Here is a 487587-nt window from a genome sequence, read left to right as displayed (position 1 = left end):
CATTGTCCCCTAGAAGTGAGATTTTTATGGAGGTAAAGTATAAGGCTTATTCACCTTTGAGGAAGGTCTACTATGTCTCCGTACAAGCAGACATTTAGTGAATATTACATTAAACAGAACAAATAAAAAAACAGCACTCATTTCTATTTTTAATAGTATATATTTTTATTGATTATATGTAAATCATATTTATGCATATAAGACATGTTTTTTAATATATGGCAAAATATAACACTACATTCTCTAATTTCACTATTACATATTATACAATGTCATAAAATTAGTGATGGCCTTTGTTGAATAAATATATTAGCGCAATTATTCATTAAAATATTAAGAGTTTGGTACTGTTAAAATGGCAACATAATAAGGAATTACAACAGGTAAGAAATGAGCATGCTACAGAGACACAACCAGTAGAATATTGGTTTGGTAGAACTGCTGGTCTGAGTTGTTACTGGGGTCTGAGTTGTTAGTGCCACGTTCACTTTTACGTTTGATTTACACTGACTGCAGTTGGGTCCACAGAAGTCACAAAATGATGTATTTTTCAATGTTGGAGAATTATACATCCGTGTTGCTGAGTTGCCTGTTTGTGAGAGAAAACAAAGAATAACACATTAATTCAAATAAAATTAAAGGTATTTATCAACATGACTCAAAATCCTGTCAATATTGTGGGAGTCACTGTGACAAGTTAAATAAGGAAGTCCCCCGCAGAGCCCTTCAGTTATGTTTTCTGCTGAAGGTAATGTTTACTAAGTGCAGCCCCATATGCTAAATAGTAATTGAAGAAGTATCTGGGATTATGATATCGATGATCTATTCTTAGGGCTCGTGCACATGACTGTACAAATCGGACGAGTGCTATGCAGCATTTTGGCAGATATCACTCATACCCAAGTTATTTGGACCACACTCAGATCACTCTCTGATCAAAAACAGATCTGATCCGAGTGTGACTAGCATAATTGGATCAATATTATCAGAAGAAAGAAAAATATTGATGTGACCCTAGTCTTGGAGCAAGTCATCAATATCAGATCAGTGTGGTCTGATAATCGGCACCCCCATCAAGAACTGCAACTCCTATTCAATTCAATAGAAGCTAGTGTGCACTTCTCGGTAACAGCCATTAGCTGTTCCAGCTCCTTAAACTGTTTAGATCCTGCCAGTGCTGGAGCCAGTGTCCGTTATCAAACCCCCAGCAATCAGATATTGATGGCAAAATAGTTCAAAGATGTTATATAACACTGCAACAATACACAGTAAAAAAAATATGCAGCTTTAACAAGCAGTAATTGGCTGCCCATTGACAGGCCACATGGCACATGAGAATGCACCTTTAAAACAAATTAGCTTACAATATCAATTCACACAGAATAGCAGATAAAATATTCGAAAATGATTTTACTTACCTGGTTCATAATATTCAGAAATTTTAACTACAGCATCTTGAGAACTTACAACACTTGCAAAACGGACTAATGGCACAGAAATACAGATCTGCTTAGTGGAAACCTAACAGAATAGGGGTGTAATAAAAAAATAGTTTGTGAGAGTTCATAGTCTTCATTTTATAAAAAAAAGCAAAATCGCAAAGGGAGAATATTGTATATGGAGTTAAACGCCTAAGGTGTCAAAATTTCTGCATCCTACCAATGTTGTAGTTAGAATATACGCATGTATATGTTCTGATATGGTCTTAAATGTATTAGAATCTTAAAGATGACCAATCACCAAAAATTACCCCTGCCTTTGAATTTTAATTTATTACTAGAAAAAAATTAAACTAAATTCTAAATATAAATAATTAAAAAATCTGTGAGGAAAGGGCTTTTATTAATGTGGAGAAAATATGTAAATTATATGCTAATCTGACTATCAGTAAAAACTTCCTGCCATTTCCCAACATACCCTTCGGCGCTATGTCACTCCAAAGCATGGAAGTGATGTATCTGTTCTGAGCAGCGTGGTCTCACTGCTCAGAGCAGATACCATCCTCAGTGTTTTGGAGTGAGTGTGCGCTGCTCCTGGGAACACAGTGCTGCCTTATTAAAAGGGTGCTTTCACACTGCATTTAGGCACCCGTTCGTTGGTCCCATCAGGGCTTAAGTCCGAACCCTCTGAAAACGGGAGGGGCGTCTGAGTGTCCCCCTCCAGTAGGCGTACAAGCCCAAAAATAATGCATGACAGAGCACACATTCATTCTGTCAGCACCATTATAGTCTATTGCCCTGTTGGCGGGGGGTTCAGAAATAAGTTCCGACGGGATTAACAAAAAGGTGCCAAAACGCAGTGTGAAAGCACCCGAAGACTTTTCCCTGTATGTCTGCAGCTTCAATATCTACTATTGTCACGTTGGTCTGTGCTCTGATTGGAGTGATAACTTGAGAGATTTCCCTGCTTAGTAAGGAGGGAGGCCAGAAAGTGCTCCCATACGCGTGGCTTCCGGGGAGACCTCTGCACTTGCTTACAAGACTGATCCTTGCAGCTCCACCAGTATATTACAGTTGTCCCTGCCTGTCAGCAGCTTCATTATTTATCACTATCACACTGGTCTTTGCTTTGATCGGATCATTTTCACTCCAATCAGATCATAAACCAGTGTGACAATAGCAGACAGTAAGGGAAAACTCTTCTAACAATGCAGCTGTGTGTCCCTGGGAGTGCTTCCGGTCTGTCTGCCTGCATATGTGCATTAGAAGCATGTGTGGTGAGAAGCCGTGTCATCCACAAGATGACAGCGCACTTCCGTTGAAAAATAGGTACAAAAAAACAGGTTTTTAGGTAGATACTGATTTTCAAAGGAGTCAGAATCTAAAATAAGTAAAAACAAGATTGTTGTGAAGCAATTGCTCCCAGGTATGCTCATTGAGGATAATCTTGCAAATGGACCTTTACGAAGCCCATGCTGTAGTTTTCATAAAATCACTGTTTTATCTGCTAGTCATCATAATGATGAGCTCTGTATAAGCCCCCCACACACACACACACCACTTACTGACATCTTTCTGTGTACATTCTGCATAGGCAGAAAGCAGCCAATCAATGGTGTAGGTGGGGATAAACAGAGTTTATGAATATGGAGGACTACATAACTCCAGGTTTGCTAGTCCTCTCAGTGATAATCTCCTGCTGGCAAAACACTGTTTTATCAAAACTATAGCAAGCAGCCTGGAAAGCTACACATATCTACAATCTGGGTCTCTGACCCTACATTATGCTGCTGTCAGATCAGGTAGCAAAAATCTGGTGGCAGAATCTCTTTAAATATAAAATTTATGCAGTGAATAATCTAGCAGTGTTGCAATTGAGCTCTTAACCTTTTCTTTTAAAGATAATTATTCACAATTTCACATGCAAATAAACCTGAATTACAAAATAATTAATTCTACAGTCCCATACTCATATTTTCAGAATGTAGCAGAATGTAGGCACCCCACAGATTGTGAAAATGCCACCTAGCACTTTATATGCAATGCAATATTGTTATTACATGGCACATATCTCCACATCTACATGCACATATCGTCACATAGACTATTTAGTAAAACTAAATAGACCAAAACATTTTATGATCCCAACCACAGTAAACATTTGTGTCATCATGTCATGGATTCAACTTGACAAGTGTCCCAATTAGAACAACACACTTATTATAGCAGTAACCGCGCCTCTCTTGGTTTTTAATACTATATCAGGCTGTTTTGTCTTTTTTTTTTGTTAACAATCATTTACTTTTCATAACTTACCGAATCCAAGTACAACAAAACGTTATCATCTTTCAACTCCACCAATTTGATAATGTCAGGTGTGGGTATACCCAAAGGGCTCAATGTGAAACCACTGAGGAGCCCCACGTCCAGAAGTACCATACCACTTACATTGTTACTCCCAAGGTACCTGAAATCAGAAAAGCGGAATTGTTTTAGAAACCTTTTCTGTGACGCTTAAAATTAAGAACACACTGTAGGATATAATAAGGTCCCAGTCATCTGAACATACAGTAGCTGGCAATGTAAAGTCAAAAATTGATGGTTGTACTACGTTGAAATGCAGTATATAAGCCAATGAATCAATGGTAGAAAAAAGCGAAAAAAAAAGTTCCTACAAAAATCTGTGACACACCATCTTGCCAGAAGATAAATATTGAAGCCTCTTTACATTACAAGATTAGTGATGAGCGAACGCGCTCGGTACTCGCCCGAGCATCATGGTGCTCGACAAGCTCGGCGAGTATTTCCGGGTTGCTCGGGCGGGAACTCGGGTCCTCTCCCTGCATGTTTGGCGCTTTTTAGAGAGCCAATGAACATGCAGGGATTGCCTGCCAAGCACTGTAATGCCGTAGCCATGTTGGTTGTGGGCATTACAGTGATTGGCTGAACGCACAGCGTCATCAGGTCTATATAAGACCTGGCGCCGCCATGCTCGTCAGTAACTCCGGATCAGACAGTGTAGGGAGAGATGCTGCTGCGTCAGGGAGAGATTTAATCGTGTATTAGGTAGTGTAGGGAGAAAAACAGTACATTACACATATCCATCTTAACAAACAGTCCTTTTGAGGACTAACTAATCCATCTGCAGAGATAACAGGCAGGCAGGGTATATAACAGACTGCAGTGCACATAGGACAAGAGGCTCCATTCCAGTTCTGCCTTCTGCTGCTGTTATATTTCTAGAAATAGGCCCAGGTCTCAGGGGCCAGGAATACATTTTTTTTGGATCTTAATCATAATTTGCTTAAAAAGCAATCCAGAGAACACCATTTTTCTGCGCCATTTGCTTGTTGGCACTGCAGAATACAGCCAGGTCCTTTCCATATTACAGCGCTAAAAATCCAGCTATTTAAAACTGTTTCCTCCGTCACACGGATCACATATACGTTTTCAGAAAATACTGCCATTTCTGGCATGCATTAAAAATTTCTTTCAGTGTGTCAGCAAAGTTTTTGACACTGGTTTGCTGTTCAAAACAGTTACCTACAGGCCAGGTATTTAAAGCTGTGTTTTCTCCGTCGCACGGATTACATATACATTTTCAGAAAATACTGCCATTTCTGGCCTCCATTAAAAAAAAAATTCAGTGTGTCAGTGAAGCAATTCACAGCAGTTTGCTGTTCAAACTACTTACCTACAGGCCAGTATTTAAAATTGTGTTTTCTCCGTTAAACGGCTCACATATAAGTTCACTCCAAACTCAGTCATTTGTGGGGAGCGTGGAAGATACTGTCCTCCATTTAAAATGGGCAAGGTACGTGGCAAGGGACGGGGAACTGGACGTGATGGTAATGGTGCATGCAGAGGCCGAGGACAAGGCCGTGGTCAAGCCGAAATTGTGCCACAACAAACAACAAACAATTTCTAGGGGACCGCAGCACACCACTTTTGAACCCAGAGCAGTGTCAAAAGGTTGCTGGTTGGATAGCGGATAATGCTTCCAGTCACTTAGCCACCACCACCACCACCCTGTCTTCCACACGGTCAAGTCTCAGTAGCCATGAGTCTGGACCGCATATTCCTCACCCTGATCCTCCTTCCTCTCACCATGGCGAATACCCAGAGACAACTGATCCCACACTTGGACACTCTGAAGAGCTGTTCACTTTTTCATTTATAGATTCGTACCTCTCGCCCAGTCCACTTGAAGCGGGGCAAGAGGAGATCGCGTATAGCGATGCCCAAATATTTGAGCAGCCACGGTCACACGAAGGCGACGGTGGGAAAGTGTCACAAGAGGTGGACGATGATGAGACACAATTGCCAGAAAGTCAGGTGGAGGACCAGGGTGCGGAAGTGGAAGACGAGGTGGTGGACGATACAGTAACTGACCCAACCTGGCAGGAGGACATGCAGAGCGAGGACAGCAGCACACAGGGGGAGGGAGGCAGAGCACCCCAACAGGCAGGAACAAGCAGTGTGATGGCCGCAGACAGAAGGCAGGCAACCGTTCCCCGTAACACCAACACGAAGGAAGTTGCCAGTACAACTGTTAGGTCTTCCTGAGTCTGGTTGTTTTTTAAAGACTCTGCCGATAACCCCAAAAAGGACATTTGCACCACCTGCCAGGCCATCATCAGCAGGGGTGGCAAAACGACCAGCCTGACCACCACCAGCATGATCAGGCACATGGCAGCAAAGCACCCAACTTTGTGGGCCGAACCCCAGGGTCCAGGAACAGTGTCTGCGGGTGGCACCATTGCTTCTTCTGCTGTTGTGGATGCAAGCCAATCCCCTGTCCATGGTGCATGCGAAGATGCCTTCTGCCCTGCACCTGTCGTTGCACACTCTCAAGTAGCAGCATCAGGAAGCACGTCCACGTCCTTGTCCCAGCGCAGCGTTCAGTTGTCCATACCCCAGTCCTTGGAATGCAAGCGCAAATATGCAGCCAACGCCCCACAGGCCACACTACTAAATTCTCACATTTCACGACTGCTTGCTCTCGAAATGTTGCCTTTTAGGCTCATGGAGACGGAAGCATTCCGCAACCTGATGGTGGCAGCCGTCCCTCGGTACTCTGTCCCCAGCCGCCACTATTTCTCCCGATGTGCCGTCCCCGCATTACACAAGCATGTGTCCCAAAACATTAGCCGTGCTCTCAACAACGCAGTTACCGGTAAAGTCCACCTAACCACGGACACGTGGACAAGTGCTTGTGGGCAGGGATGGTACATCTCACTGACGGCACACTGGGTTAACATAGTGGAAGCCGGGACCCAGTCGGACCTTGGGACGGAACACGTCCTCCCGACGCCAAGGATTGCGGGCCCTAGGTCAATCAGGGTTGCTCCCATGGTCTACAGCTCCTGCACCTCATCCTCCTCAACCTCCCCCTCCGCTTCAGCCTCCATCTGTGAAATGACCATATCAGTCACAAGCTGGAAGCACTGCAGCACTGCCTCGGCCAAGCGGCAACAGGCTGTGCTGAAGCTAATATGCTTAGGTGAAAAACCGCACAATGCTGAAGAGTTGTGGACAGCTCTGAAAGAGCAGGCAGATCTGTGGCTCACACCGCTGAACCTACAGCCAGACCTGGTCGTGTGTGACAATGGACAGAACCTGGTGGCAGCTCTGAGGCAAGGGGAGCTCACACACGTACCATGCCTGGCCCATGTGCTTAACCTCGTGGTTCAGCGGTTTCTCAAATCCTACCCGGAGCTGCCGGATCTGCTTGTTAAAGTATGCCGCCTGTGTGCCCATTTTAGAAAGTCAGCTACAGCTTCCGCCGCCCTTGCAGTGTTTCAGCAGCGTTTGCAGCTTCCAGCTCACAGACTGGTGTGTGATATCCCCACGCGTTGTAACTCTACACTGCAGATGTTGGGAAGGATTTGTGAGCAGAAGAGGGCAGTTCTTGAGTACCAGCATCAACAAGGCCGTCGGTATTCAGTTCAGACTCCCCACATAAGACCTCGGGAGTGGACATGGATGTCAGACATATGTACCATCCTCCAAAACTTTGAGGACTCCACCAAGATGGGGAGCGGCGATGACGCCATAATTAGCGTCACCATCCCGCTTCCCTGTCTTCTGAAACGCTCTCTGCTCACAATCAAAGAGGATGCATTGCAGGCGGAGCACAATGAGATGGAGCAAGGAACCATACAGGGTGATTACACACAGCCAAGCCTCATCTCATCCCAACGTGGATTGGGTGACAATGAGGAAGAGGAGGAGGAGGAGGAGGAAGTACAGGAGCTAGTTTCATGCACTTTAGATGGTACTACCTGCACAGCTGTCATACTGTCTGTTCAGCGTGGATGGCCTGAGGACAGAGAGGAGGAGGAGGAGGAGAGCATGGTCAGTCATCCTCTTGGTGAGGACACAGAAGTCTTGCCTCTTTGCAGTCTGGCACGCATGGCTGAGTTTATGTTACGCTGCCTTTCCCATGACCCTCGCGTTCTCAAAATTCAGCCATTACCAGTTGGAGACACTTCTAGACTCACGCTACAAGAAGAACTTTATATCTCTTATTCCAGAGGCGGACAGGTCCACAAAAATGGGGCTGTACCAGAAGGCCCTTGTTGCAGAACTATTAAAAAATTTCCCATCTGAAAACGCTGGCGGCAGAGGGCACACTTCATTGGACAACCAAGGAGTACAGGCGAGAGAGACACAACTTCAATCCAGCAGAGGCAGGGGAACACTGTCAAAGTTCTGGGAGAGTTTTCTCAGACCCTCCCATCGCACAGGCCCTGAGGCGCGGGGTACTCTCACAAGGAGTGCAAAGTTTGGGAAGATGCTGAGGGAGTACCTTGCCGACTGTACCAACGTCCTCCGTGATTCCTCTGTGCCTTATAATTATTGGGTATCCAAGCTGGATACGTGGAATGAACTGGCTCTCTATGCCTTGGAGGTCCTGGCCTGCCCTGCCGCCAGCGTTTTATCAGAGCGGGTTTTTAGTGCCGCTGGTGGAATTATAACTGATAAGCGCATCCGCCTGTCAACTGAAAATGCTGACCGGCTGACTCTTTTAAAAATGAACAAGGGCTGGATTGGGCAAGACTTCTCAACACCAACGAATGATAGCAGCGTAACATAAACTCCAATCCAGTGTCTTTTCTTGAGAGGTGTATTCCCATGCACTTTTTCACATCCACACATGGGTATACGCTTCCTGATTTTGGCTATTTGCTCTTGTCCTCCTCCTTCTCCTAATCCTCCACCACCATATCACCAGGGTGACCGTGGTCCATGATGCAACACCCACATAATTTTTTTGAAGGGTGTTTATGATGCACGTAAAAACATTTTTTGATACAGTATGTTCATGTATACCCCCCAGGGGTAAATGTTTGTCAGCCCATACACTTAGTGCATGTGCATTACAAGTATAGGAGGCCTGCTCCTTTCTAATGGGAACATTTTTTTATGAGGCCCTTCTCCAAGTCTCTTCCAAGGGGCATTGAAGTGCCTCCAAATTTTCGGCAGCCCTTGCATTCACTGCATATGCCAACACTATGGGAGACTCTCTCCTTTCAAATGGGAATTTGTCGTTACTGTGGCCCTGCTCTACGTGTCTTTAAATTCTTAGTGGGGTTTTTCCTAAAATTGTCAGCCGTTGGACTCACTGCATACCCTATAACTGTATAGCAGACTCTCTCCATTCTAATGGGAACATGTCGTACTTGTTACTGTGGCCCTGCTCCGTGTGTCTTTAAATTCTTAGTGGGATTTTTCCTAAAATTGTCAGCCTTTGGACTCACTGCATACCCTATAACTGTATAGCAGACCCTCTCCTTTCTAATGGGAACATGTCGTACCTTGTTACTGTGGCCCTGCTCTATGTGTCTTTAAATTCTTAGTGGGGTTTTTCCCTAATTTTGCAGCCCTTGTAGTCACAGCATGGGCATTACCACTTATAGGAGACCCGCTCCTTTATAATGGGAACATTTTTTTTACTGAGACCCTCCTCTATGTCTCTTCAAAGGGGTATTGGGTTGCATCCAAATTTTTGGGAGCCCTTCCAGTCACTGGTTACGCAATAACAGTATAGGAGACCCACTTGTTAATAATGGGAACAACAAAGCATAGCCGGCTGATGGCTCTCTAATAATAGCTAGGGCCGACTGCTGGCCTTTTAAGAATAGTAATGGCCGTCTGATGTCCCTATAAAAATAGGCTTTATGACTTTGAGTCCCTCCATCATTAATAGAACAGGATGTGTCTGATGATGTGTCACACACCACATTGCCAGCTAAGGTTGTAAAATTTTAAAATGACATTTCCCGGTGAATGCATTTGTCTTAAAAAAAACTTAAAAAACCCCAAAACAATAGGATCTTTCTTTAGTATAAAAAAGAGCATCATCAATTTAACAACAATGTAATCACATTGTTCAGCTCATGCACCTCATCCTCCATCTCCGAAATGACCACATCAGTCACAAGCTGACAGCACTGCAGCACAGCCTTGGCCAAGCAGCAACAGGCTGTGAAGAAGATAACATGCTTAATGCTTAATTAACAAACCGCCCAGCGCTGCAGAGTTGTTGAAAGCTGTAACACAGCAGGCTGATCTGTGGCTCTCACCGCTGAACATACAGCCAGGCATGGTCGTGTGTGACAATGGGCAGAACCTGGTGACGGAGAAATGACAGCCGGGGTAGATATGGTTTCCCTCTATGCCAGTCCTTTCACCGAGCTAAAAAATATGGCTGTGGTGAAATACAACTCCCACTGAGAAGCTGTTTCAGATTGAAAACGTTGTGCCCACTAGAGGATTTGATTCTGAGGGCTAACCTTTCTTCCCCGCTCAAGAGCCCCATAGCAGCTGCAAAGTTAGCGCTATCATGAACTTTCCTGAGGTAGAAGCCAAGGCACACCAGAGGATTCTCTGGTGGGACCGTCCAACCCTGCCGAGAAGCAGTCCTGGCTAAGAAAAGTGTGTGGAAAGGTTCCCGGACACTCTATGGCTGCTTTTTTAATGTGGATCGGCCATGCTTATGCGTTACAGATCAGGCCATTGTCCAACTCTGTATTCAAGAAATTAAATGCGCAAAGAAAGATGTGTGTGTGTGTCAAAGCACCACAGACAAGGGTGAGTTGATGTTGGACGGGCTGCCATTGCTTCTGCAACAAGCAGCATTACAGGACTTCCTATGAGAAATGACATGCAGGGTAGATAGAGGGAAACCCTATGCCAGTCTTTTCACCGAGCTAAATACAACTGTTAGCAAAAAAAAGTTGTGGACTGGCTCCGTACCGTACCTGGCCATATTCACCTGTCCACGTGTTTTGTGGTTAGGCGGTCCTTCCCAGTAAGTGCACTGGGGAGGGCATGGGTAATGTTGTGGGACCCGTGCTTGTGGAAGGGGAGGCGATACCGGGAAATATAGTGGCGGCTGGGGACCGAGTATGGACACCCGGCCGCCGCCAGCATGAGGTTGTGGAAAGCTTCCGCCTCCACGAGCTTAATAGGCCACATTTCAAGTGCAAGCAGCTGTCAAAAATTTGGCAGTATAGTATTGCAGCCTGTGGGTGGGTGGGTGGCTGGCTGCCTGCATACTTGCGCTTGCATTTGAAGGAATGGGGTAGGGACAACTGAACGCTGCACTGGGACAAAGACGTGGACGGTGATTGTTGCAAGTCTGCAACGACAGGTGCATGGCGGGAGGCATCTTCGCATGCGCCAAGGATCACTTATGATGGGCACACTTTTAGGCAGTGACCTGGGAGTCAGAAATGCTTCCAGAGGTCTTCCCCATGCTGTTCCCATGTCTTTTCAGCACTGTATGCATGTGTCTGATGATGTGTCACACACCACATGGCCAGATAAGGTTGTAAAATGTTAAAATTACATTACCTGGTGAATGCATTTGTCTTGGTTGAAATCTATGCAAAAGTGCAAAAACATCTGAACATAGCCCAAGGTGTGGAGGAGTATTTTTGGTTTTGGTTATTTATTTTGCCTTCTATACAAGTCATTACCCTGGAAAGGATGTTCCTTAACAAATTTCCCAGGAAAATCCATTCTGGTTTCGTTTTTTGTATGTTTTATTGTGAGTCCGTAAAAGTGGCGTAATACTCTGACAACGTTGTTAACAGCAGTGACCTGAGAGTCATAAATGCTTCCAGGGGTCTTCCCCATGCTGTTCCCATCGATTTGGGCAATTTTTAGGCCCTCTGCAGACCGCCGGGGGGAGCCGCCAGAAAAATGCTTGAGTTTCCCATAGACTTACATTGGGCTGGTTGCTCGGGTCGAGCACCCGAGTATTCCAATTTGCTCAACCCGAGCAACGAGTACCCGAGCATTTTAGTGCTCGCTCATCACTATACAAGATACATAAGCCAGCAATTTTGTGGTCATTGTAACATCTATTAATATCTCTTCTTTAATGGTGCCTCTTTCAATGAAAGGCATATTTACTAAACTTACGAAAGAGAATCTGTGATGCAGGTTTTTGCTATGTATTCATGCTGACAGAAGCATGATGTAGGGATAGAGACCCTGATTCCAGTGATGCATCACTTAGTTTACTGGATGCAGCAGTTGCGATAAAATCACAGTTTTTATCTGCTGCAGATCTGGCAGTGCTTGGAACGCTGAGACCTTTATAACCTTACCCCCTTTGCTGATTGGCAAATTTCTGTGTACATTGTATATTGACAGAAAGCTCCTAATCAGTAGTGGGGGCGTGGTTGGTCCAGGAGGACTAGGAAACAGGCTACCCCTAGTCGTGTAGCGATAATCTTCTGCTGATAAAGCATTGATTTTATTTACAATACACAGAAAGTGATAAATCATTGGTATCAGGCTCTCTGTCCCCACATCATGCTGCTCTCATAATACATAGCAAAAACTTTCAGACATATTGCCTTTAATAAGTTTAGTAAGTATGCATTTCAATTAAAGAAACATCATTAAAGGTGAAATGTTAATGGATGTCACAATGTCTTCTAATATAAAGTTTTATATTACAGCGAGGCTTTACTAATGATATATCACAAATTTTTGCAGGAATCTTTTTTCCTGTTTCAACCACTGGTTGATCGGTATGTAGAGCCTCATATTTTGCAAAGAAGAGGCTAAGTATTGTGATTCAGATATGGCAGAACTAATGAACACAGCTGCTGCACACCTCCTTTATTAAAAGGATGAGGATGTTTGGCAGGATGTTCCCTTTTCCTATTTAGAAAGAGGTTCTGCAGCAGCTGACGTGTGTATTATAAGAAGCAAAATACCCCTGAACTATACAATGGCTATTCTGATAGTAGGGGAGATTCAGTGGTTCATAAAATGTAGGCAGGACAGGTTGTGGTAACTCTGGGCAGCCAGGTCTTACCTTGTACATACGACCACAGACAGTTTATAAATATTACTGGTGTCTTCTTGCACTGTCACATCTAATGCAAAGGCCTCTGGTACAGGAGTGTCTCTCTTGGCTCTGGAAGATGGCTTACGATTATATACTAAATTAAGCTGCAAATAAAGTAGAAAGTTACCCTTCATGATTTAAAAGGGGTATAGGGATGAAGTGGAGGTAACTATATATTGGACTTTTTAATACTAAAACATTAAAACAAAAATTCTCACAAAAAATATTTAAAAAGAAACATAAATGTAAAAATAGCAGGAAAGTAGATATGTGTTAGCCATGTTGATGCTTGAGAAATTAGATATGTGTGTTATGGCAGGTTCAAGTGAGTGTTTGAAAATAGTCTGTTTTGCATCTGAATGTCCATTTTTTTACATCCATATGACATCTGTTTTTCACATCAACAATTTAATAAATATAAAAGCCAAAATACAGTTTCTTATGCTAATTTAGTCAGCCATCATGTGCCTTTAACAGCCACAGGTGGAGTGGAGCTCTGCCCACGGCTGTTGACCTGTTAAATGCCACTGTCAATCTTTGACAGCGGCATTTAACATGCGCTAGCAGAGGAACGTGTTATTCCATTCATCCACCGTCATGCCCTTGGTGACTATTGGTTGCCGTAATAGTCCAGGATCTGCTGAAGACCCCCATGCTTGTCATGGTGATCCTCCTGTGAAAGCTAGTTTTCAGCTGGCGTATATAGGAGATCATGATTTTAGTTATACATAGCAGTCTGATGCACTACTATTTATAGCACAAGCGATCAGATGATCACAGCTTCAAGTCCCCTAAAAGGACTATTAAATACAGTAAAAAGTAAAAAAAAATGTTTTGAAAGATATGAAAATAAATAAAAAAAACACAAGTTCACATCACCCCTCTTCCGCCCATTAAAAATGAAAATAAAATAAAAAATACACATATTTGGTATCGCTGCATTCATAAAAGTATGATGTATCAAAGTATAAAATAAATGAATCCGATCAGTAAACAGCGTTATGAGAAAAAAAATTAAAAGCCAGAATTCCATTTTTTTTGGCAGTCACAACTTTGCAAAAAAATGCAATAAGAGGTCAAGAGATCAAAACATCATATCTTTCCCAAAAATGGTATCAGTAAAAATGTTGGCTCAGGGTGCAAACAATAAAGCCTCACACAGACCCATATCCCGAAAATTAAAAGCGTTACGGGTCTCGGAAAATGGCGACACAAGCAACTTTTTTTTTTACAAATTTCTGATTTTTTTTTTCCACCATTTAAATAAACAAAATACTATATGTTTGGTATTTGCATAATCGTACTGATCTGGAGAATCATATTGCCGAGTCAGTTTTACCATATTGTCAACATGGTAAACAAATAAAACAAAAATAATTGTGAAATTGTACTTTTTTTGCAATTTCAACACACTTGTAATTTGCTACCTTCTTTATCGTGCATCACATGATAAAATGAATGGTGTTATTCAAAGGTACAAGTCATCCCGCAAAAAACAAGCCCTCACACGTCTATGTGGACAGAAAAATAAAAGTTATGGAAAATCGGCTAGTTGTCAAGGGGTTAAAGGTTCCCATACACCTTAGTATGCTGTCGGATGAAAAATATTGCTCCTGACTCCGTATACAGTATACATGCATACTTGGCTCTGAAGAAAGCTGCCATCTATACAGGGGGAAGTTGGGGCACTATTTAACTGCTTTTAAAGGAAATGTACTAGATAAGAGATTCATTTTTGTGTCCTTCTAGAAACAGTGCCGCAAGCACCTGTTAATGGGACAGTTGTTGTGCTTTATTTGATAGAAGGCTGCCATGTTTTCTAACTTTGTGCAAATCCTTTAATTCTATTCCTAACTTATTTATCAGTAAATGTGCTGTGCAAACCAATAAATCTATACATTCTCTAACAAGTAGAATATTAGAAGGTGTTTTTGAAATTCGTTGCCTCTGAGAACAGAAGTAGCTTCACAATTTACTTGAGTTTTACTAGATATCAATAAACTGTCAAGAAAAAAATGGAATTTAAAAAACAAACAAAAAAAACATGAAAAAACTGGAGCAAGTTCAGAGAAGAGTGACCAGAATAGTGACCGATCTGCAAACAATGTCCTATGAGAAACGGTTAGAGGATCTGGGAATGTTTAGCTTGCAAAAGAGAAGACTAAGAGGAGACTTAATAGCTGTCTGTGGAGGGATCAGCTTTATTCTCATTTGCACAATGAAAGACTAGAAGCAATGGGATGAAACTGAATGGGAGACGATACAGATTAGATATTTTTTTTGACAGTGAGGGTGATCAATGAATGGAACAGGCTGCTACGAGAGGTGGTGAGTTCTGCTTCAATGGAAGTCTTCAAACAGAGACTGGACAGACATCTGTCTGAGATGGTTTAGCGAATCCTGCATTGAGCAGGGGGTTGGACACCATGATCCTGGAGCTCCCTTCCAACTCGACTTTTCTATGTTTCTATGTCTTATTATACACTAAGAAATAAGGACGCTTTTTTTTCGAATCTGTGAATAAAATCTCCAAAATTCCAGCTGTAATGAAACGCTTAACATGTGGCTGTTAACGCATGCTAGGAATTGTAGTATCAGGACAGGTGAAATGCTGCAGGTTGACCCCTGTTGTATACAATACAAACATCAAAAATGCTCTCAATTCAATAATTTTAGAATACAAAGTACAAAAAGGTCCATAAACATCTTAATGCAATTTCGTACCTGAAAAATGGCTAATCCACTTCCAACAGCAGTGGCGTTAATAAAAAGTGGCTGCGGGACAACAATCTGTTTTAACAAAACACAAAGTTATTATTGACACAAGTCCTTTCACTTTCAACATCATATTATTGAAGACTCAACTTTTTGAAAGGTTTTCTCACACTAGTGTTAAGGGTGTACATTGAGCTTTCTGTGATCTTTGACAACAAAAACTTTAGCCATAAAAAGTTAGGTCAATTGGGTCCTTCAGAATTTGCCTTGATATGGCACCATCATTTTCTTCTGAAGCAATGCATTTAATAGAGTATGAAAAGATTTGTTTCTACTGAATTTTATTAGATCACGACTGAAAGGTTGACTATTAGTCTGGGATCACATAGCTGTCGATTCTCTCGTGCGAGAGATTCGGAAATTCGGGCCGATTATGCTAATGACACTAGGCTCAAACTCTGATCAGAGTTTGATCCCAGTGTCACCCATATGTGAACTAATTCACTCGCATGAGAGAATCGCAGCAATTTCTCCATGTTTTCTATTGTTTGAGTCCGCAGATGTCAGACTACACTAAGATGGCATGCGATAATACCTGGGATAGCACTCGGCCGTGTTATACGCTCGAGTGAGCGAGCCCTTAAGTCGAGACACATGGTATCTCACAAACTCCAGTGGTGACATATCGTATGATAGCTTGTACTACAATTTAGGTTTCATTCATGTTTGTGTCGGTGGTTACCTTGCATGTTACACCATTTTAACCAGAAGAAAAGGTGTAGCATGCTGCATTACTTTTTTGTGGAGAATGCCAGATTCCTAATGGAAATCTAATGAACCCCAATGAAGTCAATAGGGTCTATTGGCTGAATTTTTTCATGTCACAAATCTATTTATTGAATAAATTCCATTTCTATGTTCCTATAATTGAAGAGAAGAACGCTAGGAATGCTAGTGTGAACCTAGCCTTAGCTTATATTAAGTCTTAAATCCTAGGGAGTAAGACTAGGTTAGAAAGAAAGATACATAACGAATGTGTAGATATTGCACTTATATATTTTATACATGTATATATTTTTTCTCCCACCTGCTGTCGTTGTAGCTCTAAATAATTGTTGCTGTTCAACTGAAATGTTTTTGTCACAAATGAACCTGATCCAGTCACTGTTAATGTAATTGATGTTGTCCCCTCAGCACCGCTTTTATACTGGGAAAGAGCCTGCAGAGCCATTACTGTGTCCTTTGTAAGACAAATAAAACATCGTCAGAGAACATGAAGATACCGTACAATACAAAATTCATAATTCATACATAATATCAACACGCACATTTTATACCATGCCGACAGGAGCAACCTTCTTAGTGTAGCATACATCTCCTTTAGCAAAGTGCCATGGGGGCCATATAAGACTTGACCTGGCCTCCTGTTTATAGCACAGCGCTGTGGAATATGCTCATACAATAAAGATTATTATGATAGGAGAGATCTCGAAGGGTTGTGCATGGCAGCAGAATGGTTATTCTGGGTAGCGACACTTAGGAGACAGCACTCTGTTGACCAACATGGTCCTTTGGCTCTCCTCTATAGGGCAGTCACAAGTGGACAGGTGAAAACCCCACTAATTAGGAGGAAGTCAAAGAACCCATACTAGTTAGGGATGGAGACGGAAAATAAGCATTTTCCAATAAAAACAGTGAAATGGTTTCAAATTTGTATGATATGTCAATTCTCAGAAAATAAAAAGCCTTCATGAAACAAGCCATTTAATGCTTCTTATAGATATTCACAACATAGAAAAAAAAATTAAACATTATTAAAACTTTTTTTAATTACCTGGGTAGATCCATATCCTCCAAGATGATTTCTTTGTTCACTCAGCCATTTCATTACAAAATGGCCATCACTGATTCTATCCTGCTTATAGAAGGAAAGCAGGGCATAGGCTGCTGTCTCAACATCAGTTGTTCTTGGCTGCCAGTAACTGTATGTTTGTTCATTTTGTGAAGACCAGTGCTTCATATTTCCTAGACACACAACGATTAGTATAAAATACCATTGAGGTTTGTGCAATGGATCAGTACTTGCGTCCTAATTATTTACTAACATACATAGAACATAAAAAACTTATTTTCGTGGAATATAATACTTCACTAAATATACATAATAGGAAATTATAATGTAGATTTATTTTTTGACTGTAAGCAAAATAACATTGACCCAAATGTCTTACGGCCAGTGCACACCCTTTGCCAAGTGCCTGAAAACCATTCACTAATCATTTGCCCTCTCTCTCTAGTATACACAATGATGCACTCAGAGGATATGTGTGTTCATGGCCAATACAGCAAGTAATCCCAACAAAGAGACTGCCGCGGCATCTGTGGTGCCGTGCTGCACACTAGTGCCACAGATCCTAGAGGAGTGCATGGACGGATTCCTCCACAAGAGGCCCTCATAGCATTCACACACCTCCACCTTCCACCTCAGACCAGCAGAGGGAGCCCGGATAGGGATATAAATAGGGAAGGTGGAGCTAGGCAGTTCAGTCTGGTCTGAAGTCTGAAGTCTGTAAGGAGTCCAGTTTCAGTCTAGTCTGGAGAACAGTTCCCTCAGGAGACAGAGCTAGTTCCAGTCTGAGAGAATCCAGTCTGTGGAAGGAAGCCTGTTGAGAGGAGCTCCTGCAGAAGCCATCCTGCAGTGGAGCACAGTCCAGACTCAGAGAGCTCAGGTTAGTGAGCCCAAGGCGTGCCGACGCCATAAGAGTGGTGAAGAGTAGCGAGGCCTACTGCCAGTGTGAAGCCTAGTGAGGGCCCCGAGCGCGGCCGAAGGCAAGTGAAGTAAGCGAGCTACATAGGGGGCAGAGGAGCTTAGCCAGCTCACCCCAAGACCACATACTGGACACCGGGTCCGCGTCTGCAGGGATCTCTAGGACCAGCAGAAACAAACGGAACCCTTGGCGAACTACATGTCCCAGGAATACCAAAAGCTGACTGTAATACCAGGGTCAGGAATCACAGAGGCCCAAGAGACCAGGGAGTGTGATCTCCAACAGAAGTCCCTAACACCAGGTCAGCAGGTGCAAGACAGAGACCAAGTTAGGCCTAGCTCCAGGCAGGTCATAAACTTAACAGGAAAAGGCAAGAAACAGGAGGCCCCACACCCGCTCACTGGGGAGAGTCCTGAAATGCACCCTTCACTAGTGTTGAGCCACCCCCGTAGTGTTCGAGTTCGGTTCGGTTCGTCGAACACCCGTGTGTTCGCCGAACTGTTCGTCGAACTGTTCGTCGAACACCTTCGAACACCATTAAAACCAATGGCAGGCAAACAAAAACACATAGAAACACATAGAAAACACCTTCAAAGGTGTCCAAAAGCTGACAAACTGCTCAGAAGACACAACTAACACATGGAAAAGTGACAAGTACATATAGTCATGCGAAAAGAAAAGAGGTGGAGGAGTAAAAGGAGGGGGAGACACAGATATAGGCATGTCATGCCCTTCTAAAATCCAAAAAGTGAGAAGCCGACACGGCCAGTCCGCTCCTGCCCGTGCCACCTCCGTGTCGCCGGGTTTGTGCCAGAGCCGCGGTGAACCCTGATGGCCAGCCCCCCTCTCCCAATACTGGTGCCTGTCCGCTGGTGGGTCGAGCGAGCCCCCCTGTGGTGGAGGCAGCTCTAAGCTTTTTAATTTAAATTGTCTCTCTAATTTGAATGAATACACTTTAAATCCATTTACAAGGATCTATTGGAGGGCAAGTCTCATGCCAGCAGCCGCGTAATTCCAGCTCCAGTAGCGTCCACTAAAGCTGCTGCAGTTAAAAAGCTTTTATAAGGATCGAGCTCGGCTGTCCACCGCAAGGCATCCTACTGCCAGTCCCAGCCCCTATGCCTTGGGGTGCCTCCTGATGCTCTTCACTGAGTATCCCATGGTCCCGAAGCATTTCCTTTGAAAAAATTAAGTGTCTAAACTACAGGTGGTGTAGCTTGCTTAACAGCCGGGATAATCCGCTGACTAGCAGACACTGCTACTAGGCACAAAGTATTTCCTGGGCTAGATGCAGTTAAAAATTTGTAATTAGATACTCTCGTTGGATGCTGAGAAAGCATTCCATAGAGTCTCCTGGCACGCCATATATGATTCTCTTAAAAAGCTTGGGGTAGGGGTGTAGGGGACCCTTTTATAGCCCAAATCATGGCCCTGTATCGCAATACGTCACCTAGGCTGAAGATAAATGGAACTGTAGCACCCTGAGGGCTCGGTTGCTACAGACGTATTGCACCTCACCCAGAGGTGTGATATCTCACTCTCAGGTAAGGATGGAGTGTGGATCAGGACCTGACACCTGCATGCATTACACCACATTGCCGTGGGGCAGGGCGACCAATATGCCCCTGAGATGGGCACGACAGTCCCTGTCCCTGGCTGGAGTGGGGGGAGGGAACACTGAGGAAGGGGAACCCTGTAGTGCAGGAGCAGGGAGGAAGCAGTTCCTGGGTGCATTGAGAAGGGAGTATAAAAGGTGGGCACCATCTTAGTTCAGTGCAGAGAAGTCTGAGCAGAAGTGGCAGGGAGCAGGGGCTCTGCATGAGCTCTGCTCCGGAGGCGGGCCTAGTAACAGAGGCCCAGGCCTGGAAGAGGGAGAAGGAAGGAAGAGGAGCGGAGAAGGCTCCAGGAACGAGGAATGAAGGGATCCCAGGGGTGCGGACGGGCGAGTCGCCACCGCACGCCCGAATCCACCTGCGTGGAGGGGTCAGGCCAAAGGGGGAGACCGGTCCCCGAACTAGTGGAGGCAGGAAACGACCCTCAGCTAGAAACCGGAGGCTCTGACATTTTATGTGGCGCAGCCCCTCGCTACACCCGCTAGGAAGGCACCACATAGGGTCAGGGAAACTGGCGCCAAGTTTACCAAGAGGAGGCCCGAGGCAGCCGGACAGAAGTGTTGGTAAGAAAGGCCAGACAAAGGACACACAAAGGGGGTCCTGTGAAGTGCTCCAAAGTTATCTGGGAGTTGTCTGAGCCCCTCACCTGGTGAGCACAGTACGACGTGGGCAGCCGTTACCTGCAGACGTGGTCTGGATAATAAGAACTGTGAGTAAAGGCCCTGGACTGCATCACTGACTCCGTGTCGTTACTGCTGCTGCCCTGCACCATCACCCCCATCCTCCGCATACACTGCCCTGAGGCTATACTCCTCCCGTGGGGAGTTATGCTACGCTCTGCTGCACCCACAACACCAGCCTCAGCGGTCTGCCCTGTAGCGGCGGTTCACTCTGACCGCAATCCACGGGTGGCGTAGTCGGACATTTAAACATCAAAACCACATAAATAGTTCCGCCACTGGTTTGACCGCCCTGAGCCACGGAACCGGGTCGCCGCCACGAAGACTACAACCACCAGCATCCACCAAAAAGGGTCCGGCTCCGGGTGTCCCAAGGCCCAGGGGGTGCGTCAGAACATTTTCATCACCTTTCACAATCACCAATGGGACAAGGCAGGGATGTCCTCTGTCCCCTCTCTTATACATCCTAGTGACGCAGCACCTGCTCTCATCAATTCGCCATAACCCCAATATTAGGTGGATTGAGGTGGGAGGCACCGAGTACAAGTGCTCTCTATTTGCTGATGATGTCCTAGTATATATCACTCAATCACATATATCCATCCATGCTGTTATGGCTGAAATAGATCACTTTGTTACATGGTAAAATTTTAAAATCAATGCAGCGAAGTCTGAGGCCCTCGATGTCTCCCTCCCCAAATCCATATAGGATTCCATCCAGTCCAACTTTCCCTTTGCCTGGCCCTCACAGGGTATCAAATACTTAGGAATTCCTATTCATAGAGACCTCTCCCATCTATGTTATCTTAATTTTGGGCCCTTTATTGAACAATTCCATACAGACCACGGTTGGCAAGTTAGAACTGTAAGATTCACTACGTGAACCGCTGGTGTTTTGTGGAAAAGCACATGTACACCGCGTTCCAAATTATTATGCAAAAAGTGTTTAGGAGTGATAAGGGAAGAATTTGTTTGTTTGTCAGTTAAACTCATTGATGGTGATGTGTGTCAGGGCTCTTTATATCACTGTAAGCAATTGCAGACACCTGTGCTAATTAGTTTGGCAGGTGTGTCCAATGAAAGGCAAGACTACTTAAGAAGGCTCTCTCACATTATTAAGCAGCCTACATTTTCTGCCAAAATGGCAAAGAAAAAGGATGTGTCGGCTGCTGAGAAGCAACAAATTGTGGAGTGTTTAGGTCAAGGCATGACTACAATCAACATTGTGTGATGATCAGGATGAAGTGTCTTGGCAATCAAGAAGTATGTAGCTGATTCACAGTACACACGTGTGCGTGCTGATAAGGGCAAATTGAGGACTCTTTCCTACAGGCAATTACGTCAGGTTGAAAGAGCAGCGGCAAAAAAGCCTTGTCATAGCAGCAGACAAGTTTTTGAAGCTGCTTGTGCCTCCAACGTCCCCCGAACAACAAGATGCAGGGTCCTTCAGAGGTTTGCAGCTGTGCATACGCCATCCTGTCGACCTCCTCTATCCACTTCACACAAGCAGAAACGGCTCCAGTGGTCCAAACATTACATGAAGACTGATTTCAAAACTGTTTTGTTCACGGATGAGTGCCGTGCAGCGCTCGATGGTCCAGATGGATGGAGTGGAGGATGGCTGGTTGATGGACACCCCACGCAAACACGGCTACAGCGCCAACAAGGAGGAGGTGGAGTAATGTTTTGGGCTGGAATCATGGGGAGAGAGATTGTCGGCCCCTTTAGGATCCCTGAAGGCGCTAAAGATGAACTCCATAATGTATGTGGATTTTCTCAAACAACACTTCCTGCCATGGTTCAAGAAGAAGAACCGTGTATTTCACAGCAAGATCATTTTTCTGCATGATAATGCACCATCTCATGCTGCACATAAAACATCTGCATCTCTGGCTGATATGGGCATAAAAGGGGACAAACTTATGGTGTGACCCCCATGCTCCCCTGACCTCTACCCCATTCAGAACCTTTGGAGCATCATTAAAAGGAGTGTCTATGATGGCGGGAGGCAGTTCACATCTAAGCAACAGCTCTGGGAGGGTATTCTGTCCTCATGCAAAACAATTGAAGCAGAAACCATCCAAAACCTGACAAATTCAATGGACGAGAGAATTCAGAAGCTCCTTTCGAACAAGGGGTCCTATGTGAAAATGTAACATCACCTAGAATAAAGTTTTGAGTTGAAAACTGTTTGATTTCAGTTTCTAACAACCTGCTAATGCTTATAATTTCAAAAATGACCATTTTTTTGGTCTTTATTAAAATGAAAAGGTTGATCGAAAAGTTTGGGGGATCTAAGAGTGTGGCAACCCACTAGTCATGATTACTTCGAATTCTGACAATATGAGGGTCATGCTGCAGGTAGTGCAGCAAGAAGGCACTTATGTGTCTTGCGCATCTCGGAGCCCCAAAATTATTTTCCGGGCTAGATGCAGCTAAAAATTATTTTTAATTTTAAATCTGGTGGAGCTTATTATAGATGGCCTAATAGGATCAGTGCTGCACACTGCTACAAAGCCCAAATTATTTTCCAGTCAAGATACAGATAAACATGATTAGTAATTTGAAAGCTTAAAACGTTTGGTAGGGTGATTTTAACCAATCATCAAGCTTTTACTCTCCCCAGGATGACACAGGGGTAGAAAAGTCGTTTCGGATCCATGATTTGTTCATCTTTATGAACGTGAGTCTGTCTACATTATCAGTGGAGAGCCGCGTGCGCTTATCTGTCAGCACACCACCAGCAGCGCTGAACACACGTTCAGACAGAACGCTGGCTGCGGGGCATGACAAGATCTCCAAGGCGTAAGTGGCTAGCTCCGGCCATTTATCCAGATTGGAAGCCCAAAAAGAGCAAGGGTCCAGTGACACAGTCGTGGCTTCAATGTTTACTTGGAGATACTCCTGTACCATCGTCTCTAGGCGTTGACTATGTGTCAGACTTCTTGTCTCCTGTGGCCTTGCAAAGGATGGGCTAAAAAAGTGGTGAAATGATTCCGCAAAATTGATGTTACCAGCAGATACTGTGGTTCTGTTACGGTTTGAGTGCTGAAAACTTGACGGTCCCAAGGTTGGCAAGTTGGAACTGTGAGATTCACTACGTGCACCACTGGTATTTTGTGGAAAAGCACATGTAAGATTCTGCAACAGTCTCTGCTGATACTCCTGCATGCGTGCATCCCTTTCTATGGCAGGAATAATTTCTGCAAATTTACTTTTGTACCGGGGATCTAACAGTGTGGCAACCCAGTAGTCAGGATTATTTCTAATTCTCACAATTCGAGGGTCATGTTGCAGGTAGTGCAGCAAGAAGGCACTCATGTGTGTTGCGCATCCAGGAGCACCAAGTCCCTGTTGTGTTGGTGGCGAGGTAATGTAGCACCCTGAGGACTCGGTTGCTACAGGGGTATTACACCTCAAGCCAGAGGTGTGGTATTCCACTCCCGGGTAAGGATGGAGTGTGGAACTGAGCTCAGATAGCTGCATACACTACATACATCCCATTTCCGGGGGACAGACCGACGGTACTCCCACCAGTATATGTGCAGGTACGACAGTGTCTGTCCCTGGCTGGAGTGGGAGGGGGGTGGAACATCCCAGTAGTGTAGGGGCAGATAGGGGGAGCAGTCTGGGTAAGGCTAGGAGCTCATTGGGTGCTGGTCACCTGAGCTCACACATAGAGGGAGTATATAAGGTGGGCACCATCTTAGATCAGGGTCAGTCTTCTGTAGAGGGTCAGTCAGTCCTGAGAGAGGTCCAGGAGTGCCTGCAGAGAGAAGAGAGAGAGGAGAAGAGAAGGACCCAGAGGGGAAGAAGAAGGAACCCCAAGAACCCAGTATACAACCAGAAGGGTGAAGGGTTGGCACGCAAGGGAACCGGATCCCAAATTAGTGGAGGAGAGAAACTACCCTCAACTAAGAACCGGAGGCTGCGACATTACATGTGGAGCAGCCCCTCACCAAGTCCACTAAGAAGGCACACCGAGCATAGGGTCAGGGAAGCCAAAGAAGGTTCACCCAACAGGAGACCCGAGGGAGCCGGACATAAGTGGACCCCTGGTGGGAACGGCCAGTAGAGAGGACAGTCAGAAAGGGAGCTCAGGACCACGCTCCAGAATTGCTTGGGGGTTGGCCGAGTCCAGGACCTGGTGGACGCAGCACGGCTCGGGCGGTCACTCAAGGCCAGAGTGACCAACAGAACAGCAGTAAGTAAAAACCCTGAACTGCACAGCCCGACTCTGAGTCTTCTTACCATCCACACTGCACCACCACTACCACCATCCTCTACACCTGACCCCCTGAGGCTATACCCCTCCCGTTGGGGGTTATACTACCACAGCTGCACATATACCACCAGCCTCAGCGGACCCTGCTGCAGCGGCGGCCTTTTGACCGCAATTCAACGGGTGGCGTAGTCGACACTAAGAACATCTAATAACATCTGCAAAGACTGCCACACACTGAGTTTGACACCCTGGGCACGGACCGGGTCGCCGCCACTCGGAGACTACAACCCCCATCTGATCCGGCTCCGGGTAATCCCCAAACAGCACTGGCCCAGGGGGCGCGTCAATTTTGGCGTAGTCGGCAGGATTTCGTGCCCGCAACCACCGGGTACTGCGTGCCTGAAGAAAAGTTCAAATTTACCTTAAGAAGAAGTCTCCCGCCGGTTCCAGAGGGTCCCCGCCATGGGACGCCATCACGGATCATTTCCCGCCGGTTGCCCGCCATCTGCAGCTTTTTCCCGCCATCCACGGAGTTTCCCGCCACTGGGAGGCGATTCCCGCCATTTCCAGAAGATTTCCCGCCTTGGAAGAGCAGACGCCATTATGGGCGTGCCAGAGGGTGGCAAGAGGTCACCTCCCATCGTGGGCCAGGTCAAGGAATGGCGCCAAAAGCGGAAACCGCCCCCACCAACAGAGACTGTGATGCTAGAGATGTCCATCAGCGTGAGAGAACTGCCCCTGGAACTGACAATCACAAAGTTGCCCTGGGACCACCTTCAATGTGGGCGGAGACAGAACAAAAGAGCGAAGATGGGTGCAGCCTGGAGGAGTCTGGAGAGAGCGCACCCGGAGACAAGAAGTCTGGAGAGGACTCCGGAGAAGTCGTACCCGGAGATGGAAGGAGAGTCAGGCAGCACCGACCCTGTGGTCAGGAGCCTGCTGCAAGCAACAACCCCACTAGGCTTAGTGGAGATCCTGGCACAGCTCCCCCGAGACCGGGAGTGTGCGCAGACCGCGCTGGAGCGCCTCGCATGGAGGATGGCCCAGGTGCAGCGAGAGATGCTGACGGAGTGGAGCCGAGAGATGGCCCTGCAGGCAAGAACCCGCCAGCGAAGCACGCCACCCGAGACGAGGAGACAGACCGCCTCTGAGGATGGTGCAGGAGGAGTGAAGGCCGGAGACGGCGCCGAGAAGGGAGCTGGACAGATGGAGGCAGGTAAAGGGGATGTCACTACCCCGAGCCGAGAAACCGCGTGCCTGCCCCAGCTCCCCGTCGCAGAGCCCGAAATTCCCCCTGCCGTGCCCGTCGCTGCATTGTCACCGCTCCAGACAAGGCCTCAAGCAGAAGCCGCGGCCGCGACCCCTGTGACGTCACGCGCCTCAACCCTGAGCGCGGCAAAGCAGGAAACACCACCGGCCTGGTCGCAAGGTCTAGTACCCCCGGGCGCCGCAGTTCCAACAGCGCCCTCTACCTCCACTGAGCCACCGGCCTGGTCGCTGGGCCAAGTAACCCCGGGCGCCGCCGTCTTCACGGTGCCCTTTACCTTCAGGGTGCCCCAAGCCTGGTCGCAAGGCCTAGCGAACCCGGGCGCCGCTACCACCACCGCGCCCTCAACGTCCACAGCGCCACACCTGGGTGAAGACCTATTTGCCCAGCATACGTGCCCGGATGGGCAGCCCCTTAGATGGCCACCGGAGTACTACCAACTGGAACTCCAAAAAGCAAGGTCCCTGTGCGAGCCCCTGATTCCGGCTCCGAAGCCCATTAAGAGGACCCCGCTCCCGCTGGAAGAAGCGCAGTTCGAGTGGGACCCCACCGGAGGAGACCTCATGGGGTTCACTCAGGAAACTCGGGCAGCCGCAGCGGAGCGTGTGGAGTGCTGCCGCCAGCAGTTGGCAGTCTTCGAGCAAGAACGGAGAGAGAGGCGGGTCCGTGAGCAGCGGCTGCAGGAACAGAGCGCAGGGCAGAAGAGCAGGACCAGGAGAGACCCCCGTGCAGCTCATGGTCCCCGTACCACCGGGACGGTGATTAAGTTTCAATTGCAGCACGGGTGGGGCTTCATCAGGGATCACCACACCCCCGGCGACGTCTTTGTGACCAGAAGAGACGTGGAGTCCCATCTGCCGGAGGGACACAGAGGTCGTGACCTATATGTAGGGGACGAGGTCACGTTCACCCGGCACAAGTGTGCCAAAGGACCCTACGCCCTCCATGTACACCGGCTGACAGAGGAGGAGCTACGGGTCTGAAGGAGGAGCAGGAGTACGCCGTCATTAAAGTACGGTAAAGAGACTGTACATAGTTACCCGTCAGGGTATAAGAACTGTTACTGCTGCTAGTTAAAATATAGTCCCCGTTGGGACCAGCAAATTGAACTGAAACCCGTGTGTCCCTATTCCCACTGACCGAGGACTGAGAGCGGTCATTCCTTTCCTAATACCTGGCCGAGGACTGAGAGCGGCCATATTTCCCCTTGTATATAGTTGCGCTTTTTAAGGCGCCCCCTACTGGTTTTATAGGAAAGCTGTGTTATTCTACAAGAGACTGTCGCACTTTACCCGGTCACAAGTTGCACCGTGGCCGGAGGAACAAGAAAGTTTACAAGAATGTTTATTATGAAAAAGTTTTATGCTGCAGATATATATATATATAATGTTTTATATGTTTATGTTGTTATAAAAAAAATTGTATGTTTATGGATGTTTTATTCTCTTACAGCCCGAGGACGTGCTGTGATTTACCAGGGGGGAATGTAGCACCCTGAGGACTCGGTTGCTACAGGGGTATTACACCTCAAGCCAGAGGTGTGGTATTCCACTCCCGGGTAAGGATGAAGTGTGGAACTGAGCTCAGATAGCTGCATACACTACATACATCCCATTTCCGGGGGACAGACCGACGGTACTCCCACCAGTATATGTGCAGGTACGACAGTGTCTGTCCCTGGCTGGAGTGGGAGGGGGGTGGAACATCCCAGTAGTGTAGGGGCAGATAGGGGGAGCAGTCTGGGTAAGGCTAGGAGCTCATTGGGTGCTGGTCACCTGAGCTCACACATAGAGGGAGTATATAAGGTGGGCACCATCTTAGATCAGGGTCAGTCTTCTGTAGAGGGTCAGTCAGTCCTGAGAGAGGTCCAGGAGCGCCTGCAGAGAGAAGAGAGAGAGGAGAAGAGAAGGACCCAGAGGGGAAGAAGAAGGAACCCCAAGAACCCAGTATACAACCAGAAGGGTGAAGGGTTGGCATGCAAGGGAACCGGATCCCAAATTAGTGGAGGAGAGAAACTACCCTCAACTAAGAACCGGAGGCTGCGACATTACATGTGGAGCAGCCCCTCACCAAGTCCACTAAGAAGGCACACCGAGCATAGGGTCAGGGAAGCCAAAGAAGGTTCACCCAACAGGAGACCCGAGGGAGCCGGACATAAGTGGACCCCTGGTGGGAACGGCCAGTAGAGAGGACAGTCAGAAAGGGAGCTCAGGACCATGCTCCAGAATTGCTTGGGGGTTGGCCGAGTCCAGGACCTGGTGGACGCAGCACGGCTCGGGCGGTCACTCAAGGCCAGAGTGACCAACAGAACAGCAGTAAGTAAAAACCCTGAACTGCACAGCCCGACTCTGAGTCTTCTTACCATCCACACTGCACCACCACTACCACCATCCTCTACACCTGACCCCCTGAGGCTATACCCCTCCCGTTGGGGGTTATACTACCACAGCTGCACATATACCACCAGCCTCAGCGGACCCTGCTGCAGCGGCGGCCTTTTGACCGCAAATCAACGGGTGGCGTAGTCGACACTAAGAACAACTAATAACATCTGCAAAGACTGCCACACACTGAGTTTGACACCCTGGGCACGGACCGGGTCGCCGCCACTCGGAGACTACAACCCCCATCTGATCCGGCTCCGGGTAATCCCCAAACAGCACTGGCCCAGGGGGCGCGTCAGTAACCATCATGCTTCCTTCCTCTGTCCTCTCCCCCCAACCTCGCACAACAGAAATGTGATCAAGGTCTCCCTCATCTGATGAGTCTTCCATCAGTTCGTCCTTCACTTCTTCCTGGGCTCCTGCACCTTCCTCACTAGTTTGGCTGCTACCATGCGCCCTGGTAAAACCATCTCCCCCACCCTCACATGCCTGCCGCCTTGGTGCTGCCGACCTTCTGGACCTTGCAGATGTTAGCCCTTCCGCATACAACTCCTCCTCCTCTACTTCCTCCACCTCCTCTTGTGCCACCACCTGACTCCGAATTCTGTTTAACATGTGCTCCAGCATGTAAATCACCGGAATAGTCATGCTGATAATGGCATCGTCAGCACTAAACATCTTCGTCGCCATTTCAAAACTGTGCAGAAGGGTGCATAGGTCCCTGATCTGAGACCACTCCTCCAGCGTGATTTGCCCCACCTCTGAATCTCGTTGGCCCAGGCTATACGTCAGAACGTATTGCACCAGGGCTTGTCGGTGCTGCCACAGTCGCTGCAACATGTGCAGAGTTGAATTCCACCGGGTAGGCACATCGCATTTTAGCCGGTGAAGTGGCAGGCCCAACGACTTCTGTAGAGATGTAAGTCGCTGAGCTGCGGGATGCGAACGGCGGAAGTGAGCACACAGCGACCGTGCCCTCTGCAGAAGGCCATCTAGTCTGGGATAGTGGGCTAAAAATTGCTGGACAACCAGGTTCAACACGTGAGCCATACAAGGCACGTGTGTGACATTGCCCCGGCGAAGGGCCACACCCAGGTTTGCAGCATTGTCGCACACGGCCTTCCCTGGTTTCAGGTCCAGTGGAGACAACCATTCATGAAATTGGTTCTCCAGAGCTGACCACAACTCCTCAGCTGTGTGACTCACATTTCCCAGACATTTCAATGTAAAAACCGCCTGATGACGTTGAGCCCTACTGCCAGCATAGTAAGGAGGTGTGCAGGGTCCCTTCTGCGCAGTTAGAAAGCTTGTGGCATGACCAGACAGGCTTTGGGTGCAGGTGGAAGACCGAGAGGAGGTTGAGGAGGCAGAAGCAGTGGAGGAACTTTGACATAAAGAGGATTGACGCACAACTCGTGGGGACGGCAAGACTTGGACAGCAGCCCCTTGTCCTGCTGTCACCATAGTTACCCAGTGCCCAGTCAGCGACATGTAACGCCCCCGTCCATGCCTACTCGTCCAAGTGTCTGTGGTGAAATGCACCCTGTCACACACAGAGTTTCTCAAAGAAGCGGTGATGTTGTGTGCGACATGCTGGTGGAGCGCAGGCACACCTTTCTTTGAGAAGTAGTGCCGACTGGGCATCTGGTACTGGGGCACTGCGACGGACATAAGGTCTCGAAAATCCTCTGTGTCCACCAGGCGGAAAGGCAGCATTTCTGTAGCCAAGAGCTTGCAGATGGTGAAATTCAACCTCTTAGCTTTCTCATGGCTAGGAGAAAATGGTCTTTTACTTGTCCACATCTGAGGGACCGAGGGCTGGCTATTGTGCTTAGACGGGGTTGATAAGGGTGTCCCCGGCAAACTGCCGGTCTGTGAGGAAGATGCAGGCGGACATGATAGGTTGCCTTCATCCAAAGGTGGTGCTATCGATGTCGGACAGCGCTCAACACCAGCTGGTGTTACCACCTACAAAGAAAATGATGACCTGCCAATCACGCTGGCTGTTGCGGGTAAAGAGGTGGCAGGTCTGCGCCCCAAAACAGGTGTGTCTGCTGTCCCCCCAGTCACAGAGGATGAAGAGGCCGCGGATGCACAAGATATGGCAGACGGTGGTTGGCCCGGCCGGCTAGGCCGCATTGTAGCACACTGAGCTTCCCACTGCAACTTATGCTTCATGTCCATGTGCCGGTTCATGCATGAAGTACTCAAACTATGTATTTTTTGGCCTCTACTTAGCTTTTGCTGACAAATGTTACAGATAACACGAGTTGGGTCATCTTTATCGATCTGAAAAAATGCCCAGGCTATGCAAGGCTTAGCACCCATGCGACCTGAAGAGCCACCACGACTTGTGGTGAGAGGCAGAGTTGTGTTTGAGGATGCAGTTGTTGACGTGCTTCCAGTGCTACGTCTCTGTCCAGGAAGGCGCAACCTGACCTCGTCGTCACTAGCATCTTCCTCCACCTCCTCTGCTGACCTCATCTCTTGGCTGACTGTGGGTTGACAGTAAGTGGGATCTCCGACCTCATCATCATCACCCTGTGCGTTATCACACCCGTCGTCCTCAGAGCCAACCTGTTCCTGCCCTGACAAAAAACTAAAGTTGTCGCTCCAATCAGGTATCATCGTCTTCCTCATTGTCTCCACCAACAGGAGTTACAGTTTGGGAATGAGGGTCTACATTATGGTCAGAACCTTCTGCGTCTGGTCCTGGATCCGACTCATAAAGATTCTGGGCATCAGTGCAGATCATTTCCTCGTCTGGATTCACAGAAGCGCTGGAGTCGACCTCTGATTCCCAGGCTATAGTATGAGTAAACAGCTCTGCAGACTCAACCATCTGTTCTACCTCATACTCAGACGGGCAGCTGGAGATTTGGGAGCTGTGAGGAAGCAAGTGCGATTTGGGTGACACCTTTGAGGACTGGAGTATTTGTGATGTTGAAGTTGATGTGGAGGAGAGCCCACTTAAAGGAGCACTTGATATCCGTTGAAGCACCTGCTGTTTTTGTGCCTCATCTGGAATTTGTAGCGATTGGCGTGGCCGTAAGAAAGGGATCTTATCACATTGTCCGCTAAAAGAAGTAGACATTTTAGTTTGGCTGGAAGATGGTCTTTCTTCTGCAGATGTTACTGTTGCTTTAACACCTACCCCACGGACACAACCTTTTTTCCCCTTCCCAACACGCCTATTCCCCTTTCCACCAGCAGCAGGCCTTTTTCCACTCATTTTGGTGGTTAACTAATTCACAACTCTGGATTTGTTTGCACAAAAAAACAATGGATGGTAACCGAGCAGAGCTGAGTGGCCAAACTGTGGTATTAGGCCAAAACTATTGGCTGGGTTAGATGCAGAAAAAAATTATTTTGAATTTGCAACCTGATGGAGGTCAGTATAGATGGACTAATAGAGAAAGTCCGACACACTACTAGAAGGCCAAATATTTTTTCAGAGGTAGAGGCAGAAAAAAATATATTCAGTTTGCAACCTGATGGAGGTCAGTATAGATGGACTAATACAACAAGTCCCGCACACAGCTAGAAGCCCAAATATTTTTTCAGAGGTACTGTAGATGCAGATAAAAATTATTTTTAATTTGCAACCTGATGGAGGTCAGTATAGATGGACTAATAGAGAAAGTCCGACACACTACTAGAAGGCCAAATATTTTTTCAGAGGTAGATGCAGAAAAAAATATATTCAGTTTGCAACCTGATGGAGGTCAGTATAGATGGACTAATACAACAAGTCCCACACACAGCTAGAAGCCCAAATATTTTTTCAGAGGTACTGTAGATGCAGATAAAAATTAGTTTTAATTTGCAACCTGATGGAGGTCAGTATAGATGGACTAATAGAGAAAGTCCGACACACTACTAGAAGGCCAAATATTTTTTCAGAGCTAGATGCAGAAAAAAATTATATTCAGTTTGCAACCTGATGGAGGTCAGTATAGATGGATTAATAGAACAAGACCCACACACAGCTAGAAGCCCAATATTTTTTCAGAGGTAGATGCAGAAAAAACTATATTCAGTTTGCAACCTGATGGAGGTCAGTATAGATGGACTAATAGAACAAGTCCCACACACTGCTAGAAGCCCAAATATTTTTTCAGAGGTACTGTAGATGCAGATAAAAATTAGTTTTAATTTGCAACCTGATGGAGGTCAGTATAGATGGACTAATAGAGAAAGTCCGACACACTACTAGAAGCCCAATATTTTTTCAGAGGTAGATGCAGAAAAAAATATATTCAGTTTGCAACCTGATGGAGGTCAGTATAGATGGACTAATACAACAAGTCCCACACACTGCTAGAAGCCCAAATATTTTTTCAGAGGTACTGTAGATGCAGATAAAAATTAGTTTTAATTTGCAACCTGATGGAGGTCAGTATAGATGGACTAATAGAATGATGCTATGCCCAAAAGATTTTACTTCACTAGGTGCAGTAAAAAAATTGGTATTCTATACACAGGTGGTATATCTTGCAACACAGATAGGCTACTCCACTGACTAACACACTCTGCAATAGGCCAAAAAGGATTAGCTTTGCTAGATTCAGCCAAATGCTGTGAAAAAAACTTGCACAGCACTGGCACAGACCTGCCTGGCAAAAACTGATAGGAACTCATGTAACCTAGTCCTGAAAAGGACTGCAATTACAATTAGTCTTTACTCCCACAACCGATCTATTTAAGAGCACAGACCTCCCTGATAAAAGTCGTAGGAAATGCTGTAACCTAGTCCTTAAAAGGACTGCAATCACAACTATTCCCTACTCCCAAGCTATCTGTATATTTGTGCGAAAATTGGCTTGAAATTAACAAGGTATAGCGCACACAGCAACAGCGGTGCCGTCTAACACGCAGCTGCAGCAGTGAGAAAATGGTGGCGACGGGGAAAATGGCTTGGTTTTATAGGGCAAGGACATGTGACATACACTGCCAATGACACATGCCCTTGCTTGTGTGAAAAAAAGCACTTCGCTCCGTGTGTGCGCTGCTGATAGGCTGACAGATTGCACCTCCCCACTGTAAATGCGGGAAAGAGAAAAAAAAATGGAGATCTTCATTGTTCCTGCAGAGATCCATCCCCTGCCCCTCCCCCCACCCCGCTGTACACTCAAACTGCGTATTAACATTAATTTTCATCATTACTGAGAAAAAATCCAGTTATGATTTTGGTGCACGAACAGTTATCGAACATAACCTCGAACAGCCGAATTTTTCTCAAATTGTTCGTGTTCGCCGAACGGCTCGAACACCGCCCAAAACAGCTCGAATTTGAGATTGGCGAACAGTTCGAGTAGAACAACGCTCATCTCTACCCTTCACCCTACAATGCCCTGGATCATGCCGGAAACACCACCAGTAAAGGTACTGAAGTGAACTGTTGTGAGTGTGCCTATTCTTCTTCTTCTGACCCGGCTGGGTCCCCTCTGGCCTGGATCCCTTCTCTAAGGGACTAAGCTGCCTGACCACTGGCCTCAGAGGACTGTAGCAGCGCTGGTGATCCTCACCAGACACCACGAGTGGTGTCACGAACTTTCCCTTTCCCATACACCTTTTCCCCCAATTCCTTGCTTTTTAAGAGTGACCCCAGGGTACGGGCCCGGGAACCGACCACCGCGACATCCCCATAAACCAAAACAGCAAGGCCTGGGCGCCGAGTCCCCATCTCTTGGGCGCGTCACATCCCCGTCCTCTCATCCTCTCTCTCTTCAATTACTGTATTAATGAACACAATCTTTTTAGCAATTAACGGGTTTTGAGAACATTAAAGAGTCTAAGAAATACAGGCAATGAGAAAGTAAGGATTGGAAGATGGAACTTTCTTTAACAAAATATATTTGCACATGTTCTACTTTAATGCAAAAATAATGACATGTACTGTACTGTGAATATACATATACTGTACTGTAGATTTTTAAAGCACCACTTCAGTGTTTTTTTATTATTATTTAACTATCCATTATCAATCAGTAATGTACTGTGCGCATTATAATACTTAACAGTCATTGTCTTCTGCCGTTCACAGCGCTGCTCTGGTCAACTTCTCCATCATGTCACCACAGTTTTGACTAGCCAAATCACTACAACATAATCTGTATAACCCGAAGCCACTTTCTCCATGTAAGAATATGAGACTTAGGCCACGTGCACAAGTTGACTATTTGGTCTGTATATTACATCAGTATTTGTAAGTAGTGTTGAGCATTCCGATACTGAAATATCGGGTATCGGCCGATTTTCACTGTATCGGAATTCCGATACTTAATTCCGATACTTTTATAATATCGAATACCGGAATCGGAAGTTCCCATAATGCCTGCGCTCTGCAGTGTCTGTGAAGGATGACAAGCTGGGTGGCAGCGCTCAGCTGAGATCCAGCCTGTCATCAGAATGCCATCCCAGCGTGGGAGAATTCTCCTGATTGTTTAAAAGCCGGCGGGCGGTAAAAAGCCGCCGGCTTTTAAACAATCACACAGCCCCATACTGCTTCCCCGCAGCCTCCCACCCCGATCCTCCGCTCCCCTCACCACCTCCAATCCCAATCGTAAATTAGGACCGGGCGGGGAGCGCAGCACCAAGGAGTGAAGGACCCAGGCGGGGAAGCCGGCAGTGAAAAGACTTCACCGCCGGCTTTCCCGTTCTGTGCTGCGCTTTCCCGCCGGTTATTTCAAATGAACAGCTGAGGTATCAGGTGATGCCGATCAGCTGTTCATTTGAAGTCTCCGCGGTGCCCTCAGAGGGTTCATGTGAGTTCATGCTTGACTGCATTGCATGAACTCACATGAACTTTCCCACGGCCGCACAGGTCAGCCTCACCTCCCGGACCCGTCATGATTAGTGTGTGTGTGCGCGGGGTGTGTGTGCGCGGGGTGTGTGTGTGCGGGGTGTGTGTGTGCGGGGTGTGTGTGTGCGGGGTGTGTGTGCGGGGTGTCTGTGCGATGTGTCTGTGCGTGCAGGCAGACATAGGCCGATGTGACACTACTACTCCCATCGGCCTATGTCTGTCCCCCGTCCACTCGTGCCAGCAGGATCAGCTTGATGGGAGCAGTAGTTCCCATCAGCCTGATCCTGCTATTTAAATTGCCCTACTGTGTCCCCAATAAATGTTAGATACATGTCATTGGTGGCCAGTGGTTACCTAAAAGAAATTAGTTCATACATTACCTGTCCCCGCCGATCGCCACCTAAAATAAAGTAAAAAATAAAAAACTACACCTATACTCACCTAGACACCTAATTCCCCGAAGCCATCGATCTCCTGTAATAAAATATAAAATAATAAACCACAACCTTATCCTTACCCCTCCGTAGTAGTCCACGAGTGTCCCACGAAGATCTCCAGTTTAGAGCAGCCACATAGAATGTGACCGCTCTGAACCGCTGCCGCCGCTAGAATGACGGGGCCGTAAGGGTTCACCGGAGTTCAGGCAGCGCTGCTCCGGTTAGCTCCTTTACGGCACTGCTGTATCGTGAGAAATTCCCACGGTACAGCAGTGCCGTAAAGGAGGTCTCCGGAGCTGCGCTGCCTGAATGCACTCCGGTGACCTCAGTCAGTGGCTCCTGCTGCCGGGAGCGGACGTGTTCCCGGCAGCGTGAGCTTACAGCAGCCATGCACAGCTGTCACCATCTCCAGATGTGACAGCTGTGCATGGGAGATCAGCGCAGGAACGTGGACAGGTAACTATTTTTTTTTAGTAAACTAAGAATTAAATAAAATGGTGTGTTTTATTTCAAATAAATTATTTTTTTCTGGGTGTAGTGTGTTTTTTCTTTTTAACACTTTGTAGGTTAGTAATGGGGGTGTCATATAGACGGCCATCATTACTAACCTGGGCTTCATGGCAGCTGGCGCTGACATGAACCCCACCACTATTACCCCCTGCCACCGCACCAGGGCAGCGTGGAAGAGCGAGGCTAAGTGCCAGAATTGGCGCATCCTATGGATGCGCCATTTCTGGGGCGGCTGACGGCTGGTGTTTCTAGCCTGGGAGGGGGCCAATATTCATGGCACCCTTCCTGAGCTATTAATATCAGCCCCCAGCTGTCTGCCTAGCCTTTGCTAGCTATTAAAATAGGGGGGACCCCACGTCATTTTTTTTGGGGGGGTCCCCCATTTTAATAGCTAGTAAAGGCTAGGTATTCAGCTGGGGGCTGATATTAGTAGCCTGGGAAGCTCCGTGGGTTTTACCCCCTTCCCAGGCTTCAAACATCTGCCCCAGCCGTCTGCTTAACCTCCGCTAGAGACTAAAATTATGGGGGATCCCACGCCATTTTTTTTTAAAATAAATCCTTTATTTTAACAGTAAATGACATTTGAGGAGTTAATAAAGATGCAGTCCCTAAATTATTATTTATTTTTTAATTAATTTTTCCCAAAACTTTTGACGTGGGCTTCGCCATATTTTTGTATGCCAGCCAGGTACAGCATCCAGCTTCTATGAACGCGCCATTTTCCGGGGCGGCCGCGGACTGCAATTTTCAGCGGGGGGGGGGGGGGGCAGAAAGCTTGGGCCTCCCTGCGCTGCAGATTCCAGCCCCCAGCTGCCTAGTTGTACCTGGCTGGACACAAAAATAGGGAGAAGCTCCACGTTTTTTTTTTTTAATTATTTCATGAAATTCATGGAATAATTAAGAAAAAAAGGGCTTCCCTATATTGTTGTGTCTGGCCAGGTACAAATAGGCAGCTGGTGGTTGGGGGCAGCCCGTTCCTGCCTGCTGTACCTGGCTGGACACAAATATAGTGTGAAGCCCCACGTCAATTTTTTTTTAATTATTTCAGGAAATTCATGAAATAATTAAAAAAAAATTATGTGGGGCTTCGCCCTATATTTGTGTCCCAGTCAGGTACAGCAGGCAGGAACGGGCTGCCCCCAACCACCAGCTGCCTATTTGTACCTGGCCGGTCACAACAATATAGGGAAGCCCTTTTTTTCTTAATTATTCCATGAATTTCATGAAATAATTAAAAAAAAAAATGTGTGGCGCTTCGCCCTATTTTTGTGTCCAGCCAGGTACAACTAGGCAGCTGGGGGCTGGAATCTGCAGCGCAGGGAGGCCCAAGCTTTCTGGGCCCCAACCGCTGCAAATTGCAGTCCGCAGCCGCCCCAGAAAATGGCGCGTTCATAGAAGCGCCATCTTCTGGCGCTGTACCCAACTCATCCAGGGCCCTGGTGCGGTGGCTCACTGGGTAATAAAGGGGTTAAGGCCAGCTTGGCATTATCAGCTGGCCCTAAGCCCGAAATTCATGGGGTCACGCCAATATTAGACATGGCCGCCATGAATTTCTATTAAAGTATTTAAAAAAACACAAACACCCAGAAAAAAGTCCTTTAATTGAAATAAACACACAATTCTTTATTGTTCTAAATTAAACCATACTTACCATCACGCCCATTCCAGCTGAAGCCAACGATCTCCTGCAATAAAAGTAAAATAATAAAGCAACCTCATCCTTACCTTTCCATGGTTCCCACGACAGCTTCAGCTCTGCTACATCGAGATGACAGGCTGGACCGCAGGAGAACGCTGCCATCCAGCCTGTCATCCCGCAGACACTGAGAAGCGCAGGCATGCTTGTGCTCCTCAGTGTCTCGCTGTGACGGCATCCAGATGAGCCGAGGTCATGTCCAATGAACTCAGCTCACCTCATGCACGTCACTGACAGCGTGGGAAAATTCTCCTGCACTCAGCACTTCAGCGTGAGAATTTTCCCACGCTGTCAGTGACGTGCATGAGGTGAGCTGAGTTCATTGGACATGAACTCGGCTCATCTGGATGACGTCACAGAGAGACACTGAGGAGCGCAAGCATGCCTGCGCTTCTCAGTGTCTGCGGGATGACAGGCTGGATGGCAGCATTCTGCTGCGGTCCAGCCTGTCATCTCGATGTAGCAGAGCTGAAGCTGTCGTGGGAACCATGGAAAGGTAAGGATGAGGTTGCTTTATTATTTTTCTTTTATTGCAGGAGATCGTTGGCTTCAGCTGGAATGGGCGTGATGGTAAGTATGGTTTAATTTAGAACAATAAAGAATTGTGTCTTTATTTCAATTAAAGGACTTTATTCTGGGTGTTTGTGTTTTTTTTTTTAACTTTGACTATGGGGTTAGTAATGGGGGTGTCTTATAGACGCCTCTCCATTACTAACCTGGGCTTGATGTCAGCTGGCATTATAAGCTGACATCAACCCCAACCCTATTACCCCACTGCCACCGCTACAGGGCAGTGGGAAGAGCGAGGCTAAGTGCCAGAATTGGCGCATCCTATGGATGCGCCATTTCTGGGGCGGCTGACGGCTGGTGTTTCTAGCCTGGGAGGGGGCCAATATTCATGGCACCCTTCCTGGGCTATTAAAATCAGCCCCCAGCTGTCTGCCTAGCCTTTGCTAGCTATTAAATTAGGGGCGACCCCACGTTATTTTTTGGGGGGGGTTCCCCCATTTTAATAGCTAGTAAAGGCTAGGTATTCAGCTGGGGGCTGATATTAGTAGCCTGGGAAGCTCTGTGGGTATTACCCCCTTCCCAGGCTTCAAACATTTGCCCCAGCTGTCTGCTTAACCTCCGCTAGAGCCTAAAATTAAGGGGAACCCCACGCCAATTTTTTTTTAAATAAATCCTTTATTTTAACACTAAATGACAAGTACAGTAATCAACACTGTCACTGTACTTCATATATATGTGACTGACATGTTTCTATCTATCTAATCTATGTATGATTCTCTATTCTTTCTATTCTAAATTGTCGGGTACAGATGCTGAATTGCCGGCCGGCTTTTTTAAAGAGACGGTGCACGAAAACACTAATATTTTTTTAAATAAATCCTTTACACTAAATGACAAGTACAGTAAGCAACACTGTCACTGTACTTCATATATATGTGACTGACATGTTTCTATCTATCTAATCTATGTATGATTCTCTATTCTTTCTATTCTAAATTGTCGGGTACAGATGCTGAATTGCCGGCCGGCTTTTTTAAAGAGACGGTGCACGAAAACACTAATATTTTTTTAAATAAATCCTTTACACTAAATGACAAGTACAGTAAGCAACACTGTCACTGTACTTCATATATATGTGACTGACATGTTTCTATCTATCTAATCTATGTGTGAAGCTCTATTCTTTCTGTTGTAAATTGTCGGGTACCGGTGTATGCGCTGATGAATTGCCGGCTTTTCATGTCATTCTACATTATTCTTAGTTGTTTTACTTCATGTAGAATTAACCTACAAGGAAAGAAAGGGTTTATTTTCATTCCGATATTTGTGTCCCATTGACTTGCATTGGTTTCCGGTATCGGAATCGGCGATATCCGATACTTTTTGGGTATCGGCCCGATCCAATCCGATACGATATTTCCTGATATCGGAAGGTATCGCTCAACACTATTTGTAAGTCAAAACCTGAAGTGGGTGAAAATACAGAAGTTGTGACATGTTTTTATTATGCTTTTCCTTTTCCACTCCTGATTTTGGTTTACAAATACTGATGTCAACGTGGTCTTAGAACAAAGCTCTCAGACTTATATTAAGAAAGGAAGTAACAATTCAAGGTGAGATCCCGCAAGAGAGAGCTAAGGTCGCATGATGCAGGAGGTGGATCAGAACAGTGCTGGAAACAGCAGATGACTACAACCAGTAAGTATTTTAATGTCTGCACTACTGATAGTTAACAAATGCTGAAATTAAAAAAAAAAAACACCTAATTGGGACATTAAACAAAATATTATTGGAGGTGGTCATCATCACAAGTAAATTGGCCTCAGATCAGCAACCCCACAATTTGCCGATTTTGACACTAAAGTTAAGACAATAATTGCATTATCAGTTTGCATTTAATTATCTATACCTGTAGTACTTGCTCTTGAATTTAGCTCATTCAGAGCAGCTTCTGCTTTGTTGCTCTTGGCGAGTGTTAGAGCATAGACCACAACGGACAGTGTGTAATTATTAGTTATGCCGTCATCAAATGTGCGTTCAAGGTACAGAATAGATCTGTCAATGATGGTCTTATAGCGATTCTGAAAATCAAACATACTTTCATCAGAATTTCTATTAGTCATAAAGCTACTTTTACCTTACCTAACAGAGCAAGAGTTTGACAATATAATTCCCCTATTCGCTCTGTTATTGTCAATTGTGATTTGTCAAAAGAGAAGAGAGGCTGATGTGAAACATTTATTTATTCATTTATTTTTCTCACTTATTTATTTTTATCACTACATTATCAGCACTGTCCCCATTGGGGCTCACAATCTAAATTCCCTGTCAGTATGTCTTTGGCGTGTGGGAGGAAACCCACGCAAACACGGGGAGAACGTACAAACTACTTGCAGATGTTGTCCTGGGTGGGATTTAAACCCACTGAGCCACCGTGCTGCCCACTAAGTTGATGGTGTTAGGTAGAGCAGCTACCCATTTCTCCACTTATGTAAAAACAGCCATTTGCTTGGTCAGAATTTATCTGGTAGCTGCTGTAAAAGCAATTTTCTAATACATAGCAAAAGGCTCACCAAAGCATAGTTTTTCACTTTACTATGTGTGTGCACTTTAGTTGCCTTTTGACATGTCACTGAGACATGTTGGGAGAAAGCAGGAACCCATTCGGCTTTATTTTAAACATCAACATAATCTAGTTTCATATACCAAGGCAAAAATACATTTTGGCCCCGATTCACACTGGTCTCGATAAGGAGGCATGCTGGAGTCAGACACTACTGATTCATTAAGAGGCATACACATCTTAATGATTCAGGGGCATCGGACAAGTGGCGCATCACCACAAATCCTACTCAAGTTTCTGCTGGAGTAAGACTTGTGGAGTAGCAAATGCCATCTCTCATCATGAATCACTACAACCCTGTCCCATCCAAGCTCAGCCCACTCTGCCAGAGCTGGGTGAAAATGGCATGAGAACACCAAAAGTAATCAAATTGTGCCAAAATTTTGCGACTTTTCAAATCTTTTTATATAAAAGCATTGATAAATTGGGCACCAAATTTCTGTTTATGGTTGTTTAGCATAAAGTGTTCAACATTTTCCTTCTATGAAACGTTTTCTTTTCTACTTTTTTGTAGTCTTTCAAGTGATAATTATCCCTTCGATGCATTTTTATATTTCTACTCTTTCACAAGTTAGGCTGCTACACGCACGCCGCTAGGTTCAGATAGGGCGTGACGGGTTTCATGAATTCTATGGAATCCTGGGGGAACCATTACTCAGGGCAACCATAGGCTGCAGCTTCTCTCAGGCACACAAGAGTCTTTTTCAACAGTTTAACAGTGAAATTTAATCTGAAGCACGGCCAGTGCAATTCAGGGATATAACAGCAACAATCTTTATTACAGTACAGTCTGAGCTTCTTAAGTAACTGGCTCCAGTAACAATACAGTAGTTTCTTCACAAGGCACAGTATTACAGTCACTTCAGTAGCATAATTCAGCATAGATTAGATCTCTTAGCAGCACACTTCTATGCGTACACAACCACAGGCTTTTCCTTGACAAGGACACAATAGTACACATCATTCTTTATCCTGCATGGAGATGGAGGGGGGGGGGGTTTGATGAGGGAGATGATCCCTGTGACACAATTCCTCTCAGTCCTTATCTTCCTGCCCGATAATACTCTGCACTGTTAGTTAAGGGAGTTTATCTGACCTGTGTTTAGTTTCTCTGCTGATCTGAATCCTGTTCAGTTGCCTTCTGTCAGATACAGATAACACACTACCTTTCTCTTCGGCTTCAGCCAGACTACAATAACAAGTTCCCCACAATCCCCCTGGGGCTCTGCTAAAACACTCCCTGTGACTTTGTTAACCCCTCTAGCTTCTGGATGCTTCTGAAGCACAACACTTCCTGTCTCTGGTCTTTTAAGGAAAATCAAAGCATGAAGAAAAGTCTTTCCACAAGGCAAATTCTTCCATACTACCTCTCGGTGGTGAATACCACTCCAGTGGGCTTACCTGGTCCATAGGCAGAGATACCTGTTTCCAGTCGACAGTCCTTGGCACTTGACTCGGTTCACCAAGTGTCTTATACGTCAGCATCACGGGCCTCCTCACTTCTCGAGTCGACATCCCCCTGGTGGATTGTTCCTCAGATACCACGGGTTCTTCGGTCACAGGAGTTTATTCCGCCGCACTCATTCCCATGCTTCCTCAGATGCTCCTGGAACTGCCTCTGTAAGTTCCTGTACTTCTCCGGAATCTCCTGGATCCACACGGTCTGGTAATTCCACTTCTCCTGAGTGTCGATCAGTCTCTCTAGTGACTGGTGTTCGATCATCATATCTGAATTGGACTTCATCTGTCCAATGTAAAATGGTTCATCAATACCAATATGTATTCGTAACCACTAGTGATGAGCGAGTATGTTCAGTTAACCCTTTCGGCAAGTATGCTCGGGCCGAGCACCGAGTAGTTACAGCTGCTCGGTGTTATGTTTGAATCACTCCCGTGTGCATGATTTGCGACTGTTTGACAACTTTAATACATGTGAGAAATGTGTAAGAAATAGACATTCCTTACATGTACTAAAGCTGTCAAACAGTCGCAAATCATGCCCACGGGAGTGATTCAAACATAACACCGAGCAGCTGTAACTACTCGGTGCTCGGCCCGAGCATACTTGCGAAAGGGTTAACAGAAAATACTCGCTCATCACTACTAACCACTCTTGCACGTCTCGAGATTTAGAAAGTCTATTGGGACCATCTCAAATGGATACGTAGTTTGGATGTTGCCCATAGGTGTCTGGGCTGATGCATTTATCTTTCAGACACCCACACTCCCTGGTCACGTACCTCTCAATATCTCTTTGCATGTACGGCCAGAAGACACGTTCACGGATCAAGTTGGTTGTCCTTTCCTCTCCCAGGTGTCCCATGTTTTCATGGAGTTCTTTGAAGACCAACCTACGGAATACTCTGGGTAGTACCAACTGCTGGTTTTGTCCTTCTTTATGATACAGGATACCGTCTTCACTGAAGTAGAGCTTCATCCATTCTTTAACCAAAACAGATACTGCTGATGACTCATTTTCTCTCTCCCGTTTACTTGGAAACCGATTTTGGTCCACATAAAGTAGTATTCTACCAATTATCTGATCTTCCTGTTGTGCTCTACGGATTTTTCCTTTTGGTAGTTTTTGAATGGACAGGGGTGATCTTTCTCTCGCTTTTATGGTGGTTTCCACAGTCAACAGACACCACAATGGTGTGTCTTCCTCTTGATAAGCTTGCACTGCTTGGGTAGTGCTCTCAATTGCTTCCAGACTGACTTCCTCCAAGCATTCTTGCATGAACTCCTCAGGCTCTAGTGGCATTCTCGACAATCTGTCAGCATCCGCATTGCATTTTCCCTGCCTGTACTTGATGCTTAAATTGAAGTCAGCTAGTTCAGCGACCTATCTCTGACCCATTGTATTCAGTTTGGCTGTAGTGAGGACATAGGTCAAAGGATTGGTGTTAGTGTATACCTCAAACTTTTTGCTGTAGTAGAGATAATCTCTAAATCGTTCACAGATAGCCCATTTCTGTGGCAGGAACTTCAATTTTCCCGAATGTAGATGGTTATTCTTCTCGGCGTCTGTCAACGTTCTAGAACCGTAACGGATGACTCTCAATTTTCCATCTTGATGCTGATACAGGGCAGCTCCCAGTCCAACTTGAGAAGCATCACAATGAAGAACAAATGGTAAATTTAAATCAGTATATCCCAAGATGGGTGGTTTTACCTGGTAGTCTACTAGTTCTTCCAATACCTCCTGGTCATCTGCTGTCCAGAGAATGGGCTGTTGGGACGAAACAGTATTGTTTCTTTTAAGCCCGGTCCTACCCGCGTTCTTCTTTTTCTCCTTGGGTGTTGTTGACTCTGTTGTCCCCCCCCAAGAGGAGGTATAGCGGCAATCCTGGAGAAGTTCCGAACGTAAGTACGATAGTAGGAGAGGAATCCTAAGATCTGCCTCAACTCCCTGACAGTAGAGGGCCGCTTGTCTTTTAAGGCCAGTACTGGAGCGATTTCTGCTGGGTCCATGGTATATCCTTCTCCGGACACAATTTTACCTAGAAATCGGACTTGCCTTTTGAACAGTTCACACTTCTTTGGGGTCAACTTAACTCTGTGTTGTTGATACCGCTGTAATACGGTCCTCACATGTTCAACATGCTCCTGGAAGGTTTTGCTGTGTACCACATTGTCATCCAAGTACGGCTGGCAGATATTGTCCCTTAATCCTTCTAAACAGGTCTCCATGCTCCTCTGAAATTCTGCTGGAGCTGAACGGAGCCCAAACGGTATGCGGATCCTCTCATATAACCCCCACGGTGTGATGAATGCTGGACTCTTCAACAAATACTTGATGGTATGCTTTACCCTGATCAAGGACAGAGAACCAGGTACTTCCTGATAGGCTATCCAGCATATCTTGAATCTTTGGTATCGGGAGCCGATCAGGTACTGACTTTAGGTTTAGTTCCCGGTAATCACAGCAGAGTCTCAATGTACCGTACTTTTTTCTAACACAAATAATAAGAGAGGAAAAAGACAACTTCGACTTTTGGACCCAACCTCTGTTGATTAGATCTTGTAAATACTCTTTCACTTCAGGGTGTAATGGTTTCGGCACAGACACACTGGCTGGATATACCGTTTTAACTATTTCAGTGTGACCTAACACAGTCTTTGGATCACATCTAATTTTGTGTTTTGTAGTATTCATCACCGGAACTGTCACTCGAGAAAACCCACCAGTAGGAATCGTAAGTACAGTCTCACCTTGAACTAAGTCTTCCGAAAGTTCTGAGGAGTCTTTTGGCACGAACAGTCTTTTCTGGACTTTTCTTCCCGGTTCTACCCGGACTCCACACCTCATCCCCATCATTTGGTTTGCAGGGATGATGGTTGGGCGCCAGCCTACCTTGACTTCTTTTAGGACCATTGTATTCTGGCTTTCTTTACTCTATAAATCCCATTTTCTGCCACGGCATTTGATATGGCAAGTGATGTGGCAATTACATCCACCACCAGCATCCCTGACTTGTGTTTTGTGATGACCTCACTGATTACATTATAACCCAGGAAAGGATCCTCTGCCACGTTCTGATCACTGGTCACGAGAAAAGGTGCCAAAAGCTCAATGGTGTTGCTGTTCTACGTGGCCCTCAGTTGGAAAGTCACTTCCACCCAGCCTATGAAAGGGATTTTTGTCTAGTTGACAGCTTTGTCGTGGAGTTCCCGTGGTTCTAACAGTTCTTTTAGCGACCGAAGGCAGGTATGTGGCAGGTAGCTCCTTCTCCATTCTTCATTTAAAAGGCTTGCTTGGGCTTCTTTGTCCCACAGTGCTTTTACCAGGAGTCCATCTAGCTGGCACTGTAAAAAGCAACTTTCACCGATTAGGCTGATGAGGCTATCTTTACTGACCGAGGAATCCTCCTCCCAGGAGTACGTAGTTTGACCTCTGCACTGGGCATTAAGTAACTGATGCCCCTATCTCTCTAGCAGCTGTTGTAGATGGGAACACACTTGGGGATAGTACTGATGCAGCCATTCTACCTTATGCGCCGTTCTGGGGTTTGGTGAGATTTGGAATTGCTTCTGGGGCCTCCTCTGTGTCATGGTTACCAGTCGCCCCGCACTGGCAACCTCCTGTATTTTAATCCAAACGACCATGACCATTGGCATTCCTTGGCATAATGTCCTTCCTCACCACATCTTAGACAGTGGACACACATCGTACACTGATGTGATGAACGGCATGCTTCACAAGCCGGGTATCTTCTGTTTTGGAACCCACTCCTGGGTCTGGGGGATATGGGTGCTGGCCTAGAACGAATCAACTTTTTCACCTCAATCAACCCGGCTCGCAGTTCTCCTATTACTTCTTCCCAGTCAGGTGATCCTCTCTTTTGTTGGTGATTTAAGGTTCCCTCTCAGAGGTGGCACTGGAGAGTCTCCATGATGATCTTCGGACTGGCCATCAGGGGTCTCCCAACTTCAGCTGACTCATTTTGGTGATTTTAGGAGCAGAGCCTTTCTTTAACTTATTGTTCGCTCTCTGACTCCAAACTAGCTGCCTCGTTAATTTTAAAAATTAAGACTTCGTCCAGAATGCCAGGATCTTCTAGGTACTCTTTCAGCTGCAACTTGATGTCTTTGCTGATTAACCCCGTTCCCAATGATCTCAAGAACTTCTTCTGGACTAGTCCAGCATCAACCTTCTCCTCTGCTTCTACATCTCTAGATGCAAATAACAGTCTATCCTTCAGTTCAATTGCTCTGAACAAGAAACGTTGGGGTGATTCATTACTTTTCTGTGAGAGGTTAATTAGTCGGTGGAACAATTCTGAAGTACTCTTCTTTATAGTGCCCTTTTAAAATCATCTTCAGCTGTTGCAAGGTCAACTGACTCTTCATTTCCAGCATACTATGGAGGTTCAGTCCTGGGCTGATCACTTTCACCACCCCCTCAACGATCTCATCTGGCTGGTAGCCTTTCTGTAAGCCTGCATCGATCTGGTGCAACAAATTCATATAAGACAGTTTCTCTCTCTGTTCACACTCTCCCTTATGTTGATTTGTGGTGTGAGAGAGGATTGTCTTCCAGATTTATCTAACCCGAGCAGGTTAAAGGTTTTGTCTGAGTCTGTCACCAGTTCAGAGGTTTTGGTCGATTCCTGCACGGCTGTTGTTAGGGCTTTGAATTGTTCTTTCAATTCCTGTAGTTCTGTCTGCAGACGGAGATTCTCGCTTTTGGTAATTGGTGCCGCCCCTCCATCCTCCATCTTCATCCTGGTTAGAAATTGTGTTAGCTCCTGAAGGAACGTCCCCATGACGTCTTCAGCTTCTTTCTCCTCCAGCTCATCCATTTTTACATTAATGGCAACTAACAGTTGCCTGCGGTTATGTGCTTTAGAAATCTGTTCTTCTGACATCTTTATATGTTCTGCTACTGTACTCAATTCTTCACAGGTTAACTGAAGAAGCAGCTCACTAATTCTGTCCATTTGTATTTCCACATCCATTGCTGCTAGTGAGTTTTCTTTAGGGCTGGTCCCCTTTAACTGATGTAGAAGAGTTGAATTGAAGTGTTTTTCCAGACACTTTTCCACTTCTCCCTCTATATGCTAATTCCCACTCAGGATTCCCTGTACGGGCCACCAATGTTACACGCATGCCGCTAGGTTCAGATAGGGCGAGACGGGTTTCATGAATTCTTTGGAATCCTGGGGGAACCATTACTCAGGGCAACCATAAGCTTCAGCTTCTCTCAGGCACAAGATAGATTCAATTGCTGACCAGACACATCTGAAAAGAGTCTTTTTCAACAGTTTAACAGTGAAATTTAATCTGAAGCACAGCCAGTGCAATTCAGGGATATTACAGCAACAATCTTCATTACAGTACAGTCTGAGCAACTGGCTCCAGAAACAATACAGTTGATTCTTCACAAGGCGCAGTATTACAGTCTCTTCAGTAGCATAATTCAGCACAGATTAGATCTCTTAGCAGCACACTTCTATGCATACACAACCACAGACTTTTCCTTCACAAGGACACAATAGTACACATCATTCTTTATCCTGCATGGAGATGGAGGGGGGGGGGGTTGATGAGGGAGATGATCTCTGTGACACAATTCCTTCCAGTCCTTATCTTCCTGCCTGATAATACTCTGCACTGTTAGTTCAGGGAGTTTATCTGACCTGTGTTTAGTTTCTCTCCTGATCTCACTCCTGTTCAGTTGCCTTCTGTCAGATATAGATAACACACTACCTTTCTCTTCGGCTTCAGCCAGACTACAATAACAAGTTCCCCACAACCCCCCTGGGGCTCTGCTAAAACACTCAGTCTCCTGTGACTGTGTTAACCTCTCTTGTTGCTGGATGCTTCTGAAGCACAACACTACTTCTGCATGTTACACTGTTGATTGCTTTCCAAGTTAGTAGCCATCACTGGTTTGCCAGTCACTTTAGTGTAAAATTGCTGTTGAGGGTTTGGACTAATTTGGAGTTGGGATGTAATTGGTCTGATTCCTGTGGCATGAAAGTAAATGATCTAATTAACCTCTTAGTGACCAAGACAATTTTGACGTTAATGACTAGGTCAAATTTTTTAAATCTAACTACAGTATAGACCAAAGGTTTGGACACATTTAAAGATTTTTCTGTATTTTCATGACTTTGAAAATTGTACATTCACACTGAAAGCATCAAAACTATGAATTAACACATGTGGAACTATATACTTAACAAAAAAATGTGAAACAACTGAAAATATGTCTTATATTCTAGGTTCTTCAAAGTAGCCACCTTTTGCTTTGATGACTGCTTTGCATTCTCTTGATGAGCTTCAAGAGGTAGTTACCGGAAATGGTTTTCACTTCACAGGTGTGCCCTGTCAGGTTTAATAAGTGGGATTTCTTGCCTTATGAATGGGGTTGGGACCATCAGTTGTGTTGTGCAGAAGTCTGGTGGATACACAGCTAATAGTCTTACTGAATAGACTGTTAGAATTTGTATTATGGCAAGAAAAAAGCAGCTAAGTAAAGAAAAACGAGTGGCCATCATTACTTTAAGAGATGAAGGTCAGTCAGTCCGAAAAATTGGGCAAACTTTGAATGTGTCCCCAAGTGCAAAAACCATCAAGCGCTACAAAGAAACTGGCTCACATGAGGACTGCCCCAGGAAAGGAAGACCAAGAGTCACCTCTGCTTCTGAGGATAAGTTTATCCGAGTCACCAGCCTCAGAAATCGCAGGTTAACAGCAGCTCAGATTAGAGACCAGGTCAGTGCCACACAGAGTTCTAGCAGCAGACACATCTCTACAACAACTGTTAAGAGGAGACTTTGTGCAGCAGGCCTTCATGGTAAAATAGTTGCAAGGAAACCACTGCTAAGGACAGGCAACAAGCAGAAGAGACTTGTTTGGGCGAAAGAACACAAGGAATGGACATTAGACCAGTGGAAATCTGTGCTTTGGTCTGATGAGTCCAAATTTGAGATCTTTTTTTCCAATCACCGTGTATTTGTGCGACGCAGAAAAAGTGAACGGATGGACTCTACATGTCTGGTTCCCACCGTGAAGCATGGAGGAGGAGGTGTGATGGTGTGGGGGTGCTTTGCTGGTGACACTGTTGGGGATTTATTCAAAATTGAAGGCATACTGAACCAGCATGGCTACCACATCATCTTGCAGCGGCATGCTCTTCCATCCGGTTTGCGTTTAGTTGGACCATCATTTATTTTTCAACAGGACAATGACCCCAAACACACCTCCAGGCTGTGTAAGGGCGATTTGTCCAAGTAGGAGAGTGATGGGGTGCTACGCCAGATGACCTGGCCTCCACAGTCACCAGACCTGAACCCAATCGAGATGGTATGGGGTGAGCTGGACCGCAGAGTGAAGGCAAAAGGGCCAACAAGTGCTAAGCATCTCTGGGAACTCCTTCAAGATTGTTGGAAGACCATTTCCGGTGACTACCTCTTCAAGCTCATCAAGAGAATGCCAAGAGTGTGCAAAGCAGTCATCAAAGCAAAAGGTGGCTACTTTGAAGAACCTAGAATATAAGATATATTTTCAGTTGTTTCACACTTTTTTGTTAAGTATATAATTCCACATGTGTTAATTCATAGTTTTGATGCCTTCAGTGTGAATGTACAATTTTCAAAGTCATGAAAATACAGAAAAATCTTTAAATGAGAAGGTGTGTCCAAACTTTTGGTCTGTACTGTATGTCAACTTATGTGGTAATAACTTTGGAACACTTCAATGGATCACAGTGATTCTGAGACTGTTCTTTGTGACATGATGGTGGTAAAATTTGTTCGATATGATTTGCTTTTATTTGTGAAATATCGGAAATTTGGAGAAAATTTTCAACATTTCGCAATTTTATAACTTTTAATTCTTATGCTCTTAAACCAGAGAGTTATGTTACACAAAATAGTTAATAAATATATTTTCCCACATGTCTACTTTACATCAGCATAATTATTGTAATATAATTGTTTGGGGGTTAGAAAAGTTAAAAGTTGATCAGCAATTTCTCATTTTTAAACAAAATTTGCAAAACCATTTTTTTAGGGACCACATCACATTTGAAGTGACTTTGAGGGGCCTATATGACAGAAAATACCCAAAAGTGACACCATTCTAAAAACTGCACCCCTGAAGGTGCTCAAAACCACATTCAAGAAATGTATTAATCCTTCAGGTGCTTTACAGGAAATAAAGCAATCTGGAAGAAAATTTTACTTTAGCTCCATTTTTTTTTCACAGGGGTAACAGGAGAGAATAGACCACAAAATTTGTTTTGCAATTTGTGCTGAGTATGCCGATATCCCATATCCCAAAGCAACTGTTTGGGCGCATGGCAAGGTTTGAAGGAGAAGAAGCACCATTTGACTTTTTGAATGCAAAAATGTCTGGAATCAAGAGCGGACGCCATGTCACATTTAGAGAACTCCTGATGTGCCAAAACAGTGGACCCCCCCCCACTAGTGACTCCATTTTGGAAACTCTACCCCTCTGGGAATTTAGCTAGATGAGTGGTGAGCACCTTGAACTCCCAGGTGCTTCACAAAAGTTTATAATGTAGAGCCGTGAAAATAAAAAAAATAAAAAAACATTTTCTCCACAAAAATGTTCTTTTAGCCCAAAATATTTTTTATTTTCACAAGAGGAACAGGAGAAAATTGACCACACAATTTGTTGTGCAATTTCTCCTGAGTACGTAGATACCCCATATGTGAGGGAAAACTACTGTTTGGGAGCATGGCATGGCTCGGAAGGGAAGGAAACACGGTTTGACTTTTTGAACGCAAAAATGGCTGGAATCAAGAGTGGACGACATGTCGCTGTCACGCACCGCCTCAGCCTCCCTCCCCCGACAGAGGCACCAACTCTTACCGCCACAGCCCCTGGACGGAGTGTCCTGCTCCTCCTTCCTTCCCTTTCTCTGCCAGTGCCTGGGGTACACGCACGGCGCACAGATCCCCAAGCACTGTGCTTAGGGTGCATGCACCCAGCCTCTTAAAGGGGCCGCACGCCATTCTAAAGTGTCCCCGGCCAATGGCCGGAGGACACTGACTATTTAAGACACCTCCTCCAACATGGAGGTGCCTGTGCAACATTGTAAGTTTGTTTCCTAACTCTCTTGTTAGTTTTCAGATCCCAGTGCTTGTATTTCCATATGCATGCCTGTCTATCAACAGTGCCAGCCTTCCTGTCTATCAACCGTGCCAGTCTGCCTGTTCATAAGCGGTGCTAGCCTGCTTGTCTATCAGCCATGCCAGCCTGCCTGCCAATAGGTTGCTTTTGTCGCCATATTCTGAGAGCTGTAACATTTTTATTTCTCAGCAAACAGAGCTGTGTGAAGGCTTATTTTTTCCAGGACGAGTTGCAAATTTTTTAGGCACCATTTTGGGATGCATAATATTTTTTGATCGCTTTTTATTCAGATTTTTCAGACATAGAATGAACAAAAAATAGTAATTCAATTATTGTTTTTATTCTATTTTTTTGCATCATTCACCATGCGGTAAAAGCGATGAGACTGATTTGGTCGCTGTCAGTACGATTACAGGGATACAAGATTTATATAATTTTTTTATGGTTTGCTATTTTTACACAGTAAAAACAATATTTTACAAAAATGAATTTGTTTTTGCATCGCCATGTTCCGAGAGCTGTAACTTTATTTTCTTGCTGAATGTACCATATTAGGACATATTTTTTTGCGGGAAGGTTTGGCGTTTTCATTTATACCAGATTTTTACATATGTCTTTTGATCACTTTTTATTCACTTTTTTGTGAATCAGTATGATGAAAAAGCGTCATTTTTGGCATGGTTTTTTTTATGGCGTTCTCCATACTGAATGAATAACGTGCCAATTTTATACAGCAGGACGTTCCAGATGAAGTGTTATCAATTATGTGCACTTTTTTTGTTTATTTTTGCTTTATCAAACTGAGTTTTAATGGCGAAACGGCTTTTCAGGATTTTTGTGCCTTTTTTTTCATTTATTTTTTTTACTTTTTTATATATCTTATTGAACTTTTTTTTTTATTTTTTACTTAGTCCCACTGTGAGATATGTATAATTTTTATTTTGATCTCTGGCCTCATACACTGCAGTACTCATGTACAGCAGTGCATGAGACCTGTCAGTGTTTCACTCACTGTAACTGTGAGACCCATCTTATAGCTGGATCTCACAGGCCACCGTACCCTGGGGTCATCACATGACCTCAGGGTACCATGGTAACCATCAGCACCCGCGACTCTCATTGCGGGGGTTCGATAGTTACAAAGGGGCATCTTTTAGGGTAACTGTGGGGCCACCATACTGTATATATGGTAGCTGTGGGGATATCACACTGTGTGGAGGACATCGTACTCTACTGTGTCTAGGGAGTTGTAAAGGCCTTTATACTGCATTTAAGGGTTATGGAGGCCATCTGTTACATCACCTGGTAGCGCAAGTGGATTAGTGGACCCACTGTGTCACATGGCTGGGTCTGCCTAGGTATGGTCATAGCTAAGCGGCTACCTGGTGTTCACTGCAGCTCCAGATGGTGGAGACATGCTGGGCTCCAGGTAGCTGCCAGGTACCATTCTTAGGCAGGTGCCGGTACTGCAGCAGCTGACCCCCGGAGTCAGGTTTGCTGACACAGGCTAGGGCTCCATTCAGCCTAGTAGGTTCAGGTTTATTGCAGAACGATTACTGACATGGAGACTCAGGCGGATACTTCTGGGATAGGTTGTGACAGTCCGGATACTCAGATAGGGAAATGTTCAGACACTGCCCACACAGGGACCAGGGGACAATGTTCTGGAATTGGCCACACTGAGACCTGGGTACTTCGGGAACAGGACTGGCCGCACCAGGACCAGGGGACAATTTTTGGGACACTGGCCACACCGGGACCAGGGGACTTCGGGAACAGGACTGGCCACACCAGGACCAGGGGACAATTTTCAGGCACTGGTCCCATATGGACCAGGGATTCGGGTTCAGGACTTGGCCACGCTGGAACCAGGAATTCGGTTACAGGACACTGGCCACACCAGGACCAGAGGACCTAACAACTCACTGGTAGGTGAGACTACATACTAAAGAAAGATGTTGCTTCAGCGACTCCTTAAGGGAGAAGGAGTCTTTTATACAGGATGATGTAGGTTCATATGATACCAATGTACATATTGGGGGCTCACTTGACAATTGCAATTGATCGCTATACTAAGCTTGGTGCTGTATTCATGTACTGATGTCGGTCTGGTGCTGTATTCATTTACTGTTGGTGGTTTTGGTGCTGTATTCATGGAAGAAACTGCAACACAAGGTAATTACAAAAACTCTTAGGGGCCCCGGGGGAATACATTGGGGGGATAATAAAAAGAAGTGAACAACTTCTTTAATAAATGCTTAGCTTGGACAATATACTTTAAATCATAAATAAGTTTAAAAATCAGCAGTGTCAGCAGAAAACTTTATATTCCAAGTTGTGCTTACCTTATACAGTTCATCTTCCAGCAGTGAGGTCACTATGTAAGCCGTGAGGGTTGTGGGACCGCTCTGGCCACCTTGCAATTCATAATGAATGACTCTTCCAGGTTCAGAAAATATGCCAGTGTCTGCATCTTGATATGTTACCAACCATTCTACTGCTTGATTTAAAATATCAGAATCTATATATATGAAGGGCCGAGCTTGTAGAAAGCATCTAAATACAAATGCTGTAAGCCTGCAAAATATGCATAGATGTTATTGTCACCATAAAAACAAGGGCCGAAAAACATACAATATATAAATATTTCTTTAAACACCTCACTTATGTATTAGGATGTTATGAATTTAGAAGCCAATTTCATACACAGTGTGTGTGTGTGTATATATATATATATTGTAATGCAGCGGCTTGCTGCATTGCTAAAATGTCCAGGGGGTGCGTTCTGGCTGACCATTTACCTCCCCCTCAGGTGACTGATCACATGACTGTGACATCATCACAGGTCCTGTGTGCACAGAAGGATATATAAATCCTGGTGGTTTTGAAACAGGGAGAGAGAGAGGCCTGGTGAAGCCTGGAAGGCAGAGGCTGGATCCCTGTGTTTGAGATGCCAGTAGCCTTGGAAGGCAAGAGGCCTGGTCCCTGTGTGGGACTGCACTAGCCGGGAAGGCAGAGGCTGGATCCCTGTGTTTGAGATACCAGTAGCCTTGGTAGGCACATGGCTTGGAGACTACATCTGGGAAGCCTTAAAGCCACAGCTGCGGCAGAACCGAGCTGACAGAAGCAGCTGAGACCCGGCAAAGGAAAATCGGCACTATAAGTGAATATTGTTGCTGTACCTTGCAGAAGTCTGTATTTGAAGCCAAGCGGGCATAGTTGCCACTGAAAAGGCTCTAGGATACATGTGTAACATTCCTGAGAGCCACTGAGATGGACTATGTTATATGCGGTTTATGATGTGTAATAAACTGCTGGACTACATATTACCGGAAAACGTTGCATGTGTGCTTTAATTGACCCGATGAAGCGAGTACCCCAGTGTCATGAATAGCGCTACCTTACATGTGGTGGAGAATGCGGGCAACTGCAGCCTGGTTGCTAGGGGTAACAGCACAGGACGACGATTGTGGATGCAAGCATCTGGCTGTAACTCGGCGGGGTTACGAAAATTGTCGTCGCACTCAAACCTGGTTTGCTGTGGCTCGGCGGGGGTCACAAAGATTAAAGCATCTTGCTGTAACTCAGCGGGGTTACGAAAATTTTCGTCGCACTAAAACCTGGTTTGCTGTGGCTTGGTGGGGCCACGAAAATTTTCCGAGGAGAGTGGTGTGAAGTGTCTAGTGTGAACAGTGTACCGCGATGGCTATGAATGGAGCAGTATCCCCAGACGGAATGGAGAAGTGGTTAGATGACCGGCTGCAAACACTCTTCAGAAAAATGGAGTTTTCTGAAGAAATGTAAGAGCAGATAAAGATGGCTGTGAAGGGAGCAGCAGATGAGACTGAATCTGCTGAGCGGTTAAGGTACCTGTTAAGATTACAGCAACAGGACATGGTGCAGGAATGGCAGGAGCTGTTGGCATCGTATAGAATGGCGGCAACAGCCAGAAATGTTGTGAACTGTGTCCTAAGAATATCGCCTGGGTTTTTAAAAAAAATCCCCCTACAGGTGTGGGTGTCCAAAAGGGGGCGGAGTCTCAAAAGGGGGCGGCGTTTCAAAAAAGCGTGGAGTATAGAAAACCCAAATTGGTCACTGGTTGTGGGTTGGTACCGCCTAAAAATGACAACTGGACCGTTGATAACGGGGTAGATCCAGTAGAAGGCGTTGACGTCAAAGTGGGAGGTGACTTGTTGGTCCACAACACCATGGGGAGTGACACAGACCCCATAGCTGACGGTGACAATACAACAGTAGAAAGAGAGTTCAGTCAGGAGGAGTTAGACGAGGTGAGAAAGTCCCCCTCTCGTCGTCGACGGCGCAAGGGCCACAAAAAAAGTTGCTCCTGTAGCCTCTGCTGAAAGGGCAAATAAAGAAAATGCAATGTTGTGTTCCTTTATTCCAAGTGTGGATCCTCCTTTAGAAGATCAGAAGGAAGAGTTGGATGCAGTTCTGCAGATTGGTTACAAGCAGGACGATCTACTGAGACAGAAGGATCAGGAACCGGCAGCCCTGAAAGAGGAGGTGGCCAATCCTGACCAAGAGCTGGAGCCTGTCAGGCAGCAGTATCAGAGTGACGTGCAGCAACTAAGGAAAAACCTGGAGAACGTGTCCTCAGACCAGCTGAGCCTGGAGTCTGAACGGCACAAAATAAACCATGTTGTGAGGAACTTACAGCGAGAACTGGAGGAAAGCAGCAAGGAAGTCAATAATTGTAAGGAAAAGTTCCAGAAAAATAAAGAGGAGGTTTTTCAGTTGGAGCTTGACAAAGCGGAGTTTGAAGATGAGCTGTGCGAGATGAAAGATCGTTTCTCCCTGGTACAGTTAGCGCTGATGCAGGTGAAGCAAAAGCTGGATGAGGGTCTACACCAGAGGGATAGGGAGCTGTCTGCCTTAAAAGAGGCGCTGCAGGATGAAGTTTTTGGACGTGACCAAAACCTAGAACTGCGCGAACAGTTCAACTGGGAGCTGTGTGACTCCAAGAAGGAGTATGGTGAACTCATGAGGGAGCTGCAGCAATTCCAGGACCAAGTAAAGCCTCTAATGCAGGAGAAGGAGCGGCTGGTGGACTCTCTGTACCAGCGAGACAGGGAGCTATCCGCCCTGAAAGAGGCAATAAAATATGAAGTGTCTGGTCACGACCATGATTCAGAAAAGAGGCATGAAAAGTTCAATAGGGAACTGCAACAAATCAAGAGAGACTGAGGATCTCCTCAAGGTTAAGGAAAAACTAGAGGATGATAAAACTGATGCAGAGCACATGCGCCAAGTGATTGAGACTGCTCTACAGGACACCCGTGATAAGAATGATGATCTCCGCAGAAAGATCCCAGGTTTGGAAGCTCAGGTGAAGGAGCTGCAGACGTTCTGTGGTGATCTCCAGAGGGCAGAGACCTGCCTTAAGGATAGAATCTGCAGGATGGAGGAGTCTATCGGAGAAGGGGAGGTATGAAGCAAATGCCTCTTCGAATAATGCGAGCTTGGATGATTCGGTGGATGTAAGAACCGAGATCAAGGAGCTCAAGGAGACGTTACAAGCCCATTTGAAGCAAGAGAAGCTTGAGAGACTGGCTGTCAAGAGCCGAGTGGGCGCATTGGAGACAGAGGTCTGAGAAGATTCTGCTGATAAAGGAGCTGTTGAAGCCGGAAGAGCTTCAGAGAGGGGTTGCAGAGAGGCGAGTAGCTGAGCTAGAGGAAAAAGTTTCTGAGCTCAAAGGTCGCCTGGAAAAGTACCAATCAGTGAACGAGGCCTCCTTGGAGAAGGAAAAGGGCAAACAAGTTGCGCTTAATCCTTTATACCATGAGAAGGTGGACCTGAGGAGAGCTGTGTTAAAAGAAGATAAGTATGAAATGGAAGTGGTCAAGATGAGAATTCTTGAGTTCATAGCTGTGAGTCAACTCAGGGGAAGCATACAGGGTGAAGAAGCTGAAAGTCAGTTGTCCCTGAAACCTGAGCCAGATGATCATTTGGAGACCACAGGTGAGACAGAAATGTCTCGGTACAAGTGCCTCATAGATATACCCGAAGATTTGAGAGAAGAATGCACCAGAGAGTCAGTGCATGAAGAATTCAAGAAGGCCGTGGGAGCCTGTAAGGTGTACTCGACCTCAGAAGCTAAACAGCTGGTGGTCCTGTCCACAACCGAAATCACAGTGAAGAGGGTGGCTATCCTAAGTGACATGCACTGGCGATGTAGTCGCACGAAACGGTTTGTCCGGTTGAAGACTGAACAAGCCATTAGACAACTGGAGCTTGTGAGAAAAGCTCAGTCTGCGGCAAGAAGTCATCCGGGTGCCTCATGCTTTGGTAAGAAAACTCATTGGAAGAAATGGCCGAACCATGCAAATGATGGTAAAGAATAGTGTTGAGCAAGCACTAAAATGCTCGGGTGCTCGAAGCTCGGGCCAAGCTCGGCGTGATACTCGGGTGCTCGACCAGAGCAACGAGCCCAATGTTAGTCTATGGGAGACCCGAGCATTTTTGCGGCGGCACCCCCGGCAGTCTGTAGAAAGCCTAAAAAGTGCCCAAAACGATAGTGACAGTGCTCAAAAGACATGGGGACAGCATGGGCATTGCCCCAGGAAGCATTTCTGACCCCCAGGTCACTGCTGTCAACAATGTGGTCAGAGGTATTAAGCCACTTTTACGGGGTCACAAGAAAACGTTCAAAAACTAAACTGAAAGTGCTTTCCTGTGAAATATGTTAAGGAACTTCCTTTCCAGGGTAAAGACTTGTGTATAAGGTAAAATCAATAACTAAAAACAAAAATACTCTTCCACACCTTGGAGGTACACACAAGTAGCATTTTTTATGCGTTTTTGCACTTCTGTATTGCTTTCAACCGTGACAAATGCATTCACCAGGAAATGTCATTTTAACATTTTACAACCTTATCTGGCCATGTGTTGTGTGACACATGCATACAGTGCTGAAAAGACATGGGAACAGCATGGGGAAGAAGCCTGGAAGCATCTCTGACACCCAGGTCACTGCCTAAAAGTGTGCCCATCAGAAGTGATCCTTGCCGCATCAGAAGATGCAGACTTGCAACTATCCCCGTGCAAGTCCTTCTCCCAGAGCAGTGTTCAATTGTACCTCCCCCATTCTTTGCAATGCAAGCGCAAATATGTAGCCTGCCACCCACCCACCCCCAGGCTGCAATACCATACTGCTAGCTTGCTTAGGCATGTGGAGGCAGACGCCGGCCACCATGTCATGGCTGCGTCGGCGGCCTGGTATCCATACTCAGTCCCCAGCCGCCCGGCGGCCAGGTGTCCACACTCGTTCCCCAGCCGCCAGGGGACGGCCGGGTGTCCATACTCGGTCCCCAGCCGCCTCGCGGCCGGGTGTCCACACACGGTCCCCAGCCGCCTGGGGGCAGCTGGGTGTCCATAAACGGTCTCCAGCCGCCCCTATTTCTCCTGTCAACTCCCCCCCACACTTTTCTTAGCCCGGCCTGCTTTAGGGCAGCATTGGACAAGCCCACCAGAGGACCAGACTCCTCCGGTGGGCCCTGGCTTCTCCATCAGGGGAGTTGAGAGTGCCAAGGTGAGGAGCATGATGATGATAGAAGTTAGCATCAGCTTTGTTTTCTTGGAATGCAAGCGTAAGTGTGCAGCCTGCCATCCACCCACCCCCAGGCTGCAATACCATACTGCTAGCTTGCTTGCACTTGAAATTGGGCCTCTTAGACATGTGGAGGCGGAATCTGGCCACCACGTCATGGCTGCGTTGGCGGCCTGGTATCCATACTCAGTCCGCAGCCGCCCGGCGACCGGGTGTCCACACACGGTCCCCAGCCACCTGGGGGCAGCCAGGTGTCCATAAACGGTCCCCAGCCGCCCCTATTTGAAGGACAGCCTAACCACAAACACGTGGACAAGTGAACGTGGCCAGGGATGCCTTCACACTGGGTTAATATTGTGGAAGCCGGGACACAGTTGGACACTGGGATGCAACACGTCCTCCAGACAGAGGATTGCGGGTCCTGGGTCAATCAGGCTTCAACACAAAGTTCAGAAGGTAGGCAGCAGCAGTGGTCGGCCTCCTACACAATGAGTAAATTATTCATGATCATGAGGCCATCCATCTCCTTAGCTTTCTGTTCCTTGGAATGCAAGCGCATGTATGTAGTAGCGGCTAGGCCTGAGGTGGTCAGCGTTTTGGCGCATATCCTACCTCCTCAGAGGATTGCTGGATGTTTTCCTTCTACTATCCCAATTCTATGACTCCCGTTAAAACAAAGCTTCAGGTGATGAATGATGGATGAGGTAGTGGCAAAGGAGAAAGAGCAGGAGGAACAGGGACCATTCACATCAATATCAGGCCAGTCAACCACACATATGTTTCTGTACCAAAAGGAGCGGTTCGGCTAAACAGTTATAGGGCATGCAGTGAGTGCAATGCCTACCAAAAATTTCGAGGCACTCCAATGCCCCTTAGAAGTGACATGGAGGTCAGAGGGCCTTAACTAACCCATTTTTTCCATTTATAGCAATTGGGTCTCCTGTGCACTGTCGGCCTAAGCAGTGAATGGAAGGCTTTCCAAAAATTATGAGGAACTGCAATGGCCCTTGAAACAGACGTGGATTACAGCATACTAAAAACCTTCTACCCATTATTGGGGAGTGTGTCTCCCTTAATGTTCGAACATGCATTGAAAAGCAAAAGCTAACTAAAATAAGGAGGAAATGCAATGCCCGTTGGAAGAGTCATGGAGGTTAGAGCTCCATGACTCCGGAAGAGCTGTGGAGTTCAGAATGGTTTAATAAGACGGTTTTAATGCCCCTTGGAAGAGACGAGGAGGTCACAGTAGCTTAACAAGACTGTTTTAATGCCCCTTGGAAAAGTGGTGGAGGTCACAGTAGCTTAACAAGATGGTTTTAATGCCCCTTGGAAAATTGATGGAGGTCACAGTAGCTTAACAAGACAGTTTTAATGCCCCTTGGAAAAGTGGTGGAGGTCACAGTAGCTTAAAAAGACGGTTTTAATGCCCCTTGGAAAAGTGGTGGAGGTCACAGTAGCTTAACAAGACGGTTTTAATGCGCCTCGGAAGAGACGTGGAGGTCCAGTAGCTTAACAAGACGGTTTTAATGCCCCTTGGAAAAGTGGTGGAGGTCACAGTAGCTTAACAAGACGGTTCTAATGCCCCTGGAAAGAGACGTGGAGGTCACAGTAGCTTAACAAGACGATTTTAATGTCCCTTGGAAAAGTGGTGGAGATCACAGAAGCTTAACAAGACGGTTTTCATGCCCCTCGGAAGAGACGTGGAGGTCCCAGTAGCTTAACAAGACAGTTTTAATGCCCCTCGGAAGAGATGTGGAGGTCACAGTAGCTTAACAAGATGATTTTAATGCCCCTTGGAAAAGTGGTGGAGGTCACAGTAGCTTAACAAGACGGTTTTAATGCCCCTTACAAGAGCCATGCAGTACAGCATATTACAAACATTATTCCCATTATTGGGGAGTGGGTTTGACTTTGTTACTCTGCTGTCATTTGGTGGTGATGAGAAGTCTGGCCCAATCCAGCCCTTGTTCATTTTGATAAAGGTCAGCTTGTCAGCATTGTCAGTTGACAGGCGATTGCGCTTATCAGTTATAATTCCCCCAGCGGCACTAAAAACACGCTCCGATAACACGCTAGCGGCAGGGCAGGCCAGGACCTCCAAGGCGTAGAGAGCGAGTTCATTTCAAGTGTCCAGCTTGGATACCCAATAATTAAAAGGCACAGAGGAATCACGGAGGACGCTGGTATGGTCGGCAAGGTACTCCCTCACCATCTTTTGAAACTTTCCACTCCTTGTGAGAGTATCCCGCGCCTCACGGTCTGTGTAAAGGGAGGGTCTGAGAAAACTGTCCCAGAACGTTGACAGTGTTCCCCTGCCTCTGCTGGATTGGAGTTTCGTCTTTCTCGCATGTACGCCTTGGTTGGGCAACGAACTGTGTCCTCTGCCGCTAGCTTGTTCAGATGGGAATTTTTTTAGCAGTTCTGCAGCAAGCGCCTTCTGGTACTGCCCCATTTTTGTAGACCTCTCCACCTCAGGAATAAGAGAGTGAAAGTTCTCCTTGTAGCGGGGGTCTAAAAGTGTCACCAACCAGTAATGACTGTCACCCAACATTTTGACAACGCGAGGGTCACGGTTAAGGCAGGGTAACATAAAGTCAGCCATGCGTGCCAGACTGGTAACGGGCAAGACTTCCGTGTCCTCACCAAGATGACGACTGACCATGCTCTCCTCCTCCTCCTCCTCCCCCCTGTCCTCAGGCTACCCACGCTGAACCGACAGTATGACCGTTGTACAAGTAGTACCGTCTACAGCGCATGATACAAGCTCCTGTTCTTCCTCCTCCTCCTCCTCCTCTCCCTCATTGTCCCCCAATGCACGTTGGGATGAGATGAGGATAGGCCGTGTGTAATCGACCGCTACGGCTTCTTGATCCATCTCATCAAACTCTGGCTGCAATGCCTCCTCTTTAATTCTCTGCAGAGAGCATTGTAGAAGACAGACAAGTGGAATGCTGACACTAATGATGGCGTCATCGCCACTCACCATCTTGGTGGACTCCTCAAAGTTTGTCAAGATGGTACATATGTCAGACATCCAGGTCCACTCCTGACGTCTTATGTGTGGAGTCTGACCTGAATATCGATGGCCTTGTTGCAGCTGGTACTCCACAACTGCTTTCTTCTGCTCACAAATCCTTTGCAACATGTGGAGGGTAGAGTTCCAAAGTGTGGGGACATCACACACCAGTCGGTGTGACGGATGCTGCAAACGCTGCTGCAACACAGCAAGGGCGGTGGAAGCTGTAGCTGACTTGCGAAAATGAGCTGACAGGCGGCGTACTTTGACGAGCAGATCTGGCAACTCGGGGTACGATTTAAGAAACCGCTGAACCATGAGGTTAAGCACATGAGCCAGGCATGGTACGTGTGTGATCTCGCCTCGCCTCGGCTCAGAGCCGCCACCAGTTTACGGCCATTGTCACACACGACCATGCCTGGATGTAGGTTCAGCGGTCTCGGCCACAGAGCTGCCTGCTCTTTCACAGCTGTCCACAACTCACAAGCAGTGTGAGGTTTCTCACCTAAGCTTATGAGTTTCAGCACAGCCTGTTGCCGCTTGGCGGAGGCAGTACTGCAGTGCTTCCAGCTGGTAACTGATGTGGTGATATCTGAGATGGAGGCTGAACATGAGGAGGAGGATGAGGATGAGGATGATGCGCAGGAGCTGTACACTGTGGGGGCAACTCTGACTGACATAGGGCCCGCAATCCTCGGTGTGGGGAGGATGTGTTCCGTCCCAAGGTCCGACTGGGTACCGGCTTCCACTATGTTTACCCAGTGTGCCGTCAGGGAGATGTACCGTCCCTGGCCACAAGCACTTGTCCACGTGTCGGTTGTCAGGTGGACTCTCCCAGTAACTGCGTTGTAGAGGGCACGGCAGATGTTTTGGGACACGTGCTTGTGTAGTGCAGGGATGGCACACCAGGCAAAATAGTGTCGGCTGGGGACCGAGTACCGAGGGACGGCCACCGCCATAAGGTTGCGGAAGGATTCCGTCTCCTCCAGCCTAAAAGGCAGCATTTCCAACGCAAGCAGTCGTGAAAAGTGCGAATTTAAGACTGTGGCCTGTGTGGCGTTGGCTGCGAATATGCACTTTCGTTCAAAGGTCTGGGATATGGACAATTGAACGCAGCGGTGGGACGTGGACGTTGATGCTGTTTCTTGAGAAACTGCAATAACAAGTGAAGACTGAGAGGAGGGGGCATCTTTGCATGCAGTATGGACAGGGGACTGCCTTGCACACACAACCGGGGGTTCTATTGCACGCACAACAGCGGAAGATGCAGTGGTGACACCCAATGACACTGGTCGTGGACCCTGGGGTTCGCCCCACAAAGTCGGGTGCTTTGCTGCCATGTGCCTGATCATGCTGGTGGTGGTCAGACTGGTAATCTTGTCACCCCTGCTGATGCTGGCATGGCAGGTGGTACAAATGGCCTTTTTGGGGTTATCAGCAGAGTCTTTAAAAAAATTACAGACTCTGGAAGACCTACAGGTTGTACTGGCAACGTCCCTCGTGTTGGTGTTACGGGGAACTGTTGCCTGCCTTCTGTGTGCGGCCATTACACTGCTTCTTCCTGCCTGTTGGGGTACTCTGCCTCCCTCACCCTGTGTGCTGCTGGCCTCGCTCTGCATGTCCTCCTGCCACGTTGAGTCAGTTACTAGATCATCCACCACCTCCTCCTCTTCCACTGGCGCACCACGATCCTCCTCCTCACTTCCTGGCAATTGTGTCTCGTCATCGTCCACCTCTTGTGACAAATTGCCAGCGTCGCCTTCCTGTGGCCGTGGCTGTTCAAATATTTGGGCATCGCTACATGGGATCTCCTCTTCCACCACTTCAAGCAGAGCAGGCGAGGGGCACAAATATGGAATTGGCAAGTGAACAGCTCTTCAGAGTGTTCAAGTGTGGGATCAGTTGCTGTCTGACGTCACTCGGCATGGTGGGAGGAAGGAGCATCAGGGTGAGGAGGAGTATGCGGTCGAGACTCACGGCTACTAAGATTTGACCGTGTGGAAGACAGACCGGAGGTGATGGTGCCCTGGTAACTGGAAGTATTATCTGCTATCCAATTAATAACCTGTTCATACTGATCAGTTCGCAATACTGGTGGTGTTCTGTGCTTCCCTAGTAATTCGGTCAAGAAGTGGGAGCGAGAAGATGTGGCTGTTGATTGCGGCACATTTTCACCTTGGCCATGGTCCCGTCCTCTGCACGCACCATCACCAGAACGTCCAGTTCCACGTCCCTTGCCACGCGCCTTGCCCATTGTAAAGGAAGTAAAATAGCTTACACTCGCACTTTCAATGGAAAAAGGTTAAAAAAAAGGAGATTAGAACCGTGGAAGATGAAAACCACAGTTCTATTTCTCTGGCCTACATCCGACTCTTTTAAACAATCTGAACAATCAGGGAGAAACTATTACTGTTTTTCTTTACGGAAAAAGTAACAAAAGCTGGATAATAGAGATTTTTTTACCGTTGAACAGCAAAACCACAGTTATAATTTACTGGTGTATACCAGACTTTTTTAAATATATATATTTGCGGCTGAACAGTGAGCAACACACTCAAACTGTTTTTTTTTAGATACAAATGGCCCAAAAGTGGATAATACAGAGGTTTGAACCGTGGAACTGCAAAACCACACTTCTGTTTCTCTAGCCTACACCAGACTATTTTCAACAGATATATTTGTGTCTGAAAAATCAGGGAGACGCTATTTTTTTGGGGGGGGACACCAAAAGGTTAATAAGACGAGTATTTGTACAGTGTGAAGGAGGTAAAAAAAGAGGATTTAGATGAAAAAAAAAGGATTTTTCCTGGCCCCCGAGACCTGAAGCTAAGTCCAGCAATTTCAGCAACAGGAGCACACAGGACTGTAATGCAGCGTTTGCTGGTATAAACACTGCGTCTCATATACAGCCTGCCTGCCTGATATCTGGGATGGATATTAGTCCTGAGAAGGACTGTTTGTTTGATCTGGCAGCCTTTACAGACCCTACACTAACTATTTTGCAGTATATATCTCTCCCTAAATCAGAAGCGCTGTCCCTACACTGTCTGATCCCAGCCGTCTGTGTCCAAGATGGCGGCGCCCGGTTTTAAATACTCGAGGTGACGCTGTGCGGCCAGCCAATCAATGTAATGTCCACAACCAACATGGCTGCGGCATTACAGTGACTGGCTGGCAATCCCTGCATGTTCATTGGCTATGTAAAGAGCGCCAAACATGCAGGGCGGAGACCCAAGATCCCGCCCGAGTAACCCGGAAATGCTTGGTGCTCGCCGAACATCCCGAGTAGCGTGAGCATGTTCACTCAACACTAGTAAAGAAGTCTGGTGTGATGAAAGTAAGCAATCCACGTGATCGTCAGGACTGGATACCAGATGAAGACAGCATGGTGTCATTCTCTGCTGTCGGAACGGAAGAAAATCTTGCAAATATACGCATGCTGATGGAGTACCGAGTGATCTACCTGCGAGAGGTAGATTAGTTGAATCTCGCCAGACTGCGAATGGAAAGACAGCATCGTCTGAGCAGCAGAAGATGGCAGCCGTCTATAAATTGTGAGACCAGACAGAGAAAGGGCCCTTCAGATTATAGGATGGCTACAGTAGAAGTTAGAGACCTTTCAAGATGTTCTGAGGATAGTGGGCGTGGGTTTAGAGGTAGTGAGACCTCCAGTAACTCGGGTCTGAGAGGCCCATGCAAATGACCGAATAGAGTACGGGACAGCACGAAGTCAGACCTGACCTTAGATACAAGGGCAAGTTCGTCACACTGCTGTATTGACCGCTGGGAACGTGGGAGGTCTGACAAGGTTACACCTGACCGCTGGAAGCGGGGGAGGTCTGACAAGGTTGCGACTCGGAAATGTGACTTGACGAAGTTAGTGACAACGACAGATGGTAGGTCCCTAAGGAATGGAATAATGTTGATGACTAATGTTCCAGGGGCTGAGCAGCGGTATTGTCAAGTACATGATCTCTGTGTGAACCGTGGGTTATAATGTGTTTGTGTATACCATGTGTTCAACCCCACAAGTTTGAACAGAGGAGGGGATATGTAATGCAGGGGCTTGCTGCATTGCTAACATGTCCAGGGGGTGTGTTCTGGCTGACCATTTACCTCCCCCTCAGGTGACTGATCACATGACTGTGTCATCATCACAGGTCCGGTGTGCACAGAAGGATATATAAATCCTGATGGTTTTGAAACAGGGAGCGAGAGAGAGAGGCCTGGTGAAGCCTGGAAGGCAGAGGCTGGATCCCTGTGTTTGAGATGCCAGTAGCCTTGGAAGGCAAGAGGCCTGGTCCCTGTGTGGGACTCCACTAGCCGGGAAGGCAGAGGCTGGATCCCTGTGTTTGAGATAGCAGCAGCCTTGGTAGGCACGTGGCTTGGAGACTACGTCTGGGAAGCCTTAAAGCCACAGCTGTGGCAGAACCGAGCTGACAGAAGCAGCTGAGACCCGGGAAAGGAAAATCGGCACTATAAGTGAATATTGTTGCTGTACCTTGCAGAAGTCTGTATTTGAAGCCAAGCGGGCATAGCTGCTACTGAAAAGGCTCTAGGATACATGTGTAACATTCCTGCGAGCCACTGAGATGGACTATTTTATGTGTGGTTTATGATGTGGAATAAACTGCTGGACTACATATTACCGGAAAATGTTGCATGTGTGCTTTAATTGACCCGGTGAAGCGAGTACCCCAGCGTGATGAATAATGCTACCTTACAATATATATATATATATATATATATATATATATATATATATAGTACAGACCAAAAGTTTGGACACACCTTCTCATTTAAAGATTTTTCTGTATTTTCATGGTTATGAAAATTGTACATTCACACTGAAATCATAAAAACTATGAATTAACACCTGTGGAATTATATACTTAACAAAAAAGTGTGAAACAACTGAAAATATGTCTTATATTCTAAGTTCTTCAAAGTAGCCACCTTTTGCTTTGATGACTGCTTTGCACACTCTTGGCATTCTCTTGATGAGCTTCAAGAGGTAGTCACCAGAAATGATTTTCACTTCACAGGTGTGCCCTTTCAGGTTTAATAAGTGGGATTTCTTGCCTTATAAATGGGGTTGGGACCATCAGTTGTGTTGTGCAGAAGTCAGGTGGATACACAGCTGATGGTCCTACTAGACTGTTAGAATTTGTAGTATGGCAAGAAAAAAGCAGCTAAGTAAATAAAAACGAGTGGCCATCATTAATTTAAGAAATGAAGGTCAGTCAGTCCGAAAAATTGGGCAAACTTTGAAAGTGTCCCCAAGTGCAGTTGCAAAAACCATCAAGCGCTACAAAGAAACTGGCTCACATGAGGACCGCCCCAGGAAAGGAAGACCAAGAGTCACCTCTGCTTCTGAGGATAAGTTTATCCGAGTCACCAGCCTCAGAAATCACAGGTTAACAGCAGCTCAGATTAGAGACCAGGTCAATGCCACACAGAGTTCAAGCAGCAGACACATCTCTACAACAACTGTTAAGAGGAGACTTTGTGCAGCAGGCCTTCATGGTAAAATAGCTGATAGGAAACCACTGCTAAGGACAGGCAACAGGAAGAAGAGACTTGTTTGGGCTAAAGAACACAAGGAATGGACATTAGACCAGTGGAAATCTGTGCTTTGGTCTGATGAGTCCAAATTTGAGATCTTTGGTTCCAACCACCATGTCTTTGTGCGACGCAGAAAAGGTGAACGGATGGACTCTACATGTCTGGTTCCCACTGTGAAGCATGGAGGAGGAGGTGTGATGGTTTGGGGGTGCTTTGCTGGTGACACTGTTGGGGATTTATTCAAAATTGAAGGCATACTGAACCAGCATGGCTACCACAGCATCTTGCAGCGGCATGCTATTCCATCCGGTTTGCGTTTAGTTGGACCATCATTTATTTTTCAACAGGACAATGACCACAAACACACCTCCAGGCTGTGTAAGGGCTATTTGACCAAGAAGGAGAGTGATGGGGTGCTAAGTCAGATAACCTGGCCTCCACCGTCACCAGGCCTGAACCCAATCGAGATGGTTTGGGGTAAGCTGGACTGCAGAGTGAAGGCAAAAGGGCCAACAAGTGCTAAGCATCTCTGGGAACTCCTTCAAGATTGTTGGAAGACCATTTCCGGTGACTACCTCTTGAAGCTCATCAAGAGAATGCCAAGTGTGTGCAAAGCAGTCATCAAAGCAAAAGGTGGCTACTTTGAAGAACCTAGAATATAAAACATATTTTCAGTTGTTTCACACTTTTTTGTTAAGTATATAATTCCACATGTGTTAATGCATAGTTTTGATGCCTTCAGTGTGAATGTATAATTTTCATAGTCATGAAAATACAGAAAAATCTTTAAATGAGGTGTGTCCAAACTTTTGGTCTGTACTGTATATATGTGTGTGTGTGTGTGTATGTATGTATGTATGTATGTATATATATATATATATATATATATATATATATATATATATATATATATATATATTATAATCAAGGGTGGGGAATAGTGATGGGCGAGCGTGCTCGCAACTGCTTGGTACTCGCCCGAGAATCTCACTGTTCGAGATGTTCGGTGCTCGGCGAGTACTTCCTGGATGCTCGAGCAGGGGCTCGAGTCCCCGCCCCACATGTTTGATGCTGTTTAGACAGTGAATAAACATGCGGTTATTGCCTGCCAGTCACTGAAATGCCGCAGTCATGCTTGTCACAGTCTACCCTTCAGACAGACAGAGTAATTAGAGGTGCTGCTGAGCTAGGGAGGGAATTGGTGGTTTATTTAGTTAGGTGTTCAAGAGCAATATACATCTGAACTAACAGTCCTTCGAAGGACTAATCCAGATGCATATTAATCCTGGTGATAGCAGGAGTTAGGCAGGCATAGTTTGTGGAGAGTGTATAGAGCAGAATAGAGTCCATGGCACATTCTGTCTGCTGCTGTTCCTGATATCCATAGCCCTAGATATCAGGCTAATATTCTTTTTGCTCTTAATCCTGCTCCATTTGTTCGTTATCAGAATACAGACAGATTTATTTAATTTTAATAGCGTTGCTGTATTGTGGAAGCATAGAAACTTGTCCATCATCTCAGGTGATCCGATATTACTGCGGTAATAATCCTGACATTTTTGGGAGCGTGACAAATATTATACTCCATTTCAAGTCTGCCAGTTGTGTGTTGTTCAAACCTATTCACACTTGGTCGCTGTCCAATGCCATACTATAAGGCCACTGCCCAAAACCGTAGTCATCAGAAGTGATCCGATATTACTGCAGTAAAAATCCTGACATTTTTGGGAGCATGCCAAATATTATACTCTATTTAAAATGGGAAAGGCGCATGGCAAGGGACTGGGAAATGGACATGATGGTGATGGTGCACGCAGAGACCGAGGCCATGGGCAAGCTGAAATTGTGCCTGCTGAGGGAGCACAAGAAGCACCCACATCAAGTCGCCCTACCTTCCTGTTCCACTTTGTAGGAGGTCACAGAACACCACTATTGAAGCCAGAGCAGTCTGAAAAGGTTGTTGGTTGGATAGCAGATAATGCTTCCATTCAGTTTACCACCAGCACCACCCTGTCTTACACACGGTCAAGTTTCAGTAGCCTTGAGTCTGGACCACATATTCCTCACCCTGATCCTCCTTCCTCCCACCATGCCAAGTGCCCGGAGACAACTGATTCCACACTTGGACACTCCGAAGAGCTGTTCACCTTTCCATTTATTGATTCTGGCCACTCGCCCAGCCCGCTTCAAACAGGACAAGAGGAGATTGCATTTAGCGATGCCCAAATATTTGAGCATCCACGATCACACAAAGGCGATGGTGGGAAAGTGCAATTAACATCGCAAGAGGTGGATGATGATGATGAGACACAATTGCCAGCAAGTCAGAAGGAGGCCCAAGGTGCGTACCTGGAAGACATGGTGGTGGATAACGAAGTCACTGACGGAACCTGGCAAGGTGAAGTGCATAGCGAGGACAGCAGCACACAGAGGGAGGGAGGCGTAGCACCTAGTGATGGGCGAGTACTAAAATGCTTGGGTGCTCGATGCTCTGGTCGAACAAATTGGAATGCTCGGGTGCTCGACCCGAGCAACGAGCCCTATGTAAGTGTATGGGAAACGCGAGCATTTTTCAGGTGACTTTCCCCAGCGGTCTGCAGAGGGCCTAAAAATTGCCCAAATCGATGTGAACAGTGCTCAAATGACATGCGAACAGCATGGGGAAGACCCCTGGAAGCATTTCTGACTCCCAGGTCACTGCTGTCCACAATGTTATCAGAGGTATTACGCCACTTTTACGGACTCACAAAAAGACATAAAAAAACGAAACCAAAATGGATTTTCCTGGGAAATATGTTAAGGAACATCCTTTCCAGGGTAATGACTTGTATATAAGGCAAAATAAATAACCAAAACCAAAAATACTTCTCCACACCTTGGGCTATGTTCATACGTAGCACTTTTGATGTGTTTTTGCACTTTTGCATTGCTTTCAACCAAGACAAATTATTCACTGGGAAATGCAATTTTAACATTTTACAACCTTATCTGGCCATGTGGTGTGTGACACATCGTCAGACACATGCATACAGTGCTGAAAAGACATGGGAACAGCATGGGGAAGACCTCTGAAAGAATCCCTGACTCCCAGGTCATTGCCTAAAAGTGTGCCCATCATAAGTGATCCTTGGCGCATGCGAAGATGCCTCCCGCCATGCACCTGTCATTGCAGACTTGCAACAATCACCGTCCATGTCCTTGTCCCAGTGCAGCGTTCAGTTGTCCCTAACCCATTCCTTGGAATGCAAGCGTAAGTATGCAGCCAGCCACCCACCCACCCACCCAAAGGCTGCAATACTATACAGCCAAATTTTTGACAGCTGCTTGCACTTGAAATGTGGCCTTTCAGGCTCGTGGAGACAGGAGCTTTTCACAACCTCATGCCGGCGGCAGCCGGGTGTCCATACACGGTCCCCAGCCGCCACTATTTGTCCCGGTGTTGTCTCTGCCTTCCACAAGCACAGGTCCCACAACATTACCCGTGCCCTCCCCAGTGCACTTACTGGGAAGGACCACCTAACCACAAACACGTGGTCAAGTGAATGCGGCCAGGGATGATACGGAGCCAGTCCACAGCTTTTTTTGCTGAGAGTTGTATTTCACCACAGCCATATTCTTTAGCTTGGTGAAAGGACTTGGGAAACCATATCTACTCCAGCTGTCATTTCTCCCAGGAAGTCCTCTAAAGCTGCTTACACTTGAAATGTGGCCTATTAGGCTCGTGGAGGTGGAAGCGCTTCACAACCTCATGCCGGCGGTTGCCGGGTCTCCATACTCGGTCCCCAGCTGCCACTATTTCTCCTGGTATCGTCTCCGCCTTCCACAAGCACGGGTCCAACAACATTACCCGTGCCCTCCTCCAGTGCACTTACTGGGAAGGACCGCCTAACCACAAACACATGGACAGATAAATGTGGCCAGGGATGGTTCGGAGCCCATCCACATTAAAAATGCAGCCATAGAGTGTCCGGGAACCTTCCCACATGCTTTTCTTAGCCAGGGCTGCTTCTCAGCAGGGTTGGATGGGCGCACCAGAGAACCGGAGACTCTTCCGGTGGGCCGTAGCTTCTCCTTCAGGAGAGTTCATAGTGCCGAGGTGAGTCCTTGATGATGATAGAGGCCACCATCTGCTTAGTTTTCTGTTACTTGGAATGCAAGGCCGCAATACTAAACTGCCAGATTTCTGGGCAGCTGCTTGCACTTGAAATGTGGCCTTTCAGGCTCATGGAGGTGGAAGCTGTCCACAACCTCATGGAAGAGGCGGCCGGGTGTCCATACTCGGTCCCCATTTGCCACTATTTCTCCCGGTATTATCTCCGCCTTCTACAAGCGCAGGTCCCAGAACATTACTGCTGGTAGTTTTCTGTGGGAATCTGCTTGCCTTCTACCAGCCTGGAATATTTCCAGTAAACTATGGTACGACGCCATGGTATTAGCACTGCCCCCAAGTACCAGTAGCGAAGCCATCCCCAATTTCCTTCTCAGGAATTTTATTTGGCAGACTGAGTGGCTGCCCAAATACATTAGTTTCTCACAAAGGAGCTGAAGATACTGAGTGGCAGTAGGTGCAAGTTTCTCCAGCCTGTTAGATATCAAAGGATGAATGGCAGCACATTGGATCAGTGGTAAGCACTGAAGCCTTGCAGCGCTGGAATCCTGGGTTCAAATCCAAGCAAGGACAACATCTGCAACGATTTTGTATGTTCTCCCCGTGTTTGTGTCGGTTTCCACCTCAGTAAAAGAGCAGCCATAGAGTGTTCGGGAACCTTTCCACACACTTTTCTTAGCCAGGACTGCTTCTCGGCAGGGTTGGACGGTCCCACCAGAGAATCCTCCGGTGTGCCTTGGCTTCTACCTTAGGAAAGTTCATGATAGCGCTAACTTTGCAGCTGCTATGGGGCACTTGAGCGGGGAAGAAAGGTGAGCCCTCAGAATCAAATCCTCTGGTGGACCCAATGTTTTTCAATCTGAAACAGCTTCTCAGTGGGAGTTGTATTTCACCACAGCCATATTCTTTAGCTTGGTGAAAGGACTGGCATAGAGGGAAACCGCATCTACTCCGGCTGTCATTTCTTCACCACCAGGTTTCGCCCATTGTCCCACACGACCATGCCTGGCTGTATGTTCAGCGGTGAGAGCCACAGATCAGGCTGCTTTCAACAACTCTGCAGCACTGGGCGGTTTGTCACCTAAGCATTAAGCATGTTATCTTCTTCACAGCCTGTTGCCGCTTGGCCAAGTCAGTGCTGCAGTGCCTTCAACTTGTGACTGATGTGGTAATTTCGGAGATGGATGAGGAGGTGCAGGCACTGAACAATGTGATTACATTGAGGTTACATTGACGACTCTGTTTTTTATACTAAAGAAAGATCCTACTGTTTTTTGTTTGTTTTTTACGTTATTTTTTAAGACAAATGCATTCACAAGGAAATGTCATTTTAACATTTTACCACCTTATGTGATATGTGACACATCATCAGAGACATCCTGTTTCATTTATTATAGAGGGACTCTGAAAGTCACAAAGCCTATTTTTATGGGGCCATCAGGCAGCCCTTACTATTCTTAAAGGGCCAGCAGTCGGCCCACGCTATTGTTAGAGAGCCATCAGACAGCTATGCTTTTTGTTCCCATTATTAACGAGTGGGTCTCCTATACTGTTATTTGAAGAGACATAGAGGAGGGTCTCAGTAAAAAAAATGTTCCCATTATAGCGGGTCTCCTATAGTGGTAATGCCCATGCTGTGACTGCAAGGGCTTCCAAAATTTGGGAAAAACCCCACTAACAATTTAAAGACACACAGAGCAGGGCCACAGTAATGACTTGTTTCCATTACAAAGGAGCGGGTGTGCTATACAGTTATAGGGTATGCAGTGAGTCCAACGGCTGACAAAATTTAGGAAAAACCCCACTAACAATTTAAAGACACATAGAGCAGGGCCACAGTAATGACAAATTCCCATTAGAAAAGACAGGGTCTCCCATAGTGTTTGCCTATGCAGTGAATGCAAAAGCTGCCAAAAATTGGGAGGCACTCCAATGTCCCTAGGAAGAGACTTGGAAGAGACGTGGAGGAGGGCCCATTTTTTCCCATTAGAAAGGAGCGGGTCTCCTATACTTGTAATGCCCATGCACTAAGTATATGGGCTAATAAACATTTACCCCTGGGGGGTATACATGAACATACTGCTCATAAACACCCTTTAAAAAAATGATGTGGGTGTTGCATCATGGACCACGGTCACCCTGGTGATATGGTGGTGGAGGATGAGGAGAAGGAGGAGGACAAGAGCAAATAGCCAAAATCAGGAAGCATATACCCATGTGTGGGTGTGAAAAGGTGCATGGGAATACACCTCCCAAAAAAAGACACAGGATTTGAGTTTGTTACACTGCTATCATTCGGTGGTGTTGAGAAGTCTGGCCCAATCCAGCCCTTGTTCATTTTTATAAGAGTCAGCCTGGTAACTGAAAATGCTATCAGTTATGATTCCACCAGCGGCACTAAAAACCTGCTGATAAAACGCTGGCGGCAGGGCAGGCCAGGACCCCCCAAGGTGTAGAGAGCCAGTTCATTCCACGTATCCACCTTGGATACCCAATAATTATAAGGCACAGAGGAATCACGGAGGATGTTGGTACAGTCGGCAAAGTACTCCTTCAGCATCTTCCCAAACTTTGCGCTCCTTGTGAGAGTACTCCACGCCTCAGGGCTTGTGCGACGGGAGGAGCTGAGAAAATTCTCCCAGAACTTTGACAGTGTTCCCCTGCGTCTGCTGGATTGGAGTTGTGTCCCTCTCACCTGTACTCCTTGGTTGTCCAATGAACTATGACCTCTGCCGTTAGCGTTTTCAGAAGAGAATTTTTTTAACAGCTCCGCAACCAGGGCCTTCTGGTACAGCCCCATTTTTGTAAACCTGTCCACCTCAGGAATAAGAGATATATAAAGTTCTCCTTTTAGCATGGGTCTAGAAGTGTCTCCAACCAGTAATGATTGTCACCCAAAATTTTGAGAACACGAGGGTCATGGGAAAGGCAGCGTAACATAAACTCAGCCATGCGAGCCAGACTGCTAACAGGCAAGACTTCCGTGTCCTCACCAAGAGGAAGAGTGACCATGCTCTCGTCCTCCTCCTCTCTGTCCTCCAGGCCATCCACGCTGCACAGACTGTATAACAGTTGTGCAGGTAGTAACGTCTATAGTGCATGAAACTAGCTCCTGTCCTTCCTCCTCCTCCTCCTCTTCCTCATTGTCATCCAATCCACATTGGGAAGAGATGAGGCTTGGCTGTGTGTAAACACCCTGTATGGTTCCTTGCTCCATCTCATCGTGCTCCGCCTGCAATGCATCCTCTTTGATTGTGAACAGACAGCGTTTCAGAAGACAGAGAAGCGGGATGGTGATGCTAAGTTTGGCGTCATTGCCGCTCACCATCTTGTTGGAGTCCTGAAAGTTTTGGAGGATGGTACACATGTCTGACATCCCTGTCCACTCCAGAGGTCTTATGTGAGGAGTCTAAACTGAATATCGACGGCCTTGTTGATGCAGGTACTCAACAACTGCCCTCTTCTGCTCACAAATCCTTCCCAACATCTGCAGTATAGAGTTCCCTCGCGTGGAGTCATCCCACACCAGTCTGTGAGCCGGAAGCTGCAAACACTGCCGAAACACGGCAAGGGCGGTGAAAGCTGTAGGTGACTTTCTAAAATGGGCACACAAGCGGCGTACTTTGACAAGCAGATCCGGCAGCTCCGGGTAGGATTTGAGAAACCGCTGAACCACGAGGTTAAGCACATGGGCCAGGCATGGTATGTGTGTGAGCTCGCCTCAGAGCCGCTAACAGGTTCCAATCATTGTCACACACGACCATGCCTGGCTCTAGGTTCAGCGGTGTGAGCCACATATCTGCCTGCTCGTTCAGAGCTGTCCACAACTCTTCAGCATTGTGCGGTTTGTCACCTAAGCTTATTAGCTTCAACACAGTCTGTTGCCGCTTGGCTGAGGCAGTGCTGCAGTGCTTCCAGCTTGTGACTGAAGTGGTCGTTTCGGAGATGGAGGCTGAAGAGGAGGAGGAGGCTTAGGAGGATGAGGTGCAGGAGCTGTAGACTGTGGGGGCAACCCTGATAGACCTAGGGCCTGCAATTCTTGGCATCGGGATGACTTGTTCTGTCCCAAGATCCGACTGGGTCTCGACTTCCACTATGTTAACCCAGTGTGCCGTCAGTGAGATGTACCGTCCCTGCCCACAAGCACTTGTCCACGTGTCTGTGGTTAGGTGGACTTTCCCGGTAACTGCGTTGTTGAGGGCACGGCTAATGTTTTGGGACATAAGCTTGCGGGGACGGCACACCGGGAGAAATAGTGGCGGCTGGGGACCAAGTACCAAGGAACGGCTGCCGCCATCAGGTTGCGGAATGCTTCCGTCTCCATGAGCCTAAAAGGCAACATTTCGAGCGCAAGCAGTTGTGAAATGTGGAAATTTAGTAGTATGGCCTGTGGGGCGTTGGTTGAGTATTTGCGCTTGCGTTCCAAGGACTAGGGTATGGACAACTGAACGCTGCGCTGGGACAAGGACGTGGACGAGCTTCCTGATGCTGCTACTTGAGAGTGTGCAATGACAGGTGCAGGGTAGGAGGCATCTTCGCATGCACCATGGACAGGGGATTGGCTTGCTTGCACAACAGCGAAAGAAGCAGTGGTGCCACCCATAGAGACTGTTCCTGGATCCTGGGGTTCGGCCCACAAAGTCGGGTGATTTGCTGCCATGTGCCTGATCATGCTGGTGGTGGTCAGGCTGGTCGTTTTGCCACCCCTGCTGATTCTGGCCTGGCAGGTGGTGCAAATGTCCTTTTTGGGGTTATTGGCAGAGTCATTAAAAAAAAAAAAAAACATACTCAGGAAGACCTAACAGTTGTACTGGCAACTTCCTTCGTGTTGGTGTAACGGGGAACGATTGCCTTACTTCTGTCTGCAGCCACCACACTGCTTCTTCATGCCTGTTGGGTTGCTCTGCCTCCCTCCCCCTGTGTGCTGCTCTCCTCACTATGCATGTCCTCCTGCCAGGTTGGGTCACTTACTATATCATCCACCTCCTCGTCTTCCACTTCCGCTCCCTCGTCCTCCTCCTGACTTTCTGGCAATTGTGTCTCATCATCGTCCACCTCTTCTGACACTTTCCCACCATCATCTTCGTGTGACCATGGCTGCTCAAATATTTGGGCATCGGTACATGAGATCTCCTCTTGCCCCGCTTCAAGTGGACTGGGCGAGAGGCCCGAAAATCTATAAATGGAAAAGTGAACAGCTCTTCAGAGTGTCCAAGTATGGGATAAGTTGTCTCTGGGCACTCGGCATGGTGGGAAGGAGGTTCAGGGTGAGGAATATGCGGTCCAGACTCACAGCTACCGAGACTTGACCGTGTGGAAGATGGTGGTGGCTAAATGACTGGAAGCATTATCTGCTATCCAACCAATAACCTTTTCACACTGCTCTGTGTTCAATAGTGGTGCTCTGCGGTCCCCTATTAATTGGGACAGGAAGGTCGAGCGAGAAGATGTGGCCTCTGCATGCACCATCACCATCACGTCCTTTTCCCCGTCCCTTGTCACGTGCCTTGCCCATTTTAAATGGAGGACAATATCTTCCATGCTCACTACAAATGGCTGAATTTGGAGTGAACTTATATGTAATCCGTGTGACGGACAAAGCACAGTTTTAAATAGCTGACCTGTAGGTAACTATTTTGAACAGTAAACTGGTGTCAATAGCTTCACGGATACACTGAAACAAATGTTTAATTGAGGCCAGAAATGGCAGTATTTTCTGAAAACGTATATGTGATCCATGTGATGGAGAAAACACAGTATTAAATACCTGGCATGTAGGTAACTATTTTGAACAACAACAATCTGGTGTCAATAGCTTCACTGACACACTGAAACAAATTTTTAATGGAGGCCAGAAATGGCAGTATTTTCAGTGCAATTATATGTGATCCGTGTGACAGACAAACCACAGTTTTAAATAGCTGGATTTTTATCGCTGTTATTTGGAAAGGACCTAGCTGTATTCTGCAGTTCCAACAAGCGAATGGCGCAGAACAATGGTGTTCTCTGAATTGCTTTTTAAGCAAATAATGAGGATCAAGATCCAAAAAAAAATTATTTCTGAGACCTGGGCCTATTTCTAGAAATTTATAACAGCAGCAGCAGACAAAACTGGAATGGAGCCTCTTGTGCTATATGCACTGCAGTCTGCTATATACCCTGCCTGCCTATATACACTGCCTGCCTGATATCTCTGCAGATGGATTAGTCCTCCTCAGAAAGACTGTTTGTTGAGATGTATTTGTATCTCTAATATAGTTTGGTACACCTACACTAACTAGAAACAAGCAAATCTCTCCCTAGCTCAGCAGCACCTCTCCCTACATTGTCTGATTCCAGAGTGACTGTGACGAGCATGGCAGCGCCAGGTCTGATATAGACCTGATGATGCTGTGCGGCCAGCCAATCACTGTAATGCCACAGCCAACATGGCTGCGGCATTACAGTGAGTGGCAGACAATCCCTGCGTGTTTATTAGCTCTGTAAAGAGCACCAAACATGCAGGGAGGGGACCGGAGCTCCCGCTGAGCAACCCTGGAAATACTCGGCGAGCATCTCGAGCAGTAGTGAGCATGCTCGCTCATCACTAGTAGCACCACAACAGGCAGTAACAAGCAGTGGGGTGGCCACAGACACAAGGCGGGCAACTTTTCCCCAGAACACCAACCCCAGGGAAGTTGCCAGTCCAACTGTTAGGTCTTCCCGAGTCTGGCTCTTTTTTAAAGACTGTCAAGTTAACCCCAAAAAGGCCATTTGCAACATCTGCCATGCCAGCATCAGCAGGGGCAGCAAAACTACCAGCCTGACCACCACCAGCATGCTCAGGCACTTGACAGCAAAGCACCCGACTAGTTGGGCCAAACACCAAAGTCCAGAAACGGTGTCTGCGGGTGACACCACTGCCTGTTCCGCTGTTGTGCGTGCACGCCAATCCTCTGTCCACGGTGCAGGCAAAGATGCCTCCCGCCCTGCACCTGTCATTGCACACTTGCAACCACCAACATCAGCAACCACTTCCTGGTCCCAGCGCAGCGTTCTGTTGTCCCTACCCCAATCCTTTGAACACAAGTGCAAATACACAGCCAACGCCCCACAGGCCTAATACTAAACTGCCACATTTCTCGAAAGTTTGCACTTGAAATTTTGCCTTTTAGGCTCCTGGAGACTAAATCTTTACCCAACCTAATGCGGCGGCCATCCCTTGGTACTCAGTCCCCAGCTGCCACTATTTCTCCCGGTATGCCATCCCCGCATTATTAAAACATGTGTCCCACAACAATAGCCGTGCCCTCAACAACGCAGCTACTGGGAAGGTCCACCTAACCACGGACACGTGGACAAGTGCTTGTGGCCAGGGATGGTACATCTCACTGATGGCACACTGGGTTAACATAGTGGAAGCCAGGACCCAGTCCGACCCTGGGACAGAACACGTCCTCCCGACGCCGAGGATTGCGGGCCCTGGGTCTATCAGGGTTGCCCCCACATTCTATAGCTCCTGCATCTCCTCCTCCTCTTCAGCCTCCATCTCCGAAATGACCGCATCAGTCGGAAGCACTACAGCACTGCCGCAGCCAAGCGGCAACAGGCTGTGCTGAAGCTAATGTACTTAGATGACAAACCGCACACCGTTGCATAGTTGTTGACAGCTATAACAGAGCAGGCAAATCTGTGACTGTCACTGCTGAACCTACAGCCAGGCATGGTTGTGTGTGACAATGGCCGGAACCTGGTGGTGGCTCTGAGGCTTGGCAACCTTGCACACGTACCATGCCTTGCTCATGTGCTCAACCTATTGGTTCAGCGGTTTCTCAAAACCTACCTGGATCTGCCTGAGCTGCGTCTCAAAGTACTGCCCATTTCAGAAAGTCACCTACAGTTTCCGCCGCCCTCGCTGTCATTCAGCAGCATTTGCAGCTTCCAGCTTACCGACTGGTGTGTGATGTCACCACACATTGGAACTCAACCTTGCAGGTGTTGAGAAGGATTTGTGAACAGCAGAAGGCAGCTGTTGAGTACCAACTTCAACACGCCCATCGGTATTCAGTTCAGACTCCACACATAAGAGCTGATGAGTGGGCATGGATTTCTGACATCTGTGTCGTCCTCCAAAACTTTGAGAACTCCACCAAGATAGTGAGTGGCGATGAGGCCATAATTAGCTTCACCATCCCACTTTTCTGTCTACTGAAATGCTCGCTGCTCACAATTAAAGAGGGGGCATTGCAGGCGGAACACGATGAGATGGAGCAAGGAACTATACAGGGTAATGCCACACAGCCCAGCCAGCCTCACGGAGGAGGAGGAACAGGAGCTGTTTTCATGCACTACAGACAGTACTACCCACACAACAGTCATACCATCTGTTCAGTGTGGATGCCCTGAGGAGAGGGAGAACATAGACAGGTCAGGACAGGGAAGTCTTGACTGTTGGCAGTCTGGCACACATGGCTGACTTTATGTTCTGCTGCTCTTCCCGTGACTCTCGCGATGTACGCATTTTGGGCAACACTAATTACTGGTTGGTCACACTTCTAGACCCACACTACAAGGAGAACTTTCTATCTCTCCTTCCCATGGCAGAGAGGTCTAATAAAATGTTGAAGTACCAGAAGGCCCTTGTTGTAGAATTATTCAAAAAATTCCCATCTGAAAACACTGGTGGCAGAGGTCACAGTTTGATGGACAACCAAGGAATACAGGCGAGGGAGACACAAATACGATGCAGCAGAGGCAGGTGAACACTGTCAAAGGTCTGGGACACTTTTCTCAGACTCTCCCAGTGCCCAGGCCATGATGCGCGGGGTACTCTGACAAGGAGGGAAAAGTTTTGGAAGGTACTGAAGGAGTACCTTGCCAACTGTACCAATGTCATCTGTGATTCCTCTGTGCCTTATATTTATTGGGTATCCAAGCTGGACATGTGGCATGAACTGGATCTCTATGTCTTTGAAGTCCTGGCCTGCCCTGCCACTAGCGTTTTGTCAGAGCGGGTTTTTAGTGCCTCCGAGGTCATTATAACTGATAGGCGCATCCGCCTGTCAACTGAAAATGCTGACAGGCTGATTCTTATCAAAATGAACAAGGGCTGGATTGGGCCAGACTTCTCAACACCACCGGATGATGGCAGCAGAACAAAAAGTCAAATCAAGTGGGTTTTTTGGGGAGGTCTATTCCCATGCACCTCTTCACACCCAGAAATGAATATATGCTTTAGGATTTCATCTATTTTATTTTGTCCTCCTCCTTCTCCTTCTCCTCATTCTCCACCACCATATCACTAGGGTGACCGTGATGCAACATACACATAATTATATTTAAGGGTGTTTATCATGCCCGTAAGAAATATTTTTAGAGGCCTACCTCTAGCATTCTGTATGTTATACAGTATGCTTGTGTATACCCCCCAGGGGTTAATGTGTTTCAGCCCATGCACTTAGTGCATGGGCATTACCACTATAGGAGACCCAATCCTTAATAATTGGAACAATTTTTTTAATGTGGCCCTCCTCTACATCTCTTCAGAAGGGTATTGGAGTGCGTCCAAATTTTTGGCAGCCCTTGCAGTCACTGCATACGTAATAACAGTATAGGAGACCCACTCCTTTATAATGGGAACATTTTTTTATAATGAGGCCCTCCTCTACGTCTCTTCAAAGGGATATTGGTGTGCATCCTAATTTTTGGCAGTCCTTGCAGTCACTGCATATGCAATAACAGTATAGGAGACCCACTCCTTAATACTGAGAACAACAAAGCATAGCCGGCTGATGGCCCTCTAACAATAGTGAGGGACAACTGCTGGACCTCTAACAATAGTAAGGGCCGCCTGATGGCCTTGTAAAAATAGGCTTTGTGACTTTCACAGTCCCTTCTTCATAAATGAAACAGAATGTGTCTGATCATGTCTCACACACCACATGGCCAGATAAGGTAGTAAAATGTTAAAATTACATTTACTGGTGAATGTATTTTTCACTGTTGAAAGCAATGCAAAAGTGAAAAAACGCATCAAAAACGCTATGTGTAAACATAGCCCAAGATATGGAGGAGAATTTTTTTTTCGGGGGGGGGTATTTATTTTGCCTTATGTGCAAGTCATTACCCTGGAAAGAATGTTCCCTAACATTTTTTCCATGAAAATCCATTTTGGCTTTGTTTTTGTATGTTTTATTGTGAGTCCGTAAAAGTGGCATAATACTCTGACAACATTGTTCACAGCAGTGACCTGGGAGTCAGAGATTCTTCCAGGGTCATCTCCATGCTGTTTCCATGTCATTTTAGCACTGCTCCCATCGATTTGGTCAATTTTTAGGTCCCCTCCAGACCTCCGGGGGGGGCAACAGGAAAAATACTCGAGTTTCCCATTGACTTGCATTGGCCTTGTTGCTCGGTTCGAGCACCTGAGCATTCCGATTTACTCGACCCAAGCAACGAGCACCAGAGCATTTTAGTGCTTGCTCATCGCTAGCTGAGAACATTCGACTCACAGACTGTTTGCAGCCCCAGTATCTCCTATGAAATGTACATGCTGCAGTCCAGAGTCGCTTATGTGATGTATTTGCTCCGGCCCCAGTGTCTCCTATGCGACGTATACAGTGGGGGAAATAAGTATTTGATCTCTTGCTGTTTTTGTAAGTTTGCCCACTGACAAAGACATGAATAGTCTATAATTTTAAGGGTAGGTTAATTTTAACATTGAGAGATAGAATATCCAAAAAAAATCAAGAAAATCACATTGTATAAGTTAGATACATTTATTTGCATTTTCAAGTGAGAAATAAGTATTTGATCCCTCTGGCAAACAACACTTAACACTTGGTGGCAAAACCCTTGTTTGCAAGCACAGCAGTCAGACATTGTCTCTAGTTGATGATGAGGGTTGTGCACATGTCAGGAGGAATTTTGGTCCACTCCTCTTTGCAGATTATCTCTAAATCATTCAGATTTTGAGGCTGTCGCTTGGCAACTTGGAGCTTCAACTCCCTCCAAAAGTTTTAAATGGAATTAAGGTCTGGAGACTGGCTAGGCCACTCCATTACCTTATTGTGCTTCTTTTTGAGCCACTCCTTTGTTGCCTTGGCTGTATGTTTTGGGTCATTGTCTTGCTGGAAGACCCAGCCACGACCCATCTTCAATGCTCTTACTGAGGGATGAAGGTTGTTGGCCAAAATCTCACGATACATGACCCCACCCATCTTCCCTTCAGTACGGTGCTGTCATTGTGTCCCCTTTGCAGAAAAGCACCCCCAAAGTATAATGTTTCCCCCACCATGCTTCACGGGTGGGATGATGTTCTAAGGGTTGTACTAATCCTTCTTCTTCCTCCAAACACGGCGAGTTGAGTTAATGCCAAAGAGCTCAATTTTTGTCTCATCTAATCACAGCACCTTCTGTCAATAACTCACAGAATCATCCATGTGTTCATTGGCAAACTTCAGACGGGGTCTGCACATGTGCCTTCTTGAGCAGGGGGACCTTGTGTGCACTGCAGGATTTTAAACCTTTAAGACGTAATGTGTTACCAATGGTTTTCTTGGTGACTGTGGTCCCAGCTGCCTTGAGATCATTAACAAGTTCCCCCCGTGTAGTTTTAGGCTGACCTCTCACCTTCCTCATGATCAAGGATACCCCACAAGGTGAGATTTTGCATGGTGCCCCAGATCGTTGTCGATTGACAGTCATTTTGTATTTCTTCCATTTTCTTACTATTGCACCAAGAGTTGTCTCCTTCTCACCCAGAGGCTTACTCATGATTTTGTAGCCCATTCCAGCTTTGTGCAGGTCTATGATCTTGTCCCTGACATCCTTAGAAAGCTCTTTGGTCTTGCCCATGTTGCAGAGGTTAGAGTCAGACTGATTAATTGAGTCTGTGGACAGGAGTCTTTTATACAGGTGACTATGTAAGACAGCTGTCTTTAATGCAGGTAACGAGTTGATTAGAAGCGTCTAACTGGTCTGTAGGAGCCAAAACTCAAATAAATTTATTTAATTTATACAATGTGATTTTCTTGATTTTTTGGGGGGGATATTCTATCTCTTAATGTTAAAATTAACCTACCCTTAAAATTATAGACTGTTCGTGTCTTTGTCAGTAGGCAAACATACAAAAACAGCAAGGGATCAAATAATTTCCCCCACTGTATACACTGACAAGCAAAAGGGTAACAATGTTTTGAACTTTTGATTTTCACGCTCCATGTTTCACCATTCACTACTGCTTCAAACCAAACATCAGACTAGCATAATTTTATAGATAATCCTCTTGGGTATCTCATACATAAATTTGACCTGCAACTATTTAGCATATGATTAGTTATGCAGATTCTTGTCATGTCGCTACATTATTACAGTTTTAATCCTGGTGGTGGAAAAATCTTTTTCTTCCTGTATACTACAAAATATAACCTGTTCTCACATTACCTAATAGTTATTTCCAAGCGAACGGTTCAAATTGAGGAACAGTCATGAAGAAGATTTTTCAAACAGCATTATCCAGCTCATCGATAACAGTCTCTCAGCCAAGAAAATTGCCAAACTGCATTATGTGAGTGCCATAATAAGAATAAGATGGAAGAATAGAAAATGAAGTCCTTACAAACATTCAAAAGCCAAGAAGTGGACGTTCAGGCAAAATATCAGAGTCAACAAGTCGGCTCATCACAAGGTCTATCAGTTCTGGCACGACAAGTACGGCAGTGGAGGTGGCTCGTATGCTTTGTAATAGTGAGATCACAGACGTCCACGCAAGCACTGTGCAACACACGTTACACAAGTTGGGATGGTGGCTCGAAAAAAGGTGAAGAAGCATCGACTTCAATATCGTCATAAGAAGCGTCAGCTCCAGTTTGCAAAGAAGTACAAAAAGTGGATAGTAGAAGTTTGGAAACAGATGATTTGGAGCGATGAGACAAACTAAGCTCTGATGGGTTCAAATAAGTCTGGAAGAAACAAGGGAAAAAGGGGCTAACAGATCGAGAAATTGAAGGAACTGTCAAGTTCGGTGGAGGAATCCTGATGATATGGGTTTATTCACAGCCAAAGGCATTGGATACTTGACCTTGATTGATGGTGGTCTCAATGCTGAGCTATATGTGAGTATCCTACAAGACGAGTTACTTTGTACACTCGAGTACTATGGGTATGAAAAGGACGACAGTGTTCCAGCATGACAAAGACCAGAAACATACATCAAGATTGGCAAAGAAATTGCTTAATGAAAATGAAGTAGAGGTGTTGGATTGGCCCTTCCAGTCCCCAGACCTCAACCCAATTGAACACTTATGGGTAGAGATGAAGGAAAAACTGTATACGTACTCAAGTGAGTCGACCAGTATGCACCAATTTTGGGAACGTGTAGATGAGACCTGGAGTAAGATTTCAGTTGAGTCATGTTTGAATCTGATCTTAAGCATGCCTAGAAAGTTTTAGGCAGGATTGAAAGCCAAAGGTGGATTTACAAAATACTGACGAAATAATATAAAATTAAAATTTAGATTTTTAGGAGCAAAACAGTAACAATGCAGTGATATGACACGAATCTGCATATTTAATCATAAGTTAAATAATTGCAAGTCAAATTTATGTATTAGATAGCCAAGATGATTGTCTATAAAATGATGGTAGTCTTATGTTCGATGCAGTAGTGAATGGTGAGATATGGAGCCTGAAAGTCAAAAGTCCAAAACATTGTTAGTAGTGATGGGCGAGCACTAAAAGGCTCAGATGCTCGTTACTTGTAACGAGCAGGTCGTACTGCTTGGGTGCTCGACTCGAGTAACGAGCATAATGGAAGTCAATGGGAAACTAGAGCATTTTTCAGCGGACCCTCCTAGGATGACTGGGGGGGGGCAGGAAAATCGCTGAAATGGAATGAATGGGAACATCATGGGGAAGATGCCTGGATGCATCTCTGACTCCCAGGTCGCTGCTGGGAACAATGTTGTCAGAGTATTACATCACTTTTATGGACTGACAATAAAACATACAAAACTGAAGATAAAATGGATTTCACACAAAAAAAAAGTTCCCTGCATAATAATAAAATATAATAATAAACATTGTTTCCTGTACTATGACTTGTATATAAGGCAAATTAAAAAATAATAAAAAAAAGTGCCTCCTCCACCCCTTAGGCTATGTTCAGAAGTAGCATTTTTGCACTTTCTCATTGCTTTCAATGGTGAAAAAACACTGAAAGAATTGACATGCTGCTTCTTTAAGAAAAATGCAGAAGTTTTCCATTTCAATCACGAACAAAAAAGACTAGTGTGCATGAGATTTCTTAACAAAAAATTCCCATTTATATGGAGTGGGACTACTAGACTGGTGAAGCCTATGTACTAAGTGCAAGGCCTATATAAGGCAAATTAAGAAATAAAAAATAAATAAATATTTTTTAAAAAACACCACCTCCTCCCCCCATAGGCTATGTTCACACGTATTAAAACCAATAAATTCTCAAATTCTCAACAACTCAATATAACATTACCACAAAGTCCACAGGCATATGAAGAGCCAGAATACTACAAGTATATTAAACCACAGATAAATCTTTATTAATTCAATTTAAAAACAGTAAAAGTCATCTTACCAGCTGTACTATATGTAAGTGCCTATCATGATTAATAGTGATTTGGTAGAAATTTCCTGCATAGGCACCATCTTGCCTTAGTGAGGATAATGTCATATCGTCACAGCACAATGTTCTGAAAGTAGGTATTGATAAGTTAACTGTATAGAAGAGATTTGCTTTCCATAGCTGTTCTCATTCGACAGTGTTAGTATCACTATAATTAATGTACCGTACTGGTATTGGCATACTGTAGATCCCCACACTTTAACAGCAGCACTCCGTTTTTTTTACTGTTTTTAAATTTAATTATCAATGACGATTTATCTGTGGTTTAATATACTCATAGTATTCTAGTTCTTCATATGCCTGTGGTCTTTGTTGTTATAATCACATGTAGTGTTTTGCTGCGTTTTTGTACTTTCTTATTGCTATCAATGGTGAAAAAAGACATTCACCTGTAAATGTAATTTTAACATTTTACTATCTTATCTGGATATGTTTGATAGGGACTCTGAAACTCACAAAGCCTATGCGGACAATGCAAGAACTGCCAAAAATTAGAAGGAAGCAAGACTCCGATACACCCTGTATTAGACATAAAGGAGGGTCTCATACACATTCTGTTAAAATTGTTGCGTAGTGGGACTCGTAGACTCATAAAGCCAATGCACTAAGTGCAATGGCTTCCAAAAATTAGAGGGAGGCATTCCAAAACACCCTAGAAGACATTCAGAGGAGGGCCTCAGAAAACATTTTGTTCCCATTATTAAAGGAGTGGGACTCCTAGACTCATAAAGCCTATGCACTATGTGCTAGGACAGCCAAAAATTAGAAGTAGGCACTCCAATACACCCTGGAAGACATGCAGAGGAGGGCCTTAGAAAACTTTTTTTTACCATTTGGAAGGAGTGGGACTCCTAGACTAGTAAAGCCAATGCACTAAGTGCAAGGGCTTAAAATGCATACTCCTGGGTATGTATATACATATGTATATGAAACAGAATTTTAGAGGTAGGCCTCTAAAAAATTATATAGTAGGGCATCATACACACCCTTGAAAAATTAGGAGCGAGGGTCAGATCATGACCATGTAGATATAGTGGAGAAGAAGGAGGACACTATAAAAATTAAAAACAAGAACTGTATACCCTTGTTTGAGTGAGAAGGGGTGCATGGGAATACACCAGGAAAAAAGTAACATTTTAATTGACTTTATGTTCCGCTGCTGCCATCTGGTGCGGTTGAGAAGTCTGGGCCAATACAGACCTTGTTCATTTTGATAAGAGTCAGCCTGTCAACAGTTTTAGTTGACTTGAGGATGCGCTTATCAGTTATTATGTCTTTGGCAGCACTAAAAACCCACTCTGACAAAACGCAAGGGACAGTTTATGCCATGTGTCCAGCTTGGACACCCAATAGTTGTACGGCACGGCCGAAAATCGGGACCTGGGCGCTGGGAGGGTCTAATTAAACTGTCATAGACCTTTGATAATGTTCCCTTGCCTCTGTTGGAGCTGGTGTGTGTTTCCCTCCTCTATTCCTTGGTTGTCCAAAGAACTCTGACCTCTGCTGCCAGCGTTGTCAGATGGGAATTTTTTGACTAATGGCCTTCTGGTATTGCACCATTTTAGTAGCACTCTCTGCCACAGGAAGGAGAGATGAAAAGTTGTCCTTGTAGTGTTGGTCAAAAAGGGTGAACAACCAGTAATCAGTGTTCGCCAAAATGCATATAACGTGAGGGTCACGGGAAAGGCAGTGGGACATAAATTCAGCCATGTGTGCCAGATTCCCAACAGGCAAGATTTCCCTGTCCCCACCAGGAGGTTGACTCTCCATCTCCTCCTCCTCCCTCTCTTCCTGCGTACTTTCACAATTAGCTCAGGCAAATTTGGGTAGGTTTTATGAAAATGCTGAACTACTCAGTTGAGCAAGGGGTCAGGCATGGCACGTGTGCCAGCTTGCCAAGCTTTAGAGCCGCCACCAGGTTACGGCCATCATCACACACGGGCATGCCTGGTTGTAGGTTCAGCGGCAAGAGCCACAGATCTGTCTGGTCTGTTATACCTTTCAACAACTCTGCGATGGTGTGCTGTTTATCACCTAAAGATATGCATTTAAGCAGAGACTGATTCCACTTCACTGAGGCGGTGCTGCAGTGCTTCCAGCTTGCAACTGATATGGATGATAATTCTGAGATGGAGGAGGAGGCGGGAAGGGCAGGAACTGGCATAGGAGGATGGGTAAACCCTGATGGAACTTGATCCCGCAATTCTAGGCATCGGTAGCATGTGTGCCGTCTCAGGGTCTGACTCGGTCCCAGTCTCCACCAGTTTAACCCAGTGTGCCGAAAGGGAAATGTAGCATCCCTGGCCAAAAGCACTTGTTCACGAGTCAGTGGTTAAGTGGATCTTCCTAGTAACTGCATTAATCAGGGCACGGGTGATATTATAGGACACATACTGGTGTAAGCGACTTTACGATAAAAATAGTGGTGACTGGGGAGTGAATATCTTGGCAAGGCGGCCACCATGAGGTTGCAGAAAGCCTCGGTGTCCACTAACCTAAACGGCAACATTTCCAGGGCAAGCAGTCTGGGAATGTGGCCATTTAATGTTTGGGCCTGTGGGTGGGTGGCTATGTATTTCCTCTTGCATTCCAAGGCCTGAGGCAGAAACAGTTGAACGCTTTGTTGGGACACGGAAGTGGACATGGTTGCTGTTAGTGCTTGTGAATGTCCAACTACAGATGCAAGGCAGATGGCATGTACGCCTGCGTACTGGACAGGGAATTGGCAAGCATGCAGCACAGAGGAAGAGGCAGTGGTGTCACCCGCAGACACCGATTGTGGACCCAAGGTGTTTGACCCACCTAGTCGGGTGCTTGAATGACATGTGCCTGAGCATGTTGGTGGTGGTCAGACTGGGAGTGGTCTGGCCTTTGTCGAGTTTGGTACTACACAAGTTGCAAATGACAGTTTTCTTGTCTTCTGCATTCCCCGTAAAAAAGAGCCAGACTGGAGAACATTTAACCCTCAGCCTGGGATCTGGCCGCGTATGAGTGCTCTGGGGAATGGTTGACCGCATTCTCCCTATGGCCACACCACTGCCTCTTCCTGCCTGTTGCGGTGCTGTCGATCCCTCACTCTCTGCGCTGCTGTGCTCCCTCTGCGTGTCACCTTGTCAGGTTGGGTCAGTGACTTCATCATCCACCACCTCATCTTTCACTTCCTCACTCTTGTCCTCCTTCTGACTTGTTGACTTAACATGACTTGTTAGTAACTGTGTCTCATCATCATCATTTTGAGACAGTAATTGTAGTTCACCATCGCCGGCTTCTTCTGACCGTGGCTGCTAAAATATTTTGGCATCACCGCACACGATCTCCTCATGTCCCCCTTGAAACGTGCACAGTGAGAGGCCAGAATCAATTAATGGAAAGGTAAAGAGCTCCTCAGAGTGTCCAAGTTTTGGGTCACCTTTCCCCTGGGACTCATCATGATGGGAGGAAAGAGGATCAGGGTGAGGATTATGTGGTCCAGACTCGTTGCTAGTGAGACTGGAACATATAGAAGACAAGGGGGTGCTGCGAAACAGACTGGAAGTATTATCTGCAATCCAACTGACCACCTGTTCGCACTGTTCTGGCTTCAAGAGTGGCGTCCTGCCCCACCCCCCCCCCCCCCCCCGCAAAGTGGAACAGGAAGCTAGGTCTCATGGATGAGCATGTTTGTTGTGTTTCCACAGCAGGCACAGTTTCACCAGTCCCACGGCCTCTGTGTCAAGGGTCAGCTCATACCAGGAACTGAGTAAACAATGTTGTGGTACCAGTGATCCGTTAATCTGAAGGAAGAGCTAAACACAACCAACTTGGCTCCACTAAATCGGGACCAAGCAGAAGCTAGCAGACTTTCTCCTAAGCGCTACAGCACTGTGAGTGTGACATCGGTGTTCAACTGTGTTAGGGAATAGAGCAGGTTTCTGTAGCTAGGGCACTGTAGCAGTGCGGCCCAATAATCAGAAGCCAGGTAGGAATTTAGAAAAGAGTAGCTTGTAGAAATCATTTATACTGTTTCTATTGGACTTTGCATCGCCATAGCTGGAGTGCAGCATGTATGACACACTCCAGCTATCTATTCTTGTATCTATTATTGTTAATATCAATACAAGAACTGCCAGTCTTATTTTCCGGCATATAATCCCTGTCTTTCAATAAAGCTTGTGTTTTGTTTCTGCCTCCTTGTCTACTGTACCGTATTTGAGTCCTGCTCGGCTGTGTCGTTCAGGCTCCGCTACAACTGCATGCACCATCAGCAGCACGTACACTTTCCGGTCCCTTACCACACCCCTTGCACATTTTAAATTATGTAAGGAGTTAAGAGCAGTATTATTAGAAAACAGAATCTATTTAAATTGGTCCTGAAAGGACATTTGGTTCTATTAATTGTAAAGTGCTGCGAGATATGTTGGTGCTATATAAATAAAAATTATTATTATCATTGTTATTATTACGTGGCAGCACAAAGGAATGTAATGCAATGAACACTATCTAAATACCTTGAATACACTATCCCTGCTCTGCCAGATAACCAAACACAATTTGCAGTTAAGAGCAGTATTATTAGAGAACATAATCTATTTCAATTAGCCCTTAAAGGAATTTTGGGTGTACGTGGCAGCACCATGGAATGTAACGTGATGAGCACTGTCTAAATGCCTAGAATACACTATTCCTACTTCGCCAGATAACCAAACATGATTTGCAGCTAAGAGCGGTATTTCAGAGAATAGATATTTCAATTGGCCCTTAAAGGCATTTTGGGTGTACGTGGCAGCACCAAGGACTGTAACACAATGAACGATGCCTAAATGCCTCTAATACACTATTTCTACTCCATCAGCTAATCCTACAGTCATAGTAGCTAAGAGCAGTATTATAGAATAGAAATGTAATATATTTGAATTAGCCCTGAAATGGACTGTTTGTTATAACTTCTTCTCCAATGCCTATAATGTTCCCTTTCCCTTTTGCAGCTCCTCTCCCTACTCTGTTTCCAGCTACAGTGTGGTGAGCATCGTGTTGCTGGGTCTTATATAGACCCTATAACAAGATGACATGGCTACGGCATTACCGTGATTGGCAGGCGATCCCCGCATGTTTACTGGCTGAAAAACAGCCACAAAACATGCAGGGTGGGGATCATGGTGACTGAGTACCCGGATAGTTGATAGAGTATCGAGCTTCTCGAGCACCATGATGCTTGATTGAGTAACTAGCAGTTCCAAGCACGTTCGGCCATCACTAATTGTTACCCTTTTGCTCGTCAGTGTATGCTGCAACCCAGTGTTTCCTATGTGATGTATATACACTAGTGTTGAGCATTCCGATACTGTAATATCGGGTATCGGCCGATATTCGCGGTATCGGAATTCCGATACTTAATTCCGATACTTTTACAATATCGGATACCGGAATCGGAAGTTCCCATAATGCCTGCGCTCTGCAGTGTCTGTGAAGGATGACAAGTTGGATGGCAGTGCGATCCAGCCTGTCATCAGAATGCCATCCCAGCGGGGGAGAATTCTCCTGATTGTTTAAAAGCCGGCGGGCGGTATAAAGCCGCCGGCTTTTAAACAATCACACAGCCCCATACTGCTTCCCCGCAGCCTCCCACCCCGATCCTCCGCTCCCCTCGCCACCTCCCATCCCGATCGTAAGTTAAGACCGGGCGGGGAGCGCAGCACCAAGGAGCGAAGGACCTGGGCGGGGAAGCCGGCAGTGAAAAGACTTCACCGCCGGCTTTCCCGTTCTGTGCTGCGCTTTCCCGCCGGTTATTTCAAATGAACAGCTGAGGTATCAGCTGATGCCGATCAGCTGTTCATTTGAATTAGCCGCGGTGCCCTCAGAGGGTTCATGTGAGTTCATGCTTGACTGCATGAACTCACATGAACTTTCCCACGGCCGCACAGGTCAGCCTCACCTCCCAGACGATCAGACCGTCATGATTAGTGTGTGTGCGGGGTGTGTGCGCGATGTTTGTGCGGGTGTGCGCGGTGTCTGTGCGATGTCTGCGAGTGTGTGCGGTGTCTGTGCGGGTGTGTGTGCGCGGTGTCTGTGCGATGTCTACGAGTGTGTGCGTGCAGGCAGACATAGGCCGATGTGACACTACTACTCCCATCGGCCTATGTCTGTCCCCCGTCCACTCCTGCCAGCAGGATCAGCTCGATGGGAGCAGTAGTTCCCATCAGACTGATCCTGCTATTTAAATTGCCCTACTGTGTCCCCAATAAATGTTAAATACATGTCATTGGTGGCTAGTGGTTACCTAAAAGAAATTAGTTCATACATTACCTGTCCCCGCCGATCGCCACCTAAAATAAAGTAAAAAATAAAAAACTACACCTATACTCACCAAGACACCTAATTCCCCGAAGCCATCGATCTCCTGTAATAAAATATAAAATAATAAACCACAACCTTATCCTTACCCCTCCGTAGCAGTCCACGAGTGTCCCACGAAGATCTCCAGTTCAGAGCAGCCACATAGAATGTGACCGCTCTGAACTGCTGCCGCCGCTAGAATGACGGGGCCGTAAGGGTTCACCGGAGTTCAGGCAGCGCTGCTCCGGTTAGCTCCTTTACGGCCCTGCTGTATCGTGAGAAATTCCCACGGTACAGCAGTGCCGTAAAGGAGGTCTCCGGAGCTGCGCTGCCTGAATGCACTCCGGTGACCTCAGTCAGTGGCTCCCGCTGCCGGGAGCGGACGTGTTCCCGGCAGCGTGAGCTTACAGCAGCCATGCACAGCTGTCACCATCTCCAGATGTGACAGCTGTGCATGGGAGATCAGCGCAGGAACGTGGACAGGTAACTATTATTTTTAGTAAACTAAGAATTAAATAAAATTGTGTGTTTTATTTCAAATAAATTATTTTTTTCTGGGTGTAGTGTGTTTTTTCTTTTTAACACTTTGTAGGTTAGTAATGGGGGTGTCTTATAGACGCCCATCATTACTAACCTGGGCTTCATGGCAGCTGGCGCTGACATGAACCCCACCACTATTACCCCCTGCCACCGCACCAGGGCAGCGTGGAAGAGCGAGGCTAAGTGCCAAAGTTGGCGCATCCTATGGATGCGCCATTTCTGGGGCGGCTGACGACTGGTGTTTCTAGCCTGGGAGGGGGCCAATATTCATGGCACCCTTCCTGGGCTATTAATATCAGCCCCCAGCTGTCTGCCTAGCCTTTGCTAGCTATTAAAATAGGGGGGACCCCACGTCATTTTTTTGGGGGGGGTCCCCCATTTTAATAGCTAGTAAAGGCTAGGTATTCAGCTGGGGGCTGATATTAGTAGCCTGGGAAGCTCCGTGGGTTTTACCCCCTTCCCAGGCTTCAAACATCTGCCCCAGCCGTCTGCTTAACCTCCGCTAGAGACTAAAATTATGGGGGATCCCACGCCATTTTTTTTTTAAATAAATCCATTATTTTAACACTAAATGACATTTGAGGAGTTAATAAAGATGCAGTCCCTAAATTATTATTTATTTTTTAATTAATTTTTCCCAAAACTTTTGACGTGGGCTTCGCCATATTTTTGTATGCCAGCCAGGTACAGCATCCAGCTTCTATGAACGCGCCATTTTCCGGGGCGGCTGCGGACTGCAATTTGCAGCGGGGGGCAGAAAGCTTGGGCCTCCCTGCGCTGCAGATTCCATCCCCCAGCTGCCTAGTTGTACCTGGCTGGACACAAAAATAGGGAGAAGCTCCACGTTTTTTTTTTTTAATTATTTCATGAAATTCATGGAATAATTAAGAAAAAAAGGGCTTCCCTATATTGTTGTGTCCAACCAGGTACAAATAGGCAGCTGGTGGTTGGGGGCAGCCCGTTCCTGCCTGCTGTACCTGGCTGGACCCAAATATAGTGCAAAGCCCCACGTCAATTTTTTTTAAATTATTTCAGGAAATTCATGAAATAATTAAAAAAAAATTATGTGGGGCTTCGCCCTATATTTGTGTCCAGTCAGGTACAGCAGGCAGGAACGGGCTGCCCCCAACCACCAGCTGCCTATTTGTACCTAGCCGGACACAACAATATAGGGAAGCCCTTTTTTTCTTAATTATTCCATGAATTTCATGAAATAATTAAAAAAAAAAATACGTGGGGCTTCGCCCTATTTTTGTGTCCAGCCAGGTACAACAAGGCAGCTGGGGGCTGGAATCTGCAGCGCAGGGAGGCCCAAGCTTTCTGGGCCCCACCCGCTGCAAATTGCAGTCCGCAGCCGCCCCGGAAAATGGCGCGTTCATAGAAGCGCCATCTTCTGGCGCTGTACCCAACTCATCCAGGGCCCTGGTGCGGTGGCTCACTGGGTAATAAAGGGGTTAAGGCCAGCTTGGCATTATCAGCTGGCCCTAAGCCCGAAATTCATGGGGTCACGCCAATATTAGACATGACCACCATGAATTTCTAGTAAAGTATTTAAAAAAAACACAAACACCCAGAAAAAAGTCCTTTAATTGAAATAAAGACACAATTCTTTATTGTTCTAAATTAAACCATACTTACAGTCACGCCCATTCCAGCTGAAGCCAACGATCTCCTGCAATAAAAGTAAAATAATAAAGCAACCTCATCCTTACCTTTCCATGGTTCCCAGGACAGCTTCAGCTCTGCTACATCGAGATGACAGGCTGGACCGCAGCAGAACGCTGCCATCCAGCCTGTCATCCCGCAGACACTGAGAAGCGCAGGCATGCTTGCGCTCCTCAGTGTCTCTCTGTGACGGCATCCAGATGAGCCGAGGTCATGTCCAATGAACTCAACTCACCTCATGCACGTCACTGACAGCGTGGGAAAATTCTCCTGCACTCAGCGCTTCAGCGTGAGAATTTTCCCACGCTGTCAGTGACGTGCATGAGGTGCGCCGAGTTCATTGGACATGACCTCACCTCATGCACGTCACTGACAGCGTGGGAAAATTCTCACGCTGAAGCGCTGAGTGCAGGAGAATTCTCCCACGCTGTCAGTGACGTACATGAGGTGAGCCGAGTTCATTGTCGGCTCATCTGGATGCCGTCACAGCCAGACACTGAGTAGTGGAAGTATGCCTGCGCTTCTCACTGTCTGCGGGATGACAGGCTGGATGGCAGCGTTCTGCTGCGGTCCAGCCTGTCATCTCGATGTAGCAGAGCTGGAGCCGTCGTGGGAGCCATGGAAAGGTAAGGATGAGGTTGCTTTATTATTTTTCTTTTATTGCAGGAGATCGTTGGCTTCAGCTGGAATGGGCGTGATGGTAAGTATGGTTTAATTTAGAACAATAAAGAATTGTGTGTTTATTTCAATTAAAGGACTTTTTCTGGGTGTTTGTGTTTTTTTTAAATACTTTACTAGAAATTCATGGTGGTCATGTCTAATATTGGCGTGACCCCATGAATTTCGGGCTTAGGGCCAGCTGATAATGCCAAGCTGGCCTTAACCCCTTTATTACCCAGTGAGCCACCGCACCAGGGCCCTGGATGAGTTGGGTACAGCGCCAGAAGATGGCGCTTCTATGAACGCGCCATTTTCCGGGGCGGCTGCGGACTGCAATTTCCAGCGGGTGGGGCCCAGAAAGCTTGGGCCTCCCTGCGCTGCAGATTCCAGCCCCCAGCTGCCTAGTTGTACCTGGCTGGACACAAAAATAGGGCGAAGCTCCACGTTTTTTTTTTTTTAATTCATGAAATTCATGGAATAATTAAGAAAAAAAGGGCTTCCCTATATTGTTGTGTCCGGCTAGGTACAAATAGGCAGCTGGTGGTTGGGGGCAGCCCGTTCCTGCCTGCTGTACCTGACTGGACACAAATATAGGGCGAAGCCCCACATCAATTTTTTTTAATTATTTCATGAATTTCATGAAATAATTTAAAAAAAAAATGCGTGGGGCTTCGCCCTATTTTTGTGCCCAGCCAGATACAACTAGGCAGCTGGGGGCTGGAATCCGCAGCGCAGGGAGACCCAAGATTTCTGGGCCACCCCCGCTGCAAATTGCAGTCCGCAGCCGCCCCAGAAAATGGCGCGTTCATAGAAGCGCCATCTTCTGGCGCTGTACCCAACTCATCCAGGGCCCTGGTGCGGTGGCTCACTGGGTAATAAAGGGGTTAAGGCCAGCTTGGCATTATCAGCTGGCCCTAAGCCCGAAATTCATGGGGTCACGCCAATATTAGACATGACCACCATGAATTTCTAGTAAAGTATTTCAAAAAAACACAACACCCAGAAAAAAGTCCTTTAATTGAAATAAACACACAATTCTTTATTGTTCTAAATTAAACCATACTTACCATCACGCCCATTCCAGCTGAAGCCAACGATCTCCTGCAATAAAAGTAAAATAATAAAGCAACATCATCCTTACCTTTCCATGGCTCCCACGACAGCTTCAGCTCTGCTACATCGAGATGACAGGCTGGACCGCAGCAGAACGCTGCCATCCATCCTGTCATCCCGCAGACACTGAGAAGCGCAGGCATACTTCCACTCCTCAGTGTCTGGCTGTGACGGCATCCAGATGAGCCGAGGTCATGTCCAATGAACTCAGCTCACCTCATGTACGTCACTGACAGCGTGGGAAAATTCTCCTGCACTCAGCACTTCAGCGTGAGAATTTTCCCACGCTGTCAGTGACGTGCATGAGGTGAGCTGAGTTCATTGGACATGACCTCACCTCATGTATGTCACTGACAGCGTGGGAGAATTCTCACGCTGAAGCGCTGAGTGCAGGAGAATTTTCCCACGCTGTCAGTGACGTGCATGAGGTGAGCTGAGTTCATTGGACATGAACTCGGCTCATCTGGATGACGTCACAGAGAGACACTGAGGAGCGCAAGCATGCCTGCGCTTCTCAGTGTCTGCGGGATGACAGGCTGGATGGCAGCGTTCTGCTGCGGTCCAGCCTGTCATCTCGATGTAGCAGAGCTGAAGCTGTCGTGGGAACCATGGAAAGGTAAGGATGAGGTTGCTTTATTATTTTACTTTTATTGCAGGAGATCGTTGGCTTCAGCTGGAATGGGCGTGATGGTAAGTATGGTTTAATTTAGAACAATAAAGAATTGTGTCTTTATTTCAATTAAAGGACTTTATTCTGGGTGTTTGTGTTTTCTTTTAACTTTGACTATGGGGTTAGTAATGGGGGTGTCTTATAGACGCCTCTCCATTACTAACCTGGGCTTGATGTCAGCTGGCATTATAAGCTGACATCAACCCCAACCCTATTACCCCCTGCCACCGCACCAGGGCAGCGTGGAAGAGCGAGGCTAAGTGCCAGAATTGGCGCATCCTATGGATGCGCCATTTCTGGGGCGGCTGACGGCTGGTGTTTCTAGCCTGGGAGGGGGCCAATATTCATGGCACCCTTCCTGGGCTATTAATATCAGCCCCCAGCTGTCTGCCTAGCCTGTGCTAGCTATTAAATTAGGGGGGACCCCACGTTATTTTTTTGGGGGGGGTTCCCCCATTTTAATAGCTAGTAAAGGCTAGGTATTCAGCTGGGGGCTGATATTAGTAGCCTGGGAAGCTCCGTGGGTATTACCCCCTTCCCAGGCTTCAAACATTTGCCCCAGCTGTCTGCTTAACCTCCGCTAGAGCCTAAAATTAAGGGGAACCCCACGCCAATTTTTTTTTAAATAAATCCTTTATTTTAACACTAAATGACAAGTACAGTAATCAACACTGTCACTGTACTTCATATATATGTGACTGACATGTTTCTATCTATCTAATCTATGTGTGATTCTCTATTCTTTCTATTCTAAATTGTCGGGTACAGATGCTGAATTGCCGGCCGGCTTTCTTAAAGAGACGGTGCATGAAAACACTATTATTTTTTTAAATAAATCCTTTACACTAAATGACAAGTACAGTAAGCAACACTGTCACTGTACTTCATATATATGTGACTGACATGTTTCTATCTATCTAATCTATGTGTGAAGCTCTATTCTGTCTGTTATAAATTGTCGGGTACCGCTGCTGAATTGCCGGCCGGCTTTTTTAAAGAGACGGTGCACGAAAACACTAATATTTTTTTTAATAAATCCTTTACACTAAATGACAAGTACAGTAAGCAACACTGTCACTGTACTTCATATATATGTGACTGACATGTTTCTATCTATCTAATCTATGTGTGATTCTCTATTCTTTCTATTCTAAATTGTCGGGTACAGATGCTGAATTGCCGGCCGGCTTTCTTAAAGAGACGGTGCATGAAAACACTATTATTTTTTTAAATAAATCCTTTACACTAAATGACAAGTACAGTAAGCAACACTGTCACTGTACTTCTTATATATGTGGCTGACATGTTTCTATCTATCTAATCTATGTGTGAAGCTCTATTCTGTCTGTTATAAATTGTCGGGTACCGCTGCTGAATTGCCGGCCGGCTTTTTTAAAGAGACGGTGCACGAAAACACTAATATTTTTTTTAATAAATCCTTTACACTAAATGACAAGTACAGTAAGCAACACTGTCACTGTACTTCATATATATGTGACTGACATGTTTCTATCTATCTAATCTATGTGTGAAGCTCTATTCTTTCTGTTGTAAATTGTCGGGTACCGGTGTATGCCGCTGATGAATTGCCGGCTTTTCATGTCATTCTACATTATTCTTAGTTGTTTTCCTTCATGTAGAATTAACCTACAAGGAAAGAAAGGGTTTATTTTCATTCCGATATTTGTGTCCCATTGACTTGCATTGGTTTCCGGTATCGGAATCGGCGATATCCGATACTTTTTGGGTATCGGCCCGATCCAATCCGATACGATATTTCCTGATATCGGAAGGTATCGCTCAACACTAATATACACCAATTCAAGTGTATCCTATGTGATGTATACAGCAGTCTCGGTGTCTCCTATGTGATGCATATACAGCAATCTCGTCTCAGTGTCTCCTATGCAATGATTAAGGACCTTTCTGTCTGAAACGCGTGTGCCATAGTATATCCCCCAATGGGGTTGTGACATTTGTATACCTTTTTCTAATACTTATCTAATAAAGATGATGATATTATGAAGACCCTTGATGCTGGAATATTTTTGGTTGATCCACTTTCCCTGCGGCACTGCCTCGGACTTCAAAGTGGGTGAGCTGACTCTTAATTTTTCTTTTGAATGTACAAAATTTTTCAGACTAAGACGCACTTTTTTTCCACCAAAATTTTGGAGGAAAGTGGTGAATGCGTCTTATAGTCCGGCTGTGGATGGTGGGGGGGAGGCAGCAGGTCACAGGAGACAGGAACTGCCTGCTGTAGCTAACTCTGTGCCCACTGTTAAAGAAAATGAATATTCACTGCTCCCCATGCCCATAGTCCCTCCCACCTCTACGCACTGAAGCCTGCAATTTGAGGTATTATAGGTGTGGGGAGCAGTGAATGTTCATTTTCCTTAATAGCGGACACACTGTTAGCCGCAGCTGCGGCTCCTGCAGCTGCTCGGAAATCATGTGTGCCCGACATTAAAGAGAATGAATATTCACTGCTCCCCACACCCATGGGAGTTTAGAGCAGTAGATATTCATTACCTTTAATAATGGGCACACGTGATTGCCTAGCCGCTGCAGGAGCTATTAAGGAAAATTAATATTCACTGCTCCCCATGCCCATAGTCCCGGGCTTGGAGAGAAGTGAATATTCTGGCAGATGACCTCAGCATGTGAGGGAGCATGTCAGTGATGTCATGCACTGCTTACATGCTGATGTCAGCTGCCGGCATCAGAACAGGACGCAACTGGAGCAGAGGGAAGGTGAGTACAATCCTTTATTTTTTATGTGTGTGGTGTGAGGGGGCCATATATACCAGGATGGGGCATCATGTATACCAGGATGAGGGGCCATACGTAACAGGATGGAGGCCCATGTATACCATGATGAGGATGGGAGGCCATGTATGCCAGGGTGGGTATAGGTGCCATGTATACCAGGATGGGGATGGGGGCCATGTATATAAGGATGGGGGGCCATATATACAGGATGGGGGGCCATGTATACCAGGGTGCAGATAGGTGCCATGTATACCAGGATGGGGATGGAGGGCCATGTATTCCAGAATGGTGATGGGGGGGGCTATGTATACAGGAAGTAGGGCCATGTATACCAGGATAAGGGAGCTATGTATACCAGGTTGGGGGGCCATGTGTACCAGGATGGAGGGCCATGTATGTTAGGATGTGGGGGCCATGTATACCAGGATGGGGATGAAGGACCATAATTACCAGTATGGGGAGGGGGCCATGTATACCAGGATGGGGATGGGGGCCACGTATATATGGAATGGCGGGACCACGTATATCAGGATGTGGGATATTAATACAGAATTGGGGGACATTACCCCTATAACAGTATCAGCAGACTCCCCATTACAGTGCATCATGATCACATTTTTACTTTTACTTTTTTTTCTATTTTCCTCCTCTAAAACCTAGGTGCGTCTTATGGTCCGGTGCATCTTATAGTCCGAAAAATATTGTATATATAGTGGTTTCGATGTCTCCTACGTGATGTTTATACAGCAGTCTCAGAGTCTCCTATGTCACGTATAAACAGCAGTCTCAGTGTATAGTATGTGATGTATACAGTAGTCTTGGTGTCTCCGATGTGATATATACAGCTGACCTCCCACTGCTTGAGTTCAATAACTGTAACATGAGTAGTGATGAATTTCCCACAGTGAGGAGACATAGTGTATCCAAGAAAAAAAAGTTGATCGGCAAATCCCAAAAAATAGCTAATATCTTCAAATTTGTTTCCATATATGTCAAACAATTAAATTTGAATAAGTTTGAAGATTTTTTCAAGTTTTTTGGATGTGTTGATCAATTTTATTTTTCTTGGACATATTTTGAGGCAGTCAGCAGTATTTGAAATGGCACCCATCGCACATAAAGGACGGATTTCATCATTCATTGCACGGTGAGCGATTTAGTCAATATTTTTTCTCAGACAAGCAGTGTAATATACAGTACAGACCAAAAGTTTGGACACACCTTCTCATTTAAAGATTTTTCAGTATTTTCATGACTATGAAAATTGTACATTCACACTGAAGGCATCAAAACTATGAATTAACACATGTGGAATTATATACTTAACAAAAAGTGTGAAACTACTGAAAATGTTGGCCTCCACAGTCACCAGACCTGAACCCAATCGAGATGGTTTGGGGTGAGCTGGACCGCAGAGTGAAGGCAAAAGGGCCAACAAGTGCTAAGCATCTCTGGGAACTCCTTCAAGATTGTTGGAAGACCATTTCCGGTGACTACCTCTTGAAGCTCATCAAGAGAATATCAAGAGTGTGCAAAGCAGTCATCAAAGCTGTAGCATACCTGGCGGCGTTCTTGCATGGTGTTCCATCTCTCATCATGCAAGATCGCAAACTTCATCTCCCGCCCAGCTTCCTGGTCTGGCTTCTTTCCTTGTGCTCTGCTCTGCTCCACTTTGGCTGCATAGGGCGACGCCCGCTGAACTTCCTGTTTCTTGTACCTGCTGCGGACACGCCCCTGTTGCACCTTCAGCCTATTGCTGTCCATCTTTGGGTATTTATACCACCTTCTTCCTCAAGATGGCGCCTGAGCATTGTTTCTTGTCAGTTGGCTTTTTGTCTCTGACATGCCAGGTCCTATCCTGTTTTCCTGCCTGTTTTCCAGTTCTGTGTCTGAACTGTGGTCTGTTCTTGTGAACACGCTTCTTGCCTGTTCTTTCGCCTTCTAGGGGCTGTATTCCTAGATCTGCCTGTCTGTGCCTTGCGGTATCTGTTCCCGTCTGAACAGAGTCCTGTTTGTGTCTCTGCCTTGCGGTATTTGTTTCCGTCTGAACAGAGTCCTGTTTGTGTTCCTGCCTTGCGGTATCTGTTCCCGTCTGAACAGAGTCCTGTTTGTGTTCCTGCCTTGCGGTATCTGTTCCCGTCTGAACAGAGTCCTGTTTGTGTTCCTGCCTTGCTGTCTCTGTTCCCGTTCCTCTGTTCCCTGTTGTCTGTGCCTCGTTTCTACTTTAACCTTGTCTCCCTTTTCCCTCTATGTCTGTTTTCTGCGTCTTTCTGCAGAGTCTGAACCCGCTCCTAAATTCCTTCTCGTCGTCTCTGTACCTCTGTTGTGAATTTAGTGTACGCTCGCTACTTCTATGTAAGTACTGTGCGTGCTTCTGGTTCTGCCTTTCCTTCTCCGTCTGTTCTTTGTGAACAGAGTCCTATCCCCTTGCCTTGTTTACCGCTCTGAGGTGTCCGCTCTGCTCCTGCTTAGCTTGCCGCTCTTGCGGTTTCTGCTCTGCTTCTGCCTTGTTTACCGCTCTGCGGTGTCCGCTCTGCTCCTGCTTAGCTTGCCGCTCTTGCGGTTTCTGCTCTGCTCCTGCCTTGTTTACCGCTCTGCGGTGTCCGCTCTGCTCCTGCTTAGCTTGCCGCTCTTGCGGTTTCTGCTCTGCTCCTGCCTTGTTTACCGCTCTGCGGTGTCCGCTCTGCTCCTGCTTAGCTTGCCGCTCTTGCGGTTTCTGCTCTGCTCCTGCCTTGTTTACCGCTCTGCGGTGTCCGCTCTGCTCCTGCTTAGCTTGCCGCTCTTGCGGTTTCTGCTCTGCTCCTGCCTTGTTTACCGCTCTGCGGTGTCCGCTCTGCTCCTGCTTAGCTTGCCGCTCTTGCGGTTTCTACTCTGCTCCTGCCTTGTTTACCGCTCTGCGGTGTCCGCTCTGCTCCTGCTTAGCTTGCCGCTCTTGCGGTTTCTGCTCTGCTCCTGCCTTGTTTACCGCTCTGCGGTGTCCGCTCTGCTCCTGCTTAGCTTGCCGCTCTTGCGGTTTTCACTCTGCTCTTGCCTTGCTTGCCGCTCCTGCGGTTTCTGCTCTGCTCTTATCCTGCTTACTGCTTCTGCGGTTTCCGTCCTGCCCTGCTTCTGCCCGCTGCTCCGGCAGTCCTGTCCTGCCCTGCTTGTGCTCGCTGCTCCTGCAGCCCCGTCCTGCTCTGTTCTTGCCCACCGCTTCGGGCGTTCCCTCTCTGCTGTGGTTGTCTACCGCATCTGCGGTTCTGTGACCCAGTCTGTACTGGGCCTTAACCTCTCTGTGCTCCAGCCCGTCCTTTCGGCCAGTTCCTCCCTGCCTGCATGCTCGCCTGTATCCACCCATCTGCATACCTGCCGTGTTTGCTTACATCCACCAGTCTGTGCCAGCCTAACCTGCCTGTTCCAGTAATCCCAATGTGGGTCAACCCCCGTGTCCGGAGTTTGACCTGGAGTAGCACCTGGTCCCTCTGCCCGGTTTCTCCCTGGTGCACTGGCGTCGTATGCCGTCGTGCCACCTTGGTCGGATCGGCCAGATACTTAGTCACGCCCCTCCAGGCACTCTCCGGTCCATGGTCCAGTGGAACCACAACACCCGCACACGCCAGTCAGTCCGGGCGTGTGCATAACAGCATGCTCAGGCCATGGTTCCCGTTGAGCCCCACGGCCTTCGCTCCCTGAGACGTTTTCCAGCTAATACGTGCATTAAAAATAAATAAATAAATTTTTTTTTTTTTTCTTTAGCTGAGTTCTAGGCTAATTTCGCACCCGTCCAGATGGAGCTTTCTGCACCCGTTCCTGCGGATCCGCCCCAGTACTATGAGGATCCAAAACAAAGTCGTGCATTTGTGGAGCAATGCATTCTGCACTTCAAGTTCTACCCTCTTTCTTTTCCTTCTGATTGGTCTAAAGTGGCATTTATAATTGACTACCTAGCGGGGGATGCCTTGAAGTGGGTCACCCCCCTATGGGAAGCTTGGGATCCTATCGTCCTTGACCTGCAGGCCTTCCTGGTGGCCTTCCTAATGGTCTTCGATGACCCCAACCCTGGAGTCCCTGCTGAAGCTGCACCTGCTCCCGCCGATCCACCACGGTACTACGGGGATCCAAAACAATGCCGTGTGTTTGTGTGGCAATGCTTGCTGCAGTTCCGGTTCTATGCTAATGCTTATTCTTCTGATCAGGTTAAGGTGGGATTTATAATGTCCAACCTAGCGGGTGATGCCTTGGAATGGATCAACCCCCTATGGGAAGCACAGGATCCTATCATTCTTGACCTACAGGCCTTCCTGGTGGCCTTCCTTTTGGCTTTCGATGATCCTAACCCTGAAGCCCCTGCTGAAGCTTCACTTCCCTGTATCCCGGAGCAGCCCCGACGGGTAATGTGCATAGGTAGCGCACAAGTTCTCCTGCCCGAAAAGACTGTTGCTTGCCCTGAATCCACTCAGGATGACTACACTCTCCGGAATACTGCTCCCAACCTCAAGAGGCAGTCCAGACATGCTAGACGCAGAGGCAAGCCGTCACGCCAGGGTCTGTCCTCCCTGAGACCTCCTGACCCCAACCTTGAAGTCCCTACTGAAGCTTCATCTTCCTGTATCCCGGAGAAGCCCCAGTGGGTGACCCCTTGTTGCCTCCTGAATCCTCCGGGATACCACTCGATGACAATTGGAGAGAGACTTCACTACACCCGGTACCCGATACTTCGTCCGCTCAGTCCTGTGGGCCTGACAATGGGTGCCTCAAAGTGGTGGTTACTCCCGAGTCTCTACATCCCTCTGACCAGGCGGAGGACCTCCAGATGTCTCCAGAACCCTTCGGGGTGCTACCTGGTAGCGAAAGGACAGAGACTCTCCTATTCTCTGTACCTGATACCTCGCCCGCTTCTTCCAGTGAGTCCGACCTAGTGTACTCCGAAGCAGAGGTTACCCCCGAGTCTCTACACCCCTCCGACCAGGCGGAGGACCTCCAGTCGTCTCCTGAACCCTTCGGGGTGCTACCTGATAGCGAATGGACTGAGACTCTCCTTTACTCGGTACCTGATACCTCGCCCGCTTCTTCCAGTGAGTCCGACCTAGTGTACTCCGAAGCAGAGGTTACCCCCGAGTTTCTACACCCCTCCAACCAGGCGGAGGACCTCCAGTCGTCTCCTGAACCCTCCGGGGTGCTACCTGATAGCGAATGGACAGAGACTCTCCTTTACTCGGTACCTGATACCTCGCCCGCTTCTTCCAGTGAGTCTGACCTTGTGTACTCCGAAGCAGAGGTTACCTTCGAGTCTCGGTATCCCTCCAACCTGGCGGAGGACCCCCAGTTGTTTCCTGAATCCTCCGGGGTACCACCACATAACAAAGATGCAGTGTCTTCTCTACACCTTGTACCTGATACTTTGCCCATTTCATCCTGTGAGCTTGACAAGATGTACCCCGAAGCAGAGGCTACCCCCGAGTCTCTGCACCCCTCCAACCCGGCAGAGGACCTCCAGTTGTCTCCTGAACTTTTTGGGGTGCTGCCTAAAAATAAATGTAGAGAGAATTTTTTGTGTGCTGTTTCTGGTACTTCACCCGTTTCATCTGTTGCTGAAGATGGCTGGATGGGAAGTCGCATCCTAGCCATCCAGATTATGAGACCAGTTTTGTCTCCTCCTGTGGACAATAGAAGTAATCTCCTTGAAGAGAGGGATTGGCCCCCAAATTCCCTGAGGAAGGTCCTTGCAGGCCTGAAGAAGAGGGGGCGTAAGGGGGGGGGTACTGTAGCATACCTGGCGGCGTTCTTGCATGGTGTTCCATCTCTCATCATGCAAGATCGCAAACTTCATCTCCCGCCCAGCTTCCTGGTCTGGCTTCTTTCCTTGTGCTCTGCTCTGCTCCACTTTGGCTGCATAGGGCGACGCCCGCTGAACTTCCTGTTTCTTGTACCTGCTGCGGACACGCCCCTGTTGCACCTTCAGCCTATTGCTGTCCATCTTTGGGTATTTATACCACCTTCTTCCTCAAGATGGCGCCTGAGCATTGTTTCTTGTCAGTTGGCTTTTTGTCTCTGACATGCCAGGTCCTATCCTGTTTTCCTGCCTGTTTTCCAGTTCTGTGTCTGAACTGTGGTCTGTTCTTGTGAACACGCTTCTTGCCTGTTCTTTCGCCTTCTAGGGGCTGTATTCCTAGATCTGCCTGTCTGTGCCTTGCGGTATCTGTTCCCGTCTGAACAGAGTCCTGTTTGTGTCTCTGCCTTGCGATATTTGTTCCCGTCTGAACAGAGTCCTGTTTGTGTCCCTGCCTTGCGGTATCTGTTCCCGTCTGAACAGAGTCCTGTTTGTGTTCCTGCCTTGCGGTATCTGTTCCCGTCTGAACAGAGTCCTGTTTGTGTTCCTGCCTTGCTGTCTCTGTTCCCGTTCCTCTGTTCCCTGTTGTCTGTGCCTCGTTTCTACTTTAACCTTGTCTCCCTTTTCCCTCTATGTCTGTTTTCTGCGTCTTTCTGCAGAGTCTGAACCCGCTCCTAAATTCCTTCTCGTCGTCTCTGTACCTCTGTTGTGAATTTAGTGTACGCTCGCTACTTCTATGTAAGTACTGTGCGTGCTTCTGGTTCTGCCTTTCCTTCTCCGTCTGTTCTTTGTGAACAGAGTCCTATCCCCTTGCCTTGTTTACCGCTCTGCTCCTGCTTAGCTTGCCGCTCTTGCGGTTTCTGCTCTGCTCCTGCCTTGTTTACCGCTCTGCGGTGTCCGCTCTGCTCCTGCTTAGCTTGCTGCTCTTGCTGTTTCTGCTCTGCTCCTGCCTTGTTTACCGCTCTGCGGTGTCCGCTCTGCTCCTGCTTAGCTTGCCGCTCTTGCGGTTTCTGCTCTGCTCCTGCCTTGTTTACCGCTCTGCGGTGTCCGCTCTGCTCCTGCTTAGCTTGCCGCTCTTGCGGTTTCTGCTCTGCTCCTGCCTTGTTTACCGCTCTGCGGTGTCCGCTCTGCTCCTGCTTAGCTTGCCGCTCTTGCGGTTTCTACTCTGCTCCTGCCTTGTTTACCGCTCTGCGGTGTCCGCTCTGCTCCTGCTTAGCTTGCCGCTCTTGCGGTTTCTGCTCTGCTCCTGCCTTGTTTACCACTCTGCGGTGTCCGCTCTGCTCCTGCTTAGCTTGCCGCTCTTGCGGTTTCTGCTCTGCTCCTGCCTTGTTTACCGCTCTGCGGTGTTCGCTCTGCTCCTGCTTAGCTTGCCGCTCTTGCGGTTTCTACTCTGCTCCTGCCTTGTTTACCGCTCTGCGGTGTCCGCTCTGCTCCTGCTTAGCTTGCCGCTCTTGCGGTTTCTGCTCTGCTCCTGCCTTGTTTACCGCTCTGCGGTGTCCGCTCTGCTCCTGCTTAGCTTGCCGCTCTTGCGGTTTTCACTCTGCTCTTGCCTTGCTTGCCGCTCCTGCGGTTTCTGCTCTGCTCTTATTCTGCTTACTGCTTCTGCGGTTTCCGTCCTGCCCTACTTCTGCCCGCTGCTCCGGCAGTCCTGTCCTGCCCTGCTTGTGCTCGCTGCTCCTGCAGCCCCGTCCTGCTCTGTTCTTGCCCACCGCTTCGGGCGTTCCCTCTCTGCTGTGGTTGTCTACCGCATCTGCGGTTCTGTGACCCAGTCTGTACTGGGCCTTAACCTCTCTGTGCTCCAGCCCGTCCTTTCGGCCAGTACCTCCCTGCCTGCATACTCGCCTGTATCCACCCATCTGCATACCTGCCGTGTTTGCTTACATCCACCAGTCTGTGCCAGCCTAACCTTCCTGTTCCAGTAATCCCAGTGTGGGTCAACCCCCGTGTCCGGAGTTTGACCTGGAGTAGCACCTGGTCCCTCTGCCCGCTTTCTCCCTGGTGCACTGGCGTCGTATGCCGTCGTGCCACCTTGGTCGGATCGGCCAGATACTTAGTCACGCCCCTCCAGGCACTCTCCGGTCCATGGTCCAGTGGAACCACAACACCCGCACACGCCAGTCAGTCCGGGCGTGTGCATAACAAAAGCAAAAGGTGGCTACTTTGAAGAACCTAGAATATAAGACATATTTTCAGTTGTTTCCCACTTTTTTGTTAAGCATATAATTCCACATGTGTTAATTCATAGTTTTGATGCCTTCAGTGTGAATGTACAATTTTCAAAGTCATGAAAATACAGAAAAATCTTTAAATCAGAAGGTGTGTCCAAACTTTTGGTCTGTACTGTATGAGCCTTGATCATGACAAGTTCAAACACTGGATAAGACTGAATAGAAACATAATAAATCGATAACATTTATAAAGAAATCAGAAATCAGTCTGTTATAAAATGAAGTAGAAGAATGACATTTCCTTATCATGCCTTTATCAATGGCGAAATAAAACTATATGGATCAATCAATTAAAAACACATAGGTCCTAATTTATCATTAACTTTGCGCCTGTTTTTTTGTCTAGTTTTGTTTGTTTTTTTGTTTTTGCGCCCAATTTAATATTTTTATGCACCTTTTTACATGTGCTCACCTGTTTTATTTTGTTTTACGCTTTGTGGGTGGAGTGTAGCACTACCAAAGTGTTTGAAAATTTGGAGCAACTTCACTCCAGTCTCCACCTAGTGCACTTCTGAGAGTGCCAAAGCTGTTAAACAATTTTTGGGACTTTTGGCACCAGCATGCGAATTTTGGCACCGTAAGTCACAAAAACACGAGACTTGAAAAAATCCTATTTTTTTTCCTTTGTGCCAAAATTGATGAATTATGTGTGCCATGTTTATGAATTTGCAACTAATACCACAAGACAAAAAGGAAAGTGACTAAAATAAGAACTCTCATCCAAGTTTTTATACTCTTCATACATTGCAATCATCATATTATTACAATAGTACAATTATTACATTAGTACTGTGTACTTACAATTACTCATTTTGTCTTTCTACCCAGTTAAGTCTTCTTTTCTCTGCTCTATGTAGAAATAGAAAGTCTCTTCCTTGCATGAGTCGTGCCCCTCTTTAATTCCTGACCCAGCTATTCAATTCCTCCCCCCTCCCAGGGACTTCTGCAGTGATGATTCATGGAGGGAAAGATACTTCCTATTTCTACATACAACTTAGAAAAATTCAATTAGTCTGTTTTTAATTATGTGATGTTATAGACCTCATGGAAAAGAGAAGAATTATCTGGTTGGAGGGCAAAATTAGCAATTGTAAGTACACAGTGCTATATAATATGATGACAGCAATATATTAAGAGGATAACAATTTTGATGGTAGTGCTTCTTTAAAAAAAACTTAAATGATGAATCGGGACCATAATTTTTATGAGCATCTAGAGTAAAATGTTCATTACCTGAAATTTTTTTCTATAAAATTCTGTCTTGTTCTTGGATATGGATGGTTTAAAATCCATTTAAAAATGTAATTCATTGTAACATTTAAAGTAGATAATGCTCACCAGCTACTTCCAGAAGGATCGTTAATTCCAAATGCACTAAAAGAACCATCACCTCTCTTGTAAGTCAGCTCGTTTTGATAGCCTGTGGGTATAAAAAAATATACAGAGGTGTTTAGTAGTATGTAACTTACAGCATAGCGAAAAATATTGATGATAAGATGAACAATACGTGACCAGAAAGAGTGGTAGGGAAAATAGTAGTATAATATGCATCAAAACAATCCGTTTTTAACGTGTGCGAATACCACAGACAATATCAAACAAGAGTTTTTACAAGCCAGAGGAAAAAATCTAATCAGTATATAACATAGCTATATATGTGCCATGAAAGAGAGAAACAATAATTTTATTATAAATAGTCTATCATACAACAGACATATATGCATTCAATCAATATAGTGCAAGTGCAGTATATAGTGTTATCTCTCTAATGTGCAGTCTACACAGTATTCACATTAATCCACAAGTTTAATATAAAGCCATCAATTTATATATATCATCATGGTTGTGGTACACAACATGCTCGCCTGCCGCCATTGCATAATGGCCCGCATACAGTGTAATAGACCCCACTAGCCCTCCAAACAGTCTAATGGCCCACACAAGCCTCCCAAACAGTATATTGGCACCCACATACTCCTCTAAATAGCATAATGACCCCCACATAGCCCTCCAAATAGTATAATGGCCCTTCATATAGCCCTCCAAATAGTATAATGGCCCCCACATAGCCCTCCAAATAGTATAATGGCCCCCACGTAGTCCTACAAACTGCATAATGACTCCCACCTAGCGCTGCAAGTAGCATAATGGCCCACACACAGCCCTGCAAACTGTATAATGGCCTTTACATAGCCCTGTAAACTGTATAATGGCCCCCACATAGCCCTGCAAACTGTTTTTGGACCCTCACATAGCCCTGCAAATTGTATAATGGCCCCACATAGCCCTGCAAACTGTATAATGTTCGCCATATAGCCCTGTAAATTGTGTTATAAACCCATAAAGCCCTGCAAACTGTATAATGACTCCATGTAGCCCTGGATGCCTTTACAGTTGAACATGCCTTGACAGGCAGGGGGACCCCAATGCCGGCACTGGCACCGGACCTCTCCGACTCACAGGCCCCTTAACGGTGGCGTGGTCTGACGCTATTAATGGTACGCCACTGGGAGTGATACTATTCTTATCAGTATATGTGTCACCCCAGGCCTGGATGCCACAAATATTAAAGGCTGTGTCTGAGAGCAGGAGGGAGGTTCCCTGGTCAGGGACCATTAGCATGCAGCGCCTCCTGTCCCAGGCCAGAAGGGGGAGCAGTCTGCCCCTATAAAAGCTGGAACTGGGACAGGGTTAGAGAGACCAGAACCCACTTCTGAAGTGTCCAGAAGGGTTCTCAGAGAAGAGGGACAGGTCAGCAGCAGCTGAGGAGTCCGTGAGGCAGAGGAGGAACTGCAAGCCAGGGACAGAGGCGACGAGAGCCGGTCCTGGCTGAGAAAAGCACACAACCGGACATTGGGGTCCGAGGCTGTCAGGGTTGCAAGCCCAGCAGCAGAGAATCAACCCGCGAGAGATTTCAGGTCCCTTGGCCTAAGAAGCCTGGAGGCTCCGCCACACAGAGGGACCAGTACAGCGAGGAGAAAGCAAACGGTACCCAAGGCCCGAGTCGCAAGCCATACGGGTGAGAAGTACACGGCCAGTTCAGAGACGTGGGCTATTACACCACGAAAAGGGGGATAGTCAGCAAGAGCATAGAGAGAACGGTAGGCCTACACACTCACCCTGACCAGTGGGGCTCGCCCGAATGCTCTCAGATACCCAGGCCCACTCCTACTCGGTACTCCAGTTGGGTCAGTAATAATGCCTACAATAAAGACCCTGGACTGTTTGAAGAGGACTCTGCACTCTTACTATTGCGGCCTGCACTATCACCCCTAGCACTCCCATACGCTGCCCTGAGGCTACACTCTTCCCGTGGGGAGTTATCCTATCCCTGTGCTGCACACCAACACCAGCCTCAGCGGTCTGCCTTGCTGTGGCGGTCATCCCTGACCGCAATCCACGGGTGGTGCAGTCGGACATTCATAACTCTATAAATAGACTGCCACAGCATTTGGTCTGACCACCCTGAGCCACGGGATCGGGTTGCCACTACTACCCCCAGCATGGCACAGAAGCCCGGTTCCGGGTACCCCACGGCCCAGGGGGCGAGTCAGCTTTGGTGTAGTCGGCAGGATTGTGACCAACCCGCCATAAACGGGTATTGCATGCCTGAAAAAGACCCTATACGTACCTTAAAAGGAAGGTTCCCGCCATTCGGAGCCGTTTCCCGCCATCTTCGGGATGCCGCGCGGGAAGAAGAGGGGCATGGACGTCAAAAATGCACAAGACTTGAAGCTCCGCCCTACGCTGAGACGCTGCGCAAGATCCTGGAAGGAGAGAGAGCGACACTGATGTCACCAGGACGCGACGCAAGGTCCTCGCCCAGAGCAGCGCAAGCGGAGCCGCGGCCTACAGAACAGGATCGCCGGAAGGTAGGCCACGGTTAACTAGGGGGGGGGCAAGATGTCGGACGCGGAGGGACCCTCTACCACCAGCGTGGCCGCTGCAGCTGTGATGCCGTTCTCCATGCCCTATATCCCCGGAGCGGCCTGGCTGCCACAGTATGCCGGCGAGTCGCATACCTTGGGCGACTTCAAAGAAAGGCTGTATAGCCTGTTCAAAGTTTATCCCCTGACAGAAGAACAGAAAGTAAGCATACTAATAGGGCAGTTAACTGGTGCGGCCCAGCGGGAGGTAAAGTCTTGGACAGCTGAGGAGAAAAGGACTGTAAAGGGGGTTCTGACCCGTCTGCGGGACACCTTTGACACCCGTACCTCAGCAGAAATCAAAATGCAGTTCTATGGCTGTAAGCAGCGAGCCCAAGATAGTATCAGAGACTATGCCTTAAACCTGCAAGAAGCCCTGGGAGCAATCAAACAAGCTGACCCTGGCAGCGTGCAGGACACCGATAAACTGTTGACTGACCAGTTCATAGAAGGTCTGCTGTCCAGCGCCCACAGAACCCAGCTGCGCCTGATGGCCCTACAGAACCCCGATTTGACTTTTGCACAGTTCAAAGATAGGGCCATCCGGGTGCTCCGAGAACCCGCACCAGGTGGCGGTGTAGCTTCCCGGCGCCCTGCCGTCACTTACCACCAGGGGGCGTCGCCCTACCCCGCAGACCTTGTGGGGGCTGATGCGCAGGCCCTAAATCCATCCCAGCCTGCAAACCTGCACAATCAGGTCCAAGAACTAACAAAGAGTGTGGCTGCATTGACCAGGACCGTACAGTCGTTGCAGATGGACCCGTCAGGACCAATCAAGCTGGCTTCCAGCCCAGAGGATGTCCCGTGGCATCGACAGAGGAGGATCCCGTCGTTCAGAGGGAGGCCCGCCGACCGTTACACTGAGGATGGACAGCCGATTTGCCGCCGTTGCAGCCAGCCAAGACACATAGCCAGGTACTGTACTTTAAATGGGTCCGACCTGGGGCAGAGGGCCAACCCCCAGGCATAAGGTCACTAGGGCCATCTAATTTGTGCGATAAGTACGTGGGGGGATGCCCGGTTTTACCAGTGGTACTGGACGGTATCCCCATGAGTGCACTGCTGGACACCGGGTCCCAAGTGACTACCATCCCTTACGTACTTTTCAAGCGGTACTGGAGTAACGCTGATATAACCCGTTATCCAGACGATGACTTAAGCATCATCGCCAGCAATGGCCAACCCGTGCCGCAGGTGGGGTTCAGAGAGATGACCATCAAGATTGGTAAGGTTGAACTGCCGACACAGGGAGTGATCATTGTAGACATTGACCGTCGAGAAAGTCACCCTAAAATAACCTTGGGTACTAATGTGATTGAAAACTGTCTTTCAGAAGTAATTGTAATTTTGCAGCAGGTGGCGATGAATGCGAGCTCCAGCCAACAGAGGGTCCTCCAGAAAGAGATAAGAGCCCTGATGAGACGGCAACAGGTAGAACTGTCTGGTGGTGAGATCGGTAGCGTGAGGATGAGCGACCCGTTCCCCATTGCCATGCCTCCCAAAAGAGAAATGATGATCTGGTGTCGGACTGCAATTGGGTTAAGAGGCAGAGACTACCAAGCCATGGTAGAACCCGTGTACTCAGACAGCAGGCCCACCATTTTGACAGCCCGGGGGGTGGTTGATGTCCACCATGGGAGGGTGCCCGTCCGCATTCTAAACATTGGGGAAAGGGAAGTACACTTGCCCCGATACGCTACATTAGCCAAATTGTTTGCTGTTGAACACAATGCAATCAGGGTCATGGAACCCTTGCCTCCATCTCCATCGGTGGAGGATAATGGCTCCCAGAAACACAAGGAGGACTGGTGCCAGAAACTCCATGTGGGGGCTGACTCCACTCCCCTGCACCAAAAACAAGGAGTCTACCGGGTGGTTCAGGAGTACGAGAGAATTTTTAGTAAGCACCCGCTAGACTTCGGCCGAGTAAAGGCAGTGGAACACCACATCCCCACGGGGAGCCACCCACCAATAAAAGAGAGACACAGACCTGTACCTCCTGCACATTATCAGAATGCAAAGGGCATGCTGAGAGAAATGAAAGAAGCTGGGGTCATTAGAGATAGCTGTAGCCCCTGGGCAGCTCCCTTAGTTTTGGTAAAAAAGAAAGACAGCACCATGAGAATGTGCGTGGACTATAGAGAGGTCAATCGTATCACCCATAAAGACGCGTACCCGTTACCTAGGATAGAGGAGTCTTTAGCCGCACTAAAATCAGCTAACTTCTTTTCTACTTTGGATCTTACTAGCGGGTACTGGCAGGTTCCTGTGGCAGAGGCTGACAAGGAGAAGACCGCCTTCACCACCTCGATGGGATTAAGCGAGTTCAACTGTATGCCCTTCGGGCTCTGCAACGCACCCGGGACCTTCCAGAGACTGATGGAATGCTGTCTAGGGCACCGAAACTTTGAGACGGTCCTACTCTACCTGGACGATGTTATTGTCTATTCGAAGACCTACGAGGACCATCTAAAGCACCTGGCCGAGGTGTTCGAAGCCCTGGCAGGCTATGGCCTGAAAGTGAAACCCTCAAAGTGTCACCTGTTGAAACCGAAGGTACAGTACCTAGGACACGTGGTGAGTGCAGAGGGAGTAGCCCCCGACCCCGACAAGGTTACAGTAATCGAGAGCTGGCCAAGTCCCTCTAACATCAAAGAAGTGAGGCAATTCCTCGGGTTGGTAGGCTACTACCGAAGGTTCATCCCCGGGTTCACTAAGATGGCAGCCCCTATGCAGGACCTCCTGATAGGGCAATCTAAGACCAGAAGCCAAATGCCACCCTTCCAGTGGGACAAGCCGGAAGAGGAGCCCTTCCGACAGTTGAAGATGGCCCTCATGGGGGATGAGATCCTGGCCTACCCTGATTATGGCCAGCCTTTTATCCTCCACACAGACGCCAGTAATGTGGGGCTGGGAGCCGTACTGTCGCAGAACCAACAGGGCAGAGAAAAGGTGATTGCGTACACAAGCCGGAAGCTGAGGCACACTGAAAGAAACCCGGAGAATTACAGCTCCTTCAAGCTAGAATTCTTGGCAGTGGTTTGGGCCGTCACAGAACGGTTTACGCATTACCTGGCCTAGGCAAAGTTCACTGTATACACGGACAACAACCAGCTGACACACCTGGACAATGCAAGACTAGGAGGTGCCCTAGAACAGCGGTGGATGGCCCGGCTATCCAATTATGACTTCACCATCAAATACCAGGCAGGCAGAACCAACGCCAACGCAGACGCTCTATCAAAAATGCCCCACCTACCTGAAGGAGAAGAAGACTCGGAAGAGCTGGAGGAAGTAGAGCTCCCTGCGTTCCACGGGTATGGGGCCACTCAGTATTCTCACCAGGTAAGAGACAAAGACCTAACCACCGTCATGTTCAATCCCTTACCCCACTACGGCTGGGCTGAAAAGCAAGATAGTGACCCTGCAATTCGCCTGGTGAAGGACCTGTTAACCCAGGCAGACGCTAGCCCTGGCCCGGATGCTCCAGAGGAAGCCAAGCAATTATGGAAGGAGAAAAGCAGGCTATTCCTCTACGAGGGTAAGCTGTGCAGAAGGCTTGTCAACCACCAGACGCACGAGCTGACCTGGCAGGTAGTGGTCCCAAGGCGAGATGCAGCAATGGTCCTGGAGGCCTACCATGACAGAGCGGGACACTTCGGGTGGAAGAAACTGGAGTTCCTACTGAGAGAGCGGTTCTACTGAGTCAGTATGAGAGGGGCCATAGAGAAATGGAGCAGGGACTGCGGCCCATGCCACCTCAGAAGGAAGGACCGTACCAGCCAGAAGACACCCTTGAGGCCCATCGTCACCAGGCAGCCTCTTGAGCTGGTAGCTCTGGACCATGTGAAATTGGCTCCAAGCTGGTCGGGCTATGTCTATGCCCTGACGATTGTGGACCATTATTCCCGGTTCCTGGTGGTGGTTCCTGTTAAAGACCTGACAGCCCAAACAGCGGCCAGAGCCTTCCAGCAACACTTCTGCCATCCACACGGGTATCCGGAACAGGTCTTGACAGATCAAGGTCAAGCGTTTGAGGCTGAAGTATTCCGGGAGTTCTGCAACCTCTACGGCTGTAAGAAGATTCGGACAACACCTTACCACCCGCAAACCAACGGGCTGTGTGAGAAAATGAATAATATCATCATTGATCTCCTCAAGACGTTGCCCCTGGAAGAGCGCAGCCTGTGGCCGGAGAAGCTGCCAGACCTGATAGACTTATGCAACCTTATCCCGGTGAATGCTACAAATTGCACTCCGGCTTACCTGATGCGAGCAAGACCAGGTAAGCTGCCTATGGACCTGGAGATGGGAGTCCTGACACCCGAGGACACCTCCCCAGACGTGGACTGGGATACGGAACGGCGGCTAAAGTACAAAAAGGTACAGGAGAGTGTGGAGAGGAGTCTGGCTCAAGCGAGAGAAAAGCAAGAGAGGCTCTTCAACCAACACGCCCCTGCTGGTCCCCTGGAACCTGGAGAGCAGGTCCTGAAGCGGAAGAGAAGGCTTCACAAGCTAGATGACCAGTGGGAGAGCGACCCGTATACAGTACTGCAGTCCGACCACAACAACCCGAAGGTATGTGTAATTACCAAGGATGGAGGAGAAACCACTAGCACCGTCTCCAGAGACCACCTAAAACGGTGCCCCGAGCAACTACAGAGTGCAAGAAAAGATCAAGATGACCTTGAACCCGCAGAGGACAAGGAAGAAATGATCAGCACAGTTCTTGGAGAGTTTCCCCGGTCCTGGACTCGGATAAATGACGCAATAGTGGTACCCGTCCTACATTTCCTTCAACCAACCCAGCAGGAGCCTACAGGAGAGCAGGAAGAATCAGAGGGACAAGCAGCCCCGGAGGCAGAAGAACCCATGCCAGCAGCCCAGGAGAGTCAACCCTCTGCTGACAGTGAGCCTGCCATGCCTGCGGTAAACCAAAGGACCCGCAGACAGCTGCCTGCATTGCCTGTGAACCCAGCTAGTAGCTGTACCCTAAATGATAGTGGGGAAAGCCAGGGTAGACCACCACCAGACAGTGGGTTACGGAGGTCAACCCGGAGCACTAGGGGTCAAGTACCAGCTCGCTGGAAGATCTAAATGCACAGTGTATATATTTAATGTTTTATGTTTGTACCCTGGTTATTAATAATGTTTTTCCAGTTTTCCTAGATACAATGGACTGACAGGTTATGGACGGTGAATAACCGGAACTACCATGTAGATAGTTGCACCTGGTGCCATCTTTCGAAGATGACCACGGAAGAAAAACCTGTCCGGCGTGGCTCCCTTGTGGTCCAAAGTAGTTAGCTTTTACCTTGCCGCCACGCCCAAGGCCAGGAACTTGGGGTTTATAGGGACTGGTCCCCACACTGTGGAAAACTTCACCTTGTTGGGTGATATGGACACCCGGTCACGGAAGCGCCGTGACCTTAAGGACAAAATGCACTTGTAAATATGTTATTGTTTCTACCTTGTATTTGTGTTTCCTGTTTAGTCCCGGAGTACTAAATTTTAATAGGGGGGAATGGGTCACCCCAGGCCTGGATGCCACAAATATTAAAGGCTGTGTCTGAGAGCAGGAGGGAGGGACAGGTCAGCAGCAGCTGAGGAGTCCGTGAGGCAGAGGAGGAACTGCGAGCTAGGGACAGAGGCAACGAGAGCCGGTCCTGGCTGAGAAAAGCACACAACCGGACATTGGGGTCCGAGACTGTCAGGGTTGCAAGCCCAGCAGCAGAGAACCAACCCGCGAGGGATTTCAGGTCCCTTGGCCTAAGAAGCCTGGAGGCTCCGCCACACAGAGGGACCAGTACAGCGAGGAGAAAGCAAAAGGTACCCAAGGCCCGAGTCGCAAGCCATACAGGCGAGAAGTACACGGCCAGCTCAGGGACGTGGGCTATTACACCACGAAAAGGCGGATAGTCAGCAAGAGCATAGAGAGAACAGTAGGCCTACACACTCACCCTGACCAGTGGGGCTCACCCGAATGCTCTCAGATACCCAGGCCCACTCCTACTCGGTACTCCTGTTGGGTCAGTAATAATACCTACAATAAAGACCCTGGACTGTTTGAAGAGGACTCTGCACTCTTACTATTGCGGCCTGCACTATCACCCCTAGCACTCCCATACGCTGCCCTGAGGCTACACTCTTCCCATGGGGAGTTATCCTATCCCTGTGCTGCATACCAACACCAGCCTCAGCGGTCCGCCTTGCAGTGGTGGTCATCCCTGACCGCAATCCACGGGTGGCGTAGTCGGACATTCATAACTCTATAAATAGACTGCCACAGCATTTGGTCTGACCACCCTGAGCCACGGGATCGGGTTGCCACTACTACCCCCAGCATGGCACAGAAGCCCGGTTCCGGGTACCCCATGGCCCAGGGGGCGAGTCATATATATGCAATCTGTTGGTTAAGAAACATTATTATCTGCAAGCATCTCTAAAGTGTACCACTTAAATTCCTTGATTGGTTCCAAATCTACTTTATTTTCTGACACTGTTACTGACGTGTTTAATTATTCAATAAATTGCTTCTTTTAAAAATGTTTGAGAAAGAATAGATCGTTCTAAAGAGTTTGCTGAATTTGAGTGTGGTCTTGTAATGGGAAGCTACCTTTATAACAAGTCTGGTCATTACATTTTTTTCCCTCCAAAATATTCCTCGATTAACTATGAGTGGTATTATTGAAAAGTGAAACGTTTAAAAACCACAGCAACTCAGCCATGAAGTGAAAATTACGCAAAGGTTTCATAGTTGTGGGCGGTAGTGGAGGGCTAAACCTATAGGCTTAAATTAATTTTGATCAATATTAATATAAACAATTTAATTACAATAATTATCATTTTACATTAATATTGATTGTATCCCTTAATATTGAGCAGAATTAAGTTTGTTGACTAGCTGTTACTGCTAAAACATGATACAGCTGATGTTATTGTAACGTGTCACGTTACCACTAGCCGCTAACCAACACCAAATAATTGACTGCTTTTTATTAACTTTATAAATCATATTCTCCTGTTATTCAACCCTTGTACCTCAACAGCCCCCCCCACACAAAATTATATCCACACAGCCCCCCAAACAAAAGAATGTCCCCACAGGCTCCCACACACACCGTATGATCCCCTCACTGCCCTCCAACATAGTATGAATATCCCCACAGCTCCACAGCACTGTATGATGGACCCCCATATAGTATGATGGTCCTACAGCTCCCTACATAGTATAATCACCCTCCCATAGACAGCATGATGGACCACATAGCCGCCACACACAGTATGATGTTCCTCACAGCCCTGCACATGTTTTATGATGTTCGTAACAGCCACCAACACAGTCTTCCACACACAGCCTGCAACACAGAATGATGCCCCCTCAGTAACCCACACAGTACGATGGACCCCATAACTCTCAGACAGTATGATAACTCTACAGCTCGCCAAATTGTATAATTCTTACACATATTCACCCCACATCCGACTGACTTACTTAAGAGGATGCAAATACCAGTGAAATCGGGTCACTGGTTATCCCGTATGTTGGCTGGACAGAAACAGTAAAGAGCTAGATGTAGGTTGTGCACTTTGCCCAGGTCTGGTATAGTAGCATGCCACTGGCTTAGGCAAGTACATTAAACTGACAGACTCCTTTTAAAATTTGTCAACTGATTCATGCTACCCCAAACGACAGGCAGCATGAATCATGACCTGGCTGGATGAATGCAGCCATGTATGTTTTAGTCTAAAACACTCTGTCATTTCAGCAAATATACAGTACAGTTAGATGACCTGGCGCCAGATCAAATATAGCTTAAAGTCAAAGTCTAGTGCTACCCCCAGTTGACTATTTCTATCATCAATACAGGTGATTCACAGGTCTCTCCCTATGCACACACATTGGAAAAACCTTTCAATCAACTACGGCGGTATGGGGAGAGCTAGTCTCGTCTCCCGCTATGTTCCCCATCTGGAACTTTGAACTACCGTATTTTTCGGACTATAAGATGCACTTTTTTCCTCCAAAATTTTGGAGTAATGGGGGTGGGTGCGTCTTATAGTCTGCACCTATGTTTGGCTGTGGGTGGTGGAGGGTCTAGGGGGAGTGTCAGCGGGGGAGGAACGGAGAACAGGAGGCAGCAGCCACCTGCTGCAGCCTACCCTGTGCCCGCTGCTAAAGAAAATGAATATTCCCTGCTCCCCACTCCCATGGGCGTGGAGATAAAGGAATATTAATTTTCCTTAATAGCCGGCACACTGTAACCGCAGCACGGCTCCTTCTGCCGCTCTGCATCTGTGTGCCCGCTATTAAAGTCCATGACTATTTGCTACAACCCACTCCCATGGGTTATAGTGAATATTCATGGTCTTTAATAGAGGGCACACTGACCGCAGAGCGGAAGCAGGAGCCGCGCTGCGGCTACAGTGTGACAACTATTGAAGAGAGTGAATGGTCACTGCTCCCCACGCACACAGTCCCGGTGCGGGGAGCAGTGACTATTCAGACACAGCACTTCACTGTGTGAGGGCGCTTTGCAGGGACGCCATGCGCGCCCTGCCATGCACCGCTCACACAGTGAGAGTGTCAGCAGCAGAGCGGGATGCAGCGCTGGAGGAGAGAGGAGGTGAGTATGATTGTTTATTTTTTTTTGTTGGCAGCGTGATGGGGCTCAGTGGGTGCCATGCATACCAGGATGGAGGGGTGCCAAGCATACCAGGATCAAGGGGTGCCATGCACACCAGGATGGGGGAATCAAGGGGTGCCATGCATACCAGGATGGGGAAATCAAGGGGTGCCATGTATACCAGGATCAAGGGGTGTCATGCATACCAGGATGGGGGATTGAGGTGCCATGCATACCAGGATGAGGGAATCAAGGGGTGCCATGTATACCAGGATCAAGGGGTGTCATGCTTACCAGGATGGGGGATTGAGGTGCCATGCATACCAGGATGAGAGAATCAAGGGGTGCCATGCATACCAGGATGAGGAAATCAAGGGGTGCCATGCATACCAGGATGGGGGATTGAGGTGCCATGCATACCAGGATGAGGAAATCAAGGGGTGCCATGTATACCAGGATCAAGGGGTGTCATGCATACCAGGATGGGGGATTGAGGTGCCATGCATACCAGGATGAGGGAATCAAGGGGTGCCATGCATACCAGGATGAGGAAATCAAGGGGTGCCATGTATACCAGGATCAAGGGGTGCCATGCATACCAGGATGGGGGATTGAGGTGCCATGCATACCAGGATGGGGGAATCAAGGGGTGCCATGCATACCAGGATAGGGGAATCGAGGGGTGCCATGCATACCAGAATGGGAGAATCAAGAGGTGCCATGCATACCAGGATGGGGGATCAAGGGGTGCCAAACATACCAGGATCAAGGGGTGCCATGCATACCAGGATGGGGGATCTAGGGGTGCCAAGCATACCAGGATCTAAAAGTGCCAAGCATACCAGGATCTAGGGGTGCCAAGCATACCAGGATCAAGGGGTGCCATGCATACCAGGATGGGGGATCAAGGAGTGTCATGCGTGCCAGGATGGGGGGGATCAATGGGTGCCATGCATGCCAGGATGGGGGATAAAGTGGTGCCATGCATAACAGGATGGGGGATTGGGGTGTCATGCATACCAGGATGGGAATGAGGGTCATGTATACTAGGATGGGGGTGAGAGCCATGTATACCAGGAAGGAGGGGCCATATGGTCAGAAGCTGCGGTTACAAGATGGCAGTCAAGTACTGAAGCAGCGCCGAGAAGAGCGACAGGTGAGTATAGTACTTGGATCAGAGAACTTAGATTAGTTGCACCACTCTAGCCGTGAAATAAAAAAAAAAAAGCGCTGGAGTGGTGCTTTAAACAAAATGATTTTCCCAATGTAAGCATTATTCTTCTGCAGAAAAATTACCTCGCTCCATATATTCTATGGCTCTGTTCCTGGTATCCTGCTTAAGCTGGTTAGTTGTTGTTAAATATAATAGTATAAAGATGTTCGGTGCAAAATTGATCATGTTTTGCTCTCCACATCCATATGGCATCATAATAAGTGATTCAAGTCCATTTATTGAAGGTCCAAGGACATCGCCTGTTAAAAAAAAAAAAAAAAAATAGCATATATTGGATTTAGCCATAGCCATGTAAATGACATTATTCTCATTAAGTGCACTTTCCTTTACGGACAATACAATCTCACACAATCTCTTTCGTGTTATCTTGTACAATCCTTTTAAAAGAGTTTTCAAACTAATAGAGATGTCCTTATATTAGTAAATCAGAAGACCAAATGTCAAACCTTGTTTACTTGCTATCTGCATTTTAGCAAAATAGAGAAAATGAAAAATGTAGTCATATTGGCTGACACTTTTGAGTTAGATTCTCAGGAGCTGTGAGCAAAGCATCATTTAGTCAGAATGTCCTATTAATAAAGTATTGTTTTTACCATCACTTAGTTGAGAAGTAGAGTGATGATCAATTTGGCTGCACTTGCTATTACTACTGCAAAAAAAAATTTGCACATAAAACATACAGGGTGGTCCAAAAGTAGGTGGCCAGAAAATAATAACATTTATTTTGATTTATATATAAAATTATATATACTAACACAAGCATAACATTGACAATTACATTTTATTCTGAACAATAATACAAAAGCCCTTCAATTTTATCAATGCAGGTGCTCAAACTGTTTTCCATTACAATTTGCACAGCTTTGAAGTCGCCTCTTACGCTTCGACAAACTTTTTTGCACAAGTCTCTTTGGGTATTAATTTCTTGAAATGCATCTCTTATGTAATTTTTCAAATCACTGACACTTTTTGGTTTTTGACTATAAACTTTGTCATTGAGTACTCCCCAAAAGAAAAAATCCATTGGGGTCAAGTCTGGTGAACATGCCGGCCAATCAAGTGGGCCTCTTCGGCCAATCCATTTATTAGGAAATGTTTCATCAAGATACTCGCGGACTACTCTTGAATAATGTGGAGGGGCCCCATCTTGGAAATAAAGGTAATTTGAATTAGGCTGTTGTTGTAACTGGGGAACAACTTGATTCATTAGCATTTTGAGATACTTATCTGCTGTGATTGTTCCATCAAAAAATATTGGTCCTAAAACACCAAAACTTGAAAAACCACCCCAAACATTGACACCAGGCTCATTTAGTTGTTGCTCTAATGTTAAATGCATGTTCTCATTATACCAGTAAATACAATGTCTGTTAATATGGCCGGATAATTTGAAAGAAGCTTCATCACTCCACATAATGTTATCTAAAATTACTGGATTTTCTTCAATTTCATTAAGCATAATCTCACTAAATTGCAGCCGCCTGTCTGGATCATCCTCCAATAAACCATGAATTAGAAGTGGACGATAAGCTTTCCACCCAATAGATTTCAGGATTCGCATGATAGAAGCTCGTGAAATTCCCAAAGAGGCTCTCCTGGTGGACTTTTTTGGACTCTGAACAAATGTTTCAGCAACAAGTTGTTTATTATCTTCTGTACAGACTGTTTTGGGTCGACCAGTTTTTGGAGCATTAAGGATTGAGCCAGTGGCATTGAATTTGTCACGAATGCGGTAAATGGTTTGTCTCTTTGGGGCTTGAGTACCAAATGTTTCAACCCATTTGCTCTAATGGTTTCAGCATTTTGAGATTTCCAATACCCTGTTAAAATCCATGTTCTTTGTTCTGTATTTAAATTATTTGCCATTATGTGTTATCTGAATTATCTGAAAAGAAAACAGATTTGGGGGAGATCTATCTGTGAAAACTAGATCTGTGAAACTGGCTCAGTTGCCCTTAGCAACCAATCAGATTCCACCTTTCATTTTCCAGAGTCTGTGAGGAATGAAAAGTGGAATCTGATTGGTTGCTTAGGGCAACTGAGCCAGTTTCACTTTACACCATGTTTGATAAATCTCCCCCTTCATAACCTTGTTACACTTTCTGTCCACCTACTTTTGGACCACCCTGTATAAATACTGAAATTTTGCTTCTGCTCTCCCAGTTTACTAATATATAGCCATTTTTTAGATTACAGTGGAAACCCTCTGTAACCCCTTTACGATCAGGCAATTTTTCATTTTTTCATGTAATTTTTTAACTACCTCTCTTCCAAGAGCCATAAGTATTTTATTTTTTCATAGACATAGCTGTATGGAGGTTAGTTTTTTGTATTGTTTTGTAGTTTTGAATGTTGGCACTATTCATTCTACCATACAAATTGACTGGAAAATAGAAGTTCCAAATGCGGTGAGATGGTTAAAAAACACAATAATGCCATTGTTTTAGAGTTACGTTTTAATGGAATTAATTTTGCAATAAATGTGACTTGGAAATATGATTCTCAAGCTCAGTAGTACAATTAGGGCGATATCGAACTTGTACAGTTTTCTTTATTTAATTAGGTTGTCAAGCCGAAAAGAAAAGTTTTTCAGTGGCTGTAAAAAATAAAGTGATCCTCACCAACGGATTTGAGCAGCATGCTGATGTATTTCTGATGATGCGCTGCTCAAGTCACCTGATCTTTGCAGCCAATCAGAGACCAATAAAATGATCACTTTTCAGTTTATAGAGCTGTATGAGGGCTTGTTTTTTTGTGTGGTAAGCTGATATCTTTGCTGGTACAAAATAGGGTAGGCAAAGTGACTAAAAAATGGCAATTATGCCATAAAATATTGCTTTAGAGTATTTAACTTAGGAGGAGTTAAATAATTTTATACTTTTACAGATGCAGCTATACCAAATATGTTTATTTTTTTATTTTTAATGGTGAAAAGGGGGATTATACTTTTTATGCTTTTATTATTTATACTTTGAAAGGGGAAAAGGTAGATGATTGAAATTTGTATGTTTTTTTTATGCATTTAAACCTTAAAAATACTTAAGGGACTTGAGCCTGCAATCATTTGTTCTATAAACTGTAATAGTACAGTATTGCAGCACTGTATATAAGAAAACAGACTACTATGAAGCCTAGTCTGTGGCTGAGCTTCACAGGGGTACTAATTCAACAGGCGCCCAGCTGCCATTGTATGAGGACGCCTCTCAGACAAGGGCTGCTGGGTGCCTGTTGAAGTAGTACTCCAGGCCACATCCACTGTACATAGACCTTGTTCAGCTCCTGAGTCCGCTCCATAGATCGGTACATAATATAGGACGTACCAGTATGTAATATTTTCAGAGGTGCATCAGTGCAGAAAGGAAGACATTATTAAAAGGGCTTTGAAAACTATAAAAGTAAAAGTACCAATAGTAACAAGATTCAATTCGTATTAAAGAAATCTCTTGAGGTGTTTTCAGTTAAGCTCCCATGATGAGTTTTTGGTGCTGTATATTTCCACTGCACAAAAAAAAACACAGGTCCTTAGCGTTTCAGAAAAATGGAAGAGATTTATAGAAATCTAATGCCCATTTTGCTTGTGGTGCATGGTTGAAATCCGCAACATGTCAGTTTCTCTTGCGGGTACGCTGAGTTTTATGTTTGGATTTTCCCCATAGACTTGCATTAGATGCAGAAAATCCACAGGTAAAAAACCCACACTTGCCTTTTTTTGTGCGTTTCCGCTGTGGAAAACCACAAAAACCGCATGTGATCCACACATGATTGTATCAATAATGTTTTGTTACAACTAAATACCAGGAAGTAACAAAAACAAAGTAGTTTTACTTAATTTGTGACATTACAAAAAAGAGACAAAAAAATACAATGTCAAAAATGTGGTAAAAACGCTCTAAAATGCAATGAAAAATAAAATGCAAGTAACCAAACTTAGCGAATAGGGGCAAAAATGCTGCGGAAAATATGCAACATCAAAAACTCACCAAATACTCATCATGGGTACGTAGCCTAAGGCTATGTTACTACAATGAGCTTGAAACCAAAGAAATCCACTTTATTTCAGTGCACAGGGCCTTTGCCTCCTCCAGTCTTTGAATGACAAGTCACTGTTTTTTCCGTGACCTGCCTCTTCTGTTTAAATTCTCCTCTGCAAACAGAGGAGGCAGGCGGAGGGGCCGGGAATCACAGACAGGGAGGAGAAGACCCAGAACACAGTCCGGCCCCTGTGCACCAAAATCTAATTAGCAGAAAACTTGATATGGTGATTAAATAAGAACCACAAAGCAGATTTCTTCACCAAAGGTATCAATTTAATTAATTACTGTTACAACGCCCTTATAGCAATGTCTATACTTTACATTACAAAATCATGCTGACAGGTTCCCTTTAATGTTAAAAACTTCTTACCAACAACTGTGACAAACCCTTCTATGGTGTCTGCTATAACATCACTAGGGAATGCAAATGAGAAGTTCTTTGATGCAGTCTTCACTGTAGTATTAAGCTCCAAGAGAGCCGATTGTGAGTAGAAGTATTTCACTCCTTCAGCCTGTAGAACAAGTACACAAGAAGTTGGTATATATTTTTTATTAAGCATTATAAAATCCTTACAGAACTCGCCACCAGGATGTGGATAAAGTATATATTTTACCTTCACTAGAATAGTTTTGGTTAAAACTTCTGAAGATGCTTTTGATGTCACTGTCACTTTGAATGTAACGTTACCCAGTTTTTTGGGGTTTATTGGAAACAGAACAGAAGTTCCAGCTTCACTTTGAACAGTCACATTATATTGGCCTGGTACAGTTCCTGCACTGTTATTAGGTATAAGTATGTCAAATGAATTGTTGGATTCCAAAGTGACCACAACCTGTAAACATATAAGGGAAAATAATTATAATTAATAATGATAGCTAAGGGCAAATAACACTCTAGACCTCTCCTAGACTTTGGTCTTCATAAGACAAGTTTGAAAGCATTAACGGGTTTGCCCAGTACTTTTATATTGGTGGCCTATCCTTAGGATAGGTCATCAATATCAGATCTGTGAGGTGCAATACTCAGCACCCCCTGTGGCCATTATATAGCTGACAGAACTGGGTAGTTCCGCTAGGTAACTGAGCACATTCAACTGCCAGCACTGAGAACAGTTAATCAACGGGGGTGCCGGGTTGTCACAGCCCCACCAATCTGATATTGATGATCTATTCTAAGGTCATCACAGTGGCACTTTTTCTTGAATGAAGCTGACCATGTTTTTAACCTACAATTTTGCTTGTGGGTGTTGAAGTGAAATGAACAGACATGGCAAAAACTATTAGTAAATAAAAGTGTTAAAAAAGGAAAAACATACCTGTAAGTTTTCTTTCAAGGAGTTAAATAAACCGACTTCTATAATACATTGTTCACCTCTTGTTAGTGAAAATGGTGTGTTGAGTACAGCTGTCAGTGGCTTGAAAACAGAAATCTACAAAACAGCAATTACAAAACAGTATTTTAACTTCAGTATACATTGGTGCATTATATTGGTTGAATTGAAATGCCTAAATTTCAATGGTCCTGAAAATGTTTCTCACACAGAATTGCAAAATAATCTGAACTTTAGCAAAACTAGAAGAAGACTGAGCAGAGATAACAAATTATGAACCTCATCTGATTCAATTCCAAGTGGTAGCAGCAGATATTATGCCAGCTCCTTATTTGTCTTCTCTACTCCTACACCAAAAATGTATATGTTTTTCCAGAACTGCCCAATAATCGCCAACATTTCATTAGATCTCACTGATCCTGTTGTATAATGCAACATGGTTCATATCAGTATTTGCAAGCCAAAACCAGGGTCAAAAATTCAAAATTGGTGATGTGTTTCTATTATACTTTCTCTCTGATAGTTCCTTACCTGGTTTTGGCTTACAAATACTGAGGTCAAATACTGACCGAATACTTGATGGTGTGACCATAGCCTAAATGACATACTCACAGGAGCAGAAAATTAAACAAGAGCAAAAACTGGACATTTTAGACCTGCTAACAGGTCCTCCTTAACCCCTTCACAACATCTGCTGTACATGCACGGCGCCACAGGAGGTGGGTTCCCAGATACTGCAGAGTGACGATCCCGCTGGGAGCTCCCTCCCAGGGTTGGCGTGATCTTCGGGGGGGGGGGGGACACTATATGATATCTATCTATCTACAGTATATCTATACATATATATATATATATATATATATATATATATATATATATATAGATAGGTATATATGACTGATCGCAGGTGTTTAACCCCTGTAATGCCACTGTCAATAGTGACACCAACATCGATCGGCTTGCAGAGGGAAGGGGCTCCCTCTCTGTTAAGGTTGGCTAAACGCAGTTGCACTCGCATTATGTCAGTGATCTCTATGGCCTCTATGGTGACCCTGGGCCGAACGCTGGCAGCGGGGTCACCCAGGTAAGGTGGCCTGTAAGTTCTTGCTGAGAGCAGGAGCTCACATACCTCCTCCCTGTGCTCAATTCTGCTCTTATGGCACTTAGGAGCTCTGTATATGGAGTTCACAAACTATTCTATGAAAATTTGTTCTCCAAAAGTCAAATAGCGCTCCTTCCCTTCCGAGTTTTGCCATGTGTCTAAGCAGTACTGTACAGCCACATATGGTATATTGCTACGTTCAGCAGAAATTGTGTGACAAATTTTGGTGCCATTTTTACCCTTTTCCCAGAGCGAGGCCAGCAGCACACAGGGGGAGGGAGGCAGAGTACCCCAACAGACAGGAAGAAGCAGTGTGGTGGCTGCAGACAGAAGGTGGGCAACCATTCCCCGTAACACCAGCACGAGGGACGTTGCCAGTACAACCGGTAGGTCTTCCAGAGTCTGGAATTTTTTTAAAGACTCTGCTGATAATCCCAAAAAGGCCATTTGTACCACCTGCCAGGCCAGCATCAGCAGGGTTGACAAAACTACCAGCCTGACCACCACCAGCATGATCAGGCACATGTCATCAAAGCACCCGACTTTGTGGGGCGAACCCCAGGGTCCACGACCAGTGTCAGCGGGTGTCACCACTGCTTCTTCCACTGTTGTGCGTGTAAGAGAACCCCCTGTTGTGTGTGCAAGGCAATCCCCTGTCCATACTGCATGCAAAGATGCCTCCTCCTCTCAGTCTTCACTTGTTATGGCAGTTCTCAAGAAACAGCATCAACGTCCACGTCCCACCGCAGCGTTCAATTGTCCATATCCCAGACCATTGAACGAAAGAGCAAATTCGCAGCCAATGCCCCACAGGCCACAGTCCTAAATTCGCACATTTCACGACTGCTTGCATTGGAAATGCTGCCTTTTAGGCTGGTGGAGATGGAATCCTTCCGCAACCTTATGGCGGTGGCCGTCCCTCGGTACTCTGTCCCCAGCCAACACTATTTTGCCCGGTGTGCCATCCCCGCACTACACAAGCACGTGTTCCAAAACATCTGCCGTGCCCTCAACAACGCAGTTACTGGGAGAGTCCACCTGACAACCGACACGTGGACAAGTGCTTGTGGCCAGGGACGGTACATCTCCCTGACGGCACACTGGGTAAATATAGTGGAAGCCGGGACCCAGTCGGACCTTGGGACGGAACACATCCTCCCCACACCGAGGATTGCAGGACCTATGTAAGTCAGAGTTGCCCCCACAGTGTACAGCTCCTGCGCATCATCCTCCTCCTCCTCTTCCTCCTCATGTTCAGCCTCCATCTCAGATATCACCACATCAGTTACAAGCTGGAAGCACTGCAGTACTGCCTCAGCCAAGTGGCAACAGGCTGTGCTGAAACTCATAAGCTTAGGTGATAAACCTCACACTGCTTGTGAGTTGTGGACAGCTGTGAAAGAGCAGGCAGATCTGTGGCTGAGACCGCTGAACCTACATCCAGGCATGGTTGTGTGTGACAATGGCCGTAACCTGGTGGCGGCTCTGAGGCGAGGCGAGATCACACACGTACCATGCCTGGCTCATGTGCTTAACTTCGTGGTTCAGCGGTTTCTTAAATCGCACCCCGAGTTGCCAGATCTGCTCGTCAAAGTACGCCGCCTGTCACCTCATTTTCGGAAGTCGGCTACAGCTTCCGCCGCCCTTGCTGTGTTGCCGCAACGTTTGCAGCTTCTGGCACACCGACTGGTGTGTGATGTCCCCACACGTTGGAACTCTACCCTCCACATGTTGCAAAGGATTTGTGAGCATAAGAGAGCAGTTGTGGAGTACCAGCTGCAACAAGGCCATCGATATTCAGGTCAGACTCCACACATAAGACCTCAGGAGTGGACCTGGATGTCTGACATATGTACCATCCTGACAAACTTTGAGGAGTCCACCAAGATAGTGAGTGGCGATGATGCCATCATTAGCGAAAGAATCCCACTTGTCTGTCTTTTGCAACGCTTTCTGCAGAGAATTAAAGAGGAGGCATTGCAGCCAGAGTATGATGAGATGGATCAAGAAGCCGTAGCGGGCGATTACACACAGCCCAGCCTCATCTCATCCCAACGTGCATTGGGGGACAATGAGGGAGAGGAGGAGGAGCGAGGGGAGGAAGAACAGGAGCTGGTATCATGCGCTGTAGACGGTAGTACCTGTACAACTGTCATACCATCGGTTCAGCATGGGTGGCCTGAGGACACGGGGGAGGAGGAGGAGGAGGAGGAGAGCATGGTCAGTCGTAATCTTGGTGAGGACACGGAAGTCTTGCCCGTTACCAGTCTGGCACGCATGGCTGACTTTGTTACGCTGCCTTAGCCGTGACCCTCGCGTTGTCAAAATGTTGGGTGACAGTCATTACTGGTTGCTGACACTTTTAGACCCCCCGCTACAAGGAGAACTTTCACTCTCATATTCCTGAGGTGGAGAGGTTTACAAAAATGGGGCAGTACCAGAAGGCCCTTGCTGCAGAACTGTTAAAAAAAAATTCCCATCTGAACACGCTAGTGGCAGAGATCACAGTTATTTGCCCAACCAAGGTGTACAGGCGAGAGAGACACAACTCCAATCCAGCAGAGGCAGGGGAACACTGTCAACGTTCTGGGACAGTTTTCTGAGACCCGCCCAGCTTACAGGCCCTGAGGCGCGGGGTACTCTCACAAGGAGTGGAAAGTTTCAAAAGATAGTGAGGGAGTACCTTGCCGACGGTACCAGCATCCTCCGTGATTCCTCTGCGCCTTTTAATTATTGGGTATCCAAGCTGGACACTTGGAATGACCTCGCTCTGTACGCCTTGGAGGTCCTGGCCTGCCCTGCCGCTAGCGTGTTATCAGAGTGTGTTTTTAGTGCCGCTGGGGGAATTATAACTGATAAGTGCACTCACCTGTCAACTGACTATGCTGACAAGCTGACCCTTATCAAAATGAACAAGGGCTGGATTTGGCCAGACTTCTCATCACCACCAAATGACAGCAGGGTAACATAAAGTCAAATCCACTGTGTTATTTCGGGAGGTGTATTCCCATGCACCGCTTCACACCCACACATGGGTATACGCTTCCTCATTTCGGCTGTTTTTGCACTTCTCCTTATCCTCAGCCTTCACCACCACTATACCACCAGGGTGACTGTGGTCCGTGTAGCCAGCATTGCAAGTTCCTCCATCCTAATTTTTGGCAGCTTTTGCTTGGAAGGCATAGGCAAAGACTATGCGAGACCCACTCCCCAATAATGGAAATAATGTTTTTAATATGCTCTACTGCATGGCTCTTGTAAGGGGCATTGCAAGTTCCTCCATCCTAATTTTTGGCAGCTTTTGCTTGGAAGGCATAGGCAAAGAATATGGGAGACCCACTCCCCAATAATGGGAATAATGTTTTTAATATGCTGCACTGCATGGCTCTTGTAAGGGGCATTGCAAGTTCCTCCGTCCTAATTTTTGGCAGCTTTTGCTTGGAAGGCATAGGCAAAGACTATGGGAAATCCACTCCACAATAATGGGAATAATGTTTTTAATATGCTGTACTGCATGGCTCTTGTAAGGGGCATTAAAATCATCTTGTTAAGCTACTGTGACCTCCATGTCTCTTCCAAGGGTCGTTGATATTGTCTTTTTATTCTACTGGGACCTCCACGTCTCTTCCATGGGGCATTAAAGCTATCTTGTTAAGCTACTGTGACCTCCACGTCTCTTCCAAGGGTCATTGATATTGTCTTTTTATTCCACTGGGACCTCCACCACTCTACCAAGGGGCATTGATATTGTCTTTTTATTCCACTGCGACCTCCACCACTCTTCCAAGGGGCATTGGTATTGTATTTTTATTCCACTGTGACCTCCACCAGTCTTCCAAGGGGCATTAATATTGTCTTTTTATTCCACTGCGACCTCCACGTCTCTTCCAAGGGGCATTAAAACCGTCTTGTGAAACGACACTGAACTCCACGTCTCTTCCAAGGGGCATTAAAATCATCTTGTTAAGCTACTGTGACCTCCACGTCTCTTCCAAGGGGCATTGATATTGTCTTTTTATTCCACTGGGACCTCCACGTCTCTTCCAAGGGGCATTAAAGCCGTCTTGTTAAACCACTCTGAACTCCACGTCTCTTCAAAGGGGCATTAAAATCATCTTGTTAAGCTACTGTGACCTCCACGTCTCTTCCAAGGGTCATTGATATTGTCTTTTTATTCCACTGCGACCTCCACCACTCTTCCAAGGGGCATTAATATTGTCTTTTTATTCCACTGCGACCTCCACGTCTCTTCCAAGGGGCATTAAAACCGTCTTGTGAAACCACACTGAACTCCACGTCTCTTCCAAGGGGCATTAAAATCATCTTGTTAAGCTACTGTGACCTCCACGTCTCTTCCAAGGGGCATTGATATTGTCTTTTTATTCCACTGGGACCTCCACATCTCTTCCAAGGGGCATTAAAGCCGTCTTGTTAAACCACTCTGAACTCCACGTCTCTTCAAAGGGGCATTAAAATCATCTTGTTAAGCTACTGTGACCTCCACGTCTCTTCCAAGGGTCATTGATATTGTCTTTTTATTCCACTGCGACCTCCACCACTCTTCCAAGGGGCATTGATATTGTCTTTTTATTCCACTGGGACCTCCACGTCTCTTCCAAGGGGCATTAAAACCGTCTTGTTAATCCACTCTGAACTCCACGTCTCTTCAAAGGGGCTTTAAAATCATCTTGTTAAGCTACTGTGACCTCCACGTCTCTTCCAAGGGGCATTGATATTGTCTTTTTATTCCACTGCGACCTCCACCACTCTTCCAAGGGGCATTGATATTATCTTTTTATTCCACTGGGACCACCATCACTCTTCCAAGGGGCATTGATATTGTCTTTTCATTCCACTGCGACCTCCACCACTCTTCCAAGGGGCATTGATATTGTCTTTTTATTCCACTGCGACCTCCACCACTCTTCCAAGGGGCATTGATATTGTATTTTTATTCCACTGCAACCTCCACCACTCTTCCAAGGGGCATTGATATTGTCTTTTTATTCCACTGGGACGTCCACATCTCTTCCAAGGGGCATTAAAACCGTCTTGTTAAGCTACTGTGACTTCCACGTCTCCTCCAAGGGGCATTAAAACCGTCTTGTTAAACCACTCTGAACTCCACAGCTCTTCCAAGGGGCATTGAAATGTTGTTTTTAATTACCTCTAACCTCCACGACTCTTCCAACTGGCATTGCATTTCCTCCTAATTTTAGTCTGCTTTTGCTTTTCAATGCATAGGCTAACACTAAGGGAGACCCACTCCCCAATAATGGGTAGAAGGTTTTTAGTACGCTGTAATCCACGTCTGTTTCAAGGGTCATTGCAGTTCCTCATAATTTTTGGAAAGCCTTCCATTCACTGCTTAGGCCAACAGTGTACAAGAGACCCAGTTGCTATAAATGGAAAAAATGGTTTAGTTAAGGCCCTCTGACCTCCATGTCACTTCCAAGGGGCATTGGAGTGCCTTGAAATTTTTGGTAGGCATTGCACTCACTGTATGCCCTACAACTGTGTAGCTGAACCGCTCCTATTAGTACAGAAACATATCCTACAAGACATGTGTGGTTGACTGGCCTGATATTGATGTGAATGGTCCCTGTTCCTCCTGCTCTTTCTCCTTTGCCACCACCTTATCCATCATTCATCACCTGAAGCTTTGTTTTAACGGGAGTCATAGAACTAGGATCGTAGCAGGAAAACATCCAGCAATCCTCGGAGGAGGTAGGATATGCGCAAAAGCGCTGACCACCTCAGGCCTAGCCGCGACTACATACATGCACTTGCATTCCAAGGAACAGAAAGCTAAGGAGATGGATGGCCTCATGATCATGAATAATTTACTTGTTGTGTAGGAGGCCGACCACTGCTGCTGTCTACCTTTTGAACTTTGTGTTGAAGCCTGATTGACCCAGGACCCGCAATCCTCTATGTCTGGAGGATGTGTTGCATCCCAGTGTCCAACTGTGTCCCGGCTTCCACAATATTAACCCAGTGTGAAGGCATCAGTGAGATGGACCATCCCTGGCCACATTCACTTGTCCACATGTTTGTGGTTAGGCTGTCCTTCCCATTAAATGCACTGGGGAGGTCACAGGTAATGTTTTGGTATGCGCGCTTGTGTATAAGGCGCACCGGGACAAATAGGGGCGGCTGGGGACCATTTATGGACACCCGGCCACCCCCAGGCGGCTGGGGACCGTGTGTGGGCACCCGGCCGCAGGGCGGCTGGGGACCAAGCGTGAACACCCGGCCGCCGGGCGGCTGGGGACTGAGTATGAATACCAGGCCGCCGACACAGCCATGACGTGGTGGCCAGATTCCGCCTCCACATGCCTAAAAGGCCCAATTTCAAGTGCAGGCAAGCAGTATGGTATTGCATGCTGGGGGTGGGTGGGTGGCAGGTTGCATACTTGCGCTTGCATTGCAAGGAAAGGGGGAGGTACAATTGAACACTGCCCTGGGACAAGGACTTGCACGGGGATAGTTGCAAGTCTGCATCTTCTGATGCGGCAAGGATCACTTCTGATGGGCACACTTTTAGGCAGTGACCTGGGTGTCAGGGATGCTTCAGAGAGGGTTTTCAGGCTGGTCCCTCATGTTACCCTTGTTACACCTTCATCAGCGAAATGGACACCTCGTCACGGGACTTATTGTAACATTGTTGATGTAGTTATTATTGTTATTACTATTGTTATTGTTGTTACCTGTTTTAAAAATGCTTCAGTCCAGGAGTACTGAATTGTACTAGGGGGGAATGTGGCACCCTGCTACTACAGATACCACAGGACCCAAAAGGGTGCATGGACGGACTACTCCACAAGAGGCCCTCACTACATTACAAACACCTCCACCCTTCCACCTCATACCACCAGAGGGAGCCCTGTTAGGGATATATATATATATGGAGGGTGGAGTTAGTCAGAAAGTGGGACAGTGTGCTGACACTTAGACCAGTGAAGAAGCAAAACGTGAGCTGCTGTGTGTGTACTGAGGGCCCTAAGTGTGGCCGGAGGCAAAGAGGAGAAAGGAGTTAAGGGGGCAGAGGAGCATCACAGGCTCACCCCAGAATACAAACCGGACACCGGGTCAATGCCTACAGGGTCCTCTACACCCAGTAGGGATTACTGGCACACCAGGAGGATTACAGATCCCTGGTCGACCTGAAGCTAAACCCTTTACAGGACTAGGAACCATGAAGGCCCCAGCGTCCAGGGATAGTGGTTGCCAGAGAAAGGTCCTACTACCAAGAGACAGGTGAGAGAACAACACAACACAGAAGCTAGGCCCAGTTGCAGGCTGGCCAGGAGCTTAGAGAGAGGGAGAAACGGACCAGGAGGCCTTATACCCACTCACTGGGGAGAGTCCAAAAGTGAACTCTTCCTACCGAGTACCCTGGACCGTACCTGACATCTGCACCAGTAAAGGTACTGAAGTGAATCTCCTGTCTGTCAGTAACTCCTGCTGCGCCATCTCGTCTGTACTACAACGCCCAGCATCACCATCGGCACCTACACTGCCCTGGGGCTGTGCTCTGCCTGTGGAGAGCCGCACCAACCCAGCTGCCCTAACACCTGCCCCGGAGGTCTGCAGCAGCGCTAGTATCCGTTACCAGAAGCCACAGGTGGCGTGACAAGACAAAAACTGTTACCGACCAAAAACCCCTTTTTCAAGAGAGACCCCAGAGTACGGGCCCGGGAGCCGACTGTCGTGACATCCTAAACAAGGTAAAAGGCCCGGGTACCGAGTCCCCTATATCCCCCTGGCGAGACACTTCCAGGGGTCTTCCCCATGCTGTTCCCATGCCTTTTCAGCACTGTATGCATGTGTCACACAGCACATGGCCAGATATGGTTGTAAAATGTTAAAATTACATTTCCCGGTGAATACATTTTGCAAAAACACATTAAAAATGCTACTTGTGAAAATAGCCCAAGGTGTGGAGGAGTATTTTTTGTTTTGGTTATTTATTTTACCTTATACACAAGTCTTTACCCTGGATAGGATGTTCCTTAACATATTTCACAGGAAAACAGTTTCAGTTTCGTTTTTGAACTTTTTATTGTGAGCCTGTAAAAGTGGCTTTATACCTCTGACCACGTTGTTGACAGCAGTGACCTGGGGGTCAGAGATGCTTCCTGGGGCGATCCCCATGCTGTCCCCATGTCATTTGAGCACTGTCACTATCGTTTTGGGCACTGTTTAGGCTTTCTACAGACTGCTGGAGGTGCCGCCGCAAAAATGCTTTGGTCTCCCATAGACTAACATTGGGCTCATTGCACAGGTCGAGCACCCGAGTATCACGGTGCGCTCGGCCCAAGCTTCGAGCACTCGAGCATTTTAGTGTTCGATCAACACTAATTTTTACGTCTCAACGTTATAAAATTCTGTAAAGCATCTGTGGGTTTAAGGTACTCCCCACACATCTAAATAAATTCCTCGAGAGGTGTAGTTTCCAAAATGGGGTCACTTGTGGGTGGTTTTTACTGTTTAGGCACATCAGGGGCTCGGCAAATGCAACATGATTTCCACTATCTATTCCAAACAATTTTGCACTCCAAAAGTCAAATAGTGCCCATTTCCTTCTGAGTCTTGCCGTGCATCCAAACAGTAGTTTCCCACTAAATATAAGGTATCAGCGTAAGCAGGAGAAATTGCAAAACAAATGGTATGGTCCATTTTCTCCTGTTACCCTTGTGGAAAGGAAAAATTTGTGGCTTAAGCAACATTTTTGCTGGAAAAGTGTATCTTTTCATTTTGACAACTTAACATTATAAAATTTTGTGAAGCATCCCTGGGTTCAGTTTGATCACCATACCCATAGAGAAGTTCCTTGAGGGGTGTTACTTCCAAAATGGGTTCAGTTGTGGTGGATTTCCACTGTTTAGGCACATCAGGGGCTCTGCAAACAAGACATGGTGTCCGCTATCTATTCCAGCCAATTTTGCGCTTCAAAAGTCCAATGGTGCTCCTTCTCTTCTGAGACCTGCCGTGCACCCAAACACTAGTTTTCCACAAAATATTGGGTATCAGCGTACTTATTAGAAATTGCACAACAAATTTAATATTCCATTTTCTCTTGTTATCCTGGTGAAAATTAAAAATTTGGGGCTGAAGTAAAATTTTTGTGGGAAAAAATAAAATGTTCATTTTTCCCTTCCACATTGCATTAATTCCTGTGATGCACCTAAAGGGTTAATAAACTTCTTGAATGTTGTTTTTAGCACTGTGAGGGGTGCAGTTTTTAAAATGGTATCAATTTGGGTATTTTCTGTCACTTAGGCCCCTCAAAGTCGCTTCAAACATGATCTAGCTTGAGAAATTGCTGATAAACTTTTAATCCTTCAAACTTTGTAATAAAAACAAAATTATGTTTCAAAAATGATGCTGATGTAAATTAGCCATGTGGTAAATGGTATTTATTCACTATTTTGTGTGATATAAATATTTGATTTAAGGGAATAAAAATTCAAAGTTTGAAAATTGCTAAATTTTCTAAACTTTCGTCAAAATACTTACATTTTCATAAATAAACGCAAAAAATATCGGCCTAAATTTACCACTAACACAAAGTACAACATGTCATGAAGAAACAATCTGAGTATTTTCAGCGTCCTTGGATAATATGTTTGCCTCCCTGCAGCTGCACTTTTTCCAGAGGAAGACAGACACAACACATGCGGGTAGTGACTGTTTGTTGTCCAATCTGCACGTGTTAGATCTGTCTACTGCTGGAAAACATGCAGCCGCAGGGAGGCAAGCATATTATCCAAGCACACTGAAAATACTCATATAAGACTGAGCATGCTCAGATAACACGCTATCTGAGCACATTTGATCAACACTAATGCTAAGCCTTTTCTTGACCATGGCACATAGTTGCAGTCATGGTGATGATGGATGTAGTTATGTGGTGGTTGAATAAGTAATCATCTCCTTTAGCGATAACCTGTAGAGATAACATTTATGATGGCATCATCACATAATTGAGTCGTTAAACCAATCCAATACGTGATTATATACATACAGGGTACATGACCAGTAAAAGCACAATGCCATATTGTTATACAGTAACTTAAAGAAGAAACTCACCTCGACAGGTATATCTGTTACTCCGAGTCCAAATCCCTCAGAAACAACAAATGCATAAGCCGCCCAAGTAGTGTTTTTGTTAGGGACAGTTAGCTGTAGTTGGGTTGTTAACGATGAACTGTGAAAAATGGGTACTTAATTTACAATCCTATGAAACTGACATAAATAAGTCACCAATCATTAATAGTTAGCCAGTGATTAATGTGCTCCAGGAATAATCTTTATTTAGCATTGGCAGTAAGTCGTTTACCACTAATTAAATGGCTAAGATCATTACAATATGTTGTTCAGAAATCACATCTGTACCACATTTCATATGCATTATCCATAGGAAGCAAGTAATGCGTATTTAACATACCTGATATTGGTGTCTAGCCAAATCCACGTTTCTTGTAAAACAGGTTTGTTGTTTGGTGGGGGAACAATTTCTTCAATTTTTCTCTCATCGTATCCTAAAGAAATTATAAATGTAATTTCCATTGGCTGGCTAAAAGTAAAAAGTGAAATGCAGGACATTGTGACAACCTCCCTGCCACATATGGAGGAGTATATGGAGACCCATGTTTCATGGTCCTTAAGGGAGAAAGTACACACATGCGCATTTAGTGCTGCTTACAGGACCTCGTTGTCAATGGCCCCTCCATATATGTTCCTGGCTCTTTGTGACAAAATAACATATGAGATATCACAGACTGCAAATTCGAGTTTGAATAAACTCTATGACTGTGTGTTGTGACCTCAATAGTGAGCAAGTAAAACCAGATACAATTCACAGTGTCCCCATAACAGTGACATCTATAAATGTTAGTCATAGTGCAAGAAGGGAGAAGGTTGCGCCCTTGCTCCATTTGGACAGTCCTGGCTTCGGGCTATTTAATACACGGTTCAAGTTATGAATGCCATTAAAAGGAAACGACCCCACCACACCCTCTCTCAAATCATTTACATTACTGTGTAGCCCTTTAAAACCTAAGCCAGGTGATCCCTTTATGATGACAAAGTCCTGCACCATCAGTGGGAAATCGTGTTTTGAAGTTGTGTCTGGAAGTGCGTTGGGGGGTGATAATGCACTTACAATTTCTGACCCTCAGCAGTATTCCTCAAATAGCAACACCCTCGACTGGCTGACTGACAGTTCAGTGGTCGTGTACCAGAGCAAACAACCTGTCAATCAGCCAGGGAAGGGTGCTGCTAGGTAGGAAATACAGTGTGAGGCTGAGAAACTAAAAGCTCATCATCACACCCCAATACACTTCCAGACACAATTTCAAAATGTAATTTCTCGCTACTGGAACAATGCTTTGGGGTCATAAAGGGATCAACAGGCTTATCTTTTAAAGGGCTGACCATGCATATTTAATGGTTTAAGGTGGTAAAAGTGTATGATAGCGTCCTTTTAAAATAGATGTGTCTCCACATACTATGTATTCTTGATTTGGTTAAAATCTTCTATAAAATCCAAAAGATAATCGACATTGTAAGAAAAAAGGCATTGCAGACTCTGGTGATGTGGCATTGGTGTTCGGATGTAAATCTATAAAGGCATTGCCAAGGCCAGGAAGGCCAAGCCATAATCCTCACCTTAGCTAAAAAAAATTCAAATTAGGATACAACTCCCACTTTGTTCTATCCAAATTAATTGTGCAAAAATGAATAAAATAACATATATAGTAAGTTACTATATTACTATTAGTAACTAGCTATCCAAAACTAAATATAATAGTCTGAGCCTCTACCTTTCTCTTCATTTTGTCAGCTTGTATTACTAATTCTACAGGTCTCCTTAATTAATAATTTTAACAGGAAACTTTTTTTTTACCAAGGTTTATCTTGATATTAAATTGTACTAAGGGCAGGTGGTTTGAGAATAATTGATCAAATTTTGGATGGTGTAATAGTTCACACACATTTAATTACTCATCTATTGGATCAAAATCATCTGAATCATCACATTATTGGTATCTAACCATTGGCTCAAAATTTAAGGAATTTGTCAGGGAAACATCTGGAGACATAAGCAAAAACAACCACATAATTCTCCACTAGAACCCTGTGAGTAGCAATCAGAAGCTTGAGGGGAGACTTCCAATATAGCGGTATAAATTTACATGTACAGAATATGAATATTTAGGCTAGTGAAGCTTGTTCCAGTTAATATAATTATTACATTATGGTGCGTGTTACAGGTAAATGATATTAAAGGAGTATTCTCAAGTTATTAAATGGCTTTAATTAATTATTTAGACAGGGTAAAAATAAACAAGTTTACAATTAGTTTGCTTTTCCTATTTGCTTCTATTGACCTGCTGTAAAAGTTTTTAGCTGACAAAAGATTACCGCTGGTTTCCAAGAAGATCCTCCCCCAACCATTGCCAAGTGTGCACAATAGCTACATTCCAGGAGAGGAGTTAACTCCTAAAATCCCCTCCACCTCTCTCCAGCCCATTGACTTCTATTCAGCAATTAACTCCTCTCCTTCCTCTCAGCTCCTGATGAGTTGCAGTTATCAGTCCTGTGTAAACATCACCATTTTTGCTTTCCTGAGCTGTGTGCTTGTTCAAATGCCCTATTATCTCTATATGCCAATATGGTGATAACAGTGTAAACTTCAGAACAAAACACTGATAGCTGAATGTATAACAGCAGAACTTGTGCTGAGCTTCATAGTTCAGCTAATAGTTCAGCTATACTACTCACCAAAACTGTCACACAAGTAGGAACACCAGACCAACCAGAATCCAGGAAGTAAGGAGACTATGTAGTCATGAGCTGCTGAAGAAACAACTCGAGAATATCCTTTAATGCAATTGTTTATTGCTATAGGCCCTTTTACATACAACAATTCTTGTTAACCACCTTATTGAAGACCTGATGGACACTTCAATCAGGGACGGACTGGCACACCGGAGGATCGGGAAAACGCCCGGTGGGCCCCGGGTCCCGATGGCCACACCCCCAAGCCCCACCCCCCTACCCCACCTGGGCCCTGTACAGAGAACAGAGGGCCCCCCCAGTTTGCTAATCATATCGGCAGCACTGCCAATATGATTAGTGATGGGCCCTCTGCAGCGGCAAAGCAGGGAGAGTGATCTCCATGCTCTGCCTGCTGCCGCAGTGCCCCTCTGCCTCCTCTGCACAGCGCGACACTGCCGGCGCGTGCGCAGGAGGTCAGTCTCAGGGTGATGACGTCATCGCCCTGGGACTGCTTCCTGTGTGCACTGTGGAGGACGAACCCGGAATCGCCCCAGGCAGCGGCTGCAGCTCATCTCGACGCATGAGTATGAAAAGCAGGGGGGGAGAATCCCTGGCCGAGGCTGGCAGTAAATACTACTGGGCAAAGGGCATGATTATCATCATGCCCATTGCCCAGCATGTCCTGCTGCCAGCCTCTGGTTACTGGTACTATGCCCAGCAGCATGTACTACCACCAGTGGCTGGCAGGACATGCTGGTCATGATAGTACCACGGAGGCTGGCAGGACATACTAGGCATGAATCATGCCTAGTATGTCCTGTCAGCCTCTGTGGTACTATCATGCCCAGCATGTCCTGCCAGCCACTGGTGGTACCATCATGCATTCCCATTGCCCATTTTGTTTTCTATTAAAGATGGAGTCCCTACATGTGTTTTGTGTTTTAGTTTTATTAAAAAAAAAATTTCTCTGTGTTGTGTTTTTTTTTTTTTTTCTGTTTACTAGAAATTCATGGTGGCCATGTCTAATTTGGCGTGACGCCATGAATTTCAGGCTTAGTACCAGCTGATAATACAAAGCTGGTACTAACCCCATTATTACCCAGCGTGCCACCCCCCACCAGGGCCGTTGGAAGAGCCGGATGAAGCACCTGGAAATGGTGCTACGATGAATGCGCCAATTCCATGGGTGGCTGCGGGCTGCTGTTTTCAGCATGGGGGGCCCAGAACGCTTGGGCCTTACCATGCTGAGAATCCCAGCCCCCAGATGCCTGCTTTTGCTTGGCTGGCGATCAAAATATGGCGGGAGCCAACGCATTTTTTTTTTAAATTATTTTTTTAAATAATTTAAAAAAACATTGGGCTTTCCTGACTTTTGATCAGCAGCCACGGTAAAGCCAGGCAGCTAGAGGTGGCAGCCCGTAGCTGTCTGCTTTATCTGCGCTGAGAATCAAAAATTCTGCGGAGTGCTATGTCATTTTTGTTTTATTATTTATTTATTTTCACACTTCTATATGTGTGACAGGCCCAACAGCTAATCACAGACGCTGACACAGAGAATGGGCGTCTGTGATTGGCTGCTTGAGTAACCTGAAAGCTGCCCATACATAGTACCATACTAGAATATATGGGCTAATTGTACATTACTCGAACAGTCAATCACAGACGCCCATCCTCTTTGACAGCATCTGCGATTGGCTGTTGAGTCTGTCACATATAGAAGTGTGAAAATAAATTTTTAAAAACTATGTAGCGCTCCGCAGAATTTTTGATTCTCACCACAGATAAAGCAGACCGCTATGGCCTGCCACCCCCAGGTGCCTGGCTTTACCTTGGCTGGCGATCAAAAGACAGAGAAGCCGAATATTTGTTTTAAACTTATTTAACTTTTTTTTTTTTTTAAATGCGTGGACTCCCGCCATATTTTGATCGCCAGCCAGATAAAACAAGGCAGCTGGGGGCTGGGATTCGCAGCATGGTAAGGCCCAAGCGTTCTTGGCCCCCCACGCTGAAAATCGCAGCCCGCAGCCACCCCTGAAAATGGCGCATTCATCCTAGCACCATTTCCAGGTGCTTTACCTGGCTATTCCAGCGGCCCTGGTGGTGAGTGGCACCCTGGGTAATAATAGGGTTAGTACCAGGCCAGCTTTGTATTATCAGCTGGTATTAAGCCCTAAATTCATGGTGTCACGCCAAATTAGACATAGCCACCATGAATTTCTAGTAAACAGAAAAAAAGACAGATTTTTTTTTTTTATTAAAAATAAAGCACATTTAGGGACTCCATCTTTAATAAAGAAAAATCCTCACTCCAACGTAATCCATAGGTCTTCTGTCTTCAGCTCTGCTACATCTTTGCCATCAGACGAATATGTCTGCTGACAGAGATGAGCAGGCACAGAATGACGCTGGAGCACTGTTACTGTGTAGTGCCGCACTGTGTTGCTTTTTTGTCATTTCATGTAGTGTAGAAGTCTTGGGAAAAGTGTGGATTGTGCTCTGGAAGTGATCAGTTATAGCTAACTATGTTATTTTCTGCAGAGATAAGTCCTGCATAGAAGATGTGATATCGGTCTGCGACAGATAATGAACTTGTGAGTATGTGTATTACCTATACACGCACACTGACACTATATACAGAGCTCCTGTGTATAATATCAATGGTGATCATTGCATTGCCTGTACACCGACACTATATACAGAGCTTCTGTGTATAATGTCACTGGTGATGACTGTATAACCTGTACACTATATACAGAGCTCCTGTGTATAATGTCACTGGTGATCACTGTATAACCTGTACACTGACCCAATATACAGAGCTTTTTTACATTTTAATTATTTTAGTATTATTTGTCACTATGTGGTGGCATTATGTGCTTTGGTTATGACATGACGATATTTGTCCCTTGTATGTGGTATTATTCGGTCACTATGTGGTGGTAATATGTCTCATGGTGTGTCAGTATTTATACCTTGTATATTGTAGCATTTGATCACTATGTGGTGGTATTATGTGCTTTGGTCATGGTGTGGCGGTATTTGTGCCTTGTATGTGGCATTATTTGGGCACTATGTGGTGGTAATATGTGATCTGGTCACGGTGTGGTAGTATTTCTGCCTTCTATCTTGTAATATTGGTCTTGGTAGAGTGAATTGTGGTTGGTCATTTGTTTTATCTGATATCAATAAAGGGAAACCTCTTTATTTCCAATAGATATTAAATACTTGGAAGTTTAACCCCTCCCTGTCCTGTAACTATTACACAGCAGCAGAGATGCAGTTACAGAGGTTCACCAGAGAAAGAAAGTTGGCATTTGGTGAGATTTTCACCTCTGTATTTATAAGACAAAACCAGGAGTGGGTGAGAAATGCATAAAACATTACCTCTGATTGCTCCACTCCTGGTTTTGTCTTATAAATACTGAGGTAAAAATCTCACCAAATACTCAAAGTGCCACAATCTTCTGACAGTGTGGATTCCACCAATAAATAAGTGATCACCTTCCCAACCTGTGCATCGCTAATAACTTGTTTTCACCAATAAAAACCCTTTAATGCAAACTACAGTAATTGTACATCGCATTTCTGGTGAGCGCACAGTGATGGGCAGGAGCCGCCAATATAATGGGTATAATGGCTAACAGGTATTTGTAAATAGCTGAAGGGTGGGTTGGCCTGGGTGGGTTGGCCCCTGGAGTCAATTTCCCTGGTGGGCCCCAGACACCCCAGTCCGGCGCTGACTTCAATGATTATATTTCTTTTTGCCATTGGGGTGAAGTTTCTTAAAAGATCAACATTAAAACTATTCTTCACCTTTCTAAACCTTTACCCATTTTCTAGCAGCAAATTACTTATTTTTCGAAGCATTTACAATTTTAAATAGAAATCGCTCAGAAATAAGTGAAAAATATTTAATAAAGCTTAGTCATCATATTTGGTCCTTAAAGAGGATCGCAGTGGGGGGCGCATGCAAGTGTCCTCTTCAGCAAAGTGTCCTATTCGACAAGTGTCTGACAGTCATTTCAATGGCAGTCATTCAGGGCAGGAGTCAGGTAACCCACACTTTGTACTCTTTTAACTATGTACTTTATTCCTCCATCCACAGTCCTGTGTGTTTTTTTCATCCACATTCACCGCCCCATCCCCCCCTCCATCACCACTCATCCACATCTGCCCCTCTCTCCTGCCCTCTCACATGTACAGCTCCCATGCTCTTCTGAACTTCCTGAAAAATCTCACTCTATCTTATCCAAAGGTATTGCACAAGAAACCACGTCACAAATCCAAAAACTATCTGCTCTTTCTCTTTTTACTCCTACTACTCATTTCAGGGGATATCTCTCCTAACCCTGGTCCACCCTCCACCAACCTCAACCCCTCCCCCACCTCACATCGAAACCCTGCTAACCTTATTAACATCAGTTGTACTCCTTCATCTCCCTCCTTCAACTGTGCACTGTGGAATCCACAGTCTCTATGCAACAAGCTTCCTTTCCTGCACTACTACTTTCTGACCAACTCTCTCAATCTGCTGACCCTCATTGAATACTGGATCCAGGATTCTGACAGTCTCCCCTACTGCCATTTGTCATGGCGGCTTGCATTTTTCCCATTCCCCGAGACCTGCGAACAGACTTGGTGGTGGAGTCGGCATACTCCTGTCCCCACAATGCACCTTCCAGGTCACGCCCCCCAGTTCCATCACTCTCATTCTCTTCTTTTGAGGTCCACACCATCAGGCTCTTCCATCCCCTCTCCCTCAAAGTAGCGGTCGTATACCGTCCCCAAGGCTCACCAACCCAGTTCCTTGACCATTTTTCTGCCTGGCTGACGCACTTGATGTCCTCAGTAAAGATGAGCGGTGTTCGACTCGAACTGTTCGCCAATCTCAAATTCGAGCTGTTTTGGGCAGTGTTCGAGTCGTTCGACAAACTCGAACGATTTGCAAAAAATTTGGCTGTTCGAGGTTATGTTCGATAACTGTTCGTGCACCAAAAGCGTAGCTGGATTTTTTCACAGTAATACTGTTAATCAATGTTAATAGACAGTTTCAGTGTAGAGTGGGCGGGGGGAGGGGCAGGGGATGGACCTCTGCAGAAATAATGCCGATCTCCATTTTTTTTTCTTTCCCGCATTTACAGTGCAGTCTGTCAGCCTATCAGCAACGCACACATGCAGCGAAGTGCTTTTTTTTCACACAAGCAAGGGCATGTGTCATTGGCTGTGTATGTCACATGTCCTTGCCCTATAAGACCCAGCCATTTTCCCCGTCGCCACCATTTTCTCACTGCTGCAGCTGAGTGTTAGACGGCACCGCTGCTGCTGTGGGCGCTATACAGTATAACTGTGTGAATTGCGAGCGAATTTCCAGTTACATAGAGAGATAGGTTTAGGGAGTAGGGACTAGTTCTAATTGCAGCCCTTTTGAGGGCTAGGTTACAGCAGTTCATAGCACTTTTTGCCAGGCAGGTCTGTGCCAGTGCTGTGCAAGTGTTTTTCACAGCATTTGGCGAAATGTAGCTCAGCCAATCCTTTTAGGTCTGTAGTAGTGTCTGTTAGTCATTGGAGTAGCCTATCTGTGTTGCAAGCTACACCAACTGTGTATCTAATACCAATTTTTTTACTGCATCTAAGCCAGCCAATCCTTTTGGGCCTGTAGCAGTGTCTGGTAGTCAGTGGAGTAGCCCATCTGAAGCAAGCTACACCATCTGTGTATCTAATACCAATTTTTTACTGCATCTAACCCAGGAAATCCTTTTGGACATAGTAGCAGTGCCTGGTAGTCAGTGGAGTAGCCCATCTGAAGCAAGCTACACCACCTGTGTATCTAATCACAATTTTTTACTGCATCTAACCCAGGAAATCCTTTTGGGCCTAGTAGCAGTGTCTCGTAGTCAGCGGAGTAGCCCACCTGTGAAGGAAGCTATACTGCCTGTGTATCTAATTCTAATTTTTTACTGCATCTAACCCAGGAAATCTTTTTGGGCCTAGTAGCAGTGTCTGGTAGTCAGCGGAGTAGCCCACCTGTGAAGGAAGCTACACCGCCTGTGTATCTAATTCTAATTTTTTACTGCATCTAACCCAGGAAATCCTTTTGGGCCTAGTAGCAGTGTCTGGTAGTCAGTGGAGTAGCCCATCTGAAGCAAGCTACACCATCTGTGTATCTAATAACAATTTTTTACTGCATCTAACCCAGGAAATCCTTTTGGGCATAGTAGCAGTGTCTCGTAGTCAGCGGAGTAGCCCACCTGTGAAGGAAGCTAAACCGCCTGTGTTTCTAATTCTAATTTTTTAAAGCATCTAACCCAGGAAATCCTTTTGGGCCTAGTAGCAGTGTCTCATAGTCATTGGAGTAGCCCAGCTGTGAAGCAAGCTACACCGCCTGTGTATCTAATAAAATTGTTTTACTGCATCTAACCCAGCCAATCCTTTTGGGCTAGTACCACAGTTTGGCCACTCAGCTCTGCTCGGTTTCCATCCATCGTTTTTTGTGCAAACAACTACAGAGTTGCAAATTAGTTAACCACCAAAATGAGTGGCAAAACGCCTGCTGCTGGTGGAAAGGGGAATAGGCGTGTTGGAAAGGGAAAAAAAGGTTGTGTCCGTGGGGTAGGTGGTAAAGCAACAGTAACATCTGCAGAAGAAAGACCATCTTCCAGCCAAACTAAGATGTCTACTTCTTTTCATGGACAATGTGATATGATCCCTTTCTTACGGACACGCCCATTGCTACAAATTCCAGATGAGGCACAAAAACAGCAGGTGCTTCAATGGATATCAAGTGCTCCTTCAAGTGGGCTCTCCTCCACCTCAACTTTAACATCACAAATACTCCAGTCCTCAGAGGTGTCACCCCAATCGCACTTGCTTCCTCACAGCTCCCAAGTCTCCAGCTGCCCATCTGAGTATGGGGTAACACAGATGGTTGAGTCTGTAGAGCTTTTTACTCATACTATAGCCTGGGAAACGGAGGTCTGCTAGTCAGCATAGTAGCCCAGCTGTGAAGCAAGCTACACCCCCTGTGTATCTAATAACAATTTTTTACTGCATAAAACCGAGCCAATCATTTTGGGCTAGTAGCAGTGTCTCGTAGTCAGCGGGGTAGCCCATCTGAAGCAAGCTACACCGCCTTTGTATCTAATAACAATTTTTAACTGCATCTAGCCCAGGCAATACTTTGTGCCTAGTAGCAGTGTCTGCAAGTCAGCGGAGTAGCCCAGCTGTTAAGCAAGCTACACCGCTTGTAGATCTAATTACAAATTTTTAACTGCATCTAACCCAGGCAATACTTTGGGCCTAGTAGCAGTGTCTGCTAGTCAGCGGAGTAGCCTAGCTGTTAAGCAAGCTACACCACCTGTGCTTTGGACACTTAATTTTTTCAAAGGAAACGCTTCGGGCCCCCAGGACACTCAGTCAAGAGCATCAAGGAGGCGCCCCAAGGCAAAGGGGCTGGGACTGGCAGTAGCACGCCATGCGGAAAACCGCCAAGCTCGGTCCTTATAAAAGCTTTTTAACTGCAGCAGCTTTAGTGGACGCTACTGGAGCTGGAATTACCGCGGCTGCTGGCACCAGACTTGCCCTCCAATAGATCCTTGTAAAAGGATTTAAAGTGTACTCATTCAAATTAAAGAGCCAATTTAAATTACAGAGCTTAGACCTGCCTCCACCGTGGGGGGTCTCGACCCACCAGCGGACAGGCACCAGTATTAGGAGAGGGGGGCTGGCCATCAGGGTCCACCGCGGCTCTGGCACAAACCCGGCAACACGGAGGGCGCACGGGCAGGAACGGCCTGGCCGTGTGGGCTTTGCACTCCAGCGTAGTCCCCCTGCCCGCTCGCGCCCGTAACCTCAAAGGGATGCGCAAGCGGCTTTTCTTCCCAGGGCTGTTCCCCGCCAAGCCGGAACATGGGGGAGCTCAGGTCGGCCTTCCACCGTACTCCCTTACCTCCCTCGCCCTCTTTCCTTCTTCCATTCTCCATCTAACCCCTCGGCTCTATGGTGTCCGCTCTCCCTCCAGATCTCTCCTTCTCACAGGTGGACTACCGCGTGTATTCACACTGTGGCGAATCTTTTGGGCCCAGGCATAAGAAGTCATCGAGGTAATGGATAATAAGTGCCCCCTTAGAAACGTCCATGACGACCCATTCGAGGAAGCAACTAAACGCCTCCAATAGTGAGCTGGATATGGAGCACCCCATGGGCAAACAGCGATCTATATAGTATGCTCCTTCCCAGAAGCCAGCCCAATAGGCGGACACTATTCGGAGGCACAGGTAGTAAGTAACCGGAACGCCCCCTCAATGTCTGTTTTGGCCATTAGGGTGCCCCTTCCCAACTTCTTGACCCGCCTGATTGCCTTGTCAAAGGAGATACAGTATATACTACTGTATTTGGTTCCGCGTCGATGTTGTCGTTTACTGACCTGCCCCTTGGATATGACAAATGGTGGATTAGTCCGAATGTATTGGGTTCCGCTTTTGGCACTACTCTCAACGGGGATGCCACTACATCTTGTAAGGAAAGTGTTCTGAATGGAACCACCATTCTACCTAAAGATATTTCTTTTTTTAATTTTCTTGTGACGAAGTCTGGGTGTTGGTAGGCTGATTTTAGATTTTTACTCCAGCCTTTCTTGATTTTAGAAGGGCATGACATGCCTATATCTGTGTCTCCTCCTCCTTTTACTCCTCCAACTCTTTTCTTTTCGCATGACTATATGTACTTGTCACTTTTCCATGTGTTAGTTGTGTCTTCTGAGCAGTTTGTCAGCTTTTGGACACCTTTGAAGGTGTTTTCTATGTGTTTTCTATGTGTTTTTGTTTGCGTGCCATTGGTTTTAACGGTGTTCGACGAACCGTTCGGCAAACATGCCGGTGTTCGACAAACCGAACCCAAACACTATGGGGGTAGCTCAACACTAGTCCTCAGACTTACCAACCCTTGTCCTGGGAGACTTCAACATCCCCATAAACAGCACCACCTCCTCATCCGCATCTCAGCTTCTATCTTTAACCATTTCTCTTGGCCTCTCACAGCTTTCAACCTCTGAGACACACAAAGATGGAAACACCCTTGATCTGGTCTTTGTCCGGCTTTGCTCAATCCCTCACCTAGATAACTCCCCTCTTCCCCTCTCTGATCATAACATTCTCTCCTTCACGCTCACAAATCCTCGCCCGCCCCAGCACACTCCTACATATCACACATTCAGAAATCTACAAGCCATTAACCCTCATACACTTTCAGACTCCCTTCACTCATCACTGTCTCCAATCACCTCTCTGTCCTGTCCTGATCTGGCTGTAAATCACTACAATGACACTCTCAGAAGCACACTGGACCAAGTAGCACCCCTCACCCTCAGAACCTCTAAACACAGAGTAAAAGAGCCCTGGCTCACACCGCAAACCCGATTCTCCAGCGATGCTCTAGAAAAGCCGAACGCCTATGGAGGAAAACTCGCACACTAGAAAACTTTATCCACTATAAATTTATATTAAAAACATATAACTCTGCCCTTCACCTCGCCAAAGAGACCTACTTCACCATCCTGATCTCCTCACTATCCAACAATCCCAAAAAACTCTTCGACACCTTTCACTCCCTCCTCAGTCCTAAAGCCCAGGCCTCCATCACGGACATTTGTGCTGAGGACTTGGCCTTCTACTTCACAGAGAAAATAGACACCATCCGTCAGGAAATCAGCTCCCAGCCTCCAAGTGCCGTGACTCCCATCCCTCCCCACATCCCCTCTGGATCACTCTCCACATTTAACCCAGTCACAGAAGAAGAAGTCTCCAGGCTCATATCTTCTTCTCATCCCACTACCTCACATCTACTCCAGTCTCTTTCTTGAGTCGTCACTACTCACTTAACTAAAATCTTCAACCTCTCCCTCTCTTCTGACATCTTCCCTTCCTCCTTCAAACACTCCATCATTACTCCATTATTAAAAACACCCTTCCTTGACCCTTCCTGCGCAAACAACTACAGACCAGTCTCCAATCTTCCCTTCATCTCTAAACTCTTGGACCGCCTGGTCTACTCCCGCCTCACCAGTTACTTCTCCACTCACTCTCTTCTAGACCCATCACAGCCTGGCTTCCACCCCCTAGATTCTGCAGAAACTGCACTCATCAAAGTAACCAATGACCTTCTGACAGCAAAACGTAATGGTGACTACTCTCTGCTCATTCTTCTTGACCTCTCTGCAGCTTTTGACACCATTGACCACCACCACCTACTCTCTATGCTCCACTCAATCAGCATAAAAGACACTGCTCTCTCATGGTTCTCCTCCTACCTATCTGACCGCTCTTTCAGTGTATCGTTCGCTGGCTCCACTTCTTCCCCCCTTCCTCTCCCTATTGGGGTTCCTCAGGGTTCAGTCCTTGGCCATTTTCTCTTCTCTCTCTACACAGCCCCAATTGGACAGACCATCAGCAAATTTGGCTTTCAGTACCATCTTTACGCTGATGACTCACAACTACACTGTGTTCCAAATTATTATGCAAATAATATTTTCTCAGATTTTCCCAAATTACCTATATGAATTGCAGTCATTGTAATTTTCCAGTCAAATAACTTTTTGAGTACAATTGAAAGGTTTTTGTACAAACTGCCTATGATAACAGTATATTTTTAAAAAAATAAAACACTCAAACTGCACTCAAAATGCATGTTCCAAATTATTATGCACAGCAGAGTTTTCAACCTTTTCATTTTAATAAAGAACAAAAAAATGGTCATTTTTGAAATTATAAGCATTAGCAGGTTATTACAAACTGAAATCAAACAGTTTTCAACTCAAAACTTTATTCTAGGTGATGTTACATTTGCACATAGGACCGCTTGTTCGAAAGGAGCTTCTGAACTCTCTCATTCATTGAATTTGTCAGGTTTTGGATGGTTTCTGCTTCAATTGTTTTGCATGAGGACAGAATACCCTCCCAGAGCTGTTGCTTAGATGTGAACTGCCTCCCGCCATCATAGACACTCCTTTTGATGATGCTCCAGAGGTTCTCAATGGGGTTGAGGTCAGGGGAGCATGGGGGCCACACCATAAGTTTGTTCCCTTTTATGCCCACAGCAGCCAGTGATGCAGATGTGTTATGTGCAGCATGAGACGTGGCATTATCATGCATGAAAATGATCTTGCTGCGGAATGCACGGTTCTTCTTCATGAACCATGGCAGGAAGTGCTGTTTGAGAAACTCAACATACATTATGGAGTTCATCTTTACCCCTTCAGGGATCCTAAAAGGGCCAACAATCTCTCTCCCCATGATTCCAGCCCAAAACATTACTCCACCTCCTCCTTGTTGGCGCCGTAGCCGTGTTTGCATGGGGTGTCCATCAACCAGCCATCCTCCACTCCATCCATCTGGACCATCGAGATCATTTCATGCATGATAATGCCCCGTCTCATGCTGCACATAACACATCTGCATCTCTGGCTGCTGTGGGCATAAAAGGGGACAAACTTATGGTGTGGCCCCCATGCTCCCCTGACCTCAACCCCATTGAGAACCTCTGGAGCATCATCAAAAGGAGAGTCTATGATGGCGGGAGGCAGTTCACATCTAAGCAACAGCTCTGGGAGGGTATTCTATCCTCATGCAAAACAATTGAAGCAGAAACCGTCCAAAACCTGACAAATTCAATGAATGAGAGAGTTCAGAAGCTCCTTTTGAACAAGCGGTCCTATGTGCAAATGTTACATCACCTAGAATAAAGTTTTGAGTTGAAAACTGTTTGATTTTAGTTTGTAATAACCTGCTAATGCTTATAATTTCAAAAATGACCATTTTTTTGTTCTTTATTAAAATGAAACGGTTGAAAACTCTGCTGTGCATAATAATTTGGAACACGCATTTTGAGTGCAGTTTGAGTGTTTTATTTTTTTAAAAATATACTGTTATCATAGGCAGTTTGGACAAAAAACTTTCAATTGTACTCTAATAGTTATTTGACTGGAAAATTACAATGACTGCAATTCATATAGGTAATTTGGGAAAATCTGAGAAAATATTATTTGCATAATAATTTGGAACACAGTGTATACACCTCATCCCCTGACCTTACCCCCACTGTACTACAGAACACCAGTGACTGTCTGGCCGCAGTTTCTAACATCATGTCTGCCCTCTATCTGAAACTCAACCTCTCCAAAACTGGACTTCTTCTGCTTCCGCCGTCTACTCATCTCCCGAAATCTGATATCTCTCTCTCCGTGTGTGGCACCACAATAACGCCGAGCCAGCAGTCGCATTGTCTGGGCATTGTGTTTGACACCAATCTTTCCTTCACCTTCCATATACAATCTCTTGCCTGCTGTTGTCGCTTTCACCTGAAGAACATCTCTAGAATCCGCCCCTTTCTTACCTTGGAAACAACAAAAACCCTCACTGTTGCCCTGATCCACTCCGACCTTGACTACTGTAACTCTCTATTAATTGGCCTCCCCCTCACTCGAATTTCCCCTCTCCAGTCCATCCTTAATGCCGCAGCCAGGGTCATCTATTTGGCTAACCGCTACTCAGACTCCCCCGTTCTGTGCAAGTCATTGCACTGGCTGCCCATGAATTATAGGATCCAATTTAAATTGCTAGTTTTCACCCACAAAGCCCTCCACAGTGTGGCACCGCCCTACATCTCTTCCCTCATTTCTGTTTATCGGCCTACCAGTTCTCTACTCTCCGCAAGTGACCTTCGACTAACATCCGCACTAATCCGTACCTCCCACTCCCGGCTTCAAGACTTCTCCCGAGCTGCACCTATTCTTTGGAATGCTCTACCCCAAGAAATTAGGACGAACCACAACTTATACAGTTTTAGGCGCTCCCTAAAAACACACCTGTTTAGGGCGGTCTATCACGTTCCCTAACCGAAGTCCTTTTATATTCTTATAGCCCATCCCTTACTTCTCCAAACATAAATCTATACCGAACACAAAAGCACTACAGATACTGGCTGGTGATGAGCTCATGCAGCCTTTATCTATCCCTCATCCCCTCAAGATGGCTGGACCATCATTGTAAATAAGCCCCTGTACCTTGTGTCACCCCCACCTCATTGTAGATTGTAAGCTCTTAAGAGCAGGGTCATCATTTTTTGCTTGAATTATTGTATTATTTTTAGCTGTTACTTATGAATATTGTATATGAACCTCTGAATTGTAAAGCGCAGCGAAATATGTTGGCGCTATATAAATAAAGATTATTATTAAAGATTCTTATTATTATTATTATTATTTTATTTCACCAAATTTTTCATGCTGAACTTTACACACAATGTAACAGTGGCTACAGCAAGGAATAAAACTTTTTTTTTGCTTAAAATGAAAAAATTTATATTCAGTGAAGACAAATAGTTATATTACTGAGATAGAAGATACCAGTTGCTACTGATAAGATTCCATGTATAGGGATGTGGTGGGGGAAGAGAATGGAGGAGGGAGTGGTATAGCCCCTCCTCATCACTTGCCCCTCTATATAGAATCTAATCAGTAACAACTGTCATCTCCTATCTCAGTAATGTAACTATTTGTCTTTACTGAATATAGATTTTTGCAATGAATTCCGAATTTGGAAAATGAAAGCTTGGTCCTAGCGGAGAAAGAAGTAAATTTCTCTGATAAGCAGCTTTATAATATATCTTATTTTCATGTGTACTATTGATTTATGAAATAAAAATGAAAATGATAGTTACTCTTTAAGCTCTGAATAAAAGTGAATATGCAATCTATTTTCCTCATAGCATTATTTAATAAATAAAGGGATGGATGGGTGGATGGATAAATGGATGGATGGATATTTTAAATGAAGTTTCTAGTATTGGTTCCTAAACATTATTAATAAACTTACCATACCAAATTTGTGTTAAGGCATCAGTCAGACTTGTGAGGGAGCTCTTGGAAATACAAAAATATCAACTTTACTTAAGTATTCAGAAAACAAATGTATGCCATTATTTATAAATCAAAAGCAAATTATACAATAAAGTATGCCTTTATAAATGCACTCACCTGGTACTGTAAATATAGTTCATCTATCTACAAAAGAAAGCAAAGAAATGTTTTATAAATATATTTTTTTCTTCTTTTTGTAAATAACAATGATTGATGGGATTACGTTTAGATTTTTAGTAGTAAAAAATTGGCAAATGACTCAATCATGGAAAAAGTACTGAAAAAACCTCTGGGCTACGATGTACAATTTACAGTATTTTAAAGGAGTTCTCTGGCCTTGGGGTACAAGGCTGCAGTCACTCTATCTGACTGCAGACTTGTGAACCCTCACAGCGGACATAATGCATGTTGTCAGGAATCTCCGGTGTCAGTGTTGGAGCGGATGGGGGGGGGGGGGGGTAACTGCAAGTATGCAATTTTCAGTCATGCAGTCACATTCCGACTGGATGTGTGCAGCCTAGCTCAATACAAGTGTGTTGAGCAAGGCCGGATATGTCTAGTTGGAATGTGGCCGGAAGTACAGTACAGACAAAAAGTTTGGACACACCTTCTCATTTCAAGATTTTTCTGTATTTTCATGACTTTGAAAATTGTACATTCACACTGAAGGCATCAAAACTATGAATTAACACATGTGGAATTATATACTTAATATAATATATACAGTACAGACCAAAAGTTTGGACACACCTTCTCATTTAAAGATTTTTCTGTATTTTCTTGACTATGAAAATTGTACATTCACAATGAAGGCATCAAAACTATGAGTAAATACATGTAGAATTATATACTTAACAAAAAAGTGTGAAACAACTGAAAATATGTCTTATATTCTAGGTTCTTCAAAGTAGCCACCTTTTGCTTTGATGACTGTTTTGTACACTCTTGGCATTCTCTTGATGAGCTTCAAGAGGTAGTCATCGGAAATGGTCTTCCAACAATCTTGAAGGAGTTCCCTGAGATGCTTAGCACTTGTTGGCCCTTTTTCCTTCACTCTGCGGTCCAGCTCACCCCAAACCATCTTGATTGGTTTAAGGTCTGGTGACTGTGGAGGCCAGGTCATCTGGCGTAGCACCCCATCACTCTCCTTCTTGGTCAAATAGCCCTTACACAGCCTGGAGGTGTGTTTGGGGTCATTGTCCCATTGAAAAATAAATGATGGTCCAACTAAACGCAAATCGGATGGAATAGCATGCCGCTGCAAGATGCTGTGGTAGCCATGCTGGTTCAGTATGCCTTCAATTTTGAATAAATCCCCAACAGTGTCACAAGCAAAGCACCCCCACACCATGACACCTCCTCCTCCATGCTTCACGGTGGGAACCAGGCATGTAGAGTCCATCCGTTCACCTTTTCTGCGTCGCACAAAGACCCCGTGGTTGGAACCAAAAATCTCAAATTTGGACTCATCAGACCAAAGCACAGATTTCCACTGGTCTAATGTACATTCCTTGTGTTCTTTAGCCCAAACAAATCTCTTCTCCTTGTTGCCTGTCCTTAGTAGTGGTTTCCTAGCAGCTATTTTACCATGATGGCCTGCCGCACAAAGTTTCCTCTTAACAGTTGTTGTAGAGATGTGTCTGCTGCTAGAACTCTGTGTGGCATTGACCTGGTCTCTAATCTGAGCTGCTGTTAAACTGCGATTTCTGAGGCTGGTGACTCGGATAAACTTATCCTCAGAAGCAGAGGTGACTCTTATTCTTCCTTTCCAGGTTTTTGGAACTGCACTTGGGGACACATTCAAAGTTTGCCCAATTTTTCAGACTGACTGACCTTCATTTCTTAAAGTAATGATGGTCACTCGTTTTTCTTTACTTAACTGCTTTTTTCTTGCCATAATACAAATTCTAACAGTCTATTCAGTAGGACTATCAGCTGTGTATCCACCAGACTTCTGCACAACACAACTGATGGTCCCAACCCCATTTATAAGGCAAGAAATCCCACTTATTAAACCTGACAGGGCACACCTGTGAAGTGAAAACCATTTCCGGTGACTACCTCTTGAAGCTCATCAAGAAAATGCCAAGAGTGTGCAAAGCAGTCATCAAAGCAAAAGGTGGCTACTTTGAAGAACCTAGATTATAAGACATATTTTCAGTTGTTTCACACTTTTTTGTTAACTCATATGTGTTAATTCATAGTTTTGATGCCTTTGGTGTGAATGTACAATTTTCATAGTCATGAAAATACGGAAAAATCTTTAAATGAGAAGGTGTGTCCAAACTTTTAGTCTGTACTGTATGCAAATTGCATACTTGCGGTCACATGACCAACTGGTCCTGGCACCTGCAACAAAAAATCCTGACAGCGCGTACAGTGTTCACTGTGAGGGTTCACAATTCTGCAGTCACATAGAGTGACTGCAGTCTTGTACCCCAAAGTCGGACAACCCCTTTAAGTATCTAAAAATATCTGAAATTCTTGAGTCAGGCATATATTGTTCTGAAATTTCTAACAAAAACTTTTAACTTCTTGATCATACATAGACTTTCTTTCACAAGGTAACTATTCAGTTTGGAACATATGTGGATTTGTAGTTCATCAATATATTTATCTTCTGTTCTTTTCTGGCACTGCCAATGCTGTGCTGTCCATCCACCCTGCAAAGTAAGTCTGCTTCTAAACATTATCTATCTTCATATTGAAATAATATTGAAGTGAGTGAAAGTGTGATAGTTATGAAGATATGACAGAAGAGATCAGAGAAATTTGGGGGCATTTTAATATAGATGATGGGTTATCAAAACTGTTTCTAATGCTTATTGAATACTGTCCAAGCTTACGGTAGAAGATGCACACTCGTATACTTGTCTTAGGGGTATAAAGTTAATTTAAAGGGGTATTCTCATCTACAAGATCCTATCCCAATATGTAGTATGTGTAATAATAATAATAATAATATTAGCAAATACCTCCAATTAAAAATGTAGTATAGTTTTTCGGATTCGCTATATCTCTTTCCTTGTGTGCAGGCCATTGCGGGACCTTAAGTATCCATGGTTACGGCCACTAGCATCTAGCTAACTGACACTATATCAGTGGTCGTAACCTTGGATACCTAAGGTCCTGCAATACCTGCGCATGAGGAAAGAGATATAGCGAATCAGAAAAACTATACTACATTTTTAATTGGAGGTATTTGCTAATATTATTATTATTACACCTACTACATATTGGGATAGGAACTTGAAGGTGGGAATACCCCTTTAAGTATGGTACGCTGGAGACAGGATGATACTACTTGTCAGAGGAGGTGCTTGAAGCGATAGTTTGTTGGGAGTGCTTGATTGGAAAATACTGAATGGGGGTATTGTGGGAACCTCTAGATCTTAGTATTCTGCTTCGGTGTGATTTCTGTGGAAAAGTTTGATTATCATTATGTCTGTAATGAGGGCTTTGGTTGCCACTACTGTGAGTGGGGCGGAAGCTGGATGTGGCTCGTGACTCTCTCTCTGAGGTGGATATGGCTCATGACCCTCTCTCAGAGCTGAATGTGACTATCAAGGTCAGAAACATTGGGGACCACTGATCTAGCTACAGTGGGGAAAAGAAGTATTTGATACACTGTCGATTTTGCAAGTTTTCCACCTAAAAAGATTGGAGAGGTCTGTAATTTTTATCGTAGGTACACTTCCCCTGTGAGAGACAGAATCTTAAAAAAAATCCAGAAAATCACATTGTATGATTTTTACATAATTAATTTGCATTTTATTGCATGAAATAAGTATTTGATACAATAGAAAAGCAGAACTTAATATTTGGTACAGAAACCTTAGTTTTCAATTAGAGGTCAGACATTTCTTGTAGTTCTTGACCAAGTTTGTACACACTGCAGCAGGGATTTTGGCCCGCTTTCCATACAGATCTTCTCCAGATCTTTCAGGTTTCGGGGCTGTCGCTTGGCAACATTCAGTTTCAGCTCACTCCAAAGATCTTCTATTGGGTTTAGGTCTGGAGACTGGCTAGGCCACTTCAGGAACTTGAAATGCTTCTTACAGAGCCACACCTTAGTTGCCCTTGCTGTGTGTTTCAGGTCATTTTCATGCTTGAAGACCCAGCCACCACCCATCTTAAATGCTCTTACTGAAGGAAGGAGGTTGTAAGCCAAAATCTCACGATACATGACCCCATCCATCCTCCCTTCAAAGCGGTGCAGTCGTCCTATACCCTTTGCAAAAAAGCACCCCCAAAGTATTATGTTTCCACCACCATGCTTCATGGTTGGGATGGTGTTCTTGGGGTTGTACTCATCCTTCTTCTTCCTCCAAACACGGCAAGTGGAGTTGATACCAAAAAGTTCTATTTTGGTCTCATCTGACCACATGACCTTCTCCCATGCCTCCTGTTGATCATCCAGATGGTCACTGGCAAGCTTCAAATGGGTCTGGACATGTACTGGCATGAGAAGGGGAACCTTGCATGCCCTGCAGGATTTTAATCCATGACAGCGTAGTGTGTTACTAACGGTAATGTTTGAGACTCTGGTCCCAGCTCTCTTCAAGTCATTGAACAAGTCCTCCTATGTAGTTCTGGGCTGATTCCTGACCTTTCTCAAAATCATCCTTACCTCACGAGGCGAGATCTTGCATGGAGCCCCAGACCAAGGAAGATTGACAGTCATCTTGTGATTCTTCTATTTTCTAATAATTGTGCCAACAGTTGATGCCTTCTCACCAAGCTGCTTGCCTATTGTCATGTAACCCATCCTAGCATTGTGCAGGTCCACAATTTTGTCCCTGGTGTCCTTAGATAGCTCTTTGTGTAGCGTCGGCGTCCCTGCCCCCTGCTAGGCAGGGACGCCGTTTCCCTCACCTCTCCACTCCGTGCCCGGCGGCTTCCTCCCGCTCTGCTGGCAGCGCACGCTGCGTCCCAGCCTCTGTGCTTAGGGCGCGCGCGCTCCCCCTCTCTTAAAGAGGCCGCGCGCGCCATCCTAAGGAGTCCCCGGCCAATGGCCGGAGGACCTCTCCATATATAAGGCACCTCCTCCAAAATGGAGGTGCCCGAGCAATGTTGCTGCAAAGCCTTCACTCTGCTTCAGCCCTCAGGTCCCGTTACCAGTTACCTGCCAGTCACCTGCCAGATTCCTGCTAGCTACCTGCCAGTCACCTGCCAGATTCCTGCTTGTTACCTGCCAGTCACCTGCCAGATTCCTGCCTGTTACCTGCCAGTCACCTGCCAGTTTCCTGCTTGATACCTGCCTGATATCCGCTTACCTGCTTGCAAGCCTGCGGTCCGACGGTCTGCCTTCCGACACCTGTCAGTCTGTCTGTGGACCAGCCTGCCCGCTCACCTGGGAGCGCTCACCTGCTACCTGCCTGCTAGCCTACCTGGAGGCTCTGCCGTCACTTGCCGTGACCACCTGCCTGTCCAGAGACTCTTGCCCGCTCACCTGGGAGCGCTCACCTGTTACCTGCCTGCTAGCCTACCTGGAGGCTCTGCCGTCACTTGCCGTGACCACCTGCCTGTCCAGAGACTCTTGCCCGCTCACCTGGGAGCGTTCACCTGCTACCTGCCTGCTAGTCTACCTGGAGGCTCTGCCGCCACTTGCCGTGACCACCTGCCTGTCCAGAGACTCTTGCCCGCTCACCTGGGAGCATCCACCTGCTACCTGTCTGCTAGTCTACCTGGAGGTTCTGCCGTCACTTGCCGTGACCACCTGCCTGTCCAGAGACTCTCGCCCGCTCACCTGGGAGCACTCACCAGCCACCTGTCTGCTGCCCTTCTACCCAGAGACTGTCCCTGTCACTTGCCGTGACTACCTGCCCTTCTACCCAGAGACTGTCCCTGTCACTTGCCGTGAGTACCTGCCCATCTTCCCTGGGAGCCACCCGCTTCCTTACAAGGACTGCCCCCTTGTATAGTTGCTCAGAGGTTCCACCTCCCAGACCCGTTACAGTTTGCTCGGGCCTACGAACCCGGTGGCACCCAATCTCCCTCGCTCTCGGACCTATGCCATGAACTGTCCCGTCAGAGGTCCCAACAGGAGTCCATCCTGAGCCACCTGCGGAATGTCAACTCTCGCCTGGACACTCTGACTGCTCCACCAGCAACCACCGCTAGTGTCATGACTCGCAACCCGGCAGCGCCGCTGCCCACCAATACCATGGCATCCTGCCCCGGTCCCCGGCTTTCTGCACCTCCTCGCTTCGGAGGCGACCCCGCTCAAGCTCGGGGCTTCATAAACCAGTGCACCCTGCACTTTGAACTCCTGGCCCACCAGTTTATCTCCGACCGAGCCAAAGTGGCATTTATCATGTCCCATCTCACTGGGGAGGCACTGGCATGGCTTAACACTCTGTGGGAGAGAGGGGATCCCCTGGTGTCCGACCTGTCGTCTTTCCTCACTGCTTTCCGAGGGGTCTTCGATGAACCGGGACGAAAGACCTCATCTGCCTCCTCTTTGCTACGTCTCCGCCAAGGGAGTCTCACCGTGGGTCAATATGCCATACGGTTCCGCACCATCGCTTCTGAGCTTGCCTGGGATAATGAGGCCCTGGTGTCCGTCTTCTGGGAGGGCCTTTCCGGTCAGATTAAAGATGAGCTCGCCGGTCGGGACATTCCTACCACCCTGAATGACCTGGTGTCTCTGGCCACCCGGATTGACATTCGGTTTCAAGAACGTACCAAAGAGACCACCCGTGAGAGAAGGTTTCCCCGCCTAGCTCCTACTTTCCAGAAACCTGTCTCCTCTTCTGTCACTCCCCGGGCGCACTCACCCGAGTCCATGCAGATCGACCAGACCAAGTTGGTCAAATCTCGCCAAGAGTCACGCCGAGCCGAGGGGAGCTGCTTCTATTGTGGCAGTAAGGAGCACCTGATTCGTTCCTGCCCGGAGAGGTCGGGAAACTCCAGTGTCTAGGACCGCTCGGAGAGGTCGCCCTAGACAAAAATAAGTCCTCTCCAACCCTGACTTTGTCTGTGTCTATCTCCTGGGGAGAGAACCGTCACTTTGAACTCGCCCACCTGGACTCTGGATCCGCTGGAAACCTCATCTCTCAGTCCCTGGTTGAGAAATACCGTATTCCCACCAAGTCTCTGGCTGAACCTTTGTCAGTCGCCTCCGTGGATGGAAGACTCCTTCCGGTGACCATCCTGCTTGTCACGGAACCCATAACCCTGCAGGTGGGAATGCTGAACTCTGAGGTAATCTCCTTCCATGTGTTGTCTGGACTCTCCCACTCCCTATTGCTAGGTCTACCTTGGCTCCAGACACATGAACCCGTGTTGAACTGGCATTCCGGTGAAGTACTCCGGTGGGGGCCGGCCTGCCATAAGACCTGCCTGGTTCCGGTTCGTCCGGTTCGTCCTCCACCTATCCCAGCTAATTTACCCGGTCTTCCGGCTCCTTACTGGCCCTATGCTGACGTCTTCGGTAAAAAGGAAGCGGAGACATTGCCTCCTCATAGGCCATATGATTGCCCGATCGACCTGGTACCTGGTGCCACTCCACCCCGTGGGCGTATTTATCCGTTGTCTGCAGCAGAAACCCGGGCCATGTCTGAGTACATAGAGGAGAATCTGGCCAGGGGATTCATCCGGAAGTCTACTTCCCCGGCTGGAGCCGGATTCTTCTTTGTCAAAAAAAAAGATGGCTCGCTTCGCCCCTGTATTGACTATAGAGGACTCAATCAGATCACGGTTAAAAATAAATACCCCCTTCCGCTCATCTCTGAGTTATTTGATCGTCTTAAAGGCGCCAGGATCTTCTCCAAGCTGGATCTACGCGGAGCATATAACCTGGTCCGTATCCATCAGGGAGACGAGTGGAAAACAGCATTTAATACCCGGGACGGACACTATGAGTACCGTGTGATGCCCTTCGGTCTCTGCAATGCTCCCACCGTCTTCCAAGAACTGGTCAGCGACATCTTCCGTGACCTTCTTTACTCCTGCGTGGTGGTATACCTGGACGACATCTTGGTCTTCTCTCTGGATCTTCCCACACACCGGAGGGATGTTCGTCAGGTCCTGCTTAGGCTCAGGCAGAACCACCTCTATGCTAAATACGAGAAGTGCCTTTTTGAGCAGACCTCTCTTCCTTTCCTGGGCTATGTTATCTCCCAGACAGGCTTGCGAATGGATCCCGAGAAGCTCTCTGCTGTCCTAAAGTGGCCCCGTCCGGAGGGCTTGAAGGCGATACAGCGATTCCTGGGCTTCGCTAATTACTATCGTCTCTTCATTCCTCACTTCTCGTCACGGACTGCTCCCATATCTGCGCTCACCCGTAAGGGAGCAAATCCCAAGGTATGGTCATCTGAAGCTGAGGAGGCCTTCCTTTCCCTGAAACAAGCCTTCTCCTCTGCCCCTGTGCTGCACCGTCCGGACTGCAACAAACAGTTCTACCTGGAGGTTGATGTCTCCTCCTCTGGAGCCGGAGCGGTGCTCACCCAGAAGTCTTCCTCCGGGAGAATGGTAACCTGCGGCTTTTTCTCTAAAATTTTCTCCTCCTCTGAGCGCGATTACTCCATAGGAGACCGAGAACTGCTTGCCATTAAATTGGCGCTGGAGGAATGGCGTTACCTGCTTGAAGGGGCTCTATACCCGGTGATCATCTATACGGATCACAAGAACCTGGCATATCTCCAAAATGCCCAGAGACTTAATCCACGTCAGGCCCGGTGGTCTTTGTTCTTTGCCCGCTTCGATTTCCTCCTTCATTTCCGCCCGGCGGACAAGAATGTCAAAGCTGATGCTTTGTCCCGATCCTTCCTGTCCTCCGACCAAGAGGAGGAGCCTATGCACATTATCGACCCCTCCAAGGTGATGAATGTGGCCCCCTTGGATTTGACTCGTCTTCCACCCGGCAAGACGTTCGTGGCGCCTCCAGACCGTGAGAGGGTTCTTCGCTGGGGTCATTCTTCTAAACTAGCTGGCCATGCCGGCCAAAAGAAGACCTTCCTACTCATTTCCCGGCATTACTGGTGGTCTACCCTGCGTAAGGATGTGGTAGACTTCGTCTCTGCCTGTTCATCTTGTGGCCGCAACAAAGTTCCCAGACACTTACCAGCTGGTCATCTCCTGCCGCTTCCCATACCTGTTGCCCCGTGGCAACACATCGCTATGGACTTCATTACCGATCTTCCTGTCTCTGCCGGGTGTACTGTCATTTGGGTGGCCGCGGACCGCTTCTCTAAAATGGCCCACTTCATTCCCCTGCCTGGTCTTCCGTCTGCACCTGAGCTGGCTAAGGACTTTATTCGCCATATCTTCCGTCTCCATGGCCTACCCCTCCACATCGTGTCGGATCGAGGGGTTCAGTTTACCTCACACTTCTGGAGAGCCACATGTAAACTGCTGGACGTCACCCTGGACTTCTCCTTCGCTTACCACCCTCAGTCCAATGGTCAAGTGGAGCGGATCAATCAGATCCTTACCAGCTATCTCCGGCATTTTGTTAATGCCCACCATTCTGATTGGGTGGACCTCCTTCCTTGGGCCGAGTTCTCTTATAATAACCACGAGAGCGAATCCTCTTCCAAGTCCCCGTTCTTTATTGTCTATGGCCAGCACCCCCGGATTCCGTTTCCTGTCTCCGCCTCTGTGGACAACCCTGCCGCGCAGTCTCTTGTCAGCGAGTTTTCTACCATTTGGGAGAGTACCAGGTCTGCACTTCTTCAGTCCTCCGAGCGGATGAAGCGATATGCTGATAAGAGACGTCTGGATCCGCCTCAATTCCGTCCGGGAGACAAGGTTTGGCTCTCTTCCAAACATGTACGGCTCAAGGTACCCTCCTACAAGTTAGGTCCTCGCTTCATCGGTCCTTTCGAAATCCTCAGGCAAATTAATCCAGTGGCCTACAAGTTAAAACTCCCGGCCACCTTACGGATTCCCAACTCCTTCCATGTATCTCTCCTCAAACCCGTTGTCTTTAACTCTTTTTCCAACAATCCAGGTACTCCTCCTGCTCCGGTTTCCGCTGAAGACGTCTTTGAGGTAGAGAGTATTCTGGCCACTAAGAGGGTAAGAGGAAAGACTATTTTTTTTTGGTAGATTGGAAGGGGTTTGGTCCTGAGGAGAGAACATGGGAGCCCCGGGAGAACATCCATGCCCCTCTCATCCTTGCTAAATTTCTCTCTGGCCTAAAAAAGGGGGGGCCTAAAGGGGGGGGTACTGTAGCGTCGGCGTCCCTGCCCCCGCTAGGCAGGGACGCCGTTCCCCTCACCTCTCCGCTCCGTGCCCGGCGGCTTCCTCCCGCTCTGCTGGCAGCGCACGCTGCTTCCCGGCCTCTGTGCTTAGGGTGCGCGCGCGCTCCCCCTCTCTTAAAGGGGCCGCGCGCGCCGTCCTAAGGAGTCCCCGGCCAATGGCCGGAGGACCTCTCCATATATAAGGCACCTCCTCCAAAATGGAGGTGCCCGAGCAATGTTGTTGCAAAGCCTTCACTCTGCTTCAGCCCTCAGGTCCCGTTACCAGTTACCTGCCAGTCACCTGCCAGATTCCTGCTAGTTACCTGCCAGTCACCTGCCAGATTCCTGCTAGTTACCTGCCAGTCACCTGCCAGATTCCTGCTTGTTATCTGCCAGTCACCTGCCAGATTCCTGCCTGTTACCTGCCAGTCACCTGCCAGTTTCCTGCTTGATACCTGCCTGATATCCGCTTACCTGCTTGCAAGCCTGCGGTCCGACGGTCTGCCTTCCGACACCTGTCAGTCTGTCTATGGACCAGCCTGCCTGCTCACCTGGGAGCGCTCACCTGCTACCTGCCTGCTAGCCTACCTGGAGGCTCTGCCGTCACTTGCCGTGACCACCTGCCTGTCCAGAGACTCTTACCCGCTCACCTGGGAGCGCTCACCTGTTACCTGCCTGCTAGCCTACCTGGAGGCTCTGCCGTCACTTGCCGTGACCACCTGCCTGTCCAGAGACTCTTGCTCGCTCACCTGGGAGCGTTCACCTGCTACCTGCCTGCTAGCCTACCTGGAGGCTCTGCCGTCACTTGCCGTGACCACCTGCCTGTCCAGAGACTCTTGCCCGCTCACCTGGTAGCGTCCACCTGCTACCTGTCTGCTAGTCTACCTGGAGGTTCTGCCGTCACTTGCCGTGACCACCTGCCTGTCCAGAGACTCTCGCCCTTTCACCTGGGAGCGCTCACCAGCCACCTGTCTGCTGCCCTTCTACCCAGAGACTGTCCCTGTCACTTGCCGTGAGTACCTGCCCGTCTTCCCTGGGAGCCACCCGCTTCCTTACAAGGACTGCCCCCTTGTATAGTTGCTCAGAGGTTCCACCTCCCAGACCCGTTACACTTTGGTCTTGGTCATGGTGGAAAGGTTAGAGTGTGATTGATTTAGGGTGTGGTCAGGTGTCTTTTATACAGGTAACGAGTTCAAACAGGTGCAATTAATACAAGTAATGAGTGTAGAGTCGGAGGGATCCTTAAAGAAAAACTAACAAGTCTGTGAGAGACAGAATTCTTGCTGGTTGGTGGGTGCTCAAACACTTAATTCATGCAATAAAATGAGATTTTCTGTTTTTTATTTTTAGATTCTGTCTCTCACAGTTGAAGTTTTCCATATGATAAAAATTACAGACCTCTTCATTCTTTGTAGGTGTGAAAACTTGCAAAATCTTCAGTGTATCAAATACTTATTTTCCCCACTGTAAATGTGTCGTTATTCTGTCACAATATGAAGCAAAAAAACTCTTTAACAATTCGCACCATATTTATTATAAGTTTTAGATATTTTCTGTGCATTGTCACAGAATGGGGCATGGTGTCTCCAGAGGTGGGCATGGCCTAACAGGGCACAAAGTAAGACAACTAAAAGGTACTATAAATTTAGACAATCTAAAGATGCGTCGGATTTATCAAACATCATGAACTACTATTATAAAGCTGCATCATTTTAAGACTTTAGTCTACGTTCGCACTGTCTAAATGTTGCACTAACAAGTCAACAGAAAGACATAAAGTTTTACTATTTGGGTGGACACATGATTTTAGTGTACAGTATGTCATAGATACTCACTCTGATAAAATTTATTTTATTTCTGTCTCCTAAGGAAAAAACTTGCAAACCCACCAAAGACCGGGTCTCTTTCACTCTGATAGATAAGGACACATTTTCTGATGGGTTTGCTCTGCTTTTACTCCATGATAAATTCACCTAAAAAGCAATAAAATGTATCATTCTGACAATCTGGGACATGGAATAATAATTAAGCAATGTGAAAGAAATAAATACTGTACCTTGTTAGCTAATTCGCTTTTGACAGAAAACACTTGAGAGGTATTCTGCACAATATCACCAAAACTACTATTAATCTTCAGGAAATACACTACAACTTGAGCAGTGGGGGTCCAGGATTGGTCAGGAGTGAGACTAAATGTGGTTTTATTTTTTCCTGCAGACACAATCATCTCATTGGCCACAACCTAATAAAAAAAATATTTGCATTATGTGTGTAATTAAAAGGTTTTAACACCTAAAGCTCACAGAATAACAACGGCTCTAGGTTTGTATTAAACTGTCTATATTAATTTTAGTTTTCAATCACTGTGCTTGAAAACCTCAGGTAAGGCTATGCTATCAAAGCATATATTAGACGTGCATAAGACTAGTAATAATTTTATATTGTATTAAAGAGCATTTACTCTGTACAGTTAATGGAAATGAGTGATCCTAAAAGCACTCGTTTATAATAATTGTGCAGTCTAAACAAGCTGCCGATCATTCTACGAACTAGCAAAACACTCGTTCGTCAGGTGAAAAGATTTTTGGTTTGTCTAAAAGATCATTGTTCTCGGCGACACATTGGACTGTGTAAACAGGACCTGTGCTGTCGACAATAATAACAGCCTATGTGCACTGAATGATCTATTACTGATTATTCAGTGCGTATCTGAAGCCCGGTTATTACCTGTGTAAATAGGTTATTAAACAACCACTGATGGGTAAATATTTACTGATTAGTGGTTATAAAATGCTGCAAATCGCATAATGTAAATGAGCCTTTAGTCCTCAAAATGAGCTTATGGACAGAATTGAAATCGACAGAATACCATATTTTTCGGACCATAAGACGCACCGGACCATAAGACGCACCTGTGTTTTAGAGGAAGAAAATAGGGGAAAAAAATGTAAGCAAAAAATGTGGTCATGATGCCCTGGTAAGGGGGAAGGGGTCTGCTGCTGACACTGTTATATGGGTAATATCCCTTAAATCTGTTCTAATAGCCCCTATCCTGGTATGCATGTCACCCCCCCATACTGGTATGCATGACACCCCTTATCCTGGTATGCTTGGCACCTCTCATCCCGGTATGCTTGGGACCCCTCATCCTGGTATGCAAGGCCCCCCTCATCCTGGTATGCTTGGCACCTCTCATCCTAGTATGCATGGCACCCCTCATTATGGTATGCAAGGCACCCCTCATCCTGGTATGCCAGGCCCCCCTCATCCTGGTATGCATGGCTCCCCTCATCCCCCATCCTGGTATGCTTGGCACCCCTCATCCTGGCATTCATGGCACCCCTCATCCTGGTATGCAAGGCCACCCTTATCCTGGTATGCAAGGTCCCCCTCATCCTGGTATGTATGGCACCCCCACATACTGGTATGCCTGGCATCCTCACATCCAGGTATGCCTGGCAACCCCACATCTTGATATGCCTGGCACCCGCACATCCTGGTATGCCTGGCAGCCCCACATCCTGGTATGCCTGGCACCCACACATCCTGGTATGCCTGACAGCCCCACATCCTGGTATGCCTGTCAACCTCACATCCTGGTATGCTTGGCAACCCCACATCCTGGTATGCCTGGCACCTCCATCTCCATTACACAAAAAAATAAACACTCCTACTCACCTTTCTTCTTCTCTCCTCCAACACTGTGTCCCCTCTGCAGCCAGCACAGATCTCCTTGTGTGAGCCGCACATGACATCATGGACATGCGCACTCACACAGGGAGATGCTGTGCCGGAAGAGTCACTGCTCCCCACACTGGGACTGTGTGCGTGGGGAGCAGTAACTGCACGCTCCTTGATAGCGGGCACACAGTGGAGCCGCAGTGCGGCTCCTACTGCCAGGCGATCGCGTGTGCCCGCTATTAAAGAGCATGAATATTAACCTCCTCTCCACTCCCATGGGCGTGGAGAGGGGGTGAATAGTCATGCTCTTTAGTAGTGGGCACAAATGACCACCGAGCACTGCAGGAGCCACGCTGCAGCTACACTGTACGCCCGTGATTAAGGAGAATGAATATTCAGTGCTCCCTACGCCCATGGCCATCACATGACCATGTGATATTTCAGTTTGCTTTTTTAAATAAATTTGCTAAATTTCTACATTTCTGTTTTTATTCAGTCAAGATGGGGTGCAGATTGTACTTTAATGAGAAAAAAAAAGAACTTTTTAGAATTTACCAAATGGCTGCAATGAAACAAAGAGTGAAAAATTTGAAGGGGTCTGAATACTTTCCGTACCCACTGTATGCTTCTTTCCCTCCCTGCTTATGATTAGTCAACTTCATACAAGGGGGAAAAGTACACACCCCCACCAGTGAAAACTCTATGATAACAGCCATTTGGATTTAATGATAATTAACTTATTAGGTGCCAAATAATTTGATTGCTAACATGTTGGCAATGAAGAGGCGAAATTTAAAATAATAAATTAAAAAAAACTTTATTACATCATGTTCAGTTCAACTAGAAAAAAATGTTGAAAAGTTCTCTTTATATTAAAAGAATTTCCAGATTTAGCTAATAAATGTTATTTGTATAATGAAAAATGATACACTTTTCCTAAACGTTTATTGTATTAATTTCTTGTGTTTTCTTTGCTTGCTGTCATATAGTAGAAACTTTTTTTGCTTACTTCAAGGGTATTAAAATCTGTTCTTGACATTCATGTAGTAGGCCCTTTACAGTTAAGCTGAGTTTTGTTCACACATCACAGTCTAATTGTGATTTTTTTGTCAGCAAAGCTGTCATTATGCCAATGTTTTTTGAACAAAAAAAAAACACACATTTGACTGGGATGAGTGGACCCTTATCAGAGCTGTGTCCTGATATGAGCACCTGTGTGTCCAGGAAAGGTTTATATTTTCCTGAAAGTAAACAATGAAGATTCATCTTTAATGGTGGCATGCAGGGATACTGAAAATCATTAAAGGAATTGTTCACTACTTTCACATTGATGCCCTATCGGTAGGATAGGGCATCAATGTATTATCGGCCGGGGTCCCACACTATGCACCCCCGCCGATCAGCTGTTATCGGTGCCGGCAGCGGTAGCCACCGGCTGGACGTGCTTACCTGTGGTGCGTGGCCGTCAAGTTGCAGTGGCCAATAGGACATCAATGTGAAAGTAGTGGACAGCTCCTTTAAGAATGGATAGTGAGTATAATCTAAAAACTGGAAAACCTTTAACTATATAATAACCATTATTAAAAAGACTGACTGGAAATGTGCCTGGGTGAAGTGTGACAGACTGCTGGCTGCAGCATGATGTCAACGTCCAAAGTATTCACAAGGGTCACTATAAGAACAAATTCACACAAACGTATTTTCGATCCGAGTGCTATCTGTGAAAAAATGGACAGAACTCGGACCAATGTTATTCAATGGGACAGTGCAGATGAGTGATTTTTTTTTTCACAAACCGAATCTGCATGTGAAAAACAATCGCAGCATGCACTAGTTTCTTCCCTGTGGCAGATGAAACTCACCCTTTAAAGTCTATGGGTGCGCAAAAAAAGTCAGATTTCAAACGAAGCCACCGTATAGAATCTGATTTTTACAGATACATTGCAATTCTGTGACATAGCAAAGTGTATTTGGACTTGTAAATTTTTAATAACTACTGAATGATGCATAAAATGTATGCTATACAAATTGGATATGGATGACAAATGAGATAGAAAATTGTCAGAGTTTTGGGCAATTTTTTACACACTCATGTGAAACTGGCCTATCAGAGATATATGTAGATGCATTCAATCACTTTTTGACAGCAATGGTGAAACTGACATTACTTTTTTGTTAACTGTTCATTTGATTATCACTCCTTAATTACAAGCTTATTTACCCATAGCATTTTACCAATTATTTCCTTTGTATTTGTGCGTATAGCAAAAGTAGCGATGGACCAAAGAGAGTAGAGAAGGAAAACCTTCAAAGAGAGGCCATGGTAAAAAACAATCTTTGTGCTGTTACCAGCATGTCGTTTTTGTTTTTTTTTAAGTTTAATGGGAGCAATCAATAGAATGCAAGATTATACTATGTGATAATCCATTGCAGTGATGAAATATTAAAACACCTTAAATAATACAAACCATATAATAAATATCCTGTACTTCTGGGTTGGTTGCAACTTGCACATTAAATGGTGTTCCAACCTACGTGACAAGAACAAAAATGTTAGCAAAGTCGTAAGAACAGATAATCTAACCATTCTAAATGCATCTTCACAAAACAAATACAGCTGATGAGTTTTTCCTTGAACTATCATTTCACTCCATAAGTAAATTATTTAGGAAACCAATAAATATTTGATTTCTGTGGAAAAAAATTCTTACCTTTAAAACTGTTTCGGATATTTGTAGCTGGATGGAAGGATAAGGATATATCCAAGAGGACTTGTCAAAGTAAAATAACTCAGTGGTGTTTTGGTAAGAAACCTGTGTCAAAAGTATAACAGATTATTAATTTATACTATTTGCTGTTATTACTTTTTGCAGAAATTAAAAAAACAAGTCAAAAAGAAAATGTAATAAAGGAAATGTAAAGATAAGGGTCTGCATAGTACTTTCACTTATCTTTCCATCTACAAATGTTCTTTAACCCCCTTCCGGATGTAGAAGGTAATAGTATGTCCTACATCGAGATTCCACTGGACTACCAAATATTGCATGCAGTAGTAGTGTACATAATAGTTGCCAGCCTTGAACCCTCTAACGCACGTTTCGCCTGTTGCTTCTTCAGAAAGGACGTACAGAGTAAGTGCATGTGGGGTATGTTATATACTGATACAGCCAATCAGCTGCGTTCAATGTTTAGGCAGCTGTGTGATGGCGCTCCACCACTGATCCCACGCCATTGCCCCAACGGGTGCAGCGTTCAGGCAATGTTTGGTAGTCCAATGTCTGCAGGGATTTCTGTGCCCCCTTTGGGAAAATTCAGAGATATGCATTTGCACTTTATAAATTAATGTCTTCCCTTTCTGAGCACAAGCACTTTTCTTGATACATGAATGCATTCATAATCTAATTCAATAATCTACTGTATTTATCCAATCCAATAGCACTATTTGATTGTTATGTATTGTATTTAAAGAGGATTATATGTAAGCATATCTGTCTAAATATATAAACATTTGTTTTTCTTGTTGAAAATATCAAGTGAGACATGGACCAATAGCAACATTTGTTTTTTGTTGAAAATATCATGTGAGACATATTTATTTATTTTCTATATACTTACCAGCCTCAGTATTTCTGCAGTCTATCTCCTTTTTTATTCAGTTTTTTTACATATTCTTTTGTTGTGTCATTTTCAATAAAGATTAATCTATTTATCTATTTCCTGTATGGGAGTATCTTTTGTAGGCATTTATTGTATAAATAACTCTCATTTACTTATATGACCTGTTTAGCCCTGTTCGAGCGGGGGGACGTGTTTGATGCGGGGATGGGGCGGAGAGAGGTCAGAGGAGCAATGTACTGTTATTTTTTTTTTAATTATTTATTTTTTTATTAACTTAATGTGTGGAGATTCCGGCAGCCAATCAGGTAGCAGAAACCATCCACAACATCCAGACACATGGGCTTGTGTCACTGGCTGCCGAAGTCACATGTCCTATGCCATATAAAAAGCAGATATGTGGCTTCGACCCCATTTTGTAAGTGTAACAGCATAGTGAGGCAGCTGCTGCAAGTAGTCAGATAGTTAGCTAAGTGGTTTATTGTCAGCTAGTTCAGATAGATAGGATCCTGTGTCAAATTGACCTTTGTGCTAATTGTGTGGTCCAGACACCAGTCCACATTTCAGCATCTAAATCCTTTGTGCTAATTGTGTGGTCCAGACACCAGTTTCAGCAAATAAATACTGATTGTTAATTTAGTGACAGGTGACTGACAGGTCTGAGTCTAGGGTTATGAAACAACTAGTTAAAAGAGGTGAAGGGTACATCCAACATGATTGGGAAAAAAAAGCGAGGTGATAGTTGAAGGGGGAATAGGCTCGGTGTTCGAGGTGTACAAGGTGTAGGTCGTAATGTTACTGGAAGCTCTACTGAACAAACACCGGCTCGTCCTATCCAAAGACAACTGACAACTTCTATTACTGGATGGGCTACTCCACTCCCTTTATTTGGCAGCCGCACAGCGATATGCCTTGTAGATGAGTGCCAGAAAGAGCATCTGCTCCAGTGGATAACAAGTGCTGCATCCAGTGGCCTCTCCTCCTCTTCCTCCACCTTAACATCACACCCACTACAGTCCTCAGAGGTGGCACCCCAATTACTCTTGTTTCCCCCAGCATTATTACTCTCCAACCGACCAATTGACTGAAGGGAACCACAGATGGGCAAGTTTGCAGAGCTGTTCAGACATTCTATTCAATGGGCATCAGATGTATGCTCCAAAGATTCACAGACTCAAGAGGAGGAAAGCATCTGCACCGTTACCCAAAATTTTTTTCAGTTGGATCCAGAGCCGGACAAAGTAGAATAAGGCTGGGTGCCCACGTAGCGTTTTTCAAGCGTTTATGCTGCGGAATTTCCGCAGCGGAAACGCTTGTGAAACGCTAGGTAAGCCGCACCCCATGGTCCCCAAGGGGATTCCACATGTTCTATGCACATGCTGCGGATTTTGCAGCGTTTATGCTGCGTACAAAAATCCGCAGCATGTCATTTAATTTTGCGGAAGCGCAGCGGAACTCCCGCCATTGACTTGCATTGAGACGCATAGAAACTGCGACTGTACATTTTTACAAGCGGCTTCTATGCGTTTCTATGTGCGGAGGGTACCCAGTTCTGGAGGAGAGGAGACTCTCATCCAGACCTGGGTACCATTGTACCTGTAAAAAAAGAATAAAATAACAAATAAAGTTTATATTCACCTTTCCGACGGCTTCTCTCTGAATGCCGGCATCGCTTAAGGACCTGCGGTGACGTCACAGTCATGTGACCGCAGGCCCTTCACCGCTCTGTCTCGCGATATGCCGGCATCCAGGAACCAGACAGGAACGAGCGCTGCAGCCACGCCGGGGCATCGGGGGTGAGTATAGCTTTATTTGTTTTAATTTTTACGGTTCACACTGTATAAATCCATGCTGTTTGCATGGATTTATACAGTGTGACCTAGTTGTCAAGCACTTTCCAAGTGATGCTATTGCCTGGAAAGCGCTTGTCAATCTGCATGCGGAAACGCATGTAAATCCGCATGTGGATCCGCATGTATTCTGCAGGAAAAACGCATGCACAATCTGCATGCGTTTTTTCTGCCAGGGAGATGCAGAAATGCTGCAGAATTTTTTTGCTTCATTTCTGCATCGTGGGCACATAGCCTAAGACAAAGAAAAATACCAGCTCACCCTCTGTTGCTTGTATTCAGCCTGGGGTCCGTGATCAGCGCTACTGCAGGCGCTCTGATAATTGCTGAGAAGGAAAAGTTGATCCAGCGCCCAGGAAGCCAAGGTTAATTAAAAACATGTGAATACTTTATTTCTTTCATGGTTAAAATCCAAGAGATAAGGTCAACAAAATGATAGAGATATACTTCATAGTAAACGAGAACATAAGGAAGCAATTAATATTTGTAACTATCAGACGCGTTTTGAATGTAAAAACATTCTTAGATTTGGTATGAATGAGTCCAGACAAAGTAGGGCAGAATCCAGACCCTTGCCACCAGACGTTAACTCCCAGGGGTGAAGGTGATCCTGATGAGACTCAGATACCTGAGACGCACGCGGAGTGTACCGTGCTGTCAGGGCACGAAGAGAAGGAGGGTCACTCTCAGGACGAGGAGTGGAGGAATAGAGAATGACTATGAGGTGATCCCACTTGATGTGAACCCAGAGGCAGACAGCTGAGTAGCTCAGCAGAGAAGGTGGAGGAGGAAGAAGATGAGCAAGTTACTTTGCGGCTTCCTGCACAGACATGAAGTTATGCAACCACGACAAGCACTGCATCCTCATTCACAACTCTGGCTGTGGCCAACAGCAGTCGCTGGTCTTCAGTTCTCAGGGGTGGCAAGGGTTGCCTAGTCTGGGCCTTTTTTGAGATTGCAAAGGATGACCCAATTCACGTTATCTGCCAACTTTGTAAAAAAAACAACTCAGTAGAGGCAAAAATTCCAATAATTTGACTATTACATCCATGAAAAGGCACATGCACAATCAATATGCATTAATCTGGGAATCTCACTGCGCTAAAAAATGGCCTAGCGAGTCTAGCCAACCACCGGCCACCTTATCAATCTGCTGCTTCTTCCTCCTCCGTCACCATGGCAAGTGTTCCGACACAGATCTCCAGCCGCAAAACTTCCATTTGTTTACCTGCTACAGTTGGGGTGAGTGAAAGCCCGTCAACTGTTACGGAAGTGGACATGCATGTTGTTTTTGAACAATCTCAGACATCGAGCACATCACATCTTTCTCAATCCACCATAACATCTCCGCCTGCACCTCACACAGCAGTTTGTTATGTTCACTTTACTCCACCCTCTCTCAGCACAGGAGCCAACCATCGTTCCCATAGTTATGGTCACGTAAAAGATTGTTTCCTCCTACACATGCCAAAGCTAAGAGCTTGAACTTCACCATCTCCAATCTGTTGGCCACGGAAATGCTGCCTTTCCGCATGGTGGATACAGATGGTTTCCGAAAGCTGACGGCTGTCGCAGTCTTTGGCGTCAAAGACCTTGCCCTATCTTGGATTTCCTCATACCTTTCCAACCGCACATTTAGCGTCTCCCACTCCCATGCTACCTCCTCATCCCGCCCCCTCTCTGCAGGAGTCCCTCAAGGCTCTGTCCTAGGACCCCTACTCTTCTCAATCTATACCCTTGGCCTGGGACAGCTCATAAAATCCCATGGCTTCCAGTACCATCTGTATGTTGATGACACCCAGATCTACCTCTCTGGCCCAGATGTCACCTCTCTGCTGTCCAGAATTCCAGCATCTCTAGCAGCCATATCCTCCTTCTTCTCCCCCCACTTCCTCAAGCTCAATGTGGACAAAACTAAACTCATCATCTTTTTCCCATCTCGCGTATCTTCCCCACCTGATCTTTCTATCACAATAAATGACACCACACTTTCCCCAGTAGCGGCATTCCGCTGCCTCGGAGTAACCTTTGACTCTGCCCTGTCCTTCAAACCCCACATCCAAGCTCTCGCCACCTCCTGTCGCTTCCAGGTCAAAAATATTTCCAGAATCCGTCCTTTCCTCAACCCTCAATGTACTAAACTGCTTGTGCATGCCCTCATAATCTCCCGCCTCGACTACTGCAACATCCTCCTCTGTGGCCTACCTGCTAACACTCTCGCACCCCTCCAGTCCATCCTTATCTCTGCTGCGGAACTGGTTCATCTCTCGCCTCTCTACTCCTCCGCTACCCCCCTTTGCAAAATCCCTTCACTGGCTCCCAATTGCCCAGTGTATCCAGTTAAAACTACTAACACTGACCTACAAAGCCATCCATAACCTTTCCCCGCGGTACATCTCTGAACTAATCACCCGATATATTCCCTCACGTAATCTCCGGTCCTCCCAAGACCTCCTTCTCTCCTCCACACTTATTCGTTCCTCACCCAATTGCCTCCAAGACTTCCCCCAAATAACCCCCATCCTATAATAATAATAATATAATAATAATATTAATTTTTTATTTTTATATCGCCAACATATTCCGCAGCACTTTTCAATTTTAGGGGGGACTTATACAAACAATACAGAAAAAGCATTTATCAAATCTAAAGGAGTGAGGGTCCTGCTCGCAAGCTTACAGTTAGAGATCTATTGAATTGTGTGTCTCAACATGTCCGATTAGCCTCCACATTTGGATCCTCCAGACAGAACCTGAAAACCCATCTCTTTAAACAAGCCTATAGCCTGCCATGACCTTGCTTGCTGCCACCTCAACACCGGAGCTACTGCAACCCCCCCAACCTACTGTCTCCTTCCCCGTTCCTGTAGAATGTAAGCCTGCAAGGTCAGGGTCCTCATCCTTCTGTATCAGTCTATCATTGTTAGTTTTGTTTACTGTAAGTGATGTCTGTATCTGGTATGTAACCCCTACTGTCATATCTTGGAGGTTTTGTCATGCCTGGCAGCCAGAATTCTCTCAGAACGTGTCTTCAGCGCTGCTGGTGGTGTTCTGACAGATAAAAGTGTAGACTGTCTATCTTTCATCAAAATGAACAAGTCATGGATCGCCAATGAATTTTGCACCCCAGTCACAGACTGGGCAGACTAGGCGATGGTGTAGTTTTTTCTGTGCTGCATTGATTGTGGGTGCATGGATGGACTTCTCCACAAGAGGCCCTCACAACATTCACACACCTCCACCCTACCACCTCAGACCAGCAGAGGGAGCCCGTCAGGGACACATATATACTGGAGGGTGGAGTTAGGCAGTCAGTTCCTCTAGGAAGAGAGCCTAGAGTAGAGCTCAGTTCTAGTTCCTACAGAAGATGAGCCTGAGAGAGGTCAGTCTGCAGTGGTGCTCAGAGTCAGTTAGAGATCAGTTCCTCTAGGAAGAGAGTCTAGAGTGGAGCTCAGTTAGAGCTGAGAGCGTGCCGACGCTCAGAGAGCGGCGTAGTGCAGCGTGCCTGCTGCAGTGCTTAGGCGAGTCAAGGCCTACTGCACGTGAGAAGCCTAGCGAGGGCCCCGAGTGTGGCCGAAGGCAAGTGGAGAGAGTAACATAAGGGGCAGAGGAGCTTAACCAGCTCACCCCAAAACCATATACCGGACACCGGGTCCGCGTCTACAGGGCCCTATATCCCCAGTAGGAACAACCGGAATCCCTGGAGAACTACAGGTCCCAGGTTCACCAGAAGCTGACTATTGTACCAGGGCCAGGAGTCACGGAGGCCCAACGACCAGGGAGAGTGATCTCTAGCAAAAGGCCCTACCACCAGGTCAGCAGGTGCAAGGCAGAGACAGAGACCAAGTTAGGCCTAGCTCCAGGCAGGTCTGAAGCTTAGCAAGGAAAGATACGGAACAGGAGGCCCTACACCCGCTCACTGGGGAGAGTCCTGAAATGCACCCTTCACCATGAAGTACCCTGGACCGTGCCTGCTACAACACCAGTAAAGGTACTGAAGTGAATTCCCGTGTCTGTGCCTGTTCTTCCTCTGACCCGGCTGGGTCCCCTCTGTCCTGCATCCCTGCACACCATCCCTTCCCCGGGGGCCCGCTCCACTTGTGGGGAGCAGATACACCTCAGCTGCCATCTCAACACTCCCGGAGGACTGGAGCAGAGCTGGTAGTCATTACCAGGTACCACAGGTGGCATCACGAACATTTGCTACCCCATACAATTTCTCCCCATTTTTGTTGATCGCCCTGGGCCACGGACCGGGCCAGCCACCGTGATATCCCCCCAAGCCTCTGTGGGCCCGGCTGCCGAGTAACCCCCACTGCCCAGGGGGCGCGTCAGCTTCTGGCGTTACAAACAGGATTGCGTGCCCGTTGCCACCGGGTACTGTGCGCCTTTATTCAGAACTGTGTGTTTAACTGTGGCGAAGATCGCCGCCATTGCTGTGTCGCCGAGCGGGAAGAAGGGCGTAACCGCTGGAAACTGAGAGGCGGACCTGCTGAAGCGCGCGAAGCCCAGGACACGCCCCACACTTCGACGTTGAACCAGGAAGCGTCAGGTCCTGGAAGGAGCCCAAGTGAGCACTCTGACGTAGGATGTGAGCGACGCAAGGTCCTAGAGGAAGACTGTCACCTGCGGAGCTGCGGCCTACCGGAAGAAAAGAAAAGAAGGTAGGCCATGGTTCGCTAGGGGGGCACCGGAATGTCTGAGGAACAGCACAATGCCGGAGTACCGGTTAACGGCCGTGATGATCAACCCACGCCCGGCGCTGAGCAGGCCGAAGCAGCCGCTCTACCAGCAGGGCTTGTAACCCCTGTCATACCCATGGCCCTACCGTACATCCCTGGAGCGAAGTGGCTCCCCCAGTACAGCGGCAAACCAGATACCCTGTCTGGATTTAAGAGGAAAATATGCGGTATACTGGACTTGTACTCTATGACAGGCAGACAAAGAGCCGCTGTAGTATTGGGACAATTGACTGGTGCTGCGGAGCGAGAAGCAGAGACTTGGTCGGCCGCAGACCAGGAGTCAGTGTCCGCAATCTTTAAAAAGTTACAGACTGTCTTTGAGAATCGTACTGAGACAGACCTCCGGATGAGGTTCTACAACTGCTCTCAGAAACCGGAGGACAGTGTCCGGGACTATGCCTGGTGCTTACAAGGGGCCCTGCGAGCTCTGAAACAGGTTAGTCCAACCAGCATCAATGATGAAAATAAAATGCTGAAGGAACAGTTTATCCGGGGACTGAGGTCCCAAGAGAAGAGCAGGACTGTGCGTTGGTGGTCCTGGGATCATCCAGATGCCACCTTTGACACCCTTAAGGACATGGCTATAAAGCCCCTGGAAACTACAGCTATCCAATGTTACCAGGGTGGGGCCACCCCAGTGCCCGCAGTGTCCACCTTTTCCCCGGTGGCTGCTGAAGTCAAGGTTCAAGCAATGTCCCCTAGTGAGCAGGACAGCCTGCGCTCTGAAGTGCGTCAGTTGAGCAAAACCCTGACCACTGTACTGAGTGCCCTGCAGCTGCGGACGGAGCCCGAGACAGAGAGAAGGATCCTGGTAGCCGACAGCCATGAGGATGTCCCCTGGATGAGGAGAAGGAGGAGGAGGACAACGCCGCCCAGGAGGAGGACAACGCCGCCCCGTGGGAGGACCAACGACCAACGACACCCTCCAGGAGAGTTCACATGTCACCGCTGCCAGAAGGCCGGCCACGCAGTGCGGAACTGTCCTTTAAACGAGCAAACCCTGGGGCCGAGGGCCGACACCCAGGAGTAGACCAACCAGGCCCATCAAACTGGTACCGCAGGTTCGTGAGAGGAAGACCTTTCCTGTCCATTGTGGTGGACGGCATCGCGGCACCTGCCCTGCTGGACACTGGATCTCAGGTATCCATCATGCCTGATGTCCTCTACAAAAGGTTCTGGTCCATAGACGAACTTTACCCACCAGATCCAAATCTTTCCGTGTATGCCTCAAATGGCCTTCCCCTTAACCTAGCCGGGGTTAAGGATGTGGCAGTAAAGGTGGGAAGAGTGGAACTGAAGGACCAGGGACTAATTGTAGTAGAGACTAATCCTGATGATACAGATTTGTATATGGTACTAGGCACAAATATTGTTAGTAACTGTTTGGGAGAAGTGTTGTTCTTGCTCCAACAGATAGCTGACACTGCCAGACCAGGGTAGAGAAGTGCGCTCCAGAAAGAGATCCGAGCACTTACAGTACAGACCAAAAGTTTGGACACACCTTCTCATTTAAAGATTTTTCTGTATTTTCATAACTATGAAAATTGTACATTCACACTGAAGGCATCAAAACTATGAATTAACACATGTGGAATTATATACTTAACAAAAAAGTGTGAAACAACTGAATATATGTCTTATATTCTAGGCTCTTCAAAGTAGCCACCTTTTGCTTTGATGACTGCTTTGCACACTCTTGGCATTCTCTTGATGAGCTTCAAGAGGTAGTCACCGGAAATGGTCTTCCAACAATCTTGAAGGAGTTCCCAGAGATGCTTAGCACTTGTTGGCCCTTTTGCTTTCACTCTGCGGTCCAGCTCACCCCAAACCATCTCGATTGGGACTGCGGAGGCCAGGTCATCTGGTGTAGCACTCCATCACTCTCCATCTTGGTCAAATAGCCCTTACACAGCCTGGAGGTGTGTTTGGGGTCATTGTCCTGTTGAAAAATAAATGATGGTCCAACTAAACGCAAACCGGATGGAAAAGCATGCCGCTGCAAGATGCTGTGGTAGCCATTCTGTTTCAGTATGCCTTCAGTTTTGAATAAATCCCCAACAGTGTCACCAGCAAAGCACCACCACTCCATCACACCTCCTCCTCCATGCTTCACAGTGGGAACCAGGCATGTAGAGTCCATCCGTTCACCTTTTCTGCGTCGCAGAAAGACACGGTGGTTGGAACCAAAGATCTCAAATTTGGACTCATTAGACCAAAACACAGATTTCCACTGGTCTAATGTCCATTCCTTGTGTTCTTTAGCCCAAACAAGTCTCTTCTGCTTGTTGCCTGTCCTTAGCAGTGGTTTCCTAGCAGCTATTTTACCATGAAGGCCTGCTGCATAAAGTCTCCTCTTAACAGTTGTTGTAGAGATGTGTCTGCTGCTAGAACTCTGTGTGGCATTGACCTGGTCTCTAATCTGAGCTGCTGTTAACCTGCGATTTCTGAGGGTGGTGACTCGAATAAACTTATCCTCAGAAGCAGAGGTGACTCTTGGTCTTCCTTTCCTGGGGCGGTCCTCATGTGAGCCAGTTTCTTTGTAGCGCTTGATGGTTTTTGCAACCGCACTTGGGGACACTATCAAAGTTCGCCCAATTTTTCGCACTGACTGACCTTCATTTCTTAAAAGTAATGATGGCCCCTTGTTTTTCTTTACTTAGCTGTTTTTTTCGTGCCATAATACAAATTCTAACAGTCTATTCAGTAGGACTATCAGCTGTGCATCCACCAGACTTCTGCACAACACAACTGATGGTCCCATCCCCATTTATAAGGCAAGAAATCCCACTTATTAAACCTGACAGGGCACACCTGTGAAGTGAAAACTATTTCCGGTGACTACCTCTTGAAGCTCATCAAGAGAATGCCAAGAGTGTGCAAAGCAGTCATCAAAGCAAAGGTGGCTGCTTTGAAGAACCTAGAATATAAGACATATTTTCAGTTGTTTCACACTTTTTTGTTAAGTATATAATTCCACATGTGTTAATTCATAGTTTTGATGCCTTCAGTGTGAATGTACAATTTTCATAGTCATGAAAATACAGAAAAATCTTTAAATGAGAAGGTGTGTCCAAACTTTTGGTCTGTACTGTATGTACCAGCAACGGGTAAAGCTAACAGGTGGTGAAATTGGTAATGTACGGGTGACAGACCCGGTACCCATTGTGATTCCCCCGATGAGTGAAATGCTGATTTGGTGTAGAGCAGCAATAGGTCTCAAAGGACGGAGCTACCAGGCGGTAGTAGAGCCCCTTAGCTCAGAGCATAGACCTACACTCTTAACCGCCAGAGGGGTAGTGGATGTACACAATGGGAGGGTACCCGTCCGTCTTCTAAACTATGGGGAGGACGAGGTTAGATTACCACGCTATGCCACTGTTGCCAAACTGTACACAGTAAATAACAACTTCATACACACAGCGGAGTCCTTAACCTCACCAGACGAAGTAGAGGATAATGACCCGGGGACCCAGGTGGAGGATTGGTGTCAACTGCTCCATGTTGGGACTGACACCACTCCTGTCCATCAAAAGCAGGGTGTACACCGGGTGGTTTAGGAATACACAAAGGTATTCAGTAAGCACCCACTTGACTTTGGGAGGATTAAAGGGGTACAACACCATATCCCCACAGGTGACCATCCACCCATCAAAGAACGTTACAGGCCTATACCACCAGCACACTACCAGAAGGTGAAGGAGATGTTGCACGACATGAAGAAGGCAGGAGTAGTAAGGGATAGTTGTAGTCCCTGGGCAGCTCCCCTGGTCCTAGTCATGAAAAAGGACGGAAGCATTAGAATGTGTATAGATTACAGACAAGTAAATCGCATTACACATAAAGATGCATACCCTTTACCCCGTATAGAGAAATCCCTGGCTGCATTAAAGTCTGCAAATTACTTCTCCACCCTTGACCTCACTAGTGGGTACTGGCAAGTAGCTGTTGCTGAGGAGGATCGGGAGAAGATGGCCTTCACCACCCCTTTGGGACTCTACGAGTTCAACAGTATGCCCTTTGGACTCTGCAACGCCCCCGGAACGTTCCAGAGATTGATGGAGTGCTGCCTGGGACACCGCAACTTCGAGACTGTATTACTCTACCTGGATGATGTGATTGTGTACTCCAAGACGTACGAGGACCACTTGAAGCACCTGGCGGAAGTATTTGAGTCGCTGTCACGGTATGGGATGAAGCTGAAGCCCTCAAAGTGCCACCTGCTCAAGAGAAAGGTACAGTACCTGGGGCACATCGTTAGTCCAGAGGGAGTAGCACCAGACACGGAGAAGGTCACTGCCATCCAGAAATGGCCGGAGCCGAAGGGCCTCAAGGAGGTACTTCATTTCCTGGGACTAGTCGGGTACTACCGGAGGTTTGTGAAGGACTATACCAAGAAAGTGGCACCTTTGCAAGATCTACTGGTAGGACACTCCGGGAGAGGCAGAAACCTCCCCGTTCCAGTGGGGTAAGGAGCAAGCTGAATCCTTTGAGGTGATGAAGGAGATCCTGACCGGCGAAGAGATCCTAGCCTACCCTGACTACTGCCAACCGTTCCTGCTGTACACTGATGCCGGCAACGAAGGATTAGGAGCTGTACTGAGTCAGAAGCAAGATGGCCGAGAGAAGGTGATCGCCTATGCAAGCAGGAAGCTCCGCCCGACTGAGAGGAACCCAGAGAACTATAGCAGCTTCAAGTTGGAGTTTCCGGCCCTGGTCTGGGCCATCACTGAACAGTAGTGTTGAGCCACCCCCGTAGTGTTCGGGTTCGGTTTGGTTCGTCGAACACCGGGATGTTCGAGGAACTGTTCGTCGAACTGTTCGTCGAACACCTTAGAACACCGTCGAACACCGTTAAAACCAATGGCAGGCAAACAAAAACACATAGAAACACATAGAAAACACCTGCAAAGGTGTCCAAAAGCTGACAAACTGCTCAGAAGACACTCTCTTTAAAAAAGCCGGCCGGCAAATTCAGCAGCGGCATACACCGGTACCCGACAATTTAGACAAGAAGGAATAGAGCATCACACATAGATTAGATAGATAGAAACATGTCAGTCACACATATAAGAAGCACAGTGACAGTGTTGGTTACTGCACTTGTCATTTAGTGTAAAGGATTTATTAAAAAAAATATTAGTGTTTTCATGCACCGTCTCTTTAAAAAAGCCGGCCGGCAATTCAGCATCTGTACACGACAATTTAGAACAGAAAGAATAGAGCTTCACACATAGATTAGATAGATAGAAACATGTCAGTCACATATATGATAAGTACAGTGAGAGTGTTGCTTACTGTACTTGTCATTTAGTGTAAAGGATTTATTTAAAAAAATAATAGTGTTTTCATGCACTGTCTCTTTAAAAAAGCCGGCCGGCAATTCAGCAGCGGTACCCGACAATTTAGAACAGAAAGATAGAGCATCACACATAGATTAGATAGATAGAAACATGTCAGTCACATATATATGAAGTACAGTGATAGTGTTGGTTACTGTACTTGTCATTTAGTATTAAAATAAAGGATTTATTATTAAAAAAATTGGCGTGGGGTTCCCCTTAATTTTAGGCTCTAGCGGAGGTTAAGCAGACGGCTGGGGCAGATGTTTGAAGCCTGGGAAGGGGGTAATACCCACGGAGCTTCCCAGGCTACTAATATCAGCCCCCAGCTGAATACATAGCCTTTACTAGCTATTAAAATGGGGGACCCCCCAAAAAAAATGACGTGGGGTCCCCCCTAATTTAATAGCTAGCAAAGGCTAGGCAGACAGCTGGGGGCTGATATTAATAGCCCAGGAAGGGAGCCATGAATATTGGCCCCCTCCCAGGCTAGAAACACCAGCCGTCAGCCGCCCCAGAAATGGCGCATTCATAGGATGCGCCAATTCTGGCACTTAGCCTCGCTCTTCCACGCTGCCCTGGTGCGGTGGCAGGGGGTAATAGGGTTGGGGTTGATGTCAGCTTATAATGCCAGCTGACATCAAGCCCAGGTTAGTAATGGAGAGGCGTCTATAAGACACCCCCATTACTAACCCCATAGTCAAAGTTAAAAAAAACACAAACACCCAGAATAAAGTCCTTTAATTGAAATAAAGACACAATCCTTTATTGTTCTAAATTAAACCATACTTACCATCACGCCCATTCCAGCTGAAGCCAACGATCTCCTGCAATAAAAGAAAAATAATAAAGCAACCTCATCCTTACCTTTCCATGGTTCCCACGACAGCTTCAGCTCTGCTACATCGAGATGACAGGCTGGACCGCAGCAGAACGCTGCCATCCAGCCTGTCATCCCGCAGACACTGAGAAGCGCAGGCTTGCTTGCGCTGCTCAGCGTCTCTCTGTGACGACATCCAGATGAGCCGAGTTCATGTCCAATGAACTCGGCTCACCTCATGCACGTCACTGACAGCGTGGGAAAATTCTCACGCTGAAGCGCTGATTGCAGGAGAATTTTCCCACGCTGTCAGTGACGTGCAGGAGGTGAGCTGAGTTCACTGGACATGAGCTCACCTCATGCACATCACTGACAGCGTGGGAGAATTCTCCTGCACTCAGCACTTCAGCGTGAGAATTTTCCCACGCTGTCAGTGACGTGCATGAGGTGAGCCGAGTTCATTGGACATGACCTCGGCTCATCTGGATGCCGTCACAGCGAGACAGTGAGGAGCGCAAGCATGCCTGCGCTTCTCAGTGTCTGCGGGATGACAGACTGGATGGCAGCGTTCTGCTGCGGTCCAGCCAGTCATCTCGATGTAGCAGAGCTGAAGCTGTCGTGGGAACCATGGAAAGGTAAGGATGAGGTTGGTTTATTATTTTTCTTTTATTGCAGGAGATCGTTGGCTTCAGCTGGAATGGGTGTGATGGTAAGTATGGTTTAATTTAGAACAATAAAGAATTGTGTCTTTATTTCAATTAAAGGACTTTATTCTGGGTGTTGTGTTTTTTTTAAATACTTTACTAGAAATTCATGGCGGTCATGTCTAATACTGGCGTGACCCCATGAATTTTGGGCTTGGGGCCAGCTAATAATACCAAGCTGGCCCTAACCCCTTTATTACCCAGTGAGCCACCGCACCAGGGCCCTGGATGAGTTGGGTACAGCGCCAGAAGATGGCGCTTCTATGAACGCGCCATTTTCCGGGGTGGCTGCGGACTGCAATTTGTAGCGGGGGGGGCCCAGAAAGCTTGGGCCTCCCTGCGCTGCAGATTCCAGCCCCCAGCTGCCTAGTTGTACCTGGCTGGACACAAAAATAGGGCGAAGCCCCACGTACTTTTTTTTTAATTATTTCATGAAATTCATGAAATAATTAAGAAAAAAAGGCCTTCCCTATATTGTTGTGTCCGGCCAGGTACAAATAGGCAGCTGGTGGTTGGGGGCAGCCCGTTCCTGCCTGCTGTACCTGGCTGGACACAAAAATAGTGCGAAGCCCCACTTCAATTTTTTTTAATTATTTCATGAAATTCATGAAATAATTAAGAAAAAAAGGGCTTCCCTATATTGTTGTGTCCGGCCAGGTACAAATAGGCAGCTGGTGGATGGGGGCAGCCCGTTCCTGCCTGCTGTACCTGGCTGGACACAAATATAGTGCGAAGCCCCACTTCAATTTTTTTTAATTATTTCATGAAATTCATGAAATAATTAAGAAAAAAAGGGCTTCCCTATATTGTTGTGTCCGGCCAGGTACAAATAGGCAGCTGGTGGATGGGGGCAGCCCGTTCCTGCCTGCTGTACCTGGCTGGACACAAATATAGTGCGAAGCCCCACTTCAATTTTTTTAAATTATTTCAGGAAATTCATGAAATAATTTAAAAAAAATTGACGTGGGGCTTCGCACTATATTTGTGTCCAGCCAGGTACAGCAGGCAGGAACGGGCTGCCCCCAACCACCAGCTGCCTATTTGTACCTGGCCGGACACAACAATATAGGGAAGCCCTTTTTTTCTTAATTATTTCATGAAATAATTTAAAGAAAGTTGACGTGGGGCTTCACCCTGTTTTTGTGTCCAGCCAGGTACAACTAGGCAGCTGGGGGCTGGAATCCGCAGCGCAGGGAGACCCAAGCTTTCTGGGCCACCCCCGCTGCAAATTGCAGTCCGCAGCCACCCCGGAAAATGGCGCGTTCATAGAAGCGCCATCTTCTGGCGCTGTACCCAACTCATCCAGGGCCCTGATGCGGTGGCTCACTGGGTAATAAAGGGGTTAGGGCCAGCTTGGCATTATCAGCTGGCCCTAAGCCCGAAATTCATGGGGTCACGCCAATATTAGACATGACCACCATGAATTTCTAGTAAAGTATTTAAAAAAAACACAACACCCAGAAAAAAGTCCTTTAATTGAAATAAACACACAATTCTTTATTGTTCTAAATTAAACCATACTTACCATCACGCCCATTCCAGCTGAAGCCAACGATCTCCTGAAATAAAAGAAAAATAATAAAGCAACATCATCCTTACCTTTCCATGGTTCCCATGACAGCTTCAGCTCTGCTACATCGAGATGACAGGCTGGACCGCAGCAGAACGCTGCCATCCAGCCTGTCATCCCGCAGACACTGAGAAGCGCAGGCTTGCTTGCGCTCCACAGTGTCTCTCTGTGAGGGCATCCAGATGAGCCGAGTTAATGTCCAATGAACTCGGCTCACCTCATGCACGTCACTGACAGCGTGGGAAAATTCTCCTGCACTCAGCGCTTCAGCGTGGGAGAATTCTCACACTGAAGCGCTGAGTGCAGGAGAATTCTCCCACGCTGTCAGTGACGTGCAGGAGGTGAGCTGAGTTCATTGGACATGAGCTCACCTTATGCACGTCACTGACAGCGTGGGAAAATTCTCCTGCACTCAGCGCTTCAGCGTGGGAGAATTCTCACGCTGAAGCGCTGAGTGCAGGAGAATTCTCCCACGCTGTCAGTGACGTGCAGGAGGTGAGCTGAGTTCATTGGACATGAGCTCACCTTATGCACGTCACTGACAGCGTGGGAGAATTCTCCTGCACTCACCGCTTCAGCGTGAGAATTTTCCCACGCTGTCAGTGACGTGCATGAGGTGAGCCGAGTTCATTGGACATGAACTCGGCTCATCTGGATGTCGTCACAGAGAGACGCTGAGCAGCGCAAGCAAGACTGCGCTTCTCAGTGTCTGCGGGATGAGAGGCTGGATGGCAGCGTTCTGCTGCGGTCCAGCCTGTCATCTCGATGTAGCAGAGCTGAAGCTGTCGTGGGAACCATGGAAAGGTAAGGATGAGGTTGCTTTGTTATTTTTCTTTTATTGCAGGAGATCGTTGGCTTCAGCTGGAATGGGCGTGACGGTAAGTATGGTTTAATTTAGAACAATAAAGGATTGTGTCTTTATTTCAATTAAAGTACTTTATTCTGGGTGTTTGTGTTTTTTTTAACTTTGACTATGGGGTTAGTAATGGGGGTGTCTTATAGACGCCTCTCCATTACTAACCTGGGCTTGATGTCAGCTGGCATTATAAGCTGACATCAACCCCAACCCTATTACCCCCTGCCACCGCACCAGGGCAGCGTGGAAGAGCGAGGCTAAGTGCCAGAATTGGCGCATCCTATGAATGCGCCATTTCTGGGGCGGCTGACGGCTGGTGTTTCTAGCCTGGGAGGGGGCCAATATTCATGGCTCCCTTCCTGGGCTATTAATATCAGCCCCCAGCTGTCTGCCTAGCCTTTGCTAGCTATTAAATTAGGGGGGACCCCACGTCATTTTTTTTGGGGGGTCCCCCATTTTAATAGCTAGTAAAGGCTATGTATTCAGCTGGGGGCTGATATTAGTAGCCTGGGAAGCTCCGTGGGTATTACCCCCTTCCCAGGCTTCAAACATCTGCCCCAGCCGTCTGCTTAACCTCCGCTAGAGCCTAAAATTAAGGGGAACCCCACGCCAATTTTTTTAATAATAAATCCTTTATTTTAATACTAAATGACAAGTACAGTAACCAACACTATCACTGTACTTCATATATATGTGACTGACATGTTTCTATCTATCTAATCTATGTGTGAAGCTCTATTCTGTCTGTTATAAATTGTCGGGTACCGCTGCTGAATTGCCGGCCGGCTTTTTTAAAGAGACGGTGCATGAAAACACTATTATTTTTTTTGATAAATCCTTTACGCTAAATGACAAGTACAGTAAGCAACACTGTCACTGTACTTCGTATATATGTGGCTGACATGTTTCTATCTATCTAATCTATGTGTGAAGCTCTATTCTGTCTGTTATAAATTGTCGGGTACCGCTGCTGAATTGCCGGCCGGCTTTTTTAAAGAGACGGTGCATGAAAACACTATTATTTTTTTTGATAAATCCTTTACGCTAAATGACAAGTACAGTAAGCAGCACTTTCACTGTACTTCGTATATATGTGGCTGACATGTTTATATCTATCTAATCTATGTGTGAAGCTCTATTCTTTCGGTTCTAAATTGTCGGGTACCGGTGTATGCCGCTGCTGAATTGCCGGCTTTTCATGTTTCACTGTTGGCACTGTTCCCATCGATTTGGGCAATCACTGTAATGCCACAACCACCATGGCTGTGGCATTACAGTGAGTGGCAGACAATCCCTGCATGATTGGTGCTCTAAATAGCGCCAGACATGCAGGACACGCTTTTGGTGCACGAACAGTTATCGAACATAACCTCGAACAGCCGAATTTTTTGCAAATCGTTCGGGTTCGTCGAGCAACTCGAACACCGCCCAAAACAGCTCGAATTTGAGATTGGCGAACAGTTCTAGTCGAACACCGCTCATCTCTACTGAACAGTTCAAGCACTACCTAGCCTCCAGTAAGTTCACTGCCTATGTGACGCCCTCCCTGGACCAGGGTTTACTCGGTGCCGGGCCGGTGGATGGTGTGGGGTGATGTCGTCGTGGCTGTGGCCCGGTCTGTGGCCCAGGGCTGTCACTAAAAAGGTTGGACTGGTGGTAAGGTTCGACTACGCCACCTGTGGTGTCTGGTGAGGATCACCAGCGCTGCAACAGTCCTCTGAGGCCGGTGTTCTGGCAGCTCGGTTGGTACTACTCCCCACAGGCGGAGTAGGCCTCAGGGCAGAGAAATGTGTACTGTAAAGTTATGGTGGGTGCAGTGCCGCGGAGGAATGAATAAGCGGAGGCAGTAGTTGAAGTCATCCAAGTCTTTACTCACTTTGATGAATTGTCAGCTGCAAAGCTTCTCTCTGCTTCTCGCGGCGAGCTGCGGCCACCAGGATGAGGTTCGGCACTCTCTAGGTAGTTCAGGTGCTCCAGATAGGACCCCTGCTTTAGTATGTTCCTCTCTTAGTTAACTTCTCCTGCCTGGTGTCTCCCAACTGAGTCCCTTACTGGCGACGTGTGGTGCGAACGTGGCGTAAGGCCGGGTCCCTCTGGATGAACTCAGATTAAGAGATACAGGTGGCGACTCTGCTCCTTCTGTATCCCCCTGGGATCCACAAAGCCTCCAGACTTTTCCAACAGTGACGTGAAGTACAAAGTCAGATATCGGGGACTGGTTACCCCTCTTGCGGCAGGAGTCCCTCTGGCTAGGCCAGAATGAAGAATACAGGTGGCGGTTCCACTCCGTCCGTATCCCCCTTGGATCCTTTCGCCTGTGGAGCCTATCTCCTCTGCTCCCCTCCTGGGCCTTCTTAGAACAGGACCCTGACCAGGGCAGAGACACTTGTTAACTCTGTCCCGCTCCTCGTCTCCAGGCCTGAGACTGAGGACCGTGAATCTTCAGCCAGCTACAGACTCTTGCTGGACCCCCGACTGAAGACCCACAATCAAAGACCTTGAACTTAAAATGGCCACCTAATATATAGATCTAGTAAAGTGCTTAGGTAAGTGCTTCCTCCACCCTCACTCACTACGTGGCTCCCCCTCACTTTGGTTCCCCCCAACTCCTCTATCCCGGCCCGGGGCGGCACTATGGTGCATTTAGGCCCCCTACAGAACTGGAGTGGTGTAGTGTTGAGTGCGTGGCTGGGGTCCGGTGTAGTACTCCATCCTTACCTGAAAGAGGAGATACCACACCTCATCTGAGGTGCAGTACCCCTGTGGCGACTGAACCCTCAGGGGCGCCACACCTACACTGATAATAACTCCTTGACTCATCTAGAAACAGCCAAGTTAGGAGCCATGGAGCAACGATGGATGGCTCGGCTGTCAAACTATCAGTTTACTATTAAGTACCGGGCGGGCCGCAAGAACGCCAACGCTGATGCCCTGTCCAGGATGCCTCACCAGTCGGACACTGAAGAAAAAGTGGATGACCTGGAGGAGATTGAACTACCTGCCTTTCACCAGAATGGAATGGTCCACGAGCAGCGAGCCTCCAGGAGGCATCGCGGTAAGACGTTAAACCCTTTGACTCACCACAGCTGGAAGGAGACCCAGGATAGCGACCCGGTTGTCAGCCATGTCAACGAACTGATAACCCAAGAAGGTTCCTCCCTGGAGAAGGATGCGTCTCTTCAGGCCAAGCAGCTGTGGAATGAGAGAAGCCGGCTGTTCATCTATCGAGAGAAGCTGTGCCGGAGGTACGTCAACCCTAAGACCCATGAGATGGTATGGAAGATCGTAATCCCCAGGACAGACATCCAGATGGTGTTGGAGGCCTACCACGATCAGGCGGGGCACTTTGGCTGGAAGAATCTAGAGACCCTACTGAAGTGTCGGTTTTATTGGGTAGGAATGCGCAGTTCCATTGAGAGGTGGTGCCGGAATTGTGGACCCTGTAGCCTCAGAAGGAAAGACTACAGCAGCCAGAAGGCACCCCTGCAACCCATCATGACGACTCGACCCTTGGAGATCATGGCCCTGGATCATGTCAAGCTGTCACCCAGCAGGTCAGGATATTCCTATGCCCTGACCATGGTGGATCACTACTCCCGGTTTCTGGCGGTCGCCCCCGTCAAGGATCTGATGGCAGAGACTGCGGCGAAGACGTTCCAAGCACACTTCTGCAGACCCCATGGATACCCGGAGCAGGTGCTGACAGATCAAGGCTCAGCCTTCGAAGCCGAACTGTTCAAGGAGTTCTGCCATCTGTACGGTGTAAAAAGATCCGAACTACACCGTACCACCCCCAAACCAACGGTCTCTGTGAAAAGATGAATAACATCATCATCGACCTGCTGAAGACATTACCACTAGAGGAGAGAAATCAGTGGCCAGACCTACTACCTGACCTGGTAGATCTGTACAACCACATACCTGTGAGTTCCACCAATTGTACTCCAGCATATCTCATGCGAGCAAGACCCGGAAAGTTGCCCATGGACCTGGAGCTTGGTGTAGTAGAACCTGAAGCAGATATGTCCACTGAGGACTGGGACATGACGCGACAGGAGCAGTACAGAAGAGTACGGGCCTGTATCAAAGACAGTCTCACTCGGGTAAGGGACAAGCAGGAAGCCCACTACAATAAAAGTGTGCCCGCAGAACCCTTCACACCAGGAGAAGTGGTGTTAAAGAGAAAAAGAAGAAACCACAAACTTGATGACCAGTGGGACAGAGAACCCTACACTGTGTTAAATTCAAGATTTGATAACAGGAAGACCTGTTTAATTAGCAAAGACGGAGGAATAACGACTGCAACAGTATCTAGAGACCATCTGAAGTTGTGTCCAGACCTGCTAAAGCCCCAGGAAGAAGCGCCTCTCACCATACCGGAGGAGCCTAAAGAAGCAGTACTTCATACTGACTTAGGAGATTTCCCAGAAGATTGGCCTCAACAAGGAGGAGGAGTGATAATACCTGTGATCCACTTCTTTCAACAGCCAGAAGACCCTCCACAGCAAGTAGAACCTGTAAGTGCTTCAGAAGAGCCTGCTCAAGAAGAATCCCCGGAAGAAGGATCCCCGGTTGGAGCAGAGCAAGAAGGCCCAGCCAATTGTACACTTGCCAGTCCCGTAGGGAGGTTAAGGCAACCCTGCAGTCCCCCAACACCTAGAACTGACAGAATAGCAGGTAGTACAGACACCAGTGCCTCACACATCCCAGTACTACGTAGGTCGACACGCAGCACGCAAGGTCAGATACAGAGAGTAGAAAGAGAAACTCTGACAGTGTGAATAGTTGCCCCTGGGGTATTATATTGTGTATTTGCATTTATGTATTTCTTAACTTGTGTTTGCTTTATAATGGACAATCTAGGTGATATGGACACTTTTCTTTTTGCCTCTAGTTACCCATAAGGGTATATAAAGAAGTCTGTGGCTGAGGACTGTGTGCAGCCCAAAAACTGCTTGTTATAAATAATTGCACTCCCTGGAGTGCCCCTTTTAGATGACCTCAGAACAAAAACCTGTCTGGCGTCGCCGAAGTTGGGGTCCAACTCAGGATCTCCTAAGCCCTGCAGCCACGCCCAGGGCCTATGTTGAGGGTTTGCTTTGGACAGGTCCCTCAAGCTACCTTGTACTTTACCTGTGAGATGGACACCCTGTTAGGGGACCTCACCGGAACAGACTTGAAATTCTGAGGTTGCTTATTATAATGCATACAGTACAGACCAAAAGTTTGGACACACCTCATTTGAAGATTTTTCTGTATTTTCTTGACTATGAAAATTGTTCATTCACACCGAAGGCATCAAAACTATGAATTAACACATGTGGAATTATATACTTAACAAAAAAGTGTGAAACAACTGAAAATATGTCTTATATTCTAGGTTCTTCAAAGTAGCCACCTTATGCTTTGATGACTGCTGTGCACACTCTTGGCATTCTCTTGATGAGCTTCAAGAGGTAGTCACCGGAAATGGTTTTCACTTCACAGGTGTGCCCTGTCAGGTTTAATAAGTGGCATTTCTTGCCTTATAAATGGGGTTGGGACCATCAGTTGTGTTGTGCAGAAGCCTGGTGGATACACAACTGATAGTCCTACTGAATAGACTGTTAGAATTTGTATCATGGCAAGAAAAAAGCAGCTAAGTAAAGAAAAACGAGTGGCCATCATTACTTTAAGAAGTGAAGGTCAGTCAGTCCGAAAAATTGGGAAAACTTTGAAAGTGTCCCCAAGTGCAGTTGCAAAAACCATCAAGGGCTACAAAGAAACTGGCTCACATGAGGACCGCCCCAGGAAAGGAAGACCAAGAGTCACCTCTGCTTCTGAGGATAAGTTTATCTGAGTCACCAGCCTCAGAAATCGCAGGTTAACAGCATCTCAGATTAGAGACCAGGTCAATGCCACACAGAGTTCTAGCAGCAGACACATCTCTACAACAACTGTTAAGAGGAGACTTTGTGCAGCAGGCCTTCATGGTAAAATAGCTGCCAGGAAACCACTGCTAAGGACAGGCAACAAGCAGAAGAGACTTGTTTGGGCTAAAGAACACAAGGAATGGACATTAGACCAGTGGAAATCTGTGCTTTGGTCTGATGAGTCCAAATTTGAGATCTTTGCTTCCAACCACCATGTCTTTGTGCGATGCAGAAAAGGTGAACGGATGGACTCTACATGCCTGGTTCCCACCGTGAAGCATGGAGGAGGAGGTGTGATGGTGTGGGGGTGCTTTGCTGGTGACACTGTTGGGGATTTATTCAAAATTGAAGGCATACTGAACCAGCATGGCTACCACAGCATCTTGCAGCGGCATGCTATTCCATCCGGTTTGCGTTTAGTTGGACCATCATTTATTTTTCAACAGGACAATGACCGCAGGCTGTGTAAGGGCTATTTGACCAAGAAGGAGAGTGATGGGGTGCTACGCCAGATGACCTAGCCTCCACAGTTACCAGACCTGAACCCAATTGAGATGGTTTGGCGTGAGCTGGACCGCAGAGTGAAGGCAAAAGGGCCAACAAGTGCTAAGCAACTCTGGGAACTCCTTCAAGATTGTTGGAAGACCATTTCCGGTGACTACCTCTTGAAGCTCATCAAGAGAATGCCAAGAGTGTGCAAAGCAGTCATCAAAGCAAAAGGTGTCTACTTTGAAGAACCTAGAATATAAGACATATTTTCAGTTGTTTCACATTTTTTTGTTAAGTATATAATTCCACATGTGTTAATTCATAGTTTTGATGCCTTCAGTGTGAATGTACATTTTTCATAGTTAAGAAAATACAGAAAAATATTTAAATGAGAAGGTGTGTCCAAACTTTTGGTCTGTACTGTATATATTTATTATTTTTAATGTTTTCTAATGTAACATTCAAGCAGAGTGCCTCCCATAAAGGGAAGAACTGTTATTGTTACCTGTTAATAAAAATTACTTCAGTCAGGGAGTACTGAGCTTTGCTAGGGGGGGAATTTGGCGCCCTGCTGTGCAATGGTGCCACAGATCCCAGAGGGGTGCATGGATGGACTTCTCCCCACGAGGCCCTCACAACATTCACACACCTCCACCCTACCACCTCAGATCAGCAGAGGGAGCCCGTCAGGGACACATATATACTGGAGGGTGGAGTTAGGCAGTCAGTTCCTCTAGGAAGAGAGTCTAGAGTCGAGCTCAGTTCCAGTTCCTGCAGAAGATGAGCCTGAGAGAGGTCAGTCTGCAGTGGTGCTCAAAGTCAGTTAGAGATCAGTTACTCTAGGAAGAGAGTCTAGAGTGGAGCTCAGTTAGAGCCGAGAGCATGCCGACCCTCAGAGAGCGGCGAAGCGCAAGGTGCCTGCTGCAGTGCTTAGGCGAGTCAAGGCCTACTGCACGTGTGAAGCCTAGCGAGGGCCCCGAGTGTGGCCGAAGGCAAGTGGAGAGAGTAACATAGGGGGCAGAGGAGCTTAACCAGCTCACCCCAAAACCATATACCGGACACCGGGTCCGCGTCTACAGGGCCCTATATCCCCAGTAGGAACAACCGGAATCCCTGGAGAACTACAGGTCCCAGGTTCACCAGAAGCTAACTATTGTACCAGGGCCAGGAGTCACGAAGGCCCCAGCGACCAGGGAGAGTTATCTCTAGCAAAAGGCCCTACCACCAGGTCAGCAGGTACAAGGCAGAGACAGAGACCAAGTTAGGCCTAGCTCCAGGCAGGTCTGAAGCTTAGCAAGGAAAGATACGGAACAGGAGGCCCTACACCCGCTCACTGGGGAGAGTCCTGAAATGCACCCTTCACCCTGAAGTACCCTGGACCGTGCCTGCTACAACACCAGTAAAGGTACTGAAGTGAATTCCCGTGTCTGTGCCTGTTCTTCCTCTGACCCGGCTGGGTCCCTTCTGTCCTGCATCCCTGCACACCATCCCTGCCCCGGGGGCCCACTCCACCTGTGGGGAGCAGATACACCTCAGCTGCCATCCCAACACCCCCAGAGGACTGGAGCAGCGCTGGTAGTCATTACCAGGTACCACAGGTGGCGTCACGAACATTTGCTACCCCATACAATTTCTCCCCATTTTTGTTGACCGCCCTGGGCCAAGGACCGGGCCAGTCACCGTGATATCCCCTCAAGCCTCTGAGGGCCCGGCTGCCGAGTAACCCCCACTGACCAGGGGGCGCATCAATTGCAGTCTGTGACACCTTTGTTGTGGCTTCTGTGCCTTCTGTTGCTACTGATGCTGATGTTACTGCCAATTTTTGAAATGTGGACTCCAAGTTGGGTCTCCATCTGGTGGGTTGCTTGTAGTGGAAGGAGTGTCAGAGCCCCATTATACTATTTCTATATACTAATTGAGGCCACTTTACTGATATCTGCCCCTAATTTTTGGAAATGTTTGGACTCCAAGTTGGGTCTCCGTCATGTGTGTTGCCTGTTGCAGTAGGGCTCCCAGACCGACAGGCCGATAGGCCTGCATTTACTTTCAATCAACTACTTGTGTTACTATCCTTAAATTTTTCAAGTAATAGTAGTTTACAAAGCTGATATTTGTGCTACCTGAGGGTGGCTGAGCAGAAAAGCAGTTTGAGCTGTTGCATGAGGTATCAGGGCTTCCAGCACAGCAGGCCTACACCGATCCCTCACCCACCTCATCCTGATTTGAACTTAAATTCAAAGCTGTAAATGTTGGCCCCACCTTGTCTCATGCGTCGCCCATGCCTGACTACTGCTGTGCCATTGTTAAATTTCTACTGTGGGTCAATTGATGCCACTTTTCCTGGTGTCTGTCCTTCATTTTTGGAAATGTTTGGATTTCAAGTTGGGTCTCCTTCATGTGTGTTGCCTGAATTTGGCAGGGCTCTGAGAGCACCAGGCCTACACCTGTCACTCATCCACCTGTTACTGATCAATGTTTAAGCTAGAAATGGTGGTTCAAGCCCTGTCCCAGGCCCTGTCCCATGCATCTATGCTGCGCAATTATACTATTTGTACTCTGGGCCAATTTATACAATTTTTCGTGCTGCCTGCCCCTAATTTGAACTGTTTTGGCAGCTTTTGGGCCTCCTGAAGGTGTTGTCTATGCGTTTGGTTTTGCCTCTCATTGAATTCAATGGGGTTTGGATACGTTCGACGAACCGTTCGACGAACATACGGAAGTTTGCCCATCCGAACCGAACCTTCAAAGGTTCGCTCACCTTTAGTCATAATATCACACATTTGTATCAATATAAGCATCAGCTCTCCATCAAAAAACAAGCCTTCATACAGCTCCTTTGATAGAAAAAATAAAAAAGTTATGGGTCTCAGAAAATGATGACACAAAAGTAGGACTTTACCACTATAAAAAAAATGTAAGTTTGATATAATCCTAATTGTGCTCACTTGGAAAATCATATTGCCATGTCATTTTTACTGCACAGTGAACAATGTAAAAAATTACAAAAAACACTGGTTGAACTGCGCCTTTCTCATAGAATTTGTCTTCCCATTTTGCAGTATATTCAATAATAAAGTGAATAGTGCTATTCAAAACTACAACTCACCCTGGAAGCCCTCATATTGCTAGGTTGATGAGAAAATAAAAAAAGTGTATGGCTCTTGGAATAAGGGAAAGAAAAATCCAAAGCAGAAAAACAAATGTTGGCTGCATTTGGAAGGGGTTAAGATTCTTTAGGCTTTGCCTGGTGTTGTATTACAGACCCATCGAAGTGAATGAGGCTTCAATTCTAGGAGGAAGTGGTCATATGTTGTCATTTCAACACATCCCATTTAAGATCTATAAGAAATAATTTTCTTTCTACTCACCTCAACATTTACGTATTGGACTGACTGAAGAAGTGGGAATTCTATGGCAATAATGGCAGAATCTGGAATGGTGTAATTTTGCTGTGTGACACTGTGAGAAACTCCTGAAGACTGAGTTGTAGTAGAAACCACTGTATTCTCTAAAGATGCGTTAAAACTTTCAACCTGTGGGGAAAAAAAATTAAAAATATATTATAATACATAAAATATTTCAGTTTGGAAATTCATGTGCTTCCAAAACTAATAAATTGCTGAAATTTCCATATGTCATTACTGACGTCTCTCCCTTTAGCAGTGCACATGATCATACTGAAGGATAGGTAATCGACGATGCTGTCATAGACAATATATGCTTTAATTGAGGCTTAGTCCAGGTCATTAAAGGATTTAATAAACTGCAGGATTTAGATACTGATTTTTTTCATTTTTTTTCCATAGATTTACTTTAAATACTCTCATTAGGGCTCGCTTCCACTTGTAATTAAATCGAACGAATGCAATCTGATTAAAAATCGGATTGCATTCGTACCAATTTAATCCTATGCTTCTGTTCTCAATGGCGTTTTTCTTTCCTGCTTTGTTTGGATCGTGATGGGACGGGAAAGAAACGCAGAATGCTGCGATTGCATGCAAAATTCGGACCAAACACACCCATATAAGCCTTTGGATGCGTGTGAAACATCGCACTGCACTCGGATATCACCCGAGTGCAGTGCGATTCCTGCCGACGCCAGCAACAGAGGAGATGGAGAAATTAATTTCTTTGTCTCCTATGCAGCTGTGCTGCGATACCCTCTGTGTGAGATGATCGGAGCACTGACATTTGGCTCCCGCTCGCAGCAGAACAGCAGCTTCATTAGCATTGGATGCCCTACGCTGGTGGGACTCCAACCTACTTGTGACCTTCAGATAAAGAGGGCTATTTACAAATTGTATGTCCAGAGGCACCTTTACATGAAGTTTGTGTAGAATCCACTCTGGTGGTGTCTGTTTATGCCTTAAAATAAGTAAAAATTGCATATAAATGGCAATTAAAAAAACAAGCTGGAATAGACTTGGTGTGAATATTTTATTTTATTCAAAGATTTTCAATTAAAGGGAAATTTTGCATATTCCTGAATTTCACGGCAGGTCTAAAAAGTTTGGTTATGAGCAAATTTCACCATTAGAAACAGTTTTACAGGTGAAAAATTCAAATTAATTTCACAATAATTAGTATATAACTAGTTTCAGAGGGTTTGTGGCTCCCTTTTTTAGATACAACCACAAATTTCCTTTTTTACCATACTAGCAAAGAGTTAAATGGCTTTATTCTGAAGCTTGCCACTTTCCACCGCTCAAGTATAAATATGCATTTCTGACCCCTTTCTCTGTAAAATGGTGGTAATGCTGTTGAGATATTTCCTTTGTTTTTATAATTTCTTACAACCCAATTAAGTTCTATAAGAAATATTTCTCTTTCTACTCACAAAAACACTGGCGATTAATGATTCAGAATTGTTGCTTAATAAATTATTGCTTGAATACTGCATTATATTAACAGAAACCACTTTACTCTTTTCCTCCTTAGTTAAGTTCTTATTGTCAATCCTTTGTATCTGAACCTGGAAGAAAAAGTAGAATGAACATTACGATAAGTCTTGTTTCATTCACTATGAAAATGTACTTTTATAATTAATAAATTGCTTGAATTACCATCTGTTCTTACTGAATTATCTCCCATACTTCAGTGAACATGATCATACTGTAGTATAAAATTGATGATGCTGTCATAGGCAACATAAGGACCGATTCATCAAAGTTTTTTCTTGTGGCGTAAAAGCTTTGAAAAGTCGCAACATTTTTCCGCAATATGGAGTTGCATAAAAGTTTTGTGACATTTGGCGTTTTCACGCTAGTTTGAATCTGCTTCGCTACACCAGAGCTGAGGTGGAGCCAGAGAGGGATTGGGGCATGATAAAAAATGCTGTAGTTTTGTACGCCAGAAATGCTACTCTAGTCACCGACTGAAGTAGTATTTCTGGCGTGGCGCACAGAGACGTTCAGCAGAGGCATCAAATTCATCAAGTGGTATGCGCCTCTTAATGAATTTTGTGCCTCCTGTACTCCATCAAGACTGTAGCGCGAGTGTGCATTATGCCAATCTTGATGAATCGGTATATAGTTAAGGTATATTCCAGGACATTAGAAGATTTCCTAAACTGTAGCATTTACATTGTGTGTTTCCTGTTTTTGCTCAGCGCAACACTTCAAAAACAACCACAAACATGACTTAAACCATCAAGACCTGGCCTGAAGATGCCTTAATGACCAGCCAATTTCCTTTTTTATTTGCCCCATCCTCATTTCAGCGCCTTTAAATAATAATTTTAATTTTTTACTGACGTGTCAGTGTAAATTATAGAATTTGCTTGAAACACAAATACAGAATACAGCAAATTTAACCAACTGAGTTGTTGCAATGGTGGCATCCTAATACAGTACCACACTCAAATTCAGTGAGCTTCCTAAAAGTCCAGAACATAAAAACAGTCCCAAACATAAAAATGAGGTTTAGTTGGCACAAGATTTTTTTATTAAAATGGTCATGGAGTGACCATAATTTCTCTTAAAACTCCAGCACTTTAGAATTTAATTAGATGTCCACTACTTTACAATGCCTTCAACTGACAAGAAACAATGGTCTTCAGCTTGCCTCCTTTTATTTATCTGAAGGTTGCAATTGCATATATCGCTGAAAAAAGAGTCATACGTAGATCACGTCAGTGCAGTCCATTCAGTGCATTTTATATATGACCTGAGATGTTCATATTCATTTCATCTTCAGACACCATACAGCTGGTCATTACATTTCCCTGTACTATACCAAAAAGTTAATGTACTTCTCGATAAATTTCGGAGAGAATTTAGTACATGACATGAATTGAGATAATCAAAAAATACTATAAATTCCTCCTTCATTCTCGACCATGCTACAAATATATCATCTTTGAAACCTAGCCAGTTTTTCATGTATTTCATGGAATTTGATGCAAACATGAAACTGATCTCAATCATGTTCATGAATGCATTAGCAAAATTTGGAGACGCAGAGGGCCTTACCAAAGTTCCCCGCAGCTGCAAGTAAAAATTTTCATTAAACCTGACATTTTTTTTTTTATTATATCAAATAAAGTAAACAAAAATTTAATCATATCATTACTTAATGTGTCACATTCACATGACTTTTCTATAATTGCATCAATCCCCTCCTTTTAGGGGATATTTATGTATAGACATTGTACATGCAAAGTGCACAAAGAGATGTACTTTGATCCCCTCAGATCATGAATTTTACGAAAAAAATCATTTGCATCCTTAATAAGGATGAGAGGACCCATGGATTTTCGGGTTTGTCGGGTTCGGTTGAACTGTAGTCCAAAGTTTTCTTTGGGTACCAGAACTTGACCCCATAGAAACCAATGGGACCCAAACTTTAATGCTGTAAAATGGTGGAGTAGTGCTTTGCGTGTGTAGTGTAGTGTACTTGTTAATAAATAAATAAAAAAAATGACTTGAGGACCCCCTATTTTTGATAACCAGCCAAGGTAAAGCAGACAGCTGTGAGTTGGTATTTTAAGGCTGGTAAGGGCCAGATAATCATGGACCTTCCCAGCCTGATAATATCAGCTCACAGCTGCCTGCTTTGCCTTTGTTGGTTATCAAAAATGTGGAGATCCTAAAAAAATGACGAGGGGTCCCCCCTATTTTTGATAACCAGCAAAGGCAAAGCAGACAGCTGTGAGCTGATATTAATAGGCTGGGAAGGACCATGGTTATTGAGCCCTTCCCAGCCTAAAAATACCAGCCTGCAGCCACCCCAGAATTTGCGCATCACATAAGATTTGCCAATTCTAGCACTTTGCCCAGCTTTTCCAGATTGCCCAGGTGTGTTTTTGTGGTAAAAAAAGTGATTAATTTTTTTCTTCATCGCCCAATGGTATAAAATTCTGTGACACACCTGTGGTGTTAATATCCTCACTGCACCCTTAGATGAATTCATTAAGGTGTGTAATTTGTAAATGGGGTCACTTATGTGGAGTTCTGCTGTTCTGGCACCTCAGTTTCTCTGCAAATGTGACATGGCACCCTCAAACCATTCCAGCAAAAACTGAACTCAAATATGGCGCACTGTGCTTCAAAAGTAGGTTTTGACCACATATGGGGTATTCGTTTAATCAGGGGAAATTGCATATCTAATTGTACTGTTCATTTTCTCCTACTATCTCATTTGAAAATTAAAAACCTGGGGCTAAAGCAACGTTTTAGTGGAAAAAATGTTAATTTTTCCTTTACGCAGCCCAAAGCTATGCAATTCTAAAAAAATTCTTTAAAATGTTCACTACACCCCTAAATGAATTCCTCCTTAGGTGGGGTCACTTGCAGGGGGGTTTCTGCTGTTTTGGCATGTCAGGGGCTCTTCAAATGCGACATGGCATCCGCAATCTATTCCAGCCAAAATTCAAATAGAGCTCCTTTCCATCTAAGCCTTGCCATTTGCCCAAACAGTAGTTTCCAACCACACATCGGATATTACCGCACTCAGGAGAAATTCCACAACAAATTGTGTAGTCCATTTTTTCCTTTTCCTCTTGAGAAAATAAAAAAATTTGGGGCTTAAAAAAATTTAGTTTTTCATTTTCACGTCCCAATGTTATAATGTTCCGTGAAGCGCCTTTGGGACCTAGATGCTCATAGTACCAGTTCATGAATTCCTTGAGGTGTGTAATTTCAAAATAATTTCCTTGTGTGGGGTTTCTGCTGTTTTGGCATTTCAGGGGCTCTTCAAATGCAACATGGCGTCCACAATCTATTCCAGCCAAAATTGGGCTCCGGAATTCAAATGGTGGTCCTTCCCTTCCGAGTTGTGCTGTGTGCCCAAACAGTAATTTCTGACCACATTTTTAGTATTGTCGTACTCAGGAGAAATTGCACAATAAATTGTGCAGTACATTTTCTCCTGTTACTCTTGTGAAAATGAAAGATTTGTGGCTTCAATAACATTTTTGTGAATAAAATTAACTCTTTCATTTTCACGTCCCAATGCTATCAATTTCTGTGAACCACCTGTGGGTTCAATATGCTCGCCACACCCCTTATTTAATTCCTTGAGATGTGTATCTTCCAAAATAGCATCAATTGTGGGGGTTTCAACTGTTTTGGCATGTCTGGGGCTTGGCAAATACAATACGGTGTCCACAATCTTTTCCAACCACAATTATGTCTCAAAATTTAAATAGTGCTCATTCCCAGCACTGGAATGCACCCAAACAGTAGTTTCTGGCCACATAGGGGGTATCGACGTGAAATTTCACGACAAATTGTACCATCCATTTTCTCTTGTTAACTTTGTAAAACTTAAAAATTGGAGGCTAAAGCAACATTGTTTTGGAGAATAATTATTCATTTATTGTTTCCTCTTGTTTTAAGTACTGTGAAGCACCAGGAAGGTTAACAAACTTCCTAAATGTGGTTGTAAATACTTGGAAGGGTTCAGTCTTTAAAATGGGGTAACTTTTGGGTGTTTTTTTTTCATATAGGCTCGTAAAAATCCCTACAAATACAAAGTGGTTCCTAATAAAATAGGTTTTGTAAATTTTGTTGGAAAAATGAAAAATTGCTGCAAAACTTTTAACCATCTACATTTCTAACAAAAAAAAAGTATAAGTTGAAAAAACAATGCTGATATAAGGTAGACATGTGGCAAATGTTATTTATTAATTATTTTTGTGGTAAGACCTTTTGTTTTAAGGGCATATAAATTCAAAGTTCTAAAATTTAGAGTTTTTCAAAGTTTTTATCAAATTTCCAATTTTTTTCATAAATAAACATAAATCATGTCATCTTAAATTTACCACTAATATGAAGTACAATCTCAGGATCACTGATATATGTTGAATAATTTCAGAGTTATTACCACATAAAGTAACACTGGACAGACTTGAAAAATTTGGCCTGGTCAGGAAGGTGAAAACAGGCTTCGATGGTAAGGGGTTAAAAAACAATAAAAAAGCAAATATTGACTTCACCACTCACTTTCTGGCCACTTCCGCCAGTACAGTCCTCGCCACCTCTACTTATGACAATTTCGTGCTGAAATCCAAGGTCGTCTTTACACAAGGCCGTGCCTTCCAGGCCTAGATCGGCCATTCGTCATGATGTCATGACATGTACTGCGACCTTATAACATGCACTGTAGGCCAAGACTTCCGACCACGACTAAGCCCAGAACATCTCTGCGCATGCATGAAGATGTCCAGGGTTTCAGTGCGTGGTGGCAGCAAGACAAGGTGCCAAGGACTTTGAGAGGTGAGTATTGGTTGTTAATTTGTTTTCCTACATCTTACAGTTATTCTCTCTCCAGACCCCATAGCTTAAAAAGAACATTCAATTCACAAAGAATAAATTCACTGCAAATTGAGTTTCCTGGTAAGATCGGGCAGATATGCTGAATTTGAATCTCGTCAGATCTGCTCATCTCCACTTGTCACTGTTCTTAATGATAGGTTTTTATCCAATAACTTGACAATGCTTATATACAGTACCTTGAATGTGAAATTTTGACCAGGCATAAAAGCTTGAGGCAGGCCAACAAGATGGAGGCTGTATTCATAATCTGCTCTTTGTACATTGGATGATTCATTAACAACAACACCTGTAAATAAATCATCAGAAAGAATTCAAATATCAATTTTCAATAGATATTTTATGATCTGTTGTGTTATTTTTTATAAAGTATATCCATATAACCTATGAGAAAAAGGATGTGCCGGAACATTGTGCAAAAATGTTTTAATAAAAACATTTATTTTATTGAGTAAATCAAAAATATTCAAACAACAATACAGTAAAAGCAAAAAACAGACACACCACAGACACAGGCGACAAAGAAAATTGGTGAGTGAGCTAATCACATAGAAAGTTAAATAAGTAAGTACATGTGTAAATGGGTATAGAAAAAGCAAATCACCATGAAGTAGAATTCACAATTAAGTAAGAGACCACATGTTGGTTCAATTTGTCGCCTGTGTCTGTGGTAACATAGTAACATAGTAACGTAGGTTGAATAAAGACCTAGATCCATCCAGTTCAACCTTTCTCCCCCAATTGTACTCCCTACACTAACTTACTAACTTACTGGGACTAGGCCTCATAAATGTATTATTACTATTTTTATTATTGCTGCACTATTACAATTAAAAATGAACCCGTTTATACTTTTTTCTAATTAGTTTTATATTCTGTATTATTCTTATGATTCTAATAATGATATTACTAAATCCCTATGCCTAAATCTGTTGATCCAGAAGAAGGCAAAAACCCCAGGATACATTCAGCTAATTTGCATCACGGGGAAAAATTCCTTCTTGACCCCGAGAAAAACCGATCAGTCCTAGAACCCTGGATCAAACCTAATTATGATACTAGTTATGTAATTACTATTATTGTATTAAACGTACTACTATAGGTGTAATATTTTGTCTAATTTAACTGTAGCCGACAATGTTATGTGTATCAAGGAAATCGTCAATCCCTTTTTTGAAAGCTGTTAGGCTGTGTGCCCATGATGCAGAAATGCTCTGGATTTTTCCTGAGCGTTTCTGATTCTCCCTGGCTGAAAAAAACGCATGTGGATTGTACATGCGGATTGTACATGTGGATTGTACATGCGTTTTTCCTGCCAGGGACATGCGGATGTGAAGCGCTCTTCACTTGCATTTCCGCATGCGGGTTGACAAGCGCTTTCCAAGCGATTTTAGTATCACTTGGAAAGTGCTTGACCACTTGGTCACATTATATAAAGCCATGCAAACGGCAATGATTTATATACTGTGACCGAAAGAATGGTAAAAAATAAAAAAATAAATCTATACTTACCTTCCGATGGCCCCCGCAGCCTTGCTTTGCTCCGTCCTGGCTGTCAGCAGATCGCAGTACACTGAAGGACCTGCCGACGTCAGCGTCGCGTGACCCGTCACATGACTATGAAGTCAGCGCAGTTCCTCCAGTCCATCGCGATCTGCCGGCAAGGGAGGATGAGCGCAGTGGGGGTCATCAGAAGGTAAATATAATATTTATTTTTTATTTTATTCTTTTTTTTTTTTACAGTTTCTATGGTACCCGGGTCCGGAGGACAGTCTCCTCTCCTCCATACCCGGGTACCATCCGCACATTGAATGCATGCATTCCGCATGTGCTTATCTAGTGAAGCGGAATACATGCGTTCCAATGCAAGTCAATGGCGGCGAAAACGCAGCGCTTCCACAAAATAATTGGTAGTGCTGCATTTTTTTCCGCAGCGAAAATTTCCACAGCATGTGCACAGCACATGCGGATTATCATTGGGGAACATGGCAGGCCTTCTACCATGTGTTTTTTAAGCGTTTATGCAGCGTCTTTGCCGCTGTGGAAACGTTTAAAAAACGAATCGTGGGCACACAGCCTTATAGTGTCGGCCATTACTTCCTCTTGTGGTAGTGCATTCCACTGTCTGACTGCTCTGACTGTAAAGAACCCTTTCCTGTTTAGGTGCCGGAATCGCCTTTCTTCCACCTGTAATGAGTGCCAGCTGGTCCTTAGTATGGTCTTTGGAAGGAATAAGTCATGTGCTAGTCCTTTGTACTGACCACACATATAGTTATACATGTAAATGAGATCTCCTCTGAGGCGTCGTTTTTCTAAGCTAAACAGAATCAACTTTTCAACCTCTCATCATTAGTGTTGAGCGATACCTTCCGATATCAGGAAATATCGTATCGGATTGGATCGGACCGATACCCAAAAAGTATCGAATATCGCCGATTCCGATACCGGAAACCAATGCAAGTCAATGGGACACAAATATCGGAATGAAAATAAACCCTTTCTTTCCTTGTAGGTTAATTCTACATGAAGTAAAACAACTAAGAATAATGTAGAATGTATTACGCGAAAAGCCGGCAATTCATCAGCGGCATACACCGGTACCCGACAATTTACAACAGAAAGAATAGAGCTTCACACATAGATTAGATAGATAGAAACATGTCAGTCACATATATATGAAGTACAGTGACAGTGTTGATTACTGTACTTGTCATTTAGTGTAAAGGATTTATAAAAAAAAAATAATAGTGTTCTCATGTACCGTCTCTTTAAAAAAGCCGGCCGGCAATTCAGCAGCGGTACCCGACAATTTAGAATAGAAGGAATAGAGAATCACACAAAGATTAGATAGATAGAAACATGTCAGTCACATATATATGAAGTACAGTGACAGTGTTGATTACTGTACTTGTCATTTAGTGTTAAAATAAAGGATTTATTTAAAAAAAAATTGCCGTAGGGTTCCCCTTAACCTCCGCTAGAGCCTAAAATTAAGCAGACAGCTGGGGCAGATGTTTGAAGCCTGGGAAGGGGGTAATACCCACGGAGCTTCCCAGGCTACTAATATCAGCCCCCAGCGGAATACCTAGCCTTTACTAGCTATTAAAATGGGGGACCCCCCCAAAAAAATGACGTGGGGTCCCCCCTAATTTAATAGCTAGCAAAGGCTAGGCAGACAGCTGGGGGCTGATATTAATAGCCCAGGAAGGGTGCCATGAATATTGGCCCCCTCCCAGGCTAGAAACACCAGCCGTCAGCCGCCCCAGAAATGGCGCATCCATAGGAAGCGCCAATTCTGGCACTTAGCCTCGCTCTTCCCACTGCCCTGTAACGGTGGCAGTGGGGTAATAGGGCTGGGGTTGATGTCAGCTTATAATGCCAGCTGACATCAAGCCCAGGTTAGTAATGGAGAGGCGTCTATAAGACACCCCCATTACTAACCCCATAGTCAAAGTTAAAAAAAAACACAAACACCCAGAATAAAGTCCTTTAATTGAAATAAACACACAATTCTTTATTGTTCTAAATTAAACCATACTTACCGTCACGCCCATTCCAGCTGAAGCCAACGATCTCCTGCAATAAAAGAAAAATAATAAAGCAACCTCATCCTTACCTTTCCATGGTTCCCACGACAGCTTCAGCTCTGCTACATCGAGATGACAGGCTGGACCGCAGCAGAACGCTGCCATCCAGCCTGTCATCCTGCAGACACTGAGAAGCGCAGGCATGCTTGCGCTCCTCAGTGTCTCGCTGTGACGGCATAAAGATGAGCCGAGGTCATGTCCAATGAACTCAGCTGACCTCATGCACGTCACTGACAGCGTGGGAGAATTCTCACGCTGAAGCGCTGAGTGCAGGAGAATTTTCCCACGCTGTCAGTGACGTGCATGAGGTGAGCCGAGTTCATTGGACATGACCTCGGCTCATCTTTATGCCGTCACAGCGAGACACTGAGGAGCGCAAGCATGCCTGCGCTTCTCAGTGTCTGCGGGATGACAGGCTGGACGGCAGCGTTCTGCTGCGGTCCAGCCTGTCATCTCGATGTAACAGAGCTGAAGCTGTCGTGGGAACCATGGAAAGGTAAGGATGAGGTTGCTTTATTATTTTTCTTTTATTGCAGGAGATCGTTGGCTTCAGCTGGAATGGGCATGATGGTAAGTATGGTTTAATTTAGAACAATAAAGAATTGTGTGTTTATTTCAATTAAAGGACTTTTTTCTGGGTGTTGTGTTTTTTTTAAATACTTTACTAGAAATTCATGGTGGTCATGTCTAATATTGGCGTGACCCCATGAATTTCAGGCTTAGGGCCAGCTGATAATACCAAGCTGGCCCTAACCCCTTTATTACCCAGTGAGCCACCGCACCAGGGCCCTGGATGAGTTGGGTACAGCGCCAGAAGATGGCGCTTCTATGAACGCGCCATTTTCCGGGGTGGTTGCGGGCTGCAATTTGCAGCGCGGGTGGCCCAGAAAGCTGGGGCCTCCCAGCGCTGCGAATTCCAGCCCCCAGCTGCCTAGTTGTACCTGGCTGGACGCAAAAACAGGGCGAAGCCCCACGTCAATTTTTTTTAATTCTTTCATGAAATAATTTAAAAAAAAAGGGCTTCCCTATATTGTTGTGTCCGGCCAGGTACAAATAGGCAGCTGGTGGTTGGGAGCAGCCCGTTCCTGCCTGCTGTACCTGGCTGGCATACAAAAATATGGCAAAGCCCACGTCAAAATTTTTGGGAAAAATTAATTAAAAAATAAATAATAATTTAGGGACTGCATCTTTATTAACCCCTCAAGTGTCATTTAGTGTTAAAATAAAGGATTTGTTAAAAATAAAATTGGCGTAGGGTTCCCCGTAATTTTAGGCTCTAGCGGAGGTTAAGCAGACAGCTAGGGCAGATGTTTGAAGCCTGGAAAGGGGGTAATACCCATGGAGCTTCCCAGGCTACTAATATCAGCCCCTAGCGGAATACCTAGCCTTTACTAGCTATTAAAATGGTGGACCCCCCAAAAAAAATGACGTGGGGTCCTGCCTAATTTAATAGCTAGCAAAGGCTAGGCAGGCAGCTGGGGGCTGATATTAATAGCCCAGGAAGGGTGCCATGAATATTGGCCCCCTCCCAGGCTAGAAACACCAGCCGTCAACCGCCCCAGAAATGGCGCATCCATAGGATGCGCCAATTCTGGCACTTACCCTCGCTCTTCCACGCTGCCCTGGTGCGGTGGCAGGGGGTAATAGTGGTGGGGTTCATGTCAGCGCCAGCTGCCATGAAGCCCAGGTTAGTAATGATGGGCGTCTATAAGACACCCCCATTACTAACTTACAAAGTGTTAAAAATAAAAAACACACACTACACCCAGAAAAAAATAATTTATTTGAAATAAAACACACCATTTTATTTAATTCTTAGTTTACTAAAAAAAAAATGGTTACCTGTCCACGTTCCTGCGCTGATCTCCCATGCACAGCTGTCACATCTGGAGATGTGACAGCTGTCATTGCTGCTGTAAGCTCACACTGCCGGGAACACATCCGCTCCCGGCAGCGGGAGCCACTGACTGAGGTCACCGGAGTGCATTCAGTCAGCGCAGCTCCGGAGACCTCCTTTACGGCACTGCTGTACCGTGGGAATTTCTCATGGTACAGCGGGGCCGTAAAGCAGCTAACCGGAGCAGCGCTGCCTGAACTCCGGCGAACCCGCTTATGCAATGACGGGGCTGCTTTACGGCCCCATCATTCTAGCGGCGGCAGCGGTTCAGAGCGGTCACATTCTATGTGGCTGCTCTAAACTGGAGATCATCGTGGGACACTCGTGGACTACTACGGAGGGGTAAGGATAAGGTTGTGGTTTATTATTTTATATTTTATTACAGGAGATCGATGGCTTCGGGGAATTAGGTGTCTAGGTGAGTATAGGTGTAGTTTTTTATTTTTTACTTTATTTTAGGTGGCGATCGAAAAGTCAAGCATGAACTCACATGAACCCTCCGAGGGCACCGCGGCTACTTCAAATGAACAGCTGATCGGCATCACCTGATACCTCAGCTGTTCATTTGAAATAACCGGCGGGAAAGCGCAGCACAGAACGGGAAAGCCAGCGGTGAAGTCTTTTCACTGCCGGCTTCCCCGCCCGGGTCCTTCGCTCCCCGCTCCTTGGTGCTGCGCTCCCCGCCCGGTCCTAACTTACGATCGGGATGGGAGGTGGCGAGGGGAGCGGAGGATCGGGATGGGAGGCCGCGGGGAAGCAGTATGGGGCTGTGTGATTGTTTAAAAGCCGGCGGCTTTTTACCGCCCGCCGGCTTTTAAAGAATCAGGAGAATTCTCTCACGCTGGGATGGCATTCTGATGACAGGCTGGATCGCAGCTGAGCGCTGCCATCCAGCTTGTCATCCTTCAGAGACACTGCAGAGCGCAGGCATTATGGGAACTTCCGATTCCGGTATTCGATATTGTAAAAGTATCGGAATTAAGTATCGGAATTCCGATACAGCGAATATCGGCCGATACCTGATATTTCAGTATCGGAATGCTCAACACTACTCATCATATGAGAGGCCTTCCATCCCTTGTAATAATCTAGTTGCCCGCCTTTGAACTGACTCTAACTTCTGAATATCCTTTTTAAAATGTGGAGCCCAAAACTGGATCCCATATTCTAGATGTGGTCTCACCAGTGATTTATAAAGGGGTAACAGTACATTGGGATCGCGGGATTTTATTTCTCTTTTTATACATCCTAAAATCTTATTTGCCTTTGCGGCTGCTGCTTCACATTGAATACTGCTGCTCAGCTTACTTGTAACCAGAATACCCAAGTCCTTCTCCTGTTCTGTAGTCTCAAGTATCCTCCTATTTAATGTATATGCAGCAATAGGATTACTCCATCCTAGGTGCATTACTCCACATTTATCTACATTAAACCTCATCTGCCAAGTGTTTGCCCATTCAGTCATCTTATCCAGATCGTTCTGCAATATTGTAACGTCAAGATCAGATTTTAATATTCTACATAGTTTGGTGTCATCAGCAAAAACTGACACTTTACTCTCAATCCCATCCATTAAGTCATTAATAAAGAGTTTAAAAAGAATCGGTCCCAGCACAGATCTGTGCAGCACCCCAATGCTGACTATGTCCCATTTAGAGAACGTATCATTCATGACGACTTTGTTTCCTATAATTTAGCCAATTCCTTACCAATACACATATAGTTCCCCCAATTCCTTGCATCCGTAGCTTCAGTATAAGGCTGTTATGTGGTACAGTATCAAATGCCTTTGCAAAGTCCAGATAAATCACATTGGCCGCATTTCCAACATCTAGATTTGCACTTACCTCCTCATAGAACCCCAAGATGTTGGTTAGACATGACCTATTTTTCTTGAATCTGTGCTGATTATCATTTATTATATTTTTCTCTGCTATATAACTCTGCAGGTCATCTCTTATGATGCCCTCAAAAACTTTGCACACTACTGATGTCAGACTTACCGGACTGTAGTTACCTGGATCCACCTTTTTACCTTTCTTAAATATCAGTACCACATCGGCTATCCTCCAATCCTGTGGCACCACCCCTGTTACAAGAGTCTAAGAATATGACATACAGCGGTTTGTCAATTACTGAGCTTAATTCCCTCAGTATCCGTGGATGAATACCATCTGGGCCAGGGGATTTACAGTTAGGTCCATATATATTTGGACAGAGACAACATTTTTCTAATTTTGGTTCTAGACATTACCACAATGAATTTTAAACAAAACAATTCAGATGCAGTTGAAGTTCAGACTTTCAGCTTTCATTTGAGGGTATCCACATTAAAATTGGGTGAAGGGTTTAGGAGTTTCAGCTCCTTAATAGTGTTGAGCGAGCACTAAAATGTTCGGGTGCTCGAAGCTCGGGCCAAGCTCACCGTGATACTCGGGTGCTCGACCTGAGCAACGAGCCCAATGTTAGTCTATGGGAGACGCGAGCATTTTTGCGGCGGCACCCCCGGCAGTCTTTTAAAAGCCTAACAAGTGCCCAAAACGATAGTGACAGTGCTCAAATGACATGAGGACAGCATGGGGATCGCCCCAGGAAGCATTTCTGACCCCCAGGTCACTGCTGTCAACAACGTGGTCAGAGGTATTAAGCCACTATTACGGGCTCACAATAAAACGTTCAAAAACGAAACTGAAACTGCTCTCCTGTGAAATATGTTAAGGAAGTTCCTTTCCAGGGTAAAGACTTGAGTATAAGGTAAAATAAATAACCCCCAAAAAAATACTCCTCCACACCTTGGGCTATGTTCACAAGTAGCATTTTTTATGCGTTTTTGCACTTTTGTATTGCTTTCAACCGTGACAAATGCATTCACTGGGAAATGTCATTTTAACATTTTACAATCTTATCTGGCCATGTGCTGTGTGACACATGCATACAGTGCTGAAAAGACATGGGAACAGCATAGGGAAGACCCCTGAAATCATCTCTGACACCCAGGTCACTGCATAAAAGTGTGACCATCAGAAGCGATCCTTGCCGCATCAGAAGATGCAGACTTGCAACTATCCCCGTGCAAGTCCTTGTCCCAGGGCAGTGTTCAATTGCACCTCCCCCATTCCTTGCAATGCAAGCGCAAATATGCAGCCAACCAACCACCCACCCACCCGCAGGCTGAAATACCATACTGCTAGCTTTCACTTGAAATGGGGCCTTTTAGTTTGGAGGAGGCCGAAGATGGCCACTACCTCATGGCTGCTTCGGCAGCGACGTTTCCATACTCAGTCCCCAGCCGCCCGGCGGCCGGGTGTCCACGCTCGGTCCCCAGCCGCCAGGGGGCGACCGGATGTCCATACTCAGTCCCCAGCCACCCCGCGGCCAGGTGTCCACACACGGTCCCCAGCCGCCCCTATTTCTCCTGTTACCTTCCCAAACACTTTTCCTAGCCTTGTCTGCTTTAGGGCAGCATTGGACGAGCCCACCAGAGAACCAGACTCCTCCGGTGGGCCCTGGCTTCTCCATCAGGGGAGTTGAGAGTGTCAAGGTGAGGAGCATGATGATTGTAGAAGTTAGCACCTGCTTTGTTTTCTTGGAATGCAAGCGCATGTATGTAGTAGCGGCTAGGCCTGTGGTGGTCAGCGTTTTGGCGCATATCCCACCTCCTCCGAGGATTGCTGGATGTTTTTCTGCTACTATCCCAGTTCTATGACTCCCGTTAAAACAAAGCTTCAGGTGATAAATGATGGATGAGGTGGTGGCAAAGGAGAAAGAGCAGGAGGAACAGGGACCATTCACATCAATATCAGGCCAGTCAACCACACAAGTCTTGTAGGATATGTTTATGTACCAAAAGGAGCAGTTCGGCTACACAGTTATAGGGCATACAGTGAGTGCAATGCCTACCAAAAATTTAGAGGCACTACAATGCCCCTTGGAAGTGACATGGAGGTCAGAGGGCCTTAACTAAACCATTTTTTCCATTTATAGCAACTGGGTCTCCTGTGCACTGTTGGCCTAAGCAGTGAATAGAAGGCTTTCCAAAAATTATGAGGAACTGCAATGCCCCTTGAAACAGACGTGGATTACAGCGTACTTAAAACTTTCTACCCATTATTGGGGAGTGGGTCTCCCTTAGTGTACGCCTATGTATTGAAAAGCAAAAGCTGACTAAAATTAGGAGGAAATGCAATGCCCGTTGGAAGAGTCATGGAGGTTAGAGGTAATTAAAAACAACATTTCAATGCCCCTTGGAAGAGCTGTAGAGTTCAGAATGGTTTAACAAGACAGTCTTAATGTCCCTCGGAAGAGACGTGGAGGTCGCAGTAGCTTAACAAGACGGTTTTAATGCCCCTTGGAAAAGTGGTGGAGGTCACAGTAGCTTAACAAGACGGTTTTAATGCCCCTTGGAAAAGTGGTGGAGGTCACAGTAGCTTAACAAGACGGTTTTAATGCCCCTTGGAAAAGTGGTGGAGGTCACAGTAGCTTAACAAGACAGTTTTAATGCCCCTCGGAAAAGACATGGAGATCCCAGTAGCTTAACAAGACGGTTTTAATGCCCCTCGGAAGAGACGTGGAGGTCTCAGTAGCTTAACAAGGCGGTTTTAATGCCCCTCGGAAGAGACTTGGAGGTACCAGTAGCTTAAGAAGATGGTTTTAATGCCCCTCGGACGAGACGTGGAGGTCACAGTAGCTTAACAAGACGGATATAATGCCCCTCGGAAGAGACGTGGAGGACCCAGTAGCTTAACAAGACGGTTTTAATGCCCCTCGGAAGAGATGTGGAGGTTGCAGTAGCTTAACAAGACGGTTTTAATGCCCTTTGGAAAAGTGGTGGAGGTCACAGTAGCTTAACAAGACGGTTTTAATGCCCCTCGGAAGAGACGTGGAGGTCACAGTAGCTTAACAAGACGGTTTTAATGCCCCTTGGAAAAGTGGTGGAGGTCACAGTAGCTTAACAAGACGGTTTTAATGCCCCTTGGAAAAGTGGTGGAGGTCACAGTAGCTTAACAAGACGGTTTTAATGCCCCTTGGAAAAGTGGTGGAGGTCACAGTAGCTTAACAAGACAGTTTTAATGCCCCTCGGAAAAGACATGGAGATCCCAGTAGCTTAACAAGACGGTTTTAATGCCCCTCGGAAGAGACGTGGAGGTCTCAGTAGCTTAACAAGGCGGTTTTAATGCCCCTCGGAAGAGACTTGGAGGTACCAGTAGCTTAAGAAGATGGTTTTAATGCCCCTCGGACGAGACGTGGAGGTCACAGTAGCTTAACAAGACGGATATAATGCCCCTCGGAAGAGACGTGGAGGACCCAGTAGCTTAACAAGACGGTTTTAATGCCCCTCGGAAGAGATGTGGAGGTTGCAGTAGCTTAACAAGACGGTTTTAATGCCCTTTGGAAAAGTGGTGGAGGTCACAGTAGCTTAACAAGACGGTTTTAATGCCCCTCGGAAGAGACGTGGAGGTCACAGTAGCTTAACAAGACGGTTTTAATGCCCCTTGGAAAAGTGGTGGAGGTCACAGTAGCTTAACAAGACTGTTTTGATGCCCCTTGGAAAAGTGGTGGAGGTCACAGTAGCTTAACAAGACGGTTTTAATGCCCCTCGGAAGAGACGTGGAGGTCGCAGTAGCTTAACAAGACGGTTTTAATGCCCCTCGGAAGAGAAGTGGAGGTCACAGTAGCTTAACAAGACGGTTTTAATGCCCCTCGGAAGAAACGTGGAGGTCGCAGTAGCTTAACAAGACGGTTTTAATGAACCTCGGAAGAGACGTGTAGGTCCCAGTAGGTTAACAAGACGGTTTTAATGCCCCTCGGAAGAGATGTGGTGGTCGCAGTAGCTTAGCAAGACGGTTTTAATGCCCCTTGGATAAGTGGTAGAGATCGCAGTAGCTTAACAAGATGGTTTTAATGCCCCTTACAAGAGCCATACAGTACAGCATCTTAAAAATATTATTCCCATTATTGGGGAGTGAGTCTCCCACAGTCTTTGCTTATGTCTTCCAAGCAAAATCTGACAAAAATAAGGACGGAGGAACTTTCAATAATGGCAACACGGACCACGGTCACCCTGGTGGTATAGTGGTGGTAGATGCTGAGGATAAGGAGAAGAACATAAAACAGCCGAAATGAGGAAGCGTATACCCATGTGTGGGTGTCAAGCGGTGCATGTGAATACACCTCCCGAAATAACAAAGTGGATTTGACTTTATGTTACTCTGCTGTCATTTGGTGAGGATGAGAAGCCTGGCCCAATCCAGCCCTTGTTCATTTTGATAAGGGTCAGCTTGTCAGCATTGTCAGTTGACAGGCGAATGCGCTTATCAGTTATAATTCCCCCAGCGGCACTAAAAGCACGCTGGTACGGTCGGCAAGGTACTCCCTCACCATCTTTTGAAACTTTCCACTCCTTGTGAGAGTACCCCGCGACTCTGGGTCTGTCCGAAGGGAGGGTCTGAGAAAACTGTCCCAGAACGTTGACAGTGTTCCCCTGCCTCTGCTGGATTGGAGTTGCGTCTCTGTCGCATGTACGCCTTGGTTGGGCAACGAACTGTGACCTCTGCCGCTAGCGTGTTCAGATGGGAATTTTTTTAACAGTTCTGCAGAAAGGGCCTTCTGGTACTGCCTCATTTTTGTAGACCTCTCCACCTCAGGAATAAGAAAGTGAAAGTTCTCCTTGTAGCGGGGGTCTAAAAGTGTCACCAACCAGTAATGACTGTCACCCAACATTTTGACAATGTGAGGGTCACGGTTAAGGCAGCGTAACATAAAGTCAGCCATGCGTGCCAGACTGGTAACGGGCAAGACTTCCGTGTCCTCACGAAGATGACGAATGACCATGTTCTTCCCCCCCCCACCCTGTCCTCAGTCCATTCACCCTGAACTGACGGTATGACAGTTGTACAGGTACTACCGTCTACAGCGCATGATACAAGCTCCTGTTCTTCCTCCTCCTCTCCCTCATTGTCACCCAATGCACGTTGGGATGAGATGAGGCTGGGCTGTGTGTAATCGACCGCTACGGCTTCTTGATCCATCTCATCATACTCTGGCTGCAATGCCTCCTCTTTAATTCTCTGCAGAGAGCATTGCAATAGACAGACAAGTGGAATGCTGACGCTAATGATGGCATCATCGCCACTCACCATCTTGGTGGACTCCTCAATTTTGTCAAGATGGTACATATGTCAGACATCCAGGTCCACTCCTGAGGTCTTATGTGTGGAGTCTGACCTGAATATCGACGGACTTGTTGCAGCTGGTACTCCACAACTGCTCTCTTCTGCTCACAAATCCTTTGCAACATGTGGAGGGTAGAGTTCCAACGTGTGGGGACATCACACACCAGTCGGTGTGACGGAAGCTGCAAACGCTGCTGCAACACAGCAAGGGCGGCGTAAGCTGTAGCCGACTTGCGAAAATGAGCTGACAGGCGGCGTAATTTGACAAGCAGATCTGGCAACTCGGGGTACGATTTAAGAAACCGCTGAACCACGAGGTTAAGCACATGAGCCAGGCATGGTACGTGTGTGATCTCGCCTCGCCTCAGAGCCACCACCAGGTTACGGCCATTGTCACACACGACCATGCCTGGATGTAGGTTCAGCGGTGTCAGCCACAGATCTGCCTGCTCTTTCACAGCTGTCCACAGCTCACAAGCAGTGTGAGGTTTCTCACCTAAGCTTAGGAGTTTCAGCACAGCCTGTTGCCGCTTGGCGGTGGCAGTACTGCAGTGCTTCCAGCTTGTAACTGATGTGGTGCTATCTGAGATGGAGGCTGAACATGAGGAAGAGGAGGATGATGCACAGGAGCTGTACACTGTGGGGGCAACTCTGACTAACATAGGGCCCGCAATCCTCGGTGTGGGGAGGATGTGTTCCGTCCCAAGGTCCGACTGGGTCCCGGCTTTCACTATGTTTACCCAGTGTGCCATCAGGGAGATGTACTGTCCCTGGCCACAAGCACTTGTCCACGTGTCCGTTGTCAGGTGGACTCTCCCAGTAACTGCGTTGTTGAGGGCACAGCAGATGTTTTGGGACACGTGCTTCTGTGTTGCGGGGATGGCACACCGGGCAAAATAGTGTCGGCTGGGGACCGAGTACCGAGGAATGGCCACCGCCATAAGGTTGCGGAAGGATTCTGTCTCCACCAGCCTAAAAGGCAGCATTTCCAACGCAAGCAGTCATGAAATGTGCGAATTTAGGACTGCGGCCTGTGGGGCATTAGCTGCGAATTTCCACTTTCGTTTAAAGGTCTGGGATATGGACAATTGAACGCAGCGGTGGGACGTGGACGTGGACGTTGATGCTGTTTCTTGAGAAACTGCCATAACAAGTGAAGACTGAGAGGAGGGGGCATATTTGCATGCAGTATGGACAGGGGATTGCCTTGCACACACAACAGGCGGTTCTATTGCATGCACAACAGCGGAAGAAGCAGTGGTGACACCCGCTGACACTGGTCGTGGACCCTGGGGTTTGCCCCACAAAGTCGGGTGCTTTGCTGCCATGTGCCTGATCATGCTGGTGGTGGTCAGGCTGGTAGTTTTGTCACCCCTGCTGATGCTGGCGTGGCAGGTGGTACAAATGGCCTTTTTGGGGTTATCAGCAGAGTGTTTAAAAAGAATCCAGACTCTGGAAGACCTACAGGTTGTACTGGCAACGTTCCTCGTGTTGGTGTTACGGGGAACTGTTGCCTGCCTTCTGTGTGTGGCCACCACACTGCTTCTTCCTGCCTGTTGGGGTACACTGCCTCCCTCACACTGTGTGCTGCTGGCCTCGCTCTGCATGTCCTCCTGCCACTTTGGGTCAGTTACTAGATCATCCACCACCTCCTCCTCTTTCACTTGTGCACCACGATCCTCCTCCTCACTTCCTGGCAATTGTGTCTCGTCATCATCCACCTCTTGTGACAAATTGCCAGCGTCGACTTCCTGTGGCCGTGGCTGTTCAAATATTTGGGCATCGCTACATGGGATCTCCTCTTCCACCACTTCAAGCGGAGCAGGCGAGGGGCACAAACCTGGAAATGGACCAGTGAACAACTCTTCAGAGTGTCCAAGTGTGGGATCAGTTGCTGTCTGACGACACTCGGCATGGTGGGAGGAAGGAGCACCAGGGTGAGGAGGAGTATGCGGTCGAGACTTACGGCTACTAAGATTTGACCGTGTGGAAGACAGACCGGAGGTGGTGGTGCCCAGGTAACTGGAAGTATTATTTGCTATCAAATTAATAACCTGTTCACACTGATCAGTTCGCAATACTGGTGTTGTTCTGTGCTTCCCTAGTAATTTGGTCAACAAGTGGGAGCGAGAAGATGTGGCTGTTGGTTGTGGCACATTTTCACCTTGGCCACAGCCCCGTCCTCTGCACGCACCATCACCAGAACGTCCAGTTCCACGTCCCTTGCCACGTGCCTTGCCCATTGTAAAGGAAGAAAAATAGCTTACACTCGCACTATCAATGGAAAAAGGGTAATAAAAAGTAGATTAGAACCGTGGAAGAGGAAAACCACAGTTCTATTTCTCTGGCCTACACCCGACTCTTTTAAACAATCTGAACAATCAGGGAGAAACTATTACCGTTTTTCTTTACGGAAAAAATACCAAAAGCTGAATAATAGAGATTTTTTACCGTGGAATGGCAAAACCACAGTTATAATTTACTGGTGTATACCAGACTCTTTTAAACAGATATATTGGAGTCTGAACAATCAGGAGACACTATTACTGTTTTTCTTTACAGAAAAAATACCAAAAGCTGGATAATAGAGATTTTTTTTAACGTGGAACAGCAAAACCACAGTTATAATTTACTGGTGTATACCAGACTCTTTTAGACAGATATATTGGTGTCTGAACAATCAGGAGACACTATTACTGTTTTTCTTTACGGCAAAAAATGGCAAAAGCAGGATAATACAAAGATTTGACCCGTGGAACTGCAAAACCACAGTTCTATTTCTCGGGCCTACACCAGACTATTTTCAACAGATATATTTGTGTCTGAACAAACAGGGAGACACTATTACAGGTTTTTTTTTACGGCAAAAATGCAAAAAGCAGGATAATAGAGATTTTTTACCGCGGAACAGCAAAACCACAGTTATAATTTACTGGTGTATACCAGACTTTTTTAAATATATATATTTGCGGCTGAACAGTGAGCGACACACTCAAACTGTTTTTTTTTTAGGTACAAATGGCCCAAAAGTGAATAATACAGAGGTTTGAACCGTGGAACTGCAAAACCACACTTCTGTTTCTCTGGCCTACACCAGACTATTTTAAACAGATATATTTGTGTCTGAACAATCAGGGAGACACTATTACAGTTTTTTTTTTACGGCAAAAAATGCCAAAAGCAGGATAATAGAGATTTTTTACCGTGGAACAGCAAAACCACAGGTATAATTTACTGGTGTATACCAGACTTTTTTAAATATATATATATTTGCGGCTGAACAGTGAGCGACACACTCAAACTGTTTTTTTTTAGGTACAAATGGCCCAAAAGTCGATAATACAGAGGTTTGAACCGTGGAACTGCAAAACCACACTTCTGTTTCTCTGGCCTACACCAGACTATTTTAAACAGATATATTTGAGTCTGAACTGTCACAGACACACTTTTTTTTTTCTTTTTTTTTTGGGGGGTGGGACACCAAAAGGTTAATAATACGGGTATTTGTACAGTGTGAAGGAGGAAAAAAAAAAGAGGATTTAGATGAAAAAAAAAGGATTTTTCCTGGCCCCCGAGACCTGGAGCTATGTCCAGCAATTTCAGCAACAGGAGCACACAGGACTGTAATGCAGCGTTTGCTGGTATAACCACTGCGTCTGTAACGACCGGAACGCCGGTCGAATGTGTATGAGGAATACGGCGCTGCTATGAATGACTCCGACCTTGTATAGTGGCAAATAACTTTCTTTATACTGGTCACAAAAATTGACAGGGTTAAACAATTCTACAAAATATGTGCCACAACAGCCACTAACACAAAATACAAGTTATGCAGCCCGAGAGAGCCCAAGTGCCAATCTCGCGGGAATGAGCCAAACTACCCCTGGGCTATGCTGCTCCCACCCTTATTCAGTACAGGGCCTACCCAGGATGTTACCGCGGATGTGGCACGTGGTCCTCCCAGGAATATAACCTTACACCCCCCTCCCACACTAATACAATGGGATCTGGGTACCCTTGTGTCACAAACCGATCGGAGCCACGTGCCCCTGATCCTTCCTCACAACTTCCGTGAGTTCCGGGTTTAGGATAATGTGAAGCAAGCTTATACATTTTATATATTTATTTACTCAAAAGAGCGATGCTAGGTACAACATATACAAGCGGTTACAAGATATATATATACAGTAGTCAGACAAATACAGTAAGGAAGCAGTAATACGATACAGTAAAATTAAAAGGAATAAAAGTGAATATACCACACTTTCATCTCAGGTCTCTGGACACGGCAGGAAGGGTGCTGTCATGGGTCCTGGGCAGTTCCTTATGTCTTTCTGCCCATCTGTAGTGACAGGTGACCCTCAACAGAAGACCCCTCCTCTCTCACAGAGGGACACATTTATACGTAACTTGGGCAGGGCAGAAAATAGGCGATTTACATGTAATCTCGTCTTCCCTTCTATCAGACATTTCATAATCCATTTCCCAGCAATATTCTCACTGTAAGGTGCGCATGGTAATTGATCTAACACAGGAGCTTCCCCTGACTTCAGAGGTAATTCAATTAGCTATTCCTCATTGCCATGATTCAATTAGCTCCCCCATACACTTGTCAGGAATAGGCGTTTGCACTACAAAGGTATATATCCTAGCTGACCTGTATTAAATTCTCTCCTGGGGTCCTTTGAAGTCAGACAGACTAGCATTCCTGCTGAGACCTTCATAACTGGGAATATGAATTTCCAGTCCCTGGCCTCACCACACCTCCCCCTTTTAGAGTGCGTTCGGAGGAAGACCTCGTCGGTCATCATCCGCAAGCACTTCAGCTGCCTCCCCTTGCCTGGATAACCCATCTGCGTTACCATGGGCCCGGCCGGACTTATACCGAACATCAAAGTTGTAGTGTTGGAGAGCTAGGTTCCAACGCAACAACCTTCCGTTCTCACCGGCTACTCGAGATAGCCAAATGAGGGGGTTGTGGTCCGTCACCACAATGAAATGGCGCCCATACACATATGGCTGCAGATGCTGCAGAGCCCACACGATCGCCAGGCATTCCTTCTCCACTGTAGAGTAGGCCACTTCCCTCGGCAGAAGTTTACGACTGAGGTATTGAGCAGGGTGCTCTTGACCTGCTGAGTCAGGTTGGCTCAGCACCGCACCGAGTCCGTAGGTGTTGGCATCAGTCTGTACTACAAGCGGCCGGGAGTCATCGTACGCCTGGAGTACAGGGGCTGCCGCCAGGGCAGCTTTCAAGGCCTGGAAGGAGCGCTCGCAGTCCGCTGTCCAGTTGACAGCTTGTGGCAGCTTCTTCTTGGTGAGGTCTGTCAGGGGCTTGGCCAGGGCACTATAGTCCTATACGAACTTCCTATAGTACCCGGCCATACCCAAGAAAGACATCACCTGTTTCTTGGTCCTTGGGGTGAGCCAGGTCGTGATTGCATCCACCTTCCCGGGTTCTGGGTACCTAGTAGCGTAGTCTACTACCGGTAGTATGTAGCGTTTCCCGGAGCTGCTGGGAATGGGCAGCGGCCCAATGAGGTCCACAGCAATCCGCTGGAAAGGCTCACCTATTATGGGCAGAGGTATCAATGGGGCTTTAGGGCCTGGCCCCGCCTTCCCCATCCTCTGACAGGTGACACACGAACGGCAGTAGGCAGCTACTGCTGTCCCCATCTTAGGCCAATAAAACAAGTGGGCTAGCCGAGCCTTGGTCTTAGTGTAGCGCCCCGAGGGCTCGGCCGCTACAGGGGTATTGCACCTCAGACCAGAGGTGTGATATTCCACTCCCGGGTAAGGATGGAGAATGGACCAGGGCTCAGTTAGCTGCATGCAGCACACACACCCCATTTCCGAGGGACAGCTCAACGGTGCTCCCACTAGACAGAAGTGCAGGCACGACCGACCATGTCCCTGCTGGAGTGGGGAGGGAGGGGTGGAACACCCAGTGCTGTAGGGGCAGATAGGGGGCGGTTCCTGAGCGTAGATAGGAGCTCATTGGTTGCTGGTCACCTGGGCTCATGGCTAGAGGGAGGTATAAAAGGTGGGCACCATCTTAGAACAGTGTTCAGTCTGTGAGGAGAGGAGAGCTGACAGGGAGCAGCAGCTCAGGCTGAGTGCTGCTCCAGAGGCAGGCCTAGGGAAGAGGCCGGGGCCTGAGAGGAGAAGGAGAAGTGGGCCTGGAGAAGATGCCGAGGAGGAGGTGAAGGGGAGCTGAGATTCTAGCTCATCTCAGCTCCAAGAGAAAGGAACAGAAGCAGAAAGGAGCTGTAAAGAAGGAGAGACAGAGAAACAGAAGGGCTCAGGAACAAGAAGGTGGAAGGGACCCTAAGAACCCACGAGAATCCAGGGTGCAGGGTCAGGCAGATTAAGGGTACCGAATCCCAAGTTGGTGGAGGAGAAACTACCCTCAGCCAAAGACCGGTCGTCGTGATCATATATTGGTGCGACACCTCATCAAACCTGTTAGGAAGGCACCATATAGGACAGCGGAGGACGGGGCCCACGTTTAACCGCACAGGTCCGCGGCAGCTGGACAAAAGTGGGTCACTGGTGAGGCAGGCCAGAGAAAGGATAAAAGGGGGTCCTGTGCCATGCTCCTGAACTGCCTGGGAGTTGACCGAGCCCCACACCTGGTGGACGCAGCACGGCTCGGGCGGTCACTGCTGACAGAAGTGACCCGGAACAAACGAACTGTGAGTAAAGACCCTGGACTGTAACTTGTTGTCTGTGTGCTCCTTCGCGCCTCCAGCACTATTAGCACCGGGACTCACACTACCATCACTCCCACCATCCACTACACTGCCCTGGGGCCGCACTCTTCCCGTGGGGAGTCTCATCACCTCAGCTGCACCCATCATCAGCCCCAGCGGACTGCCTTGCAGCGGCGGTTCCTAATAACCGCAATCCACGGGTGGCGTAGTCGGACATTATCTAAAGTACAGCAGCAGACTACCATTGGTCTGACCACCCTGAGCCGCGGGACCGGGCCGCCACTACTACTCCCAGCATCTCCCTATTGCCCGGTTCCGCGTGCCCCACGGCCCAGGGGGCGAGTCATTAGCGACCCCTAGGTGACCAGCCAACGGAATCTCATGCGCGAGCTGTAACAACTCAGCCCGGTACGGCTGAGGTACCACTAGGTGCCTCTCGCCGCACCAACCTTCCCATCCATCTGTGGGCAATGTTTCCCTATACAGCCTCCCTTGGTCCCAGAACAAGCGGCCCTTGTCTACCTCCAAGGGGGGGCTACCTGCGCATTCCTTCAAGGCTTCCAGGCTAGAGCCCACTAACAGGGATCTGAAGGCCGCACTCTCGCCGGAACCCTCAGGGAACGGCGCTGGTGGGTTAACACCAGTGGGCCCAGTCCCAGACCCAGGTGATGGGGTGGAGGAGTCAGGGTGTAAAGCGGCCTCTGCCTCCTGAGCCCTCCTGCTGCGGGTGACCACAGCAATGCTCGGGGTCTCCTCAGGGAGTCCTGGTCCCCTTCCCTCACCTGGATGGGTTGTGGGGTCACTGTGGGTTGCCCCAACATTTGATACACACTTGACAGGTTCACTAGGTTTTGAGCTGCTGGAGGGATCATGTGCAAGCTGACAGTTGGGAGGGGCAGGCAAGGCCCCCACCAGCTCCTCAGCCAAGCCAGAGAGTTCATTAGCACGACAATGAATTACATTAGCATTCTCACTGAAAAGTTCAGAGCTGGACAAGTCAGCTGAGAGAACAGGAAGGGGGGCTACATCCCCCCCAGCTGCACTCCTGTCAGCTGGCACGTCACTACAAGGATCAGCATGTATGGTACCACAAAGTATATTATCACTTACAGATACATTACCACGGGGTAGTGGGGTTGCTCTCTCCCCATACTGAGAGGTGAGAGGCCCCAAGTCTGTCCCCAACAAGACATTAGCAGGGAGGCGAGATGTAACCCCGACCTCTACCAGCCCCTTGTCCACACCCCAATCCAGATGCACACAAGCCATGGGTAGAGTTATCCTCTCCGTACCAACCCCGCTGACGGTCAGCGTCTTTCCAGGGATGATACTCTCCGGGGGTACCACTTCAGGCTGTACTAGGGTCACATCGGTCCCCGTGTCCCTTAGTCCCATAACCACTTTATTCCCCACAGTCACTTGCTGGAGATTGTCATTGGGCCTGGCCCCACCCCTCCCCACCACATAAACCCGCTGCTGAGGTTTGGGAAGTAGGGGGGTTCCTCGTCCGGCTAGGGCAGTTCGCCTTGTAATGTCCTGTCTGATTGCAGACGTGACATCGAGGGGGTTCTCCCTGGGGCTTGGAAGGGGGAACAATGGGGCCCATAGGTTTTTGGGCTGGGGTAGTCTCAGGGGAAACTGCAGGATTACCCGCAACAGGATTGGTATAACCCCCCCTCCAGCCGGTGCTGAGGGGTCTCCGCGACGTCCGGTTGGCGACGTACTCATCCGCTAGCTCCGCAGCAGTTCTGGCATCTTGGGGTTTCCGGTCCAGGACATATTGTTGCACTTCCTCCGAGCAAATGTTTAAGAATTGCTCCTTGAGGAACAGATCCAAGGTTGCTTCGTCGGGATTGTCTATCTCTCCCTCTGCTCATCTGTGAAGCTGGACACTCATCTGGAGCAGAGTCTCTAGGTGGCTCTCGGTCGGTCGTTTCCTCAGGCTGCGGAATTTCACTCTGTACACCTCAGGCGTGAGACAGTACCTCAGGATCAGCGCAGCTTTAATGAGGTCATAGTCCTGGTGCTGGGCTGCAGGGAGAGATGAGAAAGCGTCCAGGGCTCTCACTCTTAGCCTGGTGGACAGGGTGCGTGCCCAGTCTGCCTTGGGTACCTGGTACTGGAGACACACCTGTTTAAACCCTTTCAGGAAAAGGTCCAGGTCTCCGTCCGATTCCAGGACAGGCAGATCCTCTGAGTGCAGCTTAGCTTTTGGGGCTGCTGGAGTCTGTGCTGTTTGAGCCTGTGGATCCTGCCAGTTCCGCAGCTGGGCTAATTGTAGCTGGTACTGCCTCTCCTCCTTTCTTTCCTGGGCATCTCGCTCAGCTTGCTCCTTTCTTTCCTGGGCATCTCGCTCAGCTTGCCACTTTCTTTCCTGGGCATCTCGCTCAGCTTGCCACATGTGGAGCACGGCCTGGCTCTGCTCCTGCTGTCCATCTCTCAGAGCCTGGAGGTAGGTCTGCATAAGAGCGTCCAGGGCCGGGTTACTGGCCCCTCCAGCTAGAGCTGTGGATTGCATAACAGAATGTCCAGGATTTTCGTGGGTGTCGGGGGCACTTCCACCCCCCTCTGACACCTCAGTCTGGTCAGCGACTGGCACCATACTGCCACCTTCCATCTGCTCAGCGTCCCCTCTGGTAGCACTCAACTGGGAACCTTTGCTTCTGAGGCAGTATGCCATCCACCAGAGACCGTAGCCAAATAAAAGATAGGACAGAAAACTAAGAGAGGGAAGGGTACAGTATAGTATACATGCTTTCACTGTATACTATGTCTGATCTACTAACAAGCACCGAGCTCTGTTCACAGATATCCAGATCCCAACCGCTGCCATCAATTGTCACAAACCGATTGGAGCCACGTGCCCCTGATCCTTCCTCACAACTTCCGTGAGTTCCGGGATTAGGATAATGTGAAGCGAGCTTATACATTTTATATATTTATTTACTCAAAAGAGCGATGCTAGGTACAACATATACAAGCGGTTACAAGATATATATATACAGTAGTCAGACAAATACAGTAAGGAAGCAGTAATACGATACAGTAAAATTAAAAGGAATAAAGGTGAATATACCACACTTTCATCTCAGGACTCTGGACACGGCAGGAAGGGTGCTGTCATGTGTCCAGGGCGGTTCCTTATGTCTTTCTGCCCATCTGTAGTGACAGGTGACCCTCAACAGAAGACCCCTCCTCTCTCACAGAGGGACACATTTATACGTAACTTGGGCAGGGCAGAAAATAGGCGATTTACATGTAATCTCCTCTTCCCTTCTATCAGACATTTCATAATCCATTTCCCAGCAATATTCTCATTGTAAGGTGCGCATGGTAATTGATCTAACACAGGAGCTTCCCCTGACTTCAGAGGTAATTCAATTACCTATTCCTCATTGCCATGATTCAATTAGCTCCCCCAAACTCTTGTCAGGAATAGGCGTTTGCACTACAAAGGTATATATCCTAGCTGACCTGTATTAAATTCTCTCCTGGGGTCCTTTGAAGTCAGACAGACTAGCATTCCTGCTGAGACCTTCATAACTGGGAATATGAATTTCCAGTCCCTGGCCTCACCACACCTTGTTTTCCCCTTAGAGAACACTCATATATATTTAACCAACAAGTAACCTATACAGTGTACAGTTTCTCTTCTCACAAGAGCAAAGAGAAATCTCTCAGACTTAATACATATACAAACAGTTAACAAACTAAACCTTTAATTAGACCCTGATCTCCAGCCACATGGTTTGATCAGCTTCTCCTTCTCACCAAGCTCTCCAGCACATCCAGGTGTAAGCAAGAATTAGAATCAATCTCAGTCTCAAAGTGTAGTTCACAACAGGGCTCCTTAGTAGTAACCACGTGCACAGAGTCTTAGAGTACCAGATCCTTCACAATCTCTGGATCAAGCCTGATCAGTCCATTAGCAGTGATATACACCAGGCAGTTCTCAGCACTACTGGAATCACTAACTAGCTTTCCCTAACTAACTACACAGTTGGTGACCGGTCACATATCTCAGTTACTCACAAGGCACAGCTTCTTCTTGGACACACCGTCTGGCTGCAGTCTGTAAAAGCTCTCCAAAGTCACTCAGCATTCAGACGCATGTCGCCTTCTCACAGGACTTCCTGGATCTCTCTTTCCCGGGCTTTTTTTCACAGATCCCTGGGCTTTTTCTTTACTTGTTTCTTGCTGATCCCTAATGGCCGGACTATGTCATTGCAGGAGAAATTTACACTGTCATAAATATGAGCTCATTGCTAGAAAGACATGTCAACATGTTACACGTCTCCTATACAGCCTGCCTGCCTGATATCTGGGATGGATATTAGTCCTGAGAAGGACTGTTTGTTTGATCTGGCTGCCGTTACAGACCCTACACTAACTATTTTGCAGTATATATCTCTCCCTAAATCAGCAGCGCTGTCCCTACACTGTCTGATCCCAGCCGTCTGTGTCCAAGATGGCGGCGCCCGGTTTTAAATACTCGAGGTGACACTGTGCGGCCAGCCAATCAATGTAATACCCACAGCCAACATGGCTGCGGCATGACAGTGACTGGCTGGCAATTCCTGCATGTTCATTGGCTCTGTAAAGAGCGCCAAACATGCAGGGCGGAGACCGGAGCTCCCACCCGAGTAACCCGGAAATGCTCGGTGCTCGCCGAACATCCCGAGTAGCGTGATGCTCGGGCGAGTACTGAGCAGTGTCGAGCATGTTCGCTCAACACTACTCCTTAACATGTGCCACCCTGTTTTTAAAGGGACCAAAAGTAATTGGACAGATTAAATAATTGTAAATAAAATGTTCATTTCTAGTACTTGGTTGAAAACCCTTTGTTGGCAATGACTGCCTGAAGTCTTGAACTCATGGACATCACCAGATGCTGTGTTTCCTCCTTTTTGATGCTCTGCCAGGCCTTCACTATGGTGGTTTTCAATTGCTGTTTGTTTGTGGGCGTTTCTGTCTGAAGTTTAGTCATTAACAAGTGAAATGCATGCTCAATTGGGTTGCGATCAGGTGACTGACTTGGCCATTCAAGAATATTCCACTTCTTTGCTTTAATAAACTCCTGGGTTGCTTTGGCTTTATGTTTTGGGTCATTTTTCATCTGTAGTATGAAACGACGACCAATCAGTTTGGCTGCATTCGGCTGGATCTGGGCACACAGAATGGCTCTGAATACATTAGAATTAATTCGGCTGCTTCTGTCCTGTGTCACATCATCAATAAACACTAGTGACCCAGTGCCACTGGCAGCCATGCATGCCCAAGCCATCACTCTGCCTCCTCCATGTTTTACAGATGATGTGGTATGCTTTGGAACATGAGCTGTACCACGCCTTCGCCATACTTTTCTCTTTCCATCTTTCTGGTAGAAGTTGATCTTGGTTTAATCTGTCCAAAGAATGTTCTTCCAGAACTGTGCTGGCTTTTTTAGATGTTTTTTAGCAAAGTCCAGTCTAGCTTTTTTATTCTTGGTGCTTATGAGTGGCTTGCACTGTGCAGTGAACCCTCTGTATTTACTTTCATGCAGTCTTCTCTTTATGGTAGATTTGGATATTGATATGCCTACGTCCTGGAGAGTGTTGTTCACTTGGTTGGCTGTTGTGAAGTGGTTTTTCTTCACCATGGAGATTATTCTGCGATCATCCACCACTGTTGTCTTCCGTGGGGGCCCAGGTCTTTTTGCATTGATGAGTTCACCAGTGCTTTATTTCTTTCTTTCTCAGGTTGTACCAAACTGTCGATTTTGCCACTCCTAATATTGTAGCAATTTCTCGGATGGGTTTTTTCTGTTTTTGTAGCTTAAGGATGGCTTGTTTCACATGCATGGAGAGCTCCTTTGACCGCATGTTTACTTCACAGCAAAACCTTCCAAATGCAAGCACCACACCTCAAATCAACTGCAGGCCTTTTATCTGCTTAATTGAGAATGACATAATGAAGGGATTGCCCACACCTTTCCATGAAATAGCTTTGGAGTCAATTGTCCAATTACTTTTGGTCCCTTTAAAAACAGGGTGGCACATGTTAATGAGCTGAAACTCCTAAACCCTTCATCCAATTTTAATGTGGATACCCTCAAATGAAAGCTGAAAGTCTGAACTTCAACTGTATCTGAATTGTTTTGTTTAAAATTCATTGTGGTAATGTCTAGAACCAAAATTAGAAAAATGTTGTCTCTGTCCAAATATATATGGACCTAACTGTATTTTTTTTGTTTCATTTTCTCAGACACAGGCGTACTTCTTTTTTTGTTAAACTAGTTATATTAGGTGGTGAACTTTGATTTTTGCACTGTTGAAAGATCCCTGGAATGGACGGTTTGTTGGTGAACATGGATGAAAAGTGCCTGTTTAATATCTCAACCTTTTCTTTGTCCTCTATAATTATCTTGTTATCATTTAAGGGGCCGATACCATCTGGCTTCTCCTTCAGGAGAGTTCATAGTGCCGAGGTGAGGCCATGATGATAATAGAGGCCACCATCTGCTTAGTTTTCTGTTACTTGGAATGCAAGTGCAAGTATGTAGCCAGCCACTCACCCACCCACAGGCCGCAACACTAAACTGCCAGATTTCTGGGCAACTCTTTGCACTTGAAATATGGCCTTTTAAGCTCGTGGAGGCGGAAGCTTTTCACAACCTCATGCCGGCGGCGGCCGGGTGTCCATACTTGGTCCCCAGCCGCCACTATATTTCCCGGTATCGCCTCCGCCTTCCACAAGCACGGGTCCCACAACATTACCCGTGCCCTCCCCAGTGCACTTACTGGGAAGGACCGCCTAACCACAAACACGTGGACAGGTGAATGTGGCCAGGGACGGTCAGGAGCCAGTCCACAACTTTTTTTGCTGAGAGTTGTATTTAGCTCGGTGAAAGGACTGGCATAGAGGGAAACCATATCTACTCTGCGTGTCATTTCTCCCAGGAAGTCCTCTAAAGCTGCTTGCACTTGAAATGTGGCCTGAACATTACTTGGTACTTTTCTGTGGGAATTTGCTTGCCTCCTACTAGCCTGGAATATTTCCAGCAAACTATGGTATGACGCCATGGTATTAGCACTGCCCCCAGTACCACTAGCGAAGCCATCACCAATTTCCTTCTCAGAAATTTTATTTGGTAGACTGAGTAGCTGCCCAAATACATTATCTCACAAAGGAGCTGAAGATAGAGTGGCAGTAGGTGCAAGTTTCTCCAGACTGTTAGATATTAGAGGGTAAACGGCAGCACATTGGATCAGTGGTTAGCACTGAAGCCTTGCAGCGCTGGGATCCTGGGTTCAAATCCCAGCAAGGACAACATCTGCAAGGACTTTGTATGTTCTCCCCGTTTTTGCGTCTGTTTCCTCCTCAGTAAAAAAGCAGCCATAGAGTCTCTGGGAACCTTCCCATACACTTTTCTTAGCCAGGACTGCTTCTCGACAGGGTTGGACGGTCCCACCAGAGAAACCTCTGGTGTGCCTTGGCTGCTACCTCAGGAGAGTTCATGATAGCGCTAACTTTGCAGCTGCTATGGGGCTCTTAAGCGGGTGAGAAAGGTTAGCCCTCAGAATCAAATCCTCTGGTGGGCACAATGTTTTTCAATCTGAAACAGCTTCTCAGTGGGAGTTGTATTTCACCACAGTCATATTCTTTAGCTAGGTGAAAGGACTGGCATAGAGGGAAACTGTATCTACCCCGGCTGTCATTTCTCCGTCACCAAGTTCCGCCCATTGTCACACACGACCATGCCTGGCTGTATGTTCAGCGGTGAGAGCCACAGATCAGGCTGCTGTGTTACAGCTTTCAACAACTCTGCAACACTGGGCGGTTTGTCAGTTAAGCATTTTATCTTCAACTCAGCCTGTTGCCGCTTGGCCAAGGCAGTGCTGCAGTGCTGTCAACTTGTGACTGATGTGGTCATTTCGGAGATGGAGGAGGAGGTGCATGAGCTGAACAATGTGATTACATTGAGGTTAAATTGGTGACACTGTTTTTTATACTAAAGAAAGATCCTATTGTTTTGTTTTCTTTACGTTATATTTTAAGACAAATGCATTCACCGGGAAATGTCATTTTAAAATTTTACAACCTTATCTGGCAATGTGGTGTGTGACACATCATCAGACACATCCTGTTCTATTTATGATAGAGGGACTCTGAAAGTCATAAAGCCTATTTTTATAGGGACATCAGACGGCCATTACTATTCTTAAAAGGACAGCAGTCGGCCCTAGCTATTGTTAGAGAGCCATCAGCCGGCTATGCTTTGTTGTTCCCATTATTAACAAGTGGGTCTCCTATACTGTTATTGCGTATCCAGTGACTGCAAGGGCTGCCAAAAATTTGGACGCAACCCAATACCCCTTTGAAGAGACATAGAGAAGGGTTTCAGTAAAAAAAAATGTTCCCATTATAAAGGAGCGGGTCTCCTATAGTGGTAATGCCCATGCTGTGACTGCAAGGGCTGCCAAAATTTGGGGAAAAACCCCACTAAGAATTTAAAGACACATGGAGCAGGGCCACAGTAACAAGGTACGACATGTTCCCATTAGAAAGGAGAGAGTCTGCTATACAGTTATAGGGTATGCAGTGAGTCCAATGGCTGACCAATTTTAGGAAAAACCCCATTAAGAATTTAAAGACACACAGAGCAGGGCCACAGTAACAAGGTATGACATGTTCCTATTAGAAAGGAGAGGGTCTGCTATACAGTTATAGGGTATGCAGTGAGTCTATCGGCTGACCAATTTTAGGAAAAACCCCACTAAGAATTTAAAGACACAAGGAGCAGGGCCACAGTAACAAGGTACGACATGTTCCCATTAGAAAGGAGAGGGTCTGCTATACAGTTATAGGGTATGCAGTGAGTCCATCGGCTGACCAATTTTAGGAAAAACCCCACTAAGAATTTAAAAACACACAGAGCAGGGCCACAGTAACGACACATTCCCATTAGAAAGGAGAGAGTCTCCCATAGTGTTGGTGTGGCACCCCAGGGGTCTGGTTTCCACAGTAACAGCAATGTTATGTCTGAGAGCAGGTGGGAGGTCTCTTGGTCAGGAATCCTATGCATGCCACACCTCCTGCCCAGTCCTGGGAGGGGAAGAACTTCCCCTATATAAACCTGGGGCTGAGGCAGGGTGAGAGAGTTCAGAGGGAGAGTTCAGCCAGGAGGGCTGACAGGGAGCTGTGGCTCCGGCTGGGCCCAGCTCCTGGGCCATGCCAGAAGTAGAGACAGAGAAGAGAAGCAGCTATGGGAAGAAACAACAGGAGCTCTGTGGGAGCAGTGTTACAAGGAGTCAGGGGCTGGCAGCTGCAGAGCTCGCCCTGACTGAGAAGATTTCTTACCGGACCCGGAGTCCGAGGCTGTGGGGACTAACTCCTACCCAGCAGCAGAATCCGTCAGGCAGGGGATTCCAGGTCCTCTGGCCAAGAAACCCGAAGGCACGGTCACACGCATGGGACCAGCACCGCCGTCGTGGAGCGGAAGCTACTAGAAGGCTCCGAGTCACCGGCCATACGGGTGAGCACCACACGGTACACTCAGGGACGTGGGCTACTTATACCCGCCTCTAGCAAGGTAGCCAGAAGAGTACAGTTATCTGGGAAGGCCTACAACTCCGCCTGGCCAGGGGAGATCCCATCTGCTCAAGGACTGACCAGGCCCCGATCGCTAGCAAGTACCCCGGGAGGGTCTATCTTTGTCACCAGTAAAGACCCTGAACTACACGCATCGTCTCTGAGTGGTTCCTGCTACCCCCATCATCCACGTCGGCTGCCCTAAGGCCATACCCCTCCCGTTGGGGGTTATACCATCCCCGCTGCACCATCCTTCCACCGGCCTCAGCGGTCTGCCCTGCAGCGGCAGCTCCAAAGCTGCATTCAACGGGTGGCGTAGTCATCCAACATCTACTGCTAATAGACTCGCCACTTAGTTTGACTCCCTGGGCACGGACCGGGTCACCGCCACGAGATTACAACCCTCAAGAGATCCGGCTCCGGGTAAGCTCCCGCGTGCGCAACGCAGCGCGACACAGGCCCAGGGGCGCGTCAACTTTTGGCGTAGTCGGCAGGATCTCGTGCCCGCAACCACCGGGTACTGCGTGCCTGAAAAAGACTGTTCAAACTTACCAGTGGTGAAGTTTCCCGCCATCCGGCGCCATCTTTTGCCTTCTTCCCGCCATCCGCGAAGTTTTCCCGCCATCCGGCGCCATCTTCTGCCTTCTTCCCGCCATCCGTGGAGTTTTCCCGCCGTTGGACGCCATCTTGAAGACGCCGCGCGGGAAGAAGAGGGGCGTGGACTCCGAAGGCGCGCGAGAACTGAAGCCCCGCCTCACGTCCGGACGTTGCGTAAGGTCCTGGAAGGAGCCCAGCAGACGCCGACGTCACAGGAGCGCGACGGAAGGTCCTCGACCCTGACGATCCACTGCGGAGCCGCGGCCTACGGAAGAGGATCATCGCAAGGTAGGCCACGGTCCACTAGGGGGGAGGAAGATGTCGGATACGGAGGAGAGCTTCACTGCCTCAACCCCCGCCAGCGCCAGCGCTGCTTCAGTCATGCCTTTTACCATGCCCTATATCCCGGGAGCAGCCTGGCTACCCCAATACTCAGGGGAGTCACATACCCTGAATGACTTTAGTGAAAAGCTGGATAGTCTCTTCCAGGTGTACCCCCTCACAGAGGAGCAAAAAGTGAGCATCCTGGTGGCCCAATTAACCGGGGCAGCCCAAAGGGAGGTAAAGTCCTGGCCACCTGGGAGGAGGACTGTCGCAGAGATACTAACCCAGCTAACCGAGGAGGAGCTGCAGTACTACCAATACGAGGAAAGCCAAGAGGACCCGGACGGGTCTGAGGACTACCCTCAGGAGGGAGCACAAAGAGGACATAGCTACTGAAGGGAAGTAGCATGAATAAAGAGCTGTAAATAGTTACCCATAAGGGTACAAGGACTGCTGCTAATTAAAATATGGTCCCCGTTGGGATTAGTGAATTGTTCCCCATGTGCCCCTATCTTAAACCAGGCTGAGGACTGTGAGCAGCCATTCCTTATCCCCACTGGCCGAGGACTGAGAGCGGCCATATCCTGTAAATAATTATGTGTTTCTAGTAATTTATGGGAGTCTTTGGTGGATTTACCGGGAATCCTTTGTACATAGTTGGAGCGTAACCCAGGACGGACTAAAGACTGTTAAGGACTCGGGGCAGGACAGACCCCTACCTGGTTACGTCTCCCTGTTTTGGTGAAATGGACACCTTACTTTTCTTCAAAGACTGCACCCGGTTGCGGACACGCCGTGACCATCTTTATATGTTTTTCTTATTGTACTATTATTGTTTATACCTTGTTATGTTTAAAAATATGTTTAGTCCCGGAGTACTAAATTTCACTAGGGGGGAATGTGGCACCCCAGGGGTCTGGTTTCCACAGTAACAGCAATGTTATGTCTGAGAGCAGGTGGGAGGTCTCTTGGTCAGGAATCCTATGCATGCCACACCTCCTGCCCAGTCCTGGGAGGGGAAGAACTTCCCCTATATAAACCTGGGGCTGAGGCAGGGTGAGAGAGTTCAGAGGGAGAGTTCAGCCAGGAGGGCTGACAGGGAGCTGTGGCTCCGGCTGGGCCCAGCTCCTGGGCCATGCCAGAAGTAGAGACAGAGAAGAGAAGCAGCTATGGGAAGAAACAACAGGAGCTCTGTGGGAGCAGTGTTACAAGGAGTCAGGGGCTGGCAGCTGCAGAGCTCGCCCTGACTGAGAAGATTTCTTACCGGACCCGGAGTCCGAGGCTGTGGGGACTAACTCCTACCCAGCAGCAGAATCCGTCAGGCAGGGGATTCCAGGTCCTCTGGCCAAGAAACCCGAAGGCACGGTCACACGCATGGGACCAGCACCGCCGTCGTGGAGCGGAAGCTACTAGAAGGCCCCGAGTCACCGGCCATACGGGTGAGCACCACACGGTACACTCAGGGACGTGGGCTACTTATACCCGCCTCTAGCAAGGTAGCCAGAAGAGTACAGTTAGCTGGGAAGGCCTACAACTCCGCCTGGCCAGGGGAGATCCCATCTGCTCAAGGACTGACCAGGCCCCGATCGCTAGCAAGTACTCCGGGAGGGTCTATCTTTGTCACCAGTAAAGACCCTGAACTACACGCATCGTCTCTGAGTGGTTCCTGCTACCCCCATCATCCACGTCGGCTGCCCTGAGGCCATACCCCTCCCGTTGGGGGTTATACCATCCCCGCTGCACCATCCTTCCACCGGCCTCAGCGGTCTGCCCTGCAGCGGCAGCTCCAAAGCTGCATTCAACGGGTGGCGTAGTCATCCAACATCTACTGCTAATAGACTCGCCACTTAGTTTGACTCCCTGGGCACGGACCGGGTCACCGCCACGAGACTACTACCCCCATCTGATCCGGCTCCGGGTAAGCCCCCGTGCACGCGATGCCGCACGACACAGAAGGCCCAGGGGCGCGTCATTGGCCTATGCAGTGAATGCAAGGGCTGCCAAAAATTTGAAGGCACTTCAATGACCCTTGGAACTACATCCATTGTGCTTATAAGGCTAGGGTCACACGGCAGGATAAAAAATTGGTCCAATTTTCATCCCAAAAATGTTTTTTTCTCACTTGTCATCCACATACAATCCATTCTTTTACATTAACAGTCATTAAAGGAAACCTGTCAGCACGATTTTGTGAAATAAACTTCAGGTATTATCATGTTGGGGCTGCTGCACTGATTTAAAGAGCTGACTTTCTCTGGCTGGCTGTCTCTCTCTCTCTGGCTTGGGAATGGGATGGGAAGAAAAACGCCGGACACGAACATGAAACCAGAGAACATACTAATGAAAGATATGAAGTGCGACAAAGAAGGTCCAAGACAAGATACTTGGAAGGGAGGTAAGAAAATTTCTAATACAATCCACAGGGAGAAGATTGAAACAAAACAAAATTGTGTAAACTGCGTGCTAGCAAATGCCAGGAGCCTGACAAACAAGATGGATGAACTGGAAGCAGAAATATCTACAGGTAACTATGACATAGTGGGAATAACCGAGACATGGTTAGATGAAAGCTATGACTGGGCAGTTAACTTACAGGGTTACAGTCTGTTTAGAAGGGATCGAAGAAATCGGAAAGGGGGTGGAGTCTGTCTATATGTAAAGACGTGTCTAAAGCCTACAATACGGGAGGATGTATGGGAGGGAAATGAGGAGGTCGAGTCCTTATGGGTGGAGATACATGGGGCAAAAAACAATAATAAAATTATCATAGGAGTCTGTTCTAAACAGCCAAATATAGCAGAAGCCACGGAAAGTCTATTAATGAGACAAATAGACAAAGTAGCAAAAAATAACGAGGTGATTATTATGGGGGACTTCAACTACCCCGATATAGACTGGGAAACCGAAAGCTGTAGAGCTCAGAAAGGAAACAGGTTTCTGTCAATTATCAAAGACAATTATTTGTCACAACTTGTGCAGGAACCAACTAGAGGGACGGCCCTTTTAGACTTAATATTAACTAACAGGCCAGACAGAATAACTGAGGTGCAGGTCGGGGGGCACCTGGGAAATAGTGACCACAACATTATACAATTCCACATGTGCTTCAGTAGGGTGCCCAGCAAGGGAGTCACAAAAACACTGAACTTCAGGAGGGCAAAGTTTGATCAGCTAAGAGATGCCCTTCACCTTATAGACTGGGATAGTATCTTTAGTAATAGGAGCACGGATAGAAAATGGGAAATTTTCAAAACAGTCCTACATAGTCACTGTAGAAGGTACATACCTTATGGGAATAAAAGGGCTAGGAATAGGAGGAAGCCAATGTGGCTAAATAAGGAAGTCTAGAGGGCAATGAAAAACAAATAAAGGGCTTTCGGTAAACTTAAACAAGAAGGCAGCGAGGAAGCGCTAATATCTTATAGGGAAAAAAACAAAATCTGTAAGAAACAAATAAGAATAGCAAAAGAGGAGACAGAGAGACTAATTGCCAAGGAAAGTAAAACGAATCCCAAACTGTTCTTTAACTATATAAACAGTAAAAGGATTAAAACTGATGGAGTTGGCCCATTGAAAAATAACCTGGGTAAAATCATAGAGGGCGATGAGGGTAAAGCAAACCTACTCAATAGCTTCTTCTCCACTGTTTTCACAAAAGAAAACAATTTATCGGAGGAAATGCAGAGTGATAAAGTAAACCCTCCGCTAAATATCACCCACCTAACCCAGGAGGAAGTTCAGAAACGCCTAAATAATATCAAAATAGACAAGTCACCAGGCCCAGATGGCATACACCCCCGGGTACTAAAAGAATTAAGTAATGTGATAGACAGACTGCTGTATCTTATATTCAAGCACTCTTTATGGACAGGGACTGTCCCACTAGACTGGCGCCAAGCAAATGTGGTACCAATATTCAAAAAGGGGTCTAAAAGTGACCCTGGGAACTATAGACCAGTCAGCTTAACGTCTGTTGTTGGTAAATTGTTTGAAGGATTTCTTAGAGATGCTATTGTAGAATATCTTAATAATAATAACTGTCTAACTCCATATCAACAAGGATTCATGAGAGATCGCTCCTGCCAAACAAACCTGATCGCCTTCTACGAGGAGGTAAGCTCACAGCTGGACTGGGGAGAGTCAGTGGATGTTGTATACCTTGACTTCTCCAAAGCGTTTGATACCATGCCACACAAAAGGTTGGTATATAAAATGAGAATGCTTGGCCTGGGGGATAATGTGTGCAAGTGGGTAAATAGCTGACTGAGTGATAGAAAGCAGAGGGTGGTTATCAATGGAGTAAGCTCAGGGGGTGTAAGGGTTACTAGCGGGGTGCCTCAAGGGTCTGTCTTGGGCCCTATATTATTTAATATATTTATTAATGATCTAGTGGAAGGGTTGCATAGTAAAATAGCAATATTTGCAGATGATACTAAACTTTGTAAAGTAGTTAATACAGATGAGGATAGGGCACAGCTGCAGGAGGATTTAGATAAATTGGGGAGTTGGGCCAAAAAATGGCAAATGGGGTTCAATGCCGATAAATGTAAGGTCATGCACATGGGAAAGAAAAACAGCAGTCACCCATACATATTAAATGGGAAACCGTTGGGGAAATCTGACATGGAGAAGGACCTGGGCGTCTTGGTTAATAGCAAATTAAATTGGAGTGCCCAGTGTCAGGCAGCAGCTGCGAAGGCAAATAGAGTCATGGCATGCATCAGAAGAGGAATAGGGGCATATGATGAGAACATTGTTCTTCCTCTGTATAAAGCGCTGGTAAGGCCGCACTTAGAATATTGTGCACAGTTCTGGGCTTCGGTGCTCAGGAAAGACATATTGGAGCTAGAGAGGGTACAAAGGAGGGCGACTAAGGTAATAAAGGGAATGGAGGGACTAGAATACCCAGAGAGGTTGTCAAAATTAGGCCTATTTACGTTGGAAAAGAGAAGGCTTAGGGGAGACCTCATAAACATGTATAAATACATCAGGGGGCAGTATAGAGATCTCTCCCATGACCTGTTTATACCAAGGATGGTGACAAAGACGAGGGGGCACACTATGCGTCTGGAGGAAAGGAGGTTCCTGCACCAGCATAGAAGGGGATTCTTTACGGTCAGAGCCGTGAGACTCTGGAACTCTCTGGGAGAGGAGGTGGTGATGTCCAACTCACTTAATGAGTTCAAGAGAGGCCTGGACGCCTTTCTTGAGAACAATAAAATTACATCTTATGCTTAGTGATAGTTAATTAATCCAGGGATTTAATCTGACTGCCAGATTGGTGTCGGGAAGTGAATTTTTCCTCAATGATGTAAATTGGCCTATACCGCATGTTTTTTTTTTACTTCCCCTGGATCAACGCTGCGGAATAGCCGCAGTGCACAAGAAATAGGCTGAACTGGATGGACGCTTGTCTTTTTTCGGCCTTATAAACTATGTAACTATGTAACTATGTAACAGTCTCTGGCTGGCTGTCTCTTTCTGACTGGGTCTCTCTGGCTGACTGTCTCTCTCTGGCTGGCTGTCTCTCTGTGGCTGGCTGTCTCTCTCTGGCTGGCTCTCTGTCTCCCTCTCTGGCTGGCTGTCTCTCTCCCTCTCTGGCTGGCTGTCTCTCTCCCTCTCTGGCTGGCTGTCTCTCTCAATGTCTTGCTGGCTCTCTCTGGCTGTCACTGGCTGGCTGTCTCTCTCAGGCTGTCACTGGCTGTCTGTCTCTCTCTCTGGCTATCTGTGTCTCTCTCTCTGGCTGGCTGTCTCTATGATGAGGAACATACTTGTGCTTCGGGGCGGGCCTGTAGGCAGGTCTTATCTTGCTGATCTGGCCTAGAGCACCAAGGAAAAACCCTGCCTACCATCTCGCCCCGAAGCACGGGCATATCATTAACTCAAAACTGCAAACACTGATTACACAAGAACCACAATATGGATTTCTTCACCTCAGGTATCATATTAATCAGTGCACAAACCCCAACATGACAATGCCTGTAGTTTACTTAGCAAAACCCTGCTGACAGGTTCCCTTTCAGATACTGTGACTTTACCATCTGCTGCCAGTGGAACTACATGTTCCAGCTGGCCCCTTTGCAACATCTGGTACTTCCCCCATGGCTCACCATACACTGTGCATGCCACTAAGGGGTTAAACCATTACCCGTGGCAATTGCTAATAACCAATAAATGAGAATAAATTGCTACTAAATTAAATTCCAGTCTATTTTTTATAAAGAAGTGAGCAAAAGATATTTACCTGTGAATTCGTCAGCTACTGAGGCTGTTATAATTAAAGATCCCCATGACACTAAATCTTGTATTTCTTGATGTGTGAAACTGAAGTTTGTGGAGTCTGAGAGCTGAGAAATAAGAAAACAACCCATTAATATTTGTAATAACTAGACTGCTCATAAAGAGTTGTGACGTTCTGTATGCCAGAGATCTCATTCCAGTCACTGACTGGAGTGAGATATCTGGCATAATGCATGGAGACACACGCCACTCATCAGACTCTCCATCCAGCACACCCCTCATCAAGACTGGTGTGGCAAACTCCAATCTTGATGAATCGGGCCTTAAAAATTAAAATAAATGGAGCCCCCAATGAATTATATGTTACTTATAAGTTGCTTCAGTTGCCACATAAAGGTGGTTAAAAGTGACGTAATAACTGTAAGCTACAGGATATTTTTCAAACTCCATCATAAACACACACGTGATTTGGCAGAGCATAGTCAATTGAAATTGGACATACTGGATGATTCTACAGTCATGGCCAAAAGTTTTGAGAATGACACCAAAATTATATTTTCACATGATCTGCTGGCCTCTGGTTTTTATTAGTGTTTGTCTGATGTTTATATCACATACAGAAATATAATTGCAATCATATTATGAGTACCAATAGGTTATATTGACAGTTAGAATGAGTTAATGCAGCAAGTCAATATTTGCAGTGTTGCCCCTTCTTCTTCAAGACCTCTGTAATTCTCCCTGGCATGCTCTCAATCAATTTTTGGACCAAATCCTGACTGATAGCAGTCCATTCTTGCATAATCAATGCTTGCATTTTGCCAGAATTTGTTGGTTTTTGTTTGTCCACCCGTCTCTTGATGATTGACCACAAGTTCTCAATGGGATTAAGATCTGGGGAGTTTCCAGGCCATGGACCCAAAATCTCTATGTTTTGTTCCATGAGCCATTTAGTTATCACCTTTGCTTTATGGCAAGGCGCTCCATCATGCTGGAAAAGGCATTGTTGGGCACCAAACTGCTCTTGGATGGTTGGGAGAAGTTGCTCTTGGAGGACATTCTGGTACCATTCTTTATTCATGGCTGTGTTTTTAGGCAAGACTGTGAGTGAGCCGATTCCCTTGGCTGAGAAGCAACCCCACACATGAATGGTTTCAGGATGCTTTACAGTTGGCATGAGACAAGACTGGTGGTAGCGCTCACCTCTTCTTCTCCGAATAAGCTGTTTTCCAGATGTCCCAAACAATCGAAAAGGGGATTCGTCAGAGAAAATGACTTTGCCCCAGTCCTCAGCAGTCCACTCCCTTGTAGCTTTTGCAGAATATCAGTCGGTCCTTGATGTTTTTTCTGGAGAGAAGTGGCTTCTTTGCTGCCCTCCTTGAAACCAGCCCTTGCTCAAAGAGTCTCCGCCTCACAGTGCGTGCAGAAGCACTCACACCAGCCTGCTGCCATTCCTGAGCAAGCTCGGCACTGCTGGTAGTCCGATCCCGCAGCTGAAACAGTTTTAAGATACGGTCCTGGTGCTTGCTGGTCTTTCTTGGGCGCCCTGGAGCCTTTTTGACAACAATGGAAGCTCTCTCCTTGAAGTTCTTGATGATGCAATAGATTGTTGACTGAGGTGCAATCTTTGTAGCTGCGATACTCTTCCCTGTTAGGCCATTTTTGTGCAGTGCAATGATGGCTGCACGTGCTTCTTTAGAGATAACCATGGTTAACTGAAGAGAAACAATGATACCAAGAACCAGCCTCCTTTTAAAGTGTCCAGTGATGTCATTCTTACTTAATCATGACTGATTGATCGCCAGCCCTGTCCTCATCAACACCCACACCTGTGTTAATGGGTCAATCACTAAAACGATGTTAGCTGCTCCTTTTAAGGCAGGACTGCAATGATGTTGAAATGTGTTTTGGGGGTTAAAGTTTATTTTCTGGGCAAATATTGACTTTGCAAGTACAGTAATTGCTGTTAAGCTGATCACTCTTTGACATTCAGGAGTATATGCAAATTGCCATTACAAAAAATGAAGCAGTAAACTTTGGAAAAATTACTATTTGTCTCATTCTCAATACTTTTGGCCATGACTGTAGTCTCCTGACATTGCGTGGGGGGGGGGCACATACCCCTGATCTTGCTACATTTTTGGCTGAGTTTTGCACTATATTTATTATTACCCTTAGTCCATCTCTCAATACTAATATCAATCTCCTACTCTTGTCTCTACTTTAGCTCTATCTACAACTTTATGCACAGATATTTTTGTTTTTAAAATGAGGAATGAATTGAATCACACGTTGGTCTAGATTAAATCAAAGGCCCCAATTCATCATTGCCTTTGCGCCTGTTTTTTTGTCTAGTTTTGTTTAGTTGTCTCTTTTTTGTTTGCACCCAATTCATTATTTTATTTGTGCAATTTTTGAAGTCTATTTCTTTTGTGCTCATCTGTTTTTTTTGTTTTTTGTTTTTTCTCATTTTCGCTTTGTAGGCGAAGTCTAGCAATTGCACTTGTTTTTGTGACTTTTTAAAAAGACACTAAATTTGGCACTTTTTCACTCCAGTCCTTTTCCTGGTGTATTTTTTATGCCATTTTTTTGGCTAAATTTTTGCGAATTGGCACCAAAAGTCACAAAACCTGTTCAAGACAAGAAGGCTCATCTTTGACTTTGTGCCAAATTAATAAATCACAATTCATTTTAATGAATTTGGTGCCAAAACTGGAAGCTAATATCACAAGACAAAAAAGGAAAATGACTTAAAAAGAATTGCAAATGATGAATTATGGCCTAAATGTGTATGTTCATAAAAACTCAGTATAAGAAACAATCGTTTTACAAGGTAGTACCATATAGTTCACCATTGCATACCACACATGGCCTAATGCATATAAATGGCTGTTTAATTAAGGGCCTATGGGATAATGTTTGTCCTTGGGAAGAGCACCAGGTTGATGTAGGAAGAGTTATAAGCCATTCAATACATTTAGAGAAGGAAAGGACTAGAACTCTAGCTCCACCTATTGGGGGTAGTAATCCTACAATTCAATATCAACCACTCAGTGCACAGTCAAACGGCCGTATAACATGGACGACTATCACATCACAACACTCGGACTGGCAGTTGACTTTCCTGATTGGAGCATGACAGTATGTGTTTCTATGCAGCTGTCACGCTCGGGTCAAAAGAGCCGACACCCTGTCCGAGTATTGCGATGCGATCGTTATTCATGTTATACAGCCATCTGACTTCATCCTTAAAGAGTCTTACTATATGATTTAGTCATGTGATTTAACTCATGTGGCAAGGGCATTTAACAGGTTGATATTGACTTTTAGGGTTGCTACCACCAATAGGCAGCACTAGAGTTACAGTTGTCTTCATCTTTAAAGTAGCAAGCCTGAACATATAGGAGGTTTCCCTAATTGTTCAATCAATAGCTTTATATTTTTTATGGCTATCAGTAATTCTAAACAATCTGATGACAGTAGCACCTACCTGGTAAGTTTTGTTAATTTCAGGTTCTGAATAATACATATTCTTCACTGTCACGGTCACATTTCCTTTTAAAGGTTTGCCATAAAAGTATCTAGGATAGAGAATAGAGAAGATGTATTCAAAGCATGAATGATACTATTACAAAGATTTTAAATAATAAAGCCTCATGTGCTAGTTTACAGAGGACCAGGGACGTTGTGTAGAGCTGTACTACACTGTTAGGTGGCATACATATGGCGACATTCAGTGGACTATATATTACAACTATATTTTTGTCTGAAGAGATCAAAATACAACAGGCATAAACTCTGTAAGCACATTGGGAGAATTTCAGATGAAAAAATGACACCAGTGAGGAATGATCAGGATGGAGCAATAGTTAAAGACAAAAATATCCCCCATTAGAAAGGTTTCAGGCCTCCAAGTTAAAGAAGCACTCCCATCAGAATTTCTATCTGTTACGCTCAAGCCCGGACTAACTGGCGTGAGCGTGGTTAGTGATCCCACTGGACCATGAACCGAGGAGTCCCTGGAGGGGCGTAACTAAGTATCAACTCGGTCCGACCAAGGTCACACGGCGGCTCAGTCGACTCCGTGAACCAGGGAGGAACCGAGCAGAGGGACCAGGTGCTACTCCAGGTCAGACCCCGGTCACAGCTGTTGACCCACACCGGGGAATGCAGGAACAGGCAGGTTAGGCTGGCATACAGACAGGTGGGTACTGGCAGGCACGGCTGGTATGAAGACAGGTGGGTATTGGCAGGCACGGCTGGTATGCAGACAGGTGGGCACTGGCAGGCATGCAGACAGGTGGGCACTGGCAGGCACGGCTGGCATGCAGACAGGCGGGTACTGGCAGGTAGGAATGCAGGCAGGATAGGGACCAGTACAGACTGGGACACAGGAATGGAGTCGCAGGTGCAGTGGACAGCAGAGCAGAGCGAAACCGCAGATGCGGTGAACAAGCAGGGCAGAATGAAACCGCTGGTGCAGTGAACAAGCAGAGCGAAACCGCCGGTGCGGTGAACAAGCAGGGCAGAGTGAAACTGCAGGTGCGGTGAACTAGCAGAGCAGAGCGGAACCGCAGGTGCGGTGAACAAGCAGAGCAGAGCGAAACCGCAGGTGCGGTGAACAAGCAGAGCAGAGCGGAACCGCAGGTGTGGTGAACAAGCAGAGCAGAGCGGAACCGCAGGTGTGGTGAACAAGCAGCGTGGAGCAAAACCACAGGTGCGGTGAACAAGCAGAGAGGAGCAAAACCGCAGGTGCGGTGAACTAGCAGAGCAGAGCAAAACCGGAGGTGCGGTGAACAAGCAGAGCAGAGCGGAACTGCAGGTGCAGTGAACAAGCAGAGCAGAGCGGAACTGCAGGTGCGGTGAACAAGCAGAGCAGAGCGGAACCACAGGTGCGATGAACAAGCAGAGCAGAGCAGAACAAAACCCGCAGATGCGGTGAACAAGCAAAACAGAACAGAGCAGAAGGTGCAGGCAGACAGGACAGGGCTCTGTTCACATGGAACAGACTGGAAAATACAGGAAGATAGTTAGAACACAGGAGGTAGATACGGAGGCAGGGAAATGGGACAAGCAGAACCAGATAATAAGGTACTTACAATGAAGTAGCGAGTGGACAAAAAACTCACAAACAGAAGTACAGAGACAACGAGTTGTAGTTAGGTGCAGGTTCAGACACTGCAGGAAAAGGGAAGGTTCGGACATAGAGACAAACAGGTAAAGGGCCAGGACACTGTTCAGACAGGAACTGAACCAGGAACAAGATACAGGAACGAGCCTGGGAACTCAGCCCCCAGGGTAGCGGAAACAGACTAGAAGTCACAGATACAGGCAACAGGCCTGGGTATACTGCCCCCAGGGTGGCGGTACAGACAAGATACAGGACAGGACCTGGCAACTCAGTTGCACAGAACACACTGAATGAAAGCGTTGCTAAGGCACCTCCTACTGGGTGGAGGGGGTTTAAGTATCCAGTGACTCACAGCAATAGGCTGGGGGCGCATTAGGACTGCGCACACTGTAGCTTTAAGTATCAGAAAGTAACAGCGCTGCCCTAAGCCAGCAGACAAGAGACATACAAAAAGCAGGTACTGGAGCAAAGTGTGGAGCCTGGCCTGATAGGTAAGATTGCAGTCTTGCATGGTGGGAGGTGGTAAGCCATGCAAGCACGCCGCCAGGGATGTTACACTATCCTCTTAATATATTGCAATCATCATATTATATAGCACTGTGTACTTACAATTGCTCATTTTACCTTTCTACCCAGTTAATTTTTCTCTTTTCCATTAGGTCTATGACGTCATGTGATTGAAAACTGAGTAGCTGAATCCTTCTAAGCTCGACGTGCAAACAGGAGGCCAATATTTCCTGCATGACTCATGAGTCACTGCAAAAGTCCCTAGCAGGGTGAGGAGGGAGCAGCTGGGACAGGTGTTGGAGAGGGGAATGATTTATGCAGGGAAAATAGACTTCTGTTTCTACATAGAGCACAGAAAAGAGAATAATTAGCTGGGTAGAAAGGCAAAATGAGCAATTGAAAATACACAGTGCTGTATAATATGATGATTGTAATATATTAAGAGGATAAAAACTTTGATTGAGGGGCGTCTTTATCCCTTTCACCCCCCCCAAGTCTGTTTTCACCTTCATGACCAGGCCAAATTGTACAATTCTGACCAGTGTCACTTTGAGGTAATAATGCTTCAATAGATCCCACTGATTCTGAGATTTTTTCATGACATATTGTACTTCATGATAGTGGTAACATTTCTTCAATATGATTTGTGTTTGCTTGTGAATAAAAAGGAAATTTGGCAAACAATTTTCAAACTTAATTTTTATGTCCTTAAATCAGAGAGTTATGTCACATAAAATAGTTAATAAATAACATTTCCAAGTGACACCATTCTGAAAAACTGCACCCCTCAAGGTGCTGAAAACTACATTCACAAAGTTTATTAACCTTTTAGATGCATACTTCACAGGAATTAATAGAATGTGGAAGGAAAAAAAAAAATTTTTTTTTCACAAAAAACATATTTTAGACCTAAATTTTTTCAATTTTCACAAGGGTAACAGGAGAAAATAGACCCCAAAATTTGTTGTTTAATTTCTCCTAAGCATGTCGATACCCCATATGTGGGGGTAAACCACTGGGCACACGGAAGGGCTTGGAAGCAAAGGAGCGCCATTTAACTTTTTGAATGTTAAATTTGCTGAAATAATTTGCAGATGCCAAGTCGCGTCTGAAGAGCTCCTGATTAGTGTTGAGCCACCCCCATAGTGTTCGGGTTCGGTTCGGTTCGTCGAACACCGGGATGTTCGAGGAACTGTTCGTCGAACTGTTCGTCGAACACCTTAGAACACAGTCGAACACCGTTAAAACCAATGGCAGGCAAACAAAAACACATAGAAACACATAGAAAACACCTTCAAAGGTGTCCAAAAGCTGACAAACTGCTCAGAAGACGCTCTCTTTAAAAAAAGCCGGCCGGCAATTCAGCAGCGGCATACACCGGTACCCGACAATTTAGACAAGAAGGAATAGAGCATCACACATAGATTAGATAGATAGAAACATGTCAGTCACATATATATGAAGTACAGTGACAGTGTTGCTTACTGTACTTGTCATTTAGTGTAAAGGATTTATTTAAAAAAATAATAGTGTTTTCATGCACCATCTCTTTAAAAAAGCCGGCCGGCAATTCAGCAGCGGTACCCGACAATTTATAACAGAAAGAATAGAGCATCACACATAGATAGATATAAACATGCCAATCACATATATAATAAGTACAGTGACAGTGTTGGTTACTGTACTTGTCATTTAGTGTAAAGTATTTATTTAAAAAAATAATAGTGTTTTCATGCACCGTCTCTTTAAAAAAGCCGGCCGGCAATTCAGCATCTGTACCCGACAATTTAGAACAGAAAGATAGAGCATCACACATAGATTAGATAGATAGAAACATGTCAGTCACATATAAATGAACTACAGTGACAGTGTTGATTACTGTACTTGTCATTTAGTGTTAAAATAAAGGATTTATTTAAAAAAAAATTGGCGTGGGGTTCCCCCTAATTTTAGGCTCTAGCGGAGGTTAAGCAGACGGCTGGGGCAGATGTTTGAAGCCTGGGAAGGGGGTAATACCCACGGAGCTTCCCAGGCTACTAATATCAGCCCCCAGCTGAATACCTAGCCTTTACTAGCTATTAAAATGGGGGACCCCCCAAAAAAAATGACGTGGGGTCCCCCCTATTTTAATAGCTAGCAAAGGCTAGGCAGACAGCTGGGGGCTGATATTAATAGCCCAGGAAGGGTACCATGAATATTGGCCCCCTCCCAGGCTAGAAACACCAGCCGTCAGCCGCCCCAGAAATGGCGCATCCTTAGGATGCGCCAATTCTGGCACTTAGCCTCGCTCTTCCACGCTGCCCTGGTGCGGTGGCAGGGGGTAATAGGGCTGGGGTTGATGTCAGCTTATAATGCCAGCTGACATCAAGCCCAGGTTAGTAATGGAGAGGCGTCTATAAGACACCCCCATTACTAACCCCATAGTCAAAGTTAAAAAAAAAAACACCCAGAATAAAGTCCTTTAATTGAAATAAACACACAATTCTTTATTGTTCTAAATTAAACTATACTTACCATCACGCCCATTCCAGCTGAAGCCAACGATCTCCTGCAATAAAAGAAAAATAATAAAGCAACCTCATCCTTACCTTTCCATGGTTCCCACGATGGCTCCAGCTCTACTACATCGAGATGACAGGCTGGACCGCAGCAGAACGCTGCCATCCAGCCTGTCATCCCGCAGACACTGAGAAGCGCAGGCATGCTTGCGCTCCTCAGCGTCTCTCTGTGACGGCATAAAGATGAGCCGAGTTCATGTCCAATGAACTCAGCTCACCTCATGCACGTCACTGACAGCGTGGGAGAATTCTCCTGCACTCAGCGCTTCAGCGTGAGAATTTTCCCACGCTGTCAGTGACGTGCATGAGGTGAGCTCATTCATGTCCAATGAACTCGGCTCACCTCATGCACATCACTGACAGCGTGGGAAAATTCTCACGCTGAAGCGCTGAGTGCAGGAGAATTCTCCCACGCTGTAAGTGACGTGCATGAGGTGAGCCGAGTTCATTGTCGGCTCATCTGGATGCCGTCACAGCGAGACACTGAGGAGCGCAAGCATGCCTGCGCTTCTCAGTGTCCACGGGATGACAGGCTGGATGGCAGCGTTCTGCTGCGGTCCAGCCTGTCATCTCGATGTAGCAGAGCTGAAGCTGTCCTGGGAACCATGGAAAGGTAAGGATGAGGTTGCTTTATTATTTTACTTTTATTGCAGGAGATCGTTGGCTTCAGCTGGAATGGGCGTGGTGGTAAGTATGGTTTAATTTAGAACAATAAAGGATTGTGTCTTTATTTCAATTAAAGGACTTTATTCTGGGTGTTTGTGTTTTCTTTTAACTTTGACTATGGGGTTAGTAATGGGGGTGTCTTATAGACGCCTCTCCATTACTAACCTGGGCTTGATGTCAGCTGGCATTATAAGCTGACATCAACCCCAGCCCTATTACCCCCTGCCACCGCACCAGGGCAGCGTGGAAGAGCGAGGCTAAGTGCCAGAATTGGCGCATCCTAAGGATGCGCCATTTCTGGGGCGGCTGACGGCTGGTGTTTCTAGCCTGGGAGGGGGCCAATATTCATGGTACCCTTCCTGGGCTATTAATATCAGCCCCCAGCTGTCTGCCTAGCCTTTGCTAGCTATTAAAATAGGGGGGACCCCACGTCATTTTTTTTGGGGGGGTCCCCCATTTTAATAGCTAGTAAAGGCTAGGTATTCCGCTGGGGGCTGATATTAGTAGCCTGGGAAGCTCCGTGGGTATTACCCCCTTCCCAGGCTTCAAACATCTGCCCCAGCCGTCTGCTTAACCTCCGCTAGAGCCTAAAATTACGGGGAACCCCACGCCAATTTTTTTTAAAATAAATCCTTTATTTTAACACTAAATGACAAGTACAGTAATCAACACTATCACTGTACTTCTTATATATGTGACTGACATGTTTCTATCTATCTAATCTATTCTAAAATTGTCGGGTACAGATGCTGAATTGCCGGCCGGCTTTTTTAAAGAGACAGTGCATGAAAACACTATTATTTTTTTTAATAAATCCTTTACACTAAATGACAAGTACAGTAAGCAACACTGTCACTGTACTTCATATATATGTGGCTGACATGTTTCTATCTAATCTATGTGTGAAGCTCTATTCTTTCGGTTCTAAATTGTCGGGTACCGGTGTATGCCGCTGCTGAATTGCCGGCTTTTCATGTTTCACTGTTGGCACTGTTCCCATCGATTTGGGCAATCACTGTAATGCCACAACCACCATGGCTGTGGCATTACAGTGAGTGGCAGACAATCCCTGCATGATTGGTGCTCTAAATAGCGCCAGACATGCAGGACACGCTTTTGGTGCACGAACAGTTATCGAACATAACCTCGAACAGCCGAATTTTTTGCAAATCGTTCGGGTTCGTCGAACAACTCGAACACCGCCCAAAACAGCTCGAATTTGAGATTGGCGAACAGTTCTAGTCGAACACCGCTCATCTCTACTCCTGATGTGCCTAAACAGTGGAAACCTCCCACAAGTGACACCATTCTGGAAACTAGACCCCTCAGGGAACTTATCTAGATGTGTGGTAAGAACCTTGAACCCTCAGGTGCTTCACAGAAGTTCATAATGTTGAGCCGTGAAAATAAAAAAAATCAAATTTTTCCCAAAAAATGTTTTTTAGCCCCAAATTTTGCAATTTACCAAGGGTAACAGGAGAAATTGCACAACAAATTGTATGGTTCAATTTCTCCTGAGTACGCTGATACCCCATATGTGGGGGAAACTTCTGTTGTGGCGCACGGCAGGGCTCAGGAAGGAGCGCCATTTGACTTTTTGAATGTAAAATTTGATGGAATAATTAGCAGATGCCATGTCACATTTGAAGAGCCCCTGATGGTTTCCATCTAAATCTCCAAGTGATGTGATTCAGATGAAACCCCAGAGGGATTCATTCACTATAATGAGGCAGCAAAGTTACTCTGGACACTGACTGGCCTCTGCTCTGCGGTGTCCTTTTTTTTCAGAAGTGCACAAAACTGTGTCCGACGGCACTTTTATGCTCGCCTAAAAATACGGACACCGTCACATCACAGGCCAAATGGTGTCCACAGTGCCTCCATTTGCCTCATTATAGGATATCTTCTGCCGGGGGTTCCATCTGAATCACGTATTTCGGAGATTTAGACGTAAACCCCGGTGTAAGCGCTCAGCATAGAATGCAGGATACATGTGAGCCAAGCCTTACTGTGATCTTTGGGAGGCAAAATGAACAAATCAACAGCAGGTAAAAAATTGTTTTTATTTATTTTTTCTGCCGTTCCTCGTACGGTATAAGTGATAAGACGACTTTATTCTTCGGGTCGGTGCGATTATAGCGATATCAGATTCATAGCGGGTTTTTATGTCTGGCTGCTGTCACACACTAAAAGACGCTTTTTTTAGCAAAAACTAGTTTTTGCATCCTCATATTTAGACAGCTATATTTTTTCATATTTCTGCCGACAAGAGTCATGTCAGGGCTTGGTTTTTGCAGGACAAGTTGACGTTTTTATTGGTGCCATTTTTATGCACATGACATTTTTTGATCGCTTTCTATTCCTATATTTGGGAGGCAGAATGAACAAAAATCAGCAATTCAGGAATTGCTTTATTTATTTATTTATTTTTTTTATGTCATTCTGTGTGTGATAAAATTGATAAGGCAGCTTTATTCTTCGCGCCAGTACTATTACAGCAATACCACATTTGTATAGTTTTTTTATGTTTTGGTTCTTTTATATAATAAAAACTGTTTTATATAAAAAATAATTATCTTTATTCTGAGAGCTATAATTTTTTTATTTTTTCTGCTGTTGGAACTGTCTTTTTTTTTGGCTTGTTTTTTGTAGGACAAGATGTCATTTTCAGTTGGACCATTTTTATTTACATGTGTATTTTTTATTGCGTTTTATTCCACTTTTTGTTTAGCGGTATGATAATAAAGCATCGTTTTTTGCCTAGCTTATTTTCTCTTACGGTGTTCACTAAAGGGGTTAACTAGTGGGACAGTTTATAGGACAGGTCGTTCTGGATGCAGCAATACCAAATATGTGTACTTTTTTTGTTTATTTTTTTTCATAAAAATATTTATTTATGGGTACAATATATTTTTATTTCTGTATTATTTTTTTCTTACTATTTTTTTATATTTTTATAATTTTTTTAACTTTTTTTTCACTTTTTCTTACTTTTTTTTTTACTTTGTCTCACTATGGGACTTTCACTTTTTACAGGCTGATCACTTGTATAGTATAGGAATGCAGAACCATTCCTATACTATACAAACTGCAAGCACTGCACTGACATATAAACTTGTTAGATCATGCACTGAACATGATCTTGCAAGTTTGCTAGCTCTGGTGACCCAGGTGTCATCTTGATGACATCGGGTCACCATAGCGACGATGACGTCGCAGAGGACGCCGATCCACGAGCAGAGGGGGCTTCCTCCCTCTGTCTGCTCGCTAAATGCTGCTATTGATTTAGATCGCAGCATTATTTTTCCCCACTGTATATAGGCTTGTTATATTTTTTTCAACTACAAACTCAATGCTAAGCCTTTCTTTCAAGTTTGGAGAAGGCTCAGTATTGTGATTGGAGCAAAAATATTGTGAATTAAAGAGTACCAATCATTTTCATTTTTCTCTCATACATCAATAGTACACATGAAAATAAGAAACTTTGTAATATATCTTAGAAAAATGTGCTTCTTTCTCCTCCTGAACTGATCAATCATTTTCCAAATTCTCAATTTACGGGTAAAATATGTATTCAGTGAACACAAATTGTTACATTATTGTGATATGAGATGGCGGTTGCTATTGATGAGATTCTATGTAGAGGGGATTACAAGGGAGGAACTAGGACAGAGCCGCTCCCTACAAATAGAATTCTATCAGTTGCATCTCCTATCTGAGAAATGTAACAAACTGTCTTCACTGAATACAGATTTTACCTGTGAACTGAAAATTTGGAAAATAAGTGATCAGTCCAGGAGGAGAAAGAAGCATATTTCTCTGATAAGATAAACTATATACTATAAAGTTACGTATTTTCATGTGTACTATTGATTTATGAATTCAAAATTAAAATGATGCTTACTCTTTAACACTAATGGGTGAATAAAAATAGTCATTTTTTTCACTTGAATGGCATTAGAGTGTTGCCTCTTTTTCCTTAGAGGATAGATAGATAGACAGATAGATAGAGAGGACTTGATATGCTAGGATTGTTTTTTCAAAGTTATGAATCAACTTGCTTTAAGGTTATTAATACAATGTAATATTTCTTTTGATCTCCACCTCTACAACAAACATAACACAATTCTTTGTAGTATAGGATGTTGACATCGCAGTTCATCTATTCAGAACTACCATTAATTATAGTTCTTTGAACATGTACAACACTTTATTTCTATGATATGTTCTCACATATAACTCGATGCATTGTATACCTTACATCTGAGGTCATATTTAAATAAAATGTTGTAAGATGAGCTTAATATAACCTGGTATTCAAATTTTTAGTATAGGGAAACAGGGAAAAAAAAAAAATCAAGGATCCTCAGTTGATATCAAAATAATTACTGTGTAATTTTGGAAACAAAATTATTAGGTGAGACACGGTACTGATATGAAGAGGTACATTTAATTTTATCTTGTCTGCTTTTTATCAGTTCTCGACTACAGCAGAGAGAGCCTCTACCAGTCACCTTACCTGTCCAGGCAATTTTATATTTGTGTCTTTATTTCAATGTCACCTATATGTTTGGCTGCTTTAAGTCAAATAGTCTGTGTAGAATGGGGGCCTCCACTAACCTTAGTCCGACTCTCGGGGTATAAGGTATCTAGCTAAGCAGTTCTGCTCACTACATATTCGTCCAAAATGTCAACTGGGAAATATGAATGGCACAAACTGTGCTTAGTAGGGTTGCCCCTTTACCCTATAGGCCCTCCTTTATAGGAGCAGAGTAAGGGCATGTTCACAGAAGAGACTAGAGCAAGCTGCGATTTTTTTTCATGCAGACGTTTAGCCCAATTGAATAATATTAGTCTGAGTGCTGTACTTATGAGGTCAGTTTCTCAAGAGCAGTGCTTGTAGCAAAAATACGGTCATCTAACATACATAGTAACATAGTTTTTAAGGTTGAAGGAAGACTAAGTCCATCTAGTTCAACCCATAGCCTGACATGTTGATCCAGAGGAAGTAAAAAAAAAAACATGTGGTAAACAATAAGCTCCACATTGGGGAAAAAAATCCTTTGTGACTCCACATACGGCAATCAGACTAATTCCCTGGATCAACGCCCTATCAAGGAATCTAGTATATATAACCTGTAATATTATACTTTTCAAGAAAGGCATCCATGCCCTTCTTAAATTTTAACAGTGAATCACTCATTACAACATCATGCGGCAGAGAGTTCCATAGTCTCACTGCTCTTACAGTAAAGAATCCGCGTCTGTGATTATGATTAAACCTTCTTTCATCCAGACGTAGAAGATGCCCCTTGTCCCCGTCTATGGCCTCAGCGTAAAAAGATCAGTAGACAGGTCTTTGTACTGTCCCCTCATATACTTGTACATAGTAATAAGATCACCCCTAAGCCTTCGTTTTTCCACAGTAAATAACCCCAAGTGTAATAACCTGTCTTGGTATTGTAGACCCCCCAGTCCTCTAATAACCTTGGTCGCTCTTCTCTGCACCCACTCTAGTTCAGCTATGTCTTTCTTATACACCGGAGACCAGAACTGTACACAGCATTCTAAGTGTGGTCACACTAGTGACTTGTATAGAGGTAAAATTATGTTCTCTTCATGAGCATCTATGCCTCTTTTAATGCATCCCATTATTTTATTTGTCTTTACAGAAGCTGCCTGACACTGGCCACTAAACGTGAGCTTGTCGTCCACCAATACACCCAGGTGTTTTTCAGTTATAATTTTGCCCAGTGTTTTACAATTTAAGCATATAATTCTACATTTTATTTCCTCTGCCCAAGTGTATTACCTTACATTTATCCCCATTAAAGCTCATTTGCCATTTATCAGCCCAAGCTTCTAGTTTACATAGATCCTCCTGTAATATAAAATTGTCCTCCTCTGTATTGATTACCCTGCAGAGTTTAGTGTCATCTGCAAATATTGAAATGTTACTCTGGATGCCCCCTACAAGGTCATTAATAAATATGTTAAAAAGAAGGGGGCCCAATACTGACCCCTGTGGTACCCCACTGTTAACTGAGACCCAGTCTGAGTGTTTTCCATTAATAACCACCCTTTGTTTCCTATCACTGAGCCAATTCTTAACCCACATACATATATTTTCCCTTATCCCCATTGTTCTCATTTTATGTATCAACCTTTTGTGTGGAACCAAAAGCTTTTGAAAAGTCCATATACACAACATCCACTGCATTTCCTTGGTCCAGTCCAGAACTTGCCTCCTCATAAAAACTGATCAGATTAGTTTGACAGGAACGGTCCCTCGTAAACCCATGTTGATATTGGGTCATGAGGTTATTCTTCTTCAGATACTCTATTATAGCATCTCTTAGGAAACCCTCCAGGATTTTACCCACAGTAGAGGTTAAGCTTGCGGGCCTATAATTTCCAAGTTTGGTTTTTGTCCCCTTTTGAATATTGGTGCCACATTTGTGAATGTACCCTTACTGTACATATCTGTCTAGACTTTTAGGCTAAGTTTTAATGACCATATACAAAATCGCCCAATTTTTATCTAGAAAAAACAGACTATTTTTCATTTGTATTGTCATCCGTTTGGCATCCGCTTTTGTAAATCAGTATTAATACATTGTACAAAACCACGTACAGTTTCCTATGTCAAGTGTATTGCAAAGTATCTGTAAAAATCCCATGCTATACGGTGAATCCATATGGGATCCGATTTTTCTTGTGCACCTATAGACTTGAATAGTTGTGTCTCATCCAAAATGTAGAAGACACTAATGCATGCTGCAATTTTTTTTTCATGTGGACATTCAGTCCTTATGAAAAAACTGTCATGTCAACAGCCCTATTACATAGCACTGGTTCAAGTGCTGTCAGTGTGATGTCAGTTTTTTCAATGACAGCACTCTACCTGTGAACGTAACCTCACATAGAGTAAAAAATATGATGACAGATATGGAAATAGGTTATTTGACTATATGACTTACTTTGCTGTTACTGTACCACTGAGGTTGAGTTTGTTTTGAGAAATGTAGAAAGATGGAGTATCCAGTGTAACATCAAATGTTGGTTGAACTGTAAGGTTATGAAAAAAAAAAGCATTTAGAGATCAAAGTCAACATACTAAGTGTCTTTACTCCATAATAATAGCACTTTTGTCTGACTCATGCTTGACCTCAATTCACTGAAATTAATGAAAGTTAAGTAAACTGTTAAAAATGTACTTTTAATTCATTTATATGACTTATCCTTCACAAGTCTTTATTTCCAAATGTCTTTCTCTAAAAGTTTGAATATGTGAAGTTTCCAGTACAGGTCACTCTTAATGAACCTGTGTGCACACAAATATTGAACACTTTCTGACAAGCTACAGAGATACCCACAAAACTTTTTTAAAACCGTAATCTATTCAGTAATAATGTAATCACCTACCATAGTCATCAACAGAAAATTGTGCAGTTCTCACAGAACCCTAAAAAAAGACACAGAAAAGCTTTAAAAAATGCTAAAAATGTTTTGACTTAATAAAAAATACAAAACTTATGAAAATACATTCTACTTTTTATAATTACCATTTAGCAGCATTTTGTGGAGTGCACTAGTTAGTTATTTAAGGTGGCATGAAGTAATGACCAAAGAATAATTAAAGGTGTTTTCCCAAAATTGCTTGCTATTCCCATCAACAGAATAGTGAAAAACGTATTAATTTCCGGAGGTCTGAGTGCTGGTATCCCAACGATCCCAAGAATACATCTGCACCAGGACCAGACTGGGATGAAAAAGCAGCCCAGGCACACACACCCCAACAGCCCACATACTAAAAAACCCTCCCCCCATTGAGGCACAATGCAAGGTTCAGCAAATTTTGCTTTACTTGGTCATGTCCCTTACCACTCCCTTAAAGGGGTTGTTTGAAAATCATGTAAATCTTAATGCAGTGTGCATGATCAACCACCGCTCCATTCACATGGGGTTCTCTTCAGAGCCCTGGTTCTCGGAAACAGTGGGGGTCCCACCTGTCGGACCATCAGCAATCAGAAAGTTATCCCCTATCCCATTGATAAAAGATAACTTCCAAACTTCAGGTAACCGCTTTAAACAGGTTTTAAGGATTTTTATTTTCCCGTAGGATTGCAGACATAAAAAATAATAAACCCATCAATAATGGCCATTCAACAGGACAGAATAAGTGGAAGTGTGCAGTGTATATACAGTATATCACAAAAGTGAGTACACCTCACATTTTTGTAAATATTTTACTATATCTTTTTATGGGACAACACTGAAGATATGACACTTTGATACAATGTAAAGTAGTCAGTGTACAGCTTGCATAACAGTGTAAACTTAGTGTAACGCCACACATAGCCATTAATGTCTAAAGCACATGCAACAAAAGTGAGTACACCCCTAACTGAAAATCGCTAAATAGTGCCCAAAGTGTCAATATTTTGTGTGGCCACCATTATTTTCAAGCATTGCCTCAACTCTCTTGGGCATGAAGTTCACTAGAGCTTACCAGGTTGCCACTGGAATCCTCTTCCACTTCTACATGATGATCACAGAGCTGGTGGATGTTGGAGTCCTTGCGCTCCTCCACCTTCCGTTTGAGGATGCCCTACAAATGCTCAATGGAGTTTAGGTCTGGAGACATGCTTGGGCAGTCCAGAACCTTTACCCTCAGTTTCTTTAGCAAGCCAGTGGTCGTTTTGGAGGTGTGTTTGCAGTCGTTATCATGTTGGAATAGCCCAGTTTCCGAAGGGAAGGGATCATGCTCTGCTTCATTATGTCACAGTACATGTTGGCATTCTTGGTTCCCTCAATGAACGGTAGCTCCCCACAGCTAGCAGCACTCATGCAGCCCCAAATCATGATACTCCCACCACCATACTTGACTGTAGGCAAGACACACTTGTCTTTGTACTCCTCACCTGATTGCCGCCACACACGCTTGACAACATCTTGGTCTCATTAGACATGATTTCAGTAATCCATGTCCTTAGTCTGCTTGTCTTCAGCAAAGTGTTTTCGGGCTTTCTTGTGTATCATTTTTAGAGGGGGCTTCCTTCTGGGATGACAGCCTTGCAGACCAATTTGATACAGTGTGCGGAGTATGGTCTGAGCACTGACAGGCTGACCTCCCACCCCTTTAACCTCTGCAGCAATGCTGGCAGCACTCATATGTCTATTTTGAAAAGACAATCTCTGTATTGATGCTGAGCACATGCACTCAACTTCTTTTGTCGACCATATCGAGGCCAGTTCTGAGTGGAACCTGTCTTGTTAAACCATTGTATGGTCTTGGCCTCCGTGCTGCAGCTCAGTTTCAGTGTGTTGGCAATCTTCTTATAACCTAGGCTATCTTTATGTAGAGCAAAAATTTTTTTTTCAGATCCTCAGAAAGTTCTTTACTCATATGGTGCCATGTTGAATGTTGAACGAGGCTGCATAGGCTTTGGACGACGGAATCGGGGAACGTCGTGGGTAGCGCAGGACTACCTCATTTGATGCTCCACTTCTCTGGCAGCTAAGGCCTGGTATTTTTAGGCTGGGAAGGGCTCAGTAACTGTGGACCTTCCCAGCCTGATAATATCAGCTCCCAGCTGTCTGCTTTACCTTTGCTGGTTTCATTAAACAGGGGGCACCCCACTTCGTTTTTTTAATTTATTTATTTATTAGGTTAAACAAGCATAAAAAGCTGTAGAATAAACTCCACATGAAAGGACTAAAGGGTGCAATTTTAGAATATGTAGGGGAGCTGTGAAATTATATATCTGCAGGATATCTATATATCTATTATATATGTATTATCTTTCTATCATCTATCTGTCTATATCTTTATATAAGATTTTTTTTTTAGTTCTTGGTTGCCAGGCGGGTTCTGGCTGTCAACTTCCTGTGCTTGGCTGATGCAACTTCTTGGTTCCTTTTGAGATGTGTACATAAAAATCGGACACCATACAGATGGTCTGTGTTTCTATTTTTTTTTCTCACACCCATTGACGAGTCTCATCTGATTTACGTATCCATATGTAGCATGCTGAGGTGAGAAAAAAATAACAGATCTGCAGTGCCTCATTGAATAACATTGGTCCAAGTGCAATCCAATTTTTTATCGGATTTCACTGGTCCTATTTATACACAAGTGTGAGCGAGCCCTTTAAGTGTAAAAAAAATATATAAATAAAAAAAATCCCAGTTTTAATAATAAAAAATGGTTTAAGTGTAAAAAACCCCGCAAAAACATGTATTTTCTTATTGCAGCATTCATAATGACCTATACTATTAAAACATTGTATTATTTATTGTACAATGTGAATATCGTAAATAAATATATGAAAAATTCTGCCAAAATAGGTTGTTTCTGTTCACCTTGACTCACAAAAATTAAATAAAAAAAAAATTCTGTATCCCAAAGTGGTACCAATAAATAAAACCTACAGCTCGTTCCAGAAAAAAAAAAAACTCTCATACAGGTCTGAATTCAGAAAAGTTAAAAAAAAAAAAGTCTTAAAAAAGTAATTTTCATGTGCAAAAGTAGTAAAACAAAAACAATATAAACAGGTTATGACTGTAATCGTATCGAGATGCAAAATATAGTTAATATGTCAATGATACTGCATGGTGAACTCCATAAAAAAATTTAATAAAAAACTATTTCAGATTTATCGTTTTTTGTTCATGCTTCTACCAAAAATGATTTAAAAAGGAATCAAAAAGTCCTATATACCTAAAAAATAGTTTCCACTAAAAACTAAAACTTTTCCTTAAAAAAAAACAAAAAAACCTTCATTCAACTTTCATCTATTAAAAAATCAAAAAAGTTATGGGTGTCAAAAAATGGCAATCGAAAAGTAATTTTTTTGCACAAAAGTGTCAAAACAAAAGCAAGCCTATATAAATTAAGTATTGGCCTGATCATACAGACTCATAGAATAAAGATATTATGACAATTATACTGAATTATGTTTAAAATAAATAAATAAAACACATTCAGAATTGTATTCTTTTGTGCATTTTGCCTCCGAAAGAGTGTAATAAGAAGGTATCACAAAGTTGCATATACCACAAAATTATTACCAATAAAAATTACACTTTGCCATGCAAAAAATAAATCATCATTCTGTTCTGCTTACGGAAAATTGTATAACTTATGGCTTTCAGAATATGGCAACCCAAAAATAAAAGATTTTTTTTTGCAATTGTGTATTTCTTGTACAAAATAATAGCATAAAATTTAAAATGCAAAGTAACAGTGGCAGAACTGTTTTTTTATATTTATTCCCATAAAGAGTTAATAAAAGCTTATTAATAATTTAAATGTAATAAAAAATTATGCAACTTAGAAATACGACTCAAGATGTAAAAAAAAAACCCTCATATGAATACATTGCTGAAAAAAATAAAAAGTTGTGGCTCCTGGGATGAAACAATAGAAAAGTGAAAAAAAAGGTCTGTTATAAAGGCCAAAACTGGCTGTGATGCCAAGGGGTTAATAAGGCTGTGTTTGCAATAAAGAGCTGAAAATGGGTTCAATACAATTTTAGGATGCCTCCAAATATTGTAAATATCTTTTCAGGACAATAAGGTACTTTCCAGTATTGATTTTGGGGGGGATTGAAAAAAAAATTCTTAAAGGGTTGCTCTAAAGGCAGAGACAGACTCCCGTATTTCTCGTGCAAGGATCGCATTGTAAACCTCGTACTGGCTGTCTGCCCTCCTGACCTGAGCTTGACCGCTGCATAGAAATACATCATGCTGTCATGCTCAGGTCAGGAGAGGTGTCGGGCAGTCCGTTCAGTGCGATGCGATCATCGCACGAGTTACACGGCAATCTATCTCTGCCCTAATGTTCTCTCTTCAGGAGCACACAGCTCCCAGCCCATGCTTGCTGTATTGGGGAGGTGCACTTCTAAAGGTTGACAGTTCAAAAAACAAGGATGGTCACACCTTTTTGTCTGAATTGTGCACTCATCCAAGACCCTGCAGCGTGGGAGAAGTATATATAGTATATATATATCCGGATAATTGTGTAGTCTACATGGACTCCAGATGGAGACCAGAGACTGGAGTGGAGGAATGGAGGTCATTCCTCTTCAACAATAATCCCGATTTTGACTTTCAAATAATACCTGGAAATTTGTCTGGAGACCATGTGGTCAGCATTATGAAGAGGCCTTAATGAAGGAACATCACACTGGTCCTATTGCCTGGATTATGGTGTGGGGTGGGATAATGTATGGTATCCAGACACCTCTAGTCTTCATTCCAAGTACACTAACAGCTTGGTGTTACATTTAAAATCAGTGGTACGTCTATTTCTCCAAAGTGTCCCGAGAACCATTTTTAACACGACAATGCCAGACAGCATGTTTCTCGTGATACTATGAACCGCATAAATGGCCTAAATGTGCTACCATAGCCTGTAGGGTAGGCTTCACTCCCATCAAGCACATTTGGGATGTCATTGTAAGCAATTGCAATGGGAACTGACAGTAACAGATCTTGATAATTTACGTCCCCAATTTCCTTAATTAAACGACTTTTACTCATTGGTGTTCCAATTTCAATGTTGAAAAGGTTATGAAAAATTTCTGGAGGTCGTTGGGGGTCACTGCATTTATTTTCAGTGCTCAGCTTTTCCTTAACTTGGCGGTCCATGGTATAAACATCTCACTAATGTCACTTTAGTCACAAAAGTTACTGGCACAGGCTGATCTGTGTCTGCTAAGGCTAAGTGCCCACGATGCAGAAATGCTGCTGATTTTTTCTGCATCTCCCTGGCAGGAAAAACGCATGCGGATTTTACATGCGATTTTCCTGCCAGGTAGAAGTGTTTGTCAAGCGTTTTTGCGTGCATTTTCACATGCGGGTTATCAAGCGCTTTTTCCAAGCGATTTTAGCATCACTTGGAAAAGTGCTTGACAACTTGGTCACACTGTATAAATCCATGCAACTGGCATGGATTTATATAGTGTGACCAAGTTAATAGTTAAAAAAAGAATAAAAATGCTAAAAAAAAAAAAAAAAAAACATTATACTCGTCTTCTGATGGCCCCCGGTCTTCTCTCCGGTGCGTCCGGTGTTTTGGGCGGCTCGCGGTGGTGTAAAAGAACCTTCCATGACGTCATTTAGTCATGTGACATGTCACACGACCGGCGACGTCAGCGGCGCGTGACCTGTCACATGACTAAATGACGTCATGGAAGGTCCTTTTACACCATCGTGAGCCACAGGACGCACCGGAGAGAAGACCGCGGGCCATCAGAAGGTGAGTATAATGTATATTTTTTATTTTAAATTCTTTTTTTTAACAGGTACGATGGTACCCGGGTCTGGATGAGAGTCTCCTCTTCTCCAGATCCGGGTATCATCTGCACATTGAATCACTTAATATCCGCATGTGTACATGCAGTCATGCGGATATTAAGCAATTCAATGCAAGCCAATGGCGGCAATTACGCCGCGATTCCACAAAAAGAATGGACATGCTGCGGATTTTTCCGCAATGATAATCCGCAGCGGAAATTTCCACAGCATGTGCACAGCACATGCGGATTATCATTGAGGACCATGGGGCACGTATTACCAAGCGTTTAAGCGTTTTCGCTGTGGAAATTCTGAGGTAAAGCGCTTGAAAAACGCATAGTGGGCACGCTGCCAAAGACTCAGCAGCTGTGCTATGGGCAGACACTTACCTATCCTAAGATTCCTGGTCCCAGCAGAAGCATTGGTATGGCTGTTGCTTCTACTGACTACATATCGCTCAATGTTGAGCACTATGTAGATGTCAAAACAGATTACAGAATAGGTATAAAAATATCTTCTGTGTTCTCTGGAACAGCTGGAACCCGACCTGTTTCAGCTACATTTTTTTCTCACCGACATTTTTCTGCCTCATGGGGAGTTTTTAGTCTTTCTTTGGACCAGTACTGCAGGAAAATAGATTGACCTAGAATCCTAAATGGACTAATGTATTTTTTTAACCTTACTACTTTACTATGTTACAATATAGAGCTATTGACATTAGTTTAAAGTATAATAACAAAAGGAAAACTGCAACCCTTATAACAATACCAACATAAGAGAATATACATAATTACATAGGGTTCAGGAAACATTTATTGCACTTTGTAAGATAAATTACTTACACTACAATTTGCCTCTATGGTCCAAACACCAAACATGGGTTTGTTAGAGAGTGAAAACCCAGTTGAAACAACCCCTAGGTCTGTCTCCATGCTCAGTTTCTGCTGGACAATATTACCTGAAGAATCCTATAATTAAAGGAAAACATAACATGTATGGAGATATATTATGGATTTTACTTTAAAGTTGAAAATGGTATCTGATCTGCAGGCTGGATGTTATAGAGCAGAAGGAGCCAATCAGATTTCTAGACATTTTGTGAGAAATTTCTCAATAAGGCCGCGTTCACACGTTCAATATTTGGTGAGTTTTTTACATCAGAATTTTGTAAGACAAAATCAGGAGTGGGTAAAAAAAAAAACAGAAGTGGTGCATGTTATATTATACTTTTCCTCTGATTGTTCCACTCCTGGTTATGGCTTACTGCTGTAAAATACTGACCAAATACTGAAAGTGTGAACTGGCCTAAAACTTGTATTTTAAACATTGAAATCCCTGATGTTTGTATATATGAGTCCAGTCGGCAGTCCTATTAGTGATTCACAGACTTCCTTGTATGACTGTGCATGCAGAGAGAGCTGTCAATCACCAAGCAGGAACACGGGAACACCAACTTAACTCGTATTCACACAAACACTAAGGAAATAAATTACAAATTATATTGAATCCTTTAAAAAACCTTTATATTATTCTGCTTAGCCTCTCCTTCTCTACACCTTTCTGTCCACAGATCGGACTGTATGTACAGTAGTGTTCAAAATAATAGCAGTGTCTTCAAAAACATGAAAACAAAATCTTTATACTAGTTTTTATTTCCATGCATTGGGAACATTGCACACTGTTTTCTAATTCAAAACATGAAGAGAAATGTATATAATTTTTAACTACTTTACAGAGAATAAGAAAAAATGAACACTGGGCTGTTCAAAAAAATAGCAGTGTCTGCATTTGTCTTTACAAACTCACAATATGTACTGTTTCTAATATTTAGTTGTATACCCACAGTTTTTTAGAACTGTTTCACATCTATATTGCATAGAGTCAACCAACTTCTGGCAACTGTCAACTGTTATTCCAGCCCAGGATGCTTTGACTACATCCCACAATTTTTCTCCATTTGTTGGCTTTACCTCAGAATATGCATTTTTGATATAGCCCCACAAGAGTTCTATCAGATTAAGGTCCAGGGATTGGGCTGGCCACTCCATAACCTCAATTTTGTTAGACTGGAACCAAGATTTTGCTAATTTACTGGAGTGTTTAGGGTCGTTGTCTTGTTGAAACACCCATTTCAAGCGCATATCCTCTTCAGCATAAGGCAACATGACCTCTTCAATTATTTTAATATATGCAAACTGGTCCATGAGTATGAGGTAAATAGGTCCGGCACCATAGTAAGAGAAACATGCCCATATCATGATGCTTGCACCACCATACTTCACTGTCTTCAGAGTGTACTGTGGCTTGAATGCAGAGGTTGGGGGTCATCTGACGAGCTGTCTGCGGCCCTTGGATCCAAAAAGAACAATTTTACTTTCATGAGTCCACAAAATGTTTCTCCATTCCTCCATTTAGGCCAGTTGATGTGTTCTTTTGCAAATTGTATCCACTTCAGTACATGTCTTTTTTTTTAACAGTGGAACTTTGCGGTGACTTCTTGCTAAGAGATTAGCTTCACACAGGCGTGTTCTAACTGTCACAGTACTCACAGGTAACTTGAGACTGTCTTTGATCATCCTAAAGCTGATCATTGTCTGCACTTCTTTATAAGTTTTACCCTCTCCAATCAACTTTTTAATCAAATTACGCTGTTCTTCTTAACAATGTCTCGAACGACCCATAGTTCTCAGGCTTTCAAGGAGAAATCCATGTACAACATGTGCTGGCTTCACCCTTAAATAAGGGCTACCTGATTCACATCTGTTTTTTCTCAGAATGTTTGACCTCACTAATTGAACTCCACGCTGCTATTATTTTGAACACACCCCCTTTCAATTAATTATTCAAATACACAGACTCAAAAACCTGCAGATCATGAATGCTGAGTCTGTTGGTTTTCTTAGAATCTACTGCACCAACTGGTAAATTGCTTGACATGTGATAATATAATGTATACCAAAAACCGTGATCAATCTGCTTAGTCATGTTGAACTGCTATTATTTTGAACACTACTGTACGTGACAGGTTCCCTTTAAACTAATAAAAATGCCCCTTATATTTTCCTTCCTTCTGTCATTTTATTCACTGATACTGCACAACAAATTACTCTACTCTAGTGTTGAGCGAGTATGTTCTATTAACCCTTTCGCCGAGTATGCTCGGGCCGAGCTCCGAGTATTTATAGCTGCTCGGTGATAAGCTTAAATAGCTCCCGTGTGCATGATTTGCAACTGTTTGACAGTTTTATTACATGTGAGGAATGCCTATTTCTTACACATTCCTCACATGTAATAAAGCTGTCAAACAGTTGCAACTCATGCACACGGGAGCAATTTAACCTTATCACCGAGCAGCTGTCACTACTCGGAGCTCGCCCGAGCATACTCGGACAGAACATACTCGCTCAACACTACTCTACTCTAAACAATTGCTGGACACAGGTTGCACACACACTGCCCACACTGCCACAACTATTGGTATCCCAGTGGCTACCTACCACTATCAACAGAACCATCCCTCTACTAAGAATTGGCTTCCTACCAAAAGAGTTTTTAAATGCAGCAAAATCAAATGCAGCTTCAGTCGTTAAATACATAACACAAAGCTGTGGTTTCTATGCTTTCCCAAGAACTCTTTTTAATAGACTCATTTATCAAGTGTAATAAAAAGTGATCAAAACATTGTACGTGCACCGATATGGTTTTAGTAAAAACTACAGTTTATATGCAAAGGATAACCCATGCACAGGTCCATCGATGGAAGAATAATTCAGTTATGGGTCTATTTACCATTTTACCGTATTACGAGTTTATTGGTAAAATGAATGGTGTCAATCAAAACTATAACAACTCATCATGAAAAAGCAAGCCCTTAACAGTCTATTTAGTTGGAAAAATTAAGACGATCTGCCTCTTGGAAGTAGGGGATGTATGCATATCTTAAAGTGTATATATGAAAGTTTCAGAAGTAAAATTTGTGATATATGTGTTTGTAAATATGTGTGTTTGTTGGTATCTATCTGTGTATATATCTGTCAGTGTGTGTGAGTATATATGTATATATATATATATATATATATATATACAGTATTAATATATTAATTACTCTCTACACAACTATGTGAGAAGATATCATCCACACACATAAATATTTATGTACATATGCGTGTGTATATACTCTTTGTACAAGTCTGTGAAACATGTCATCCATATCTACTGTATAAGACAAACAAAAAGGTTCAAAGGTTTATGGCTGTACCTTAATCACGATGTCCACAGCTCCTCCTTTATAAGGCTTCAAATCAGGATTTACAGTGAGTATCCTGATTTTTACATTTTCTCCAGCCTTGTACACATATTTGTCAGTTTGAATAAGTACACGTACATTCCTCATATCAACATTGATCTCTGTTGAGTCCGAGAAGATCACTGTGTTCTCAGCTGATCCATTCACAGCCAGCGTGTAGAAAGTGGATGAAAAATTTGTTGGGACCTTTCATAGAAAAAAAATAAATCTTAGTCTACAACTTAAATTTGTCACCAAATGTCACAATAAAAATGACATCCTTTAGTAAACAGCCAGAGGAGCATTGCATGGCGAATAAGCCTTCTTACCTTGACGTGCCAGAGCCGGTATGTCACTCTCCACAAGGAGAAATGTTTATCCTTTAGTAAATGAATTTTCTAGAGCTGATGAGACTGCTGTACTTACTTTGAAAATCTATGTCAGAATGATATATTGTTATCATACAATCCTTTATGAAAGTGTAAACTCAGTCCCTGCCCACCTAACCTGATTGACAGTTCTTCAGTGTCTCTCCTGCTGCTGAGATGTGACTCTGCTCAGTACAATCTGCTGCTGACTGTAAGGCTGGAAAGGCAGAGACTGAATATACTTGGACACTCACTTTCTAAAAGGGCTTTTCCCACAAACAAAGTTCATTTTAATCAATAGATCTTGGAATAATAATAACTTCCACAATTAGATGTTTAAAAAAATGTTCCTGTGCTGAGATACAATGTGCTCCTGCTGTGTACTGTGTAATGGCTGTGTCTGACTGTGTACGTAACACGGTCTGATTATACCACAGCTCCTGGGCAGGGGTGGAAGTAAAAAAGTATACAGACATTACAGCAGGGGATCGCAAATAATTCCTTCTTTGAGGTCAAACATTTTTTAAAACCAGGTATGAAATGCTTTATCTCACAAAAAGAATCATCTGTGATCCCCTGCTGTGCTATCTGTATACTCTTTTGCTTCCCCCCTTCCCAGGAGATGTGGTATTACCAGACCGTGTTCCTGCATGGTAAATGCAAATGGTCTCTTCAGAGAACTCTAGTGCCACCTACAGGAAGTACCACAGAACTCAGTTTGCACTGACAAGGGGCAGTACCCCGAAACACAGTGTCTGCAAATTGAGTTTCTGGTTCTGGCTTACATCCTAAGTCATGTGACAAGGCTCGTTAAAGGGTCACTATTGACTTTTAGGATAGCTATTTCCTCTAGGTGGTACAGGAGTTCTTGTCTTCTTCCTCTCTGAAGGGACAATTTGCATATTTTACAGAGGAGCATTGCGGCTTTAAAAGTTTCCTCACCATGACATGCTTAACACGCCGCTCTCCGCAAGGAGAAATGTTACCATTTAGATGCGGTTTGACGCCTCTCACCCAACCGAACCAGAACTCACACTTTACACTGACCAGGGGCAGTACCCCGAAACAGTGTCTGCAAATTCAGTTTCTGGTTCTGTCTTATATCCTAATTCATGTGATAAGGCTCGTTAAAGGGTCACTATTGACTTTTAGGATTGCTACTTCCTGTAAGTGGCACTAGAGTTCTGGTCCTCTTCCTCTCTGAAGAGACAATTTACATATTTCCCAGAGGAGCATTCCGGCTTTAAAAGTCTCCTCACCTTGACATGCTTAACATATCACTCTCTGAAAGGAGAAATATTACCCTTTAGATACTTGCATGGTAAGACACAGACAGTACACAGTACACAGCAGAGGCACATTTATAAGATTATCTCAGCACAAGGTCATTTTTTTAAACACAGACAATTTAAGAAATTATTATTATTCCAAGATGTATTGATTAAAATCAACTTTAAAATTAACTTTGTTTGTGGGAAAATCCCTTTAATCTTTAGCTGAACTCATCAAAAGTTCATTTTATCATCAGGATTATATAGCCTTTCTTACGTAATTTCACAAAGTATGTTCACCGGTATCATTAGGTCTTAGAGATCTAATTTATAATGTATACAGTTTATAAAATGTGGTGACAGATCCATTTTAACAATACTTACTAATTGAACAGATATCTCTTTTGAAGCCTGCTCTTTCTTTAGATTAAAAGTTTACAGTACAGATTTCACAGACTCTTACTACTTCTCTGCTTCGTGTGGATGATGCTTCTTATGTCATCCACATAGTGTTCCCCATTGTCCTCCTGTGCAGGCGCACTTCTTTCTCCTCTGCTGAGACCAGAGCACAGTACTGTAGTGCGCATGCGCCAGCGCTCTTTGGCCTCTCCCCGGGCATTGTACAGAAAAGTACTTGGCTCTGCCCTCAGCAGGGCAGAAAGAAGTGCGTCTACTCAGGAGGGCAATGGAGAACAGTATGTGGATGACATAGGACGCGTCAGCCATATGAAGCAGAGAGGGAGGACAGTGATCGCAAGAAGAGAGGTGGCGCTGGATCTAGACCAGCAACGCCCATCAAACCAGACTGACCCGTAGATGAGTGTAATAAAAACTCTTTTGTTTTGCAGGGTAACTTGGAGACTTATATATAACACTCCGGAATGCAGTTTCAGTGCTGAAAGGTGGTGGCCATAGATTATATGGGAAAAATCTGGTGACCGGTTCTCTTTAAATAGAGCAGTGGTCATGTATGTGTGTTACCACTACCTTCATTGTCTATGAGATTAGCAGAGACCCATAAACACTGAATAGTGTTGTGATGCACATGTTCAGCTATCACTATACTCAAAAGATGCAGTTTAGAGTCCGATTCATGGAGCCCCACCAGGCAGCATGAAATCATTTATCACATGATGGGTCATAACTTGCTGTATTTGGAAGACTTTTTTTTTTAATAGAACCTGTAATCACGTTTTTACATACGGCTTGTACACTAGAGTTCTCATGACTGGCACATCGGATCTCTATAAAACAAGGTACTGTTTTTATTGGGGGGGCAAGCACCTTTACAACCATACCATATCTTCCTGATGTAAAAATGTGCTAAGATATTCCCTTTAAAGCTTCAAAACTATAGCCTCAAAAATATATGATTGTGTAAAATTAAAATGCATCCGATAACTTACTGCTGGGAGAGTCATAATTCCAATTGAATCTGAAAATAATAACAACAATAGATGTAAGTGATTAAGGTATATATCTGCATGTGCTAAAATTAACTAGCTGTGCTAAAAAATAAAAAGGTGTATTGACAAGATATGTATAAAAAATCAACAAAATATACAAGATTACCATCTCTGTTAATGAAGTTGAGAAAAGGACAATGTTTAGTTCTTAATAAAAGATAAACTATAATAATTAATAATAATCATTAAAAAAATGAGCTGAACCTACAAGATAAAGTGAGTAAAAAAGGACCTGTCACCAGGTGAAAAGTTACTAGTTTTTTGCTCTTATTGAACTCCTGCTGCTCCCATAAATATTGCATTTTTTGTTTGTTTGTTTGTTTCTTTCTTTCTTTGTTTTTTAATCCACCATATGTTTCCAGAGATATGGGTCCTTTTATTTAGGGAAAAAATTTTTTTACCATGGAGACTTGGCTTAAAGGGGCGTATCTCTGGGGCGTATCTTTAGGCTGCGCTGCACTATTACTGCCTGTTTTTCCAGCACTCCTCACATGTATTAAAGCTGTCAAACAGTCGCAAATCATGTTCACGGAGCGAGGAAAACGTAACCCCCGAGCACGCTGAAGATAATATGTGCTCGCACGAGCATGCTCGTAAATCTCGAGCAACGAGCATGCTCGATCATCACTAAACACCACCACTTTGGAAAAAATCATAAAAATTAGCACTAAGAAAAATTTCCATATTTCTGAAACTGTATGGCAGATTTAAAAAAAAAAAAAAGGAACACTCGTCAGCAGCAAGTATAAAATAAGAGGAAAAACTAGCCACTTTTGAGTTTGTAACAGGTCCCCTTTAAAGGAGGTGCTATTGATCTTAAATGCAATGTGTCAGCTTCCCTAACATGGTTTCAGCTTCCGAAAATGGTGACACAAGCAAAAAAAAATCTTCTTTTTTTTTTTAGAAATTTCTGAATTTTTTTTCACTAATAAAATAAAAAAAAAAACTATACATGTTTGGTATCAGTGAACATAGTGACCTGCAGAAACAATTTGCCAAAAAACAATTGTGGAATTGCATTTTTTTTTTTGCAATTTCAACGCACTTGGAATTTTTCCTGCTTTTCAGTGTCAGTGAATGGTGTCACTGAAAAGTACAATTTGTCCAAAAAAAGGAAGCCATCAAACGTCTATGTCAACAGTAAAATAAAAAAAGTTATGGCTCTTGGAAGACGGGGAGGAAAAAATGAAAACGAAAAAACGAAAATTGGGCGCAGTGGGAAGTGGTTTAAAGTACACACGGCATGAATGTTTGGAAACACACAGTTTGGTTTTGACTCTTTCACAAACTTATAATACATCATTTATTTCATTATTTAGTACATTTTTTTATTTTTTATATGACAAACTTTAATAGTCTACACCGTGACTTTTTTTCATGTACAATTACGCTACGGCTAAGTGTCCACAATGCAGAGATGCTCCGGATTTTTCCTGAGCGTTTCTGCATCTCCCTGGCAGAAAAAACGCATGCGGATTGTATTGTACATGCGTTTTTCCTGCCAGGGACAAGAGGAAGTGAAGCATTTTGATCATGCGATTTCACATGCGGTTTGTCAAGCGCTTTTCCAAGCGATTTTAGCATCACTTGGAAAGTGCTTGACAACTTGGTCACACTATATAAATCCATGCAACCAGCATGGATTTTATATAGTGTGACCAAGTTAGTTTAAAAAAGAATAAAAATCGTAAAAAAAAAACATATACTCACCTTCCGATGGCCCCCGGTCTCCTTATCCTTTGCGTCCGGTCCCCCCGGTGTCTCGCGGTTTTATAAAAGGACCTTCCATGACGCTATTTAGTCATGTGACAGGTCACGCGACTGCCAACGTCAGCGGTCGCGTGACCCGTCACATGACTAAATGACGTCATGGCAGGTCCTTTTAGACCATCGTGAGCAGCTGGGGAGCCAGGACGCATCACTATGGAGACCGGGGGCCATCAGAAGGTAAGTATAATGTATATTTTTTATTTTAATTCATTTTTTTACAGGTACTATAGTACCCGGGTCTGGAGGAGAGTCTCCTCTTCTCCAGACCCGGGTACCATCCGCACATTGAATCGCTTAATATCCACATGTGCACATGTAGTCATGCGGATATTAAGCATTCCAATGTGCAATGGCAGCGAAAACGCCGCGATTACGCAAAATAATTGGTAATGCTGCGTATTTTTCTGCAATGATAATCCACAGCGGAAATTTCCACAGCATGTGCACAGCACATGCGGATTATCATTGGGGAACATGGCAGACCTTCCATCAAACATTTTTTAAGCGTTTCTGCGGCACTATTGCCGCTGCGGAAACGCTTAAAACCGCATAGTGTGCACACAGCCTAAGTGCAATTGTTTGCGCCTTAAAAAGACTAGAAGCACTGACTTCAAACTACTGTCTTGCTTTTTGTGACAATGCAGAATTTGAACTACTTTGCGACAAAAAGCAAGACAGAAGTTTGCAATTACAGTATGTAGTAATATTTTCAGAGCATGAAGATTTGAATGGTTGGATTTTATAAAAACAAACTATAAACAGAAATAAATGTTGCCTCACCGTTACCGAAGACTTTGCTTGCGCTCGCTATAATGGTGCTGTGATTCATAATCGCTGCATTTACAGTAATTTCAGAGTATTTGTCACCAAACCAGTGAACAGCCAAGGAAGTGTTAACACCAGGGATTATACTAGCAGGTGTAGAAATGTAGTATGATGGGCTGGAAAGCAAAGCAACAGATAATATACACTTATTAAGTTCTCTCCATGATAATTTACTTTGGGTACTGAAAACTCAATAAGCCCGAATTCAGATATCCATAAAACTCCATTCGAGTATAAACTGTGATGTTTGGACAAGTTGTGGGTCTCCTTACCCCAACTCAGTAATCTCATTTCAGGTTAGGAGTTCCGTGGCTGCTGCGAGAATTTTAAACATAGCTCCCATGGAGATCAAAGGGCTGTCCACATAATGTATAAATGGATCAGGGCTTCCAGAGTTATAGCCACTATCAGTGACTTTCTGCTTTAGCTAATACAAAAAGGTTCTAATAGGAATACCACAGCTTTCATTCTAAATTACATCTTCTTAACCCGTCCATGACATGCGCCGTACATGTACGGCGCAAGTCGAAAGCGGATGTATGGAGCGGGCTCATTGGGTGAACTCAACCCTTATCCAGCAGGTCATGGTTATATGTTACAGCCAGGACATGCCTCTAACAATCGTGTGTGGAGCGGAGTTCCACCCACGATTGTTAACATATTAAATATGTGCACATGTAACACTTGCCAGCTTGGGGGAGCGTCATTCGCTTACCACTTTTTCAAGGGGATCAAGAAAAGCTGTATGCAAAACGCACATCAGCGCGCATATACTGTAAGTGTTGGCCTGGGTAACATTTATATATTATGCCTTTGATCATGTTGCAGATCATATTTTTATAAAAATTTAAGAACGCCAAAATTATGCTTTTTTTGGTCATTGTAATACCACAAAAATGCTGTAACAAGTGATCAAAACATCACATCTATCCCAAAATGGTATTACTAAAAACATTGTCTCACCCTGCAAAAATAAGCCATCACACAGCTCCATCAACTAAAAAATTGATTTTGCAAACTGTTGATTTTTTTCACCACTTTAATAATAAAAAAACTGGACAAGTCTGGTATCGGCATAATTTTACTGATGAGCAAAATCATATTGCCTGGTAATTTTTAGCACAAATGTACAGCGTGAAAACAATACCCAAAAAACAATATCAGAATTGTGGATTTTTTTCACAATTTCTCCCCCCTTGGAATTTTTTCACATTTTTCAGTACACTATGTGGTAAAATAAATGGTATTATTCAAAAGTACAACTTGTCCCACAAAAAACAAGCTCTCATTTGTCTATGTGGAGAGAAAAGTTAAAGAGTTATGGCTCTTGGAAGAAGGGGAAGAAAAAACAAAAAATACAAAAACAAAAATGTTTCCCGTTGTGAAGGGGTTAAAGGATACCCGCCACTATACCACCCCCTAATATTAGTGCATACCATCCTATTTTTTCTTACTATGGTGCTATGGCACCAGCATCATGGTTCCTCTATGCCATGCATGTCAAACTCTGGCCCGTGAGCCAAATCTGGCCCGCAGGATGGGATTATTTGGCCTGCATCACCAGAACCACCACTCATATGTGGGGCTATTATTCTGTATGGAGGACTATGTGGGGCCCATTATTCTGTATGGAGGACTATGTGGGGCCCATTATTCTGTACGGAGGACTATGTGGGTCTATTATTCTGTATGGAGGACTATATGGGGCCCATTACTCTGTATGGAGGACTATGTGGGCCCATTATTCCGTATGGAGGACTATGTGGGGCCCATTATTCCGTATGGAGTACTATGTGGGGCCCATTATTCCGTATGGAGGACTATGTGGGGCCCATTATTTTGTATGGAGGACTATGTGGGGCCCATTATTCTGTATGGAGGACTATGTGGGGCCCATTATTCCATAAGGAGGACTATGTGGGGCCCATTATTCTGTATGGAGGACTATGTGGGGCCCATTATTCTGTGCGGAGGATTATGCGGGGCTCATTATTCTTTATGCAGAACTATGTGTGGCCTTTATTCTGTATGGAGAAATTTGTGGGACCCATTATACTGTATACTGTTTGGTCCACGACTTTGTCCAAGTTTTTCATTTTGGACCTCTGTGTGTTTGATTTTGACATTCCTGCTCTAAGTGAAAGACTCACATTCTATATAAAGCACAGATTACTTAGAATAGTTATGAAATGTACTAACTAAAGACATATTTGATGGTGAAACATTTTTTAAAAAGCCTAAATAAATCTTATATTTCTGGAACATCTGTAATCAGTTATTATTGCCAAGATACTACAATGGACATATAGTTAATTTATTTAAAAAGAAACTAGAAAGCTCAAATATAAAGTTGCAGATGCTCTTCAATTCTGTCTTTAAAGAAACACTCACAATAATTTTATTAGCTAAACCATTGTAAATGTGTCAAATTTAGTGTGTGTTAGTATAATCACTGATTGCCATCTTCCTCTTTTTCCAGCATCGCTCCTTCCGGTCCTTATCTCACTCACTTGACTTCTTTTCTGACTCGCCACCTTGTTCTGATGCTCCATAGGCTTACATTGTAAACGTGACCTCTGGTCCACAGAAACTCCAGTGGGAGCCAACGAGTCGGAATAGAAGTTATGTACGTGAGAGGAAGACCGGAGAGATGCTGGAGACAGGAGAAGACTGCGATTGACACATTATCACACTTACACATCGTTACATATACATTTACACAGGTTTTGCTAATAATAAAAAATATTAGGAGTGCTTCTTTAAAGAGAATATTCATGGTTATTGTATAAAAAGTGGATGTCAAAGGACCATTACATTACAATTCTAGATATGTACAGTCCCCCACTTACACCTGCCCCTGTTGTTTCAGCTATTGTTTAAGACTGTAAAATTGTAATGAAATGTGTTAAACCTCAGACAGTCAATGGGGACATTACGTACACTTACCTGCCATTACAGGAGACTAGATACATGAAAAAGAAGACAGCGTGTCTCAAAACAGGAGGCCTCGATAGGTACATCCTTGAATTTCCACAGAGATGACAAATATATTGCTTCCAGATACAACAAAAGAATGATCTCGTCTTCAGAATTACAGCACAATTTAAACTTGCCTTGTAAGTAACCCAGCCCTCAAGAATTTGATACTTATTACACACCTAGTAAACAAAGACACAAGGAAACCTGTGTATGGTCATCACTATTGCCTAACTTTACCTGAGGCAGACATCCTGTGAAGTGCATCATCTTACAGATTTTTACATTCCCTCAGATCCACCATAAAATCTCACCTGTGTAACCTGTTTGTACTCAATCAGAAAGTGTATTGATTTATGTCTTAATGTCCCCATTTATTTATTTTTTTGTGGTACAGATCTGGTTTCCTTATTATATCTACATGGAACCAATATCCTAATTTTAGTACAACAAAATAACAATGACAGATAGGACCTTGGATGTAGTAGGGGGCAACCACGCCCCCTGAGGAAGTACGGAAGCACAAGTCGGGGCCTCCCCTGGCACTGCTGGTCACTTGTTTACTTTCACTAAGTATGTCTTACTTAACCCTTTCCATGTGATGCTTGTACTTTTTATGTGTTTCTGAAAAAACCTTTGTTGGTTGTTTATACTGTGACTTGTTATAGGTCACTTGATCTATGTTATTTAACTTTTTCTGCACACATTATCTGTGATTAATGGATTATATGGGTTGGACTATGTGACCTATTACAGGTCCAATGTGAATTTGATACCAGCTGTGTCTCTATCTACCCCCTGCTGCCTCACATGCCCATATTATGTCTTTTCACACATGTTATTTATACAGTACAGACCAAAAGTTTGGACACACCTTCTCATTTTAAGATTTTTCTGTATTTTCATGACTATGAAAATTGTACATTCACACTGAAGGCATCAAAACTATGAATTAACACATGTGGAATTATATACTTAACAAAAAAGTGTGAAACAACTGAAAATATGTCTTATATTCTAGGTTCTTCAAAGTAGCCACCTTTTGCTTTGATGACTGCTTTGCACACTCTTGGCATTCTCTTGATGAGCTTCAAGAGGTAGTCACCGGAAATGGTTTTCACTTCACAGGTGTGCCCTGTCAGGTTTAATAAGTGGCATTTCTTGCCTTATAAATGGGATTGGGACCATAAGTTGTGTTGTGCAGAAGTCTGGTGGATACATAGCTGATAGACCTACTGAATAGACTGTTAGAATTTGTATTATGGCAAGAAAAAAGCAGCTAAGTAAAGAAAAACGATTGGCCATCATTACTTTAAGAAATGAAGGTCAGTCAGTGTGAAAAATTGGGCAAACTTTGAAAGTGTCCCCAAGTGCAGTTGCAAAAACCATCAAGCGCTACAAAGAAACTGGCTCACATGAGGACCGCCCCAGGAAAGGAAGACCAAGAGTCACCTCTGCTTCTGAGGATACGTTTATCCGATTCACCAGCCTCAGAAATCGCAGGTTAACAGCAGCTCAGATTAGAGACCAGGTCAATGCCACACAGAGTTCTAGCAGCAGACATATCTCTACAACAACTGTTAAGAGGAGACTTTGTGCAGCAGGCCTTCATGGTAAAATAGCTGCTAGGAAACCACTGCCAAGGACAGGCAACAAGCAGAAGAGACTTGTTTGGGCTAAAGAACACAAGGAATGGACATTAGACCAGTGGAAATCTGTGCTTTGGTCTGATGAGTCCAAATTTGAGATCTTTGGTTTCAACCACCGTGTCTTTGTGCGACGCAGAAAAGGTGAACGGATGGACTCTACATACCTGGTTCCCACCGTGAAGCATGGAGGAGGAGGTGTGATGGTATGGGGGTGCTTTGCTGGTGACACTGTTGGGGATTTATTCAAAATTGAAGGCATGCTGAATCAGCATGGCTACCACAGCATCTTGCAGCGGCATGCTATTCCATCCGGTTTGCGTTTAGTTGGACCATCATTTATTTTTCAACAGGACAATGACCACAAACACACCTCCAGGCTGTGTAAGGGCTATTTGACCAAGAAGGAGAGTGATAGGGTGCTACGCCAGATGACCTGGCCTCCACAGTCACCAGACCTGAACCCAATCGAGATGGTTTGGGGTGAGCTGGACCGCAGAGTGAAGGCAAAAGGGCCAACAAGTGCTAAGCATCTCTGGGAACTCCTTCAAGATTGTTGGAAGACCATTTCCGGTGACTACCTCTTGAAGCTCATCAAGAGAATGCCAAGAGTGTGCAAAGCAGTCATCAAAGCAAAAGGTGGCTACTTTGAAGAACCTAGAATATAAGACATATTTTCAGTTGTTTCACACTTTTTTGTTAAGTATATAATTCCACATGTGTTAATTCATAGTTTTGATGCCTTCAGTGTGAATGTACAATTTTCAAAGTCATGAAAATACAGAAAAATCTTTAAATGAGAAGGTGTGTCCAAACTTTTGGTCTGTACTGTACCTATGTGTTATTTCTTAGAAAATACATAAATAAAGCATTTATCTCTTTTAATCAACATATCGTGTTTTAATTATGTTATCTTGGGGTTTTGAAAATACCTATGGTCTCTCTGTTTTATACAATATCCTAATTTTGCAAGCTTTTCATATGGTGAGACATACAGTGACATTTACCATAAACAGTATTTTTCATTCACTGTTTGGTATCAGGGAATATATTATTTGGGCCTTCCCTGCTTTTCCTATGTACAGTACCTATTACAAGTGCAAGGGATTTAGATTATAAACCCTCCTTTTCCTATGTTTCCTTATTTATGTAATTGTCTTGTCTAAGGGTGTATCACCTATATGAGTTATCGTACACCTCTGCATAACATGTAAGCACTTGGTAAATACAGAGCTACTATACATATACACTGACTTGTTTACCTGGGATCTCTGCTCACCCTCCTTATAACAAAGTAACCTCATAATTATCCAATTATAGATTTTATTGTTCTGATATTTTCTATGTGTGATATGAAGAGCATCTGTCATCTCCCTACATACTGTATATCCAGTTCTCAGTTGTTGATTTAATTTGGATATCTAATTTGTTAATAAGGCATACTGTAGGTTATTCTAAACTTTTAAAGAGGAACTGACACACGGTCAAAAGTGGCCAGTTTTTGCTTTTATTTTATTCTCACCACTTCTCTTAGCATTCTTCTTTTCGTAAATCGGCCATTTGGTTCCAGAAATAGGTACCTTTTAACTTAGTTCTATTTTTATGGTCTTTGACAAGGAGGTGGGGATCACTAGATGCTCTGGGGGGGTGTCTTTAGGCTGCTCTGCATATTTACAATGTGAGCCATGCGTTGGTAAAGATCATAAAACTTAGCGCTAAATAAAAAAGCCTATTTCTCTGGAATTGTATGGCAGATTACAAAAATAAATAAAAATAGGGAAACAAAACAGCAACAAAATACTCAAAGGTGCAACAGAACTAAAATAAGAAAAAAACTGGACATTTTTGACCTGGTGGCTGGTTAGAGAGAACCTGGTATGTAAAATAACACTATTAACCTGCAGATATGGGGTTAATCTGTAGGTTAATAGCATTCTGATACAGTGTAAACCCTGCTGTTGGTACAAAATTAACCTTGTTCCCCCTAGCATCGTTCGGCTTTCAGTCACAGGGGTGGTGCCGGCATGGTATTAGTCACTGCTCTGTTTATAGAGAACGGTGATTGTAACCATGCCCTAGCACTGACTAACAGCCGGCCCTAATGATGAGCCAGCTGTCAGTAGTCGGTGCCGGGGGCGCAGTTGCAGCCGCTGCTCTTTATACATTGAACGGTGATTGAAACCGTGATAGCGCCATACCTATGACTGAAAGCCGAACGCTGCCGGGGTGGGGAATAGAAGTAATTTCTGCCTGACAGCAGGGCTCTTGGAGCCGCATGGTGTCAGAATGCTATTAACCTGCAGATTACTCCCATATCTGCAGATTAATAGCATTATTTAACATGACAGGTTCTCTTTAATATTGTAGTATGTTTTTAGATGATTCATCAAAGTGGTTTTCAAGCACTGTCCTATGAGAATGTTATAGAGATGGTCCCTGTCTTTGGTCCCATTCTGTGAGCCAGAAACGAGAGCTGCTCTGTAATGCCACAGAATGACCACCATGAAATAAGTGAATGGCCAACTGGAAAATCAGCTGTATAACCTGCCTTGGGAGCTTTTGAGACAAGCCCTTTAAGCAATAATGGCCACATCAAGATCCTCCACTGAATCTAGTAAAAAAAAAAAATATTTTGATAAATAACGGGCACATTTTTTCAGCTAATAAGAGCCTTTGGGTGGTATTCATATAACACGATATGACAATCCACCTGTTCCCAATGCTGTCTATGTTCTACAATAATGTAAAGTAAAACACACAAGCACACAAGAGTATTGTTAAACTAATCAATCATAACATGGGTGACTTCATTCAATTAAATCAGGATGTACATGGCAAATTCACAAGTATTCCTCTATATGTCACAATGGGATAGCAATTTATCTACTCCACCCAGGATTATCATCATAGGTTAGGTGTCTTAATATTATATTTTCAGTTTCCTGCTTCTTTGCAATATATGTATATAACATTCCATACATGCCCAATGAGAAGGAGAGAAATAGAAAGAGGGTACTCTGATGGGAACTGTGAGAGCACTATACAACTCCTTTCCAACATAATGCATCCGTGAACTGTGGACCACTAGTAAGATGACTCCAGTCATTTCCCTTGTTACGTCATGTGATCTCATGCTGTAGTATGCATGAGGATATTGTTATGAATCGTGGTTCTGTGCTTGTGACACTACTTCGGTCGCAAGCTCCGCCATTGTCCTGACCCTCGAGGCGGAGTTACTATGAATGCAGGCGAACTGTCCTATTCTTGAGGAGCGCCGCGTTCTGTTGTTGTGGGTTCTGTGAGAACGCAGGACGCTGCTTTGTCTGGAACTATGAAATTGAAAACTTGGGGCCAAAGTAACATTTAAGTGGAAAAATTTAATTTTTCTAATGACTCAACCTGTTATACAGATCTGTGAATCGCCTGACAATCTGTGTTCCAAAATTCAATTGACACTCCTTCCTTTTAGACCCCTGCAGTGTGCCCAAACAGTAGCTTTCCACCACATATAGGGTATCGGCGTACTCAGGAGAAATCGCACAACAGATTTTGGGGTTAATTTTTTCCTTTTACAGTTGTGAAAAAGAAAAAAAATTGGGGCTAAAGCAACATTTTTGCGGGAAAAATGTGTTCTTTCATTTTCATTGCTTAACTTTATAAAATTCTGTGAATCATCTGTGGGTTCAACACACCTCTAGATAAGTTCCTTGAGGGGTTTAGTTTCTAAAATGAGGTTACTTGTGGGGATTTCCACTGTTTAGGCACATCAGGGGCTCCCCAAAAGCGACATGGTGTCCGCTATCTATTAAAGCCAATTTTGCGCTCCAAAAGTCAAGTTGTGCTCCTTCCCTTCCAAGCCATGCTGTGCGACCAAACAGTAGTTTTCTACTACATATGGGGGTAACGGTGTACTCAGGGGAAATTTCACAACAATGGACCATTTCATATGTCACCTATTTAAATTTGGGGCTAAAGCAATTTTTTTTCGTGGGAAAAAGGGTTGAGCGAGTATGTTCTGTCCGAGTATGCTCGGGCCGAGCTCCGAGTATTTATAGCTGCTCGGTCATATGGTTGAATCGTTCCCGTGTGCATGATTTGCAACTGTTTGACAGCTTTATTACATGTGAGGAATGTGTAAGAAATAGACATTCCTCACATGTAATAAAGCTGTCAAACAGTTGCAAATCATGCACACGGGAGCGATTCAACCATATCACCGAGCAGCTATAAATACTCGGAGCTCGGCCTCAGTATACTCGCCGAAAGGGTTAATAGAACATACTCGCTCAACACTAGTGGGAAAAAGTAAAACATTTTTTTTCCTTCCACTTTGCTTTAATTCTTGTGAAGCCGTTAAAAGTATTAATAAACTTCTTGAATGTGGTTTTGAGCACTTTGTGGGGTGTAGTTTTTAAAATGATGTCACTTTTGGGCATTTTCTGCCAAATCAATGTTACTTCACATGGAATGTGGTCCCTAAAAAACTGGGTTTTGTAAATTTTGTAAGAAAAATGAGAAATTGCTGATAAACTTTTAAATCTTCTAACTTCTTAAAAAAATATATGTTTAAAAAATGATGCCGATGTGAAGTAGACATATGGGAAAATGTTATTTATTAACTATCTTGTGTAATATAACTATTTTATTTAAGGGCATAAAAATTCATAGTTTGAAAATTGCAAGATGTTCTAATTTTTTGTTAGATTTTGATATTTTCATAAATAAACACAAACCATATCGACCAAAATTCACCAATAATATGAAGTACAACATGTCACGAAAAAACATTCTCCGAATCGCTGGGGATATGTTGAAGCATTCCAAAATTGTAACCTCATAAAATGACACTGGTTAAAATGTAAAAAATTGGCCTGGTGAGTAAGGTGAAAACAGGCTGAGAGGTGAAGGGGTTAAAAGCTTGACCTTTTAATGACACTGTCAAACCATTTTTTCTATTTACAGAACTGGAAATAGGGATGATTTTTATGTTTACATTGTTTGTGTTATTGAATGAATAAAATAATCCACACTATAAACAGATATAGTGAGGGAGCACTTAGCTAATTTAAATTAATTTAAATCTCCTTGTCCAGATTAGTTACATCCTAGGACACTGAAAAAGATAGCAGAGGAAACTGAAGAACCACTAGCCAGAATCAGAAGTCTCAGAAGTTTGGAGAAGGGCAAATGTTGTCCCTATACTCAAAAAAGGAATGAAGATTAAGCCAGGGAAATATATGCCAGTGAGCCTTACTTTTATCCCAAGAAAGATCTTTGAACAAATTATTAAACAGCATGTATGTAAGTACTCGGATAAAAATACAGTAATTAACCAGAGCCAGCATGGGTTTGTAGCAAATAACTCATGCCAGACTAATCTACTGTAATTTCCTTCTATGATGGAATCACTGACTGAGTGGATCAGGGAAATGCAGTAGATATAGTATATCTCGACTTTAGCAAAGCATTTGATAAAGTAGCTCATACTGTCCTTATTGAAATAATGACCAAGTATGGGATTGACAAGGCTATGGTTAGGTGGATTCATAATTGGCTCAGTGATCGTACTCAAACAGAGGTAATATATGGTTGCCTATTCAATAGGAAGAGTGTTTCAAGTGGGGACCACAAAGCTCTGTCCTGGCACCAGTGTTGTTCACCATTTTTATAAATGATCTAGATAAGGAAACTGAAGTTAAACTAGTCAAATGAGCAGATGGTGCAAAGCTAGGAGAGATAGTTAATAATAGAGAAGACAGAATTCAGAAGGATCTAGATAAGCATGAACAGTGGGCAGTGAATAATAGAATGGTATTTAACAGGAAGAAATGCGAGATTGTACATCTGGGAATGAAAAGTGAAAATGACATCTACACAATGGGAGGAATAGAACTAAGCAACAGCATGTCAAAAAGACTTGGGTGTACTAATAGATCACAGACTGCCCATGAGTCAACAATGTGATGCAGCCACAAAAAAGGCAAACACAGTTCTGGAATGTATTAAGAGAAGCATAGAGTCTAGATCACATGAAGTAATTATTCCCCTTTACTCCTCCTTGGTCAGACCTCATTTGGAATACAGTATTCTAATGTGCCACAAACAGGAAGATGATATCACCAACCATTCCCTTTTAATTTAGGTGTATCCATATAAATGGCCCACCCTGTAGTTTCCTACCACATATAGGATATTGGCAAACTTGGGAGAAATTGTGTAACAAATTATGTTGTCCATGTCCTCCTAATAACCCTTTTAAAAATTAAAAACTTGGGGTTAAAACAACATTTTAGTGTAAAAAATAAAATTCTTAATTTCCAAAGCCCAATGTTACACAATTCTGTGAATCATCTGTGGGATTAAAATGCTCACTACACCCCTAGACAAATTCCTCAAGAGGTGTACTTTCCAAAATGGGGTCACATGTGGACGGCTTCTGCTGTTTTGGCACCAGAGTGGCTCTTCAAATGCAACATGGCACCTGAGGTCTATTCCCGTCAAATCTGCGCTCGAAAAGTCAAATAGCACTCCTTCCCTTCTAAGCCATGCCATGTGCCCAAACAGTTGTTTTCCCCCACATACAGGGCATCGGCATACTCAGGAGAAATTGCACAGCAAATTCTATGGTTCATTTTCTCCTGTTACCCTTGTGAAAATTAATAATTTGGAGCTAAAGCAACATTTTATGTGTTTTTTTTATTATTTTCACGGCTCAACTTCACAAAATTCTTTGAAGCACCTCTTAGTTCAAGGTGCTCACCACACCTCTAGATGAATTCCTTGAGGGGTATAGTTTCCAAAATTTAGTCACTTGTGGGGGGTTTCCCCTGTTTAGACGCATCATGGGCTTTGAAAATGTGACATAGAGTCCGCTATCCCAACCAATTTTGCGCTCTAAAAGTCAAACGGTGCTCCCTCCTTTCCAAGCCCTGCCATGTGCCCAAACAGTAGTTTTCCGCCACATATGGGGTATCTGCATACTCAGGAAAAATTGCATAACAAATTGTATGGTCCATTTTCTCCTGTTTCCCTTGTGAAAATGCTAAATTTGGGGCCAAAGCAAGATTTTTGTGGGAAAAAGTAAAATTTTAATTTTTTCCTTCCATATTGCTTTAATTCCTATGAAGCACCTGAAGTGTTAATAAACATCTTGAATTTGGTTTTGAGGACTTTGAGGGGAGCAGTTTTAAAATGGTGTCACTTTTAGGTATTTTCTGTCACATAGGCCACTCAAAGTCACTTCAAATGTGATGTGGTCCCTAAAAGTATGGTTTTGTAAACTTTGTTGGAGAAATTGCTGATAAACTTTTAACCCTTCTAACTTAACAAAAAAAATGGTTTAAAAACTGATGGTATGTAAAGTAGACATGTGGTAAATGTTATTTATTAACTATTTTGTGTGATATAACTATCTGGTTTAAGGGCATAAAAATGAAAAGTTTGAAAATTGCGAAATTATCAACAAAATTCAGACATTTTCACAAATAAATGCTATACAAGGGTTAATGTTTCTCCTTGCGCAGAGTGACATCTTAAGCATGTCAAGGTGAGTAAACTTTTAAGCCGCAATGCTCCTTTGGGAAATATGCAAATTGTCTCTACAGAGAGAAAGAGAACTAGAACTTTAGTGCCACCTATAGGAAGTAGCCATCCTAAAAGTCAATATCGACCCTTCAACGGGCCTTGTCACGTGATTTAGAATAATTGCCAAAACCAAAATCTCAATTTGCAGACACTGTGCTTTGGGGTACTGCCCCTCCTCAGTGCAAATTTTGAGATATGATTTGGCTGAGTGAGAGGCGTCTGACCGGCATCCAAGGAATAACGTTTCTCCTTGCGGAGAAAGTCACAATGCTCCTCTGGGAAATATGCAAATTGTCTCTTCAGAGATGAAGAGAACTAGAACTCTAGTGCCACCTATAGGAAGTAGCAATCCTAAAAGTCAATATCGACCCTTCAACAGGTCTTGTCACATGATTTAGGATAATAGCCAAAACCAAAAGCTGCAAATTGAGATTTTGAACTTTTTCCACAAAAATTATCTTTTAGCCCGAAATTTTTTATTTTCACAAGGGTAAGAAGAGAAAATGGACCCCAAAACTGTTGTGCAATTTTTACTGAGTATGCTGATACCCCATATGTGGGGAAAATACACTGTTTGAGCGCACAGCAGGGTTCAGAAGGAAAGGAGCACTGTGTGACTTTTTGAGCGCAAAATTGGCTGGTATCGAGAGCGGATGCCATGTCGCATTTGGAGAGCCCCTGATGCGCCCAAACAGTGGAAACCCCCCACAAGTGACCCCATTTTGGAAACAAGACTACTCAAGGGTTTTATCAAGGGGTATAGTGAACATTTAACCCAGAGGTTCGACATAGAATTTGATAACATTAGGTCATCATATTGAATAAGTTGTCACTAGTCTTGAGCGCAAGTGTTCCCCACTTGAGTTTGCGTCGGGTACTCGGGTATGCACCATGTATCGCGGGTGCTCGAGTGACATGCTCGAGTCCCCGCCCTGCATGTTTCACGGTTATTAGACACCCAAAATAAAGCATGCAGGGATTGCGCGTGTATGGCAGGCAATCACCAAAAGGTTTTTTTGTCCGCAAAGCATATGGGGCGGAGACTCAAGCACCCGCAATACTGGGTGCATACCCGAGCACCCGATGCAAACTCAACTAGCGAGCACTTGCGCTCAACACTAGTCGCCATATCGTCATCATTTTTTTTCTTTACTCTTGAAAAAATCCCAACCCCGAAGCAACCCTAACCCCAACCCTAATACAACCCCAACCCTAACAACCCTAGCACAACCCTAATCCTAGCACAACCCTAACCTTAACCCTAGCACAGCCCTAACCTTAACCCTAGCACAGCCCTAACCCTAACCCTAGCACAACCCTAACCCAACCTTAACCCTAGCACAAGCCTAACCCTAGCACAAGCCTAACCCTAGCACAACCCTAACCCTAGCACAACCCTAACCCTAGAGTTTATTTTTTACTCTGTTCCTCATGCGGTATAAGTGATTAGATGACTTTATTCTTCGGGTCGGTGCGATTTCAGCAATGCCAGATTCATATCGGGTTTTTATGTTTGGCAGCTGTCACACACTAAAAGAGGCTTTTCTTTGCAAAGACTAGTTTTTGCAATCATTTTTACATATTTCGGCCGACAGAGTCATCTAAGGGCTTGTTTTTTGCATGACAATTTGTTGTTTTTATTGGTACCATTTTCAGGCACGTGACATTTTTTGATCGCTTTCTATTCTGATTTTTGGGAGGCAGAATAAACAAATACCAACAATTCTGGAATTGTTTTTTTGTTTTTTTTTATGCCGTTCCGCTAGTGTTAAAATTGATAAGGTAGCTTTATTCTTTGGGTCAGTACGTTTAAAGCGGTACCACATTTATATCTTGTTTTTATGTTTTGGCGCTTTTTCATAATAAAAACTATTTTCTAGAAAAAATAATTTTTTTGCATCGCTTTATTTTAAGAGCTATAACTTTTCCATTTTTCGGCTGATGGAGCTGTATGGTGGCATGTTTTTTGAGGGACAAGATGACGTTTTCAGTGGTACAGTTTTTATTTACATTCGTCTTTTTGATCGCGTCGTTTTATTCCATTTTTTGTTTGGTGGTATGATGATGAAGCATAGTTTTTTGCTCCATTTTTATTTATTTTTTTTTACGGTGTGCACAGAAGGGGTCAATTAGTGTGACAGCTTTATAAATCAGGTTGCTCTGGACGTGGCAATACCAAATATGTGTACTTTTTTTGTTTTTGCACAAATATACGGATTTATTGGTTTAACATTTTTTATTTATTTATTTACTTTGTGATTTTTTTTAATAGTTTGAAAACATTTTTAGACTTTTTTTTAAAGTTTTTTAATTATTCCCTGTATGAGACTTCAATTTTTATTTTTCTGATCACTGGTCTCATGCAATGCAATAGAAATGTATTGCATAGCACAAGACCGGACAGTTTTACACTGTCAGATGTCCTGTTAGGCTCAGCTGCTGGCTGAATCTAGTAGGACATCATACATGGCAGCCCCGGAGGTCATCATATGCCCTCTGGCTGCCATGACAATGGTAGATCTCAGCATGGGGGCGCCAGAGAGGTGAGTGGACGACCCCCTCTCCTCACACTATATTCTAAATGCCGTGATCGCTATGGATCGCGGCATCTAGAGAATAGCAAAGAGTTAATGTGGCACCCCAGGGGTCTGGTTTCCACAGTAACAGCAATGTTATGTCTGAGAGCAGGTGGGAGGTCTCTTGGTCAGGAATCCTATGCATGCCACACCTCCTGCCCAGTCCTGGGAGGGGAAGGACTTCCCCTATATAAACCTGGGGCTGAGGCAGGGTTAGTGAGTAGAGAAGAAGTAGAGACAGAGAAAAGAAGCAAATATAGGAACAGAACATCAGGAGCTCTGTGGGAGCAGTGTTACAAGGAGTCAGGGGCTGGCAGCTGCAGAGCTCGCCCTGACTGAGAAGATTTCTTACCGGACCCGGAGTCCGAGGCTGTGGGGACTAACTCCTACCCAGCAGCAGAATCCGTCAGGCAGGGGATTCCAGGTCCTCTGGCCAAGAAACCCGAAGGCACGGTCACACCCATGGGACCAGCACCGCCGTCGTGGAGCGGAAGCTACTAGAAGGCCCCGAGTCACCGGCCATACGGGTGAGCACCACACGGCACACTCAGGGACGTGGGCTACTTTTACCCGCCTCTAGCAAGGTAGCCAGAAGAGTACAGTTAGTTTGGGAGGCCTACAACTCCGCCTGGCCAGGGGAGATCCCATCTGCTCAAGGACTGACCAGGCCCCAATCGCTAGCCAGTACTCCGGGAGGGTCTATCTTTGTCACCAGTAAAGACCCTGAACTACACCGTACCGTCTCCGAGTGGTTCCTGCTACCCCCATCGTCCACGTCGGCTGCCCTGAGGCCATACCCCTCCCGTTGGGGGTTATACTATCACGCTGCACAATCCTACCACCGGCCTCAGCGGTCTGCCCTGCAGCGGCAGCTCCATAGCTGCATTCAACGGGTGGCGTAGTCGTCCAACATCCACCGCTAATACAGCGCCACTTAGTCTGACTCCCTGGGCACGGACCGGGTCACCGCCACGAGACTACTACCCTCAACAGATCCGGCTCCGGGTAAGCTCCCGCGTGCGCAACGCTGCGCGACACAGGCCCAGGGGTGCGTCAACGTTTGGCGTAGTCGGCAGGATTTCGTGCCCGCAACCACCGGGTACTGCGTGCCTGAAAAAGACTGTTCAAACTTACCAGTGGTGAAGATTCCCGCCATCCGGCGCCATCTTCTACATTCTTCCCGCCATCCGCGAAGTTTTCCGCCATCCGGCGCCATCTTCGGCCTTCTTCCCGCCATCCGTGGAGGTTTCCCGCCATTGGACGCCATCTTGAGGACGCCGCGTGGGAAGAAGAGGGGCGTGGACTCCGAAAGCGCGCGAGAACTGAAGTCCCGCCTCACGTCCGGACGTTGCGTAAGGTCCTGGAAGGAGCCCAGCAGACGCCGACGTCACAGGAGCGCGACGGAAGGTCCTCAACCCTGACGATCCACTGCGGAGCCGCGGCCTACGGAAGAGGATCATCGCAAGGTAGGCCACGGTCCACTAGGGGGGAGAAGGATGTCGGATACGGAGGAGAGCTTCACCGCTTCAACCCCCGCCAGCGCCACCGCTGTTACGGTCATGCCTTTCACCATGCCCTATATCCCGGGGGCAGCCTGGCTACCTCAGTACTCAGGGGAATCACATACCCTGCATGACTTTAGAGAAAAGCTGGATAGCCTCTTCCAGGTGTACCCCCTTACAGAAGAGCAAAAAGTGAGCATCCTGGTGGCCCAATTAACCGGGGCAGCCCAAAGGGAGGTAAAATCCTGGCCACCTGGGGGGAGGACTGTCGCAGGGATACTGGCCCGGCTGAGGGACACCTTTGATACCCGCACCTCAGCCGAGATCAAGCTCAGATTCTACGGGTGCAAACAGCGGGCACATGAGAGTATAAGGGACTATGCATTAAACCTACAAGAAGCCCTGAGAGCCATTAAGCAGACCGACCCTGACGGCGTGGGAGACGAGGACAGGCTGTTGACTGAACAATTTATAGAGGGTTTATATTGCAATGCCCACCGAACCCAGTTGCGGGCAATGGCCTTACAGGACCCTCATCTGGGATTTGCACAGTTCAAGGACAGAGCCATCCGGGTGCTCCGAGAACCGGCACCAGGTGGCGTTGTGACCCACAGACGCCCCACTACCACTTACCACCAGGAGGCGGCGCCCTTGTCGGCAGGGTCTGTGGGAGCTGATGCGCAGGCTTTGAGCAATGACCCGGCTCCAGACCTGCACCATCAGGTCCAAGAGCTAGCTAAAAGCGTTGCTGCGCTAACCCGAACTGTGCAGTCTTTACACATTTCTACTCCAGGGAAGATCCAGCTGGCATCCGGACCGGAGGACATCCCGTGGCGTCGACCAAGGAGGACCCCACCGGCCAGAGGAAGACCCAGCGACCGATACAACGAGGACGGACGACCCATCTGCCGCCGCTGTAATCAACCCGGACATATGGCAAGGTACTGTCCTTTAAACTGGCACAACCTAGGGTAGAGGGCCAACCCCTAGGAAAAAGATCATCAGGCCCATCGAACTGGCGCTACAAATATGTGGGAGGACGTCCAGTCTTGCCTGTGGTACTGGATGGCATTCCTATGAGTGCCCTACTGGACACCGGGTCACAGGTCACCACCATCCCGTACGTGCTCTTCAAGCAGTACTGGAATGACTCGGATATTACCCGCTACCCTGACGACGACTTGAGTATCATCGCCAGCAATGGTCAGCCCGTGCCACAGATCGGATTTAAAGAGGTGACCATTAAAATTGGTAGAGTTGAACTGGCAGCACAGGGGCTGATCATTGTAGACATTGACAAACACGAGAGTCACCCAAAGATAACTCTAGGAACTAATGTAATTGAAAATTGTCTTGCAGAGGTGATTTTCCTTTTACAGCAGGTTGCCAAGAACGCCAGCTCCGGCGAGCAGCGAGTGCTCCAAAAAGAGATCCGGGCACTGATGCGACGGCAACAGGTGGAACTCTCCGGTGGTGAGATTGGTAGCGTGAGAATGTGTGACCCTTTCCCTATTGCCATGCCCCCAAAAAGTGAAATGATGATTTGGTGCCGGGCAGCTATTGGTCTGAGAGGTAGAGATTACCAGGCAATGGTAGAACCAGTTTACTCAGACAGTAGGCCCACCATCTTGACAGCACGGGGGGTGGTTAATGTACGCCATGGGAGGGTGCCCGTTTGCATAATCAATATCGGGAAGAGGGAAGTGTACCTGCCCCGGTATGCCACGCTAGCCAAATTATATACCATTAACCAAAATGCTATACAATCTGTGGAACCCTTGCCTCCATCTCACCCGGAGGAAGGTAACGGCTCTAAGAAAACAATGGAGGACTGGTGTCAGCAACTACATTTGGGTACTGACTCCACTCCCTCACACCAGAAACAGGGAGTCTATCGGGTGGTTCAAGAGTACGAGAGAGTGTTTAGTAAACACCCGTTAGACTTCGGGCGAGTCAAGGGGGTAGAACACCACATCCCCACGGGAGACCATCCTCCCATAAAAGAGAGGTATCGACCCGTACCCCCTGCACACTACCAACACGCCAAGGGGATGCTTAGAGACATGAAGGAGGCTGGGGTGATCAGGGATAGCTGTAGCCCCTGGGCAGCTCCACTAGTCTTAGTCAAAAAGAAAGACAACACCATGAGGATGTGTGTAGATTACCGGAAAATCAACCGTATCACACACAAGGATGCGTACCCCTTACCAAGGATAGAGGAGTCTTTGGCTGCTTTAAGATCTGCTAACTTCTTCTCTACCTTGGATCTCACTAGTGGGTACTGGCAGGTTCCTGTAGCAGAGGCGGACCGGGAGAAGACCGCATTCACCACCCCGATGGGACTTAGCGAGTTTACCTGCATGCCGTTCGGACTCTGCAACGCACCAGGAACCTTCCAACGATTAATGGAGTGCTGTCTGGGCCACAGAAACTTCGAGACGGTCCTGTTGTACCTGGACGATGTCATCGTATATTCTAAGACTTATGAGGACCACCTGAAACACCTGGCGGAAGTGTTCGAAGCTCTGGCAAGCTACGGCCTAAAGGTGAAACCCTCCAAGTGTCACCTCCTGAAACCAAAGGTGCAGTACCTGGGACACGTGGTGAGCGCTGACGGAGTGGCTCCCGACCCTGATAAGATCACCGCAATTAAGGAATGGCCAAGTCCCTCCAGTGTAAAGGAAGTGCGGCAGTTCCTCGGGTTGGTAGGCTACTACCGCAGGTTCATCCCCGGTTTCACCAAAAAGGCAGCTCCTATGCAGGACCTCCTGATAGGCCAGTCCCGGAAGGCCAAGAACCAGAAGCCGCCCTTCAGATGGGAGAAGTTGGAAGAAGAGTCCTTCCGCCAGCTGAAGATGGCCCTCACGGGGGATGAAATCCTGGCGTACCCGGATTACAGCCAGCCCTTTATCCTCTACACCGACGCAAGTAACATCGGGCTAGGAGCCGTGCTGTCCCAGATCCAGCAGGGGAAAGAGCGAGTAATCGCTTACGCCAGCCGAAAACTGCGACCCACCGAAAGAAACCCTGAGAATTACAGCTCATTTAAGCTAGAGTTCCTGGCAGTGGTGTGGGCAGTCACCGAACGCTTTAAGCACTACCTCGCTTCCCGGTTCGTCGTGTACACGGATAACAACCCGTTGACACACCTGGACACGGCAAGACTCGGTGCCCTAGAGCAGAGATGGATGGCCCGCCTGTCCAACTACGAGTTCACCATCAAATACCGGGCAGGACGCTCCAATACCAACGCGGACGCCCTGTCCAGGATGCCAAACCTACCGGACGTAGGAGAAGATCCAGAGGGACTGGAAGAAGTCGAACTCCCCGCGTTTCACCGTCATGGGACTATCCAGTATTCCCATCGGGTAAGGAGTAAGCAAGGCGCTACGCTTAACCCCTTACCTCACTACAACTGGGCGGAAACGCAAGACAGTGACCCTGCCGTCCGGCTGGTGAAGGAGATGCTGACTCGGCCAGAGGCTCGCCTTGACCCAGACGCTCCGGAGGAAGCCAAGCAACTGTGGGCAGAAAAGAGTAGACTGTTCCTTTACAAGGGGAAGTTGTGCCGCAGGATGGTTAACTCCCGGACGCATGAACTAATCTGGCAAGTAGTGGTGCCACGACGAGACGCAGCCATGGTGATGGAGGCATACCACGATGGAGCTGGGCATTTCGGATGGAAGAAGCTGGAGTTCCTGCTGCGCGGGCGGTTCCATTGGGTAGGCATGAGGGGAACCATCGAGAGGTGGTGCAGAGACTGTGGCCCGTGCAACCTGAGGAGGAAGGACCGTGCCAGCCAGAAGACTCCCCTGCAGTCCATCGTCACCCGGCAGCCGTTGGAACTGGTAGCCTTGGATCATGTAAAACTGCCCCCAAGCAGAAGTGGCTACGTCTACGCGTTAACCATCGTGGATCATTACTCCCGGTTCTTGGTTGTCGTCCCCGTCAAGGACTTAACGGCTCAAACAGCAGCTAGAGCCTTCCAGCAGCACTTCTGCCGTCCACACGGGTACCCGGACCAAGTGCTGACGGACCAGGGACCTGCCTTTGAAGCAGAGGTCTTCCAGGAATTCTGCAATCTGTATGGCTGCCGGAAGATAAGGACGACACCCTATCATCCGCAAACTAATGGACTTTGTGAGAAAATGAACCAGGTGGTAATGGATCTTTTGAAAACGTTGCCCCTGGAAGAACGCAGTCTGTGGCCTGAGAAGCTGCCCGATCTGGTGGACCTATACAACCACATCCCGGTAGGTTCCACCAACTGTACCCCGGCTTACCTAATGAGGGCGAGACCTGGTAAGTTACCTGTTGACCTGGAAATGGGAGTCCTGACACCCGAGGACACTTCACCAGAAGCAGACTGGGACACAGAGAGGCAGCAGCAGTACCGGAATGTACAGGAGAGCGTGGAGCGAAGTCTCTGTCAGGCTAGGGAGAGACAAGAGAAAACTTACAACCAGTATGCTCCCGCTGTTCCCCTGGTGCCCGGAGAGCAGGTCTTGAAGAGGAAAAGACGGCTCCACAAGTTGGACGACCAGTGGGAGAAGGACCCGTACACCGTACTGCCCTCAAGCCACGAGAACCCGAAGGTCTGTACCATCAGTAAAGACGGAGGGGAGACCACAGCCATTGTATCCCGGGATCACCTGAAGAAGTGTCCTGAACAGCTACGGAACCCTGAAGAGGAACAAGAAGACCATCGACCCGTAGAGGAAAGGGAAGATATGGTTAGTACTGTGTTTGGAGACTTCCCTCGGTCTTGGACTCAAGTCAATGGTGCAGTTGTGGTACCCGTACTCACCTTCCTCCAACCAGCATCCCAAGCACCTACGGAGCAACAGGTAGAGCTGGAAGAACAGCCGGTCCAGGAGGCAGAAGACCCCACACCAGCAGACCAGGAGGATCAACCCTCTGCTTGCAGTGAGCCTGCCATATCCCTAGTGAGCCAAAGGGCCCGTAGACCGCTGCCCAGTTTACCCTTAACAGCTCCTACACCCTGTAGTTCAGGGCCAGACAGTCAGCTCCGTAGGTCCACTAGGGCCACTAGAGGCCAGTTACCCGCACGTTGGAGGATTTGAAGTGTATAAATTGTTTTATTTGTGGTTACCTGTTTTTCTTGTTGCTTGTGTATAATTATGTGTTTCTAGTTGTTTATAGGAGTCTTTGGTGGATTTACCGGGAATCCTGTGTACATAGTTGGAGCGTAACCCAGGACGGACTAAAGACTGTTAAGGACTCGGGGCAGGACAGACCCCTACCTGGTTACGCCTCCCTGTTTTGGTGAAATGGACACCTTGCTTTCTTCAAAGACTGCACCCGGTTACGGACATGCCGTGACCACCTTTATGTGTTTCTTTATTGTATTGTTATTGTTATATCTTGTTATGTTTTTCTAAAATATGTTTAGTCCCGGAGTACTAAATTTCACTAGGGGGGAATGTGGCACCCCAGGGGTCTGGTTTCCACAGTAACAGTAATGTTTTGTCTGAGAGCAGGTGGGAGGTCTCTTGGTCAGGAATCCTATGCATGCCACACCTCCTGCCCAGTCCTGGGAGGGGAAGGACTTCCCCTATATAAACCTGGGGCTGAGGCAGGGTTAGTGAGTAGAGAAGAAGTAGAGACAGAGAAAAGAAGCAAATATAGGAACAGAACATCAGGAGCTCTGTGGGAGCAGTGTTACAAGGAGTCAGGGGCTGGCAGCTGCAGAGCTCGCCCTGACTGAGAAGATTTCTTACCGGACCCGGAGTCCGAGGCTGTGGGGACTAACTCCTACCCAGCAGCAGAATCCGTCAGGCAGGGGATTCCAGGTCCTCTGGCCAAGAAACCCGAAGGCACGGTCACACGCATGGGACCAGCACCGCCGTCGTGGAGCGGAAGCTACTAGAAGGCCCCGAGTCACCGGCCATACGGGTGAGCACCACACGGCACACTCAGGGACGTGGGCTACTTTTACCCGCCTCTAGCAAGGTAGCCAGAAGAGTACAGTTAGTTTGGGAGGCCTACAACTCCGCCTGGCCAGGGGAGATCCCATCTGCTCAAGGACTGACCAGGCCCCAATCGCTAGCCAGTACTCCGGGAGGGTCTATCTTTGTCACCAGTAAAGACCCTGAATTACACCGTACCGTCTCCGAGTGGTTCCTGCTACCCCCATCGTCCACGTCGGCTGCCCTGAGGCCATACCCCTCCCGTTGGGGGTTATACTATCACGCTGCACAATCCTACCACCGGCCTCAGCGGTCTGCCCTGCAGCGGCAGCTCCATAGCTGCATTCAACGGGTGGCGTAGTCGTCCAACATCCACCGCTAATACAGCGCCACTTAGTCTGACTCCCTGGGCACGGACCGGGTCACCGCCACGAGACTACTACCCTCAACAGATCCGGCTCCGGGTAAGCTCCCGCGTGCGCAACGCTGCGCGACACAGGCCCAGGGGTGCGTCATTAACATTATTGAGACCTGATCTAATCAGGTCCCGATGATGTTACCTTTCAGAGATGTCGCTCTGCACTGCAATCGCAGCACTTGCAGGACCCTGGGGGTCCTGAGCGCTGAGAGACCGCTGACCGTTTATAAAAGTCTGCGCTGCACAGAACCCTGCCGGCGCGGACGTTTAAGTACAGTGGGTGGTCGGGAAGCGGTTAATCTTTTCAAATAAAGAAATAAATGTTATGGAGTGCCAGATTTTCAGAAACCTTTACATTTATTAAAATGCTCTATTTCCGAATGTGCAATCTATAGCATGGCGTCAAGGCCGTCTTCTACCTCTGCACAGTCCCGGAATCTGGGAATTCAAGACTCGTGCACCACTACAACTAATTCTGAAAACTAAATGGCCACGGTTGAATTAATCCAAGAAACATTTAGAGTTGAATTAGCAACTGCAGTGGAGAATTTTATCAAACAAATGCAAGACGTATCACATTTTTACAAGGGGTGTTCAATGAGTTATGTACCTGAATATGATGACAAAATTTTCTTAGAAAATTGAATCTACTGTTTTTCAATGTAATTCCCCTTGACTTCAACACAGTTATTCCACTTCGCCTCCAATGATCAGATTCCATTAGCATAGTAGGAGACTTCTTGCTGCTTCAAGAATCTTGTTACTTACTGCCTCTTTGATTGCATTATCATCAGGAAATCATTGCACACGCAGAAATTTCTTCAGGTTCCGAAATAGAAAGTAATCACTGGGAGCCAAGTCTGGACTGTAGAGTGGATGGTTAAGCTCCATGAAGCCGCATTCCCTGATAGCACCTTATGATAGCACATAGTTGTGAAGCAGCAACACATCTGCCAACAATTTCCCATAGCATTTCTCTTTGATTACCTCACGTGATGCCTTCATTGTTGAAGCATAGGTGTCTCCAGTAATTGTTGTCTTATGTGGCATGAATTCTAATAATAAAACGCCTTCTGTATGCCAAAAACTGTTGCCATGATCTTTCCAGCTGACTGATGGTCACGAAATTTCTTTAGCGTTGGTGACCCCTTCTGCTTCCATTGCATGCACTCTTGTTTAGTCTATGGATCATGGTGGTGGACCAATGTTTCATCACCCAGAATAATTCAAGAATGGAAGCCCCCTGGATTTTCTCTAACCATGTCTGAATTCTGTTGGCTAAGTTGCTAGCAACCTTTTTTTTGCTCATTTGTCAAAATTCATGGCACCCACCGGTAACCTTTGACATCAACAAAACCTCAAGAATGATGCTGGAAACCATGTCAATGAAATTCTTAATCCATGAGCTATAACTCTGATTATTTTTGACCCAACGATCTTTAAAAATCATGGCCTCCACTTTATGGCACATTTCCTTTAAAGATGCTTTGACAAGTCATCCTGAATGGGGGGTCATCTTTAAATGTTTCCCTACTGCTTTTAAATGCTTGGCCAAATTCTTTACTTGGTAGTAGGTAAGAGCATCATCTATATATACAGCAATCATCCTTTCATGGATTTATTTACACTGCCTTTCTTCTTTTGTAATGAACTGAATCACTGAATAAAGCTCCAAAATCCTCACTTTCTTTGTAAGGCTGCACTGTACTGCACTTACCATCCTGTCACATCCAGTGCTTTCATCAGACTGAACTTCTACTGTGCCTGTTGCATGTCCAGACGTGTCTCAAGATGCAGATAAAAGCTCAGCTCTCTAATACTGACAGAATAGGAAACCAGGGGAGGAGTCCTGAGGAGATAATTTGCATATTCCCACTGCATTTTGGGGTAAGTGAAGAGTCTCCGCGAGCTCAAAGAACACTGGATTTTGGCTGTTGGAGCTGAAAAGAGGACATCGGTAAACCAGGGGAGGAGTCCTGAGGAGATAATTTGCATATTCCCACTGCATTTTGGGGTAAGTGAAGAGTCTCCGCGAGCTCAAAGAACACTGGATTTTGGCTGTTGGAGCTGAAAAGAGGACATCGGTAAACCAGGGGAGGAGTCCTGAGGAGATAATTTGCATATTCCCACTGCATTTTGGGGTAAGTGAAGAGTCTCCGCGAGCTCAAAGAACACTGGATTTTGGCTGTTGGAGCTGAAAAGAGGACATTGGTAAACCAGGGGAGGAGTCCTGAGGAGATAATTTGCATATTCCCACTGCATTTTGGGGTAAGTGAAGAGTCTCCGCGAGCTCAAAGAACACTGGATTTTGGCTGTTGGAGCTGAAAAGAGGACATCGGTAAACCAGGGGAGGAGTCCTGAGGAGATAATTTGCATATTCCCACTGCATTTTGGGGTAAGTGAAGAGTCTCCGCGAGCTCAAAGAACACTGGATTTTGGCTGTTGGAGCTGAAAAGAGGACATCGGTAAACCAGGGGAGGAGTCCTGAGGAGATAATTTGCATATTCCCACTGCATTTTGGGGTAAGTGAAGAGTCTCCGCGAGCTCAAAGAACACTGGATTTTGGCTGTTGGAGCTGAAAAGAGGACATCGGTAAACCAGGGGAGGAGTCCTGAGGAGATAATTTGCATATTCCCACTGCATTTTGGGGTAAGTGAAGAGTCTCCGCGAGCTCAAAGAACACTGGATTTTGGCTGTTGGAGCTGAAAAGAGGACATTGGTAAACCAGGGGAGGAGTCCTGAGGAGATAATTTGCATATTCCCACTGCATTTTGGGGTAAGTGAAGAGTCTCCGCGAGCTCAAAGAACACTGGATTTTGGCTGTTGGAGCTGAAAAGAGGACATCGGTAAACCAGGGGAGGAGTCCTGAGGAGATAATTTGCATATTCCCACTGCATTTTGGGGTAAGTGAAGAGTCTCCGCGAGCTCAAAGAACACTGGATTTTGGCTGTTGGAGCTGAAAAGAGGACATCGGTAAACCAGGGGAGGAGTCCTGAGGAGATAATTTGCATATTCCCACTGCATTTTGGGGTAAGTGAACAGTCTCCGCGAGCTCAAAGAACACTGGATTTTGGCTGTTGGAGCTGAAAAGAGGACATCGGTAAACCAGGGGAGGAGTCCTGAGTAGAGATGAGCGTTGTTCTACTCGAACTGTTCGCCAATCTCAAATTCGAGCTGTTTTGGGCGGTGTTCGAGCCGGTCGGCGAACACGAACAATTTGAGAAAAATTCGGCTGTTCGAGGTTATGTTCGATAACTGTTCGTGCACCAAAATCATAACTGGATTTTTTCTCAGTAATGATGAAAATTAATGTTAATACGCAGTTTGAGTGTACAGCGGGGCGGGGGGAGGGGCAGGGGATGGATCTCTGCAGGAACAATGAAGATCTCCATTTTTTTTTCTCTTTCCCGCATTTGCAGTGGGGAGGTGCAATCTGTCAGCCTATCAGCAGCGCACACACGGAGCAAAGTGCTTTTTTTCACACAAGCAAGGGTATGTGTGATTGGCAGTGTATGTCACATGTCCTTGCCCTATAAGACCAAGCCATTTTCCCCGTCGCCACCATTTTCTCACTGCTGCAGCTGCGTGTTAGACGGCACCGCTGTTGCTGTGTGCGCTATACCTTGTTAATTTCAAGCCAATTTTCGCACAAATATACAGATAGCTTGGGAGTAGGGAATAGTTTTGATTGCAGTCCTTTTAAGGACTAGGTTACAGCATTTCCTACGACTTGTATCAGGCAGGTCTGTGCTCTTAAATAGATAGATTGTGGGAGTAAAGACTAATTGTAATTGGAGTCCTTTTCAGGACTAGGTTACATCAGTTCCTATCAGTTTTTGCCAGGCAGGTCTGTGCCAGTGCTGTGCAAGTTTTTTTCACAGCATTTGGCTGAATCTAGCAAAGCTAATCCTTTTTGGCCTATTGCAGAGTGTGTTAGTCAGTGGAGTAGCCTATCTGTGTTGCAAGATATACCACCTGTGTATAGAATACCAATTTTTTTACTGCACCTAGTGAAGTAAAATCTTTTGGGCATAGCATCATTCTATTAGTCCATCTATACTGACCTCCATCAGGTTGCAAACTGAATATAATTTTTTTCTGCATCTAGCTCTGAAAAAATATTTGGGCTTCTAGCAGTGTGTGGGACTTGGTCTATTAGTCCATCTATACTGACCTCCATCAGGTTGCAAATTAAAAATAATTTTTTTCTTCATTTAGCTCTGAAAAAATATTTGGGCTTCTAGCAGTGTGTGGGACTTGTTCTATTAGTCTTTCTATACTGACCTCCAGCAGGTTGCAAATTGAATATAATTTTTTTCTGCATCTAGCTCTGAAAAAATATTTGGGCTTCTAGCGGTGTGTGGGACTTGGTCTATTAGTCCATCTATACTGACCTCCATCAGGTTGCAAATTAAAAATAATTTTTTTCTTCATTTATCTCTGAAAAAATATTTGGGCTTCTAGCAGCGTGTGGGACTTGTTCTATTAGTCCATCTATACTGACCTCCATCAGGTTGCAAATTAAAAATAATTTTTTTCTGCATCTAGCTCTGAAAAAATATTTGGGCTTCTAGCAGTGTGTGGGACTTGGTCTATTAGTCCATCTATACTGACCTCCATCAGGTTGCAAATTAAAAATAATTTTTTTCTGCATCTAGCTCTGAAAAAATATTTGGGCTTCTAGCAGTGTGTGGGACTTGGTCTATTAGTCCATCTATACTGACCTCCATCAGGTTGCAAATTGAATAAAAAAATTTTCTGCATCTAGCTCTGAAAAAATATTTGGGCTTCTAGCGGTGTGTGGGACTTGGTCTATTAGTCCATCTATACTGACCTCCATCAGGTTGCAAATTAAAAATAATTTTTTTCTGCATCTAGCTCTGAAAAAATATTTGGGCTTCTAGCAGTGTGTGGGACTTGGTCTATTAGTCCATCTATACTGACCTCCATCAGGTTGCAAATTAAAAATAATTTTTTTCTTCATTTAGCTCTGAAAAAATATTTGGGCTTCTAGCAGTGTGTGGGACTTGTTCTATTAGTCCTTCTATACTGACGTCCAGCAGGTTGCAAATTGAATATAATTTTTTTCTGCATCTAGCTCTGAAAAAATATTTGGGCTTCTAGCGGTGTGTGGGACTTGGTCTATTAGTCCATCTATACTGACCTCCATCAGGTTGCAAATTAAAAATAATTTTTTTCTGCATCTAGCTCTGAAAAAATATTTGGGCTTCTAGCAGTGTGTGGGACTTGGTCTATTAGTCCATCTATACTGACCTCCATCAGGTTGCAAATTAAAAATAATTTTTTTCTGCATCTAGCTCTGAAAAAATATTTGGGCTACTAGCAGTGTGTGGGACTTGGTCTATTAGTCTATCTATACTGACCTCCATCAGGTTGCAAATTAAAAATAATTTTTTTCTTCATTTAGCTCTGAAAAAATATTTGGGCTTCTAGCAGTGTGTGGGACTTGTTCTATTAGTCTTTCTATACTGACCTCCAGCAGGTTGCAAATTGAATATAATTTTTTTCTGCATCTAGCTCTGAAAAAATATTTGGGCTTCTAGCGGTGTGTGGGACTTAGTCTATTAGTCCATCTATACTGACCTCCATCAGGTTGCAAATTAAAAATAATTTTTTTCTGCATCTAGCTCTGAAAAAATATTTGGGCTTCTAGCGGTGTGTGGGACTTGGTCTATTAGTCCATCTATACTGACCTCCATCAGGTTGAAATTAAAAATAATTTTTTTCTGCATCTAGCTCTGAAAAAATATTTGGGCTTCTAGCAGTGTGTGGGACTTAGTCTATTAGTCCATCTATACTGACCTCCATCAGGTTGCAAATTGAATAAAAAAAATTTCTGCATCTAGCTCTGAAAAAATATTTGGGCTTCTAGCGGTGTGTGGGACTTGGTCTATTAGTCCATCTATACTGACCTCCATCAGGTTGCAAATTAAAAATAATTTTTTTCTGCATCTAACCCAGCCAATAGTTTTGGCCTAATACCACAGTTTAGCCACTCAGCTCTGCTCGGTTACCATCCATTGTTTTTTTGTGCAAACAACTCCAGAGTTGTGAATTAGTTAACCACCAAAATGAGTGGAAAAAGGCCTGCTGCTGGTGGAAAGGGGAATAGGCGTGTTGGGAAGGGGAAAAAAGGTTGTGTCCGTGGGGTAGGTGCAGAAGAAAGACCATCTTCCAGCCAAACTAAAATGTCTACTTCTTTTAGCGGACAATGTGATAAGATCCCTTTCTTACGGCCACGCCAATCGCTACAAATTCCAGATGAGGCACAAAAACAGCAGGTGCTTCAACGGATATCAAGTGCTCCTTTAAGTGGGCTCTCCTCCACATCAACTTCAACATCACAAATACTCCAGTCCTCAAAGGTGTCACCCAAATCGCACTTGCTTCCTCACAGCTCCCAAATCTCCAGCTGCCCGTCTGAGTATGAGGTAGAACAGATGGTTGAGTCTGCAGAGCTGTTTACTCATACTATAGCCTGGGAATCAGAGGTCGACTCCAGCGCTTCTGTGAATCCAGACGAGGAAATGATCTGCACTGATGCCCAGAATCTTTATGAGTCGGATCCAGGACCAGACGCAGAAGGTTCTGACCATAATGTAGACCCTCATTCCCAAACTGTAACTCCTGTTGGTGGAGACAATGAGGAAGACGATGATAAGACTCAAATACCTGATTGGAGCGACAACTTTAGTTTTTTGTCAGGGCAGGAACAGGTTGGCTCTGAGGACGACGGGTGTGATAACGCACAGGGTGATGATGATGAGGTCGGAGATCCCACTTACTGTCAACCCACAGTCAGCCAAGAGATGAGGTCAGCAGAGGAGGTGGAGGAAGATGCTAGTGACGACGAGGTCAGGTTGCGCCTTCCTGGACAGAGACGTAGTACTGGAAGCACGTCAACAACTGCATCCTCAAACACAACTCTGCCTCTCACCACAAGTCGTGGTGGCTCTTCAGGTCGCATGGGTGCTAAGCCTTGCATAGCCTGGGCATTTTTTCAGATCGATAAAGATGACCCAACTCGTGTTATCTGTAACATTTGTCAGCAAAAGCTAAGTAGAGGCCAAAAAATACATAGTTTGAGTACTTCATGCATGAACCGGCACATGGACATGAAGCATAAGTTGCAGTGGGAAGCTCAGTGTGCTACAATGCGGTCTAGCCGGCCGGGCCAACCACCGTCTGCCATATCTTGTGCATCCGCGGCCTCTTCATCCTCTGTGACTGGGGGGACAGCAGTCACACCTGTTTTGGGGCGCAGACCTGCCACCTCTTTACCCGCAACAGCCAGCGTGATTGGCAGGTCATCATTTTCTTTGGAGGTGGTAACACCAGCTGGTCTTGAGCGCTGTCCGACATCGATAGCACCACCTTTGGATCAAGGCAACCTAACATGTCCGCCTGCATCTTCCTCACAGACCGGCAGTTTGCCGGGGACACCCTTATCAACCCCGTCTAAGCACAATAGCCAGCCCTCGGTCCCTCAGATGTGGACAAGTAAAAGACCATTTCCTCCTAGCCATGAGAAAGCTAAGAGGTTGAATTTCACCATCTGCAAGCTCTTGGCTACAGAAATGCTGCCTTTCCGCCTGGTGGACACAGAGGATTTTCGAGACCTTATGTCCGTCGCAGTGCCCCAGTACCAGATGCCCAGTCGGCACTACTTCTCAAAGAAAGGTGTGCCTGCGCTCCACCAGCATGTCGCACACAACATCACCGCTTCTTTGAGAAACTCTGTGTGTGACAGGGTGCATTTCACCACAGACACTTGGACGAGTAGGCATGGACAGGGGCGTTACATGTCGCTGACTGGGCACTGGGTAACTATGGTGACAGCAGGACAAGGGGCTGCTGTCCAAGTCTTGCCGTCCCCACGAGTTGTGCGTCAATCCTCTTTATGTCATTTTTCCTCCACTGCTTCTGCCTCCTCAACCTCCTCTCGGTCTTCCACCTGCACCCAAAGCCTGTCTGGTCATGCCACAAGCTTTCTAACTGCGCAGAAGGGATCCTGCACACCTCCTTACTATGCTGGCAGTAGGGCTCAACGTCATCAGGCGGTTTTTACATTGAAATGTCTGGGAAATGTGAGTCACACAGCTGAGGAGTTGTGGTCAGCTCTGGAGAACCAATTTCATGAATGGTTGTCTCCACTGGACCTGAAACCAGGGAAGGCCGTGTGCGACAATGCTGCAAACCTGGGTGCGGCCCTTCGCCGGGGCAATGTCACACACGTGCCTTGTATGGCTCACGTGTTGAACCTGGTTGTCCAGCAATTTTTAGCCCACTATCCCAGACTAGATGGCCTTCTGCAGAGGGCACGGTCGCTGTGTGCTCACTTCCGCCGTTCGCATCCCACAGCTCAGCGACTTACATCTCTACAGAAGTCGTTGGGCCTGCCACTTCACCGGCTAAAATGCGATGTGCCTACCCGGTGGAATTCAACTCTGCACATGTTGCAGCGACTGTGGCAGCACCGACAAGCCCTGGTGCAATACGTTCTGACGTATAGCCTGGGCCAACGAGATTCAGAGGTGGGGCAAATCACGCTGGAGGAGTGGTCTCAGATCAGGGACATATGCACCCTTCTGCACAGTTTTGAAATGGCGACGAAGATGTTTAGTGCTGACGATGCCATTATCAGCATGACTATTCCGGTGATTTACATGCTGGAGCACATGTTAAACAGAATTCGGAGTCAGGTGGTGGCACAAGAGGAGGTGGAGGAAGTAGAGGAGGAGGAGTTGTATGCGGAAGGGCTAACATCTGCAAGGTCCAGACGGTCGGCAGCACCAGGGCGGCAGGCATGTGAGGGTGGGGGAGATGATTTTACCAGGGCGCATTGTAGCAGCCAAACTAGTGAGGAAGGTGCAGGAGCCCAGGAAGAAGTGGAGGACGAACTGATGGAAGACTCATCAGATGAGGGAGACCTTGATCACATTTCTGTTGTGCGAGGTTGGGGGGAGAGGACAGAGGAAGGAAGCATGATTGTTACCTCGCCACCAACACAACAGGGACTTGGTGCTCCTGGATGCGCAACACACATGAGTGCCTTCTTGCTGCACTACCTGCAACATGACCCTCGAATTGTGAGAATTAGAAATAATCCTGACTACTGGGTTGCCACACTGTTAGATCCCCGGTACAAAAGTAAATTTGCAGAAATTATTCCTGCCATAGAAAGGGATGCACGCATGCAGGAGTATCAGCAGAGACTGTTGCAGAATCTTACATGTGCTTTTCCACAAAATACCAGTGGTGCACGTAGTGAATCTCACAGTTCCAACTTGCCAACCGTGGGACCGTCAAGTGTTCAGCACTCAAACCGTAACAGAACCACAGTATCTGCTGGTAACATCAATTTTGCGGAATCATTTCACCACTTTTTTAGCCCATCCTTTGCAAGGCCACAGGAGACAAGAAGTCTGACACATAGTCAACGCCTAGAGACGATGGTACAGGAGTATCTCCAAGTAAACATTGAAGCCACGACTGTGTCACTGGACCCTTGCTCTTTTTGGGCTTCCAATCTGGATAAATGGCCGGAGCTAGCCACTTACGCCTTGGAGATCTTGTCATGCCCCGCAGCCAGCGTTCTGTCTGAACGTGTGTTCAGCGCTGCTGGTGGTGTGCTGACAGATAAGCGCACGCGGCTCTCCACTGATAATGTAGACAGACTCACGTTCATAAAGATGAACAAATCATGGATCCGAAACGACTTTTCTACCCCTGTGACATCCTGGGGAGAGTAAAAGCTTGATGATTGGTTAAAATCACCCTACCAACCGTTTTAAGCTTTCAAATTACTAATCATGTTTATCTGTATCTTGACTGGAAAATAATTTGGGCTTTGTAGCAGTGTGCAGCACTGATCCTATTAGGCCATCTATAATAAGCTTCACCAGATTTAAAATTAAAAATAATTTTTAGCTGCATCTAGCCCGGAAAATAATTTTGGGGCTCCGAGATGCGCAAGACACATAAGTGCCTTCTTGCTGCACTACCTGCAGCATGACCCTCATATTGTCAGAATTCGAAGTAATCATGACTACTGGGTTGCCACACTCTTAGATCCCCCAAACTTTTCGATCAACCTTTTCATTTTAATAAAGACCAAAAAAATGGTCATTTTTGAAATTATAAGCATTAGCAGGTTGTTAGAAACTGAAATCAAACAGTTTTCAACTCAAAACTTTATTCTAGGTGATGTTACATTTTCACATAGGACCCCTTGTTCGAAAGGAGCTTCTGAACTCTCTCGTCCATTGAATTTGTCAGGTTTTGGATGGTTTCTGCTTCAATTGTTTTGCATGAGGACAGAATACCCTCCCAGAGCTGTTGCTTAGATGTGAACTGCCTCCCGCCATCATAGACACTCCTTTTAATGATGCTCCAAAGGTTCTGAATGGGGTAGAGGTCAGGGGAGCATGGGGGTCACACCATAAGTTTGTCCCCTTTTATGCCCATATCAGCCAGAGATGCAGATGTTTTATGTGCAGCATGAGATGGTGCATTATCATGCAGAAAAATGATGTTGCTGTGAAATACACGGTTCTTCTTCTTTAACCATGGCAGGAAGTGCTGTTTGAGAAAATCCACATACATTATGGAGTTCATCTTTAGCGCCTTCAGGGATCCTAAAGGGGCCGACAATCTCTCTCCCCATGATTCCAGCCCAAAACATTACTCCACCTCCTCCTTGTTGGCGCTGTAGCCGTGTTTGCGTGGGGTGTCCATCAACCAGCCATCCTCCACTCCATTCATCTGGACCATCGAGCGCTGCACGGCACTCATCCGTGAACAAAACAGTTTTGAAATCAGTCTTCATGTAATGTTTGGCCCACTGGAGCCGATTCTGCTTGTGTGAAGTGGATAGAGGAGGTCGACAGGATGGCGTATGCACAGCTGCAAACCTCTGAAGGACCCTGCATCTTGTTGTTCGGGGGACGTTGGAGGCACAAGCAGCTTCAAAAACTTGTCTGCTGCTATGACAAGGCTTTTTTGCCGCTGCTCTTTCAACCTGACGTAATTGCCTGTAGGAAAGAGTCCTCAATTTGCCCTTATCAGCACGCACACGTGTGTACTGTGAATCAGCTACATACTTCTTGATTGCCAAGACACTTCATCCTGATCATCGCACAATGTTGATTGTAGTCATGCCTTGACCTAAACACTCCACAATTTGTTGCTTCTCAGCAGCCGACACATCCTTTTTCTTTCCCATTTTGGCAGAAAATGTAGGCTGCTTAATAATGTGAGAGAGCCTTCTTAAGTAGTCTTGCCTTTCATTGGACACACCTGCCAAACTAATTAGCACAGGTGTCTGCAATTGCTTACAGTGATATAAAGAGCCCTGACACACATCACCATCAATGAGTTTAACTGACAAACAAACAAATTCTTCCCTTATCACTCCTAAACACTTTTTGCATAATAATTTGGAACGCGGTGTACATGTGCTTTTCCACAAAACACCAGTGGTTCACGTAGTGAATCTTACAGTTCTAACTTGCCAACCGTGGTCTGTATGGAATTGTTCAATAAAGGGCCCAAAATTAAGATAACATAGATGGGAGAGGTCTCTATGAATAGGAATTCCTAAGTATTTGATACCCTGTGAGGGCCAGGCAAAGGGAAAGTTGGACTGGATGGAATCCTATATGGATTTAGGGAGGGAGACATCGAGGGCCTCAGACTTCGCTGCATTGATTTTAAAATTTTACCATGTAACAAAGTGATCTATTTCAGCCATAACAGCAGGGATGGATATATGTGATTGAGTGATATATACTAGGACATCATCAGCAAATAGAGAGCACTTGTACTCGGTGCCTCCCACCTCAATCCACCTAATATTGGGGTTATGGCGAATTGATGAGAGCAGGTGCTCCGTCACTAGGATGTATAAGAGAGGGGACAGAGGACATCCCTGCCTTGTCCCATTGGTGATTGTGAAAGGTGATGAAAATGTTCTGACGCACCCCCTGGGCCTTGGGACACCCGGAGCCGGACCCTTTTTGGTGGATGCTGGTGGTTGTAGTCTTCGTGGCGGCGATCCGGTTCCGTGGCTCAGGGCGGTCAAACCAGTGGCGGAACTATTTATGTGGTTTTGATGTTTAAATGTCCGACTACGCCACCCGTGGATTGCGGTCAGAGTGAACCGCCGCTACAGGGCAGACCGCTAAGGCTGGTGTTGTGGGTGCAGCAGAGCGTAGCATAACTCCCCACGGGAGGAGTATAGCCTCAGGGCAGTGTATGCGGAGGATGGGGGTGATGGTGCAGGGCAGCAGCAGTAACGACACGGAGTCAGTGATGCAGTTCAGGGCCTTTACTCACAGTTCTTATTATCCAGACCACGTCTGCAGGTAACGGCTGCCCACGTCGTACTGTGCTCACCAGGTGAGGGGCTCAGACAACTCCCAGATAACTTTGGAGCGCTTCACAGGACCCCCTTTGTGTGTCCTTTGTCTGGCCTTTCTTACCAACACTTCTGTCCGGCTGCCTCGGGCCTCCTCTTGGTAAACTTGGCGCCAGTTTCCCTGACCCTATGTGGTGCCTTCCTAGCGGGTGGAGCAAGGGGCTGCGCCACATAAAATGTCAGAGCCTCCGGTTTCTAGCTGAGGGTCGTTTCCTGCCTCCACTAGTTCGGGGACCGGTCTCCCCCTTTGGCCTGACCCCTCCATGCAGGTGGATTCGGGCGTGCGGTGGCGACTCGCCCGTCCGCACCCCTGGGATCCCTTCATTCCTCGTTCCTGGAGCCTTCTCCGCTCCTCTTCCTTCCTTCTCCCTCTTGCAGGCCTGGGCCTCTGTTACTAGGCCCGCCTCCGGAGCAGAGCTCATGCAGAGCCCCTGCTCCCTGCCACTTCTGCTCAGACTTCTCTGCACTGAACTAAGATGGTGCCCACCTTTTATACTCCCTTCTCAATGCACCCAGGAACTGCTTCCTCCCTGCTCCTGCACTGCAGGGTTCCCCTTCCTCAGTGTTCCCTCCCCCCACTCCAGCCAGGGACAGGGACTGTCGTGCCCATCTCAGGGGCATATTGGTCGCCCTGCCCCACGGCAATGTGGTGTAATGCATGCAGGTGTCGGGTCCTGATCCACACTCCATCCTTATCTGAGAGTGAGATATCACACCTCTGGGTGAGGTGCAATACGTCTGTAGCAACCGAGCCCTCGGTGCTACAGTTCCATTTATCTTCAGCCTAGGTGACGTATTGTGATACAGGGCCGTGATTTTGGCTATAAAAGGGTCCCCTAGACCCCTACCCCAAGCTTTTTAAGAGAATCATATATGGCGTGCCAGGAGACTCTATGGAATGCTTTCTCAGCATCCAACGAGAGTATCTACTTACAAATTTTTAACTGCATCTAGCCCAGGAAATACTTTGTGCCTAGTAGCAGTGTCTGGTAGTCAGCGGATTATCCCGGCTGTTAAGCAAGCTACACCACCTGTAGTTTGGACACTTAATTTTTTCAAAGGAAATGCTTCGGGACCACGGGATACTTAATGAAGAGCATCAGGAGGCACCCCAAGGCATAGGGGCTGGGACTGGCACTAGGATGCCTTGCGGTGGACAGCCGAGCTCGATCCTTATAAAAGCTTTTTAACTGCAGCAGCTTTAGTGGACGCTACTGGAGCTGGAATTACGCGGCTGCTGGCATGAGACTTGCCCTCCAATAGATCCTTGTAAATGGATTTAAAGTGTATTCATTCAAATTAGAGGGACAATTTAAATTAAAAAGCTTAGAGCTGCCTCCACCACAGGGGGGCTCTCTCGACCCACCAGCGGACAGGCACCAGTATTGGGAGAGGGGGGCTGGCCGTCAGGGTTCACCGCGGCTCTGGCACAAACCCGGCGACACGGAGGTGGCACGGGCAGGAGCGGACTGGCCGTCTCGGCTTCTCACTTTTTGGATTTTAGAAGGGCATGACATGCCTATATCTGTGTTTCCCCCTCCTTTTACTCCTCCACCTCTTTTCTTTTCGCATGACTATATGTACTTGTCACTTTTCCATGTGTTAGTTGTGTCTTCTGAGCAGTTTGTCAGCTTTTGGACACCTTTGAAGGTGTTTTCTATGTGTTTCTATGTGTTTTTGTTTGCCTGCCATTGGTTTTAACGGTGTTCGAAGGTGTTCGACGAACAGTTCGACGAACAGTTCGGCGAACACACGGGTGTTCGACGAACCGAACCGAACTCGAACACTACGGGGGTGGCTCAACACTAGTCCTGAGGAGATAATTTGCATATTCCCACTGCATTTTGGGGTAAGTGAAGAGTCTCCACGAGCTCAAAGAACACTGGATTTTGGCTGTTGGAGCTGAAAAGAGGACATCGGTAAACCAGGGGAGGAGTCCTGAGGAGATAATTTGCATATTCCCACTGCATTTTGGGGTAAGTGAAGAGTCTCCGCGAGCTCAAAGAACACTGGATTTTGGCTGTTGGAGCTGAAAAGAGGACATCGGTAAACCAGGGGAGGAGTCCTGAGGAGATAATTTGCATATTCCCACTGCATTTTGGGGTAAGTGAAGAGTCTCCGCGAGCTCAAAGAACACTGGATTTTGGCTGTTGGAGCTGAAAAGAGGACATCGGTAAACCAGGGGAGGAGTCCTGAGGAGATAATTTGCATATTCCCACTGCATTTTGGGGTAAGTGAAGAGTCTCCGCGAGCTCAAAGAACACTGGATTTTGGCTGTTGGAGCTGAAAAGAGGACATCGGTAAACCAGGGGAGGAGTCCTGAGGAGATAATTTGCATATTCCCACTGCATTTTGGGGTAAGTGAAGAGTCTCCGCGAGCTCAAAGAACACTGGATTTTGGCTGTTGGAGCTGAAAAGAGGACATCGGTAAACCAGGGGAGGAGTCCTGAGGAGATAATTTGCATATTCCCACTGCATTTTGGGGTAAGTGAAGAGTCTCCGCGAGCTCAAAGAACACTGGATTTTGGCTGTTGGAGCTGAAAAGAGGACATCGGTAAACCAGGGGAGGAGTCCTGAGGAGATAATTTGCATATTCCCACTGCATTTTGGGGTAAGTGAAGAGTCTCCGCGAGCTCAAAGAACACTGGATTTTGGCTGTTGGAGCTGAAAAGAGGACATCGGTAAACCAGGGGAGGAGTCCTGAGGAGATAATTTGCATATTCCCACTGCATTTTGGGGTAAGTGAAGAGTCTCCGCGAGCTCAAAGAACACTGGATTTTGGCTGTTGGAGCTGAAAAGAGGACATCGGTAAACCAGGGGAGGAGTCCTGAGGAGATAATTTGCATATTCCCACTGCATTTTGGGGTAAGTGAAGAGTCTCCGCGAGCTCAAAGAACACTGGATTTTGGCTGTTGGAGCTGAAAAGAGGACATCGGTAAACCAGGGGAGGAGTCCTGAGGAGATAATTTGCATATTCCCACTGCATTTTGGGGTAAGTGAAGAGTCTCCGCGAGCTCAAAGAACACTGGATTTTGGCTGTTGGAGCTGAAAAGAGGACATCGGTAAACCAGGGGAGGAGTCCTGAGGAGATAATTTGCATATTCCCACTGCATTTTGGGGTAAGTGAAGAGTCTCCGCGAGCTCAAAGAACACTGGATTTTGGCTGTTGGAGCTGAAAAGAGGACATCGGTAAACCAGGGGAGGAGTCCTGAGGAGATAATTTGCATATTCCCACTGCATTTTGGGGTAAGTGAAGAGTCTCCGCGAGCTCAAAGAACACTGGATTTTGGCTGTTGGAGCTGAAAAGAGGACATCGGTAAACCAGGGGAGGAGTCCTGAGGAGATAATTTGCATATTCCCACTGCATTTTGGGGTAAGTGAAGAGTCTCCGCGAGCTCAAAGAACACTGGATTTTGGCTGTTGGAGCTGAAAAGAGGACATCGGTAAACCAGGGGAGGAGTCCTGAGGAGATAATTTGCATATTCCCACTGCATTTTGGGGTAAGTGAAGAGTCTCCGCGAGCTCAAAGAACACTGGATTTTGGCTGTTGGAGCTGAAAAGAGGACATCGGTAAACCAGGGGAGGAGTCCTGAGGAGATAATTTGCATATTCCCACTGCATTTTGGGGTAAGTGAAGAGTCTCCGCGAGCTCAAAGAACACTGGATTTTGGCTGTTGGAGCTGAAAAGAGGACATCGGTAAACCAGGGGAGGAGTCCTGAGGAGATAATTTGCATATTCCCACTGCATTTTGGGGTAAGTGAAGAGTCTCCGCGAGCTCAAAGAACACTGGATTTTGGCTGTTGGAGCTGAAAAGAGGACATCGGTAAACCAGGGGAGGAGTCCTGAGGAGATAATTTGCATATTCCCACTGCATTTTGGGGTAAGTGAAGAGTCTCCGCGAGCTCAAAGAACACTGGATTTTGGCTGTTGGAGCTGAAAAGAGGACATCGGTAAACCAGGGGAGGAGTCCTGAGGAGATAATTTGCATATTCCCACTGCATTTTGGGGTAAGTGAAGAGTCTCCGCGAGCTCAAAGAACACTGGATTTTGGCTGTTGGAGCTGAAAAGAGGACATCGGTAAACCAGGGGAGGAGTCCTGAGGAGATAATTTGCATATTCCCACTGCATTTTGGGGTAAGTGAAGAGTCTCCGCGAGCTCAAAGAACACTGGATTTTGGCTGTTGGAGCTGAAAAGAGGACATCGGTAAACCGCGCGCCTACCGGCGCGCGCATTTTGAAGCTTTTTTTTTAAGCTTTTTTCACTGTTTTCAGAACATTAGCTGCACTGCATATCCTGCTACATGTTCACAGACTTGCCAGTGGAAAAGCCAGACTTCACATGCCAGAAATGCAAGCTTGTGTCCCTGTTGGAGGAAAAGTTGCGAAATCTAGAAGAGAGGTTAACTACCTTGAAAATCATTAAGGAAGGTGAAGAGTTCTTAGACAGAGCAGAATTATCTCTTCATGATTCAGAAAGAGAAGAAATTCGAACTGCACCTGATGAAACAGAGGAATGGAAGCATGTGACCCACAGAAGCAGGAGGATCGAGAGGCAGTCAGCACCCATACTGCTCAGGAACCAGTACCAGGCTCTCACACAGGAGAACCATGAAGAAATACAGCAAGATAAGACTTTGCCAGCAATGAATAACCTTGTAAGCCCTCAGAATCCTCCTGGATGGAGAAAGAAGAATGTTGTGAAGAAAAAACGGAGAATGGTGGTCATGGGGGATTCCCTGTTAAGAGGAACAGAGGTCGCTATCTGCAGACCAGACATAACCTCAAGAGAAATGTGCTGTCTTCCAGGAGCAAAAATTAAAGATGTGTCTGACAGGATATCAAGACTCTTCAGACCTACAGATCACTACCCATTCCTGCTAATACATGTGGGGACAAATGACACCGCAAGAAAGGACCTGGAAACCATCTGCAGTGACTTTGAAGAATTAGGCAAGAAAGTGAAAGAATTGGGAGCGCAGGTGGTCTTCTCATCCATCCTCCCAGTGGATGGCCATGGAACAATGAGGTGGAATAAGATTCTACAGGTGAACAACTGGCTACGTCGATGGTGCCGTCAACAAGGATTTGGATTTCTGGATCACGGAATGAATTACCTATACGATGGACTACTTGCTAGAAATGGGGTGCACCTTACGAAGACTGGAAAACATGTATTTGGAAGTCGCCTTGCTACACTCATCAGAAGAGCTTTAAACTAGAACAATGTGGGAAGGGAAGCAAAAGGCGAGAAAAAGCCATACAGCTGACAAATACTATTGAGATCTCTGCTACTGGAAGTGGAAAAGAAGAACAAAGACAAAAAAATCTAAATAATAAAAATATGGGAGGAAGAGAAACCAATCACAAACTAAAATGTTTTTATACAAATGCACAAAGCATGGGCAACAAACAAGGAGAATTGGAACTACTAATGCAGGAAAAGGAATATGATGTCATTGGAATCACTGAAACTTGGTGGGACGATACACGTGATTGGAATAAAAGGCTAAAAGGATACAACTTATTTGCAAGAAACAGACTTGATAAACGAGGAGGAGGTGTTGCATTGTATGTTAGAAAAGTGTATATCTGCACAGAGATTGAAGCTTCAGAGACTGGGAGTTCTGTGGAAACTGTTTGGGTAAGAATACAAGGAGAGAACAACGGAAAGGACACCATTGTAGGCATTTACTACAGGCCACCTGGGCAAGCTGAAGATATGGATGAACTCTTTATGTATCAAATGACCAAGTTCTCCAAAAAATATGACGTAGTGGTCATGGGAGATTTCAACTATCCAGACATTTGTTGGGAATCTCTCTCAAGTAAAACTAACAGGTCAAGCAAATTCTTATCCTCTCTTGCTGACAACTTTATCTTCCAAAAGGTAGGGGAGAAAACAAGGGGATCTGCTACTTTGGATCTAATCCTTATAAACAGGGAGGAAATGGTTGAGGAGGTAAAGGTGGCTGGGACCCTAGGAGGCAGCGATCATGCTATTATAGAATTTTGGATAACTAGAGGAGGAAGACATGTGAAGACTCAAACTTCAAGGTTAGATTTTAGAAAGGCAGATTTTAAGAGACTCAGAAAGAGAATAGGAGGGATCCAATGGCTGGATGTCCTTAAGGACAAAAATGTCCAGGAAGGATGGGAAATTTTTAAAAATGAGATTCTCAAAGCACAATCGTTAACAATCCCGAAAAGTAGGAAGAATGGGAAGCATTTAAGGAAACCAGGATGGATGAACACAGAACTTAAACACATGCTAAAAAGAAAGAAAGAAATGTTTATTAAATGGAAAGAGGGAGGCATATCTAAAGAAGATTATAATGCAGTCTGCAGATCCTGCAGGGCACGTATCAGGTTAGCTAAAGCTGACAATGAATTAAGGCTTGCAAGAGATGTCAAAAGCAATAAAAAAGGATTTTGGGGGTATGTCAAAAGTAAAAGAAAAGTCAAAGATGCTATAGGATTTTTACAGGATGAAAATGGAGAAATGGTAAGAGAGGATGTTGAGAAGGCCGAACTTTTTAATTCCTATTTTGCATCTGTTTTCTCTCAGAAAGAAAATGTAACATCAACTGATCTTCACTGTCCTTTTAAAGGAATAGAGGAATCCAAGTTATCAGTAAACAGAAAGATTGTGAGGGAATATTTAGCTAACATAAATGAGTTCAAGTCTCCAGGTCCAGATGAATTACACCCCAGAGTACTGAAGGAGATCGTAGAAGAAATTTTAGAACCACTCTCCATAATCTTTGAAAATTCTTGGAGAACAGGAGAAGTCCCAGAAGACTGGAGAAGAGCAAATGTTGTTCCTATCTTCAAAAAGGGGAAGAAGGTGGACCCAGGGAACTATAGGCCGGTGAGTCTGACTTCTATACCAGGAAAGATCTTTGAACAAATTATTAAACAACATGTATGTAAGTACATGGATAAGAATGAAGTGATTAACCAGAGTCAGCATGGGTTTGTAACTAACAAGTCATGTCAGACTAACTTAATTTCCTTCTATGACAGAATCACTGACTGGGTGGATCAGGGAAATGCTGTAGATATAGTATATCTTGACTTCAGCAAAGCATTTGACAAAGTATCTCACATCATCCTTATTGAAAAAATGACCAAGTATGCAATGGACCAGGCAACTGTTAGGTGGATTCATAACTGGCTTAGTGATCGGACTCAAAGGGTGGTTGTAAATGGCTTCACATCCAGCTGGATGAATGTCTCAAGTGGGGTACCACAGGGCTCCGTCCTGGGACCTGTATTGTTCAACATCATTATCAATGATTTAGATGAAGGAATTGAGGGTAAACTGATTAAATTTGCTGATGACACAAAGCTAGGAGGGATAGCTAATACTAGAGAAGAGAGAGAGAGTATTCAAAAAGATCTAAATAAACTGGAGCAGTGGGCAGCAACCAACAGAATGGTTTTTAACAGGGAAAAATGCAAAGTACTACATCTGGGCAATAAAAATGAAAAAATCATATACAGAATGGGAGGAATAGAGCTAAGCAACAGTACATGTGAAAAAGACTTAGGTATACTAATAGATCATAGACTGAACATGAGTCAACAGTGTGATGCAGCAGCAAAAAAGGCAAATACAATTCTGGGATGTATTAACAGAAGCATACAGTCTAGATCACGTGAAGTCATTATCGGTCTTTACTCCTCTTTGGTCAGACCTCATCTGGAATACTGTGTACAGTTTTGGGCACCACATTTTAAAAAAGACATAGACAAACTGGAGCAAGTTCAGAGAAGAGCGACCAGAATGGTGACTGGTCTGCAAACCATGTCCTATGAGGAACGGTTGCAGGATTTGGGAATGTTTAGCTGGCAAAAAAGAAGACTGAGAGGAGACTTAATAGCTGTCTACAAATATGTCAAGGGCTGTCACATTGTAGAAGGATCATCTTTATTCTCATTTGCACAAGGAAAGACTAGAAGCAATGGGATGAAACTAAATGGGAGGAGACACAGATTAGATATTAGAAAAAACTTTTTGACAGTTAGGGTGATTAATGAGTGGAACAGGCTGCCACGAGAGGTGGTGAGTTCCCCTTCAATGGACGTCTTAAAACAGAGGCTGGACAGACATCTGTCTGAGATGATCTAGTGAATCCTGCTTTGAGCAGGGGGTTGGACCAGATGACCCAGGAGGTCCCTTCCAACTCTACCATTCTATGATTCTATGATTCTATGATTTATTGTGTTTTGAACGACATATGAATGATATCGCGGGCAGACTGGAGACTGACCTTGAGCAACTATTTGACCATAACGCTTGTTTCACATACCTGGAGCTCAAATGCAAAGATATGGAAAACCAGTTCAAGAGATGGCTCCAAACTTATCCTCCATTTTGCTTCCATAGGTGGATCCATTTATTTTGTACATAGCCACAATCCATCATAAAGCTCTGGGTAGACCGTGATCTGGTGAAACACCGAAGGATGTCATTTTCAAACTACATCATGAGAACTCCAGAGACCTGATCCACACTACAACAATTGATTGCCTTGTCCTTCCTAGACTACCAGGTACTTTTCACCTTTAGGCTATGTGCCCACGATGCACAAATGAAGCAGAACATTTCCGCTTCATTTCTGCATCTCCTTGCCCGGAAAAACCCGTGCGGAATTTGACACACGTTTTTCGCGCGTTTTGCACATGCGGAATTGCCTTGCGTTTTCTAATGCATTGTAGATGGCAATTCCGCATACGTAAACGCACAAATAACGGACATGCTGCGGAATTTTCCACACATCAAAGACGCTGCGGAAAATTCCACAGCATGGGCATTGAACTTGCGGATTTACATTGAGGACCATGGGAGAAGGATTACCAAGCGTTTCCCAAGCGTTTACGCTGCAAAAATTCCGCAGCAAAAACGCTTGAAAAATGCATCGTGGGCACGCAGTCTTATGCTGATATCTGCTCCACATCTCTAGTGTTAACCCACAACAAGGTAAACTACTGTATGTTGGAAAATTGCTTGAAGAGTGAAAAAAAGGCTATTGAAAGAGCTGGAATGCCTGTATAGAGCAAACAACCCTTTCCTTCAAAGTTACCCTAAGGTTGCAAAGAGAGTGGCAGGAGATAAGACAGTCTGGGAACCCTGTGCCACAAGAAATTGCCACAAGAAATTGCCACGAGAGGTCTACTTTTAAATCAGTTCTCAATCAAAGTACTTTTATTCACATTTCTCCAAATATTTCTTGGCATTTAATCTTAAAAAAGGGAATATCAGAATTCCTGCGTAATGCCCCCCCTCTTTAATTCAATAGACTCATACATGGATCCAGATAGTAGATTTGGAAATGCATGGGGCACCCTCCAATCAAGACAAATTTGCCTTATAAATGGCTATGTTCTCTCTACAGCACAATTGTCTATCCTAAAAGCCATCTGTAATCACCTACTTGCTATCTCATATGAAACACTTACAGTATATGGGAAGGGGAGGTAATTTTAACCTAACCTTAAATCCACTACTTGACAGCTCTACTACCATGAGATCTATCTAAAATTGAAAACCTCTCTTTCTAGACTATTTATAATCCACTGATTATCTGACACATGAAGGGAATCTGTTGACTCAATCAAGGGCTACTCTTATTTCTCACCAGTACATCATACATACTACAGAATAGATGTTATTTTCATCCATGTGGACGCATTATCTTCTTTGCTTTATTCTAGACATAACTTCAGCATGGTCAGGTCATGATTCCATGCTGACTGTTTTCATGTTTGACATGCCCACCTCACACCTGGATAGGTGGAGATTAAGAGAAACAATTTTGATTGATCCTTAGATAAAAGTGCAGATTGAATATGACTTACATAATTATTTTTACACTAATGTCACTTAGTATGTCTTGTTGCGTTCCATGCGGATGGCTCACAAAACATATATCACAGGTACCCTCATGCACCTAGCCTCAAAAAGAAAAAAGCAGGGGTTGGCTCTACAAGTTGATCTTGAGCAACAATTATCCAGACTAGAACAGGCTAACCAATCCATCCTACCTTATATCTTGCCAAGAGTATAAGTAATATCAAAACTCAATTAAAAGCATTTTTAATAACCAGAGAGTCATTAAGTAGACTTCTTTTTACTGTTGCCCTAACAAGATGGATAATATGTTGACACGAAAACTTAACAATAGGTAAAATAATTTCTATGTCATCTATTCGCGATGAGCATAGATCTCCAGATTCGCACCTTGACAAAATGTACAGTATAAAGCATAGAATCATAGAAAGGTTGAGTTGGAAGGGTCCTCCGGGGTTATCTGGTCCAACCCCCTGCTCAATGCTGGATTCACTAAACCTTCACAGACAGATGTCTGTCCAGCCTCAGTTTGAAGTCTTCAATTGAAGGAGAACATACCACCTCTCCTGGCAGCCTGTTCCACTCGTTAATCACCCTCAAGCTATGTGCACATGATGCAGAAATGAAGCAGAAATTTTCGGAGCATTTCTGTATGTCCTTGGCAGAAAAAACGCTAGAGAATTTTACACGCGTTTTTGAAGCGGTTCTTAAGCGTTTTTACTAGCAGATTTGCAATGCGTTTTTCCAATGCATTGTATAGGCAAATCCGCATGCGGAAACGCACAAGAAATGGTCATGCTGCGTTTTTTTCCGCACCTAAAATCCATGCAGAAAAAATCTTGACTGTGTGCACAGAACTTGCAAAATGTCATAGGAAGTCATGGGATAAGATGTGCAATGCCTTCTGCTGCATTCCTGCACGGAAAAAAACGCACAAAAAATGCATCAAATCCGCATCGTGTCCACATAGCCTCACTGTAAAAAAGTTTTTTTTAATATCTGATCTGTATCTTCTCCCACTCAGTTTTATCCCATTGCTTCGAATCTTTGGGTTTAATTGTGTGGGGTTTTTTTCGGGCATGGTTTTTTTTTCTCCTTTCTCCTTGGTATGGGTTCAGTTGCAGATCTCACAGAGCAGCTGCGCGGTCTGTTTCTGGAGGTGAATGACCTCCACTGTGAGGTTCAGCAACAGCATCAGCGTCTACTGGTCGCTAATGTGGAGGCCTCTGCAGGTAGCCCTGTCCATCCAGAATCCAAGGTTGCCCTCCCAGACAGGTTTTCAGCAGGTAGGGTCAAGATTTTTGTGTTCAAGGAGGCCTGAAAACTGTACTTTAAACTTCGTCTTTACGCCTCCGGAAGTGAGGAGAAACGAGTGGGAATTGTTATCTCACTATTGCAGGGAGATATTCAATCCTGGGCTTTTTCTTTACTGCAGGATTCGGTTTATCTCCACTCTGTGGAGGTTTTTTAGGGGGCCCTGGCCCTCATCTATGATGACCCTGAACGAGTATCCTTGGCTGAATCTAGGCTACATTGCCTTCAGCAGGGGAATCAGTCAGTGGAGACATACAGTTCTGAATTCCGTAGATGGGCAACAGATTCTAAATGGAATGACTCAGCCCTTAAAAGCCAATTTTGTGAGGGCCTTACTGAAAGGTTGAAAGATGCATTGGCAGTATATGAAACTGTCAGGAATATTATAAAATATTAATATCAGGGAAATGTTCATCCGTATCTGCCTGACATAGATGTTCACCCCCCTCCCTTATTCCCCTTCTGCTCAGCACAAAAACCCCAATTAACCCACGCCTGGGAAATAGTTTATGCAAACGATGCCAGGCAAGTAGTGTTATAACTTCGATAGGAAGCAAGCATCTTGTCTCTGAAAGACGCAGGAGGTAATTAAAACGCAGGCTTGCACTAATTTGCATGTAACTGTTGAAGCTGCTTCCCAAGTCTCAAAGGAAAATTTCTAGACGCACTGTCTCCGATATGAAATATGAAATCTTGTGAGTTCCATAGGTCCGACAGTAACGGGACCCATATGTGTAGTGACCAAATCAGCCCAGGAATGTATAGGTAGTTTTCCAGGGCTGTAACCAAAATCAGGGAGCTGTAGCGCAAAAACACCAGAATGGCAGACTACAGCTATGTGATGTGTGATATCAAAATAAAGATAAAATCATAAGTGAAAAATGGCATAGTTTTCAAGCTTCTGCAATCAACGAGCGATGAGTTTTCGCAGAAGTTAGTGTTTTTAATAAAAATGTACAGGCTGGAGACCGGCCCACATGATGTCACCACAAGGGGCGTGTGGCCATATCTCCCCTTAGGTATAAGAGAATCTATGGAGAAGACAGGAGCACTCATTGCCAGGGGGGAATAAGAATTATAAGCAATGGGTCCTGTTCAATAGCAGCATATTCCATCCGGGGTGCCCCTCCTCCACCTATATTGAATCGTCTCCGTGATCGTATAGTGTAAGTAAAGTTATCTTCTTTCCTCCTGTTTATTTTATGTAACTGCTATGTATTTTAGTGTCTCCCTTGTAACATCCTTGTATATATTTTTCCTAAACACTGCCTCCCTTTTGGATTAAATATAAAATTTAATAGTTCTGTTTCTTTTGTTCTGTAATCGTTCCCTTCCCCGAAGCCATATACGCTACCAAAACACAGGTGTCCGGCCAGGCCTGTATTATATTTCAAACTCGGCTGATGGTGGCAGAGTATTAATAATTGGGCTATCGGGAAGCTGACAGTGACCGTACGGATTCCAGGCTGTGGAACCCAGAGTGTTACGCCATACTCTCACTGGTCGCTTACCGATACCTACGTAGAGAGTAGTCTGGATCGCTTGCTCGCGACTCCGGACGAAATACGCACAGCGTGACGGCACGATGAGATATTGTATGATCTCCCCAGTGTCGTCCTGACTGACTGTGGGTGGAATCCCTGACAAATTGCTGGCAGCGGTGGGATATTGTATGATCCTGCCGTTGTCGTCCTGACAAATTGGTGGCAGCGGTGGGATATTACAGAACATCAGTGGCTGGAATGAGCAATCATTCCTGTCACTGAAAACTTGCACGGTTCTTGCGAGAATTCTGTGCAGAGTTTTACGAAATCAGACTCAGTGTTTTAATATTTTTTATCTGGGACATTACTATACGTGTAGCAGTTGCATCCCCTCAACTTCTCTTGTTTTTCTATCCTATCTTTTATTTGGCAATAATGGCTACACGTAGAGAGCCCTGGTATCACCTGCAGACGAAGACCACTATCACTGCCCTCTGTGAGCTGAGGCAGATTGACCCCACGGGCATAAACAAGGCCCAAATGATTGCTGAACTGTTGCAAGGTGATGCAGAGCCTGTCCGACAGCAGAGCCCTGATGATGGGGCGCCCAGCCAAGGCCCGGATGGCGCTGCGGAAGGGGTCCCACCTGTGATTGCCAGCCATACCCGCAACCAGGGTAGTGTGGACCCCCACCTGCAGATGGCCTTGGAGCAGCTCACCACAGATGATCGTGATGGACGACTGCAGCTGATCCTGAAATTCCAGGAGCGAGCAGAGCAACGGGCCCAAGCTGACCGAGAGGCTGCTGAGCGCCAGGCCCAAGCAGACCGAGAGGCTGCTGAGCGCCATGCCCAAGCAGACCGGGAGGAGCGCCAGGCTCAAGCTGACCGACAACACCAGCTGGAGCTAGCCCGGATTCAGAAGGAGTCATCCTCTACGCAGACCTGTGAGTCCAACAGTGCCAACTGCTTTAAACCCCGTCCTGAGCACTTCCTTGTGATGTAAAAGGATGGGGACTTGGACACATTTCTGAGAGGCTTTGAAAAGGCCTGCAGACAGTATCTTGTGCCCACAGACCAGTGGGCAAGGTACTTAACTCCAGGGCTCCGAGGAAAAGCCTTGGAGGTGTTTGCTTCCCTCCCTCGAGAACAAGATGGAGACTATGAGGCCGTCAAGCAGGCCCTGATAAAAAAAAGTACCAGCTGACTCCGGAGGTTTACCGGAAAAAGTTCAGAGCCCTCCAACGTGGACGACATGACACCTACAGTGATGTGGTAGACGGGCTCAGAACCAACTTTGAACAGTGGATACGAGGACTGTCAGACACCACCTTCGAGGACCTGAAAGATCTCATGGTGAAGGACCAGTTTCTTCATCTTTGCCCTGTGGAAGTGAGACGGTTTGTGCTTGACCGGGAGCCACAGAAAGCAACCAAAGCACCCCAAATCGCAGATGCCTATGAGGCCAACCGCACACCAGAGGTGCGGAAGTCAGCCACCGCCAGCTGTAAAGGGGGTAAGTCGACAACCACCCCCAGTGTTCCAGCCAGCCGGCTCTCAGTGGGTCCTGCCCCTTCTTCCAGCACCTGGACTGCATTTGACTCCCGTAAGTGCTATACCTGTGACCAAACAGGTCACATCAGCCTTGTCTGCCCGGAGAGGCAGAAGATGAACCCCACACCTGAGGCCCCAGGGCCTACCGCAGCCATTCTTTTTGTGGGTTGGGTGGTTGGCCGGGCCCGAGAGAACTTACAACCAGTTACCGTGGGAACCACAGTTACTGTCGGCCTTAAGGACACTGGCGCAGAACGTACCCTGATCCGTCCTGAGTTTGTATTACCAGAGGAACTCATTCCTGGGAAGACCCTGACTGTCACCGGGTTTGGGGGTGTTCGCCGTCCCATACCGATGGCCCGAGTTTTCCTGGACTGGGGTGCGGGGAGGGGGTTGAGGGAAGTGGGGGTGTCGGAGAATCTCCCCACTAATGTGCTATTGGGAACTGATCTGGGACAGTTGGTTGCCCGATACATTCCTGACAACCCTCCCAGATCTGATATGTCATGTAATGCAACTGTCAGTAATGTCAATGTGTTGTGTAATAAAAGTGTGTGTTGTGATAAAGGGGAAGTCAGCCACCTCACCCCGCGGTGTGATGCTGCTGAGGATCCCCTAATGAGAGCCAGTATAAGTGCTAGGGGCAAGGGGAGCAGGCACGGACACCAGGAAGCAGGTCGTCCCGTGCAGGTGACCAGTGTCACGCCAAAAAGTGGCATGGTCAGTGGTAGCTGCCCCATGACTAGCACGGCTCCAGAGGTGATGTGGAAGGATGGGGAGAAACACGGGGATCATAGGAACAGTGGTCCCATGCCGACGACCAGTGTCACGACGGACTGTGACATGGCCGGTCATAGCTCCCCCCAAGAGAGCACAGCTCCCAAGGTAAAAGAGATGGCAGGTAAAAAGGTAGGCCGCATAACCAGGCGAGGTAACAGGAAAGTGTGTCCCCATGTGTGTCAGGAGTATGGGAGGAAGGTACCCATAGCCTGTCAGAGGTGTGGGGAAAATGTTTCCCAAACCGGTCAGGGTGATCAGAAAGCTGGACCCTCAGATTGGTGGGCAAGTGGATCTGCGGCTTGTCGGATCAGCAGGAAGGGTGGACCAGGAGGTGGGCTCAAGGGGCAATCTGTAAATCAACCCTTATGCCACCTCAAAGAGGGGAAGATGTCAGGAATATTATAAAATATTAATATCAGGGAAATGTTCGTCTGTATCTGCCTGACATAGATGTTCACCCCCCTCCCTTATTCCCCTTCTGCTCAGCACAAAAGCCCCAATTAACCCACGCCTGGGAAATAGTTTATGCAAACGATGCCAGGCAAGTAGTGTTATAACTTTGTTAGGAAGCAAGCATCCTGTCTCTGAAAGACGCAGGAGGTAATTAAAACGCAGGCTTGCACTAATTTGCATGTAACTGTTGAAGCTGCTTCCCAAGCCTCAAAGGAAAATTTCTAGACGCACTGTCTCCGATATGAAATATGAAATCTTGTGAGTTCCATAGGTCCGACAGTAACGGGACCCATAGGTGTAGTGACCAAATCATCCCAGGAATGTATAGGTAGTTTTCCAGGGCTGTAACCAAAATCAGGGAGCTGTAGCGCAAAAACACCAGAATGGAAGACTGCAGCTATGTGATGTGTGATATCTAAATAAAGATAAAATCATAAGGGAAAAAATGGCGTAGTTTGCAAGCTTCTGCGATCAACGAGCAATGAGTTATCGCAGAAGTTAGTGTTTTTAATAAAAATGTACAGGCTGGAGACCGGCCCACATGATGTCACCACAAGGGGCGTGTGGCCAGATCTCCCCTTAGGTATAAGAGAATCTATGGAGAAGACAGGAGCACTCATTGCCAGGGGGGGAATAAGAATTATAAGCAATGAGTCCTGTTCAATAACAGCATATTCCATCCGGGGAGCCCCTCCTCCATCTATATTGAATCGTCTCCGCGATCGTATAGTGTAAGTAAAGTTATCTTCTTTCCTCCTGTTTATTTTATGTAACTGCTATGTATTTTAGTGTCTCCCTTGTAACATCCTTGTATATATTTTTCCTTAACACTGCCTCCCTTTTGGATTAAATATAACAATTAATAGTTCTGTTTCTTTTGTTCTGTAATCGTTCCCTTCCCCGAAGCCATATACGCTACCAAACCACAGGTGTCCGGCCAGGCCTGTATTATATTTCAAACTCGGCTGATGGTGGCAGAGTATTAATAATTGGGCTATCGGGAAGCTGACAGTGACCGTACGGAGGGCGTTAAACACGGATTCCAGGCTGTGGAACCCAGAGTGTTATGCCATACTCTCACTGGTCGCTTACCGATACCTACGTAGAGAGTAGAGATGAGCGTTGTTCTACTTGAACTGTTCGCCAATCTCAAATTCGAGCTGTTTTGGGCGGTGTTCGAGCCGTTCGGCGAACACGAACAATTTGAGAAAAATTCGGCTGTTCGAGGTTATGTTCGATAACTGTTCGTGCACCAAAATCATAACTGGATTTTTTCTCAGTAATGATGAAAATTAATGTTAATACGCAGTTTGAGTGTACAGCGGGGTGGGGGGAGGGGCAGGGGATGGATCTCTGCAGGAACAATGAAGATCTCCATTTTTTTTTCTCTTTCCCGCATTTGCAGTGGGGAGGTGCAATCTGTCAGCCTATCAGCAGCGCACACACGGAGCGAAGTGCTTTTTTTCACACAAGCAAGGGCATGTGTCATTGGCAGTGTATGTCACATGTCCTTGCCCTATAAGACCAAGCCATTTTCCCCGTCGCCACCATTTTCTCACTGCTGCAGCTGCGTGTTAGACGGCACCGCTGTTGCTGTGTGCGCTATACCATGTTAATTTCAAGCCAATTTTCGCACAAATCTACAGATAGCTTGGGAGTAGGGAATAGTTGTGATTGCAGTCCTTTTAAGGACTAGGTTACAGCATTTCCTACGACTTTTATCAGGCAGGTCTGTGCTCTTAAATAGATAGATTGTGGGAGTAAAGACTAATTGTAATTGGAGTCCTTTTCAGGACTAGGTTACATCAGTTCCTATCAGTTTTTGCCAGGCAGGTCTGTGCCAGTGCTGTGCAAGTTTTTTTCACAGCATTTGGCTGAATCTAGCAAAGCTAATCCTTTTTGGCCTATTGCAGAGTGTGTTAGTCAGTGGAGTAGCCTATCTGTGTTGCAAGATATACCACCTGTGTATAGAATACCAATTTTTTTACTGCAATTAGTGAAGTAAAATCTTTTGGGCATAGCATCATTCTATTACTCCATCTATACTGACCTCCATCAGGTTGCAAATTGAATATAATTTTTTTCTGCATCTAGCTCTGAAAAAATATTGGGCTTCTAGCTGTGTGTGGGACTTGTTCTATTAATCCATCTATACAGACCTCCATCAGGTTGCAAACTGAATATATTTTTTTCTGCATCTACCTCTGAAAAAATATTGGGCTTCTAGCTGTGTGTGGGACTTGTTCTATTAATCCATCTATACAGACCTCCATCAGGTTGCAAACTGAATATATTTTTTTCTGCATCTACCTCTGAAAAAATATTGGGCTTCTAGCTGTGTGTGGGACTTGTTCTATTAATCCATCTATACAGACCTCCATCAGGTTGCAAACTGAATATATTTTTTTCTGCATCTACCTCTGAAAAAGTATTGGGCTTCTAGTTGTGTGTGGGACTTGTTGTATTAGTCCATCTATACTGACCTCCATCAGGTTGCAAACTGAATATATTTTTTTCTGCATCTACCTCTGAAAAAATATTGGGCTTCTAGCTGTGTGTGGGACTTGTTGTATTAGTCCATCTATACTGACCTCCATCAGGTTGCAAACTGAATATATTTTTTTCTGCATCTACCTCTGAAAAAATATTGGGCTTCTAGCTGTGTGTGGGACTTGTTCTATTAATCCATCTATACAGACCTCCATCAGGTTGCAAACTGAATATATTTTTTTCTGCATCTACCTCTGAAAAAATATTGGGCTTCTAGCTGTGTGTGGGACTTGTTGTATTAGTCCATCTATACTGACCTCCATCAGGTTGCAAACTGAATATATTTTTTTCTGCATCTACCTCTGAAAAAATATTGGGCTTCTAGCTGTGTGTGGGACTTGTTGTATTAGTCCATCTATACTGACCTCCATCAGGTTGCAAACTGAATATGTTTTTTTCTGCATCTACCTCTGAAAAAATATTGGGCTTCTAGCTGTGTGTGGGACTTGTTCTATTAATCCATCTATACAGACCTCCATCAGGTTGCAAACTGAATATATTTTTTTCTGCATCTACCTCTGAAAAAATATTGGGCTTCTAGCTGTGTGTGGGACTTGTTGTATTAGTCCATCTATACTGACCTCCATCAGGTTGCAAACTGAATATATTTTTTTCTCCATCTACCTCTGAAAAAATATTGGGCTTCTAGCTGTGTGTGGGACTTGTTGTATTAGTCCATCTATACTGACCTCCATCAGGTTGCAAACTGAATATATTTTTTTCTGCATCTACCTCTGAAAAAATATTGGGCTTCTAGCTGTGTGTGGGACTTGTTCTATTAATCCATCTATACAGACCTCCATCAGGTTGCAAACTGAATATATTTTTTTCTGCATCTAGCTCTGAAAAAATATTGGGCTTCTAGCTGTGTGTGGGACTTGTTCTATTAATCCATCTATACAGACCTCCATCAGGTTGCAAACTGAATATATTTTTTTCTGCATCTACCTCTGAAAAAATATTGGGCTTCTAGCTGTGTGTGGGACTTGTTCTATTAATCCATCTATACAGACCTCCATCAGGTTGCAAACTGAATATATTTTTTTCTGCATCTACCTCTGAAAAAATATTGGGCTTCTAGCTGTGTGTGGGACTTGTTCTATTAATCCATCTATACAGACCTCCATCAGGTTGCAAACTGAATATATTTTTTTCTGCATCTACCTCTGAAACAATATTGGGCTTCTAGCTGTGTGTGGGACTTGTTCTATTAATCCATCTATACAGACCTCCATCAGGTTGCAAACTGAATATATTTTTTTCTGCATCTACCTCTGAAAAAATATTGGGCTTCTAGCTGTGTGTGGGACTTGTTCTATTAATCCATCTATACAGACCTCCATCAGGTTGCAAACTGAATATATTTTTTTCTGCATCTACCTCTGAAAAAATATTGGGCTTCTAGCTGTGTGTGGGACTTGTTCTATTAATCCATCTATACAGACCTCCATCAGGTTGCAAACTGAATATATTTTTTTCTGCATCTACCTCTGAAAAAATATTGGGCTTCTAGTTGTTTGTGGGACTTGTTGTATTAGTCCATCTATACTGACCTCCATCAGGTTGCAAACTGAATATATTTTTTTCTGCATCTACCTCTGAAAAAATATTGGGCTTCTAGCTGTGTGTGGGACTTGTTGTATTAGTCCATCTATACTGACCTCCATCAGGTTGCAAACTGAATATATTTTTTTCTGCATCTACCTCTGAAAAAATATTGGGCTTCTAGCTGTGTGTGGGACTTGTTCTATTAATCCATCTATACAGACCTCCATCAGGTTGCAAACTGAATATATTTTTTTCTGCATCTACCTCTGAAAAAATATTGGGCTTCTAGCTGTGTGTGGGACTTGTTGTATTAGTCCATCTATACTGACCTCCATCAGGTTGCAAACTGAATATATTTTTTTCTGCATCTACCTCTGAAAAAATATTGGGCTTCTAGCTGTGTGTGGGACTTGTTGTATTAGTCCATCTATACTGACCTCCATCAGGTTGCAAACTGAATATGTTTTTTTCTGCATCTACCTCTGAAAAAATATTGGGCTTCTAGCTGTGTGTGGGACTTGTTCTATTAATCCATCTATACAGACCTCCATCAGGTTGCAAACTGAATATATTTTTTTCTGCATCTACCTCTGAAAAAATATTGGGCTTCTAGCTGTGTGTGGGACTTGTTGTATTAGTCCATCTATACTGACCTCCATCAGGTTGCAAACTGAATATATTTTTTTCTGCATCTACCTCTGAAAAAATATTGGGCTTCTAGCTGTGTGTGGGACTTGTTGTATTAGTCCATCTATACTGACCTCCATCAGGTTGCAAACTGAATATGTTTTTTTCTGCATCTACCTCTGAAAAAATATTGGGCTTCTAGCTGTGTGTGGGACTTGTTCTATTAATCCATCTATACAGACCTCCATCAGGTTGCAAACTGAATATATTTTTTTCTGCATCTACCTCTGAAAAAATATTGGGCTTCTAGCTGTGTGTGGGACTTGTTGTATTAGTCCATCTATACTGACCTCCATCAGGTTGCAAACTGAATATATTTTTTTCTGCATCTACCTCTGAAAAAATATTGGGCTTCTAGCTGTGTGTGGGACTTGTTGTATTAGTCCATCTATACTGACCTCCATCAGGTTGCATACTGAATATATTTTTTTCTGCATCTACCTCTGAAAAAATATTGGGCTTCTAGCTGTGTGTGGGACTTGTTCTATTAATCCATCTATACAGACCTCCATCAGGTTGCAAACTGAATATATTTTTTTCTGCATCTACCTCTGAAAAAATATTGGGCTTCTAGCTGTGTGTGGGACTTGTTGTATTAGTCCATCTATACTGACCTCCATCAGGTTGCAAACTGAATATATTTTTTTCTGCATCTACCTCTGAAAAAATATTGGGCTTCTAGCTGTGTGTGGGACTTGTTCTATTAATCCATCTATACAGACCTCCATCAGGTTGCAAACTGAATATATTTTTTTCTGCATCTACCTCTGAAAAAATATTGGGCTTCTAGCTGTGTGTGGGACTTGTTGTATTAGTCCATCTATACTGACCTCCATCAGGTTGCAAACTGAATATATTTTTTTCTGCATCTAGCTCTGAAAAAATATTGGGCTTCTAGCTGTGTGTGGGACTTGTTGTATTAGTCCATCTATACTGACCTCCATCAGGTTGCAAACTGAATATATTTTTTTCTGCATCTACCTCTGAAAAAATATTGGGCTTCTAGCTGTGTGTGGGACTTGTTCTATTAATCCATCTATACAGACCTCCATCAGGTTGCAAATTGAATATAATTTTTTTCTGCATCTAACCCAGCCAATAGTTTTGGCCTAATACCACAGTTTGGCCACTCAGCTCTGCTCGGTTCCCATCCATTGTTTTTTTGTGCAAACAACTCCAGAGTTGTGAATTAGTTAACCACCAAAATGAGTGGAAAAAGGCCTGCTGCTGGTGGAAAGGGGAATAGGCGTGTTGGGAAGGGGAAAAAAGGTTGTGTCCGTGGGGTAGGTGTTAAAGCAACAGTAACATCTGCAGAGGAAAGACCATCTTCCAGCCAAACTAAAATGTCTACTTCTTTTAGCGGACAATGTGATAAGATCCCTTTCTTGCGGCCACGCCAATCGCTACAAATTCCAGATGAGGCACAAAAACAGCAGGTGCTTCAATGGATATCAAGTGCTCCTTTAAGTGGGCTCTCCTCCACATCAACTTCAACATCACAAATACTCCAGTCCTCAAAGGTGTCACCCCAATCGCACTTGTTTCCTCACAGCTCCCAAATCTCCAGCTGCCCGTCTGAGTATGAGGTAGAACAGATGGTTGAGTCTGCAGAGCTGTTTACTCATACTATAGCCTGGGAATCAGAGGTCGACTCCAGCGCTTCTGTGAATCCAGACGAGGAAATGATCTGCACTGATGCCCAGAATCTTTATGAGTCGGATCCAGGACCAGACGCAGAAGGTTCTGACCATAATGTAGACCCTCATTCCCAAACTGTAACTCCTGTTGGTGGAGACAATGAGGAAGACGATGATAAGACTCAAATAACTGATTGGAGCGACAACTTTAGTTTTTTGTCAGGGCAGGAACAGGTTGGCTCTGAGGACGACGGGTGTGATAACGCACAGGGTGATGATGATGAGGTTGGAGATCCCACTTACTGTCAACCCACAGTCAGCCAAGAGATGAGGTCAGCAGAGGAGGTGGAGGAAGATGCTAGTGACGACGAGGTCAGGTTGCGCCTTCCTGGACAGAGACGTAGTACTGGAAGCACGTTAACAACTGCATCCTCAAACACAACTCTGCCTCTCACCACAAGTCGTGGTGGCTCTTCAGGTCGCATGGGTGCTAAGCCTTGCATAGCCTGGGCATTTTTTCAGATCGATAAAGATGACCCAACTCGTGTTATCTGTAACATTTGTCAGCAAAAGCTAAGTAGAGGCCAAAAAATACATAGTTTGAGTACTTCATGCATGAACCGGCACATGGACATGAAGCATAAGTTGCAGTGGGAAGCTCAGTGTGCTACAATGCGGCCTAGCCGGCCGGGCCAACCACCGTCTGCCATATCTTGTGCATCCGCGGCCTCTTCATCCTCTGTGACTGGGGGGACAGCAGTCACACCTGTTTTGGGGCGCAGACCTGCCACCTCTTTACCCGCAACAGCCAGCGTGATTGGCAGGTCATCATTTTCTTTGGAGGTGGTAACACCAGCTGGTGTTGAGCGCTGTCCGACATCGATAGCACCACCTTTGGATCAAGGCAACCTAACATGTCCGCCTGCATCTTCCTCACAGACCGGCAGTTTGCCGGGGACACCCTTATCAACCCCGTCTAAGCACAATAGCCAGCCCTCGGTCCCTCAGATGTGGACAAGTAAAAGACCATTTCCTCCTAGCCATGAGAAAGCTAAGAGGTTGAATTTCACCATCTGCAAGCTCTTGGCTACAGAAATGCTGCCTTTCCGCCTGGTGGACACAGAGGATTTTCGAGACCTTATGTCCGTCGCAGTGCCCCAGTACCAGATGCCCAGTCGGCACTACTTCTCAAAGAAAGGTGTGCCTGCGCTCCACCAGCATGTCGCACACAACATCACCGCTTCTTTGAGAAACTCTGTGTGTGACAGGGTGCATTTCACCACAGACACTTGGACGAGTAGGCATGGACAGGGGCGTTACATGTCGCTGACTGGGCACTGGGTAACTATGGTGACAGCAGGACAAGGGGCTGCTGTCCAAGTCTTGCCGTCCCCACGAGTTGTGCGTCAATCCTCTTTATGTCAAAGTTCCTCCACTGCTTCTGCCTCCTCAACCTCCTCTCGGTCTTCCACCTGCACCCAAAGCCTGTCTGGTCATGCCACAAGCTTTCTAACTGCGCAGAAGGGATCCTGCACACCTCCTTACTATGCTGGCAGTAGGGCTCAACGTCATCAGGCGGTTTTTACATTGAAATGTCTGGGAAATGTGAGTCACACAGCTGAGGAGTTGTGGTCAGCTCTGGAGAACCAATTTCATGAATGGTTGTCTCCACTGGACCTGAAACCAGGGAAGGCCGTGTGCGACAATGCTGCAAACCTGGGTGCGGCCCTTCGCCGGGGCAATGTCACACACGTGCCTTGTATGGCTCACGTGTTGAACCTGGTTGTCCAGCAATTTTTAGCCCACTATCCCAGACTAGATGGCCTTCTGCAGAGGGCACGGTCGCTGTGTGCTCACTTCCGCCGTTCGCATCCCGCAGCTCAGCGACTTACATCTCTACAGAAGTCGTTGGGCCTGCCACTTCACCGGCTAAAATGCGATGTGCCTACCCGGTGGAATTCAACTCTGCACATGTTGCAGCGACTGTGGCAGCACCGACAAGCCCTGGTGCAATACGTTCTGACGTATAGCCTGGGCCAACGAGATTCAGAGGTGGGGCAAATCACGCTGGAGGAGTGGTCTCAGATCAGGGACCTATGCACCCTTCTGCACAGTTTTGAAATGGCGACGAAGATGTTTAGTGTTGACGATGCCATTATCAGCATGACTATTCCGGTGATTTACATGCTGGAGCACATGTTAAACAGAATTCGGAGTCAGGTGGTGGCACAAGAGGAGGTGGAGGAAGTAGAGGAGGAGGAGTTGTATGCGGAAGGGCTAACATCTGCAAGGTCCAGACAGTCGGCAGCACCAAGGCGGCAGGCATGTGAGGGTGGGGGAGATGGTTTTACCAGGGCGCATGGTAGCAGCCAAACTAGTGAGGAAGGTGCAGGAGCCCAGGAAGAAGTGGAGGACGAACTGATGGAAGACTCATCAGATGAGGGAGACCTTGATCACATTTCTGCTGTGCGAGGTTGGGGGGAGAGGACAGAGGAAGGAAGCATGATTGTTACCTTGCCACCAACACAACAGGGACTTGGTGCTCCTGGATGCGCAACACACATGAGTGCCTTCTTGCTGCACTACCTGCAACATGACCCTCGAATTGTGAGAATTAGAAATAATCCTGACTACTGGGTTGCCACACTGTTAGATCCCCGGTACAAAAGTAAATTTGCAGAAATTATTCCTGCCATAGAAAGGGATGCACGCATGCAGGTGTAGCACCCTGAGGATTCGGCTGCTACAGGGGTATTGCACCTCAACCCAGAGGTGTGATATTCCACTCCCGGGTAAGGAAGGAGTGTGGAACTGAGCTCGGTAGGCTGCATGCACTACACACATCCCATTTCCGAGGAGCAGACCGACGGTACTCCCACTTAGAAATGTGCAGGTACGACCGAGTCTGTTCCTGGCTGGAGTGGGAGGGGGGTGGTACATCCCAAGTAGTGTAGGGGCAGATAGGGGGAGCAGCCTGGGTAAAGATAGGAGCTCATTGGGTGCTGGTCACCTGAGCTCACACATAGAGGGTGTATATAAGGTGGGCACCAACTAAGAACAGGGTCAGTTGCAGAGAGAAAGTCAGCGAGCGGAGGAGAAGAGAGACCCAGAGTGAGAGAGGAGAGAGAGAGACCCAGAGGGGGAAACAGAAGAAAGGACTCTAAGACCCCAAATTAAATCCCCGGGTGAAGAGTCGGCACAGGGTACCGGAACCCAAGCTGGTGGGGGCAAAAACACACCCCAGCCAGAGACCGGAGGCCGTGGGCAGCGTCTGCCACGGCCACCCACCACATCCACCACGAAGGCATACCACGTGGAGGGTCAGGGAACCCAAGGCCAAGGGTCTCCCAACAGAAGGCCCGAGGGAGCTGGACCTGGGTGGATCAATAGTGGGGACGGCCAGAGAAAGAACAAGAAGGAGAGCTCAGGGTCACGCTCCGGACTTATTTGGGGGTTGGCTGGATCCAGAACCTGGTGGACGCAGCACGGCTCGGGAGGTCACTCGAAGCTGGAGTGACCGGAACATCAGCAGTGAGTAAACATCCTAAACTGCATAACCCGACTCTGTCTCTGATTGCCGTCTACACTGCATCACCACAACCCCCATCCTCTGCACCTGATCCCCCTGAGGCTATACCCCTCCCGTTGGGGGTTATCCTATCAAGCTGCACCAACACCACCAGCCTCAGCGGACCCTGCTGCAGCGGCGGCCACAGTGACCGCAACACAACGGGTGGCGTAGTCGACATTAAGAACTTAATAACATCTGTAGGACTGCCACATACAACTGAGTTTGACACCCTGGGCACGGACCGGGTCACAGCCGCCACGAGATTACAACCCTCCACGGATCCGGCTCCGGGTAAGCTCCCGCGTGCGCACCGCAGCGCGACACAGGCCCAGGGGCGCGTCAACTTTGGCGTAGTCGGCAGGATTACGTGCCCGCAACACCCGGGTACTGCGTGCCTGAAGAAAAGTGCAAGTTTACCTCAGAAAGAAGTCTCCTGCCGGTTCCGGAGGGTCCCCGCCATCGGACCCCATCACCAGTCGATTCCAGCCGGTTGTCCGCCATTAACAGCGTTTTCCCGCCATCTGCAGAGTTTCCCGCCACTGGGAAGCGATTCCCGCCATTTCCAAAGGTTTCCCGCCTTGGAAGAGCGGACGCCATTATGGGCGTGCCAGAGGGTGGTAGGAGGCCGCCTCCCATCGTGGGCCAGGACCGAAAATGGCGCCAAAAGTGGAAACCGCCCCCACCAACAGAGACTGTGATGCTGGAGGTGTCGGTCAGCGTGAAAGAACCGCCCCTGGAGCTGACAATCACCAAGTGGCCCCGGGACCGCCCTCGAAGTGGGAGGAGACGAAAGAAAAAGAACGAAGATGGGTGCCGCCTGGAGCAGTCTGGAGCGGGCGCACCCGGAGGCAAGAAGCCTGGAGAAGAGTAGCGGAGGAGCTCTCCCGGAGATGGCGAGAGAGCAGAGCAGCACCGGCCCGCTGGCCAGGAGCCTGCTGGAAGAGGAGCAGAGCAGCACCGACCCGTTGGTCAGGAGCCTGCTGGAAACCACGACCCCACTAGGCCTAGTGGAGGTCCTTGCACAGCTCCCCCGAGACCGGGAGTGTGCACAGACTGCCCTGGAGGGCCTCGCACGGAGGATGGCCCGGGTACAGCGAGAGACATTGGCGGAGTGGAGCCGAGAGATGGCCCAGCAAACCAAGACCCGGAGCACGCCAGCCAAGATGAGGAGACAGACCGCCTCTGAGGATGGCGCGGGAGGACCCAAGGCCGGAGACGGCGCCGAGAAGGGAGCCGAACGCATGGAGGCAGGTAAAGGGGACGTCTATACCCCAAACCGGGACACCGCTTACCTGCCCCAGCTCCCCGTCGCAGAGCCCGAAAGTCCCCCTGCTGTGCCCGAAAACGCCATGTCACCGACGCAGACTAGGCCCCAACCGGAAGCCGCCGCCGCGACCCCTGTGACGCCATGCGCACCGACCCCGAGCGTGGCAAAACAGGAAGTAACACCAGCCTGGTCGCAGGGCCTAGAATTCCCGGGCGTCGCATCACCAACAGCGCCCCCTACCTCCGCGGAGCCTCCGGCCTGGCCGCAAGGCCAGGTAGCCCAGGGCGCCGCCGTCCTAACGGTGCCCTTCACCTTCCAGGTGCCCCAGGCCTGGCCGCAAGGCCTGGGCAACCCGGGCGCCACCACCACCGCGCCCGCACCCGTAAAACCAAGGGTGCCGCGTCTGGGAGAGGACTTGTTTGCCCAGCACACGTGGCCGGACGGGCAGCCTTTCATCTGGCCCCAGAAATATTATGAACTGGAGCACCAGAGGAGAGTTGGGGCCATGTGTGCACCCCTGATTCCGGCTCCGAAGCCCGTGATAAGGATCTCGCCCCCGCTTGAAGAGACCCAATTTGAGTGGGACCCCACCGGAGAAGACCTAATGGGGTTCACTCAAGAAACCAGGGCAGCTGCAGCGGAGCGTGCTGAGTGCTGCCGACAGCAGCTCGAGGAGTTTGCGAGGGAGCGGAGAGAGAGGCGGGTCCGGGAACAACAGGCCCAAATAAGGAGCGCCGAGCAGAAGAGCCGAACCAGGAGGGACCCCCGTGCAGCGCACAGTCCCCGCACCACCGGGACTGTAATTAAGTTCAACATGCAGCATGGGTGGGGCTTCATCAGAGACCACAACACCCCCGGCGACGTCTTTGTCACGCGCAGAGATGTGGAGTCCCATCTGCCGGAGGGGCACAGAGGTCGTGACCTTTATATCAGGGACGAGGTCACCTTTACCCGGCACAAGTGTGCCAAAGGACCTTACGCCCTCCATGTGCATCGCCTGACAGAGGAGGAACTGCGATGTGAGGAGGAAGAGCAAGAGGATCCGGACGGGTCTGAAGCTAAGATCCCCAAAGAAAGAGCAGGAGGAAGACGTCGTTAAGTACAGCGGAGCAGGTGCTGTAAATAGTTACCCGACCGGGGTATAAAGAAACTGTTATTGCTAATATAGTCCCCGTTGGGACCAGCTGAGTGAACTGTTCACCCGTTTTCCCTTAATTCCACTGACCGAGGACTGAGAGCGGTCATTCCTCCCCAATACCTGGCCGAGGACTGAGAGCGGCCATATCCTTGTATATAGTTGCGCGTCCTAAAGCGCCCCCTACTGGTTTTATTGTAAAACCACCTTAAGGAAAAGAACTGTCGCACTTTGCCCGGTCAACAGTTGCCCAGTGACCGGAGGAGGAACAAGAGACGACGAGAATGTTTAATGCTGCTAATTTATATAAAGTTTTATATGTTTTATATGTTTATGTTTATATGAAAAATTTTGTATGTTTTGTGATGTTTTTGTCTTACAGCCCGAGGACGTGCTGTGATTTACCAGGGGGGAATGTAGCACCCTGAGGATTCGGCTGCTACAGGGGTATTGCACCTCAACCCAGAGGTGTGATATTCCACTCCCGGGTAAGGAAGGAGTGTGGAACTGAGCTCGGTAGGCTGCATGCACTACACACATCCCATTTCCGAGGAGCAGACCGACGGTACTCCCACTTAGAAATGTGCAGGTACGACCGAGTCTGTTCCTGGCTGGAGTGGGAGGGGGGTGGTACATCCCAAGTAGTGTAGGGGCAGATAGGGGGAGCAGCCTGGGTAAAGATAGGAGCTCATTGGGTGCTGGTCACCTGAGCTCACACATAGAGGGTGTATATAAGGTGGGCACCAACTAAGAACAGGGTCAGTTGCAGAGAGAAAGTCAGCGAGCGGAGGAGAAGAGAGACCCAGAGTGAGAGAGGAGAGAGAGAGACCCAGAGGGGGAAACAGAAGAAAGGACTCTAAGACCCCAAATTAAATCCCCGGGTGAAGAGTCGGCACAGGGTACCGGAACCCAAGCTGGTGGGGGCAAAAACACACCCCAGCCAGAGACCGGAGGCCGTGGGCAGCGTCTGCCACGGCCACCCACCACATCCACCACGAAGGCATACCACGTGGAGGGTCAGGGAACCCAAGGCCAAGGGTCTCCCAACAGAAGGCCCGAGGGAGCTGGACCTGGGTGGATCAATAGTGGGGACGGCCAGAGAAAGAACAAGAAGGAGAGCTCAGGGTCACGCTCCGGACTTATTTGGGGGTTGGCTGGATCCAGAACCTGGTGGACGCAGCACGGCTCGGGAGGTCACTCGAAGCTGGAGTGACCGGAACATCAGCAGTGAGTAAACATCCTAAACTGCATAACCCGACTCTGTCTCTGATTGCCGTCTACACTGCATCACCACAACCCCCATCCTCTGCACCTGATCCCCCTGAGGCTATACCCCTCCCGTTGGGGGTTATCCTATCAAGCTGCACCAACACCACCAGCCTCAGCGGACCCTGCTGCAGCGGCGGCCACAGTGACCGCAACACAACGGGTGGCGTAGTCGACATTAAGAACTTAATAACATCTGTAGGACTGCCACATACAACTGAGTTTGACACCCTGGGCACGGACCGGGTCACAGCCACTCGGAAGACTACAACCCCCATCTGATCCGGCTCCGGGTATTCCCCTGAAAGAAAGGAATATGTCCCAGGGGGTGCGTCACAGGAGTATCAGCAGAGACTGTTGCAGAATCTTACATGTGCTTTTCCACAAAATACCAGTGGTGCACGTAGTGAATCTCACAGTTCCAACTTGCCAACCGTGGGACCGTCAAGTTTTCAGCACTCAAACCGTAACAGAACCACAGTATCTGCTGGTAACATCAATTTTGCGGAATCATTTCACCACTTTTTTAGCCCATCCTTTGCAAGGCCACAGGAGACAAGAAGTCTGACACATAGTCAACGCCTAGAGACGATGGTACAGGAGTATCTCCAAGTAAACATTGAAGCCACGACTGTGTCACTGGACCCTTGCTCTTTTTGGGCTTCCAATCTGGATAAATGGCCGGAGCTAGCCACTTACGCCTTGGAGATCTTGTCATGCCCCGCAGCCAGCGTTCTGTCTGAACGTGTGTTCAGCGCTGCTGGTGGTATGCTGACAGATAAGCGCACGTGGCTCTCCACTGATAATGTAGACAGACTCACGTTCATAAAGATGAACAAATCATGGATCCGAAACGACTTTTCTACCCCTGTGTCATCCTGGGGAGAGTAAAAGCTTGATGATTGGTTAAAATCACCCTACCAACCGTTTTAAGCTTTCAAATTACTAATCATGTTTATCTGTATCTTGGCTGGAAAATAATTTGGGCTTTGTAGCAGTGTGCAGCACTGATCCTATTAGGCCATCTATACTAAAGCTTCACCAGATTTAAAATTAATAATAATTTTTAGCTGCATCTAGCCCGGAAAATAATTTTGGGGCTCCGAGATGCGCAAGACACATAAGTGCCTTCTTGCTGCACTACCTGCAGCATGACCCTCATATTGTCAGAATTCGAAGTAATCATGACTACTGGGTTGCCACACTCTTAGATCCCCCAAACTTTTCGATCAAACTTTTCATTTTAATAAAGACCAAAAAAATGGTCATTTTTGAAATTATAAGCATTAGCAGGTTGTTAGAAACTGAAATCAAACAGTTTTCAACTCAAAACTTTATTCTAGCTGATGTTACATTTTCACATAGGACCCCTTGTTCGAAAGGAGCTTCTGAACTCTCTCGTCCATTGAATTTGTCAGGTTTTGGATGGTTTGTGCTTCAATTGTTTTGCATGAGGACAGAATACCCTCCCAGAGCTGTTGCTTAGATGTGAACTGCCTCCCGCCATCATAGACACTCCTTTTAATGATGCTCCAAAGGTTCTGAATGGGGTACAGGTCAGGGGAGCATGGGGGTCACACCATAAGTTTGTCCCCTTTTATGCCCATATCAGCCAGAGATGCAGATGTTTTATGTGCAGCTTGAAATGGTGCATTATCATGCAGAAAAATGATCTTGCTGTGAAATACACGGTTCTTCTTCTTGAACCATGGCAGGAAGTGCTGTTTGAGAAAATCCACATACATTATGGAGTTCATCTTTAGCGCCTTCAGGGATCCTAAAGGGGCCGACAATCTCTCTCCCCATGATTCCAGACCAAAACATTACTCCACCTCCTCCTTGTTGGCGCTGTAGCCGTGTTTGCGTGGGGTGTCCATCAACCAGCCATCCTCCACTCCATCCATCTGGACCATCGAGCGCTGCACGGCACTCATCCGTGAACAAAACAGTTTTGAAATCAGTCTTCATGTAATGTTTGGCCCACTGGAGCCGTTTCTGCTTGTGTGAAGTGGATAGAGGAGGTCGACAGGATGGCGTATGCACAGCTGCAAACCTCTGAAGGACCCTGTATCTTGTAGTTCGGGGGACGTTGGAGGCACAAGCAGCTTCAAAAACTTGTCTGCTGCTATGACAAGGCTTTTTTGCCGCTGCTCTTTCAACCTGACGTAATTGCCTGTAGGAAAGAGTCCTCAATTTGCCCTTATCAGCACGCACACGTGTGTACTGTGAATCAGCTACATACTTCTTGATTGCCAGGACACTTCATCCTGATCATCGCACAATGTTGATTGTAGTCATGCCTTGACCTAAACACTCCACAATTTGTTGCTTCTCAGCAGCCGACACATCCTTTTTCTTTCCCATTTTGGCAGAAAATGTAGGCTGCTTAATAATGTGAGACAGCCTTCTTAAGTAGTCTTGCCTTTCATTGGACACACCTGCCAAACTAATTAGCACAGGTGTCTGCAATTGCTTACAGTGATATAAAGAGCCCTGACACACATCACCATCAATGAGTTTAACTGACAAACAAACAAATTCTTCCCTTATCACTCCTAAACACTTTTTGCATAATAATTTGGAACGCAGTGTACATGTGCTTTTCCACAAAACACCAGTGGTTCACGTAGTGAATCTTACAGTTCTAACTTGCCAACCGTGGTCTGTATGGAGTTGTTCAATAAAGGGCCCAAAATTAAGATAACATAGATGGGAGAGGTCTCTATGAATAGGAATTCCTAAGTATTTGATACCCTGTGAGGGCCAGGCAAAGGGAAAGTTGGACTGGATGGAATCCTATATGGATTTGGGGAGGGAGACATCGAGGGCCTCAGACTTCGCTGCATTGATTTTAAAATTTGACCATGTAACAAAGTGATCTATTTCAGCCATAACAGCATGGATGGATATATGTGATTGAGTGATATATACTAGGACATCATCAGCAAATAGAGAGCACTTGTACTCGGTGCCTCCCACCTCAATCCACCTAATATTGGGGTTATGGCGAATTGATGAGAGCAGGTGCTCCGTCACTAGGATGTATAAGAGAGGGGACAGAGGACATCCCTGCCTTGTCCCATTGGTGATTGTGAAAGGTGATGAAAATGTTCTGATGCACCCCCTGGGCCTTGGGACACCCGGAGCCGGACCCTTTTTGGTGGATGCTGGTGGTTGTAGTCTTCGTGGCGGCGACCCGTTTCCGTGGCTCAGGGTGGTCAAACCAGTGGCGGAACTATTTATGTGGTTTTGATGTTTAAATGTCCGACTACGCCACCCGTGGATTGCGGTCAGAGTGAACCGCCGCTGCAGGGCAGACCGCTGAGGCTGGTGTTGTGGGTGCAGCAGAGCGTAGCATAACTCCCCACGGGAGGAGTATAGCCTCAGGGCAGTGTATGCGGAGGATGGGGGTGATGGTGCAGGGCAGCAGCAGTAACGACACGGAGTCAGTGATGCAGTCCAGGGCCTTTACTCACAGTTCTTATTATCCAGACCACGTCTGCAGGTAACGGCTGCCCACGTCGTACTGTGCTCACCAGGTGAGGGGCTCAGACAACTCCCAGATAACTTTGGAGCGCTTCACAGGACCCCCTTTGTGTGTCCTTTGTCTGGCCTTTCTTACCAACCCTTCTGTCCGGCTGCCTCGGGCCTCCTCTTGGTAAACTTGGCGCCAGTTTCCCTGACCCTATGTGGTGCCTTCCTAGCGGGTGTAGCGAGGGGCTGCGCCACATAAAATGTCACAGCCTCCGGTTTCTAGCTGAGGGTCGTTTCCTGCCTCCACTAGTTTCGGGGACCGGTCTCCCCCTTTGGCCTGACCCCTACACGCAGGTGGATTCGGGCGTGCGGTGGCGACTCGCCCGTCCGCACCCCTGGGATCCCTTCATTCCTCGTTCCTGGAGCCTTCTCCGCTCCTCTTCCTTCCTTCTCCCTCTTCCAGGCCTGGGCCTCTGTTACTAGGCCCGCCTCCGGAGCAGAGCTCATGCAGAGCCCCTGCTCCCTGCCACTTCTGCTCAGACTTCTCTGCACTGAACTAAGATGGTGCCCACCTTTTATACTCCCTTCTCAATGCACCCAGGAACTGCTTCCTCCCTGCTCCTGCACTACAGGGTTCCCCTTCCTCAGTGTTCCCTCCCCCCACTCCAGCCAGGGACAGGGACTGTCGTGCCCATCTCAGAGGCATATTGGTCGCCCTGCCCCACGGCAATGTGGTGTAATGCATGCAGGTGTCGGGTCCTGATCCACACTCCATCCTTACCTGAGAGTGAGATATCACACCTCTGGGTGAGGTGCAATACCTCTGTAGCAACCGAGCCCTCAGGGTGCTACAGTTCCATTTATCTTCAGCCTAGGTGACGTATTGTGATACAGGGCCGTGATTTTGGCTATAAAAGGGTCCCCTAGACCCCTACCTCAAGCTTTTTAAGAGAATCATATATGGCGTGCCAGGAGACTCTATGGAATGCTTTCTCAGCATCCAACGAGAGTATCTAATTACAAATTTTTAACTGCATCTAGCCCAGCAAATACTTTGTGCCTAGTAGCAGTGTCTGCTAGTCAGCGGATTATCCCGGCTGTTAAGCAAGCTACACCACCTGTAGTTTAGACACTTAATTTTTTCAAAGGAAATGCTTCGGGACCATGGGATACTCAGTGAAGAGCATCAGGAGGCACCCCAAGGCATAGGGGCTGGGACTGGCTAGTGTTGAGCCACCCCCGTAGTGTTCGAGTTCGGTTCGGTTCGTCGAACACCCTTGTGTTCGCCGAACTGTTCGTCGAACACCTTCGAACACCGTTAAAACCAATGGCAGGCAAACAAAAACACATAGAAACACATAGAAAACACCTTCAAAGGTGTCCAAAAGCTGACAAACTGCTCAGAAGACACAACTAACACATGGAAAAGTGACAAGTACATATAGTCATGCGAAAAGAAAAGAGGTGGAGGAGTAAAAGGAGGGGGAGACACAGATATAGGCATGTCATGCCCTTCTAAAATCCAAAAAGTGAGAAGCCGAGACGGCCAGTCCGCTCCTGCCCGTGCCACCTCCGTGTCGCCGGGTTTGTGCCAGAGCCGCGGTGAACCCTGACGGCCAGCCCCCCTCTCCCAATACTGGTGCCTGTCCGCTGGTGGGTCGAGAGAGCCCCCCTGTGGTGGAGGCAGCTCTAAGCTTTTTAATTTAAATTGTCCCTCTAATTTGAATGAATACACTTTAAATCCATTTACAAGGATCTATTGGAGGGCAAGTCTCATGCCAGCAGCCGCGTAATTCCAGCTCCAGTAGCGTCCACTAAAGCTGCTGCAGTTAAAAAGCTTTTATAAGGATCGAGCTCGGCTGTCCACCGCAAGGCATCCTACTGCCAGTCCCAGCCCCTATGCCTTGGGGTGCCTCCTGATGCTCTTCACTGAGTATCCCGTGGTCCCGAAGCATTTCCTTTGAAAAAATTAAGTGTCCAAACTACAGGTGGTGTAGCTTGCTTAACAGCCGGGATAATCCGCTGACTAGCAGACACTGCTACTAGGCACAAAGTATTTCCTGGGCTAGATGCAGTTAAAAATTTGTAAGTAGATACTCTCGTTGGATGCTGAGAAAGCATTCTATAGAGTCTCCTGGCACGCCATATATGATTCTCTTAAAAGCTTGGGGTAGGGGTCTAGGGGACCCTTTTATAGCCAAAATCACGGCCCTGTATCACAATACGTCACCTAGGCTGAAGATAAATGGAACTGTAGCACCGAGGGCTCGGTTGCTACAGACGTATTGCACCTCACCCAGAGGTGTGATATCTCACTCTCAGATAAGGATGGAGTGTGGATCAGGACCCGACACCTGCATGCATTACACCACATTGCCGTGGGGCAGGGCGACCAATATGCCCCTGAGATGGGCACGACAGTCCCTGTCCCTGGCTGGAGTGGGGGGAGGGAACACTGAGGAAGGGGAACCCTGCAGTGCAGGAGCAGGGAGGAAGCAGTTCCTGGGTGCATTGAGAAGGGAGTATAAAAGGTGGGCACCATCTTAGTTCAGTGCAGAGAAGTCTGAGCAGAAGTGGCAGGGAGCAGGGGCTCTGCATGAGCTCTGCTCCGGAGGCGGGCCTAGTAACAGAGGCCCAGGCCTGCAAGAGGGAGAAGGAAGGAAGAGGAGCGGAGAAGGCTCCAGGAACGAGGAATGAAGGGATCCCAGGGGTGCGGACGGGCGAGTCGCCACCGCACGCCCGAATCCACCTGCGTGGAGGGGTCAGGCCAAAGGGGGAGACCGGTCCCCGAACTAGTGGAGGCAGGAAACGACCCTCAGCTAGAAACCGGAGGCTCTGACATTTTATGTGGCGCAGCCCCTTGCTCCACCCGCTAGGAAGGCACCACATAGGGTCAGGGAAACTGGCGCCAAGTTTACCAAGAGGAGGCCCGAGGCAGCCGGACAGAAGTGTTGGTAAGAAAGGCCAGACAAAGGACACACAAAGGGGGTCCTGTGAAGCACTCCAAAGTTATCTGGGAGTTGTCTGAGCCCCTCACCTGGTGAGCACAGTACGACGTGGGCAGCCGTTACCTGCAGACGTGGTCTGGATAATAAGAACTGTGAGTAAAGGCCCTGAACTGCATCACTGACTCCGTGTCGTTACTGCTGCTGCCCTGCACCATCACCCCCATCCTCCGCATACACTGCCCTGAGGCTATACTCCTCCCGTGGGGAGTTATGCTACGCTCTGCTGCACCCACAACACCAGCCTTAGCGGTCTGCCCTGTAGCGGCGGTTCACTCTGACCGCAATCCACGGGTGGCGTAGTCGGACATTTAAACATCAAAACCACATAAATAGTTCCGCCACTGGTTTGACCGCCCTGAGCCACGGAACCGGATCGCCGCCACGAAGACTACAACCACCAGCATCCACCAAAAAGGGTCCGGCTCCGGGTGTCCCAAGGCCCAGGGGGTGCGTCAGAACATTTTCATCACCTTTCACAATCACCAATGGGACAAGGCAGGGATGTCCTCTGTCCCCTCTCTTATACATCCTAGTGACGGAGCACCTGCTCTCATCAATTCGCCATAACCCCAATATTAGGTGGATTGAGGTGGGAGGCACCGAGTACAAGTGCTCTCTATTTGCTGATGATGTCCTAGTATATATCACTCAATCACATATATCCATCCCTGCTGTTATGGCTGAAATAGATCACTTTGTTACATGGTAAAATTTTAAAATCAATGCAGCGAAGTCTGAGGCCCTCGATGTCTCCCTCCCTAAATCCATATAGGATTCCATCCAGTCCAACTTTCCCTTTGCCTGGCCCTCACAGGGTATCAAATACTTAGGAATTCCTATTCATAGAGACCTCTCCCATCTATGTTATCTTAATTTTGGGCCCTTTATTGAACAATTCCATACAGACCACGGTTGGCAAGTTAGAACTGTAAGATTCACTACGTGAACCACTGGTGTTTTGTGGAAAAGCACAAGTACACCGCGTTCCAAATTATTATGCAAAAAGTGTTTAGGAGTGATAAGGGAAGAATTTGTTTGTTTGTCAGTTAAACTCATTGATGGTGATGTGTGTCAGGGCTCTTTATATCACTGTAAGCAATTGCAGACACCTGTGCTAATTAGTTTGGCAGGTGTGTCCAATGAAAGGCAAGACTACTTAAGAAGGCTCTCTCACATTATTAAGCAGCCTACATTTTCTGCCAAAATGGGAAAGAAAAAGGATGTGTCGGCTGCTGAGAAGCAACAAATTGTGGAGTGTTTAGGTCAAGGCATGACTACAATCAACATTGTGCGATGATCAGGATGAAGTGTCTTGGCAATCAAGAAGTATGTAGCTGATTCACAGTACACACGTGTGCGTGCTGATAAGGGCAAATTGAGGACTCTTTCCTACAGGCAATTACGTCAGGTTGAAAGAGCAGCGGCAAAAAAGCCTTGTCATAGCAGCAGACAAGTTTTTGAAGCTGCGTGTGCCTCCAACGACTCCCGAACAACAAGATGCAGGGTCCTTCAGAGGTTTGCAGCTGTGCATACGCCATCCTGTCGACCTCCTCTATCCACTTCACACAAGCAGAAACGGCTCCAGTGGGCCAAACATTACATGAAGACTGATTTCAAAACTGTTTTGTTCACGGATGAGTGCCGTGCAGCGCTCGATGGTCCAGATGAATGGAGTGGAGGATGGCTGGTTGATGGACACCCCACGCAAACACGGCTACAGCGCCAACAAGGAGGAGGTGGAGTAATGTTTTGGGCTGGAATCATGGGGAGAGAGATTGTCGGCCCCTTTAGGATCCCTGAAGGCGCTAAAGATGAACTCCATAATGTATGTGGATTTTCTCAAACAGCACTTCCTGCCATGGTTCAAGAAGAAGAACCGTGTATTTCACAGCAAGATCATTTTTCTGCATGATAATGCACCATCTCATGCTGCACATAAAACATCTGCATCTCTGGCTGATATGGGCATAAAAGGGGACAAACTTATGGTGTGACCCCCATGCTCCCCTGACCTCTACCCCATTCAGAACCTTTGGAGCATCATTAAAAGGAGTGTCTATGATGGCGGGAGGCAGTTCACATCTAAGCAACAGCTCTGGGAGGGTATTCTGTCCTCATGCAAAACAATTGAAGCAGAAACCATCCAAAACCTGACAAATTCAATGGACGAGAGAGTTCAGAAGCTCCTTTCGAACAAGGGGTCCTATGTGAAAATGTAACATCACCTAGAATAAAGTTTTGAGTTGAAAACTGTTTGATTTCAGTTTCTAACAACCTGCTAATGCTTATAATTTCAAAAATGACCATTTTTTTGGTCTTTATTAAAATGAAAAGGTTGATCGAAAAGTTTGGGGGATCTAAGAGTGTGGCAACCCAGTAGTCATGATTACTTCGAATTCTGACAATATGAGGGTCATGCTGCAGGTAGTGCAGCAAGAAGGCACTTATGTGTCTTGCGCATCTCGGAGCCCCAAAATTATTTTCCGGGCTAGATGCAGCTAAAAATTATTATTAATTTTAAATCTGGTGAAGCTTTAGTATAGATGGCCTAATAGGATCAGTGCTGCACACTGCTACAAAGCCCAAATTATTTTCCAGTCAAGATACAGATAAACATGATTAGTAATTTGAAAGCTTAAAACGGTTGGTAGGGTGATTTTAACCAATCATCAAGCTTTTACTCTCCCCAGGATGACACAGGGGTAGAAAAGTCGTTTCGGATCCATGATTTGTTCATCTTTATGAACGTGAGTCTGTCTACATTATCAGTGGAGAGCCGCGTGCACTTATCTGTCAGCACACCACCAGCAGCGCTGAACACACGTTCAGACAGAACGCTGGCTGCGGGGCATGACAAGATCTCCAAGGCGTAAGTGGCTAGCTCCGGCCATTTATCCAGATTGGAAGCCCAAAAAGAGCAAGGGTCCAGTGACACAGTCGTGGCTTCAATGTTTACTTGGAGATACTCCTGTACCATCGTCTCTAGGCGTTGACTATGTGTCAGACTTCTTGTCTCCTGTGGCCTTGCAAAGGATGGGCTAAAAAAGTGGTGAAATGATTCCGCAAAATTGATGTTACCAGCAGATACTGTGGTTCTGTTACGGTTTGAGTGCTGAACACTTGACGGTCCCACGGTTGGCAAGTTGGAACTGTGAGATTCACTACGTGCACCACTGGTATTTTGTGGAAAAGCACTTGTAAGATTCTGCAACAGTCTCTGCTGATACTCCTGCATGCGTGCATCCCTTTCTATGGCAGGAATAATTTCTGCAAATTTACTTTTGTACCGGGGATCTAACAGTGTGGCAACCCAGTAGTCAGGATTATTTCTAATTCTCACAATTCGAGGGTCATGTTGCAGGTAGTGCAGCAAGAAGGCACTCATGTGTGTTGCGCATCCAGGAGCACCAAGTCCCTGTTGTGTTGGTGGCGAGGTAACAATCATGCTTCCTTCCTCTGTCCTCTCCCCCCAACCTCGCACAACAGAAATGTGATCAAGGTCTCCCTCATCTGATGAGTCTTCCATCAGTTCGTCCTCCACTTCTTCCTGGGCTCCTGCACCTTCCTCACTAGTTTGGCTGCTACCATGCGCCCTGGTAAAATCATCACCCCACCCTCACATGCCTGCCGCCTTGGTGCTGCCGACCGTCTGGACCTTGCAGATGTTAGCCCTTCCGCATACAACTCCTCCTCCTCTACTTCCTCCACCTCCTCTTGTGCCACCACCTGACTCCGAATTCTGTTTAACATGTGCTCCAGCATGTAAATCACCGGAATAGTCATGCTGATAATGGCATCGTCAGCACTAAACATCTTCGTCGCCATTTCAAAACTGTGCAGAAGGGTGCATAGGTCCCTGATCTGAGACCACTCCTCCAGCGTGATTTGCCCCACCTCTGAATCTCGTTGGCCCAGGCTATACGTCAGAACGTATTGCACCAGGGCTTGTCGGTGCTGCCACAGTCGCTGCAACATGTGCAGAGTTGAATTCCACCGGGTAGGCACATCGCATTTTAGCCGGTGAAGTGGCAGGCCCAACGACTTCTGTAGAGATGTAAGTCGCTGAGCTGCGGGATGCGAACGGCGGAAGTGAGCACACAGCGACCGTGCCCTCTGCAGAAGGCCATCTAGTCTGGGATAGTGGGCTAAAAATTGCTGGACAACCAGGTTCAACACGTGAGCCATACAAGGCACGTGTGTGACATTGCCCCGGCGAAGGGCCGCACCCAGGTTTGCAGCATTGTCGCACACGGCCTTCCCTGGTTTCAGGTCCAGTGGAGACAACCATTCATGAAATTGGTTCTCCAGAGCTGACCACAACTCCTCAGCTGTGTGACTCACATTTCCCAGACATTTCAATGTAAAAACCGCCTGATGACGTTGAGCCCTACTGCCAGCATAGTAAGGAGGTGTGCAGGATCCCTTCTGCGCAGTTAGAAAGCTTGTGGCATGACCAGACAGGCTTTGGGTGCAGGTGGAAGACCGAGAGGAGGTTGAGGAGGCAGAAGCAGTGGAGGAACTTTGACATAAAGAGGATTGACGCACAACTCGTGGGGACGGCAAGACTTGGACAGCAGCCCCTTGTCCTGCTGTCACCATAGTTACCCAGTGCCCAGTCAGCGACATGTAACGCCCCTGTCCATGCCTACTCGTCCAAGTGTCTGTGGTGAAATGCACCCTGTCACACACAGAGTTTCTCAAAGAAGCGGTGATGTTGTGTGCGACATGCTGGTGGAGCGCAGGCACACCTTTCTTTGAGAAGTAGTGCCGACTGGGCATCTGGTACTGGGGCACTGCGACGGACATAAGGTCTCGAAAATCCTCTGTGTCCACCAGGCGGAAAGGCAGCATTTCTGTAGCCAAGAGCTTGCAGATGGTGAAATTCAACCTCTTAGCTTTCTCATGGCTAGGAGGAAATGGTCTTTTACTTGTCCACATCTGAGGGACCGAGGGCTGGCTATTGTGCTTAGACGGGGTTGATAAGGGTGTCCCCGGCAAACTGCCGGTCTGTGAGGAAGATGCAGGCGGACATGTTAGGTTGCCTTGATCCAAAGGTGGTGCTATCGATGTCGGACAGCGCTCAAGATCAGCTGGTGTTACCACCTCCAAAGAAAATGATGACCTGCCAATCACGCTGGCTGTTGCGGGTAAAGAGGTGGCAGGTCTGCGCCCCAAAACAGGTGTGACTGCTGTCCCCCCAGTCACAGAGGATGAAGAGGCCGCGGATGCACAAGATATGGCAGACGGTGGTTGGCTCGGCCGGCTAGGCCGCATTGTAGCACATTGAGCTTCCCACTGCAACTTATGCTTCATGTCCATGTGCCGGTTCATGCATGAAGTACTCAAACTATGTATTTTTTGGCCTCTACTTAGCTTTTGCTGACAAATGTTACAGATAACACGAGTTGGGTCATCTTTATCGATCTGAAAAAATGCCCAGGCTATGCAAGGCTTAGCACCCATGCGACCTGAAGAGCCACCACGACTTGTGGTGAGAGGCAGAGTTGTGTTTGAGGATGCAGTTGTTGACGTGCTTCCAGTACTACGTCTCTGTCCAGGAAGGCGCAACCTGACCTCGTCGTCACTAGCATCTTCCTTCACCTCCTCTGCTGACCTCATCTCTTGGCTGACTGTGGGTTGACAGTAAGTGGGATCTCCGACCTCATCATCATCACCCTGTGCGTTATCACACCCGTCGTCCTCAGAGCCAACCTGTTCCTGCCCTGACAAAAAACTAAAGTTGTCGCTCCAATCAGGTATTTGAGTCTTATCATCGTCTTCCTCATTGTCTCCACCAACAGGAGTTACAGTTTGGGAATGAGGGTCTACATTATGGTCAGAACCTTCTGCGTCTGGTCCTGGATCCGACTCATAAAGATTCTGGGCATCAGTGCAGATCATTTCCTCGTCTGGATTCACAGAAGCGCTGGAGTCGACCTCTGATTCCCAGGCTATAGTATGAGTAAACAGCTCTGCAGACTCAACCATCTGTTCTACCTCATACTCAGACGGGCAGCTGGAGATTTGGGAGCTGTGAGGAAGCAAGTGCGATTTGGGTGACACCTTTGAGGACTAGAGTATTTGTGATGTTGAAGTTGATGTGGAGGAGAGCCTACTTAAATGAGCACTTGATATCCGTTGAAGCACCTGCTGTTTTTGTGCCTCATCTGGAATTTGTAGCGATTGGCGTGGCCGTAAGAAAGGGATCTTATCACATTGTCCGCTAAAAGAAGTAGACATTTTAGTTTGGCTGGAAGATGGTCTTTCTTCTGCACCTACCCCACGGACACAACCTTTTTTCCCCTTCCCAACACGCCTATTCCCCTTTCCACCAGCAGCAGGCCTTTTTCCACTCATTTTGGTGGTTAACTAATTCACAACTCTGGAGTTGTTTGCACAAAAAAACAATGGATGGGAACCGAGCAGAGCTGAGTGGCCAAAGTGTGGTATTAGGCCAAAACTATTGGCTGGGTTAGATGCAGAAAAAAATAATTTTTAATTTGCAACCTGATGGAGGTCAGTATAGATGGACTAATAGACCAAGTCCCACACACCGCTAGAAGCCCAAATATTTTTTCAGAGCTAGATGCAGAAAAAAATTATATTCAATTTTCAACCTGCTGGAGGTCAGTATAGAAGGACTAATAGAACAAGTCCCACACACTGCTAGAAGCCCAAATATTTTTTCAGAGCTAAATGAAGAAAAAAATTATTTTTAATTTGCAACCTGATGGAGGTCAGTATAGATGGACTAATAGAACAAGTCCCACACGCTGCTAGAAGCCCAAATATTTTTTCAGAGCTAGATGCAGAAAAAAATTATTTTTAATTTGCAACCTGATGGAGGTCAGTATAGATGGACTAATAGACCAAGTCCCACACACCGCTAGAAGCCCAAATATTTTTTCAGAGCTAGATGCAGAAAATTTTTTTATTCAATTTGCAACCTGATGGAGGTCAGTATAGATGGACTAATAGACCAAGACCCACACACTGCTAGAAGCCCAAATATTTTTTCAGAGCTAGATGCAGAAAAAAATTATTTTTAATTTGCAACCTGATGGAGGTCAGTATAGATGGACTAATAGACCAAGTCCCACACACTGCTAGAAGCCCAAATATTTTTTCAGAGCTAGATGCAGAAAAAAATTATTTTTAATTTGCAACCTGATGGAGGTCAGTATAGATGGACTAATAGAACAAGTCCCACACGCTGCTAGAAGCCCAAATATTTTTTCAGAGATAAATGAAGAAAAAAATTATTTTTAATTTGCAACCTGATGGAGGTCAGTATAGATGGACTAATAGACCAAGTCCCACACACTGCTAGAAGCCCAAATATTTTTTCAGAGCTAGATGAAGAAAAAAATTATTTTTAATTTGCAACCTGATGGAGGTCAGTATAGATGGACTAATAGAATGATGCTATGCCCAAAAGATTTTACTTCACTAGGTGCAGTAAAAAAATTGGTATTCTATACACAGGTGGTATATCTTGCAACACAGATAGGCTACTCCACTGACTAACACACTCTGCAATAGGCCAAAAAGGATTAGCTTTGCTAGATTCAGCCAAATGCTGTGAAAAAAACTTGCACAGCACTGGCACAGACCTGCCTGGCAAAAACTGATAGGAACTGATGTAACCTAGTCCTGAAAAGGACTCCAATTACAATTAGTCTTTACTCCCACAATCTATCTATTTAAGAGCACAGACCTGCTTGATAAAAGTCGTAGGAAATGCTGTAACCTAGTCCTTAAAAGGACTGCAATCACAACTATTCCCTACTCCCAAGCTATCTGTATATTTGTGCGAAAATTGGCTTGAAATTAACAAGGTATAGCGCACACAGCAACAGCGGTGCCGTCTAACACGCAGCTGCAGCAGTGAGAAAATGGTGGCGACGGGGAAAATGGCTTGGTCTTATAGGGCAAGGACATGTGACATACACTGCCAATCACACATGCCCTTGCTTGTGTGAAAAAAAGCACTTTGCTCCGTGTGTGCGCTGCTGATAGGCTGACAGATTGCACCTCCCCACTGCAAATGCGGGAAAGAGAAAAAAAAATGGAGATCTTCATTGTTCCTGCAGAGATCCATCCCCTGCCCCTCCCCCCGCCCCGCTGTACACTCAAACTGCGTATTAACATTAATTTTCATCATTACTGAGAAAAAATCCAGTTATGATTTTGGTGCACGAACAGTTATCGAACATAACCTCGAACAGCCGAATTTTTCTCAAATTGTTCGTGTTCGCCGACCGGCTCGAACACCGCCCAAAACAGCTCGAATTTGAGATTGGCGAACAGTTCGAGTAGAACAACGCTCATCTCTAGGACTGGCAGTAGGATGCCTTGCAGTGGACAGCCGAGCTCGATCCTTATAAAAGCTTTTTAACTGCAGCAGCTTTAGTGGACGCTACTGGAGCTGGAATTACGCGGCTGCTGGCATGAGACTTGCCCTCCAATAGATCCTTGTAAATGGATTTAAAGTGTATTCATTCAAATTAGAGAGACAATTTAAATTAAAAAGCTTAGAGCTGCCTCCACCACAGTGGGGCTCGCTCGACCCACCAGCGGACAGGCACCAGTATTGGGAGAGGGGGGCTGGCCATCAGGGTTCACCGCGGCTCTGGCACAAACCCGGCGACACGGAGGTGGCACGGGCAGGAGCGGACTGAACGTGTCGGCTTTTCACTTTTTGGATTTTAGAAGGGCATGACATGCCTATATCTGTGTCTCCCCCTCCTTTTACTCCTCCACCTCTTTTATTTTCGCATGACTATATGTACTTGTCACTTTTCCATGTGTTAGTTATGTCTTCTGAGCAGTTTGTCAGCTTTTGGACACCTTTGAAGGTGTTTTCTATGTGTTTCTATGTGTTTTTGTTTGCCTGCCATTGGTTTTAACGGTGTTCGAAGGTGTTCGACGAACAGTTCGACGAACAGTTCGGCGAACACACGGGTGTTCGACGAACCGAACCGAACTCGAACACTACGGGGGTGGCTCAACACTACTAGTAGAGAGTAGTCTGGATCGCGTGCTCGCGACTCCGGATGAAATACGGACAGCGTGACGGCACGGTGAGATATTGTATGATCTCCCCGGTGTCGTCCTGACTGACTGTGGGTGGAATCCCTGACAAATTGGTGACAGCGGTGGGATATTGTATGATCCTGCCGTTGTCGTCCTGACAAATTGGTGGCAGCGGTGGGATATTGTATGATCCTGCCAGTGTCGTCCTGACAAAACCCCTTAGTCCTTGGAGGCTGCCATGTTGTTGGCTGTACGTATTGATAGACGCCTTCGGAATAGGTGGGTGAGACCACCTTCTCCGGGTCTTATTGTCGGGGTTGTGTACCTCTGCCGGGGGAGCAGTCTGGTGGTGAACCAGTGCTGGGGGAGGTGGAGTAACCCATGCAGTTAGGGGGTGCCTCTGCATCATAGAGTTCCCTGGAGATTTGCAAGAAAAAAAGGCGTATTTTTTTTTTGTGGAAGAAAGGGACATTTTAATGAGGCCTGTCCTTCGGTTCCTAAGCAAAAGGAGACTCGATTAACCCTTGGTAGTCTGGAGTTGGATAAGCAAGGGGTGGATTTATCGCCAACCTGCAGTGCCCAGTTTGACCTGACATCAGAGATGGTGCTAGAGAGCAAAACTGAAAAAATATCTGTGTTTGTTGACAGTGGAGCTGGAGTCAGCTTGGTTGATTCTGAGTTTGTGAAAACTCATGGTCTTGCTTGCTGTACTTTAGCTAAAAAAAAACAAAGACAAAAGCGCAATACACAAATACCCAAAAGTAAATGGATAAATCGCACAGTGCCGCCCTTTTTCTGAGCCGAAAGGTTCATTCTGTCTCTCAGGTCCATGCTTCTACTAAGGGTTCAGTCTCTCTGCCCTTATCCATATGCATGTCACTTGACAAATGGTAAGGTTTTAATATTAGAGTTAGGACTGTCCCATAAGGGTTGCCGTGACATGGCTGGATGGCTTTTACATTATTTTGATTAAAATTTATGTTAACCAAATACCCTTTATTATTTATCTTTATTTGTATGAACTGTGCGATTTATCCATTTACTTTTGGGTATTTGTGTAGTGTGCTTTTGTCTTTGTTTTTTTTTCCGTCTAATGGCCTTATGTGAACATGCGTTTACATTTTGCATGCACACCAATTTACGTTTCAGTTCAGACTCCCAGGTTTTTTCTTTGTACTTTAGCTAAACCTATTCTTATTTTCGCCAGCGACTCAGCGCAACTTGCACAGAAGGCATTAACTCAGATTGTACATAATGTAAAATGTGAAATAATCCCTTGCTATGTTCTGGACAGTTTTCCCACCCCAATTGTATTGGGTCTACCCTGATTGGTGAAACATAATCCATTGGTTGATTGGCAAGCCAGGGAGATAAATGAATGGGGAGATTACTTCCATGAGAACTGGTTAAATATTTCCCTTGCTACTGTCTCTACAGAAATATTACCTGCTTTTCTGTCTGGTTTTGAGGATGTTTTTTCTGACAGGGGGTGTCAGGATTTGCCTCCTCATTGCGCATATGATTGTCCTATTAACCTGATCCCCGGAGCTAAACTACCAAAGTCCAGACTGTATGATCTTTCTGGCCCTGAGAGACAAGCCATGAAGGATTTCAATGCAGAAAGTCTGGAGAAGGGACTCATCAGGCCCTCATCTTCGCCAGTGGCAGCAGGGTTCTTCTTCGTAAAGAAAAACGATCGCAGTCTACGTCCCTGTTTAGATATTCGGGAATTAAATCTAATTGCCATCCATGATCCATACCCTCTTCCTCTGATTCCAGATTTGTTCAGCCAAGTTGTGGGAACTAAGGTATTCTCCAAGTTGGATTTAAGGGGAGCCTACAATCTGGTTAGGATCAAAGAAGAGGACGAATGGAAAACAGCGTTCAATATCCCTGAAGGGCATTTTGAGAGTCTGGTTATGCCAATAGGGAACTTTTGGCAAACAAATTGGCGTTCGAATAATGGCGCCATTGGATGGAGGGGGCTGTCCATCGTATTACTGTTATTACTGACCATATGAACCTGTCATATCTCCAATCAACCCTAGGCAAGCCAGATGGTCCCTGTTTTTTACTAGGTTCAATTTTATTGTCACTTTTCGTCCAGGGTCAAAAATGTCAAGGCTGATGCTTTGTTCCGGAGCTTCCTTGGTGGTGGTGACCATGAGAACCTTGCCCCAAAATTATAGAAGCGGGTAGTCATTTCGACATTGTATCCTGAACTGGAGGGTGAGGTGTTGGAGGCTCAGGGGGACACCCCGCCTCCTACCTTTCAGGAAGGTTATTTGTACCATCTAATTTGCGCCACAAAGTAATTAAGGAACATCATAACTCTGTGCTTGCTGGTCATCGAGGTGGTAAGGTAACCATGGACCTCCACTCTCGTAGTTTTTTGTGGCCAGGGTTGCATCGGGATGTGATTGAATACGTATCTGCTTGTAGTATTTGTGTGCGTTCTAAGGTTTCGCATACCCGTTTGTCTGGTACTCTTTTTCTGCTGCCTATTCCTAGTAGGCCATGGACACACTTGTACATGGATTTTATTACTGACCAACCGGTTTCTGCAGGCAAAGCGGTGGTTTTGGTGTTTGTAGACAGGTTCAGTAAAATGGTTCACTTCGTCACATTACCTGCACTTCCAAATGCCAAGACACTTGCTTAGGTGTTTATGAATGAGATTGTGAAGCTTCACGGGGTTCCCTCCGATGTGTTGTCAGATTGGGGGACCCAGTTTGTTTCCAAGTTCTGGAAAGCATTCTGTTCTCGACTGGAGGTGTAACTGTCCTTTCCCTCTGCCTTCCACCCTCAGTCAAATGGACAGACCGAGCGTGTCAATCACAATTTGGAGACCTACCTCAGGTGTTAATAATCATTGTCAAGAATCCACTGGCAGGTCACCGTTCTTTGGTGCATATGGTTACCACTCACAGTTTGGTACCTGTAGTAGGGATGGAGCTTTGAGAGTTCCCAAGGAGGAACATTTTGCTTCGTCGCTCTCTTCGGTGTGGCGGGAGGTTCTGAGCAATTTAAAGATCATGGGAGACAAGTATAAACGTATGGCTGACAGAAAACGCTTGCCAGGTCCTGACCTGAATGTGAATGACTTTGTGTGGTTGTCTACCAGGAATATCAAGTTGAAAGTCCCTTATTGGATGCTGAGACCTAGGTTTATTGGTCCCTATAAAATACCCGCCGTCATTAACCCAGCAGCGTTTCGTTTCAGCTTCCTCAGGTCCTTAAAGGTCCACAATGCTTTCCACAGGTCCTTACTCAAGAAATATGTGGAACCTCTTGAGCCCTCACCCCTACCGCCGTCCCCAGTAATGCTTGATGGTAATCTGGAGTTTCAGATTTCGAGGATTATAGATTCTCGTCTCCAATGTCATTCCCTACAATACTTGGTGCACTGGAAGGGTTATAGTCCAGAAGAGAGGATGTGGGGTTCAGCATCAGAGGGGGAACGCTCCCAGGTTGGTTCGTTCATTTCACACCTCTTATCCTGAGAAACCTGGCCCTGAGTGTCCAGAGGCCACTCGTAGAGGAGGGGGTACTGTCATGGGTGTGTCAGATATGACAAACAGTCACCCTGCAGTTGGTTGCAGGAGATCTCTTCGTTTGGCATTACAGACACCTTCTTAGATTTGTCTCACTCTAACACCGAGCAGCAACCTCCCCCTGGCTCATTGACACCCAGGCCTGGGTGTTTAAATACTTCCTGTTTGCTATAGGGAGGTGCCAGTGATATTCACATGATCCCTTGTGAAGGCTTGGATCTGTTGCAGTCTGGTTTTCTTCCTCACTGGTGCTAAGAGGACGTATGTGTTATCTCTCTGAAGTTGGCTCAAGCTAAGTTACTTCCCCAGTGTCTGTCTCCCCTTTCTGTCTTTAGTTGATAGTGGGGACTGACTAGCGCTCATTCCCCCTTCCCTAGCCAAGGCTTAGCTCTAGGGAGATACAGAGTTTTAGGTTCCTGTTCGGCGATTGGTGAGCAACCAATATAGGGATGGTAGGGAAGACAGGGTGATATCTTATCAGTTTAGAAGATCTCCACCCCTCTCTTTCCTTAGTGTCTGGGTTCCCTTCCCCTCATCCCTTCATGTTGCACTTTGTCCTTCCTACACTGTGCGTGACAGATCCTTTATTTACAAAAAAAACACTACAGATTCATGTCTTTACTCAACCTTGGCCTTAAAATATTCCCCACCATTATGGCACACCAACTCAATAAATGTCTCCTTGCCCTTTTTACTTGGACCAGGTAGGCATTATTCCTGCCAGACAAACTCCAGATAACAATAATATTATTAACATTTTCCATTCTTCAACCCTTCATAAATCCCCCTGCTAATTCTACCCTGAGACATGCATATAAACAATGTTTGATACAGTTCTTTTGCCCTATCTTTGCTGATTACTTGGCTAATTTGACTCCTCATAACACTTATTTTGGCTCTTAAACTATATGATAATCCAGTAGCATATTTGAAACTTCCATCTATCTCACGAGTACCCATTTGCATAGAACAAAGCAATAGACAGGGCTAATCCCTTTCCTAAGCACTGTTTGCTTTAATCATGAAACCCTTAGCACAAGCTATTTGCATGCAGCCTGATATATCTCGGTTTCATGCGGGCACAGACCAATATAAGGTTAGTCTCTTTGCTGAAAACTAGGGATGAGTGAACCTGAACTGGAAAGTTCGGGGTTCGTACCGGAATTCTAGTGTCTGGTACCGGACCCTGAACCTGAACTTCTTACTGTATGTCTGGTTTCCTGTTCAGGTCTGGAAGTCTAATAAAGCTTGTTGAAAGCTGGTGCATTGGCAAGCAGGGTAATAGCTTATGGGTTTGATGTCAGCTGTGTAATGTCCGCTGACATCAAGCCCAGAGGTTAGAAATGGGGAGGTGTCTATCAGACACCCCCATTACTAAGCCTGTAGTCTGTCTGAGGACTTGAGAACCAAAATTGTAGAACAATATCAACAATCTCAAGGTTACAAGTCCATCTCCAGAGATTTTGATGTTCCTTTGTCCATGGTGTACAATATAATGAAGAGTTTTACAACCCACGGCACTGTAGCTATTCCCCTGGACATTGTGTGGCAGAGAAAAATTGATGAAAGGTTGCAATACAGTATAGCCCCAATGGTGGACAAGCAGCTCCAATCAAGTTTCAAGCTGTCCTGCAGCCTCAGGCTACATCAGTGTCAGCGCGAACTATCCATCGACATTTGAATGAAATTAAATGCTATGGCAGGAGACCCAGGAGGACCACACTGCTGACACAGAGACATAAAAGCTAGACTACAGTTTGCCAAAATATACGTGAGTAAGCCAAAATACTTCTGGGTAAGCATCTTGTGGACAGATAAGCCCAATATAGAGCTTTTTGATAAAGCACATCACTCTACTGTTTACCGAAAACAGAATGAGGCCTACAAAGAAAGGAACACAGTACCTACAGTCAAATATGGTGGAGTTTAAAGATGTTTTGGGGGTGTCTTGCTGCCTCGGGCAATGGGTGCCATGACTGTTTGAAAGATGAGGTGAATAAAACTGAAATAACTATAAGCGCAATAGGGTTTTATCCGAATAACAGTGGAGAGACCAAATGTAATGTTACTCACCTTGTATGGTTGTGTGACCACAACCACTAATAGGCTTAAGGCTGATGTAGACCCACAAATTGATATAAACAAAAAATGAAAAAGCGTTAATTCTGCGCCGCTGGTGGATCAAGGATGAGAGATAATTGGTACCCAGAAATGTGGCTTACTTGTCAACGTGTTGCATAGTCTAAAACTTCTTCATGAGGACAAACCACAGGACTGTGTGCAAGGCATCATGAAATCTGAAGATTACCAAAGGATTTTTGCAATGTAGTGGCCTGTGACAGAAAGCTGGGTTTTCATCCTAGGTCATGGGTCTGCCAGCAGGACAATGACCCCAAAAGTATTTCAAACAGGATCCAGAAATGGATAAAAACAAAGCACTGGAGAGTTCTGAAGTGGCCAGCAATAAGTTTGTGGAGAGATCTTAAAATTGCTGTTGGGAGAAGGCACCCTTCAAATATGAGAGACCTGGAGGAGCTTGTAAAAGAAGAGTGGTCCAAAATTACAGTTGAGATGTGTAAGAAGCTTGTTGATGGTTATAGGAAGCGATTGGTTGCAGTTATTTATTCCAAAGGGTGTGCTACCAAATATTAAACTGAGGGTGCGAACAATTTTTTTGTCCAGCCCATTTTGGGGGTATACACTGTGTGCAGAATTATTAGGCAAGTTGTATTTTAGAGGATTATTTTTATTATTGATCAACAACTATGTTCTCAATCAACCCAAAAGACTCATAAATATCCAAGCTTAATAATTTTGGAAGTTGGAGTGGGTTTTTTTTAGATTTGGCTATCTTAGGAGGATATTGGTTTGTGCAGGTAACTATTACTGTGCAGAATTATTAGGCAACTTAATAAAAACCAAATATAATCCCATCTCACTTGTTTATTTTCACCAGGTAAACCAATATCAGTGCACAAAATTTAGAAATAAACATTTCTGACATGCAAAAAAAAAAATAATTAGTGATCAATATAGCCACCTTTCTTTATGATGACACTCAACAGCCTTCCATCCATAGATTCTGTCAGTTGCTTGATCTGTTTTCGATCAACATTGCATGCAGCAGCCACCACAGCCTCCCAGACACTGTTCCGAGAGGTGTACTGTTTTCCCTCCCTGTAGATCTCACATTTTATGATGGACCACAGGTTCTCTATGGGGCTCAGATCAGGTGAACAAGGGGGCCATGTCATTATTTTTTCTTCTTTTAGACCTTTACTGGCCAGCCACGCTGTGGAGTAGTTGGATGCATGTGATGGAGCATTGTCCTACATGAAAATCATGTTTTTCTTGAATGATACTGACTTCTTCCTGTACCACTGCTTGAAGAAGTTGTCTTCCAGAAACTGGCAGTAGGTCTGGGAGTTGAGCTTCACTCCATCCTCAACCCGAAAAGGTCCCACAAGTTCATCTTTGATGATACCAGCCCATACCAGTACCCCACCTCCACCTTGCTGGCGTCTGAGTCGGAGTGGAGCTCTCTGCCCTTTACTGATCCAGGCACTGGCCCATCCATCCGGCCCATCAAGAGTCACTCTCATTTCATCAGTCCATAAAACCTTTGAAAAATCAGTCTTAAGATATTTCTTGGCTCATTCTTAACGTTTTATCTTGTTTCTTGTTCAAATGTGGTCGTTTTTCAGCCTTCCTTACCTTGGCCATGTCCCTGAGTATCGCACACCTTGTGCTTTTTGATACTCCAGTAACGTTGCAGCTCTGAAATATGGCAAAACTGTTGACGAATGGCATCTTGGCAGCTTCACGTTTGATTTTCCTAAATTCATGGGCAGTTATTTTGCGCCTTTTTTGGCCAACACGCTTCTTGCGACCCTGTTGGCTATTTGCCATGAAACGCTTGAATGTTCGGTGATCACGCTTGAAAAGTTTGGAAATTTCAAGACTGCTGCATCCCTCTCCAAGACATCTCACAATTTTGGACTTTTCAGAGCCCGTCAAATCTCTCTTCTGACCCATTTTGCCAAAGGAAAGGAAGTTGCCTAATAATTAAGCACACCTTATATAGGGTGTTGATGTCATTAGTCAACACCCCTCCTCATTACAGAATGCACATCACCAGATTTACTTAATTGGTAGTTGGCTCTCAAGCCTATGCAGCTTGGAGTAGGACAACATGTATAAAAAGTATCATGTGATCAAAATACTCATTTGCCTAATAATTCTGCACACAGTGTAGTGTGAAATTATGTCTAATTTGCCTTTATTTCCTTTGTTTGTTTGTGTTGTTCAAAAACACAGAAAGGAAATAAACATATGTATAACGAAACGTGTAATTGCAATATTTTTTTTAGGAGAAATACTTCATTTTCTGGAACAATTTCTAGGGTGCCAACACTTTTGAACATGACTGTATGCTTTCAGTTCTTGGAAGGCTATCTCTATTAATGCACATTTCAATAAAAATATTTAAAACTAAAAATACTGATGCAAAATACTGACTTGTAAAAGTGGCCTAATAACACAATTGATACCACAATAAAAAAAAAGGTTGAGAATATTCAAGATAAATTCTGGATGAATCAATAAGAATGAATCATATTTAGAAGAAACAGCATTGTTTTCCTTCCTGCATTGCTGGGTGGAGTGAAAACATTTAAACAAAGAGAACTCTATGTGATATCATACCGTTCTATAATAATTGCTTCAGAGCATGAAAGAAGAAAAGAGCTTCAGTAATTAAACTACCGATTCTTCTGGTCACAGATACATCTTAGGTGTGTTCTTGTTTTTATCTTAAAAGTGGTCACAAAAAGATAGTAAGTCTCTATGTGTATTTTCATAGTATTTTTTTTTATTATTCTTCATGGCATTTTAAACAGCTTTTTGTTTAACTTCTTTTATGTCAACAGTGCATTATGAAATGTGCACTATAAAAGGACTGGTTATAAAGCATTTTTTTCTTTCTTAAAATTAGGGTTAGGACCAGTAACATAGCTACTGGGTGAGTGGTGGGCAAAGGGGACAGTTGCCTTTGGCCCCTACACTACCCTTAACTGAACAGCGCGCACAGAGCGCCGATAGAGATAAGCCACGCAGCAGAGCACGGAGGCACAATGTCGCTGTACTACTGCTCCCCATTCTGTCTGCATATAATAGTGGGGACTACGAAATCCCTAATGATCCCTATCAGTTTCCCTAACTGACAGGGGAGGTTGACACCCTTTGGTGCCCTTGCTCCACGTCGGTATCCCTGAAAGCCCTGTTAACCCCTAAAGTATAAGAAAGTGACAGCACAAACAGAAAAAAAAAACACAAAAGGTTGTGTGTGTATAGTAGACAAAGCCTATATTAGAACAAAGGTCTTTAAAAAATATTTACAAAATGGTATATTGAATACCAGATAATAGGTAATAATTGATCAATAGAGTTAGGGTCCCTCTGAACACACATCCACCGTTAATAAAGACAAAACTTTTCCTGTCCTGGCCTGCTGTGAGGAGTACTAATATCCCCACTAATCTCCTGATGAACCCTGCGATGAACAGGAGGAAACGTATCGGGATGAGGGAGTAGTCCATGCTAACTGACGTGGAACAGGGACACCAATTTACTACTACTAGGGTGTCAACCTCCCGTTAGGGGATAGGGATCATTAGTGATTTGATAGTCCCCACCATTATATGTTTATCTACTTGTTCATTGTTGTGTAACCCTGAATGACCTTAATTGGTTAATGCCTCTAATTTTAGAAATATTATTAGTGTTTCTCTTTTAAAGATAAAATTACAGTTATTTTTTAGGGGTCTATTGTCTTCTTGGTTTACTTGATTTTGAGGCCCTGCTGGTTTACTTATGTTCTGTTTTTTTTTTCTACAAAGGAGCTGTGTATTGGGGGACTCAGGGGACATTATTAAATGTTAAGTGGACACTTAAGACGCATTACTATTAGTGATGAGCGAGCACCAAAATGCTCGGGTACCCGTTGCTTGGGTCGAGCAAATTGGAATGCTCGAGTGCTCGGTCCGAGTAACGAGCCCAATGTAAGTAAGTTGCAATACAGTATAGCCCCAATGGTGGATAAGCAGCCCCAATCAAGTTTCAAGTTTGCCAAAATGTACGTGAGTAAGCCAAAATACTTCTGGGTAAGCATCTTGTGGACAGATGAGACCAAGATAGAGCTTTTTGGTAAAGCACATCATTCTACTGTTTACTGAAAACAAAATGAGGCCTACAAAGAAAGGAACACAGTACCTACAGTCAAATATGGGGGAGTTTAAAGATGTTTTGGGGTCGTCTTGCTGCCTCTGGCACTGGGTGGCATGACTGTGTGAAAGATGAGGTGAATAAAACTGAAACAACTATAAGCGCAATAGCGTTTTATCCAAATAACAGTGGAGAGACCAAATGTAATGTTACTCACCTTGTATGGTTGTGTGACCACAACCACTAATAGGCTTTAAGGTTGATGTAGACCCACAAATTGATATAAACAAAAAATGAAAAGAAAGTGTTAATTCTGCGCCGCTGGTGGATCAAGGATGAGAGATAATTGGTACCCAGAAATGTGGTTTACTTGTCAACGTGTTGCGTAGTCTAAAACTTCTTCATGAGGACAAACCACAGGACTGTGTGCAAAGCATCATGAAATCTGAAGATTACCAAAGGATTTTTGCAATGTAGTGGCCTGTGACAGAAAGCTGGGTTTTCATCCTAGGTCATGGGTCTGCCAGCAGGACAATGACCCCAAAAGTATTTCAAACAGCATCCAGAAATGGATAGAAACAAAGCACTGGAGAGTTCTGAAATGACCAGCAATGAGTTTGTGGAGAGATCTTAAAATTGCTGTTGGGAGAAGGCAGCCTTCAAATATGAGAGACCTGGAGGAGCTTGTAAAAGAAGAGTGGTCCAAAATTCCAGTTGAGATGTGTAAGAAGCTTGTTGATGGTTATAGGAAGCGATTGGTTGCAGTTATTTATTCCAAAGGGTGTGCTACCAAATATTAAACTGATGGTGCAAACAATTATTTTGTCCATCCCATTTTTGGGGTATAGTGTGAAATTATGTCTAATTTGCCTTTTTTTCCTTTGTTTGTTCGTGTTGTTCAAAAACACAGACAGAAAATAAACATATGTATAATTGCAATAATTTTGGGGGAGAAATACTTCATTTTCTGGAACACTTTCAAGGGTGCCAACACTTTTGACCATGACTGTATGCTTTCAGTTCTTGGAAGGCTATCTCTATTAATGCACATTTCAATAAAAATATTTAAAACAAAAAATACTGATGCAAAATACTGACTTGTAAAACTGGCCTATTAACACAATTGATACCACAATAAAAAAAACTAAATGGAAGGCAGAAATGGCTGATTTTGGAACACTGTTATAGGTGATATGTCTGACACAGAACCACGGTTTTAAAGCAGACCTGTATTTTACGAATACTATTCTTCACAGACACCTAGTGTGACTAGCTTGACCGACACACTGCAACAGAATGTAAAAGGAGGCCAATATTTTCCACGTTCAGTTCAAATTTCTGGATTTTTATCGCTGAAATATGGAACAGATCTGGCTGTATTCTGCAGTGCTAACAAGCAAATGGAGCAGAAAATGGTGTACTCTGGATTGCCTTTTAAGCAAATAATGAGGATTAAGATAAAAAAAAAATTGCCCTGGCCCCTGATATCTGGGGCTATGTCTACAAATATCTGTAATTATTACAGCAGCAGACAGGACGTTCTTGCGCTTTATGCAATGCAGTCTGCCTCATACATTGCCCGCCTGTCTAACACTGATTATATGCAGCTCGATTAGTCCTCATAAGGACTGTTAGTTCAGATATATATATATATATATATATATATATATATATATATATATATATATATATATACTGTATATACAGTGGGAACAGAAAGTATTCAGACCCCTTTACATTTTTCACTCTTTGGTTCATTGCAGTCATTTGGTAAAAAAAGAAAAACTGAAATATCACATGGTCATAAGTATTCAGACCCTTTGCTTAGACACTCACATTTAAGTCACATGCTGTCCATTTCCTTGTGATCCTCCTTCAGATGTTTCTATTCCTTCATTGTAGTCCAGCTGTGTTTAATTAAACTGATGGGACTTGATTTGGAAAGGCACACACCTGTCTATATAAGACCTCACAGCTCACAGTTCATGTCAGACCAAATGAGAATCATGAGCTCAAAGGAACTGCCCAAGGAGCTCAGAGACAGAATTGTGGCAAGGCACAGATCTGGCCAAGCACAGTGGCCTCCATAATCCTTAGTTTGGAACCACCAGAAGTCTTCCTAGACCTGGCTGTCCAGCCAAACTGAGCAATCGTGGGAGAAGAGCCTTGGTGAGAAAGGTAAAGAAGAACCCCTGTTCACTGTGGCTGAGCTCCAGAGATGTAGAACGGAGACGGGAGAAAGTTCCACAGAGTCAACTATCACTCCAGCCCTCCACCAGTCGGGCTTTTATGGCAGAGTAGCCCGATGGAAGCCTCTCCTCAGTGCAAGACATATGAAAGCCTGCATAGAGTTTTCTCAAAAGCACATTAAGGACTCGCAGACTATGAGAAATAAGATTCTATGGTCTGATGAGACGAAGATAGAACTTTTTGGTGATAATTCTAAGTGGTATGTGTGGAGAAAACCAGGCACTGCTCATCACCTGCCCAATACAATCCTAACAGTGAAACATAGTGGTGGCAGCAGCACGCTATGGGGGCATTTTTCAGCTGCAGGGACAGGACGATTGGTTGTAATTGAAGGAAACATGAATGCGGCCTTTATATGCACTACAGTCTGCCACATACCCTGACTGCCGGCCTAACTCCTGCTATCACCACTGAATATATGCAGCTGGATTAGTCCTCAGAAGGACTGTTAGTTCAGATGGATATATATAAATATATTGTGGAATACATATACTAATGATAAACAAGCAAATCTCTCCAAGACTCCGCAGCACCTCTCCCTACTCTGCCTGCTTCCAGAGTAGACTGTGAAGAGCATAGTGGCTATGGTTTTACAGTGCGTGACAAGCAATGTTCATTGTCTCTCTAAAGAGCGCCAAACATGCAGGGAGGAGACCCAAGTTCGTGCTCGAGCAACCTGGAAATACTCGCCGAGCGCCAAGTTCATCGAGAACAGTGATGCTCGGGCGAGTACCGAGCAGTGGCGTTCGCTCATCACTAATTACTATTATAGGAGCACTCAGAGTACTGTTACCGTCAAATGTGCACAGGGCACATTATTACTTTCTAGGGGCAAAATGTGGACACTGTTTTCTAGGGTACTTGTACAGGGCATTAATATTTTCTAGAAGATGCTAGTGATGGGCATTACTATGTGGGGTAGTAAAAGGAGCTATTATTGTACCACACAGCAGGTGCAGTAATAGAGACACATACGAGAGCAGCGGCTCAGTATTGAAGTATCAGCAGGATGAGGAGTTTGTGCAGGTTGGGAATAGATGAGGACGGTGCTGGAAATGTGAGAAGTCAAATGTGTCTGTATTGTAATCTCTGCAGACAAGCCGTGGCTGGATGAAGTTGCCAAGTCGGTCTGGGCCAGATGAAAAAGATGGGATAAGTGTACGACCCCAATCAGAAAGAACGTCAGCTGTAAGTCAATATCTATAACTGTACTGTACTCTCTTACATGTTCTGCAGGATTGGTATCTACTAGTAATGTGCAAGTGTGCTTGTCACTGCTTGTTACTCGATCGAGCATCTACATGCTTGAGATGCTCAGTACTTGGCAAGTATTTTTTGAATGCTTGGGCTGGAGCTCAAGTGTACGCCCCGCATGTTTGGCGCTTTTTAGACCGTCAATAAATATGCAGGCATTGTCTGCCGGTCACTGTAATGCCGTACCCATGTTGGTAGTGGCATTACTGTGACTGGCTGGCTGCATAGCGTCATCGGGTTTATGTAAGACCCAGGACCCTATGCTCGTCACACTGAAAGAGGCAGAGTTGGGAGAGCTGCTGCTGAATGAGGGAGAGAATTTTAGCTGCGTATAGGCAGGGATTCGACCACATTTATATTTCTTTCAACTACAAAAACAGCCTTATGAGGGCTCAATCAATATTAATACTGCTGTTAGGAGCACTAAGGCCGGAAAACCCATACCGGAGATATCTGTGTCCGTGTGGGCACACGTGTGGCAACCATGTGCTGCACACGTACCAGCGCCTGGGAATCAGTGTACAGTTAGCTCTGTTCCCAAGCACCAGATGCTGAATGCTGCCGTCATCATTGTCCCTTGCTTGCGCTGTGTTCAACACGAGCAAGGGACAATGTTGGGGGCAGTAGTCTGCTCCCACAGTGTACATGTGTAAACACAAGAATAAAATAATAAAATCCTTATACTCACCTGTCCAGAGATGTACCCCGCTGTAATCCTAAGACCGCAGATGCTTAGGAGCCAGGAAAAATGAGCTGCTCCAGCGAGAGGGGCCCTGCACTGAGGGGAGCTCACTGAGTGACAGGACACTGATCCTAAGCTCATCACAGCTCCGGGCCCCAATTCCCATGCGCCGATACGTGTCACATGGATGTCATCCATGTGTCTTCAGCGTGGGACATTTTGCAGACCGTACAGCTTGTAAACAATGAACATGTCTACGTGTGGAGCACATGGGCACACGGTTCGTGGAAACACACTGACGTGTGCGCAGACCCATAGATGTGATTGGGTCTGCGTGTGTCAGTGTCTCCAGTACATGTGAAAACTGTTACCACATGTACCGGACACACTAACGTGGGAAAGATTGTGCCAGAGGCAGAGTGTAGAACAGGATAGGGTTCATTGTATATCATTTCTGCTGCAACTCATTTCTGCTGCAACCTTCTCAGGGTTACTAATAGTTTTTTTGCTCTTAATCCTGCAAATTGTTGTGAAAAGAAATACAATACACCATTTATACTGCTACATTTGTGTGTTAAAAGCATACAGGCAGACTTGATAACAGTAGCATTGCTATATAGTGCAAGCAGTGAAAAAAAATCCATCTGAGGTGTGCTACATTTCCTGTGATCCAAATCCTGGGAAGTTTTCTCAGCATCTAGCTATTATACGCCATTTAATTAAACTGTGCCAGATGTGCGTCAGAAGCATACAGGCAGGATTGTTTGGTTGCAATAACATCACTATATAGTGCAAGCAGTGGAAAAAGTCCATCTGAGGTGTGCTAAATTCTCTGGGATACAAATCTTGCAAAGTTTTCTCAGCATCAAAATATAATATACCATTTAAACTGTACCAGTTGTGCATCAGAAAAGGTGTGTGTATATACTGACAGACCATGTGACAGATTGCATACAGTTGGACTTCCTTTCACTAAGCATGTGACTTATGAAGGTAGCTGCATGTGCCAGAAATTTTTAGGGGCTTCATAGCAAAAGGGGTGAATACATATGCACATACCTTTTTTTAGTTATTTGATCCCATAAATTTAATTTATGTCTATATTTTTCTCATTTCACGTCTCCAACTTAGACTATTTAGTGCTGATGCATCACACACAAATAGGATTACAAAAATATTTAAACACAGCTTGTAATGTAACAAAATAAGTAAAAAGCCAGGGAGAGTGAATACTTACGCAAGCCACTGTACATGTGAAAAATGGACAGCACACAGGCCGAAAGCGGAAGATAAAAGCATTTCAATGTATGCATCATTTTTAAAACGAGATGTGAAAACCTGAACAACAGGAATAACTTGTCCATAATAATTTGACTATAATAATTCCTTAAATGATAAAGAATTCTTAGAATGGTCTTTAATATGCAGAAATCCTGGCAAGTAAATGCATGCTTTAGTTTTCAACATTAAACAATAAGCAATGTAGACTAGTATGTAACACCCTTTGGAATTACAACACACGTTACACCCAGAGATCTTTTTACAGTTACATCTTTCTCAGGATTCGCAGCGCATCTAGGTTACATGCACAAATTTATTTCTGATTTTACATCTGGTAAAAACACTTTTTTTCTCCCCTACGTTATCCTATTTGCCTTCGTTTTGCATTCGTTTTTTTCACATAAGTTTTTAAGCTGAACATCAGCAGACTCAGACAATGGAGAATATGGAGAAATTAAGTTCTCCATCTTCTTTGCACCTGTGCTCCAATTCTCTCACACAGTTTAATCCAAGTGACATTAGCATAATTGGCCCGATTGTCTCACATGAGAGAATAGACGACCATGTGATCCCAACCATACACTGAGTATAATACAGCAGCCACAAAAATTACTTAAAAATTACAAATGTCTGAATAGTTCCTTCAAATTTTATGGGTCAATAGCACGTCCATTGAAAAAAAAAAAGAGAAATTTAAAAAAATGGGTTTGTGAATGAAGACCTAGGGTGGATTCACACACAAGCAGTTTTTGTTTAAGAGAAATAATTTTTTACAAGCATGTTTTCTTGCACAAAAATAGTATTTCCATGAACCAACCTGTGGTTGGGGAGCCACATGTTGCTTGAGGGCCTGTAATGTGTGGCTCATGGCTTTCTGCCTGCTTGGTGCATTAGCATTAGAGCTAGCAACCAGCTATAAATAGAAGGTCTACAGATGGTGACTTCTTTGAGTAGCCCAGCACAGAATAGCAGATCTGGATGAGCATATATTGAGAGATAAATTAAATATAGTAACCTGGAGATAGGATGATACTGTCTCTTGGAGGAGATGCTTGAAGCTGGATGTGATAGTGTGATGGGAGTTCTTGATGCAAAAATACCAAAATTGGGTAAGGTGTGAACACCTGGATGTATGTGTTCTGCCTCAGTGTGATTTCTATAGGGAAGCTTTGGTTGTCATTATACTGATAATGGGGGCTCTGGGTGTCGCTACTGGGGGAAGCAGGAGCTGGATGTCATTAATAATGGGACTCTAGAAGTGGCTGGTGACCCTATATCAGAGTTGAATATGGCTCTCGAGATAACAAAGGTTGGTCTATAGTAAAATGTAAAACACTTCAAACAATGCTGTTTTGTTTATGCCATTTTGGTGTCTCTTTTTACAATTTTGGGTTTTCCTTCCCATAGTTCCAGCTAAGGTGAGACCTATGGAGGACAGGTAACATGGTAGTGTGACATTTCAGCACAGTTTCTGCTTCTTCCTGTGTCAAGAGTAAAGAAAATAGAGAGCTTTTGGTCCTCACTAAGAGGTCAATTATATTGATGAGCAAGCATACTCGAATATGGAGTTATCTGAGCGTGCTCAGGTCCGGAAAGAGGAGCCGGCGTGCTCAAGTCAAATGCTCGGGTACCCGCGGCTGCATGTATCGTGGCTGATATGTAATAGTGGGGTAGGGCGTAGCCTTCCCTTGGCACTGAGATAGTTAAAGGAAGTGTTCCTGAAGTCAGACCTCTCTGAACTGTTGGTAGACCAAGCTAAGGGGTTAGCTTTAGTGGTCCAGTCAGTAGAGTAGAGGGGGAACTTAGTGCCCTGATCAAGCCTTGAGTGATATAGAGCTTGTTACTGGCATAATTCCTTGTGGGCTGCAGTACCTGCAAACAGCCACAAGATGCTACTGTCCTGGGTGCAGATGTCAGGTTGAGTCTGCTAGCAGTGTTACAGACAGTGATGAGTTAATGCTGTGTGATGACAGCTCACTGAGGGTGGGCACATTAGGAAAATCTGTTTAGTTTCCAGAATCAGGAAGTGATTCTTCAGTAAGAGATAGGACAGAGAACCATACAGGCAGCCTGAAAATATATTGGCTGCTAGGGTAGACGGGAGCTCCATACTAGTGTTGAGCCACCCCCGTAGTGTTCGAGTTCGGTTCGGTTCGTCGAACACCCGTGTGTTCGCCGAACTGTTCGTCGAACTGTTCGTCGAACACCTTCGAACACCGTTAAAACCAATGGCAGGCAAACAAAAACACATAGAAACACATAGAAAACACCTTCAAAGGTGTCCAAAAGCTGACAAACTGCTCAGAAGACATAACTAACACATGGAAAAGTGACAAGTACATATAGTCATGCGAAAAGAAAAGAGGTGGAGGAGTAAAAGGAGGGGGAGACACAGATATAGGCATGTCATGCCCTTCTAAAATCCAAAAAGTGAGAAGCCGACACGGCCAGTTCGTTCCTGCCCGTGCCACCTCCGTGTCGCCGGGTTTGTGCCAGAGCTGCGGTGGACCCTGACGGCCAGCCCCCCTCTCCCAATACTGGTGCCTGTCCGCTGGTGGGTCGAGCCCCCCCGCAGTGGGGGGGGGGTAACATCTGCAGAAGAAAGACCATCTTCCAGCCAAGCTAAGATGTCGACTTCTTTTCGTGGACAATGTGATACGATCCCTTTCTTATGGACACGCCCATCGCTACAAATTCCAGATGAGGCACAAAAACAGCAGGTGCTTCAGCGGATATCAAGTGCTCCTTCAAGTGGGCTCTCCTCCACCTCAATTTCAACATCACAAATATTCCAGTCCTCAGAGGTGTCACCCCAATCGCACTTGATTCCTCACAGCTCCCAAGTCTCCAGCTGCCCGTCTGAGTATGGGGTAACACAGATGGTTGAGTCTGCAGAGCTGTTTACTCATACTATAGCCTGGGAAACGTAAGTCTGCTCCAGAGCTTCTGTTAATCCAGACGAGGAAATGATCTGCACTGATGCCCAGAATCTTTATAAGTCGGATCCAGGACCAGATAAAGAAGGTTCTGAGCATAATGTAGACCCTCGTTCCCAAACTGTCAATCCTGTCGGTGGAGACAATGATGAAGACGATGTTGAGACTCAAATACCTGATTGGAGCGACAACTTGACTTTTCGGTCAGGGCAGGAAGAGGTTGGCTTTGAGGACGACTGGTGTGATAACACACAGGGTGATGATGACGAGGTTGGAGATCCCACTTACTGTCAACCCACAGTCAGCCAGTCGATGAGGTCAACGGAGGAGGTGGAGGAGGATGTGACTAGCCCAGGGGATGGGGATGACTCGGTACCCGGGCCTTTGCCTGGCCTTGGGGATGTCGCGGTGGTCGGCTCCCTGGCCCGTACCCTGGGGTCACTCTTTAAAAGAGTGGATAATTGTTAATTTTATAAGAGTTTGTGACGCCACCTGTGGTATCTGGTGAGAAGCACCAGCGCTGCAGCAGTCCACTGAGACCCGTGATAAGGCTGCTTGATGGTATAGCTCCCCACAGGTGGAGCTAGGTCTCAGGGCAGCGTATGCAGGGGGAATGCAGGACAGGCGAGACCCAGCTGGGTCAGAGCAAGAACGGGAACGGACACGGTAGTCACTTCAGTACCTTTTACTGGAGGAAATTCAGGCACATCCCGGAGCACTGTAGGGTGAAGGGTGAATATCAGGATCCTCCCCAATGAGCGGGTGTAGGGCCTCCTGTTTCTTGCCTCTGCGTAGTAAGTTTCTGACCTGCCTGGAGCTAGGCCTAAGTTTGTCTCTGTCCTGCGCTGGCTGACCTTGTGGTAGGGCCTTCTCTTGGAGTTCACGCTCCCACTATGCGGGGCCTAAGTGTCTCCTGGCTCTGTTACGTATCAGCACCTTAGCCATCCTGGGACTTGTAGTTCTCCAGGGATTCCGGTTATGCCTTACTGAATCTAGTTAGCAGGAGCCTCGTGCTCCACTGCTGAACTATTAACTGAGTTCTCTAGACTAGACTGAGCTCCACTGCAGACTGACCTCTCTTAGGCTTCTCTACTGCAGGAACTCTTCAGAGGAACTGAACTGCCTAGCTCCACCTTCCCTATTTATATCCCTAACGGGCTCCCTCTGCTGGTCTGAGGTGGAAGGTGGAGATGTGTGAATGTTTATGGGGGCCTCTTGTGGAGGATTCCATCAATACACTCTTCTAGGATATGTGATACCAAGCACAGCGGGGCGTCACAGATGCTATTGACGACGAGGTTAGGTTGCGCCTTCCTGGACACAGATGGAGTACTGGAAGCACGTCAACAACTGCATCCTCAACCACAACTCTGCCTCTGACCACAAGTCGTAGTGGCTCTTCAGGTCGCATGGGCTCTAAGCCTTGCATAGCCTGGGCATTTATTCAGAATGATAAGGATGACCCAACTCGTGTTATCTGTAATATTTGTAACCAAAACATAAGTAGAGGCCAAAAAATCCATAGTTTGAGTACTTCATGCATGAACCGGCACATGGATATGAAGCATAAGTTGCAGTGGGAAGCTCACTGTGCTACAATGCGGCCTAGCAGGCTGGGCCAACCACCGTCTGCCCCATCTTGTGCAACTGCGGCCTCTTCATCCTCTGTGACTGGGGGGGACAGCAGTCACACATGTTTTTGGACGCAGACCTGCCACCTCTTTACCTGCAACAGCCAGTGTGATGGGCAGGTCATCAGTTCATTGGGAAGTGGAAACACCTGCTGGTGTTGAGCGCTCTCTGACATTGAGAGCACCAGCTTTGGATCAAGGCAATCTAACATGTCCGCCTGCATCTTCCTCACAGACCGGCAGTTTGCCGGGGACATCCTACTCAACCCCGTCTAAGCACAACAGCCAGCCCTCGGTCCCTCAGATGTGGAAAAGTAAAAAACCATTTCCTCCTAGCCATGAGAAAGCTAAGAGGTTGAATTTCACCATCTGCAAGCTCTTGGCTACAGAAATGCTGCCTTTCCGCCTGGAGGACACAGTGGATTTTCGAGACCTTATGTCAGTCTCAGTGCCCCAGTACCAGATGCTCAGTCGGCACTACTTCTCAAAGAAAGGTGTGCCTGCGCTCCACCAGCATGTCGCACACAACATCACCGCTTCTTTGAGAAACTCTGTGTGTGACAGGGTGCATTTCACCACAGACACTTGGACGAGTAGGCATGGACAGGGGCGTTACATGTCGCTGACTGGGCACTGGGTAACTATGGTGACAGCAGGACAAGGGGCTGCTGTCCAAGTCTTACCGTCCCCACGAGTTGTGCGTCAATCCTCTTTATCTCGAAGTTCCTCCACTGCTTCTGCCTCCTCAACCTCCTCTCGGTCCTCCACCTGCACCCAAAGCCTGTCTGGTAATGCCACCTGCATTCTAACTGCGCAGAAGGAATCCTGCACACCTCCTTACTATGCTGGCAGCAGGGCTCAAGGCATCAGTGTTTACTTTGAAATGTCTGGGAAATGTGAGTCACACAGCTGAGGAGTTGTGGTCAGCTCTGGAGACCCAGTTTCATGAATGGTTGTCTCCACTGGACCTGCAACCAGGGAAGGCCGTGTGCGACAATGCTGCATCGCCGGGGCAATGTCACACACGTGCCTTGTATGGCTCACGTGTTGAACCTGGTTGTCCATAAATTGTTAGCCCACTATCCCGGACTAGATGGCCTTCTGCAGGGGGCACGGTCGCTGTGTGCTCACTTCCGCCGTTCGCATCCCGCAGCTCAATGACTTACATCTCTACAGAAGTCGTTGGGCCTGCCAGTTCACCGGCTGAAATGCGATGTGCCGACACGGTGGAATTCAACTCTGACCATGTTGCAGCGACTGTGGCAGCACCAACAAGCCCTGGTGCAATACGTTCTGACGTATAGCCTGGGCCAACGAGATCCAGAGGTGGGGCAAATCACGCTGCAGGAGTGGTCTCAGATCAGGGACCTATGAAGTTGACGCGCCCCCTGGGCCGTGGGGTACCCTGAGCCGGGCCGGTAGACGCTGGGGGTTGTAGTCACTGTGGCGGTGGCGGTGACCAGGTCCGTGATCCAGGGCGGTCAATCCAAGGGTAATTTGTATATATGGGTTTTATAATGTCCGACTACGCCACCTCTGGAGTGGGGCAAAAGGGGCCGCCGCTGCGGAACAGTCCTCTGAAGCTGGTGGTTTTGCAGCAATGGTATTATTACTCACCACAGGAAGAGTGTAGCTTGAGGGCAGTGTGGGTGGATGATGGTGGTTGTAGTGCAGGGTGTCAGTAATGAACACAGAGTCCGTGTGATGCAGTCCCAAGATCTTTACTCACAGTTGTTGCAGTCCAGATTACAGGTACCAGAGCAATCTCACCCGTCGTGCTGTGCGTACTCAGTGAGGGGCTCAGTCCACCCCCAGATAGATCCGGAGTACTTAGCAGGACCCCCTTCTGTGTGTCCTTTCTCTGGCCTTCTACCTGCACCTCACACCCAGTGACACTTCTATCCGGTATCCTCGGGCCTTGGCGGGCGACTTGTGTTCCGTCCCCTGGGTCCTATGTGGCTACCTTCTTAGTGAGACTGGTGTGGACTTTTACCTGCAGTACATGAAATGCTGCAGCCTCCGGTTTCTAGTTGAGCCTTGCTGTTTCTCCGCTAGTTGAGGGACCGGTTCCCCTTATCTGGTCTGATCCCTCTACCTCCTGGTAGCAGCAGGAGTACGGGTGGCCTTCTGCACGGCCCATAGCCCTAGGGTCCCTTCGGTTCCTGGAGCCTTCCTGCTCCCACTCCTCTCTTCTCTCCTTCAGTCCTAGGCCTCCCAGGCTAGGCCCGCCTCTGGAGCAGAGCTCATGCCGAGCCTCTGCTCCTGTCACTTTTCCTCCTCTGACTGGCTTGCTCTTTCTAAGATAGCTTCCTATTTATACTCTCCCTGTCATGTGCTCCGCTAAGCTGCTCCCCTAAGCACCCACTACATAGGACCCTTCCACCAGCTAGGGACCTGGGACTGTGCTCTCCCTTAGGAGCAATCTTGCCCTACCCCCACTGCGGGTATGTGTTGGATGCAGGTGTTAGGGTCCCGAGCCATATGCCTTCCTTACCTGAGGGTGAGATACCACACCTCTGGGTGAGATGCAGTAACTCTGTGGCGACTGAACCCTCAGGGGCATCACACACCCTTCTGCACAGTTTTGAAATGGCGACGAAGATGTTTAGTGCTGACGACGATGAAGCCACTATCAGCATGACTATTCCGGTGATTTACATGCTGGAGCACACACTAAACAGAATTCAGAGTCAGGTGGTGGGACAAGAGGAGGTGGAGGAAGTAGAGGAGGAGTCGTATGCGGAAGGGATAACATCTCCAAGGTCCAGACGGTTGGCAGCACCAAGGCGGCAGGCATGGGAGGGTGGGGGAGAGGGATTAACCAGGGCGCATGGTAGCAGCCAAACTGTTGAGTAAGGTGCAGGAGCCGAGGAAGAAGTGGAGGACGAACTGGCGATGGGCATGGAAGACTCATCAGATGAGGGAGACCTTGATCACATTTCTGTTGTGCGAGGTTGAGGGGAGAGGGCAGAGGAAGGAAGCATGATTCTTACCTCGCTACCAACACAACAAGGACTTGGTCCTCCTGGATGCGCAAGACTCATGAGTGCCTTCTTGCTGCACTACCTGCAACATGACCCTCAGATTGTCAGAATTTGAAGTAATCCCGACTACTGGGTTGCCACACTCTTAGATCCCCGGTACAAAAGTAAATTTGCCGAAATAATTCCTGCCATAAAAAGGGATTGACGCATGCAGGAGTATCTGCAGACGCTGATGCAGAATCTTACATGTGCTTTTCCACAAAACACCAGTGGTGCACGTAGTGAATCTCACAGTTATAACTTGCCAACCGTGGGACTGTCGAGTCTTCATCACTCAAACCCTAACAGTAACACAGTATCTGCTGGTAACAGCAATTTTGTGGAATCGTTTCACCACTTTTTTAGACCATCCTTTGCAAGGCCACAGGAGACAAGAAGTCTGACACATAGTCAACGTCTAGAGAGGATGGTGCAGGAGTATCTCCAAGTGAACATCGAAGCCATGACTGTGTCACTGGACCCTTGCTCATTTTGGTATTCCAATCTGGAAAAATGGCCGGAGCTCGCCACTCACGCCTTGGAGATCTTGTCATGCCCTGCAGCCAGTGTTCTCTCTGAACGTGTGTTCAGCGCTGCTGGTGTTGTGCTGACAGATAAGCGCACGCGTCTGTCCACTGAGAATGTAGACAGACTCACGTTCATAAAGATGAACAAATCATGGATTCGCAAGGACTTTTCTACCCCTGTGTTATCCTTGGGAGACTAAAACCTTGAGGATTTGGTAAAATCACCTCACCAACCGTTTTAAGCAACTGTGGGGCAATTGATGCCACTTAACCCTAGAACGCATGACCATAAAAATCTACACTTTCATATACCTGGGGCCTTTTAGGCTCGTGTGCAAATAACATGGAATAACTCAAACTCAAATGACAAACAACTATATACATGAAGAATACCTAGAGTTTCAAAATTCTAACTAAAGTAATCTTGCAGAAAATAGAAAACAACAGGGCGGGCCTGCGAGGCCCCAGGTATGCGTTCTAGGGTTAAGTGGTGTCTGTGCCACAATTTTGGGAAAAAATGGAGACTCTTTTTGGAGTCCCCTTGCTGTGTCTTACGTGACATTGGCATCGTCAATTCCAGGTGGGTTGGGTCGCTCCCCCCCCCTTTTTAACTGTAAGAAACTAGATACACTATGGCTTGGGGTAACACAGATGGTTGAGTCTGAAGAGCTCAGAGGTCTGCTCCAAATCTTCAGTGTCTGCTAGTCAGCGTAGAATTTTTAACTGCATATAGCCTAGGCAATACTTTGGGCGTAGTAGCCCAGCTGCGAAGCAAGCTGCACCGCCTGTGTATCTAATAAGAATTTTTAAATGCATCTAGCCTAGGCAGACTGTGGGTACACCCAACCAAACCCAGACGCTCAGCCCCCCTACCGCCCCCCTTTCCTTGACAATACAATAATGTAACTCTTACAACTGGATGGGTGAGGATCGGTCACAGCTTTATTAACTCTTTATACTCATTCCATTAGAAAGGCATTTTATTTCTAAAATAATTCAGCTTGTTGCAGCATGCCCTGGGTCTCCACTCCGGCAAGTTGGCCAACAAGTGTAACTCTCCAACATGTCCTTTCTATTTCCAGGCCACGGAGGATCCTGCATACTCGTATGCAGGACTCTGACCCCCACCCATCACTCTTAACGCTTGTTCCACTCCGTCCTGGAGTCCTGACAGGAATATGTCCAGTTCAATATTCATTAAGTGAACAACGTCGGGCCGTATGAGGCCTGCTTTATCTCCTTCCAGTTGTCGGTGTCGTACCACTACACCGCCTCTGTCTCTTCTAAATTTTGCCATCCGAATATTTATTACCCGCCTTGTCCGTTCGATGGCCGTGATGTCTCGCGCACCTTGCCATACCGCTATCGGCACAATCTCTGACCATACTATCGCTAGTTTTGTGAAAAATTCTCTGAAGCGCTCAGTGTCTAGTTTCATTATTGCCATTAGTTATGCGCTGTTATGATGACCTAGGTTGTTTCCCCCGGCCTGTATAACTAAGATGACCGGACATCTTGCCTCTCTCCCTACCTTGATTACCTCCATTAGTACCTGTGGCCATAGCAGGCCTCTACTACCTCTCTAGTTGAAATATGTGTTATGAAACTCTAATTTCCTCCCGCCTGGGCAGACTTTTGCCCTTTTTTCTGCCCAATACATATACGAGTGGCCTATCACCCATACTGTTGGCTTAGCGTCACCTGTAAAAGAAACAAACCACGTTAGGATAACAAGTCCGGTCTTATGTATCTTGCCAAACACGTGGATCGCCATCTCCCTATCCTCTGAACTTCCGTTTCTGACAGTCCTGCTCTTGCTGCTTCCGTGGCCGCGCCTATGCGGAATGAGTGTGTCCCTTAATATTTGGGGTGGTTCCCTGCCGATGTTATGCATTTATTAAATATAGCTTGGAACTGGTATCTTGATAATGGCATTCCATCAATGTGTGATAGGAAGAAATTACTTTGTGATCTGATGGTTAGATATGTTTTTACTATTGTTACCCAACTCAGTGTACCGTTTGTGGGTTGTAGAAGTACCCAAGTGCCCCTGCCCCCTGGAACCGTTTTCGATTTGTGTATGCGTAGACGTATTGCATTATTGGCTATGACTACGTCCTGGTGTAATAAGCCTCCACTGGTGGTAATTTTGGATTGAGGGACTAATTCGCTTATGCATAGCGCCCCGAAGAAGGCGATCACAAATGCAGTAGACAGTAGTGTTGCTTCAAATTGTGAGTGTCATGTTAATGGTGTTAGGGATATGATGTGAGAAATCAGTTTTAGTGACACGGGATGGGACGTCTACACTCCTGACTTGGCTGACCCCTTTTCCACCCTTTTATGGATTGTCTGATGATGAACCTTTGTCACATCTCCCCAATTCAGTAGTTGGAAGTGAAATGCTACTCCGGTCAGACACCGCTGCGCTGACGCCCCTGATATGCCCCTCATAATTAGCTGGTGGAGAAATTCTATGGTGACTTGTGATCTGGCTTGTTCACATTGGTCAACCCGTCTGCCTGCTACTAGTCGTGTCCACTCTTCCCATGCCTTACCGTATGCTTGCCACGTCGACGGGGCAACTGACGCTCTGATTAATGGCATCAACTATTCGCCACTAGGTCCCATAGGGAAGGTGGGCAACTTTTGCCCGATGGGTGGGCGTTGTGGAAGAGCTCTGTGAAAATCTGCCAATTGAATTTTTATAAAGCGTTAGCAGCAGCTTTAGACCCCTCAGCATAGTGGCTAGCGCGGACCCATACATTGTGTTTTAGGCACAGGAATGCTAGCCTGGGTAGTAGGCCTAGCACTGGGGGAGACGATGATGCCATCTTATTAATGCAGTGCGCTAGGCTGGTGTTTTTTGTTATGAAGCGTATATTTTTGTAAGCCAGGCGCACGCCCCATATTTCTATTGCTACCACTATTGGGAAGAAAAATTATTTTCAGGGCTAGATGCAGCTAAAAATTATTATTAATTTAAAAGCTGGTGGAGCTTGGTATAGATGGACTAATACAATGAGTCCCACACACTGCTAGAAGGCCAAATATTTTTTCAGAGCTAGATGCAGATAAAAATTATTTTTCATTTGCAACCTGATGGAGGTCAGTATAGATGGACTAATAGACCAAGTCCCACACACAGCTAGAAGGCCAAATATTTTTTCAGAGGTAGATGCAGATAAAAATTATTTTTAATTTGCAACCTGATGGAGGTCAGTATAGATGGACTAATAGAACAAGTCCCACACACAGCTAGAAGCCCAAATATTTTTTCAGAGGTAGATGCAGAAAAAAATTATATTCAGTTTGCAACCTGATGGAGGTCTGTATAGATGGATTAATAGAACAAGTCCCACACACTGCTAGAAGGCCAAATATTTTTTCAGAGCTAGATGCAGAAAAAAATTATATTCAGTTTGCAACTTGATGGAGGTCAGTATAGATGGACTAATAGAACAAGTCCCAGACACAGCTAGAAGCCCAAATATTTTTTCAGAGGTAGATGCAGAAAAAAATTATATTCAGTTTGCAACCTGATGGAGGTCTGTATAGATGGATTAATAGAACAAGTCCCACACACTGCTAGAAGGCCAAATATTTTTTCAGAGCTAGATGCAGACAAAAAATTATTATCAGTTTGCAACCTGATGGAGGTCAGTATAGATGGACTAATAGAACAAGTCCCACACACAGCTAGAAGCCCAAATATTTTTTCAGAGGTAGATGCAGATAAAAATTATTTTTAATTTGCAACCTGATGGAGGTCAGTATAGATGGACTAATAGAGAAAGTCCCACACACTGCTAGAAGGCCAAATATTTTTTCAGAGCTAGATGCAGAAAAAAATTATATTCAATTTGCAACCTGATGGAGGTCAGTATAGATGGACTAATAGAACAAGTCCCACACACTGCTAGAAGCCCAAATATTTTTTCAGAGCTAGATGCAGAAAAAAATTATATTCAATTTGCAACCTGATGGAGGTCAGTATAGATGGACTAATAGAATGATGCTATGCCCAAAAGATTTTACTTCACTAGGTGCAGTAAAAAAATTGGTATTCTATACACAGGTGGTATATCTTGCAACACAGATAGGCTACTCCACTGACTAACACACTCTGCAATAGGCCAAAAAGGATTAGCTTTGCTAAATTCAGCCAAATGCTGTGAAAAAAACTTGCACAGTACTGGCACAGACCTGCCTGGCAAAAACTGATAGGAACTGATGTAACCTAGTCCTGAAAAGGACTGCAATTACAATTAGTCTTTACTCCCACAATCTATCTATTTAAGAGCACAGACCTGCCTGATAAAAGTCGTAGGAAATGCTGTAACCTAGTCCTTAAAAGGACTTCAATCACAACTATTCCCTACTCCCAAGCTATCTGTAGATTTGTGCGAAAATTGGCTTGAAATTAACAAGGTATAGCGCACACAGCAACAGCGGTGCCGTCTAACACGCAGCTGCAGCAGTGAGAAAATGGTGGCGACGGGGAAAATGGCTTGGTCTTATAGGGCAAGGACATGTGACATACACTGCCAATGACACATGCCCTTGCTTGTGTGAAAAAAGCACTTCGCTCCGTGTGTGCGCTGCTGATAGGCTGACAGATTGCACCTCCCCACTGTAAATGCGGGAAAGAGAAAACAAAATGGAGATCTTCATTATTCCTGCAGAGATCCATCCCCTGCCCCTCCCCCCACCCCGCTGTACACTCAAACTGCGTATTAACATTAATTTTCATCATTACTGAGAAAAAATCCAGTTATGATTTTGGTGCACGAACAGTTATCGAACATAACCTCGAACAGCCGAATTTTTCTCAAATCGTTCGTGTTCGCCGAACGGCTCGAACACCGCCCAAAACAGCTCGAATTTGAGATTGGCGAACAGTTCGAGTAGAACAACGCTCATCTCTACTCCATACCCTCAGACAGTGGGATCACCAGTGTGAAAGTCTCCCTACGCAAGAGCAAGAGTCCTGTTAGCCGGCCAGAGAAACTCATCAAAGGTAGTGAGGACCCGGGGCACTTCTAGTCTGCAGGAATCAGAGGAAGATAAATAGGACTCCAGGCTAAGACGTGGGGGAGAGATATCGGATCCAGATCACTGAGTCACAGAGATGCTTCACTTAAAGAGGGAACCAGGGCTGAAGGAGTTGCCAGCGTCTGTGAGAGAGATGATAACCTGTCGGGCCTTATCCATTATATCTGCCTGTAAATATTGTACATATACCTCTTCCCCAAGCAAAGTTCAAGTTCTGGTTAAGAACCTCGTGTCCTCTGAATTTATTGCTGCCCTGGTCCCAGAAGAGAAATGCCTGGAGACAGCCACGATCGGATGGTTTGAAGTAAGTGGAGAGCACCACATACACAGCCACACATCAGAGGGAGGACACGAATTGTCTGTAGGGTGCTAGAGCGAGAGGGGGCTACAGCTCGCCCACGACTACCTCGCTGGGGCACCTTACAGATACATAGCCGCTAAACGTGTGGAGAATGCCCGAAATGGCTTTAGTGAGCAGGAATATGTCAGTTATTCATCAACTATTTTGTTTTAAAGGGAATCTGTCACCTCAAGAAATGCTAGTTACCTGCATATATATATATATATCTAGGTTTAAACAATGCGTAGCTGACTTTCTGGAGCAGGGCTAAAGGAAAAAAATGAAGCTTTATACTCCCTGTAGTCTCACGCAGCCATCCATCACGGTGGTTCAGGAAACAATTACAGTCACTGCTCACTATACAGTGAGTAGTAGTAAGAGCACCCACCTCTCAACACGCCCACTTCCGATTTTTTGACAGGTTCCAGACCCCTTTTTGGCACCTGTCCAGCCTCCACTTCTGGTCTAAACCCCTCCCCTCTCCTCCCCATTCTCCGCCCACTCTCCACCCCTGTGTGTGTCAATACCTGTTACATCAGTTCCATCCCCGCCCCCGGATGCAAACCCTTACTTCCCCTGTGTGTGTCAATATCTGTTACGTCAGTTCCGTCCATGCCCCGGAAGCAGCCCATGTTCAGCCTCTGTTACGTCCCTCATGACCGTCCACACCCACCTCTCGTCAACACGCCCACTTCCGGGTTTTGACAGGTGCCCCGCCCCTTTTGGCACCTGTCCCACCTCCACTTCCTGTCTAAACCCCTCCCCTCTCCTCCCCATTCTCCGCCAACTCTCCGCCCCTATGTGTGTCAATGCCTGTTACGTCAGTTCCGTCCCCACCCCAGAAGCAAACCCTTACCACCCCTGTGTGTGTCAATATCTGTTCTGTCAGTTCCGTCCACGCCCCGGAAGCAGAACATGTTCAGCCTCTGTTACGTCCCCCGTGACCGCCCACATGCCCTTCACCCAAGGTTGTAGGTTAAAGTGTAAGCGCCATATGTAAGAAAAACATGTCAAGACATGTTTTTGTGATAAAAAGCAGCCCCAGGATCCCTAGGGTTAATGGTAGAATTCTGTAGTGTTCATAATAATGACGTAATAAAAGTGTTTTAAAAAAATATACATTTATTGTAGATTCACTTACAGGTATACACAAATCAAGAAATGTAAAAAGATGTAAATAGATCTAAAAATACAACATTATACAAGCAAATCTATAGGTTACAATACATTTCAATGCTAATATTTACAAAGTTAACCATGCGCTCGGCAACAGCGGAGCGATTCTCTGTAAGGTTGTAGGTTAATGTGTAAGCTTGGCACATTCCCTATTAGCAGTGGCTCGATTCTCCGAAAGGTTGTAGGTTAATGTGTAAGCTTGGCACATTCCCCATTAGCTTTGTGTAAACCGAATTGCTAGAAGGCGATCATGCCCTTCACCCCCAAGGTTGTAGGTTAAAGTGTAAGCGCCGTATGTAAGAAAAAAACATGTCAATACATGTTTTTTTGTGAGAAAAGGCAGTCCCAGAGTTAATGTTAACAGGCACAGCAAAATAGATTGAATGATTTATTGAACAAGAAATACTAAGATATAAACATTTGTAGTACACATTACAAAAAGGAAATATCGTTATAAAACCACATTAGTTCTATAGCAGAAATAGAGCAAGATCATGTTTCGCAGAGCGGTTAGCAAACCTGATTATAATCGCATAATGGCGTACGTAAAATCGTGATAGAGTTAGAAAGATTTTGTACAAATGCATCTACTGGACGATCATTATGTTTTAAATCATTTGTAAAGTTTTTCAGTAATCGCTTCAATGTTATTCCCGCAGCGACGTGATACAATACGTAAATACAAAACTGTCAGCAAAAACTCGACATAGAGTCTTGCAGCTGGCAGTTCTGATAGCAATACGTTGTGGTGTTTCTTCTTAAAAATTGTATAATCGTATTCGGAAATACGGCGGCGTCAGGTTGTAACCCGTAACTGTCAAAAAATAAGGATTTGTTCCTGCATAGAATAATGAGTAGCCAATGCGTACCGGGCTCTTCCGAAGAATCTGTGTTGACGACATAGGCTCTATGTCTATACCTGATAATGTGGCGTGGTAAGAGGTCGCAGGGAAATACGCCGCCAAACGTACTCTGAGTAACGGGATTTCAGCTCAAAATGCATGACAGTTGCATAGTATTCATTATAGACGAAGTCCACTGTGGAGTCACAAAAGTTTAATAAAAGTCATATAGGACTTCTCGATGTTGGTTAATCTCCAGTACAGCCGTATTGACAGCATAAACAATCATATTCACCGTGTGTGGTGTGGCATCCGCAATATGAATTTCGGCCCGTAGGTTACCCGTTTTAATGAACGAAAAGTGAGCGCTCGGTTCCTGATCCGGCGACAAATCGAACGCAAAGAAAGTGTACCCGCTCATAAAATCATCTCGGTCTATGCTTAATCCTGCGTCAGCTTTTTGTTTTCCGGAGATGTGAACGAGAGCCATATATTCCCTCACAGCATGTTCAGTGTCAAAATTAGGGTGAAACGGCTTGGCGGGGATCTGCTGTCCGTCCAAATACAGGTTGATCCTATAATGGTGAAAGCAAAGTGGGTTTTTCTGGTAACTGCCGCTGAAGGCCTTGTTGTCCACAAAGCATAGAATCATAGTTTTTGGTATCTGGCCCAGAAAAAGATTTTCATGCTTACTATTTCTCGTTCCTCCAGGGATGCTATAGACTTTCAAACAGGCTCTGTCTAGAGCGTGTTTAGCGGGGCTTGATAGAAGAGCTTGGCTGTGACCGATCCTGACGGCTGGAGAGTAGAGATGAGCGTTGTTCTACTCGAACTGTTCGCCAATCTCAAATTCGAGCTGTTTTGGGCGGTGTTCGAGCCGTTCGGCGAACACGAACGATTTGAGAAAAATTCAGCTGTTCGAGGTTATGTTCAATAACTGTTCGTGCACCAAAATCATAACTGGATTTTTTCTCAGTAATGATGAAAATTAATGTTAATACGCAGTTTGAGTGTACAGCGGGGTGGGGGGAGGGGCAGGGGATGGATCTCTGCAGGAATAATGAAGATCTCCATTTTTTTTTCTCTTTCCCGCATTTGCAGTGGGGAGGTGCAGTCTGTCAGCCTATCAGCAGCGCACACACGGAGCGAACTGCTGTTTTTCACACAAGCAAGGGCATGTGTCATTGGCAGTGTATGTCACATGTCCTTGCCCTATAAGACCAAGCCATTTTCCCCGTCGCCACCATTTTCTCACTGCTGCAGCTGCGTGTTAGACGGCACCGCTGTTGCTGTGTGCGCTATACCTTGTTAATTTCAAGCCAATTTCCGCACAAATCTACAGATAGCTTGGGAGTAGGGAACAGTTGTGATTGCAGTCCTTTTAAGGACTAGGTTACAGCATTTCCTACGACTTTTATCAGGCAGGTCTGTGCTCTTAAATAGATAGATTGTGGGAGTAAAGACTAATTGTAATTGCAGTCCTTTTCAGGACTAGGTTACATCAGTTCCTATCAGTTTTTGCCAGGCAGGTCTGTGCCAGTGCTGTGCAAGTTTTTTTCACAGCATTTGGCTGAATCTAGCAAAGCTAATCCTTTTTGGCCTATTGCAGAGTGTGTTAGTCAGTGGAGTAGCCTATCTGTGTTGCAAGATATACCACCTGTGTATAGAATAACAATTTTTTTTACTGCACCTAGTGAAGTAAAATCTTTTGGGCATAGCATCATTCTATTAGTCCATCTATACTGACCTCCATCAGGTTGCAAATTGAATATAATTTTTTTCTGCATCTAGCTCTGAAAAAATATTTGGGCTTCTAGCAGTGTGTGGGACTTGTTCTATTAGTCCATCTATACTGACCTCCATCAGGTTGCAAACTGAATATAATTTTTTTCTGCATCTAGCTCTGAAAAAATATTTCGCCTTCTAGCAGTGTGTGGGACTTTCTCTATTAGTCCATCTATACTGACCTCCATCAGGTTGCAAATTAAAAATAATTTTTATCTGCATCTACCTCTGAAAAAATATTTGGGCTTCTAGCTGTGTGTGGGACTTGTTCTATTAGTCCATCTATACTGACCTCCATCAGGTTGCAAACTGAATATAATTTTTTTCTGCATCTAGCTCTGAAAAAATATTTGGCCTTCTAGCAGTGTGTGGGACTTTCTCTATTAGTCCATCTATACTGACCTCCATCAGGTTGCAAATTCAAAATAATTTTTTGTCTGCATCTAGCTCTGAAAAAATATTTGGCCTTCTAGCTGTGTGTGGGACTTGTTCTATTAGTCCATCTATACTGACCTCCATCAGGTTGCAAATCGAATATAATTTTTTTCTCCATCTAACCCAGCCAATAGTTTTGGCCTAATACCACAGTTTGGCCACTCAGCTCTGCTCGGTTCCCATCCATTGTTTTTTTGTGCAAACAACTCCAGAGTTGTGAATTAGTTAACCACCAAAATGAGTGGAAAAAGGCCTGCTGCTGGTGGAAAGGGGAATAGGCGTGTTGGGAAGGGGAAAAAAGGTTGTGTCCTTGGGGTAGGTGTTAAAGCAACAGTAACATCTGCAGAAGAAAGACCATCTTCCAGCCAAACTAAAATGTCTACTTCTTTTAGCGGACAATGTGATAAGATCCCTTTCTTACGGCCACGCCAATCGCTACAAATTCCAGATGAGGCACAAAAACAGCAGGTGCTTCAACGGATATCAAGTGCTCCTTTAAGTGGGCTCTCCTCCACATCAACTTCAACATCACAAATACTCCAGTCCTCAAAGGTGTCACCCCAATCGCACTTGCTTCCTCACAGATCCCAAATCTCCAGCTGCCCGTCTGAGTATGAGGTAGAACAGATGGTTGAGTCTGCAGAGCTGTTTACTCATACTATAGCCTGGGAATCAGAGGTCGACTCCAGCGCTTCTGTGAATCCAGACGAGGAAATGATCTGCACTGATGCCCAGAATCTTTATGAGTCGGATCCAGGACCAGACGCAGAAGGTTCTGACCATAATGTAGACCCTCATTCCCAAACTATAACTCCTGTTGGTGGAGACAATGAGGAAGACGATGATGAGACTCAAATACCTGATTGGAGCGACAACTTTAGTTTTTTGTCAGGGCAGGAACAGGTTGGCTCTGAGGACGACGGGTGTGATAACGCACAGGGTGATGATGATGAGGTTGGAGATCCCACTTACTGTCAACCCACAGTCAGCCAAGAGATGAGGTCAGCAGAGGAGGTGGAGGAAGATGCTAGTGACGACGAGGTCAGGTTGCGCCTTCCTGGACAGAGACGTAGTACTGGAAGCACGTTAACAACTGCATCCTCAAACACAACTCTGCCTCTCACCACAAGTCGTGGTGGCTCTTCAGGTCGCATGGGTGCTAAGCCTTGCATAGCCTGGGCATTTTTTCAGATCGATAAAGATGACCCAACTCATGTTATCTGTAACATTTGTCAGCAAAAGCTAAGTAGAGGCCAAAAAATACATAGTTTGAGTACTTCATGCATGAACCGGCACATGGACATGAAGCATAAGTTGCAGTGGGAAGCTCAGTGTGCTACAATGCGGCCTAGCCTGCCGGGCCAACCACCGTCTGCCATATCTTGTGCATCCGCGGCCTCTTCATCCTCTGTGACTGGGGGGACAGCAGTCACACCTGTTTTGGGGCGCAGACCTGCCACCTCTTTACCCGCAACAGCCAGCGTGATTGGCAGGTCATCATTTTCTTTGGAGGTGGTAACACCAGCTGGTGTTGAGCGCTGTCCGACATCGATAGCACCACCTTTGGATCAAGGCAACCTAACATGTCCGCCTGCATCTTCCTCACAGACCGGCAGTTTGCCGGGGACACCCTTATCAACCCCGTCTAAGCACAATAGCCAGCCCTCGGTCCCTCAGATGTGGACAAGTAAAAGACCATTTCCTCCTAGCCATGAGAAAGCTAAGAGGTTGAATTTCACCATCTGCAAGCTCTTGGCTACAGAAATGCTGCCTTTCCGCCTGCTGGACACAGAGGATTTTCGAGACCTTATGTCCGTCGCAGTGCCCCAGTACCAGATGCCCAGTCGGCACTACTTCTCAAAGAAAGGTGTGCCTGCGCTCCACCAGCATGTCGCACACATCACCGCTTCTTTGAGAAACTCTGTGTGTGACAGGGTGCATTTCACCACAGACACTTGGACGAGTAGGCATGGACAGGGGCGTTACAGGTCGCTGACTGGGCACTGGGTAACTATGGTGACAGCAGGACAAGGGGCTGCTGTCCAAGTCTTGCCGTCCCCACGAGTTGTGCGTCAATCCTCTTTATGTCAAAGTTCCTCCACTGCTTCTGCCTCCTCAACCTCCTCTCGGTCTTCCACCTGCACCCAAAGCCTGTCTGGTCATGCCACAAGCTTTCTAACTGCGCAGAAGGGATCCTGCACACCTCCTTCCTATGCTGGCAGTAGGGCTCAACGTCATCAGGCGGTTTTTACTTTGAAATGTCTGGGAAATGTGAGTCACACAGCTGAGGAGTTGTGGTCAGCTCTGGAGAACCAATTTCATGAATGGTTGTCTCCACTGGACCTGAAACCAGGGATGGCCGATTGCGACAATGCTGCAAACCTGGGTGCGGCCCTTCGCCGGGGCAATGTCACACACGTGCCTTGTATGGCTCACGTGTTGAACCTGGTTGTCCAGCAATTTTTAGCCCACTATCCCAGACTAGATGGCCTTCTGCAGAGGGCACGGTCACTGTGTGCTCACTTCCGCCGTTCGCATCCCGCAGCTCAGCGACTTACATCTCTACAGAAGTCGTTGGGCCTGCCACTTCACCGGCTAAAATGCGATGTGCCTACCCGGTGGAATTCAACTCTGCACATGTTGCAGCGACTGTGGCAGCACCGACAAGCCCTGGTGCAATACGTTCTGACGTATAGCCTGGGCCAACGAGATCCAGAGGTGGGGCAAATCACGCTGGAGGAGTGGTCTCAGATCAGGGACCTATGCACCCTTCTGCACAGTTTTGAAATGGTGACGAAGATGTTTAGTGCTGACGATGCCATTATCAGCATGACTATTCCGGTGATTTACATGCTGGAGCACATGTTAAACAGAATTCGGAGTCAGGTGGTGGCACAAGAGGAGGTGGAGGAAGTAGAGGAGGAGGAGTTGTATGCGGAAGGGCTAACATCTGCAAGGTCCAGACGGTAGGCAGCACCAAGGCGGCAGGCATGTGAGGGTGGGGGAGATGGTTTTACCAGGGCGCATGGTAGCAGCCAAACTAGTGAGGAAGGTGCAGGAGACCAGGAAGAAGTGGAGGACGAACTGATGGAAGACTCATCAGATGAGGGAGACCTTGATCACATTTCTGTTGTGCGAGGTTGGGGGGAGAGGACAGAGGAAGGAAGCATGATTGTTACCTCGCCACCAACACAACAGGGACTTGGTGCTCCTGGATGCGCAACACACATGAGTGCCTTCTTGCTGCACTACCTGCAACATGACCCTCGAATTGTGAGAATTAGAAATAATCCTGACTACTGGGTTGCCACACTGTTAGATCCCCGGTACAAAAGTAAATTTGCCGAAATTATTCCTGCCATAGAAAGGGATGCACGCATTCAGGAGAATCAGCAGAGACTGTTGCAGAATCTTACATGTGCTTTTCCACAAAACACCAGTGGTGCACGTAGTGAATCTCACAGTTCCAACTTGCCAACTGTGGGACCGTCAAGTGTTCAGCACTCAAACCGTAACAGAACCACAGTATCTGCTGGTAACATCAATTTTGCGGAATCATTTCACCACTTTTTTAGCCCATCCTTTGCAAGGCCACAGGAGACAAGAAGTCTGACACATAGTCAACGCCTAGAGACGATGGTACAGGAGTATCTCCAAGTAAACATTGAAGCCATGACTGTGTCACTGGACCCTTGCTCTTTTTGGGCTTCCAATCTGGATAAATGGCCGGAGCTAGCCACTTACGCTTGGAGATCTTGTCATGCCCCGCAGCCAGCGTTCTGTCTGAACGCGTGTTCAGCGCTGCTGGTGGTGTGCTGACAGATAAGCGCACGCGACTCTCCACTAATAATGTAGACAGACTCACGTTCATAAAGATGAACAAATCATGGATCCGAAACGACTTTTCTACCCCTGTGTCATCCTGGGGAGAGTAAAAGCTTGATGATTGGTTAAAATCACCCTACCAACCGTTTTAAGCTTTCAAATTACTAATCATGTTTATCTGTATCTTGGCTGGAAAATAATTTGGGCTTTGTAGCAGTGTGCAGCACTGATTCTATTAGGCCATCTATACTAAGCTCCACCAGATTTAAAATTAATAATAATTTTTAGCTGCATCTAGCCCGGAAAATAATTTTGGGGCTCCGAGATGCGCAAGACACATAAGTGCCTTCTTGCTGCACTACCTGCAACATGACCCTCATATTGTCAGAATTCGAAGTAATCATGACTACTGGGTTGCCACACTCTTAGATCCCCCAAACTTTTCGATCAACCTTTTCATTTTAATAAAGACCTAAAAAATGGTCATTTTTGAAATTGTAAGCATTAGCAGGTTATTAGAAACTGAAATCAAACAGTTTTCAACTCAAAACTTTATTCTAGGTGATGTTACATTTTCACATAGGACCCCTTGTTCGAAAGGAGCTTCTGAACTCTCTCATCCATTGAATTTGTCAGGTTTTGGATGGTTTCTGCTTCAATTGTTTTGCATGAGGACAGAATACCCTCCCAGAGGTGTTGCTTAGATGTGAACTGCCTCCCGCCATCATAGACGCTCCTTTTGATGATGCTCCAGAGGTTCTGAATGGGGTAGAGGTCAGGGGAGCATGGGGGTCACACCATAAGTTTGTCCCCTTTTATGCCCATATCAGCCAGAGATGCAGATATTTATGTGCAGCATGAGATGGTGCATTATCATGCAAAAAAATGATCTTGCTGTGAAATACACGGTTCTTCTTCTTGAACCATGGCAGGAAGTGCTGTTTGAGAAAATCCACATACATTATGGAGTTCATCTTTAGCGCCTTCAGGGATCCTAAAGGGGCCGACAATCTCTCTCCCCATGATTCCAGCCCAAAACATTACTCCACCTCCTCCTTGTTGGCGCTGTAGCCGTGTTTGCGTGGGGTGTCCATCAACCAGCCATCCTCCACTCCATCCATCTGGACCATTGAGCGCTGCACGGCACTCATCCGTGAACAAAACAGTTTTGAAATCAGTCTTCATGTAATGTTTAGCCCACTGGAGCCGTTTCTGCTTGTGTGAAGTGGATAGAGGAGGTCGACAGGATGGCGTATGCACAGCTGTAAACCTCTGAAGGACCCTGCATCTTGTTGTTCGGGGGACGTTGGAGGCACCAGCAGCTTCAAAAACTTGTCTGCTGCTATGACAAGGCTTTTTTGCCGCTGCTCTTTTAACCTGTAGGAAAGAGTCCTCAATTTGCCCTTATCAGCACGCACACGTGTGTACTGTGAATCAGCTACATACTTCTTGATTGCCAAGACACTTCATCCTGATCATCGCACAATGTTGATTGCAGTCATGCCTTGACCTAAACACTCCACAATTTGTTGCTTCTCAGCCGTCGACACATCCTTTTTCTTTCCCATTTTGGCAGAAAATGTAGGCTGCTTAATAATGTGAGACAGCCTTCTTAAGTAGTCTTGCCTTTCATTGGACACACCTGCCAAACTAATTAGCACAGGTGTCTGCAATTGCTTACAGTGATATAAAGAGCCCTGACACACATCACCATCAATGAGTTTAACTGACAAACAAATTCTTCCCTTATCACTCCTAAACACTTTTTGCATAATAATTTGGAACACAGTGTACATGTGCTTTTCCACAAAACACCAGTGGTTCACGTAGTGAATCTTACAGTTCTAACTTGCCAACCGTGGTCTGTATGGAGTTGTTCAATAAAGGGCCCAAAATTAAGATAACATAGATGGGAGAGGTCTCTATGAATAGGAATTCCTAAGTATTTGATACCCTGTGAGGGCCAGGCAAAGGGAAAGTTGGACTGGATGGAATCCTATATGGATTTGGGGAGGGAGACATCGAGGGCCTCAGACTTCGCTGCATTGATTTTAAAATTTGACCATGTAACAAAGTGATCTATTTCAGCCATAACAGCATGGATGGATATATGTGATTGAGTGATATATACTAGGACATCATCAGCAAATAGAGAGCACTTGTACTCGGTGCCTCCCACCTCAATCCACCTAATATTGGGGTTATGGCGAATTGATGAGAGCAGGTGCTCCGTCACTAGGATGTATAAGAGAGGGGACAGAGGACATCCCTGCCTTGTCCCATTGGTGATTGTGAAAGGTGATGAAAATGTTCTGATGCACCCCCTGGGCCTTGGGACACCCGGAGCCGGACCCTTTTTGGTGGATGCTGGTGGTTGTAGTCTTCGTGGCGGCGACCCGGTTCCGTGGCTCAGGGTGGTCAAACCAGTGACGGAACTATTTATGTGGTTTTGATGTTTAAATGTCCGACTACGCCACCCGTGGATTGCGGTCAGAGTGAACCGCCGCTGCAGGGCAGACCGCTGAGGCTGGTGTTGTGGGTGCAGCAGAGCGTAGCATAACTCCCCACGGGAGGAGTATAGCCTCAGGGCAGTGTATGCGGAGGATGGGGGTGATGGTGCAGGGCAGCAGCAGTAACGACACGGAGTCAGTGATGCAGTCCAGGGCCTTTACTCACAGTTCTTATTATCCAGACCACGTCTGCAGGTAACGGCTGCCCACGTCGTACTGTGCTCACCAGGTGAGGGGCTCAGACAACTCCCAGATAACTTTGGAGCGCTTCACAGGACCCCCTTTGTGTGTCCTTTGTCTGGCCTTTCTTACCAACCCTTCTGTCCGGCTGCCTCGGGCCTCCTCTTGGTAAACTTGGCGCCAGTTTCCCTGACCCTATGTGGTGCCTTCCTAGCGGGAGTAGCGAGGGGCTGCGCCACATAAAATGTCACAGCCTCCGGTTTCTAGCTGAGGGTCATTTCCTGCCTCCACTAGTTTCGGGGACCGGTCTCCCCCTTTGGCCTGACCCCTCCACGCAGGTGGATTCGGGCGTGCGGTGGCGACTCGCCCATCCGCACCCCTGGGATCCCTTCATTCCTCGTTCCTGGAGCCTTCTCCGCTCCTCTTCCTTCCTTCTCCCTCTTCCAGGCCTGGGCCTCTGTTACTAGGCCCGCCTCCGGAGCAGAGCTCATGCAGAGCCCCTGCTCCCTGCCACTTCTGCTCAGACTTCTCTGCACTGAACTAAGATGGTGCCCACCTTTTATACTCCCTTCTCAATGCACCCAGGAACTGCTTCCTCCCTGCTCCTGCACTACAGGGTTCCCCTTCCTCAGTGTTCCCTCCCCCCACTCCAGCCAGGGACAGGGACTGTCGTGCCCATCTCAGAGGCATATTGGTCGCCCTGCCCCACGGCAATGTGGTGTAATGCATGCAGGTGTCGGGTCCTGATCCACACTCCATCCTTACCTGAGAGTGAGATATCACACCTCTGGGTGAGGTGCAATACCTCTGTAGCAACCGAGCCCTCAGGGTGCTACAGTTCCATTTATCTTCAGCCTAGGTGACGTATTGTGATACAGGGCCGTGATTTTGGCTATAAAAGGGTCCCCTAGACCCCTACCCCAAGCTTTTTAAGAGAATCATATATGGCGTGCCAGGAGACTCTATGGAATGCTTTCTCAGCATCCAACGAGAGTATCTAATTACAAATTTTTAACTGCATCTAGCCCAGGAAATACTTTGTGCCTAGTAGCAGTGTCTGCTAGTCAGCGGATTATCCCGGCTGTTAAGCAAGCTACACCACCTGTAGTTTGGACACTTAATTTTTTCAAAGGAAATGCTTCGGGACCACGGGATACTCAGTGAAGAGCATCAGGAGGCACCCCAAGGCATAGGGGCTGGGACTGGCAGTAGGATGCCTTGCGGTGGACAGCCGAGCTCGATCCTTATAAAAGCTTTTTAACTGCAGCAGCTTTAGTGGACGCTACTGGAGCTGGAATTACGCGGCTGCTGGCATGAGACTTGCCCTCCAATAGATCCTTGTAAATGAATTTAAAGTGTATTCATTCAAATTAGAGAGACAATTTAAATTAAAAAGCTTAGAGCTGCCTCCACCACAGGGGGGCTCGCTCGACCCACCAGCGGACAGGCACCAGTATTGGGAGAGGGGGGCTGGCCGTCAGGGTTCACTGCGGCTCTGGCACAAACCCGGCGACACGGAGGTGGCACGGGCAGGAGCGGACTGAACGTGTCGGCTTCTCACTTTTTGGATTTTAGAAGGGCATGACATGCCTATATTTGTGTCTCCCCCTCCTTTTACTCCTCCACCTCTTTTCTTTTCGCATGACTATATGTACTTGTCACTTTTCCATGTGTTAGTTGTGTCTTCTGAGCAGTTTGTCAGCTTTTGGACACCTTTGAAGGTGTTTTCTATGTGTTTCTATGTGTTTTTGTTTGCCTGCCATTGGTTTTAACGGTGTTCGAAGGTGTTCGACGAACAGTTCGACGAACAGTTCGGCGAACACACGGGTGTTCGACGAACCGAACTCGAACACTACGGGGGTGGCTCAACACTACTGGAGAGACTTGTACTCTTTTTACGTACAGGGCGGCGTTCACGATCTGAACCTTAAACTGTTCCTGTTCGGGAGTCATAAGGCAAAACGAGTCCTTATTTCTTGATAACTTGATCTTAAGATCTAGACTGTTCAAAATGAGTTTCGGTTGATTAAAAATGGCACCGAAGATCGGGCCCACGAGTTCCACAGGCCTTGAGAGACGGGTTGCGTGGGCTCTGCTCGCGAACCCATGATTTTGATTTTCGCCGTTGAGTACGGTGGTCTGGTGATGGCCTGCAGTGTCTTTATAGAATAACCCCGCTGTAAATTGTGATCTCAACGCTTGCGTACTGTAGTTTAAAAGCGTTTCAATGTAGGCCTGGTAACTATAAAGGTTATCAGATTGTGAAATCAAACGGTCCCCCAGAATAATGTCCACCTGATTGAAAAGTGTGGCTATGGGGTAATTAATAAGTCCCACACTCGTGCCGGTAGCAAGAACCGTACCGTCCTGTTTCAGGATGCGGCACTGGACGTTCCAGAGTGTATTATTTAAATCATAATAATATTCTCCGCTTCCCAATAAGAAAAATTCCAGGGGTGCGTTATCGGCTAGAGCGGCGATGGGTTGAACCTCGACAAAAAACTATTTTTTGACGCTAGTCGGCGTGGGAGGTACGGTAAAGATATGCAGTTCGCTTTTAGCGCGTACGCTTTGTGGTTACGTAGATTAGTCCGTCGCCCTCTTGATTGTGTTTAGAGGTGCGATTCAATCTGTCCACTACGGCCGTAGACATACTCGTGATAGCGTCTTTAGCAATGTTTCTTACGGCTGTTTTTACATGCGATTTGACTAGTTCTAGGCCTTTTCTGAAAAGCGGTACTGCTCTTCTAAAAGGACTTCTAAACAGACCACCGAGACCGGCGCCGTACATGTACTCATCACCGCGGAACCCCTCTAAGTCATGTCATGCTTGAGCTACATAGTACCAGGCGTACAAGGCGGGATCGCCATAAACTCTTTGAGACATCATTTTTACCGTGGCGTAGTCTTGCGAGGCCTAAAATGTAATCGCACTATACACTTTCTGTATCTGAATTTAACCGGCGTACCCTGGTCCGACATGACAGTAACAGTTACGGAGTCAAAGTGTTGTTTGCACAGCGGTATGTAATCTGGCCGCGAGTAGCGCACTGTGACAATATCGTTATCATCGCCGCTAACTTCTACGGTCCGTAACAGTTGAACGTAGCTGTCGCCCACAAGCTGATGTTGAATTATATCAGTGTATACAACAAGCGAATAAAAACCCGCCTTTGAATCGGGGTAAAAGCGGCGATTCCACGGCATTAAAGCTGCGGGTGAATCATCGACGGTCTGTAGTCCGAAAATAAATTTTAGCTTAGTACCCAGAGCAAACTGTATAGGGGATGGGTCAGGTAGGATTACCTCTCGACGTAGATCATCATAACGTATCCTATAGGCAGGCGTGGATAAATTCAGCGTTTCTATTTGCGCATTGACTGTACCGACCAGCTTTTGAATGTTCGGGTAAAATCCTGATTTTACATGATAAGCCTCTAACGGCTCGATGTGTTTAGCAGCGCAGAAGTTCCCTTCAAAAGCGTCGAACGTGTTCCACTTATGGGGGTACTGTATTTCCGTTAACGCCACTTCATAAGCTCCTGAAAGATGAACGGCCTTTGCTAACTTGGTGGTGTAACACGAAATAGTATTTTCGGGGTAGATTTTGGATGATGAATTGCTAGGTAGTGTAACGTAAAACGAATCGCCTTCCATTCTTTATACGGACGTTAATTAATTTTCTTCTATCCAACTGTTGAATTTATCGGGATATCCGAGCCACTTCACAAAATAATGAGTTGCACCGCGACGCCTGCGTTTTTTCAACACTTTTTCAACTTTGTAGATCCTATTAGCGTCTTGCGGCACCTTTTGTAGTTCGTCTTCATAAAAAGACCCTTCTACGTTTTCACCGCTCAAATCGTTTAATGCGTAGAGAGGTTTTCTGAATCGTGTATTTACGTACGAGACCACGAAAATTTCACGCGTGTAGGTTTGCTCGTAGCCTTTTGAAAAGATATGCTTATGCCATACAATCCGGACGTTATCCCCCGGTTTTAATAGAGGTTTACATCTTTTCACTGTAGAGACGTCTTGATAAGCGCTGTGCCATACGGTCATGGAGTTAGCTTTCGTGACAGAGGCAGGACTGCATCTTATAGTGCGATGATAAGCGTTATTGTAAGAGTGCACTAAATCAGGTAATACGTCTATATATCTAAATTTGTTATGAGCCGTTAAATAGCGCCACATACGAGCTTTCAACGTGCGATTAAATCTTTCCACGACCGCAGCTTTCACCGTATTATTCGTAAAGAACTGATGTACGTTATACTCTTTACAAAGCGTAGCGACGGGCTTATTCATAAATTCTTTCCCGCGATCCATTTGTAGTTTTTGCAGGATACGTCGTTCGCTTTTAAAAATCATCTCAAAAGCGTTTGCAAGCTCCTTTCCGGTCTTGGTACACAGGCCGATGACCCAGACGTATTTGGATAGCACATCTATGACCGTTAAAATATATTTTAAACCGTCGTTATCGCTAGCATAGTCATTCATGCAGACGAGATCCGCCTGCCAGAGACTATCCACATCGCTAACTATGATCCAATTTCTGATAAACTGTGTTCTTACGGATTTGTGTGGAGAATACGCTTCTTGATCGCTAAGCCACTCTGCGACAGCCTTTCTACGCACGCCATATTTCTTAACGGCATTATAGAGCCGCTGTATCCCTCCATAGGAACCAGGGCTCTTTGCTGTAAAATAATGCTTGTGCAACAGAGTTTCGACGTTAGGCATTTTGAAAACAAAATGGTGGCGGATTTAGATTCAATCCTTAATTAACTAGCTATTATAGTTATACATGGTAAAACTGGTATGGATTGATTTTCCCATCCTAGGGAACATTTTTAGTATGACGCAGCAAAAAACTATTCCGAGGCTATGAAGTAACATTAACTAGCCACATCAATCAATACAATAATGTTAATGATTATTGGTTTCTGACAAGATAATTAAGGTCAGTCCTTAATTAACTAGCTAATATAGTTATACATGGTAAAACTGGTATGGATTGATTTCTCCCACCCTAGGGAACATTTTTTTAGTATACCGCAGCAAAAAAACTGCTCACATGACATGGTCAACCGTGTATATATATCCATGTGAATTGTTCATTCAGATTATCAGAACACTCAGGCTGAAGAGGTGACAAGATATTGAATACCGTCAATGTAAGTAATTATCTTTTAGCATATCATTGGGCCGTTTAATGTTTATTTAATACTGAATGCCTGATTGTCACCAATATTATGTCTTGTATATAAATTTTTAATTGTAAGGCTGAGTTCACACGATGCGTTTTTCATGCGTTTCCGCGGCGTTTTTGCAGTTGCGTAAACGCCGCGGAAACGCATGAAAAATGCATGGTAGAAGGGCAGCAATGTTCCCCAATTGAAATCCGCATGTGCTGTGCCCATGATGAGGATTTTTCCGCAGCGTAAATGCTGCGGTCAAAAATCCGCAGCATGTCAATTAATTTTGCGGAAACGCTGCTCTTTTGCCGCCATTGACTTGCATTAGACCGCATGGAATCCGCATCACTGTATATGTTGATGCGCTTTTCATGCGGTCTAATGTGCGGATGGTACCCGGGTGTGGAGGAGAGGACTCTCATCCAGACCCAGGTACCATTAAAAAAAAAAAGAATAAAATAAAAAATATATATATTCTCACCTTCTGACGGCCCGTGCAGCGCTCCTGCTTGATTCCCCGCACTTCGCGGTTGAATGAAGAAGGACCTTCGCTGACGTCAGAGTCATGTGACGGGTCACGTGACGCTGACGTCGGAAGGTCCTAAAGTCTTCACTGCCGGCAGCCGGGACCGAGCGAAGCAGGACACCGGGGGCCATCAGAGGGTAAAGTATATATTTATTTTTTATTTTTTGACATTCACACACTATATAAATCCATGCCGGTTGCATGGATTTATATAGTGTGAAGTTGACAAGCACTTTCCAAGTGATGCTAAAATCGCTTGGGAAGCGCTTGTCAACCCGCATGCAGAAATGAAAGTGAAGACCGCTTCATTTCCGCATGTCCCTGGCAGGAAACCGCATGTACAATCCGCATGCGTTTTTTCCTGCCAGAGAGATGCAGAAACGCTCAGGAAAAAATCCTGAGCATTTCTGCATCGTGTGCGCATACCCTAATTGTTGTAAGTATTTTATAGTTTATGCGGTTATTTTGTCGCTATATACTGTATGACGTTATGCGTTTGTTACAGATGAACCGTAGTTTTAACGATCACGGCGCCGGTGAAGAGCAACTCACGGACAGCCAACTAAGTAAGTAAAGTTTTAGAGAGAATGTGTGAAAATTAAGTTATAGGATGGGGGATACCTACCACGCTTTTATTTTATTTTAAAAGCTAGATTCCTAGACGCCGATATGGAAGAGGAATGCCACGCAGCGACACAGTGTCTGATGGCTGAAACGTAACGTGAAACGGTCTCTGGGGGCCGTCATGTTAATTTCGAGCTAGCGTAAGATCCGCAATACCCAGACTCACAGGAACTACTGACCGAATAGCAGCAATTGGACGCTGAAGTAATGGCCGAGTGGTCCCAGGATAACTCCAGGACCTGGGATATACACAGCATACCTATGTGTGGTAAGTCCGGTAACAAAAAGCTCTTTGTACTCTACATTATCTTGTGAAGTTTTGCTGTAATTCGACATCTATTTCAGAGAGTTTCATAGATTGTACAGTCTCTGACGATGACCGTCCGTCTGCCACCACCAGCGACGATGAAGCTTGTACGCAACAACCTGTATATTCATTCACAGACCGGGATATCTGGAGCCCTACGAACCCGTCAACATCTACGGAAGGTATTGCCAACTACAAATGTCTCCGTGCTCTACAATAAACCGGAGAGCTGTGTGGTAAATCACTGGTTATTTATTTCAGAGACCATCATAGATTTAACCGGATCAGACGATGAAACAGAAGACAAAGAAAATGTTTCACCACTCGGTACCGGTACAAGAACCGAAGAAAATTATACACACCTGTCAACATCTTATTCATCCCCCACCCAACCGCTCTGGAGACCTATCAACCTGACGTGTACGTTTTTTAATCCGTTACAACAATGTTTACTCTCATTTTCCTATTTTGTTAGGATGCGCCATAGATTAATTACGAGCTCTCCATTTTCTTACGCAGACGCGCCAAGAAAGACAGCACGTAGACAAGCCTTCAGAACTATTTTTGAGAAAAAAGAATTTGAACGCAGGCTGCCGCTGGAACATCTGTGGAAGCAACCCACTCAACTTAAAGAAGTAAACCCTCCGCACCCCTCAGAGCAAAAAGCCACAAGTAACTAATTTCATCCAAACCCTAAAACCAGATCTGTCAACAAAAGCGGCAATCTAAATGCAGGAACCTCGACATCCCATGATTCTGAAACAATCTCTGCAGGACCCTCAGATAGGTCAACGAGTATTGAACCAAATGTATTACGGGTTTGTGACACTATAGCTACACCACAGAAGCCTAAAGTTCAGAAACGATCGCGTAACACCACAATACGTCCAATAAAACCTAAAAAACAGAAAACTCGAGACAGTATATCAACGTACAAACAATGGCCCCTAGATGTAAAAAGAGTATTTAACAACCTATACAGTCATACCATGACGCTTATCAATGCACACAATCATTTAGCTTACCTGTTCGATCGTTGTACAGAACTGTCCGCACAGCGTCCGGATAGAGCCAGCATTTCAGAAATAATGGCTTTAGAACTGCTGTACACAGAGGCTGTTGAAGCCGTTAAAAACCTACCGAGGGCTCGTACATTATGACTAGGCATGACGGGTCGCGGTGTGAAACGCAGACCCCCGCGTAAAGGTTTTTTCAATAAACCACGCTTCATAAAATGTTGTATTAAAAAAGCAACAAACGCTACACAAACGTTAAAGAGGTGAAAAAAAACTAAAGAATAGGGTAAAGTGCACTGCTATTGACTCACCACACGTTACGCAAGGACGACCCCCACAGAACACTACAACTCTTCAGCTTTCGCCGACAGTCGTCACTGAGACGGCAGAAGGCGAATCCTCGATAGATTCTCAATTCCTAGACACGCCGCAGAATTCAGCGTCGGATACACCTACAGTCTCCGGCGTTGAAATCTCGAACGATGATCGACAAGATGCATCGTCACAGTTTTCACCTCCTCATACACCCCCCATAAGCGAACATTCGCGCTTTTTGGAACACTTATTTCATGTTCGTAGGGAGATGAGTAACCTCAACTCCTATCAGTATATCGATCATTTTAGATTTGTGAATTTAGACCGTATACGCTCCTTTGAAGAAAGTTTGGAGATCATACACGGTTCTATTCAAACGTTACTGGATAGGATCGTGAGGGATATCGAGCCGGGTGACTTTATACAATTAAGATTAGAAGGGGACGGTAGACTAAATCCAGTCTACGGTTTTAAACAATGTAGAGAACAATTTGACGCGACTGCTTTCCTAAATGCCATGGGCAACGCGTTGCAAAGCAATGCAGAGTGCATAGCCGCGACTGCTTGAAATTGATAGTGAGCGTCATTAGGAATAGACGGGGAGGTATAAAACGCAGACGACTGAGATCTATCGTTTATACACAAATTATTCATCAGAAACATCAAATGTTGTTTGATTTTAACAACTACGGCTCTAATCAGTGTTTGGCCGCGTCTCTCTACGCCTTACTGGCTGAAAACGACCCGCCTGACAATGATTTAATGAAACGTGCGGTGGAGTTGCACAGATATTTGAAACTACCCGACGAACAACTAGTGAGCTTTAACGACATTAGAGCGTTTGAGACGTATTTGAACTTTACCATTAAAGTTCTATACTTTAGGGAGACTGGCGCTATTTTCACACGGATAAAGAACCCACAGACAAAATATATATATTCTACATCATGATAATCATTATTACGGTATAAAAAATATAAAAGGATTCATAGGAGCTAAATTCTTTTGTGAAAAGTGCAGTTCTGCATTTCATCACAAAAATAATCACTCTTGTCAATACTTTTGCTCCGTGTGTCAGAGGTCGGATTGCTCTGATACAGCTGCAGAGCATCTGCAATGCCCACGCTTCCGTATATTTTGTTGTTCAGCGAGCTGCTTAGAACTCCACAGAAGTCTCGCTGAGACTGACTGGTCATTTTGTAAACTTAAATTTTTCTACGAGCGATGCTATCGCTATGTGCCCCAAACCGTAGATGATGAACACCGATGCGTCGGTGTACGATGCTCCGTTTGCGGTGTTCCGGTGAGCAGATTCGATAATCATCTATGTTACATGTAGCGCTATACACCGAAGAAATCTACGGAACAATACATCTTTTACAATTTTGAATGTACGCAAGAGACGGGAACGCACCATCCCAATTACGTTTTTGCCACAGATTTGCACGGGATATCTAGCTGGGAGTTTGTGGGTAAAACATGTACTACCGACTTTGTACATTATTTTACAAAGGGTGGGTATGTAGGTTACACTTTTATAGCTCACAATGCTGCTCGATACGATTCCTACTTTATCGTTAAAGAGCTGATCCGTGAGAAGCTGTGCATCAACATGATAGCACAAGGCGGTCGCCTTTTGTGCATATCATTACCCAATTTAGACATGAGATTCATCGACTCTTTAAATTTCATTCCCATGAAGCTCAGTAAGTTGCCGCAAGCTATGGGATTTTCAGGCGCTAAGGGTCACTTTCCACATTTTTTTAACACTGATGAAAATCAGGCCTATGTAGGGCCTATGCCAGATGCTAATTATTATGGCGTAGAGTACATGACGCATAGTGAGAAAAAGGAATTCACAACATGGTACGAGTCGGTGAAAAACAATACGTTTGATTTGCAAGCAGAGCTCAAAGCATACTGTCAACAGGACGTAGAGGTCTTGAGACGCGTCGTAGAAATGACAGCCAAAAAACAAATATAGTTCTGGAAGCGCAAAAATAAATTTACTGAAAATCTCATCAGTATAGATCCGTTTCAGCTCACGACACTAGCATCTGTTTGTCTGGCCATATACCGCTTTAAATTTCTCCCCGAAGACAAAATAGCCATTTTGCCTGGGGATAATTATCACAAAAAGCACAAACGTTACTCGTCTCCGGCTATTCAATGGGTAATGTACGTAGCGCATACAGAGAACCTAGATCTGCAACACGCGTTGAAAGGTGGTGAGAAAAGAGTAGGAAACTTTTTTCTAGATGGCTATGCGAGAGTCAGCGGTCGCCCAACGGCTTTTGAATTTCAGGGGTGTTTTTACCACGGGTGTCTCGTTTGCTATAACGATAATGACACGAACAAACTCACAAAGACCACTTACGGGCAATTGTATCGAATGTTTGAGGTGAAGAAAAGTTTCTTGCTTCAACAGGGGTTCGACGTCCGGGTTTTGTGGGAGCACGAGTGGCGAGAGATGGTTGAAAAAAGCTCTGACCTACAAGCGTTTCTGCGCCACATGCAGTTCCCACAGCCTTTAGAGCCTCGTGACCACGACGGTGGTCGTACTAACGCTATCAAACTCTATCACAAACAAGAACTCGGTGAAACTATAGAGTACTAGGATTTCACCAGTTTATACCCGTACGTCAATAAAACAAAAGTGTACTGTAGGACATCCTAAAATAATCTATGACCACTTTGGTTATATCAAGCAGTACTTTGGCATCGCCAAAGTGAAAGTCTACCCGCCCAGGGATTTGTTTTTCCCTGTGCTCCCTGTTAAAATGAACAAAAAATTGATCTTCCCCCTCTGTCACACATGCACTTTGCATTCCGAAGCGGATCCCTGCGCTCATTCAGAGGAAGAGAGGGCTCTGACGGGTACGTGGTGCACGATAGAGGTAGAAATGGCTTTGGAGAAGGGTTACAGGCTCGCACACATTTACGAGGTGTGGCATTTTGAGGAGACGGCGACCGATCTATTTGCGCAATACATCGATTTACATCTTAGACACAAACAGGAAGCCTCGGGGTATCCCTCGTGGTGCATGGATGAAACCAAGAAAAAAGACTATGTAGCTGCCTATCTTGAAAAAGAAGGTATAAAGTTAGACCCCGATCATATAGAACCAAATTCAGCTAAGACACAAAATCGCCAAACTATTCTTAAACTCTTTATGGGGAAAGTTTGCGCAGTGTTCTAATTTACCTACCACCAGCGTCGTGAACAACGCCGATGAACTCTTTGAGTATGCCTTTCTCCCGTACTATGAGATTTCAGAGTTAAACTTTATCAGCGAAGATACGGCGACTGTCAATTGGAAATACACAAAAGAACACCGCACCACCAACAAAAACACCAACATTTTCTTCGCATGCTTCACTACAGCTTATGCGCACTTAGAATTGTACACCCTTCTAGACAAACTGCAGGAGCGCTGTCTTTACCACGACACAGACTCCGTCATTTTTGTAAGTCGTGACGGCGAGTGGCAGCCTCCCTTAGGTGATTACCTGGGTGAACTCACCAGCGAAATACCCCAGGGGAGTCGCATCACAGAATTTGTATCCGCCGGTCCGAAAACTTACGGCTACAAATTAAACACGGGTGACACGATCTTGAAAGCTTAATATCGCTAATGCTGGCGTTATCAATTTCGACAGTCTAAAAGATTTAGTGTTAGCTTACAATAACTCTGCAGATCCTGGAAATGAAAAGACGATCGTTGTAGAGGAGAATGGTTTTGTGCGGATCAAAAAGTACTGGGATATTGTAACTCGACCCCTACGCAAAACTCAACGCTGCGTCTATACCAAGAGGCAGTTGTTTGATGACTTTACTTCTTTACCCTACGGGTATTAATGATGAATTCCCTTTTCTTCAAACAACTGACATACCTTTATCTCCACTACAGGTGCAGAATACGCTACAGACTACCGTACCATCAAACGACCGACGCGTAGCTATAGATAGAGTCGTGAAGTCTAAAGAGAAACGTACTCGACAAATTTACTCGTGGCGCAACAGGTCTTAAACATACAACATCATGGATCCCCGGTTACAACACCCATTCTCGTGCATTTTAGCGGGCCCCTCTAACTCAGGAAAATCCCATTTTGTCAAACAGGTTTTAGCTAACACAACAACACATTTATCTCACAAATCCGAAATATTGTTTGCTTTTATTCTTGTTGGCAAAAAATGTATGATGAACTGAGTCATTCCTTCCCCAGTAATCGTTTTATCGAAGGTTTGCCGCAGACGTTTGTAGATGATGAACTATTCCCGCCTGACATGATCAACTTGGCGGTGGTGGACGATCTCATGGAGGCCGCTAGCTGTAATTCAGAACTGGAAAAAGAATTTACTAAATACGTTCATCATAGAAGCTTGAGCCTGTTCTATTTGATTCAAAATGTTTTTTGTCAGGGGAAAAAGGGTAGAACCATCACCTTGAATACCAAGTACATGGTTCTATTTAATAACCCCCGCGATAAAATACAAATTGTGACGCTAGCCAGACAGATGTATCCGAGGAACTAGAGTTTCTTCTTAGAAACTTTCAAAGATGCTACGCGAGAGCCTTACGGATTCTTGCTCGTAGATTTGAGAGGTGATACGCCCGAGGAATATCGCTTAAGAACTGGTTTGTTTCCACCAGCTTTACCAGCAGCATACGTTCAGAAAGGTAAAACGCGTTCTAAAAAGTGAATTTTTTACACTGCTGTGATTATTCATACCCGTAACCTTCATTCTGTCAACATGTCTGAGAGAGTGAGGCGTAACTGGGCTCTCTTGAAAAAACTGGTGAAAGCAAACGCGTCGGAGAGAAAGCCTATTCTGAAGACCGCCGGCAGAGATTTAATCGCTGCCATCGCGGAAATAGCACTCAATATTCTGAAAGGTCGGCTTCCTCTCAAAGAGCGCCAAAGAAAAATATTACAAAAATGGCGTAGAGCTATAAGAAATTTGAGTGACAAAAAAGTGTCCATTCGGAGAAAACAGTATCTATTGAATCAGTCTGGAGGTTTCATAGGGCCGCTTCTAGCCATTGCTATACCGCTAATAACGAGTTTAATAACCGGTAGATGATGGAACGTGCTGAGAAAATGTACTTGGCTCCGGCGCATGAGATTGACAGACATAAAAACGTCGGCCCGTCGGTGCCTACCATGCGTCAGATGACACTCCAACGGTTAGACGACGAAATCGGCGACATTCTACGCCGCACTGATTTGCCTGACGACGTAAAGATTAAAAGATACACCGAAATACTACAGAGAAGTTTGCTGCATGCTAAGCGCAAAGGTTCTGAGCTTACACGTTTAAACCTTGTGATCCCTCCTGACTGTGAACAATCACCATCACCAGCGGGTGAAATAGAGATACGCTCCTCTGCCCCCCCAGTTTGTAGATCACCTCAACCCCCGTTTCCGAAAAAATGCAGATATACCACTCAACAGTTTCTTGCAACACAAAGACATTGCTACATGGACTGAGAAAGGTGAATTTGTCTACAAAGGGACCATCATTCCGGGCACCCATATGTTGGACCTTGTACAGAGCACTCTGAAAAGTCACGGACTAACCAAAAAGAATGCTCCACAAGGATGGGACGTTTTTATGAGGGCTATGGCCGAGTTAAACATACCTTTGCACTTTTGTGCGTGCAAGGCAATCCCCTGTCCATACTGCATGCAAAGATGCCCTCTCCTCTCAGTGTTCACTTGTTATGGCAGTTTCTCAAGAAACAGCATCAACGTCCACGTCCCACCCCAGCGTTCAATTGTCCATATCCCAGACCTTTGGACAAAAGCGCAAATTCGCAGCCAACTCCCCACAGGCCACAGTCCTAAATTCGCACATTTCACGACTGCTTGCGCTGGATATGCTGCCTTTTAGGCTGGTGGAGACTGAATCCTTCCACAACCTTATGGCGGTGGCCGTACCTCGGTACCCGGTCCCCAGCCGACACTATTTTGCCCGGTGTGCCATCCCCGCACTACACTAGCACGTGTCCCAAAACATCTGCCGTGCCCTCAACAACGCAGTTACTGGGAGAGTCCACCTGACAACAGACACGTGGACAAGTGCTTGTGGCCAGGGACGGTACATCTCCCAGACGGCACACTGGGTAAACATAGTGGAAGCTGGGACCCAGTCGGACCTTGGGACGGAACACATTCTCCCCACACTGAGGATTGCGGGCCCTATGTCAGTCAGAGTTGCCCCCACAGTGTAAAGCTCCTGCGCATCATCATCATCATCCTCCTCCTCCTCCTCCTCATGTTCAGCCTCCATCTCAGATATCACCACATCAATTACAAGCTGGAAGCACTGCAGTACTGCCTCAGCCAAGCGGCAACAGGCTGTGCTGAAACTCATAAGCTTAGGTGAGAAACCTCACACTGCTTGTGAGTTGTGGACAGCTGTGAAAGAGCAGGCAGATCTGTGGCTGACACCGCTGAACCTACATCCAGGCATGGTCGTGTGTGACAATGGCCGTAACCTGGTGGTGGCTCTGAGGCGAGGCGAGATCACACACGTACCATGCCTGGCTCATGTGCTTAACCTCATGGTTCAGCGGTTTCTTAAATCGTACCCCGAGTTGCCAGATCTGCTCATAAAAGTACACCGCCTATCAGCTCATTTTCGCAAGTCGGCTACAGCCTCCACCACCCTTGCTGTGTTGCAGCAGCGTTTGCAGCTTCCGGCACACGGACTGGTGTGTGATGTCCCCACACGTTGGAACTCTACCCTCCACATGTTGCAAAGGATTTATGAGCAGAAGAGAGCAGTTGTAGAGTACCAGTTGCAACAAGGCCGTCGATATTCAGGTCAGACTCCACACATAAGACCTCAGGAGTGGACCTGGATGTCTGACATATGTACTATCCTGACAAACTTTGAGGAGTCCACCAAGATGGTGAGTGGCGATGACGCCATCATTAGCATCAGCGTCCCACTTGTCTGTCTTTTGCAACGCTCTCTGCAGAGAATTAAAGAGGAGGCATTGCAGCCAGAGTATGAGGAGATGGATCAAGAAGCCATAGCGGGCGATTACACACAGCCCAGCCTCATCTCATCCCAACGTGCATTGGGGGACAATGAGGGAGAGGAGTAGGAGGAGGAGGAAGAACAGGAGCTGGTATCATGCGCCGTAGACGGTAGTATCTGTACAACTGTCATACCGTCTGTTCAGCGTGGGTGGCTTGAGGACAGGGGGGAGGAGGAGGAGAGCATGGTCAGTCGTAATCTTGGTGAGGACACGGAAGTCTTGCCCGTTACCAGTCTGGCACGCATGGCTGACTTTATGTTACGCTGCCTTAACCGTGACCCTCGCGTTGTCAAAATGTTGGGTGACAGTCATTACTGGTTGGTGACACTTTTAGACCCCCGCTACAAGGAGAACTTTCACTCTCTTATTCCTGAGGTGGAGAGGTCTACAAAAATGGGGCAGTACCAGAAGGCCCTTGCTGCAGAACTGTTAAAAAAATTCCCATCTGAACACGCTAGCGGCAGATGTCACAGTTCGTTGCCCAACCAAGGCAATGTTCTGGGACAGTTTTCTGAGACCCGCCCAGCTTACAGGCCCTGAGGCACGGGATACTCTCACAAGGAGTGGAAAGTTTCAAACGATCGTGAGGGAGTAACTTGCCGACCGTACCAGCGTCCTCCGTGATTCCTCTGTGCCTTTTAATTATTGGGTATCCAAGCTGGACACTTGGAATGAACTCGCTCTGTACGCCTTGGAGGTCCTGGCCTGCCCTGCCGCTAGCGTGTTATCGGAGCGTGTTTTTAGTGCTGCTGGGGGAATTATAACTGATAAGCGCACTCGCCTGTCAACTGACAATGCTGACAAGCTGACCCTTATCAAAATGAACAAGGGCTGGATTGGGCCAGACTTCTCATCACCACCAAATGACAGCAGAGTAACAAAGTCAAATCCACTGTGTTATTTCGGGAGGTGTATTCCCATGCACCGCTTCACACCCACACATGGGTATATGCTTCCTCATTTCGGCTGTTTTTTGCTCTTCTCCTTATCCTCAGCCTCCACCACCACTATACCACCAGGGGGATCGTGGTCCATGTTGCCAGCATTGCAAGTTCCTCCGTCCTAATTTTTGGCAGCTTTTGCTTGGAAGGCATAGGCAAATACTATGGGAGACCCACTCCCCAATAATGGGAATAATATTTTTAAATATGCTGTACTGCATGGCTCTTGTAAGGGGCATTGCATGTTCCTCCGTCCTAATTTTTGGCAGCTTTTGCTTGGAAGGCATAGGCAAAGACTATGGGAGATCCACTCCCCAATAATCGTCTTGTTAATCTACTGTGACCTCCACGTCTCTTCCAAGGGTCATTGATATTGTCTTTTTATTTCACTGGGACCTCCACCACTCTTCCAAGGGGCATTGATATTGTATTTTTATTCCACTGCAACCTCTACCACTCTTCCAAGGGGCATTGATATTGTCTTTTTATTCCACTGCGACCTCCACCACTCTTCCAAGGGGCATTGATATTGTCTTTTTATTCCACTGTAACCTCCACCACTCTTCCAAGGGACATTAAAACCGTCTTGTTAAACCACTCTGAATTCCACAGCTCTTCCAAGGGGCATTGAAATGTTGTTTTTAATTACCTCAAACCTCCATGACTCTTCCAACGGGCATTGCATTTCCTCCTAATTTTAGTCAGCTTTTCCTTTTCAATGCATAGGCGAACACTAAGGGAGACCCACTCCCCAATAATGGGTAGAAGGTTTTTAGTACGCTGTAATCCACGTCTGTTTCAATGGGCATCACAGTTCCTCATAATTTTTGGAAAGCCTTCCATTCACTGCTTCGGCCAACAGTGTACAGGAGACCCAGTTGCTATAAATGGAAAAAACGGTTTAGTTAAGGCCCTCTGACCTCCATGTCACTTCCAAGGGGCATTGGAGTGCCTCGAAATTTTTGGTAGGCATTGCATTCACTGTATGCCCTATAACTGTGTAGCCGAACCGCTCCTTTTGGAACAGAAACATATCCTACAAGACATGTGTGGTTGACTGGCCTGATATTGATGTGAATGGTCCCTGTTCCTCCTGCTCTTTCTCCTTTGTCGCGACCTCATCCATTATTCATTTGTTTTAACGGGAGTCATAGAACTGGGATAGTAGCAGGTAAACATCCAGCAATCCTCGGAGGAGGTAGGATATGCGCCAAAACGCTGACCACCTCAGGCCTAGCCGCTGCTACATACTTGCGCTTGCATTCCAAGGTACAGAAAGCTAAGGAGATGGATGGCCTCATGATCATGAATAATTTACTCATTGTGTAGGAGGCCGACCACTGCTGCTGTCTACCTTCTGAACTTTGTGTTGAAGCCTGATTGACCCAGGACCCGCAATCCTCTATGTCTGGAGGACGTGTTGCATCCCAGTGTCCAACTGTGTCCCGGCTTCCACAATATTAACCCAGTGTGAAGGCATCAGTGAGATGGACCATCCCTGGCCACATTCACTTGTCCAAGTGTTTGTGGTTAGGCTGTCCTTCCCACTAAATGCACTGGGGAGGGCACAGGTAATGTTTTGGTATGCGCGCTTGTGTATAAGTCGCACAGGGACAAAAAGGGGCGGCTGGGGACCGTTTATGGACACCCGGCCCCCCCCAGGTGGCTGGGGACCGTGTGTGGGCACCCGGCCGCGGGGCGGCTGGGGACTGAGTATGGATTCCAGGCCGCCGACGCAGCCATGACGTGGTGGCCAGATTCCGCCTCCACATGCCTAAAAGGCCCAATTTCAAGTGCAAGCAAGCAAGCAGTATGGTATTGCAGCCTGGGGGTGGGTGGTTGGCAGGCTGCATACTTGAGCTTGCATTGCAAGGAATGGGGGAGGTACAATTGAACACTGCCCTGGGACAAGAACTTGAACGGGGATAGTTGCAAGTCTGCAATGACAGGTGCAGGGCGGGAGGCATCTTCGCATGTGCCATGAACAGGGGGTTGGCGTGCACACACTACAGCGGAATAGGCTATCCTTCCCACTAAATGCACTGGGGAGGGCACAGGTAATGTTTTGGTATGCGCGCTTGTGTATAAGGTGCACCGGGACAAAAAGGGGAGGCTGGGGACCGAGTATGGACACCCGGCCGCCGGGCGGCTGGGGACTGAGTATTGATACCAGGCCGCCGACGCAGCCATGACATGGTGGCCGGCGTCTGCCTCCACAAGCCTAAAAGGCCCATTTCAAGTGCAAGCAAGCTAGCAGTATGGTATTGCAGCCAGTGGGTGGGTGACAGGCTGCACACTTACGCTTGCATTCCAAGAAAACAAAGCAGATGCTAACTTCTATCATCATCATCATGCTCCTCACCTTGGCACTCTCAACTCCCCTGACGGAGAAGCCAGGGCCCACTGGAGGAGTCTCTGGTTGTCTGGTGGGCTTGTCCAATGATGCCCTAAAGCAGGCCAGGCTAAGAAAAGTGTGGGGAAGGTTCCCGGGACAAATAGTGGTGGCTGGGGACTGAGTATGGAGACCTCGCCGCCGTCGCAGCCATGAGGTAGTGGCCAGCTTCGGCCTCCTCCAAACTAAAAGGCCCCATTTCAAGTGCAAGCTAGCAGTATAGTATTGCAGCCTGCAGGTGAGTGGATGGTTGGCTGCATATCTGCCCTTGCATTGCAAGGAATGGGGGAGGTACAATTGAACACTGCCCTAGGACAAGGACTTGCACGGGGATAGTTGCAAGTCTGCATCTTCTGATGCGGCAAGGATCACTTCTGATGGGCACACTTTTAGGCAGTGACCTGGGTGTCAGAGATGCTTTCAGGCAGGGTCGGACTGGGGTGCCTAGGGCCCACCAGGGGAACTGACTCTAGGGGCCCACACTACAGCCCACCTAAACGGTTTTATTACTTGTTATGTTTTTCTATAATGTACTATAATTACATGTTTGGCCGCGCTGTGGAGCACCAAGCGGCAGGACTTTCTTCGAACAGTCATTCCGTACTGCCAGAGTCCCTTTAATGGTAACTTGTCACCTTGAAAAATGCTATTTATCTGCAGATATAGGGGTAATCTGCAGGTAAATAGGGTGTAAAGCCTGGTTAGACGGCTTATTGGAAAAGCATTGGCTACACGGAGAAAATTACATTTTATTCTCCCTGCCGCCACTCGCTTCCTGTCATAGGGTCGGTGAGGGTGCTGCAATAACGTCCGGCACCTTGATTGTGACATCTTCCATGGAGGCCAACCTCAGGCTGAGCTTCATTGAATGACTAACATGGCAGCAGCACCTGGCAACTAGTGCTGAGCGAACGTGGTTGGATAAGGTGTGATCCCAGCATGCTCGGGTGTTATCCAAGTATCTTGTAGTGCTCTGCTACTATGCTCGAGTCCTCGGGGTAGCATGTTTTACGGAGGTAGACAGACGCAACACATACAGGAATTGCCAGTTTCTTAGGTAATCCCTGCATGTGTTGCTTCTGTCTATCACCGCAAAACATGCTACCCCGGGGACTCGAGCATATTAGCAGAGCACTACAAGATACTCGGATAACACCCGAGCATGCTGGGATCACACCTTATCCGACCAAACTCACTCACCACTAGTTGCCAGGTGCAGCTACCATGTTAGTCATTCAATGAAGCTCAGCCTGAGGTTGGGCTCCATGGAAGTGTCACAATCAAGGTGCCGGAAGTTATTGCAGCACGCTCACTTTGTAGTTCGCGGTGACTGTAATGTCTCTTATCCGACCACGCTCACTCAGCACTACTGGCAACCGAACAGCAACCTGCAACTGCGTCACAGGGGGCTGCATGCACCGGCCATTGTGCTATCTAAATGCGGCTGTCAGTGATTAAAAAGGGCACTTCAATACTCAAAACAGCAGCAATCAAGGCAAGCTCTGATCACTGCTGTTACAGGCAGACGCCGGCTATGTAACACAGCCGACATCTGCCCGGTATGGAGCAGGCTCAGCTCCTGAACCCGCTCCATACAAGCACATCCCAATGGTGACAGTTATGACAAGGTTAGCAAATTTCACTTGTCTGTTCCTAAATGTGGAAAGACAAATGGAATTCCCTAACACATGTGAAAGAGACCTAATAGATGTAGTAAAGGTGCCTCAAGCATATGAATGTTATTACACACCACAATGCACAGTTACATACACGCATCTTACAAAAATACATATTATTCCAGATACGCAGACACATACAAACACGCAGACACGCACAAACACGCAGACACGCACAAACACGCAGACGCGCACAAACACATGAGTACATGAATACATCATCTGAACCACCATCATTTGTAATGTCAGGTCAGACCCATATATCTTTGTATCGCATAAACCTACAACTCCCAGTATGTAATTAACAATAGAGATACTGGGAGTTATCAGTCATCATCAGACTGCGGACCATACAGGAACCACAGTACTGGCGAGACACAGGCAGGATCACAAATGAACACTTACATCCAGGTATCTTACCTGAGACGTCTTCTCTGATTAGAGTCGTTCTCCTTCTTTTCGTCTCCAACTTGTCCAGACCCCTTGAGGACTTTTCTCATCCACAGCTCGTCTCTGCAGACTTCCATCTTCTCCGGTCTTCTGCAGCACATCCCCACACGATGCCCTTAAAGATAGCAGAGTCATTATAATGCTCCTGAATAAAAATATCTACACTGAACCCCTGAATAAACCTAACTCTTACAATGCTCCCTGCACAAAAAACATGACATACACTCTACCCCTCTTATGGTACCTGCTCTCCACACTGTCCTCTCCTTACCATACTGGGCCCCCTCTTCACACTGTCCTCTCATACTGTGTCCCCCCTATACTGCCCAGTCTCTATACTGTGCCCCTTCATCACACTCCCCCTCCACAGCATACTGTTCCCCCCTTTCTGTGCCCTCACACTGTTTCCCCCATACTGCCGCATCTCCATACCTTCCCCCACACTACCTAGTCTCTGTGCTGTGTCACCTCACACTTTTCTCCCTTCATACTGTCTCCTCACACTATTCCCCCACTCTCCGTACGGTTTCCTCATACATCCCCCTTCTGTTCCCGCACCCATTCCCACACCTCCCCTAGTTATTTCACACATCTCCCCATTCTGTCTCCTAAAATTTCTCTCCCATCTCTCCGCAAATATAATAAATCTTCGGAAGAGCACACAGACATGCAGAAGCGTGCTTACACACACACATACTAAGGGCTCTTTCACACGTCAGTACATGCGATGACAGTTTCCACAAGTACCAGAGACATTGGTACACGCAGACCCATTCAAATGAATGTTTTTACCAGCTGCACCTCCTGCAAAACGTCCCACACACTGATGACAGCGCTCTTCCCAAGCACCGGGTGCTGAATGCTGCTCTCATCATAGATCCCTGCCGGCGCTGCAATCAGCAACAGCAGGGTAATGATGAGAGTAGTAGTCTACTCCCGCCGTGTCCAACTGTAAAAATAGGAATAAAATAAAAAAATCCTTATACTCACCTCTCCTAAGTGTCACCCGCTGTAATCCGTGCGAGCGCTCACGCCGAGGAGAATGACTCATGCAGCGAGCGGGCCCCGGAGCTGCGCTCAACAAGGGGTGCCCTGTCAATCACTGAGCACAGCTCTGGGGCCCGCTCGCTGCAGGAGTTGTTCTCCTCGGTGTGAGTGCTCGCACGGATTACAGCGGGTGACACTTAGGAGAGGTGAGTATAAGGATTTTTTTATTTTATTCCTATTTTTACAGTTGGACACGGCGGGAGTAGACTACTACTCTCATCATTGACCCTGCTGCTGCTGATCGCAGCAGGCAGGGATCTATGATGAGGGCAGCACCCAGCTCTTGGGAACAGTGCTAACTGTACATTGATTCCCAAGCGCTGGTATGTGTCACACGGATGACACACAGGTGGACACGGATATCTCCAGTCCCGTAAATATCAGGACATGTGAAAGAGCCCTAATATACACAAGCAGATACACATACTCACAGAAATGGGGACACGTACACACGCAGGCAAGCACTCACAGAAATGCACATAGTCATGCACAGACACACTCAACCAATCACATCCAAAAATGCTGACACGCAGGGAACCATGCACACATGTGTGAAGACACATATACACATGTAGACATGCAGGCACTCAAATACTCACACACACACACGCATACAGGCATATACACACACATGCAGGCAGGCATATACACACACACTGTACACACACAGCCATATACACAAACTGTACACACATGCATATACACACAGGCAGGCATATACACACACACACGCAAGCATATATACACACGCATCGCAGGTATATACACACACACACACACTGTACACACACAGGCATTTTCACACACACTGTACACACACACGCAGGCATATACACACATGAACTGCAAGGCATATACACGCACCAGCAGGCATATACAAAGTAACACACACACAGGCATATACACGCACCAGCAGGCATATACAAAGTAACACACACACAGGCATATGACTCACCCATAAAAACGTTATTGAATATTTGGCACGGTGCTCTTGATATGAAATTGAAGCAGTGAGAGCTGTAGGCCTGCAGCCTTGTTTCCAATTCCAGGCCAGGCCAGGTTGGAGAGTTGAACTGTAGAGTGCTGCAGGTCACCGTCCACATATCCAGCCCCGGAACCGGTATAAAAAAAAACAGAGTCAGAGCAGGAGAGAAGGGGGCGGTGCCACCACCCGGGAGCCAGTATTACTACAGGGGAGCAGGCCAGGGCAGATATGGAGCGGGGATAGGACGTATCAGAAGCCCGGGAGCAGGGAGAGCAGAGCGAGACGTCGGCTTCGGTGGCGCCGGCGTCTCAGAGGCCGGCCCTGGAGCAGAGAGAAAGCACTGCAGAGCGCGGGCGCGTGTATCAGAGGCCAGAAGAGAGCGGCGTCAGCGTCACCTGACACCACAGTCTGCCAGCCAGCGGGAAAGCAGAGCGCGGTGCGTGTCACCGCCCAGAAAGAATCCGTCCTCTCAGTGTCAGAGACTCACGGGGTAAGTATGCTGCATGCACGTCACTGCAGGCCCGCCGTCACCAATGAATGTGCCGTGTGCGCGACACTACATTTGATTCAGCCGCGCTTTTAAAGGGCCCCCGCCACCAATTTTCTCACTCTCATATCGGGGCCCACCGGGAAATTTCCCGATTTCCCGCCAGGCCAGACCGACCCTGCTTTCAGGGGTCTTCCCCATGCTGTTTCCATGTCTTTTCAGCACTGTGTGCATGTGTCACACAGCACATGGCCAGATAAGGTTTTAAAATGTTAAAATGACATTTCCCGGTGAATGCATTTGTCATGGTTGAAAGCAATACAAAAGTGCAAAAACGCATGAAAAATGCTACTTGTGAACATAGCCCAAGGTGTGGAGGAGTATTTTTGTTTTTGGTTATTTATTTTACCTTATACACAAGTCTATACCCTGGAAAGGATGTTCCTTAACATATTTCACAGCAAAACAGTTTCAGTTTTGTTTTTGAACATTTTATTGTGAGCCCGTAAAAGTGGCTTAATACCTCTGACCATGTTGTTGACAGCAGTGACCTGGGGGTCAGAAATGCTTCCTGGGGCGATCCCCATGCTGTCCCCATGTCATTTGAGCACTGTCACTATCGTTTTGGGCACTTTTTAGGCTTTCTACAGACTGCCGGGGGGTGCCGCCGCAAAAATGCTCCCATAGACTAACATTGGGCTCGTTGCTCGGGTCGAGCACCCGAGTATCACGGTGAGCTCGACCAGAGCTTCGAGCACCCGAGCATTTTAGTGCTCGCTCAACACTACTCAGTAATGGAGGAACAGACTGGCCATGTAAACGTATTTGTGAATTTGTCTTTGAAAGAGCTACATGTTGATATAAATAGTTTGGGTGGTGAAATCCTGCTGACAGATTCCCCTTAATGTTGGCATCTATGTGATTCAACTAAACAACAGAGTTGAGCATAAATATCTGCAAAACCTTGGTCCAGGGGATACGTTGGTTATCTGTGGCTGCCGGAGAAGAGCCATGTGAACCTCCTACTACCTGCCAGCATCCCCATCTGATTAGATGAGGCTAACACATAACCTTCACTGTGTCTCCAGTACATGTGGTGGCAGTTTTCACATCTACTGGAGACATTTACACACGTAGAACCAATTGAAGAGGAAGGTGGTCCTACTAAGTATTTATTCAGGGTGGCTGAACTCAAATGCATGTCACAGTTATCAGATTTATATTTTTAAAATATTTAGAAAACTGTGTATCATTTCCTTTACACTTTGCAAACGCTTGCTAAATCCCACTAAGATTCTGTGGCAAGACTTGAAAATTGCTGTTCACAGACTCACTCCATCCAATTTCACTAAGCTGGAGCTAGTTTGCAAAAAGGAATAAGCAAAAATTTCAGCCTTTAGATGTGTAAACCTGGTAGAGACATACCCCAAAAGACTTGCAGCCTGTCTCTACCAGGTTTACACATCTAAAGGCTGAAATTGTTGCTTATTCCTCTTTGCAAACTAGCTCCAGATTAGTGAAATTGGATGGAGTGAGTCTGTGAACAGCAATTTTCAACTCTTGCCACAGATTCTTAGAGGGATTTAGGTCTAGACTTTGACTGGCATAAAAAGAAAGACCGTGGTTTCTGGAGCGCCAGGGAGTTCAGAGTGGGAAGGGGATACAAAGTAAAACCAAACCTTTATTAGGTCAGAATTAAAACAACACGTTTCAGCAGTGGAATACTGCCTTCATCAGGTAATGCCTGTTGAAGGCAGTATTCCACTGCCGAAAGACATTGTTTTAATTCTGACCTAATAAAGGTTTGGTTTTGCCTTGTATCCCCATCCCACTTTGAACTCCCTGGCACTCCAGAGACCGCAGTCTTTCTATTTTGTTTTTCATTGTCCCTCTATGAGGGTTCACGGCAGGAGCTGCCACGCAACTTGGAGTCGAGTTGAGGACCTGCGCTTCAGGAGGACCTGCGCTGACGTCATCTCTGGTCACGTGATCGCACGGCCGCAGCAACGCGGCAGCCCCCTGAATCCTCCGCTATCCAGGCTGTGTCCGGGGTTGTGCAGGGGTGTACAACCTAGCCAAGTGAGCAGACCTCGCTCTCCCCCCTTCTCTTTATCTCCAGGTCTCATCCATAGCGCCCCTTGTCTCCCTTCTTCTATTAGACTTTGAGGCATTCAAACACATTAATATGCTTTGATCTAAACCATTCTGGCAATATGTTTAGGATCATTGTCCTGCTGAAAGGTGAACCGATGCCCACTATAGTCTCAAGTCTTTTGCAGCCTCTAACAGGTTTCCCTCCAGGATTGCCCTGTATTTAGCTCCACCCATCTTCCCATCATCAAATCTGACCAGCTACCCTGTCCCCGCTGAAGAATAGAATCCCCACAGCATGATGCTGCCACCACTATGTTTGACAATGAGGATGGTGTTTTTAGGGAGATGTGCAGTGTTAATTTTCTGCTACACATAGCTTTTTGCATTTAGCTAAAAGTTCTACGTTGGTCTCATATGACCAGAGCATCTTCTTCCACATGATAACATTGTCCCCTACATGGTATGTGGAAGAATGTGCTCTGGTTGGATAAAACATTAGATAGCACATGGACCAATGTTATTCAATGGTGCAGTGCTGATTCACGATTTTCTTTCAGTGACAAAATTCACTTTGAAATCGGATGACACTCACCTATTCAAGTCTATTATTACATGGAAAACATTTTGCGCAGTCCGATTTCTGGGGACTCTCAGAATGGAGAAAATTTCTTCTCATATGCAAATTGCCTCTTCAGAGAGAAAGAGGACTTGAAATCTATAGAGCCACCTATTGGAAGCAGTACTCCTACAAGTCACAATCGACCCTTTAATGAGTCTTGCAATATGGCTTAGGATAATAGCCAAATCAGAATCTCAATTTGCAGACACGGTGGTTTGGGCTATTGTCTCTCGTCAGTGCAAAGTATGAGAACTGATTTGGCTAGGCGAGAGGCTCTGGACTGAGGTCTAAGGGGTAAGGTTTCTCCTTGTGGACAGTGACATACCGGTGGCTCTGGCTCTTCTTCTCGTAGTGTGCTCCCATTCTCTCATACAAGAGAATCGGATCACACTATGCTGACACTCGGATCAAACTCTGATCTGTGTTTGATCGGAGTGTCATTAGCATAATCTACTCAATTCTGCTAATAACACTGGATTCTGCTAATGGATGAGAGGATCTACGATCATGTAAGCGAGTCTTTAGGACATACATACAGCAACTTCATTCTAATTGGCTCACTACTGAACTGACTATAATGGAGTGGCTATTCATGATTCGGCACACTGTAGCGTCTATACAGATGTCTTCAATACAACAACTACAGTACATTCTAGCTGTCTCACTACAGAAATGACTACAAGGGAGTTGCTATATAAAGATTCGTGATTTCTCTACCCATACTAGTGTATAAGGAGGTTCTTCATACAGCAACTCCATTCTAGTCAGCTCACTAAAGAATTGACTAGTGGAGTTGCTGTATGGAGGTTCATGTTTTCTATGCAGACAGTTCAGTCTATAAAGATGTCCTTCATACAGTAACTCCATTCTAGCTGGCTAACAGAAATACGTTGAATGTAAATGCTGCACAGAGGTTAAAGGGAATCTGTCATTAGGAACAACCCTCATAAGCCATCTATATGAGCATTCAAATCATAGAAAATATAATAAAATGATACCTTGATATCTGCGATCCAATATCTTAACAAAAATGCATATTTCTCTAGATTAATATATAAATGAGCTGTTAAGAACTATGGGACAGACACTGATCTGCATGAGAATCTACTTCCAGAATTTATTTTAAATGAAAGGGAGTGCTACTAGTGTGAGACGTAATGATTAGTTATGGGCGAGCACTAAAATGCTTGGGTGCTTGATGCTCGGGTCGAGCAAATTGGAATGCTCGGGTGCTCGACCAAAGCAACGAGCTCAATGTAAGTATATGGGAAACTCTAGCATTTTTCAGGTGGCTCCCCCCGGCGGTCAGCAGAGGGCCTAAAAATAGCCCAAATCTATGGGAACAGTGCTCAAATGACATGGGAATAGCATGGGGAAGACCCTTGGAAGCATTTCTGACTCCTAGGTCACTGCTGTGAACAACGTTGTCAGAGGTATTATGCCACTTTTATGGACTCACAATAAAACATAGAAAAACGAAACCAAAATGGATTTTCCTGGGAAGTATGTTAAGGAACATCCTTTCCAGGGTAATGACTTGTATATAAGGCAAAATAAATATACAAAAACAAAAATGCTCCTCCACACCTTGCGCTATGTTCACACGTAGAGTTTTTGATGCGTTTTTGCACTTTTGCATTACTTTCAACCAAGACAAATGCATTCAGTGGGAAATGTCATTTTAACATTTTACAACCTTATCTGGCCATGTGGTGTGTGACATATCATCCGACACATCCTGTTTCATTTATGATGGAGGGACTCTGAAAGTTGCAAAGCCTATTTTTATAGGGCCATCAGGTGGCCCTTACTATTATTAAAGGGTCCAGTTGGCCCTCGCTATTGTTAGAGAGCCATTAGCAGGCTATGCTTTGTTGTTCCCATTATTAATGAGTGGGTCTCCTATACTGTTATTGCATATGCAGTGAGTGCAAGGGCTGCCAAAAATTTGGAGGCACTCCAATGCCCCTTGCAAGAGACTTAGAGGTCAGAGAGCCTCCTAAAAACAATGTTCCCATTATTAGGAAGTGGGTCTCCCATAGTGTTTGTCTTTGCAGTAAAGCAAAGGCTGCCAAAAATTTGGAGGAACTCCAATACACCTTGGAAGAGACATAGAGGTTGGAGAGCCTCCTAAAAACAATGTTCCTATTATTAGGAAGTGGGTCTCCCATAGTGTTTGCCTCTGCAGTGAATGCAAAAGCTGCCAAAAATTTGGAGGCACTCCAATTCCCCATCATTGGAAGAGATGTAGAGGTCGGAGAGCCTCCTAAAAACAATGTTCCCATTAATAGGACGTGGGTCTTCCATAGTGTTTGCCTATGCAGTGAGGCAACGGCTTCCAAAAATTTGGAGGAACTCCAATGCCCCTTGCAAGACACATAGAGGATGTGATATAGTAGATATGGTGATAGAGGATGAGGAGAAGGAGGAGGAAAAGAGCAAATAGACAAAATCAGGAAGCATATATCCAGGTCTGGGTGTGAAGACAGAGGTGCATGGGAATAGAATTAGACCTCCCAAAAAAAGACACTGTTTTTGAGTTTAGGTTACGCTGTTATCATTCGGTGGTGTTGAGAAGTGTGGCCCAATCCAGCCCTTGTTCATTTTTATAAGAGTCAGTCTGACAGCATTTTTCAATTGACAGGTGAATGTGCCTATCGGTTATAATTCCACCGGCGGCACTAAAAACCCGCTCTGACAAAACGCCAGTGGCAGGGCAGGCTAGGACCTCCAAGATATAGAGAGACAGTTCATGCCAAGTGTCCAGCTTGGGTACCCAATAATTATAAGGCACAGAGGAATCACGGAGGACGTTGGTACGGTCGGCAAGGTACTCCCACACCATCTTCCCAAACTTTGCACTCCTTGTGATAGTACCCCGCGCCTCAAGGCCTGTAAGATGGGAGGGTCTGAGAAAACTGTCCCACAACTTTGACAGTGTTCCCCTGCCTCTTCTGGAGTGGAGTTGTGTCTCTCTCACCTGTACTCCTTGGTTGTCCAATGAACTGTGACCTCTGCCACCAGCGTTTTCAGAAGGGATTTTTTTTAATAATTCCGCAATAAGGGCCTTCTGGTACTGCCCCATTTTAGTAGACCTGTCCGCCTCGGGAATAAGAGATAGAAAGTTCTCCTTGTAGCGTGGGGCTAGAAGTGTTGTGGCGCCCCAGAGGGTTCGACCGCCACAGGGATACTGCACTTCTCTAATGGAGTGTAGTGTTCCTCCTTTGAGGTAAGAACAGTGCGATGGTCAGGACCATCCCTCCACATCCAACACCACACTTCTCCCACCAGAGGGGGCTAGTAGGCACCAGGTGCTGCCCCTACTGGAAGTTGGGAGGCTGGGGAACCAAAAGATAGGGGAACCAATTAGTGGGTGAGGGTGGAGGATTCACATTTTAGTGACACTTTAAATGTCATATTTAATACACAGCCATCTTGGTTCATGGTCCTTTTGATGGTTCTTTGATCGTGACCTTCCTCCCTGAGAGTGGATCCTGTGTGGACCTGCAGAGGATGGAGGCACGGCCCTCGTACCCTGTCCTTGGGTTGAATGTCTCAGCCCGGTCAAGGACCATGACCAAGAAGGCCCGGAGCTCAGGAGTGTAGCTCCACCGCAAATGGATCCCGGGGAGAATGCAGACGGAGCGGTATACGCCACCTGTCCTCGACTACCTGATCTATTCAGAGGGATTCCAGCTGCAAGAGGGGTACCGGCCCCCGACACCTGACCTTGCTACTCTATGTCCTGGTCAGGGAAGTTCGGTAGGCCCTGAGGATCCCACCGGGTAACGGAAGAAGCGGAGTTGCCACCCGTACCCTTTCTCTGAGTGAAGTTCAGAGGGAGACCCGGCCTATCCACACACACACAGACAGGAAAGGACTCGGTCTGAAGTCTAGGAACACTCTGGTGCGGGGTCCTGATTGAACACTGGACTTACTCGGAGGTTGTCGGACCCCCTCATCTCTGGTGACCGCAGAACTCCGCGAGGAGCAGGGAGAAGCCTTTCAACTGCAATCTCCACAGTGAGTAAAAAACCCTGGAAGTTAACCCCTATGGCCTCCGGACTCTTTATTCTGCATTACACCACACTACGCAGCACCAGACCTTCTAGACTACAACCCGCTCCATCCTGTCCCTCTGCCCTGAGGTCCTGCTCCGCCTATGGGGAGTAGTAACAACGACGGCTGCTATAACTTCCTGCCTCAGCAGACTGCAGCAGCGCTGGTGGCCTTCACCAGGTGCCACAGGTGGCAAAGTCGAGATCAGCCACTCAACCCAGATAAGCCCGTACCATCCTTTTTAATGTGACGGCCCTGGGCACGGAGCGGGTCCGGGCCACGGCTTCACCCCATCGACAACATCAGGACCCGGCTCCGAGTCCCCCATCTCCCAGGGTAGGGCTTCGAGGCGTCAGTGTCACCAACCAGTAATGACTGTCACCCAAAATTTGGAGAATGCGAGAGTCACTGGAAAGGCAGCGTAACAAACTCAGCCATGCATACCGGACTGCTAAGAGGCAAGACTTCCATGTCCTCACCAAGAGGACGACTGACTATGCTCTCCTCCTCCTCCTCCCTGTCCTCAGGCCATCCACACTGAACAGACAGTATGATAGTTGTGCAGGTAGTACAGTCTATAGCGCATGAAACTAGCTCCTCCTCCTCCTCCTCTTCCTCATTGTCACCCAATCCACATTGGGATGAGATGAGGCTGGGCTGTGTGTATGAGTGTGAGTACCCTGTATGGTTCCTTGCTCCATCTCATCGTGCTCTGCCTGCTGTGCATCCTCTTTGATTGTGAGCAGAGAGCGTTTCAGCAGACAGAGAAGCGGGATGGTGACGCTAATTATGGCGTCAACGCCGCTCACCATCCTGGTGGAGTCTTCAAAGTTTTGGAGGATGGTACATATGTCTGACATCCATGTCTACTCCTGATGTCTTATGTGTGGAGTCTGAACTGAATCCCAATGGCCTTGTTGATTGCTGGTAGTCAACAACTGCCCTCTTCTGCTCCCAAATCCTTTCCAACATCTGCAATGTAGAGTTCCAACATGTGGGGAAATCAAACACCAGTTCGAAACCGCTGAACCATGAGGTTAAGCACATGGGCCAGGCATGGTACGTGTGTGAGCTCGCCTCGCCTCAGAGCCGCCACCAGGTTCTGGCCATTGTCACACATGACCATGCCTGGCTGTAGGTTCAGCAGTGTCAGCCACAGATCTCCCTGCTCTTTCAGAGCTGTCATCAACTCTTCAGTGTTGTGTGGTTTGTCACCTAAGCATATTAGATTCAGCACAGCCTGTTGCCCCTTGGCCAAGGCAGTGCTGCAGTGCTTCCAGCTTGCCACTGATGTGGTCATTACGTAGATGGATGCTGAAGAGGAGGAGGTGCAGGAGCTGCAGAATGTGGGGGCAATCCTGACTGACCCAGGGCCTGCAATCCTCTGCTTCGGGATGATGCGTTCCATCCCAAGATCCGACTGGGTCCCGGCTTCCACTATGTTGTTAACTCAGTGTGCCGTCAGCGAGATGTACCGACCCTGCCCACAAGCACTTGTCCACGTGTCCATGATTAGGTAGACTTTCCCAGTAACTGCGTTGTTGAGGGCATGGCTAATGTTGTGGGACACATGCTCATGTAATGCTGGGACGGCACGTGGTCCAGACTCATGGCTACTGAAATTTGACAGAGTGGAAGACAGGGTGGTGGCTAAGTGACTGGAAGCATTATCTGCTATCCAACCAATAACCTTTTCACACTGCTTTGTGTTCAATAGTGGTATTCTGTGGTCCCCTATTAATTGGAATAGGAAGGTCGAGTGAGAAGATGTGGGTGTTTGTTGTGGCACAATTTCAGCTAGCCCACAGCCTCAGCCTCGTTGTCTGCATGCACCATCATCACCATCACGTCCACTTCCCCGTCCCTTGCCACGCGCCTTGCCCATTTTAAATGGATGACAATATTTTCCACATTCAGTACAAATGGCTGGATTTGAACTGCAGTGATATGTGCTACGTGTGAAGGAAAACAACAGTTTTAAATAGCTGGCCTGTAGGTAGTCAGTAATAGTACGCACCAGGTTGGAAAGCCCGGTTCAGCGGGAGCTCCGGTGCTGATCCCACGCTGAACCGGGCACATGTCAGCTGATTTATACAGCTGACATGTGCCCACAACAGCCGCGGGTGGATTCGTGATCCACCCGCAGCTGTTAACCAGTTAAATGCCGCTGTGAGTTTTTGACAGCGGCATTTAACAGTGCCGCACCGGAAGCATGTCACTACCCCGCCCATCGGTGACCCCGTCCCATGATCGCGGGTCACTGATGGGTTGGAATGGCAACCTGGAGTCTGCAGCAGACCCCTGTGGTTGTCATGTAAAGATTGCTATGAGAGCCACCTAGTGGTCGGCGCTCATAGCACATGAGCATTTCTACTGCATACAGGCGATCTGCTAACACACTGCAACAAAATTTGAATGGAGGCCAGAAATGGCAGAATTTTCAGCACACATATGTGTCTGTGTGACAGACAAACCACAGTTTAAAATAGCTGGCCTGTAGTAACAATTTTTAACAGCGACTTTGTGTCAATAACTTCGCTAACACGCTGCAACAAAATTTCAATAGAGGCAAGAAATGGCAGAATTTTCAGCGCAATTATTTGTGATCCGTGTGACGGACAAACCACATTTTTAAATGAATGGATTTTTAGCGCTGTAATATGGAAAGGATCTGGCTGTATTCTGCAGTGCCAACAAGCAAATGGTACAGAAAAATGGCTATTTCTAGAAATATCTGTAAAAGCACCAGCAGACAGAACTGGAACTCTTTTTATTATAAAAAATATAAAACACACCATAAATACAGTCATGGCCAAAAGTTTTGAGAATGACACCAAAATTATATTTTCACATGATCTGCTGGCCTCTGGTTTTTATTAGTGTTTGTCTGATGTTTATATCACATACAGAAATATAATTGCAATCATATTATGAGTACCAATAGGTTATATTGACAGTTCGAATGAGTTAATGCAGCAAGTCAATATTTGCAGTGTTGCCCCTTCTTCTTCAAGACCTCTGTAATTCTCCCTGGCATGCTCTCAATCAACTTTTGGACCAAATCCTGACTGATAGCAGCCCATTCTTGCATAATCAATGCTTGCATTTTGCCAGAATTTGTTGGTTTTTGTTTGTCCACCCGTCTCTTGATGATTGACCACAAGTTCTCAATGGGATTAAGATCTGAGAACTCTCTATGTTTTGTTCCATGAGCCATTTTGTTATCACCTTTGCTTTATGGCAAGGTGCTCCATCATGCTGGAAAAGGCATTTTTGGGCGCCAAACTGCTCTTGGACGGTTGGGAGAAGTTGCTCTTGGAGGACATTCTGGTACCATTTTTTATTCATGGCTGTGTTTTTAGGCAAGACTGTGAGTGAGCCGATTCCCTTGGCTGAGAAGCAACCCCACACATGAATGGTTTCAGGATGCTTTACAGTTGGCATGAGACAAGACTGGTGGTAGCGCTCACCTCCTCTTCTCTGAATAAGCTTTTTTCCAGATGTCCCAAACAATCGAAAAGGGGATTCATCAGAGAAAATGACTTTGCCCCAGTCCTCAGCAGTCCACTCCCTGTACCTTTTGCAGAATATCAGTCGGTCCCTGATGTTTTTTCTGGAGAGAAGTGGCATCTTTGCTGCCCTCCTTGAAACCAGCCCTTGCTCAAAGAGTCTCCGCCTCACAGTGCGTGCAGAAGCACTCACACCAGCCTGCTGCCATTCCTGAGCAAGCTCGGCACTGCTGGTAGTCCGATCCCGCAGCTGAAACAGTTTTAAGATACAGTCCTGGCGCTTGCTGGTCTTTCTTGGGCACCCTGGAGCCTTTTTGACAACAATGGAAGCTCTCTCCTTGAAGTTCTTGATGATGCGATAGATTGTTGACTGAGGTGCAATCTTTGTAGCTGCGATACTCTTCCCTGTTAGGCCATTTTTGTGCAGTGCAATGATGGCTGCACGTGTTTCTTTAGAGATAACCATGGTTAACTGAAGAGAAACAATGATACCAAGAACCAGCCTCCTTTTAAAGTGTCCAGTGATGTCATTCTTACTTAATCATGACTGATTGATCGCCAGCCCTGTCCTCATCAACACCCACACCTGTGTTAATGGATCAATCACTAAAACGATGTTAGCTGCTCCTTTTAAGGCATGACTGCAATGATGTTGAAATGTGTTTTGGGGGTTAAAGTTCATTTTCTGGGCAAATATTGACTTTGCAAGTACAGTAATTGCTGTTAAGCTGATCACTCTGACATTCAGGAGTATATGCAAATTGCCATTACAAAAAATGAAGCAGTAAACTTTGGAAAAATGACTATTTGTCTCATTCTCAATACTTTTGGCCATGACTGTATACATTACAAAGAACAGAATACAAAAACCCCAACAAAACACAACCCAAAGGAAACCCCGACAAGTCCAAAATTATAATGTCCAGCAAACCTTATAAAGAAAAAATGTCCTGCAACGTTCATAAAACATGGAACATAAAATGTCCATTTTCCCAAAAAAAAAACAGCAAGGGAAGACCTTAACCTCTTCTTTTCTCTTTTTTTTTTTTTTTTTTTTTTTAACCAGAATAACCCCTTCCAACATTCACTCACATTCATACCCATACATTTATAACTAACACCCCAAAAGAAAACAACAAACTGGCCCACTGCCAAAAATTTAAAGAAAAAGGCCACCTGGCCGAAACCTAATACACTGCAAACTTTTTTGTTTTTTGTTTTTTTCTTTTCTTTTGTTTTTTTTTCCAACACCATTTTTTAACACCCAAGGTCCCACGAGAGTCTATGGCCTTACCATAACAAGGTCCCACTAAAGTTTGTGGCCATTTTACACACAAAAAGGTCCCTTTGCCTTTCCCGGCATCCCGCAGGACGTCCAAATTTTTACACAAAACCACCGCAAACCCTCTCCCCTCCCCCCTAAAGCCCCCCACCCAACCTAAACTGACCCCCCCACACGCGCAATACACATACATAATTTGTATACAACACACAACATAACAGTAACAATAATACACAACATAACAATAACAATATAACAACAACATTAACCATATACCTTCATGACATAACAACTTAACCATAAGACTACTAACCTTGAACCAAAAGATCAGACCCAAGTTCAGTGCTTGCAAGCCCTATATTCAGATTCTGATATCGTAAAACAAAAAACTACAATGTGAGGGTGTAGCACCCCGAGGGCTCGGCTGCTACAGGGGTATTGCACCTCAAACCAGAGGTGTGATATTCCACTCCCGGGTAAGGATGGTGTGTGGACCAGGACTCAGTAAGCTGCATGCACCACACACACCCCATTTCCGAGGGACAGCTCAACGGTGCTCCCACAGAAGTGCAGGCAAGACAGCTTCTGTCCCTGGCTGGAGTGGGGAGGGGGAGGAAAACCCAGTGGTGTAGGAGCAGATAGGGGTGGGTCTCTGGGCATAGGTAGGAGCCCATTGGTTGCTAGTCACCTGGGCTCGGGTGCTAGAAGGAGGTATATAAGGTGGGCACCATCTTAGAGTAGTGAGTTCAGTCCAGTCCAGTCAGGAGAAAGAAGAAGTTGAGTCAGAGAAGTGACAGGGAGCAGAGCTGCGGCATGGGCTCTGCTCCACGGGCAGGCCTTGTCAGGAGGCCGGGGCCTGAGAGAGAGAGAGAGAGGAGAAGGAACAGCAAAGGAAATAAGAAAGGAAACAAGGAACTGGAACACAGAGAAAGGCCCAGAGACATGAAGGCAGAAGGAACCCCAAAGGCCCAGGAGATTGCAAGGGTTGGCAGAGCAGGGTACCGGGACCCAAATTGGTGGAGGCAACAGATTCCTCAGCCATGGACAGGAGGTTGTGACTACATCTTGGTGCGACCCCTCACTACATCCACCAGGAAAGCATACCACGTAGGGTCAGGGAAACCGGAGATAGGTCTCGCCAAGAGAAGGCCCGAGGAAGCTGGACAAAGGTGGGTCACTGGTGAGGACGGCCAGAGAAGGGAACCCTGTGCCACGCTCTGGAATTGCCTGGGAGTTGGTCGAGCCCCTTGCCTGGTGAACGCAGCACGGCTCAGGCAGTCCTTCATGTGCACAAGTGACCTGGATGAGAACTGTGAGTAAAGCATTGGAAACTGCACCACACGTCTCTGTGTTTCATCGCCGCACCAGTACCATTAGTACTGGAACGCACACACCATCACTCCCATCATCCACACTAGCTGCCCTGAGGCAATACTTCTCCCGTGGGGAGTTATCCCATACTCGGCTGTGCAAACAACATGAGCCTCAACGGTCTGCAGCGCAGCGGCGGTCCCCACTGACCGCAATCCACGGGTGGCGTAGTCGGACATTTGTTACTACACTAAGACTGCCACTGAATTGACCACCCTGGGAACGGACCGGGTCAGCACCACGGAGACTACAACCCCCAGCGATCTGGCTCCGGGTATCCCCTGCAAAACACAGGCCCAGGGGGCGCGTCAAGGGGAGCAGCCCACCACCAGGAAACTGGAGACTACCGAGGCTCTCACCCTAATCTAACACACAACACCCTATCCCTCTCTAATAAAGAAAAAGAAAAAAAACGTCCCTACCAATCTTTCCCTACCTGTCCCTCACTACCAACCTAATGCTAACTACCTGTCCCTGAAGACTGTCCCTGTCTGTCCTTCCCTGACCCTACACATCTATCTGACCCTACAAATAAATATAAAATATAGAAAGGGACTAAACTAACCCTATCACAGACACACAAACCCTAACTCTCCCTAGGGCACATTAAATGAGAACCCCCTCCATAGAAGGGAAGCCCTCCCTGCACCCAGCCTCTCATACTACAGCGAGCGCACTTTTGCCAGGTCACCCAGGATGTTCCTAATCACCTCTTCCCGGGGAAGGACTTTCTGCTGGGTGGACACTAAACATTGTGCATTCCATGTGTAAAACCTAGTCACTAAGCTTACTAAGAAAACAGTGCCCCGATCTCGGCCACCAAGGGACCTGAATGCCCCATAGGCCCACTCCGCATAGGAAAGGTCTGCCAGCTTGGGCCAGCCAATGGAAGCACCCACCCTCTTGTAGACCTCTGTATTAAAGGGACACCGAAGCAGGAAGTGCTCCATGCTCTCGAGCATGCCATCACACTCCTCGCGGGGACAATCCCGGTCATCAGAGTTCCTGTACTTCAGGTTGTCCCTCACATACTGTCTCCCATGGAAGCAGCGCCAAGTCAAGTCCCAAAACTTCAAGGGGATACGTTTAGAGTTTAATAACCCGAGCCCCACCTCCAGATCCCGGCTTGGGCAATCCTTGAGCGCCAGGGGCTTCTGGAAGTGGGTCAACAGAACCCTATTGTCAAGTAACCTCCTTGACAAGGTCCTGATCTCCCACATTCCCAGACCCCACCGGCGGATCACCTTCACAACCAGGGTAGCATAAGCCAGAAGATGCCCATGAGGCGTTCGAAGGTCCTTCACCCACCCTCCTGTCTCCCATTTCTGGAAGAAAGGCCAAAACCACCCCCTACAGGAGAATACCCACGGAGGAGCCCTCTCTAGCCAGAGGTTCGCGATGTTTGCCTTAAGAAAGGTGTTTACTAGAAACACCACTGGGTTGACAACACCCAACCGTCCTAGTCTCCTCCTGCGGTACGTGACCTCCCTCTTGATTAGGTTCAGCCTATTCCCCCATAATAATTGGAAGAACAGGCTGTAGACCCGTGTCCAAAGAGGCTCTGGCAAGATGCAGACGCTGCCCAGGTATATTAATGAAGGGAGCAAATTCCCCTTGGCCAGGTTAACCATTTCCCTCAGGGTCAAGGACCAACCCTTCCACTGATCCACCTTCTGGGCGGCGATCTTAAGTCTGCCCTCACAGATTTGCTGGGGATAGTCCCCCGGGCCGAAACTGATGCCTAAAATTTTTGCTGTGGCCTGAGGCCCTGGAAGGGTGTCCGGGAGATCAAAACTTGGATCTCCCCCTCCCAGCCAGAGACTTTCACACTTATCCCGGTTGATCATGGACCCAGATGCCACCGAGTAGCGCTCAACCTCAGACATGACCCAGTCTGCCTCCTCCCTCGAGGATACAAAAAGGGAAACGTCGTCGGCGTACGCCACTACCCTCAAGGTGGCCTCTGGCTCCGCCCAGTCCATCCCGACTCCCACCAACGGTCCGCGCTCCACTCTCCTTAAAAAGGGGTCGATCGCGAACACGTATAACAGTGGGCTCAGAGGACAGCCCTGGCGGACACCAGACTTCACCTCAAAAGGGTGTCCAACCCAACCGTTCACGAGCGGAAAAGTCTCTGCCCCATTGTATAACACTCTCAACCAATCAACAAACCTCCCGGGCAGACCGTACCTCAGAAGGACGGACCAGAGGTACTCATGGTTAACCCGGTCAAAGGCCTTCGCCTGATCTAAGGACAACAAGTACCCCTTCCAGTGACCTGCCCTGCTCTGTTCCACTGCCTCTCGGACACCGAGCACAGCACTAAAAGTACTGCGGCCTGGAACAGAGCAGTGCTGGGCCCCCGAAAGGAGCCAGGGTGCAAACTTCACCAACCGATTAAAAAGCACCTTTGCCAGAACCTTTCGGTCCGTATTGAGAAGCGCTATGGGATGCCAATTCTCAATACGGGACGAGTCTTTACCCTTCGACAGAATAATCAGGGCAGACTTCCTCATTGAACCGGGCAGAATGTCCGAGGAGAGACATTCATTAAAAACCTCAGTCATGAGGGGGACCAAAGAGTCCCTAAAAGTCCTGTAAAACTCGGATGTTAAGCCATCCGGACCGGGCGATTTTTTGGGCCGGAGCCCATCAATGGCTCGTCTCACTTCCTCTTCCCTGATTGCTTCTGCCAAAACATGAAGAGAGGGGTCATCCCCTGGCTCAGGGATGGTTTCAGCCAGGAAAGCCGACATCTCATCCCGATCTGGATCCCTCCTTCCCAAGAGGTGCGAGTAGAAGGATCTGACCACCTCCAGGATCCCTGATTTTGATCTGTTCAGGGAACCCGTACTGTCGATCAGTCCTGTTACCATTTTGCAACTCACTGACATCCTGCAGTTCCTGTAGGGGTCGGGCGAGCGGTACCTCCCGAAATCCCTCTCAAAAACTAAGGATGTGTGCCTATCATACTCGCACCCCTTGAGCAAGGCCTTCACCCTGGAGATTTCCTCACGGTCCCCTCCAGTCGAGACGAGCTGCTCGAGTTTCCTCCCCAGCTCCCGATACAGGAGGTACCTGTTCAGGCCTCTGAGGCTCGAGAGCTGACGGAAGAACCCCGCGACCCTTCTTTTGAAGATCTCCCACCACTCAGACTTACTGCTACAGAGACCCAAAAGAGGTACCTGGCTCTGAAGAAATTCCTCAAAGGATTGTCTTACATCCGCTTCTTCCAACAGGGACGAATTCAGCTTCCATAGGCCTCTCCCTATCCGGGGAGTCTCTGTAGCATTCAAGGAAAAGAAAATGAAATAGTGATTGGGGAATTCCACCTGAACAGCGGACACTGCAGAAGAGACGGCTTCCTCCTTTAAAAAAACCTATCTATCCTAGACCTACAACTACCCCTATGGACGGTGAAACCCCCGTGACCTGGGGTGTGCCGGATGTGGACATCCACCAAGCGAGCTTCGCTTGCTATGCTATTAAGAGTATTACTATCAAAAGCCAGCCTTCGGTCTCCGGGGCCTCCCCTATCACGGGATCTAGTTATAGTATTAAAGTCCCCACCGAAGACCACCTGCCGGCTCGTAAAAAGATAGGGCTTGATCTTCAGGAAGAGAGATTTACGGTCCCACTTTGACTGTGGACCATAGATGTTAATGAGCCGGAGCTCCTGTCCCCTCATGAAGACGTCAAGGACCAAGCACCTCCCCATTTCTACCTCGATCACCCGTCTGCATTCCACCGAAGCGGCCTTAAAAAGGACCGCTACCCCGCTATACGGCTCGGCCGCAAGAGACTGGAATGAGGGCCCGCACCTCCACTCCCTCCTTGCTTTGTAAATGGCCCCCATGTCCATTAGTCTGGTCTCCTGCAAAAATAAAATGTCAGCCTCAACTCGGTTGAGAAAATCAAAGGCCATAAATCTGGCCGCATCTGACTTTATACTGGCGACATTAATCGACGCCAGAGTCAACGGGGTAGGTTCCGCCATCATGGGTGATTGAGTTAGACGGCCCTCTTTTTGACCGTACCCCCCGATTTTTTGTGCTGACCTTCAGAGGAGGAGCCAGACTCTCCCCTCCTCTTCAGTGACACAGAGGTGTCCATATTACTAGACACCTCCTTCCCAGTACTGGTTTCCTCACCTCTGGACCCCGGGGCAGTCCCCCCCCCCCCAGAGGAAAGTGAGCCCCCAGAGGATGGACCCCGCCGCTCCCTGAAGGCACCTCAGATGTTACCGCCGGTCCCTCACCCCCGACACAGCAGAGTCATCGAGGGCATGGAACCGGTTGGAGAGGGGGATCAGAGGGGAGCCGGTGAGCCCTTCCGTAGGTATCTTAGTGGCCGGGGGGGGGCTTTAGATGTTTTTGCCCCTTTTCTATTCCTCCTCCTCCGACTCTTACTGGTCTTACGGTCACCTCCTCCCTCTCCATCCTCCTGATCTCCTCGTTCACCGCCTCTTCCCCGAGGGCCTCAGGGGCTCCGGCTGCCGCTTCTGGGGTGGGGACAGACATCACCCCAGTCGCCTGAGGCTTATCCTGCCCCCTACCCCCACGGAGCCTCACTTTTTGCCACTGGGGGGCAGATGTACTGGCCTCGCCTTCCCTCACTGGCCCCTCAGCTCCTCTCCCGCCCCCACCTCCAGCTCCAGCAGAGGATGCACCGCCGGGGACCCCCCCACGGCTCTCCCTCGCCTGACCAGAGATGGTGTTAGAAACGGAGCGGGGGCAGCGGCTATACGGGTGACCTAAGTCACCACAAAGATGACACCTAATGTCACCACAGGCCGTGGCAAGATGACCTACCCCGCCACACAAGGCACATTTCTGCACCTTGCAGCCCGCGCTGAAGTGGCGGGGATCACCGCACCTGTGGCAGACCTTCGGTTGCCCGTGGTAGAAGATCAGGATCCTGTCCCTCCCCAGAAATGCTGAGGAGGGGATGTGGGTGACAGTACCACCTGAGACCTTCAACCTCATCATGAAGGTCCAGCCCCCTGACCAAATACCAAACTCGTTCCTGTTTTTCTTTGGGACGTCCTTGACCTCCCCATAGCGAGAAAGCCACGTCACGATGTCAATTCCAGAGAGTGACTCGTTATTGGTTAGAACGGTCACTCTCTTTACTCCGTTTTGGCGAGACACCGCCTGCGCAGCAAAGTCTCGCCAGCCGGGCTCCCCCTTTACCAGTTCAAAATTCGACCAGAAAAGCTCTAGGCCCTCTGGCCGAACAAAACTGATGTCGAAGATGGGGGTACCAAAAGGATGGATCAGGGCAAAGATGTCAGTCGCCCTGAAGTTCATCTTCAGGAGGAGCTCCACGACCCTCGCTCTTGGCGGGCAAGCTTCACTGCCCCTCCACCGAAGACGGACCACATTCCTCCTGGCTACCCCCTGCCCGGCTGTTGGAAGGGACCACGCTGTCTCCCCCTCCCTTTTATCTTGGAAAGCGGCCAGGCCATGCCATGCCTATCTAGCCAAAAGGCCAGGTCCACCTCTCTTCCCTCTACCTGGATCGTCCGTTCTCCCTTCTTGAGGGCCTTCAGGAAACGGCATCGCAAGTCACCATCCCTGAGGTCCAGAGGTGAGGAAGCCCCCCGAGCGGACCCCGAGGCCCCGGCTACTACCCCTGCAAAACTCCGGGGACCAGCAGCCGGGGGGGCAGATGGACCAGCCCTGTCCCCACTCCCCCCACTACCAACAGACATACCCACACTCGCATCCTCAACCACAGCCACATCCATACCCACAGTCACCCAACTCTCCCCACTCCCACTCACATGCACACTGGGGGTCACAGTTTTCTGTTTTCTGCACACACTTTTTGCCAGCAGTTTTTTCTCCGGCATTACTACTGCTGCCAACTGCGGGCAGCACCTTCCCTGCCGGGGGGATTTGGGAGCCAGGTGCTGCTGAGACTTTTGCCGGCGCCTCTGCCCCAGATAAGCCCACGGGCACAGGGGACACCGACAGGCAGGCACCCCCTCTGCTGTCTGCCGCAGCAGTGGCACTACTGCTCCCAGCAGCAGCTGCCAGCGCTAAGCTCCGCCCCTTTTTGGGCGGAGCCACGCCCACTCGGGCGGTTTGCTTGCTAGGCCACGCCCCCCGCACCAGGCAGCATGGTGGGGGCCCCAGAGGCCACTCCCACCGGTGCCGTGGATAATAGGGAGGCCACGCCCCCCGCACCAGGCAGCACGTGGGGGCCCCAGAGGCCACTCCCATGGGTGCCGTGGATGACAGGGAGGCCACGCCCCCCACACCAGGCAGCACAGTTGGGGCCCCTGACGCCACTCCCACCTGCGCCGTGGATGACAGGGAGGCCACGCCCCCCGCACCAGGCAGCACGGTGGGGGCCCCAACGAATCCGGCCGCGCCGGGACCCCCGAAGCCGACCCGGAACCGGGTCTACTCACAAGGCCCCCTGGACCAGCGGCACCAGCTCTCAGGGGCATAGCACCCCCTACCGTCACACCCTTTGCCATGAAAAGCCTGGCCACCCCAGCTCCGGTGGCCAGCCCCAGGCTAGGCCACTCCCCCTTGGCACCCCACCGGCGGTGGAGCCCCCCGCGCTGACCCATTACTGGGCCCCTGCGCAGGGGGCCCCGACATCGCCGCAGATTTTTCCAGGGGAGCAAGCCCCACCTTTCCCTTATGAGCTGGCTCTGCCGGAGCCACAGTCCCCGCGCCCTTTACCTTACCACGTTTCTGGGTCCCTAAAAGTTATCCAGATTTTTTAGCGGATCCGTGTGTGAGGGACCCAGACACCCCAGCACACGCCGCCGGAGATGCGGCCCCGGCCGTCAGTGCGCCGCCGGCAGCGGCAGATGTACATGCCGCCCCCCGCACGCCAGCAGTCGCACCAGGTGCCAGGCCAGACCCCCCTCTTACAGGGGATCCAGCCCGAGCACCACCACTGATAACACCCACAGTCGGGCCGCCCTCCGCGCCATGCTCCATATCAGACACCTCTGACCCACTGCCTCCATTACCACAAACAGAGGCAGCGCTCTGCGTGCCATGGCCTATATTCTCCCCGCTCCCTCGCTGTGGACCCACAACAGAGTCCAAGCCGGGGTGGGTGGCGGGTGCCGCACAACGGGACAGGGGAGCCCCAGAGAGGGGGACATACACAAACTTATGTGCAATAGATGTTTTTCACCTCTTTTTTTTTTGCTTTTCTCTTCGTCCCCCTCCCAGGTGCCTCATCCTCGCAGATCTCATCCCCGAACGTAAGCTGACCAAAACGTACCGGGGACTCGATCTGCTAGATCTGCTGCATGATAAGGCAGCCCCCCTCACTGCTGCTACTCCCTTCCTCCTCATCCTCCCCCTCGCTCCCGCTGCCCTCTGAAGGGCTAGAATCAGACGGGAGAGCCATCTGCTCAGGGGCTATCCCGCTATGCGATGCCTGGAGATCACTTACCAGGCCACCAGGCGGTGGGTAGGGTGCAATCTCCTCCACGCATACCTCTTCCTCCTCCTCCACCGCCTGGCCGGGGCCCTGCGACCCCTCCAGAGCCCCACCGGTCATGGCTCTGAACCGGTCATCTTTCTGCAGCTTCTCCTTGAAGGGTCCACTGCCCGCCATGATGGTGCTCCTGCGGTCCTCCAGCTCTTGGATGTCCCTCTTGATGTTCCGGACCGCGGCGGATAGCTCAGGCTTCTTGCTGCCAGAGGCCCTCTCGGACCTCTCCTGAGCTACCCTCAACTCCCCCCAGAGGGAACTTAGTTTCTTTGTGTCGTCCTCATATTCGCAGAGGTGCGCATGGATACGGGAGGCATAGCTGACGGTTGCCTCCCACGCCACCTTGGTACCCCAATCAGGGGGCACCGCTGCAGCACCTCTGCTGGCACTCGACCTACCTCCGGAGGGAGGAGCCGCCGCGGTCGTAGCCTCGGGGGTCCTCCGAGTCCTCATGCTGGAACCCTTGCTAGCTTGGCCAGATTTTGCAGCCTTAGCCGGGTTGGTGTTCCTCCCACCCCCCGCCAGCTTAGACCGGGAGGTGGGAGCCGGAGACCCAGCCCCGGAGGCCAGTCCCACCACAAGCTTTCTTCCCTAGGAAGGGGGCAGACAAAAAGTCCCAGATGGAAAAGATTACCTCCCTTCCCAGGAGCTCTCTCCAAACGCAGCACACTCAGCACTCAGCACACAGCTCACTGCAGGCTCCGCCTCCTCTCCTTCCTGTCAGAAGCTGCAACAGGCAGAACTGGAACTCTTTTATTATAAAAATATAAAACAAACCATAAATAAATACTATACAAAAAACAAAATGCAAATCCCCAACGAAACACAAACAAGTCCAAAATCCAGTAAACATAAAGCAAAAATGTCCCGCATAAAACATAAAATGTCCATGCTTTCCCAAAATCCTTAGTCCCCCCAGCAAGGGAAGACCTTAACCTCATTTTTTTTTTTTTTAACCAGAAAAACCCCTTCCAACATTCACTCACATTCATACCTATACATTTATAACTAACACCAAAAAGAAAATAACTAACTGGCCCACTACCAAAAACTTAAGTTTTCGGCCAGGTGGCCTTTTTCTTTAAGACACAGCAAACTTTTTTTGTTTTGTTTTGTTTTGTTTTTTTTCTGTTTTTTTTCCCCACCACCATTTTTTTAAAGCACCCAAGGTCCTACGAAAGTCTGTGGCCTTATCACAGCAAGGTACCACGAAAGTTTGTGGCCATTAAATCACACATAACGGGTCCTTTTCCCCGCATCCCGTAGGACGTCCATTTTCCCAAACCCCCCCCCTGAAACCCCCCACCCAACCTACACTAAACCCCCCTGCGCGCAAAACCACATACATACAATACACAAAACTATACATGTATATACACTACACAACATAACCAAAGCAATAAACACAACATAACAATAATAACAACTGACCATAGCCATGAACCAAAAGTCAGACCCAAGTTCAGTGCTTGCAAGCGCTATATTCGGGTTTCCAATACCGTAAAACAAAAGACTACAATGTGAGGGGAGCAGCCCACCACCAGGAAACTGGAGACTACCGAGGCTCTCACCCTAATCTAACACACAACACCATATCCCTCTCTAATAAAGAAAACGAAAAAACTATCCCTACCACCCTACCAATCTTTCCCTACCTGTCCCTACCTGTCCCTCACTACCAACCTAAAGCTAACTACCTGTCCCTAAAGACTGTCCCTATCTGTCTCTCCCTGACCCTACACATCTATCTGACCCTACAAATATAGATAAAATATAGAAAGGGACTAACCTAACCCTTCACAGACACACATACCCTAACTCTCCCTAGGGCACATTAAATGAGAACCCCCTCCATAGAAGCGAAGCCCTCCCTGCACCCAGCCTCTCATACTCCAGCAAGCACACTTTTGCCAGGTCACCCAGGATGTTCCTAATCACCTCTTCCCGGGGGAGGACTTTCTGCTGGGTGGACACTAAACATCGTGCATTCCACGTGTAAAACCTAGTCACTAAGCTAACTAAGAAAACAGTGCCCCGATCTCGGCCACCAAGGGACCTGAATGCCCCATAGGCCCACTCCGCATAGGAAAGGCCTGCCAGCCTAGGCCAGCCAATGGAAGCACCCACCCTACTGTAGACCTCTGTATTAAAGGGACACTGAAGCAGGAAGTGCTCCAAGCTTTCAAGCATGCCGCCACACTCCTCGCGGGAACAATCCCGGTCATCAGAGTTCCTGTACTTCAGGTTGCCCCTCACATACAATCTCCCATGGAAGCAGCACCAAGCCAAGTCCCAAAACTTCAAAGGGATCCGCTTAGAGTTTAATAACCCAAGCCCCACCTCCAGATCCCAGCTTGGGCAATCCTTGAGGGCCAGGGGCTTCTGGAATTGGGTCAACAGAACCCTATTGTCAAGTAACCTCCTTGACAAGGTCCTGATCTCCCACACTCTCAGACCACACCGGCGGATCACCTTCACAACCAAGGTAGCATAAGCCGGAATATGCCCATGAGGCGTTCGAAGGTCCTTCACCCGCCCGCCTGTCTCCCATTCCTGGAAGAAAGGCCGAAACCACCCCCTACAGGAGAATACCCACGGAGGAGCCCTCTCTAACCAGAGGTTGGCGATGTTTGCCTTAAGAAAGGTGTTTACTAGAAACACCACGGGGTTGAGCATACCCAACCCTCCTAGTCTCCTCCTGCGGTACGTGACCTCCCTCTTGATTAGGTTCAGCCTATTCCCCCATAATAGTTGGAAGAACAGGCTGTAGACCCGCGTCCAAAGAGGCTCTGGCAAGACGCAGATGCTGCCCAGGTATATTAATAAAGGGAGCAAATACCCCTTGGCCAGGTTAACCCTTTCCCTCAGGGTCAAGGACCAACCCTTCCACTGATCCACCTTCTGGGCGGCGATCTTAAGTCTGCCCTCACAGTTTTGCTGGGGATAGTCCCCCGGGCCGAAACTGATGCCTAAAATTTTTGATGTGGCCTGAGGCCCTGGAAGGGTGTCCGGGAGATCAAAACTTGGATCTCCCCCTCCCAGCCAGAGACTCTCGCACTTATCCCGGTTGATCATGGACCCAGATGCCACAGAGTAGCGCTCAACCTCGGACATGACCCAGTCTGCCTCCTCTCTCGAGGATACAAAAAGGGAAACATCGTCGGCGTACACCACTACCCTCAAGGTGGCCTCTGGCTCTGCCCGGTCCATCCCGACTCCCACCAACGGTCCGCGCTCCACTCTCCTTAAAAAGGGGTCAATCGCGAACACGTATAACAGTGGGCTCAGAGGACAGCCCTGGCGGACACCAGACTTCACCTCAAAAGGGTGTCCGACCCAACCGTTCACAAGCGGAAAAGTCTCTGCCCCATTGTATAACACTCTCAACCAATGAACAAACCTCCCAGGCAGACCGTACCTCAGAAGGACAGACCACAGGTACTCATGGTTAACCCGGTCAAAGGCCTTCGCCTGATCTAAGGACAGCAAGTACCCCTTCCAGTGACCTGCCCTGCCCTGCTCCACTGCCTCCCGGACACCGAGCACAGCACTAAAAGTACTGCGGCCTGGAACAGAGCAGTGCTGGGCCCCCGAAAGGAGCCGGGGTGCAAACTTCACCAACCGATTAAAAAGCACCTTTGCCAGAACCTTTGGGTCCGTATTGAGAAGCGCTATGGGACGCCAATTCTCAATACGGGACGAAGCTTTACCCTTCGACAGAATAATCAGGGCAGACTTCCTCATTGAACCGGGCAGAATGTCCGAGGAGAGACATTCATTAAAAACCTCAGTCATGAGGGGGACCAAAGAGTCCCTAAACGTCCTGTAAAACTCGGATGTTAAGCCATCCGGACCGGGCGATTTTTTGGGCCGGAGCCCAGCAATGGCCCGTCTCACTTCCTCTTCCCTGATTGCTTCTGCCAAAACATGAAGAGAGGGGTCATCCCCTGGCTCAGGGATGGTTTCAGCCAGGAAAGCAGACATCTCATCCCGATCTGGATCCCTCCTTCCCAAGAGGTGCGAGTAGAAGGATCTGACCACCTCCAGGATCCCTGATTTGGATCTGTTCAGGGAACCCGTACTGTCGATCAGTCCTGTTACCATTTTGCAACTCACTGACATCCTGCAGTTCCTGTAGGGGTCGGGCGAGCGGTACCTCCCGAAATCCCTCTCAAAAACTAAGGATGTGTGCCTATCATACTGGCATCCCTTGAGCAAGGCCTTCACCCTGGAGATTTCCTCACGGTCCCCTCCAGTCGAGACGAGCTGCTCGAGTTTCCTCCCCAGCTCCCGATACAGGCGGTACCTGTTCAGGCCACTGAGGCTCGACAGCTGACGGAAGAACCCCGCAACCCTTCTTTTGAAGATCTCCCACCACTCAGACTTACTGCTACAGAGACCCAAAAGAGGTACCTGGCTCTGAAGAAATTCCTGAAAGGATTGTCTTACATCCGCTTCTTCCAACAGGGACGAATTCAGCTTCCATAGGCCTCTCCCTATCCGGGGAGTCTCTGTAGCATTCAAGGAAAAGAAAATGAAACAGTGATTGGGGAATTCCACCTCAACAGCGGACACTGCAGTAGAGACGGCTTCCTCCTTTAAAAAAAACCTATCTATCCTAGACCTACAACTACCCCTATGAAAGGTGAAACCCCCGTGACCTGGGGTGTGCCGGATGTGGACATCCACCAGGTGAGCTTCGCTTGCTATGCTGCTAAGGGTATAACTATCAAAAGCCAGCCTCCGGTCTCCGGGGCCTCCCCTATCACGGGGCCTAGTTATAGTATTAAAGTCCCCACCAGAGACCACCTGCCGGCTGGTAAAAAGATAGGGCTTGATCTTCAGGAAGAGACATTTACGGTCCCATTTTGACTGTGGACCATAGATGTTAATGAGCCGGAGCTCCTGTCCCCTCATGAAGACGTCAAGGACCAAGCACCTCCCCATTTCTACCTCGATCACCTGTCTGCATTCCACCGAAGCGGCCTTAAAAAGGACCGCTACTCCGCTATACGGCTTGGCCGCAATAGACCAGTATGAGGGCCCACACCTCCACTCCCTCCTTGCTTTGTAAATGGTCCCCATGTCCGTTAGTCTGTTCTCCTGCAAAAATAAAATGTCAGCCTCAACTCGGTTGAAAAAAATCAAATGCCATAAATCTGGCCGCATCTGACTTTATACTGGCGACATTAATCTACGCCAGAGTCAAAGGGGTAGGTTCCGCCATCATGGGTGATTGAGTTAGACAGCCTTCTTTTTGACCGTACCCCCAGATATCTTGTGCTCACCTTCAGAGGAGGAGCCAGACTCTCCCCTCCTCTTCAGTGACACCGAGGTGTCCAAAGCACCTGACACCTCCTTCCCAGTACTGGGTTCCTCACCCCTGGACCCCGGGGCAGTCCCCCCCAAGAGGAAAGTGAACCCCTCGGAGGACGGACCCCGCCCCTCCCTGAAGGCACATCAGATGTTACCACCGATCCCTCACCCCCGACCTCCGACACAGCAGAGTCATCGAGGGCATGGAACAGGTCGGAGAGGGGGATCAGAGGGGAGCCGGTGAGCCCTTCCGTAGGCACCTTAGTGGCCAGGGGGGGGCTTTAGATGTTTTTGCCCCTCTTCGGTTCCTCCTCCTCCGACTCTTACTGGTCTTACTGTCACCTGATTTTTTAGGCTGCTCCACCACCTCCTCGTCCAGACTTTCATACTGGGAGGAGTCATCAGAAGCAGCCACCTCCTCCCTCTCCATCCTCCTGATCTCCTCGTTCACCGCCTCCTCCCCCAGGGCCTCAGGGGCTCCGGCTGCTGCTTCTGGGGAGGGGACAGACATCACCTTAGTCGCCTGAGGCTTATCCTGCCCCCTACCCCCACGGCGCCTCATCTGTTGCCACTGGTGGGCAGATGTACTGGCCTCACCTTCCCTCACTGGCCCCTCAGCTCCTCTCCCGCCCCCACCTCCAGCTCCAGCAGAGGATGCACCGCTGGGGACCCCCCCACGGCTCTCCCTCGCCTGACCAGAGATGGTATTAGAAACGGAGCGGGGGCCGCGGCTATACGGGTTAACTAGGTCACCACACAGGTGACACCTAATGTCACCACAGGCCGCGGCAAGATGACCTACCCTGCCACACAAGGCACATTTCTGTTCCTTGCAGCCCGCGCTGAAGTGGCGGGGATCACAGCACCTGTGGCAGACCTTCGGTTGCCCCTGGTAGAAAATCAGGATCCTGTCCCTCCCAAGAAATGCTGAGGAGGGGATGTGGGTGACAGTACCGCCTGAGACCTTCAACCTCATCATGAAGGTCCAGCCCCCTGACCAAATGCCAAACTCATCCCTGTTCTTCTTTGGGACGTCCGTGACCTCCCCATAGCGAGAAAGCCACATTACGATGTCAATACCAGAGAGTGACTCTTTATTGGTTAGAACGGTCACTCTCTTTACTCCATTTTGGCAAGACACCGCCTGCACGGCAAAGTCTCGCCAGCCGGGCTCCCCCTTCACCAGTTCAAAATTCGACCAGAAAAGCTCTAGGCCCTCCGGTCGCACAAAACTGATGTCGAAGATGGGGGTACCAAAAGGATGGATCAGGGCAAAGATGTCAGTTGCCCTGAAGTTCATCTTCAGGAGGAGCTCCACGACCCTCGCTCTTGGCGGGCACGCTTCACTGCCCCTCCATCGAAGACGGACTACATTCCTCCTGGCCACCCCCTGCCCGGCTGTCGGGAGGGACCACATTGTGTCCCCCTCCCTTTTATCTTGGAAGGCGACAAGGCCGTGTCTATCCAGCCAAAAGGCCAGGTCCACCTCTCTTCCCTCTACCTCGATCGTCCGTTCTCCCTTCTTGAGGGCCTCCAGGAAACGGCGCCGCAAGTCACCATCCCTGAGATACAGAGTTGAGGAAGCCCCCCGGGAAGACCCCGAGGCCCTGGCTACTACCCCCGCAAAACTCTGAGGACCAGCAGCCGGGGGGGCAGATGGACCAGCCCTGTCCCCACTCCCCCCACTACCAACAGACATACCATTCTTACCCCCTGCCACAGACACACCAACACTCGTATCCTCAACCACAGCCACATTCATACCCACGCCATTAACATCCATGTCAACTGTCACCCCACTTGCCCCACTCACATGCACACTGGGGTCACAATTTTTCATTTTCTGCACACATTTTTTACCAGCAGTTTTTTCACTGCTGCCACCTGCTGGCAGCACCTTCCCTGCCGGGGGTATTTGGGAGCCAGGTGCTGCTAAGACTTTTGCCGGCGCCCCTGCCCCAGATAAGCCCACGGGCACAGGGGACATCGACAGGCAGGCACTCCCTCTGCTGTCTGCTGCAGCCGTGGCACTACTGCTCCCAGCAGCAGCTGCCAACGCTAAGCCCCGCCCCTTTTCGGGCGGAGCCACGCCCACTTCGGCGGGTTTTGCCTGTGAGGCCACCAGGAAGCACGGTGGGGGCCCCAGAGGCCACTCCCACCGGTGCCGTGGGTGACAGAGAGGCCAAGCCCCCCTGCACCAGGCAGCACAGTGGGGGCCCCAGAGGCCACTCCCACTGGCACCATGGACAGCTGGGAGGCCACGCCCCCCGAAGCCAGCGGTGCCAGGACCCCCGAAGCCGACCCCTAACCGGGTCTACTCACAGGGGCCCCTGGACCAGCGGCACCAGCTTTCAGGGCATAGCACCACCTACCGTCACACCCTTTGCCACAAAAAGCCTGGCCACCCCAGCTCCGGCGGCCGTCCCCAGGCAAGGCCACTCCCCCTCGGCACCCACCGGCGGTGGAGTCCCCCGCGTTGTCCCATTACTGGGCTCCTGCGCAGGGGGCCCCGACCTCGCCGCGGATTTTGCCAGGGGAGCAAGCCCCACCTTTCCCTTATGAGCCGACTCAGGCCCCGCGCCCTTTACCTTACCAGGTTTCTGGATCCCTGAAAGTGATCCAGATTTAGCGGATCCGTGTGTGAGGGACCCAGACACCCCAGAACACGCCGCCGGAGATGCAGCCCCGGCTGTCGGTGCACCGCCGGCAGCACAGGAGGCAGCGGCAGATGTACACGCCACCCCCCGCACGCCAGCAGACGAACCAGGTGCCAGGCCAGACCCCCCTCTTACAGGGGATCCAGCCCGAGCACCACCACTGATAACACCCACCGTCGGACCGCCCTCCGCGCCATGCTCCATATCAGACACCTCTGACCCACTGCCTCCAATACCACAAACAGAGGCAGCGCTCTGCGTGCCATGGCCTATATTCTCCCCGCTCCCTCGCTGTGGACCCACAACAGAGTCCAAGCCGGGGTGGGTGGCGGGTGCCGCACAACGGGACAGGGGGGCCCCAGAGAGGGGGACATAAACAAACTTATGTGCAATAGATGTTTTCCTCTTTTTTTTTTTTTGCTTTTCTCTTCATCTCCCTCATCCTCGCAGATCTCATCCCCGAACGTAAGCTGACCAAAACGTACCGGGGACTCGATCTGCTGGATCTGCTGCATGATAAGGCAGCCCCCCTCACTACTACTCCCATCCTCCTCATCCTCCCCCTCGCTCCCGCTGCCCTCTGAAGGGCTAGAATCAGACGGGAGAGCCATCTGCTCAGGGGCTATCCCGCTATGCGATGCCTGGAGATCACTTACCAGGCCATCAGGCGGTGGGTAGGGTGCAACCTCCTCCACGCATACCTCTTCCTCCTCCACCGCCTGGCCGGGGCCCTGCGACCCCTCCAGAGCCCGACCGGTCATCGTTCATCAGCTTCTCCCAAAAGGGTCCACTGCCCGCCATGATGGTGCCTCTGCAGTCCTCCAGCTCTTGTATGGCCCGCTTGATCTTCCAGACCGCGACGGATAGCTCAGGCTTCTTGCTGCCAGAGGCCATTTCGGACCTCTCCTGAGCTACCCTCAACTCCCCCCAGAGGGAACTTAGCTTTTTTGAGGTGTCCTCATACTCGCAGAGGTGCGCATGGACACGGGAGGCATAGGTAACGGTTGCCTCCCTCGACACCTTGGTACCCCAATCCAGGGGCACCGCTACAGAACCTCTGCTGGCACTCAACCTACCTCCGGAGGGAGGAGCCGCCGCGGTCGTAGCCTCGGGGGTCCTCCGGGTCTTCATGCTGGAACCCTTGCTGCCTCGGCCTGATGTTGCAGCCTTAGCCGAGTTGGTGTTCCTCCCACCCCCCGCCGACTTAGACCGGGAGGTGGGAGCCGGGGGCCCAGCCCCGGAGGCCAGTCCTACAACAAGCTTTCTTCCCTGGGAAGGGGGCAGACAAAAAGTCCCAGATGGAAAAATAAATTACCTCCCTTCCCAGGAGCTCTCTCCAAACGAAGCACACTCAGTCCTTGCAGCACACGGCAGGCTCCGCCTCCACCACTTCCTGTCAGAAGCTGCAACAGGCAGAACTGGAACTCTTTTTATTAGAAAAGTAGAAAACAAACCATAAATACACATTACAAAGAACAAAAAAGCAAAAACCCCAACAAATCACAAACCAAAGGAAACTCCAACAAGTCCAAAATTATAATGTCCAATAAAACTAACAAAAGCAAAAATGTCCTGCAATGTTCATAGAATAAAAATTGTCTATTTCCCAAAACACCCCCCCAGCAAGGGAAGACCTTAACCTTTTTTTTTTTTTCTTTTTTTTTTAAACAACCAAAATATCCCCTTTCCAACAGTCACTCACATTCATACCCATACACTTATACCTAACCCCCAAAAGAAAACAACAAACTGGCCCACTGTCAAAAGCTTAAAGAAATAGGCCACCTGGCCAAAAACTTATTACACAGCAAAAATTTATTTATTTATTTATTTTTTCCCCCACCACCATTTTTTAACACCCAAGGTCCCACGAAAGTCTGTGGCCTTACCACTAGTGTTGAGCCACCCCCGTAGTGTTCGAGTTCGGTTCGGTTCGTCGAACACCCGTGTGTTCGCCGAACTGTTCGTCGAACACCTTCGAACACTGTTAAAACCAATGGCAGGCAAACAAAAACACATAGAAACACATAGAAAACACCTTCAAAGGTGTCCAAAAGCTGACAAACTGCTCAGAAGACATAACTAACACATGGAAAAGTGACAAGTACATATAGTCATGCGAAAATAAAAGAGGTGGAGGAGTAAAAGGAGGGGGAGACACAGATATAGGCATGTCATGCCCTTCTAAAATCCAAAAAGTGAGAAGCCGACACGGCCAGTCCGCTCCTGCCCGTGCCACCTCCGTGTCGCCGGGTTTGTGCCAGAGCCGCGGTGAACCCTGATGGCCAGCCCCCCTCTCTAAATACTGGTGCCTGTCCGCTGGTGGGTCGAGCGAGCCCTCCTGTGGTGGAGGCAGCTCTAAGCTTTTTAATTTAAATTGTCTCTCTAATTTGAATGAATACACTTTAAATCCATTTACAAGGATCTATTGGAGGGCAAGTCTCATGCCAGCAGCCGCGTAATTCCAGCTCCAGTAGCGTCCACTAAAGCTGCTGCAGTTAAAAAGCTTTTATAAGGATCGAGCTCGGCTGTCCACCGCAAGGCATCCTACTGCCAGTCCCAGCCCCTATGCCTTGGGGTGCCTCCTGATGCTCTTCACTGAGTATCCCATGGTCCTGAAGCATTTCCTTTGAAAAAATTAAGTGTCTAAACTACAGGTGGTGTAGCTTGCTTAACAGCCGGGATAATCCGCTGACTAGCAGACACTGCTACTAGGCACAAAGTATTTCCTGGGCTAGATGCAGTTAAAAATTTGTAATTAGATACTCTCGTTGGATGCTGAGAAAGCATTCCATAGAGTCTCCTGGCACGCCATATATGATTCTCTTAAAAAGCTTGGGGTAGGGGTCTAGGGGACCCTTTTATAGCCAAAATCACGGCCCTGTATCACAATACGTCACCTAGGCTGAAGATAAATGGGACTGTAGCACCCTGAGGGCTCGGTTGCTACAGAGGTATTGCACCTCACCCAGAGGTGTGATATCTCACTCTCAGGTAAGGATGGAGTGTGGATCAGGACCCGACACCTGCATGCATTACACCACATTGCCGTGGGGCAGGGCGACCAATATGCCTCTGAGATGGGCACGACAGTCCCTGTCCCTGGCTGGAGTGGGGGGAGGGAACACTGAGGAAGGGGAACCCTGTAGTGCAGGAGCAGGGAGGAAGCAGTTCCTGGGTACATTGAGAAGGGAGTATAAAAGGTGGGCACCATCTTAGTTCAGTGCAGAGAAGTCTGAGCAGAAGTGGCAGGGAGCAGGGGCTCTGCATGAGCTCTGCTCCGGAGGCGGGCCTAGTAACAGAGGCCCAGGCCTGGAAGAGGGAGAAGGAAGGAAGAGGAGCGGAGAAGGCTCCAGGAACGAGGAATGAAGGGATCCCAGGGGTGCGGACGGGCGAGTCGCCACCGCACGCCCGAATCCACCTGCGTGGAGGGGTCAGGCCAAAGGGGGAGACCGGTCCCCGAAACTAGTGGAGGCAGGAAACGACCCTCAGCTAGAAACCGGAGGCTGTGACATTTTATGTGGCGCAGCCCCTCGCTACACCCGCTAGGAAGGCACCACATAGGGTCAGGGAAACTGGCGCCAAGTTTACCAAGAGGAGGCCCGAGGCAGCCGGACAGAAGGGTTGGTAAGAAAGGCCAGACAAAGGACACACAAAGGGGGTCCTGTGAAGCGCTCCAAAGTTATCTGGGAGTTGTCTGAGCCCCTCACCTGGTGAGCACAGTACGACGTGGGCAGCCGTTACCTGCAGACGTGGTCTGGATAATAAGAACTGTGAGTAAAGGCCCTGGACTGCATCACTGACTCTGTGTCGTTACTGCTGCTGCCCTGCACCATCACCCCCATCCTCCGCATACACTGCCCTGAGGCTATACTCCTCCCGTGGGGAGTTATGCTACGCTCTGCTGCACCCACAACACCAGCCTCAGCGGTCTGCCCTGCAGCGGCGGTTCACTCTGACCGCAATCCACGGGTGGCGTAGTCGGACATTTAAACATCAAAACCACATAAATAGTTCCGCCACTGGTTTGACCACCCTGAGCCACGGAACCGGGTCGCCGCCACGAAGACTACAACCACCAGCATCCACCAAAAAGGGTCCGGCTCCGGGTGTCCCAAGGCCCAGGGGGTGCATCAGAACATTTTCATCACCTTTCACAATCACCAATGGGACAAGGCAGGGATGTCCTCTGTCCCCTCTCTTATACATCCTAGTGACGGAGCACCTGCTCTCATCAATTCGCCATAACCCCAATATTAGGTGGATTGAGGTGGGAGGCACCGAGTACAAGTGCTCTCTATTTGCTGATGATGTCCTAGTATATATCACTCAATCACATATATCCATCCATGCTGTTATGGCTGAAATAGATCACTTTGTTACATGGTCAAATTTTAAAATCAATGCAGCGAAGTCTGAGGCCCTCGATGTCTCCCTCCCCAAATCCATATAGGATTCCATCCAGTCCAACTTTCCCTTTGCCTGGCCCTCACAGGGTATCAAATACTTAGGAATTCCTATTCATAGAGACCTCTCCCATCTATGTTATCTTAATTTTGGGCCCTTTATTGAACAACTCCATACAGACCACGGTTGGCAAGTTAGAACTGTAAGATTCACTACGTGAACCACTAGTGTTTTGTGGAAAAGCACATGTACACTGCGTTCTAAATTATTATGCAAAAAGTGTTTAGGAGTGATAAGGGAAGAATTTGTTTGTTTGTCAGTTAAACTCATTGATGGTGATGTGTGTCAGGGCTCTTTATATCACTGTAAGCAATTGCAGACACCTGTGCTAATTAGTTTGGCAGGTGTGTCCAATGAAAGGCAAGACTACTTAAGAAGGCTGTCTCACATTATTAAGCAGCCTACATTTTCTGCCAAAATGGGAAAGAAAAAGGATGTGTCGGCTGCTGAGAAGCAACAAATTGTGGAGTGTTTAGGTCAAGGCATGACTACAATCAACATTGTGCGATGATCAGGATGAAGTGTCTTGGCAATCAAGAAGTATGTAGCTGATTCACAGTACACACGTGTGCGTGCTGATAAGGGCAAATTGGGGACTCTTTCCTACAGGCAATTACGTCAGGTTGAAAGAGCAGCGGCAAAAAAGCCTTGTCATAGCAGCAGACAAGTTTTTGAAGCTGCTTGTGCCTCCAACGTCCCCCGAACAACAAGATGCAGGGTCCTTCAGAGGTTTGCAGCTGTGCATACGCCATCCTGTCGACCTCCTCTATCCACTTCACACAAGCAGAAACGGCTCCAGTGGGCCAAACATTACATGAAGATTTCAAAACTGTTTTGTTCACGGATGAGTGCCATGCAGCGCTCGATGGTCCAGATGGATGGAGTGGAGGATGGCTGGTTGATGGACACCCCACGCAAACACGGCTACAGCGCCAACAAGGAGGAGGTGGAGTAATGAGAACCCCCTCCATAGAAGCGAAGCCCTCCCTGCACCCAGCCTCTCATACTCCAGCAAGCGCACTTTTGCCAGGTAACCCAGGATGTTCCTAATCACCTCTTCCCGGGGTAGGACTTTCTGCTGGGTGGACACTAAACATCGTGCATTCCACGTGTAAAACCTAGTCACTAAGCTAACTAAGAAAACAGTGCCCCGATCTCAGCCACCAAGGGACCTGAATGCCCCATAGGCCCACTCCGCATAGGAAAGGCCTGCCAGCCTAGGCCAGCCAATGGAAGCACCCACCCTACTGTAGACCTCTGTATTAAAGGGACACTGAAGCAGGAAGTGCTCCAAGCTTTCAAGCATGCCGCCACACTCCTCGCGGGCACAATCCCGGTCATCAGAGTTCCTGTACTTCAGGTTGCCCCTCACATACAATCTCCCATGGAAGCAGCACCAAGCCAAGTCCCAAAACTTCAAAGGGATCCGCTTAGAGTTTAATAACCCAAGCCCCACCTCCAGATCCCAGCTTGGGCAATCCTTGAGGGCCAGGGGCTTCTGGAAGTGGGTCAACAGAACCCTATTGTCAAGTAACCTCCTTGACAAGGTCCTGATCTCCCACACTCTCCGACCACACCGGCGGATCACCTTCACAACCAAGGTAGCATAAGCCGGAATATGCCCATGAGGCGTTCAAAGGTCCTTCACCCGCCCGCCTGTCTCCCATTCCTGGAAGAAAGGCCGAAACCACCCCCTACAGGAGAATACCCACGGAGGATCCCTCTCTAACCAGAGGTTGGCGATGTTTGCCTTAAGAAAGGTGTTTACTAGAAACACCACGGGGTTGAGCATACCCAACCCTCCTAGTCTCCTCCTGCGGTACGTGACCTCCCTCTTGATTAGGTTCAGCCTATTCCCCCATAATAGTTGGAAGAACAGGCTGTAGACCCGCGTCCAAAGAGGCTCTGGCAAGACGCAGACGCTGCCCAGGTATATTAATAAAGGGAGCAAATACCCCTTGGCCAAGTTAACCCTTTCCCTCAGGGTCAAGGACCAACCCTTCCACTGATCCACCTTCTGGGCGGCGATCTTAAGTCTGCCCTCACAGATTTGCTGGGGATAGTCCCCCGGGCCGAAACTGATGCCTAAAATTTTTGCTGTGGCCTGAGGCCCTGGAAGGGTGTCCGGGAGATCAAAACTTGGATCTCCCTCTCCCAGCCAGAGACTCTCGCACTTATCCCGGTTGATCATGGACCCAGATGCCACAGAGTAGCGCTCAACCTCGGACATGACCCAGTCTGCCTCCTCTCTCGAGGATACAAAAAGGGAAACGTCGTCGGCGTACACCACTACCCTCAAGGTGGCCTCTGGCTCTGCCCGGTCCATCCCGACTCCCACCAACGGTCCGCGCTCCACTCTCCTTAAAAAGGGGTCAATCGCGAACACGTATAACAGTGGGCTCAGAGGACAGCCCTGGCGGACACCAGACTTCACCTCAAAAGGGTGTCCGACCCAACCGTTCACAAGCGGAAAAGTCTCTGCCCCATTGTATAACACTCTCAACCAATGAACAAACCTCCCAGGCAGACCGTACCTCAGAAGGACAGACCAGAGGTACTCATGGTTAACCCGGTCAAAGGCCTTCGCCTGATCTAAGGACAGCAAGTACCCCTTCCAGTGACCTGCCCTGCCCTGCTCCACTGCCTCCCGGACACCGAGCACAGCACTAAAAGTACTGCGGCCTGGAACAGAGCAGTGCTGGGCCCCCGAAAGGAGCCGGGGTGCAAACTTCACCAACCGATTAAAAAGCACCTTTGCCAGAACCTTTCGGTCCGTATTGAGAAGCGCTATGGGACGCCAATTCTCAATACGGGACGAATCTTTACCCTTCGACAGAATAATCAGGGCAGACTTCCTCATTGAACCGGGCAGAATGTCCGAGGAGAGACATTCATTAAAAACCTCAGTCATGAGGGGGACCAAAGAGTCCCTAAACGTCCTGTAAAACTCGGATGTTAAGCCATCCGGACCGGGCGATTTTTGGGGCCGGAGCCCAGCAATGGCTCGTCTCACTTCCTCTTCCCTGATTGCTTCTGCCAAAACATGAAGAGAGGGGTCATCCCCTGGCTCAGGGATGGTTTCAGCCAGGAAAGCAGACATCTCATCCCGATCTGGATCCCTCCTTCCCAAGAGGTGCGAGTAGAAGGATCTGACCACCTCCAGGATCCCTGATTTGGATCTGTTCAGGGAACCCGTACTGTCGATCAGTCCTGTTACCATTTTGCAACTCACTGACATCCTGCAGTTCCTGTAAGGGTCGGGCGAGCGGTACCTCCCGAAATCCCTCTCAAAAACTAAGGATGTGTGCCTATCATACTGGCATCCCTTGAGCAAGGCCTTCACCCTGGAGATTTCCTCACGGTCCCCTCCAGTCGAGACGAGCTGCTCGAGTTTCCTCCCCAGCTCCCGATACAGGCGGTACCTGTTCAGGCCACTGAGGCTCGACAGCTGACGGAAGAACCCCGCAACCCTTCTTTTGAAGATCTCCCACCACTCAGACTTACTGCTACAGAGACCCAAAAGAGGTACCTGGCTCTGAAGAAATTCCTCAAAGGATTGTCTTACATCCACTTCTTCCAACAGGGACGAATTCAGCTTCCATAGGCCTCTCCCTATCCGGGGAGTCTCTGTAGCATTCAAGGAAAAGAAAATGAAACAGTGATTGGGGAATTCCACCTCAACAGCGGACACTGCAGAAGAGACGGCTTCCTCCTTTAAAAAAAACCTATCTATCCTAGACCTACAACTACCCCTATGAAAGGTGAAACCCCCGTGACCTGGGGTGTGCCGGATGTGGACATCCACCAGGCGAGCTTCGCTTGTTATGCTGCTAAGGGTATAACTATCAAAAGCCAGCCTTCGGTCTCCGGGGCCTCCCCTATCACGGGGTCTAGTTATAGTATTAAAGTCCCCACCAGAGACCACCTGCCGGCTGGTAAAAAGATAGGGCTTGATCTTCAGGAAGAGACATTTACGGTCCCATTTTGACTGTGGACCATAGATGTTAATGAGCCGGAGCTCCTGTCCCCTCATGAAGACGTCAAGGACCAAGCACCTCCCCATTTCTACCTCGATCACCTGTCTGCATTCCACCGAAGCGGCCTTAAAAAGGACCGCTACTCCGCTATACGGCTTGGCCGCAATAGACCAGTATGAGGGCCCACACCTCCACTCCCTCCTTGCTTTGTAAATGGCCCCCATGTCCGTTAGTCTGGTCTCCTGCAAAAATAAAATGTCAGCCTCAACTCGGTTGAAAAAAATCAAAGGCCATAAATCTGGCCGCATCTGACTTTATACTGGCGACATTAATCTACGCCAGAGTCAAAGGGGTAGGTTCCGCCATCATGGGTGATTGAGTTAGACAGCTTTCTTTTTGACCGTACCCCCAGATTTCTTGTGCTCACCTTCAGAGGAGGAGCCAGACTCTCCCCTCCTCTTCAGTGACACCGAGGTGTCCAAAGCACCTGACACCTCCTTCCCAGTACTGGGTTCCTCACCCCTGGACCCCGGGGCAGTCCCCCCCAAGAGGAAAGTGAACCCCCCGGAGGACGGACCCCGCCCCTCCCTGAAGGCACATCAGATGTTACCACCGATCCCTCACCCCCGACCTCCGACACAGCAGAGTCATCGAGGGCATGGAACAGGTCGGAGAGGGGGATCAGAGGGGAGCCGGTGAGCCCTTCCGTAGGCACCTTAGTGGCCAGGGGGGGGCTTTAGATGTTTTTGCCCCTCTTCGGTTCCTCCTCCTCCGACTCTTACTGGTCTTACTGTCACCTGATTTTTTAGGCTGCTCCACCACCTCCTCGTCCAGACTTTCATACTGGGAGGAGTCATCAGAAGCAGCCACCTCCTCCCTCTCCATCCTCCATCCTCCTGATCTCCTCGTTCACCGCCTCCTCCCCCAGGGCCTCAGGGGCTCCGGCTGCTGCTTCTGGGGAGGGGACAGACATCACCTCAGTCGCCTGAGGCTTATCCTGCCCCCTACCCCCACGGCGCCTCATCTGTTGCCACTGGTGGGCAGATGTACTGGCCTCACCTTCCCTCACTGGCCCCTCAGCTCCTCTCCCGCCCCCACCTCCAGCTCCAGCAGAGGATGCACCGCTGGGGACCCCCCCACGGCTCTCCCTCGCCTGACCAGAGATGGTGTTAGAAACGGAGCGGGGGCCGCGGCTATACGGGTTAACTAGGTCAACACACAGGTGACACCTAATGTCACCACAGGCCGCGACAAGATGACCTACCCTGCCACACAAGGCACATTTCTGTTCCTTGCAGCCCGCGCTGAAGTGGCGGGGATCACAGCACCTGTGGCAGACCTTCGGTTGCCCCTGGTAGAAAATCAGGATCCTGTCCCTCCCAAGAAATGCTGAGGAGGGGATGTGGGTGACAGTACCGCCTGAGACCTTCAACCTCATCATGAAGGTCCAGCCCCCTGACCAAATGCCAAACTCATCCCTGTTCTTCTTTGGGACGTCCGTGACCTCCCCATAGCGAGAAAGCCACATTACGATGTCAATACCAGAGAGTGACTCTTTATTGGTTAGAACGGTCACTCTCTTTACTCCATTTTGGCAAGACACCGCCTGCACGGCAAAGTCTCGCCAGCCGGGCTCCCCCTTCACCAGTTCAAAATTCGACCAGAAAAGCTCTAGGCCCTCCGGTCGCACAAAACTGATGTTGAAGATGGGGGTACCAAAAGGATGGATCAGGGCAAAGATGTCAGTTGCCCTGAAGTTCATCTTCAGGAGGAGCTCCACGACCCTCGCTCTTGGCGGGCACGCTTCACTGCCCCTCCATCGAAGACGGACTACATTCCTACTGGCCACCCCCTGCCCGGCTGTCGGGAGGGACCACATTGTGTCCCCCTCCCTTTTATCTTGGAAGGCGACAAGGCCGTGTCTATCCAGCCAAAAGGCCAGGTCCACCTCTCTTCCCTCTACCTCGATCGTCCGTTCTCCCTTCTTGAGGGCCTCCAGGAAACGGCGCCGCAAGTCACCATCCCTGAGTTCCAGAGGTGAGGAAGCCCCCCGGGAAGACCCCGAGGCCCCGGCTACTACCCCCGCAAAACTCTGAGGACCAGCAGCCGGGGGGGCAGATGGACCAGCCCTGTCCCCACTCCCCCCACTACCAACAGACATACCATTCTTACCCCCTGCCACAGACACACCAACACTCGTATCCTCAACCACAGCCACATTCATACCCACGCCATTAACATCCATGTCAACTGTCACCCCACTTGCCCCACTCACATGCACACTGGGGTCACAATTTTTCATTTTCTGCACACATTTTTTACCAGCAGTTTTTTCACTGCTGCCACCTGCTGGCAGCACCTTCCCTGCAGGGGGTATTTGGGAGCCAGGTGCTGCTAAGACTTTTGCCGGCGCCCCTGCCCCAGATAAGCCCACGGGCACAGGGGACATCGACAGGCAGGCACTCCCTCTGCTGTCTGCTGCAGCCGTGGCACTACTGCTCCCAGCAGCAGCTGCCAACGCTAAGCCCCGCCCCCTTTCGGGCGGAGCCACGCCCACTTCGGCGGGTTTTGCCTGTGAGGCCACCAGGAAGCACGGTGGGGGCCCCAGAGGCCACTCCCACCGGTGCCGTGGGTGACAGAGAGGCCAAGCCCCCCTGCACCAGGCAGCACAGTGGGGGCCCCAGAGGCCACTCCCACTGGCACCGTGGACAGCTGGGAGGCCACGCCCCCCGAAGCCAGCGGTGCCAGGACCCCCGAAGCCGACCCCTAACCAGGTCTACTCACAGGGGCCCCTGGACCAGCGGCACCAGCTTTCAGGGCATAGCACCCCCTACCGTCACACCCTTTGCCACAAAAAGCCTGGCCACCCCAGCTCCGGCGGCCGTCCCCAGGCTAGGCCACTCCCCCTCGGCACCCACCGGCGGTGGAGTCCCCCGCGCTGTCCCATTACTGGGCTCCTGCGCAGGGGGCCCCGACCTCGCCGCGGATTTTGCCAGGTGAGCAAGCCCCACCTTTCCCTTATGAGCCGACTCAGGCCCCGCGCCCTTTACCTTACCAGGTTTCTGGATCCCTGAAAGTGATCCAGATTTAGCGGATCCGTGTGTGAGGGACCCAGACACCCCAGAACACGCCGCCGGAGATGCAGCCCCGGCTGTCGGTGCACCGCCGGCAGCACAGGAGGCAGCGGCAGATGTACACGCCACCCCCCGCACGCCAGCAGACGAACCAGGTGCCAGGCCAGACCCCCCTCTTACAGGGGATCCAGCCTGAGCACCACCACTGATAACACCCACCGTCGGACCGCCCTCCGCGCCATGCTCCATATCAGACACCTCTGACCCACTGCCTCCAATACCACAAACAGAGGCAGCTTCTCCCAAAAGGGTCCACTGCCCGCCATGATGGTGCCTCTGCAGTCCTCCAGCTCTTGTATGGCCCGCTTGATCTTCCAGACCGCGACGGATAGCTCAGGCTTCTTGCTGCCAGAGGCCCTTTCGGACCTCTCCTGAGCTACCCTCAACTCCCCCCAGAGGGAGCTTAGCTTTTTTGAGGTGTCCTCATACTCGCAGAGGTGCGCATGGACACGGGAGGCATAGGTAACGGTTGCCTCCCTCGACACCTTGGTACCCCAATCCAGGGGCACCGCTACAGAACCTCTGCTGGCACTCAACCTACCTCCGGAGGGAGGAGCCGCCGCGGTCGTAGCCTCGGGGGTCCTCCGGGTCTTCATGCTGGAACCCTTGCTGCCTCGGCCTGATGTTGCAGCCTTAGCCAAGTTGGTGTTCCTCCCACCCCCCGCCGACTTAGACCGGGAGGTGGGAGCCGGGGGCCCAGCCCCGGAGGCCAGTCCTACAACAAGCTTTCTTCCCTGGGAAGGGGGCAGACAAAAAGTCCCAGATGGAAAAATAAATTACCTCCCTTCCCAGGAGCTCTCTCCAAACGAAGCACACTCAGTCCTTGCAGCACACGGCAGGCTCCGCCTCCACCACTTCCTGTCAGAAGCTGCAACAGACAGAACTGGAACTCTTTTTATTAGAAAAGTAGAAAACAAACCATAAATACACATTACAAAGAACAAAAAAGCAAAAACCCCAACAAATCACAAACCAAAGGAAACTCCAACAAGTCCAAAATTATAATGTCCAATAAAACTAACAAAAGCAAAAATGTCCTGCAATGTTCATAGAATAAAAATTGTCTATTTCCCAAAACACCCCCCCAGCAAGGGAAGACCTTAACCTTTTTTTTTTTTTCTTTTTTTAAACAACCAAAATATCCCCTTTCCAACAGTCACTCACATTCATACCCATACACTTATACCTAACCCCCAAAAGAAAACAACAAACTGGCCCACTGTCAAAAGCTTAAAGAAATAGGCCACCTGGCCGAAAACTTATTATACAGCAAAAATTTATTTATTTTTTTTTTTTCCCCCACCACCATTTTTTAACACCCAAGGTCCCACGAAAGTCTGTGGCCTTACCACTAGTGTTGAGCCACCCCCGTAGTGTTCGAGTTCGGTTCGGTTCGTCGAACACCCGTGTGTTCGCCGAACTGTTCGTCGAACTGTTCGTCGAACACCTTCGAACACCGTTAAAACCAATGGCAGGCAAACAAAAACACATAGAAACACATAGAAAACACCTTCAAAGGTGTCCAAAAGCTGACAAACTGCTCAGAAGACATAACTAACACATGGAAAAGTGACAAGTACATATAGTCATGCGAAAATAAAAGAGGTGGAGGAGTAAAAGGAGGGGGAGACACAGATATAGGCATGTCATGCCCTTCTAAAATCCAAAAAGTGAGAAGCCGACACGGCCAGTCCGCTCCTGCCCGTGCCACCTCCGTGTCGTCGGGTTTGTGCCAGAGCCGCGGTGAACCCTGATGGCCAGCCCCCCTCTCCCAATACTGGTGCCTGTCCGCTGGTGGGTCGAGCGAGCCCCCCTGTGGTGGAGGCAGCTCTAAGCTTTTTAATTTAAATTGTCTCTCTAATTTGAATGAATACACTTTAAATCCATTTACAAGTATCTATTGGAGGGCAAGTCTCATGCCAGCAGCCGCGTAATTCCAGCTCCAGTAGCGTCCACTAAAGCTGCTGCAGTTAAAAAGCTTTTATAAGGATCGAGCTCGGCTGTCCACCGCAAGGCATCCTACTTCCAGTCCCAGCCCCTATGCCTTGGGGTGCCTCCTGATGCTCTTCACTGAGTATCCCATGGTCCCGAAGCATTTCCTTTGAAAAAATTAAGTGTCTAAACTACAGGCGGTGTAGCTTGCTTAACAGCCGGGATAATCCGCTGACTAGCAGACACTGCTACTAGGCACAAAGTATTTCCTGGGCTAGATGCAGTTAAAAATTTGTAATTAGATACTCTCGTTGGATGCTGAGAAAGCATTCCATAGAGTCTCCTGGCACGCCATATATGATTCTCTTAAAAAGCTTGGGGTAGGGGTCTAGGGGACCCTTTTATAGCCAAAATCACGGCCCTGTATCACAATACGTCACCTAGGCTGAAGATAAATGGAACTGTAGCACCCTGAGGGCTCGGTTGCTACAGAGGTATTGCACCTCACCCAGAGGTGTGATATCTCACTCTCAGGTAAGGATGGAGTGTGGATCAGGACCCGACACCTGCATGCATTACACCACATTGCCGTGGGGCAGGGCGACCAATATGCCTCTGAGATGGGCACGACAGTCCCTGTCCCTGGCTGGAGTGGGGGGAGGGAACACTGAGGAAGGGGAACCCTGTAGTGCAGGAGCAGGGAGGAAGCAGTTCCTGGGTGCATTGAGAAGGGAGTATAAAAGGTGGGCACCATCTTAGTTCAGTGCAGAGAAGTCTGAGCAGAAGTGGCAGGGAGCAGGGGCTCTGCATGAGCTCTGCTCCGGAGGCGGGCCTAGTAACAGAGGCCCAGGCCTGGAAGAGGGAGAAGGAAGGAAGAGGAGCGGAGAAGGCTCCAGGAACGAGGAATGAAGGGATCCCAGGGGTGCGGACGGGCGAGTCGCCACCGCACGCTCGAATCCACCTGCGTGGAGGGGTCAGGCCAAAGGGGGAGACCGGTCCCCGAAACTAGTGGAGGCAGGAAACGACCCTCAGCTAGAAACCGGAGGCTGTGACATTTTATGTGGCGCAGCCCCTCGCTACACCCGCTAGGAAGGCACCACATAGGGTCAGGGAAACTGGCGCCAAGTTTACCAAGAGGAGGCCCGAGGCAGCCGGACAGAAGGGTTGGTAAGAAAGGCCAGACAAAGGACACACAAAGGGGGTCCTGTGAAGCGCTCCAAAGTTATCTGGGAGTTGTCTGAGCCCCTCACCTGGTGAGCACAGTATGACGTGGGCAGCCGTTACCTGCAGACTTGGTCTGGATAATAAGAACTGTGAGTAAAGGCCCTGGACTGCATCACTGACTCCGTGTCGTTACTGCTGCTGCCCTGCACCATCACCCCCATCCTCCGCATACACTGCCCTGAGGCTATACTCCTCCCGTGGGGAGTTATGCTACGCTCTGCTGCACCCACAACACCAGCCTCAGCGGTCTGCCCTGCAGCGGCGGTTCACTCTGACCGCAATCCACGGGTGGCGTAGTCAGACATTTAAACATCAAAACCACATAAATAGTTCCGCCACTGGTTTGACCACCCTGAGCCACTGAACCGGGTCGCCGCCACGAAGACTACAACCACCAGCATCCACCAAAAAGGGTCCGGCTCCGGGTGTCCCAAGGCCCAGGGGTGCATCAGAACATTTTCATCACCTTTCACAATCACCAATGGGACAAGGCAGGGATGTCCTCTGTCCCCTCTCTTATACATCCTAGTGACGGAGCACCTGCTCTCATCAATTCGCCATAACCTCAATATTAGGTGGATTGAGGTGGGAGGCACCGAGTACAAGTGCTCTCTATTTGCTGATGATGTCCTAGTATATATCACTCAATCACATATATCCATCCATGCTGTTATGGCTGAAATAGATCACTTTGTTACATGGTCAAATTTTAAAATCAATGCAGCGAAGTCTGAGGCCCTCGATGTCTCCCTCCCCAAATCCATATAGGATTCCATCCAGTCCAACTTTCCCTTTGCCTGGCCCTCACAGGGTATCAAATACTTAGGAATTCCTATTCATAGAGACCTCTCCCATCTATGTTATCTTAATTTTGGGCCCTTTATTGAACAACTCCATACAGACCACGGTTGGCAAGTTAGAACTGTAAGATTCACTACGTGAACCACTAGTGTTTTGTGGAAAAGCACATGTACACTGCGTTCTAAATTATTATGCAAAAAGTGTTTAGGAGTGATAAGGGAAGAATTTGTTTGCTTGTCAGTTAAACTCATTGATGGTGATGTGTGTCAGGGCTCTTTATATCACTGTAAGCAATTGCAGACACCTGTGCTAATTAGTTTGGCAGGTGTGTCCAATGAAAGGCAAGACTACTTAAGAAGGCTGTCTCACATTATTAAGCAGCCTACATTTTCTGCCAAAATGGGAAAGAAAAAGGATGTGTCGGCTGCTGAGAAGCAACAAATTGTGGAGTGTTTAGGTCAAGGCATGACTACAATCAACATTGTGCGATGATCAGGATGAAGTGTCTTGGCAATCAAGAAGTATGTAGCTGATTTACAGTACACACGTGTGCGTGCTGATAAGGGCAAATTGAGGACTCTTTCCTACAGGCAATTACGTCAGGTTGAAAGAGCAGCGGCAAAAAAGCCTTGTCATAGCAGCAGACAAGTTTTTGAAGCTGCTTGTGCCTCCAACGTCCCCCGAACAACAAGATGCAGGGTCCTTCAGAGGTTTGCAGCTGTGCATACGCCATCCTGTCGACCTCCTCTATCCACTTCACACAAGCAGAAACGGCTCCAGTGGGCCAAACATTACATGAAGACTGATTTCAAAACTGTTTTGTTCACGGATGAGTGCCGTGCAGCGCTCGATGGTCCAGATGGATGGAGTGGAGGATGGCTGGTTGATGGACACCCCACGCAAACACGGCTACAGCGCCAACAAGGAGGAGGTGGAGTAGTGTTTTGGGCTGGAATCATGGGGAGAGAGATTGTCGGCCCCTTTAGGATCCCTGAAGGCGCTAAAGATGAACTCCATAATGTATGTGGATTTTCTCAAACAGCACTTCCTGCCATGGTTCAAGAAGAAGAACCGTGTATTTCACAGCAAGATCATTTTTCTGCATGATAATGCACCATCTCATGCTGCACATAAAACATCTGCATCTATGGCTGATATGGGCATAAAAGGGGACAAACTTATGGTGTGACCCCCATGCTCCCCTGACCTGTACCCCATTCAGAACCTTTGGAGCATCATTAAAAGGAGTGTCTATGATGGCGGGAGGCAGTTCACATCTAAGCAACAGCTCTGGGAGGGTATTCTGTCCTCATGCAAAACAATTGAAGCAGAAACCATCCAAAACCTGACAAATTCAATGGACGAGAGAGTTCAGAAGCTCCTTTCGAACAAGGGGTCCTATTTGAAAATGTAACATCACCTAGAATAAAGTTTTGAGTTGAAAACTGTTTGATTTCAGTTTCTAACAACCTGCTAATGCTTATAATTTCAAAAATGACCATTTTTTTGGTCTTTATTAAAATGAAAAGGTTGATCGAAAAGTTTGGGGGATCTAAGAGTGTGGCAACCCAGTAGTCATGATTACTTCGAATTCTGACAATATGAGGGTCATACTGCAGGTAGTGCAGCAAGAAGGCACTTATGTGTCTTGCGCATCTCGGAGCCCCAAAATTATTTTCCGGGCTAGATGCAGCTAAAAATTATTATTAATTTTAAATCTGGTGAAGCTTTAGTATAGATGGCCTAATAGGATCAGTGCTGCACACTGCTACAAAGCCCAAATTATTTTCCAGCCAAGATACAGATAAACATGATTAGTAATTTGAAAGCTTAAAACGGTTGGTAGGGTGATTTTAACCAATCATCAAGCTTTTACTCTCCCCAGGATGACACAGGGGTAGAAAAGTCGTTTCGGATCCATGATTTGTTCATCTTTATGAACGTGAGTCTGTCTACATTATCAGTGGAGAGCCGCGTGCGCTTATCTGTCAGCACACCACCAGCAGCGCTGAACACACGTTCAGACAGAACGCTGGCTGCGGGGCATGACAAGATCTCCAAGGCGTAAGTGGCTAGCTCTGGCCATTTATCCAGATTGGAAGCCCAAAAAGAGCAAGGGTCCAGTGACACAGTCGTGGCTTCAATGTTTACTTGGAGATACTCCTGTACCATCGTCTCTAGGCGTTGACTATGTGTCAGACTTCTTGTCTCCTGTGGCCTTGCAAAGGATGGGCTAAAAAAGTGGTGAAATGATTCCGCAAAATTGATGTTACCAGCAGATACTGTGGTTCTGTTACGGTTTGAGTGCTGAACACTTGATGGTCCCACGGTTGGCAAGTTGGAACTGTGAGATTCACTATGTGCACCACTGGTATTTTGTGGAAAAGCACATGTAAGATTCTGCAACAGTCTCTGCTGATACTCCTGCATGCGTGCATCCCTTTCTATGGCAGGAATAATTTCTGCAAATTTACTTTTGTACCGGGGATCTAACAGTGTGGCAACCCAGTAGTCAGGATTATTTCTAATTCTCACAATTCGAGGGTCATGTTGCAGGTAGTGCAGCAAGAAGGCACTCATGTGTGTTGCGCATCCAGGAGCACCAAGTCCCTGTTGTGTTGGTGGCGAGGTAAAAATCATGCTTCCTTCCTCTGTCCTCTCCCCCCAACCTCGCACAACAGAAATGTGATCAAGGTCTCCCTCATCTGATGAGTCTTCCATCAGTTCGTCCTCCACTTCTTCCTGGGCTCCTGCACCTTCCTCACTAGTTTGGCTGCTACCATGCGCCCTGGTAAAACCATCTCCCCCACCCTCACATGCCTGCCGCCTTGGTGCTGCCGACCGTCTGGACCGTGCAGATGTTAGCCCTTCCGCATACAACTCCTCCTCCTCTACTTCCTCCACCTCCTCTTGTGCCACCACCTAACTCCGAATTCTGTTTAACATGTGCTCCAGCATGTAAATCACCGGAATAGTCATGCTGATAATGGCATCGTCAGCACTAAACATCTTCGTCGCCATTTCAAAACTGTGCAGAAGGGTGCATAGGTCCCTGATCTGAGACCACTCCTCCAGCGTGATTTGCCCCACCTCTGAATCTCGTTGGCCCAGGCTATACGTCAGAACGTATTGCACCAGGGCTTGTCGGTGCTGCCACAGTCGCTGCAACATGTGCAGAGTTGAATTCCACCGGGTAGGCACATCGCATTTTAGCCGGTGAAGTGGCAGGCCCAACGACTTCTGTAGAGATGTAAGTCGCTGAGCTGCGGGATGCGAACGGCGGAAGTGAGCACACAGCGACCGTGCCCTCTGCAGAAGGCCATCTAGTCTGGGATAGTGGGCTAAAAATTGCTGGACAACCAGGTTCAACACGTAAGCCATACAAGGCACGTGGGTGACATTGCCCCGGCGAAGGGCCGCACCCAGGTTTGCAGCATTGTCGCACACGGCCTTCCCTGGTTTCAGGTCCAGTGGAGAAAACCATTCATGAAATTGGTTCTGCAGAGCTGACCACAACTCCTCAGCTGTGTGACTCACATTTCCCAGACATTTCAATGTAAAAACCGCCTGATGACGTTGAGCCCTACTGCCAGCATAGTAAGGAGGTGTGCAGGATCCCTTCTGCGCAGTTAGAAAGCTTGTGGCATGACCAGACAGGCTTTGGGTGCAGGTGGAAGACCGAGAGGAGGTTGAGGAGGCAGAAGCAGTGGAGGAACTTTGACATAAAGAGGATTGACGCACAACTCGTGGGGACGGCAAGACTTGGACAGCAGCCCCTTGTCCTGCTGTCACCATAGTTACCCAGTGCCCAGTCAGCGACATGTAACGCCCCTGTCCATGCCTACTCGTCCAAGTGTCTGTGGTGAAATGCACCCTGTCACACACAGAGTTTCTCAAAGAAGCGGTGATGTTGTGTGCGACATGCTGGTGGAGCGCAGGCACACCTTTCTTTGAGAAGTAGTGCCGACTGGGCATCTGGTACTGGGGCACTGCGACGGACATAAGGTCTCGAAAATCCTCTGTGTCCACCAGGCGGAAAGGCAGCATTTCTGTAGCCAAGAGCTTGCAGATGGTGAAATTCAACCTCTTAGCTTTCTCATGGCTAGGAGGAAATGGTCTTTACTTGTCCACATCTGAGGGACCGAGGGCTGGCTATTGTGCTTAGACGGGGTTGATAAGGGTGTCCCCGGCAAACTGCCGGTCTGTGAGGAAGATGCAGGCGGACATGTTAGGTTGCCTTGATCCAAAGGTGGTGCTATCGATGTCGGACAGCGCTCAACACCAGCTGGTGTTACCACCTCCAAAGAAAATGATGACCTGCCAATCACGCTGGCTGTTGCGGGTAAAGAGGTGGCAGGTCTGCGCCCCAAAACAGGTGTGACTGCTGTCCCCCCAGTCACAGAGGATGAAGAGGCCGCGGATGCACAAGATATGGCAGACGGTGGTTGGCCCGGCAGGCTAGGCCGCATTGTAGCACACAGAGCTTCCCACTGCAACTTATACTTCATGTCCATGTGCCGGTTCATGCATGAAGTACTCAAACTATGTATTTTTTGGCCTCTACTTAGCTTTTGCTGACAAATGTTACAGATAACACGAGTTGGGTCATCTTTATCGATCTGAAAAAATGCCCAGGCTATGCAAGGCTTAGCACCCATGCGACCTGAAGAGCCACCACGACTTGTGGTGAGAGGCAGAGTTGTGTTTGAGGATGCAGTTGTTGACGTGCTTCCAGTACTACGTCTCTGTCCAGGAAGGCGCAACCTGACCTCGTCGTCACTAGCATCTTCCTCCACCTCCTCTGCTGACCTCATCTCTTGGCTGACTGTGGGTTGACAGTAAGTGGGATCTCCAACCTCATCATCATCACCCTGTGCGTTATCACACCCGTCGTCCTCAGAGCCAACCTGTTCCTGCCCTGACAAAAAACTAAAGTTGTCGCTCCAATCAGGTATTTGAGTCTTATCATCGTCTTCCTCATTGTCTCCACCAACAGGAGCTACAGTTTGGGAATGAGGGTCTACATTATGGTCAGAACCTTCTGCGTCTGGTCCTGGATCCGACTCATAAAGATTCTGAGCATCAGTGCAGATCATTTCCTCGTCTGGATTCACAGAAGCGCTGGAGTCAACCTCTGATTCCCAGGCTATAGTATGAGTAAACAGCTCTGCAGACTCAACCATCTGTTCTACCTCATACTCAGACGGGCAGCTGGAGATTTGGGAGCTGTGAGGAAGCAAGTGCGATTGGGGTGACACCTTTGAGGACTGGAGTATTTGTGATGTTGAAGTTGATGTGGAGGAGAGCCCACTTAAAGGAGCACTTGATATCCGTTGAAGCACCTGCTTTTTGTGCCTCATCTGGAATTTGTAGCGATTGGCGTGGCCGTAAGAAAGGGATCTTATCACATTGTCCGCTAAAAGAAGTAGACATTTTAGTTTGGCTGGAAGATGGTCTTTCTTCTGCAGATGTTACTGTTGCTTTAACACCTACCCCACGGACACAACCTTTTTTCCCCTTCCCAACACACCTATTCCCCTTTCCACCAGCAGCAGGCCTTTTTCCACTCATTTTGGTGGTTAACTAATTCACAACTCTGGAGTTGTTTGCACAAAAAAACAATGGATGGGAACCGAGCAGAGCTGAGTGGCCAAACTGTGGTATTAGGCCAAAACTATTGGCTGGGTTAGAGGCAGAAAAAAATTATATTCAATTTGCAACCTGATGGAGGTCTGTATAGATGGATTAATAGAACAAGTCCCACACACAGCTAGAAGCCCAATATTTTTTCAGAGGTAGATGCAGAAAAAAATATATTCAGTTTGCAACCTGATGGAGGTCTGTATAGATGGATTAATAGAACCAGTCCCACACACAGCTAGAAGCCCAATATTTTTTCAGAGGTAGATGCAGAAAAAAATATATTCAGTTTGCAACCTGATGGAGGTCTGTATAGATGGATTAATAGAACAAGTCCCACACACAGCTAGAAGCCCAATATTTTTTCAGAGGTAGATGCAGAAAAAAATATATTCAGTTTGCAACCTGATGGAGGTCTGTATAGATGGATTAATAGAACAAGTCCCACACACAGCTAGAAGCCCAATATTTTTTCAGAGGTAGATGCAGAAAAAAATATATTCAGTTTGCAACCTGATGGAGGTCTGTATTGATGGATTAATAGAAAAAGTCCCACACACAGCTAGAAGCCCAATATTTTTTCAGAGGTAGATGCAGAAAAAAATATATTCAGTTTGCAACCTGATGGTGGTCAGTATAGATGGACTAATACAACAAGTCCCACACACAGCTAGAAGCCCAATATTTTTTCAGAGGTAGATGCAGAAAAAAATATATTCAGTTTGCAACCTGATGGAGGTCAGTATAGATGGACTAATACAACAAGTCCCACACACAGCTAGAAGCCCAATATTTTTTCAGAGGTAGATGCAGAAAAAAATATATTCAGTTTGCAACCTGATGGAGGTCTGTATAGATGGATTAATAGAACAAGTCCCACACACAGCTAGAAGCCCAATATTTTTTCAGACGTAGATGCAGAAAAAAATATATTCAGTTTGCAACCTGATGGAGGTCTGTATAGATGGATTAATAGAACAAGTCCCACACACAGCTAGAAGCCCAATATTTTTTCAGAGGTAGATGCAGAAAAAAATATATTCAGTTTGCAACCTGATGGAGGTCTGTATAGATGGATTAATAGAACAAGTCCCACACACAGCTAGAAGCCCAATATTTTTTCAGAGGTAGATGCAGAATAAAATATATTCAGTTTGCAACCTGATGGAGGTCTGTATAGATGGATTAATAGAACAAGTCCCACACACAGCTAGAAGCCCAATATTTTTTCAGAGGTAGATGCAGAAAAAAATATATTCAGTTTGCAACCTGATGGAGGTCTGTATAGATGGATTAATAGAACAAGTCCCACACACAGCTAGAAGCCCAATATTTTTTCAGAGGTAGATGCAGAAAAAAATATATTCAGTTTGCAACCTGATGGAGGTCTGTATAGATGGATTAATAGAACAAGTCCCACACACAGCTAGAAGCCCAATATTTTTTCAGAGGTAGATGCAGAAAAGAATATATTCAGTTTGCAACCTGATGGAGGTCTGTATAGATGGATTAATAGAACAAGTCCCACACACAGCTAGAAGCCCAATATTTTTTCAGAGCTAGATGCAGAAAAAAATATATTCAGTTTGCAACCTGATGGAGGTCTGTATAGATGGATTAATAGAACAAGTCCCACACACAGCTAGAAGCCCAATATTTTTTCAGAGGTAGATGCAGAAAAAAATATATTCAGTTTGCAACCTGATGGAGGTCAGTATAGATGGACTAATACAACAAGTCCCACACACAGCTAGAAGCCCAATATTTTTTCAGAGGTAGATGCAGAAAAAAAATATATTCAGTTTGCAACCTGATGGAGGTCTGTATAGATGGATTAATAGAACAAGTCCCACACACAGCTAGAAGCCCAATATTTTTTCAGAGGTAGATGCAGAAAAAAATATATTCAGTTTGCAACCTGATGGAGGTCTGTATAGATGGATTAATAGAACAAGTCCCACACACAGCTAGAAGCCCAATATTTTTTCAGAGGTAGATGCAGAAAAAAATATATTCAGTTTGCAACCTGATGGAGGTCAGTATAGATGGACTAATACAACAAGTCCCACACACAGCTAGAAGCCCAATATTTTTTCAGAGGTAGATGCAGAAAAAAATATATTCAGTTTGCAACCTGATGGAGGTCAGTATAGATGGACTAATACAACAAGTCCCACACACAGCTAGAAGCCCAATATTTTTTCAGAGGTAGATGCAGAAAAAAATATATTCAGTTTGCAACCTGATGGAGGTCTGTATAGATGGATTAATAGAACAAGTCCCACACACAGCTAGAAGCCCAATATTTTTTCAGACGTAGATGCAGAAAAAAATATATTCAGTTTGCAACCTGATGGAGGTCTGTATAGATGGATTAATAGAACAAGTCCCACACACAGCTAGAAGCCCAATATTTTTTCAGAGGTAGATGCAGAAAAAAATATATTCAGTTTGCAACCTGATGGAGGTCTGTATAGATGGATTAATAGAACAAGTCCCACACACAGCTAGAAGCCCAATATTTTTTCAGAGGTAGATGCAGAAAAAAATATATTCAGTTTGCAACCTGATGGAGGTCTGTATAGATGGACTAATAGAATGATGCTATGCCCAAAAGATTTTACTTCACTAGGTGCAGTAAAAAAATTGGTATTCTATACACAGGTGGTATATCTTGCAACACAGATAGGCTACTCCACTGACTAACACACTCTGCAATAGGCCAAAAAGGATTAGCTTTGCTAGATTCAGCCAAATGCTGTGAAAAAAACTTGCACAGCACTGGCACAGACCTGCCTGGCAAAAACTGATAGGAACTGATGTAACCTAGTCCTGAAAAGGACTCCAATTACAATTAGTCTTTACTCCCACAATCTATCTATTTAAGAGCACAGACCTGCCTGATAAAAGTAGTAGGAAATGCTGTAACCTAGTCCTTAAAAGGACTGCAATCACAACTATTCCCTACTCCCAAGCTATCTGTAGATTTGTGCGAAAATTGGCTTGAAATTAACAAGGTATAGCGCACACAGCAACAGCGGTGCCGTCTAACACGCAGCTGCAGCAGTGAGAAAATGGTGGCGACGGGGAAAATGGCTTGGTCTTATAGGGCAAGGACATGTGACATACACTGCCAATGACACATGCCCTTGCTTGTGTGAAAAAAAGCACTTCGCTCCGTGTGTGCGCTGCTGATAGGCTGACAGATTGCACCTCCCCACTGCAAATGCGGGAAAGAGAAAAAAAAATGGAGATCTTCATTGTTCCTGCAGAGATCCATCCCCTGCCCCTCCCCCCACCCCGCTGTACACTCAAACTGCGTATTAACATTAATTTTCATTATTACTGAGAAAAAATCCAGTTATGATTTTGGTGCACGAACAGTTATCGAACATAACCTCGAACAGCCGAATTTTTCTCAAATTGTTCGTGTTCGCCGAACGGCTCGAACACCGCCCAAAACAGCTCGAATTTGAGATTGGCGAACAGTTCGAGTAGAACAACGCTCATCTCTACTTACCACAACAAGGTCCCACTAAAGTTTGTGGCCATTTAACACAAAAGGTCCTTTTGCCTTTTCTGGCATCCGGCAGGATGTCCAATTTCTCACACAAAACCACAACCTCTCCCCCCTCCCCCCTAAAGCCCCCCACCCAACCTGAAACTAACCCCCCACACACACACTCAATATACATACATAATTTATAAACAATACACAACATAAAAGTAACAACAATACACAACATAACAATAACAAAGTAACAACGACTAACCATATATACATGCAGGGCCGGCGTCAGCACCCGGCGCACCCGGGCAAATGCCGGGGCCCTGAGCAGGCAGAGGGGCCCACTGGCAGTCGCGCACCCCGCTGGGCTATGGGCGGAGGAGAGCGGTGTCAGCGCCCGCCCTTCTCCGCCGCTTGCTCAGGGCCCCGGCAGCTGGATACTTACCTCTCCCCGTGCCTCCGCAGATCAGCTGTCTTCCTGCTCTGCGCTCCCTGTGACGTCTCAGGTCAGAGGGCGCGGTGAAGTCTTTACACCGCGCCCTCCCCTGAGCCGTCACAGGGAGCGCTGAGCGGGAAGACGCCGACAACGTTGGAGTTCGGACCCGAGCAGCGGGCAGCGGGCAGCAGGTAGCAGGTGAGGAGAAGGGAGGTGAGTATTTGATTTTTTTTTTTAATGTATGGAGGCATGGGGCAGTATAAAGAGAAGGGGGGGGTGGCATCCTCCATGGAGCATTATAAAGAGTGGGGTGGACATCCTGCATGGGGCATTATAAGGTGGGGAACAGCCTGCATGGGGCATTATAAAGGGGGGGGGGCAGCCTGCATAGTGCATTATGTGGGGGGAACAGCCTGCATGGAGCATTAAAAGGGGGGGGCCTGTATGGGGCATTATGTGGGGGGTAACAGCCTGCATGGAGCATTATAAGGGGGGGGACAGCCTGTATGGGGCATTATGTGGGGGGTAACAGCCTGCATGCAGCATTATATGGGGGCCAGTATCCTGTATGGAGCGTTATAAGGGGACCGGTATCCTGTATGGAGTGTTATAAGGGGACCGGTATCCTGTATGGAGCGTTATATGAGGGCCAGTATCCTGTATGGAGTTTTATAAGGGGACCAGTATCCTGTATGGAGCGTTATATGGGGGCCAGTATCCTGTATGGAGCTTTATAAGGGGACCAGTATCCTGTATGGAGCGTTATATGGGAGCCAGTATCCTGTATGGAGTTTCATAAGGGGACCAGTATCCTGTATAGAGCTTTATATGGGGGCCAGTATCCTGTATGGAGCTTTATAAGGGGACCAGTATCCTGTATGGAGCTTTATAAGGGGACCAGTATCCTGTATGGAGCCTTATATGGGGGCCAGTATTCTGTATGGAGCCTTATATGGGGGCCAGTATTCCGCATGGAGCCTTATATGGGGGTCAGTATTCCGCATGGAGCCTTATATGGGGGCCAGTATTCCGTATGGGGTCTTATATGGGGGCCAGTATTCCGTATGGGGCCTTATATGGGGGCGAGTATTCCGTATGAAGCGTTATATGGGGGCCAGTATTCCGTATGGAGCCTTATATGGGGGCCAGTATTCTGTGTGGAGCGATTGACCGGTTTCTGAGCTATTGTGGAATTTACAATAGATATCACTCATGTAATGTAAGAAGTGAAATCTTTGCATTGTACTATATATATATATATATATATATATATATATATATATATACATATATTTCTCCGCCGTATCTCTGCATCATGAATCGTGGTATGTGTTAAAGGGGCCCACTGAGACTCTTTCGCCCGGGGCCCAGAAAAACCTGGAGCCGGCCCTGTATACATGACATAGCAACTTAACCATAAAACTACTAACCATAAACCAAAAGATCAGACCCAAGTTTAGTGCTTGCAAGCGCTATATTCAGATTCTGATACCGTAAAACAAAAAACTACAATCTAACCCTAATCCAACACACAACACCCTATCCCTCTCTACATAAAGAAAAAGAAAAAACTGTCCCTACCACCCTACCAATCTTTCCCTACCTGTCCCTCACTGACCCTCACTACCAACCTAATACTAACTACCTGTCCCTAAAGACTGTCCCTATCTGCCCCTTCCTGTCCCTACACATCTATCTGACCCTACAAATAAAGATAAAAAGACTAAACTCACCCTATCACAGACACACAGAACCTAACTCTCCCTAGGGCACATTAAATGAGAACCCCCTCCATAGAAGGGAGGCCCTCCCTGCACCCAGCCTCTCATACTCCAGCGAGCGCACTTTTGCCAGGTCACCTAGGATGTTCCTAATCACCTCTTCCTGGGGAGGACTTTCTGCTGGGTTGACACTAAACACCGTGCGTTCCACGTGTAGAACCTAGTCACTAAACTAACTAAGAAAACAGTGCCCGATCTCGGCCACCAAGGGACCTGAATGCCCCATAGGCCCACTCCGCATAGGAAAGGTCTGCCAGCCTAGGCCAGCCAATGGAAGCACCCACCCTACTGTAGACCTCTGTATTAAAGGGACACTGAAGCAGGAAGTGCTCCATGCTTTCAAGCATGCCGCCACACTCCTCGCGGGGACAATCCCGGTCATCAGAGTTCCTGTACTTCAGGTTGCCCCTCCCATGGAAGCAGCACCAAGCCAAGTCCCAAAACTTCAAGGGGATCCGCTTAGAGTTTAATAACCCGAGCCCCACCTTCAGATCCTGGCTTGGGCAATCCTTGAGGGCTAGAGGCTTCTGGAAGTGGGTCAACAGAACCCTATTGTCAAGTAACCTCCTTGACAAGGTCCTGATCTCCCACACTCCCAGACCCCACCGGCGGATTACCTTCACAACCAGGGTAGCATAAGCCGGAAGATGCCCATGAGGCGTTCGAAGGTCCTTCACCCGCCCTCCTGTCTCCCATTCCTGGAAGAAAGGCCGAAACCACCCCCTACAGGATAATACCCACGGAGGAGCCCTCTCTAACCAGAGGTTGGCGATGTTTGCCTTAAGAAAGGTGTTTACTAGAAACACCACTGGGTTGACCATACCCAACCCTCCTAGTCTCCTCCTGCGGTACGTGACCTCCCTCTTGATTAGGTTCAGCCCCAGAGGCTACTCCCACCGGTGCCGTGGGTGACAGGGAGGCCAAGCCCCCGCACCAGGCAGCACAGTGGGGGCCTCAGAGGCCACTCCCACCGGTGCCGTGGATGACAGGGAGGCCACGCCCCCCGCACCAGGCAGCAAGGTAGGGGCCCAAAACGCCACTCCCACCAGTGCCATGGGTGACAAGGAGGCCACGCCCCCCGCACCAGGCAGGACAGTGGGGGCCCAGAGGCCACTCCCACTGGCGCCGTGGACGGCTGGGAGGCCACGCCCCCCTAAGACGGCTGCGCCGGGACCCCCGAAGCTGACCCGTAACCGGGTCTACTCACAGGGGCCCCTGGACCAGTGGCACCAGCTTTCAGGGGCATAACACCCCCTACTGTCACACCCTTTACCACAAAAAGCCTGGCCACCCCAGCTCCGGCAACTGGCCCCAGGCTAGGCCACTCCCCCTCGGCACCCACCGGCGGTGGAGCCCCCCATGCTGACCCATTACTGGGCCCCTGCGCAGGGGGCCCCGACCTCGCCGCGGATTTTGCCAGGGGAGCACGCCCCACCTTACCCTTATGAGCCGGCTCTGCCAGAGCCGCAGGCCCCACGTCCTTTACCTTACCAGGTTTCTGGGTTCCTGAAAGTGATTCAGATTTAGCAGATCCGTGTGTGAGGGACCCAGACACCCCAGCACACGCTGCCGGAGATGCGGCCCCGGCTGCCGGTGCCGGCAGCGCAGGAGGCAGCGGCAGATGTACACGCCGCCCCCCGCACGCCAGCAGGCGCACCAGGCACCAGGCCAGACCCCCCTCTTACAGGGGATCCAGCCCGAGCACCACCACTGATAACACCCACCGTTGGGCCGCCCTCCGCGCCATGCTCCATATCAGACACTTCTGACCCATTGCCTCCATTACCACAAACAGAGGCAGCGCTCTGCGTGCCATGGCCTATATTCTCCCCGCTCCCTCGCTGTGGACCCACAACAGAGTCCAAGCCGGGGTGGGTGGCGGGTGCCGCACAACGGGACAGGGGGGCCCCAAAGAGGGGAACATACACAAACTTATGTGCAATAGATGTTTTCCTCTTTTTTTTTTTTGCTTTTCTCTTCATCCCCCTCCCAGGTGCCTCATCCTCGCAGATCTCATCCCCGAACGTAAGCGGACCAAAACGTACCGGGGACTCGATCTGCTGGATCTGCTGCATGATAAGGCAGCCCCCCTCACTACTACTCCCATCCTCCTCATCCTCCCCCTCGCTCCCGCTGCCCTCTGAAGGGCTAGAATCAGACGGGAGAGCCATCTGCTCAGGGGCTATCCAGCTATGCGATGCCTGGAGATCACTTACCAGGCCATCAAGCGGTGGGTAGGGTGCAATCTCCTCCACGCATACCTCTTCCTCCTCCTCCACCGCCTGGCCGGGGCCCTGCGACCCCTCCAGAGCCCCACCAGTCATGGCTCTGAACCGGTCATCGTTCTGCAGCTTCTCCTTGAAGGGTCCACTGCCCGCCATGATGGTGCTCCTGCGGTCCTCCAGCTCTTCAATGGCCCGTCTGATCTTCCGGACGGCGGCGGATAGCTCAGGCTTCTTGCTGCCAGAGGCCCTTTCGGACCTCTCCTGAGCTACCCTCAACTCCCCACAGAGGGAACTTAGCTTTTTTGAGGTGTCCTCATACTCGCAGAGGTGCGCATGGACACGGGAGGCATAGGTGACGGTTGCCTCCCTCGACACCTTGGTACCCCAATCCAGGGGCACCGCTGCAGCACCTCTGCTGGCACTCAACCTACCTCCGGAGGGAGGAGCCGCCGCGGTCGTAGCCTCGGGGGTCCTCCGGGTCTTCATTCTGGAACCCTTGCTGCCTCGGCCTGATGTTGCAGCCTTAGCCGAGTTGGTGTTCCTCCCACCCCGCGCCGACTTAGACCGGGAGGTGGGAGCCGGGGGCCCAGCCCCGGAGGCCAGTCCTACAATAAGCTTTCTTCCCTGGGAAGGGGGCAGACAAAAAGTCCCAGATGGAAAAATAAATTACCTCCCTTCACAGGAGCTCTCTCCAAACGAAGCACACTCAGTCCTTGCAGCACACGGCAGGCTCCGCCTCCACCACTTCCTGTCAGAAGCTGCAACAGGCAGAACTGGAACTCTTTTTATTAGAAAAGTAGAAAACAAACCATAAATACACATTACAAAGAACAAAAAAGCAAAAACCCCAACAAATCACAAACCAAAGGAAACTCCAACAAGTCCAAAATTATAATGTCCAATAAAACTAACAAAAGCAAAAATGTCCTGCAATGTTCATAGAATAAAAATTGTCTATTTCCCAAAACACCCCCCCAGCAAGGGAAGACCTTAACCTTTTTTTTTTTTTCTTTTTTTTTTTAAACAACCAAAATATCCCCTTTCCAACAGTCACTCACATTCATACCCATACACTTATACCTAACCCCCAAAAGAAAACAACAAACTGGCCCACTGTCAAAAGCTTAAAGAAATAGGCCACCTGGCCGAAAACTTATTACACAGCAAAAATGTATTTATTTTTTTTTTTTTTCCCCACCACCATTTTTTAACACCCAAGGTCCCACGAAAGTCTGTGGCCTTACCACTAGTGTTGAGCCACCCCCGTAGTGTTCGAGTTCGGTTCGGTTCGTCGAACACCCGTGTGTTCGCCGAACTGTTCACCGAACTGTTCGTCGAACACCTTCGAACACCGTTAAAACCAATGGCAGGCAAACAAAAACACATAGAAACACATAGAAAACACCTTCAAAGGTGTCCAAAAGCTGACAAACTGCTCAGAAGACATAACTAACACATGGAAAAGTGACAAGTATATATAGTCATGCGAAAATAAAAGAGGTGGAGGAGTAAAAGGAGGGGGAGACACAGATATAGGCATGTCATGCCCTTCTAAAATCCAAAAAGTGAGAAGCCGACACGGCCAGTCCGCTCCTGCCCGTGCCACCTCCGTATCGCCGGGTTTGTGCCAGAGCCGCGGTGAACCCTGATGGCCAGCCCCCCTCTCCCAATACTGGTGCCTGTCCGCTGGTGGGTCGAGCGAGCCCCCCTGTGGTGGAGGCAGCTCTAAGCTTTTTAATTTAAATTGTCTCTCTAATTTGAATGAATACACTTTAAATCCATTTACAAGGATCTATTGGAGGGCAAGTCTCATGCCAGCAGCCGCGTAATTCCAGCTCCAGTAGCGTCCACTAAAGCTGCTGCAGTTAAAAAGCTTTTATAAGGATCGAGCTCGGCTGTCCACCGCAAGGCATCCTACTGCCAGTCCCAGCCCCTATGCCTTGGGGTGCCTCCTGATGCTCTTCACTGAGAATCCCAAGGTCCCGAAGCATTTCCTTTGCAAAAATTAAGTGTCTAAACTACAGGTGGTGTAGCTTGCTTAACAGCCGGGATAATCCGCTGACTAGCAGACACTGCTACTAGGCACAAAGTATTTCCTGGGCTAGATGCAGTTAAAAATTTGTAATTAGATACTCTCGTTGGATGCTGAGAAAGCATTCCATAGAGTCTTCTGGCACGCCATATATGATTCTCTTAAAAAGCTTGGGGTAGGGGTCTAGGGGACCCTTTTATAGCCAAAATCACGGCCCTGTATCACAATACGTCACCTAGGCTGAAGATAAATGGAACTGTAGCACCCTGAGGGCTCGGTTGCTACAGAGGTATTGCACCTCACCCAGAGGTGTGATATCTCACTCTCAGGTAAGGATGGAGTGTGGATCAGGACCCGACACCTGCATGCATTACACCACATTGCCGTGGGGCAGGGCGACCAATATGCCTCTGAGATGGGCACCACAGTCCCTGTCCCTGGCTGGAGTGGGGGGAGGGAACACTGAGGAAGGGGAACCCTGTAGTGCAGGAGCAGGGAGGAAGCAGTTCCTGGGTGCATTGAGAAGGGAGTATAAAAGGTGGGCACCATCTTAGTTCAGTGCAGAGAAGTCTGAGCAGAAGTGGCAGGGAGCAGGGGCTCTGCATGAGCTCTGCTCCGGAGGCGGGCCTAGTAACAGAGGCCCAGGCCTGGAAGAGGGAGAAGGAAGGAAGAGGAGCGGAGAAGGCTCCAGGAACGAGGAATGAAGGGATCCCAGGGGTGCGGACGGGCGAGTCGCCACCGCACGCCCGAATCCACCTGCGTGGAGGGGTCAGGCCAAAGGGGGAGACCGGTCACCGAAACTAGTGGAGGCAGGAAACGACCCTCAGCTAGAAACCGGAGGCTGTGACATTTTATGTGGCGCAGCCCCTCGCTACACCCGCTAGGAAGGCACCACATAGGGTCAGGGAAACTGGCGCCAAGTTTACCAAGAGGAGGCCCGAGGCAGCCGGACAGAAGGGTTGGTAAGAAAGGCCAGACAAAGGACACACAAAGGGGGTCCTGTGAAGCGCTCCAAAGTTATCTGGGAGTTGTCTGAGCCCCTCACCTGGTGAGCACAGTACGACGTGGGCAGCCGTTACCTGCAGACGTGGTCTGGATAATAAGAACTGTGAGTAAAGGCCCTGGACTGCATCACTGACTCCGTGTCGTTACTGCTGCTGCCCTGCACCATCACCCCCATCCTCCGCATACACTGCCCTGAGGCTATACTCCTCCCGTGGGGAGTTATGCTATGCTCTGCTGCACCCACAACACCAGCCTCAGCGGTCTGCCCTGCAGCGGCGGTTCACTCTGACCGCAATCCACGGGTGGCGTAGTCGGACATTTAAACATCAAAACCACATAAATAGTTCCGCCACTGGTTTGACCACCCTGAGCCACGGAACCGGGTCGCCGCCACGAAGACTACAACCACCAGCATCCACCAAAAAGGGTCCGGCTCCGGGTGTCCCAAGGCCCAGGGGGTGCATCAGAACATTTTCATCACCTTTCACAATCACCAATGGGACAAGGCAGGGATGTCCTCTGTCCCCTCTCTTATACATCCTAGTGACGGAGCACCTGCTCTCATCAATTCGCCATAACCCCAATATTAGGTGGATTGAGGTGGGAGGCACCGGGTACAAGTGCTCTCTATTTGCTGATGATGTCCTAGTATATATCACTCAATCACATATATCCATCCATGCTGTTATGGCTGAAATAGATCACTTTGTTACATGGTCAAATTTTAAAATCAATGCAGCGAAGTCTGAGGCCCTCGATGTCTCCCTCCCCAAATCCATATAGGATTCCATCCAGTCCAACTTTCCCTTTGCCTGGCCCTCACAGGGTATCAAATACTTAGGAATTCCTATTCATAGAGACCTCTCCCATCTATGTTATCTTAATTTTGGGCCCTTTATTGAACAACTCCATACAGACCACGGTTGGCAAGTTAGAACTGTAAGATTCACTACGTGAACCACTAGTGTTTTGTGGAAAAGCACATGTACACTGCGTTCCAAATTATTATGCAAAAAGTGTTTAGGAGTGATAAGGGAAGAATTTGTTTGTTTGTCAGTTAAACTCATTGATGGTGATGTGTGTCAGGGCTCTTTATATCACTGTAAGCAATTGCAGACACCTGTGCTAATTAGTTTGGCAGGTGTGTCCAATGAAAGGCAAGACTACTTAAGAAGGCTGTCTCACATTATTAAGCAGCCTACATTTTCTGCCAAAATGGGAAAGAAAAAGGATGTGTCGGCTGCTGAGAAGCAACAAATTGTGGAGTGTTTAGGTCAAGGCATGACTACAATCAACATTGTGCGATGATCAGGATGAAGTGTCTTGGCAATCAAGAAGTATGTAGCTGATTCACAGTACACACGTGTGCGTGCTGATAAGGGCAAATTGAGGACTCTTTCCTACAGGCAATTACGTCAGGTTGAAAGAGCAGCGGCAAAAAAGCCTTGTCATAGCAGCAGACAAGTTTTTGAAGCTGCTTGTGCCTCCAACGTCCCCCGAACAACAAGATGCAGGGTCCTTCAGAGGTTTGCAGCTGTGCATACGCCATCCTGTCGACCTCCTCTATCCACTTCACACAAGCAGAAACGGCTCCAGTGGGCCAAACATTACATGAAGACTGATTTCAAAACTGTTTTGTTCACGGATGAGTGCCGTGCAGCGCTCGATGGTCCAGATGGATGGAGTGGAGGATGGCTGGTTAATGGACACCCCACGCAAACACGGCTACAGCGCCAACAAGGAGGAGGTGGAGTAATGTTTTGGGCTGGAATCATGGGGAGAGAGATTGTTGGCCCCTTTAGGATCCCTGAAGGCGCTAAAGATGAACTCCATAATGTATGTGGATTTTCTCAAACAGCACTTCCTGCCATGGTTCAAGAAGAAGAACCGTGTATTTCACAGCAAGATCATTTTTCTGCATGATAATGCACCATCTCATGCTGCACATAAAACATCTGCATCTCTGGCTGATATGGGCATAAAAGGGGACAAACTTATGGTGTGACCCCCATGCTCCCCTGACCTGTACCCCATTCAGAACCTTTGGAGCATCATTAAAAGGAGTGTCTATGATGGCGGGAGGCAGTTCACATCTAAGCAACAGCTCTGGGAGGGTATTCTGTCCTCATGCAAAACAATTGAAGCAGAAACCATCCAAAACCTGACAAATTCAATGGACGAGAGAGTTCAGAAGCTCCTTTCGAACAAGGGGTCCTATGTGAAAATGTAACATCACCTAGAATAAAGTTTTGAGTTGAAAACTGTTTGATTTCAGTTTCTAACAACCTGCTAATGCTTATAATTTCAAAAATGACCATTTTTTTGGTCTTTATTAAAATGAAAAGGTTGATCGAAAAGTTTGGGGGATCTAAGAGTGTGGCAACCCAGTAGTCATGATTACTTCGAATTCTGACAATATGAGGGTCATGCTGCAGGTAGTGCAGCAAGAAGGCACTTATGTGTCTTGCGCATCTCGGAGCCCCAAAATTATTTTCCGGGCTAGATGCAGCTAAAAATTATTATTAATTTTAAATCTGGTGAAGCTTTAGTATAGATGGCCTAATAGGATCAGTGCTGCACACTGCTACAAAGCCCAAATTATTTTCCAGCCAAGATACAGATAAACATGATTAGTAATTTGAAAGCTTAAAACGGTTGGTAGGGTGATTTTAACCAATCATCAAGCTTTTACTCTCCCCAGGATGACACAGGGGTAGAAAAGTCGTTTCGGATCCATGATTTGTTCATCTTTATGAACGTGAGTCTGTCTACATTATCAGTGGAGAGCCGCGTGCGCTTATCTGTCAGCACACCACCAGCAGCGCTGAACACACGTTCAGACAGAACGCTGGCTGCGGGGCATGACAAGATCTCCAAGGCGTAAGTGGCTAGCTCCGGCCATTTATCCAGATTGGAAGCCCAAAAAGAGCAAGGGTCCAGTGACACAGTCGTGGCTTCAATGTTTACTTGGAGATACTCCTGTACCATCGTCTCTAGGCGTTGACTATGTGTCAGACTTCTTGTCTCCTGTGGCCTTGCAAAGGATGGGCTAAAAAAGTGGTGAAATGATTCCGCAAAATTGATGTTACCAGCAGATACTGTGGTTCTGTTACGGTTTGAGTGCTGAACACTTGACGGTCCCCCGGTTGGCAAGTTGGAACTGTGAGATTCACTACGTGCACCACTGGTATTTTGTGGAAAAGCACATGTAAGATTCTGCAACAGTCTCTGCTGATACTCCTGCATGCGTGCATCCCTTTCTATGGCAGGAATAATTTCTGCAAATTTACTTTTGTACCGGGGATCTAACAGTGTGGCAACCCAGTAGTCAGGATTATTTCTAATTCTCACAATTCGAGGGTCATGTTGCAGGTAGTGCAGCAAGAAGGCACTCATGTGTGTTGCGCATCCAGGAGCACCAAGTCCCTGTTGTGTTGGTGGCGAGGTAACAATCATGCTTCCTTCCTCTGTCCTCTCCCCCCAACCTCGCACAACAGAAATGTGATCAAGGTCTCCCTCATCTGATGAGTCTTCCATCAGTTCGTCCTCCACTTCTTCCTGGGCTCCTGCACCTTCCTCACTAGTTTGGCTGCTACCATGCGCCCTGGTAAAACCATCTCCCCCACCCTCACATGCCTGCCGCCTTGGTGCTGCCGACCGTCTGGACCTTGCAGATGTTAGCCCTTCCGCATACAACTCCTCCTCCTCTACTTCCTCCACCTCCTCTTGTGCCACCACCTGACTCCGAATTCTGTTTAACATGTGCTCCAGCATGTAAATCACCGGAATAGTCATGCTGATAATGGCATCGTCAGCACTAAACATCTTCGTTGCCATTTCAAAACTGTGCAGAAGGGTGCATAGGTCCCTGATCTGAGACCACTCCTCCAGCGTGATTTGCCCCACCTCTGAATCTCGTTGGCCCAGGCTATACGTCAGAACGTATTGCACCAGGGCTTGTCGGTGCTGCCACAGTCGCTGCAACATGTGCAGAGTTGAATTCCACCGGGTAGGCACATCGCATTTTAGCCGGTGAAGTGGCAGGCCCAACGACTTCTGTAGAGATGTAAGTCGCTGAGCTGCGGGATGCGAACGGCGGAAGTGAGCACACAGCGATCGTGCCCTCTGCAGAAGGCCATCTAGTCTGGGATAGTGGGCTAAAAATTGCTGGACAACCAGGTTCAACACGTGAGCCATACAAGGCACGTGTGTGACATTGCCCCGGCGAAGGGCCGCACCCAGGTTTGCAGCATTGTCGCACACGGCCTTCCCTGGTTTCAGGTCCAGTGGAGACAACCATTCATGAAATTGGTTCTCCAGAGCTGACCACAACTCCTCAGCTGTGTGACTCACATTTCCCAGACATTTCAATGTAAAAACCGCCTGATGACGTTGAGCCCTACTGCCAGCATAGTAAGGAGGTGTGCAGGATCCCTTCTGCGCAGTTAGAAAGCTTGTGGCATGACCAGACAGGCTTTGGGTGCAGGTGGAAGACCGAGAGGAGGTTGAGGAGGCAGAAGCAGTGGAGGAACTTTGACATAAAGAGGATTGACGCACAACTCGTGGGGACGGCAAGACTTGGACAGCAGCCCCTTGTCCTGCTGTCACCATAGTTACCCAGTGCCCAGTCAGCGACATGTAACGCCCCTGTCCATGCCTACACGTCCAAGTGTCTGTGGTGAAATGCACCCTGTCACACACAGAGTTTCTCAAAGAAGCGGTGATGTTGTGTGCGACATGCTGGTGGAGCGCAGGCACACCTTTCTTTGAGAAGTAGTGCCGACTGGGCATCTGGTACTGGGGCACTGCGACGGACATAAGGTCTCGAAAATCCTCTGTGTCCACCAGGCGGAAAGGCAGCATTTCTGTATCCAAGAGCTTGCAGATGGTGAAATTCAACCTCTTAGCTTTCTCATGGCTAGGAGGAAATGGTCTTTTACTTGTCCACATCTGAGGGACCGAGGGCTGGCTATTGTGCTTAGACGGGGTTGATAAGGGTGTCCCCGGCAAACTGCCGGTCTGTGAGGAAGATGCAGGCGGACATGTTAGGTTGCCTTGATCCAAAGGTGGTGCTATCGATGTCGGACAGCGCTCAACACCAGCTGCTGTTACCACCTCCAAAGAAAATGATGACCTGCCAATCACGCTGGCTGTTGCGGGTAAAGAGGTGGCAGGTCTGCGCCCCAAAACAGGTGTGACTGCTGTCCCCCCAGTCACAGAGGATGAAGAGGCCGCGGATGCACAAGATATGGCAGACGGTGGTTGGCCCGGCCGGCTAGGCCGCATTGTAGCACACTGAGCTTCCCACTGCAACTTATGCTTCATGTCCATGTGCCGGTTCATGCATGAAGTACTCAAACTATGTATTTTTTGGCCTCTACTTAGCTTTTGCTGACAAATGTTACAGATAACACGAGTTGGGTCATCTTTATCAATCTGAAAAAATGCCCAGGCTATGCAAGGCTTAGCACCCATGCGACCTGAAGAGCCACCACGACTTGTGGTGAGAGGCAGAGTTGTGTTTGAGGATGCAGTTGTTGACGTGCTTCCAGTACTACGTCTCTGTCCAGGAAGGCGCAACCTGACCTCGTCGTCACTAGCATCTTCCTCCACCTCCTCTGCTGACCTCATCTCTTGGCTGACTGTGGGTTGACAGTAAGTGGGATCTCCAACCTCATCATCATCACCCTGTGCGTTATCACACCCGTCGTCCTCAGAGCCAACCTGTTCCTGCCCTGACAAAAAACTAAAGTTGTCGCTCCAATCAGGTATTTGAGTCTTATCATCGTCTTCCTCATTGTCTCCACCAACAGGAGTTACAGTTTGGGAATGAGGGTCTACATTATGGTCAGAACCTTCTGCGTCTGGTCCTGGATCCGACTCATAAAGATTCTGGGCATCAGTGCAGATCATTTCCTCGTCTGGATTCACAGAAGCGCTGGAGTCGACCTCTGATTCCCAGGCTATAGTATGAGTAAACAGCTCTGCAGACTCAACCATCTGTTCTACCTCATACTCAGACGGGCAGCTGGAGATTTGGGAGCTGTGAGGAAGCAAGTGCGATTGGGGTGACACCTTTGAGGACTGGAGTATTTGTGATGTTGAAGTTGATGTGGAGGAGAGCCCACTTAAAGGAGCACTTGATATCCGTTGAAGCACCTGCTGTTTTTTTGTCTCATCTGGAATTTGTAGCAATTGGCGTGGCCGTAAGAAAGGGATCTTATCACATTGTCCGATAAAAGAAGTAGACATTTTAGTTTGGCTGGAAGATGGTCTTTCTTCTGCAGATGTTACTGTTGCTTTAACACCTACCCCACGGACACAACCTTTTTTCCCCTTCCCAACACGCCTATTCCCCTTTCCACCAGCAGCAGGCCTTTTTCCACTCATTTTGGTGGTTAACTAATTCACAACTCTGGAGTTGTTTGCACAAAAAAACAATGGATGGGAACCGAGCAGAGCTGAGTGGCCAAACTGTGGTATTAGGCCAAAACTATTGGCTGGGTTAGATGCAGAAAAAAATTATATTCAATTTGCAACCTGATGGAGGTCTGTATAGATGGATTAATAGAACAAGTCCCACACACAGCTAGAAGCCCAATATTTTTTCAGAGGTAGATGCAGAAAAAAATATATTCAGTTTGCAACCTGATGGAGGTCAGTATAGATGGACTAATACAACAAGTCCCACACACAGCTAGAAGCCCAATATTTTTTCAGAGGTAGATGCAGAAAAAAATATATTCAGTTTGCAACCTGATGGAGGTCTGTATAGATGGATTAATAGAACAAGTCCCACACACAGCTAGAAGCCCAATATTTTTTCAGAGGTAGATGCAGAAAAAAATATATTCAGTTTGCAACCTGATGGAGTTCTGTATAGATGGATTAATAGAACAAGTCCCACACACAGCTAGAAGCCCAATATTTTTTCAGAGGTAGATGCAGAAAAAAATATATTCAGTTTGCAACCTGATGGAGGTCTGTATAGATGGATTAATAGAACAAGTCCCACACACAGCTAGAAGCCCAATATTTTTTCAGAGGTAGATGCAGAAAAAAATATATTCAGTTTGCAACCTGATGGAGGTCTGTATAGATGGATTAATAGAACAAGTCCCACACACAGCTAGAAGCCCAATATTTTTTCAGAGGTAGATGCAGAAAAAAATATATTCAGTTTGCAACCTGATGGAGGTCTGTATAGATGGATTAATAGAACAAGTCCCACACACAGCTAGAAGCCCAATATTTTTTCAGAGCTAGATGCAGAAAAAAATATATTCAGTTTGCAACCTGATGGAGGTCTGTATAGATGGATTAATAGAACAAGTCCCACACACAGCTAGAAGCCCAATATTTTTTCAGAGGTAGATGCAGAAAAAAATATATTCAGTTTGCAACCTGATGGAGGTCAGTATAGATGGACTAATAAAACAAGTCCCACACACAGCTAGAAGCCCAATATTTTTTCAGAGGTAGATGCAGAAAAAAATATATTCAGTTTGCAACCTGATGGAGGTCAGTATAGATGGACTAATACAACAAGTCCCACACACAGCTAGAAGCCCAATATTTTTTCAGAGGTAGATGCAGAAAAAAATATATTCAGTTTGCAACCTGATGGAGGTCTGTATAGATGGATTAATAGAACAAGTCCCACACACAGCTAGAAGCCCAATAATTTTTCAGAGGTAGATGCAGAAAAAAATATATTCAGTTTGCAACCTGATGGAGGTCTGTATAGATGGATTAATAGAACAAGTCCCACACACAGCTAGAAGCCCAATATTTTTTCAGAGGTAGATGCAGAAAAAAATATATTCAGTTTGCAACCTGATGGAGGTCAGTATAGATGGACTAAGACAACAAGTCCCACACACAGCTAGAAGCCCAATATTTTTTCAGAGGTAGATGCAGAAAAAAATATATTCAGTTTGCAACCTGATGGAGGTCAGTATAGATGGACTAATACAACAAGTCCCACACACAGCTAGAAGCCCAATATTTTTTCAGAGGTAGATGCAGAAAAAAATATATTCAGTTTGCAACCTGATGGAGGTCTGTATAGATGGATTAATAGAACAAGTCCCACACACAGCTAGAAGCCCAATATTTTTTCAGACGTAGATGCAGAAAAAAATATATTCAGTTTGCAACCTGATGGAGGTCTGTATAGATGGATTAATAGAACAAGTCCCACACACAGCTAGAAGCCCAATATTTTTTCAGAGGTAGATGCAGAAAAAAATATATTCAGTTTGCAACCTGATGGAGGTCTGTATAGATGGATTAATAGAACAAGTCCCACACACAGCTAGAAGCCCAATATTTTTTCAGAGGTAGATGCAGAAAAAAATATATTCAGTTTGCAACCTGATGGAGGTCTGTATAGATGGATTAATAGAACAAGTCCCACACACAGCTAGAAGCCCAATATTTTTTCAGAGGTAGATGCAGAAAAAAATATATTCAGTTTGCAACCTGAAGGAGGTCTGTATAGATGGATTAATAGAACAAGTCCCACACACAGCTAGAAGCCCAATATTTTTTCAGAGGTAGATGCAGAAAAAAATATATTCAGTTTGCAACCTGATGGAGGTCTGTATAGATGGATTAATAGAACAAGTCCCACACACAGCTAGAAGCCCAATATTTTTTCAGAGCTAGATGCAGAAAAAAATTATATTCAATTTGCAACCTGATGGAGGTCAGTATAGATGGACTAATAGAATGATGCTATGCCCAAAGATTTTACTTCACTAGGTGCAGTAAAAAAATTGGTATTCTATACACAGGTGGTATATCTTGCAACACAGATAGGCTACTCCACTGACTAACACACTCTGCAATAGGCCAAAAAGGATTAGCTTTGCTAGATTCAGCCAAATGCTGTGAAAAAAACTTGCACAGCACTGGCACAGACCTGCCTGGCAAAAACTGATAGGAACTGATGTAACCTAGTCCTGAAAAGGACTCCAATTACAATTAGTCTTTACTCCCACAATCTATCTATTTAAGAGCACAGACCTGCCTGATAAAAGTCGTAGGAAATGCTGTAACCTAGTCCTTAAAAGGACTGCAATCACAACTATTCCCTACTCCCAAGCTATCTGTAGATTTGTGCGAAAATTGGCTTGAAATTAACAAGGTATAGCGCACACAGCAACAGCGGTGCCGTCTAACACGCAGCTGCAGCAGTGAGAAAATGGTGGCGACGGGGAAAATGGCTTGGTCTTATAGGGCAAGGACATGTGACATACACTGCCAATGACACATGCCCTTGCTTGTGTGAAAAAAAACACTTCGCTCCATGTGTGCGCTGCTGATAGGCTGACAGATTGCACCTCCCCACTGCAAATGCGGGAAAGAGAAAAAAAAATGGAGATCTTCATTGTTCCTGCAGAGATCCATCCCCTGCCCCTCCCCCCACCCCGCTGTACACTCAAACTGCGTATTAACATTAATTTTCATCATTACTGAGAAAAAATCCAGTTATGATTTTGGTGCACGAACAGTTATCGAACATAACCTCGAACAGCCGAATTTTTCTCAAATTGTTCGTGTTCGCCGAACGGCTCGAACACCGCCCAAAACAGCTCGAATTTGAGATTGGCGAACAGTTCGAGTAGAACAACGCTCATCTCTACTTACCACAACAAGGTCCCACTAAAGTTTGTGGCCATTTAACACAAAAGGTCCTTTTGCCTTTTCTGGCATCCGGCAGGATGTCCAATTTCTCACACAAAACCACAACCTCTCCCCCCTCCCCCCTAAAGCCCCCCACCCAACCTGAAACTAACCCCCCACACACACACTCAATATTCATACATAATTTATAAACAATACACAACATAAAAGTAACAACAATACACAACATAACAATAACAAAGTAACAACGACTAACCATATATACATGCAGGGCCGGCGTCAGCACCCGGCGCACCCGGGCAAATGCCGGGGCCCTGAGCAGGCAGAGGGGCCCACTGGCGGTCGCGCACCCCGCTGGGCTATGGGCGGAGGAGAGCGGTGTCAGCGCCCGCCCTTCTCCGCCGCTTGCTCAGGGCCCCGGCAGCTGGATACTTACCTCTCCCCGTGCCTCCGCAGATCAGCTGTCTTCCTGCTCTGCGCTCCCTGTGACGTCTCAGGTCAGAGGGCGCGGTGACGTCTTTACACCGCGCCCTCCCCTGAGCCGTCACAGGGAGCGCTGAGCGGGAAGACGCCGACAACGCTGGAGTTCGGACCCGAGCAGCGGGCAGCGGGCAGCAGGTAGCAGGTGAGGAGAAGGGAGGTGAGTATTTGATTTTTTTTTTTAATGTATGGAGGCATGGGGCAGTATAAAGAGAAGGGGGGGGTGGCATCCTCCATGGAGCATTATAAAGAGTGGGGTGGACATCCTGCATGGGGCATTATAAGGTGGGGAACAGCCTGCATGGGGCATTATAAAGGGGGGGGGGCAGCCTGCATAGTGCATTATGTGGGGGGAACAGCCTGCATGGAGCATTAAAAGGGGGGGGCCTGTATGGGGCATTATGTGGGGGGTAACAGCCTGCATGGAGCATTATAAGGGGGGGGACAGCCTGTATGGGGCATTATGTGGGGGGTAACAGCCTGCATGCAGCATTATATGGGGGCCAGTATCCTGTATGGAGCGTTATAAGGGGACCGGTATCCTGTATGGAGTGTTATAAGGGGACCGGTATCCTGTATGGAGCGTTATATGGGGGCCAGTATCCTGTATGGAGTTTTATAAGGGGGCCAGTATCCTGTATGGAGCTTTATAAGGGGACCAGTATCCTGTATGGAGCGTTATATGGGAGCCAGTATCCTGTATGGAGTTTTATACGGGGACCAGTATCCTGTATAGAGCTTTATATGGGGGCCAGTATCCTGTATGGAGCTTTATAAGGGGACCAGTATCCTGTATGGAGCTTTTAAGGGGACCAGTATCCTGTATGGAGCCTTATATGGGGGCCAGTATTCTGTATGGAGCCTTATATGGGGGCCAGTATTCCGCATGGAGCCTTATATGGGGGTCAGTATTCCGCATGAAGCCTTATATGGGGGCCAGTATTCCGTATGGGGCCTTATATGGGGGCCAGTATTCCGTATGGGGCCTTATATGGGGGCGAGTATTCCGTATGAAGCGTTATATGGGGGCCAGTATTCCGTATGGAGCCTTATATGGGGGCCAGTATTCCGTATGGAGCCTTATATGGGGGCCAGTATTCTGTGTGGAGCGATTGACTGGTTTCTGAGCTATTGTGGAATTTACAATAGATATCACTCATGTAATGTAAGAAGTGAAATCTTTGCATTGTACTATATATATATATATATATATATATATATATATATATATATATATACATATATTTCTCCGCCGTATCTCTGCATCATGAATCGTGGTATGTGTTAAAGGGGCCCACTGAGACTCTTTCGCCCGGGGCCCAGAAAAACCTGGAGCCGGCCCTGTATACATGACATAGCAACTTAACCATAAAACTACTAACCATAAACCAAAAGATCAGACCCAAGTTTAGTGCTTGCAAGCGCTATATTCAGATTCTGATACCGTAAAACAAAAAACTACAATCTAACCCTAATCCAACACACAACACCCTATCCCTCTCTACATAAAGAAAAAGAAAAAACTGTCCCTACCACCCTACCAATCTTTCCCTACCTGTCCCTCACTGACCCTCACTACCAACCTAATACTAACTACCTGTCCCTAAAGACTGTCCCTATCTGCCCCTTCCTGTCCCTACACATC

The 487587-nt window shown here is 46.6% G+C and overlaps 1 protein-coding gene across 1 annotated transcript; it reads right to left on the bottom strand.

Annotated features, from left to right (window-relative positions):
• Positions 1-219: 219 nt before the first annotated feature.
• On the bottom strand, positions 220-276171 carry LOC141259483 (CD109 antigen-like). The gene is made up of 34 exons (XM_073675568.1): positions 276004-276171; positions 273013-273173; positions 270403-270431; positions 267331-267564; positions 263915-264040; positions 257196-257235; positions 256751-256838; positions 244399-244489; positions 240913-241015; positions 204988-205097; positions 199873-200007; positions 198404-198568; positions 171850-171951; positions 171607-171669; positions 167514-167699; positions 167293-167430; positions 155388-155414; positions 155227-155272; positions 139026-139119; positions 138668-138785; positions 127456-127569; positions 126754-126972; positions 126510-126651; positions 122168-122344; positions 109657-109738; positions 53997-54228; positions 40333-40504; positions 17363-17553; positions 16616-16768; positions 15538-15603; positions 12781-12917; positions 3756-3906; positions 1419-1521; positions 220-589 (listed from the first exon to the last, which is right to left on the bottom strand). Exons 1-34 carry the CDS (start codon positions 276075-276077, stop codon positions 375-377), a joined length of 4284 nt encoding a protein of 1427 aa, XP_073531669.1. The 5' UTR covers positions 276078-276171; the 3' UTR covers positions 220-374.
• Between the last annotated feature and the right edge of the window lie 211416 nt (positions 276172-487587).

Source organism: Phyllobates terribilis, unplaced genomic scaffold, assembly GCF_046119375.1.
Source record: "Phyllobates terribilis strain yellow unplaced genomic scaffold, ASM4611937v1 Scaffold_3__8_contigs__length_932513732, whole genome shotgun sequence".
NCBI classification, from domain to species: domain Eukaryota; kingdom Metazoa; phylum Chordata; class Amphibia; order Anura; family Dendrobatidae; genus Phyllobates; species Phyllobates terribilis.
The sequence above is the reverse complement of the archived record's forward strand: the minus strand, read 5'-3'. Positions and strand labels throughout refer to the sequence as shown.

Bases quoted from the DNA above. Each gene is read 5' to 3' on its own strand.
- LOC141259483 (XM_073675568.1), bottom strand. From the start codon at position 276,077: ATGTACCTATCGAGGCCTCCTGTTTTGAGACACGCTGTCTTCTTTTTC. The intron at 244,490-256,750 runs GTAAGTCATATA...TCTCTATCCTAG, and splicing joins AGTGGTACAGTAACAGCAAA to ATACTTTTATGGCAAACCTT. The intron at 167,431-167,513 runs GTACAGTATTTA...ATTGCTTTTTAG, and splicing joins AAAGCGAATTAGCTAACAAG to GTGAATTTATCATGGAGTAA.